The sequence below is a fragment of the Homo sapiens genome, chromosome 3 (assembly GCF_000001405.40).
Source record: "Homo sapiens chromosome 3, GRCh38.p14 Primary Assembly".
NCBI classification, from domain to species: domain Eukaryota; kingdom Metazoa; phylum Chordata; class Mammalia; order Primates; family Hominidae; genus Homo; species Homo sapiens.
In genome coordinates, this window is record NC_000003.12 from 123,048,058 (window position 1) to 123,620,021 (window position 571,964).

At 45.5% G+C, this 571,964-nt stretch overlaps 5 protein-coding genes, 2 long non-coding RNA genes and 1 other non-coding gene across 64 annotated transcripts in view, besides 36 other annotated features; 5 read left to right on the forward strand and 3 right to left on the reverse strand.

Annotated features, from left to right (window-relative positions):
* PDIA5 (protein disulfide isomerase family A member 5) lies at positions 18,968-114,047 on the forward strand. Of its 4 annotated transcripts, NM_006810.4 has the most exons (17): positions 18,968-19,149; positions 41,111-41,237; positions 44,298-44,385; positions 54,354-54,437; positions 54,694-54,739; positions 58,692-58,784; positions 62,887-62,947; positions 68,174-68,241; positions 76,009-76,100; positions 76,215-76,286; positions 82,423-82,559; positions 97,465-97,535; positions 98,042-98,202; positions 102,177-102,307; positions 106,914-106,984; positions 113,264-113,398; positions 113,823-114,047. In NM_006810.4, the coding sequence occupies exons 1-17, from the start codon at positions 19,108-19,110 to the stop codon at positions 113,901-113,903; spliced, it is 1,560 nt and encodes a 519-aa protein (NP_006801.1). In that variant the 5' UTR covers positions 18,968-19,107; the 3' UTR covers positions 113,904-114,047. The 4 variants fall into 4 exon arrangements, 1 of the variants encoding a protein (NP_006801.1); NR_028444.2 differs by lacking the exon at positions 82,423-82,559 and having other exon boundaries at positions 98,061-98,202; XR_007095629.1 differs by lacking the exons at positions 106,914-106,984; positions 113,264-113,398; positions 113,823-114,047 and having other exon boundaries at positions 98,061-98,202; positions 102,177-102,284.
* Positions 19,023-19,262: a silencer, noted in NCBI's record as "silent region_14646". NCBI's record gives its function as "represses an Ori minimal core promoter by ATAC-STARR-seq in GM12878 lymphoblastoid cells {active_cell/tissue: GM12878}" and the evidence as "EXISTENCE:reporter gene assay evidence [ECO:0000049][PMID:35858748]".
* Positions 36,190-36,824: an enhancer, noted in NCBI's record as "H3K27ac-H3K4me1 hESC enhancer chr3:122803094-122803728 (GRCh37/hg19 assembly coordinates)". NCBI's record gives its function as "activates a minimal SCP1, AML or CMV promoter by ChIP-STARR-seq in primed H9 embryonic stem cells {active_cell/tissue: H9 hESC(primed)}" and the evidence as "EXISTENCE:reporter gene assay evidence [ECO:0000049][PMID:30033119]".
* Positions 36,825-37,460: an enhancer, noted in NCBI's record as "H3K4me1 hESC enhancer chr3:122803729-122804364 (GRCh37/hg19 assembly coordinates)". NCBI's record gives its function as "activates a minimal SCP1, AML or CMV promoter by ChIP-STARR-seq in primed H9 embryonic stem cells {active_cell/tissue: H9 hESC(primed)}" and the evidence as "EXISTENCE:reporter gene assay evidence [ECO:0000049][PMID:30033119]".
* Positions 51,021-51,742: an enhancer, noted in NCBI's record as "H3K27ac-H3K4me1 hESC enhancer chr3:122817925-122818646 (GRCh37/hg19 assembly coordinates)". NCBI's record gives its function as "activates a minimal SCP1, AML or CMV promoter by ChIP-STARR-seq in primed H9 embryonic stem cells {active_cell/tissue: H9 hESC(primed)}" and the evidence as "EXISTENCE:reporter gene assay evidence [ECO:0000049][PMID:30033119]".
* Positions 62,579-63,079: an enhancer, noted in NCBI's record as "H3K4me1 hESC enhancer chr3:122829483-122829983 (GRCh37/hg19 assembly coordinates)". NCBI's record gives its function as "activates a minimal SCP1, AML or CMV promoter by ChIP-STARR-seq in primed H9 embryonic stem cells {active_cell/tissue: H9 hESC(primed)}" and the evidence as "EXISTENCE:reporter gene assay evidence [ECO:0000049][PMID:30033119]".
* Positions 106,071-106,571: an enhancer, noted in NCBI's record as "H3K27ac hESC enhancer chr3:122872975-122873475 (GRCh37/hg19 assembly coordinates)". NCBI's record gives its function as "activates a minimal SCP1, AML or CMV promoter by ChIP-STARR-seq in naive H9 embryonic stem cells {active_cell/tissue: H9 hESC(naive)}" and the evidence as "EXISTENCE:reporter gene assay evidence [ECO:0000049][PMID:30033119]".
* Positions 108,613-109,112: an enhancer, noted in NCBI's record as "H3K27ac hESC enhancer chr3:122875517-122876016 (GRCh37/hg19 assembly coordinates)". NCBI's record gives its function as "activates a minimal SCP1, AML or CMV promoter by ChIP-STARR-seq in naive H9 embryonic stem cells {active_cell/tissue: H9 hESC(naive)}" and the evidence as "EXISTENCE:reporter gene assay evidence [ECO:0000049][PMID:30033119]".
* MIR7110 (microRNA 7110) lies at positions 113,737-113,822 on the forward strand. Its single transcript, NR_106960.1, has one exon. It is a non-coding gene; the product is annotated as a microRNA 7110 (primary transcript).
* Positions 153,443-153,592: an enhancer, noted in NCBI's record as "active region_20390". NCBI's record gives its function as "activates an Ori minimal core promoter by ATAC-STARR-seq in GM12878 lymphoblastoid cells {active_cell/tissue: GM12878}" and the evidence as "EXISTENCE:reporter gene assay evidence [ECO:0000049][PMID:35858748]".
* Positions 153,603-153,682: an enhancer, noted in NCBI's record as "active region_20391". NCBI's record gives its function as "activates an Ori minimal core promoter by ATAC-STARR-seq in GM12878 lymphoblastoid cells {active_cell/tissue: GM12878}" and the evidence as "EXISTENCE:reporter gene assay evidence [ECO:0000049][PMID:35858748]".
* On the forward strand, positions 153,886-226,079 carry SEC22A (SEC22 homolog A, vesicle trafficking protein). Of its 6 annotated transcripts, XM_011512675.4 has the most exons (8): positions 153,886-154,077; positions 156,659-156,756; positions 161,142-161,342; positions 175,502-175,665; positions 177,046-177,240; positions 197,842-197,957; positions 211,467-211,532; positions 223,465-226,079. In XM_011512675.4, exons 3-8 carry the CDS (start codon positions 161,161-161,163, stop codon positions 223,663-223,665), a joined length of 924 nt encoding a protein of 307 aa, XP_011510977.1. In that variant the 5' UTR covers positions 153,886-154,077; positions 156,659-156,756; positions 161,142-161,160; the 3' UTR covers positions 223,666-226,079. The 6 variants fall into 6 exon arrangements, with proteins under 6 accessions (XP_011510977.1, XP_011510978.1, NP_036562.2 ...); XM_011512676.4 differs by lacking the exon at positions 156,659-156,756; NM_012430.5 differs by lacking the exon at positions 156,659-156,756 and having other exon boundaries at positions 153,886-153,929.
* Positions 153,923-153,972: an enhancer, noted in NCBI's record as "active region_20392". NCBI's record gives its function as "activates an Ori minimal core promoter by ATAC-STARR-seq in GM12878 lymphoblastoid cells {active_cell/tissue: GM12878}" and the evidence as "EXISTENCE:reporter gene assay evidence [ECO:0000049][PMID:35858748]".
* Positions 181,102-181,302: a silencer, noted in NCBI's record as "peak4799 fragment used in MPRA reporter construct". NCBI's record gives its function as "represses an SCP1 promoter by STARR-seq MPRAs in K562 erythroleukemia cells {active_cell/tissue: K562}" and the evidence as "EXISTENCE:reporter gene assay evidence [ECO:0000049][PMID:32103011]".
* On the reverse strand, positions 234,239-401,033 carry ADCY5 (adenylate cyclase 5). 18 transcript variants are annotated; one of them, NM_001378259.1, is made up of 22 exons: positions 399,355-401,033; positions 304,375-304,524; positions 299,725-299,846; positions 284,507-284,618; positions 282,832-282,959; positions 280,587-280,745; positions 279,561-279,702; positions 277,265-277,405; positions 272,692-272,714; positions 271,617-271,761; positions 269,963-270,060; positions 266,178-266,265; positions 256,010-256,126; positions 254,998-255,162; positions 252,063-252,238; positions 249,296-249,325; positions 248,923-248,997; positions 248,027-248,159; positions 243,056-243,319; positions 241,693-241,897; positions 238,628-238,752; positions 234,239-236,679 (listed from the first exon to the last, which is right to left on the reverse strand). In NM_001378259.1, the coding sequence occupies exons 1-22, from the start codon at positions 400,486-400,488 to the stop codon at positions 236,551-236,553; spliced, it is 3,861 nt and encodes a 1,286-aa protein (NP_001365188.1). In that variant the 5' UTR covers positions 400,489-401,033; the 3' UTR covers positions 234,239-236,550. The 18 variants fall into 18 exon arrangements, with proteins under 18 accessions (NP_001365188.1, XP_011510661.1, XP_005247135.1 ...); XM_011512359.3 differs by lacking the exon at positions 399,355-401,033 and adding an exon at positions 376,598-377,615; XM_005247078.1 differs by lacking the exon at positions 399,355-401,033 and adding an exon at positions 368,127-368,285.
* Positions 247,333-247,538: a silencer, noted in NCBI's record as "fragment chr3:123014237-123014442 (GRCh37/hg19 assembly coordinates)". NCBI's record gives its function as "represses an EF-1alpha promoter that drives an FKBP-Casp9 reporter gene in an ReSE screen in K562 erythroleukemia cells {active_cell/tissue: K562}" and the evidence as "EXISTENCE:reporter gene assay evidence [ECO:0000049][PMID:32094911]".
* Positions 261,937-262,438: an enhancer, noted in NCBI's record as "H3K4me1 hESC enhancer chr3:123028841-123029342 (GRCh37/hg19 assembly coordinates)". NCBI's record gives its function as "activates a minimal SCP1, AML or CMV promoter by ChIP-STARR-seq in primed H9 embryonic stem cells {active_cell/tissue: H9 hESC(primed)}" and the evidence as "EXISTENCE:reporter gene assay evidence [ECO:0000049][PMID:30033119]".
* Positions 266,573-267,466: an enhancer, noted in NCBI's record as "OCT4-NANOG-H3K27ac-H3K4me1 hESC enhancer chr3:123033477-123034370 (GRCh37/hg19 assembly coordinates)". NCBI's record gives its function as "activates a minimal SCP1, AML or CMV promoter by ChIP-STARR-seq in naive H9 embryonic stem cells {active_cell/tissue: H9 hESC(naive)}" and the evidence as "EXISTENCE:reporter gene assay evidence [ECO:0000049][PMID:30033119]".
* Positions 267,467-268,358: an enhancer, noted in NCBI's record as "H3K27ac-H3K4me1 hESC enhancer chr3:123034371-123035262 (GRCh37/hg19 assembly coordinates)". NCBI's record gives its function as "activates a minimal SCP1, AML or CMV promoter by ChIP-STARR-seq in primed H9 embryonic stem cells {active_cell/tissue: H9 hESC(primed)}" and the evidence as "EXISTENCE:reporter gene assay evidence [ECO:0000049][PMID:30033119]".
* Positions 271,176-272,082: an enhancer, noted in NCBI's record as "NANOG-H3K27ac-H3K4me1 hESC enhancer chr3:123038080-123038986 (GRCh37/hg19 assembly coordinates)". NCBI's record gives its function as "activates a minimal SCP1, AML or CMV promoter by ChIP-STARR-seq in naive H9 embryonic stem cells {active_cell/tissue: H9 hESC(naive)}" and the evidence as "EXISTENCE:reporter gene assay evidence [ECO:0000049][PMID:30033119]".
* Positions 272,083-272,989: an enhancer, noted in NCBI's record as "NANOG-H3K27ac-H3K4me1 hESC enhancer chr3:123038987-123039893 (GRCh37/hg19 assembly coordinates)". NCBI's record gives its function as "activates a minimal SCP1, AML or CMV promoter by ChIP-STARR-seq in naive H9 embryonic stem cells {active_cell/tissue: H9 hESC(naive)}" and the evidence as "EXISTENCE:reporter gene assay evidence [ECO:0000049][PMID:30033119]".
* Positions 280,291-280,792: an enhancer, noted in NCBI's record as "H3K4me1 hESC enhancer chr3:123047195-123047696 (GRCh37/hg19 assembly coordinates)". NCBI's record gives its function as "activates a minimal SCP1, AML or CMV promoter by ChIP-STARR-seq in primed H9 embryonic stem cells {active_cell/tissue: H9 hESC(primed)}" and the evidence as "EXISTENCE:reporter gene assay evidence [ECO:0000049][PMID:30033119]".
* Positions 280,793-281,292: an enhancer, noted in NCBI's record as "H3K4me1 hESC enhancer chr3:123047697-123048196 (GRCh37/hg19 assembly coordinates)". NCBI's record gives its function as "activates a minimal SCP1, AML or CMV promoter by ChIP-STARR-seq in primed H9 embryonic stem cells {active_cell/tissue: H9 hESC(primed)}" and the evidence as "EXISTENCE:reporter gene assay evidence [ECO:0000049][PMID:30033119]".
* Positions 282,514-283,301: an enhancer, noted in NCBI's record as "H3K27ac-H3K4me1 hESC enhancer chr3:123049418-123050205 (GRCh37/hg19 assembly coordinates)". NCBI's record gives its function as "activates a minimal SCP1, AML or CMV promoter by ChIP-STARR-seq in primed H9 embryonic stem cells {active_cell/tissue: H9 hESC(primed)}" and the evidence as "EXISTENCE:reporter gene assay evidence [ECO:0000049][PMID:30033119]".
* Positions 295,485-296,154: an enhancer, noted in NCBI's record as "H3K27ac-H3K4me1 hESC enhancer chr3:123062389-123063058 (GRCh37/hg19 assembly coordinates)". NCBI's record gives its function as "activates a minimal SCP1, AML or CMV promoter by ChIP-STARR-seq in naive H9 embryonic stem cells {active_cell/tissue: H9 hESC(naive)}" and the evidence as "EXISTENCE:reporter gene assay evidence [ECO:0000049][PMID:30033119]".
* Positions 301,382-301,882: an enhancer, noted in NCBI's record as "H3K4me1 hESC enhancer chr3:123068286-123068786 (GRCh37/hg19 assembly coordinates)". NCBI's record gives its function as "activates a minimal SCP1, AML or CMV promoter by ChIP-STARR-seq in naive H9 embryonic stem cells {active_cell/tissue: H9 hESC(naive)}" and the evidence as "EXISTENCE:reporter gene assay evidence [ECO:0000049][PMID:30033119]".
* Positions 302,968-303,946: an enhancer, noted in NCBI's record as "H3K4me1 hESC enhancer chr3:123069872-123070850 (GRCh37/hg19 assembly coordinates)". NCBI's record gives its function as "activates a minimal SCP1, AML or CMV promoter by ChIP-STARR-seq in primed H9 embryonic stem cells {active_cell/tissue: H9 hESC(primed)}" and the evidence as "EXISTENCE:reporter gene assay evidence [ECO:0000049][PMID:30033119]".
* Positions 337,700-338,200: an enhancer, noted in NCBI's record as "H3K4me1 hESC enhancer chr3:123104604-123105104 (GRCh37/hg19 assembly coordinates)". NCBI's record gives its function as "activates a minimal SCP1, AML or CMV promoter by ChIP-STARR-seq in primed H9 embryonic stem cells {active_cell/tissue: H9 hESC(primed)}" and the evidence as "EXISTENCE:reporter gene assay evidence [ECO:0000049][PMID:30033119]".
* LOC124909420 (uncharacterized) lies at positions 337,789-339,038 on the forward strand. The gene is made up of 2 exons (XR_007096035.1): positions 337,789-337,871; positions 338,688-339,038. It is a non-coding gene; the product is annotated as an uncharacterized LOC124909420 (long non-coding RNA).
* Positions 338,201-338,701: an enhancer, noted in NCBI's record as "H3K4me1 hESC enhancer chr3:123105105-123105605 (GRCh37/hg19 assembly coordinates)". NCBI's record gives its function as "activates a minimal SCP1, AML or CMV promoter by ChIP-STARR-seq in primed H9 embryonic stem cells {active_cell/tissue: H9 hESC(primed)}" and the evidence as "EXISTENCE:reporter gene assay evidence [ECO:0000049][PMID:30033119]".
* Positions 363,779-364,304: an enhancer, noted in NCBI's record as "H3K4me1 hESC enhancer chr3:123130683-123131208 (GRCh37/hg19 assembly coordinates)". NCBI's record gives its function as "activates a minimal SCP1, AML or CMV promoter by ChIP-STARR-seq in naive H9 embryonic stem cells {active_cell/tissue: H9 hESC(naive)}" and the evidence as "EXISTENCE:reporter gene assay evidence [ECO:0000049][PMID:30033119]".
* Positions 365,116-365,659: an enhancer, noted in NCBI's record as "H3K27ac-H3K4me1 hESC enhancer chr3:123132020-123132563 (GRCh37/hg19 assembly coordinates)". NCBI's record gives its function as "activates a minimal SCP1, AML or CMV promoter by ChIP-STARR-seq in naive H9 embryonic stem cells {active_cell/tissue: H9 hESC(naive)}" and the evidence as "EXISTENCE:reporter gene assay evidence [ECO:0000049][PMID:30033119]".
* Positions 399,195-400,094: an enhancer, noted in NCBI's record as "H3K27ac-H3K4me1 hESC enhancer chr3:123166099-123166998 (GRCh37/hg19 assembly coordinates)". NCBI's record gives its function as "activates a minimal SCP1, AML or CMV promoter by ChIP-STARR-seq in naive H9 embryonic stem cells {active_cell/tissue: H9 hESC(naive)}" and the evidence as "EXISTENCE:reporter gene assay evidence [ECO:0000049][PMID:30033119]".
* Positions 411,524-412,024: an enhancer, noted in NCBI's record as "H3K4me1 hESC enhancer chr3:123178428-123178928 (GRCh37/hg19 assembly coordinates)". NCBI's record gives its function as "activates a minimal SCP1, AML or CMV promoter by ChIP-STARR-seq in naive H9 embryonic stem cells {active_cell/tissue: H9 hESC(naive)}" and the evidence as "EXISTENCE:reporter gene assay evidence [ECO:0000049][PMID:30033119]".
* Positions 412,025-412,525: an enhancer, noted in NCBI's record as "H3K4me1 hESC enhancer chr3:123178929-123179429 (GRCh37/hg19 assembly coordinates)". NCBI's record gives its function as "activates a minimal SCP1, AML or CMV promoter by ChIP-STARR-seq in naive H9 embryonic stem cells {active_cell/tissue: H9 hESC(naive)}" and the evidence as "EXISTENCE:reporter gene assay evidence [ECO:0000049][PMID:30033119]".
* Positions 432,460-432,559: a silencer, noted in NCBI's record as "silent region_14647". NCBI's record gives its function as "represses an Ori minimal core promoter by ATAC-STARR-seq in GM12878 lymphoblastoid cells {active_cell/tissue: GM12878}" and the evidence as "EXISTENCE:reporter gene assay evidence [ECO:0000049][PMID:35858748]".
* HACD2 (3-hydroxyacyl-CoA dehydratase 2) lies at positions 443,497-536,996 on the reverse strand. 8 transcript variants are annotated; one of them, NM_001329784.4, is made up of 9 exons: positions 536,816-536,996; positions 534,155-534,272; positions 519,705-519,723; positions 502,962-503,030; positions 502,126-502,193; positions 480,329-480,417; positions 454,503-454,624; positions 452,458-452,636; positions 443,497-446,913 (listed from the first exon to the last, which is right to left on the reverse strand). In NM_001329784.4, the coding sequence occupies exons 6-9, from the start codon at positions 480,374-480,376 to the stop codon at positions 446,831-446,833; spliced, it is 432 nt and encodes a 143-aa protein (NP_001316713.2). In that variant the 5' UTR covers positions 480,377-480,417; positions 502,126-502,193; positions 502,962-503,030; positions 519,705-519,723; positions 534,155-534,272; positions 536,816-536,996; the 3' UTR covers positions 443,497-446,830. The 8 variants fall into 8 exon arrangements, with proteins under 8 accessions (NP_001316713.2, XP_047303621.1, NP_001316712.1 ...); XM_047447665.1 differs by lacking the exon at positions 536,816-536,996 and adding an exon at positions 536,345-536,560; NM_001329783.2 differs by lacking the exons at positions 502,126-502,193; positions 502,962-503,030 and adding an exon at positions 531,644-531,712.
* Positions 536,321-536,500: a silencer, noted in NCBI's record as "silent region_14648". NCBI's record gives its function as "represses an Ori minimal core promoter by ATAC-STARR-seq in GM12878 lymphoblastoid cells {active_cell/tissue: GM12878}" and the evidence as "EXISTENCE:reporter gene assay evidence [ECO:0000049][PMID:35858748]".
* Positions 536,511-537,120: a silencer, noted in NCBI's record as "silent region_14649". NCBI's record gives its function as "represses an Ori minimal core promoter by ATAC-STARR-seq in GM12878 lymphoblastoid cells {active_cell/tissue: GM12878}" and the evidence as "EXISTENCE:reporter gene assay evidence [ECO:0000049][PMID:35858748]".
* Positions 537,181-537,480: an enhancer, noted in NCBI's record as "active region_20393". NCBI's record gives its function as "activates an Ori minimal core promoter by ATAC-STARR-seq in GM12878 lymphoblastoid cells {active_cell/tissue: GM12878}" and the evidence as "EXISTENCE:reporter gene assay evidence [ECO:0000049][PMID:35858748]".
* Positions 537,456-571,964, forward strand: part of MYLK-AS1 (MYLK antisense RNA 1) — a 45,309-nt gene continuing 10,800 nt past the window's right edge. Inside the window, exons 1-2 of one of the 2 annotated variants that reach the window (NR_121654.1) lie at positions 537,456-537,496; positions 537,590-537,744. This is a non-coding gene — a long non-coding RNA (MYLK antisense RNA 1). Of the gene's footprint in view, positions 537,745-571,964 lie in introns of both variants that reach the window. The other variant, NR_038266.2, reaches the window with a different exon arrangement.
* Positions 542,771-542,971: a silencer, noted in NCBI's record as "peak4801 fragment used in MPRA reporter construct". NCBI's record gives its function as "represses an SCP1 promoter by STARR-seq MPRAs in K562 erythroleukemia cells {active_cell/tissue: K562}" and the evidence as "EXISTENCE:reporter gene assay evidence [ECO:0000049][PMID:32103011]".
* MYLK (myosin light chain kinase) overlaps positions 561,992-571,964 on the reverse strand; it is a 274,284-nt gene continuing 264,311 nt past the window's right edge. For 18 of the 24 annotated variants that reach the window (XM_047448184.1, XM_024453532.2, NM_001321309.2 and 15 more), the window contains 2 exons: positions 570,582-570,713; positions 561,992-566,292 (listed from right to left, as the gene is read on the reverse strand). In XM_047448184.1, coding sequence (XP_047304140.1) covers positions 566,048-566,292; positions 570,582-570,713 — 377 coding nt within the window. In that variant the 3' untranslated portion in view covers positions 561,992-566,047. The remainder of the gene's footprint in view (positions 566,293-570,581; positions 570,714-571,964) is intronic. The other 6 variants (XM_017006469.3, XM_047448182.1, XM_011512860.4 and 3 more) reach the window with 1 other exon arrangement.
* Positions 562,357-562,406: an enhancer, noted in NCBI's record as "active region_20394". NCBI's record gives its function as "activates an Ori minimal core promoter by ATAC-STARR-seq in GM12878 lymphoblastoid cells {active_cell/tissue: GM12878}" and the evidence as "EXISTENCE:reporter gene assay evidence [ECO:0000049][PMID:35858748]".

The window sequence follows — 571,964 nt, forward strand, 5'->3', positions numbered from 1 at the left end:
ACCTGGAAAGTAGGAAAAAGAAAGAATTAGTCGTATCATTCTAACACAATCTATGTTAGCATTTTGTTCTTTTACTTTCTACTTCCTTTATATTTCATTCCCTCCGCATGTAGTTGTAATTATAGTATATCTGCACAATTTTGTGTCCTACGTTTTCATTTAACTTTATGGCACAAGAATTTTCCATGTTATTACTTTGGCTTCATAACCATAATTTTAAGGATTACTTAATATTCTACCAGAGAGATATACCACAGTTTACTTATCCATTCCTGTATCACTGGACATTTAGCTTTTGCCCGTTTTTCATTAACATAAATAATGCTGCAATGAACATCTTACGCATGTAGCTTCCCCCTATATTTATGTTATTTCTGTAGAATAGCTTCCAAAAGTGGAATAACTAGGCCAATGATTCTGAACAGTTTTATTCTCTTGATACATATTGCCAAATTGTCTGCTAAAAGCTTACTAATTTACATAAACAATTTTGAACAAGAGTGAAAAGAGCAACTAAATAAAAACTTGGCAAGGAATAAAATAAGAACCACTCCATGTACACATCACGGATGTTAAATGCATTCTGGTGCATGTGCTGTGGGATAAGCATCTCGCTCTCATAGTTGAAAACAGGAAGAAAGCAAAGGCCCTCAGGCCTGTCGTGCTGTTATTATTTCCAGGCTCAGGCACTGTAGCTCTTGTGGCTGCACAACAGAATCACCTAAAATATTTCAAACTGCTGCTATCCAGGGCTGGCCCCTAAATATTCTAGTTTACTTAGCCTGGGGCGTGGTCTCGCTCTGAGATGGCAGAAGGTTTCCAGGTGATTCTATTGCGAGGCCAGGTCAAGCAGCCCTGCGTGGTTTCGGAGGCAGTCAGGGAGATTGAAGAGGTCAACAGAGACAGAGACACTGAGTGATGTCCCTAGCCCCGGTGTTTCCTCCTCTGTTTCCTGTGCCCTGGGGAGACCTCAGCCCATGGGTGCCAACAAGTCTCTCACTGCTCCTCCCATCCTGAGGCCGGAAAGGCTGGCTACATTCAGCTCCCACGGGCCCCAAGGACTCCTAAGAGGATTAAATGAGGAAGAACACAAAGTCAGGGACAACTGTGGAGTTTCCAAACTGCCAGCTAAGGGACCTTAAAAGGATGGGAGGTCAGGCGCAGTGGTTCACGCCTGTTATCTCAGCACTTTGGGAGGCTGAGGTGGGAGGATCGCCTGAGCCAGGAGTTTAAGGCTACAGTGAGCTATGATCACACCACTGCACTGCAGCCTGGGTGACAGAGCGAGGCCGTGTCTCGAAAAAAAAAAAAAAAGCTAAAATGGAAATTCCAAATGTTCAACTTTAGGGCTTGGTAAACACATCATAGTATATTCACATACTGGAGTGTCACGTAGCCACTAAAAAGAATTTATTTGTGCTAAAATGAAAAGTTCTTCAAAATTCTACATGAAAAAAAGCCAGGTGCAGAAGAGATGTACAGTATAATCTGATTTAGGTAAAAAGAACCCTATTACATACATGCTGACTTGTTTACACACAGAAGGTGTCGGAAAAGATACATAAGAAATGAACAGGGCTGGGCGTGGTGGCTCACGCCTGTAATCCTAGCACTTTGGGAGGCCAAGGGGGGCGAATCACCTGAGGTTGGGAGTTCGAGACCAGTCTGACCAACATGGAGAAACCCCGTCTCTACTAAAAATACAAAAACTAGTCAGGCATGATGGCGCATGCCTGTAATCCCAGCTACTTGGGAGGCTGAGTCAGGAGAATCACTTGAACCCGGGAGGCAGAGGTTGCAGTGAGCTGAGACTGCGCCATTGCACTCCAGCCTGGGCAACAAGAGTGAAACTCCGTCTCAAAAAAAACAAAAAAAAAAAAAGAAAGAAAGAAAGAAATGAAATGAAAAGGAGTGGCGATCTTAGAAGGGTGGGTTTGGAGGTGTGGGAGTGGGGAGAGTGAAGGGGAGTTGAACTGTTCACCTTGGGCCCTTCTCTACTGCTTATAGTGTAGGTCTTAAATATGTATTACTTTTGTAATTTTATTTTTAAAAGACTATTATATGGTTTTCCAATAACGGGGGGCGGGGAAGAAAGACAATAGTAAGAATAATAATCTCATACATTCCTCCTAGCACATTACAGTTCTAAAAGCACAATCACTCTTTTGAGATGAGTTGGATCAGTATTATTCTCATTTTATAAGCAAAGAAGCTGAAGCTACAAGAAGTAAACAAACAGCAAGATAATCAGGACTGATCACATGTAGACTTGAGTTCCAGGCTTCCAACTTCTAACCTTCTGATCTTAACATCCTTTCTGTGATTCCGTACTTCAGAAATAAATCTCACAGAAGCAGGATTCGGATGTCCCAGAAAACACTGATTTCCACTTGCCATGGATTTTTCTGCCCTCAACCACCCACACTGGAGCTTGGGAGGCATGGAAAAGTACCTGGGGGAGCCTGCTCCCACAGGAGAAGGGGAGAAGCAGAGCTGGGCAACTGACCTTCAAGGAGGCCAGTGGTGATAATGGGTCCACTTAGCAAGCAGGCCCCTCCCCTGGGAGTTCTGTGGTCTGAAGCTCCCTGTCTCCCAGGATGTGAGCTGAATGAAGGGGAGAGGCAGTCTGAGAGTAACCTGGCTGGAAGTGTGTGAGGGAAGAGGAGAAAATACAATCACTGATCATTGAAAATGCAACATGCAGCACAAAGCTTAGCAGCTAAAGTTAGCTCCCAGTCCAACCCTAATCACCAACTCTGGGCCGGAAAGCGTTAACCAACCATCACCACTGAGTTTGGGCCTCAATTCCCCCTTGCCCCCAGGCAGAATTCTTCAGAGCAAAGCAGAGAGAGATAGCAAATAGCTCAAGCTCCATCAGAGCCCCATAAAACACCACACTGGCTGAGGCCAAGAGAATCTTTTAAAGGTCATTTGTGTACCTGGCTTCCACACTGCACACCTCTCCACCACTCTCCACTATATCTCCAGTGCTTGTTGGGTGGGGGTGGGAGGGGTGCATCTTCCTTGCCTCTGTGTCCCCCACAGCGTCTTGCCTCCAGCTGGCATAAAAACACCTCCATAAGTGTATATCAAAGTAAATGGAATGGACACCATCAAAGATGGTGAAGACGGTGATGGCCAATAATTATTCTGTTTAATTAATTAATGCCATCAATTATATAAATTATACATTGTATGTTATAAACATAATATATTATTATATTTTATCAATTTTATAAGTTTCTATAAATTTTTAATTTATAATGCATTTGTTTATTTACAGGTTTTTTTTCTTTCTTTCTTTCTTTTTTTTTTTGAGACAGGGTCTCACTCTGTCACCCAGGCAGGAGTGCAGTGGCACAGTCACGGCTCACTGCAGCCTTGACCTCCCAGGCTCAAGCAATCCTCCCACTTCAGCCTCTTGAGCAGCTGGGACTACAGGTGCTTGCTACCATGGCTGGCTAATTTTGTATTTTTCGTAGAGACAGGGTTTTTCCGTATTGCCCAGGCTGGTCTCGAACTCCTGGGCTCAAACAATCCTGAACCAGCCACCTCGGCCTCCCAAAGTGCTGGGATTACAGGCATGAGCCAGCATGCCCAGCCTACAGCTAATTTTTTATGAAGCTTGTGAAATAGAAACTAACCCTTACTACTCCATTTTACAGATGCAGACACTAAGCCCTACAGAGGTGAAGGAACTGTGGCCTCAGGCTGCACCGTGAGTAAGGGGAAGCCTGGAGTCTAAACATTGTGACTCACAGTTAGCACTGCTGCCCATACCACTTTGGAAGGACAGTGTGTTTCTCCAGCAGAAAGTGTTGAGCCATAATTAATCAGTAAGAGGTTTCCCAGGGAAGGATGGGGTAGTCAGAGTGGTGGGTTCAGAGCTACGTTTGATAGGGAATTATTTGGAGTTGTTAAGGTAAAGAATGAACCCACGAGGTGTGTTCATCTGATGAAAAATCTATCAAGCCAGACTTATGATTTGTGCACTTTTTTGTATGTAGGTTATGCTTCAATAAAAATTAAATTAAAAAAAACGAGTGAGCAAATGGTCCCTGAGGCCCCTGGTGCTGTCTTATATAGAAGGATGACTGGTTAATGCTTTTGCCTCCCAGTGGAGTAGGAGAAGACAGGTGTTCGCTCTCTTGGAATCTCTCCCTGCTCCACAGCATCCTCCACACTTGCACCAAGCTGTCATCCTGAAATAAAGGCCCAATCAGGTCCTCCTCTGCCTACAATTCCTCAGTGGCTTCTTGTTACCTGCAGAATAAATTCCACACTCCTTGGCAAAGCCAGACACATTCTGTGCCTACCCAGCTTTCCAAGTTAACACTTAATAATAGGAGAGGGGGCAGAAGTAGTAACTGAGCATGGAGACCCTGGGCTCAACCATCTCCTGGTCATGTGACCTTGGGCAGGTCTCTGAACCTCATCTGTAGGGTAGAAGTGATGGTAATGTACCAAGGTAGAGGCCATGGTGAAGGGAGCAGAGATTATGCACATCAAACATATAAAACAATGTCATGTATCCAGTTAGCTCTCAGTGAATGTTTGCAATCACTTTCCTTTTTCATCTGACTACCCCGACACCTTAGATTATTTCCTCACCATTCTCTGACCATAGGATTGTACTCTTTCCCTCCCATTCCTACATCTTCTCTACCCACCAAATTCTCCCCTTGTCTCTGTTGAGATGAACTCCCTTGTCCTCAGTTGAGATGAACTCAATGGCCATTCCTCTGGAAAGGCTCTTTCCAGCCCCTCCCTACCAATGTGAAACTTCTCCACCCGCTCTCGTGGTCCCATAGTGCTTTGTGCCTCCACTGGAGCACTTATTCTGTGGCACCTGCTCCGTCGTTTGTTCTTCAGTAGGGGACTTTCTCCATCACTGCTGCATAAACATCTTCTTGCTCATCTCCAGGAACCTCCCACTGAGTGATGGGCACTTTGCACATTGGAGAGGACAGCACCTGAGATGATTGTCCAGCAGGCGAACATCCCAGCCCTTTCTCGGAGACATGCCACTATCCCCAGCAATATTTTGTGCAGTGCAACTTCAATCCCACTTCCCAAGCCACTGTTGATAGGGCCAGGGCTGAGCAACCAATCCAAGCTGGCCTGACCGGTATGTGCAGTCCTGGGAATCATAAGTGGATGGAACAGCTGCTGCTGGTCTGGCCAGCACTGCCCCATCCCCACCTATTGTGGGTTGAATTGTGTCCCCTTCCCACCAGATAATGTTGAAATCCTAATCCCTAGCACATGAATGTGACCTTATTTGGAAATGGAGTCTCTGGAAATAGATGATCCAGTTAAGATGAGGTCATTAGGGTGGGCCCTAATCCAACATGACCCAGTGTCCTTTATAAAAAGGGGAAATCTAGACACAGAGATAGACATGTACAAAGAGAAGATGATAAGGAGACACAGGGGAAACACCGTCTATAAACCAAGGAACCCTGAGGCTACCAGACACTAGGAGAAAGGCAGAGAAAAGATTTTTCCTCACAGCCTTCAGAAGGAGCCAACCCTGCTGACACCTTGATTTCAGACTTCTGGCCTCCAGAACTGAGACACTAAATATCTGTTCTAAGCCACCCAGTCTGTGATACTTTGTTACAGCAGTCCTAGGACACCCTCCTTTTGATGTGCTTCTCCTCTCCTCTCAAGCATGTGGTTCGAGAAGAAGTTACTCTTTTCCTCCTCCCCTGTGGTCATTGTCATTGACATTGTTGTCACCATCATCATCATCGTCAACATCATTATCATCATAACTAACCCATACAGAGCCTAACTTTGTTGGGCACTATTCTAAGTAGTCTAAATTTAATCTTTATAAAATCTATGAGATGGGTCCTATTGATATCCCCACTTAACAGACAAGAACACTGAGATATAGAGAGGTTTAAGTGCCAAGAGTCACACAGCTAATCAGCAACAGAACCCGGATTTAAACCCAGGTAGTCTGACTTCGGAGCCTATAAGGGATAGAAACATGTCCCAAGCAGGATCAAGTAGAGTTCTAAGGGTTTTTTTAAAAAATTGAAATTTGGAGAAGAAGAGTCAAGCCTCTTAGGTGGTAAGATTTATCAGTCGTCATCAGGGGTTCATGGCCTTCAACATGTGTAAAGGGCAGGTCTGTATTAAAGAAAGGATGCTCACAGTCAGAGAAAAGAAATGGGGATATGAATGATATCCAGTCCCTTTCACCCTCTGTCAAGGAGGCTTAGTCCCAGCCCTGCCCTTTCCAAGGCTTGTTTATAAGAGCCCATAAATCATGGTTTTGTCCAAGCTAGTTATGTTGGGTTTTCATCATTTGCAAGCAGAAGATCCTGCACCAGCACACCTGCAAATTAAAAACTGGGACTGAAAGACTCCATTTCTATTGGGAGTGGTCTTTTGAGTGGCAGGGATAAAAATAAACCTTGGCTCCTTTGAGACAAGGATCTCATGCAAGAGACTGAGTATCAGAGAAAGCTGGGCTTTGCAGCCGGGGAGGAGGCAGTAGACGCCAAGAAAAGCAGAGAGGGGATGGAGAAAGAGCACGCCATGGAGTCCTGAGAGTTTTCCAGTTCTGAGGCTTGGCTGCATTCTCCCTGAATCCGTGTGATCCACACCCCCTTTTCAGTTTAAACTGGCACAAGTTGGTTTCAGTAGGTTGCATGCAAAGAATCATAAATAATACACATGCAATAGGAACTCAATAACTGTTGGATAGAATGCAAGGTTTTTAAGTGAGGCAGTAAGTAAGATGAAGATTATTTCTTAGGAATATTGCTCTGGAGCCTGTATGGCGGGGAGATGAGGTGGTGGAGTGCAGACAGTGGCAGAGATTCCAGAGATACCCACGGAGGGGAGAGGCCAGCGTGGCTAAGAAGGGAAGTGTGGGTGCTGAAGGGAAGGACTTGGTGGGATTCCACAACCAAGGAGATGAGGGAGTAACAGGAGAGAGGATGTCAAAGATAACTGGGAATTTGTGCCTGATTTCCAGAAGGAAGGATGATACCATTAATAGAAGGAGGGAAGTCAGGAGAGAAGATGAGCAGGCTCTGGCTCTCACACACCGATGCTGAGCTGAGGCACCAGTGACAGAGCTAATTAGCGTTAATTGAACAGAAAGAAACGGGGCCTGGTGTTTGGGAGAGAAGTCAGCTGCAGAATTAGAAATTCAGGGGTTCCCCTTAGCTGAGGGCTGAGGCCTGAGAGAGGCTGAGGCAGCCCAGGGAGAGCGCAGAGGAAGAAACCAGGGGAGACACATTATTTAGGAAACGAGAGACTAAATAACCTAAAAAATAAAGAGCAGGTAGAGAGGTGGGGCAGAAATGCAGCATGTGCAACACAGAGGAAATCGAGGAAGGAGAGGGTTTTCAGAAGAGGATCCTGGTGAATGGTGCTCAAAACTGCACACAGGCCAAACAAGGACGTTCTCAGGGGACTGAGACAAGGCAATTTAACTCACTGAGGAGGAGACCGTGGGAAACCTCCACGGGAGCAGCAAGTCGGTGATGAGGGTGGAAGACAGATGGGAAGTCCTTGGGGCAAGGAGGCTGCAAGTCATTTAATGCCACAGTAGTCTCCAGCTGTTTTTGCCTTCTCAGGGAGTGGTGACAATGATTTTACAACTAGGAAAATATCTGGATGCCCTGTTTGATGAGAAAGGTTGAAGGCTCCAGGACATAACCTGGATATGCTGGTGAGGTCATGAGAATCCTGAGCTACCCTGCCTGATAAACTGGGTTGAGGGGTTGGGGCTGTGGATTGGGGGTGGAGGTTAGCAGCCACCTCGTTAGTAGAGGGAGAAGATGTGGAGTGGTATCAGACAGGACTCTTGTTTGTAAACAACAGAAACCGACCCTGACCCTAGCTAACTTAAGCAGAAAAGAAATTCACAGGAAGGCTCACAGAATCCAGGAGAAGGCTGGGTGCAGTGGCTCACACCTATAATCCTAGCACTTTAAGAGGCCGAGGTAGGAGGATTGCTTGAGCCCACGAGTTCGAGATCAGCCTGAGCAACATAGTAAGACCCCATCTCTACTAAAAATACAAAAAATTAGCCAGACGAAGTGGCATGGGCCTGTAGTCCCAGCTACTTGGGTGGCTGAGGTGGGAGGATGGCTTCATCCCAGGAGGTCAAGGCTGCAGTGAGCCATAATGGTGCCACTACACTGCAGCCTGGGCAATGGGAGTGAGATCTGTCTCAAAAAAAAAAAAAATCCAGGAGAAGTATATTAGCTATTTTGGTACACAACAAATTACCCCAAGGCTTACAGGCAAAAAAATAACACACATTCATTATCTCATAATTTCTGCGGGTTAAGGATTAGGGAGCAATTTAGTGGGGTGGTTCTGGTTTGGGGTCTCTCATTAGGCTGTAGTTATGATGTCCGGTGGGCTTCAGTCTTCTCAAGTTATACTAGGGCTGGAGGAGCTGCTTCCAAGATGGCTCACTCACTAGGATGCCGACAGGAAACCTCAGCACTTCACTGGCGGTTGGCATGGGGCTTGATTTTCACAGAGGCAGGACTCTCCATAATCCCACCTCAGAGTCCTTAGGACATGGAAGGCAGCTTCTCCCATACGGGCAATCTGAGAGACAGAAAGGAGGAAGCCACAGTGCCTCTTCTGGCCTGGTCTCACAAGTCACACATGGTCACTTCTGCCATATTCTTTATTTATTTATTTTTTTTGAGACAGAGTCTCACTCTGTTGGTCAGGCTGGAGTGCAGTGGCACGATCTCAGCTCACTGCACCCTCCGCCTCCTGGGCTCAAGCAATTGTCTTGCCTCAGCCTACCGAGTCACTGGGATTACAGGCGTGTGCCACCATGCCCGGCTAATTTTTGTATTTTTAGTAGAGATGGGGTTTCACCAGGTAGGCCAGGCTGGTCTCGAACTCTTGACCTCAGGTAATCCACTCACCTCGGCCTCCCAAAGTTCTGGGATTACAGGCATGAGCCACCAAGCCCGGCCCACTTCTGCCACATTCTTTTCATAGGAAGTGAGTCACTAAGTCTAGCCCATCCTCACAGACAGGGAAATTAAGCCCCAGCTCTTGAAGGGGAGAAGTATCAAATAATTTTTGGACATATACTAAAATTAAAACTGTCCAGGAAAGTTGGAGAATGAGACTTGAAAAACAGGTAGAAAGCTGGACAGCCAATGCCCCAGCCAAGGCCACACCAAGGAGTAGCCTGCTCAGGGCTGGACACCCTAGGCCATGTTGCCCAGACATGGGTGCCCCTCTTATAAACTATATAAACATTCCTTCCGTTATTCATAGCACTCACTCCAAAGACAGAGCCACTGGCCTAGGCAGCTGGTTGGCTGAGTTTAGATCACTGTGCCCACACCTCAGCTACAATATGGCCTTCGGGGATGCTGCAAATATGAGGCAGGATTCTGACTGTCACCAAGACCTATATGGTTGCAGGTCTGCCAAACACACGTACAGGCACAGGCACCACTAGAGCAATCCCCATCACAGAAGGGTTTCTGTCTGATTCTCCAACCCCAGATGGGTGTCCAACAATTCAGTTCAATTCTAACACTGACTCCCAGAGTTAGTGTAGACCCCAAAGGTTAAGGGGCCACATCATGTTTGTGTCAGCACAGGATGGAAAGAAACCAAAGTGCCAGTATCTCTAGCTCCAATATTTTGTTTCCACCGAGATGCATATGCCTTGGTGGAAACGAGATATGGGAGCTAGAGATGACAAAGGAAAACGTCTCATCCCCGAGAGCCCCCAGAATCCCTCTGTGAGAGTCCTCAGTCAAGACTCTCCAAAGGTACTTAGTGGGGAGAAGGTGTTGGGTTGTTTCCCATCATAAATGGGAAAAGGTTTTGAGTCATTTAAATGTAACTATTAACAGAAGGGTGACCCCACAAGATAGAGGATCTGAGGATATCCTGGATGCTGACATTTGGCTTTAAATATAAACTTCAAGTCTTCAGTAATGTGAATGTTATTGTTAAGGAAGAAAATGATGTCTTCCAAGGTCAGCCCTAGATTTAGTTACAGCAAGTCAATGTGTTTTTGTTGTTGTTGTTGTTTTAAATGAGCTAGAGCCTGGGGCCTTGTAGGTAAAATCAGTTGGGGAGTTAAGTTATGAAAAAAAAAATGGGGAAAGTGAAAAAAACACAGACACATTAGAGATATAGTTCTCAAGGGAGACCTTCTGAGCAGGATGAAGTTCAAATGCACTACCACAGGGTCCTCTGGTTTCACTTAGGGTCCATGAAAGAGGCCCAAAAGCACAGGTCCTGGAACCATGACTGGGTAGAGTTTGTCTGGGGGACTCCAGCCACATGAGGGGGTGGTCATAATTCTAACTGAAGGCCAAGGGGTGGGCCTGCAGGACTACAGGGTTAAACAACTCACCAGCTAGAGTCAGGATGGGTAGGTGGAAAGGAGGGCAAGATGGTCAGAAGAGATAAGGACCCAGGCTGGAGAGGACAGGCAGAAAGCATACATACTAACTTGAGAACTGGGCTTTGTAATGTGATGTTTTCTTAATGAAATGTCAGATGCAGGCCCTGCAAATGAGTCTATGATGAATGTCCAATCAATGTCCAATAATGAGTTACTAATTATTGTTCAATAACCAACCACGCACTTCCTAGGCCTGCCCTGAAACAAAGGTTGACCGTTGTCACGGTCAGTCCCTCCTGGAGGACGGGCTGCTCACCCAGCTTCATTCTCCTGAAGCTGTCCTTCTATGTACTCATTTTTGGAAGGACGTAGCCTAGCCCAGGTCTGTGACAGTTCTTCTTTGGTCTTAAAATTACTTTATCAGTTTGTTCTGCTGTTTGTCTATATTCATGTTGAGAGGGTTTCCTTGTCTGTGTTGTCAAACCCTCTTGCTACAGTTCATTTCAGACATTTAATGAGCTCCTACTATGTGCTAGGCACTGGGGATACGAAGATAAATGAAGTAAACCAGATGCCGTGCCATCTTTGTCCTTAAGAGTTCACACCGTGTGTGTGTATGTGTGTGCGTGTATGTGTGTGCATGCACATGTGTGTGTATGTTGGGATATGGGTGTTGGAGTGGTTGAGAAACTGGACATTGTAGGAAAATATAATATATTGTAAAGAGGACTATCAAAGAAAAGCTAATTATCCATCCAGTACAAATGCTAGCTAAATATTTTACACAGATCATCTCATTTACTCATCAATAGAACTGTAAAGAAAGTACTGTTATTATTCCCATTTTACAGAAGGGGGATGTGAGGTCATGTCACTTCTCTAAGGCCACACAGCTAGTAAGTGGCAGAGCCAGGACTCATATCCATGCCTTTCTAAGGTCACAGTTTTTTTTAATTGTAGTTAATACACATAACATAAAATTTACCATCTTAACTAGTTTTAAGTGTACATTCAGTAATATTAAGTACATTCACATCGTGGTATAACCAATCTCCAGAATGCTTTTTATCTTGCAAAATAGCAACTCTAAACTTATTAAACATCTACTTCTCATTTTCCCATTTGTTTCTCCCCTGACTCCTGGCAACCACCATTCTAGCTCCTGTTTCTATGAATTTGACAATCCTTGGTAATTCATAAGTGGAATTGCACAGTATATGCCTTTTTGCGACTGGCTTATTTCACTTAGAATAATGTCCTCAAGGTTCATCAGTGTTGTAATTTGTATCAGAATTTCTCCCCTTGAAGGATGAGTGATATTCCATTGCATACCATATTTTGTTTATTCAGTCATTCATCAATGGACAGTTGCATTGCTTCCACATTTTGGCTCTTGTGAATAATGCTGCTATGAACATGGGTATACAAATATATCTTCAAGACACTCCTTTCAATTCTTTTGGATATATGCTCAGAAATGGAATTGCTGGGTCATATGGTATTTCTACATTTAATTTTTTGAGGAACTGTCATACTATTTTCCGTAGTGGCTGCACCTTTTTACATTCCCACCAACTGTGTACAAGGGCTCCAATTTTTCCACCCCTTGCCAGCACATGTTATTTCTCCATTTCTTTATTTAATTTATTTTTTCCTTCCTTCTTTCCTCCCTCCCTCCCTTCCTCTCCTCCCTTCCTTCCTTCCTTTCTTTTTCTTTCTTTTTCTTTCTTTCTTTTCTTTCTTTCTTTTCCTTTTCTTTTTTTCTTTCTTTCTCTCCTTTCTTCTCTCTCCTTCTCTCCTCTCTTTCTTTTCCTCTCCTGTTTCTTCCCCCTTTTCTTTCTCTCCTTCCTCCCTCCCTCTCTCCTTTCCTTCCTTCCTTCCTCCCTTCCTCCCCTCCCTTCCCTTTCCTTCTTTCCTTCCTTCCTTCCTTCCTTCCTTCCTTCCTTCCTTTCTTCCTTCCTTCTTTCCACTATAGCAGCCATCCCAATAGGTATGAGGAGGTGTCTCCTTGTGGTTTTGGTTTTCATTTCCCTAATGATTAGTATTGTTGAGGATATTTTCATATGCTTGTTGTATATTTTCTTTGGACATATCTATTCAAGTCCTTTGCCTATTTTTAAATGGTGTGTGTGTGTGTGTGTGTGTGTGTGTGTGTGTGTGTGTGTGTGAGTTCTTTCTATATTCTGGATATTAACCCATTATTAGATATATCATTTGCAAGTATTTGCTCCCATTCTGTAGGTTGCTTTTTTACTCTGTTGATTGTGTCCTTTGAGGCACACAAGCTTTAAATTTTGACACAATCCAGTTTATCTATTTTTACTTTTGTTGTTTGTGCTTTTGGTTTCATATTTAAGAAATAATTGCTAAATCCAATATCATGAAGTTTCTGTGCTGTGTTTTCACCAATAATTTTATAGTTTTAGCTCTTACATTTAGGTCTTTGATCCATTTTGAGTTAATGTTTGCATATGGTGTGAGATAAGGGTCCAATTTTATTCTTTTGCATGTAGACATCTAGTTTTCCCGACACCATTTTTTGGTTCTCCATTGTTAGCCACTATTAGGTGTACCATTCAGTGGCATTAAGAACATTCACGTTGTTGGGCAACCATCACCATTATTCATCTCCAGAACTTTTCATCATGCCATACTGGAACTCTTTACCCATTAAACAATAGCTCCTCCTCACCCAGCCCCTGGAAACCATGTTTCTACTTTCTGCCTCCATGAATGTGTCCCAGTCTTTGTCTTGAGGACCATGTTCTACATGGGAAATTGTACGAGCACAGAGCAGGGACACTTAGCTCTGGACTGGGGGGGTGTCAGTAGGAGGATGACAAGTGTAAGAAGAGGCTTTTGAAGGAGAGGTGCTCAAACTCGGTAGATACCAGCCAAGCAAGGGAGTGAGGGAGGAGCTGCATGTCAGCAGTTGGGATGAGCGGAAGCAAAGGCTTGTGAGGCAGCTTGGGGTATTCTGGGCACCACGAGTTGTCCCGGTCAGTCCCTCTTGGGGGGATGGGCTGCTCGCCCAGGCGTTGAGGTTACTGAATTATTTCCCAACTGTTTCTTCTTTGGGATCCCCGCTACCTTTCACCTTCCCTGTTCAGAGCTGACTTTTCTTTCCTTCCATCTCATTCCTCCTCTTTTTTAAAATCATGAACTTCTTTGTGAAACGTAACATATGTACCTTGTATTATTAGTCCATTCTCGCACTGCTATAAAGAAATACCTGAGACTGGGTGATTTACAAGAAAAGAGGTTTAATTGGCTCATGGTTCTGCAGGCTGTTCAGGAAGTATGGCAGCATCTGCTTCTGGGGAGGCCTCAGGGAGCTTTTACTCATGGTGGAAGGCAAAGCGGGAACAGGCGTCTTCACATGGCCAGAGCAGGAGGAAGAGAGAGAGGGGGGAGGTTCCACCCATTTTTAAACAACCAGATTTCACAAGAACTCACTATACAGTACCAAGGGGGGATGGGGCTAAACCATTCGTGAGACCACCCCCACGATCCACTCACCTCCCACCAGGCCCCACCTCCAACACGGGATTACAATTTGACATTTGGGTGGGGCGACAGATCCAAACCATATCATACTTTATAGTCTCTGGGTGTGTGTGATTAATTCTCACAGTGTAAACATGCCCGTGTGCCCTGATTCAGACGTGAAATCTTACCAGCACCTCAAGAGGCCCCCTTCCAGTGACTACTGACATCCTTCCCCCTGGAGTAACCACTATTTTGACTTCTAACAAAATAGACAACCTTTGCCTCATGTTTCTCATATAAACGAATCCTACAGAATGTACTCTTCTGTGTCTGGCTTCTTTGGTTCAACATTCCTCCTTTTCTTTCTGGGCCGATTCTTATCTTGCCTGAATGCAGAAAATGGTCATTGTGCTAGTCCTCATCCCAGCCGAGATGATGGAGGGGAACTGGCTACACAAATATAAGGTGGTGTCACAATTCGCAATAAACTGCAGGACAAGAAGTGTCTCTGGCCTGGCCCCGCGGGGCTGCTGCTGGAAAATGGATGGTGCCCATTGAGGGCTCTAATGGAGGAGGGACAGTGCTTGCCCTGTGCTATTCTCCTAATATTTCAAGGAGAGTGAAGCTTAGAATTGGTAAGCATTCCCAGAAGGGCTACGAATCGCATTTTAGCTTGTTTCAATTGCAGAATGAAATGGCTTGTTTTCTTGGAAATTTTTATTTGCCCCCCTCGGTCCCTTGCCCTCTGTTTCCCTGGCTCTCAGGTGCATAGCTTCCTTCCTGCCTTCCTCCCTTCAACTCTTGCCCCTTTTGGCAGTTACATTTCTGCAGAGTTCAGCCCTCCCTGGACCCAGGAACTTTTAGCCAGTCTTGAACTTCGAAGATACAAGAGCTACAAGGAATCCTGAAGATTAGCTGATTCACACCACCCTTCAATGTTCAGACTTAAGAAAAAGACTGAGAGATAGTGTATATAAAGCGTAAAATCTTAGTATCTAGTTTAGAAAATAAATCAATTCAGCTGGAATAATAAATTAATTTCAACACATCTTAAATGTCATGTAACTATCATTGAATCAAGATACAGGCTGGGCATGGTAGCTCATATCTGTAATCCCAGCACTTTGGGAGGCCAAGGCAGGCAGATCAGTTGAGCCCAGGAGTTCAAGACCAGCCTGGGCAACATAGCAAAACCCCGTCTCTACTAAAAATACACAATTAGCCCGGTGTGGTGGTGTGAGCCTGAGGTCCCAGCTACTCGGACGGCTGAGGTGGAAGGATGACTTGAGTCTAGGAGATGGAGGTTACAGTGAGTGAGATTGCATCACTGCACTCCAGCCTGGGTGGCAGAGTGAGCCTGTCTCAAAACAGAGAAACAAAAAAGCAAGATGCAGAGCATTTCCAGTACCTGGAAGGTTTGCTCATGCTTTCCCCACAGTCCGTCTCTATTCCTCATCCACTTGTTTTCTTTTATCGAACAGGCAGATTGTACTTGCCTGTTCTTGAACTTCAGATAAATGGAATCATACAGTACATATTATTTTGTGTCTGGCTACTTTTGCTCAACATCAGGGTTTTGAGATTCATCCACGTTGTTGCATATTATCAGGAGTTTGTTCTCTCTCTCTCTCTCTCTGTCTCTCTTTTTTGCAGAATATGCTATCGCTAATTTATCTACTCTCCTGTTCTGACAGTTGGGTTGTTTCCAGTTTGGGCTACTGTATCAGTTTGTTAGGGCTGCCGTAACAGACCACCATAGGCTGGGTGGCTTAAATGACAGAGGTTGTTTTTTATTATTATTATTATTCTGAAAGCTAGAAATCCACGATCAAGCTTTTGGCAGGGTTGATTTCTTCTGAGGGCCTCTCTCCTTGGCGTGTCACTGGCCATTCTGTCTTCTCTCTGTGTCCTCACATGGTCTTTCCTCTGTATATGTGTCCTACTGTCCTCTTTTTGTAAGGATACCAGCCATATGGGATTAGGGTCCACCACAATGACCTCATTTAACCTTAATTACCTCTTCAAAGGCTCTAAGTACGGTCATATTCTGATGTAGTAAGGGTTAGTTAGGACTTCAACATATGAATTTGGGGGGGACACAAGTCCATAACAGCTTCTGTGAATAAAGCTGCCATGAACATTTTGGCTCAGATTTTGTACATGTACAGTTGTCCAAAGTAGGTGAGCCAATTTACACTCCCACAGCAATGCGTGAGTGTTCCAGTAGCTCTGCATCCTCACCAACTGCTTCATTTGACAGATGAGAAACAGAGACCCACAGAGAGGGGTGCAAATCTCACTTTCCCATGTGCAGGTCATAAGTTCGAGGTTGCAGAGCAGAGCATGCCAAGGAAGCCCTGTCCCCAAACTGCTTTAGGAATTTCTGACACTTCCCAACACATTACTTAGCTCAATCATTCAGTCATTCATCAAAAAGAACAGTGAGAACCATCTGTGGCTCCGTCCTGTGCTAGGTCCTGGAAGCAAGGTGATGAACAGAGGGACAGGAAACTGACATTCAGGTTGGAGCAAGAGACAATGAACACAAGGACTCAGTAAGTCTTGTGGGTTTTGGTAGGTGCTGGGCAAAGAAGCAACAGAACCTAAGCAGAAGTTGAGATAGAGAAAAAGGAGCTTGGCAGTGGGGAGGGTAAACTCACCTGTAGATGGGCTGCTCTGAAGGGCATCTCTGAGAGGGGATAGATAGGAGAACCCTGAAGGATACAAAGGCGCCAGCCAGACAAAGGCCAAGGAAATTGCCAAGGCAAAGAGAATGGGAGGAGCACAAGCCCTGAGGCAGGAGCAGCTCTGGAGAGGGGAGGGGTGAGGAAATGATGGTCTGTGTAACTGGACCCAGTGGACAGGGGTTGTGGGAGGCAGGAGATGAGGTCTACCGGGCGGGCGAGGGCCTAGACCATGCAGGGCTTGCAGGTCTTGGGAAGAGTTTGGATTTTATTCTAAGGGTAATGGGAAACCACTGGAGGGTTTCAGGGGAGGGGCAAGCAAGATCCAACTGACATTAACATATGGATGGCATGGGGGAGAAGCAGGCACACTCTTTCAGAAACTGTTACCCTTCCCTAGGTGATAGTCACTTAGACTTGGGAGGTGGCAGGAGAGATATATTCTGGAGGTAAAATTGACAGGATGTGGTGAGGGGTTGGATGGGCCTGTTGTGAATAGGAAGCGAGTAATGGATAACTTCTAAGTTTTGAGCTTTGACTCTCCTGACAGAAGGCAAGGACCTTTCAGCTATAACTTACCAACCTCTGACTGTGCTGTTCTCTTGTTCATCTCACTACTGGATATCTTGAGCCTCAGGACATAGTAAGTGTTCAATAAACATTCTTGAATGTATGAACTGACTGCATGCAAGAATGCTTTAGCACAGCAGGGCCCAACCTTTTTGTCACCAGGGACCGGTTTTGTGGAAGACAAGTTTTCCACAGATGGTGGGGGGACAGGGGATGGTTTTGGGATGAAACTGTTCTATCTCGGATCATCAGGCATTAGATTCTCATAAGGCACCCACAACCTAGATTTCTTGAATGTGCAGTTCACAATAGAGTTCACACTCCTATGAGAATCTAATGCCACCACTGATCTGACAGGAGGCAGAGCTCAGGTGGTAATGCTCGCTGGCCCACAGCTTGCCTCCTGGTTCCTAACAGGCCACAGACTGTCCAGAGGCCCAGCGTTTGGGGACCCCTGCTTTAGCACAGGGAATGGGTTCAATAAAGAGTTTTTTTCTTTTGAAAATTTTTACTCAGGTAAAATTCACATAACATCAATTAACCATTTTAAAGTGTACAGTTTAGTGGCATTTAGTACCTTCACAATGTTGTGGAACCATCATCTCCATCTAGTTCCAAAATGTTTTATCACTCCCAAAGGAGTCCCTATACTCATTAAGCAGTCATTCCCCATTCCTTCCTCCCCACCCCCACTACTATGCTTTCTGTCTCTGTGGATTTACCTATTCTAAATATTTCATAAGATGTAATCACATCATATGTGACTTTTTGTGTCTGGCTTCTTTCATTAGCATACATTTCTGAGATTCATTCATTGTAGAATGTATTAGCATTTTATTCTCTCCCCCCCACCTTTTTTTTTTTTTTTTTTTTTGAGACAGGGTCTCACCCTGTGGCCTAGGCTGGGGTGCAGTGGCATGATCTTGGCTCACTGCAGTCTCCATATCCCAGGTTCAAGCAATCCTCCCGCCTTAGCCTCCCAAGTAGTTGGAACTACAGTCCCTTGCCACCACACCAGCTATTTTATTTTATTTTATTTTTATTTTTAGCAGAGATGAGGTCTTGCTATGTTGCCCAGGCTGGTTTCAAACTCCTAGTCTTACACGATTCTGCTGCCTCAGCTTTCCAAAGTGTTGGGATTACAGTCATGAGCTGCCCTGCTGGGCCACTTTATTCCTTTTAATGGCTAAATAACATTCCATTAGATGGATGTATCACACTTTGTTTACCCATTCATCCTTTGACAGACGTTAGAGTTGTTTCTACCTTTTGGTTATTGTAAATAGTGTTGCTGTGAACACTGGTGTACGTGCATTTGTCTGAATACCTGTTTTCAATTCTTTTGGGTATTAGCCTAAGGGTGGAATTGCTGGTCATATAGTAATCTATGTTTAACTTTTTGAGGAACCACCAGATTGTTTTCCAACAGCTCAATAATGTTTTACTGAAGTTAAATAGAATAAGCAGGAGGGAGTCTGGGAGGCAGGGATGAGGGCTTTTCCTGTCCTTCACAGGCAGCCCTGGACTCTGCCATTTACCGGCTGTGTGATCTGGATCAACGTACTTAAATTCCCTGCGCTGCCTCCTAATCCTCAAAGTGGAGAAAATAAAACCTAATTTCTGTGAGCTGCGTGAGATACTGTTTCTGAAGCTCCAGGCACAGAGTAAGCCCCCGCTCATTAATTGCCTTCCCTTACTCCCTGACCTTGCCTTTTCGCACTTCACTCGCTGCCACGTGGCCTCGGAGCCCAGTCCGCACCCGCAGCCCCCAGCTGAGCCAGGCTGCAGACTACAACTCCCAGCGAGCACTTCTTCCCGGCCGCCTCTCCCCAGCTGCTGCGCATGCTTTGGCAGACGTGGCACCGGGAACTCGGAGGCGGGGAGCGGCTGGGAAGTGGCCGTGGTGGTTGGCCGCGGTGGAGCTAGCAGGCGGGCGGGCGGGAGCGGGCGCCGGAGTGGAGAAAGGAGCCAGCGGTGGGCAGCGCTGCTGGGATGGCGCGGGCCGGGCCGGCGTGGCTGCTGCTGGCAATCTGGGTGAGACTGTGGGGCAGGGATCCGGGCCGGGCCAGCACGTGTGTCCCGCGTGCCCTTCTGCGCTCTCTGCTCCAGCCCTCTGCGGAACGTGCGGGGAGCTGCCCCGGGGCACCGGGATGAGGGCGTGCATGCCAGGCAGGCGGGCACTGGGTGCTACGCGGGAGACAGCGGGCGTCCCGGTGCCCTCGCCGCCAAGCGCTCCCGGACGCAGGGGCAGGAGGCAGCTGTGGGGCGCCGGGAGATCCCTGGCAGGGTGCTTACGCCACGGCCACAACTTTGCGGGGATGCAGGTCGGGGCACAGCCGGTCGGGCAGGACGCCGGCGGGCTGCGGGGTGAGCTCCGCTCCAGACTCCGAGCCCTGCACCTGTGTGAGTGCGGGGTGGGATGGGGGTGCTTACTACCTGCACTGCCGGAAACCTTGGTTTAGGGCCACCTTGTTCTTGGCTTCGGCCCCAGGCGTCTGGGAAACTGCGGGCCACCACCTGGGCCTCCGCCCACAGGCCAGGCTCGGTGGGCTGGGTGGGGTCGACGTAGCCCGCCCCGGCGGAGGAGCTGCTCCTACACCCAACTGAGGCGGGCTCGAGCCTCAGCCACTTTCTAGCTGTGTGACGCGGCGGTTCATTTAATGTATCTGAGCTAGTTTCCTCATGCATGATATAGAAAGGCAAAGCTACCCCCATAGGGTGGTTCTGAGAGTCGGATGAGGTCTCAGTGGAGGAAGCTGTGTAAACTGCAAAATCTTACAAAAGTGGAAAAGGAGTGGACTCCAAGAGTAGTTTGCTACACTTGGTGGGGGGGACTCCAGGCATCCCTGAGAGAGGTCGGAATGGGTGTGCCTGCCGGCCCAGGTCTGGGGTTTGGCCTTCGTTTCGCTGTGGGTGTGTGATGAGATATTGTGGCCTCCTTCCCCATCTTTTCCATAACTTATGCGCTCCCTTATTTTAGGACCATCCTGGTCCTTTTCCCCTGAAGTTCCAGGGAACTTCCTGTTCCTGGCACCCTCCCCCCAACCCAGATTTTCCCGTTCTTTTCCATTTGGGTGTGGCAAGGACACTGGGCAAATGGGAGGAGAAAAGTGTGGGTTGAGTTGCTTGAAACACTTCCATCTCCCAATACCCTGGCCTTTTGGATCACCAGTGAGGAGTGGCCTGGTACTCTCTGGTTGGAAGTGGGTGGGGAAAGAAGCCCCCTGTTCTCTTCGGTCTGTGTTCTCCCTCTTGGGGAGAACCAGGCTGGAGTGGGGCAGTGTCACTTAATTGCGTCTGGGTTTGTTGAATGCTGGTTTGCCATCAGTTCCCTGGAGCCAGTTGGTCTGGGCGGGTCTCTGGGCCAGGAGGAGGGAGCTATCTCCTGAAACGCCCCCCATCGGTCTTTGCACTTGGGCTGAGTAGGAGGTCCTGCTTTCCTCCCTTTCCCCTCCCTTTTGTGAAAACAAACGGCTTGAGAATCTGAAATTTCATTCGGCAGACATTTATTTGTCAATCACATTGTTTGGATTGATATTTTGCCCTCCACTGGGTTAGATTTTGGGCGGAGAGCAAAACACACATTGTACCTGCCGTCTGGTGTTGCCCTGGATTGGGCAAAGGAGTCAGTCCTGTGAGCAAATAATGACAGAACTGCAAGTGCTGTGACCTTAAGTACTAGTATCCTTCACTGAACCGGAGCCATACGTTGATTTAAAGGGAGGTCAGCCATGGCTTTCCTGAGGTGGTAGGGTTGAACAGAGTCTGAAAGATGTGTGGTAGTTAGCTAGGCAGTGGAGGGCTGCAGGTCCCCTTCACCAGGAGGTGCGGAAGAGCAGGTAGGTTTGCTGAAAGCACTAGAACCTGGGAGTCCTGAGCAAGCAATTTCTATCTTCTCCTTTCCCTAAGCCCTAGAGTTGGCTTAGCGGGTAGGAGGTGGAGGGAGCATGCCAACAGGAGCAGTGGTGAGTGATTGCTGGACAGCGCGTTGGGTCTTTGTAAATTTAAATGCTGTATCTATCTGATAAGTGCTCCCCAGGTTCCTGGAAGCCGGTTGGGTTTCTTTGTTCACTCAATATTTACTGAGGGCTGATATGTGCACAGGACTGGGCTGTGACCTGAAGGGTATAAAGGCATCTGCAGGGATTCGTGTACAGGGATATACACCCACCACATTTTTTACAATAGCAAAATGTGGAAATGGGTTAAATGCTCAATAATAGTGGCATGGTTAAATAATATCTGGCCTTGTCCATATCATGGAAAGTGATATTTATCTTTTTCAGTTTGGCCTGCTATAAGAAATATCCCATAGACTGGTGGTGTAGAACAATTGAAATGTATTTTTCACAGTTCTGCAGACCAAAAGTCCGAAATCAGGGTGCCAGCATGGTTGAATTCTAGTGAGGACCCTCCTCCAGAAGACTCTTGACTTCTCACTGTATTCTCATATGATAGAAAGAAGACTAGACAGTTCTCTTGGGTCCCTTTTTCAAGGGCACTAATCCTATTCATGAGCGATCCACCCTCATGACCTAATTACGTACCAAGGGCCCCACCTCCTAACACCACCACTTTGGGGGTTAGGATTTTAACATATGAATTTTCAGGGGAATGACAGAAATACTCAGTCCTGGCCGGGCACAGTTGCTCACACCTGTAATCCCAGCAGTTTGGGAGGCTGAGGCGGGTGGATCACCTGAGGTCAGGAGTTCGAGACCAGCCTGGCCAACATGGTGAAACCCCGTCTCTACTAAAAATACAAAAATTAGCCAAGCATGGTAGCGGGCGCCTGTAGTCCCAGCTACTCAGAAGGCTGAGGCAGGAGAATCGCTTGAACCCAGGAGGCAGAGGGTGCAGTGGGCTGAGATCGCGCCACTGCACTCCAGCCTGGGGGATGGAGCAAGACTCCATCTCAAAAAAAAAAAAAAAGAAGAAGAAGAAGAAGAAATATTCAGTCCATTGCAATGTTTATAAAGAATATTTTTATTTACCAGAATATTATGTTTATTATGAAAACATTTTATGATGTTTATGAAGAATATCTAAGGATGTGGAAAAATGCCCAAGTGTGATAAGTAAGGGAAAAGCAGGATGTAAAACCAAATCTGAGGGTGGCTGAAGTTACATGTATGAAGAATTAGTGCATCAAAATGTTAACAGTCATTGTTCTGGAAGGTGGAGTTGTGATGACTTCTGCTTCTTTGCTTATGCTTTTCTGTGGATTCCAAGTTTTTCACATGAATATGTATTAGTTTATAATCAGAAAAGTTAATAAAGATTTTTTAAAATGTTGCTTTGGGAACCCTTAGCCTTCCAAAAGAATACTGGGGAGGAAGGTGTCACTGTCAAACACGTGGGACAGGTTAGTTCCAAGAGCTTCCAGGCTGGGTGTCTGTGCCCTCAGAGGCTATGGGTGGCGGTGCCCTCCCTGCCAAGTGCTCCTGGACACAGGGGCAGGAGGTAGCCCTAGGGCACAGGGCGATCCCTGCCGAGCCATGCTGCCCTGCTCCCATCCCTGCGCTGACTGCCTGCTTTCCTGCTGTCCAGCTCAGCTCATCCCTGCAGCTGACTCTTCTCTAGGGCCGTCCATGCTGATTGTCCTGTTGGCTCCATCCAGCCTGTAGGATGGAGAAACGTCGAGCTGGAGTGAACTCTAGGTCTCCTAGCTCAGTGGTTCTCAAGCATTGGGCCAAGGACTGAAGCTGGGCTGGGATAGAGTTTTCTGGTCTGCAGTCAAACTGGAAAAAAAAAATGGTGTATTTTTTTGTTTGTTTGTTTTTCATGAATGCAAATGTTTTCAGTTTAAAAAGTTGTCAATTTTTCTGACATGACGATATTTTGAGGGGGAGGGGGTTACAGCATCCCTTTGAAAAATGAGGCTGGTTGTAGTATATTGTGATTTCTTTTTAAAAGCCCTTTCTTGATAAAATTTATTTTTAATAATATAAAATCCATTTTATATTTAAAAATATATATATTCTGCTGATCTGTGAGATTCAGAACTGATCTAACTCAGCCTTCTCCTTTTATAGGAGAATAGCGAGGCTTAGGGAGGGAAGGGACTCACTCAAGGCCACCCAGTTAGTGAAGGCAGAGCTGGGAGAAGAGCCAGATCTGCTGAATGTAAATCGGGTTCTTCCCACTCATCCATCTCCCGCCTGCTTCTCTGCCTCTGCCCCTGATGGTCGCTTGAAGCTCAGACCCTGGAGGACAGTGGGTGGAGGTGCAGGAGGCAGATGTTTGTTCCTGGCATCTCCTGTAGAGCTTTTAAGGTACACTTATTTAGGTTCTGTACTTCTCTGGGACGATTATATATTTAATAGGCTTTTGTGGGTTGGCCTGAGGACTGAATTGCCATTTAAAATGCTGTTTGGAACCTGTAGTGCACATTTCCCACAGAAATAAACACATTACAGCGGAAGTCTTAAAACAGACCCGGCATATAAGGTGGAAGTGTGGCTGAGTGCCATAAGAGTGGCAGCCCCTGTGTGCTGGGGATCCAGGACGAGGCCAAGCAGTGGGACACCGAGTGATCAGAGAAGGCCCCAGGAAAGAGCAAGGTGTGGACTGGCCTCACAAGGAGGGCAGACTTGGAGCTCTGTGACAGCAGGGAGCCCCCTGTCCTGGCTGTAGTGTCCCCAGCACCTAGCCCAGGGCCTGGCATGTCGTCAGCCCCGGTCCGTGTTTGGCTGATGGAACTAATGTCACAGGCAGAGAAGGAAACCTTCCAAGCCAGAGACATGGGAAATGAGGAATGATAGGCCAGGCTGGATGGAGGGAGGGTTTGAGTCTGGGGATGAGGGGAGTAAGACTGAAAAAGTGGATCGTAAAGAACTTTAAATGCCTGGCAAAGCTGTGGGGGACTCGATTCTGTAGGTAATGGAGAGACTTGATGAAAGCTGCCCTTTTAATAACAAGATCAATCAGGCCGCATGTAGGGTTGGGTGGGAGGGGGAGAGACTAATTTTCCCAGAACAACACTTTCATCCTTACTTTCCTCTCTGTTATCTACAAGATAAATTCAAGTGTTATGTAGTGGAAAGAACATGGGCTTTTAGCCAGCTAGACACTCAGGAGCTGCGTGACCTTGGGCCCTGCCTCAGTTTTCTTGTTTGTTAGTGGTGGTAATGATATCCATCTTGCAGTGTTGAAAGGATTAGAAAAAATACAGGAAGCACCCAACACAGCGCTTGGCACGTGAAAGTGCCCAGTCACTGGGAGTCTCAGCAGTCATTGCCAGTTGTTGAGTAAGAGATGATGGGGAAGGCAGTTAAGAGGAGGAGGTGGGCAAGGAAGGGCCAGAGAGAGGCTGCATGATTTGAATGCCAGGTACGGGTACCCCTGTGCAGCTAGGATTCTCCCCACGGGAGTTACTTGGAGCTGAGCTCTTGACTGCCTCCTTGCCTCCTCTCTGCCAGGCTGCTGCAGAGATCCCAGGTAGGGGGGGTGGTGCAGAAGGGCTCAGGATGTAAGTGTGCTTGGTTTCTCTCCCCTTTCTTCTGAAAGTAGATCCCCTCTTGAGAATGAAGACACCAAACACACTGTATCCCAGGAGGGTTTTGCCCCAGCTTTGTGGTTTTATTCTGTTGGGCTCTTGTGTCTTGCTTGGTGGTTGTGGTAGCCTTTGAGGCTGAGTGACAATGGGCCAGAAATGAATGCATGGGGTATAAGGAGAGGCGGAGGTTCTTCCACATAACCTGGACTTGGGATGGTTTATTTGCCCCCTACCTCTCCTTCTGTGTGTGTGTGTGTGTGTGTGTGTGTGTGTATGTGGTGTTGTTGTTTTTAACACCTGGCATCTTAGGTCCCAACGGGAGAGGGAAGGAGCAGGAGTGCTCAGCCCTGGTGGGCTGGCCCATTCCTTCTGCCTGGCCATCTTTCAGCACTGCCTGGAGCCTCTGGCTCCCCGTGTGATCTGTTGGCAGAATTGTCAAATCGGATGCATTTGTAGAGGGCTTGAGAGTTTGCAAAGCATTTCCACGTATTTCACGACGGTGTGGTTTTGAGCCCCATGTAACTTGGTGAGGTGAGTAGGCTAGCCCAGTACCATCATCCCTGGAGAGGGATGGGTGGCTGGACAGGGAGGTGGGAAGCAACATGTCCTTAGACGAGGTTGAGGTGTCTGTGGCCTGGAAGATGAAGGCATAAAGAGATAGGTGGGGACCACAGTCAGAGTTCTCAGTGCCTGGCTTGAATGTGTAAGCAGCTGCGTTGGCAGCCATTTTCCAGGAGTGTCCCTGAAACTTGCTTTTCAGCTGCTCCCTGGTGGCTTTGGCATTGGACAGGGGTGGCCAGCCAGGTACATGCTGACTGTATCCTTCCCCCAAGGAGCTCCAGTTCACTGTCCCCTATTGCCACCCTACATCAGCAGGGCCTCTTTCCACATACCAGTTTGCAACCACTTCTAAATAATTAGCTTTGTGATCTTACATTGGGGGGTTGAAGACACTCATGGAGTGTGGGGTTAAAAGAGCCTTTATTCCTCAAAGTCATACTGAGGCCCCAGTCTGATGCACATTCCATTCCTAGATGGTGTGATGGTGGGCCTGTGTCTGGCTTCAGAGTTTCCAGCTCACTAGAGTTGCGGGGGCGCAAGGGTGGAGTGTCCATTCCCTGCAAAGAATCCTACAGTTCCTCCAACCCCTTGGCGCAGGCAGATTTCTGGAAGTCGTGAGCAGGTCCTTTAATCCTTGTTGGAAGATGTTGATGAAAATCAAGGTTGAGGGTTGTAAACTGGGGCTTAAACATAAAGGTGATCCAGTATCTGAGCCCAGATGTGGGCCTGGTAGGAAAGCTCTGTTGTTTGGGCCAAGTAGGGAAGGGTCTTGAGGAACGAGTGGGTTTGTTCTCATCACAGGGTCTAGTCTTACTGGGTCCTGGGCAGAGTATTAGTACATGCCCCTATTTCAAAGGAAGGTGGACCAACATCAGCATCCTACATGTGCCACAGATGTTCATTCATTCAACAGATACTTCTTTTTTTTCCCAAATGGATATTTCCTTGAGAATCTTTTATGAGCCAGGCCTCATGCTAAGGCATTGGGGATAACCATAAATAAGACAGACACCATCTCTTTCTCTCATGGCCTAGTGGGACAGCCACTGATTAATTATTTAATTCAGGTAGTAAGTGCTGGAAAGAGAAAGTGTTAATATAATGTGGTAAGAGAATGTATAACAGGGATCCCTAACCTAATTCAAGGAGTCAGGAAAGCCTTCTCTGAGAACCTCTGGGTCTTTCTTAGAATAATGTTTTTAAATGTATAAAGTAAAATGCATAGAATTACAAAGAAAGCAGTTTTATTGAAATACAGTTATCAAAATATAACAACAAGGTTGTGATAAAATAATATTTATGTTTATTAATGCATCATATAAAAAGATCAAAGGTACAAGCTTGATAACTTCTATAATTTTAAGTTGTGATGAGCATAAATAGTGTTTCAGGATATCTTGTAATGTGATAAGAAAATATGATTTCTGTTGGTGGCAAAGTCACAGACACTGCTACCCTAATTACTACTGTAATTTGTTATCTACATTCATAAATGTAGAAAGCATTTATACATTTATAAATACATTCATAATACAGGAAAGGCTAAATTTCAGTTAGAGGTTAGTGAAGATAAAGATGTCATTTTTCTCCATCCAAATTCGTAGACTACAGTGGAAAAAAATTATATAACACTTGGAAATAAAAGATGATTTTGTGACATTTTAGTATCATACTGGAGTATTGTATAAGAAACCACCTAAGGACCAGCTGTGTTCTAGGGGATGTAACTCTGTTTATTATTTTTTATGGGCCATACTTTGTAAAGTTAAGTAGGATGCAAATTATTTCTGTTTGGTAAAGAAGAGAAGCACAAAGATTATTGCCCTGAAGGACATTAACCTGTTGGTATCTAATGTAGCAATCTTATATCAGGATTATATCCTCTTTTTTAGGGTCTCTTATTAGCGAGTTAAGTAAAACTTTGAAATATGCTCAATACCTATTTGTATGAGAATTAGGCTTTTAACATTTTAGAACTGTACTTGACTCCAGTTCAACTGCTGAGTGAGCAGGACGTAAAGATGTGTTGCTTAGAAGAGAGGTCTGATCTGGAGATGTTAATTTAGGGGTGCTGTTCAGGAGAGTGGGTGAAGTTGGCTGGGGGACCATATAGGGTAGGAAGAGAGGGTAGACTGAGTGAGCTGTGGAACTTCAACATTGAAAGAATGGGGAGAGGAGGGTTTACAAAGAAGAAAGGAATGATTGCTAGAGAGGTAGGAGGGAAACCAAGTGTCGCATCCAGTTCAAGAGGCCAAACAAGATGAGAACTGGAAGTGCCTGTAGGGTTTATCTATAGGAGGTCATTGTTGAGCCTTCACCAAGAGCCTTTTTTGTGGTGGTTGTGGGGAGGGCAGATTTCAGAGGGATGAGCAATGGAAGGAGGGAGGAGAATGGGAGGAGCAGGGGAGATGGAAAATTCTGGCTGTGAGTGGAGAGGGGAGTGATATGGGGTCCAGAGAGAGAGTTTTTAAAAGATGGGTCAGTGATGGAGTTTCTTCACCTTAAGGAGATATGTGTAAAATGGATTCCTGGGCTCCCAGCCCCTGGAGATGTTTTTCTTCAAGAATAAAGCCCAGGAATCTGTATTCCCAGAATACCGAGCTCTGCGGTAAAGCTACAAAACTAGACACATTTCCAAGTTAATCTTATATGGCTGGTGGTATTTTGCCAGCCGAGGTGGGTGCTCTCAATTGAGTGTGTAGCACAAGTTCTGCTCACATTGGAGCTGTGTCACCATTGTCTGCTTGGTGTCACTTGGCCTGAGCATGTGCTTTTCTCTGAAGGGATTTGGGGGTTTGTGGACATGCTGGTAGCAGAGGGAAGATGGATCAGGTTGTCATTGTAGCTCTTTTCAGCAGGTCACGCTCAATAGCTGGATTGGAAGGGACAGCAGACTTGCCAGCCTCTCGGGTATTATTCTGGGTGGAGCAACGGGGAGTGGATGATGCTCCAGGGATGTCTGTGGGAACTATTCACATTGACAGCCCAAGAGAAAAGCATCAGATCTGTCCTGGCGGGGACCTGGCTCTACTGTTTTAGGCTTAATCCGAGGCAAATCCCTTCTCTGAGCCTCAGTTTTCACATCTCTAAAGTGGGGATAGTACCACCTCTGCCTATAAACACTCATTGTTTATGACAATTTTTCAACTCCTGCAAGAACAGTTATACATTTTACAGTGTAACCCAGTACACACTGGGCTCACTGAATGCATAGTGTTGCTACCTGTGCTACTCACTGATGTTTTCTAGTCAATGTAATTTTTTAAAAATGCTACTGTAACTCACTGATTTTATGACTAGACTCCTGGGTTGAGACCTGAAGGGTGGAAACAGTGGCTTAGACTCTCAGCTTCAGAGGATGAAATGAGATCATGTGTGTAAAAGCATGGATGTACACCGTGGGTCATGAACACTGAGTTGTTATTTTCTTATCAGTTAACGGAGCTTGGAGGCAGAGTTGATTTCCGGAGTGGGAATTCACCTGCTCTTCCTCCCTCCCTGCTGCCTAATTCAATGTTCCCTCTACCAGTTCTTCCTCGTTAACAGGCCTGGCACACCAAGCTGGCGGTGATCCAGACCCCTCTTGGCTCAAGAAGAGGTTTTCCAAAACATTAAAAGCTTTAGGGACTTAAGTCCTGGCTAAATGCACTGCAGTTGCAATTTCAGGATAAGAAAACCTGTTTTCATAAGCTCTCAGATAAGTTGCCCTGCCCCTGAATTGTCCATTGTTGACAGCAACATTTGTGCCATGGGGAATAAAAAGGGGAGACACTGTGCTGCGTAGCCCCAAATGTAAGGTGTGGCTTTTTAAAGGAAGCAAAATATAAGAAATGCAGCTGGACTTGTATTTACAGCAGCAGGCAGTAAGATGTGTGTGGTTCTGGGAATCTGTCTTCCTTATGCCCCAACTCTGGTGCTGGAGTCTGTCAGACTTGGGTCTGAATCACAGCTCTCTTACTTGCTGTGTGACCTTCAGCAAATTTCTTAACTCCCCTTAGTCTCAGTTTCTTTATCTATAAAATGGGAATAATAAAAGTGCTTACTTTATACACTTGTCAAGGTAATTCAGTTAGATAACATGTGAACTGCTTAGCTCACTGCTGGTCATACAATAAGCACTCTACTTTTGGCTGTTATTGTTATCATGGGCTAATCCCTAAGCCCTGGATTTGGAATTAAAGGATCCTCTCTTGGGTTCTGTTCCTTGCCAGGTGCTTTTGCATTTCTCTTTGTTAATAAGCACAGTTAGCCCCCTTGGCTGCCACTAGCCGAGGGTCTCACATCCCAGGGCCAGCCTCTTCTCCCACCTCACACACATACACACACACACACACACACACACACACACACACAACAATATCACCACCATTCAGGGACTCATGTTGCTTGGTTTTATTTCAGAGGCTGCTGGGTAGACATTTGAACATTGGGAAACATCGGTAGTGAGATCCCCAAGCTTGATTTAAGGTTAGGCCTTCACTCCTTATGAAGAGTGGTGTTTAGCTATGGTGGCTCATGGCAGATGTTTAGAATTTACCCTTTTAAGGGGCATACAGTATGCATATTTTAAAATTAATGTTCTTTTTTTTTTTTTTTGAGACAGAGTCTCACTCTGTTGCCCAGGCTGGAGTGCAGTGGTGCGATCTCAGCTCACTACGACCTCTGCCTCCCAGGTTCAAGTGATTCTTCTGTCTCAGCCTCCCGAGTAGCTGGGACTACAGGCACGTGCCACCATGCCCAGCTAATTTTTGTATTTTTAGTAGATACGGGGTTTCACCATATTGGCCAGGCTGGTCTCAAACTCCTGACTGCGTGATCCGCTCGCCTCAGCCTCCCAAAGTGCTGGGATTACAGGCATGAGCCACCGTGCCCGGCCTAAAATTAATGTTCTTTCTTAGATCTCTCATCAAAACCATTCTACAAGTATTTGCTAGGTATGTGTTGCGTGCCAAGTACTTTGCAGATTCCATATAATAGTTATGAAAAAAACCAAACCACGCAATGTCACATGAACGGAGGCGAGACAGTTCAGCTAGCAGTACAGAAGGACACATAAGCACTGCACGTACGTGGGAAAGGGCACAGAGCAAGCGCTGGGCCGGGAGGAATCAGAAGGCCCATGCAAGAGCTGGGGGCGGTATCTGGTTGTGTTCTGGAAGCCTCTTTCTTTCCTTTTTTTTAGGCAGGTTTTTTTCTTTGTAACTTTTATTTAGAAATAATATCAGATTTATAGAGGAGTTGCAAAAAGAATCCAAAGGATTGTTATATGCCCTTTATCTCAATTCCACAAATATTAATATTTTATCACATTTGTTTTTATCATACTCTTCCTCTACATATATGAAGTTTATATATGATGTTCCTTTGCCCCTTAAATACTTCAGTATTTCCTAAAACACAAAGACATTCTCTTATGTAACCACAGTACAACGATCAAAACTAGGAAGGTAGTATTTGATTCAGGACCCAAACCAGAATCACACACTGCATTTAATTGTCCTTCTTTAGTCTCCTTTAATCTGGAATAGTTCCTCAGTCTCTGTCTTTTGTGACCTTGACATTTTTAAAGAATTTTCCTCAATTTGGTTTTTGATGATGTTTTCATTTAGTGCATTATATCAGGGGGCACCTGACGTCAATTTGACCCATTACTGGTGGTGTTACTGTTGGTCCCTTAGTTAAGGGGGTTTCTGCCATGTTTTCCCACTGTAAAGATACATTTTCTGGTGGGGAGATACTTTGAGGCAGTTAATTATTTTCATAATGGTAGCCAAGTGGTGGTAATTTTTTTCTTTAAACATTTAGATTGGACATGCTTATTATGGCAAGTTGAAAAATAGAGAAAAGGGAAGAATAAATATTACCGAGGGCAAATCCTCAGTGTTTTTCTGAGCATACTTTTGTTTACTTATAGTTGTGGTTATACCACGTATATTTTGAATTCTTTTTTTTTTTTTTTTTTTTTTTGAGATGGAGTCTCACTCTGTCGCTGAGGCTGGAGTGCAATGGTGCGATCTCGGCTCACTGCAAGCTCCGCCTCCTGGGTTCACGCCATTCTCCTGCCTCAGCTTCCTGAGTAGCTGGGACTACAGGCGCCCGCCACCACGCCCGGCTAATTTTTTGTATTTTTAGTAGAGACGGGGTTTCACTGTGTTGGCCAGGATGGTCTCGATCTCCTGACCTCGTGATCCGCCCACCTCGGCCTCCCAAAGTGAATTCTATTTTTAAAGACATTAAAGCAAATATTTTTGCATTGCGAAGTCTTTAAAAACACCATTTAAATAAAATACCATCTAAATGGCTTATTCTTCTATTGAGTGGTTTACTCTGTGTAACCATTCTGTTGTTGTTGGACATTTAGGTTGTTTATAGGTTTTAACTCTTATGGTTAGAATGGTTGTGAGTCATACGTGTGTCAGACCTCTGCTAATTTCCTCAGGACACATTCCCAGAAGTGGAATTACCAAGTCAAAGAGCATAAATACTTTAGAGATACATGATAAATTGTGCCAGCTACCTTTCCAAAAGAGTTGTACTAGTTGAGGTTTCTGCCAGCAGTATATGACAGTTGGGCTCCATATTTTAAGAGATTCACTAATGGTGTTTCTCAACCTTTTTTTTTTAAACTGTGACCCACCAATGAAGATTTGTGTTGAGATTAATTTCCTATATTTTGACTTATGAGAGCCTAGGTATTTATTTCTAAAAATAAATTATGGTATAAAATAGCACATTACTCTTTTCAAGCTGCAACAGTCTGAAACAGAGCATTGGGAAGAACTCTGGGAATCACTGAGGTGGCAGTGTCTAGACAGTGGGGATTTGAGGTCACACGTGAGGAATTAGGATATTTCACCTAGAGAATCCTAAAAGAGACGTGTTTGCTGTCTTTGGAGTGTGATAGGCTGACAGATGGGTGTGTGTGTGGGGGGGATTTAACATTTCTAATGAGGAGCCCTCCAAGATGATATGGGTATGGTGTAGGACATGGGACTTCTACATATTAGCATATTGAGTTCCCACAGCCTTCTGGGTCCAGCTGAGTTGAGTGGTCTCAGGAGATTTTGAGTCCTTGGCTCTGGAGGGCTACCTGGAGGCTGGAGACGGTATGTGAGGAATTTTGAGGGGATTTCTATATTTTTGGGAAACTCATCAGCCCAACTCAACTCTGAATTGAAAGAGATGTCCTAGCTTTTCTGTCTCCAGCAGTGGTCCTCTTACCAGAAAAGGGCTGAGGTAAGGAAATTGGAGAGTTCCCGGGCTAATTCTTCTTTCATTTGTGAATAGCTGGCACCAGGTGACCAAAGTACCTGATAAGAACAGGCACACTGAAAATTTGGGCTACTGGGAAGAACACTGGGTAAATCAATCCCTTGACAGTCTCTCTGTCTCCTTCCTTATAAATAACATATCTAAAGTTAATGCATGATTTGGTGCTTGAGGCACTTTGAAATATCCCAGTTGGAACAGATGTTTGTATTTCTTTCTAGTTAAAGCTTTTGTTCAGTGGGCACTCAAGATCTATTTGTGTGTGCCAGAACACCCAGAATGAGAGCTCCTTAAAAAGATCATTTATTTCACCCATGCAGAAGCCTGCACAGGGATATTCCAGGGCCAGAGTATCCCTCTGTGGTGTCAGGGACCCAGGTAACGTCTATCTTATTAGCTCCTCTTTAGCAGGCCCTTCCTCCCCATTGTCTCAAGGTGGCTACTTGAGTTCCAGCCATCTTGTCCAAATTCCAGCTGGCAGGAATGAGGCAGGGACTAAGAAGACTCTTATCAGATGTCTGTTAGGGACAGTTTCTAAAAGTTGCCACATCACACTTAAGCTTACATTCCAAGGGCTGGAACATGGCCCCCTTGCTGCAAGGGAGACTGAGAGATAAGGCTTTTATTGCGGGTGGCCACATGCCCAGGGAAACTCAATGGTTTCTTCACAAGGTGTGATTACCTCACAGTACTTCTCTGGTGGTGGTCGTGAGAATGGGTTTACCAAATGATATGATTGTAAAGAACTTTGGAAATCACTTTCAGTTCCTCAGTTTTCCAGAGTAGGAAACAGACTTGGAGAAGGAGAGATGACAACTAGTAATAATCAAAGTCAGCACAAAACTTGAGCTTCTGACTCCAAGTACGGTGTTCTTTCCGCCAAACCACCAGCTCTAAATTCTCAGCCCGCTCAAGTTCTCTGACCTTGGATTCAGGGCCACATCTGTTTTCTCAGGTCTTCCTCTTTTCCCTGAGTCCCTTTCGTACCAGCTTCTTATGAGTCTAGACTTAGATTCTGACATTTAAAAACTATTTTGAGCAAAATGTGGGTTAAACTAAATTAAACCTGTTTCTTCACAGTTCTTAACATAAGGGTATCTTTTTTTCAGGTGGCAGAGCAAAAGAGGTTGAGTCCCACCTTCACCCTTTTTCCTCAATGTTAAACTTCTGTTCCCAAGTCTTCCTCCGTTAGCAAGCTGCTTTTACATAATTGAATATCTCTGGCTTCATGGTCTGCATTGAATAGTAAATCTATAATGACAGACGGCTTTGCTAGTTACAGAGAATGCGAGGGTGCTGGCACGCGCCCCAGAGATGAGGAGCTTTTTAAAGCTGAGGTGTAATGTGGCAAGGACTGTTCTCCCTGATTATCTCCCAGCGTGCTGGGACTCTTATCTCTTTAGTCTGATGGAGATGCTGGGTGGCGATCAGCCTCATTAAGTGAGCTGAGTGAAGAGAGGAGTTTGTGTGTGCTATGTTAGCAGATTGGGAGGACCACACACTTCCTGCACACAGCCTCTGGCTGGAAACAGACCTGGGCTAATTGCCACATTTAGGATCTTCATGCTCTTGGCCCCAGGAACCTTGGGAGACTCCAGGATCTGCTGGACTTGCAGAAAGCAGAGGGTTAGTCTAAACCCCTGCTGGGACCCTCCTTGCCCTGGGATTCTGGGAGATAGGGGCATTTCCTGGTTGCTTCGGTAGGCCCTGCCTTGGAAGGAGATGTTCCTTTTCTGCTTGTGTTGTGCCATCTGTTGCAGCAGTCCAGGGAGCTTGTGGGGTTGAGAGAAGCAGGCCTCCTGTGGCCTGGAGTCGGGAGGCCCAAGTTCTAGTCCTGGCTCTGTTACTTACCTACTGTGTGACCTTGGTAATTAATGTAACCTGTCTGAGCCTCAGTTTCTTCATCTGTAGGATGAGGCGAGTACCTACCCACTGGGGTATTGTGAGGGGTAAACGAGTTAGTGGGTATGAAACCTGGGAAGTGTGCTCTAAATGTGCCGTGTGACCTCTTGGTCTGGGTCGCTGTGCAGCTGGTGATGATTTGAGGTTTTCTGGTGGCTGAATGTGTGTACGTGTTCGCTCCTTCCTGCCTGGACCTGCTGCCCTGCCTGATTGCAGGCAGGGCCCCTGGAGAGGAAGAGGTGGTCCCCGTGTTACTGCTGTCCTTGCTCCCCTTATAAGTTGTCTCGCTAATAAAGAGAAGTGCAATTATTCTGTGCTTCTGCATGCCAAACATTATGTTAGATTCTTTGTCATCTCTCCCCTCATGTAGTCCTGAGCCACTCTGCAAGGTGGGCATTGGTATTCTCCTCTCCACCTTGTAGGTGGGGAGTTGACACTCAGAGGTCTAGTAACAGGCCTGAGGTCATCCTGCTATAAATGGTGGCACCTGGATTTCCCCCAGGTCTGTCTGACTCCTGAGCCAGTGCTCTTTCTGTGGTGTCTGGAAGACTGCAGAGGGAGAAGAGAGTGGGTTTCTAAGTGGGATGGTGGTTTGTCTGGCCGGCCCTGAATGAGCAGACACCTGTTACAAGAGCACGGCAGGGGGTCTGGAAGATGAGGAAGGACTCAGTCTCCACCCCATTGCCTCCAGCCATGGCAGAGGTGGGCAGTGAGGACCTCCGTGCCTGGCACTCTGGTGCTGTTGGGCTCTGAAGAGAGCCTGTACTCAGGGGAGGGGTTGGGTGGTGGAAGGGAACTGGTGCTCGGGGTGGGGGAGGGGGGGTGCAGTGAAGCTCTGTGAGGGGGTTTGGAGGTTAGAGGCATTGGTGCTCTGACAGCGATGTGCTGGTTGGCTGATAATAGGCAGGACCTGGCATTGGGGGCCTCTATTTCCCAGCAGCAGAAAAGGGGAAAGCCATTTTTCCCGGCAGTTTTCTGCCCTGCACCAGGGAGATGCTTTATGGGTCTCAGCCCAGCCAGCGGGGGCAGCTCAGCCCTGATGTAAATACTGTTAAAGCTGAGGGTTGTGAGCAGAAAGAAAGCAATTATTGGAGAAGGTCAGAAGGAGTTTGCATGGTGAACAAAGGGGATCTTTTTTCTCTCCTCTACCTCTAGAGCGATTGACTTCGAATGTAAAGAGCCTGCCAAGCCCAGGAACAATGCCGTGGCTGGCATGGAACCCTGGCTGCCTTTGGAAGCACTTCTCAAATCCTGCCCTCTCCCCCAAGGGCTTGACAAAGGAACAGATAGTTTTTGCATCATTAACGTTGTTATTGTTGCTGTAGTTATTGTTGTTATCAAGGTTTGTGGGTTGTGACTTATGAAGTCTGCAGTAAGGCTCTTGGCAAGGTGCTCCGAGGCTTGCTGGGACTGCATCTTAAGGAAAGGAAGGAGCGTGCACATTGGAAAGGTTAAAATAGACTGAAGTGGAGGAGAAAGGAGAATGTTAAGTGGCAGGAGGAAAGTCCCCTTGGGCTTATGGGGAGGGGAGGAAAGGGCTCCCACTTGTCTGCATCTGTGGTTGTTTGCTAGGGTGAGGGTCTGTCTGAGGCCAGACACAGAGGGGCCTTTCATCCTTCCCCTTCTCAGAAGCCCAGTTAGTGTCTTAGCTCTTTGGACCCCATCTCCCTGGATTCTCCCTGATCGACCTATCCTGATTATTTTTCCTCTCTCATTCTCAGATCCTGCCACTCTAGGCAAATCCTGCTTCTCCTGTGCCCACTAACGCCCGCACGCCCCCATCTTCATGGGATACAACTTATCCTTCTTCTGACCCTGTGGCACTTCCTTGCACCTTCCCATTATCACCGCAGCTCCTGTGCTGGGTAGACTTTCTCTCCTCTGCAGCCTGGCTTCCAGCTCCCGCCACGTGTACTGCTGACATTCTCTCCAGTGTTCCCAGGGACTTCACAGCCTTTGGCCCTGTCCCAGCCTCCCCACTCTGACTGCCTGTGGATCACTCTCTTTTCTTTAGAAGTGTCCCCTCCCTGGTCTCTGTGGACGCAGCCCTCCCCACCTCCCTCTTGGTCCTGCCTCCTCCCTCACTGAGGGTGTTTCCTGTCTCCTCCCTCTGAGCCCGGTCCGTGGGGACTTCATTTACTTGGTGGCTCACCTTGCAACCTGGAGGAGGCCTGTATTTGATGCCTCACTGTCTACCTGTCCAAAACCTGAGCCTATTATCATCTTCCTTAATGTAAGAGAAAAGCCTCCTCTGCTGCTGCTTCTCCGTTCTTCCACCTTTGGCTGTTGTTGCAGTCTCCCAGCCCGGAATTCTAAGAGTCATTTTAGACTTTTTTACTCTTTCTTCCTCACTTACCTATGAATAGTCATTGGGTTTTGTTGTTTTTCCCTCTGAGGCTTTTGCATTGATCTGTGTCTCTCCACGCGGGCAGCCACCCAGCAGGGCCCTCCACCTCCGGCCTCCCTGGCTGCTGCCCAGTCTGAGGTCACGGCCAGATGAGTCTCTACAATATACTGTGTTCATCCTTTCACTCCCCTGCTAACTGGGCAATGATGCTTCCCACTCTCTTCCTGCACCAGGCCAGGTCCTTGGGCAGGCTTTGAAGAGCCCAGCCTGCCCCCACTGCCTTCTGCCATGCTCTAGCCCAGACACCCCCTGAGCTGTGGTCTGTGTGGCTTCCATCGACCCTTCTGGGCCTCCCAAGGGCTGCTGTGGACTCACCCCATCACATACTGATAGTGGGTGACCTCTGCTAAGGCCAGGAGTGTGGTAACAGTGTAATTTGTCATGTTTATAATACTGGTCAAACATTTCCTGAGGGCTTTCAATGCGCCAGGCCTTGTGTGGGGGCCCTGCCCTCCTCCAGAGCTCTTAATCTTGGGGATGGGGGTGAGGGTAGGGAGGAGATGGATCCTTCATTAGGCTTCAAAACCGGATTGGCTATGGGTGATGCCCAGTCTGAGCCCCAGTGTCATGCCCAGTGATGGTTTTCAAGCAAAGTAAATTTGCTCAGCGCGTTTCTGGTTGGGCTTAACTTCTCTACTGTGTGACTCCAAATGCTGGGTGAGGGGCTTGGCTGACTGGCTGGAAGGTGGTTTGTTTAATCTCATTGGCCCTGGGTTAGATGACCTGCGGGATGGACTGGGTTTTATGGGAAGGAAGCTGAGGGTGTGCTGTGAGCCTCAGCCTCTAGTGGTTTCTCTTGTACACACTTTGTTGTCGCTGCGGCTCAGCTGCACACACCGCTGCCTGGGCAGATGAGCTCTGGGCTCACCCTCCCTCCTGCCTTCCCCTTTCCTTCTCCCCAGTTCCAGAAGCGTGGGTGCCTACCAGCCTCAGGAGGGGCTGGACTACAGGTCAGAGTCCTGAGGCCCTGGGCAAGAGCAGTTGTTGCTCTCCGCTGGTCAGATTATCTGAGGATTAAAAACAGCAGTGAGGCAATGTGTTTTTCCAACAGATTATTTTTTTTCCCTTTAATCATGTGCATTGAGCTGTGGAGTTTTCAGTCTGAAGTCCGTTAGCTCCCTGGGAGTAGTAGGATAACATGTAATAATAATAAAGTTTAGCAGACTTTTTGGTGAGCTCTTAAGGTGGCTTGCATAAGGGCAGCGGGTCCTCAGACATTTTACCCTGCTCTGCAGGGTGTGATGAGGGAGAAATCATTCCTTGGCTTCCTCCTGGATGGGTTTACTCTGGGAAGAGGGAAACTTTGAATTCCAATGGCAGATTATATTTAGAAACACTAGAATATGGTAATGTTTCAGTCTTCTTCTCTGCTGAGATGGAAGTTTGTGTTATATATTATGGTAACTGATACTCTCAGAGTGCTTTCTGATTTATAAAACACGTTCAATAAATTATCCCATTTCATCCTCATATCAATCCCACGAGGGAAGTATCATTATCTGTATGTCAGACAGGAGTCACTAAGCCTGTAAAAGGTTGAGTGACATTGGCTAGGCATCTTAGCTATTGAGTGATGAGGCTCAGACTCAATCCAAGACTTCTGACTGCAAAAAGGCAGGAGGCTGAGAAGGCGTGACTCATATTAGAAAGACTGGGATTCAGATCCTGGCTCTACTTACTAGCTATGTAATTTTGGTCAGATTATTTTTAAAAAAATTTTTTCTGGCAGAAATTAACACTCCTCTCAGTATGACCAAGCATATCAAATAAGCTATGGTTGCCCCTTTTTATTGACCATGTTCCTCCATGAGCTCCGTCGTTGCTCTGTTCTGGTCTGGTTGCTCTGCAGGCTGTTGAACAGTTGTCATCCTGGGATTTCTCTTCACCATCAATGTGGTAATCCTTTTGCCTCTCTCTTTCATTGAATTCTTTGTTTCCTAGTTTCCATGTCTAATTTTTCATTTATTTTTTGTTGTAGTGGAAGACGGGTCCCAGTATCTTTCTGAGAAAGGGTGCGCTGGTGGTAAATGTTATACATCTGATATTTTCATCTGTTCAAGTCTATTTTCATGATTGGTAGTTTGGCTGGTTACAGAATTCCAGTTAGAAATCATTTTCCTTGAGAATTGTGAAGCCAATGCTTGATTGTCTTTTGTGTGCTGATGAAGTCTTATGCCAATTCTGACTCCTGATCTTTTGTATGTTGTATTTATTTTTTCTTTGAAATGGTTAGGGTCTCCCCTTTGTCAGCAGTGTTCTGAAAGTTTTCAGTGATGTATTTTGGTAAGAGTCTTTTTATTCATGATGCTGGGCCCTGCCAACTGAAGACTCATATCCTTCAGTTTTGGAACATTTTCTTCAACTATTATTTTAATTTATTTGCTTTTTTAGAGATTGAGTCTCACTGTTGCCCAGGCTGGCCATGAACTCCTGGGCTCAAGTGATTCTCCTGCCTCAGCCTGCTAAGTAGTTGGAACTGCAGGCATGAGACGTTGTGCCAGGCTTCAAATTAATTTTTTGATAATTGATTTTCCTCTTTTTTTTTTCTTTTTCTTTTTCTGGAGTCTCTTTAATTTGGTTCTTGTGCTTAATGGGTCCATTCTCTTATTTTTCTTAAGTCCTTTTTTATTTCTTGATCTTTTTGTTGTATTTTCTAGGAGATTTTTTTTTTTCAATTCTACTTCCAACCCTAATTATTTCTGTGATAGTTTTACTTTCCAAGAGATTTTCACGATTCTCTGAGTATTTATTTTTCTTCATAACATTCTATTCTTATTTTATGGATGCACCATTTTATTTCTCTGAGAATAATAATTTTCTTGTTTTCTTCTGTTCTTTTAATTTTCTTTTTCTTCTACATTTCATCTTTCCATTGGTTTGTTCTGGTCTCTGTCTTTTGTAACCGGTGAACCTTGATTATCTGTCTGTTTTGAAGAGCAAGGCACTAGCACATTGACTGGCAGCTCTGTGAGTGTGTGGAGGGAGTGGAGAGTGCTTGTTTACTGGGAGAGCCTCACAGTGGAGATTTGAGCAGGAACCCAGCTGTTTCAATTGAGGATCTCCAAATCACTGTCTTTAGGTTGTTTTTCTTATGCTCCTCAGTTTCCCCAGAGGGAAATTCTCTAATCTGTTGCCTGGGGAATAAGACTGGCAGGTGGCATTCCAGAGAAGGGAAGGGAGATGCTGGGGGCTGGGAGCTTGGAGGAATGAGTGATCTCAAGGTTCAGTTTGTAGACTTTCTTTGAATCCCCCTGTCTTTTCTGAGGGCCATCCTCCCACCCTCTGCCGGGTTATCTCCCAGTGGAACTTTTCTTACTCAATCTCTCCATATAGTAACCCTCTTGCTTTCTGACAGGTGGGCAAGGGGCTGTTGCCCAGCTGTGCAATCTGGGCAAGGGGATCTGCTTTGTGTCTACTCCTTATTCACACTTTTAATAAACCCCCACCCATTGCTTTTAGCCCACCCTTCATTGTGCCTGCAGAGGTGCCTGATACCTCCAGTTCCCGAAGTTTTCCAGGGTTCTCTGGGGGAGAATTGGCTCATTTCTTGTTGACTGACCTCCTGAGATCACTTGGCTGAGTAAGAAAAGCTAAAAACCTCTCACCCATCCATTCCCATCCTAAGCATTAAGGGATGATCTTATTTCTCTGTGTATTTTATGCTTTGGTGCTTCTAGATGGGATGGAGTTTTTACTTTGCCCCAGCATATGGCATTGTGGTAACATGAGGAATATGGACAGACATTGACCTCCCAGGGGGCTCTCGACTGATGTGTAACAATGCAGAATGTTTATACAAACCTCCCTTGGTATCCTTGAGGGATTGGTTCCAGCATCCCGCCTCCACAGGATACCAAAACCCATGGATGCTCAAGTCCTTTATATAAAATGGCATGGTATTTGCATCTAACCTATGCATGACTTCCTGTATACTTTAAATCATCTCTAGATTTTTTATGATACCAAATACAATATAAATGCTAAGTAAGTAGTTGTTATACTGTATTGGTTTTATTGCTATTATTTTTTACTGTTATCCCGTTATTTTTTATGTTTTTCAAATGTTTTCCATCCATGGTTGGTCAAATCTGTGGATGCGGAACCTGCGAGATAGAGGGCTGACTGTATATATCTGCAGTCCATACAGCCTTATAAAAGTGCCTGGAGGGGAAGGGAGACTGGGAGTGGGCTGGGGAGTGTCCCTAGAGGTGAAGAAGTAGGTGTGGTGCATGAGATGTGTTGGTTTGCCCTCATCCTCTGGAAGTAAAGCAGCTCTAGGCAGCACATCCATGGGCACCGATTCTTCTGGGGCCCAGCCAGAAGCTGGAACTCACAGTCGTTGGCTCCTTGATCCCCAGGTGGTCCTGCCATCATGGCTGTCCTCTGCAAAGGTCTCCTCGCTCATTGAGAGAATCTCTGACCCCAAGGACTTGAAAAAACTGCTCAGAACCCGGAATAATGTACTGGTGCTTTACTCCAAATCTGGTGAGTGTCCCTTCCTGGCCTTGAGGTCAACCATCGGGGTAGGATGGGATTCAGGGGAAGGAGTGGGAGGCAGGAGACGTTAGGATGAAAACCACTTAGGGAGGGTCCAAGGGACATGGGGTTTGTCACCTTTCCTCAGAAGACAGAGGCAGAGGCACACAGAGGCATTGGCTCTGCCACTTTCTGATCCGAGGGGGTGGTTCCATTTCTTTTTTATGACTGTTTGTTGGGAAAGTCCTCTGGAGCCCCTCACTCCTCAAGAGGGAGAGGGCGTGTGTGAAGTAGGACAGAGGATCACAGTGGCGGACACTGGGCATGGATGTCCTGGCTTCCTGCACAGGCATGGGGCCGAGCCCTGCCAGGGCATGCTTCACCAGAGCTGTTGATTAACTGGCCAGGCCGGCCTGTTGCCAGCTGAATGGGTCCCAGGCTTGGAAGTACTCACCCCAGCTGGCAGCCCTGGCCCTGCCCAGTCCATCTGTCCTGCTCTGGGGTCAGATGCAAGACTGAATTTGGAGTGGGCTCTAAGCTTGGGTCACAGCATTTCTTGGGGGCAGGAGCAGCGGCCTGCCTCTCTTCTGACCTTGAGGCTGGCAAGGACATAGCAGATGGAGAGAGGTTTGCTTGGCTCTTGGCAGTGACTTTGGGGGAGGGTGAACGCTGACTCTGTTGAAGTTGTTCCAGCAGAGTTAAGTGTTTTTTGCTGCTTCTAAGGATGCCAAGTTTTCTGTGGCCCTGGAGAAGCAGCAGCCAGTGGCTGGCCAGTTCCGGGCAAAGTTTTCCCCGGCAGCTCGGCCTCAGCACTCACTGGCACCTGGGGGATGATAGAGGCTCCAGACGTGCCTGCATCCTCCAGGCATCCCTGGCACGTGGGATGTGTTCATTGCCACTTGCGGCTGCTGCTTCCCCTTCTGGCACACATGCCCCGAGTGCATTGTTGGGAGCCCAGCATGTGACTAGCATTCCTCTGCTGTCAGGAATAGGGGCGAAATCAAGGGAAAGGGGAAGCAGTGTCCTCTTGAGGCCTGGGGCATAGGGCCCTGAAAACGTGTGGCTTGCTGCCTTGGATACTCCCGGAGTTGGAACTAGGAGGACTGTCAGTGATAGACACGCTCCATTCCTTCCCTAGGGTAGATCCCATCATATAAGCTCATCATAATACAGTCTCATTGGCTCCTTTGCTGTGAGGGAGGCAGTGCAGGTTGTCAGAGGACATCCAGTATACAAATGAGGAAATGGAAGCTGGGAGTAGCGGACTTGTTTGAGATCTTCCAGCAGCAGGTGGGAGCTGGTCCCCTATGCCCCGCTGTCTCTCATTTTCTCTGATGGAGGATGGGAAGAGAGTATTGATTCTGCAATGACAGAAGGGCTTTGAGATCAGGTTGGGGCTGAGGCCGGAAAATCATTATGGGAAGTTAGAGAGTGGAAAGGTGGGGCCCTGTTGTCAGGCGCTTGCAGGGCAGGAGGTAGCACCTAAGCTCTCTTTCCCTCACCCGACCCTGTCTTGAGCCATTGAGAGTAGAGCCCCTGGTGCTTCCCACTTGTCAGCCTACCTCCTGCTTTCATTGCCTGATGGGGCCTGGGCAATTATTTTAACTTCCTGCCTCCTTGCCTAGGCCTGCTGCACGAGAGACATGTGACCTTCAGTGGGGCTTTTGAACAGTGCAGAAACTGGATTTTCTTTGCTCCCTCCCATCCTTCCAAGCAGTGCCTCCCTTTCCATGGCTAAAATGCAGGTTAGGGCAGGGGGTACTTTATCTTGCTGTAGTTTATTTCTCCCCCTCCCCTGCTTCCCAGAACCCAGTCCCAGCAGTAGAACAATGGCTTTCCCCACATCAGTGGCTCGCCCTCCTCCTGTCACCCTGGCTGTGGTTTCCTGGGAGTGCCTTCTCCGAGTGACTCCATGCATGTCTCTTGAGCGATACTTTTGTTTGCTTCTGTGAAAGGCTCAGCATGCTCTGTATTCACAAACAGCTACCATTATCCACACTAGAAAAGGCGATCTGCGGAGGCACATAATTCAGACATCATTTCTGCTTGGCTTGGGGATGTATCATATGGTTTTTGGCGGGAGAAAGCAGCAGATCGCTCTCCCCACAAGTCTTTGTCTGGCAGGCCTTTCAAGTGAGCTCACAGGTGTCGCCTAGGAGAACGTGACTCAGGAGCCTGCTGGCCACAGGAATCAAACACTGGCCACAGCCACTTTGCAGTGGATCATTGCAGGCTGGCAGTGCTGAAATCCTGGCCACAGAGGCTCTGTCCCTAAGACCCTGCCCTCCCACAGTAGTATCCGGGTGCCTTGCCCTGACCCATCAGGATTGACATCTGCACCAATGAGAAAGTCTTCCTTTCTTGTGATCACTCCATCCTGTCCCAAGGCATGGTCCACATTCCTGCAATTGACCCCTGGAGGTGCTACCAGGACCAGCTCTTGCCCCGTGGCTTCTGGGGAAGTGGGCTGTTAAATGTGGCTTAGGTGTCTTTGGCATTGGCCCATCAGAGCCTAGTGTCACTTATAGACCTCATTTTATCATCAGGTTGTACTGAGCTCCTAGATGAGCGTGTGCTGCACAAGTAAAGGAAGGATCTGATCCTAGCTCTCGTCAGCTCCTAGGTGGGGCATCAGGACAGATGAATGTGGAGTCAGCAACATCATTCCCTGCTTTAGTTATAGGATTGTCATTGTTTATGGAATTGTCAAAATGTATCCCAGAAAGACATGAGTCGGAGACTTTACTGGCCTTGAGGATCTGGCTGAGAGATTCTTGGAATAGTAAGGTGTGAGGTGTGGATTAAGGCAGGGTGACTTGGGGGTTCTGTGTCCAAGAGGAAGGCCCCTGAGTATGGTGGGATCAGGGGTTTCTGAGAAGAGCCAGGACCATTCTTGCAGCACAGGCCCTGGCACTGTTGAATGCAGGGATGGGTGTTTTACCTGGTGCTCAGGACTTCTCCACCCCCTCTAGGATTGGTCTCCATCCTTCCTCACCCCTGAGGGAAGATAGCAGACATGACCCAGTGCCCTTGGTCACAGATGTTTAATTTTTTGTTTTTTTTTTACAGAGGTGGCAGCTGAAAATCATCTCAGGTTACTGTCCACAGTGGCCCAGGCGGTGAAAGGACAAGGGACCATCTGCTGGGTGGACTGTGGGTATGTGCTGGGGCCATGTGCCATGGTGGCTGCTGGGCAGAGGGGCACTTGGGGCTTTGATTGGTGGGGACAGGAACTGTCTCTTGATTAATAATCTGGGAGAGAGGATGCGATGGAAAGATTCCATCTAGTGATACTTCGAGGTCACCTCTGGACTGGAAGAGTGGTGTCTGGCTTTCCACCCCTTTCTTCCCAGCCCAGCCCCATTTCTTCCCTTTTTCCGTAGAGCTTTCACTTTCTTCTATTTCCATGTGTTTCTTTCTTCTGTCTTCCCAGAGGGAGGTGAGTGGCAGAGGGGGCCTTCCTGTCTTACAGAGGGTGGCCTTGATACCCCGAGAGGCAAGGTGATTTTCAAGGTTACCCAGTGGGTTTGCCTGTGGTGGGTCTGCAGCAAGAACCATGAGCTTTACCCCCAACCCAGGACATTACCACTAGACGCCTCTGCTGCCCACCATGCAAAGGTAGAATCAGTGGGTCAAGCTGTCTATGCCTTGGCTTCTGAGGGGGCCCAGGCCTATAAAGGTCTTCTAAATCTTTAATGTAGCTATTATTGCCTGAGTCATAAGCCCTGTTACTACCCTGCAGGTTAAGCGAGCTTTTATGGCACCCACTCCAGTGTAATCCTCTTCCTCTTTAGTCTGAGTTCTAAATGGTTACTTTTCGAGTGAATTTTTGGGACATAACTGATTTATAAGTTGATGACCTCAAGTTTGTTCTGCCTGTGATTAGAGAGCATTGAAGGAGATTCATATTTTGACAAAGCACTGAGTGAAACTAGGATAATAAGTCTTAGCCAAGTGGTGTGTGCTGTAGAGGGTGTGTGTGTGTGTGTGTGTGTGGCCTCATACTTCCAGATTCATTCAGATACTAACTGAACAGAAAAGGTTGCTCACCAGGCAGTAGGTGAGATCTTAGCCATTGGTTAATTCTAGTTCATAGTTGGTCCAAAAGTGTGCTTGCCTTGACCAGCTGTGCTCTGTGTGACTGGCAAAGTAAAAAGCCTATTAAATGAAGACAAGGCACTTTGGAATTTCCATATCTGAAGATGACAGCAGTTCTGCCAAGCTGATGGAGGCTTATTGTAGGGAGTGCTTATGAGGCTTGTAGGTGGCAGAAATGGGCAGAGGAGCTTTGACTTAGTTGTTGTCTCCACCTGGGTCCATGTAACAGACATTACTGGGCATTTACTATGTGCTTTGAGAATACGCAGATGGATAACTGCATCCTCAAGGAGCTCAGTGTGTGAGGAGAAGGCAGACACTTAGCCCAGCGATTACAATGTCAGGTGAACAGTGCCACAAACACAGACTATATGCATGGAGGGAAAGCCCCTCCATTCTTCCTGGAAAGGTTGAGAAAAGCTTCACAGAGGCGGTCGAGTTCACATTTGGTGGCAAAGACCTCGGAGCACAATACCACGCGCTCACAGTGCCCTGGCTTTCCCTGCAGGCAGCCACCTATGGAGTGGGCCCCCAGAACTGCCTGTGGAGGTGAAAGGCCTGCTGCTGTCCCTGAGCGGCCTGGAAAACATGCAGCGCAGGGTGCCTGAGTGAAATGGGGTCAGGAGTAGTGGCTGAAGACAGACTATGGAGATTCAACTTCAGGACTCAAGTTTGGAAACATGATGTCTAGAGTCAATAAAAGTGCCAATGAGAATATCCTGTGAATTTCGATGTGCTCAAATTAAAACTGGGGCAGGGAAGCACCTTGGAGCTTGAAAGAGTTAACCTTAAGACAGAAGGATGGACTATTCCATGTAGTTGCCTCGCTGTGTTGAATTTATTCCTGTAAGAGGAAATAGAAACTGAAATGTTAGATAGCTTTTAAAATAGTGTGGACAAGTAGGTGAATTATGGAGCCAAAGTAGATTAAGTTGGACTCAGGAATATCTGGGTGTGAGTTTGAAATTAGAGTCAGGGTGCAATCTTTCTGGAGTAGCCCAAGGTTCAGAACTCTGGGCTGTGGCCCATGTAGGCCACTCTAGGCGGCAGCTGTCACGAACCACTGTTAGAAAAGGAGATCTCCAAGAACCCAGCTCCTGCCCTCCAGTTCATTCACTCCTGCTCCTAGACTTCTAAACTTGCCTGTAATCATCAGGGCATGGGGAGCCCCCGTGTCAGCTCCACAGAGCCCTGCGTTGACAGCTCTCGCAGTTTTCCTAAGTGTGTCCAGTCCGTGTCTGTGGGTCTGTGAATGAGACACACCCAGGGATGGGCAGAAGTGGTGCTGGGAACTTTGCTTTCTGGTGCTGTCTGCCGAGGAACGAGTAGGTGGCACGGGGCCATGCTACCTTCTTTATCCTTGTCACTGTGAAACAGCAGGTAGCCAGCCAGAGCTTGCCTCCCTCAAATGGGCCCTGCTGAGGCACCCATCTCTCATCCTTTCCAGCTCTACTTCCTTCCCTGCCCACGAAGGGTTGGTGGCTAGGATGGGGACAGGGCTTGGGGTTGGGGTGACCAGGAAGGTCAGGAGTGCACAGGCCACCCTGCTTTTCCCTTTAAAAGGCAGGTGAGGGGAACAGGGAGCATCTGGGGTGAGAGAAGAAGCTGCTCCAGTGTTGAGGTGTCTTTGCAGGTGTGTGGAATAAGGGAGAAAGCCTTGGGCTTAGGAGGGGGCCCGGGCTGACTGCTAACTAGTTAGTTAGCTGCGCTGCTCACTAGCCCTGTGACACCGGGCAAGTCGGTCACTCTGACTCTGTTTCCTCAGCTGTGAAATGGGACAGCGATATGCGTTCTGCCTTCTTTCCAGGTCTGTGATAAGGATCGGGTAAATGAAAGTTCTTTATAAAATAGGAAATACAATTTAAATGTGAGACACCATTCTCCTAGTGTTGTTTTTCATCTAGACAAGTTTGTTCAGGAGAAAGCTGGAGGGGGAGAAGTGGTATGCTTGTTCACTCAGCAACTGTTTACTGGGTGAGGATCCCTTGGTTCTTGTAAGGATGAACCTGAAGAAGGTTTTGGGCATGGGAGTGAGCCCCAGGCCATGGGTGTTTTGCTCTGACCCTTAAGAAGTACAGGGTGCAGGCTGGGCACAGTGGCTCACACCTATAATCCCAGCACTTTGGGAAGCCAAGGCAGGCGGATTACCTGAGGTCGGGAGTTCAAGACCAGCCTAACCAACATGGAGAAACCCCATCTCTACTAAAAATACAAAATTAGCTGAGTGTGGTGGTGCATACCTGTAATCACAGCTACTTGGGAGGCTGAGGCAGGAGAATCACTTGAACCCAGGAGGTGGAGGTTGCAGTGAGCCGAGATCACGCCATCGCACTCCAGCTTGGGCTACAAGAGCAAAACTCTGTCTCAAAAAAAAAAAAAAAAAAAGTACAGGGTGCAGTGCAGTGGAATTTGTAGGACTAAATGTCAGAAGACCCAGCTTTGAGTCCAGGCTCTGACATCAAATAGCTGTGGGGCCTTTGGCAAGTCACTGCCCTTCTCTGGGCTTCAATTGAATCTTCTGGGAAATGTGGAGTTGAGTCTTCCAAGTTGCTCTCATCCCTAAATAGCCTGGTTCAGAAAATGCTGGAAGCTGCCAGGCTTGGTGTGTGTGTTATAAGCGTGGCTGTGGGCGTGTGCCTTCTAGTCTTTCAGGGGGGTCTTTTTGTGCCCCTCCCTCCCCATTCCCCATTTTGGAAGGGTGCCTATCCTTCTCTCTGAGGTTCTCTCCTGTCTCCTTCTTTTCTCTCCCCTTATTAGGTTTCTATTCCCTTTTCCCAATCCTGAGTCCAGGACTCCCCCTGCACCGCCCCATTGCATGGCCCTTTTTGTTTTTGAGATGAGGTCTCACTCTGTTGCCCAGGCTGCAGTGCAGTGTCACAATCTCGGTTCATTGCAGACTTGACCTCCCGGGCTGAAGCCATCCTCCCAGCTCAGCCTCCCCAGTAGGCGCGTACCACCACGCTCAGCTAAGTTTTGTATTTTTTTTATAGAGACCAGGTTTTGCCATGTTGCCCCGGCTGGTCTTGGACTCCTGGGCTCAAGCAATTCACCTGCCTTGGCCTCCCAAAGTCCTGGGATTACAGGCATGCGCCACCGTGCCTGGCCTGGCCTTCTTTTGGCCTCTTTTCCCCTTTCTCCTTTCTATATGGATATATATTTTCCTTTTTTTAAAAAAATTTTTTGCTTTTCTGACTCTTCCTCCCTATTCCTTTATGTGCACCTATAGGAACACACAAACACTTCTCTGCTGGTTTTCTCCCCGGTCCAGGCCCTGTAACTTGTTGCTCTGGGGTGTCTGTAGGGCATCTGACTTCTGTCTAGGGTTTTGTCAGCTTTCCTTCCCCCTCACTCCACTCTTGGCTCAGACCTCAACAGCCACGCTCAGTCTGGCTGGTGATGGTTGTCCGGCTGTTAAGCGGGTTGTGTGTGCGGGAGTTGGTATTCCCCTCGTGCCCTGCCAGCTGGGCGCTGGGGCTCGGGCTTGGCGTGGAGTGCTGCTGTCTGGGAAGCTGAGCTGGAGCCAGCATGGAGCTGTGCCTGGTTTGCTAATTCCCGAGGCTGCGTCTCACAGGGGGCAAGGCTGTCCTATCAGGTGCTTGCTACTTTCTTTTCCTCGGGGCTTAAGGTCATTGCTTAACCACATCTGCTTTCTTTCCTGCTCTCCTCCCCATCTGCTTGATTTCTCTGGAGCAGTCACAGCTTCCCAGATGCAAGACTGGGGGCCTGCCAGAGCAGGCATAACATATTTTAAAGACTTATGTTTTTTCCTAAAAACTATTTGAATTTAGCATTTGCTCCTAAGCATGTTCAACATTACTTACCAGGGGGTAAAACAGACTCCCAGAAGAACTGTCGTGTTTATCTTGTGGCTTCAGATACCTTCCAGCACACCACCATGCACTTGTTGGAGTGACACATCCCCTTGAGGAGCAGAGACTTAGAATTGCTGGGCTGGGAGGGCAGCGGAGGGGAGGCACCTTACATGTCTGCAGAGAAGCCATGTTCCTCTCTCTTTTTCCCGCCACTCTTACTAACTGTACTGTGTAATCCAGACCTTGTGATGTACCTTCTTGAGGCACGTACCAAGGGAAACAGCCAACTCAGGGAGGAGCCCTGTTGTAGGGAATCCTTCCTTCAGAGAGTGCTACGTGACCACCACGACCTGTCCAAGTTCAAGGTTCAGCTCTTCCAGGACTTCTCTCTCATTGTCTCCTGCCTTGTATCCTCTAGCCACATTCTTTCACATCATCCTTGGTACTTGGCATCAGGCAGTCACTCAGTATTTCTTGCTCAGCACTCGCCCCCGCCCCCTCCCCCTCCATTTTCTTCATGTCCTTGAAGTGAGGGCACTTTCTACGTTTCTTCTCCTACCTGTCCCCAGGGCATCACAGGTCCACCTGGCCAGAAGCTTGCCATGTTAGACCAGGGCTGGTGGGAGGAAGAGAGTTATCCCTTCTTTGATGGGGAAATGGAACTAGAGAGGCTGGGGTAGTCGTGGGCACAAAGTTAATGTTAAGGCAGGCATCAGCCTTCCTTCTGGTCTTCAGTGTAGTCTTCTTTCTACCCCACCAGGAGGGGCTGAGCGTGGTCTCCCGTGGACATGAGAACCCCAACTGTGGCTGACTGAGGATCTGGTTGGGAGGCGAGGAGAGAAATGACAGGGGTTTGGAGGTTTTTTTGTCTCCATCTTTTGCCCCAGGTTCTGGCTCCTGGTTCATGTGTCAGGATATAAGGCAGCCTGTCTCCATGCTTTATTTAGTCTGACTTGACCCCGTAGAGAAATCAAGCTCCATTCAGCTTATGTGGATAACTCCGGCATTTTGCAGCTCAGGAAACTAAGGGTCCCGCCAGAGGTCGCTAATGGCAGAGCCAGATGTTGAAGCTGTCATTCTAATGGGCTGTGGTACTTAGGCTGGACTTGTGAAAGACCTCAGACCCCCACCCTCCGACCCCGCCGTCTCCCAGACCTTGTTTTTTCTCTTTCTTCCTGCTCTCATCCCCACTTTGATCCCTGGGCCTGACTCCCAGGAGTGTGTCTCGAGTCTCTTGGATAGTAATTACTGCACAGGAAAATCCAATAAACATAGCACTGTGTACCTGCAGCAGCCACTCCCGACTAGCAGCCAGCTGTCCCATGGCAGATTCAGATGAAAACACCCATGCCCATGTGTCTGTCTGGGTGTGGGGGTGTGGGGTGGGGAGGGAAGTGTGTACAGGCATCTGCAATCTTTCCTTCCACATTCTCCATGGAAGAGAGCCAAGTGAGGTGGGGAGGGATAGGCTGGAGCAGATCAGTGGCCTTGATGCCTCATTCCTTGGAACAGTGGTGAGTAAATGGGCAGAGGGATGGCTGGTTCTTGCAGGACAGGGGCCGGGGAGTCAGGTGAGGGTCTTTGCACTGCCAGCCCTTTCTCCATGACCCATGGTGCATTCTCCATTCCCTCAATTCGAGCAAAGCATCTCGTTTTCCTGCTCACTGCTTTGTCTCCTTTCTCCCCTAGAACCTCAGTCATTGGCTGGGGGAGGGAGGTAGGCAGTAGATCAATTAATTGTACTTAATCTCTCAACTCAGATCCTTTTAAGTCTCTGAGCTTAGGTAATTTTCTCCCATACTTGAACTCTTCTGATATTCATTGTCTGCACTGCACAATTAGTGTGTGCACACATGCTTGCGCACACACACACACACACACTACTCACACTTATACATTTTGAGAGACACAACTATGAGAAGGAGGGGAGCAGTGCTGAGAGAACATTGTCAGGAATTTCAGGAATTGTCACCTGGCAGGATTCCTGGAGCTCAATAGACAGAGCCCAGAGATCCCAGAAAGCCAGAAATGCAGAGCCTCATCCCAGCAGCGGTAAGACAGTATCATTCATTTCAGCCATTCAGCCATTCAGTCAGGTGATTTATAGAGTGCCTACTGTGTGCCAGCTGCTGTTGTACCACTGGGGAGATAGCTGTGCACAAAACCAAGCCCTTGGCTTCACGGAGCACATGTTTCTGGAGCCAGTGGCCCTTTGGTGTGTGCCAGAAGTGTGCTCAGATGGGACAGGAAGCCTCCTCCCCACTCACCCCTCAGGGAGAGAGAGAGTGCAGGGGATGGGGAGAGGAGAGAATCCTTAGGAATGTTACATAACCTAACAAAGAAGGTGGCACAGAGTCTGCAGTGAGGGCTCGTGGGGCGCTTGCTCAGGTGGAGTGAGGCAGGAGGCTGTGCACCGGGCTGAAACTTGGAGGCCACGCTGAAGAACAGGCAGGGGTGCCTCTGTGCCCCCAGCTCTACCAGCCAACTTAGTTGTTTTGGAGTCTTGGTCCTAAGCCTTGCCTGGGCCCTCAGGGAACCTAAGACTGCTGTCGTGGGACTTTTCCATGGAGGGGTTTCCCACAGAGTGGACCAGGATTGGCGTGGAAATGAACCAAGCCCCTGTTTCCTCCCTCTGCTTTGTGATAGTCACAGGCAGAGGCTGCCAGCCAGGCTTGATGGAAGAGAGAGGAGCATGGGGTGGGGATTCTCCTGTCCAGTTGCTGCCTTGCAGCGTCTGAGCCCCCAGGCAGGAACTGCAGTGTGAACGGAGAGGCAATGAGCAAGCCCTTCGCAGCTGCTGGTGTCAGGATGGGGCTGATGGGGCTGAGGGAGGCCATGCACATCCCATCCCAGCCTTGGCCCCTGCCCCAGCTGCTGTTTGTTGTTGCAGTTGGGTGGACGGTAGGTGGTCACAGAAACAGTGGAGCATAGCAGAACAAAGGCCAGCGAGGAAGGTGCCATGTGAGTGGTTGTAAACATCCTGAGTTGAGCCCTGTGTCCCAGGGAATTAACTCAAACAGGGAAAGGGCACCTCGTTCGCAGTTGTTCTCAAACAGACCCACCACCTGTCCATGCAGCTTCACCACAGAGTCCCTGCGGGACGGGGCACACCTGAACTGTAATAGCAGTTGTCAGAAGAGGCATGCGTGGACCTCAGAGGGCTTAAGGATAAGAAAGTTTTCAGCGGGTGCCCTGGGCTGCCTTCTCCATTTGGAGAGCCCACTCCCAGCTTGCCCCTTCTCTCTGGACTCTATCTTAAAATGTCCTTGCCACCTTGGGGTAGGAACTATTGCAGTGTCATTAGCCTTTCCTCTCTGGATTCCTCATGCATTTCATGAGTCCCCACTGTTTGCCAGGCCCATGGCTGGAAGCTGCAGTGGCTGCAGCGATGGCTAGACAGCTGGGACTAGTAGGGAGGAAACCCCTGGGCCTGGGGGTGGAAGGGGGCAGGGAGACACTCCTCCTCTCTGACCACCACACACCTCTCCAGTAAGACATGCTTCTTGAGTTGCAAATTGCATCTTTACACTTAAAATGAGGTCCTTCGTTTTTTACATGTCCACTGATGAGTGTTGCTTTTAGAATTGAGCTGAGTGGTTTAATTAGTCCATCTGTTCTGGGCTGGTGCACAGCTGTGTGAAGCTGATGGCTGTTGGTGGAGGTGAGGCATGTAAGCAACTGGGGGATACAGCGCCTTGCCTCAGGTGGCTGTCGTACCTGTCCCAACAAAGTTCCCCAAAAGATGACTCCAGTTGTGTAGTCAGTGGTGACCAGTGGGCATTGGGTAGCCGAGATGCCCTTACTGAGTCCTTTCAGGGCTGGGGAGATGGCCCCCAGGTAACAAGAGCTCTCTGACTGGCTGAGTGCAGGCAGGATGGGGAAGCTGTTGAGAACAGGTCAGGTCTCTAAGGGACTGGTTTAGGGCACAGGGGAGCCAAACCTTATGGAGGTAGGGGAGAAGAACATGAGCCAGTGAAGGAGCTAGTCTAATGCAATGAGTGGTTTCCAAACTTGAGCACACATCAGAATCACCTAGAAGGTTGTTCAAACCCAATTGCTCAGGTATCCCCAGGGTTTCTAATTTAGTAGGTCTGGGATGGGGCTGATAATTTGCATTTCCAACAGGTTCCTGGATGATGCTGGTGCCACTGATTCAGGGACCACACATTGAAATCCATTGTTCTAACAGGCAGGGCACCAAGATGAGATGAGGTTGTGCGTGAGTGCTTTGTAAACAGGGAATGGCACCTCACAGGCATTTCTTATTGGAAGAGAGTGTAATATCCCAGATGCCAAGGGAGGGGCTCCTTTAACCACAGCCTGGCCCTTTCTCCTTTTGTCTTTTGTCAATACCTGGCCAGATTTCATAACTTCTTCAACATGGTAGCATGTTTTCCTCTTACCTTGGTCACGTAGTATATAGCAGATAGCCTATGTCAGAGCTCCAAAAACAAAAATCTTGCTTGTCCACCCCCAACAGAGATTCCAAATTGATAATCAGGGGAAGGCCAGGGCATCCATCTTTTTAAAAACTTGCCTGATAATTCTAAAGAACGGCCAGGATTGGAGTTTATTTTCTTGTTACCATGGGCTGTCCACCCACTAAGCTTCTGGGTCACCTCCTTTGTCTGGACCTGTCTGTGTTGCCACCCACAAGTTGTGACACACATGCTCCTGTCTGCTTTTCCCCTTCCTTTCCTTTCTTTCTTGCTTTTTTTTTTTTTTTTTTTTTGAGATGGAGTCTCTTTCTGTTGCTCAGGCTGGAGTGCAGTGGCATGATCTTGGCTCACTGCAACCTCTGCCTCCTGGGTTCAAGCGATTCTCCTGCCTCAGCCTCCTGAGTAGCTGGGATTACAGGCACGTACCACCACACCTGGCTAATTTTTGTATTTTTAGTAGAGACGGGGTTTCACCATGTTGGCCAGGCTGGTCTCGAACTCCTGACCTCAGGTGATCTGCCTGCCTTGGCCTCCCAAAGTGCTGGGATTATAGGCGTGAGCCCCCACGCCCAGCCTCTGTCTTTCTTGATCAGCCCCTAGCCTGCTAGTTAGTCTCCACCCTCTAGCTCTCACAGCCCATCTATAGTAAGGCCTTCATCTGCTATTGAGAATTCCAAGTTACCTGACTTATTTCTTAGGACACCAGCAGATTTTGCTGTCAACACCTTTGTGAGGACTTCAGGTAATAAATGGTTCCCAACATTTGTGTCTTCCAGTGATGCAGAGAGTAGAAAATTGTGCAAGAAGATGAAAGTTGACCTGAGCCCGAAGGACAAAAAGGTTGAATTATTCCATTACCAGTAAGTACACATGGGCATTTCCAATTTCCAAGTAAGTGCCAAATGCTTTCATTGGTATTTTCAGCGAACAGCAATTTTTAGTTAGATTAATTTTATTTCAGAATGGTTTTCTTCCTGTGTTTACAATTATTTCTTTTAAAAAAAAATCCTGAACTCCGTTCAAAAGCTGAATCTTATTAAGATGCTGCAGGAAACCAAAGGTATGTATCTTCACAACCATTCTTAAAGTTAACACATTTTTCTCCTCATTTGACAGGGATGGTGCATTTCATACTGAATATAACCGAGCTGTGACATTTAAGGTAAATTTACCTCCCTTGTTCTCAGCAATGGTGGAGTCTAAATGGACGCCCAAAGTCTGGCAGGTTTTCTCTCTGAGAAAAGAAAGGGCAGATTGCACAAATAGCTCTTCTAAATGACCTGAGAGATTCTTATCTCTAGAGCATATGTCAGCAGAATATGTGGAAAAGTTTGTAGCTCTTAACACAACAGATTGACCCAGCTTTGGAAATAGGTTTGTGAATGTATCAGCAGTTGTCCAGTAAGGCAGGTGATGTCACCTCTCTCTTTGCCAAAGGCCTGGGCCTCATTTCGTTGTAGCTTCAAAGTCCTCCCCTCATCTCTGTGGTAGTGGCCACCCTCAGGCTGGATGCCCAGGTTAGCACAGGGTATTGCACATGGGCAGGTTGACACCTTTGGGCTGATGCAGCTTGTTCCAGATGAGATATGGGTATCATTGAGGAGTTCCCTGCTATCAATCCAATTTAGAAGTAGATGGAAAAGCATAAATGGAAAGAAATATGAGATCCTGTAATCTATACATGCTTTGTAATCACAAAGCGGCTGCCCCAGCCCTTAGTCCTCCTGAACTGCAACTCTCCTCCTTCAGGGTCAGGATTCCCTTCCTCCAGCCTGTCTTCTGTTTTCTGGTCCTGCGCTGGCTGAAGCCATACATTTCTCCTGGTCCTGACGTGTTTGAACTCACTTCCTAACCCTCCTGTTTCCCACACGGGGTTGGACCCTGTGCTCCTGTCTCTTCATCTGTCCCTCTTTCTCCATCTGTGTCTCTTCCATTTTTCCTATCTGTCCATCTGTCTGTGCAGCTGTCAGTGTCCCTCTCCCTCTGCCCTTCCTTCTCCCTCTGTCTCTCCCCACCATCTCTCCAGGTCATTCTTGCTTATCCACTAACACTCATTCTTTTTTTAAATTGCTACAGCGTTCACCTTATATAGGGACTCAGCCTGATTACTCATCACCTTAACACCTACTTAGACACTTAGAAAGTTCTTCCAACTAGAGTTGCTCAGCCCTTCTTATTCTATGTTAAGACGTCAACCGAAGTTCTTGGAGAGAACACATGTTCCCCAGGAACAAGATTTAGTTGGGTGGGATGGGGGAAGTGCTTATGCAATGATGGAAAGAGGGCTGGAGTTTTGTTTTGTTATTGAAGGCTGTGTATATTTTATGTTTAACCGGGACCTCTGAGGAATCTGTCTTGGGCTTATGGAGCAGGGAGTTCTGAGCGGCTCCTCATAATTGTGGTAGCAGAGAAGAAGCAAGGAGCCCAGGTGGCCCCAGCATGCCACTGGGTGTCTGGGTGGGAGAGGCAGAATCCTGGCTTCGCCCCACTTCTTACAAAGACCAGACGTGTGAGGTCAGCGTTCTCTTGACCTTCCCGTGATTTAGGCATCAACAAGGTGAAGAAGTGGCTGAGCATCGTACGGGGCCAGAGTCTTCAGTTTCAGTTGGAGAGAGGGCACTCTTAGTCCCAGCATCCCCAAGCAGGACTGGGGCAGAATCCCTGGAGTTCTTCAGGGCAGAGGGAAGGGGACAGGACAGTTCCCTGACTGCTGATGGCTTCTGCTTTTTCAGCTTGAGACAGCTGAGATCAGAGCCCACCTCAGTCACTAATTAACTTTCCATTCAGGGTTTCTCCTGGGACCCTGACTCCAGAGAGATGGAGGACCCCCCGACAGGAGGGGCCCATCACCTGCAGGCCCATGTTCTGGCTGTGGTTTTTGTCAACCCGCATGGTTGGGCAGAAGCCTGGTCACAGACGCTGTGCCACGGCACCTAGAGAGGTCATAGGCCAGTTAAGTGAGAACTTATCTCCCCACTGGCAAAGAATAGGAAACTCGAAGTGGGGAATGTCCCCTTTAAGCTGCCCTTTCCTTGTTAGCACATACTCCCCAAATCCTTACTATAGAAGTGGTAAGGGCCAGAGGTGCCTGGCAGTCTGGATTCAGATGACTCACTGATGACCTCAGGGCCCAGTAGCTGTGAGCCAGGATTACAGCTATGAAGGCCAGATGTGGTGTCAGACAGTGCCTGGGACTCAGAGCACCCAGAATAGGACAGTTGAGGGTGGGCTTCCAGGTGCTGCTCCCTGCAGACTTTTGCCCTGAGGTCTTGTCCAGTTAGATCAACTTGGAGAGAACCTATGGGTGGGGTTATTCAGCTTCAGTTAAGTGAGAATAATCCTCACCTGAAAAACAAGGTTGTGTGTACGAACATGTCAGTTGTTACGTTAAAAGGCCATTTATCTCCTTTTTCCATCCACTGCTATCTTTTTTTCTTGATGCTGAGGTGGAGAAGGGGGAGGAGGGCTGGGCGTGGGGCCAGGACACCCCCCAGAGCAAGCAGTTCCTAACTTGTTCTGGAGTCCTGATCCCACTGAGCACCTACTGAACTCCAGACCTTCTCCCTGAAAGCGTGTGTGCATACAAATCAAAGTCAATGTTTTCACATGAGTCTGGGGCTTCACCGACTCCTGAAGTCCCTTGTGCACCCTAGATTAAGAACCCCTGCACCAGGTATTTCTGGAACCCCAGGCAGGTGGGTGCCTACCAGCATCTTTCTCACATGGCCTGGTGGACAGGTGCCTCTGCAGCTGTGGGTGAGTGTGGGTGTCGGGAAGACCCTGCCAATTCCATAGTTCCTTATGTTGTCATGGCAAAGCCTTGACAAGGGACTGAGAAAGGGTGGATCCGCCTTTTGCTGTGGCAGAAATGGCTGTTCTTTTGCCAGGAGGCGTTTCACAGCTCCACTTGGACAGGCAGGAAGCACTACCTGAATGAAATCCTATGAAGTCTTGGCTGTCTCCCATTCTCCCGTAGTAGTTCTTTCCAAATAGAGTTTCCAGAAATAATAAGGTCCTCTCCGTGTGTGACCAGTGGATGGGCTGAATGCACACCCTTACTATTATAGAAGGGCACTTCCCTTTCTCATCTCAGGCCACACACACGCACACACACACACACACACACACATACACTCTCAGTTCAGCATCTGCTCGCTGGAGCGTGGTCAAAGTTGACAGAAGTAACAGAATCTGGCTGGGGTCTGGTTCCTGATCCTGGCTCTCAGACTTTGAGCACCGTCTCTGAGTGACTGAAGGGAAAGGGAATGCTGCTTCTGCCCTGGACCAGTGAGAGTGGCAGAGGATACAGAGGAGGGTGGAAGGACAGTGCCACTCTTCCCTGCCCCTGTGCATCTTCCCCACAGGGAGTGGAGATTTGAGTCATTGTACACATAACAAAGGCCAGCGAAGCCCTTTATCTGTAAGAACTTGGTCAGATCTTCAATCCAGGCAGTCTAGAAGAGGGGCCCCAGCATGAGAAGTATAGCAACAAGGGTGAGGCCACATTGGTGCCCACCCTGCCCTGGGGGCTTCCCAGCCTGGACCTCACTCATTCATATACAGAGGCGGATAATCAGGATTTAATCCACTCCAAAACCAGTTTAGATCATGAAATACCAAGCAGGTCATAAGTAGGTATGATGATCTGCTTATGGGATGACAGTTTTAGTGGCTGCAGGAATGTGGAAATGTCTCCTTTGGACAAGACTGAGACCATTATTCCATTAGTCAGAAAGACTTCTTGGAGGAGATGAGATTTAGTAGAAGCACTAGTATGTCTCTGGTTTGAATAAGCCAACTCATTGTCTCAAATTTTCTCTTTTTTGTCCTTGAAGATGCATAGTAGGCATGGACTACCTGGCTGGAGTGAGCAAGGTGTCTTGTGATTGAAAAAGCCCGATGGGAGTGGTGGAGGTGCATTTTTGGGCACTTATCCATGATGTCAGTGGACAGCGGAAATAACACACCCTCCAAGCTTATGCCACATGCAGTCCTGAGCTCAGCAGCTGGTGTGCCCAGGTCTCCAGGCAGGGAAAGAGGACAGGTTCCTGATTCCCCCACCTCCCTCTTTTCAGGGCTAAAATGCATTTTCTCTTCTCTTTTTTTTCCCTCAGTCCATAGTGGCCTTTTTGAAGGATCCAAAAGGGCCCCCACTGTGGGAGGAAGATCCTGGAGCCAAAGATGTTGTCCACCTTGACAGTGAAAAGGTAATGTATTCCCCGTCAGTTCTGATGGATGCTGGAAGCTTCCCTGGTACCAGGGCCTCCCAAGGAAAGGAGCCCAACGAACTGAGAAATGGGACTATTCCAGGATCACTTGTACTTTTCCTCTAGGGAAGCTAGGCCAGGACCCTAATATTTGACTCCCCTTCCCAGCTCCATGTTGTAACCAGCGGTGATCACAGGTTGCCTGAGAATTTTCTCCATTCTTCACCTTCCTTATTTAATGCATTTGAACACGTTTAGATTTTCCATACATTAATGTAGATTTAAATGTTCTCTCTCTATTGTGTAATCCAGATGTTGTTAGGATTGGCTTTACATCTTGTTTTTTTGTTTTTGTTTTGTTTTTTTAAAGAATAACCTTAGAGATTTGGGTTAGATTTCCAGAGACTTGAGGCAGATCTCTACAATTCTGGGTCATTCTATAGCTTTCAACCAATTATTTACCTTCTTATGCTTCAATTTCCAAATTTGGCCAGGGGTGGAGGTAGAAGGGTAGATCTAGATTATGGTGTTTATTAGTTCTTAAGTATTTAACAAAAGCTATGACAGGCCGGTTGTGGTAGCGGGTGCCTGTGATCCCAGCTACTCAGGAGGCCGAGGCAGGAGGATCGCTTGAGCCCAGGAGTTCAAGGGTAGCCTGGTCAACATAGTGAGACCCCCATCTCTAAAAAAATAAAGAATGCAAAAGCTGTGACACACATTGCCCCTCCATCCACAGCCTGCCCACCTGACCTGAATGTGCATCTTTAGCCATGTGCATCCGTGTTTGTATGATGCCTTCACTTGGGATGGGCAAGAACTTCTCTGTGATAGTCCAGATGGTCTGTGAGGCAAGCAGTGCTTTTTGTAGGTAGAGGGAGAGGGTTCATTCCTATCTCAATAAAATAAAACATAGCTTTCATCTTTCTCTTCCTCCTCTCCCCTTTCCTTTAAAATTGTTGACTTTTTTTGTTTTTAGAGACAGGATCTCGCTCTGTCACCCAGGCTGGAGGAGTACAGTGTTGTGATCATAGCTCACTGTAACCTTGAATTCCTGGGCTCAAGCAATCCTGCTTCGACCTCCTAAGTAAGTGGGACTACAGGCACATGCCACCATGCCTGGCTAGTTTTTATATTTTTTGTAGTGATGGGCTATCACTGTTGCCCAAGCTGGTCTTGAACATCTATCCTCAAGCAATCCTCCTGCCTCAGCCTCCCAAAGTGCTGGGATTACGGGCATGGGCCTCTGTAACTTGCCTATTGACTGTACTCTTAATGCTTGTTGGCCCAGAAGAAAATGATGCCTTTTTTTAACCTTCTGGAGGAAGGTAAAATATGTCATCATTGTGAGCCAACCTAGTGGATCAGTGGTGATTCAAATTAAGGACTGGGCACAACATTCTCTGGGATACAAAGAGCCAGTATTGTCATCTTGAAGATGTCTTTTTTTTTTTTTTTTTGAGACAGAGTCTTACTTTGTCACCCAGGCTGGAGTGCAGTAGCGTGATCTTGGCTCACTGCAGCCTCTGCCTCTGGGGTTCAAGCGATTCTCGTACCTTGGCCTCCTGAGTAGCTGGGATTACAGGTGTGTGCCACCATGCCTGGTTAATTTTTGTACTTTAGTAGACATGGGTTTTCACCATGTTGGTCAGGCTGGTCTTGAACTCCTGACCTCAAGTGATCCACCCGCCTCGGCCTCCCAAAGTACTGAGATTACAGGCGTGAGCCACTGTGCCCGGCCTTAAAGATGTCTTTTTAAAAAGCATGTGGGCCCGGCACTGGCTCACGCCTGTAATCCCAGCACTTTGGGAGGCCGAGGCGGGTGGATCACAAGGTCAGGAGTTTGAGACCAGCCTGGCCAACATGGTGAAACTCCGTCTCTACTAAAGATAAAAAAATTAGCCAGGCATGGTGGCATCTGCCTGTAATCCCAGCTACTCGGGAGACTGAGGCAGGAGAATTGCTTGAATCTGGGAGGCAGAGGTTGCAGTGAGCCGAGATCATGCCATTGCACTCCAGCCTGGGTGACAGGGCGAGACTCCTTCTCAAAAAAAAGCATGTGGGGGCAGGGAAAGAGGGGCAAGTGCCAGGAGAGAGTGGCACATGTGCCTAGACCCATGGAAATACAAACAGCCTAAACGGAGTGCTGCTCCTGTAATGATGAATGTTGATAGCTTCTCTGGAAAGTGATTGCCTGGTGCCTTCCTCCCCCAGACACAATGTCCTGACCTTCCTAAGGTTGTTCTTCTGTAACTGTAGGAATATCAAGCGGAAATATTTCTTTCACACCTGTAGGGAATCCTCTTGTTCTGCTTTGTGCTCTTTTCTCTCCTATGGAAATAAGAAGTATAGCTGGTTCTCTGCTAATAGAATGTCCACATAAATAATGAAAAGTTCCAAATTCAAGTTTGAATTGCTGATTCAATTTGTAGGCTTGGAATTTCATACTTTGTGAAGGTAATTAAGCATCTTTGAATGTAATATCTGTTACTACTCAGGGTATGAAACCAAATTGCTATAGGCTCAATAAAAATCTCTTCTCAGGTCTTTTACTAGCTTTTATCTACAGAAATCCCAGAAGACAATTTTAGAAGTGTTTGCATCCTGTACCCGTAGTTAGGGTTAAATATCTTGGTTACTAATTTTGTTTGGAAATTATTTCAAACAAAATTTGTTTGAAAATTAGTGCCTTAATGCTCTCTCTAGTTACGTAAACAAAGGTAAACTTTTCCAGAATTTATTCTAGTGTTTTGGATATCCACAAAAATTTAATCTTTTTTTTAATCTAACTGAAAAATTTTAAGTTAATGCACATTCATTGTTGAAAATTTAGAAAATGCACCTTCAGCAGAAAGAAAAAAAAAATCACCTCATACCTTTACATTGAGAGAGATGCCTGCTGATATTTTTGTAGTCTTCCAGGCTTTCAAGATAATGTGTATATGATGTTTTTACTCACAAAGATGCCATTACATTTTATGTGCTGTTTTGTAACTTGCTTCCCCCACCCTTTAGTGCACCATGCACATCTGATTGTGACATTAAACACTCCTCTTTATCGGTTTTAATGATGCAGTAGTATCCCATTGTGCGGGATGTGCCATCATTTATTTACCTAATGCCTTCTTGCTGCCAGAAAGCTGCATTTTGAAATTTTCTTATTTTCCTTATTATTCAAAAGAGAAAACCCTCTCATTTTCTTCTGTAAAATGTGGTTGAGCAGCTTACTTTAATCGAAATATGCTCTTATCATCGTGCTTCACTGCAGTCCTTGATAGAGTTGCTTTTTCCCATCCATCATTGGCTCTCATTGGAAGAAAAGTCTCTACCCTGTTCACACACTCAAGTCTTTACATGAGCACTGTGTGGCCATTTGTCTTTTTGCCTTTATTGTATGTATCTAACAAATCATTATGTATTGCTTAATAACATGCCTGGCACTGTTCTAAGGGTTTTACAAATCTATTTTGCCTGTAACCTCCTGGAGGGTGGAGCAGGCCCCCTCCTTCTGCCCTGTGTGCTCCGTGGACTCCTGGGGATAAGGATGGTGGTGGCAGAGCTGGAGCCTGGGGAGAGATTAGCGAGAGATTAGTGGGTATGGGTTAACCCGTCTTCCCACAGTGAGCGGATCCCCATCTGCCAAGTCAGGCACACATGAAAACAGCCACCCGCAGCACAACAAAACCGCTGTGTAAGTCACAGGAAGGGGCAGCCTATTCAACAGCCTCACGGGACAAAAACCGCTCTTTGCCATCTTTGAACTGTTCAGGTGGAGCTGAAAGGAAAGCCAGCAGCCTGGTCCTCACGACTCCCTCTCACCAGGCGGCCAAAGCCATTTGTTAGCTTGGGGCCTCAGTTTTCCCATCTGTAATACGTGAGGGTGGTCTCGAATAGATCATCTCTGAGGTTCTTCCAGCTCCTGGCCTGCCGCGGCTCTGCCCCCACCCGCAAATCAGCTGCCAGCGTATGCTTTCTGAAGTGCTCACTCCCCCTCCCCTCCCCATCCCTACCCTTCACCCTGCTGTATGCAGGAGGGGCGGGGAGGGGGTCTCATCCTGTTACTGTGTTGTGTGCGAGCTGCTGGTATTCTCTTTTTGTGCCTCAGGACTTCAGACGGCTCCTGAAGAAGGAAGAGAAGCCGCTCCTGATCATGTTTTATGCCCCCTGTGAGTGAACTTTCTCCCTTGGGCCAGAGCTAGTTGTTTAGTCTCTTTGTGGGTGGGAGGCAGGTGGGGGTTGCGGGCGGGGTCTGGGGGATTAGCCTGGGTGCCTGGCTTAGAACGCTGAATCTCATCTCTCCATCTGCGCCTCTTTTCCTTCATCTTTGCCTTTTCATCTGGCTCCTCCCCTCCTGCTGTCTGCCCTGCATTCTGTCTCCAGTAGAATCTGTGTCCTTCTACCCTCTTTATCCAGAGCTTCACCCTGTTTGGTCAGCTCCACCTTCCCCCACCATGTCCCATTTCCTGCTGGTGGTGCCATGCCTCAGTGGCGGTCACCTTGTGGCTGTTCTGCCACCCCTCGGGCATGGCGTCATGGTCCAGAGCCTGGCCCGCCTCTGGGGGCAACAGCTTGCCTAGCTCTGGCTCCCGCATCCTCTGCTGGCATCCTCTGCAGGTGCCACCTGGGAGGAGCGGGGGACCAGGAGCAGAGAGAAACTGGTTCCAGGATTTGGGCTCAGTCCCTGTATGAGGCAGGAGGATGTGGGAAATGGCAGGAGGATCTTTCAGATGACAGCCAGAACATGTGGGTTTGAATCCCAGCTGTGCCACTGCAAGCCGGGTGAACTTGGCCAAGTCCTTCCTCACTAGGTCTCAGTTTCCACATCTGTAAGAGAAGGGACTGGATCACAGCAGTGGCTTTCAAACTTTTTGACTGAATTTCACAGAATTAAAAATGTTTTATATTGCAACCAGTACTAGAAGTATATATAAATTATATGCAAATAAGCTGAGACAAAAGTTTCGCAAAACCACTCTTGCCCTTACTATTGCCATCTGTTGTTTACCAGATGTAATGCCCACTATTTTCTGTTCTGTTTTTTTAAAAAATTATTGGTTCTACGTACTGCTTCATAACCCTCTGACAAAGGGTCAGCAAATTATGGCCCACGGGCCAGCTGCCTCTTTTTGTAAAGGTTTATTAGAACCCAGCCATGGCCATACATTGATGTGGTGTCCGTGGGCGCTTGCGAGCTATACCAACAGAGTTGAGTCTTGTAACAGAGACGGCGTGGCCTGCAAAGCCTCAAATATTCACTGTCCGGGCACCTCCACAGTCTAATGGCTCCCAACCCACAGATTGAAAATAACCCTGGATTTGAGCCTGCCAAGGCCCTTTGTGCTGCACCTCTGTGAGCTGCATCGGCCCTTCACGAAGCCAGCAGTGTCAGTGTTTCCCTGAAGGCTGAGCAACAGAGGGGTTGTATATGATGCAAGGCAGGTGTGCCTAGGTGTGTGTGTGGCTCAGGAGGGTGTCATAGGCTCTGGTTTGTCATAGCAAACCAGAGTTCTGTTTGCTCATGAAAGCCCATCTCGAATCCCACTTCCTGAGAAGTTCTTTAAACAAAGGCTCCTCCCATCTGTGCCCTGGGGATGACGCCCCCCAGCCGGATGCCCCTCTGTGGCATTCTGGTGGTTCTGCCTGACTTGAGCCAGTAGCTTATTCGCCATGACAGCAGCCTTTCCCCAGCCCTATTCTTTTTTTTTTTTTTTTTTTTTTTTTTGGTTTTGAGACAGAGCCTTGCTCTGTTGCCCAGGCTGGAGTGTGGTGGTACCATCTCAGCTCACTGCGACCTCCGCCCCCCGGGTTCAAATGGTTCAAATGATTCTCCTGCCTCAGCTTCCCGAGTAGCTGGGACTATAGGTGCCCGCCATGAGGCCTGGCTAATTTTTGTATATTTTTAGTAGAGATGGGGCTTCACCATGTTGCCCAGGCTGGTCTCAAACTCCTGACCTCAGGTGATCCACCCACCTCGGCCTCCCAAAGTGCTGGAATTACAGGTGTGAACCACCGTGCCCGGCCCCCCAAGCCCTGTTTTGATTGCTGGGTGTCCTCCAGCCCCAGCCTCCTCCCCAGGCCTCCTCGCTGGCCCCAGGGCTGTGCTTACCTTTGGGATGAGGCCCTGGTGTCTCACTTGCTGTAGATCCAGCTCTGCCCTGAATGGTAGCTACTTTAACCCTCGCTCCTTCTCTTTATTAATGTTCATTAGTTGGTTTCACCCCTTTTTGTTTCTTCTTGGAGGAATATTACTAACTACCCAGCTGTGAATTGCTTTAGGAATTATTCTGTCCACACAGCCCCTAGAGGATGGGCCTCCTTTGGTATATCTTAAAGCCCTTCAGGACTCAACACATTGGTTAAATGAAGCTGTAAAATGGAGTGTATATCAATATGCAGTGCGTGCCACAAGACGGCATCCGGGTGTAACCAGGCAGGTCTCAGTGTGATGCCATTAGTCATTTAGAAGTGTGCACGGGCAGTTTGCGCCCGTGTGCTGTGCCCTCTCCCGCCATGCACCCAGGCTGTGTGGCAGTGTGCCCATCCCATCCTTCACGACAGAGAGGTGAGCACAGTTATCATCTTTACAGAAGAGAAAGCTGGGGCAGGGGAAATTAGGTACCTCACAGAGTCACAAAGCTTATTGGTGGTAGGGGAGGGAGGAGAAAACTCGGAGGTTAAGTTCAACTTTTGGTGGAGGGTCAGATCGGTTGCACTCCTAGGTCCCAAGGAACCTCGGGACCCTTTTTTTGATTATGCACGTGTGTATGATTTTTTACAAAATGAAACAAACTTGTGCTTTTAGCACACTAGTCTAATCAAGTCTCCATGGCATCATAATTCAGCTGATTCCTGGGATACACAGCAGTTCCCTAACTGGGACGTCTGTTAGGACTCTGTGACCCTTTGGTCACATGTTGGGTGAATGGGCCCAAAGGCAGTGAGAACCTTTGGTGGTGACAAGGAACCTGGCTCCCCAGGATCTACCGCTTATTCAGGAAATGTTTGCTCACTGAATTAATAAGAAAATAAAAAGGCTGACTACTCTGACTTTTGAGGTTTGAGAATGATAATTAGTCTTACCTCTCCCCCTGCCTCCCAGTGGAATCAGCTGGAAGATAAACTCAGGAAGCACAGGGCCAGCCCTATTTTTGGTAAAGTTAAATTGGAAACTGGCTTGGCCTGTGGTTTCCTACTCCTCCTGCATCACCTCTCCCCAACCAATAACTTCTCCACCCAGCACCACTGGCCCTGCCCACAGGGACAACTGGCCGACTTATCCTCTGTTTCAGGGTGTTATTGCTGCAGGCTGCAAACAGGCGAAACAGGAAGAGAGAGGCCACACTGTGGAGACAGATAGTAAATAAAGTTCTTGATAGATGAATGTGGCCCAGTGGGGGTCAGACTGAAGTCACTGAGCGAAGAATGAGTGAAAGGCTGCAGGTGTCCCCCCTTATTTTCCCTCCTGGGGAGTGCAGCGACATCCTCTTCCCTCAGTGGAAGTGTTTCCCCCACCATGGACTGGGAAGCACCCCCCCAAATCCTGGCATTGGACTAAGATGTCTCTGCAGGCACTGAATGTTCCCCGGCTCTATCTAACACCTGCAGGGCACCTATCCCCACTGCACAGATAGGGAAGCCGAGGCTTGGAGAGCCCAGGCCACTTGCCCAAGATCACCCAGCCAGTGGGAGTTATGGGGAGATGCAGACCTCGGTCTCAGCCTTGTTCTTCCCAGAGCTGAGCTCCTTCCTCTGCGCCATCTGCAGCCTCCTGTTTTCCACCCGGTGCATTTCCCCCTGAGCGTTGTTCCTGCTTCTGTTCTCCTCTTTCTGAATCCCCACAATGGAAACAATGCCCCTGACAAGTGTCATATTCCTTCCTTCATGCCACTGATGGTGTTCGCACTGAGGTGGCAGGTCCTGAGGAGAGGTGCCTCTTATCTTCTGAGGGCAGATTCGGCGGGCTCGCGCTGCAGGCTGGCCTCGAAACAGCTCCTTTTCTCCTGCCAGGACTGATGGCAGAACTTAAGCCCAGGGTTCGCGTACTGGGGTGTGTGTGAGTCCATCTGTCAGACAGGAATGTCAGGAGGGGGCTGTGGGGCAGTTTTGGAGCCTCATGGCCAAATGTCCTGTGTCTGCATCTTGTCCGGTAGGCTTGGTGCTGGGGAGGTTCTGGTGGCCCAGAAGGAATGTTGGCCTTCTGGCTTCACGGCCTGTCTAGGCGTCAGCTAAGCATGGATTGGAGCTGGGCTGCCTGTCGCCACATGGACCCTGTGCCCGCTGTGCCAAGCTGAGATCAGCCTGACACATGGTTCCAGGCAGCTTTGGTTCTGTGCTCTTCAGATGCATCTTAAGCCCTGTTTTGTAGCAGAGAGGCAGTCGGAAAGGGTAATAGCCTGGCACTTCAGAATCCCTGCTGTCTGAGGAAACTGCTCATGTCCTGTGGGATCAGTGCTGAAATGTGGTCTGCTCTGGTTTAAGGGAAGGAGTTTAAGGTCACTCTAAAGTTTTAGTGGATGTTTGGGACCTGGCCTTCCTGGTCGCTTGAGTCCAGGAGTTCAAGGCCCCCTATCAAGGCTGTGGGTCTTCACCACTAGGAGAGGAGTGTGACCATGGTAGACCACAGAGCCCCGGAGGGCTGAGCCAAGGCCATCGCAGACAGAATCCTTTGCTGTCAGAGCTGGAAGGGGCCTTAGGTTGTGTGGTCCAGCCTCTCTCATCTGCCAGAAGAAACAGCCCAGAGAGAGGAGGTGACTTCTCCAAGGCCTTTAGAAAGTTGAGTGAAGATCAGAGTCCGCATGGCATCCCGATTCCTGGCCTGACGCTCTTCCCACAGGCCAGAGCCAGCACTGTTCACCATCAGCCTGCCTCTGGTCATTGCTTAATTATCCTTGTTAATGAAAGAGAAAGGAGGCATGGACATCCCAAAAGTGATCGTATTCGTGGTCACACATTTTTCTTCATAATGGCATTTGACTCCAGCTCATTTGCAGGCCCTGCCTGGGCAGTGAGGGGTGGCCTTTTGCTGTGCGTGCAGCAGTTGCTCTCTTGACACCTGTTCTGGTTTTCTGAATCTCTGTTGAATTCATTATCAGTGCTGAAGTATTCTGGGCTCTGCTCTTCTCCCATCATGTCATGTTTGTTTCTTTAGTCCAACATTTATGAGTGGCTGCTGGGCAGTGCCTTGTTTTGCACCACTGATACAGTAAGCTCTTTGGGGGCTGAGACGCCCACCTCCTGTTCCTTTTGTGTCCCCAGGGTCTGGAATAGTCCTGAGCTTCTCAAGGCTGGATAAGTGCTTGTTGGGTAGAGGATGGCCATGGGGAGGCAGGGCAGGGTGCAAGGGCTCAGCCATCCCTGTAACCGGATGTGGTCTCTCTCCTGCCTGTGACCAGGGTGCAGCATGTGCAAGAGGATGATGCCGCATTTCCAGAAGGCTGCGACTCAGCTGCGAGGCCACGCCGTAAGTGAGGCGCCATTGCCTGGCAGGGCTGGGTCACTCTTGGACTTGGCGGAGGAAGGGTGCCAGGGGTGGGGTGGGGACAGGTTTTGAAATGGTGAGGATGACTGACCCTGCTGCCTGGGCCGTTGCTGAATCGCAGCCTTGCATGGAGCTCAGAGACCTGTTCTCTGTGAAGGTTGAGAACTCCACCAAGTTGCTGGGACCAGGAGAGTTTGACACCTGCCAAAGGCCAGTGATGAAATAGGACACCAGCAAGATGCACATGTGGCATTGTCAGGGGGCCAGGGACCAAGGTCGGAACATCGTGGGTCCAGAATTTTGAGGGCTGGGCTCTGAAGTGAGCTGAGGCAGCTGCTATGGAGCCCAGTGGCAAAGAAGAGGGTGTGATGACCTTAGGGGTGGACCAGAAGCATAAAGGGGGCTCACAGAGGCAAAGGCCTGTCCCGGCTTCCCAGGCTCTGTGGTTCCTGTGGGGCGGGAAGAACGGTGGGAACCAGAGGAGGAGGAGGTGGGGCTGGATGGGGAGCGAAAGACCTGGGAATGCAGGCATTCTCCCAGAAGGAGTGTAGGGAAGGATAGGCAGAATGGAGACACATGTGTCCTAGGGATGCCCACCTCTACAGGAGGAGGAAGAGGAGCCACTAAGGAAATGGGCCTTCAGAGAAGTAGGAGCAGCTGGGATGGGGCGGGGAGGTAGGAGGGGAGCCTGGAGTGTTGTGGGGGAGAAGAGAGCTGGGAGGGGGGATGGACCTCACACAGAAGGGCCGAGGGTCAGTCACCAAATGCTCCCTGGTACCTCTGTGTTCCCCCACCCTGCCAGGTTTTTTTGTTCTCTGCCTTGTGTCTATTATTTTTTCAATGTGGTAAAAAACACATAACATTACATTGACTATCTTAGCCATTTGTAAATGTACAGTTCAGTAGCATTAAGTATATTTACACTGTTGTGCAACCTTTCTCTAGAACTTTTTCATTTTGCAAAACTGAAATTCTGTACCCACTAAATATGAATTCTGCCTTCCCACCCCACTCCTGACCTTGATAAACTGCCTTTCTACTTTCTGTTTCTATGATTTTATATATATATATATATATATATATTCTGTTTTAGAGACAGGGTCTCACTATGTTGCCCAGGTTGGACTTGAGCTCCTGAGCTCAACCGATCTTCCCGTCTTAGCCTCCTGAATAGCTGGGACTTCAGATGTATGCCATCTAGCCAGGCCCATTTCTATGATTTTGACTATTTTAAGTTACTCCTATGAGTGGAATCTATAGTATTTGTCCTTCTGTGACTGGCTTATTTTGCTTAGCATTATATCCTCAAGTTTCATCCATGTAGCATGTCATAGGATTTCCTTCTTTTTTTAGGGCTGAATTATATTCCACCCTATGTACATACCACATTTTCTTCATACACTCATCTGTTGATGAGTTGCTTCTAGCTTTCTTGGCTGTTGCTCATAATGCTGCAATGAACATGGGTGTGCAAATACCTCTTTGGGATCCTGCTTCTAATTCTTTTGGATATCTGTTTATCCATTTTTGCACTTACCCCGAGTAGCAGAAGTGTCTTGATGGCAACATAAAAACAGCTGCCGGCTCCTCTAGGGAGCGTGGAAAAATCCATCCATCTTTCATGAAAGGTTATCAAGAGGAGCCATCTCAATAGTGTGGCCAAAGCCCCATTAAGGGAGACCTGAGGTCCTGAAACTGCATCATGATCTTTGTGGATCAAATTAAGTGGTGATTAGCTCAAAGTCAACTTAAAAAGTTTAAGTGGCAGCACCTGGGCATGGAGACGGCCCTGCTCGCCAAGCTGCAAGATGGGGCTGCAGAGAGCCAATGCTTTCTCTTTTGACCTCATTCTGGGGTGACACTGAGGTCCTGCTTGCTTCTCACTAATGAATTTTTAGTAACTTGCCTGGAGACATTGGCCTTGGGGCACACATACATCACCCCAGGGAAGTTTCACTTCACATTATTGGGACCTCAATAGACACCATATTTTGAGATTATTTAGCCTGGAGAAAAGACTTAATTACCCACAGTATTCTCTCTGCCTGCACCCGCATACACTTAGAAATCTGCTCAGCTCAACTTCCCGAATTCTGTGCTGTGGAAGGTAAGCAGCTCAGCCCCAAATCAGATCACAAGTTATTCCAGCCAGACCCACTGAAGCAGAAGAGAACTTGATGCCAGTCTCAGTGCATCTCGTGGGCCATTCTCAGCCAATGCTGCATCCACTGCCAAACTCAGTATTCTTCTAGGCCCCATCCCACGCTGCCACAGAGCTCATCCCTGTCACGCACAGCCAGATACGTTCATCTTTGCTTTTGTTCCAGATCACTTTGTTCAGCACTTGATACTAATTATGATATGTGAGTTTCTTGGGCACAGGAGTTGTGTTCATGTCTATTTCTTTAGCACATAGCACAGGGCTAAGCTCACAGTAGATATCCAGTATATGCCGATGAATGAATAGGGTTTTTGCTCATCACTCCTGGGGGTATGTTTTATTTTAAGCTCTATATTAAAAGTGATGGTCCTCTCTTTTAAAGGAATTCAGAGCATTTGTTATTAAGGCCGGAAGCATAGTGGGAAGGACATTTGTGGGACAGGTTATAAGGTTAACTGCAAAGACCACTCGTGTTCAGAATATAAGCTTCCAGCAGGGCATGGTGGTTCATGCCTGTAATCCCAGTGCTTTGGGAGGCCAAAGTGGGAGGATCACTTGAGGCCAGGAGCTAGATACCAGCCTGGGCAACATAGTGAAACCCCATGTCTACAAAAAATTTTAAAAATTAGCTGGGTGCAATGGCATACACCTGTAGTCAATGCTAGCTACTTGGGAGGCTGAGGTGGGAGGATCACTTGAGCCCAGGAGTTTAAGGCTGCAGGGAGCTATGATTGCACCATGCTCTGCACAACAGAGTGAGATCCTGTCTCTAAAAAAAAGAAAAAATGAATTCCAGCTTCTTCTGCCTGGGCCCAGGTCTAGAAATATAAAAGTTACCCATTCCAGTTCCCTCAACATTACAGAAAAGTCAGGGGCGTTGTCTGCAAAGCTGGGCAAGTCAAGCTGTGACCAGGTGTTGGCTGCCTTGGCCTAAGACATCTGGGTTGTGTAAACTCATTTCTTTGTTTGTATATTTTCTTGCTTGGGGTTTGTTTTGTTCTATTTTCCCTTTCATTTCCTAGAAAAGCATCTTCTGGAAAGTTCTAGCCCTTTCCCAGCTACATAAAGAGGGAAGGGCCCTGGCCGCTGCACGCATCACCCACGCAGGAGGCCCCTAGAGGCTAGGGCTTACTCTGCAGGGGCAGCTCCCCAGAAACTGGGGACCTGGCTGGAGGGGTTGAGTGACCACAGGTGTCAATTGCTTTTTGTCTTCACACACAGAAAAGAGGTGGGACTAATAAATGGGCTGCTATTCCCCAGAAATCAAAGTTCACCCCCTCCTCGCTGCTGAAACACAGCTGGATTAGGGCCTTCTGTCACTTCTTCATCTCTGTCATCTTTGAGCCTTTTTGGCTGGGTCTGTCTCTGGCAAGGGTCAAAAATCTTCCTCCTCTACAGATTTTTTGGGAGGTGTTCAACCTGATTGACATCATTAGGAAGGAAGGCATGCCAGGTCAGGGATGCACAGCCTTTGCCATTTCCAAACTTACAGCTGCCTCTTTTGTGCTGTCATTGACGTCTGGTGACTCATCGCGTCTGTCCCATCTACTCCTGCTAATTGACATCCTCATTAGCAGCCACGCTGCCCCCATCTCAGAGCAGCCATCAGAATGAGCCCTGTCTCCATCTGCCTCTTCCCAGCCTTGCCAGTTATTGACATCTGCACTGAGCCTTTGAGCTTTGCCTAGTCTTTGGTGGACCTCGGCCATGATGGGCCAGTCTGGGTATAAACACCATGAAATAGAACCATCATGACGACAGATTTGTACAGACCAGGCTCTAGTGCTGGCTCTTGCTAACCAGCTGGGAGATCTTGGTCCAAGCTCCTTAGCCTTGGAGCCTCCATTTCTCCATCTGTAAAATGGAGATGATAATGCCAACCCTGCCCACACTGGGTTGTGGTGAGGAACAAATGGGCTGTGTGGAAGAAGCCCTGTACCCCACAGAGCACTCATAGACACAGATGACTGATCCCCTCTCTTCCCTACAGCTGCCCTGCACCACATTCCTTCCACCGGCTAGATGGGGGTGCTCCCAAGGTTCCGCTTTCCTGTTAACACATTGGAGCAAGGTTTTGTCTTATTACAGTCTACCTTCCAGTGACCACATCTCTGTCCATAGCTTCAACAAAACGTAGCTCCATGGAGCCCAAGTCCTTCCCCTAAGTGCCAGTGCCACGTGTCAGATGGCTTGCTTCACAGCTCCATCTGGATTTTTTCCCTTGTGTCTCAAATGCATGTCTGAAAATTCAGTATCTTTCCATCTGGCAGACTGTGAACTTTGCATTAAGTCCTTTCCCCAGGGGCCAGGCTCTTTCCCCACCCCCCACCTCCACCTCTCTTTACTGAGGCATCATCAGGCATCTTCCTCATGCACCCTTCATCCTCTCCCTGCCCACCAGCCCTGTCCAGTGGGCTATGCTAGCTGGTGGCCAAAGGCTGCTGACTTGTCTCCTGACCACAGCATTCCCTCATAGCTCGTCCTTTCTGCTTCGAGAGATACAACTGGTTTGAGGGTTGCTTTCTTACTTAGAAACCCTCGGGAGCTCTCCGTCACTTCCTGAATACAGTCCCGATTTCTTAGGTATTTCAAGCCTTTCCCAAAGTGATCCTGGCCAACTCACTCAGCCTTTTCTTTCATGTCTTCTCCTTTCTGTGTATCCTGCCTTCCAGTTAGATGGAAATGTGCTCCATTTCTTGGGCCACATCTTTCTTTGCCTTGCCTCCAGTTCCCCATCCCGGGACGTCTGTTGAAATCTTACTCTCCTCTGAGTGCAAGCTCACATGCAGCCCACGCTAAGAAGCTGCCGTGATGGTTCCTGGCAGCAGGGCTGAACACACAGAAGAGCATGTCACGCCAGCTGAGTGGCCCCAAGCATGCAGATGGCAGTGGGGAGCAGGGAGGCTGTGTTCTTATCTTCTCCACAGGCCGAGACCAGGTGTGTCACCTCATTTGACTTCACAAATTCTAACTCCAGAAAGTGTTTGTATGTAGTTTTTCAAAAATTTTTGCCTCATTAACTAATAGATGCCCCCAAAATGGCACAAAAGTGCTACAGAAACTTGGAGAATTAAGAGCTCACCCCAAGCGAAGGTGGTTTGCAAAGGCTGCCCAGAGACGTGAGGTTTGATTTGCCTTAAGGGATGGGTGAGTCTGGAGGGTCGCCAGGAGGCGGGGGATGGGCAGCCTCAGTAAGGGGACTGGAAGGCACCAAGTGGGGGCCAGGAGAGAACAGCGAGTGTTCCAGAAGTGTGGGCAGAAATAGAGCACCTCCTAGTCCTAGTAACAAAAATAGCTAATACATTTTGTGTTATTGATTATCTTGTATTATTTCATTGAATCTTCTCAACAACCACATGAGGTGGCTGCAGATGAGGAAAGTGAGACGCAGAGACAACTGTGACTCATTCAAGGAAATGCGCGACCCCATGGGGAGTTGGGACTCAAACCCAGGCATCCTGAGTCCATGCTTCCAGCCACTGCATGTTGCTGCTGCACTCAGCAAGATGTCTGAGAAGGCAGACAGTCCAACTTCCTTCCTGTGCAGAAATCTCAGACTGTCTTATTCCTGGGAGAATAAAAAATCTAGACCCTAACAGGTGTACAATGAAGAGTTTTGTAAGAAAGAAAGATTCAAAAATGAAATAGGTAACATATGGGCATTGAATGTGGAGCTGGATTTTAGCCTATATTCAATGGAATTGGAAGGTTTTGTGCAGGGAAGTGATGTAATGAGCGAGGAGGACGTGTAAGATTAATCTGTGGTGAATGTGCACTGACACTGGGGAGATCAATTAGGCAGAAAAAAAAAGGACTTTTAAAGAAGACAAATATTACTGGAACAGGCCGCTGGAGCAGTCTGGGAAATGAGCAGAATGACTTTTATAGAGCGTTCCAGGGCTTCAAGTAAATTCGAATTCAAATTTATTCTTCCTGTATTATTTGCTGCATCCTAAAATGGGCTAGGAAAAAAAAAACAGTGAATTTAGTGAGCATTTATTGTGTCCTTGCTGTATGTGAGGCCTTGTGCTAGGGACTTAAAACAATTGGAAAGATATCCAGGTGCCCCTAGGAATGGAGAGGCCAGAGGCACAGTGGCTCCCATCACCAGGAAGACTTGGTAGGAAGATGACAGTTACTGAGCTCCAGTTTTGTGCTAAAACCTCTCATCTCATTTAGTTCTCTAAAGAGCCCTTTGATGGTCACATCTTCCAGCAAGGGACCTCAGTGAGGGTGAGTGACTTGCCCAAGGTCACATGACTCATAAGTGGAAGCTGTCTTTGCAATCAATTTATTGTCCACTGAAACGGTTATTTATTTTCCTCTCTCTCTGTGTCCTTATGTATTATTCAGTAAAGTTCAGCTTCCTGGGTTTCTTCTCTCTGCTTCTGTAACTACTGCTGGCTTTTTTTACTTACTTTTCCCTCGCTTCTATGCCACTCTGCTTTGTGGAACAACCTTTGTGTGTCGGGCCATTCTAGCTGTGTTCTCTGGTAAGAACAGATTCAAAGTCCTGGCTGGGCATGCTGGCTCATGCCTGTAATTCCAGTGCTTTGGGAGGTTGAAGTGGGAGGATCGCTTGAGCCCAGGAGTTGGAAGCCAGCCTGGGCAACACAGCAAGACCTCATCTCTACCAAAAAGAAAAATATACTAGCCGGACATACTGCCACATGTCTGTGGTCCCAGCTAATCAGGAGGCTGACAGCGGAGGATTGCTTGAGCCCAGGAGTTAGAGGGTGCAGTGAGCTATGATCATGCCACTGCAGAGGGAGTTTTAGGGGATTCCTTATATGAGTCAGTCTTAGTATTTAGCTACATCGTCGGTTACCCAGCTACTAAAATACTCTTTCTGATTCAGGGATAGTGGACATGTGGACCCCTGGAGCCAGAATATGTTCAGAATTCTGAGATGATGATCCAGCCAGGCTGTGGGTAATGGTCACCAACAGGAGGAAACACTGGGGAGACACAGCACGGCCTGGAAGGAGGAGAGTTAGGCAGGTGCCTCGTTTCTCATGTTGTGTTATGAGAACCACACGGCCTCCCTGGCCACATATAAGCTGTGAGGTTTGGAAACGTCACACTCAAGCCTAGGTGAGCAAACCGTGAGGTATCCAGGAAGGTGTCTAAGGACGTTGTACAGAGCTGAATTGGTGTATGAAAGCCACTTATTTCCATAGCCTAGGAAAGAGTACAACCCGAGTTGACATGAACAGAGAAATAGGCGTAACACATCCTTGGCAGTGGCCCCTCTCTGAGAGTAATGTGAACTTGATGGCAAGGCCCGGCTTCTTCTGCAACCCTCAGAACGTTGGTTTTGCTCTGGGGTGGTTCTTCCTGCAGGGAGGCAGAGGGAGCAGGCGTGCGGAGTGCAGCACTCGGCCCAGCTGCCTGACTTCTCCAGCGCCAGGTCATGATTCCCGGCTGGCTTCGCTGGCCTTGTTTCTCAGCAGCCCTGATGCACATCAGTCTGTGGGGCTTTGTCCCATATGTCTTTCTGGTGGGACAGCAGCTGGACAGATGGCGTGTGGACTAGAGGGTGTCTGTGGGGCACAGGCTCCACACGGCTCTTCTCCGCTTCCTCCCAGGTGCTGGCCGGGATGAATGTCTACTCCTCTGAATTTGAAAACATCAAGGAGGAGTACAGCGTGCGCGGCTTCCCCACCATCTGCTATTTTGAGTACGTCCCCCACTTTCCTTCTAAAGCTCACCTCCCTCCCTGGTGATTGACCATAATCTCAGGGTGGCATTTGCATCCGTGACTGAGCCCACGTTGTTTCTCCACGTTTCACAGGAAAGGACGGTTCTTGTTCCAGTATGACAACTATGGGTCCACAGCTGAGGACATTGTGGAGTGGCTGAAGAAGTAAGTGGGGTGTGTGTGTGTCAGTGGGCGTGGACCCAGAGGGCGGGGCATCTGCCGGGCCTGAGGGTCGCAGGGCTCTGGCTGGAGGTTGGGGGAAAGAATGAGGAAGGGAATTGTGGTACTGCCTACACAGCTGTCTCTGGCTTGAGTCTAGGCCACTGTGGGGATTGTGGGAATTTAGGTTGCAGGAGCCATGAGGATTTGGTGTGACTTTGGCCTGTGATGATCAGACCTGCCTGGGTGTTGGGTGTGGAGTCTGTCTCCCCTACCTCCCGTCTCCACGGGTTGGAACTGGGGAGGGGCTGCCTAAGCCTGTCAGCTCTTCTGGAATAGTCAGGGCCTTTCTGAATTCTTCCCACATTTCACATCAAGTTTCTCCTCAACACATCTATCTGATGGATAGAGGTATTTCTCACCCAGGCTACCAGGTTTGAGAGAGGTTCCACTGCAGGTCTCTCTGAAAATAGAATTGTCAGTTGAACACTTATTTCAAACACAGCACTGTCTTAGGTGCTGTGAAGGTACTAAGAAATATTCTAATGCCTTAGGTTTGCTGAGTGCTTTACTGTTCAACCCCCACAGGCATTGCTTCATTGCAACCTGTGATCCCTGTTTTATAACATGATTAGATCCTTGTAATGCCAAACCCCACCACCCTGTTGGCTCCTGCCTCCTTACCTGGAGCCTCCACTGTGCTAGGCCTGCTGCTTTGTCCTGCCAGATCACCCCATTCCCACTTCTCACCAGCACTTCCACGACAGGCTCACGATGTCCCCTTCTGGAAGCCTCCCCAGGCCACCCTCGCTGAGCACGCACCCTACTCAGGCTGCGCTCTGTGTGTCACGAGTTTGGCACTTACCAGCCACTGCTGCTTCATGAGTATTTGTGCATATGTGCTGGAGTAACAACAGCCAACATCTTTTGGGCTCTCCTTTGTGGCTGACATTGTTCTAAGCACTTTACATGGATTCTCATTTAATCCTCACAACAGCACTGTAAGGAAGATGTTACCGTTCTCTTCATTTTATGAATGAGGTCCCTGAGGCACAGTAAAGGGGTGGTGCCGGTAAGCAGTAGCAGGGCCCTGATGGGTCCCCGCCACCAACCCAGCTCCCTGCAGCCCCGACAGTCCAACTTAGCCTCCTCAAGTTCTGCTCGGAGCCCCTCCCCTCAGCTGCCGGCACAGTGGACATTTATTGACATCATTACCTTAGGAACACAGTGTGCAAACCCCAGGGTTAAAGAATTAGTTATCCAAGATATGGAGGTTGAAAATGTGTATTTTCAAAATGGGAAAGAAGGGTGGGTTTTGTACCAGGAAAAAAATGCACATGAAACTAACTGTTAGATTTCTAAAGGTGGAGAGTCTCCATCTTCTGTTCTGCCTACTCTCGGGAGATAAGGCACAAGTGCTAGCACATGTTTGCATCATGTCTTTTATTTCTTGGAAGCATTCTCACATCTCTGTCCCCATCGGCTACCTCATTTCCAGCCCCTGCCTGGGAAGGCTGCTGCCCATTATCATGTGTTCATTGTCTTAACCTGGGCCTTTGCTTTCCTGTTTTCCTTTTTCATTTGATAATAAGCGTGTCCTCTCCTCTATCCAGACACATCTCATTCTGCTTTGGGAGAAGGTCTCAACAAATAGCAATCTCATTTGTCACTAGAGCATAAAATCTGTCTGCTTCCCTTCCCTTCTCTAACCTTTTCTGATTTCAAAACACCCTCATATCTTTTTTGGAAGGATAAGGTTTATGTGGTTTTTTTTAAGTATTCAGAATTACCTGCTAACCCTAGACAAAGGGAGCACATCAATGGTGTTTCTGAAACAGGCTATTATCTCCCCGCTGGAGCCTCCTACTCCATCCTCCCACCCCTCTCCTCTCGGCACACCCCATCCCGGCTCCCCCACCCGCATTGCTCCGGCTGGCCTGCACCCCACAGCTGCCTCCAGTCTCTGGTCCTGGGTACCCCATCCCCACTTCCTACTTCCCCCCATCCCCCGCTGTGGGAGAGAAGGAGCTCTTGTTAACGGCCTTATCCTCTGCAAGAGCTAGTAATGTCATTCTGCTACCAGCTGGCTTAATTTTTTAAAGTCTTTTCTGATTTCAGAGATACTCAACTAAGATAGGCTTATTATAGAAAAACCTAAAAGTGTGGTTAAACAAAAAGTCCTCCCCCACCCTATTACCCAAAGATAGCATATTGTTATTATTTCCCCTACATAGATCTAGCTCTGCATGTGGGTTTTCCCGGTCCCACATGGATTAAGCCTTTTCCAGTTTCCCCTCACATCCTTTTGGGCAGTAGTGACCTCATCTTTCCTGCTTCTCTAGGTTTCTCCATTGGCTCTTAGCTGCTCAGGGCTTCTGTGCAGCCAAGTATACAAAGATGAGGGTGAAGCCAGCCTAGCTAATTCTCCAAATGGCTCTCAAATGCCTAGGAGAGAAGACCTAGGTCCTGCCCTTCAATGCGTGACTCTGGTGGTTGGACCAGGGAAGGGTGGCACCAGGTGAGGCAGGGCAGGGAGTCAGCCCCTGGCATCTGAGTGTATGAGGGCTCTGGAGTAGATGTGTTGATCGTGGCACTGGTGTCTTTTGTGTTCCTAATGGCCACGTATCTCATTGGCCACTTGAAGCTGTCACTGGTGAGTTGGGCTAGCAGACAGGTGGAGGGGTACATAAGCAGTGATCCATTTTGGGCAGGGTCATTTTGGCCTGTGTAGCTTTATGCCAACCAGAAGTGAACTGAATTAGCAAACACCAAGTTTTCTGGACTCGTAATGCTTAGAGTTGCATCTTCTCATCTATGGCACATGCATCTCCCTTAGATGAGGTTCTGATTGTGTGACCCTCCCAGTCCTAGAGAGCCTGGAACAATTGCTCTCTCCAAACTGCAGAGCTCATGAAATCAGTCGCATGAAGGCAGATCAGAAGGGAACATACAAGTCATCAAATCTGCACCAGCAATTCTCCTTTCAATGTTTGCATTTCCTCACTCCCATTGGACTCATTCTGAGGTTCCCCATTCATGCTTGAATGACTCTTATGATTTAGGTGATAAATGATATCTAGGAGCATTTGGGTAGTACTTTATAAAGTTACAAAGCATCTCACATCCATTCTCGGCCTATATGAGCCTGAGAGCTAGGTGAAGAAAGGACCACAATGCACTATCTTGTCACTGTTTTAAGCTGTTTGATTGTGGCTAGTGGAGGAAACAGGACTCAAGTCAGGTCTTCTGACTCCCAGTTTGGCCTTCTTTCCCTCTCCTCTGCTGAAGACAGAACATTCTTATTTACACCGAACTGGAGTTTCTCTGGAGCTTCCACTTGTTAGTGTTGGTTCTCCTCTTCAGGGCCCTAGAAAATAAATCTTAATTTCTTTTCTTAATGCAGTTTGGAATATTTGATGATAGCCACTGTGCTCTCTTATGTCCTTTCTCCGAATTAAACACTTCCAGTTCCTTAAGCCATTTTTCCCTGAATGAGGGGAATGAGCCTTCCCTCATTCAAGGAATGCTCCTGTTCAACGAGCATGTATTGAGTGTCTGCTGTGTATTGGGTGCAGGAGTTAGTAAAGGGGTGAGGGAGAGCCCAGTCTTCAAGGAGCTCACGGCCTGGGGTAGGCGGGGAGTGAAAAGCATCATTCAGTGTTTTGGGTTCAGACTCTCACTCAGTCCCTCTCTTCCCAGTACATCCTCTTACCACGGTGCCCAGTTCTCCAGTCCTCTCCCAAAAAGAAACTTCCAGTCATCTCCTGGGTGGGAGAGGGGAGAGCCCTAGGATCTGAGGATCTGACCACTCCAGTGACCGCTAAACCCTGTTTTCAGCCACAGGCTATAGCTCTGCTTCAAGGAGTGGGCCCCTGGGCCCTTCAGAGCCTTGTCTTCTGTGTGCGTGTGGTTCTTGGGCCCCTACTCTGCTTTTTCTGACCAGAAAGTTTTTTGTTTTTTGTTTTGAAACTCCTGAACTGTTATTTTAGCAGTTTTAGAGTGTATTCGCCTCTGTGTTTAACTAGAAGTTCCTCCCGTTCTTTCCTTCCGGTGCCTGTACTCCTGCAAAATATAGCCTTCTCCATCCTATATTTGTGCACTTGCTTGACTTTTTAAAAATTTAGTTTTTGAGTCAATTACATTCACATAATTCAATTTATTTTTTATTTTTTATTTTTTTATTTTTTTAGATAAGGTCTTGCTCTGTCACCCAGGCCAGAGTGCAGAGGGTACCATCATAGCTCACTGCAGCTTTGAACTCCTGGACTCAAGCGATCCTCCCACCTCAGCCTCCTGAGTAGCTGGGACTACAGGCACAGGCCACCATGCCCGACTAATTTTTTTTATTTCATATTTTTGTAGAGATGGAGTCTCACTCTGTTGCCCAGGCTGGCAAAATTTTAAGGTGCTTAAAAAGAATACATTCAAAAGTCTCGCTTTCACTTCTTTCCTCCTTATCCTCCCTCCTATACCCTAGAATTTACAACTTAGACCAGTTTCTTTTATGTTCTTAGAGTGTTTCTGTATGTAGATATTAGCAAATGTGAATAAGTATATTTTATCTCCCCCCTTTTAATGCAAAAGTTAGCAAATTCTAGACTGTTCCATCCATCTCCAGCAGTTTGTCCACATCAGTGCATAGAGAACATCATTCTTTGCAGTGCTCAGCCCTCCCTCGTGTAGATGGACAGCAGTTTACCTAACCCGTCCTTCCAATTTTCGCTATGACAACCTGCAGTGAATGCCTTCAGATGCACATAATTTTGTATGTGTGCAGGTGTATTGTAAAGATAAATTGCTCTGAAGTGTAATTGGTGGTGTTTTGAGGGGTCAGTAGTTTGAGCCCAAGTATAGGAACCTAGATTGCATGATGTTTGTCTAGGACCATTGTCTGGCTGGTGACTCATTCTGAAGCTTGATTTTGTCACCAGTCCCATCTGACATTGGATATGCATGGACTGAGATTGATTTGCCCTCTCCCTGCCTCCTTCCATTTCTTGGGACCTGGGAGGCCATGGTGGCCAGTGGGGCCCAGTCAGAAGGGCCAGAGAGGGCTTCTGAAGGCGACATCATACCCGGCTGCGGAGGGAAGTGGGTGGCAGAGTTCCATTGTGTCAGCCACTTCACTCCCTCTGGATTTTCCAGCCCTGGCTGCTGGAACTTTAAAATATTTCCTCCTGTAGGCTCTCAAAAGTGCGACACAATGGTTGTCTTTTCACATTTGTCATCCTTGAGGGTTTTTTCAAAGCTGCAATTAAGGTGCTCTGGCAAAGGTAGTTGTGACAGTAAAGCAGCAGGGAGACTGTGTCACCACCAGCCACCTTGTCCTGAACTTTGGGGCAAGGGAGGGCCCCTGCGAGCCTCCCTCCTCCTAGCAGATGATGACCTAGGACTGGCACACAGTCACGCTGCGGAAACAGGCTCCAGAGAGGTCAGGCGGCTGCCTAAGGTTTTGCAGCTGATGAGTGGTAGAGTTGATTTGGCTTCTGGGAGAACTAAATAAGTTGGTTGTTGGCCTCTGGGAAGGATTAGTGATGTAGCATACACGCTGTCGTAGTTAGGATACCCCCAGCCTTACTTCCCTTGCTGCAACCTTCCCCTGCACCCCCATGTGGCAGCTTCCCCTTGCATGGCCTAGATCTGATCTTTCTGAGATACCTGGCCTCTCTCTCTCCTCCTCACCCCCTCCTCTCTGTACCCTCTTCCTCCCCTCCACTGCCCAGTGGGCAGTTTTAAACACAACAGTGAGCTTTTCCAAAGGTCACCATTCACTGTTGCTATTTATTCTTTCCAGTTTGCTGAAAGTTTGAAATAGGTTGAGAAAGCTAACAAGCCCCTAGATTCCCAGGAGGAAGTGAGATTTCTTAGGCTATCTAGAGAGCTGTAGCCAGAAGCCACTGTTTGTAACAGGATATCAGCTAAGTACCTGTCTGGGGCTTTGCGGGGAAGGTGGAGGTGGGCAGGGCCACACCACTCACCCCACGGCACCTCCATGAGGGCAGTTTCTGGTTTGTTAAAGGCTGAGCCCCTGGAGTGGGCCGTCCCGAGCCCATGGGGAGCTTTGGGTCCAGGGGCCTGGAATTAGAAGGGCTGCCAAGGCCCCAGGGCCTGCTCTGAGCTCTGCCTGTTTTTGGTCTTCCAGTCCGCAGCCGCCACAGCCCCAGGTCCCTGAGACTCCCTGGGCAGATGAGGGCGGCTCCGTTTATCACCTGACCGATGAAGACTTTGACCAGTTTGTGAAGGAACACTCCTCTGTCCTCGTCATGTTCCACGCCCCATGTGAGTGGAACTTTGCTCCTCCCCCTCCACACCCTCCCCTCTCTCAGAGTAGGATGAGTGTGGCGCTTTGCAATGTGAACCCAGGAAGCACTTATTTTTTGGATGCCAGGACCCATGCTAAGCCAGGGGATGCAGTGGTGACAGGCGAGGTCCCCACCCTCGTAGTGCACATGGCCTACCCCCCATTGCCATGGAAACAACACAGAAGTCCTGATCAGGCTTTACTTGTCCCTTAGCTAGAGCTCAGTGAGTCTCCACCACCCCTAGCTCTGAGCATCTTCCTCCCAGTCAGCATGAATTGGAGAAATTAAGCTGGAAGCACCCTGAGATGTTACCTAGAACAGACTGGGCCTGGAAATAAAATTAGGGCTGATACCTCATATGGGGGCTCATACCTATAATCCCAGCACTTTGGGAGGTCAAGGCAGGAGGATTGTTTAAGGCCAGGAGTTCAAGACCAGCCTGGGCCACATAGCAAGACCCCATCTCTACAAACAATTAAAAATTAGCTGGGCATGTGGTGCACACTTGTAGTCCCAGCTACTCAGGAGGCTGAGGTGGGAGGATTGCTTGAGCCTGGGAGGTTGAGGCTGCAGTGAACTGTGATTGTGCCACTGCACTCCAGCCTGAGTAACCAAACAAGACCCTGTCTCATTAGCCGGGCGTGGTGGCGTGCACCTATAATCCCAGTTACTTGGGAGGCTGAGGCAGGAGAATCGCTTGAACCTGGGAGGTAGAGGTTATAGTAAGCCAAGATTGTGCCACTGCACTCCCTCCTGGGCAGCAGAGCGAGGCTCCATCTCAAAAAAAAAGACCCTGTCTCTAAAAACAATTTTTTAATTTAAAAAAAAAAGATATTATCTAGGGCAGTAGTCACCTCTTACCTTACAAGTGGTCGCGGGCTGAGGCCCCAGGAGAGCCTGTGCTTGCCCAGGAGCTGAGAGGGCATGGGGAGGCCAGGCTGGAGCTGCAGATCATCCAGCATCTAGAATGCCTTCTGTCTGCTTCACCTCATTGCATTCTCATTCTGAAATGACCACAGTGAATCAAGGAAGTAAAATCCTGTAAATGCTATCAAACGTGCTTGCGATAAGGGCTGGAAGGCCTGTGGCCCAGGAGTTTTCTGGAGCAGTGTCTTCCTACTCCCATGGAGAGTGGAAAATTGACCATAGGTGGTTTCCAAGAGGGACAAGGCTGCCCCTGGGAAGGCAGACAAGGCCGCGTGAGAGCCAGGGGATGGCAGGTGTGGGCACAGAGTGTTGTGAGTAAGAGATTGTGGAGGAAAAGCAAGAGGTCAGTGCCTCATGGAGCAGGGCTGAAATCGTGAGGTCACAGTGCATGAGGATGGTTAGTCCATAGAGGCATATTCTATCAGGAGGAAATGTTATTACTCCTCTTAATCATAGGGTCCTCATGCCAACAGTTGTGTGTCACCCTACAGTGGTAACACATTGTCTTCCTGAAGGGTCATCTTTTGTTTTACCCAGCGTGCCACAAAGTGAGTACAATTAGCCCCATTTTACAGATGAGACCGTCACACAGAGAAATGACATAGACCACCCACGGCTCCGTGAGTCCTGAGCTGCTTCAGGCCTCAAGAGCCTTAGGTTCCAGGAAGAACAGGGTCAGAGCCTGAGCCCCAGTCTCCTGGCCGCCTCCCCTTCCCCCACAGTATCCATGAGTTTGGCTAGCCTGGGAATTGCTCATAAACATACTCTTACCATGGATTTTCCTAACTCATTATTTCTTACAAGTGCTAAATTCTTAGGAGACTCTAAAGGAATAGCTCTAAAGGACTCTAAAGGAATAGCTCTAAAGGAATAGTTTCCTATAGCTCTTCTGAGTTCCTAGAAAAGAGACCAAAACAAGCCCCCAAAACTAAGTTTCAAAAACCCTCTAGTCTTGTGGGCCTCTCCTGATGAAGCGCAATGAAGGGCGTCTGCCTCAGGTCTGCTAGGGCCTTGGTGAGGGCATCCCCGAGGGTAAAGGTACTCAAAAAAGTGCCCGCCATGAGGCCAGCCAGGTAGCACTGCAGTGCTCTTCCTAGCTATAAAATACACTCCCTGGCCAGCCTCAGAGCTGCTGCTGGAAGCGAGTCTTGCAGGAATTGATGTTGAATCTAGAGCCGAAATCACCATCCTTGCACCCCTGTCCCAGCCGTGACAGCAGATACTGGCTGGCTGTTTCCAGTTCCTCCTTGGGAACCTCCAGGGTCTTCATCCCCATGTGTCTGTCCTTCCAGTTAGGGTTGGGAGAGGTCACCAGTCCCCTGGGCATTCATGGTTGTGCGCATGTGGGTTTATTTCTGCTGGGCTGGCAGAGTGAGAGGGATCAGGGCAAAAGCATGTGGTTAGCTTCCTGATATACTGCCCGTCAATGTTCCTGTCGGATGGTAATAGCTCTGGATTAATTCCCTTTCTACACACTTCTTCATTAAGAGCATGGTCTTTAGCCTAGGGAGGGATGGAATGTACATGCTTTAGGGAGTTTGGAGCTCAGGACAGGTGAACTGAGAGCAGAGAGCTCATAGCTGCCTGGCTTTGTATCTCATGCCAGAGTGCTTCTGAGAATCCCCAGTGATCAAGAAACCACTTTTGCAGTGTTTGAGGGACCTGGAGTAAAGGACAAATGTCAAGAGGCCAGAGACCAGCAGTGTCATCCTGCGTTTCCTAAGTGCAGAAAGGGTGAATTCTGGAAATCACAGTGTTCCAGGTGTCAGTCCCAGGCCAAATACGGAGTGATTTGGAGACAGACCATTTTAGAGACTCACAGAAACAAATTGGGATCCATCAACATAGCAGACCACAGCTTCTACTCCAGATCGCTGAATGCGCCGCTTGGTTTGTTTCTTGGGATAGGATTGCTGAGCTTGATGAATTAGCGTGTCTTTCTTTTATCAAGACATTTGACAAAATGAGTTGCTGTTTTCCTCACTGTGATGGGGAGAATCAGACAGGATGGAGCTACCCTGAGGGGAAGCATCCCCTGGATACATTGTGACTGTGAATCTGGCCTGAGTCTGTCTAGAGGGTATGTACTTGTTTTTAATCAGCAACTTTGTTAATGCTATAAAAAGGCATACTTTCACATTTGGCAGGGTTAGCCTTGGGAAAAGGCTGACCAGCTGAAATGTCAGACCATGCATTGACATTTTGAAGTACCCCAACAAACCGAAATAGTGGGGCTCAAACTAAAAAGCTGATTTATTTTTTATGACTCTATGCTAATTATAAAAGTAATACATGTACATTTTATCAAGGGATAATATAGGAAAGTATAGAGAAGAAAATTAAAATGCTTCCTGATACTGATTCCCAGAGAAAACCTGGTCTTTCTTTGCAGTGTTGTTTGTTTTCTTTTCTTTTCTTTTCCTTTTCTTTTCTTTTCCTTTTCTTTTCTTTTCCTTTTCTTTTCTTTCTTTTTTTGACATAGAGTTTTGCTCTGTCACTCAGGCTGGAGTGCAGTGGCACAAACACAGCTCACTGCAGCCTCGACCTCCTGGACCCAAGTGATCCTCCCACCTCAGCCTCCTGTGTAGTTGGGACTACAGGTGCACACCGCCACACCTGGCTAATTTTTAAATTTTTTGTAAAGACGGGGTCTCACTTTGTTGCCCAGGCTGGTCTGCTTTGTTGCTTCTATGCCTGTAGTAAGTACCCAGTCAATGTTAGTTTCTTTCCCGGTCCTGCTTAGAAAGGCCAGGAAGGGAAAGGGTCTTCAGCTTTCCTCTGACCTGTGCCACCCCAGGGGGGTGCTCTCTGGCACCTGTGGGTTCCAGAGGCAAGGCACTTGCTTCTCTGCCTGGAACTGATGGGATGCTTGTGAGGCTGCCCTGCTGGGCTCTCAGCAGGAAAGGCACACGGCACCCCTCCCCGTTCTGTGTTACCCATCACCGTAAGTGATGACTGACCTGGAGACACCATGGGCCCTGCTCCTTTACCCTCTTCCCAGCACTCCTGCCACTCACTTCCCACCTCATCTGCCCCCATCTCCCCATTGTCTTTCTTCCCTCTCTCTCCCAGCAAGAGCCCATTAGAAACCCTCCACAGATACTTCAGTGGCCTCTCCAACTGATGCCTAAGTTGTCACTAAATAAATGAGCCCAGGGCAGCCACGGTGCTAGGCCCTTCATATGGGCGATCTCTATTCTGCCACAGGCCACACTGAGATTTACAGCCAGGTTTGCCCCACAGCCCTGTCCCCCAGGAGCTGGGCCGGGCCTCCTGGGCAGGACAGGCCGAGTGTGAGCAGAGGGCTCTGAGAGGGGTGTGTCTGTGGTGCTGCCTGGACCCAAGGCCAGGAGCCGCCTCTCTTGCTAGCACTTGGCTTCCCGTTTGTAGCAAGGCTTCGTGCCTGACCTCCCTCTGGTCCTCACAGTGGGGCCTCACATGCAGCCCCAGGCCCGGTTTTCCCACCCTGCAGGCGACGGAGATGCTCTCTGCAAATGGTGTGTCAGGAGGACAGTGGCTGCTGCCACCCGTGGCACCTTTTTGTTTGTGTTTTTCTGCGGCGTTCCATATGAGAGAAGTCAGAGTGTGTGTGGCCACTCATCTCCTCTTGTCACTGTTTTTTGTCCCTCTCTAGTAACTTCAGGTCTGCATTAGCAGGGGAAGGACAAGCTGCTGTGGCACTACCTGAGTAGACATCATTTATATGGGGATGTTCAGGGGAGCAAGGGGGGCATCCCAGAGAGGGGTGTTCCTGAGCAGCTCGTCTCTCCTAGGCCTGTGGACACCCATGCAGGTTCTGGGGATCCTGAGGACCCCCTGCTCTTCCTCTCCCCTGTGCTACAGGGCTTCTTGGGGGCCACGTGGCTCTACCCTTGCCTACCCCCTGACTCATCGACCCATTTTCCTTAGCAACAGGTCTGAGATGGGATGTTTTCTTTGCCATATCTTGCCTCCAGCATGTATCTGCACTGCCTTCCAGGAGCCGGGCTGTTTCTGGCAGCAGGTCCCCATCAGACTCAAGATTTTCTGCTGTCATCTTTTTTTTTAAGCTTTTAACTGTATTTTTGTCTTATTCTCAAAGCAATATATAACCTTTGTAGAAAATCTAGAAGGTATAGTAAAATATAGGTGATTAAGGAAAGAAACTACCTATAATCCCCATTATCCAGAGGTAACAACTTTTTTTTTTTTTTTTTTTTTTTACTTTTTGGCATCATTCTTGCTAGTCTTTTTCATTTTTTTGGTCTTATTTTTAACTTTTATTTTTTAAAAGAGGATACCATAAAATCGACCTTTTTTTTTTTTTTAATCACATGTATAGATTTGTGTAACTATCATGCCACGAAGGGCCTTCATGCTGTCATTTTATTTTATTCATTTATTTATTTCTGTTTTTTTTCTTTTCTTTTTTTAGAGACAGGGTCTCACTATGTTGCTCAGGCTGGCCTCAAACTCCTGGGCTTAAATGATCCTTCCACTTCAGCCTCCTGAGTAGCTGGGACTACAGGCACGGGCCACCACACCTGGCTAATTTTTTGGATTTCTTTTTGTAGAAATGGAGTCTCCCTATGTTGCTCAGGCTGGTCTTGAACTCCTGGGCTCAAGTGATTCTCCTGCCTCGGCCTCCCAAGCAGCTGGGATTATAGGCATGAGCCACTGCACTTGGCCACTTGTATTTTCTAATTGCACAAATAATTTAAGAATAATATTAACAGCATTCTTGTTATCAGCAGTGCAAGGTTCAAGGGATACATAAGAATATAGTGCAGACAGTGAAAATCCCTCACTCTCCACGCCGTGCCCCTTCTCAGGGCTGGTCACCACTCACAGTAGAGGATGGATCCTTCCTTCTCCTTCCGCAGTGCTTCTACCTAAACAACAGGGGGTTGGTTGGCTGGGCATGGTGGCTCACGCCTGTAATCCCAGCACTTTGGGAGGCCAAGGCGGGTGGATCATGAGGTCAGAAGTTCGAGACCAGCCTGGCCAAGATGGTGAAACTCTGTCTCTACTAAAAATACAAAAATTAGCAGAGCATGGTGGTGCACGCCTGTAGTCCCAGCTACTTGGGAGGCTGAGGCAAGAGAATTGCTTGAACCCGGGAGGCAGAGGTTGCAGTGAGCCGAGATCATGCCATTGCACTCCAGCCTGGGTGACAAGACAAAAAAAAAAAAAAAAAAAAAAAAGGGGGTTGGGTTTTTTGTTTTTGTTTTTTAACATAAGTAGGACTACTTCCTATCCATTCTTCTGTGATTTGCTTTTTTTAACTTGTCAATAGGTCTCGAAGATATTTTCATGTAAATGTAGATATTGGCACATAAATCTACCTCAATCTTTTTAACCATTGAATAGTATTTTATAATTTGGATATGCCAGAAATTTTAAACCATTCCCCTACTGATAGGTATTGTATTTATCTCCAGTTTTTCACTATTCAAACAATACAGTGAGCATTGGTAAACATATATAATTGGGAAAATGTGTAAATATTTTTGATTAATTCCTAAAAGTGAATTTCCTTGGCCCTGGGGTAAGTAAGCTTGAGCTTTGGCAGATGCTACCAAATTGCCCTACAGAAAGGTTTTCCCAAACCCAGCGGGTGACAGAGCCTTTGTCCTTGCAGCCATGGATACTATCTGCCTTTTATATTTCTGCTAAGCTCGGCAAAACAGCAACTTGTCTGCAGCTATCTGACCTCTAGGGAAGCTGGACATCTTTTCATGTGATAATCAGCTTTTCATGTTTCTTCCATGGACCACCTATTCATACACTTTGCTCATTTTTCTGCTAGGTCTTTTTATTTATTTGTCTTTTTATTCTTGACCTAGAACTCTACAATTATAGATATTAATCTTTATCTGTTTTCTGTGTTTTCCATGTTCCATTAGTCTATTTCTTGCTCTAATTTTGTTTATGGTGCCTTTCATTGTACAAAGCTTTACATCCTTTGTAGCTGAGTAATAGCTATTATATTTATTGGTCACTGATCACACTTACTATGGATCAGGCGTTGTTCTAGGTACTTTCCATATTTTAACAGATTTAGTCTTCATAAAAAATTCGTGAATTTGATGTCATGATTAATTATTCTCATTTTATAAGTAAGGACGGGGAGACACCAAGAGGTCAAGAAACGTGCCAAAGGTCACATAGCCAAAAAGTGCAGCCAGGATGAAATCCCAGGCTGTCCCAGAGGCCACAGCCTAACCACTGAGCCATTCTGCAAGTCTGCCTTCTCCCATCCTGACCTCTGGGATTTGTGGGTTGTTTAGGAAATTCTCCCTTAGGATATTAAAATAGTGCCCTATATTTTGTTATAATGTTTTTATTTTTTAATTTCTTTCTTTAATTCATCTCTATTTTTCATTTGTCTATTGTGCCAGGTGGGAGGAAGGGATTTGAGACAGGGTCTCACTCTGTCACCCAGGCTGGAATGCAGTGGCATAATCATAGCTCACTGCAATTTCAAACTCCTGGGTTCAAGTGATCCTCCTGCCTCAGCCTCCTAAGTAGCTAGTACTACAGGCACACACTACCACGCCTGGCTAATTTTTTAAATTTTTATAGCAGTGGAGTCTCACTATGTTGCCCAAGCTGGTCTCAAACTCCTGACCTCAAGCAATCTTCCTGCCTTGACCTCCCAAAGTTCTAGGATTATAAGCATGAGCCACTGCATCTGGCCCTAATTTTATTTATTTAAGTCTTTTCTATGCATCTTTTTCCTTTACATAGTCCCCTTAACATTATCTTGTAGGTATTTTCATATGTTATTAAAAATGCTTTTTTTTGTACGTGCTTTTTGTGGCCACATAATATTCTGCTGTAGAATATAATGACACTGTAAATTGGTTAACTAGCATCATAATGTTGAAGGTTTGAGTTGTTTACCATATTTCCCATTATAAATCATGCTGCAAAGAACATTTTAATGCAAAAATATTTGTCTACATGTCTGATTATTTCCTTAGGATAGGAACCTAGAAGTAAAATTTTAAAAGCTTGTTTATCCACATTTTGTGCTAACATAAAGGAAAAAACAAACTCTTTGCATAAGAAGAGGGGTCATGTGATGAATAGAGGCATCTGTGAGTGTGTGAGTCTGCCCCAAGATGCCTGTAACTGTCAAGGAGTCCACTTTGGTGCTTATGCGTTTGGAAGCCTTAAAAGAGCTCTGAGGTCTCTGTAGGCCCCTCCACGCCCGTATTTCTGCTGGCATTTGTAGGAAACCCTCCCTCCCTGGCATGCCCCAAGCCAAATTCCAAGCAAGGCAGGAACCAGGCTCTTCTAGAGGCCCAAGTACTACCCCAGTACCCTGGCTACCAGGGAGCTTTACAGATTAATCTGGTCCTCTGGGAAATTCTGGTTCCAGCATCCAGGAAAGCCCTATAGCTGGCCTGTAGTAAAATCATAAGTATAATTGAATTTAATGAAATCCAGACGAATCCGAGGGCTTTGGGTTGACAGGAAGCCAACATTCCCACAGCCAGAAAAGAGCATGATCAAGGAGTTGATGTGCAGACCTCTATGCCAGATCACGGAAATCGGAGTAAGTGCACTTACACAGATGATAAAAGCCCAACAAGGAAGTTTAGCAATAAAACTTAATGGCCTCTCAAATCACAATCAGGACACAAAATGCAGTGGGCCGGAGTCCCGCTCCCTGCATGTAACCCTCCTCCTCCAACTGTCCCACAGCCAGGGACATCATGAAGGCCAGGCCCAGGAGGCTGGTCCTCAGGTCACCGCCAGCTCTATCCATCACCCACGGCTCCCCAAGACAGGAGGGTGTCTGGAAGGGAGGTGTTTTCTCAGCCAGACCTTTCTCCTCCTCTGGGCCTGGCCAGGCTCCTCATCTTAAACTCTGTTTGCAGAAGTTTATTGCTTAGCCTTAGTGTCTTATTCAGGGTCAGAGGGAATTGATGCTAGAATTGAAAACCTTAACAATATCAAGAGAATTCTAGGGTATGTATGGGAAACTTTAGAACAGCATCCTTAGATGTTAGAGATTTTGGGAGACACTTTTCTCCTAGTGAGGTGCAGAGGAGGCGCAAAGATGGTAGTGGGGAGGAGAGGAGAGGGGATGTGCATAGTAACTGGCTTGGTTGCCAGTTCTACTAATTAGAGGTGTTTAGTCAAATTAACGACTATTTGAGTGCAAGCCATGACCCTTGCCCATAAAGAATTTAGTCCTGCCAAACCTTGTGTGTACAGGTGTAAACCTAACAACCTAACAAGTCATGAGGCTAATTCATTCAGAAAGCGTGTGGAGCAGCGTGGTCAGTATCAGGAATATGGTGGCCAATTAGACAAGACAGCCGAGCCCCTGCCTGCACATACAGAGCCTCCATTCCAGTTGAGGGGATGGGCAGGGAACAAGTGAGCAGATTACTCCAGCTGCTTTGAGTACAATTGAGAAAATAAAACAGGATATTGGGAGAGGGCATGATAGCATGAGGCGCCTTTGGGATAGGTGGTCAGGGAGGGTCTCCTAGAAGGTGAAATTTGAGTGGAAGCCTGAGTGGCTGATGTAAAGAGGGGTAAGCCGCATACAGACCTGGGGGAAGATGTTGGTATGTATGCTCCAGGTGGGTAGGAAAGAACATGTTCCAGGGCCCTGGGGTAGAAATGAACTTGGTGTGTTGGGAGAAGAGGAGAGCCAGAGGCTGCAGTAGAAGTGACCTGAGTTGAGGTTGAAGGTAGGCAGGACTCAGCTTGTGTGGGGTCTGTAGCCATAATAAGTTTGGATTTGAATCTACCTGTGATAGGAAGCCACTGTAAAGTTTTAAGCAAAGGGATCTGATCTGATTGATGTTTTGAAAATATACCCCGGCTGCCCTTAAATATCAGAAGACAGCAATATCACAGTCACAAAGCAACACAAAATTAAATGCCATAGAAATATCTGAATAAGAAGTATTTTGTAATTAGAAGAGAGACAGATCATTCGATGGGGCTACAGTGAACTGGGAAGACTCAAAGCAGGGGCCAGAACAAAGGTAGGATTGCGAGGGGTTGTCCAGGGTGGATGTTGCCTATCCATCAGAGCAGGGGCTGGGAGGAAGAGGTGGCAGGTGGTGATGGCCCTGGGGGATTTGTCACTTCGTCTTCCAGAGCTACAATTTCTGGCACTGTAAAACGGACCTACTGAGCTGTGTCATGTGTCTGGTGGGGCTGCTGCGATAGAGTGTGGAAGCCCAGCACAGACAGCGAGTGCTTTCCTTATAGAGGTGGGGAATTCTGGGAGCTGAGGCCAAAGCCCAGGAGACAGCCATGTGTGCGAGCTGCGGAAACTGGAGGTCTCCTGGTATTGACCCCAGCTGGCTTCCCATGCCTGTGGCAGACGTTGCAAGTTGGTCACAGCTCCTCTTCCCAGTGAGCGAGTTCTCAGACTCAGCCTCTGTCTCAGGCCCACCGCTGATGGAAGCTGGCAGGTGGAATGAAACCCACTTGCCACCCTGGCAGGGCAGTGGCATCAAAGGCCTGGAGCCTGATAAAGGGATGAAGTAAACCTCCCTACCAGCACACAGTGAATTCTCATCTTCAGGAGTCCTGCCACATCAACAGGGTCACTTTAGAAAGCAACAGTGATTCTCAGTGAATGGCAATGGCTGGCTTTTCTTTGTCTTCCCTCCCCTGATTCCTACTCCAGTCCCACTGTCCATCTTGACCATGGGCCCTGCCAGCAGCTGGCCTAACAGCACCATCCATATCATGGAGGGTATGGGGAGAGTGGTCAAGGGAGCCTCTCTTTCCTGCCTCTCCCACCTCCCTGGAGGCCACCCAGGGCCTCATGCCTGCATTTCCCGAGGCCTCCCAGTGTGTCCTCCACTATGTGCTGCTGGGCTGAGTCAGTCTGTCTCAGGGCAGTGGACCTTTGGGGACTTTGCATGGACCACTCACATCTCTCCAGAGCAGGTTGAACTCTCGGGCGATAGACTCACCGCCACAGGAGAGTCTCTGAGCTTCCTTCTCCTGCAGTTTGTTCATGCAGGGTGAGCCCCCTCACTCTGCCCCAGTCAGGGGAGGTCAGCCTGAAAGCAGGAGAGTGGGGGGCTCACCTTGGACAGGTGCAGGGAGCAGCAGCTTGGGGTTGCCCCCGGGGCAGGGAGATCCCTTTAAGAGCTGTAGAACTTTTTCATCCTGACCGTGGCCCCAAAGGATGGTTTACTCCACTCTATTTTAGTGAGAAGCAAAAAAATAATTTTTTAATCTTAATATACCTCATATTAAGTCAGTAGAACCTTCTGCAGATTATTCCATTTACTCCTGACATGTGGGCCAGTGTGGAAAGACATCTAAGCCTGGGCCCCTGTGCATCAGCTCTCCGTGTTCTTCCGCTTTGCCTCCCATTGGACAGTGATTGGCTTGGAGTCCGGTGGTCTCCTTTGTCCTGGGCTCCTAACCCCAGTTCTGTGAGCAAGTTCAGGTAGTCCAGGATCCCTCTGGAATTGTACATACATGTGGAGTATATGCATCAGTGTGGGGAAGGGGAGGAGAGGCTTTTGTGACAATCTCAAGAATGTCAGTGCCTGGGAGGCACAGACTCCTGCCCCAGCTCTCCCTGGTCCCTCTTGGAGTTCTTCCTCTCACTGCTGAGGTGGGGGTCGCTGCCTAGAGGGAGCGGCCTGCCTGCTGTCCCCACTGGATCGCGGGCTGCACTTGTCCCATTGGGAGCAGGCTCAGGGAAATACAAATAGCACTGCGTGCTTTTATGTTTCAGGTGCATCCTATTAAATGGGCTTTTGCGGTTGCCCCTGGGAATCTGCATGTAATCGGTGTGTAAAATTGTTTCTGAGGGGAAAACAAACAGCCAACTTACCAAAACAACCCTTTTGTGACTGGATTATTTAGGTAACACATGGCTCATGATGATGCTAAATGTTCATTTCTGGAAAGTGATATTCTTGTCATTCAAAATAATGATGACCTTGATACCTCTACAGCTTATGATGGGGGGATCCCAAGTGGGGTCTAGTCAGACCGTGAACTCCCAAAGTCATCTAACCCTATGTGCATTTTTCTGGAAGAAGGGTTTACCACTTTGATCATGATCTCCACAATGTCTGACTGCAGGGGACATTAAGAATATCTGCTGTGGAGAACAAGGCCAGGAACAGCCAGGCTGTCTTGCCCAGCCCAGGGGCAGCCTCTGGGGGGGCCGAGCTCAGCAGTCCCAGAGGAGCCCTTAGGAGCACTTTTGGGGCTATGTGCCTTGCTCAGCCCTGGCAGCGGAATTCTGCACTGCTGAATTGAGCATGGGGACGTCCTCATTTCTCTGAGGCTGCCCCTGCCCTCCTGACTGGGTCCTCTGTCCTCTGTCTCTAACTTGCCCACATGTGTCCTTTCATCTGCCACCTCCAGGAGGTCTTCTCAAGCCCCTGGTCAACCCAGGAGTTGTCTACTAATTATTTAATTAGGTCTCTTCATTGCTGACCAGTAAATATTTATCATGTATCTATTAAATGGTGATCCTTTTGCTTCATGGGGAGGTACAAGGTAAAAAAAAACCTCAGGTCCCACCTTTAGAGAGTCACCATCTGGGGCTGGGCATGGTGGCTCACACCTGTAATCTCAGCACTTTGGGAGGCCAAGGTGGGTGGATCACAGGTCAGGAGATCGAGACCATCCTGGCTAACACAGTGAAACCCCATCTCTACTAAAAATACAAAAAATTAGCTGGGCGTGGTGGCACATGCCTGTAGTCCCAGCTACTCGGGAGGCTGAGGCAGGGGAATCACTTGAACCCAGGAGGCGGAGGTTGCAGTGAGCTGACATCGTGTGCCACTGTACTCCAGCCTGGGTGACAGAGCGAGACTCCATCTCAAAAAAAAAAAAAAAAAAGAGAGGCACTGTCTGGTACCTAGAGCCCAGCATGATGAGTGTGTAGTGTGGGTACAATATGTAATAGGGCTACAAGCAGCTGCCGGCTCCCCTGGGGCTGCCAGGGCAGGTGGAGTGCTCTTCCTCTGGTTCATCCCTTGAAGGCATCATGTGTGCCACTCTATTCCCCTCTGGACCAAAGACCATGGTCCTCTCTGTCATTATGCTGGAAGATTCTAAGGGCTGATGCCTTTTCTACCCTTTCTTCTGCATCATAGCCCAACAGGAGTAGGCAGCTCCCTAGATAATGGCAGCAGAGGTGCCTGTATACCCAGCAGTTCCTCCTCTTCTTGTTGTGGAGCCTCCCACTTGAGGGTTAGCAGTGTCTCTCTTCCTTGGATCCACCTGGGAAGAGCTGACATGTTGATGTGGCTAAGCACTGTAGCCACTCCCTGGGCTGCATTCCATGAGGGTCAGTGCCCTTGACCGAGTCATGTCTCCAGTGCTCTGTCCAGAGGAGGAGCTTCACAACACTGCCTGGGAGCTCAAGGATCAGTTTGGTTTTCTGTTATCAGTTAAGTGGGGAGTAGCCACTCCGGGGTCCCTTGTCCCTGGGAGGGACAGGGTGAGGATGAGCTGAGGAAGCCAGGTACAGGCAGGAGTGAAATGGAGAGATTAAGAACGAGACAGGTTCATGTCTCACCTGGAGCTGAGTTCTGCAGAAATGGCCTTGGAGGAGGAGACAGGAGCTTTCACCCCTGCCGGGTGCTCAGCTGGAGGCAGGAAAGCCGATTCCGTAGCTCAGTGGGAGGTCTCCTCTGATTACACTGTTTGACTTTCTGTCTTGCTTTCTTCTTGTCTTTCTTTTTCCTAACAATCAGTAGTAGAATTATAGCGTTCTCAGCTCCCACACAGTGGCACACCCCTGAGAAGGTTGAGTCACGACCTGTCATCCGCTGATCCTAGTTAATGCATGGTCCCCGCACAGCCAGGCTTACCTTCTGAGCAGCCTCCATCCTGAGCCAGTCTGCAGACCCCTCACCTCCCAGTCCCTCCAGCATCAGAGGCCAGAAAGTACTCTTTCTATTAAAATGAAAACAATGTACAAATGTCAAGGTCTGTCATTTACACAAAGTGCTTAATTTCTTTTTAATGCATCAAATTTTATTATTTCTGACATCTTACTGTGTTCATGCAGCTGTAAGAAAAGCACAGAGCAGGCTGGGCGCGGTGGCTCACGCCTGTAATCCCAGCACTTTGGGAGGCCGAGGTGGGTGGATCACGAGGTCAGGAGATCGAGACCATCCTGGCTAACACAGTGAAACCCCATCTCTATTGAAAAAGTACAAAAAAAATTAGCCGGGCGTGGTGGCGGGTGCCTGTAGTCCCAGCTACGTGGGAGGCTGAAGCAGGAGAATGGCATGAACCCAGGAGGCGGAGCTTGCGGTAAGCAGAGATGGCGCCACTGCACTCCAGCCTGGGAGACAGAGCAAGACTCTATCTCAAAACAAAAAAAAAAGAAAGAAAAGGACAGAGCAGTTTCTATCCCAAAAAATTCCCATCATGTCATATGGGGACAATTAGAATGTAATTATGTCCCATACTTATGCTTCTGTGAATTTTTGTGCCCAGCTCAAGGCCTCAGACTGCCTTCTGTCCAGAGAAGATGATGATGGTGATCACAGCATGGTGCCACAACCTACACGCTGCCTGCAGCTAGGGCCTCTCACCAGATGGTTGGGTTTTCAACCCAGCTCTGTGACCATGGCTGTGTATATGGCCTTGGGCAGTCACCTGCCCTCTTGGTGCCTCAATTGTCTAATCCATAGAATGGAGATAATGTCAGTTCCTACTTTGTGGGGTAGTTATGAGGCTGTAAGGCACTGGTCAGTACCTGGCACACCAGTTGCCCGTATTATTTATGCAGTTGTTTTATTTTTGTGTCTGGGGTACCTTCCCACTACCCCAACCCACTTCTGGTGGATTATGCAAAATATTTCTTTTCTTTGAGCTGGTGCTGCTGCTGCTTTTCTCAGGTGTCTGGGAATGGGACTGAGCTGCCTTACAGAGGCGGCGCAGGGGAGCATCCCGAGGGCCTCTGTGCCATAAGAATGGTTTCTCTTGATCTCTCCCCACAGGGTGTGGCCACTGTAAGAAAATGAAGCCGGAGTTTGAGAAGGCAGCAGAAGCCCTCCATGGAGAAGCGGATGTAAGCTTCCTTTCCTTCCCCCTCACCGTTCTCTTTGAAAGAATCACTGACAGGTGGAATCATTATGACTTTCCCCTGCAAGCCCTGCTGCAGCTCCCGTGGTCCGTGGAGGCCAGCAGTACCTCTGTGTGCCCAAGTAGAACATCTTAGACAGATGGGATCCTAGAGGGGGCAGAAAGACTACTGGCCCATGTTCCCGTGCCCATCCAGGTGACCTCTGCCTGCTCCCTCTTTTCTCTGGGACCCTGGCTAACAGGAACAGGTGCCAATCTACTCAACGTGGCTGGTGGGGCAGATTCAAAAGCCTCATCTCAGCTCATAAATGAGAAATGATGGCCGTGCCAATGTTCAGTTGTTCCCTGGGATATGGGAGCCCACTGGGCTAGCCACCCCAGTTAAATTCCAGCAGGTCCAGGATGGGTTGTGGGGGCAGCGTCTGGGCTCCTGTGTTCCACCAGCACCGCATCTGAGGCTGTAATGCATGGTTGGCCTTTCCCCCATCCCAGAGCTCTGGTGTCCTTGCAGCTGTCGATGCCACTGTCAACAAGGCCCTGGCAGAAAGATTCCACATCTCAGAGTTTCCTACGTTGAAGTATTTTAAGAATGGAGAGAAATACGCAGTGCCTGTGCTCAGGACAAAGAAGAAGTTTCTCGAGTGGATGCAAAAGTAAGTGTTACGATCTCAGTAGCACATCCTAACTGCCAGCTGGCGGCCCCTGGAGACCACCTTGAGGAGGTGAAGTAAACTTTATGGTCAATGTCCTGGGCTCATGCCCGTAGGAGTCAAGACGGATCTGACTTCCTCAACCCTAAAACCACCGTTCATATGCTGATCACGTGTCTTGATCAGGTCACTGCTGGCAGTCCTTCTGGACGCAGCTTCATCGACGCACTAAACCGTGTGTTGCTTTTTCTCTGTCTCAGCCTCCTTAGGCCCAGATCTTATTGTCTGCATTTTATTCCACTCCCTTTGAATAAATGAAGGAGACACAGCTCTTCATAGCCAGAGCTAGACTCATTTCGTCCAGGTTTGCTAGTGGTTGGCTGGGCCTCCAGTAATGTCCACAGGGCAGGCTATGGTGGTTTGCAACTGAGGATAAAGATTTTGAAGAGCCCCCTCAGCCTATGTATTAGTTTGCTAGTGTTGCCATAACCAAGTAACAGACCAGGTGGCTCAACAATATAATATAACAATATAACAGAAGTTTATTTTCTTACAATTTTGTTTTGTTTTGTTTTGTTTTGAGACAGTCTCACTTAGTCACCCAGGCTGGAGGCATGATCTCGGCTCACTGCAACCTCCACCTCCCAGGTTCAAGCGATTCTCCTGCCTCAGCCTCCCAGGTAGCTGGGATTACAGGCACATGCCACCATGCCTGGCTAATTTTTTGTATTTTTAGTAGAGACGGGGTTTCACCATGTTGCCCAGGCTGGTCTCGAACTCCTGAGCTCAAGTGATCCACCCGCCTCAGCCTCCCAAAGTGCTAGGATTACAGGCGTGAACCACCATGTGCAGCCTATTTTCTTACAATTTTGGAGGCTAGAAGTCAGAGATCAAGATGTTGGCAGGGTTGGTTTCTTCTGAGGCCCCTCCCCTTGGCCATCTTCTGCCTGTGACTTCCCATGGCCACCCCTCTATATGTATCTGTGACCTAATCTGCTCTTCTTATAAGGACACCAGTCATGTTGGATGAGAGCCCACCCTAATGACCTCATCTTAACTGAATTATCCCTTTAAAGGGATAATTTATCTCTAGATATAGTCACATTCTGAGATAATGGGGGTTAGGACATCAACATATGAATTAGAGGGGGACACAGTTGAACCTATACGGTCTGAGCTACTTTGTTAGGACATCAGTCAGATATGAGGTGTTTATTTAAAGCATAGACTCTGAGACTCTTTTATTCAGGAAGTGTGAATGGGACCCTCAGCCATGGTGTTCTAAGCAACACCAGCTTGTGGAATGGCAGCAAAGTTGCCACTAGATTCAGGGGAGGCCTCTGGCAAGAGATGAATGGACTGATGAGATCCTGGCCTCAGCTTCTCCCACTTTGTCCTGCTCATCCACTGGGAGGATTTGGAAAGTAGCTAGGCCTTTGTCTTAGGGACCAGAGGAAAATGATGGTTTGCCTCTGAAAGGCACAAGGTGCTTGCTTACCCCTCAAGGCCTTCTGGTGTCTGAAGTAAGTGGCTTGTTCACACCCACTTTTCCAGCCTTGCTCTGGTGCCAGGGCTGGTTCACTGGAAAGGACTGGGTGGGGCGGGGGATCTGGCCAGGTCCCTGTGATGCTTGGACTTCTGGTTAGAGAGCCGAGGGAATCCAGAGTGTCGATCATCACTAATCAGTGCTCCAGAGTCTTGGCCACAAACAGCGAGCATGAGGGGCCTCTGTCCTTTCTGTGTGCCACTGCTGCTACTGAGAGCCTGAAAAGCACTCAGGCTAAGTGCTTTCAGGTTTAAATACTTTCTTAAGTGCTTTTAGGTCAAGAGCATGGGCTTTGGAGTCTGAGAGACCTGGGCTGAGATCGTGACCCTGAGCCATTTCTTTGATGCCTCTAAGCCCCAGTTTCCTATCTGTAAGATGGAGACAGTAATTTCCCCATAGACTTGTCTAGGGAATTAAATGAGACTCCTGTGAAAAGTGCTCAGCACAGGACATGATGTGGAAGTACTCAAAAAAGTTGAAACTGGCCGGGCACGGTGGCTCATGGCTGTAATCCTAGCACTTTGGGAAGTAGAGGCAGGAGGATCTCTTGAGTTCAGGAGTTCAAGACCAGCCTGGGCAACATAGTGAGACCCCACCTCTACCGAAAATCAAAAAAATTACCTGGGCATGGTGGTGTGCGCCTATAGTCCCAGCACTTTGGGAATCTGAGGTGGGAGGATTGCTTGAAGCCGGGAGGTTGAGGCTACAGTGAGCTGGGATGGTGCCATTGTACTCCAGCCTCAGCAACAGAGTGAGACCCTGTCTTAAAAAAAAAAAAAAGGTTGAAGCTATTTTTATGACTGATTGTGGACTTCTCATGACTGACAGTATCAATACATAAGTGATCACAGCAGCCAGCCTTTGCAGAATGCTCTCCTATCTCTTGCTCCATTTCATCCTCAAGTCCTGCTGAGGCCAGAGTTTTTAATTCCTATTTCATTGGTGAAGAAACTTAGGTTCAGAGAGGTTAAGGGCCCTATCCAGGGACAAATAGTAGTTCTTCCGGGAACTTGGAGGGGATCCTTCAGGTGGAGTGTGAACAGCCGATGGCTCGGGGGTGGAGAACTGAGACTCGTCACCCAGAAGCAGGGCGAGCAGACAGCGCCAGAAAAGGTGGATGGCATTTACAGGCAGGTGCATAGGCTGCCAGGCTGTGGGTAACTGAGATGCGCCTGCCAGCAGGCCAGCCTGGGGAGGCAGTGTTCAGGGAAAAGGCAGAGCAGAAAGGTCAGATGAGTGGTGTCAGCCATGGAACCAGAGAAGCTGGAGGACAAAGACAGGGAGGAAGGCTGGGAGGGGCCCGTCTTAGTCACCAGCACAGGAGAAGGTGAGAGGCAGGGAGACTGATTTGGGAGGAGGAGGGAAGAGTAATGTGTTCTAAGTCATGGTGGATTTGAGGTTACAATGGGACTTCCAGCTGGAAATGCCTGAAAAACACCTGGAAATAAGGAGCTTGGATGAGAGGTGAGGCCTTAAGTTCTTCTCAGCCATGGAAATCACTGGAGCCATGCAGAGGAATGAGATCTTTGAGAATTGCAAGGGCTCAGAATAGAACTGGAAGCACAGAGAGGGCTGCACTCAGCTGGTGCAGGGGCTGTGGCACAAGCCCAGTGGGAGACGTGGCAGCGTGGGTGTAGCCCTCTCCCCAGAAATACTCCCAAGAAGGGGAGCTGAGTTATAGAGAGGGAAGCAGGGGAGCAAAAGCTATTGCAAGACCCTGGAGATCCATCCTTGCATGAGGCAGAGTGGAGGGACCCAGTGGACAGCAAGAGACTGAGAAGCAATAACATTTATCCAATGCCTGGCATTTATTAGAGCATCTAGGCTCTCAGTAAATATTAGTTCCTTGACTGAGTAGATGCTTTTCATACATTCTCTGCTCTTCATAAAGATCCCATTGTCCTCATTTAACAGAAAAGAAAACGGAGGCTCAGAGGGGTTTAGTAACTTACCTAAGGTTGCACAGCTGGTAAGTCATCTGGACTTGAACCCAGGCCCGCCTCACTCCTTGGCCCATGCTCTCCACCAGAACAGAAGCTGAGAACCAGAAGATAATGAACGATCATGTAGGGTCCTAGAGGGGGCAGAAAGGAGGGGCCTGGGAGTCCAAGCAGAGGTGCCTCTATGCTCTTGTCAAGGAGTTCGTGGCCCACAACTGGGGGGGCTGCCCTGACCTGAAATGGTGTCAAGTCTTCCATATTTTACAAAATGGCTCCTTAATGGGCTCCTCAGAGGGAATCAGGGAAGGTCTTTGCTGGTGGCACAGATTTGTTTGTGTTTAAACTGTGGTTTTAAAATGAAATTTTAGAAGGATTGTAGTGGTTTCTTCATGCATGTTCCCCCGAGTGGTTGGGACATTGAGGGTGGATTTCCTTGCCCATCTAAAAATCTCTCCTTATGGCTGCCTCCCCACTCCCCTGGCTTCTTGCAGCCCTGAGGCCCCCCCGCCCCCAGAGCCCACGTGGGAAGAGCAGCAGACAAGCGTGTTGCACCTGGTGGGGGACAACTTCCGGGAGACCCTGAAGAAGAAGAAACACACCTTGGTCATGTTCTACGCCCCTTGTAAGTAGCTTGGGTGCTCACTGAGTGGCACAGTAAGAGGGGTTTGGCCCCACCAAACCAAAAAGACCCGCACACCCACCCCAGGGACCAAGGCAGCCGCTGATGGATCCCAGGGTCATCTCCATTATGAACCAGGCTCTCCAATTTTATTCCAGGCTAAGAGGTCCTTCAAATCCAGGGCCTCCTTTTGTCAGACTCGTCGGGCTCTCCTTCCTTTGGGGCAGCCTTTCTCGTGTCTGTCCTAAAGCCCTCTGCCTCTGTGCTCGTCCCCTCTTGTCCCTGGGCTCCTCCATGCCCCTGTCCCCTACCTGCACACTTCCCACCCCTCAGCTGTCCCCGCCCCCTCTTCCTTCTCCAGACACTGACTTATCTTCAGCACCTTGGAACCCCCTCTCCCTGCCCTTCCAGATGGCTCTGGAGCCGTGGCATAGGCACAGCCACATTCGCTCCTGAGCTCCTGTGCTGTGCTCGTTTTAATCAGAGCTCAAGCTGAGGAAGTGACACGTCTGCCGACATTGGCATCGGTGACCTCAGGTTTCTGTGTATTCCCATTTTGAAGTTGTTAATTGATACTTACAATGAAAGGTTCTTAGAATTTCCCACTCTCTGCTGCCCTTCTCTCTCTCCCCCAGGTTACAGCTCAGCTTAATGGAGTGAGGATAATAAAAGCTGCAGTCTACAGAGAAGCCAGGCAGCTCCATCTAGCCATAAACCTGCTCAGTTGTAGCTGGCCCTCCTGTTGGCTCCCCCGTCCCCACCTTTCAAGTGTCAGTAATCCGTGGAGTCTGTGTGTTCTCAGGGTCTGAGAGGGGCCGCCACAGCCTCAGCCCCTCCTTGAGGCAGCCTCCCTGCCCATCTCTTTCTGCCTTTCCTTCTCAGAGTGGGACTTGTCCTCTCCCAGTCCCTTACAGAGCTTCCGGCTGTCCTCTTCGGTCTGTAGAGTGTGCCCAGAAGCCTGAAAATTTTCGGGAGCTGACATCTTCCCTCTGGCATTAGGGGGTGGAGGACTGAGCCTTGCCCAAGGCCATGGGGCAAGTTAGTGGCAGGCCCCTCCCGCAGCCTGGATGGCTCTCTCTATGTCACAGGCACAGTCCAGAGAGTGAGAGTGTTTTCAGCAGCAAGTGAGAACCTGGCTGCAGGAGTGGAAGCCCTTGACCAGACGAAATACTTTCCCCCAGACCTCTGGACCAGAGCCCAGTGCTTCCTCTGCCTCTCTTCAGCTCCTCCCTGACTGAGGGGCCTTCATAGCAGACATAAGCCCCCCGCCACCCTGACCCTGGCTGCTGGGACCGACAGGTGCTTGAATCCCCAGGGAATCTGGGAGAGACTCTTACCCTTTTGGGCTGCCAAAGATCTACAACTCCTTCCTTCCTGCCTGCCTGCCTGCCTGCCTGCCTGCCTGCCTGCCTGCCTGCCTGGCCTGCCTTCCTGCCTGCCTGCCTTCCTGCCTGCCTGCCTGCCTGCCTTCCTGCCTGCCTGCCTTCCTTCCTGCCCTCCTTCCTTCCTGCCCGCCTTCCTGCCTGCCTTCCTTCCTGCCTGCCTTCCTTCCTGCCTTCCTTCCTTCCTGCCTTCCTTCCTGCCTGCCTTCCTTCCTGCCTGCCTTCCTTCCTGCCTTCCTTCCTGCCTTCCTGCCTTCCTTCCTTCCTTCCTTCCTGCCTTCCTTCCTGCCTGCCTTCCTTCCTGCCTGCCTTCCTTCCTGCCTGCCTTTCTTCCTGCCTTCCTTCCTGCCTTCCTGCCTTCCTTCCTTCCTTCCTTCCTTCCTGCCTTCCTTCCTGCCTGCCTTCCTTTCTGCCTTCCAGCCTGCCTGCCTTCCCGCCTGCCTTCCCACCTGTCTTCCACCTACCCATCAAATATCAGCTCTGTGCTGTGCAGTGTCTAGGGCCCAGGGTACAAGGGAGGGAGACATGTCCCTGCCAGGCCTTGAGGGGCTCACTGTCTACCCTGACAAAATTCTAAACACAATCCATCCAGGGCAGGGTCACTGAGTGACTCAACCTCTGGCAGAGGGCTTGGTCCTTAGAGTTTCTTCATTTCTGTTACTGCGTTTTTCTGTCCCTAAACCTTGCCCCAGGGACATACATCTTTATCAGTGGGTTACAGGGGGAAGACTTTCCAAGGACAAAAAAGATACATCTTTTGACTTTTTAATAATGAAAATAATAATACCTATTTTTATATATAAATATGGCATATACTATATACTTTTTATATATGAAGGATCTAAACACTACAGAAATGTCAAATAGTAAAGTCAAATGCCTGATAGAGGTCTAAAGGAAAAGCAGCATACCCACACGTTCCTGCTCCCCTTCTAGCTGCCTCACCCCAACATCTTACCTCCCCTCACATCTCTCCACCTCCCACATCCCTTCTCCCACCATGTCTGCCCCTGCATCCTGTCTCCCCAGCTTCTGCACAGCTCTTCCTCCTGCTGTTTCATTGTTCCTTTTACGCTGAATGGTCTGGTCATGGTGACTGCCCTTCTCAGGCCAGCTTGGCGGAGTCTCTAGAACTGCAATTGTCCAGCCTGTCCTCAGTCTTTGTTCCTCTTTCCCCACTCTGGGAGGCGTCTTTGGTTTTCTGCTACACAGAGGCAGTGCCTTTTTTTTTTTTTTAAGCCTACATTAAATAAAAAAAATCATCCACATCTGGCCCTCCTGACACCTCTTGGAAGCATCTTCATGCACTTTCTGAAACAGCCCTCCCTCCCATTACTCATTGGCCCCACTCTTTCTTTCGGATAATGAGAAAATTAGATGCAACAGAAAGCCATTAATCTGAGGCCTAGATATTTTAAATTGATGGTAACAGGAATTTACACTAGGCTGACAGTTACCTTTAGACTTTCAATGAACAAAGAGGTTAAAAAGGAAAAATTAATAGTGAAACCAGGTTTTGAGGAAGGGGGGTGGTTATTTTCGCCAGCCTAATGCTATTATGGGCATAGGCCACACACAAGGGGCCTGCAGCTGCCTGCAGGAGCTGTCTGTGACATACCTTGTTAACCAGTAGATTGCGCTCTTTAAGTGTTTTGAAAATTTTATAACATCATCCCTTTATAGTGTGACATTTTCATGAATTTGAGCTATTTTTCTTTCTGTTATGTCAAATTAGTGAAGTGTTACTTGTAATTTCCATTTTAGGCTATTAAAAAATCATCCAGTCTCTGCCATGAGCTAGGCTGTGCTAGGCACATTGCTAAGCTGTGCTTGTCTCATTTCTGATATAACCCATCACTGGCCCAGGTCTCTTCTGCTCCTTCTGCATGAGACTTGGCAAAGCCCTCTACACCCCCACCCCCCATCACCCCCCACAATGCTCTGGGCCAGCTGGCCACTCTGCCAGCCAGGCCATGTGGGTGGTCCTGCTCATCTCAAGACTGGCTCAAGGACTAAATTCAGATTAAACTTGTAGCTTAGCCTTAATTTGGTTTCACAAAACCCTTTGAAATGCCAGTCATTATTATCTTATTTTAAAAAGGAGAAAGTAGATGAGCAAAGCCGTTTCTGTTCCCACCGTGGCATCTCTGCCTTCCCGAGGCTGAGGGAGGCTGGCTGACGTAGAGGTGTGGGCTGGAGCCTCCCCTTGCTCAGGGAAACCCTCCCCTCAGAGCCCTTCTGTGCCCTGGACAGTTCTGTTCACCAGTGACTGGGAAAGGGCTGAGAGAGGAGGGGGGTTTGGGTTCTGATCTGTTAGTGCTGAGGGAAGGGCTGGATCAGCCTGCAGCTCCTGGGCTCACCAGGACAGGAGGAGAAAGTGGCCCCCACAGAGGTCCCTACCCTGCTTCTGAGACACTGAGGTCAGAGTTGGGGCTCAGGGTGATGCCCAGAACAAGAGACAGATGCTGGAGGTAGGGGCCCCAGTATAGCTCAAAGGCCTTAGGCTGCTCTGACAAGCCTTCTCCCTGGGACAGGGAGCATCAAGGGACCTGAGGACTGCCTGGTGACTTCCCGTAGCTCCTCTCCCTCTTACCCTGACCATGGCCTTCCTGTTCCTGGCTTTGAGGTTCTGGTTATTGTAGAGCAAAGAGTAGATGGAGACCTGGGGACCAGGGCCTGATTTGGCTGCTCACAGTCTGGGCTGGGTGGAGGTTGCTAGGAATGCAGAAGTTAGCAGCAAATCATGAGCAGTGGGTGCAGAGTAGTTGCCCCAAAATCCCCCCACCCTGCATTTCCCAACGCCACTTCCTCTCAGTCAGGAAATGGAGAGATTTGCTATTGTCCCTGGAGCAAGAGAAGATTGTAGCGGCTCTGAGAATCCCGTGCCTTCCTCTTTAAGCCCAAAGCTCCCTCTGCCCCCAAGATCAGGCTGTTCCTCGTCCTCTGTGGAAGGAGCAGAACTAGACTACAGTGACCATCGCCCCCCAGCCTGGGCAGGAGCATATGATGCTTGTGACAGGGACTCCTACCAGTCCCCCCTACCAATAGATCAGACATGGGTGGGAGGTGGTTAGAGTGGCAAGGTTGACAAAAGGACCCTGACAGTGTGGCGGGCAGTGGGGAGCTCCTGGAGAGCCCTCTCTGGAGCTTTCAGGAAGGGTCCCTGGCCCTGCAGCCTCCCTGCACATGCATCACAGTCCTGTGTGCTCTCTTCCCCTCTCACACAGGGTGCCCACACTGTAAGAAGGTCATTCCGCACTTTACTGCTACTGCTGATGCCTTCAAAGATGACCGAAAGGTAAGGACAGCGCTCTTCATCTCTTGATCTGCCTGCAGCTAATTCCTACACCTTCCTTCTTGTCATTCAGGTCCTTCCCCAAACAGGGGCAGGTCTGCTAAGACCTGTAAGCAGGAAATTCCTTGGGAACCAGGACATTCTCTTTAGAAGGAAGATAGGGCAGGCTGGATTTATGCTGCAAAATCAACTAAAAGGGATATGCTGAACCATTCCAGCACTTACTTGGAGGAGAGGGATGGTTAAAGGGGTCATCTATTTACTTTTTTAGTGTTTGAACCTTTTTACTGTAGGATTGTCATCATGCATTACTTATATAATTAAAAATACAAATTTAAAAATCCAACAAAAGTCAACTGGAGGATGCCATGGTGGAGGAGAGCAAGGCCATGTCAGTGGAGCCTCGCCCTGCCTAAGTGAAAGGCTCCTGCAGCTGCCGACTGATGAAGCATAAAATTAACAAGCTAGAGCTGCAGATTGGATTAGAGTGCAGGGCCTCCAGGCGCGTCCCCCAGGCACATCCCCCAGGCAGCTGGTGCAGTGGGGGCTTCTGCTGGGAGAGGGCTTGTGGGGCAGGGAAATACCCCTGAATTCGGGGAAGTGTGATTGACTGCCAGCCTTTGAGTTCCCTTCTCATCCATGCCAGGCGGAGCACTGGTGCAGAGGACTGCAAACATTCCTCCCAGCCCTGAGACTCAGTCATGGGAACCTCTGGCCTAACAGGCCCTAGAAGCTGGCAGTCACGTGGGATCTGCATTCACACACACCCAAACCCAGAGTCACGTGCAGGGGTGCCTTACTTTCCTGGGTGGAATCCCAGGTGGGGCCAGGGCAGGCTGGAAGGAACCAAGGCCAGGCATAAGCTGAGCATAGAGTCCTAGATGATAAACAGGCCAAGCAGGCCTAGACGGAAGTTCAGCCGAGGCAGGAAAGGGGAGCAGGTATTAGTGGAGCAGCCCTCACAAGCAGAGACAGATGACCATCCCAGGGCCGGGTGGGCAGGGTTTGAAGTTTTGATCAAGGCCAACAGGAGGTCAGGCCTAAAGGTACCATCCAGACCTTGTGGGAGCAGAGATACAGGTGCTAGGATCACCTTAACAGGCCCAGAGACAGTGGCAGAGATGGGGTAATGAGAACTTTACAGGGACATAAAGCCAAAGGAAGCCAGGCTGGGGACAGGCCCATGCAGGCAGAGTGGGGATGAACTGGGAACCTGATTCTCACTTAGACCCAGAGCCCAGGACTCTCTCTGGAGTCAGGAGGTCCCATTGTTACCCGAAAGCCCTGGCTGCGGCTTTGAGGCACCCCTCACCCCCACCAGAAGGGAGTACAAGGACCAGAAGCGTTTTCTCCTCTGCCTGCCCCTTTCCCTGCACTGAGTGGGGTATGGCAGCAGGGGCTTCCTTCCCGTGTCCATGTCCCTCATTGTTCCCACCCACTTGTGCACAGCACAGGGTAGTTGCTCCTGCTTGGTGGTCCCACGATATCCAGCATGGCCTGGGCTGCCAGTCCACAGGACCGGAATAGCTGCCACTCTGTATTGACGTCCATCACGTGCCACCCAGAATGCTGGGTGCTCTGGGCAGCAGGAGAAAGGCTGAGGTGTGCCATCTCCCTGTCCCACTGGACACTCAGGTCTCCATAGGCCCCAGGAGATCTGTGAGGGTCCTGAGGCATGACTGGCAGACAGATCCTGGGCTTGCCCTCCCAGCCATGCTGGGGAGCATGGTGTCAGGGAGCGTGGTCCAGCTGAGGCACCGAGGGGGCTGGGGAAACCCTGAAGGGGCAGCCCCATTGACGTGGCCCCTTTCTGCCCACTAGACCGCCGCTGAGGCTGTCCTGTGGCCTGACCCACATCAGTGCAGGTGAGGCCAGACTTGCCAGGCCTCCAGCGGGCAGCTGAGAGCCCACGTCTTCTCTTCCCATTCCCCCTGCACTGCTACATGGGGGCCCATTTCCTTGATGCTCCCCTCCGCTTAGACACTGACACACCTTTGCTTGATTGTCTTGGGCCAGTGGTGTTGTGGCCTTTTCCTGGGTTCAGTCCTCCTGTCTCTTATTCCCTCTGTCTCTCCTTTCAGCTTCCTTTATTCCAAGCCAGGGATCACCCTCACTTGCATTCAGGAATGCACTTCATAACCTCTCTGTCTGAGGCAGGTGGCCTGCCTGGGTTTCCTGGAGGTTATATTCATGACATCAGGGAAGCCAGCCATCTGGCCTGGGGGGCTGAACTTACTGGTGCCCACTCTGTGCTCCAGGCATGGCACTGTGACTACTGGGTCCCATCCTACAACTATCAGATCAGAGTCTCTGGGGGATGGTGCTGGAAATTTGTGGTTTTTAAGAGCTGGCTCTTGTGCTGGCCACAGGCTGGTGTGTGGGGACTGTTGGCCTGTCCCCTCTCCCTTTACTCGTGAGGGATCCAGGCCCAGAGAGGAGCTGTGTCCCTTGTTCAGGAATGCCCAGCGGGTCACTGACAGCCAGAACTGGGTCTCCTGACACCCCAAGCTGCCACTTCTTAGCTGGAATTGTGGGGTTTTTCCACCCAGAAGCCAGCCCCTGTTCCTATCCCAATCAATATGCAGTTGGTTGTTCACTTCCATTTTCATAGCCAAAGTCAATATTAGCTCCTGCAGAGATTTATTTTACTGAATCAATAAAGCTGTGTGTGGCAGCTCATATTTTAGCAGGGGAGCCTCCACCCCCTCCCGGGAGCTTACTTGGGGACTTTATCGGTTGGCACACTGGTGGGGAAAGGAATGCAAAGTGTTAGTGTTGGAACAGATGGTGTTATTGAAGGGGCAAGGCAGACAGGACCTGTGGTGGGCTGGCAAGCAGGTGGGGGGCTCACCTTTCACTGCACGTCAAGGTGTGCAGGCTGGGGGTGGTGTGGGGCCAGGTGTGAAGGTCACCCTTAGAGGGAGGCCCTGAGGCAGTGGGGGCCCCACCTCTGCCATGGGCCCACTTCACTGCTGGAATCTGGCCATGACATGTAGGTCCTCCTGTTTATGAGGCTGGCTACTGCCTTTTCCAAGTGAAAGCTCCCTCAGGACAGAGACCTCATTTGTCCTTGAACTCCCCACAGTCATGACACCTTAGACCTGTGTAAATGTTGACTAGGTGAAGGAACAATATAACATATTTGATATTTACTGCGAGCTCTTCTTCCACTGAAAGCATTTCTTACATCATGTTGTCCTTACAATAGCTTGCTCAACTAGGTATTGTTACAGTGCTCATATTGCTGAAGAGGTGATTGAATCTTAGAGAGATCATATGCTAGTTTCTCAGCTGGAGAGGGGCAGAGTGAGAATCGCAAACAGGCATTGTCAGAGTTTGAGTTCTCCCAGAAGCAGACCCTGCTCCTGGGCTCATGTGCAGGGAATTTATTTGGGAAGTGATCTCAGGAAGTTCAGAGAGGACCCTGGAAGTGAGACACGAAAGGGGAGGAACCAAAGCAGGTGTTTTATGGGCAGATGACTGGATGAGTCACCAAGGCTCAGTCCCACAGGAGACCTCACCAGGAAACGTGACACAGAGCTGTTCCACTCAAAGGCCAAAGAAGCCAGGGTCCTTGTTCTAGACCCCCATCTGTCATTGGCCTTACGTCCAGCTCCTTGAGGCTGGGAGGATGCTCTGAGGCTGAGAGTAGCAGGTGCTGTGGCAAGGGCTGGTCTGAGGGGATGTGGCAGGACACCAGCAGCGTGTGCCCCAGGATTTGTACCAACCACCATAGAACAAATTGAGAAATCGTAGGTGTTCTGTGTTGCAGGTGATCAGTGCAAATCTTGAGTTGGGTGTAAGGGGACAGGCATTTAGGTGAAATTTCAATAGCTGAGAAGAGCTTTATTCGCTGCCTTCTTTCCAAAGAGTCTAAGCTGCTGCCTTTGGGGAGGACGCATTTGTCTCTTCTTCTGTGGAAAACGCGCGTGGATTCACCTTTGCAGCTAGAAGTTGCATTCCATGTGTGCGGCTGGCAGCTAGTTTAGGTGATTCAGAACAAGTATACATTTCTAATTTAGTAGATTTATAAAACCATACACTATATTTCCAATAGCTCCAGGGCATTGTATACAAATTAAATTCATAATTTAAAGCAGATGCAGGGAGAGCAGCAGCCCAGAGCCATGTTCATCCAGCACTTTCATGGCGGAGCAGCAGCTCCTGGCCCGGGCTGGGCATGGGGCCTCAGCCTCTGGCTGCAGGGAAGGAAAGTATGTGGATGCCCGTGTCCCTGGGCAGGGCCCCATAGCACCTGCCCTGAGAAATGGAACCCCACAATTTGGCCAGGGGAGCATCTGCCTCATGTTTTTAAATAATAAAGTGCGTTAGAGGTGGGCTGCGGTTATCAGAAGTGCATAGGGGCCAGTCTGCTGGCCTGGGTGAACTGGGCTCCAGGGGGTGCTGGGGAAGGTATGTTTAGCCTACCTGAAGGACAGCTGCCTCTCTGCCCAGCCAGTTGTCACCTGTGAGACTGCAGGGTAAGTGCCATCAAGTCTTCTGACTTTTAAAGAGAAGCTGGAAAGCCAAATTGTTGTATTAAATCTTCTGGCTCCATTTCTATGTTGGAGCTAATTCAGATTTATTTTTTTTGTTGTTGTTAAATTCAATGTGGGCCAAATAGAAGAGGACTGAGAGCCAGATACAGATTGCAGGCAGCAAGTTTGTAAACTCCATTTTAAAAGTCTCACCGTATAGAATGTTACATAGCTGAAGAGTAGAAGGGAAGCGTGAGGGTGAGGGGGGTGAAGGTGGCACCTGGTGGCCAGGGGAGGCCGCACCTCACTCTTCTCTTCAGCTATCCATCTGGCAGCTCACCTGGGCATGAGGGACATGATGAGTAAACGTGGCCATGGGGGCCCACAGGATTCTCCTACCTGGAAAGGGGCTTTGTCCAAATGCAAATAACCATCAACCAAAGAACTGTGTGAATCATGGTTATTCAATAATTTTAAATTATCTTATTGAATCACCCTCTTTTAATTTCTTCCAAGCATTCATTGAGCTCTATCTAAAATGATCTAATTTGTCATACAGCAGACGCTTGATAACTGGACTTTGTCAAGGTCGACGTTGTCCCCCAGCATCTAGAACAGGCTTGGCACACGGCAGGGTTTCAGTGTGTGTTGCCTGGTAGGAGGACTCATTCTCATGGGAATCTGCCCCATCTTCCATAACACCTCTGTACTGGGTATGGCCATTGAGGACCCCTTCTCGGGCTTCCCTGGTGCATGACCCTCAACCGGAAACAAGTTCCCCATTTCTGCTTTATACTGTCTTCCTTTGAAAAAACAACAAATGATGAGGAAAAGCTACCCAGCATGTGGAATTTGCTAGATGGTCAAGAAGAGGCCAGTGGCCAATGTGGGAACCACTTTCTGACCAAACATTCTGATGGCTTTACTCATGCGGGGCTCCTCCAGTTTCCAGATGTGCTTCCCTGGTCTCCTCCTCTTCCAGTCTTGGCTCAGATGGCGAATCATACAGAGCGCCTTTGCCCCACTCACCTGGCACCTGGACCACCTCCCTCATCCCTCACATCACATCATGTTGGAATTGTCCCTTTATCCAACCCCTGCCCAGACACTGAGCCCCTAAGTGGGGACAGAGCTTGTATATGGGGTTGGAAGAAGTGACTGTAATAGCAGCTGACATTTCCTGACCATGAATCTGGTGCCAGGTTCTGTGCTCACTGGCCTCACTGGAATTCTCTTATTCAGTCTTCACAATATCCTGATAGCCTAGATACTATTATTATCCCCATTTTACAGCTGAAAAAAATGAGGCACCAAGAGGCTGAGTTATTTTCCTTAAGTCTTACTGTCCAGGCAAACCAAGAGTGCACTTGGGGAACTTGACTTGAAAGCTCTTGCCCTTAACCTTGGCACTATACTGTCCCCCCAAGCTAATGTTCCGGAAATATTAGTGGAGAAATGATTAAATCCTACAGTCCCTTACAGATAGCACCACAGAACCTGTGGTGTTTACAAATGCTTTCAAGTCATCATTTCCTTTACGATCATCATACTCTTGATTTTAAAGGACAGTCTAAAGGCACTCCAGGCCGAGTCCCCTAACCTTACCCATCTGGAAATTGAAAACAAGCACCATCAGTCTCCAAGGAGTCCTGAGCTGGGGGTGCTTTGGTTCAGTTCCTACCTGCCACTGAGGAGAAAAATCAGAGTGGGCCTGTGACGTGGACTAGATGTGCAATCTGTGTTGTGGGGTCCAGGCCTCAGCCTGGGGACACCCTGTGCCAACTCTCTTTACCTTGGCTCCTAGATTGCCTGTGCCGCTGTTGACTGTGTCAAAGACAAGAACCAAGACCTGTGCCAGCAGGAGGCGGTCAAGGGCTACCCCACTTTCCACTACTACCACTATGGGAAGTTCGCAGAAAAGTATGACAGCGACCGCACAGTAAGTGGGGGAGAGGCGTCTGCCCAGAGCTCTCTCTCTGCTGATGGGCAGGGAAACTTCCACTGAGGAGGGGCAGCACTGGGCAGCATCCCAGAAACTGCAGAAGTCAGCTGGAACACTGCACCGAGAGGCCCAGGCCCTGGGCCTGGCTGAGGCTTGACATTGTTGGAGGAGAGTCCCAAGGGGTTGCCACAGATGTCCTGTCCCCAGAGGCAGGCTGGACTCCAGATGCCGAGGGTTTTCTCACTTGCTGGTCGGGGCTGGTGCAAGCCACGCAGACCCTCTCCACCTTGCAGAAGTCTGCCCACCTCTCCCTGTCATAGGAGTGACCCCCTGGAGGGGCTGGGGGTGTGGGGAGAGAGAGTGCACAGCCAGCTCAGGGATTAAAGCTCTTTCTCTCTCTCTCTCTCCCACTTCCCTGCAGGAATTGGGATTTACCAATTATATTCGAGCCCTCCGGGAGGGAGACCATGAAAGACTAGGGAAAAAGAAGGAAGAGTTATAATTCCTGCCTCAGAAAAAGCTTTTCCATTACACTGTGAATGATACCTGTTTTGTTGTTTCTGAATTTCCACATGTTCTGAAGACAAATTTTTTATAGCCGCTTATGGCCATTTTGTACAATTTTGAAATAAAATTAAACCATTTATTTGGTGGTATGGTTTATTTTCGTGGAGCCTGTACTAAAAAAGGTGGATACTCACATCCTCCTCATTCCACCACCTCTGCTGGGAGGTACAGAGCAGTGCTCCAGTGCCCCATCTGCATGGAGGTGACTCCTGAGGGTGTCGGCCCCCTGTCAGTCATTTGAGAGCAGAACAGGGAAACTGGACCGCAGAATATCCTGCTGGAAAATGACAAGCTAATGAGAGGAAATACGTCAAGATGATCAATGACTTTGGGAGGCTGAGGTGGGAGGATCACTTGAAGCCAGGTGTTCAAGACCAGCCTGGGAAACATTATGAGACCTCATGTCTACAGAAAATAAAGTTGCTGGGCATAGGGGTACATGCCTATAGTCCCAGCTACTTGTAAGGCTGGGAAGGGAAGATTTCTTGAGCCCAGGAGTTCAAGGCTGCAATGATCTATGATCGCATGACTACTCCAGCCTAGCTAGAAAGCAAGACCTGTCTCAAAAATAGAAAAAGAAAAAGAAAGAAAAAAACAAAAGATGATCAGGGAAATTGGGATGCTGAAGCAAATGGTAACCAAACACTAGCTTCTTCTGGATCATTGCGGTTTCAGCATTGGTGTGTTTCCTCTGTGTGTGTTTTCCTGGAACTTACTTAGGTATTTATCTTTCTCCAGCTATTTGTCTTCTCTTCGTCTCTCCATTCCCTCCCCAATCTCCCTTTAAAGAAAATTAAGTTGCCGCTTCAGGGGCATGAATGGAGTGGGGGAAGGGGGGCTCTGTGCCAGCTGCTTGCTGTGCACCCTGGCTGGAAGGGATGGTGTGTTCTCGAGGTGCAGATATTAGATCTGCTCACCAGCCCCCACCACCAACCATAATAACCCCAAATCTTTACGCCACGTTTTCCATGGATGGGTGCCTTGCTCGGCCTCCTGCCTGTGTACATCTCCTTTTTGACCCACCTTTCTGGTGAGTCCTCCTGCTTTCTGCATTCCTGCGTGACTGACACCCCAGCCCTGTGCCCAGCGGTGCAGGCAGAGCCTGAGCACAGCAGTAACATGTTTTGTCTGCTTGGTGGTATTTCTCCATGGACAGCAGAGTGGCCTTGTGCTAGTATCTTGTCTTTAGTTATAAGTAGCGGTCCTAGAGTTGGATTCCTCCAGTAGTTCAGGGGGGCGTTGCTTAAGCTGCAGTACTTGGAAGCACGCTCTGGTGGCCTTGATGGGGACTTGGCCTGCAGGAACAGCCCTCCTTTCCTGGACCCAGCTCCCTTCCTCCTGGCCTAAGTCCTTCCTGCTGATGAATCTGCTGAGAGGAGGACAGAGCCTCCAAGTTCTTCACAGCTGTTTTGACGATGGTGCCACTGTGGGTGGTTTCATTAAGGGAAATCAAGGTTTTGAGAGCCCTTGTTCTGTGCAGTTCTCCAACTTTCCAATTGACCCTCCTGCCAGTTCAGCTCTTCTCTTTTCCCCTAAGCACCCACTTCCTTGGCAGTGGCCCCTGGACTTCACCCAAGGATTGGATATGAAAGACAGAAGCATACATTTAGACATCATTGAAACACAATTATTGAGTCCCTTCCTGTTGGGGACCATGAACATCTTACAAGGTGTCATTTAATCCTGACACAGGTGTTTACCATTCTAGCATGTGTGTGTCTGGACATGGGTCTCCTTCGTTATTTGGAGTATTTGTAGGGGGAACATATTTGCTTGTGTTTTTCAAAAAAGTTTTTTGTTTGTTTGTTTTTGGGTTTTTTTTACTGCACCTTTTCAATAATAATCTCACAAGAGCCACTTCCTGGCTGAGGACCACTAGTGCCCACCTGCGAGGCACAGGGCTTACTTTCTGGCCATTCCACATCCTCAGAGTTCAGATTTTCCTGGCTTAGCTTCTATTTGAAGACTTAAAAACATGAAATATTGTCAAATATAGATTTAAAGAAATTTTTTAACACATCATGAAATGGAATCCTCTTCACATCCCTATTTATTGACTTTGGGCATGACCTCAGCAAATTTCGTCGCAGCTCTGGGCAGCTCCCCCTGCGGACAGAACTCTCTTCCTCCACTCGCCCCCTGGCATCCGGGTTAGTTCTACTCCCAGTCACCATGCTTGGTTCTTTGTGGTTTCACTGATGTTTAGTGCAGACCTCCTCCCTCTGCCCCACTGGAGGGCTTGCTATCACCCTCCTCTGTTCGCCTGGATCCTGCGTTGCAGGCTGATTTCTCTGCAGGAAGTACGTGAGTTAGGGGAGAACTGATCCCCATCTTTATTCTGGTGCCCCTTGCCCAGCAGTGAGTCCCCATCACCACCTAACTGGAGCCTTCCGAGCAGGACCCTGTCTCTCTTACCTTCCTCATGCTGCTCCCTCCCCTTCTAGAGGTGTTTGGCTTCCAGGAGCTGTTCTGCGCCGGGCACGGGAAGGTGATGCTTCCAGGTTCAGAAGCTGGTTTTCTCCACCGCAACGTAAGAAGATGTGGAATCTCATCTGGAAAGCATCAGGCCCTCTTAGGAAGGCAAAGCCTATGTCCAGGGGTTACATCACCTGCCCACATCACATGGAATAACACAGGCACCAGCCCTGCCCGCAGGAGGCTCCCAGTTTGAGAGTGAGTGCACATTGGTGCTCAGAACCAAACTCTGTGCATTGTGCTCTTACTGTTTCCCATTCTTTTATTGTTGACTAGAAGAAGGAAGCTGATATTCTTAAGCTATCTATCAAAACCAAATTATGCTTATGGTCCCACCAAATATATGTCACCTCCAAAATCTTCTATTTTAGGCCAGTGTTATCCAATAGCCATTAGCCACATATGAGTATTGAGTACTTGAAATTTGGCTACTGCAGCTGAGTGAAGGTGTGTATGTCTATGCCTTTTTATATTGTGGTAAAATATACATAGCACACAATTTACCATTTTAATCATTTTTAAAGGTACAATTCAGTGGCACTAAGTACATTTACATTGTTGTCCAACCATCATTATGATCCATCTCTAGAACTTTTTCATCAACCCAGACTGAAACTCCATAACCATTAAAGAATAACTCTCCATTCCCCACTCCTCCTAGCCCGGGTAACCACTATTCTACTTTCTGTCTCTATGAATTCCACTATTCTAGGAACCTCATATAAGCAAAATCATACATCCTTTTGTATCTGGCATATTTCACTTAGCACACTGTTTTCAAGGTTCATTCTTGAAAGTATGTAGCATGTATTAGAATCTCATACCTTTTTAAAGGCTGAATAATATTCCATTGTATGTGCATACCATATTTTGTTTACCCATTCATCCATCAGTGGACATTTGGGTCAGTTTCACCTTTTGACTATTGTGAAGAATGCTGCTGTGAATATAGATGTACAAGTAAATACCTCTGTGACATCCCATTTTCAATTCTTTTGAAGGTGGAGTTACTGGGTCATCTGGTAACTCTATTTTTAGTTTTTTGAGGAATGGACAGACCATTTTCCACAGTGGCTGCACCATTCTGCGTTTCCACCAGCAAGGCACGAGGGTTCCAATTTCTCCTCATCCTCGCCAACAGTTATTTTCTGGTTTGGTTTCATTTTTAATAGTAGCCATCCTAATGGGTGTGAAGTGGCATCTCATTGTGGTTTTGAAATGTGTTTCCCTAACGATTAGTGATTTTGAGCATCTTTTTTTTTTTTTTTTTTTTTTTTTTTGAGACAGAGCCTCACTCTGTCACCCAAGCTGGAGTGCCATAGTGCCATCTTGGCTGACTGCCACCTCCGCCTCCCGGGTTCAAGCGATTATCATACCTCAGCCTTCTGAGTAGCTGGGATTATAGGCGCCTGCCACCACACCTGGCTGATTTTTGTATTTTTAGTAGAGACGGGGTTTCACCATGTTGGTCAGGCTGGTCTTGAACTCCTGACCTCAAATGATCTGCCCACCTCAGCGTCCCAAAGTGCTGGGATTACAGGTGTGAGCCACCTTACTCGGCCTTGAGCATCTTTTCATATGTTTATTTTCCATTTGTCTATCTTATTTGGAGAATAAGATATTCTCTTATTCTCTTTAAGTTGTTGCCCATTTTCACATTGGATCGTTTGGTTTTGTGTCGTTCCCTTGTAGGAGTTATTTATACATTCTGGATATTAATCCCTTATCTAACATATAATTTGCAAATATTTTATCATGTTCTGTGAGTTGTCTTTTCACTCCCTTGATAATGTCCTTTCATGCACAAAACTTTTAATTTTTATAAAGTCCACTTTATCTTTTCCTTTGTTGCCAGTCTTTGGGTGTTATATCCAAGAAATCGTTGCCAAATTCAATGTCTTGCAGCTTTCTTCCTATGTTTTCCTCTAGAAGTTTTATAGTTTTAGCTCTGAAGTTTTTTATTCATTTGGAGTTAATGTTTATGTATAGTGTAAGGTAAGGGTCCAATTTCATTGTTTTATAAAATATATATAACTTAAGATTTACCATTTTAACTATTTTTGAGTATACAATTCAGTGGCACTGATACCACTTTTGTTGTTCGAGTCTTAACAATAAAATAATGGGAAACAGTAAGAGCACAATGCACAGAGTTTGGTTCTGACCAGCAATGCCTAGTCACTCTCAAACTGGGAGCCTCCTCTGGGCAGGGCTGGTGCCTGTGTTATTCCGTGTGATGCGGGCAGGTCACGTAACCCCTGAGCATAGGCTTTGTCTTCCTAAAAGGGCCTGATGCTTTCCAGATGAGATTCCATATCTTCTTATGTTGTGGTGGAGCAAACTAGTTTCTGAACCCAGAAGCATCACCTTCCCATGCCTGGCACAGAACAGTCCCTGGAAGCCAAACACCTCTAGACAACATACATAACACTTTATGTTATGTGTATTTTATGTAACATAATGGATATCCAGGCCGGGTGCAGTGGCTCACGCCTTTAATCCCAGCACTTTGGGAGGCCGAGGTGGGTGGATCACCTAAGGTCAGGAGTTAGAGACCAGCCTGGCCAACATGGTGAAACCCTGTCTCTACTAAAAATACAAGAATTAGCCGGGCATGGTGGCGGGCACCTGTAATCCCAGCTACTTGGGAGGCTAAGGCAGGAGAATTGCTTGAACCCAGAAGGTGGATGTTGTAGTGAGCCGAGACGGCGCCACTGCACTCCAGCCTGGGTGACAGAGTGGGACTCCATCTCAAAAAGGAAAAAAAAATGGATATCTAGTTTTTCCAGCACTATATGTTGAAAACACTGTTCTTTCCTCCCTGAGTAGTCTTGTCACTCTAGTTGAAAATCATCTGGTTACATATGTGAGGGTTTATTTCTGGGCTCTCTATTCTATTTAATCGGTCAGTATGTCTGCCTGTATGTCAGTACTACATTGATTACTATAGGCTTGTAGTAAGTTTTGAGATCAGGAAGTGTGAGTCCTCCAGCCTTGTTCTTTTTTGAGATTGTTTTGGTTTTGGATGGGTCCCTTGAAATTTCGTACAGTACCATTTATCACCTGTGTAGATTCACATAACTACCGCTGCAATCAAAATACAGAACTATTCCATCACCACAAGACATCTCATGCTACCCCTTTATATCCACACCCCTCTCCACCTCCCCTAAACCTTGGCAGCCACTAACTTGTTTTCCATCCCTACAATGTTGTCATTTGGAGAATGTTATATAAATGGAATCATATAATATGTAACCTTTAAGATTGGCCTCTCTCACTCTACATAATGTCGTTAGTGTCCGTCCAGGTTTTTGCATAGGTCAATAGTTTGCTCCTTTTTATTGCTATGTAGTATTCCATGGTATGGATGTACCACAGTTTATTTAACCATTTACTTGTTAAGGGATGTTTTGGCTGTTCCTGGTTTTGAGCCTTGCAAAGAAAGCTGCTGTGAACATTTATGTATAACCTTTGTGTGGACATAAATATTCATCTATCTGGGATAAATGCCCAGGAGTATGATTGTGTTTAGCTTCTAAAGAAACTGCCACACTGTTTTCCAGAGTGTTTGTACTATTTGCATCTCACCAGTAATGTGTGAGATCCAGTTTCTCTTCATCCTCACTAGTATTTGCTATTGTCACTTTTTAAAAAAATTTTAGCTGTTCTAATTGGTATGTAGTAATATCTCATCATGGTCTTAATTCACATTTTCCTAATGGCTAGCAATGTTGAACATTTTTTCATGTGCTTATTTGCCATCTGTGTATCATCTTTAGGGAAATGTCACTGCATGTCTGTTGCCCATTTTCTAAGTGGATTGTTTTATTACTATTGAGTTTTGAGACTTCTTTACATATTCTAAATTGATTCTCAGTCAGAAATGTGGTTTGCAGATGTTTTCTCCTAGTCTGTAGCTTGTATTTTAATCTGCTTAACAGTCTTTCACAGAGCAAAATTTCTTAATTTTGATGAAGTCCAATATTACAATTTTTTTATGGATTATGCTTTTGATGTCACATATAAGGATTCATCACTAAGCCCTAGATAGCAAAAATTTTCTTCTTTTTTTCTTAAGTTTTACATTTAAAGATATGATCAATTTTAAGTTAATTTTTATATAAGGTGTGAAACTTAAGTCAAGGTTCAGTTCCCAAGCCATTTGTTGAAAAGACTATCTTCCCTCCACTGTATTTCTTTTGCACTTCTGTAAAAAATCAGTTAACTGGAAGCCAGGTGCAGTGATGCATGCCTGTAGTCCCAGCTACCCAGGAGGCTGAGACAGGAGGATCACTTGAGCCCAGGAGTTCAAGGCTGTAGTGTGCAGTGATCACACCCGTGAATAGCCACTGTACTCCAGCCTGGGCAGCATAACAGACTGCAGCTCTAAAACAAAACAAAACAAAACAAAACAAAAGATTAAAGTTGTAAATAAAAAAATATATATCAGTTGGCTGTACTTACACGGGTATATTTCTGGGCTCTCTATTTTGTCCCTTTGATCTATGTGTCTATTCCTCCAGTAATACCACCCTGTCTTAACTTCTCTATAAAATGCCTTGAAATCAGATAAACTGAGTTCTCCTACTACTTTTGTTTTTCAAAATTACTTTAGCTGTTCTACTTCCCTTTGCTTTTCATATAAATTTTGGAATAATCTTGTCCATATCAAAATTTTTCTGGGATTTTGATAGGAATTATATTAAACCTGTATATAAAAATTATCAAATGATTCAGAAAAACAAATGTATCTATGTGTATGTATGTGTGTATCTGCTATACTATGTAGATATATTTGTTTTTCTGAATTGTTTATCTACTATGTAGATACCCACATACACACACATTAGTACAAACACGAAGAGAAAGAAAAAAGGCAAAATGTAAACAACTGGTGAATCTGGGCAAAAGATGTGTGCAATTTTTTTATAAGTTTGAAACTACATCAAAATAAAAAGTCCTCCCTAATCTCCTGCCAACTAAAAAGTATACATGGAAAAAAAGAGCACACCGTTAATAAATAACTCAGCAACCCATTTTAGCAGGAGGGCTGAGTCAAACTCTCTCCAGGCAGGCCTGCTTCTTGTGTGGCCAGGACCCAGGATTTCCTTGGACCTCCACAGAAGGTTGCAGACAATGTCTGGGAGTCTGGCTAAGGAGCTTACCAGATTGTGTGACCTCGGTGAGATCACAGGCCCGCCTCAGGGATCCACAGCACAAGGGGCAATGAGGTGGTGCCAGTGAGAGTGGAAGACAAAGGGCTCCAGCCAGGACTAGAGAAGGAAGAAAGGTGGCTGAGTCTCAGGCTTCAGCAGCCACCACCCCGTGCAGTGTTGACCGGCAGAGGGAGGGAGGATCTGCAGGACCAAGGGTGGACCCTCTTCCCTAACTGTCACCAGGACAACATGAAAGTTTGTCCACACCTCATGGGGAAGGGAGGAGGGGAACTCTGAAACCCTGAGCATTCACCCAGAGTCATCCCAGAATTTACCTAAAAATGACTTTCAGTTTATCAGATCAGACTGAGATCATCATTTCTACTAAATCAAGGAATATAAACACACACACACACACATACACACACACACACCCCTTTCTCTGCACAATAGGCACAGCGTAAATATGCAACTCCTCTATGCTTGATAAAATGTGGTGCCCAGCCCTGAATACAAGGCTCCAGGTGAAACCTGGCCCACTCAGGGTAGAGAGGACCGTGAACTCCTCATTCCAAATCTTATATCTCAGTTAATCTAATCTAAGAATGTAGGCTCACCTTCAACACTATCCATCAAAGCTTTTTCACACTGCCCACAGAAAAGGCCAATCCTTGATAGTTCATTTTCACTGAATATTTTGATTTGCTTGTTTTCAAGGTAACCACACTTGTTATAAGAAACCTGGAAAAGTGCAGAAAAGCACGCAGAAGGAGATTTAAACCACTTGTAATCCTGGTACTCATGAATCACTATTAAACATTTTTTTCCACACACATACACACACACACACACACACACACACGAAAATCTTACCATTTTGTAACCTTTTAAAATAAGTTTTTACAAGATATTTTGAGTATTTTCCTATATCATTAGATATTCTTCCTTAACATAATTTTTAAAGACTATGCAACGGGGTTTCTCGACGTTGGCACTATGGACATTGGGGTCAGGTAATTGTTGTTGGGGGCTTTTCTGAACATTGTAGGATGTTGCAGACCTCTGACCTCTACTCACTGGATGCCTGTAGCACCTCCCCACTCTGCTGCACATAACAACGAAAACTGTCTCCAGACATTTTTGTCCCTTAGAGGGCAAAATCACTCCCAGTTGACAACTGTTGCTATGTAGTACTTTATCCTGGGTAAATGTGATCATTTACTTAGAAATCCATCTTATTAGATATACATATTATTTATAGTTATTCCGAGCTATGAATAATGCTGGATATACCTCTCTGGTTTTGTTATTTTACACGTTTTTGAGTTCTCAGAAGTGGCCTTCTGGGTCAAAGAATATGCATGTTTCTAAAGCCAGTGATAGGGCCGGGCACGGTGGCTCATGCCTATAATAGCAGCACTTTGGGAGGCCGAGGCGGGCAGATCACTTGAGGTCAGGAGTTCGAGACCAGCCTGGCCAATATGGTGAAACCCCGTCTCTACTAAAAATAGAAAAATTAGCCGGACATGGTGGTGGGTGCCTGTAATCCCAGCTACTCAGGAGGCTGAGACAGGAGAATTGCTTGAACCTGGGAGGCAGACGTTGCAGTGAGCTGAGATCGCACCATTGCACTCCAGCCTGGGCAACAAGAGCAAAACTCTGTCTCAAATAAATAAATAAAGCCTGTGATATGTTGTCGATTTCCTTTAAAAAGTTACCTATTTATGTTCTTACTAAGAGTATATGAAATTACCTGTTCTCCTAAACTCTTGTTAGCTCTGGAAATTATAATTTTTAAAGATCTTCGCAAATTTTATTTTTGCTATAAGACAATTATTTCAGTTAAATTTTTTCTTGAAAATTTTAGTTTGCCAGGATGTTTTCAATCCTGTCTCTGTCTCTGATAAGTTTTCTATCTTTAACTTCATGTTACTTGCAAATTTGACAAGAATTTAAATGTTGTAAAAAAAATAGGGTTTAGCCTAGAATCCTGTAGCAGGCCAACAGAAATTTCCCATCAATCCACTAGTTAGTTCTGCATCCCTAGGTACAATCATTCAGCAAGTCCCTAACCCACTTAATTACCTCAGTCTCTAACTGATATTTTCAAACCTTTCCTAAAGGGTACAATGAAAGACAATGTCAAATATTTTGTTGAGGTCTGGATTTAGTACCTACCACATTTCTCTGGTGAACCAATCTAATAACCCTATGAAAGAATAAGTCTTTACCTGTGTACAACCCTTTACAGTTTGGACACATTTTTAAATTCATTTATTTTCATTTGGACAAATGAAAATATATGTTGCACATACTCAGTCCATCCCCCTATTTTCAGCCTCCCTTTCGAATGTAGTTGGGGCCTCCAAATCCTAAGCCTTTCCAGAGTTCCGTAGCATGAATCTGTTTCTTGGCTTTTTCACTGCCAGGTTGGGTTTCTGGTCTGCTGAGCCAGTGCCACCCAACCCTGTTCTTCCCTTAAGAGTTACATCTCCTATGAGCTAGGCGCAGTGGCATATACCTATAGTCCAGCTACTTGGGAGGCTAAGGCAGGAGGATCACTTGAGCCCAGGAGTCTGAGGCTGCAGTGCACTGTGATCACACCTGTGACGAGCCCTGCACTCCAGCCTGGGCAGCATAGCAAGAGCTCATCTCTTTAAAAAAAAAAAAAAGTTACATTTCCTAGTCTCCCTCACAGGCAGGACTGCCAGGAATAGGTCTGCGATTCCTGAAGATTGAAGCTGTTGCAATTTAGGGGCCCACTTTTTAAAAAATATATAAAAATGGCCCAGACACGGTGGCTCACGCCTGTAATCCCAGCACTTTGGGAGGCTGAGGCAGGCAGATCACCCGAGGTCAGGAGTTTGAGACCAGCCTGGCCAACATGGTGAAACCCCGTCTCTACTAAAAATACAAAAATAGCCTGGTGTGGTGGGGGGCACCTGTAATCCCAGCTACTCAGGAGGCTGAGGCAGGAGAATCACCTGAACCCGGGAGGTGGAGGTTGCAGTGAGCCAAGATCCAGCCTGGGTGACAAAGTGAGACTCCATCTCAAAAAAAAAAAAAAAAAAAAAAAAAAAATATATATATATATACACACACACACACACACACACACGCAAAATTGGGCCAGGTGCGGTGACTCTTGCCTGTAATCCCAACACTTTGGGAGGCTGAGGTAGGTGGATTGTTTGAACCTAGGAGTTCGAGACCAGCCTGTGGAACATGGTGAAACACCATCTCTACAAACAATACAGAAATTAGCTGAGTGTGGTGGTGTGCACCTGTAGTTCCAGCTACTTGGGGTGGTGTGCACCTGTAGTTCCAGCTACTTGGGAGGCTGAGATGGGAGGATCACTTGAGCCTGGGAGGTGGAGGCCACAATGGGCCTATGGCACCACTGCACTCCAGCCTGGACAACAGAGTGAAACCCTGTCTCAGAAAAATATATAAATATATGCAAAATTTGTGACAATGGTAAATATCTATTTACTTGAAAAAAGGAAATCACAAGTTAAACACTTAAAAAGCTGAAATATACCACAAATAACACAAAATCCAGAAAAACAATACAATGTTTTTATTTCTATTTATTTTTTCTTAGGGGTCTACTCATGGAACTCTCCTCTGACCAGTCTATATAAAGAGCCAGTCTCCGTTCTTCACCCTGCTTTCTTTTATTCCATAGCATTTATCCCAAGAGCATCACATCTGTCTTATTTGTTCATGTATTTTCTTTCTTCCCCTCTAGAATGTAAGATCTAGAGGGCAAAAACATTTTCTGTCTAGTTTGCCATTTTGCCCCCAAACCAGAAAAGGATAAGTACTCAATGAGTGTTGAATAAATGTTGGAAATTTTCACGTAGAACCCCATAGCTCACAAACTGTATGTAGTGTATGATCCAGTTTTCGTTTAAAAATATTCATAGAAGAAAAAGACCAGAAATAGATCAAAATATTTAAAGTGATTATCTTGGGATGATAAAACTAGGATTGATTTTCATTTTCTTAATCCTGTTTTTCTAGATATTCCAATTTTCATTTCAGTGATGTATTTAAAATTTTACATGAGTGAAATGCTCATGATGAAATGCGAGATGAAAAAGCTAGAAACAAAATGTATCTACTATGATCCTGATTTCTTTAAGACATATTTTAATTAAAAAAAGACTTGAAGGAAATGCAGCAACAAATTGAAAATGGCTACCTCTGGAAGTTGGAATAACAGATGGTTTTCATTTCTTTCTACTTGTTTATGTTTTTGCAGATTTTATAATGAGCATGAATTACTTTGATAATGCATGATCATAAAAACAACAAATGTTACTACGGAGGAAAGAATGGGAGTTGAGAAAAATGAGGTTCCATTAAATTAGAAGTAAGGCTTGATATTTATTTGGTAGTATTCAAAGAAAGGGCAGGGAAGACAAAAAAGAGTACCAAGAAAGAGGGAATAAGGTAGGAATGGGAGGCCTTGATGAGATCAAGATAGTAATAGGGAAAGAAAGAAGGGATGAATATAATAATGCAGGTGGAGCAGTGGAGCAGAGGGAGTAAGTTGGGCTTTCCCTCATTTGGATTGAAATGAGAGCCCACTCTCAGAACTTCCTAAAGCAGCCCTAGAATAATATATTAATGGGAATGCGAAGGGAGAAGTCCAAGTTGAGTAGTAAGTAAATGGATATCATTTTATAAACTTCTTTTTTTGTTTTTTTTGATACGGGGTCTTGCAGTGTTTGCCTAGGCTGGAGTGCAGTGGCACAATCTCGGCTCGCCTCACACTCCGCCTCCCGGGTTCATGCCATTCTCCTGCCTCAGCCTCCCAAGTAGCTGGGACTACAGGCGCCCACCACCACACCCGGCTAATTTTTTGTATTTTTAGTAGAGACGGGGTTTCGCCGTGTTAGCCAGGATGGTCTTGAACTCCTGACCTCATGATCTGCCCGCCTCAGCCTCCCAAAGTGCTGGGATTACAGGTGTGAGCCACCTTGCCCAACCCATTTTGTAAACTTCTGTTGGGCTCTTTTAAAAATCAATGGAGAAAAAATATATTCTGAAATTGCTCCAAATGCCTTCTTATCTCTAGTTTTTCAAGACAGGTTTCTGAATCAGGATATTCATGACTTAACTTACTTGTGCATTAATTCAGGTGGTAATGATTGACCGTAACTTCAAATAACAGGACACATTCTTGTGGTCTCCTGAGGACCACCTGGGTAATGGAATAATAATGACAATTAGGATATGGTGAATCCACCTTCTCACTATGACATAGAATGTCAAATAGAAGTAGTTAGTATTCATTGAAAGCAGCATGTGAATAATCAGATAAAAGAAAAGTACTTAGTGAAGGCAAGAAACACTTAGTGAAAAGTCTTTTAACATTTATTTTTGTAGCACAATAAAATAAAAATGTGAGTTAGTTTTAAAATTCATAGCTTATCTAAAGGAACTCCCCAGGACTTATTGCCTACATATAAAGTTACTTTAAAGAGAGAAATAGAGACCTTATGGTAAAATAGAAAGAATTCAAAGTTCCTTTTTATTAGAATACACATTGATATGTGAAAGTGCTTTTAATTAGAGATAATTAAAATAATAGGCTATATTTAAAATAATTACATACTAAAAGATGTCTACAAAATGATGGGAACTTGGCTGTAAAATTTTAACATGAGCAATATTAAGCAAAATAATACCTTATCTACATGAATATTTTTTTTACTAATCTGTCTTTTCACCCCACGTGCCCTTATTCTGCCTAGAAGGGAAAAAAACTCACCAATTTACAGACCTTGATTCAGCCAGTATAGAATAAATTTACTGGAGTTATATCTCTATGACAAAGTTATAAACATAAATTTCCCATTGAAATAAAACTTAAAGATACCAGATTGCTTGAAATATCTATCTATACACATATCTATAGAAATAGATAACTACATATTTAATATATAACAGGTCCGTATTCCTTACGTTGATAGTTAACTTAAAAGAAAACAAAACTAGAAAGCCCTACCTAAGAAGAGATGTTTAAGTATAATCTAAGTAGTAATAAAATGAAATACAAATTAAAACAAGGAGCTTTTCTTCCCCCACTCAAATTAGCAAAGCATTTTTTAAATGATAGTACCCAAAGAATCATTATCAATCATCACCAATAGCATTTTAAAGTGGTTCAAACATTTTGTAAAGTAATCTGGCAATATAAATTGAGAGGCACAAAAAAGGTTATAACTTTCAATTTAGCAATTCCAGCTGTAGGAATGTATCCTAAGGAAATAATCTCAAACATGGAAACAGCTACAAGCAAAAAATAATAATCATCTAAGCATTATTCATAATAGAAAAAAATGAGGGAGGAGAGAACCCTGAAAAAATTGGAATAGCTAATAAAAGAACATGTAAATTATGGTACATTCATTTGTTATATTCTGCAGGTGGTAAAAAATGATAGTTATGAAAAACTAGGGGAAAACATGGAAGAAATCTTATGGTGGGTTAAATTTTAACAGCAGAATGTCAATTTGAATATATTTATGATTGCAATTCTTCAAAAATATGCTTTTTGAAAATACATGAAAAAGATAATGATAGGGCTGTTAGGTGATGAGCGTATGGATACTTTTATTCTTTTTCTATACTTATTACATTTTTGTGATGTGATTATATTACTCTAAAAATAAAAATATTGTTAAATTTTTGGAATGGAGTTTTACTGACTTGGAGGTGTTGGTTTTTTTCCCGAGTGTTTTTACTGGCTTGGGATAGTTTTTTCCCCCAATGTTTTTCCACCTTCTTCTTCTCCTTTATTTTATTTTATTTTATTTTAATTTTATTTTATTTTATTTCATTTTATTCATTTATTTTGAGACAGGGTCTCACTTTGCTCCGAGGCTGGATGGAGTACAGTGGCAGAATCACAGCTCACTGAAGCCTCAATCTCAGGGGCTCTAGCCATCCTCCCATTGCAGCCTCCCAAGTAGCTGAGACTACAGGCGTGTGCCACCATGCCCCGCTAATTTTTGTATTTTTTTGTTGAGACAGGGTTTCGCCATGTTGCTCAGGCTGGTCTTGAGCTCCTTGGCTCAAGCACTCCTCTTGCCTCAGCCTCCCAAAGTGCTGGGAATACAGGCATGAACCACCGCACCTGGCCCTCCAGCTTCTTCTTTAATGCCACTAAATCTCTGAGGCCTTGATAAAACTAGACAGCATAAACATAAAGTAAAATGGGGGGGTGGTGGGAATTTTTAGGTAAATACAGCTGAAAATGCTTACAATGAAATATGATATTAAAAAATTGGATACAAATTGATTTATCTAATATATTCTGATTTTCATTTGTTAAAAATATTTTTATTAAAAATAAGGTTTGACCTTAGATATGACAAAACGGGCAAGCAAGAAAAGAAAAAAATAGATAAATGAAACTTCATCAAAATTAAAACATTTTGTGCTTCGAAGGACAAAGTGGGTACACTTTACACCCACTAGCATGACTATAATAAAAAGATAAACAACAGGTACTGTTGACCAGGATGTGGAGAAATCAGAATCCTCATACATTGCTGGTAGGAACGTAAAATGGTGCAGTTGCTTTGGGAAACAGTTTGGAAGCTCCTCAAAAAGTTAAACATGGAGTTACCATTTGAGCCAACAATTACATTCCTAGGAGAAATGAAACATATGGGCAGAAAAACTTATACATACATGAAAGTTCAGAGAAACATTATAAATACTCCCAAAGTAGAAACAACCCAAATGTCTATCAACAGACCAATGGATAAACAAAATTTGACATATACATACAATGAAATATGATTCAACTGAGTGAAGTTCTGATACATGCTACAATATGGATGAACTTTCTTGTTGTATTTTTTGTTTGTTTGTTTTGAGACAGGGTCTCACTCTGTCCCCCAGGCTGGAGTGCAGTGGCACAATTAGGGCTCACTAAAGCCTTGACCTCCCAGGCTCAAGTGATCCTCCCACCTCAGCCTCCTGAGTAGCTGGGACCACAGGCGCCCACCACCACGCCTGGCTGATATTTGTATTTTTTGTAAAGACGAGGTCTTGCCATGTTGCCCAGACTGATCTCCAACTCCTGGGCTCAAGTGAGCCTCCTGCCTCAGCCTCCCAAAATTTTGGGATTACAAGAGTAAGCCACCACACCCAGCCTCATGGATGGACTTTGAAAACAAGCTGAGTGAAAGAAGCCGGTTCCACACTTTTACACTGTTGGTGGGAGTGTAAACTAGTTCAACCATTGTGGAAGACAGTGTGGCGATTCCTCAAGGATCTAGAACTAGAAATACCGTTTGACCCAGCCATCCCATTACTGGGTATATACCCAAAGGATTATAAATCATGCTGCTATAAAGACACATGCACGCGTATGTTTATTGCGGCACTATTCACGATAGCAAAGACTTGGAACCAACCCACATGCCCATCAATGATAGACTGGATTAAGAAAATGTGGTACATATACACCATGGAATACTATGCAGCCATAAAAAAGGATGAGTTCATGTCCTTTGTAGGGACAAGGATGAAGCTGGAAACCATCATTCTCAGCAAACTATCACAAGGACAGAAAACCAAACACCACATCTTCTCACTCATAGGTGGGAATTGAACAATGAGAATACTCGGACACAGAGTGGGGAACATCAAACACCAGGGCCTGTTGTGGGGTGAGGGGATGGGGGAGGGATAGCATTAGGAGATATACCTAATGTAAATGACGAGTTAATGGGTGCTGCAGCACACCAACATGGCACATGTATACATATGTAACAAACCTGCATGTTGTGCACATGTACCCTAGAACTTAAAGTATAATTTAAAAAAAAAATTAAAATTAAAAATAAAAAATTAAAAAGAAGCTGGTTCCAAGAGACCATATATTGTATGATTGCATTTATATGAACATCTAGAATATGCAAATCTATAGGGACAGAAAGTAGATTAGTTGTTTCCCAGAGCTGGGGAATTGCAGGGTGGGAGAATGGATATGGGGCTTCTTTCTGGATCCATGAAAATATTCTAAAATTAGACTGCAATGATGGTTGTCCAATTTTGTGAAGGTATTAAAACTGTTGAATTCATATGCTTTAAGTGGGTAAATTATATGGTATGTGAATTATATTTCAATAAAGCAGTTTTTTAAAAAGTATAACACCTCTATTAGAATGACCAATGATTTTCATTTTCATCTATTTTTGGGTGGTAAGCAGTGTTCATAACAGGCATTGTCTAATAAAGTGTTATCAAGGATAACAGTTATGTATTATCAAAAAGACAGTGAGGCAGAGCTGCTGAGCACAAGTAAGCTCAGGAGCCAACAGAGATCTGGATCACAATCCTTAGCCAGGCTGCCATTAACTATTAGTTGGGTGATCTTGAGCAAGTCACCTAACCTCTCTTGTGCCTTAGCTTCTTTCTCTGCACAGAGAACAGCATGATGATTTCTTCATACTCGGTTGTTCTGAGCATTAAAGTGGAGTTTGCTTAACATGGCATATGGCAAACTCTCAATAAATGCAGGTCAGCAATAGGAGTAGGAATGGTAGAGGTATTAGTGCTAGTGGTAGTCGTCATAGGGCATCCATAGTGCAAAAAAGGTTATGAACCACCACTCTCAGCCCACATCACGGTTGCAAGGCACTCTCTCTGCAGGTTGGTAGGTTGTCGTAAGTGAGGAGGTGGGAGAAGATGCCTCCCCAGTTCATACGGCTTTTGCAGAAAGTGTTGAAAGAAGCATTCTTTTGGCTTTCCGGGCATTTTGAATTCCTAATTCTGATTATTTTTTTTTTTCTCTATGCTTAGGGGAGGCCAGAGGGAGGCCTTTCTCTGAGCTCTGCGGAGGCCAGTAGGTAGAACATTTCTTTCCATTTTGCTGCTATGTATATTTGTTTCTTTCACTTTCTTTCTTCTTTTTAAAATTCACACCAAAATAAATGATTGAATTTAGACTTTTTTCCAACTTAATAAAATTACCTTGGGTTCAAAAACTATATTTGAGAGGTATAAAGTAATGGACCTCAATGGAATATGAGGTTTATCACTATCAGGTCTGTCTTATTAGAAGCCTCATATATTCTACCATTTTACAGAGCTCTACATAATTAAGGAAAAATTAGGCTGAGTTTTTGCTCTTTTTAAACTTAGATTTGCTGTCTATAAACACATGGTCACATATTCTAGAGAAATTCCTTCATATGTACAAAAGAGGATGTGTTTGAGAATGTTCGAATCAACGTCGTTGGTCATCACAAAAATAAATTTTAATCATGCAATTAAAAACAGGTGGCAGTGGAGTTGGAATGAATTAGAGCCATAGTTATTAACAAGAAAAAAATCACTGAAAATTAAAAAGTTGAAAGATATTGGGAGTATGATCTCATTTATACAAAGCTTAAAATCTACAAAACAATACTATTGTTTTGGATGCCTCTATGAGTAGTAAAAGCTAAAAGAGTTGCATGGGAATAATAAACACAAAATTGAGAATAGCGGTGATTTGGGCAGTGAAAGAATGGAGGGGAATGGAGTCAGGGAAGTGCCTTCAACCGTATTTGTAAGATTTTAATCTGAGGGCTGGGCATAGTGATGTTCTTTATATTATTTTAATGGCTTTTCATGTATTATTTCATACTTCATAAATTATTTTTTAAAGAAAAAATGTGGAGGCATGCAGTTTGTTCTACTATTCTCTCTACTTTTCTGAATTTTAACATTTTTCAAATTAATAAAATACTATATTTTAACGTAAACTCTACATGCATAACTTCCCCTTTTTGTCACCTATGTTTTAGTACTCAAATGAATTGAAGGGAAGATAGAGTGAGGTAGTGATATTATTTCAGAAGTAGTGAACCAAGGCCTCCTCTGCTGGAACTGGAACTTGAAATAAATTAGGTTTAGTTCAGTCTGGAGTATTAATTGGATTTAATTATTTATGAGCTAAGTGTCATAAGGGTCCATGATCCTTAAAAGAATTAATCACATTTCAAAGGGCATTGAAAACCATATAAACGCAATAAAGTTGCATAGTCTATTCATCAGCACATTACCTTAAAGTCCTGTGGAAGAAGCAGTCTATTTAACATTCTAAAAATTAGTCCAGACTTTTGTATCAGACTTTGTGCAATGTCATTTACTACCCATGGGAAAGAAATGATTACACACATACCATAACACAACACATATTTCATAAAGATACAGGCGTATTTAACAACATATATATGAGATACATGGGTGGATGACTACCTGGAAGGTGGAGGAGATTGGCTAAAAATAAAATAAAATGCCTTCTGGCAGGTCTGGCCGGATTCCCACTGGATTAGCCCGCTTCTAGAGGCCGTGTGTCACCAGCATTGGTGACCAGCACTACAGTTGCATCCATCTTTCTAACAAAGACAATCCACAGACAAGCCCCATCACTTAAGCTCGTGGCCAGGACTGTCCAGGATGTGGCCCTCAGTTCTGGTTCTTCTGTAAAATCTACAACCTTCATAGTGGTTGGCCACAGAAAAAGAGAACGTTTTCCTGATGGAATGTATTAGGAGAACACCACTCTAGGGAGAACAATTTACTTTTTTTTATCAATCCTGAAATAAATCAGTGACAAAATTCAGTCAGACTCTGGCTGTTTATATTTCTAGGAACCTAAGGAATTGCCAGGTGACTCCATGTGAAGCTACCCAGGTACCAGGATCTGAACGTGTTAACACTGGACACTCAAAGTGGACAGAAGGGCAGACAGGCCTGGAAAGATTGCTCCATGTCCAGCAAATTCCCTGTGGCCTCATGGTGTTGCTTGTAGGTCTGGATAGACCCTCCGTGGTTTCTGCCCATCATTTTTGCCTGGCTCTCACGTCCATGGACCACCTCTCCAGAGAGCTGCTCTCATCATCCTTCCAACCTGGGGACACGATTAGCACTGCCAGGACAGGTAGCCCCTCTCTTGGCTTTTTTTTTTTTTTTTAATTTACAGATTCCCTTTTGTCCCCATGTGCATCTCCCTCACCAGTGTGTGAGATGTGTCTGTAAGTAAGGATACGAATGTCCTTAAGAATATGTGATGTCATTGTGTGTACTGATGCATTTCAAGTAATGCGAATGGCATTGGGCTTAAAAATGATATAAAGAAAGAGAGGGGTTTTAATGGACTGGTCATGATAATTTGCTATGAATTCAGGAACTCTTGAAATGATTATGATGAACTCTCTGCACTAAGGTTAAAAAACAAAAAAACCAGATCCCTTGACCTTAAGGTCAAGGTTCTCTTCTTCATAGAGAAAAGGAACATGATGAGTGCCCCATCCTGAAGCCATCAAGCAGGCTTTAAGGGCCAGATTTGTTCCAGCAGTAATAAATAATGTTATCGGTTATAAGAATCTAACATCAGGTACCCTCTTTATGTAGGATGCATTGAGAATGACCAAACATAATATCCTTGCCAAAAAATGCATAAGCTTAATCTAATCGTAAGAAAACACCAGACAAACCCAAATGAGGAACATTTTACAAAACAAGTTAGCAGTGCTACTCAGAAGTATCAAAGTCATGAAAAACAAGAAAAGAGCAAGGAAATGTCACAGACTGGAAGAATCTAAGAAGACATATAACTAAATGCAACCCAGGATCCTGGATTGAATACCAAAACAGAAAGAGGACATTCATGGGCAAACTAGTAAAATTACATAAGTTTTTAGTCTTTTTGTTACAGTACCAATGTTAATTTCCAGGTTTTGATAACTGTACTGTAGTTACGTAAGCTGTTAACAGTAGGGGAAGTCAGATGAAGATTATAAAGGAACTCTCAATGCTATTTTTGCAACTTTTCTCTAAGTCTAGGATTATTTCAAAATAAAATTTTTTTTTTAAATCTAGGCCTAATGCCCTTTTGAGGAGTCAATTTTTGGTGACTGATTCAATGTTTAAATAGTTATTGGTCTATCTAAATTTTCTATCCCTTCTCTGAAAGTTTTAGTAATTTATATTTTTTTCTCAAGTTTTCCATTTCAACTATGTTTTCAGAATTTGGCATGATATCCATTTACATAATCCCCAAATAGGTTTTGAGTTCTCTGCTAGGTTTATAGTTATATCACCCTTTTTATAACTGGCTTTATTCATTTGTGGGTCTCTTACTCTGCTTTCTCCTTTGGTTGGGGGCTAAAAGAGCTTTGTCCTTTTACCTTTCAAATAATCTGTTTTGGTTTTGGTAATCATCCCATTATTTACTTTCTACTTTCAGTAATTTCTGGTTTCATCTTCATTTTTTCTTCCTTCTATTATTTTTAATTCATTCTATTACTCTTTTTCTAACTTCTTGAATTGAATGCTTTGCTCATTAATTTGCTATCTCGTTTTCTAATATAGACAGTCATAAGAATGTATAGTTATTTTTTCTACTTCTATTTGCATCACTTAAGTTTTAGTATGTGGTGCTTTCATTGTTGTATAATTTTAAGGGTTCTCATTTCTTCAACTCACAGATTATTTGTAAGTAAGCCTTTTCCTTCCTTCCTTCTTTCCTTCCTTCCTTCCTTCCTTTCCTTTCTTTTCTTTCCTTCCTTTCATTTTCTTTCTCTTTCTTTCTCTCTCTTTCTTTCTTTCTTTCTTTCTTTCTTTCTTTCTTTCTTTCTTTCTTTCTTTCTTTCTTTCTTTCTTTCTTTCTTTCTTCTTCTTTCCTTTCAAGATGAGGTCTCACTATGTTGCTCACGCTGGTCTAGAACTCCTGGGCATAAGCAACCCTCCCACCCTGGCCTCCCAAAGTGCTGTGATTACACACACGAGCCACTGTGCCTGACCCCTTTTCACTTCTAAATATATGGGACTTGTATTTTTTTGTTATTATTCCTAATTTTATTTTATTAAAATATGAGTATTTGTCTAAACAGTATCCTTGTCATTGGCACAAGGTTCAAAATGCAACTTTAGTAAATACTGTCCATTTGCTCTTCCCCTTCCCTCCAAAAGAATTATTGGTTGCCTGAAATGAGAAAAGTGTTCCAAAATAGAATATGCATAATTGACTGAATAATCTGAGGTTTCATCCTTGACTCACCCTCCCTACATCTTTCCAGCAACTCTGTATACTAATGAAGAATATTAAAGCACACCTTCAGCTTGATTTGTAATTCAGTTCACCACCTCCAAACAAATTACAGCCAATAAAAGTTTTCAAATTAGCATCTCCTCTCTGGCACTTGCAGGTATCAATGACACTTGTGTGCAGATGGAGGTTATGGAGATTTGTGATTGTGCTGAAGAATATAGGCCCGGAATCAGTACTTATTATTGCTGGTGTTAAAATATGACGAGTAATATCCTGGTTAATTTATATATTCCCACTACTTGAAACACTGAGCTAAGCTGGAATCTGAAGACAAGGTCAGAAAAGTCACTCTAAAATGGAATCTAATGAAATTTAATATGCTGGGCCTGGTGGCTTACACCTGTAATCCCAGCACTTTGGGAGGCCAAGGCGAGACCAGCCTGGCCAACATGGCAAAACCCCGTCTCTACTGAAAATACAAAAATTCGGCTGGGCGCAGTGGGTCACGCCTGTAATCCCAACACTTTGGGAGGCCAAGGTGGGCGGATCACCAGGTCAGGAGATCGAGACCATCCTGGCCACCATGCTGAAACCCCATCTCTACTAAAATACAAAAAAATTAGTTGAGGGTGGTGGCGCATGCCTCTGGTCCCAGCTACCTGGGAGGCTGAGGCCTGAGAATTGCTTGAACCTGGGAGGTGGAGGTTGCAGTGACCCGAGATCCCACCACTGCACCCAGCCTGGCAACATAGCGAGACTCTGTCTCAAAAAAAAAAAAAAAATTACCCGGGCATAGTGGTACATGCCTGTAATTCCAGCTATTCGGGAGGCTGAGGCAGGAGAATCGCTTGAACCCAGAAGGCAGAGGTTGCAGTGAGCCGAAATCATGCCATTGCACTCCAGCTTGGGCAACAAGGGCGAGACTCCATCTCAATAAATAAATAAACAAATAAATAAACCTAATAGACAAGGGAGGGGAGTTTTTGCAACAGATGTATTCTATTTTGTGGTTCTGAATGTTCTTTCCTATAAGCCTGAGGTGTCAGAAGTAACGGCCCTAACTTATACAGACTTAAAAAAAAAGGTGCCAGTAGTAGTTATTCATTGCTGCCTGTATTAGTCAGGGTTCACCCCACAAACAGAGCCAATAGCTTGTGTGTATTTATAGAGAGATTTATTTTAAGGAATTGGCTTATGAGGTTATAGAGGCTGCCCAATCTGAAATCTGCAGAATGGGCTAGTACAGTGGTCCCCAACCTTTTTGGCACCAGGAACTGGTTTCATGGAACACAATTTTTCCATGGATGGGGTGACGGGGATGATTCTCATAAGGAGCGCGCAACCTAGATCCCTCACAAGCGCAGTTCACATGCACTCCTATGAGAATCTGATGCCACCACTGACTTAATAGGAGGCAGAGCTCAGGCAGGAATGCTCTTGCTCACCTCCTGCTGTGTGGCTCAGTTTCTAACAGGCCACGGACGGGTACCGGTCCATGGCCAGGGGGTTGGAGACCTCTGGCTAGGAAATCCGGAGAGTGGAGAGCATGCGTGCTGCAGCTCAAGTCTGAAGGCCATCTGCCAGCAGAATTCCTTTTTGCACAGGGAAGGCCAGACTTTGCTCTATTCCAGCTTTCAACTGATTGGATGAGACCCACCCACATTACGGAGGGCAGTCTGCGTGACTACAAGCAGATGAGTAATGTTACATGTTAATGTCACCAAAAACACCCTCACAGAAACATCCAGTATAATGTTTAACCAAATATCTGGGCACCATGGTCCAGCCATGTTTTTGTTTTATTTTGTTTTGCTTATTTATTTTATTTTAAATTTTTGTGGGTACATAGTAAGTATATATATTTATGGGGTGCATAAGATGTTTTGATACAAGCATGCCATGTGAAATAAGCACATCATAAAGAATGGGGTACCCATCCTCTCAAGCATATATCTTTTGAGTTACAAACAATCCAATTACACTGTTTACTGTAAAATATACAACTAAGTTATTATTGACCCGTTGTGCTATCAAATAGTAGGTCTTATTCATTCTTTCTATTTTTTTGTACCCATTAATCATCTCCACATTCCCCTCAGCCCTCTACTACCCTTCCCAGCCTCTGGTAACCATCCTTCTACTCTCTATATCCATGAGTTCAATCATTTTGATTTTGAGATCCCACTGTTTTGCTTTTTTAGAGACCAGTTCTGGCTTTGTCACCTAGGGTGGAGTACAGTGGTGCAATCAGCTTACTGCAGCCTTGAATTCCTGGGCCCAAGTGACCCTCCTGCCTCTCAGCCTCCCGAGTAGCTAGATGGCTATTTTTTTTTAAGTTTTTTTTTGTAGAGACAGGGGTCCCCTTATGTTGCCCAGGCTCATCTCTTCCTGGACTCAAGTGATCCTCCCATCTCAGCCTCTCAAAATGCTGGGATTATAGGTGTAAGCCTCTGTGCCCAGTGGCCCATCCACGCTGATACAAAAATTGACCATCACTGCTCAATGGGGTAAGGGCTGTGGTGAGTTGCTGTTAGCATTTAGTCCCTATAAGACAGAGTACCTGAGAGGAAGAGGAAGACTTTGATTCCCAGCTGTGAGGCTTCCTAGTTTTGTGACCTTGGGCAGTTTTGTTAACTTCTTGTAGCCTCAGATTCTTCTACAATAAAATAATAGGGTTTTTTAATTATTATGTTTTTACAGACAGGGGCTCACTCTATCACTGAGGCTGGAGTGCAGTGGCGTGATCGTAGCTCACTGTAGTCTTGACTTACTGGCCTCGGGTGATCCTCCCACCTCAGCCTCCTGGGTAGCTGAGACCACAGGCACACACTACCATGCCTGGCTAATTTTTGTGTTTTGTATTTTTTTGCAAAGACGGGGTCTCGCCATCTTGCTTAAGCTGGTCTCAAACTCTTGGGCTCAAGCGATCTGCCTGCCTCGGCCTCCCAGAGTCCTGGGATTATGGGAGTGAGCCACCATGCCTGATGAGTTGTGAGATTTAAATGATATAACCCATATTCAACATCTAAGGGTCTCTCTGTAGATATTCAGTAATTGTTCGTTTCTCTCTGCTTCCTTAGGAAGCAGTATTCTCCAGCTGCTGCCTCAGTCTGAACCAAACTTGTGAGATGATCCAACATCCTGGGTTCTGACAACTCTTCTCACAAAGTGACATTCGGATTACTCATTACATTTTCCATGTGTGTCAGCATAATTTTCCTTGGAAAGGAGCATCCCATTGTTCATGAATACAATGGCATTCTTATTCATAAATCAGAAATTTATGAATTTCTGGGTCAGAAATTGTTGGTAAGAAAAGCAATCCACTCTAAGAAACTCAAATAAAAAGAGGGTTTATTATCAACACTGGGGGGAATCTTGCAGAGAGTTAATTATAGGAAATAGCCTGTCTTCACTGGAAACCGTAAAATGAGATACCTCTCTCTGTCTCTCTCTCTCTGTCTCTCTCTCTCTCTGTCTCTCTCTCTCTCTCTCTCTCTCACCAGAGACATATAATTTTATTCATTTCTCTTTGGCTTCCTTTGCTATGTTCTAAATGTCCACTCCCCTGTAATTTGGGCCACAAATGGCACTTCACGGGCTCTCCGGCCAGCTCTCCACATGACCTTGCAGCTCCATGCCCATACCATCTGACTCACTCATTCTCTGTGTTTCTTAAAACTCATGAGAGAATCTAATTGGTTGCTGGCTGACTCCTTTGCTCACATGTTCCAATCCACTGTGGCTAAGTGGAAATGAGTTGGCTCGTAATTAATAGATGGATCCTTTCAGGAATGTGAACCAAAAATTTAAACCCAAGGGTTAATTGGTTGTGGTGGTGAAGTAACCTGCAGCTTCGTTTCTAGTAGGGTTGCTTGGCTGGGTCAGTCAACGCACCTCCAAGAGCTGTGCCTGCCCTGTGCTCCTGCATCCCCAGCCCACGGATTGCCCTGATCTCCCAGCAAGCGTCCAGACGCACACAGGTTGGTCTCCCACAGTAAGAGGAGGCAAGGCTCTCAGAGGCCTTTCTGCTGCTTTAGTTCCTCAGGACTCCTGGTTGCCATTTGGCTGGCCTCTGGGGAACCCTGACCACTCCACGATGTGACTTCCAGCCTACTGCTGTGATGGTTGGAGTGGACCAGACATCTGCTGTGGCATGCTCTTTGTATTTCCCATCTCCCCACCTCTGTGGCTTACCTGGCCTCTGACTCCTCACCCCTCCACAGTCCTGGGGATTTTGTCTGTACACACATTTTCCCCAGCAGCCAGCTAGGTCCCTCAGAGGATGCCCCTAGCCCAGTGCTTTACCCCATTCCTGGATGGAGCAGCTCAGAACATTGGCTTTCTGAATTTGCAAAGCCAAGAGACAGACTTGACCTGGGCTGGATCTCTAAGACATATGAGGTGCCCCAAGGGCACCTCACACTGCCTTCTCCATCCCGGAACCCCCAAATGGAAGTGGCAGCAAAGCATCTTGGAGAACAGAGCCTGCATGTGAGCTGGCAGGTCTTGATGGGAATCTTGGCTCTTACTTTGACTCGCTGTGGGAAATTGCGCAAGTTTTTTGGGGCTTAGTCCTGTAAAATAAATTTTAAAAAAATACTGAAACATAAGGCTGCTAGGAAAATTCAATGAGTACAAAGTAATTAGCACATAATAAACAAACAGGAGCAGTTATTTTAAAATCATTTTTGTCAGTATTAATAACATCTCGTCGTCCCCGGAAAATAGTGAAAGAGAAGGTATTGCTGTACCACACTGCCAACTCCTCATTTCTGAGAAATAGGCTTTTCTCTCCACTCCATCTATCCTACAAGGTCACTGCCGTATGGAGGCGGTGAAGAAGTGACTGATATATTTATAGCAGTTAGGGAAACCATATTTTGGATCTGGAGAACATCCCCCACTTAAAACCCTCTCCCGTAATAAAAGTTTAAAGTCCTTTCCTTGCAGCTTACCTTATTTTTTTTTTCTTAAACTACAGCAGCAATGTCACATTGAGGTTTCTTTCTCTGTGCAAACACCACTGTACTAAAACTTATTTCTTACTAAATTTTGGTTGGAGGAAAATTATTCCTAAGTCATTTTTCCTATGACCAAGAAGTATACAGTAATTAAAACCTTATTTGTAAACACGAACAAGAAATAATTTATAGCCTAGGTGCAATCATTTCACTCTTTCATGAACTTACATATTTATGTGTTTGAATAAAACCTATGAATACTAACTGGCTCTTTATTTCAGTAAATGAGACTGTGGTGAGGAGTGAATTGAAGGAGGAAAGTGTGGGGCACGTAATTGAAAAATAAGATAGAGCAATGGATTTTGGATGCATGTCTGCTAGTGAATCATTCTGTGACTCTAAGTACAACACTTCGTGCTCTGATTCCCCATCTGGAAAATTATGATAATATAACTATCTGCAAAGTATGACATGAGATTCTATTTTCTAAAAAGAGGAGAACATCAACTTTTTGGAATTTTGGATCCAAATAAGCAAACATTCAAAACAAGAGTCTAAGAAATGAGAATCCTTGTTTCAGGTGAAGACTGAAACATTTTATCCTTAGTTAACAGAATTTGTAATATTTTAGGAAGCCACTTTAAATCTAAGGTTCTATCAAATTAATAATAGTATTCATATATTGTTTAGGCAAAGGGACAGATTAATAGGTAATTTACAAAAGATTCCACACATTTGGCCAAGAAACAAATAAAAAATACCAACTTCATTAGTAACATAAAAATTGCAAGCAAGGCCGGGCATGGTGGCTCACACTTGTAATCTCAGCACTTTGGGAGGCCAAGGTGGGTGGATCACTTGAGGTCAGGAGTTTGAGACCACCCTGGCCAATATGGTGAAACCTTGTCTCTACTAAAAATGCAAAAATTAGCTGGGCGTGGTGGTGGGCACCTGTAATCCCAGCTACGTGGGAGACTGAGGCAGGAGAATCGCTTGAACCTGGGAGGTGGAAGTTGTAGTGAGCTGAGATTGCACCATTGCACTCCAGCCCAGGCAACAAAGCAAGACTCAGTCTAAAAAACAAAACAAAACAAAACACAATTGAAAACAGGCTGATGATACAAGTCTAGTTTTGGTGTGGGTATGAGGAAACAAGCACATTATTGGTGAGAGTACAAGTTAATATAGTATAGGATTTTGGGGAGAAAAATTTTAAACCTGCATGCCCTTTGACCAAGAAATCCCACTCCAAATAATCTGTTCTACCTAAACACACTATGTAAAGATGCACATATGACGGTGTTGGTGACAGTGCTGTTTGTAACGGCATGAAAAGGACACCTAAACATCTGCTAATAGAAAATGATTCAATAACTTATAGTACATCCTCATTACAACCTGCCATTGTTAAAAAGAATGAAGTAAGCCCATGTATTCTGATGGATAGAAAGGGGGGACTCTCCATAAAATTTTGTTAAGTCATTAAAAACAAGTTATAGAACAATATGTAGAATGTGATCTCATTTTTTGAAAAAGCTGTGAATGAAAAAATATTCACTAACTGAGTAAGAGAAAGATTGCATAAAAGTTGAGGTGACTTTTCATTTTTTACTTTATATACTTCCACATTATAATTTTTATGGCAAGTATAAGTGATTTTTGTTGTTAAACTCATTTAAGGCCGGGCGTGGTGACTCACGCCTGTAATCCCAGCACTTTGGGAGGCTGAGGCGGGCAGATCACAAGGTCAGGAGTTCAAGACCAGCCTGACCAACATGGTGAAACCTCGTCTCTACTAAAAATATAAAAATTAGCTGGGCATGGTGGCTCATGCCTGTAATCCCAGCTAGTCAGGAGGCTGAGGCGGGAGAATCACTTGAACCTGGGAGGCAGAGGTTGCAGTGAGCCGAGATCGCGCCACTGCACTCCATCCTGGGTGACAGAGTGAGACTCCGTCTCAAAAAAAAAAAAAAATCATTTAAGACAGCGTGTAATTTTATATAAACAGGCTTTTGCAACTCTCATTCTCAGCCCATGCCCCACACTGCATCAGGCGAACCTGATGCAACCTTCTGGGTTTCTCTTCTTGTTCTGGGAGGTGTTTTCCTATGAACAACGTTTCCCTCTAATTATGAAAGAATTTTTTTGTTTTTTGACATAGTCTTGCTCTATTGCTCTATTGCCCAGACTGTAGTGTTCTCGGCTCACTGCAACCTCCACCTCCTGGGTTCAAGTAATTCTCCCTGCCTCATCCTCCTGAATAGCTGGGATTACAGGCGTCCATCACCACACCTAGCTGATTGTATTTTTAGTAGAGACGGGGTTTCACTATATTGGCCAAGCTGGTCTCGAACTGCTGACCTCAGGTAATCTGCCTGCCTTGGCCTCCCAAAGTGCTGGGATTACAGGCATGAGGCACTGAGCCTGGCCAAGAATATCCATTTATTATTGAAAATGTGTAAAATACAGAAAAGTAAAAAAAAAAGAAAAAGAAAAAGAAAAAAACACACATCTTACCCTGAGATAAACTGTACATATATTTTGCTGTATTGTCTTCCAGTCTTTTTTCCATATATTTGAAAAGATTAAAAATCTATAGCATTATTTACTGATTTTCCACTTAGCATTTTATTATGTGCATTTTCCTATTATTACCAGTTTTGGCAATTTTCATACTTATGAAATATACCATATTATGATGTCCCATCCATTATTTAATATTGAACATTTTGGTGGTTTCTAACTTTTCACTATTATAAACTATGTATATATGTATATATGTAGATAGATATTTCATGGCATCTCTGATTATTTCATCAGAATACATTTATAGAAAAGAAGGGCAGGAGTTCGAGACCAGCCTGGGCAACATGGTGAAATCCCTTGTCTACTAAAAATACAAAAAATTAGTCGAGCGTTGTGGCACACACTTGTAATGCAAGCCACTTGGGAGGCTGAGGCATGAGAATCACTTGAACCCAGGAGGTGGAGGTTGCAGTGAGCAGAGATCACACCACTGCTCTCTAGCCTGGGCGACACAGCAAGACTCTCTCTCAAAAACAAAAGAAAAGAAAAGAAGGAGACATGTACAATTGCCATGAATATATATGTGTGTGTGTGTGTGTGTATATATATATATATATTTTTTTTTTTTTTTTTTTTTTTTTTTTTTTTTGGAGACAGGGTCTCACTCTGTCACCCAGGCTGGAATGCAGCGGCGCAATCATAGCTCACCGCAGCCTTAAACTCCTGGGCTCAAGCAATCCTCCTGCCTTGGCCTCCCACATTGCTGAGATTACAGGTGTGAGCCACTGTGCTAGCCTGACATGAATATTTTAAAGACTCTCAATACACATTGTTAAATTATCTCCTAGAATGGCTGAATTAATTTGTACTTGTACCAGAAAAGGATTAGACTGAATGAAGCTTTGGCTATCCTACTCTTACTAATGGTTTTATTTTTAATTTGATAAATAATGAAAGGAAACTTTGGCCTATTTCACAGGTAAAAATGAAAAGTTTTTAAACATATTTATTTGATTTTTAGTGTAGTCAAAAAAATTTAAATATATTTTATTCATTTGTAGTTTTAAAAAGAACATTTACTTCCATAGTCGAAAAGCATTATCACAGTTAACAAAAAAAACCAATTTCTTAATATTACCTAGTATCTATTTCACAGTTAAATTGCATCAGTTGTCTCAAAAATGTCTTTTCTGGTTTGTTCAAAACAAAAGCCAACCCAAGACCGTGCATTGCACCTGGTTGTTATGTCTCTTGAGATTCTTTTAATCTATGGTTTCTTTCTGTTTTTTTTTTTTTTTTCTCTCTCCATACACTGACTTATTGAAGTTGCCTGTAGAATGTTTTATTTTTCAGGATTTTTCTGGTTGCTTGCTTGTAGTACTGTTCAACTTTGTCCTATATTCCCTGTAACGTTTGTAAACAGGGAGCTAGCTGTGAAAATGTGATAGACTAAAGTTAAACATTTTTGGGAAAAATACATCATAGGTGATGTGGTATGCTCATTATTGGGTCACATCAGGAGACTGACCCATGATATCTTGTTGGTCAACGATGAGGGCCACTAAGATTGACTCCTGAATTATGGTAGTGGCAATCTGCTTCCTTCGTGCAGGTGGGTTTTCTCCTTTGAATCAGAGAGTAATTTCTGTGATATACTTTGGCAGTATAAGAATGTCCTCTGTCCATCTACTATTCATCTAATGACTTTACCACCAATACTTAACGTCTAAATCACTGTTTTCATTTGGGGTTGAAAATGATTATTTTCTAATTCTATCATTCCTTCTATTATATTTATTTCCCATTATTCCTTTAAGTAGAGCTTTCCTTTCTCAACTGGAACTACTTGCTTACTCCAAAATGAAATACAACTTCCATTAATACTAGAAAGGCAGAATATTTCATTTTTTCCCCTTTAATTATCATTTAAATGTTTGTTGACCAGTTATAGTTCTTTTGCAAATTGTTTTCTCAGGCTTGTTGCCTATTTGCAATGGGAGTGTTCCTCATTTTCTTATTATATGTGGGCATTCTTTGTCATATATGGCATATATTTCTCTCTATTTGTGGTTGGAATTTTAATTTCATTCATTTTTTTATGTATAGATGTTTTATACTTGTCAATCTGGTCTACTATCTTTTTATTTGTGGTTTCTTCATTGCTTTCATGCTTAGAAACTCTTCTTTATCCCAAAGCCAAATCCATCTTTATTTTCTTATAGCTGTCTTATAACTGTTTTATGGTTAATTTTTTAACAATTATAGAATATGCTTATTTTAGAAATACCAATCCAGTCTTCTTATTCCTCTGCTGAAAATCCACTGGTGTCTTCCCATTGCATGGAGGAGAAAAGTCAAATTTGGCAGTTTAGCATATCAGCTCTTTGGAGCCTGGCCTTTGTTTTGGCTTCATTTCCTATCTACATTTCTAGCAATAGCAGGCCACTTGCAGTTCCCTAAATAGTTAGTGCTGTGCTTTACAACTATGGATTCTCTTCTCCATGACCTGCCACAGTCTGCCTGATAAGTGATTATTGTTCCTATAATTCTCAAATATCACCTCTTCTTGTAAAAAGTGTTCCATGTTTCTCTCTATCTCCGTCCCTTTGAAATCCTCCCAGAGACATTTGGTCAGGTTTTATTGGCATTTATCTCGTTTGGCTGCTGTCTTAGTCTATTTGTACAGCTATTGCAAAATATCTTAGACTGGGTAATTTTATAACAACAGAAACTTGGTTCTCACAGTTCTGGAAACTGGGAAGTCCAAGATCAAGGCACCAGCAGGTTTGGTATTTGGGGAGGGCCTGATCTCTGCTTCCAAGACGGCACCGTGTTGCTGCATCGTCTAGAGGGGACAAATGCTGTGTCTCACATGGTGGAAGAGTGGAGGAGCATAAACCCACTCCCTCAATCCCTTTTATGAGGGCCTTCACGATTTGATTACTCCTAAAGGCCCCACCTCTTAATGCTATTACATTGGCAATTGAGTTTCAACATATGAATTTTGGAGGATACATTCAGACCATAGCAGTTGTCATTGTCTTTATACATGTTTCTCTCCCCATCCTGTGAGTGCCTTAAAGGAGGGACCATATCATATTTATCGCTGTCACTGCCCAGCACAGAGAGGATGCACAATGTTTGTTGAATATGTGAAGCATTAATTAAAACACAACATTGAATAATAAACCATTTATACCACAGTGGGAATGTTATTTCAGAATTTCCAAGATACAGATAAGAAACTTTTCTTTCTGTTTTTTAGAAATATTGCTGTCAAAGATGGTGCTAACCTGAAAGAAAAATAACATAATATAAATATGACACCTTTGTGTTTAGGACAGCTCTAGACATACAGTGTTAGAGACAAGGAAACGATGTGATGGTGGCAAAACTATTGATGCAAATGCAGCGTTGAGACATCCCTGCTTCCATCCCAGCCCCAGCCTCTCCAGCCCCTCCTGCTGGCAACTCTTTTCCCCTGGTTCTGTAGCGCTCTGTTCCAAGACTCAGACATAATCCTACCCAAATACACATCTGCACCTCCCCCCGCCCCGCCCCGCCGCCCCAGCAACTCCACCTGGAGCCTGGCGGTGGAGTTGGGGGCTCCCTCAGACTGGCTGCACAAAGGTGACTTCATAGTCTTAACCATTTATCTCCCGTCACAGATTAAAAGCCCAGGCCTTCCAGAGAGCTGGCTCACATACCAATAGAGAAATCCGAAAGTGCAAAAAAAAAAACACGGGATGGGGGGAGTGCTACAAATAATCTTGATTATATATTATGAAAAAGTAACGGTATAAAACAGTGCTGTCCCATAAAAATAGAATGTAAGCTACATATGTGATTTTTTTCCAGTAGCCACCTTAAAAAAGTAAAAGGAAACAGATAACATTGACCATAATATATTTTAAACTACATATCAAGATATTATCATTTCAACACATATAATCAATATTTTTAAAGTTCTACATTGCTTCAATTTTAAAACTTAATCTTAACTAAAATAAAATTAAAATGATCAAAATTAATAAATTTAGTATTGATACAGTACTACTATCTAATTTACTGTCCATATTCAAATATCATCAGTTGTCCAAATAGTGTTCTTTATGGCTATTTCTTCCTCTAGTCTAGGGTCTAATTCAGGATCCTACACTGCATTTAGTTTTCGTGTCTCTTTAGTCTCCTTTAATCTGGAAAATATCCTCAGTCTTTATCTTTTTAACATTGACATTTTTGAAGGGTATGGGGCCATTTGTTATGAAAAATGTCTTTCAATTAGGGTTACTTTAATGTTTCCATGTGATTATTTTCTGGTTTCGCATTTTTGGTGGGAATCCTACGGAAACAATGTATGTCTGTGGCAGACACAGAAATTCCCTGTCTGGGTCCTCCTTCAAGGGAGGACTTGCCACCCAGCTGCAGGGAGAGTCAGCAGGTAGCCTCCAGCTGATAGCTTTTTGTATGTGCTTCACCTTTGGAGAGCTACCTTGTTTGATATCATGCCCATCTTGGGGGAATCCACATCTGGTGACTTTATGAAGCAAGGATATAAAAGCCTGACCATTCTGATCCGACATAAGACCAAAGGTATCAGACATTTAAGATATATGGAGAAAAGAGTAGGTAGAGGATAATGTATCAGATGGCTATTTTTTTTTTTTCTTTGACACAGAGTCTCATTCTACTGCCCACGCTGGAGTGCAGTGCCACCATCTCGGCTCACTTCAGCCTCCACCTCCCAGGTTCAAGTGATTCTCCTGCCTCAGCCTCCCAAGTAGCTGGGATTACAGGTGCCCGCCATGCCCAGCTATTTTTTTTTTTTTTTTTTTGTATTTTTAGTAGAGACAGGGTTTCACCACGTTGGTCAGGCTGGTCTCGAACTCCTGACCTCAGGTGATCTACCCGCCTCAGCCTCCCAAAGAGCTGGGATTACAGGCGTGAGCCACCGCGCCCAGCCCTAATATGTATCTTTAACTTATCACGTTCTACCTTCAAATACAGTTACACCACTTCATGCATGGTGTTAAAAACCTTCTAACAGTATATATTCATTCCCCTTTCCCTTACAATATCATTAACATATGTTTTACTTCTTCATTTGTTGTAAACATTTTTATTTTTGTTACACTTTTGCTTTAAGTGATTAAAGCAAAAGTGGTAACAAAAACAATTTGTTACCACTTTTGCTTTACGTGGTTAATTATATACATTTTCAAAAGAGGAAAAGTTTTATATTAATTCATATATTCACATTTTCTGATACTTTTTGTTCCTTTTGTGTGAATTTGAGTTTCTTTTTTTCTTTTTTCTTTTTTTTTTTTTTTTGATACAGAATCTCGCTCTGTCGCCCAGGCTGGAGTGCAGTGGCGCAAGCTCCGCTCACTGCAAGCTCCGCCTCCCGGATTCATGCCGTTCTCCTGCTTCAGCCTCCAGAGTAGCTGGGGCTACAGACTCCCGCCACCACGCCCAGCTAATTTTTTGCATTTTTAGTAGAGACGGGGTTTCACCGTGTTAGCCAGGATGGTCTCAATCTCCTGACCTCGAGATCCACCTGCCTCGGCCTCCCAAAGTGAATTTGGGTTTTTATCTGGAATCATTTTCATTCAATCTGAAGAACTTTCTTCAACATTTATTATAATTCAGGTATGCTAGCAACAAATTCTCTCATCTTTTGTTTATCTACAAATATCATTATTTCACTTTTCTTTCTTTCTTTCTTTCTTTTTCTCACACAGAGTCTTGCTCTGTCACCCAGGCTGGCATGAAGTGGCACAATCCTGGCACACTTCAGACTCAACCTCCCAGCCTCAAGCAATCCTTCCACCTCAGCCTCCTGAGTAGCTGGCACTACAAGCACGTGCCATCATGCTTGGCTAATTTTTTATTTTTTAAATTTTTTTGTAGAGACGAAGTCTCACTATGTTCCCTATGCTGGTCTTGAACTCCTGGACTCAAGCAATCCTCCCATCTTGGCTTCCCAAAGTTCTGAGATTATAGGCATGAGCCACCAAGCCTGGCCACACTTTCATTTTTTGAAAGAATTTTTCCTAGACATAGAATTCAAAGTTGACAGAGTTTTTACTTTCAGGACTTTAACATTCTTATTTCATTATATTTTGGCTTTCTTTCTTTCTTTCTTTCTGAGGTGAAGTGTGAAGTCAGTCGTACCTCTTATCTTTGTTCTATATACACAAGGTGGATTCAATGTTTCTCTGGTTGCTTCTAATATTTTCTTTTGATCATTGGTTTTCAGTAGTTTGAGTGTAACATGCCTTGGTGTAGCTTTTTTTGGTGTTTATGCTGTTTGCTTTCTTTCTTTCTTTCTTTTCTTTCTTTTTTTCTGACAGCGTCTTGCACTGTCACCCAGGCTGGAGTGCAGTGGTGTGATCTCGGCTCACTGCAACCTCCGCCTCCCGGGTTTAGGCGATTCTCCTGCCTCAGCTTCCTGAGTAGCTGGGATTACAGGCATGCACCATCCTGCCTGGCTAATTTTTGTATATATACATTTTTTTTTTTTAAGATGAAATTTCACCCTGTCACCCAGGCTGGAGTGCAATGGTGTGATCTCGGCTCACTGCAATCTTTGCCTCCCAGGTTTAAGAGATCCTTCTGTCTCACCTCCCGAGTAGCTGGGATTACAGGCATGCACCACCATGCCCAGCTAATTTTTATATTTTTGGTAGAGACAAGGTTTCACTATGTTGGCCAAGCTGGTCTCAAACTCCTGGCCTCAGGTGACCCGCCCACCTTGGTCTCCCAAAGTGCTGGGAATACAGGTGTGAGCCACTGTGCCTGGCCTAGTTTATTTTCTTGAATCTATGGGTTTATATTTTTTATCAAATTTTGGAAAATTTTGGCCATTATTACTTCAAATATTTTGTATCACCTCTCCTTTCTGAGTCTCTGATTATACATGTTAGATAACTTTGTATTAACCATAGGTCACCAAGGCTGTGTTCATTTTATTTTAAACTTTTTTTCGCTCTGCACTTTAATGTAGATAATTATTTTTCACTGTTACTTTGTTTACTGATCTTTTCTTCAGCAGTGTATAATCTGCTGTTAAGCCCATAGAGCAAAATTACCAATTCAGATATTGTAGTTTTCTGCTCTAGAAGCTTGATTTGGTTCTTTTTATGGTTTTCATTTATCACATTATTTATGTTTCTTTAAATTCTTGGCCATATTTATAATAGCTTCTTTAAAGTTCTTATCTTACCTGCTTGTAACCCCAGTGCGCTGATGCCCTCTAAAACTTAAAAAAAAAAAAAAAAAAAAATTAAAGAAGAAAAGTGAAGTTCTTATCTGCTTTGAAAACTAATTTCATCATCCTTGTCATTTCTGGGTCTGTTTCTATTGACTGATTCTTCTCCCATTTGTGACTCATGTTTCAATGCTTCTTCACATGTGTAGTAATTTTTTATTGGATACTAGGCATTGCATATATTACATGGTTAAGTACCTGAATTTTGTTGTCTTTCTTTAAAGACTGTTAAGTTTCATTCAAGAAAGCAGTTAATTTACTTGCAAATCAGTTTTTTCAGCTTTGTTCGAGTGGGTTTAGAATAGTCTTTACTATTGGGCTAATTTAGCTTTAAAGTGTGGCCTTTTTAGGGTCTCTTTACCAAATGCTTCAGGTTTTAATAAGATTTAATAAGATTTCCCATTCTAATCAGTCAGAGCCTAAATGTTTCCAAACTCTATTCAAGTTCTTGTAGCTGTTCAGCTTAAATTTCCCCAGTAATTGTTATTTACCAGCCTCATACAATCTATCCTTAAAGTTATACCAAAGATTCACAGGAATCCTTATGTATATTTCTGGAGCTCTTTCTCTGGCACCCTGCCCCACAAATATCATTTGTCTCAATCTCTATTAATTCCAATTTCTGTGTCCTCAACAAACCCTGCTTGGCTTTCTTCTATCCTGTGCTTACCTCCAGAAAGAAATCTGTGGATATTCTGGGGACTCATCTTGTTTGTTTTCCTTCCTTCCAAGATCACAACTTTACTATGCCAGTTGTCCAATGCCTGGAAACACTTGTTTCATAGATTTGGTCCAGTTTTCCGTTACTTGTAGTGGAAGGTTTAGTCTGGTATCACTTATTTATTCATGGCTGGATTGCTCTTAACATTTGGAAAAACATAAACTTTCTATTCAATAGTAAAATACATACTGGAAAATTTCATAAATATAGCATACAGCTTGATGAATTTTCTTTTCTTTTTCTTTTCCTTTTTTTTTTTTTTTTGACACAGGGTCTCACTTTGTTGCTCAGGCTGGAGTGCAGTGGCACAAACATGGCTCACTGCAATATTGACCTCCAGGACTCAAGCAATCCTCCCACCTCAGCCCCACAAGTAGCTGAGACTACAGGCGTGCACCACCATGCCTGGCCAATTTTCAGAGAGGGTTTGGCCATGTTGCCCAGGCTGGTCTTGAACTCCTGAGCTCAAGTAATCTGTCTGTCTCGGCCTCCTTGGCCTCCCAAAATGCTGTGTTGGGATTACAGGTGTGAGCAAGCCACCATATCCAGTCCAGTGAATCTTCATTAATTGAAAACACCATGTAATCAACACCTGGATCAATAAGAACATTACTAGATCTCCAGTAGCCCCTTATTGCTCCTTTCTAATTATTAACACTAATAATTATAACTTATTGGTTACCCTTGGGTAACCAATATTTTACTTCTATTACCTTATATGATTTTTTATTTTGAACATTATGTAAATGGAATCATATAGTAATCTTTTTTGTGTCTGACTTATTTCACTCAATTTTTATGATTGTGAAATTCATGCATGCTTTGCATATGGTTGTAGATTATTGTCTTTCCTGTATAGTATTCTACTATGTGAATATTCTTCTTCCTTTTTTTTTTTTTTTTTTTTTGAGAAGGAGTCTTGCTCTGTTGCCTAGGCTGGAGTTCAGCGGCATGATCTTGGCTCACTGCAACCTCTGCCTCCCAGTTTAAGCAATTCTCCTACCTCAGCCTCCCAAGTAGCTGGGATTACAGATGCCTACAACCATGCCTGGCTAATTTTTTTGTATTTTAGTTGAGATGGGGTTTCACCATGTTGGCCAGGCTGGTCTCGAACTCCCAACCTCAAGTGATCCACCCCCGCCCCCGGCCTCCCAAAGTGCTGGGATTACAGGCGTGAGCCATCGCGCCTGGTCAGAATATTCTAAAATTTATTTATTTCATGAACATTCTTATACATATGTTTTCTGGTGAATATATGAATACATTTATGTTGAGTATATATCTAGGACAAAATTTATGTTAGTTCAGGCCTTTCTTCTGAACTCTAGACCTACATATCCAAATCTACTTGACATCTCCATTTATAGGCATTTCAAATTTAACATATTCCAAACCATTTGCTCCTCTTTCTGTGTTCCATGAGTCAGTAAATGGCTTCTTAATCCATCTAGTTACTTAAGGAGTCATCCTTAATATTCCTTTTTGTTGACCCTTCCCGGCAAACCAATCCGTTATGAAGTCCCTTGGATACCATTTCTAATTTATACATATCTTGAAATTATCTACCTCTTTCTGTCTCTAACTCCCATTACACTAGTTCAAGCCCCATCATTTCTGGCTTTGCCTGACGCAACTGCCTCCAAATGGCTTTCCAGCAGCCCTTCTTGCCCTTTTCCACACTATTCTCCACAAACAGCCTGAGTGATTCTTAAATATGCAAATAGGATCCTACTTAATAGTCTTTATTAGCTGCCCATTGACCTTGGGCTGAGATGAGACAAGGGCCAGACCATGCTGACTCTTATTGGCCACATTACAGATTTCAGGCTGTATTTTGGAAGATATCTTAAGGTCAACGGGCAAAGTTTCTCCTTGCTCCCTACACTCCATCCACACTGACTCCCTTTTAGTTCCTAGAGCACAAGAAGTTCTTTCATGCCCCGACAACCTCACACAATATTTCCTTGGCGGGGAACATTCTCTAAGGCTCTTCAATATGCCTGCCGCTTAAAAGGCACTTATTCAGAAGTCTTTTCCCTGATAGTCCAAAATTAATTGATCATTGCACCCACTAATTTTCCCTCCCAATACTGACAATTTGTAGTTCTGTAACTATTTATGCTTTAATATCTCTTGCTCCAATTACTCCTTAAATTCCATCAAGTGTTATGTCCACTCCTGTAACCCCGTGCTTAACACGGTGCTTGGCACATGGTAAACAGTCAGGAAATGCCTGTTTAATAATGCATGACCGATGCGAAGGCTGGAAGGGGTCGCAGGGTCAGCATCTGGCACTTCTCTGCCATGGTTAGTTTCCTTCTTGTGTGTGGGAATAGACGGGGCCAGGTCTTCTCCTTGCTCACCCAGAGGGGGCTTTTCTCCCTGTCCCCTTTATAAGTGTCTGCTGTAGGGCCGCGTGTGAGAGACAAAATGCCTGCAGAAACAGGGCGGCGAGCGGAAGAGATTGGCCCTATTTCTGAAGTCAACGTAGTTCTGTCATCAGAGGATGCTGTACTTTTCTGGCGCAGGTGCGAGAGAAGCTGCCAATCTCTCCTGGAGCGGGTGGGACTAAGGAGGGCCCCGGGAGCTGGGGGGTTGTTGTGTCCTTCCTGCAGAACCCGATTGGCCTGGGTGAGCTGAGGGAACGGGGGCGTGGTTTGATTCCGCGGGCGCGAGCCACGTTGGACGCGCCGCAGCGTCGCCGAAAGGTCCCTCCCAGGCCCCACAATGCACTTCGGGGCGCGTCACTCGGAGCGGCGGGTCCCGTCTCGACAGGTACTCCCCGGCCCCTCCCAGTCCTCTTCTTCCTTTCTTAGGGGTCGTTCGAATCCCTGCCGGCCTCTCCCCTCCCGCTCCCTGCCTCTCGCCACAGCCTCGGCCTTCGCCCTCGGGATTGAAGACCTACCCCACGGGCAGGAGCCAAGTCCGTGCCTTTGGGATGGGAGTCGGGGCCGCGGAGCTCTGGAGGGACGGGCAAGCGGGGACCCCGTCCCCTTCGACTTGAGGGTTCTCTGGGGCCAGGCGGGCGGCGGTTGCGCCTCGTCTGAGCCGCCTCGGGTGTTGGGCAGCCAGGAAAGGAGTGTTTGAAGGGGAGGGACAGTCGCACTTGGCTGTCAGCATGGTGGTGGGGATTCCCTGGCGCCCAGGTGTCAGAAACACGGTGATCTACCTGTGTAGGTGGCCCATGAGAGCTTGAGGTGGCATTTCCTATTTCTTTTAGGCAGAATGGGACTTGAACCAGTGTCTTACTTTACGTTTTGTGGGGATGGAGTGAGCCCTGAGCCCAGATATTTGCCCGCGTTGGCTCACGGAAATCTCTTGAGACCCTGTCTCAAGAGTCACTTTGGGAACGATGTGGCAGAAGGGAGACCTGAGCAATTGGCTCGGCAAGTGGAGGAGGCTTCCAAAAGAAAAGGACAAGCCCCAGCTGGCTTGAATCTCTCTGCCAGTGAAGACAGCTTAAGATAATTTTTCCCTGCTGCTTAGTTTCCTGGATCATCCACCTGGGGCAGGGGGCGAGCTTGAGAACCAGTCCCTCCTATGCCTATTCAGCCAAGGCAAAGCCTAGCCCAGAGCAAAAGTATCAGCCACCAGACTGGAGATGTTGGGATCTTCAGTCAGGGGAACAGCCACTTTTCAAACTCTGAATCACTTTCCATGTTACTGATATTTGCTTACATGCTAAGATTGTAAGGAATCAGGCAATGCCTTAAACGGTACCTACAATTTCTGATATATTAAGGTTCATTCAGTATTTGACTCTGACACCTGTGACCATATCCTAAAGTAATGGGACATTCGGGTATTTCCTATGTTGAAAACCATCACATCTGTTTAGTGCCTTTTTTTTTTTTTTTTTTTTTTTTTTTTTTTTTTGCGTGCAACTGGTTAAAATCGAAGTATATCTTATGTTGGTATATGAAAGAGGCCTAGGTCTTATCACAGGGGTGCCTGTGACCTTCCTTGAGTGTCTCACAGAGTTGTTAGAATTGGGCCTGAGTTTAAATCCCTACTTTGTCACCTACTCGTTTAGGGATTAAAAAAAATTCCTCAAGCTTTCTGGGCTTGAATTTCCTCAAAGGTAAAATGGAACTAATAATACCTATCTCACAGGTTTTTGGAACGCTTAAATGAGGTAATGTGTATAAAGTGCGTGGTCCATGGAGAGTAATCAATAAATAATACAGCAAATATTTAATGTAGTGCTTTTAGCATGTTACAAGGCAATGTTTCAGGCACTTTACATGATCCTATGAGATAGATACTATTGTCATCTTTAAAACAAGCCTATGAGATAGATGCTATTAGTAGCCACAATATATAGATGTGGAAATTGAGATATAGAAAGGCAAAGCTTGTCCAAATTTACATGGCTGGTAGATGGTGGAGCCAGGATTAGAACCCAGGCAGCAAGTGAATAGATAGTTTCTATATCCCTGGTTTCTTGTGTCTTGTTGGTTTTGGGAGACTGATGAAGCATAGTGATGTAGAGATACTAGAAACTTAGACCGAAGTACCAGTTCTGCTATATACTAGCAGTGTGACATTGAGAAAGTGAGCCTTAGTTTCCTCATCTGTAAAATGGTGGTTTTACCTACCCAACCGTGAACTATGTGGCACTATAAAAATGTTGGGATTGACACATTTGAGCATGTATTGGGGGCCCTGTCCTAGATGTGGGTAAAATCTGTTGTGAAGCCTGAGGTCTTATACATACTGTGCAGTGCAAGCACCCATAATAGGAATGTCGAACACTGCTAGTGAGGTAGAAGGCATAGGCAAAATGGCGGAAATTCCATCCCCTTTATCACCCACTCTATCCCCCACCCTCAGCGAGCACTTTTAATAAAATAATATGTACCATATTGGTATTGTTTCCCAAACTTTGGTACTGTCACATATGCAAGATAATTTGATAAGCAAATGAACATTAAAAAATTCTCCCCAAATTTTCACACACATACATATTTGAATGAAACAAGTTCATTTAATTTAAATTAGGAGAAAAACTTAACATCTCAAAACTGATTTCACAGATATTATTGCTAAAAAATAAAGGACAAGAAAAGTAAGTCAATTCAAAGACCAATATTAGGTAAATAGTACAGGTGGATGAAGATAATTCTGAAAGTGGTACTTGGATGACTGAAGACTGGGAAGTTATGAACTAAAATAAATATGAGTGCTTTTGCCCCCAGTATAAAATGTTTTTATCTTAAAAGTGGCATTTGTGAAAGCATTTGGTTAGAACGTATATACAAAATCCACTTACATGTTGGGCTTTGTTTATTACCTTTTGAGAGATAACTTCCTGAGACATTGAGCCTGTAGTCATTACCCCTACAAGGTTCTGAAGAAGAGGGGTGTCTTATTATCTTGGGTCCAGGAACTTGCTAACCACTACTATAGTAGTTTGGCATTGTGGGAATTTATTTTCCTCAGCCTTTACATAAAAGTTTACCCAGATTTACCTAGATTCTAGCTTGTGCTTTTTCCTCCAACAGTTGCTGATGGGGAGAGGAAAAAATAGCCACTATTCAGGTTCCCTGTGAGTTAACTGCTGCTGTACAAAGGCAGGTGTAATATTTTCTCTGTATTAAAGGTGAGGAGAAATGGCCCAGTGCCCTAAACATTTATCTATGGCCCCGATAAGCTAAAAACTCCTAAATCTTCCCATGCAATTGTTGTAATCTCTTGCTTTCCACAGTTCCACTGGTTCTTCCTTGGGATTTTCCCAACCACAACCCTCCTTAAGACCTTAAAGATACTTTAACCTAGCTTAGGCCTGACATGGACAGATTTCCTTTTCTGCTAGCACAGTCCAGATAAGATTAGTTTAAAAAAAAACAAACTATATTATGAATCCGTGGTAAAAAGAAAAAAAGTAGGGGTATGTTTATTGAATTGATGGAGAGACAGCTTAGCCTAAGGTGGTTGGAATCTGTCTACAAATTAGTTAAGCCTGACGTTGATCATTGGACATTCATCCCCGTTTGTCAGGCTTAAATTCAAGTGCTTTGGATGCTGAATCAAATTACTGTGGTAGAAAGAGGTTTAATTTTTTCCCTAAGAAAAATCTTATCTATGGATAAGTAGAAACCATTCTCTGACAACCTTGTAATAATTTTGACAGGGAATGTAACTACTGTGTTCTGCTTTTGGTTAAAGGCTAAAGTACATATTAGGAAAATTTGAGGCTGGGCGCAGTGGCTCACACCTGTAATCCCAGCACTTTGTGAGGCCGACGCAGGTGGATCACTTGAGGTCAGAATTTGAGACCAGCCTGGCCAACACAGTTAAGCCCCATCTCTACTAAAAATACAAAAATTAGCCAGGCATGGTGGCGGGCACCTGTAATCCCAGCTACTTGGCAGGATGAGGCAGGGGAATCGCTTGAACCTGGGAGGCAGAGGTTGCAGTGAGCCATTGCACTCCAGCCTGGGCAACAGAGTGAGACCCTGTTTCAAAACAAAACAAAACAAAACAAAAAAACAACAAAAAAAGGAGTATTTGAAATGTAAGTTTGTCCAACTTTAGTTTTCCAGTTAGTGAAGTGGTGGGCAACACACCTGCATTGTTTGCTCTTTTCAACTGAGTTTCTCTAATTGAGGAGTGATGTTTCTTGATGGTAGGACTCTTCATTCCTGCTATCTGGCATAATTCATGGGACACATTAGATATTCAGTAAATGTTTGGTAAACGAATGGAACTTACAAATTGTATTCTTTTTACAGTATGTGTTTTAGAAAGCATGGATCATATATTTATTGATCTGTCCTCCAAGTCACTAAAGAATAACTTTGAAGACTACATGAAATTTGGCAACCTATTAATGAAGTCTATTCATAATATTTCTATTAGGATCCTAGAGAGGCCAGACATAAAATAATACAGTCTACTTTTATTTTACTTTTTGAGACAGGATCTCTCTCATCACCCAGGTTGGACTGCAGTGGCACAATCATAGCTCACCATTGCCTTGAACTCCTGGGCCTGCTTCAGCCTCCCCAAAGCAAGTACTATAGGCGTGTGCCACCATGCCCAGCTGATTTTTAATTTTTTTTATAGAGACAGAGCCTCACCATGTTTCTAGGTTGGTCTTGAACTCCTGGCCTCAAGCAGTGTTGGGATTATGGGTATAAGCCATGGCACCCCATCCAATCTGCTTTTAAATACTAAAATGTGGGTATTTAGAACTGCAAGTTACAACTCACCCTCAAATTAATTCCCAGAATGGTTATTGTGTTGCAGTGTACTTCTGGAAAGACAACAGTTTTATAGTTAAATAATAAACGCTTAAGGGGATAGAGTAAGACATTTTCCTACTTTCTTACACTTAGGCTAAATGTTACAATTGTGATTTAATAATTAAGTAAAACATGGTAAAAAAAAAATTAAAGAGGGGTTTATAGTATAGATATCTCTTCAGGGATCCCAACTTTTTCATGCTACTGCTTTTAGGAGAGAAAAAAACTAGATGAATGGAAAAAAACACCAATTGGGATATGTCACACTGGGACTTCAGTTTGAAGACTCCACTGTAGTAAAAAGACTAATTTGCTTCTGGATATTTTTCTCTTTAAATGAATGGAGAGGCTGGGCGTGGTAGCTCATGCCTGTAATCCTAGTACTTTGGGAGGCTGAGGTGGACAGATCACTTCAGGCCAGGAGTTTGAGACCAGCCTGGCCAACATGGCGAAACCTCATCTCTACTGAAAATACAAAAATGAGCTGGGTGTTGTGGCGCATGCCTGTAATCCTAGCTACTCGCGAGGCTGAGGCATGAGAATTGCTTGAATCTGGGAGGTGGAGGTTGCAGTGAACTGAGATCGCACCACTACACTCGTCTGGGTGACACAGTGAGACCCTGTCTCTGAAGGAGAAAAATATTAAAGGGTAATGACACAGTAACACCTAGAGATTTCTCCTTTTTCCTCATGAAAAGAGGAAAAAGGGATAGTGAACTTAATGCATTAGATTTATTAGTTGGGTTAATTTTTATTGTCAGATCAGTTATCACCATGAATGGGAAGTCATATTTTGACTTCACACAGCAGTGAAAACTATCAGCTCCTGATTTACAAGCTTTGTAACAACTGGTTTTCTGTGGTATTTTTTTTTATATATATTACTCATTTTTTCCTTTTTGGAATGAGATAATATTGACCTAGATTAAGTGGGCAGGTAAGGATTAATTTAGTCTCTAAGATACAATATTTTTGGAAAAATGCCTGTGAGATTTTTATCAGATTTTTGAATTTTCACCAGTTGCCTCACCACTAGTGAGGAAGCCTTTAGTGACATTGTGCTTTGATGGCCTGACAGAGAAGAGTTATCACTTAATCTTAGATAGTGAACATGTTTTAATTTAATGTTTTAAAAAGTATGGGCCTTAGACAATAAGCAAATTGTCAAGCCCTATCCCACAGTCAGTGGTTCAGAATTTTGAGGGCAGAGCTCAGAAATCTGCATTTTTAACTAAACTTTCAACTTCTTATGCAAGCTAAAGTTTGAGAGCCACTGTGTATTTTATGAAAGGTTGAGTGACTGTTGACCTGAGTTCCTTCAGACTCAGGCCTGTGAAGTCCTTTCATCTGTTTTTGTAAAGCAAGAAGAGAATCCAATAAAATAGGCCATTAAGATTTACTTTCTGGTAAAAAGATTGAGAACAACATTAAAACCAATATTCCTTTAGCTTTAGGATTTATTTTAAATAATTTTTTTCTGATTATAAAAGTAGTATATGTCTACTGTGAATATTGAGAACATTTAGGAAATTATAAAATAATAATAACCAATAATACCATTTCTTAGAGGTGAGCATATTCTTAATTTGGCATCTTTTTCTGCATCCGTTTTTCAATCCCTTTTTCCTTCTCTTTATCTTCGTCTCTTTATCCTTATGTTTGTGTAAAACAACATTTGCAATTTTTATCCTACTTTTTTCTCCTTAACATGTAAGCATTTTACCACATTATTAAACTTTCTCCACAAACATAACTTTTAGTTGCTGCATTATATTCTGTTATATGAATATACTATAATTTACTTAACCATCACCATTTTATAGGATATTTAGATTGCTTTCAGTTATTTGAGTGGAAGAATGTCTTTCTGTTTAAAATTTTGCCTGGATTTCTGATTATTTTTCTCAAGACAGGTATATATTTAAATTTATTGAGGTTAAAAGGTATGCCTTCAGACTCTTGTTGAAATTGCCAAATCATTTTGAGAACTGTTTGTACCAGTTTTTACTTCCATCTGTACTTATGAGAATGCCAGACAGAAGTATTATTTTTTAAAAAGCTAATGTGGCTGGGTGTGGTGGCTCATGCCTGTAATCCCAGCACTGTGGCAGGCGCCTATAGTCCCAGCCACATCCTATGCTGTGGCATGGGAACCCAGGCTGAGGCATGAGAATTGCTTGAACCCTGGATGGGGGATGTTGCAGTCAGCCAAGATGGCGCCACTGCACTCCAGCCTGGGTGACAGAGCAAGATGCTGTCTCAAAAAAAAAAACAAAAAACAAAAAACAAAAGCTATATGTTAAGTGAAGCATAGTATGTTGTTTTAATTAGTTTTTTGTTTTTTTTTTCCTCCTGAGACGGAGTCTCACTCTGTCGCCCAGGCTGGAGCTCAGTGACGCGATTTCGGCTCACTGCAACCTCTGCCTCCCGGGTTCAAGCAATTCTCCTGCCTCGGCCTCCTGAGTAGCTGGGATTACAGGTGTGCACCACCACGCCTGGCTAATTTTTGTATTTTTAGTAGAGAAGGGGTTTCATCATGTTGGCCAGGCTGGTCTCAAACTCCTGATCTTGTGATCCACCCTCCTCAGCCACCCAAAGTGCTGGGATTACAGGTGTGAGCCACCACACCTGGCCATTTTAATTACTATTCTTATATTACTAGTAAGTTGAACATTTTTACATATGCTTATCAAGTTTGGCTTTAATTTTTATGTAACCCAAATTGTTCATTTTGTTTTAGGTCTTCTCTGTTGGTTGAAATGTCTATGATTTTATCTGCCTCAGTCATTCGTGTCAGAGATGGACTGCCACTTTCTGCTTCTACTGATTATGAACAAAGCACAGGAATGCAGGAGTGCAGAAAGTATTTTAAAATGCTTTCGAGGAAACTTGCTCAACTTCCTGATAGATGTACACTGAAAACTGGACATTATAACATTAAGTAAGACTTCAGTTTGCTTCATTTGACTCATTTGCCCAGTAGTTGTCATTTTAATGAAGTTTAAGTGGTTGCAATAGAAAGGAGTGATTAGGAAAACCTGTTCAAGTCGAGCATCATATTGTTCTGAACTTATACTAAATAGTCATCATGTCAGCAGCAGCCTTTTTGTAGTTTCTTTGTATCTGGCTCTGGGAAATTTTATAGTTGTGCAGATCATAGATATCCCTCTTTTAAGTTGATCACTAAATATTTATTTGCATTCTTACATACCTAGGGTTGTAGTAAGCAAACTATAATTGGAAATAAAAATTTTTTACCTGATATCTGCCCTCAAAGAACTGAAGCAACTTACGTCTAGTGGGAGGGGGTAGCACTTATCACTGAGTCACATACAAATCAAGTAAAACTGGGCAATGGGATAGAGAGTGACTATTTATTGTGGTCAAGACACTCTCTGAGAGGGTGACATTTGAGCAGAGACCTAAAAGATGAGAGAGGAGGTAATTATATGAAGGATGCTGTGGATGAAGAGCAAGGCAGAGGTAGCAGCCAGTGGAGAAGCCCTTTTTTACATGCCAAGAGACAGAAAGAAAACCAGTGATCCTGAAGAATTATGGACAATTAATAGAGTTGCAGAAAGTGAGGCCAGAAAGGTAGGAATGGGGCAAGTTATGTAGTGAGTTTGGAGTCTATTAGTCTGTTTAGTCTAATGCAGTAGGAAGCCATTGGGTAGTTTTAAGCTATAGAGTTACATGATTTCATTTGGCTTAGAGTAGATCATTCTGCCTGCACTGTGAAGAATAAAGGAGGAAGTGGAAGCAGAGAGGTCAGATGGAAGACTCAGAGAAGTTCAGGTGGAGGTGCTGATTGTAACGAGCTAGGGTAGTAATGAATAGAAGTAGTTAGATTGGGGCTATATTTTGGGATTAATACCAGCAAATCTTCCTACTGGATTGAAATAGGATGTGAAGGTAAAAGAAGAATAATCACCTGTAGTTTTTTGGCCTGAGGAACTGGATGAATAATGTAGCTGAAATGAGCAAGAAAGGAGAGGATAAGTGCGTCTCCTTGGTAAAAAGTAAGAGTTCTGTTTGGACATGTTAAATCTGAGATGCCCATTAGACATCCAAGGGGCACTGCTAGGTAAGCAGCTGGATATATGAGTCTGAAGCTTAGTGAAGAGGACAAGTATAGACATTTAGATTTGGAAGTCAGCTTACAGTTTGTGATTAAAACCATGGGAATGGATGAGACCACCTTGGAAAGCTTAGACGTGAAACAATTAGAGAACAATTAATGTCTGATATCAAGCTGGATATTGATTATGCATACAGAAGGAAATAAGGTAAAAACACAGTCCATATAGGATATAATAAGCAGAGGGCTTCGTTGTTGAGATGAGACATGAGCCATGTCCTGAAGAATTAATAAGAGTTGGCTAAGGCAGGGAGGAGGGCATTCCAGGTGTACGGAGGAGAGGCAGAATAAGCAAAGAATGTGACTTAGCATGGTAGGTGTATTAACATGCTTATCCTGGGTCAGTGGATGGTGATTTATGGATAGTTGTGAGACATGCGTGATAATCATTGTGGGGCCAGATCCTGGATCGCCCTGAAAGTTCAGATTGAAGGACGTGACTTTGATGTAATATGTTATAGGAAGCTGTGCTGCAGGTTCAAGGGAAGTGACTTGATAAAAACAATCCTGAGACAGTGGAACTTAGGGTGAGTGGACAGTCCAAGAGGAGAGAGATAAGGCAGAGAGGCCAACTTATTAGGGCCTGAAGTAAGAAAATAAACGTGCAAATGAAAATTAGAACACCAAAAGAACTAGAATGATAATGAGAAATAGTTTGATTGGGGATCACTTTGAAGTTGGATCACTTCAAAAGAAGTGACCAAGCTGGATAGGATGGAATACCAGAGATGAAAAGAAGGAAGGGGCAAAGATGACTGAAGCCTTGGAATTGGACAGAATGTTGGTGTCATTGCCAGAAATGAGATCTTTGGAACAGACTGTTTATGAGGTGTGAGGCAGAAGAGAAAGATAATGAAGCTCCATTTTGATCATTTTTTTAAGACACTGGGGCTTGCTCTGTTACCTAGGCTGGAATGCAGTGGCATGATGACAGCTCACTGAGCCTCAACCTCTTGGACTCAAGTGATCCTCCCACTTCAGCCTCTTGAGTAGCTGGGACTACAGGTGCACACCACCACACCCAGCTAATTTTTTTATTTTTAGTAGGGATGAGGTCTCACCATGTTGCCTAGGTTGACCTCAAACACCTGGGCTCAAGTGATCCTCCTGCTTGGCCTCCCAAAGTACTGGGATTACAGACATGAGCCACTGCACCTGGCCCACTTTAATTATTTAACTTGAGGTTTTAGGCCAAGCACAGTGGCTCACACCTGTAATCTCAGCACTTTGAGAGGCCGAGGCAGGCAGATCACTTGAGCCCAGGAGTTTGAGATCAGCATGGGCAACATGGGGAGACCCTGTCTCTACAAAAAACTAAAAAATTAGCCAGGCGTGACATAGTCCCAGCTACTGTGGCGACATACGTGGGAGGATCGCTTGAGCCTAGGAGGTTGAGGCTGCAGTGAGCCATGATCTCACCCCTGCATTCCAGGGTGACAGAGCAAGACCCTGTCTCAAAAAATATATATAAATAAAATAAATAAATTGAGGTTTTGACAAGGTAGTTCAGTGGAGATGGGATAGAGATTTTGGAATCATTCACGTAGATGTGGTTGATATTGTGAGGGGAGAAGTGCCTACTGGGTTTAGAGAGAGGGCCCAGGTTAGAACCTTGGAGAATGTCCACAATTTCTTAGATCACCTGGATAATGGTAAGATGTTATATTTAATTGGGGTTTCTGAGGGTTTAATTAGAAAATATTGTGATTATGGTGATTAAAATATATGTAAAATGATGTCTCAACCTACTTCTATTTTTTTAGAGGAAAAACTTGAAATATTTCAATATTTTATTTAATAGGCTCTGTTAGTGTCCTGGGTCATTATTCTGAGTTTTATTTGTGAATGTATAGTGGTATAAACAAATATCAAAGTTTTAGGAGATTGGCTTGAATGTATATTAATTCTGGTAGGTGTGCTGGACTTAAACTTTTGCAATTTTTTTTCTTTTGACTCTCTTTTAAAATTAAAAAAATTTATTTTGACTTTTCTTAAAAGTAAAGTAAAATGTAACGTTTTAACATCCCTTCATTCTATTTAACTGAAAATTCTAGATTTTGTATCATTTAGTTTTAGTTAGTTGTACTCCAGCTTATTCCACACAAAGGATTTGAGGCAATTTAGGAAAAAAAAAATTCAAGGGGCCAAGTAAGGGAGTCAAAAGAAGGAAAATAGAGATAGGAGAATAATAAACTGAGGTAACATTTCCTTCTGGAGATGCAAACTAGATAGTCCATCCATTTGTTAGAAAAAGGTTGCAGATATTACCGTTGAGTTTCCTTGTGGCCAAAGCAAAGGGGGTAATCCATAGGATTTAGTGTCCATTGGATAAAAACATTGTTTTTCCTGTTATTGAGACCAGAAGTACATAAAGAGGACAGCATTTGGATAACATTCTTCCAGCAACTATAATTATGAGAGTTTAGGAGTGGGATAAATCAGCAGAAGTCTAATCTGGTCTAGTTCAAGAATACAATTCAGATAAATGCATTTCAGAGCCATGCATAGAAAAATGTCTATGCATGTTTTTTTGTACCAAACCTTCAATAAGGATTGGAAAACAGAAGTTCTAGTTCTAGTTCCTGACAAGGACCTGGATTTCATATGTTTTCTATCATTGATAAGAGATCTTGTGGTTTAGTTTCTGTTTAATGAGGTTGTTACCTTATATGACATTGAGCTTAGACTGAAATGCGTAAAATTGAGAATTTGTGTGTGTTACCTGACTTAAAATTCTCACACCACAACTGTTTTTCTAACAACTATGAGTTTGCTAGATAAAACTCACAGGTCTGCTGTAGCAACATCATAGCACAGCCTGAAATTGCCACCATGCTGTCCCTCTTTTCTCCTAGCCATATTAAATGCTTCTTTCCTTCAAACCCTACTTCTTTTGAATCACCTTCTTTCTCATTACTATTTTATGTCTCTAATGATCTCACTCCTTTCACAGATCACCTGTAGAACTCGGTTGACTGCCTTTTTCATCACTTATTAAAATTTCTTATTTTTAATTTAATTTTATTTCTCCATCCTCTCTTTATAACAGGGTTGTAACTCATTGAGGGAATTGATCTGCCATGGCTTATACTATTTTTGATTCCTCAACTCTTGGCATTGTGGTTTTCAAATTTGTGTAGAAATTGAGATACTCTTTCTTTACAGAATCTCAAAATCACTAAGTATATAATTATGTGCCAAATCAGTTGATACCTCACATTAAATTCTAGTTGAATAGGCAAGGGAAGACCAGAGTTTGAAGGAAAAAAAAATCAGGGGAGTAACATTTAAAATTGAGATAATTAGGCTGGGTCTGGTGGCTCACGCCTGTAATCCCAGCACTTTGGGAGGCCAAGGCTGGCAGATCACCTGAGGTCAGGAGTTTGAGACCATCCTGGACAACATGGTGAAACCCTGTCTCTACTAAAAATAAAAAAAATAAAAAATAAAAAGCCGGGTGTGGTGATGGACATCTCTAATCCAAGCTACTCAGGAGGCTGAGGCAAGAGAATCACTTGAACCCAGGAAGCGGAGGCTGCAGTGAGCTGAGATCGTGCCACTGCACTCCAGCCTGGGCAACAGAGTGAGACTCTGCCTCAAAATAAATAAATAAATAAAATTTAAAAATAAAATAAAATTGAGAAAATTCCTTTAGTTTTCTTCTCCTCTGTATTGGGAAAATGATGAATTTCAAATGAATGTAGTAGCTGGATACTTCTGTTTCGCCAATGAAGGACATTCTGTGGAGCATGGCTTGTGCTAGCACAGTTCCTTGTGCATGTCGTAGTAGCTACTAAATGAGGGATGGTTGTTTTAGGAATATGACAGCATTCAGAGTGCCAGAGAAACCTTGTTGATTGGGCAGGATGGTGTGTAGTGTGGGGTGTTCAGTTTTGTGATTTCTTCTCACATTCTATAGTGATATTCCAATTCTCTCTATATAAAATTTTAAGGAATTCATCTGTTTTATAAGTCGAAGGGTACTTTCCTTAGACTGTAATGAATTTTTAATGAATAAACTTATGTTACCACTTAAGAAAAAAACATGGCTAAAGTAAGTATGAACCATATGGAAATTAGGTTGGGTCATCTGAGATCTTTAAAACTTTGCAGTTGGCTTTAGAGATTTAAAAATCATAGTTGTACATTTTGAAATCTCTTTATTTAAACAGTAAGATGCTGAAAAGACAAATACCTTTTGGGAAGCCAATCATATCCTATTGTGAATTTTAGTGCAAGAAGTAAAATTTTTTAGTTCTTTCACTGTGAATTCATTTGAAGCCGTATAATCGCTGTGAGCCTCCTAATGTTTTTTCCTTGCCTGAGGGTTCACTTTCTCCCTACACTGCTACCTCCAGCCAGGAATACTGTTTTAGGCTTACCTGCATTTTGGCTTTAGTGTCTAGCAGTGTTTCCCTTTCACTCTTTCGGGAAATTTTCTGATTACTAGAGTAACAACTTAAACTATAACCCAATTATTGAGTACTTGCTATTGCCAGGTACTTTACTGACATTATCATTAAGCTTTCTAACAGCTCTGTGAAGGGCTATTAAATAGAGCTCTTTTCCATTGCCAGGGGCAGACACACAACTCACATTAGCTTAAGGAAAAATGGGTATTTTGAAGGGTAGTGGTGGAGCTGGCTTCACAGATGTTATCAGGAATCTTTCTCATTTCTACAGTCTCTCACCTTTTGCAGATAGATACTCTCTACGACTTGAAAGCACTACACAGACAGCTCCAGGCTTACTTCAGTCCAACTGAGCAACTCCTCTCCATGTCTCAAGAACAAGACATTGTCTTTGCTTGTATAATTGACCATTTCTAGACTGATTAATCATTGTAGTCAGAGGGGATGAGGTACTCTTATTTGGCTAAGACTGCATCACATGTCCTTACCCCTTTGAGCTTTACCAAAGCCATACAGAATGGCGCTGAAGGTAATTCCCCAAAGGGAAAGAGGGAAGGGATGCTGGGCAGGTAGATGCTGGGTAGTGCTATCACTACCCTATTTTACAGATAAGGTAAATGAGACTTAGGAATGTAAAGGAGCTCCTTCAACGTCACAAAAATAGTAAATGATATATATGAACCACAATCTTTTGGATTCAGGCATCGCATTATTATCTGGTAAAAAATGGCTGCTGCTCTTTACCCTTAACCCCTTTCTTGGCAGCATGTGTTCCTAATTCTCCCAATTCTTTTCACTTTTTATGGAGAGAGAAATGAACCAGGGAAGAGAATGAAGGGAAATACCACCCCCCTCTTTTTTTGGTCAATAATAATGAGGAACAGAGTATGTGTGAATCCTAAAATTGATGGGACAGCATTGTCTCATTGTAGACTAGGTGTTTGGCAGGGAGAGGGTGTGGCAGGGAAATGCAACCAACCTATAACTACTAAACCAGTTGGGGGAAGGAGATAACCTGGGTATTCAATTTTCCTATTTTGTCTCATTACTAGTATCACATTCCTTTTCTCCTGCTTATTATGGCAAAATGTACAGCTTTTCAGCACCATGTATGTTAAATAGGCTCTTGTGAACTGGCCTAGGAACCTAATTACTGTTATAGTACAGTTTCTGTGGGAAAATGAGATCTAGATGCAATAAGCTTTGGGAAATATACCCAATATGTAAGTTAGGGATTATCTGATCAGTTATCTAAAAAAGTCAGGATCTTCATTCTCTGGAGTGTGGCTGTGTTAGGGAAGTGAGAAAGGGTGAATTGGGAGATTAACTCTGAAGAAAAGGAAATAAAGATGTCAAAGGCAAACTTTGCTTGTTCTGTGTTTTATCCAAGTCTCTCATGGTGTAATTACCATTGACTTCTTAAAATGATCTCAGATTCTCCTTTAGGTTACTGTTGTAAGTTACCATCATCTGGCATATTTCATATTAATAAATATTTTCATTTTTAATGATGTTAAAATTTATGGCTAAAATGGGTCTTTTATTCATAGGATGATTTATTCATGATGTGGCGCTTCACCATTGGAGGGTAATTGAAAGTTGGCCATGTAAGAAAGGAGTAAGTGAGAAAATAGAAAGTTCCTGGTAAAATGCTACATGTAATGGACACTCAGTGTTACTGAGCCCTCATTCTTATCTCCTTACTGTTCCACTAGTGGCAGAGTCTTTTGTTTTCATCTTGTTTTCTATGAGACATATTTGGTGATAATACAATTCATAAGATATGCTCACTTTGTTAATGTTGAGCCCCTCTATTCAATATTTTATTTTTATTTTTAGAGATGGGGTTTTGCTCTGTTGCCCAGGCAGGAGTACAGTGGCACAATCAGCTCATAGCACCCTTGAACTCCTGGGTTCACGTGATCCTCCTGCCTCAGCCTCCTGAGTAGCTGTGACTATGGGTGTGCATCACCACACCTGGCTAATTTAAAACAATTTTTTGTAGAGATGGCATCTCACTTTGTTGTCTAGGCTGGTCTCTAACTCCTGGGCTCAAGTAGTCCTTCTGCCTCAGCCTCCCAAAACATTGGGATTACAGGTGTGAGCCGCTGCACCTGGCCCTATTTAATATTTTAAAGTTTCAACACTTTATTTTAGAGAATGGAATTCAATGTGGAAGGCTCTATTCCAAAACATTTTTTTTTTTTGAGATGGAGTCTCGCTCTGTCGCCCAGGCTGGAGTGCAATGGCACGATCTTGGCTCACTGCAAGCTCCGCCTCCTGGGTTCAGGCCATTCTCCTGCCTCAGCCTCCTGAGTGGCTGGGACTACAGGTGCCCGCCACCACACCCGGCTAATTTTTTTTGTATTTTTTTATTTTTTTTTTTAGTGGAGATGGGGTTTCACCGTGTTAGCCAGGATGGTCTTGATCTCCTGACCTCATGATCTGCCCTCCTCGGCCTCCCAAAGTGCTGGGATTACAGGCGTGAGCCACCGCACCCGGCCCAAAACATTTTTTTATACTTGGCAAATTTAACAGTAGATTAGAGATGGTATGTCCTATTAAAGAACTTTTCTGCACCCAGGAAAGCTATTCACTGGGCAAATGTGACTACAAAGGATAAGCAGAGTTTCTATGTATAGTGGCACAATTATAGCATGAAAATTACATGTTATATGTAATACAAATAATATATCAGTTCATAAATCAGTTTGTAATACTAAATCATTTGCTATCTATGTACCTTGTCATTTAGCATGCTACATTTTATGTATATATCTTGGTTTGTAAATCACTGTGATAAGCACATCCCCAGTAGTAGTATGGTAAGCTCCTGGCAGGCAGGGACTATATCTTTGACATCAGAGCCTATGAAGTAGAATGCTGGCCCTATGCTAGGTGTTCTGTCTGCTGAGAGGAAGATATTTGCTATTACTAATTATTTAGTTTGGTGCAACAGGCCAGAATTGTCCTAATAATGTCAGTGTTTAATTGGTGATATGTAAAATTTCTTCGACAGTTTGTAAATCAAATTAGATACTAGAAAAAAGTTTAATGTGTAAAACCATTTATTCATTTTGTTGAACATAGGAATCACTTGTGGAATGGCTTGGACACATTATAGAATTAGCTTTTTAGCAAAGTGATTAGAAGGGGTAAATCTCCTATGTCTGGTATTTGGACTTCTGCCAGTCTTACCTGTTAGGTTATACTTGACCCTAAAGAAGTTCCTAGTGGGTGTGCCAGGGAGGAGAACCAAAAATATAATGAAATTGGATAAATTCCTCAGGTAAAAGAAAAGCAGTACCAGTAAAGACCAAACCCCACTGGCACCAAAGCCCAGAAATGGAATGGAGCTAAACAATATAAAGGAAATTAGAGCAAAGTAGGAAAAAACCTTGGCAATTTAAAAATTGTGCCCAAGATAGAGAAAAGAGGAGAGAGTGTGTGTTTGTATGTGTGTCTGTCTGTGTGTGAGTAATGACAGTGATAAAGGGAGAGCAGACAAGTCTTTGAGACCTGCATAGCCATTCTCGGGGTACTCACTGTGAAGGTGAGTAATTCTACCTGGCTCTTGAGAACATCCCTCTCTTAAGGACATGTCGAAGATTCACTGACCTGAACCCTCAATAAAGCCTTCTGGAGAACAGTAACTAGAAGACAAGTGAAGTTCTACTCTCTTCTGTCATTTAGTCAAGTATTTATTGAGCTGCTGCTTTGTGTAGATACTACTAAGCTGTACAATTACTGGTGCATGATATACTCAACAAATTAGTGTATAAATGAGTAAAGGAATGATGCCACCTTTGCACTCATTTATTTACTGAGCACTTATGGTATACTAGACACAAAATATTCTAAGTGCTAAGAATATAATGGTGAGCAATACAGAAATCATCCCTGCTCTCATGGAGTGTGTATATTAGTGAGAGAGACATTGCAACAAAAATATATTAATATACAATTACAAATTGGGTTAGTTTGTGAAGAAAACTAACAGCTGCTATGATATACTGTAGGAGTGGGATCAGTTTAGATTGTGTGTTCTGGGAAGGACTTTCAGTCTAAGAACTGAAGGATATGTAGGAATTAGCCAGTTCAGAATTGGAGCATTGCAAGTGGGGAAGACAAAATCATGAAGTTTCTCAGTTTGGAAGTGGGAGGGCTGGAAGTGGGTTGGCATCCTTGGGGATCTGAAATAAGGCCAGTGGGTGGCTGGAATGTAGAGAGGGAGGAGTAAAGATGTACAAAATGAAGTGGAGTGTTTGGGAGGGCTTCCAGAAGATAACTGTAATACAGGTTCCAAAACTCAGAAGTTTCATTACTCTTAATTTCGGGAATAAAATAGAGATTGATTTGTGGCTTGGAAAAAGTGAAAAAACATTGGTGAATTAGGGATAATTGGTTAATCTATACTACATGGAAGTTGGTATTGTATTGTGGAAAGAATGTGGGCCTTGGAATCAACTAACTTCATCCTATCTTTGCTTCTTAATGGTGTGTGACCTTGGATAAGTTACTAAGCCTCTCTGAGTTTCTTTTCTTTCATTTGTAAAATGGAGATAATAGTGCCCCTTTATTGAGAGAATGAAACTAAATATGTAAAATACTTAGCAAAGGGCCTAGCTCATACTAAGCGGTCAGTAAACTACGTGGTGCTATTACTCTTACTACTATTTCTCTTCTTTCTCCTCAAGGCAGATAGACATCCGCCAGATTGTCTATAAAATATTAGCTAGGTGAACCTGATGAACACAGCAAAAGCATGCACAAACTGGCATGCCTGTAATGACTTTAGACTATTTTATGAGTAGTCCTCAGTGAAGTGGTGGGAGTATTTCAATCTGTCCCATGATTGTTGAAAAAGCAGAATTTTTTTCATCACAAACATAAATGGAACTGTATATACTTTGGGAAAACTAGCTTTGCATTTCAAATAAAGCATTATAAAACTAAATTTACTATGAAAAGCCATAATGTTATAGAACACACTATAGCCTTTTCAGAGAGAATCTTGCAACTGTAGTAAAATAAAGACTCCCTGAAAATGCTCACATGCCATGTTAAAGACATAGGGTTTCCTTTATTTCACATACAATTGTCTAGTTACATTTAGCACAAGTAAGATAGACCATTTGGGATAAACTGTCATGTAGGTGTCTGTGGCTGACTCTGTTATTAATATGGAAATACAGTAAGACTCTGACATAATACAAAAAATGGGTTCCAAAAACTTCAGTCATATTAATGGAGGATAATCAAATAACTCCTAGCTAGCCAATTGGGAGTTCCTAGGATGTGGAAGCCAATTACCAATTGTCTTCAGGTTATTGAGGTTATTATGGGGTATATTTGAATGCTAATGACATGTCAAAGAACTTTGATAATGACAGTGAAGATTTTTTTTGGAAAGAAAATCATTTGACAAAGCATATTTTGACCTTTGATTTAGATATTAATTTGTAGAAAAAGGCAATATGCTATGGCTAAATTAATTTGATTATGATCCTTAAGAGATACATTTTACTTTGTGAATGCTGTATATACACATATAGGAAACTAAAAAGTTTTATGAAACAATATTCCAATATTTTCTGTTATATTTTATTTCAATTTCTGGAAAATGCTGTAGTTCACTAAACTAGTTTTATGACATAGTGGTTTACAACTTGCACTTTGAAAAACATTGCACTAAATGACTGTGTATTAAGTGATGCTTCAGAAAGGAACAACCAGGTTACTCTAGAACCATAAGATCAGCACTATTTCACCACTAGTATATCCCATACCACTAGTAATAGACGACTAGTAGGTGGCAAGCCCATTTGGCTGCCTAGGATGGTCTTTAAAAAAGGTCTCATATATATATATACATATATATATATATATGTCACATGTATATATTCACACACATATTTACTTACAAGCTCTCACAGGAAGGATACATAAGAAATTATTACTAACCTGAATTGCCCAAGGGAAGGAGAACTGGGTATCTGGGCAAGAGTGATAAGACACTTTAAGTGCAGTATACCCTTTTATTTTTCATTCTTGTTAAATTTGAATCCTGTGAACATATTTATTCTAAACATTAATAAATTCTGCTTCTATGTTATTCGAGAAAGAAAATAGTAAGGTGACCAGTATGGATCAGAATTTTACAGTAAAAATTACTGTGTAGGCCGGGCGTGGTGACTTAGACCTGTAATCCCACCACTTTGGGAGGCCAAGGTGGGCAGATCACTTGAGGTCAGGAATTTGAGACCACCCTGGTCAACATGGTAAAACCCCATCTCTACTAAAAATATAAAAATTAGCCAGGTGTGGTGGTGTGTGCCTGTAATCCCAGCTACTCAGGAGGCTGAGACAGGAGAATCGCTTGAACCCGGGAGGCGGAGGTTGCAGTGAGCCGAGATTGTGCCACTGCACTCCAGCCTGGGTGACAGAGCAAGAGTCCATCTCAAAAAAAAAAAAAAAAAAAAAAAAGATTACTGTGTAGTTTAGCAGAGTCCAGCATAGGAGTGGTGAATTACATCCTGCATGCTGTTTACTGCCCCTGATCTAGACCAGCTATATTGACAGTGCTATGCAATGATGTTTAGGTGACTCATTAAAAAGGGTTACTTTGTGTTTTGTGCTCTGCTTATTTATTATAGTGGGGTATATACTAGATTCTAGAAAGCTTTTTTTCCAATAGAATATGGTTAATTTTCATGTTTCAGTGCTTATTTTTTCATTTTTAATTTCTGAATTTATTTAGAAGTAATTTCAAACTTACAGAAAAGTTGTATGAATAAGAAAAGTTCAAATAACACCTGTTCCCATAGTCACCTTTGGTCAACATTTTACCACATTTGTTTTCTCATTTTATCTACCTACCTACTTAACTATCTGATTTATTTTTTTTTTCCTGAACCATTTGAGAGAAACTTATAAATACCATGCCCCTTTCTTCATAACTACTTCAGAGTATATTTTCTAAAATTAGGGATATTCTCTTACTTAACCACAGTACACATATCAGCCTCAGTAAATTTAATGTTCCTACCATACTTTATCTACTCTACTGCCAACTTTCCTTTTTTTGTCGGTTGACCCAGGAATATGCTTTATAGCATTTTTTTTTTTTTATTGCTTTTTGGCACAGGATTTGGACTAGTGTTAGGTATTGTATTTAGTCGTCATATCTCTTTAGCTTCTTTTTTTTTAGACAGAGTCTCTCTCTTGTCACCCAGGCTGGAGTGCAATGGCGCAATCTCGGCTCTTTGCAACCTCCACCTCCTGGGTTCAAACGATTCTCCTGCCTCAGCCTCCTGAATAGCTGGGATTACAGGCATGCACCACCATGCCCAGTTAATTTTTGTATTTTTAGTAGAGACGGGGTTTCACCATGTTGGCCAGGCTGGTCTCAAGTTCCTGACCTCAGATGATCCGCCCACCTCGGCCTCCCAAAGTGCTGGGATTACAGGCCCCCACCATGCCCGGCCTCTTTAGCTTCTTTTGATTGGCAACATTTCCACATCCTTTATTTCTTTTTTACAACCCTGGCACTTTTAAAGAATACACTTTTTCCTTTTCAAAAATAGAATGTTGATCATTTTGGTGTTTTCTTAATGATTAAATTCAAATTATGCATTCTCAGAATATTATATAGCTGATGTGTCTTTCTCAGGATATAACATCTGGAGACACACAATGTCCATCTAACATGAATGATGTTAGAGAGTACTTGGTGAAGGAGTTACCTAGTTTCTACTGTATAATATTTTCCCCTTGCAACTAAGAAACAATCCATGGAAAGACATTTTAAAACCATGCAAATATACTAACCCGTAAAAATTTCCCCCTAGATTTAACATCCATGATTGTCCTTGCCTGATCCAATCTTTACTATGTTGGTTGCAAAATGCTGATTTTTCCATTGCTAGCACTTCCTCTACGTTTACCAGTCAACACTCAGCATTCTGCTTTAAGCCATAGCCCTCATTTCTCCTTTTGTTTTTTATATAAACTCATAAATTCCCCCCTCCCATGGTTCATAATTAATTACTGTGTAAAGTAGAGGATTTGATTCTGGGGTGTGTCAATGATAACTTCAAGAGGTCAGTGATCACCTTGAAATTGTGTGCAATCTTCTGTGTTCTGGCATCTTTCTAGGGAGAGTGTTCCTGTCATCAGAATCTTGAAAGGGTTCTGGACTCAAAAGTGGAAAACATATTGAAGGGTTAGACTTTAAGCTATCTGTAATACTTACAATACATTTGTATATCCATTCCCCTGCTTTTTACCCCAAGTGATAACTGAAATGTTAGAACCGTATTGTGTGTCCCTCTGTAGTACATTCTATTTTTTGTCTTCTGTTTTTAAACCACAACTTAAAATAGTGCTGTATTTTGGTTCCTTTAAATTTTTTCCTAGAATATATAATAAATGTTAAGATCTTCATTGCCACCGTAGTAGCAGTTTATGGTGTATAGAACCAGTCTTGTGAAGCAGTGAATTACCTTGATTTAATTTGAAATTTTAAAACCAATGTTTTTTACACTGTAGTTTTATTAGCTCTCTGGGAGTGAGCTACATGATGTTGTGCACTGAAAATTACCCAAATGTTCTCGCCTTCTCTTTCCTGGATGAGCTTCAGAAGGAGTTCATTACTACTTATAACATGATGAAGACAAATACTGCTGTCAGACCATACTGTTTCATTGAATTTGGTAAGGGCCTGATTTTTTTTTCCTTTTTATTCTGTCTGCATCCAATCATAAGCAATTTTAAATCTAATATTGGGTGGAGGGGGGACTTCTGCTATCTTGCTTTTGATATAATAATTTGGTAAATGATCTATAAATTATGGTAACTTTTTACTTAGATGCTTATTAGAAAAAAATTGTGTTTGAGCTGTGAAGGGGATTGTGAGTATTGGTCCGAAGAATTAATGCCAGAGGATAACTTCTCAATGAGAAATTTATAAGCCAGAGATTCAGACTTTTGCGTTTCTGTAATAATCTTTTATAGTCTGCTTCATGTAGAATAGGGGATGGCAAACATTTGCTGGAAAGGACCAGATAGTACATATTTTAGACTTTAAGGATCATATAGTCCCTGTCACAACTATTCAGCCCTGCCGTTGTAGCTCGAAAGCAGCCATAGGCAGTACGTAAATGAGTGCAGTTATATTCTAATAAAACTTTACAGAATAGTCAGCAGGCTAGATTTGGCCTGTGGGCAGTAGTTTGCTCAACTTCTGATGTAGAAGAAAAAAAAAAAACACCATGTTGTAAATAGTAAAAATAAAATTCCACTTGGAAAATATTTAGGAAATGTCTTATGTTAGTTTTATTCAATTTATTCTTTAAAACCTACATTCTAATGGTGTAAGCAATAAAAAACAGATTTATAAAAACATGCAACTTCTAGTGTGTGTTCTTATGTAATTGCAGCTGGTAAATCTGACAGATTTAATATTTCATGAGATAGGAATCTCTATAAAAATCAAGACTTTGGGCCAGGTGTGGTGTGGCTCATGCCTTTTATCCCAGCACTTTGGGAGGCCGAGGCAGTAGGATCACTTAAGGCCAGGAGTTCGAGACCACCCTGGGCAACATAGACCCTGTCTGTACAAAAATAAATAAATAAACTGGGCATGGTGGCTCACACCAGTAGCCCCAGCTGCTTGGGAGACTGAGGCAGAAGGATCACTTGAGCACAGGAGTTTGAGGTTACAGTGAGCTATGATTGTACCACTGCACCCCAGTCTAGGTGACAGAGCAAGACCCTGTCTCAAAAAAAAAAATTCAAGACTTTGGTTTAAAGTTAAAGCTGTTTTTTGTTTTTGTAATTTCTTGAAGTGGATGTAATACACTTAGGTAGTGTTAAATCCTTAGTTTATTTAAAATTACTGATTTCTAGAGGGTAAAACTGATGATTCCATGATACATTAATCATTAAACACAAGTAATATTGGACTATTTCATGACGAATTGAACAATTTTGAATAATAAACTACCTGTAATATTTACTATCCATAAACATCATATTCTGAAATGATTAATTGACAAGTGACTGCAAGGAAATTTATTTTTTATTTTACATAGATAACTTCATTCAGAGGACCAAGCAGCGATATAATAATCCCAGGTCTCTTTCAACAAAGATAAATCTTTCTGACATGCAGACGGAAATCAAGCTGAGGCCTCCTTATCAAATTTCCATGTGCGAACTGGGGTCAGCCAATGGAGTCACATCAGCATTTTCTGTTGACTGTAAAGGTGCTGGTAAGATTTCTTCTGGTGAGTTCTGGATCTCAGTTATTTTATTTTAAAAAAATCCTTGGGAAAAACTGAGAAACTCTTGAAAATGAATTACTTTATTCTAATATTTTAAATCAAGTACATGAGAGAATATAGAAGTTCAAAGCAATCCTTTCAGTGATTTATAAAGTAAGCTACCAGATGTGTGACTAATCGGGAAAATACTTTCAAATAGCAACCTCAGAGGATCTCTTTGCTAGAAAAACATTTTTTTAAATTTAAAATTAAAAAAAGTTAATTTTCATGGGTACATATTCGGTGTGTAATATATTTATGGGGTACATGAGATATTTTGATACAGGTATGCAATGTGTAATAATCACATTAGGGTAAATGGGGTATTCATCACCTCAAGCATTTATTATTTCTTTGTGTTATAAACATGTCAGTTGTGCTCTGTTAATTTTTAAATGTACAATAAATTATTGTTGACTGTAGTCACCCTATTGTGGTATCAAGTACTAAATCTTATTCATTTTAGCTAACTATATTATGTACCCATTAACCATCACCCTTTCTCCCACCCCCACTACCCTTCCCATCCTCCAGTAACCAAAATTCTACTCTCTTATCTCCATGAGTTCAGTTGTTTTAAACTTTAGCTCCCACAAATGAGTGAGAATATGTAAACTTTTCTTTTCTGTGTCTAGTTTATTTCAGTTAATAAAATGTCCTCCAGTTCATCCGTGCTGTTGCAAATGATAGGATCTCATTCTTTTTTTATGGCTGAATAATACTCTGTTGTGTATGTGTGCCACATTTTGTTAATCCGTTTGTCTGATGATGGGCACTTAGGTTGCTTCCAGGTCTTACCTGTTGTGAATATACTGCAGTAAACATGAGAATGCAGATGTCTCTTCGATATGCTGATTTCCTTTCTTTTGGGTATATAGCTAGCAGTGGGGTTGCTGGATTATATGATAGTTCTCTTTTTAGTTTTTGAGGAACCTCAAAACTACTACTGTTCTCCATAGTGGTTGTACTAATTTACATCCCCACCAACAGTGTTCCCTTTCTTCCACGTCATCACCAGCATTCATTATTGCCTGTCTTTTGGATAAAACCCAGTTTAACTGAGGTGAAATGATGTCTCGTTGTAGTTTTGTTTTGCATTTCTCTGATGATCGGTGATGTTGAGCACCTTTTCATATACCTGTTTACCATTTGTATGTCTCTTTTGAGAAATGTCTATTCAGATCTTTTGCCCATTTTTTAATTGGCTTGTTAGATTTTTTCATATAGAGTTGTTTGAGCTCATTGTGTATTCTAGTTATTAATCCCTTGTCAGATGAATATAGGGATTCACATTCCCTTCTCAGTTTGCAAATATTTTCTATCATTCTGTGGGTTGTCTCTTCACTTTGTTGTTTCCTTTGCTGAGCAGAAGCTTTTAAACTCAATATAATGCAATTTGTCCACTTTTGCATTGGTTGCCTGTACTTGTGGGGTATTACTCAAGAGATCTTTGCCCAGGCCAATGTCCTGGAGAGTTTCCCCAATGTTATCTTTTAGTAACTTCATGGTTTGAGGTCTTAGATTTAAGTCTAATCCATTTTGATTTGATCTTTGTATATGGCTAGGAAAACATTTAAGGTTTCTTTGTAAACATTTTTCTAGAAATGAAAAATAGGTTCTTTGTACTGCATATTTATAGGCATGTAAAGTGCTTTGCATTTTGTTAAAATGGCTACATTCAAGGCCAGTGTTCTTGACTGTCACGGAAGGTGTAAATACTTTAGTGATCGTCTGCTCAAACCTCCCATCCCAAAGAAGGAATACTATCGTCAACAGTTGTGAAATGATATAAACTTTTGCTTAAAATGAACACCTCATTATTTTATAAGGTAGCATATGCCATTGTCAGACTATTTGTTTAAGAAAATTATTCCAACCTAAGGCTTTAGGAAAAAAAAAAAACTTCCTTATATAATTGAGCTAAAGTCAGCTTCCCTATGTCTACTAGTTTGTTTTGTGATCTGTTCCTCCCTTCCTTCAGCAGAACCAGAATAACAGTTAAGTCAGCAACTGTGTGTCCTTTCCATCCTCTTAGACTAGTCTACTTCATATAAATATCTCCAATTCACCAATGAGAACACATGGACACAGGGAGGGGAACATCACACACGGGGGCCTGTCAAGGGGTTGGGGGCAAGGGGAGGGATAGCATTAGGAGAAATACCTAATATAGATGATGGGTTGATGGATGTGGCAAACCACCATGGCACATGTATACTTATGTAACAAACCTGCACGTTTTGCACATGTATCTCAGAACTTAAAGTATAATAAAAAAAGAAATAAAAATGTAAGACAATATCAACTATAGAATACAAAGCAAACACATTTATCATTGTATATTGACAAAGGGCAAAATTTTCAATTAAACTGCAACAAACATGCACCTTTTTGAATCACGAGGTCAGGAGTTCAAGACCAGCCTGGCCAAGATGGTGAAACCCTGTCTCTACTAAAAATACAAAAATTAGCTGAGTGTGGTGGCAGGCACCTGTAATCCCAGTTACTCGGGAGACTGAGGCAGAGAATTGCTTGAATCCAGGAGGCAGAGGTTGCAATGAGCTGAGATCGTACCACTGCACTCCAGCCTGGGTGACAAAGCGAGCTCCATCAGAAAAAAAAAAAAAAAACTCCAGTTCACTTAGCCTTTTCATTTATGGCATTTCAAGTTCTCCCCATCCTAGAAGCTTCCTCTAGACATGCTTTAGTTTGTTAATATTCTTTAAATTTGGACTGAATACAACACTTCACATACAAATGTGGGAGAAGAGGGTAACAAATTTCATTAAAATAATCCAGTCAGTTAGTAAACAAGCAGATAACAATAACAAGCCCAGTTGGTCAGGGGTGGTAGGGGGAGAGTGGGCTAGTACCCACATTGTTACAATATGTTATCTAAAATGTCCAATTTCCAGTAAATTATAAGACATGCAAAGAAACAGGAAAATATGGCCAGGTGTGGAGGCTCACACCTATAATCCCAGCATTTGGGAGGCCAAGGCGGGCGGATCTCCTGGGGTTGGGAGTTCACGACCAGCCTGACCAACATGGAGAAATCCCGTCTCTACTAAAAAAAAAAAAAAAAAAAAAAATTAGTTGGGCAGGGTGGCACATGCCTGTAATCCCAGCTACACGAGAGGCTGAGGCAGGGGAATTGCTTGAACCCAGGAGGCGGAGGTGGCAGTGAGCTGAGATTGCACCATTGCACTCTAGCCTGGGCAACGAGAGCGAAAACTCCATCTCAAAAAAAAAAAAAAAAAAGAAAGAAAATATGACCCACACACTGTGGGCATGGGGTAGAGGGGACAGAATGTAGGTAACAGAAACTGCCTCTGAGAGCAATCAGCTGTCAGATTTAACAGACAGAGGCTTCAAAGTAGTCATTATAATCATGTTCAAAGACTAAAGGAAACTATTAAAGGAGTAAAGGGGGAGGTATGATAATGTTGCATCAAATAGACAATACCAATAAAGAGAAATTATTTTTAAAAAACACAGTGGAAATTCTGGAATTAAGTAAAATTACTAAAATGAAAAATTCACTAGAAGGGCGTAACAATAGATTTGAACTGGCAGAAGAGTTAGCAATTTGAAGATAGATTGATAGAGATTATCTAATCTGAAAAACAGAAAAAAGAATGAAGAAAAATGAATGGAACCTCAAAAAAATGGGGCATGCTAACATAGGTGTGATAGGATACCGAAGAAGAAGGGGGAGAAAAAGCAGAAAAAATATTTGAGGAAATAATGGCTGAAAAGTTCCCAGATTTACTGAAGAACATTAGTCTGCTCTTGCAGGAAGCTCAGTGAACTCCAAATGGGATACACACGAGATCCACAAATAGATGAATCATAGTAAAATGCTGAAAACTAAAGACAAGGAGAAAGTCTTGAAATCAGCAAGAGAAAAAGAACTTGTCACTTACATGAGTTTACCTGTATAACAAACCTGTCCCTGAACCTAAAATAAAAGTTAAAAGGAAACCAAAACTCATCACTTACAGTGAACCTCAATAAGATTAACAGCTGACTTCTTAGCAGAACCAATAGAGACTAGTAGGCAATGGAATGACATACAAATTGCTGAAAGAAAGAAAATAAAAACTACCAGTAACCAAGAATCTTATATCTAGCAAAGTTATCTTTTAAAAAAATGAAGGCAAAGTAAAGATATTTACAGATAAATGAAAGATAAGAGAATTCGTTACTAGCAGAAACACCTTATAAGAAATAATAAAGGAAATTCTTGGCTGCATGTTGTGGCTTACGCCTGTAATCCCAACACTTTGGGAGGCTGAGGCGGGCAGATCACGAGGTCAGGAGTTCAAGACCAGCCTGGCCAACATGGTGAAACCCCGTCTCTACCTAAAATACAAAAATTAGCTGAGCATGGTGCCACACGCCTGTAATCCCAGCTACTCAGGAGGCTGAGGCAGGAGAATTGCTTGAACCCGGGAGGCGGAGATTGCCGTGAGCCGAGATCGCGCCACTGTGCTCCAGCCTGGGCAACAGAGCAAGACTTCATCTCAAAAAAAAAAAATAAATAATAATAATAATGGAAATTCTTTAGGATGAAAACAAGTGACCCTAGAAAATAATTTGAATCCATTTGAAAAAAAGCAAAGAACAAGGGTAAATGTAATTAAGTAATTAAAAAAGACAGTAAAGGCCCGGTGTGGTGGCTCATGCCTGTAATCTTAATACTTTGGGAGGCCAAAGTGGGAGGATCCCATGAGCCCAGGAATTTGAGGTTGCAGTGAGGTAGGCTGCCCTCCAGCCTGGGCAGTAGAGCAAGACTCTGACTCGTAAAAATACATTAATGCATTTTTCTTCTACTCTCTACTCTTAACTGATTTAAAAAGTGATCATATAAAACAGTGTATATATAATGTCATTTGGGCCTATAACATATAGAAATGTAATATGTTTTCGCATACAGCAAAAAGGACATGGGTGGTATTAAAGTTGTACTGGGATAAGGAAATTACTCCAGATGATAATTCAAATCAACAGGAACTAATGAAGGAAGCCAGAAAGATAAGATAAATATTAACAAGAGCTATAAACATATAATTACTATCCTTTCTTAGCATTTTTGGAAGACATAAAATTATAGAAGGTCATAATTTATAACAATGCATTATGGAGTTTGTGATGTTTATTGATATGTATAACAGCAATACCACAAAAAGGAGATAAAGGGAATAGAGCTATATAGGAGTAATGTTTCTGTGGCTCATTAGAATATAGTATAAATTCTTGCAGTTAAGATGTACATGGTAAGCTTAGAGCAACCACAAAGCAAATAAAAAGTAGTGAAAAATTATTAAAGTAAAATACCGTACTACCAAATATTCACTTCATGCAAAAAAAAAAAAAAAAAAAAAAGTGAAGGAGGGATAGAGCCAAAAAAGGCATGAGATGGATAAGAAAAAAGGGAAAAAATGGCAGATGTAAATCTATATCAGTAATAATGTTATATATGAATGGATTTAAAAAGTGTTAATATATTAAATAATCCAGTCAAAAGATGGAGATTGTAAGATTGGAGTAAAAATAAAAACACAAGATGCAACTATATGTTGTCTTCAGGAGACATACCTTAGATTCAAATATACAAATAGATTGAAAGTCAAAGGATAAAAAAAGATAAATGAAGAGGAAAAGAGAGCTGGAGTACCAATACTAATATCAGACAAAATGGACTTTACGACAAACATTGGTATGAGAGGTAAAGCATGACATTTTATAATGATAAAAGGGTGAATCAATTAAGATAGAGCTATAAACATACATGCATTTAACAACAGAGCCCCAAAGTACATTAAGTAAAACCTGCCAGAAGTGAATACAGAAATAGACAATTGAACAATGGTAGTTGGAGACTTAAATACACAACTTTCAATCATGGATAGAACAATTAGGCAGAAGATAAGAAAATAGAAGACTTGAACACCTGCACCACCATATGCCAGTGAGACATAACAGACATCTATTAGGATACTCCATTTAACAACAGAATTTATGTTCTTCTCAAGTGCATGTGAACTATTCTCCAGGATAGACCTTATGCTAAGCTAAACAAAACAAAAAGAAAAACAAAACCTTCATAAATTTAAAAGGATAGAAATAGTACAAAGTATGTTCTCCAGCTACATTAGATGAAATTAGAAGTGAAAACAGAAAGAAATTTGGGAAACTCACAAATATGTGGAAGTTAGACAGTACATTCCTAAATAGTGAATGGGTCAGAGACTAAATCAAAAGGGAAATGCGTACTTTGAGATGAATGAAAATGAAGATTCAGCATACCAAAACTTACAGGATGTAGTAGCAAAAGCTAAATTTAGAGGAAAATTTATCGCTGTAAATGCCTATGTTTAAAAAAACAAAAACCAGATTTGAAGACAACTTTCCACTTAAAGATAATGGAAAAAGAAAAGCAAATTAAACCTAAAGCAAACAGAAGGAAGGAAATAACGATTAGAACAGAAACAAATGAAATAGAGGATAGGAAAACAGTAGAGAAAAATCAACAAAACCAAAAGTTGGTTCTTTGAAAAAACTGACAAACCCTTAGCTAGATTGACCCAGAAAATAATTACTCAAATTAGAAATGAAGGGGCCAGGCACGGTGGCTCATGCCTGCAACCCCAACACTTTGGAAGGCTGAGGTGGATGCATCACTTGAAGCCAGGAGTTCAAGACTAGCCTGGCCAACATAGCAAAACCCCATTTCTACTAAAAATACAAAAAATTAGCTGAGCATGGTGGCACGTGCCTGTAATCCGAGCTGCTCAGGAGGCTGAGGACGAGAATTGCTTAAAACGTGGGAGGTGGAGGTTGCAGTGAGCTGAGATCACACCACTGCACTCCACCCTGGGTGATAGAGCGAGGCTCTGTCTAAAAGAAAAAAGAAATGAAAAGGATGGCATTTCTACTGACCTTCTAGAAATAAAAAGGATTATAAAGAATACTATAAACAACTGTCTCCCATTAAATTCAATAACTTTGATGAAATGGATAAATTCCTAGAAAAACACCAACTACTGGTAATGATGCAAGAAGATAATATGAATAGATCTGTAAAAGCAAAAAGATTCAATTAGTAATAAAAACTACCCACAAAGAAAACTCCAGGCCCAGATACATTTACTGGTGATTTTTACCAAACAGTTAATGAAGAGTTAATAACCAGTTATTTACAAACAGTTCCAAAAAAACAGTAAAGGGCCAGATGCTGTGGCTCACACCTGTAATCCCACCACTTTGGGAGGCCGAAGCAGGTAGATGGCTTGAGCTCAGGAGTTCAAGACCAGCCTGGACAATGTAGTGCAACACTGTCTCTACAAAAAATACTTCCGTATTCTGTGAGGCCGGTATCATACTAATACCAAAACCAGGCAAAGTCATCACAAAGAAAGTAAAATGCAGACCAATATATCTTATGAATATGGACACAAAAGTCCTCAGCAAAATACAAGCAAACCCAATCCAGCAACGTATTTAAAAAATTAGGCCAGGCGCTGTGGTTCATGCCTATAATCCCAGCACTTTGGGAGACTGAGGCAGGAGGATCACTTGTGCCCAGGAGTTTGAGACCAGCCTGGACAACATAGGCAGACCCCATCTCTACAAAAAATTTTTAAAAATTAGCGTGATGGTATGCATGTGTAGTCCCGGCAACTCAGGAGGCTGAGGTGGGAGAATCATTTGAGCCCAGGAGTTTGAGGCTGCAGTGAGTAATGATGACACCACTGCACTCCAGCCTGGGTGACAGAGCAAGACCATGTCTCTAAAAGAAAAAATTACAGTTATGTGCTACATAACAACATTTTGTCAGTGATAGACTGAATATATGGTGGTGATTTCAAAAGATTATAATAGCATATTTTTACTGCACCTTTTCTATGTTTAGATACACAAATACTATTGTGTTACAGTAGTCTACAGTAGCCAGTACGATAACATGCTGCACAGGTTTGTAACCCAGGAGCAATAGGCTATACCATATAGCCTAGGTATGTATTAGGGTATACTATCTAGGTTTGTGTAAATACACTCTATGACGTTTGCACAGCAATATCACCTAATGACACATTGTTCAGAATGTATCCCCATTGTTAAAGGATGCATGACCTGCATAAATCCTGACCAAGTGGGATTTATCTCAGGTGTGCAAGGTTGCTTTAACATCCAAAAATCAATTAATGTAATATATTGATAGAATAAGAAATGAAAAACACATGATTATCTCAATACATGCAGAAAAAGCATTTGACAAAATTCAACAGCCTTTCATGGCAAAAAAACAAACAAACAAAAAAAAACACTCAACAAACTAGGAATAGAAGGGAAGTTCCTCAACTTGATAAAAGTCCCTTATGGAAAACCCACAACTAACATTATATCTAATGGTGAAAGACAGGATGCTTTTTCCTAAGATCCAGGGACAAGACAAAGATGTCTGCTTACACTACTTCTAGTCAACATTATACTGGAAGTTCAAGGCACAGCAGGCCGTTGGACAAGGACAATAAATAAAAAGGCATGTAGATTGCAAAGGAAGAAATAAAATAACACCATTCACATATGACGTAATCTTTTATATAGAACATTCTAAGGAATCCACTGAAAAACTATTTGAGAACTAATAAATGAGTTCAGTGAGGTTGCAGGATACAAGATTAATATAAAAAACAATTGTATTCTATACACTAACAATGAACAATCTGAAAATGAAATTAAGAAAACCCTATATACTGAAAACTTTAAAACATAATTGAAAGAAACAACACCTACATTAATGACAAATAGTCTCATGTTCATGGATTGAAAGACAGTATTATTTACATGGTTGTACTTCCCAAATTAATAGAGAGATTCAGCACATTCTTTATAAAAATCCCGGCTTTTTTTGTAGAAATTGACAAGGTGATCCTAAAATTCATATGGAAATGCAAGGGATGGAGCATAGCCAAAATAATCTTGGAAAATCTTGGAAAAGTACAAAGTTGGAGGACTCACACTTCCAAACTTATTACCAACCTACAATTATCATGACTGTGTGGTTCTAGTTTAAGGATAGACACATAGATCAATGGAGTAGAATTGAGAGTACAGAAGTAAACTCACTATGGTTAACTAATTTTCAACAGTGATGCCAAGACAATGGTGAAAGAATAGTCTTTTTGACAAATGGTGCTAGGACAACTAGATACCACATGCAAAAGAATGAAGTTGGACCCCTACCTCAAAAAAAATATATAAATTAATTAAAATGTATCAAAAACTTAACAACAAAACTATAAAACTTTTAGGAGAAAACATACATATAAATCTTTGTATAATCTTATATTAGGTTTTTAAGACTTAACACCAAAATCACAATGAAAAAAGAAAAAATAGGCTGGGCTCAGTGGCTCACGCCTGTAATCCCAGCACTTTGGGAGGCCAAGACAGGCAGATCGCTTGGTCCCATGAGTTCGAGACCAGCCTGGGCAACATGGCGAAACCTCATCTCTACAAAAAATACAAAAATTATCCAGGCGTGGTGGCGCACGCCTGTAGTCCCAGCTACTCGGGAGGCTGAGGTGGGAGGACGGCTTGAGCCTAGGAGGCGGAGGTTACAGTGAGCTGAGATCGTGCCACTGCACTCCAGCCTGGGCAACAGCCAGACCTTGTCTCAAAAAAAAAAAAAAAAATAGATAAGGTGGACATCATCAAAGCTAAAAACTTTTTTGGAGACAAGTTCTTACAATGTTGCCCAGGCTGGTCTCGCACTCGTCGGCTCAAACAATCCTCCCACCTCAGGCTCTAGAGTAGTCTGGATTACAGGCATGTACTACCTCACCCAATTCAAAATTAAAAACTTTGTTCTTCGAACGACACTATTAAGAAAATGAAAAGGCAACCGACACAATGGGAGAAAATACTTGTAAATCATATGTCTGATGAGGAACTAGTATCTAGAATATGTAAATAACTGTTACAACTAAACGATAAAAAGACATAATCCAGTTTAAAAATGGAGAAAGGATTGGACTAGGCATTTTTGCAAAGAAGTTGTACAACTGGACAATTAACACATGAAAAGATGTTCAACGTCATAGTCATTAGGGAAATACAAAGCAAAATTACAAGTAGATGCCACTTCATATGTATTAGGATGGTTAAAATTAAAAAGATAGACAATAACAAGTGTGGATGAGGATATAGAGAAATTGGAATCTCCATACTTTGCCAGTGGGGTTGTAAAATTATGCAGTCACTTTGGAAAACAGTTTGGAAGTTCCTCAAAAAGTTAAAAAGAGTCACCATATGGCCCAGGAATTCTACTCTTAGGTGTACCCCGGAGAAATGCAAACATATGTCCACACAAAAATATGTGTATGAATGTAGCATTATGCAAAATAATTTATGAATAGCAGCATTATTCAAAGCCAAAAAGTGTAGACACCCAACTGTCCATCAGCTGATGAGTGGATAAATAAAATGTGGTATATCCATATAGTGTATTATTATTCAGCCATAAAAAGGAATAAAGTACTGATACATATAACAACATCTGTGAACCTTAAAAACATTATGCTAAATAAAAGAAGTCAATCACAAGAAGGTCACATATTAATCATTCTCTTTATATGGAATGTCCAGAATAGGCAAATCCAGAGAGACAGGAAGTAGATTAATGATTGATGGAGCTAGAGGAATGGAGGGAAATAGGCAGTGACTACTAATAGGTATAAGATTTCTTTTGGGGGTGATGAAAATATGGAATTAGGTATTTATGATTGTTGTACAACTCTGAGTATACGAAAAACTCCTGAATTGTGTGTTTTAAAAGTATTAATTTTATTGAATGTGGATTATATTTCAATTTTTAAAATCACTAATAAGTTCGATTATTACTTTGAAGACTTCCAGCTCTAGTAGTGATGGAGTAGGTAATTCAGACCACTAGTCCCACTGAGTACATGTAGAAAAGCTGAATGAAATGTATATATTCTATAGAATATATATGTCTGATCTAATATAGAATTTAATCAACTATAATCTTCCTGATATCTCTGGAGATCCAACAAGATTACTAAGAATTAGTGGGATGCAGAGGAGGATGGAGGCCCAGAGAGATGAGCCCAGTGTTCAGAGCTACTTTTTCCTTTGGTGCTTTTACCCATTTTGGAGAGCGTCTCTCCAGCTTTGGTTTACTACCTCAGATTTTTGCACCCTAGGAATATGGGTGAACTTAGTTTTGAATCATATTGTTCTCTAAAATTGGAGTGAGGTGATTCCACTGTGCTAATGCTCCAAAGGTCCTGGTAGAAGCAATCAAATATCTTTCTTGGAAGAAGATAGTGTCATAAGCTTCAAATTATGTCTACAACAAGATTTTGAAAATAAAATGTTTGGCAAACAATCATAGATAATTAAGCACCTTAAGAGACTACACTACATGAACATAGACCATAAGAAACACGCACACACACACACACGCACACATATGCACGATCTGATAGAAACAATGAAAGCCAGAAGACAACTTAATGATAACTTTGAAAGGATGAAAGAAAATAACTGCAAATGTAGAATTCTGTGCTTTACAAAATGAATGAAGTGAACAAAAAGAATGAAGTGGCAAGAATAGATATCCTTGTATTTTTGCTGATCCTGGTATTAGCAGCGAAAACTTTCGGTCTCTAGGTTTTGCAGGTCATATGGCCTCTGTTAGTATAACACATGAAAGTAGCCATAGATGTTATATAAAAGAATGAGCGAGGCTGTGTTGCAATAAAACTTTATTTACAAAAATAGATGGTGGGCTAAATTTAGTCTGTGGGTCATAGTTTGCCAGCCTTTGCTGTCTGCTAATCTTTGGCACAAAGTTGACATAGCCTTGTGAAAATATGGTAAATATACTGATATCTTTATCAGGTAAAAGTAAAATGCTTCTGATTTTCTCTATTTATTAGGATAGAGAAAAATGTGTTACCAAATTAGTACCTACAACAGGTCAGAGAATGAATTGCTTTGTTCCATAAGAAGACTGCATTTGAAAAAGCACATGCAGTTGAAACCTACAATCTGTCATCCTCCAAGACACATCCATTTTGGAGACTTATACTGGACAGTTAAATGGGAATATAATAGGAATTGCTACCTATACATCTTTTAAGACTTGGATGGTGGCACTGATCTCTGTAATTACCTTGATGATATTTGGATTGGGGGAGCTCAAAAACTTCCATTGGACCTTCCTTCTCTAATAGTTCTAATTCCATGGGTCTGGCAGTCAATATTGCAAAATATATCCGTTCGTTAATAGACACTCAGGATTCAGGTATATAACCTAAATTAGGGGTGGGGGTCCAACTTGACTTACCAGGAGGTAGACTCTGTTAGAAACTCCACGTATCACCTGACTTCCATAAGTCCCCACCCTGACCTGTAGCTGGCAGTGGCATCCTGGATCACCAAACGTTAGACACTTGGAAAATGGGGAGAGTCTGGTATTTGTTATTGTTTTAAGGAAGAGGGGCAAGATGCAGTGGTTCACGCCTGTAATCCCAGCACTTGAGGAGGCCAGGGTGGGAGGATGGTTTGAGCCTAGGTGTTTGAGACCAGCCTGGACAACAAAGTGAGACCCTGTCTCTACAAAAAAAATTAAAAGATTAGCTAGACATGGTGGCACGTGACTGTAGTCCCAGCTACTAGAAAGGCTGAGGCAGGAGGATTGCTTGAGCCTGGGAGGTTGAGGCTGCAGTGAGCCTTGATCATGCCACTGTACTCCAGCCTGGGTGACAGAGTGAGACCCTGTCTCAAAAAAAAAGTTTTAAAAGTAACTCACAACTAGAATTTATTTTATTTTATTTTTATTTTTGAGATGGAGTCTTGCTCTGTCACCCAGCAGGCTTGAGTGCAGTGGCGCAATCTCAGCCCACTGCAACCTCCACCTCCTGGGTTAAAGCAATTCTTCTGCCTCAGCCTCCCGAGTAGTTGGGATACAGGTGCATGCCACCATGCATGGCTAATTTTTGTATTTTTAGTAGAGACAGGGTTTCACCATGTTGGCCAGGCTGGCCTCGAACTCCTGACCTCGTGATCTGCCCACTTTGGCCTCCCAAAGTGCTGGGATTACAGACGTGCGCCACCACGCCCAGCCTAGAACTTATTTTAATATAACTTTAAATTTACTTTTAATTCAGACCAAGCCTACATAATATTTTCTATGGTCCCCAAGTTAAAATATATTTTTATGTTTTGGAACTTCTAAATAAAACTATTCAGTTTATTTTAGAATCTGTTTAATAGTTACTTGATAAACATCATTTTTCAGGGTTTTCCTCCCTCTGTTACAGTATCTTACTCTCAGTATCTTTTTTGTATTTCTTGACTTTTTTCTCTTTCTAATCTTTTGATCCTCTCCCCACAGTCTGGCATGAATGTTTTTATCTTGCCATACTTATTTTCTGAAGTCTACAGATGTTGTTCATGGGGTTAAAATATTAAATGAAGGGTACTGTGTTCTGCTTTTACTTCTTTTAAAACTGTTTATTATGGAAATTTTCAAAGTAAACAGAATAGTATAAATAAACAGAATGGTATAATTAACTCTCATGTACTCAACTATAACAACGATATCAACATTTTGCCATTCTTTTTTCATCTGTACTTCTACCTACTCCCCACTCATCCACTCACTAATTTATTTCTATATTTTTTTCTTGTTTAAGGGAGATTTACGTATATTAAAATGCACAAATCTTTGCTGTGTCCACCCCGTTTTAAAGTATATGTTTCATTATTACTCAGGTATGGTGAGGAGGAGATGACTGTCATAGAAAAGATAGTTTGTTATACTCACTGATCCCTAAAGGGAGCACACAAGGATGTACCAATGTGGGTCAGGAGGCAGAGGGAGCAGGAGGAAAATGTGGGCAAAAACTTTTATTTTTTTTCCACTGTTTTTTATTTTATTATTATTTAAGTTTTAGGGTACATGTGCACAATGTGCAGGTTAGTTACGTATATATACATGTGCTATGCTGGTGTGCTGCACCCATTAACTCGTCATTTAGCATTAGGTATATCTCCTAATGCTATCCCTCCCCCCTCCACCCACCCCACAACAGTCCCCAGAGTGTGATGTTCCCCTTCCTGTGTCCATGTGTCCATGTGTTCTCATTCTAACTGGTGTGAGATGGTATCTCATTGTGGTTTTGATTTGCATTTCTCTGATGGCCAGTGATGGTGAGCATTTTTTCATGTGTTTTTTGGCTGCATAAATGTCTTCTTTTGAGAAGTGTATGTTCATATCCTTCGCCCACTTTTTGATGGGGTTGTTTGTTTTTTTCTTGTAAATTTGGTTGAGTTCATTGTAGATTCTGGATATTAGCCCTTTGTCAGATGAGTAGGTTGCGAAAATTTTCTCCCATTTTGTAGGTTGCCTGTTCACTCTGATGGTAGTGTCTTTTGCTGTGCAGAAGCTCTTTAGTTTAATTAGATCCCATTTGTCAATTTTGGCTTTTGCTGCCATTGCATGCAAGAACTTTTATTGTGGTTTTGGTGGTAAGGAATGGGTGAGGCAGGGTAAGGAGGTTTTAAGATTGGCTAGTTTGAATAATTTCAATGGACTCTGGGGCATAGGTTCTATCTCTGGTTGTCTGACATGTGGCCCTGGGATGATTGGGATAGGGAAATAATGGCCCTGGCTGTGAGAGCCTTGTAGAGGAGTTGGTTGGTAGTGTGAGTCTGGATTGATTGGAATGCGTATGAAAGGTGGACTCAGACAAGTTGTTTGCCATCACTAGGAATTAGCTATCCCTGGGAGAGGCAGTTCTTCCATGGTCAGCAAGGCCCAAGAGGTCAAAGCATCAAAAATACAGAATAAAAAGACATGATTACTAAACACCCTTATCACAATATAGGACATTTCCATCTCCCCCGAAAAGTTTCTTTGTGTCCCTTTTCAGTCAATTTCCACCATCCTCTAGACAACGACTGTTTTTATTTTTTTCCACTTGAACTTTGTTTTGTTCCAGAACTTTATATAAAAGAAGACTACATTGTGTGACTATTGTGTTCAGCTTCTTTTGCACAGCATGATGTCATACATACATGTTGCCTGTCTCAGTAATTTGTTCCTTTTTATTCCTGAGCGGTATTCCATTGTATGAATGTACCACAATTTGTTTATTTATTCTCTTGCTGATGGACGTAAACTTGTTTCAGTTTTTGTTATTGCACATAAAGCTACGATGAACATTCATCCTTTTGTTGACATATATTTTCATTTCCCTTGAGTAAATATTAGGAGTGGAATTGATAGGTCAAAAGGTTGCCTGTTTAAGAAACTGCCAGTTTTCTGAAGTAGTTGTAAGATTTTACTTTCCCAACAAGCAATTTGTGAGCATTTTGATTACTCAACATCTTCACCGACATTTAGTGTTGTTAGTCTTTTTACTTTTATGTTGTGCTTTAAAAAAAAAACTTCACAAAACCCTAAATTTAGGGTTTAAACTGATAGAAACACTTCTGTCAGTTTCTTTGACACTTGTATATTTTTCATCTATTTTATCATTTTCTAGAAAATTTGTCAGTTGCCTGAAAATGCTGCTCTGTTTTGGCTGGTGCCCACAAGCCAAATAGATTTACTAATCTCTCTTTCTTACACACACACACACACACACACACACACACACACACACACATCCCCTTCATAATCCAACAGGTATTTATCATTTTTTTTCTCTAAAGTATTATGCTAAATTTTGTGGAGGCATTTTTTAGAAATACAGTAAACACATTAACTGTACTCAGAATGAGAAAGGGAAATACAATCCAATAAGTAAAACACAAAGTAGAATGTGATACATGCTCCAAAAGAGGTAAGAAGGAAGACTCAGGTCTTGGAGCCTTGAAGGATATGCATGATTTTTACAGGTGGTGATGATAAAGAAGGGCCTCACTGATGAAAAGAATAGTGTGTTTTTGTGCCAGACTGTTAGTCTCATTCAGTCACACTTCAGTAATAAATTAGGCTCATTTAGATGGAACTGACTTGAAATTTCTCTCTTATCTTCCACAGTCTGTTTCCCTAGGCATTGTGGGCATCTTTGAGATTTCGAATGGTACCATCTCTTTGAATCGTCATAAGGACTATTCTGGGACTTTGCTTCATCAATTATTTTTCCTTTTTCTTGATTCTTCTATTTCATCTTCACTGAATTATTTCATTCCACCTATGTATGTATTCAAGTCTTCCTCCCTCCCTCCAACACTGTAAGAGAAAAAAGAATTATTTTCTCAATCCTATTATCTCTGTTAAGCTTTCATCCTGTTTTTCTCTCCTTTAACTTCAGTAGTATTCACTTAATGCTTCCACCTCTTAACATCGCCAGTTGTTCAACCTCTTGCAATCTGAATTTGATAAGGAAAATGTGGTTCATATACACAATGGAGTACTGTTCATCCATGAAAAAGATGAGATCCAGTCATTCGCAACAGCATGGAGGGAACTGGAGATCATTAAGTAAAATAAGCCAGGCACAGAAAGACAAACATTGCATGTTCTCACTTATTTGTGAGATCTAAAAAGCCCTCAACCACTTTTCTGGAAAAAAAAAAAAAAATTTTAAGGAGAATCCTAGCATCTCCTGTTCAATAAGTCTAATACTTTTTACTTTAAGGTCAGATTTTTTTTGGCCTATCTATAGGCACTGTTAGCCATATCTTTCTTCTTGATGGTCTCTCCTTCCTAGGTTTCACTTGATTCTCCTGCATCTGCCTTCCCTGACTCTTCTTCCATCCCTTACTGACAGTGTTTACCAAGGATTTCCCTTGGCCTGCTTCTTTCTTTGACGCTCATTTAAACCTTTCCCTTCAGTTGCAGACCTCGTCTGCTTCTCCCAGCTATTCCATTCTTCAGTTGCTTGTTAAACACGGCCCACCATCACCTCAAATATGATGTTAAAATGTCCCCATTTTTTATCAAACTTAAGTTTCTTCCTGTGGATCTGTTGCTCAGTACTCTCATCTTTCCGATCACCTAGAGGTAAAACCTCAACATTTCTTTGAATTTTTTTCCCCCTTTTGTTTGCCACATCTAATTAGTTGCCAAGTCTAATAATTTTAACCTCCATGACATCTTACTTCTTTTTCCCCATTTCTTTTTTTTTTTTAATTTTAGCTTTATTCTTTAATGAACTCCCAAGCACTCAGATTCCCATTTCTACTGTGACTATTCTGATTCAGGCCCTGATTTCAGTCAGTCTTTTGCAGTGACTCTCCCACAAACTTCCTAATGTAGAACTGTAGAAAGAGCATGGGCTCTGCAGTCAGATAGACCTAAGTGCTAATTGTGAAGATGGCCCTTCTGGCTGTCTGACTTATAGAAAATAATTTAATCTTAATTGACAGATGAGAAAGTTTAGGCACAGAAAAGTTAGTCATTCCAGTTCAGTCACAGAGAAGTTAGTCATTTCTACCTCATGAAGTATGCCATTCTGAAGGGTAAATGAGACAATGGGTGCTTAGTGAGAAGGTACTCAGAAAAATATTATTTCTCCCTCCCTTACTTTTGATCTCTTTACAACCCATTAATAGATTAATCTTCTTTAAGTATAACCTTCATCATATGAGAATCTTGTTCTTCAGTGGTTCCCCATTGTCTAATTTTCCATAATTCTTAGCCTAGAATTGTATACTATCAATTTGTGTCCACCTCCCTTTCTGACCTTATTTCTCCCCACTTGTCACAAACATCGCTTTGAGCCAAACCAAACCACTAGCAATGCCCTATAGCAGAATGGCTGAGAACATGAATTCCAGAATCATCTAAATCCCAGTTCACGTACTTACTTTGTGCCCATGAGCAAATTATTTAATGTCCCTAAACCTTTCCTATTCTGGGAGGGGTGGGGAGGGGGCGGGGTGGGGCAGAAAACCAGGATAATTATAGTGCCTACTGCATTGGGTTGTTGGAAGGATACAGTGAGACCAAGTATATAAAGCACTTGGTGCCTGGCGTGTTGAGAGCAGTCACTGTTGGTAGAAGTAGTAGTTGTTGATGCTGTTGTTACTCGTTTCTCCCATTTCCATCTCCATCACATTCACATTCTTTTCTCTGCGTGGAATGCATTTCTTCCCCTTTGTACCTGACTACATTTTATCTATCTTCAAAGCTCTTTCCTGGTTCTAGACCACCCTCCCCCTACTTTATCTTTCCACTTCATCATTCCTTGCCTCTTTTAGCTTAGAATGCTTATTACTTTCATATACTTATCTGTTTTATCTCTTTTATAAAAGACTAGAAGTGCCTTGAGGGCAGAATATGTAATTCAATTTTTGTATCTTCGAAAGCATAGCATCTTACACAGAACCATGCCAGAAAGTATTTACTGAATAAATATATTAATTTACTGTAACCAATAGCTCTTTGGTTCCTTTGGTTCTAAGGGGTTTATTCTTACTTCTTTAGGAACTTTTGCAGAGTCTCCATAAACCATTGGTACATTTTCAGAAACATTTAATTTTGTTATCAACATGCCATCCTTGGGTTCAAGAAGACTAAAGAAAAGACTTTATAGGAGAAGGCAATAATAACAAAAGCAAAACAAAAACTGACCAGATGACACTGCTTTGGATTCAGCAAAATTATTGTTTTTCTACACTGCCTCTTATTTGTTATTGTTACAAACATTCTACACCAAATATTATAGTACCTAGAATGGTGCCAAATTAAGCATTTTTGGATAATAGTGGATCTAAAATCTGTTTTACTGAAGTAAAAAAAATAACAAATAGTTAATACATTAAAATGTGATTAAATATCTAGTTCAGTTTGTTAAAATGAGAAATTATTAAGAAGTGTCACCTTCTTATGTTGTGGGCAGATGGAGTATTCTCTTGATAACTTCTCAAGGAACAAGCCACAGAACCTGGGAAGTGGGTGGGGGCGGAAGTGGGGGAATCTCTAGAATTTCTTCCCCACAGTGATTTGGCACAACGCCAGCTGTCCTTCAGCAAAGGTGTACTGTGTTCTTGTTAAAGGAGACTTATGCTTTTTAAAGGCTTTTATGCCTTTAAATGTATAGACGAATTAGATAGATTTTTAAATCGTGAATTTTTTTTTCTTTACTGATATAACACTTGGAAGCAATATTGAATAGTGACATTTAATTTTCTGTTGTCATATTACAATATCAAGGAAATTGATTGAGAGCAGGCAGCTTGGGCACCAGAGAAGTTTAAGAAAATGTTATATAAGCACTTTCTGCTGAACTTGGGGAATAAATACTTTTTTGTGATATGTAGATTCTTGTGTTTTTATAACTGTTTAGGGAAGATGTTCTGCTATAATGGCTGAATATAAGTTGCAGAGATTTAAACCCGCCCTTATATTAATGTTCCACCTCATTAACTTAATTGTTAGGGCGTTTACACTTCAGTGATTTAAATAAAATACTCTAAATGTGGTTCTGTTGTCTTTCCCTCTGTCTCCTGTTTGAGGTCTAGATGATTATGTATTTAGTTATGTGTTTTCATGTAGACCCTGTTGTTAATTCTATTAAGCGTAAGATGATGATGAAGGGAAGCTATTGTATAACTTTTGTGCTGCTGCAGCCCTGGAAGATAAGGGAATGTATTTATGAAACTAAAATGGTCACTTATTCAGCTGGTGTTTTGTCATTTTTACCTTCCAGTGTTATTCAGAGGACCAGGAACTTCATAGCTATAAGACTCCATTCTGTTTTGGAGTTCAGATTGCTGATTATATATGAGCTTTCACATGTATCCAGTGATATTTATAGCCCTAGAACCCAGATAAGGCAAAGTTTTGCTTAAAAGTAAGCTATGTTTGTACTTTAAAATGTTTCCTAAGCATTTTCAGAAAAAGTAGGATTATGCAATGAATTTCCAAGCAAAGTCACCTTTACAAATACTTTCACCTACCTGCAAATAGTAGACATATTTATGCAGTAAGGTTTTTTCTAAATGATTTACTGCCGGTTGTGAGCATCCCTTAGCACTGTCTATCCCAAATGCAAGTTACATGTCTTTGTTAAAAACATAGAGAAAGGCCAGATGCAATGTCTCATGCCTGTAATACCAGCACTTTGGGAGGCCAAGGTCAGAGGATCACTTGAGGCCGGGAGTTCAAGACCAGCTTGGGCAACATAGTGAGACTCTGTCTCTATAAACAATTCAAGAAAAAATTAGCCAGGCATGGTGGCACGTGCCTGTAATCGTAGATAGTCGGGAATCTGAGGCACGAGGGTCGCTTGAGCCCTTGAGTTTGAGGCTTGTAGCGAGCTGTGATTGTGACCCTGTCTCAAAAAAAAAGGAAAAAGAGAAAAATAAGTTAATTTTTCAGGGAAATGAAGCTTTTATGTTGTCAAGCATTTTTCATTTTATAACAGTATTTAATTGTGAATATATGGTGTTAAATAATTCTATGAAGTATCTGCTTGACCCATTTAAGTTGAGCAGTGAATTTCTGTTTTACCTAAGTTCATCTTTGTGAGGTATTGGTGTTCATTTCTAACTATTTCTTTTATTTTCCAGCTCACCAGCGACTGGAACCAGCAACTCTGTCAGGGATTGTAGGATTTATCCTTAGTCTTTTATGTGGAGCTCTGAATTTAATTCGAGGCTTTCATGCTATAGAAAGTCTCCTGCAGGTACTGTGCTATTTTTGCAATTTCAGGTGACTGTGCCTCTTCATTCTACTGGTTACATAATTGATTTGAATTGGATTGGGTATTAGTATAATTTACAGTGCATACTCAAAATCTATGTTTTTTTATATCTGCTTTAGCCTCCTTCTAAAAACACTGGTTGGCTTCTTTGATTCCATTGGCACATGTTTATCATCTGCTCTTTAGGAGGCACTATTTATAGGCACCCTGGGGACCCCAAGATGTGTGTGACATAGGCCTTGCAGTCTCATAACTGAAAGTTGAACTGGGGAGGCAAGAAAGTAATTGCCAAATACACAGAGTTGGGAAGGGGGAGAGGTCAGTATAATCAGGATTGGAGAAGGAAGGTTTTGTGGAGGAGAGTTGAACTGGTCCTGGAAAGATCTGATCAGACAGAGAGCAGTGGAAGAATGAAGAGGGCACACGTGGGCTGTGTTTATTCCACTTCTGTGTATTCCCTACTTAGTTCATCTGCTTCTTTTTCTTTTTTTGTTAGTGGCTTCTTAAAACTTGAGCTTCCTAGAAAACCACAAATTTATTCAGATATTGCTAACTATTACATTTTCAAGTGGAGTTCCTTTCAGAAGCTATAGCTATCAGAATATACTAATTTTTTCTCTTATGCTTTTTGTAAACTTTTTGAAATTTTTTTTTAAGTTTAGCACATTTGAGACTGCACAGCTTTCCTTTCCCTTATTTCTATTCACTTTCTCTGAAGAACTCTTGACACTCTCACATTATGAATCAGTCCTCTTTTTTTGGTCAGCATTAAGTGCAGAATACCATTTGTAAAAATCCACTGAGCACACTTTATATTCTGTTTTTAAATTGCTGTTAGTTTGGGGAACCCTCAGAGGGTATCTTTCTGCATCTGTTTAGCCATGTAAAGCCAACAGCAGATGACATCACAGGTTCCAGCAGCAGAGCTGTTCGTAAAGGAGATGGACAGGACTTCTTATGACTTCTTAGTTCCTCTTCCAAACACCCTTTGCCCTCAGGTTAAAGCTCGTCTCCCCTTTTATGCACAGGACAGCTGGCTGCTGTCCCTCGGCCTTTCTGTTTCCTGTCCCCATGCCAGATCAGATTTATTCCAGCAGAAGGAGTTCAGTTTTCAGCTGTTTAGATGACCTAACAAAAAGAAGAAACAAAGACAATTTGGAGACTGCTGATAGAAAAAGCTTACAAATAAGATACTCTTTTTTTTTGTACTCAACATAGTAGAAATAACAGTAGTATAGGGGTATGAAGAGTTGTTGGTGAAGCAGGCTTGGGCTTGGGTAGAGAAAATCTTGACCCCCACAGAGTTTCACTATCTTTGACTTATAAAACAGTATACAAGTTATGGAACCTGGGGCTTAGACTGCATTAACTTTAAGTTAAAATTCAGACAAGGCTATTGTATTCACAAAACCAGTTTAAGGGAACAGTACTTTATTTCAGGCACTCAGATATTATATCCCTCCTCTTGGGCTGATTTCTTTTTTTCTCCTCTGATTTAAAACTTAAAAACTAAGGAAAGTAGTATAAATTACAGCTTTCTTGCTTTTGAGATACTGCAACAGGCTAAAACCTACCTGGTTTCCTAATTGTTCCTTGTCTTCCCTCTGATCAGTAATGTCTCTGGCTCATTGCAGTTGATAGAGTTTTAGGTTTCAGAAGAACAATAATCTTATTAAACTAATTACCACTTAAGTGTAACTGACTGATAGCTCTGAGATTTCTCAGCCTATTATACATTTTAAAAAGACAACTTTACAGACCATGAATATTGATACAAAATCCTCAACAAAATACTATCAAATTGTATCCAACACTGCAGAAATAATTAACACCACAACCAGGTGGAATTTATCCCAGGTATGCGGGGGCCAGTCACCCTTAGAAGCCAATTAATCCATCACATCAACAGGCTAAAGAAGAAAAATCGCGTGATCATATCAGTAGGTACAGAAAAAGCATTTGACAAAATCCAAACCCCATCCATCATAAAAACTTGGAGCGAACTAGGAATAAAGGGAAACATCCTCAATTTGATAAAGAACATCTATTGAAAGAACGTACAGCTAACATCATCTTTAATGATGAGAAACTAGATGCTTCCCCCTAAGACCAGGAACAGGGCAAGGATGTCCCCACTTACCACTCTGTCCAACATCATACTGGAAGTTCTAATTGATGCAATAAGATGAGAATAGGAAATAAAAGATATACAGATTAGGAAGGAAAAAATAAAGCTGTCTTTGTTCACAGATGACATGACTAAGTAGGATATTGTTAATTCTCTTTCTATGTAGAATATGTCCAAAATCAACAACAATAGCAAAAACCTGGGATTAATAAGTAATTATAGCAAGATTGCAGGATATGAGGTTAATATACAAAACTCAATTGCTTTACTATATACCTACAAAGAATTAAAATTTGAAATTAAAAATATAATACCATTTATAGTGACACCAAACAAAAAGAGACACTTCAGAGTAAATCTAAAATGTATATACAAGATCTTTATGAGGAAAATGATAAAACTCTGATCAAATAAATCAAAGAAGATCTAAATAAATGGAGAGATATTCCATGTTTATAGACAGGAAGACTCAATATTGTTTAGGTATCATTTCTTCCCAACTTGGTCTATAGATTCAATACAGTCCCAATCAAAATTTCAAGTTATTTGATGGATATTAACAGTGATTCTAAAGTTCATATGGAAAAGCAAGGATGCGTTGTATAGGGAAAAACAGGCTGTTTGCTTCTGTACTCTCACGATTCTCAATACTTCCAGAGCTTCATTTTTGACACCAGATGTGTGGGAGGTTTTCTCATATCAACATATTCCCCAGTACCAGCTAGGTGTCCCTTAATTCAAATCACTTTTAACACTATCTGCCTGGAGTTAACCCAGATGTCACAGGTAAAGAGTTCAGTCCCACAAGAATGCCCCCACCTCAGATGCTAGTTGCAAGTTCAGGTTGTCACCAATTGGAAGTTCCCACAACCCCCTCCTTGGATTCAATAATCTACTAGAATGGTTCACAGAACTCACGGAAATATGTTTACTGGTTTATTATAAAGGAAATTACAAAGAATAAAGGTGAATAGCCATGAAGAGGTACATAGGGGAAGGTCTGAAAGAGTCCTGAGCACAGGAACTTCTGTCCTCATGGAGTTGGAGTTTGTCACCTTCCTGGCACATGGCACCCACCCAGAAGCTCTGTGAACCCCATCTTTTAGGGATTTTTATGGAGGGTTCTTCATGTAGGCATGATTGATTATTAATTCATTCTCTAGTTTCTCTCCCCTCCCCGGAGGGTGGGAGTAGGACTTAAAGTTATTAGCTTCTAATCATGGCTTGGTCTTTGTGGTAACCAGCCCCCATCTAGGATCTCACCAAGAATTGCCTGATTAGAATAAAAGATGCTCTTATTACCTGGGAAATTCCAAGTGATTTAGGAGTTCTGTGTCAGATACTGTTTTTTATCATATATATATATATGTATATATGTATTTGAGATGGAGTCTCATCCTGTCGCCCAGGCTGGAGTGCAATGGCATGGTTTCGGCTCACTGCAGCCTCTGCCTCCCAGGTTCAAGCGATTCTCCTGCCTCAGCCTCCTGAGTAGCTGGGATTACAGATGTGCATCACCATGCCCAGCTAATTTTGTATTTTTAGTAGAGATGGGGTTTCACCATGTTGGTCAGGCTGGTCTCGAACTCCTGACCTCTAGTGATCCGCCCACCTTGGCCTCCCAAAGTGCTGGGATTACAGGTGTGAGCCACCTCGCCCAGCCTCAGATGCTCTTATCACTCAAGAAATTACAAAGGTTTCAGTAGCTCTGTGTCAACACCAGGGTCCATGACCAAATATAGGGAACAAAACAAAAAAGACCAAATATGGAAACAAGAGTCTCCTAGCATGTTTATTTACAAGGGTTTTATTTTAGGAGCTCTGTGTCAGGAATCAGGGGCAGAGGAGAGAAGAAAAATATGTGGAACTCTCTGCTTAATTTTCTGTAGACCTAAAACTGCTCTTAAAAAGTCTATTTTAAAAATCCATCATTAAAACACAGACTTTCTCCATAATAAGAAGTTGGAGGGGCTGGGCACGGTGGCTCGCACCTGTAATCCCAGTACTTTGGGAGGCCGAGGCAGATGGATCACGAGGTCAAGAGCTCGAGACCATCCTGGCCAACATGGTGAAACCCCGTCTCTACTAAAAATACAAAAATTAGCTGGGTGTGGTGGCGCACGCCTATAGTCCCAGCTATTCGGGAGGCTGAGGCAGGAGAATTGCTTGAACCTGGAAGGTGGAGGTTGCAGTGAGCCAAGATCGTGCCACTGCACTCTCAGCCTGGCGACAAAGTGAGACTCCGTCTCAAAAAAAAAATAAAAAAATAAGAAGTTGGAGGAAAACTGGAAAGGGAGGAATGTTCTCACTCTGGGCTTTGATATTCTTTAGTTAGGTGTTGCTCCATTTGGCAGTTACAGTAGAACCTGTTGTGCCCAGCCCACTCTTAGGAAGCAGTGGATTGGGCCTTCTCTTCCTATGGAGGGACGAGTCTTCCTCTACACACAGGCCAGGTGAGGATAGTAGATCCCCAGCCATAATGGAGCCTGAAATCAGGAATTCATGTTTCAAGGTTACATGTACAAATGTATGCCCTCTCAGAACAATGGCCATTTTGAGAAAGCCAGTGAGAGACAGCCAGACCAGGTCCTCTGGCCTAGCACCCACCAGTGCCTGCCAGCTCAGCCCAAGTCTCCTCACCTAGGATAGCTTGATGGAATAACAATGTATTTTAATTTGCATAAAGAAACTGGAAAGATAAGAGACTAATGAACATGTTAGGAACTGGACAGATGGAAAATTGAGTGGGAATGAGACTTTTCCTGGTATATATTTATGTGTATCTTTTTATATGTTATTTTTAATTTTTGAATCATGAATATTTGACTCATTTTAAATATTTATTAGCACCTGTTATGTAAGCAGAAAGAAAGACAACTTTTGTTAACTTAATTAGTAGATTTTAAGCAACAAACATTTCAAGAAAGTAAAGGTAAATATTTTTGTCGGGGAGCCTGAATATTTTGCAGGGCATTGCAACTTCTTCCTGCCCCATGTTAGATTTCAGTTTCCCTAGAAACTTAAAGAGATTTTTTTGTTTTTTTGTTTATTTAAAACAGTTCGTCACAACTATGGTGGTGGAGTGTGAAAGAAGCATGGGGTATAAATTATGAATGGGGAAAAGGTTAGAGTGGTCTTTTTTATTAGTAGGTCATTTATAATTTGGGAACTCTGTGTGTAGGCTTGTATGTTTCTGATGGTTGATACAGAATCCTTTCTTTTGTCTTAGACTAAATTACTCTAACATTTCTTACTTACCTGATCCAGGGAACTGTAAATTGGTTCATATGGGGATTCTTAGCTATCTGGAAAATGAGGGCATTGGTACCTGCCTCTGTGTTCCCTTAGCACTTAAAGTCTTTGTTCTGCCATAACCCACCTGAAGTATTCCACATACACTCATTTAGTAGTTGAGGTTCCTGAGAGAGTGATTCTAAGAGGAGCAAGGAAACAACAGAATGCAAAGTTGGGGATAATGTAGTCCACAAGTAGTTTGTCATTCATAGGTAATTTTAAAAGATTTTCCAGCAAATTCTGATCCTCTCACCTAAATGAAAATCAGTACCTTTGCAAATCCACTTGACCAAAAGTAGAAACTCCCATTGTTCCAGTTATCGAGGACTTTATATCTGCATTGAGTACAACAATGTTCTGGTAAGTGACTAGTGCTTGGGAATATTTTTCCTTTCCTTTTCCCACTGTGAAGATAAATGAAGGAGCACTATATAGTGTTAGAATTCTCTGCTTTGTAAAGATTCTGTGTCCTAAAAGATGGAATGGATGATAAGTGAACAAAAGGAGAAAATGAAGTGTCAGAATGTAAATGGACACAATGATAAACTTTAGAGGTTTAAACCAGATAGGTTCAAGAGTGCAAACTAGAGTGATTTTCCGAGTACATCCTTAGCCCGACTTAACCTGAAAGAAAATACATACAAAATTGGGAACCTGAGGTCTCTTACTTTTAATTTTCCCTTATTGAAGTTTTATCATTGTTCACAACTTGTATTGGATAAAATATCCTTTTTATTTTCACTAAAGCCATTAGTCTTAAGACATACTCTTAGCCCTCTTTCTGGTTGATCATTACATTTTACATTAGGAATAATCTCAAACGTCACTCTGGATAATTTTTGGTTAGTAAAGGTAGAACTTTCTGAGGTAGTCTGCTCTGAAGACTTGAGTGCAAATCCCAGGACACAGGACTTAAAGTTTTATCTATTTTGAAGTTACCTACAGTGGTGTTATTCATATCACAATGTTAGAGGAGGGGGAAGGGCAGTACCCCAGATTGAGTGGGCTTACTGCTTCTCTGATACTTGATTTAAGAGCAAAGGACTTATTTGGGAATTATAATTTTAGATCTGACTGAAAATATGTAGTGTATTTCCTGAGTTTGAGTAATATATAGACATTAAAGCTTACTTTTTTAAAGCCATGAATTCTAAACACTCTTTCTGAATGCTGAAAATGACTGCTACATTTATCTCTAGTATCTTGAGGCTCATTTAAATTTGAGGACCCACATGAATCAACATTCTTGCATGTTATTAATGGTGTTTGAAGATTCAGCACAAGTTTGTTTCTTCCAGATTATTAACTGCCTCACAGGGTGATAGCAAGGGATTTATTCAAATACGTAGCACTGAAGTTTTTCTTGGTATCTAAGTTTAAACTGGGGAGGCTTAGGATGGGTATAGTTTTTTTAAGTTCATAAGTTTATTTTGGAGTCCACAGTAATATATAAATTAGATTATTTTCACTTCTTAACTTTGCTCTGAGTTTAGAGATGGTAATAAGTTTTTTGTGAATTGATACCTTATGAAGGCATAAGCTTTTTTCACATTGGCTTATATTACATGTATTTCTTTAAGGCTCAACCTTGAAACAATTACATTAATTAGGCTAATACCAACCTGGAAGTAATTTGCATATGGCACATTAGAAAAAAAATGGAATCTTTTGATATCTCAGTAGAAATGCTGACCTGGAAGTTAAGATACCTGGGTCCCATCTGCCAGTAACTTTGTGACCCTGCATGGGTTATTTTACCTTCTTGTATCTCATCTTGCAATTCTGCAAGATGAAGATTTTAGACTACATAAGCCCAGGGGCCATTTCTTAGGTCTTAGGACAGACAATCTAAGATTTCTCGGATTCTAAAATTGTTTGTAAAAGCTTCTACAAAGCAGAAGTCATCAACTTGCTTTTATTTCTTATCTTCTTTCCCATAGACTTGTTGATGCCTTTTAAAGAAATTATGTCCCTGCTGGCCAGGCACGGTGGCTCACGCTTGTAATCCCAGCACTTTGGGAGGCCAAGGCAGGTGGATCACGAGGTCAGGAGTTCAAGACCAGCCTGGCCAATGTGGTGAAACCCCATCTCTACTAAAAATACAAAAATTAACTGAGCGCGGTGGCAGGTGCCTATAATCCCAGTTACTCCGCAGGCTGAGGCAGGAGAATTGCTTGAACCTGGGAGGCGGAGGTTGTAGTGAGCCGAAGATTGTGCCATTGCACTCTAGCCTGGGCGACAGAGCAAGACTCCATCTCAAAAAAAAAAAAAAAAAGAAAGAAAGAAATTATGTCCCTGCTAATACTTAACAGAACTTTTTCATTTATTTAGTGACATATCTATGCTAAGGTGTGGTGCTTACTTTCTTTCAAAAGAAATAAAAGCATTTTTTCTGATTATATGCTAATTCATTGTTAAAGAATTAGGAGATCCTACAAGACAGTGCCATAAAATAGAAGATAATAAAGATTAAATAACATTAAAAAGTGGAGAAAGAAAATAAAAAAGTTATAAATAAATAAAATAAAAATAACAAAAAAGAGTTGGGGGAAATGTATAAAGAATAAAATAAAAATTATCACCAAATTTTCATACATGTACATGTATCCATTATGTCCTTTTTTCACTTAATATTAAAAAGTAAATATTCCCTAATTATTATAAACATTTTAATAGTATCCTCCTAATACATTGTGTGGCTATTATATGAGGCTTTTGTTTACCTTCATCCTCATCTTTTTTTTTCTTAAAGAGACAGGGTCTCGCTGTGTTGGCCAGGTTGGTCTTAAACTCCTGGCCTCAAGTAATTCTCCCACCTTGGCCTCCCAAAGTGCTAAGATCATAGCATGAGCCACTGCCCCTGACCCATCCTCATCTTTAAAAGAAAATGTCCTTTATTTGTTTTCAGAGCAATACATTGGTACTCTAGTATCCCCTAAAGGTGAATAGTGACATTCATAAAAATGTGTATTGGAACTCCTTACCTCTGCCCTCTTCTTCCTCTCCTCTGCCTTCCTTCCTGTCTCTGTTTCCCCACCTCTGTCCACTCCCACTTTTGTCCTTGTTCCTAACCTCTGCCCACCTTCCAACCTCTGGCTATTCCTTCACCTACATTTCATCTGCTGGTTCCCTACTGGCTCGTTTCCCTCAGCCCTGCTGTTCTTTAAAAAACAAACAATAACAAAACCAAAAAAGCCTCTTTACGTATGCTCTCTTCTAATTTTTTGAGAGAGTAGACTACATTTGTTGTCTTGCTCCTTTACCCTCTATTTCTTTTCTTTTCTTTTTTTTTATTATACTTCAAGTTCTAGGGTACATGTGCACAACGTGCAGGTTTGTTACATATGTATACATGTGCCATGTTGGTGTGCTGCACCCATTAACTCGTCATTTACATTAGGTATATCTCCTAATGCTATCCCTCCCCCCTCACCCCACCCCACAACAGACCCCAGTGTATGATATTCCCCTTCCTGTGTCCAAGTGTTCTCATTGTTCAGTTCCCACCTATGAGTCTTAGTCTACTATGATCTCTTTTCTGCTCCTGTAATTCTCTCAGATATCCACCATTAAGCTCACCAGTATCCTTTCAATTGCCAAATACAGCAGAAACTCTTTAGAGTCTTATCTTATGTACCCTCTCTGCCTCATCTGTCATTATGTTCTTCCTTTTAAACATTTCCTTGTTTAATTTCAAAAAATGAATTTTATTTCAGGAAACATAGACACAAGTCACTGTTAATAGTTTAATGTATTTACATTTTTCTTCATGACAAATCTCTCATCCGTTCATTTTTATGAAACTGTTTTCTCCCGTTTTGTTTTGTTTTGTTTTGTTTCTCTCTTTCTCTTCCTATTCCTCAGTTTATTTGATACACTTTCTTCCTCCACCTGTCCTTTACATAGTGGCATTCTCCAGTATTCTGTCCTTGGCTTTATATTCTTCCAACTCCATGCCCTCTTCTTGGTTACTTTCATAATGGCCTTTTTGAAAAAATACACATACATTTATACATACACACACACATACACACACACACAGTAAAATATGCACATAAAAATTTCAAAGCCTATAAGAGTTGATATTTTCACAGAAAAGTAATTGCCTCCCAACTTTCTTCCTCAGAGTCATCCTTCTAGGGAGATTATGTGCCTATGCTAGTATATAGGTATTTATATATTTACTTATGCAATTATTCTTTTAAAATTTTTATGAAAATGATAGCATACTCAATACTAATTTGCATCTTTTTAAGTCTAAAAATATGTAGGAGTTTATTTCACATCAGTACACGGAGATCTATTCTTTTTAGTGGCCGCATGACTTTTTATTAAATATTTGCGTTTTCCTTTTGCTGCACCACATAACATCTTATTTTGAAAGAATTCAAACTTATAGAAAAGTTTAAAGAACAGCAGAATTAACATCCACCCCATATACCTACCTACCATTTTACTTTCTTCTTTCTTTTTTTTTTTTTACTGAGTCATTTCAAAGTTAATACTGTAGGTATCATCTCAGTTTATTCCAAAATTGAATTCAATATGTATGTCTTAAGAGCTAAGATATTCTTTTACGTAATCATAATACCTTAATCACACCAAAGAATTTAACATTAGTATAGTATTACCTAATAGAAAATCTGTATTCAAATTTCCATAGTTGCCCCCAGAATGTTCTATATAGTGTTTTGTTCCTCTCTCTAATCTAGGAGCTAATCAAGAATTGAGATTTTTACTTGGTTGTCATAGGCCTTTCATTTAACTACTATTAAAATAGAAGACTGCCAAGTTAGATCTCTGGATCAAACTCTTTCCTGAAGCAGACTGAAATATCTGCTAAGTATAATTATTTGGATGTCCCACTAGCAGCTCTAGAATAGCATGTCCCACAGTGAGCTCAGTATTTTCTGCTCTTGAATTACTTTTCTTCCATATGCCCAACTTAGTGCATGGTGTCATTCAAACGTTGCCTAAACAAGAAGCCTCTGAGTCAATCTTAATCTCCTCCCTCTTTGACACTGTACGCACTACTTCCTTTGCCTTTGATTCTCTTCCTACCTTGCCTACCTGGTTCAGCCTTTAAGACCCAGTTTAAGCTTTACTCCATCTAGGAAGTCTTCCCTGGCCTTTCTTTTTTCTCTATGCAGAATTAGATGTGTCTCCATTGGGCTCCCTTAGTATCCTCTACACACACCTGTGCCATCAGTTATCACTTTGGGTGGTAATTATTGACTTACGTATCTGCCTTAATTAGAGTGACCTCCTTAAGTTGGTGTGGACTTAACTCTTCTTTTTCTTTCCTTTTTTTTTTTTTTTTTTTGAGGTGGATTCTCGCTCTGTCACCCAGGCTGGAGTGCAGTGGCGCAGTCTCGGCTCACTGCAAGCTCCACCTCCCAGGTTCACACCATTCTCCTGCCTCAGCCTCCCGAGTATCTGGGACTACAGGTGCCCGCCACCACGCCCGGCTAATTTTTTGTATTTTTAGTAGAGACATGGTTTCACTGTGTTAGCCAGGATGGTCTCGATATCCTGACCTCGTGATCTGCCCACCTCGGCCTCCCAAAGTGCTGGGATTACAGGCATGAGCCACCGCCCTGGCTGGACTTAACTCTTTTCTGTACTAGGGATAGTAACAAAGTACCTGGTTTGTAAATGCTTGATAAATATTTATTAAATGGAATAATATGCTAGTAGACAGTCTTCTCTGTATCAATTAAAGATTTTTTAAGTGACACAGACAGTAACCCCAGGGAGACAGGAGTTAGTGAATGTTTCTGAGTACTTACTATGTACCAGTTACTTTTCTTTGTATTTGCAAATGTTATTTCACTTAATCTCTACAACTTTTATTTTTCAAAAGAGGAAATTAAATAAGTGTCCCAGATTATAAGTAAATATTTGAACCCAAGTCTGACTGACTCTAGAAATATGCTCCTAAGTGTTTTAAAGGCATTTAAGGCCAGGCACGGTGGCTCACGCCTGTAATCCCAGCACTTTCGGAGGCTGAGGCAGGCAGATCACTTGAAGTCAGGAGTTCAAAATCAGCCTGGCCAACCTGGTGAAACTCCACTCTCTACTAAAAAGTACAAAAATTGGCCAGGCATGGTGATGGGTGCCTGTAATCCCAGCTACTTGGGAGGCTGAGGCAGGAGAATCGCTTGAACCTGGGAAGCAGAGGTTGCAGTGAGCCGAGATCGCGCCACTGCATTCCAGGCTGGGTGATAGAACGAGACTCAATCTCGAAAGAAAGAGGCCGGGTGCAGTGGCTCACGCCTGTAATCCCAGCACTTTGGGAGGCCGAGGCGGGCAGATCACAAGGTCAGGAGATCGAGACCATCCTGGCTAACGCAGTGAAACCCCATCTCTACTAAAAATACAGAAAAAAGTAGCCAGGCATGGTGGCACGCACCTGTAGTCCCAACTATTCTGAAGGCTGAGGCAGGAGAATCGCTTGAACCTGGGAGGTGGAGGTTGCAGTGAGCCAAGATTGTGCCACTGCACTCCAGCCTGGGTGACAGAGCAAGACTCCATCTCATTGAAAAAAAAAAAAAGGAAGGAAGGAAAAGAGAGAAAAGAAGGAGTGATTAAGAGAGTTAGTCTAAATTTAGAGAAAACTATAGTATCCAATTGTAGGACAATAAATTATGGTATATCCCCACAATTAAAGGTTATATAATCATTACAAATCGTGTGGTTGAGGAATATTTACTGTCTTGGGAAAGTGTTTGTGTAGTACTGTGAAGTACTAAAAAGTAGTATATAAAAGTATCAATCTATTTTTTAAAATGTGTCTACATATACAGAAAAGACTGGAAGGAAATACATGAAAGGGTTGGCAGTAATTTTCCCAGAGTTGTGGCATTTATAGGTTATATTAATTTCTTCTTTGTATAATCTGTATTTTCCAGATTCTCTACAATGAACATGAACTTTTATAATCAGAAAAAAAAAGGTCATTTAAAAAGTAAAGGACTAAAGAAAAAATAATCAAGCAGAACTTATTTAAGGTTTTAGAATTATTAAACTGGAAAGGTTTGGTGTTGGCCTTCCTTGCCTCTGGGGTGCAACTGGCCTGAGCATCCCAGGCAGATGAGTGGTTCCTATTTTAAGATCTTCTCACTAGGATAAGCCAGCTTTCCTCTGCCTTACAATCAGTTGCCCAATAACCAGTGCAAAAGGAATTTTTCCTTTATACTATTTTATGAAGAAATGATAATGAGATACTCTTCTGTGTCTTGTGGAAATTATCATTGTATAAAGAGGTTTTTTTTTTCTCTCTAATATAAGAAAAGGGCCAAATTAATGTTCCTGCCTGGAAGAAAAAAAAATGTAATGCTCCTGCCCGAACTTTATCTTTTACTGTATAAAAACATTGAAAGAAGTCGATAATGTAGATATTTAAGAAGAACCAAAAAGGCATAGGAAAGCATGGGTTGTTACATGTCTCCATTAGTTTTCTTTTCAGAGACATTCTATGCATGAGGTATCTCTGTTTTTCCTCTGGGTGGCTGTTTTTCTAGCATAGCATGCAAGACTGATTAGTCTTAATTTTTCACGTTGGGATTTAGCACACTCTAGTGGACAGTAGCTTTTCAGTTTTCACAGTTTTTAAAAAAATCATATCAAATTACTTTATTGGACAATTCAGTGATATACTTACTAGCAGTAAAGTTTGTCAGTATTTGAATCAAGTAATGACCCTAGTGAGCTGGAGTAACTTTGTCAGCCACTGGGGTGTTGTACATTTTTACATGATTTTTTTAGCAGTAGGAGGAGAGGCTTTTATCGTTATGTCAGAACTTTTCCCCAGTGGTTTTCCTCTTTTGAGTGGAATGAAATTGATGGGGGTGGCCAAAATGAAGAGGAACACTTGTACCTCTACCTCACACTCTTTAGGTCTTAGAATGTGCTTTATGTTTTCATTTTAGGACTCTTGAGAATTTCTATATACCAGTGTGTGACAATTTTGACTGTTTGTAAATATTGTTACATCCTATCTTGATGGATTGTTTCTGGAAATGGGCTCCCACCGGAAACAAAAATAATCTTTTATTTTGCTTTTGCAGAGTGATGGTGATGATTTTAATTACATCATTGCATTTTTCCTTGGAACAGCAGCCTGCCTTTACCAGGTAGGTTTTCTTCCATTTTAAAGAAACACTTACCATTATTGTTTACTTCGGGTATCAGTTCTAACAATTGTGCATTTTAAATAAATTATTAAAACTCTGAGTTCTTTGCTTCTCTTTTAATTTGAGCCTCTTTTAACTTTGTGACCTATGTCTCCATTTTGAGTAGACATACATCCCAGTGAACCTGATGTTAACCTTCTTCCTGTGCTGAGGCTTCAGTGGTGGTATGTCATCTGCCTATGGTAGTAAAGACTACTTCTAGGCTGGGTGTGGTGGCTCATGCCTGTAATCCCAGCACTTTAGGAGGCCGAGGTGGGCAGATCACTTGAGGTCAGGAGTTCAAGGCCAGCTGGCCAACACGGTGAAACCTTGTCTGTACTAAAAATACAAAAATTAGCCGGGCATGGTGATGTGTGCCTGTAGTCCCAGCTACTTGGGAGGCTGAGACAGGAGAATTGCTTGAACCCAGGAGGCAGAGGTTGCAGTGAGCCAAGATCGCGCCACTGCACTCCGGCCTGGGCAACAGAGCGAGACTACATCTCAAAAAAAAAAAAAAAAAAAAAAAAAAAAAAAAAAAAAACTACTAGATTTTCTGGTGGTTGATTATTCAGCTTCCAGGTTCTACTTATACTCTAGGCTGAGGATTTTGTATTGGAGGGAAGTTTTTGAATAGAGAACAGCACAGTAAAAACAGGATTTTAGGATTCAATTTAGCAGTAATGAATAGAATGGACTGTAAGAGCAGAGAGACTGGAAGCAAGGAAATTGGTTTGGAATTATTACTACAGGTAGAAGGTAATGAAAGCCAACATATGGTAATGGCAGTGAGGATAGAAAAAAATAGACATTGAGAAGGAAGACTCACTGGGACTTGAAGACTGTGAAACTTAAGGAGGGAAGAGATTTTGCACCTTGGTGACATGGAGACTGATAGTCACATTTCCAAGGCCAGAGGAGGCACACATTTGTAGGAAAGGAAGTTACCAGTTACCCAAATGCAAGAATGTCTTTGTTAAAACGTGTTACAGCAAGCAAGGCTTTTTGACCTAACTTTTTTGTAAGTGACACATTTTTCTAGCTTGAATTAGAAAAAATGTTAAGAGTCAGAACTGCAAATATAAGACTACCTAAAGTTCAGTGGACGTCTTTAGGGACGTATTTTGAATATATGTATTTGACTTTTATGTAAAGACATTAGACATTTTAGTTCCAGTGGCCTCATTTTTTAAAATCACTTGATTTTCTTTTTCTTTTTTTTTTTTTTTTGACGGAGTCTCGCTCTGTCGCCCAGGCTGGAGTGCAGTTGTGCGATCTCGGCTCACTGCAAGCTCCGCCTCCCAGGTTCACGGCATTCTCCTGCCTCAGCCTCCCGAGTAGCTGGGAATACAGGCTCCTGCCACCATGCCTAGCTAATTTTTTGTATTTTTAGTAGAGATGACGTTTCACCATGTTAGCCAGGATGGTCTTGATCTCCTGACCTTGTGATCCGCCCACCTCGGCCTCCCAAAGTGCTGGGATTACAGGCGTGAGCCACCGCGCCTGACCAAAAAAATTGCTTGATTTTCTTAACCATTTATATTATCTTCAGAAATTTTCTGTCAAATCTGACAGATTTAATGGTGATGAGTGACACTTCATGCAGGAAATGTGAAAACATATTTGTTAATGTCACATAGTGCTTTAATTTTATGAAATATTCTTGTATATATTTTCTATTTTAATTTCTATCCTGTCACAAAAGGGATAATATCTCATTTTTTAAAGTGAGAAAACGGAGACAGTTTCAGTACTGTCCTGAGATCACATAATCAGAAAGTGGTAGAGTCAGTACTTAACTCTGGGTGTCTGATTTTCAGTATTGTGTTCTGTCTACTATATCATGCTGTCTGTAGGCAAAATTCCTAATTTGTGTAATTTTTATAATGTAATAAAGTTATAATTTTATAACTATACACATGATCTCATTTGATTTTTATCTAAAACTGTGAGGTATTTAATATAATTTTATGAATAATCATTCTTATAAAATACAAGTTTTGGTTGCTTTGTCTTAAGTAATTGTAAATGCTTAGTAATAATGGCAGAATGTATTGAGCTCTTATTTTGTGTTAAGCCTTTTATAGTCATTGTACCATTAAATCCTCACAAAAAGGAGGATATACCATTATATCGTCCTCACTGAGGTATAGACAGTTCTTATAGCTTGTTAGTGACTTAAACCCAGATCTTTGTGACTTCAGAGCAGGTGACTACCAGGCTATAGATAGGCATACCTCTGTTACACTTCCCAGAACAGCCTCGAGTAGTTCTGAGAGTTGCTTCGTGGTAGAGTGGTGTCACTCAGGTGTTCTTTTACTTGAGAGAAGTAAACAAATTCATGCTTTAAAAAAGAAAAGCAGAAAACTAATTTCCTTCATATTGAAAGGCATGAAACTGCCTGCTTTCTAAATATGATGAGCAGGGTGATAATAATGCTGTTTTTTTCCCCCACAGTAAAACTTAAGTAATTATGTTTTACCATATAACATGCTCTGTCTCCAGTTGTCAGGATATTTTTAAATCCTCTTTAGATCAGATCTGAAAAGCCATTACCACATGGTTTGTCATCTTTTTCTTCAGGATGCAGGTGCTTATGGAAGCCCAGAGCTCAGCCTGATAGGATTAATCTTGATATGGAACATTTCAAATAGGAAAGCAAAGGATCAGTGAAGAAACTAGAGACTTCCTGTTCCCTCAATGTTTTACTTTGAAAACTTGAAACTTACAGAAAAGTTGAAAAACCAGTATACTTAGAGTCATCAATTGTTAACATCTTGCAACACCTTCTTTATCTCACTCTCTATGTATGTGCATATAGCGTGTATAAACACACCATCCCCGACTTGGAACTTTTTTTACTTTCTAATGATGCAAAAGTGATATGCACTCAGTAGAAACTATGTTTCAGGTACTCACATGACCATTCTGGTTTTCAGCACACTATTCAATAAATTACATGAGATAATGAATATATTTGAATAAAATAGGCTTTGTATTAGATGATTTTGCCCAGCTGTAGGCCAAAGTTCTGAGCATGTTTAAGGTAGGCTAGGCTAAGCTATGATGTTTGGTAAGTTAATTGTATTAAATACATTTTTAACTTAGGATATTTTCAACTTATAATGAGTATATCAGGATGTGACCCTATCGTAAGCCAAGGAGCTTCTGTAGTTGTTTTTAAAGTAAGTTTTAGACATATGTGTATGGGTAAAGTTTTTCTAATTAAACTTTTTATTTTGGGATAATTGTAGATTTACGTGGAGTTGCAAGAGAGATCTTACGTACCCTTTACTGGTTTCCCCCAATGTTACCATCTTGCAAAACTATATAAAACGGTATCACAACCAGAGTATTGATACTGATACAGTCAAGATACAGAACATTCCTGTCACCACAGGGATCCCTCATGTTGCCTTTTTATAGCCATATCCACTTCCTTAATCTAACCGCTCCTTAATCTCTGGCAATTACTAACGCATTCTCCATTTCTATAATTTTCTCATTTTAAGGACATTATGTAAATGGAATTATATAGTATATAACTGGCATAGTTCAGAATGCTATAAGAAAATACCATAGATTGGGTGGCTTAAACAACAGACATTTCTTTCTCACAGTTCTGGAATCTGGAAGTCCAGATGCTGGCACATCATGTTCTTGCTGAGGGCCCTTTTCCTGGCTTGCAGAAGGCTGCCTTCTCAGTATATCCTCACACAGAGAAAGTGCTGAGATCTCTTCCTCCTCCTACATAGTCATTGATTCCATTATGGGGGCTCCGCCCTCATGACTTTATCTAAACCTAATTACCTCCCAAAGGCCCCAGCTCCTAATACCATCACATTAGGGATTAAGGGCTTCAACATTTGAAGTAATCTTTTGTGATAGGCATTTTTTTGTTGTTTTTTTGGGACGGAGTCTTGCTCTGTCACCCAGGCTGGAGTGCAGTGGCGCGATCTTGGCTCACTGCAATCTCCACTTCCCAGTTCAAGCAATTCTCCTGCCTCAGCCTCCTGAGTAGCTGGGATTACAGGTGCGCCACCATGCCTGGCTAATTTTTGTATTTTTAGTAGAGATGGGGTTTCACCATGTTGGTCAGGCAACTTCTGACCTCGTGATCCGCCCACCTCAGCCTCCCAAAGTGCTGGGATTACAGGCATAAGCCAGATAGGCATTTTTTTAGTCAGCATAATTCTCTGGAGATTCAGCCAAGTTGTTGCATAATCAATTATTTGTTGCTTTTTATTGCTGAGTAGTATTCTATGATATGTATTCAATGTACTATTAAATGATTTGTTCCTTTTTTTTTTTTAAAGACAAGGTATTGCTCTGTCACCCAGGCTGGAGTGCAGTGATGCCATCACAGCCTCACCGCAGCTTTGAACTGGGCTCAAACCTCCTGAGTAGCTAGGACTATAGATGTGTGCTGCCACACCCAGCTAATTTTCTGATTTATTTTTGTAGAGACGGGGTCTTGCTATGTTTGTTGCCCAGGCTGGTCTTGGACTCCTGGCCTTAAGCAATCCTCCCACCTCAGCCCCCACAAAGCTCTAGGGTTACAGGTGTGAGCCACAACATCCAGCTTCATTTACTTATTGAAGGATATATGAGTTGTTTTAAAATGTTGGCTGTTATAAAGCTGCTATAAACAATTATGTGCAGGTTTTTGTGCAGACATAAGTCTTCAGTTCTTTGGGATAAATGCCTAGGAGTACAATTGCCAGATCATGTGGTAGTTTTATTAAGAAACTGAAAAACTTTTCCAGAGTAGCTGTACCATTTTACATTCCCTCCAGCAATGTGTGAATGATCTAGTTTCTCTGCATCCTCACCAGCATTTGATATTGTCACTATTTTTTATTTTAGCCACTCTTTTAAGTGTGTGGTGATAGCTCATTGTGGTTTTAACTTGCGTTGTTTAACATCATTAGCTAATGATGCTAAACATTGTTTCATGTATTTGTCATGTGTATATTCAGTGAAATGTCTACATCTTTTGATTTTTTTTTTTTTTTTTAATTTGTGACGAGTCTTGCTCTGTCACCCAGGCTGAAGTGCAGTGTCATGATCTCGGCTCACTGCAACCTCCACCTCCCGGGTTTAAGTGATTCTTCCGCCTTAGCCACCCGAGTAGCTAGGATTACAGGTACCCACCATCATGCCTAGCTAATTTTGTTTGTTTGTTTGTTTTTGTATTTTTTTGTAGAGATGGGGTTTCACCATGTTGACCAGGCTGGTCATGAACTCCTGATCTCAGGTGATCCACCCACCTCAGCCTCCCAAAGCTCTGGGATTATAAGCGTGAGCCACCGAGCCCGGCCTTGCTTATTTTCTAATTGGATTCTTTGTTTTTTCACTGTTTTTCTTAAAGAGTTTTTTATACAATTGACCCTTTATATTTGTGGGTTCTGCATCCATGGATTAAACCAACCATGGATTGAAAATATTTGGAAACATATTGCATCCATACTGAACATGTACAGACTTTTATTTCTTTTCATTCCGTAAAGAATATAGTATAACAGCATTAACATTGTGTTAGGTATTATAAGTAATCTAGAGATTAAAGTATACAAGAGGATGTGCATAAGTTAAATGCAAATATTGTGCCATTTTATATCAGAGACTTGAACATCCACAAATTTTGATATCTGAGGGAGGTCCTGAAACCAATCCCCTATGGATCCTGAGGGACAACTGTATATTCTAGATACTAATCCTTTGTCAGAAAGGAAGTGTGCAGGTATCCTTTCCCAGTCTATGTTTTTTTTTAAAAAAAAATGGTTTCAGATCAGTCTGTATCTTGTCTTTTCATCCTCTTAACAGGTTTTTTCCCAGTCAGTTTTTTTTTTTAATGGTTTCAGATCAGTCTGTATCTTATCTTTTCATCCTCTTAACAGGGTTCTTCACAGAACAAAAGTTTTTAATTTTGATAAAGTTCAGTTTATCAATTTTTCCTTTTATGGGTCATGCTTGTGGTGGTCAAGTCTAAGAGCTCTTTGCCTAGCCTAAGTTTCTCTACTATGTTTTTTCTAGACCTTTTATTATAGTTTTATATTTTACGTTTGTGATCCATTTTGAGTTAATTTTTGTATGAGATGTGAGACTTAGATAGCTTCAACCAAGGTTCCTTTGTCTATATTGCTCCAGCACCATCCATGGCAAAGGCGATTTTTTTTCCTCCATTAAATTGCTTTTGCACCTTTGTAAAAAATCAGCTGGACATACTTGTGTGAGATTATTTCTGGGTTCTGTATTTTGTTGCATTGATTTCTTTTTGTCTATCCTTCCACCACTACCACATAGTCTCGATTACTGTAGCCGTATAATAAGTCATAAATTTTCTTAGTAGTTTTATAGAACTATTCAAATTATGTTTCATGTTGAGTGAATTTATGGTAGTTTGTGTTTTTTGAGGAAATGGTCCATGTTATCTAAGTTACCAAATTTATGTGTTTAGAGTTGGTTGTAGTATTCTCTTACTGGCCTTTTGATGTCTGCAGGGTCTGTAGTGGTATCTCCTGTTTCATTCCTGATAATGGTAATTTGCATGTTCTCTCTTTTTCTTTGTCAGTCTTACTTGTTAATTTTATTGATCTTTTCAAGAACCAGATCTTTGTTTTATTGTTTTTTCCTACTGTTTTTATGGCTTCAATTTTATTGATTTCTGCTTTTATCTTTACTATTTTCTTCCATATGCCTGCTTTGCATTTATTTTGTTCTTTTTCTAGGTTCTTGAAGTAGGAGCTTACATGATTGGTTGAGAATTTTCTTTTTTATAATGTATGCACTAACTCCTAAAGATTTCCGTCTTAGCACTTCTTTAGCTGTATTCCATAAATTTTGATATGTTTTATTTTCATTTTCTCTTATTTCAATTTTTAAAATTTCCTTAAGACTTCCTCTTTGACCTATGGATTATTTAGAATTGCATCGTTTCACTTCTAAATGTTTGAAGATTTTCTTGTTATCTTTCCCTTACTGATTTCCAGTTTGATTCCATTGTGATTAGAGAACACACATTGTGTGATTACACTTCTTTTAAATTTGTTGAGGTTTCTTTTATGGCCCCAAAATATGGTCTGTCTTGTTATATGTTCCATAGCCACTTGAACAGAATGTGTATTCTGCTGTTATTGGGTGTGTTCTGTAAATGTTTAGATCATGTTGCTTGGTATTGTCAAGTTCTGTATTCTTGCTGATTTTCTGTCTAGTGTTATACCAGTTGGCTAGAGAAGAGTATTGGATTATAGATTTTTCCATTTTGTACTTCAGTTCTATTGCTTCATATATTTTGTAGCTATGTTGTTTGGTTCATACACATTTAGGATTGCTGTGTCTTCTTGTTGGGTGAGCCCATTTATCATTATATATGTTCCTCTCTGTCCCTGGTTATTTTCTTTGCTTTGAAATATTTTGATATTTATCTGGTATCAATATAGCCACTTTTGCTTTCTTTTGATTACTGTTTATGTGATAAATCCTTTTCCATCCTTTACTTTGAACTTTCCTATGTTATTTAAAGTGAGTTTCTGACAGACAGCATGGGGTTGATTCATGTTTTTTAATATCCTGCCAATCTCTGTCTTTTCATTGCTGTACGTAAGTCATTTATAGTTAATGTAATTATGGATATGTTAGGACTTTTTTTTTTCTTTTTTCTTTTTTTTCTTTATCTTCCTGTGGGTTACTTTAACATTTTAAAAGATTTCCATTTCAGTTTATCTGTAGTATTTTTTAGTGTATCTATTTGTATAGCTTTTTAAATGATTGCTGTAGGCATCACGTAATACATACTTAACTCTTCATGGTCTTCTCGTGTCAATATTTTACTAGTTCAAGACACCTTATCTCCCTAGATGTGTTTTTGCCCTCCCCTATTTATAATTGGCTCAGATATTTCCTCCACATATATTTAGAACCACATCAGCCAGTGTTATAATGATTTTTTTTTAACCATCAAACATAATTTAGAAAACTCAAGAGGAAAAGGAAAGCCTATTGTATTTACCCATATTTTTGCATACCATGTCCTTTTTTCTTTCCCAATGTTTCAAGATTCCTTCTTTTTAATTGTTTTCTTTCTATTTAGAGAGCTTCCTCTAACCATTCTTTTATGGTAGATCTGCTAGCAGCAAATTATCTTAATCTTTCATCTGATAAATGTTTTTATTTTCCTTTTATTCCTAAAGGATATTTTTGTTGAATACAGAATTCTGGATTTGGCAGTATTTTTTTCTTTCAGCACTTGAGAAATGTTCTAGTTTTTTTCTGGCCTCTGTGGTTTCTGATGAGAATCCCACTGTCTTGTTACCGATGAGAAATGAATTATCTTGTTACTGTCAAGTGAAAGTGGGTGTCCAGAGTCCCACGTGTTCTCCACTGATATCACAATAAGAGGGTAGAGGAGGGATTCATTGCCATCTAGTGGGAATGAAAGTCCTGGCTTCTACTTGCCTTTTCTGAAGCCATGCTGAAGGGTTAAAACATCTGCTTATAATGTTCTAGGCTCTCAACATTTGATGGTGTGGGTATGGGTGGGTCACAGGGGTTTTTTGTGTGATGTTTGGCTAGAGGATAATAGTTACTGTTTAAAAGTTTTCTGTCTTGCTAAGGTGCCTCTTTCCTGGTCTTTTACCAGAGAGAGCAAGATGTTATTGAGGGTCTTTTTTGTTGTTTGTTTTGATATGCATGCCTTGGCATTTCTAGTTGCCAGCTTCTTCAGCTCCAAGTCTGGGATATATGAAGCAAAAAAGAAAACTCAGAGAACCTACCACTGTGGCATTCTTGGATCTCAAGATTCTTTATTTGTCTGCTTTTCCTCCACAGTTCAGAGTCTTCTTATGCTTGTTTTACATATAATGTCCAGTGTTTTTATTTGTACTTAGTGGGAGAAATAGGGAAAAGTGTGTCTACTCCATCTTCCCAGAAACAGAAGTCCCTGAGCCGTTGTTTTTAAAGTAAGTTACAGACATCATGATATTTTTTACCTTAAAATACTTCATGATGTATCTTCTAAGAATACAGACATCTGTCTACATAGCCAGGACTTCATATCACATCTAAGAATTTAACATTGATACAATATTATCTAATATATGATTCCTATTCAGATTATTTCTGTTGTCTCCAAAATGTTTTCTGTGGCTATATTTCTCCTGATCCAGGATTATGCATTTCATTTGATTGTCGTGTACCTTTTGATCTATGATACAGTCTCCCAGCCTTTTTGTTGTTGTTCTATTTTAGTTTGGTTTTATCTTTCTTAACATTGACTTTTTTAAGAGTTCAGGCAAGTACCACAATCTGGATTAGTCTGTTACTCGTGATTATATTAAGGTTAAATATTCTGGCAACAGTGCTGTATAGTATAATATGCTGAATATCTCTCATTGCTTCAGTCAGGAAATGTGATAAGTTTGATCATTTGGTTAAGATGGTGTCTACCAGATCCCCATTGCAAAGATATCTTTTTCTTCTTTGTAATTAATAAGTAATATGTGGGGTAGAGACCTATTATTTTAAAAGCCTTGGAAAACCTTGAATTAAATATATGTGTGTGTGTGTGTGTGTGTGTGTGTGTGTGTGTGTATATATTACTGGAAATGCTAGCTCATTTTTACAGTAGCATTCCAAGCAATAAATATAGATAAAAAATGGAAATATAAAATCACCATTAAGCGAACACCACAGTAATCATTGTTGCAGGCAAGAATCATTAATGGATACTAAAATTAATGAGCAAAAGTATGATGAGATAAGATATTCACATAATCTCAACTCCCTGCCCCCAAGACAATAATTGCAAAGGGAATAGATACCACCTTATTAAGTGATCTAATTTAATATGTAATAACATGTATTGCGTATCACCTCTGATATTCTTGCCAAAATTGTATAACCTCATTTCAATCTTGACAAAACATCAGACACACCCAAGTTGAGGGACATTCCTACAACATAACTGATTAATACTCTTCAAGACTGTCAAGGACATGAATTTTTTTTTTTTTTTTTTTTTTTTTGAGATGGAGTCTTGCTCTGTTGCCCAGGCTGGAGTGCAGTGGTGTGATCTCGGCTCACTGCAACCTCCGCCTCCCAGGTTCATGCCATTCTCCTGCCTCAGCTTCCCGAGTAGCTGGGACTACAGGCGCCCGCCACCACACCCGACTAATTTTTTGTATTTTTAGTAGAGACAGGGTTTCACTGTGTTAGCCAGGATGGTCTCAATCTCCTGACCTCGTGATCCGCCTGCCTGGGCCTCCCAAAGTGCTGGGATTACAGGTGTGAGCCACCATGCCTGGCCAAAAATTTTTTTAAAAAAAGATGGAGGAGCTGTTACAGATTGGAATATACATGACAATTAATGCAATACAGAATCCCAGATTAGATTCTGGACCAGAAAAAGGACCCTAGTGGGACAATGGGCAAAATCTGAATAAAGTCTGTAGATTAGCTAAGAGTATTGAATCAATGTTCATTTCCTGGTTTGATGATTATACTATGATTACATAAGAGGATAACGGGGAACAGGGTGAAGAGTATACAGTAAACAAAGCGTATACAATAAACTGTTTTTGCATCTTTAACTCTAAAATTGTTTAGAAAGAAAAAGCTATTTTTTTCTATTTTTTCAGTCTTATATGATGAAAATCACTGATAAATACTTCCAATTCATTTTGCTTGGATAGCAGTCTTCTTTTTAAGTAAACAGTCCAAATTTGCATAAGAACTAAACATATTTAACAGAACATTTCCACATTCTTTCTGCATTATAACAGACACTGGTGTGTCCTTCCCATTCTGAAGCCTGGACACAGTTTCTCAGAGAGACCTGGGCCTCTCTCTTAGACTTTGTGGTTCCTATACTTACCAGGTTGTGAATTTTAGACATCTTCTAGAAAACAGTTTATTCACTCAACACATTGAGCACTTACTATGTCCCAGGCACTGTTCTGGGCACTGGAGATAAATGAGTAAATAACAGTAAAAAATCTCACCCCTCATGAAATAGATTCTGTTGAAAGCCTATGGATGACAAACAAAATAAGCACATTTCTCAAGTATGTTTATAGTATGTTGTGGAGAAAAATAAAGCAGTAAAGGGTGAATGCCAGGATGGGCAGGAGCGGTGAGAGGGGGAGTACTTTCTTGACCGTTTCATCTAAAATAGCACCCACTATCATTCTTACTCCCTATCCCTTTTTCCTGCTTTCTCTTTTTCAAGACATAACTGTTTGATATTATATATTTAAAATACATTTATAATTCTTCCCCATTAAAATTTAATATTTATATGAACAAGGGCTTTGTTTTACTTACAACTGAAGAACAATGCCTGACTTGTAGCAGGCCCTGAGTAAATATTTGTTGAATGAATTCTCCCTCAAATGTTCAGTCAGATGCTGTACCTAGCATAGTTCCTTGTACTCAGTGGGCGACTAGTAAAATGTTGTGGATTTTGTTAATACTCAGACTCAGGTTATATTAAGAGTCCATTTTGTAGAATAGCTTGTATGTGCTTTTTTGTATTTTCCTGGGTGAGAATGGAACACCCGCAGACCCTGGGAATGCTTCTTAGTTGCCTGTCACCATGGGGAATTTGCTCAGCCTGTTTGCAAGGAAGTCATTCCATTGTACTTCCATTTAAAATATGATACAAAATGCTTTTCTTCTGAAAAATGAAAAACTTAAGAGGAAAATCTATTTCCCTTTCAAACTGTGAAACTTTCATAGCTGAATGTCTTAGATATATGCTACATTATCTTATCCCTAGATAAAAAATAACCTTATCCATTCTTATATTTTACTCTCTGACCTGTTACAATTTTATATTAGAAACATCTGTTTCTTTTCCTGTAACCCTAATCATCTTTCATTTTTATATTTTGAACAGTGTTATTTACTTGTCTACTACACCGGCTGGCGGAATGTCAAATCTTTTTTGACTTTTGGCTTAATCTGTCTATGCAACATGTATCTCTATGAACTGCGCAACCTCTGGCAGCTTTTCTTTCATGTGACTGTGGGAGCATTTGTTACACTACAGATCTGGCTAAGGCAAGCCCAGGGCAAGGCTCCCGATTATGATGTCTGACACCATCCTTCAGATCTATTGCCTTGGCTTCAGGGGGATAAGGAGGGAACATATCATAACTGCACTGTGATGAAGAAGCTGTTCCCCACAGAGGAGAAGCTCTGCTTTCTTTCTCTCCAACTTTCCTTTTTTAAAATCAGCATGATGTGCCTGTGAGCATGGAAGAGTCCTCTCAGAAGAATGTTGGCCATGAGACTATCATTCAGAGGAGGAGGGGATTTCTCTCTTCAAGGCCGTAACAGTGGAAGAACAGTCATATGCCATTGGAAGTCTTGGCCAGCAGTCCTGAATCCTTCCTGAAGAGTTCAGAAAATAGATGTGGTATTGCTCTGAGGACCAGGCAGGAGGAACTCTACAACCTGAGTTTGCCTTTGTGAGGCATTAGTATAGACCAAATAAAAAGCTGCAGAAATTGGAAAGTTTATGTTTTAAATAAATGACTGTGATAAATATCAGATTATTTGCACACTTATGGTACTACGAGTTTATAAAGTCCAAGATGGTGTGAAATTGGTTCTTTTTACTTTTATATTTTTGCTTGAATCTTAACTCTGGAAATCACCTGATGTAGAAGAAGACTGTGATGAGCTCGTCTGTGGAACATCACAAGTATCGAAAATACAGTAATGGATGTTTCCTTTCTAATCCACATTTATTGTTTCTTTTGAAATCACGTCTAAAAAATATGACTCACACTATAGCCGTTGTTTCCCAAACTTCAGTCTCTTTAGTACTACTTGTATTATTTTCTTAATATTTATCTTTTAAATTTTAAAGTTTTTTTAAAAAAATGAATCCTGCTCCAAGTGGAAAACCAGTATCAGTTTGCCATAAATAAAAGGTAACCACAAAATAAGTAAGATGAACACAAAAAATGTTGTTCAGTTCTAGCTAGAAACTAATGCCTAGAAAGGCTCCGAATCTTAGGCTCTTTCTTTGTGGCAGTGAGGGAGATGTTACCAGCACCAGCATGAGGCACTGTCTCTGGAATAGTCAGAGGATAAAAGGAAACTGTAAAGGGAATGACATTCTCACTGTGATTCAGCATTATTCTATGTTGTGCATCACTTAAAGACATGTTGTGTGCCACCAGTGGCATGGGTCCGCACTATGGAAATGCTTGACTGTAGTAAGAATCAGAAGGTGGCTTTCCTAGCAACTCATTATTTTATGGCTTTGAGGAATTAAGCCCCTAGTATCTGAGAGAACTTACTTGTTTTTTGATAACGTTTTAAAGATTGTTTAAGCAGTTATGAATTAATAATATAGGAAGCACAGTTGGATTCCACTAGCAAAATCTATAACTCTCATGGTTTTGGAAGTCATCTTCATGGGTGATTTTCCTTTGTTTTTTAAAGAAAATATTTCAAACAAGGAATTCATAGGATACTGAAATTTGATATCATCCAGAAAAACAGATCCCATTACATTGTAATTGTTGTTACTAGGCATATTTATTAAGTAGAGAAATAGAGGGTAAAAAGTTAGTGAACTGTCTTGTTTGCGTGAACCAGTATTTGTGGATATGTCTAGAACTGTAAAATCTTGCTTAACTAGAACCTTAGTCTGCACCCTCCTTTTAGGAGAATGAGGTAAAAGGAAGACAATAAGCTTATGATATCAGGGATTCATGTAAAACAGGAAATAGTAGTTGGCTCCAGTCTTCTCCTCTAACAAAAGTATGCATATTCTGAGAGATACCCCAAGGCATCACAAGATCCTGAATCATCAAAACACCATTGAATTGTGTTGGGCATTTTGTAGCCAGGAAAGTGAAGTGGTTCAATTTAGAAAGGGTTTCAGGCCAGGCACGGTGACTCAGGCCTGTAATCCCAGCACTTTGGGAGGCCGAGACAGGCAGATCACTTGAGACCAGTAGTTTGAGAATCAGCCTGGCCAACGTGGTGAAACCTCATCTCTACTAAAAATACAAAATTTAGCTGGGTGTGGTTGCGCGTGCCTTTAGTCCCAGCTACTCGGGAGGCTGAGGCAGGAGAATCGCTTGAACCCAGGAGGTGGAAGTTGGCAGTGAGCCAAGATCACGCCACTGTACTCCAGCCTGGCCAACAGAGCGAGACTCTGTCTCAAAAAAGAAAGGTTTTCTAAACTAATGGTTAAAACAGAATTTTCTTGTAAATAGGGAAGTTGGAGCATTCTGGTTGAGATTTTGCTCTGTATTGACACAGCTCGCACCAGTTTGGTTCAGGAGCTACCTCCTTGTCATTGAATTGACGAGTTACAATGTTTGGTATTCGGATACATTCAGCAAGAACACTTGAAAACTCCTCACCAACTATTTTTAAAGGCTTACTTTGTTTTTGTTTTTATTTTTTCACTGGCTATTTTGGATAAGAGGATGTTTACATCTTAATGTAAAAAAATGAAAACAGGTATAAATGTTTTATGTATAGAAATGTTTTCTTTCATTATTTGGTGCCTGTATCTCCGTGTTTATATCATTTCCCCACCTGTATCATTGCTGCCAAAAAAAGAACTTTGAATTTAGAAAAAGAAATTGGTGTAAAGTCCTGGCCGGGCACGGTGGCTCATGCCTGTAATCCCAGCACTTTGGGAGCTCAAGGTGGGTGGATCACGAGGTCAGGAGTTTGAGACCAGCCTGGTCAACATAGTGAAACCCCGTCTCTACTAAAAATACCAAAAAAAATAAGCTGGGCGTGGTGGCAGGCGCCTATAGTACCAGCTGCTTGGGAGGCTGAGGCAGGAGAATCGCTTGAATCCAGGAGGCGGAGGTTGCAGTGAGCCGAGATCACACCACTGCACTCCAGCCTGGGTGACGGAGTGAGACTCTGTCTCAAAAAAAAAAAAAAGTCCTTAGGCTCTTTAGAAAGAATCACTTTAGGCCTCCATGGTGTATGATCTTCTGTTTCTATTGCACTTCTAAGAGCAAGCCTGAGTTTACCTCCTCATAGTTTTGTAGCATAGGAGCAGTAGTAGCTGCCCTCACTCTAAGGGGGAGGACACAGAGGTGATCAGATGGTAATGACTTAGCCAGTTCACATAGCTAAGCACACACAACCCTGATCTAGTGCAGGGCTCTTCGCACTAGCATGGAACTAGTGAAGGTGACCAGTGTTATATTCAGGGAATATGACTGTTCTTGGTAAAGCCAAGGAGTTGAGGGGTTCTGAAATTGGTGAGTCCAGGCCTGCTGCTGGAGTATTTTATCCTAATAGGTGTATTTTATTTTAATTTAGATAATTCCTAAATACTGCTTTTTGATTAAGGTGTACCATGAGAGCGAAGATACCCTCTTTTATATACTAAGATAATTGCAATATTTGCTTGCTTTTTTCAGTCTGTATTTGAAATATATTTACATTAATACCTGGCCTCTTTCCCAAAAGCACTTGAAGCAGCATACCAAGAAAAGACATATACAGCCATGTTAATGAAATATGAACAGAAAGGGAAGAAAAACAAATGAAAATTGAAGGGAGGGTTTACATACATTATTGTATGTAAAATTTGACTCTGGAACTTTCTGGAAATCAAGGCTAAGGGTAGGGAAAGAAGTTATGCACTGCCCTATCAGTAGGTGAAAAGCATACCAGTTCCTTAGGGGAGAGCCTTTCCTGATGCCTTCTAGTAAAGGTGTTCTCACTGGGGGTCCTGTGAAGTGCTAAAATGAACAGAATTCTCGATTTTCACACATTTACATGTTATGATTGTGCCTTGGATCCTTACCTTGTACCAGCTTTCAAAGGCTTCCATTTCAGGATTTGGGGGGATTTGTGTAGGTGTGGTTAATAAAGGATTTTGTTTTCATAGGTAAGAATCCTAAGCTGAAAACAAGTATTAAGCTTGAAAATCATTTGAGACAAATGCCTTAAGACATGGAGAACCTTTACCCAATTCTGTATTACAGAATTATAAGATTGAAAGTGAGTGTGCTATCCTTGGATTGGCACATTTATATTGCAGTAAATGTCTCCACAGTGGAATCTAGTGTGGAGAGATGGACAGCTCCATTTCTGTTAGGCCACGTGTGGAACCCCATTAGACTCCTACTTCATCAGGGCTCCACAGAGACCAGAAGTTTGTCATAAAGGACCTAACCTCCGTGGCTTCTGAGGTCAGCTGCTCCCCTAAAAGGCAATTGCTTGGCCTTCATTTCAAAAGGTTTACTAAGTGACCTAAGGTCATACTCTGAGCTGTTGGGTTTCCAAGGAACTCAACAAAGGTTGTGTGTGTGTGTACACCTTCCTTGTTACTATTTTAACAGACTTTTGGCTCACTGTAAGAGTTAGAACTTCTGTGGAGTGTGTGGTAAAAGAACACATACGTTCAAGAGCAGCCACCACTCAAAACCTCATTGAACACTTAGCCTTAACCACAAGTTATAGGTCACTCTTTAGGGCCACATTCTTTGTCTGTGTTCAATGCTTTATAGTATTTTTCTGCCTTATCTCTAAGGAACCAAAGTCTTTCTCCCTAAAAATGCTGTGGTAAAGTAAGGTCTGATTTTAGGGTTAAATTGGCTTTAGTAATAACCTCGCTAAAAGTTAACAAAAGAAACCCAGCTCCAAGGGTTGTGACTGAGTTTGTGTAAAAGGGCTGAGTGAGCCGAGAATGTCACTCTGAGCATTACCGGTAAGGTTGGAGGTGTGTGATCATTAATGTTCTGGGGCTGCTGTTGAATGCTGGCAGATTGCGGCCTCCTGTTTAAGCATCGAGTTTTTCAAAGAGAAAAACTGGCTGCCACTCTTGTCTCTTTCTTGAGTGGCTGAGTTTTCTAGGTTATTTAGTAGATGAAATCAAAAGAAACGTGGAAACACTGTGTGGTTGGAAGCCACGTGGCGCATATGCTCCTGCTTGTTAACAGTGAGTGGTGTTGATGCGTGGGCATTCAGGTTTCTTCTGCGTTGGCAATGCTGATGTGTAATCAGTCGTCTCAGCACAATTGGGGGTTTTAGGAAACTCAGAGATCAGCCTTAGTTCTCAGAGTTTTTGAAATCAATATCCTAGCCTTATGAATTGTTCCTTGTGTTTCCTTGGCAACAAACAGTATTTTCAGCCCAAACCCACCCACGGTTTACATTCACCCCTTTCTCCTGCATCTCACAGCACAGCCATACAAGCATCACCCAACAGAAAGCACATTCAGGCACCATCTGACAACGGGAAGCAGGACTCAGGCATTCCACTCCCCATTTGTTCCTGGTGTCCCCTCCCCAGCTCTGCCTTGCTTGCTTACCTTCTTTGTGCCAGCACTTTTCTTTGAGGTTGGGTTGCAAAGGACCTTGCCTAAAGATGAACAAAGTATTTCATTCTTGCACTTTGAATCTCTCCAGTGCCTAGGACTAATGAGGAGAATGCTTGTTAGCTCATTTTGTGGGCCAGTGCTGGGTTCTCCTTAGTTCATCCTTATGGCAGCATGAGGTGGAGCGGGCACGATCTCATTTGCATTTGAGGAAACCAAGACTCAGGCCAGGAACTTGTCTTCGTATGGTATGACACTTGGTGGTGGATGTGAAGTTCAAATTTGGAGTTGGGTTTAAGTCGCTTGAAAGTTGGTGCTCATTTTTCTGTGCCACAGTGCATCTCAGAAAGACACTTCTTAGGGAATGTGTGTGTGACTGACGACAGCTGGGTTCTTACTGTTTTAGCAGCAGTGTGAACAGATGAAGCAGACAGGAAGGGGGAAATGGCAATGTATACTGTGTGACAGGCACTATGCTAAGCATCTCATCTTTACCGAAAGCATTTATGAAGGTTTTCTCTTTTAAAAATGAGCCACCTGGGCCATGAAGAAGTTAAGTGACTTGACCACAGTCACAACCTAACCCATGTGGTAGCATCAGGATTTCAGTCCAGATCTGACTCAGAACTCATGCTCTTAACCACCATGTGATTTTAAGCTGGATAACATGGAAATACGTTTAAATATATAAGGAATATATGTAAAGGTAATATACATTACTTTTAAATAAGACATCAGGTCAGTGCTAACTCCTACAGTATAGATGTCCCAGGTTGAATAAAATAGTTTCCTAAAATCTCTACATTTATAACAATGACATAGGACAGACAGGTGGCTGCAAGATGTATGGTGAAGCTTATGTATACCTTAGCTATTAGGGCAAGAAGTATACATTTTAGTACTTGTACTAAAACTAACATATAAATTAATCTTGATGTGGAAAATAAAAGCATTATTGGTGATTTGGGTGTTACAAACATTTGCTTTTCCTAGCAAAATGCCAGAATAGGTTGATTCTTTGACTTGATGTCATTTAATGGGAATTCTGTTAGGTGATTAGGGAATTTGTGATCCCTCTGAAAACATTAACCAAAAAATAGAAGGGAACTTTTCACAGTGTAAAATAGTGTTTAAGAGTTTGGAGCCAGAATCATCCCTGGCTCTCTCTTCTACTAGCATGGTGACCTCAGCAAATTACTTAATCCTTCTGCCTCAGTTTCCTCAGATGTAAAGTGGGGATAATAATCGTACCTTTGGCAAAGCAGTGTTGTGACGATTGAGTGCGTAAATGTAAAGCACTTAGAGACTGGCACATCAAGTGCTAGGAGAGCGTTTGCCACCACGTTGTGGTCTTCCTTGTTGCAGTTAAAGGTGCTAAGAGTCTTTTAAATTGCAAATGCCCCTGAATGTCGTAAATCATTGCACAAAACTTTTCAGAAGCCACCACTTAAGTAAGAATCCCATTGAAATATCTAGCAGGCAGGCACTTGTGGGCAGACTTCTGGTCAGGGCACTGGAGGTGCATCCAAAGAGAGAAGAGGGGGTTGAAGGACTCACATTTGCCAAATGCCTGCTGTATGCCAGGTGCTTTGCCCACCTTAAAGTCCTCCTGAGGGAAGGAAGCAGGATGAAGCCCTGTGTCACACACCTGGGAGTGGTAGACTGTGCTCGCCAGTACCTGCAGAGTCTCCCAGGCACTGGGGTGCTGGTGAGTGAGGGAGGTGCCTCTAAGAACCTTGCCCTATCCAGCATGGAACCAGCATTTTGGTCCCAACACACCTGACTTGGAACATTCGAATCTGATCTACAATTTGCTCATGGATGGCAGCAGCCCTTGTGCCCACACTCTGAGGGCCCTCGTGAGTGTGCACACGCGTTGATGGGAAGATGAGGGGTGTGGGGAGGCAGCCACAGCCTTCAGCTGCAGTATCATGCAGATGCTGGGGACGTGAGAGCTGAAAGGCGCTCTTAAATTGCACAAATGCAACATGGCTTTTAAAAGAATCTGAGGCAAAAGGCACCCTCCAAAAAAACCCATGTGAGCCGGGAGGGGACTGCCACTATAGCTAACAAAGTGGGGAAGCAATTTTGCAAAGTAAGAAAACTAGTCTCAGGCTAACCAGAGATGCTGACAAACCTGAGATTCCAGGCAGATCTAAATTAGAAATCGGTCAAGGGAAAACCGTGATAGTCCCCCTTATGGATTCCAGTGAGAATTCTTTAAATTCATGGCCCTGATGGAGTAGCAGTAGGAGAGAGAGGCCCTGGGGATGCAAATGCCCTCAGTGGATCAGCTCTGCTCACTAGACACTTGGGCAGGTGAGGTTGGGCGCTGGGAATCCCGTGGGGACAGGATGCCTGCCTACTTGGCCCTCAACTCTAGGTGAATCCTATCCTTCTCTTCACCGTCTTCCTCCCCTTCCCTCTCTGGACCCTCTGCTTGCTCTGTGAACCTGGATTGATCTCCACTCACCCGTCACTCCTGAATGGGGCCCTCGAAGGGAGACACCCCTGACTGTGCTGATGTTGTGAACGCTGCTGGGCCAGACTGGTGTCTGCAGGAGGACAAAGCAAGGGCTGGTTCTGACTTTGGTTTGAAGGTGATTTTCCCACACATCCCCCTTGGCACGATACTTTTACCTCATTTGTCTCTGTGCCTTTGGCTCTAAATCTTAACGTCTTAATTAGATTGTGTTTATATTTGCACCATACATGTGGTCTGGCACTTGAAGATTGGATAGAGAGTGACACAAATATTTAGACTCAGGGAGTGCCAGTGGAGGGAGAGAGTCTGGAGACCAGCTACTCCAATGCCCTCATTTGCCTTTGCTCATGTCCGTCTCGTCAAGCAGGGACCCTGCAGGTGGGAAAGAAAGATGGCGAGAGGACAGCCAATATCACATTTTCCTTCCCAAGACAGGGATGAAAAGCCACCAAGACGGCTTTTGTGAAAATCTGGAAGGACAAGAAAAGCCCACTTAAGTCATCAGATCTCATTTCATCTATTGTTAACCTTGAGGAGTGGTGAGCCCGCTGTTCCTGCCAAGCTCTTCAATACCCAGCTAGATGGGCACCCTGAACAGAAGTGCTTCTGGACTAGTGCCACAGGGACTGCTCTGAGTACCAGGGTGGCCTTGGGCAAGGCTCTGGTCCTTTCTCGAATGGCTTCCCAGGCCTGAGGAGGCACAGGTGAGAAAATGTGTGTGGAAGCTCTCTACACACCGTGAAGTTCATCCAAATGGAGTGGGATGGTCTCTCTGGTCTGCTGTGCCCTCCCCCTCCCCACACCCATAAATAACAGCAGCCCTTCCAACTCTCCTCCTGATCCTGTGCTCAGTGATGGGGGCCTTGCAGTGGGCAGCCAGGGCCAGCATGGCCAGCATGGCCAAGCCCTGTCAGTCCCTTCCCTCTGAAGGTGAACTGGACAGCATTTGTTCTCTTTAGTGTGTGATTTGGATTTAGACAAATTCAAAAGCTGCCGTATTTCAGAGCGTGTTTGTCACTGCCATCATCGTTCTTTTGTTCAGGCAGCAGTGAGAATCTGCTAAGCACTTGTGAACACTATATGCTGAAATGCCTGAAAAGGCTTTCCTGCCCTGCAGGGACCCGGGCTCAGCACCTTTTTCAGACTCCAGGAAGCTCATATCCCGCTGATGAACAGCTCGTGGCCATTGCAGCACTATGGAAAACCCGCAGCTCCTGGCGTCATTTAACTACATGCCACTCAGGTAATTTTGCTTTTGGAAAAGTTCTGTGAATGTATTTCTAACTTTGAATGTCTTAAGAGTAAGGTGGCTAGCTGGTGAATATTTATTTTGAGCCTCTCCAATGCACCAGGATTCACTGTCTTCCCACTAATTAGCTGCTAACATCACACTACAGTCAAATCATCACCATGTTGGCTGAAGTCTGGTCTTGGTTTCAGTGATGTTTGCTGTCAGTGGGCGTTAAAGTGGTGTTCAAAACTCACCCCACCTATCAAAAGCATCTTTTCAAATCAACTTTTTGCTTATTGGTGTTCTAGATATGAATATGCTTTTGGAAAAAAGTAGACCCTCGTAAGGGAGAAACAAGTAGGTTCTCTGGGACTAGCTCAGTGGGGATGGGGTTGGAAAGGGCTTTTGATGGTTTTGAGTTGCATTTCCTTGGTATCTACACGCGTGGTTTCATGGAGCCTGCCTGAGGGCCTAGTCTCTACTGGCTACAGCAGGGTGGAAGTTCTTCAGGAGCTGAGGTTCCCACGTAGGCCAATTGGCCCCTTAAGTTTGAACGTTTTATCATTTGGTCTCCTTTTCTAATGAATGTACTCCAGCATGAAAATTTCTCAGACTTAAAGTCTTACCTCAGTAAAATGACATCTTTCTGCAGGCACATTGAAGTCCTTAATGATGTCTACCTTCTTTGGAGCAGGAGGCCACATGCCCAGGACTGACATCTATGTCCCCACGTGGCTATTGGTCAGTGAAGCTGTGAAATCTTTTTCACTGCTGCCTTTATTTATACCTGTGTTCAACTTAATGTGAGCAACCCCCTCTGAATTTCTTTCCTTAACCCAAATATAACCTGGCATTTGATGGCACAGCAGGCAGAAGTGCTGACAGGGGCCCCTGCCTCCCCTACCACCTCTCCCTTCCTCTCAGCGGGGAGAGGAGTCCTAGGTCCGCATGAGTTTCCTTGCATGGGGTTTGACGGCAGACAGGCCTGCTCTGAAACTCATCTCTGTTCATTACTAGCTGTGTGGCCTTAGGCAAATAACTCAACCTCTCTGTACCTCAGTTCCTTCATCAGTATGATTAAATGAGATAATGTTTGTATGGTGCATATCCCAGTGTGGCACACAGAGAATGCCATCATTATTAGCTATGCAGGTCAAATCAGTTCACTTCTGGCCTGCAGCTTGTCCCCACTCACCTGCCTGGGTCCTTTCCATTATCTGTGTTCCATGCCTGTGTTTTCACCTTTCTTTCCCGTGGCATATAAACATGTTTGGCTCATCCAACATATAAACATGTTAGAGCATCCTTCCCTGGACCTGGTCTTTTCTGGTCTGATCCTGGATTTTGTATCCCCTTCACTTCTGGTCCCTACTCAGCTCTTGTTCCTCAGCCTCCTGCTCTGGGTGCACCTGCTCCCCAGCCCCATGCACTGACTCTTGCTATGGTCACCAGTGTTCTCCCACAAGGACCGCAGTCTTCAGCCAACATTATCTCTATAGCAAGGTGCTGTCCCCCACTCAGGGGAGTTCTCTGCCCTCTGCGGCTCCCCTCCCCAGCACCCCCAAGGCTGGGTACACTGTTCTTCAACCCAGGGCCAGGCCCCCCTGGCTCAACCTGCAAATCAGACCAGGACACATTACCAGTGAAAGTGTTTAATAGTTAAATTATTTAAATAGACTTTTCAATTTCCATGGGAAATCATAATCGTATCTGTTTTTGCAAGAGTAGGAATAAAAAGAGTGCACACCCTTTAGAGGGAACGAAGAGCTAGCACTGCACCTGCACACTGTCACCAGTCACTGCTGGGATGGGAGAGGGGTCCCCATGGGGCCGGGAAGCCATGACCATGGGAGAACATGGGATGAACTCAGCACACACACTTTACTCAGGTTGGAAGCAGAACGAAAACCCAACACCACTGGCGGGCGATGTGGAGGGGCAGGGAACTTGAGAACAACAGCTGGAAGAAAGCAGGCCTCCTGTGGCCGACGTCAGGATGGCAATGCAGAACTCAAAGGATGGAGCAGCAGAAGCACGGGACAGACTCAGGCTTGGCAGTTTTGGGTCCACACACTTTGCTTCTCAGAGCTGTGTTCAGTTGGTGTGCGGGGAGGGGAGGGTGGTGCTAGAGCCCAGTGAGAGGTGGTACAGGTGGACATCAAAGTCACATTGTGGCAGCTGGCACAGAGCCACTGCCTCATCACCTCCAAGCTCATGTTGGAGGTGAAGATCATTCTAACCTGAGAAGCAATGGAAAGATTTGGGCATGGGCCCTAAGGATTCCACTGAATTCTGTGCTAGAGTATCATTTTCCAAATGTCTTCCTCATAGGTTATAAAAATAGTATTTTTTTCTTGGTATGTTTAACTGCCCCCTCCCACTAAAACAAAATTCCTGCTAGCTTTCCCTGTGGACTCTAAAGCTGGGCTCTACCCATTCCTCTGCCTGGTTTGCCGGTGGAGGTCAAGGCCACTCCCTTTCCGCAAACCTGAAGGCTGCACATTGCATCCCCCAGTCTGAGTGAACATCTCCAGGAAGAGCCACCTGCACCTTGGCCAACTGAGTAGGCCAGGGAGGCTTGGCTTCCTCGTCCCAGCCTGCAAAGCACCTGGCCTTCTGTAAGCACTCTGGAATCTGTGGGCGCTGCCTCTGTAAGCCGCAAACGTCTGAAATCTCAGGGTGTGGAGGGCACCACACTGCCTGTCGCAGGATGAGATTGCTTCCCTTGGTTCCAGCTCGGCCTGGGATGGGAAAGCAGCTTTTTGTTTTCTTATTCCATCTGCGTTTTGCTTAGGGGAAGGAGGGTGTGTGCATGTGTGTACATACGTGTGCGTGTGTCAGAAAAGATGGGGCAGTGTGTCCATGCATCCTCCTACTTAATCTGAGCATATGGTACCCCAAAAGCACACACCCACTGCTCTGGTGGTACCTTGGAAAACCCAAAACTGCCAAATCTGAAATGAGGGAAACACATCCTGTGTGAGACCAGTTCCACAGCATGAACACACACACATATACACCAGTACATACACCGACATACACACAGTACAAATGAGCACACCCGCCCTGCTGTGCACAGCTGTTTTCTAATATAGAGAATTTACAAAATATAGAATTTGGCATATCTATCTGTGAGATCTCCAAGGCTTTCAATAATACAAAATAAAAAATACAAAAAAGACAAGTGGGGATCCCCGCCCTCCCCCCGAGTGGCGTCCTCGTTTGCTTGTGTGTCTCTTACACGCATACAACTAGCATAGTCTAAAGAAGGGCACGGAGAACTTGTTTTGTTTTATTTAATAAATATTTTTCTCAGAATCACCACTCCTTGCTTGGCGTCCTCTTGCCTCCCCCTCGTAATTAGTTCTGTTTCCCTCCTAGGGCACTGTCTGTGTGCGTGGAGGTGTGGGCAGAGGACCACGATGAAGGCCACAGTCCCTCCAAAGCCAGCACTCCTGTGCCAAAGCCCCTGCAGGTGCAGGGTGGTGGCCTGTCTGAAGTTTAAAGGCTCACATAGAAAAGCAGACCCCTGGGGCCCCCTAGGCTCTCCCAGGCCACATTCGAGCCCGTCTACCCCCAGCTGAGTCGGAGGCCCCTCAGCCCTGCCCTTGTCTGGGCCGTGCCACACACACATTCCCACGGCTCCTTTCCACCTGTGCAGCAGCACCTGTTAGAAAACTCAAGCTTCAGACCCAGTCTAGCAGAGTCTTCTACAGAGGGAAACATCTTTGGTCAGCTGGGTGCTCGCAGGACGCTGGCACCCCGGGGCCTGGGACAGAGGCCGCTGCCCACCAGCAAAGGCAGAAGCTGCTCTGGAGTCCAAGTGGAAAATCTCAGCAGCGCAGCCCTGCGGGCTGGAGCATGGCTTCCCCGCCACCCCCGGCACACAGAGAAGCTGCTTCCATGCCTCTGGAGGCCAGGCTGCCTGGCACCATTGGCCAACAGCTGCTAACTGAGCGGGGGCCCTCCATTGAGGAAGTAGGTCATCATCTCGCCTTTGCCCTTGACCTTGACCACGCCCCGGCACTCCAGCTGGTACGTGTTGGCAGCCAGCACCTGGTACATGTCTGTGGTGACCTGTGGGGGAACAGGAGGAGAGAGGGCAAGCCACTGATGGCCTTGGCCATGAACTGCTGTGGGGTAGAGCCACCTCTGACTGCCCAGCCCTGTTGCCGCCCCTGACACAGAAGGAGAGGGGCAGCTGCCCCACTGAGGTGCTCTCAGGGACTGACAGACAGCAGCTCACCATGGAAGGGATCCTAAGAAAAGAGCAACGCCAGCTCTCACCCTCAGCACCTGCTCGTGCCAGGCACTGTGACGGGCAGCTTGCGTGTGCTGTTTCAGTGTGGCCTGTGGTCCATGGACTGACTGCCCTGAGTCCAGAATAAGTTCAGGAGTGGACAGTAAGTGCCGGGGAGCTTTCAAAGCCATCTGACCTGGCTGCAGCCCGTCTCCAAGTGTGTCCCCGGTGCATTGTACAAAAGCATCCCTCCGTGACAGATCAGAACGATTTTTAAAAGCTGCTTTTTTCACCACAGGTCGTTTGAGAGCCTTTGCTTATCTCACTGCATCTTCCTGTGAGGTGACTAATGTTATTACCCTCAGGCTCAGAGCATCTAAGTCACGAGCCTGAGGTTACACAGTGAATAAATGGCAGGGCCTGTGCTTAGGTCCAGGTCTTGTTGTCTGGCTCTGCTTTAGCTTTCGGAACAAAGAAGAGAGCTCACCGATGGCCTCACTAATTTCACTATCCCATTGCTGGGTGAAAGAGAAGAGTGGTGGGGACAGATGTGGGGAGGGGCAGCATAGCCAGTGGCTCCTGGGATGACCCAAGAGCTGTTTGTGAGCATCGTCAGAGCTCCCCACCCCAGCCACACTGCAAGCCCACCAGTGAGTGCAAGTGCCAGGCAGCAGGCGGTAGGAGTGCTGGGTGGGCTGCTGAGAGGGGACCCCACTGTGTTACTAGCTGCAGTTCCTGTGTGGTGCAGCCCCACACAAGGTGAGTTGCTGGGTCATTATGGTGGCTGCTCAGAGAGTCCCTTGCGCCTGTCCCTGAATGGGCTGGAAGCCTTGGAAACACACATGCCCCTTGCTCCTATCTCTAGGCCCATCCTGCTGTCCTTCTCTCCTTTGCACAGGGATGGAGGTGAGAAAAGGCCATTAAGGCCAGGCCCCTCGGCCAGCATCCACACCTCAGCCAGGTCAGGCTGAGTGGACCAGGACTGTGCTTGGGGTCAGGCCCTTTATTCAGAGGCCCTGTGGGGGAGAGAAGTCAGGACATTTAAGCAGTATCATCAGTGTTGGCAAAAGGCCTTAAAAGCAGCACAGTTAGCACCTGGAAAAACAGGCCAGGCAAGCTGACCTCCCACAGCCTCACAGAGAACTGGGGGTGAGGGCCGTGCAGGAGGACTACTGCCCAGGGCGGTGCCTCTGCCATCAGACTGCAGCAGAGAATCAAGGAAGGCTCAAAAAGCAGCAGCTGAAGAACAGCAGGCCGGGAAACCACAAGCCCAGCTCGCAAAGGAGGGAGCAAGGGGAAAAGGCCTCTGAGTCTGTGGCCAGGGCCCTTGGCTGCTGGGGCTGGGGGAGGTACCATCCCAGGGCCAGCAGCCCCCACTGGCTCTCCTGAGCCAGGCCAGGAGTGCTGCAGGCTCAATGGGTAAGACCTGCTCCCTGCAGACATCTTTGCATCCTCTCTGTGTGCCTGGGCTAGGAGGCACTGGGGCCTGCATGTGCACTCTCAGCTCGGCCTCTACAATCAGATCCACTCCCAGCAGCCCCCAGTCCCTTCCATGCCCAGTAGAGGGCTCTGCAGAAGCCTGAAGATCTGTCCAAGGTGCTGAGGGCCTGAAACACAATTGTGTTCTCCAAGCTTCCAAGACATCAGCGTCAACAGCCCCATCACCCTTGAATCTGGCTGCAGACATTCTGACTGGGAACTGTAGGTGGCCTGCCCTGAAGACCTCTCGGTGTCAGACACAGGACCTCCCATGGGGTGAGGGGTGGTGGATGCTCCTGCACTCACCTGGATGCGGTCGGGTACACCGGTGCTGTCCATGCGGCTGGCCACGTTCACGGTATTGCCCCAGATGTCGTACTGAGGCTTTCGTGCCCCTATCACCCCGGCCACCACGGGGCCGATGTTGAGCCCTGCAGGGGACAGGAATCAGCCACAGTCATCACATCTCTGGCTTGACCTTGCCACCATCTGTCTCCCCACATGCTGCAGGTCCTTCTGACTCCCAACCTGAGACACCCGTGGGCTTCCAGGCCCAAGGCTGTGCTAAACCCTGCAGCCTCCCGCTACCCTGCTCCTGTCAAATGCCTGTGAATGCAAGACACAAGGAGCCTGCACCTGTGTCCTCGACACCCCTCACCAGGAGTGCCCTCTTCAAGGTCTCTAGTGACCTCCTGTGCAATGCAGTTGCCTTTCCCTAATCCTCCTCCTCTTGGAGCCATTTAGGCGCAACCTATCAGACTGGCTGTGTCTCTCTTCCTCATTCTTCTGTTTCTTTCCTCGCCATTCTCACTCTTAGATCCTGCCCAACTCATCGCCCTGTGCCAGTCTCCTCTCTCCAAGTCCTCCTGCTCCCCCGCCTCTGAGCTGGGGCAGGCACACTGCAGCAACCAAGCTCTGGCCACCACTTCGGCTCTCCTCTGCCCACTTTCCCAATCTCACCCAAGGCAACGCTGAGCATCACTGCCTCTGAGCCTTCGCTGAGCTGCTTCTCCCTCCTGAAGCGTTCTCTCTCCTCCTCCCCAGGCTAAATCCTGCCCCCATGTATCTGGCTCAACTGATGTTCCCTAGACATTTCCTGTCCTGTCTCCAGGCACGGGGCATTCCCTCCTGTGTAACCTGCCGGTCTCGTACTGTCCTCATTAGGCCTCACTCTTGCCTGTTTCTTGTGTGTGAAGGGCAGGACTGAAAACACACAAGCTCCAAACTAGGCCCCTGGTGACCCTCACTTGGTCAGCAATGCCATCAGTCCTCAGAACTTCCTTCCACGACCCTCCTCATCAGTCCTTCCAAGCCGCAGGCAGCTTTATACCCCATGTGCCATCACCAGGCTGGACTGTCCACCTTGCTGACCAGACTGAGCCCTGATGGCTTCTATTTCCCAAAGCCATGCCACCCAGGGAAGACAAGCCTGAGTCTGTAGGAGGGGAGCTGCCACACAGGCTCCCAGCTGCCTGCCCGGCTCCTTATCTACCTCTTGGCAGATTCTACACTCAGTCCCCAGGCCTGATCCAATCAAGGAGTTGAGGCTTTTCAAAAACACACACTGGGAGAAAAATGCAAACCAAAGCAGGTGGACGAGATGGGGTGAAAGGAAAACAAGAATGGCAATGTTACACAAGACCAAGAGTGCGTGACGTTAATGCAGAAATGGAGGCTGCACATCACTTAAAGCAGACTCCCAGCTGGCTGTGCTCGGGGCCTCCAGCAGCCAGTGCAGGATGCAAACCTGGCCAAGCCCACAAAGCACTGTGCCTATGGGATAAAGCAAGCCAGCTGGCCCAGGGAAAGCCCGATTCCTGACACTCAGGCTGCAACAAAATGTCTCCCAAGGACAGGAATGATCACAATACTGGTTTTTAGTCATCCAATATTTCGGTATAATGTGTTAATTTTGAGAACTGAAATGCCGGTACTTTTGTGGATGATAATTGTAATTTTTAAAAATTTGAAATCTGAATCATTGATGGCTTGAAACATACCCAGGGAGTTGATAATGCATTAAATGGCTAATAGAACAAAGGCCTGCTCTTTCAGAAAGCATTCTTTACCTCCACAGACCTTGGGAGGAGCAACACTCCACCAAGTCAGCTTTCTATTGCAAAACTAACTTGTGCTCCATCAGACCGTACACCCTCGGTAAGACCTATTCTAAGGACAAACAAACTGCAGAAATACTTTGGGCTTTGTGGAACGAGTTCAGAGCTGGCATTCCACAGTTATTTTATGGACACAGTAGGGTGGAACACATGGGGAAGTGTGTACCTGGGTTTTCATTTTACCATTCATCTCTTCTGTAGAGTTGAAACTTGTCAAAATAAAAGGTTGGGGGTAATGAAACAAAACTGACTTTACAAAAAGAAAAATACATATGTTTTTGGTTCAAAGACTTTCTGAGCAAGAATATGGTCATGACTATTTTGAAACTGATCCAGGACCTCTGCCGGACACCACAGAGGTATCGGCACAGCCCCTCCAGAGCCATCCAACTAAGGCAAGGCATGTGACAAAGGAGTCCAGGGAAGATCCAGGGCTTTGACCTGTCACAACCTCCTCACCATTTCTTTCCCCAGTTTGGATGAGCAGCCACTGGAAGATTTTGCTCACCACCTCAACTCAACAATAACCCCACTGACCCATTTCATAACTTGTATAAAAAGAGTAAAAAGTAACTCTTTTTAAGAAGTCAGAATATAATCATTTCACGGTCACTATCACATGATTCTTTAAATGTTTAGTTTTTTAAACTATTTCACTTTGTTTTGCTAACGATTTTGCAGATTACATGTTTGATGTTGTTCTACATTTGCAAATTTAATGACTGGTAACATGTTTATACATTGTGTATTTAAAATGTATCAAGTATTTGATTTTACTGTTTTCCATTTTTACTGAATGAATGTGGAATACTTTTAAATAAAACAACGCGGTTAGGTCAGTATTACTCGAAACAAATGGGACTGCCATCTGCTGTGCTACAACCACCAGAAGGCCCCATGCCCTCGGCACAGAGCATCCCCCACAAAGCCCTTCGAGCAGGCACAGCCTGGGTCCCACCAGGCCGGCCCTGCATCTGAGTGAGGTGGGAACTCACCAAGGGGTGTCCTACCCATGTGGCCCTCATGTCAAAAGGCAGCAGAGGCATCGCCAGGCTCTGGGCGGATTCCGCTGTGAATGACCCATGCCTGCCCCCACCTACTAAGGGCAGGGAACACACCACATCAGCCTCTGCTGCCGCCTGGCCTTCTACCTTGGGACCACAATGGCGGATGCGGTATGGGGTATGGGGGAGCCCCTGCCAGCCCTCTGCCTGACTGCACCCTGGGCTCAGCACTCCCTGGGCCCCCACTCACCGATCTTCATCTGGAAGTTGTTGAAGGAGTGCTCATTGATGTACTTCATCTGGTCCATCAGCTTCATGGCAAAGTCGGCCAGTGCCTTGATGTGGGTCTTGCCCACCTTGTCGTAGGTAGAGTCGTTGAGGCCGGAGGCAGCCATGTAGGTGCTGCCGATGGTCTTGATCTTCTCCAGCTGCCGGAACCGATCCTCGCTGATGATCTGGATGAAGGAGGCCAAACCTGGGTCACCCCAAGCCTGGGACACCGAGGGCCACAGGGAGGGACAGAGGATGTCCAGGGAAGTGCAGCAGCATGGCCCTTCATGTGTCCGCTCTTCACACAGTGGGGCCTGTCTCCATCCTCATCAGTGTGATGCCCGCAACGCTCCTGACACAGCCAGGCCCCTCCACACTCACTCACCCACTGGACAGTGCCTGTGGGCTACCTGCCCACCCTCACGCCAGGAGCCCTGAAGACAAGGTCACTAGTCACCTCTGGGTCTCTTGTCTCCCCTTCAACAAGCTCACACCTCCATCCCACCCAGGGAAACCTCCATTTGTCCAGCAGGCAAATTCTTTCCCTACCCCCTGGCCCCGGCCCTCCTGGAAGCCTTCCCACACTCAACTCAGCCAACTCCCATCACTCCACTGCCCCGGGAGTCTTGCAGGCCGTTCCTGACACTGCCTGGCCAAGCTCCATCATCCTGCTTCTCCCTGTGCCCCATGCCCAGGCCCGGCGTGCCCGCTGGGGTGGCCCCTCTCACGCCCATGACTCAGGAGCTCCCAGGGTCAAGACTGCCCTACCGGGCTCTGCATCCCCAGTGCCTCCACACGCCAGGTGCTCAACCAGAGTATGAGAAGGAAATGAAGGAATGCTTCAATTTGGCCTCTGCTACTCAGGGCCTCACATCTTTCTCCTGCCTCCTCCCTTAGCCTGAGGACTCCTCCTTCCTTTGGTTCTCTCAAAGCCCTGGGCACAGACACTGGGTTGTCCCAGGCCCTGGGACCCCATGCACCCTAGATGGCACAAGAGGAATGGTGGTCAGCGAGCCAGTCAGAGAGCTGCCAAAGGCTAAGTTCAAACAGTGTGGGCTGAAACCCCAGCTCTGCCACTTATTGGCAGTGACCTCAGGCCAGACACTTGAGTTCTGTGGGCCTCAGTTTCCTCATCTGTCACATGATGATGAGAGAGGCCATGTGTGCAAGGTGCCCATTGCAGCACCTGGGGACACGGTCAGGTTCCCGCCGGCAGAGCTCCCATCATCACTGCTTATGTCACGATGGTAGAAGGGGGCGCCAGGTCTCTTCACATCCCTCCCATACCAGGGACTTGTAGGCCCCTCCCAGGAACACAGCCTGACCCAGGCCCCGCTGTGCACCTCATCAAAGTCAGCGATGATCTCATTGAGTAGCCGCAGGCACTCGACACCCTCGTTGTTGGCCTCCAGCTCAACGTAGAACTCGGAGAAGTTGGCGATGGAGGCGAACATGACCGCCACACACTCACAGGACTGATAGTAGAGCTCATCATTGCGCCGCTCGCGGGCCAGGAAGTGAGCGGCCACGTCCTTGGGCAGGATGTTGTGCAGCAGCCGCCGGTTGTAGGCCTGCAGCTCCTCCATCTCCTCTTTCTCCTCTGTGGCCTGAGAGAAAAAGACTGCAAGTCACCCAGATGCCAATGTGAGCCCAGATGTCGGCCCCTCCACCTCCTCCTCTCCGTGGCCTGGAGAAAAAGCACCAGTCACGCAAATGCCAACTTGTGCCCAGGATGTTGGCAAGTACCGCTGTCTCTCCTCCTCTCTCTGCTGTTTCTACTTCCAGGTTTTCTCCAAAGAGCAGGACTTTGACAATCAGAAAAGACATTTCTGAGCCTCGAACTCTCTCTGCCAGCCTCTCTGGGGGTGCTGAGCCTGCAGCAGGGAGCCCCGAGCAGGAACAAGCCTGGAGGTGAGGCTGCAAGGATCCTGTCTGCCAAAGGCCAGAACCAGGCTGGAAGGGAAAAGGATCCAAAACACAGCCCACACAGCCCTCCAGCTCCCCGGTGCTCCTCCACTGTTCATTGTCCTCTTAATATCAGGAAATGGAATCAAAAGCCAGAGTTACCTTAATTGACGGACCTGTGGGGGAAAACAGCCCAAAGCCCTGCCCAGTCTGTCTCCCAGGAGGGCAGACTTGCCCCAGAGCCAGATGCAGCCAGGAGGAGCAAGTGCCAGGAGGGACCCCCTGGGATGAGGATGGGACATCACCAGTGACTTTGGTTTTCCCCCAGTTTGGGTCCTGGGTCTATGGGATTTTTTGGTCACCCACCTTCCAGGTTAAAGGACAGGGCAGATCCCTCGGGTCAAGAGGCCAGTAGTGCCCTACAAGGGGCTGAAGGGAAGAGGTGTCACACACCGAGGTGTGGCAAGGAACCATCTGACAAGAGTGTTCATGAGAAAAATCTGGCTGGCCCACTTGGGCTTTTCCTAACTAAATGAAGACACTTTTCTGCTCAGCTGCAAGTAGAATCTCCAACAGGACCAGGACTGACTCTCAGGGCCCTGGCTGTCCCTGTGGTGGTGGATGTCCATGGGGAAAGAGCTGGTGCTCCTTTCCAAGGCTTCAGGACCTGGGTCCAGCACGGAGGAAGAGCTCCCAGGGCAGAAGATCCAGGACCCCTAGGCTCAATGGCCAGCCCTGCCCCTAAGGTAAGTGGGCTCCTGACTGTGCTGCCCATGGCCTGGTGGCCTCCTGGAGTCCCTGGGAATGTGGCTGTGAGGACTGGGATCATCCCGAGGGCTTCTGGACGCTAAAGGGCCCCGCCTTCCACCACCACCCACAGAGGCACGGGGAGCCAGCTGGTCTGTGCTGTCTTCTTGCCAAGCCTTCCTGCCCAGGTGACCTAAGCTCCTGGGAGGCAGTACCCTTTACCCATGTCCCTCGCCATGAATAAGGCTACCTGTGTCTGGCTCTGGAACAGCTATGCCCACGGGAGAAGGCTGGGGGTGGGGGGTAGGGGGCATCCCTGTGCTTCTTCTCACAGGCTGTCCCATGGAGGAGCCCTGCAGTCAGTTATTTGCCTCTGAAAATGCACCAGACTAGACAGTCCTGCTCCTACCTCTGCTGAGACACATGCCTGGGGGCCCACGGATGCCAGAAGCACTACAGCTCCTTTGATGCACCCTGCAGGTGGCAGACAGCATCAGCCCAAAGTGTCAGACAGAGTGGAGGTGGAAGCTAGGGGCAGGGCCGCTAGAGCAGGCTACAGCTGGGGGCAGAGCCAATCCCCAGGGCCAGGCCAGCTGCTACAGCCACCTCTGCAAACTCCACCCCAGCACAGGTGGGCGCCTGACAATGCAGCCAACTACTTCTGGGGCTGCGCCCTGGCAGGGCAGGAAGGTTCGGGGGGCTACAGCCTCTTGGTGGCCCCACTAAGGTCAATGCTGGAGGAAGGGACAAGAGCAGGCTCTCCTGAGAACTCAGACCCTGCAGTTAGGCTAGGAGGGGGCCAGGCAGGCGCTAGGCGGGTCAGAGTGTGTTCCTTGTGCAGGTGCTTGAAGAATGCTGAGGAGTCCGCCTACCAGCCAACTGTACAGGGGCTGCTAAGCCAGCCTGGGGGCGGGGCAGAGACTATCACTTGCCCATCCCAAGGGCCTGCTTTCTGGTGTTTCTTTATTGGTATTTATGTGATGATGGCTCCCTCTCCCAAAATCCCAGGGGAAGGATGGGAAAATGAGGGACCTGCTGGAAAACTTGAGGGAGAGAAGTTGCCACAGGCTGGCAGGTAGACACAGGCTCACTCACACATTCCTACACACACGCACATGCACACACACACTCTTGTGCATGTGTGTGCACACAGGTGAGGAGGGGGTGGGGGGGGTCACCACTGAGCAAATAAACACATACATGAAAGATAATGGGAGGTGAGTTTCTCATTGCCAGAGATGACATTGCAAGCACGGAACAGGGAAGGCTGGGAAGAAGCCCGAGGTATTGGATTAAAATGGGAGGTAGTGGTATGAACTCAGGATTATTAAAAACAGATCTGTACAGATGGATACTGAAGTAGTACAGATACATGTATACACACGTTTCCACGTACGTTTCCACACCTACAAGCAGCGAGCACACCAAACGCTCAGACCTTGGTTTCTAAACACCACTCTCTACTACTAAGAATGAGGGAGGGCTCTTTGAAGAAATCACAGATTCCCGGGCTGGAGCAGGGAAAGCACAAGATTAGCCTGCGATCGCGTGTGTTGGAAAGTCAGGAAAAGCTCAAAGAGTGATGGAGACCTGTCAAATAACAGACGCCAACTTGAAATGCACATGGGCCAAACCTAGGACAATTTGAGCATTAAAATACATAGTGAGGGTTGCAGACGATAACCCACTGGATTACATGGGAATCTGCGAGTCCAGGCTGAGGTAGAGAAGTGAATAAATAAGCAAATCAATGGAGGAGGAGGGACAGCTCTTCTGTGCAGTAGAATGCCAACCAGCAAGTCCAGAAGGAATGGCGGACACTGGGCATTGCTATCGGGCATTTCCACAGCAGGCACTGAGACAAGCAGGAGCCACCAATGGATGCAAAGGCTGCTGGGCAGAGATTTGCTGAGGATCAGAAAATTAGTGGAATATCAGACTCTCTTTCCATAAAGTGCTAGTCAAATACAAAGGGGGAAAAGGGGACATGACAGTGGAGAAATCTGGCAGATGCTGGTTGAGCAGGCCATCAGGGCTGACATCACCGGTGGTGGGATGGGTCAACACGGTGGAGTCTCTCAGTGCGAGGCACCAAGGGGTGCCCGGCTCCATTTCTGTGTGCTTCCTCCAGGAAGGCTCAGCCTGAGTCTGGACATGGGTCTGAAGGTCCCAGAGTAACAAGTTCTTTAAGATTGGCAAGGACCATGAGATGAGGAGAGACTGAGGATCTACTGCAGACTGGAACAGCTCGATACAGAGGACCTGTGCACAGGATCCTGGACCAGCATCGGGACAGTCGGCAACACTGAGAGGGGCCTGCCGCACCCCTGCTGATCGCCGATGGGGAGGGTGCGCAGGGATGACGCAGGGAGTGACCTTGTTTTTGCAAGGTAGACATGGGAGTATTTAGGGGTGATGGGGCATCATGTCAGAAAATACATATGGCGGTGGGTGATAGAGCAAATGCAGAAAAATGAGAGCCTCCTGGAAATGTTCCCAAAGAAGAGGGGATTGAGGAAGAAGGCAGAGGCCTGACAAGGGGCAGGCTCACACAGGATCTTCCCCAGGGTGCCCCAGCCCAGGGCTTCACAAGGGGCATTCTGCACAGAACCCTTCTGGGATTCTCCCTGGTTTCCCCAAACTCAGGGGACCCCTCAACTGCAGACCTCCGTGCTCAATTCCAGCCAGAACCCATGCAAAATACTCAGCAGAAGGGACAACCATTTGCCCCCATCCTCACTCAGCATCCAACGAAAAGCAGGGCCTCCTGCTCCAGCCCAAAGACTTCCATCCTGATGCCTCTAAGAAGTCTGGGATGGAGGAGGTCAAAGTGAGCTGTGGGTGAGCTGAAGTGGTCTAGAGATAGGGGCCGGGCCAAGAGAGGCAGAGGCCGGGCCAGGCTAAGCTCTGCACAGGGCTGGGCTGGAATAAAAGGTGTGAGGCAGCCCACAGGAAGACAGGGCTTTCTCCTGCTGAGTGCTCTTGGGCACTCCCTCCTGGCCCTTCCGAGATGCTCCAGCAGGTAACCTGGCCCACAGGCACCCCTTCCTCCAGGGAGACACAAGGCACAGGGCAGGCAGCCTGGAGAGCCAAGTGCTGGCTGGAATGCATGCATCATGGTCAACAGTCTTTGCTCCTTCAGTCCATCCCCTCTGGAGAAGTCTTCAACCCAGCTCTGGCTAGGTCAAGCCCTGCTCAGAAACCTTTGGTGCCAGTTCCCTACCCTGGCCAGGTTCCTCCCCTACTCCTCCACTCACCTCTTGCCACTCTTCCTTCCCCCGTCCCAGATGCCTTGCTGCCCCCACCACAAAGGACCTGCCCGCACCTCCCCTCTGTCCCTGCCTGGCAACACACACAGTAAGTGCCCAGCCAGTATTTGCTGACTTCAAAGCATGCCTCCTGGACCCGTCAGAGTCCCAGCACTGTCAGCATGGGTTTGTCTGCACAGAGTAAGTCCCAGGGTTTTGCCTCTTGGCTCCAGAGTGCAGGGAGCAGACCCACGGGGACACAGGGCACCAAGTGGCTTCGATGGGGCCTGAGCAAGACAGCTTGACAGTGTAAGACGAAGGCCCGGCTTGGCCTGGCCCAGCAGACGAGCCTGTTGTCTCCGCCACCTGCTCCCAAATGCCTCCCTCCCCAGGTCCAGCCCCAGGGCCACCCACCTGCAGTTTCCAGAGGAAGTCGAGGCGGGCAGTGGACTCCACCTGCTGGGCGTGCAGGTACAGGGCCAGCACAAAGACTGAGATGATGATGGGCGTCACCACCTTCAATGCCACCTTGGTTGCATGCTCAGGGCTGTGGGGAGGTGGTGGACAGGCCTGAGACGGCCGTGGCTCCTCACAGCGGGCTCTGAGGACCCCACCCCCACCCACTGCTGGCCCTGTTTTCTTCCTCCCACTATACCTTCCCCTCTTCCTTATCCCCCTGCTCAAACTTTGCCGCACGCGTGCCTCCTCCAGAAAGCCTTCCTGGCTGGCAGCCCCATCTCAGACCCTGCTTGCACCTGCAGCTCAGGCAGCCATTACTCCTCTCCTGACGCCTTACAACCCCCCATCACTCGGGAGCTCCCCTCTGGTCAGATCAGGGGATGAACTTAGCTTTCTAAAAGGCAGCATGTACATCCAGATCCTTCTCTGGACAAGACAGGGGCAGTGGGTGCAGTAAAAGGGCACCACGCAGGCCATGCTGACCCTGTCTCTGGACAACCTTGGGCAAGTGTCTTAATCTCTCTGAACTTTAGTTTGCTTATCTGTACAACAGGATAACAATAGCCACATTTCAAGATGGTAGTAAGGATTAAAGAGATATTATAAACAAAATGCTTAGCACAGCATCTGACCAACAGTAGGTGCTGCAAACTAGTAGCATTATTGTCTAATTCTGTTTTTGTTACTAATAGATACTCTTAACAAAAGCAGCCATTCCAAATCCTACGTCTTGTGCCTGCCAAGAGCTCAACCCCTGGAAGGCTGCACAGAGGCTCCAGTGACCCCCCGCCCCTTGCCCAGGCAGCAGCCCTCAATGCAGGGACGGGTCCCACAAGCACTGCAGCCCTCGCCTTTGTTCCTTGACTCCAGAGGGAAAGTAGGTACCAGCTTCCATTCTCCTGTGTCTGAGGTTCTCACACAGGCTCCTGGGGAAGAGCTTGAGGTTAAATGCTTTAACATGAGGCCTATGGGATGATCTGAAGCCGGTGATCCCAACCACAGAGACTACAGATCACCTTGGCAGGGATCATGAAAGTGACCAGGGCCTCTGCCCCCCGAGGACGCCTTGCTACCCCAGGAGGAACCAGCCTCCCTGTCCTGTTGGCCTTCTCCTTCACTACCCACCTTGCCACCAAGGCCCCTCCCACCTGGGCACCAGCTGCCCTCCCTGTCTGCTCTGTGCTGAGGGCAGGGAGCGACCCTATCCGAGGAGCATCAACTCACCACTGGGAGGTCCCGTTGTTGAAGAAGTCTCTGTGAAGAGAGTTGGGGAAGACTGGTCAGGGCCACCCTTCTGCATAAGGCGGCCTCCACTCCTGCTCAGCCCCCACGCCCTGCTCTGCTGTCCCCACCACTGCTGCTCCTTGGCTCCCCAGCCCCATTCACCCTCCATATCCAACGACATTTTCAGGGTGGGAGGTGGCAGAAAGCCCAGCCCCAACTAGCATTGGATACTCATGACCACAAACCACCCAGCTCTTACCTGAAACCCTGCCTTCCCAGACCCCAGCATATCTACCTGGGTGGAGGCCTGCCCGCCTCTCCCCCTCCCAGGCCTTTGCTGCCATCCAGAGGGCGTGGAGGAGAGATCCCACAGCTGCGCTGCTTGGTGTGGCAGCCGCTGGCCACGTGCAGCTACTGAGCCTCAACATGGGGCTGGTGCAAGCTAAAATGTGCTGTATGTGTAAAACATACACCAGGTTTTGAATAATTAGTGTAAAAAAAGGTAAAATATTTCATTAAGAATTTTATATCGATTATATCTTAAAATGATATTTTGGCTATATAGTACTTGTTAAATAAAAGTCAAATTATACTTTTTGCCTTTTTAATATGGCTATAAGAAAATTTTAAATTACATAAGTGGCTTTTTATTTTTTTATTTTTTTGAGACAAAGTCTTGCTCTATCTTCCAGGCTGCAGTGCAGTGGTGCAATCTCGGCTCACTGTAACCTCCACCTCCTGGGTTCAAGCTATTCTTGTACCTCAGCCTCCCAAGTAGCTGGGATTACAGGTGCATGCCACCACACCTGGCTAATTTTTGTATTTTTAATAGACGTGGGATTTTGTAGGCCAGGCTGGACTCAAGTGATCCAACCACCTCAGCCTCCCAAAGTGCTGGGATTACAGGTGTGAGCTACAGCACCCGGCCCACTTTTTATCTATTGGACAAGGTTGCCCTAGAGCCAAACCATGGTCTCCCAATCCAGAAATAACCTTCACTGTCTGTTGCCAACTTCAGCGCCTGAAGAGGAGATGCTGAGGATGGGAAGGAGCAGTAAGAGGAGGGCAACATTCCCTGCTCCAGCCCTGAACCAAGAGTAGAAAAGTTCCTGGACCTCCTGTTCCTTCTCAAAGGATGGCAGCTTGTCCCATGCTCCACTGTCCCATCTCTTTGTGGTCATCTGCCCATAGCCCCCACACAACCACCAAGAAGTTCTTCCTTGAATATGACTTAAACCCTTCATTACACCTCCACTTTCTCAGGCGACACCACCTTCCCAAGAGAGGAACATTCCTGAGAGTTTTCTATTTATCCACATTGTACCTCCACTGCCTAGCTCAGTGGCTGGCACATAGCAGGCCCTTCATATTTTTGAATGAATGAATGGGTGAACAAATGGATGGATGGATGAATCCCTTCCTCTCACTCAAAGAAGGTACAGTTTGCTGCATTTTCTCAGGGGACACAAAACTGTCACTTTTTTTTTTTTTTTTGCACTTCTTGGTGTGTGTATAGGGAGTGGTGATGCGTAGAAAAGCATATTACGAATCAGGCACTTTCAATACATCTTACTACTATGGGCGTTGATAATCCACAGTTCACATTTGCCAGGCTTCCAAATTAACCTGCTTCAGGGAGGTCTTGTGATTTACGGCAATATCCTGCCCGAGTGAAGAATCTTATCTGAGCTCCTCAAATTGCTGATGTACTGATTAATGCATAATCTATTGACATGAAAAAATGCTGATTCATTTCTGAATCATGAAGTTGTACCGATTGCTGGCATGTAGACATTTTAGTCTGTATGTTGCAATCTGTAGCCAATTATTGTAACCCTCCAATGACAAAGGACAACTCTGATCTGAGGAGTCCCCTTCCCTTCTACTTTCTTATGAAAGCATTCCCACTTGTAACAGCTTCTGGAACATGCCTAACTTGGTGCGTGTGTCTTCCTGGCCGATCCTCACATCCAGCTTCCAACAAAACTTGATCAAATTATTTCTGCCTCAATCACCTTAGTTTGGGTTGACAATATTCCCATTTTACAAAGAAAAAATTATGAGGTTCAGAGGAATAATCAATGTGTCTGAGGCTGAGATTCTAACCCAATTTCACCCAAAGCCTAAGGTCTTTCCCCTCATGGAGCCACCTCCCTTGGAAATCTTACATCTGTCACTACATGACCATGCTGACTGTGGGACCAGACAGCCATAGGCCCCACCTTCACACCTACCACCTCTAGGACGTGGGACCTAACCTCTGCCACCACAGCCAGGAGCCTTTGAGTAGTGCACAGATGCCCAGCCTTATGTGGTGGGCCTGCCTACTTGGCTGAGTTGCTGCAGGAGGAAGAGGAACAGCGGATATCCAGGCACCTGCCTCGAGGTGGGACACAGACCCTGTGAACAACAAAGCTTGTCCCTCTGCTCCCACACTCCTTACTGCCCGGCTCTGCTGGACCGTGACTCCTCTGAGCCTGGGGCAGCTGGACCGAGGTGAAAGCAGCCCACTGGAGGCTGCCCTGGCAAGCGGGGAGCAAACCAGAGAAAGAAACACAGTGGGGCCTGGTGACCTGAGGCCACTCCAACTACTGGGAATGGGAAGGAAGGAAAGAAACAAGGCCGTTTTCCAGATGTCAGGGCTGGGGAGGAACAAGATACTCTCCTCGCAAGTTCCCTGTGGTGCCAGAACCCTAAACCTCCTGCTCTTGCCACCTCCCTGCAATGTCTCATGCCCAGTGGGGAGCGTGAGGGAGGTGCCCCATACATGGCGTTGGCGGTGACCAGCAGGTCGGCGTTGTCGAAGAGCGTGACACCTGGCACCTCCACGATGAGCACGTAGATGAGCTCGATGGCCAGCATGAGCACCAGCTTCCCGATGCAGCTGATCTGCAGGAACACGGAGCAGGCCAGCAGGCTGAGCAGCACGCTGTAGGTGAAGTACTGCGGGCAGAGGGCAGCAGCATCAGCTCCCCAGGCCCTGCCCGACCCCGGGCCCTGGCCCCATGCATCCTCCAGTCTGAGCTGGCTCAAGTGAGGCCTGGGCTGGGCATGTTTCTGCTGATGTAAATTTCCCAACAGGTGTGATATAAAGTGAAGGGCCCTGGTTAGGAACCAGGAGATGGGCTCCAGCTGGAGTCTGGCCATTGCCTGCAGGACAGCCCCACGTTACAGCTGCGCTGCAGGCCCAGGCTGCCCTGGGTTTCAGGCCTGATCCACACTGGGCTTTGTGTGCCTCGGGCTGCGTGCTCAGCCCCTCTGAGCCTCAGTGTCCCCTCTGCAAGGCTTCCTATCTCATGGCTCGCTGTGATGAACACACGGAAGGAAGCCCTGGCTGCAGTGTCCAGCACCCTCAATAACCGTGGGGAGCCCCTAATCTGCAGCTTTGAACTCCAAAGCTCCAAAAGCAGAATGTGTTTTCATGACTCCTGTAGGGGGCCACGCCTGAACGGAGCTGCTCTGGTGGCAAAAGCTGACCTCACTTCTGGGACGCTAGTTATCATCTTTATCCTGTCCCCTGTGACATGCAGACATGCTACTACTGTGGAAATATGACCATTTCATGATCAGACTCCACTGGGGGTGGGAGGCAACCTTTTAAAATCTGAAAAATTCTGAAGACCAAAATATATGGGGCTCCAAAGGTTTCAGAGGAGGGATCGTGCCCTGTGCTGTTCCCTCTGGGGAAGCCCCTTCTGGTCTCTGAGCCTCCGTTTCCTTCTTAGACAACTGAGGGGCTAAACCAGGTAATCTCGGAGGTCCCCATCTGCTGCTGTCCCTTGATGCAGATGACGTCCCTAGGCACGTCAGCATCAATTATTATGATTATTATTATTACTATTTTAATTTAGCACCGTTGTTTCTGAGTCAGGCTTCCAGATGTTTACTCTTCGCACACGGCTTCTGCCCTGGGCTGGGGCAGCCCCTAGGGCAGACCCTCAGCCTCCTCAGGCCTTCTGGAGCCAAGGAAGGACTGCCAAGGGCCCCTGGGTGATTGGATTGTGGGGGGAAGCCTCACATCGCCACTGGGAACAGGAGCAGAAGAGGGAATGAGAAGGGCATGCCCAGATGAGTCAGCTCAGAGCCCCAGAGCCTCAGTCTTTGGGAGGAGGGATGGGAGCTCCAAAAGCCAGCTTGGATTCCCATTCAGACCTTGGCCCAGATAACCAGGAGGCCAACACTGGATGCTGGGGACCCCCCAGGGTCTGGTCTGTGAGGAGTTGCTGAATCAGGAGCAACCTTTGAGGGAGGTGGTCAGCTGGTGGGGGCTGAAGGCTGGCACCAAGCCTCTCCCACAAATGAGGAGCCAGGACCTGCCCACTGCCACCCTCTCCCCCCAGGCCTTAGCCTCACCAGGGGAGCCACCACCAAGGGGCAAGTACGAGACTGAAAATAGCCTCTGCTCCTCATAAACAGCCCTCAGAAAGCTGAAGAGCTCCTGTGGGCTCTCAGCCAGATATGAGAGGCAGCAGAGGCTAGGGAGGCTGGGGAGGGGAGGCTAGGAAGGGGAGGCTGGGTGCAGCATGGCTGCCTGGAGGAGACAGAGCTTGCCACCAGCCCAGGGGTGGGGCGGAGCGGGGGTGGGGCTGCACCTGCCTAGGTGAGCTGGGGCCAAGCCCTGCTCCTCCCTGGGCCTTCCCTGCCCTGTCTGTACATCTGAGAGCCAGATCCCAGGCTGGGTGGGGGGCCCACACTGACAGCCCACAGCACCCCTCAGCTGCAGTCACAGGCCCTTTGGGAGTTGGATGAAAACATAGACCTTCTCCCCAGAAAAAGGCAAACTGCCCCCATCTTACAGGCTTCATGTGTGCACCCATAGGGAGCTGGGGGTTTGGGAAGTTGGGGGCTGGAAGCTCAGCCCAGCTGCTGACAGCGAACTGCTTCCTGGCAAACGCAGTACCATGAACGAAGCAACTTGCACGCCACAGGTGCTTCATATATGCTGTTTTCTGAATAAGGATACGTGGTATTATTTTTAAACCCAAATGCCTGTAGGCACAAAATTTCTTTTTGGGGTGATGAAAGTATTCTAAAATTAGATGATGATGATGGCTGTACACATCGGTGAACACACTAAAAGCTACTGAACCGTGCACTTTGAACGGGTGAGGTTTATAGTAGTGCTGGTTTGGGACTGGGTTCCTTTGCTCCCCTCCCTCCTCTCTAACAGCTGGGGCTTAGGTGGGTTCTCCTGAGGTGGGGTAGGGTCTGCTACAGAAGCTGAGGGTCTATAAAGTTTTGCCCTCAGATCAGGAGCACGAACTCTGTCTGGAGCTGGACAACTTGAATGAGAGCTCCAGCTCTGTTGAGTCCTGGCTGTGTGATCTGGGGCAAATTACTTAGCCTCTCTGTGTATCAGGTTCTTCGTCTCTACAAAGGAGATAATATAATACCTATGTCATAGGCTGTTGGGAGGATTTAATGAGTAAGTGCAGGTAGAGCTCTCAGCCACAGTCCCTGGTAAGCACTATAGAAACAACAGCTACACCGCTTTAACAGTCATTGTCATATGGAGGAGGCTCCCCTTGTTCCCAGTGCAGACACTGGCATGTAGGAGTGAGAGATACTGGGGTAAGCAGGCCTCTAGAAGACAGTGAGCTGGTGAGACCCTGTCCTTCAGACTGTCCTGAGCAGCTGCAGTGACAGTGGGGGAGGGCAAGGGACTCTTCAGCACTCCCTTCCAGCCCCTGTGCACCCAGTACCTCGGGGAAGTTGCAGTTGGGCCAGGGGCTGCCACAGAAGCCCTGCTCATCGCCCAGGCTGTAGTTGACGGCCGACTCCGCCACGTGACACGCGTTGACCTGGCTCGCGCTGATGTTGTGCTCCTGTGCCAAGCAGCCCAGCAGGTCCCTGGAGTTGCACGTGAACTGGGGGGAGGAAGGAGGGTGATGAGGGGAGGGTAAGCTGCTGGGGGACAGGTAGAGCAGCCCAGCCCACCAGGCCGCAGGCTCCCGCCTGTCCTCCGCCTCAGGTGCAGCATGACACTGATGGGGACAAAATCTGAAAGAGTCTGAGGAACGGGCAAAGTCTGCCCAGCTGTCCTGGCTGGAGGGGGTGTGGCTAGCATGCCCTCCCAGGGAGGGGTTCTTAAACATGCCTTGGGGACATTCCCTAAACTCTTCCTGGCCCCACCAGGCTTGAGAATGAAGAGCTAAGAACTTCACTTAGTGGGAGAGTAGCCAAGCATAGTGGCTCATGCCTGTAATCCCAGTACTTTGAGAGGCCGAGGCCCGCGGATCACTTGAGCCCAGGAGTTTGAGACCAGCCTGGCGACCAGCCTGGCAACATGGGGAAACCCCATCTCTAAAAAAAACAGACAAAAATTAGCTGGGCGTGGTGGTGCACACCTGTAGTCCCAGCTACTTGGGAGGCTGAGGCAGGAGGACCTCTTGATCCCAGGAGGTGGAGGTTGCAGTGAGCTGTGATGGCACCACTGCACTCCAGCCTGGGTGAAAGAGTAAGACTCTGTCTCAAAACTGGAAAGAAAAGAGAAGAGAAGAGAAGAGAAGAGAAGAGAAGAGAAGAGAAGAGAAGAGAAGAGAAGAAAGAACTTGTGTGAGGCACATTGAGCCAAAGCTGATCCCAGACCCAGGTGCGAAACAAATAAGAACTTCCAGGGAAAGTCTCTCCTAGGCCTGCTTGTCGGGTACATGGCTCCACTGGGTTTGATCCAATGGGGCTGCGGAGGTGCTAGGAGGTCGTGCAGCCACCCACCATGTTGACAAAAGCCGCCAGGAACACCAGGGTGATGGTGAACACCCCAACCAGGGTGCTGTTCATCTTGGACCGCACGATCTTCCTGGAGAGGGTCTGCAGTGGGGAGGGGAAGAGCTAGGGTGGGGGCAGGGGTGGAGAGGGAGGGAGGGAGAGACGGAATAGCATTCAGCAAGGACTCCACAAATGGTCCCGGGAGTGCAGTGGACCCACCTGTGTCTCTCCCCAGCATGACCCCTGGGCCTTCCTGGTGGCCCTTCCAGCCTGCAAGGCTCCAGCCTTGAACCGCTGCACCATTGCTTCCAGGTCAACGGCAGGGCAGATTCTGCAGCTGACCAGGAGCGGGACTACGTGGGGAACCCAGGTGAGAGAGGCAGGAAGACAGGAAAGATGGTATCTTGACCCAACAGAGAAATCAATAAAAAGCACATTGACCCGCTGTGTGCCATCAGGGAGGGGCGGTGGGTGGCAGCTGAGGAGTCGTGGAGGGCTCAGAATGTTCCCAGGAGGGTTGAGAAGGCTTCTGGGAGGGAGTGGGCAGCGGTGAGTTTAAGGATTTGGAGAGGACTAGGCCTCTGGGCTCGGGAGGAGGGACTGACCAGCGAGGAGCAGGAAGGAGGTGGGTGTGGCCCTGAGCACTGAGTGAGCTCTATCCTTAGCACCAAGCTCCAAGGACCTGCCATTTCCCTCATTCTCTCCTACGCTGTATTCTTCCACCAGACAAACCATGTCTACTCAAAGACCCCCTGCAGCTTTGGTAATTAAATGATTGGGCTCCTAAGTCCCATTTCTGCCACCAAATCTGATGCAGCTGGCCTTGTAAATCATGTCCCCCTCATCTCCCATGCAACCTAGGCTGAAAAAGAATCTGATGGACAGAGAAGCCAAGCAGAGGATCCAGGATGCCCTACCCCTACCTGCCCCCAACACTTCCTGCTGAGGCCTATCTGCTACAGACAAGCTAGGTGTCTATAAAACCCCCCAAGGGCAGACAGGGTGGTTGAAAAAGCACTGAGCCAGGAGTTGGGAAGCCTGGGCTTGGCTTGGCTTTTCCTGTGTGTTCCTGAGCAAGCCGCATCCCATCTCTGAAGTCTCCTATTTGTACGGCTCTTGGGACCTTTGGGCACCCCCAGCTTTTGTGGTGAGTGAAGCAGGCAAAGGTCTCTACCCCAATCATGGGCTGTGAGCATCCCTGCAAATTCTTGCTTAAACTGCCAGACCACAAGGCTTCTCCATCCCGATACTGACAGCATCTGCAGTTGGCCACACTGACAGACAGCTAAGTAGGTCATGGGGCCATAGCATGACCACCATGTGACCACTTACTCCCAGTGGGGAGGGGAACTGGCTTGTGTGCTACAGTATTTGCTGCCAACTCAAAAAAGTGTCGGGCCCTTGGTCCAGTGTTCTTCAGCTGCAACCCAAACCCACTACATGTACAGCATCCATGAGGGCCCATCACATGGGACCTCAGTGGCAAAGGGACTTCAAACACAAATATGCTGACACTCATGCTGCTGTCTGTAACATGAGTAATAAAGTTTTTGTCTCTGACCCAGGAGTCTTGTGTCTTCTGCCAGCCTCTATGAAACAGCAACAAGCAAACTCATTAGCTTGTAAGTAGACAGAGTTCTTGACAAAAAGTCAGGCCCCTGCTCACCCCTGGGTCTTGGGCTTGGGGCTGGCTGTGTGCATAGGGAGGGTGTATATCTTTCTGACCCCAGAATCCTCCTCCACCCTTCCAGCAAAGCCATTTCCTATCAGCACAGGGAAAGAGGGGACCACAAAGATGGATAGATCACAGGAAGAGCTGCTGCCACGGCAGAGGCCTGGCAGTGCTCCGCCTCCCAGGTTCATGCCATTCTCCTGTCTCAGCCTCTAGAGTAGCTGGGACTACAGGCTGAAAGATGAAGGCCTGGGACTCCATCTCCCCAGCAGGAGAGCCTCCCAGGTATGCTCCTATACCATCAAGCCTGTGGCACATGTTCTGAACAAACACTGGGATAATAAAGGAGACCCTCTGGGATAATAAAAAGAGACCCTCTGACCAAACCCTCTTATGTGGTAGAAGGAAAGGTGTGATCTGGAGAGCATAAGCTTGTATTAAAATCCTGCTTAATAGACATAAAAATAAATCAAATACATTGAGGGTCCAGAAACAAACCTTTCCATTTATGGCCCAATGATTTTGACAAGCGTTCCAAGACAATGGTGAAAGGACAGTCTTTTCAACAAATTGTGCTGGGACACACAGATATCCACATGCAAAAAATGAAGTTGGGTCCCTACTGCACCCTGTACAAAAATGAACTCAAAATGGACCAGAAAACTTAAATGTAAAAGCCAAAACTACAGAACTCTTATGGGAAAACATACAAGTAGACCTTTGTGACTTTGGATCAGGCAATGGTTTCTTAGAGGTGACACCAAAAGCACCAATCAAAAAAGAAAAAAACAGATAAATTGGACTTTATCAAAATTAATTATTTTTGTCCATCAACTAACACCATCAGGAAAGTTTTAAAAAAGTATTGGTGAGGATGCAGAGAAACTGGAATCCTTGTGCGTTGCTGGTGGGAATGTAAAATGGGGCAGCCACTGGGGAAAACAATAGGGTAGCTCCTCAAAAAATCAAGCATAGAATTATCATATGATCCAGTAATTCCACTTCTGGGTATATCCCCCAAAGAATCTGAAACAGGGACTTGCACAGATAATTTGTACGCCCATGTTCACAGCTGTATTCTTCCTAATAGCCTGAAAGTGGAAACAATTTAATTGTCCATCAATTGATGAATGAATAAACAAAATGTGATATATCCATACACTGGAATATTTTTCAGGCATAAAGAGAGTAAAGTGCTGTTACATGCTACATGGATGAACCTTGAAACTAATATTTTAAGTGCATGAAACCAGTCTCAAAAGGCCATGTGAGATTCCCTTTATGTGAGATGTCCAGAACATGTGAATCACAGAGACAAAGTAGATGAGTGGTTGCTGGGGGCTGTGGTGATCAGGGCAGGGGGAGTGACTGCTAATGGGTCTGGGGGTTTCTTCTGGGGATGACAACAATGTTCTGGAATTAGCACCAATAGTTGAATAACTTTGTGAATATACTAAAAACTAGTGTATTAAAAGTTCATTCACCTTTATAAAGGTGAATTTTATGGTATGCATATTATGTCGCAATGAAGCTCTTATTTTTAAAAATCTTGCTCAGCCTCTTATTGGCTGTGTGATCCTGGGGCGTTACTCTACACTCTGAGCTTCCGTCTCGTTATTGGGAAATTGGGAATAGCTCTCACCCAGAGTGGCTATCAAGACTTAGTAAAGTGATGCATTTGAAAGTGCTCTGTAAGCTGTTAAACGCAACAGAAAAGTTAGTTAATATCTGCATTTTAAAGAGCTATATTGCCAATAAGAATGAAAGTCCTTACTTCCCATTTAAAGGAATTTTTGGTTTCACAGCTGGGGAAGTGTTTTGGCACTAGCATGAGGATCTTAGTCTGAAATGGTATGACAGATGGTTTCAAATCGTTGGCTGCTGAAAATTTTGTCATTCTATCTCCATCCCCTTCCCTCACCCCCACCCCAACTCCTATTTGCCCTATGTTGTTTAAACTGTTCAGTTCTGATCACCCCATCCACTGATTGAGAGGCTTCTTTCATCATTTTGCAATCACCAATGTAATGACTGATAGAGGCAAAGGTTACTAATACGTGCTAAAACTTTCTTAATAAAAGGTGGTTGGGGAATAGAGTATGCACATTAGCTTCCTGGTGAATATGGGACCAGGAGCCCCACAAGGACCATCCAGAGGCGAGGAGAAGAACTGCAGGCTTAAAAAAAAATCAGTGTTAGATGTGGCTCTACCATCTAATGAATGACTGAGTGTGCACTGGCTTGCTTGCTTGCTACAAGCCAACTTCCTCCATGCTCTTTTTTTTTTTTCATGCTCTTTTTTTTTTTTTTTTTTTTTTTGAGACAGAGTCTCGCTCTGTCGCCCAGGCTGGAGTGCAGTGGCATGGTCTCGGCTCACTGCAAGCTCCGCCTCCCAGGTTCACACCATTCTCCTGTCTCAGCCTCTAGAGTAGCTGGGACTACAGGCGCCCACCACCACGCCCGGCTAATTTTGTTTTTGTATTTTCAGTACAGACAGGGTTTCACTGTGTTAGCCAGGATGGTCTTGATCTGCTGACCTCGTGATCCGCCCGCCTCAGCCTCCCAAAGTGCTGGGATTACAGGCGTGAGCCACTGCACCCGGCCACACTCTACACTCTTTAAAAAGACTTTCTCTTGACTTTAAAACCTCAGTAGGAACTCAGGAATTACTGTTCTTTTGAAGTCTCCAGAAGATTTGACATCCTGTCTTGATATCAGTTTAAAGAGTGTCTCATCTCCTATAATTAGAGAGTTCATCTGTATGTCAGCCCTAAATCTAGATTTTACTAACCCCAGTTTGGATCTTAAAACTCTTGGCCACGCGCAGTGGCTCATGCCTGTAATCCCAGCACTTTGGGAGGCCGAGGCAGGTGGATCACGAGGTCAGGAGATCGAGATCAAACTGGCTAACAAGGTGAAACCATGTCTCTACTAAAAATACAAAAAATTAGCCGGGCTTGGTGGCAGGCACCTGTAGTCCCAGCTACTTGGGAGGCTGAGGTAGGAGAATGGCGTGAACCCGGGAGGCGGAGCTTGCAGTGAGCCGAGATCGTGCCACTGCACTCCAGCCTGGGCAACAGAGCGAGACTCTGTCTCAAAAACAAACAAACAAAAAGAAAAAACAAAAAAACTATCTGCCAGGGGCAAAGTCTCTTCCCAGGGCTACACCACAACTGCAGTCAGATCGTGGAGAGGATTTTCCAGCAGGATAACTGCCTGCACCAGCCAATCACTTAATGCTTGCTCGCAATCAGAGCCCAGAAAAAGAACTGTCTTCAAAAAATAAGTTCAGAACTAGTACATTCCCAATCTGATTAATTCAAATCAATTCAACATGAAAAACAGGAGTGGGAACATAGTTAATAAACCATGATTGGGGTAAGGAACAGTTTGATCCTGGCCTCTTTGAGTGTCTCCAGGTACATCGAAGACCTCCCCGGGCCCCTGTCTGTGATGCGGGGCCAGGGTATTGCAAAGATAAAAGGAGGGGATGAAATTGGATGGCAAAACAGTTTAAGAATACAGCCTCTTTGACAAGGAGCTAATAAAAGATGCAGTAGCTCCTACTTCAGAAAAAGAAAAAAAGGTAAGAAAACCACAGAGGTCAAACCTGGCAGGCAGAAGGGGTCCCCACGCCAGTGCTCTCATCACTTGGCCTTTCAGGAGTCAACTGGATATATTAGCACAGGCAGTGTCCTGGAGGGGAGGCTCATGGGCTCTGAAGTAAAAACCACCTGGGTTTAAATCCTAGCAGTAACCACTTCCTAACTCCAGGATCTAGAAAAAGCTGTCTAACCTCTCTGGGCCTCAGTTTCCTCATCTGCAAAGCAGACTCAATAAAAGCTACCTTTGAGGCTCAGGAAACACAGTTCCAAGTAGCATAGCTTGGATGTGCATCCTGGACTGTCCTGACTTGAAAAACACAGGGAGAACCTACAATATGCCTCCTGGAACGAAGACCTCTCCATCTCCTAAATGAATGACGTGTATGATGAGATGTGAATGGTGACAGGAATGTGTCCCCTGAGCATGCAGGGGGAAAGGTAAACATGGGAATCCTAAAATCTTCACAGGATGGAAGACACCTAGGAGGGGAGGGGTACTGGTTGCACAGTTAGACCCTATTTTAGAAACTGTGGACCAGCAGTTGAGTTGGAGTGGTAGAAAGGAGAACCAGCAAGGTGGGTTTAGCTACACGCAGGCTGCAGGGAGAGGAGGAGAGGCTCTGTCAGTGACTGCAGAGCAGACAGGGCCCACAGGAGGCTCTGGTCACAGATCCCAGGTGTTCATACAATCAGGTCCAGGGGATGAGTACCATGTAGACCAAAAGAAAAGCAAGCCATCAGGCTGGGGGATAAGAGAGAGAGATTTACACACACACACACACACACACACACACACACACACACACACACACAGCTACGCAGCTGAGTTCCCCCACAGGGCCTATCTGTACCTAAGTCCCAAACTGCTGGGAAGGAGTTTGGCCTTCTAATGAGCCACAGTAAGGGCTGAGGCACCTAGATCAGGCGGTGGGGAAAGGGGAGTCACCATTTGGGCGGTGGCGGCAAAAGTACCAGCACTGTCAGGTATAGACCAGGGCTGCTTCACCGGATGATGAGGCAGGAGCTCCAGGGAGTCCAGTGGAACATGTGGAGCTGGCCAAAGAGGGAAGGGGCTGCACTCAGGAGCTGTGAGTGAGCTCCCTATCCCTGGAGGTGATCAAGCAAAGCAGAGGCCGGCCCACCCCTTGCAGGGTTATCACTCGGAATTCCAGCCTCAGGTAGGTGGCTGGGCTCTCTCACTGCATGGGCCCCTTCCAACCTGAGATTCTCTGAGCTGCGGACAACGTGTGATGGTGAGCAGGGCTTTAACATGGTTTTCTCTACGAAAAGCAGTTCTGGGGCCTAGGTCAGCATAGAAGTCAAGGGAAGGAGGTTGGGTTCGTGCAGATGTGCAGACTTGCCCTCTAAGACAGCATCTCCAGAAGAAAGCACTCAAGGGTCCCTAAGGCAAGGCATCTGAGGGGCAGTGGGGGCTCTGCAAGGCAGCTGAGGCTCAGGAGTGAAACCAGGACTTGAGGACACGATGAAGACCAAGGCACCAAGTTAGCCCCGCTGAGAAATCCAGGGGAGTGTGTGAACTGCACTGAGCTGTGTCTGGAAAAGACTGAACAGGCCCGAGATAAAAAGGCCACCAGAGCACTTAGTAAGAAGGGAAAACCCGGAAAGAACCAGGGAAAACTGCTCCCTGACAGCCAGAGAAGACGACTCACTCTGTCAACACTCTCATATTTCTCTCTTCGAAAAGGTTAAAATATGGACAGTTCAAGGAAGTCAGTCCATGTTGTTCTGGGAAAATGGAAAAGTAAATGAAATAGAGAAAGAGACTGACACTAACTGGCTTGGGGGTAATTTAGGAACTGTCGCATCTCATTGCAAAGCCACTCTCCGTGACTTCTGAGAGACTGGGAAAATGAGAAAAAGTTTCTGCGTTCTGGTAAAACCGCAAATGTTTTTCAAAAAGAAAACAGAAGGACCCTAAACACTGCAGGCTAGTCAGCTTTGTGACAGCACCTGCAAAGGTGAGAAAATGAATTTCATACGGTCAACCCACTGCAGTGAGTGTGCCACGGTGCTCAGAGACAGGCAGACATTCACAGCGGGGAAGAAGGGGTACTGTTCCCCGCCATGCACATGGCAGGAGGTAGAGCCAGGGAGACGCTCCTTTCATGTCTTCACGTGCAAGCTGTTTAACCCACAACATAAAAGAGGGAAGAAGAAGAATTCAGTGGAAAGAAGTTCATATTACAAATGACTTCTCAAATTGGGCTCTGTGTTCCAGAAAGCGGACAAACCCTGAGAAGAGGCTAATCAGGCCAGGAGAGGAGGCGGCGGCAGGGATGGGAGCCAAGGGTGGGTGCTGGAGTCTATTCAATGGATGGACCACCAGCCCAGAGCGGCAGGTTCCAGGTTTCATAAGCCACTAAAATTCTTTACTGAAGCTTTCTATCTGTAAGATGGAAAAAGCAGGCTCCCTGGCTGGATGGTGTGGGACTGGGGGGACAGTGTTTGTGTGGCCTGGGGGTAGAGGGCGGGTATTCCATCCACCGGCCCCTCCCCCACCCAAGGAAACAGGCCTCTGCAGCACAGAGGCAGCAAAAATCACTGGACTAGATAAAAGAACTGAGAACTTGCTCAGTGAATTTGGCACTGATAACAAAATAGGCAAATTCAACAATACAAAAGAAGGCAGGGATGATTTTCATAACTCATCTTGAACTGTGGGAAAAAAACTCATTAGACCAAAAATGGCCAGTGAAGGTGGCTGCAGGCAGGAAAATGGGCCCATCCTTCCCCTCCTCCACAACTGACTGCAAATCAGGAAACTCAAATGGAATGAAATCAGTATAGCTCAGGTTCACCTAAGCCCCTAACAGAAAAGAAAGGAAATTTAGGTTCAGGCTTAAAAAATGGCAGACTATGCGCAGCTTTGATTCTGATTTGAATGGGCTAATTAAGTACCTGAAAGAAACAAATAAATAATGACTTTGCCTCAGTTCCTTACTTAAAAAAGAAATGTTCTCTTTGGGGTTCAGCAAAAGAACTTTTAACTATGGTTTACTTTTTTTGTAGGTGGTTGTGACTTTTCATTGTGGCAATATTTATACAACATAAAATCTGCCATTTTAACCATTTTTAAGCGTACCATTCAGTGGCATTAATCACACTCATGTTGTGCAACCAATATTGCTATCAATTTCCAAAACCCTTTCATCACCCCAAACAGAAACTCTGAACCCATTAAGCAATTACACCTGTTCTCCCTCCTGCCAGCCACTGGGAATCTCTGGTCTGCTTTCTGTGTCCATAAATTTGCCTGTTCTAGGCATTTCATATAAATGGAATCAGACCATACGTGTGACCTTTTGTGTCTGGCTTCTTTCACTCAGCGTCATGTTTTCAAGGTCCTTCTATGTCGTAGCATGAAACAGCACTGCATTCCTCTTTATGATGGAATAACATTCCACTGCAATTTACAGCACGTTTTGTTTATCTATTCATCTGTTGATGGATGCTTGGGTTGTTTCTGCTTTGTGGCTACTGAGAAAATACAGCATCCTTTCATAGCCACGGGATGAAGAAGTGGAACTGTCCACTCTGGATAAAGCAGGCTGGGGGGGGCCTTGACAACAGAAAGACCAAAAGGCAGGAGTGGCTGAACATGGGGCAGGAGGGAGGCTGTGGCCTTGAGGAAGGAGGGTCAGTGGACAGGCAGGGAACCAGCTAACGTTAAGCCCTACGATGCAGCCTATCAGATGCTACAATACTAGCAACGGATGGAGCACGCGGCTCAGCGTGGCGTGCTTCTCACACGTGCCCAATGGCTCTGGCTGACCCTGCCCTCTCTGGCTGTCCACCTCTGCACCTGCCAGGGGAGGTGAACCACACCAGGTGATTCCTAAGGTCCCTTCCAGTTCTGACAATCAGTCCACCAAGACCTTGACCATGACGTGACTATACGGTTAACAGACTAATAAGGGCCCTCTCTGGAGGGTGGAGAGAGAAAGGGGACTTTGGAGGGGATGAAGGTCCAATTCCTCCAGAAGGAAGACATGGTGCTCACTGCAGAAGAGGGTGCAGCTTCCAGGGGGCCCCACCGCCCACCCCAGAGGCTTGGCTCCTAGTGAGCGTCAGGGAGGAGTCGGAGAGGCTCAGCAGATGTGGGAGAGGCACAGATCTGTCCCAGGGATGAGTGCTTCCCGGAGGCCAGGCTGGTGCGTCAGGGATTTCTGAAACCACTAGTGAAGAAACTGAGGGAAAGGCCTGATGGGCAGGGCAAACAGGAACATAAGTGGTTTCTACCACAGACCAGAGTGACCCAGAGCCAGGTCGCATTGAGGGACACGGCTGGACAGGGGACACAGCACACCTAAGAGATATGGGAGAAAAACTCAGAACAAGAGCCACATTTCTGCTGCCAACACCAGCTGGCTGCATGACCTGCTTGAAAACACCAAAACACACTCCTCATCTATGTGCTGGGTGGCTCAAGACCTATAATCTCTGAGGTCCCCTCCAGGGAAAATCCCAGAGCACATGGGAGCACCAAAGCGGGTGTCGAGAGAGACCTCCTCCACACCCATTCTCTCAGCAAATATTCACTGGGCACTGCTCTGTGACAGACTTGGTGCTCGGTGCCCTTCCTTCCTTGTGCATAACATGAATAGGCACAGCACCCACAGCATCTTCTGGTTGCAGAGATTTGCCAAGGGCAAGTTAAAACAGCCAGTGAAGAACAGGCTCCCACTGACCATTTGCCAGACTCCAGGCGAGCTTGCTGCCAATGCCATTGGAGAGGTGTGGCTGGCATCAGGCACTCTCCCACCCCTGCCAAGCACAATACTCGGGCCCCTTCACATTTTGGGCCCCTGGGTAGGGCCCCTAGGGCTGAGAGAAGCGGGAAGAAGGTGGCTGCAACCCAGCTGTCAGCTACACTCACCTTTACGCAGGAGTAGATCACAGACACAAACACCACCAAGGTCAGCAGCAGGGAACAGGTCAGGTAGAAGCTGAGCATGAATATGGAGCTGGAAGGAGAGAGGAGGGGAGGGAGAAGCCAGGCTCAGGTGGCAGGGCTGCAGCTTCTGGGGGACCTGCCTGGCAAGCAGGCCACAGGTCCCCCGTGCCCATCCTCACAGCTTCAGAGGGCCTGGGCTCTGAAATCCAGAGAGGGAACCTGAAGTTGCTCCACCTCCCCTAATCCACTGCCCAGCCTTTTGCACTGACTCCCTGAGTAGGGCTTACACGGCCTTGCAGGTGGATTCTGGAACCGTAAGGGTATGGTTCCCTCCCCTTCCGGTGGAGACAGCAGCCCACAGGAAGCTGAATGGAGAACCAGGTGACACCTGATAGGTATTTTGCCTAATTCTCAGCTATTCACTGATGTGCTTCATTTAGCTTGGAAGAACCACCTGGTTACTCCCTCCAAGTCGTCACTCACAGCTCCATAAATAACTGTGAAGGCTGAAAACTGATTGGATCAGTAGCCTTCATTTCTAGAAATGCCTATGTCAGCAGCACAGCCAGCCACTCTTTGAGAAACAAGGGTGGCTGTCTCTTTAGAAGGGCAGAATCTCTAAGCGCCACCCCCTTTCCACCGCCAGGTCCCACAACAAGTCCCGCAGTTTTTGCTCCTCGATTCCTAGCCAGTTCAACAAGCAAAATGCAAGGATTTCCCTCTGCCCCTCCTTCAGGTGCAGATCACAGGTGACCTTCACAGCCACCACGGGTGGCCACCCTCAGACAAAAGAGCTGTAAGTGACTTTCCATCTGGAACTTCCCATTGGCCCTCCTGGGGCAAGGGCTGGCCCAGGGACAACACACCCCACCATACCACCAGGTGGCCTTTCAAGGGAGGAAGAGTGGCCTGACGAGGCCAGGTGTTGTTATGGGGTTAAAAGCCCGTGGGGGGCGTGAGAGGCAGGTGAACACCTCTAGGGAGGATTCAAACAGCGTCTTTGTTCCAGGCCTCCACAAAAGCCCGGCACTTAGCTGCCTTCAACAAACGGAACAAGGGAAACGAATTCTCTTCAGGGGAAAAGAAAGATCTTCAGAGTGGCTTTTAAGGCTTTCCTAGAGAGGAGGTGGCTAGAGAATGACCTCTGCCAATGTCTAAGCCACTTGGAGCTGTGGCCAGAGGAGGGAATGAAGCAGTTGCAGGCAGGGCAGGTAACTGAGATGACCCAGCCCCCAAGCCGCTGCAGAGAAGGAAAAGCAGCAAAGAGGCAGGACTATGCACTCAAGCTACAGGGACTGTCAGTTGCAATGGGATGAAAAACCAGATTGCTCTTTTTTTTTTGAGACAGAGTCTCGCTTTGTTGCCCAGGCTGGAGGGCAGTGGTGTGATCTCGGCTCACTGCAATCTCTGCCTCCCAGCTTCAAGTGATTCTCCCGCCTCAGCTTCCCGAGTAGCTGGCATTACAGGTGTGCACCACCATACCTAGCTGATTTTTGCGTCACCACGCCCGGCTGATTTTTTGCATTTCTGCTGTGTTGGCCAGGCTGGTCTTGAACTCCTGGCCTCAAGTGATCCACCTCCCTTGGCCTCCCAAAGCGCTGGGATTACAGACGTGAGCCACTGCACCTGGCCTCCAGGTTGCTTCTTGATACTTGTGCGTCCACATCAGTACAGAAAGATGGGGTTTTATGCCAACAAGGACCCCAGCTCTGCACAGCCTCAGTGCAGGGGTCAACCAGGGTGGAGCTGGCTGCCAGTGCCTGATTTTCACCTGTGGCATCCAACAGAGTCATGACAGATACAAATGTAAGGGGGATATTTTCATTCTTTTAATAATGCCATTAAAAATAAAATACATTTTGACACCATGTACCTCCTGCTATGGTACATGGAGAAGGACACATCATCACTTCAGTGGGAGCCTTATCAAAATGTAGACCCCCCCCAACCTAATCATGAAAAAACATCAGACACACCCAAATTGAAACTACAAATTAATTGGCCAGTACTCCTCAAAAGTGCCAAGGTCATGAAAGACAAGCAAAGGCTGAGGAACTATCACAGATGGGAGGGGACTGAGGACATGAATCAACTACATGCGACATGGGATCCTGAACTGGCTCCGGGAACACAAACTGGATAGTGAGGGGAAAATGACGAATTAGAATAAGGTCAGTAGATGAGTTAATAGTATCATTTTAGTGTTAATTTCCCGGTTTTGATCATTATATACAGTTACGGAAGTTGTCAACATTCGGGGAAACTGGATGCAGGATGCACAGAATCCCTCTCGGCTACTTTTGTAACTGCTCAAATACCATTATTTCAACATGAAAAACAGAAGGTACTGGCTTCGGGGACTCTTTAGATGAAGCATGGCTTAGAAGATTTAACCAAATGCAATCAGTGGATTTTGAGTAGACCCTGGCTACAAATAAACTAAAAGTAGAAGACATTTTGGGGGACAGTTTGGGAAGTTTCAATATGGACTGGGTAGTAGATGATAGTAGGGATTTGATGTTAATTTTTTTGGTATATAAAGTATTGGGGTTAAGGAGGAAAATGTCCTTAAGTATATATTGAGGTTTTTAGGGGTAAATGTCTTTGTCTAAATTTACTTTTAAAAAATCAGAATAAAAATAGATGAAAAAAACACTGCAAAATATTAACAGTTGTTCTATCTAGGGGATGGGTACTGATTAGATTACTTACTTTTCTGTGCATTTGAGGAATTACATAATAAAAAGTAAAAATATGTATTTATACATATACGTATATGTATGTGTGTGTGTGTGTGTATATGTATAGGTGTGTGTGCATGGGTGTACATACATAAGGCACTTATGTTTCTCTCCCAAGCGAGACTCTAATGTGAATGACAATTTAACAAACACCTCAACCTCATTTCCAAAAGCCCACTGCATACTTCAAAGTACTCCCCATAGAAGCCATAGGCTTTGTCGGAGACACAGCCAGTCCTCAGAAGAGTTCAGAAACACCTCTTTGTGAAATACCTCCAGAACTTGAAATCCATTCTTAGAAATATCCACAGTAGTAGAAAACCTGCATCTTTTGAAGATTTTTTTTTTTTTTTCAAGAACTAACAGAAAGCAGCCCAGGGAATACTTTGGGTGACTCAATTGTCAGTGATGGGGTGGGTTAATGGGACGAGACAATTAAGTGATAAAAAGGCGTCTCTTGACCAGGCGTGGTGGCTCACGCCTGTAATCCTAGCACTTTGGGAGGCCAAGGCGGGTGGATTGCCTGAGCTTGGGAGTTTGAGACCAGCCTGGGCAACATGGTGAAACCCCGTCTCTACTAAAATACAAAAAACTAGCCAGGCGTGGTGGTAGGCACCTGTATTCCCAGCTACTCAGGAGGCTGAGGCAGGAGAATTGCTTGAACTTGGGAGGCAGAAGTTGCAGTGAGCCAAGATCATGCCTCTGCACTCCAGCCTGGGCAACAGAGCGAGACGCTGTGTCCCCACCACGCCGACCCAAAAAAAAAAAAAAAAGAAGCATCTTTCATGCAGCTGTGCAGCGCCTAGTGAGAGTTGCCCACCCTGGAATGAGCACATCACCTTCCCGCCCAGAGAGGTCAGACCCCTGGCTTCCTACCCCACCAAGGGCACACTCAGAAACTTCTCTCCGTGCCTGAGCAAGTGCAGGCCAGACTCCCTGCTCTGTTCTCCTAAATGACCACCCCCTCCCACTCCTGGGATTCCCTGCAGCCAGAGGAAGGAGCCCAAGAGGGACGGGGATACTCACTGGGGCACGATGGTGATCTGGACAAAGCAGATGAAGAGGAAGACGAGCGAGGCACACGCCACATAGGCACCAAATCGGTCGTCTACCTGCTTGGAGTACTGAGAGGAGACGGGCAGGGTGAGAGGGGCCAAGGTACCTGGCCCGGTCTGCTCCAGCCCTGTCAATCCCACACACCCAGGGAAGCCACTCATGGCTGGTCACCTGTGCAGCCCACTCCCACAACAGGGAAGACTCGAGAACCAGAGTCAAACTTAGACCCCAGGAAACCAGTCCAGATCACCAGAAGGTAGTGCCTATGGAGAGGGCAGTTGAGACAGACCTGAAACCTTCTGCAGGTGGGTCACCTTCAGAGTAATCCATAATGATCATGGCTGTACATGACTGCATGCCATCTACACGCTAGGAAACATGCCAGGTGTCTACAGGCATCATCCAGCACCCCCACAACAGCCCAAGAAGTCGGAATAAAACTGCTGTCATTTCTTCTTCAGAGATGAGCAAGCTGGGCCTCAGAGAGCTCACATGACTTGTCCAAAGTCACATCTGAGGCTCCCAGCCCCAGCTCCGCCCATGATACCAAGCAGCCACACTGATGGAGGTTGGGCTGGCACAGTCACCCAGAGTAACACCCAAGTCAGGTCCATATACTGCTGGTCCCTTTCCACAGCTTCACCTTGCTAATTCAGTTTGCTTGCCTGGTTTAATGCTGATGAGCATACCACAAGTCCATTTTAACTGAACCCTGGGGAGATGCTGCCACAAAGTCCAAAGAGAACTGACTGGACCAGGGTCTGACTCCAGCTCTGTCACTACTTCACTGGGGGGCCGAAAGCAGGTCCCCCAACCACTCTGGGCTTTAGCTTTCTCATTCACAATGTGAAGAAATGCAACAGAGAGATCTTGACTGTCCCTGCCAACTTTAACACCTTGAGGTCCCAATGTGACAAAGCAGTTGGGCTGTCCATTGACAATGATAATAACAATAATGCAAATAGCAACTAATATGCACCGAACGCCTACTATGCGACAGATACTGTTTCATACATAGAAACTGCTGGGCATGGTGGCTCACACCTGTAATCCTAGCATTTTGGGAGACCGAGGCGGGTGGATCACCTGAGGTCAGGAGTTCAAGATCAGCCTGTCCAACATGGTGAAACCCCATCTCTACTAAAAATACAAAAATTAGCTGGGAGTGGTGGCGGGCGCCTATAATCCCAGCTACACAGGAGGCTGAGGCAGGAGAATCACTTGAACCTCGGGGGAGGAGGTTGCAGTGAGCCAAGATCAAGCCACTGGACTCCAGCCTGGCCAACAGAGTGAAACTCCGTCTCAAAAAAAAAAAAAATGAAAAAAGAAAAAAAAAAAGAAACTCATTTCATCCTCACTATGACCCTACGAAGTGGGAATGTTAACTGTCCCCATTTTCCAGATAATGAAACGAAGGCACAGAGAAGTCAAGGTGTATCCCTTCCAACCAGGGAAGCCTCCCTAGAACTCGCATCTCTCTAGGTAGTGCAGCATCAGAGCTGGGGAAACTGAGGCCACCCCTTCCGTGGTGCTGGGGGCATGAGGGAGCCCTCCTGTTTTCTTGCCCTCCTCCTCCTGGTCCTGGTTCAGCACAGGGGCCTCCTTCCCACCCAGGGTGCTGTACCTTCTTCTCTAAGTCAGGCTCCCTGAAGGTCAGGAGGAACTTGCGGACGTGCTCAGACCGAAGCCTATCAATGCTCCTGGCGTCAATGGCACGGCCCAGAAACTCATCCACTTCATCCTCAGGGTTCGCACTCTCCTGGGCGTTCCTGGGGAGCAGAAGGCACGGGCGTGAGACAGGCTGACCACAGGGGCACCAGCAGAGGGCTGGCTCTTCCGACCATCCCCCCAGACTCTCGGAGAGGCCTGGCAGCTGTCCACCATCAGCCCAATCAGGGCAGCGGGAGCTGAGACTGAGACCAGAAGCCTAAGCCGTGCTCTTAACAACTGCACAGATGAACAGACAACTGACCAAGTCTCAGTCCCCTTCGGGCTGAAGGGCCTTGCTGACAGGCTTTTCTGACTCTGTTAACATATTATATTAGCATAACAATGTGAGCTACCATTGACAGTTTAGTTGGACTTTCCCTACAGCTAACAGGCTCTGCTCTTTACCCTCTAGCTCTATCCTTCTGAAAAGAAGCCCTAGATCAGGCAGTGAGAGTTTCTGCCAGTTTCTGCCACAGGGACTGTGGCCCACCTGGTTTCTTTCACCCAGCTCAGGGCACTCTTGAGAAGCAGGTTTCATAGACTTGGAGTGCTGACCTTCAACACCCTGTTTCTCAGGGTGGAGCCCAGTCCTGGAGTGGAATTTCTGACAGTCCTGAGAACCAGAAGTGAAGGAGGGAGAAGAGGGCATTGCCTCGGGGCACTGGATGCCAGGCACTGCTGACCAGTGTGTAAGGTCTGCACTTTCCTGAGGGAGCCATGTGTGCACACGTGCACAAGCGTGTCACGGAGATAAAATGGGCAGTGCTGAGGCTCTGTCCTTCTGCTGGGTGGCCTGGGCTTCTGGGCTGCCCTGGCCTGTCTGGGGCTGCTGCTGACCACCTGACGGCTAGGGTGGGCTCCATTCACTCTCAGCTAAGACTGCAAGAGGAGTCATTTTCCATGGAGTGTGGAGAAACCAAGTGATAAGGTGGATTGGGAGATATCCCCCAGACCCAGGGAGCAGGAATAAGGAAGGGCATATTACTCACTTGTCCTTGGGGTCTTCAAAGCCCTAGAAGAGAAGGATAGAAAGAGAAAGAGAAGAGAATGAGAACAGAGAGAACTGAAAGCTCAGAGGCGTCTAGATGGCTGCAGCTCATCTCTACAGTCTCCCAAAGGACGTGGACATAGAGAGGATTGTCATTCAGCAGCTCCTTTCCTTCCTTCCTTCACTTGGAGAATACAGCTGGGTTCTCCCTAAGAGACAGGTGCTGTGCTAGACGCCGGGGATGCCCTGAGATTTCACTTCATCCACCGGCACAATCCATGTGTCTAAGCTCTTCCTGCCCCCATGCTCAACTCCTTTCCTAAATCTCTCCTCGCCATCCTCCTGCACCCTGGGCTCAGAGGGTCCCCTCTCAATCCTGCCTCTTACTCAGATGGAAATCGGGAATTGCTGGGCTGCACAATCTCTGTCACACGGACACACTCATGCACACTCACCTCCTTGTGTACATCACACCGAGCACACATAAAATCCCCAGGAGTTCGCACATTTTGCACTTAAAAAAACTACACTCTAGTTACCTGCAACAGCTGTTTCAGTAACTGAAAATCAATGCTTTCTTGTAAGGCCACGGTTGTTTGGGGACTCAGAGGGTAAGGAACCCACCTGCCACAGATCTGACTGCTGTTCTATCAGAGTTGAGGGTGGGAAGGGCCCTTACCGGCTGTCAAACTCAAAGCCCTCTTGAATCTATGAATTCCGCAAAGGGAGAGATGTGTGTCGGGGTCTCAGCAGTGGTGGCAGAATGGAGGCTTCCCCACTGTGGGGAGGGGTGGAATCTCAGAGGTGGTGCGGAAGGTGACAAGTAGCCCCAGGACTTGCTGTTTAGATTAGCCTCAGGATGCCAGGACTAGGACAGAGGATGCCCCTTCCCTGGCAGTGTGGAGCACTCTGCTGGGCAAACAGAGTTCGGCAAACACTGGGTGAACCCAAAATCCAAATGAACACACCACTCTTCATTCCCAATGAGGACACGGTTTGAAAATACAAAAAGAGGGATTTATGTTCCTCTCCATGAGCCAGGGCCACCAGGCACTAAAATAGACATGGGGCCCTGGTGGTACAGAGGCTCTACCCCCAGCTGAGGGCTCCAGGGAGCCTCAGCAGCCTCTGGAGTCACCTCCAAGTGACCAACTATAGGCTCTGAGCTCCTCCCGGGCTGCCAGCACCGGCCCAGGATGGCCTGGCAGTTGTCTGCCTAGGCAAACTGCACCCTTCTCCTTGTCCTCTGAGAATGGCCAGGCCCTCCCTCCAGGCTGTAAAGTGGTCCCACGTCACCATCCCAGCCCTGGGCTGGAGGCATAGATGTCACTCAAGTGAGCTCTCCCTCTGGGGGGCAGGCCCGTGCCTGATGCTCCCAGGATCCCTTGGAGCACAGGCGTGGCGGGCAGCAGAGAGCTGGACAGGCGAGCTCCCTGTGGAAGACCCCCTGCGAGGGGTTGGCCCACTCAATTCCATCCCAGGAGCCGGCAAAAATTTTACTACGGAACCGAGAAGAACTGAGCTATATTACATATATGCTGGTCTCTATGGTTCAAAAATAGGCCGAAATGTTGTGAATAAGCCTGTTCTGACCTTTCCCGATGCTCCTTTGGTCACCTGCTGAGGCTGGTGCATGGGACCCATTTTTTCTTCCTGTGCTGAGTAGGGGGCTGGGACCATCCTAACCACACTGCTTGCCATGTTGGTGTGGAGAGCTCAGCGCCAGGTCGGCATGGCGAGTTGGTAACAGTACAGAAAATATACTGGTACACAAACCATGGCAGGGGGGCCATTAAAACACAACAGAGCCGACTGGGCTCAAATCCCGCCACCTACTTACTCTAACAGTTCTAGGACAGCGGCTACTTGGCCTCTCCCAGTCTGCCTACACTCCCTCCTGCAGCACCTGGGCCCCACCCTACCGGCTATTCCTGGGTTTGGTGAGAGGAGCTCAAGCCCACACGTGTCTTCCCACTGGCAACCTTTTTATTAATAAATAACCTTAAAGACCTTATGACACTAGTGCCTAAGCATCAACCAGCACGGCTCATCACTTTTAAAAGCTGGGTAAAAGCTGGAAAAAGATTTAAAAGGCACTGCTGACTCCGACTTCAAACCTTCTAACAGCTCTCACTCACTACTTCGCGCTCCCAGCCCCCCATCCCTGCTTCAGTGGACTGTTTCTCATAAAACTCATCCAGCGTGGGCAGCTCAGGGTGAAAGCTCGCCTTCCATGGATCTCTCTCCAACATTCCAGGCACGTTAGCATGGAAAGCCCAATGGCCCTCGCGGCACTGAGGAACCTGTCTTCATCCCCAGCCTAGATATTCCCACGGGCCACGCTGGAGTGGGTCCCAGAGGCTGTCCATTGATGGCAGCCCCCTCAGGGGACACCAGGCCCAGCCAGGACAGGAGCCTCTGTTCCCACAGCCCTGTTCTTCCACACTCCTTCCCCTCCCTGCTGGGCAAAGCGATGAACGCTGTGGAGGAGACTTCCTGGCAGCCTCCTTCTCCAGAGACTGTCCCTTCCCCATGACAGTCCTGACTGCAAATTCTTCCAAAATTCCTTGTCCTAATGATGAGTAATATATCTGCCAACACAGTGCTTATAGTCCAAACTATCTCCTTTAAGACTCCAAAATAACTAAAGATATAGCTTATATCAAATATCACTAAAAAATAACTTTCCAAGGATTCTGAACAGAAAGAATCTCTCACCACCAGGCCCTGCCTCCCTGCTGGTTGTTCCCTGCTCTTCCCTGGCCACCTCTCTGCCTTCCCCTCCTCCCCATCTCCCTGCCCTACTCCCCAGCTTCCCCTCCACTTCCTGCTCAATGCCTCCTCTCTCTCGGCTCTCCTGCCCCTTTGCTGTCCCTGCTCTCAGTCCTTCCCCCTTTCCCCCTTTCTCCCTTATTTTTATTTTTATTTTTGAGATACGGTCTCGCTCTGTCCCCCAGGCTGGAGTGCAGTGGCGTGATCATGGCTCACTGCAACCTCAACCTCCTGGGCTCAAGTGATCCTCCTGCCTCAGCCTCCCGAGTAGCTAGGACTGAAGGAGCATGCCACTATGCCTAGCTAGTTTTCCTTTTTATTGTTTATAGAGACAGGGTCTCACTATGCTGTCCAGGCTAGTCCTGAACTCTTGACTGCCCTGATCATGTGGGTACAGAGTCTGCAGGAGACTATCAAAGGGCTGGGGTGGCAATGGGGAGGGTGGCCAACTGCTCTTTGCTCAGGGGAGGGAGGGTGGTGGCTGGAGCCCTTAGTGGCACTGACCAGGTCTGTGGACATTCAAGTTTGGAGCCCTGGGGAAGGCCAGGTTTCTCCACTCTGCTGTCTGGTAACCCAGGGCCAAGAGGTGTCTCTACTGTCAGAATGTTAAATGGGGGTCTTGGCTCAATTCACTTTCCCTCCTGTACATTTTCCTTAAGCTCGTATCATCTGCTACATGTTGGCTAACAAGGAGCAGAGCGACTGGGTCCCCAGCATGTCCCCTTCTCCAGGCTCCTGGCTCTTGTCTGCTGACCCTGCTGGATTTCCAGGGAGTCCGTCTCTGATCCCTTCTGCCACAACCTCAACCCAGTCTGCTCCACAGAGCCCAAACTTGGAGCTACTTGTGCAACATGCCCCTCCTTCACTAAGTGGCCACACAGAAACCACACACACACACACACACACACACACACACACACACACACACACACACACACACACACACACACAGTCCCTGTGCCATCCCTCGGCCCTTCCTTGGTATGGGTGACTCCCACCTGGGAACCTGGTGCCCCCGAGCTGAGCAGCATGCCTGAGGGGCAGAAGCCAACCTCTCAGACAGTAGGAGAGGAAACACCACTGCAGTAACGTGGCTTCTTCCTCCTCTTCCCACCAGGAATCCATCTTCCTGTCATTGCTGCCAGAGCCCAGGCAGCACATCCTGAATTCACCTGTCCCGGTGTGTGTAGGCAGGGTCCCTGGAGGTGGAGCTGACACCCGACCATGGCCTCCCCGACTTGCTCAGCCCACATGCTCCCACTGGAAGGCTGGCATTAGTGGGGGGTCTTTCTCAGCACAGAGGGCAAAGGGGACCACCACCTGGCACTTCCCAGAAAGCACTAGGATAGTTTCTGAGCAACTGAACCAAAAGATGTGGTTTCACTTGCCTGAGAAATGCAGGAGGTGCTGGAAGAGGGTATGACAAGCTGGTGCCCACCCAACTCCCTGGGGCCTCACCAGACAGTGCCAAGAGACAGCTGGAGGCTGTGGCTGGCCGAGTCTAGCCAGACATGCCTGCTTCCAGGCTGTGCCGCAAGCTCTGCCAAGAGGGAGGGAGGAAGGGGTGCTGCCAGTCTGTTCCAAAGCCTAATGAGGCATGCCACGGGGTGGTGGGGAGAGCTTGGGGCCAGAAGCAGGTGCCCTACTCCTAGTCCAAAGTTGGGGCAAACCGCACTTGTATTTGCTTGTGTGGCTCCCCAGATTCCCTTGGGCAACACGAGGCATCTGGTGCGGGCCTCATGCCCACAGAAGGCCCTAGCCTTGGAGAGTGTTGCCCACAGGCTGCCCCACCAGCCACTCACCATCCGCTTCATCTCCTTGGACACCTGGTTGCCACCCAGGTGGTTGTAGAAGGGGCGCTCAGCCCCCCAGTGTGGTGGGTTGTGCCCGATGGAGTTGGTTCTCTGGCGGTTCATCTTGGCGATCATGGCCTTCTCTTCTTTCTGGAAGACGAACACAGAGATGGGGGGAGATGAGGAGTCCAAGCGGAGGGCTCCTCACCCTTCCCCAAACATCGTACCTGGCCAGGTAAGGGGCTAAGGCAGCTGCCCTTTCCTCTCTGCACAGCCCTGGAGCCAGAGCTCGGCCCAGATCCTGGAACTCCCCAGGCAAGCATCCTGGATCTCTCCAAACTCCCTAATGCCAGCCCTGGCTGGCTCAGGTGGGAGTGGCAAAAGATGATGAGAGTTGGTCTTGTGAGAAAGCAAAGAGCTTGGGAACATCTGCCATTTGCAAGGAGTTCTCCCTGTAAGTTCGACTGTAAGATTCTATCCTGGGTGCCCTTCTCTCCTCTGGATGGCCTAGGCTCCGAAAGGCCTGAGCTGACGCACCCAGCTGCCCGCACTGTGCTTCCTCCCCCTACTCTGTGGGGCAGGGTGATCAGCGAGGGCTGAGCTTGGGTCTCCCAGGCAGCCAGGCCAACTCATACCTAAGCCTCCCAACTTGGTCCCTGGCAGGCTGTGGTGTCACATCAGGCTTTGCTCATGGGCAGGCCAGGGTAGGGCTCTAGCTACAGCCTCAAGGGTGGGTGGGGCCTGATCTGAAGTTGCCCAGGGGGTACCGGAGGGAGAGGAGACCTGGGATCACAACCTCTGCTCAACTTCTCCAAAATATGCTACAACAGAGAGGGCACTAGGACACGGCCCGGGGCCCAAGAGGCCACTTCCAAAGAGGTTTGGGTCAGTGAAGTTATGAGATTCAAGAGCTGACAGGCATTGTACAAATACACAGAGTCTCAGTCAGCTATCTATGGGCCAACACACTCCCCAGGATCTCATCTATCTGTCTGTCTGTCTATCCATCCAAATGGGTGCAAGAGAGCTAGAGACCTGAGGCAACCCTCCCCTCAACTCCCTCCCTTGTCAGATGAGGTGACGGTGGGGACACAGCCTGCTTCAGCTGACATTGCTGGTGGGGGTGCCTGTTACTCTTTCTGTCTCCATTTCATCCTTTTTGGACCGCTTGTCCAGCTAAAAGAACCAAGAGCCAGGGAACTCAGGGTCTAGGGCAGGAAGCTGCGGGAGGCCTTGTGACCCAGGCACTGAGAGATGTGGGTAAAGAGCCTGGAGGACCCAGTTCATTGATACTATGGCCAAGGAACTGGCCAACGCTTACAAACGTGTCAAGGAAACCATGAGGAGCTGTCCCCACAGGGCCCTGAATCCCCCATCCCTCTTCCTGGTGCCTGTGGAGGGTCTGACACAGCTCCCATGAAGGGCCCCCGAGCCAGGATCTGTCCCCTGGGGTACTGCATGGTAGGATAAGGTGTCCCTCTGATGTCCCTCTTGGCACGGGCACCTGCCCTCAACAGCCCTGCCTGCCTCCCTTTAAAAATCACCTTTGCTGTCATCCAAGACTCTCTGAACTCTTCTCACAGACTAATTTTGTCTTTCGTTTCACTTCTTAGGAAGAGAAATGGGGAAGCTTTTCTCTATCAAAGGGCACTGACTGGCAGATAAATTCCACAGAAAGACTCATAAGTAAAAGGCATTTTAGTTTAGGGAGAAATAGAAAATGTTCTCTTGATTTGCTTTAAAAATTAAGAGCATGGAACATGACACTATTAAAAATAGAACACTGAAGTCTGCTAATAATTTAGCTTTATATTTCAGCAAGTGTGGGCTGAGACAAAGGGGGAAAAAGAAACAGACTAGAAAGGGAAAGGGGAAAATAGGTTCAAGAAACAAAGACATAGGCACATGTGGAGATGGACACCGATCTATGGATCAGAGAGAGAGAGATTAGGGCAAGTGTCCACCCCAGTAAAAGGCAAATGAAAAGGAGAGAGATGGAGATAAAATATACGGTATCCACAGACTCCCTTGATGCTGATTTCCAGCTTGTGGACTTCTGATGTCTTGTTGCTAACTGATTTGAGGCCTGTTGCATTTTTGCAAAAGAAGCACTATTAAAAGATTCCCTCTTTACCATCCTTTTTGCAAGGCCTAACTGCCGGGGTCCTTTTTAAGATGCAGGAACCGCAACTGCATAAGAAATTCATGACTTCACTCAAGGAAAGAGAAGGAAGCAGCAGGTCACGAAAATGTTCCTCCCTGGAGGAAGGGAGCCCCTCAGCCCCCCGGCCCCCAGCCCACAGACCCGCTTCTGGGTGCAGCGCAGGATGAGGAAGGTCTCGATACTGTGCTCCTTGAGGTAGGCGTTGCGCTCGCCCCCACAGCCTGGCTCCACCTCGTAGTCCCCATTCAGGTAGTTGAGTGTAGCCTTGGTGATGTGGATGCGTCTACAGGGGGGCAGGGATCAGGGTGGAGAGGGCAGAAAACTCAAAGTCATAATGTCAGCCCCCGTGAAAAACCAAACTGCAATTAGTGGGTTCACCACAATTCAAACCCTAGGGCCCCAAGCTCTGCTCAAATCCTAACCTCAACCTTGCATGGTACCCTCCATTACTATCAAGTGGGCTCTCATGCCCACTGCAACCACACTGTCTCACACTGAACATCCTGGCACAGACCACTACATTAGCTTGCCCAAGACAACATGGCCTCCAGTCTTGCAAACTTTGCAAGCCTCTCACTCCTGCTCAGAAGCCAGCAATGGCTCCTGCACGCGACAGGACGGAGTCCAAATTCACGAGCCTGGCACTCATGCCTTCTGAACACAGGCGCTGTTTCTCCTAGCCGTCCCTAAAAGGCCATCGGCTCTTCTCCCATTCCTTGGAAATGCTGTGTCCCCCACACCTGTGCCTTGCCTCGCTGTGTTCCCTCCGCCTAGCAGCAGGCTCTTCCCACCCCACCTTCCTCACCCCTCCCAGTCCTGCCTCCTTTATGGTCTAGCCATCCCAGAAACTATCTGTGATTCCTCCCTCCTCCAGAACTCTGTCTATCACACCTCACCAGCCACCATGGTTTGGGTCAATATCTTCTGGGTCAAGGCTCAGGGAAGGGTGACATAATGCTCCCACAACTGGCCAACGGTGGCACAGGTGATTTGGCAAGTAGAGGAATTTCTACTTCCACTGTGCTCACCCCAGCGCCCCCACAGGTGCTTGCTGCCCATCCTGCCCACCCCACCCTGCCCCGCCTCGCCTCTGCAGGATGGTCACCCTGGGTGGGCTTGAGTGGGAACCCAGGTCGGGGCCCCAAGCCACCCACAGCTGTCACTCACCCTGCCTTGCCGCCAGCCTCCATGTGGTTGGCTAGCGTGACATCGTTAGACCAGACGTCGAACTGCCACTTCCTGAGACCAAGGACACCGCAGTGTACTCGCCCGCTGTGAATTCCCACACGCATGTTCACGTTCACCCCTGTCACCTCCCGGACCAACCTGGGGATGGAGCAGGAGTAAAGCTGGGAGAAGGCTGGAGGCCAGGCACACAGAATGGGGGTGAGGCTGCAGGTGCAGGGAAGGTGAAGGTGCGGGGGTCAAAGAGTCTTCTCTCTCCCATCCAGCCCTAGAGTCCAAGAACGTTCAGCCTGAAGGGCACTGGGGCGGGCGGCAGGTGCAGTCGGCTGTGAAAGGGGCTGTTCCCGGCCTGGCCACAAGGTGGCGCGGTGCCACACTAAAACCTAGAGCCCTGCTGCTTCCCCTCCAGGAGGGCACCTCTGGCCAGCACTGCCCTGTCAATTAAATTGTGATTGGAAAAATGCAAATGCACGTTAGGGCCGACTTGAATTAAACAGGGAAGTTACCACCACTCCAAACCCTATTTGTATAATGCTCTTGTGGGTAAGACAGAAATGGCTTTTGGATTATCTTTTTATTGGATTTATCCACACTGCTGCTTCCAAGATGTTAGCAGGGTGATGGCAAAAGCTGGTTACCCAGGTTTCAAGGGTATGGCCTGCTCAGGAGGGAAGGGGAGCCTGGGCAGGTGCAGGGGCTTAGGGTGCTCCATGCCCTAGAGGAAAGCTTGGTCCCGGCCACATGCACCACATATCCATATCTGGGAGCTCCCAGTAGACAGGGCAGGCCCTCCGTATGCACTTATAACTCCTCATGCTGGGCGAGCAGTGGAGGCAGACTGGGAAGGAAGCCATACATCTCCAGGTGCATGTCTGAGGCCCATGGGAACCTGCCCAGCATCTGCAGGAGAGGGTGCAGGTGCCAGGAAGTAGGGTAATGGATGAACTCAGATTGCACTTTCTAGGGCCCTAGACCCTCCCTAACACCTGGGGCATGGGCGCACTCAGCTAGCCAGGGGACCAGCAGTCTGACTTGCCCCAGTGGGTGGGACCACCACTGAGACTCCCTGACCCCATCCCACGCCATCAGCAAGAGGCTGACACCCACTGCAGGGGAGACTGAGGTCACCCATCATTTCTCTTGTCCTGAATCAACTTGGTAAATACCTCCACTGCAGCAGAATACCTTCACTGAAATACTTTCCATCCACAGTGCCTTTGGATACTTGCTTAGCTTGACAATGGCTCATTCTGTCTTTTTGGCTTAACTCCACGGCCACCTCCTTCAGGCAAACTCTCTTGATCCTCTCAGTGGAATCAACTGTCCCCTCCTGGGCCCTCCTTCAATAGTCTGCCTCCCTTACCTCGCCGTGTCCACATGACGTGCCTTGTATCTGAGCACCAGGAGTCCTGGTCTCTCTCCCTTAAGGCTCTGTGCTTCCGGGGAGACTGATTGTCTAGCTCAGGCTTGCTGGGGACACTTGGCAAGTGCTGCAAGTAGAACTGAGCCAAACCAACGGACCCGGCTGCCTTCCTGGCAGCCACTCCCGCCTCTGACCTTGCCCTCTGTGCCTTTTTTCTCTGCCCCTGCCCAAGCTATTTCTAAAGCCCAAAGTCTCTGACTTGCTCCCTTGGCTGTCACATAAGCTTGCACCACCCATGTTTTTCAATGACCAGGGCTCCTTCTGTGGCCAGTGATAGCCATGAATTGGCCAAAGTGCCTTTTTGCTATGGCTCACAGGCAGGGTGATTCTCTCTAAGCGGAACACCTGCATTTGAATCCGCCTGCCTGGTAGTAGCACCCTGGGGAGTTGTCTAACCCCTATGAGCCCAACCTTTCACATCTGGGAAGAAGTGGAACCAGCAGTTCGATGCCTGGCTGGGTGTCTGTAGGAAACATGAGGCCCCGGAAGTGCAAGGGCCTCACACGGCACAGGATCCTCACATGGCTGCCAGCCTCTCCTCCACTCCTGGAGTCTGCAGAGCCCTCCCCTCCCACACACTTCCTCTGGGAAAAGCTGCCCAGGCTGCTGTAGGGAACAGGAACCCTGGAGAAGGCAGAAAGTCTGGTGGCACACGCCAACCCTCAGCTTGGCTGGGCACCTTTTGGCAGACAGTTTCACCCCACTGTTTCCCTGCCTCCAACTAGGCAGCCGGCAGGTCAGTCAGTCGCTCGGGCTGTGGACAGTCCCAGGGAGGGAGACGGTACCCGGGGGGTGGACACTTACGAGATGGCCTCGATCATGTCCATGCCCATCTCCACACAGCAGTGGGCGTGGTCAGCCCTTGCTTCAGGCAGCCCCGAGACGCAGTAATAACAATCCCCAAGGATCTTAATACGTAAACAGTGATTCTCCTGGAAAGCAAATTAATTTTACAAATTAAAAATAGTAGGAAAGAGAAGTGGGAGGGAAAGAAACGAGAAGCAAAAAGATTCACCCCGTGCCTGGAATAACTTGCCTTTTAGGGCAGTGAGCGCAGGCCCACGCCGGAACTCGGCATGGTCCTGGGACAGGCTTATCAGGAGACATTGGGGAGGGAGGGATTGTGGGGATGGAGGGATGGGCTGGGCAGCCCTGAGCGGCATTCCAGCTCCCAGACTCAGGAGCTCACTTTTAAAGATCCACTCCAGAGCCCCAAGAGGAATTTGGCTGGTCGAACTGCAGCTCAGCCAGCAGGGTGGCCTTATCAGCTTAAGGAAGGCCCCAAGCCCCAGTACAAGGGTCTCTGGTCCCCTCCACACCCCAGGAGTCACTCTGATTCGTTGCTTGAGATTCTATCAAAAGTTGTCTGATTCTCCTCCTTTTACAAAAAGACTGAAGCAGGCAGAAATGAGCTTTAACCAAAAGCTCACTGACTCAGCCTGTCTGAGACTTTTATCAAAAAAGAATTTTGCTCAACTAGCAAGCACATGAGTGCCAAGAATCCAACAGAGCTGCTGCTGAGTGACAGGTGCCACAGGGCCACCTGCAGGCCACCACCAATCCGTCAGTGGGATTGCGATAGAATATCAGTAATCATCAATTATGAGCGGTCCAACTCTGGCTCCCAAAGATAGTTGAGAAACAGGGATTCAAGTGCCCTTGTGGCCTGGACTCATTTGAGACCCAAGTGACAAGCAGGTGCTATTCACCTCATTCAGTTCAGTGACAAAATCCACAGGTAAGTATATGCGCTCCACCATGGAAGCCCCCAGAGAAGCCCTGGCACTGGCACTGACGGCACCAGCCTCTCATCAATAACCCGGCCTGGCGTCCTGTGTGGGCCAAGGGGAATGTGTCCACCCGTCAGTGGCCACTGACATTTAATCACTCTACAAAGGCCTAGAGCTGGGAAAGGATAATGGAGGGGTGAATAGGGGCCTAAGGAATGAACGTGTCGTTCACCACTCCCGGCCATGGAGTGTTACTTCCAATTTATCCAAACGTTTAAGAGTCCTCTTTCTGGATGCCGCTAGGGAATGGCACACAGCCGCCTGCAGGCCAGCTGGGGATTCAGACTCATTCTCTTATCAGTCTGGCCAATCTCATCAGGAATGTAGCTTGATGGCCCCTAATATGCCCCAGACAAACAGCTTATTCCCCTGGGGTTTGGGCAGTGTGACCGGCAGGCCTCACCACCCGCTTCCAAGGATGGGGGGCATGGAGGGCTCCCTACACTCTCGCTTGTGGTCAGCGACAGTGCTGAAAGCAACTCCAGCTAAGTGTGTCTCCAGGGCCCACGCAGGGCGTGAGGACACAGCCGCAGCCTAAGGGTCCCCTCTGCCCATCACCAGCAGGCTCTGCTCAGCAGGATATACCCAGGCACATGCCCATCCCTGGGGTTCAGCAGGTCCTCGACCACAGCAGCCTCCCTCAACAGCCCAGGTCAGGCCACCCCAACCCCCGGCTCAGGGTGACTCACTGCGGCCAGCTTGTCAAAGCGGGCGAAGAGCTCGTTGAGGGTCATGACCAGTTCCTGTGCAGTGCACTGGGACGCCAGGCTGGTGAAGCCCTCGATGTCAGCAAACAGGATGCTGGGGGACAGGCAGAGGAGGAAGACCCTGCTATAGGCTGAATCTTTGTGTCTCCCAAATTCATACATTACATCTTTTTTTTCTTTTCTTTTTTTTTAAGAAGAGGTCTTGCTCTATTGCCCAGGCTGGAGTGCAGTGGTGTGATCAAGGCTCACTGCAGCCTCGACTTCTTGGGCTCAGGGGATCCTCTCCCCTCAGCCTCCCAAGTAGCTGGGACTACAAGAGTTTGCCACCCTACCTGGCTAACTTTTTTTTTTTTTTTGGGTAGAGACAGGGTCTCGCTATGTTGTCCAGGCAGGTCTCAAACTCCTGGGCTCAAGCAATCCACCCACCTTGGCCTCACAAAGTGCTGGGATTACAGCCACGAGCCACCACACCTGGTTCCATTAAATCCTAATGCCCAATGTGATGGTATTAGGTGGGGCCTTTGAAAGATAATGAGGTCACAAGGGTGGAGCCCTCACGAATGGATTAGTGCCCTTATAAGAAGAGACAAGAGAGCTTGCTTCTTTGCTTTCTGCTCACCACTTCGTGACGATATGAGAAGGTGGCCGTCAGCAACCCAAAAGAGGGCCCTTGCCAGACTCTGATCATGCTGGCACCCTGATCCCAGACTTCCAGCCTCCAGAACCGTGAGAAATACACTGCTGTTGTCTGTAAGCCCCCGTTCTTTGGTATTCTCTTAGAGCAGCCTGAACAGACCAAGACAGACTTCCATGAGGGAGGAGAGGCAGGGCTTATGGCCAGGGCCCGGCCTGGAGCTCCCTGGGCCTGAGAGGGCTGCCAGCCAGCAAGAGTGCTGGGGGCTCCACGCGGCTGCTGGGCAGGGGACAAAGGCCCTGGCACTGGAGGGCCGAGGACGCTGCCTCTTTCTGCTGCTATCCTCCTTCTGTGCTCTAACGGCACCCTCCCCCAGCCCAGGAGGAAGGCAGGGGAGGGGCGTGAGGCCTGGGTGTGTGCCTCAGGAGGGTGCGGGACAGGGGGCCAGGCCCCAACTCCCAGTCATCTCTCAGGCCTGCCCGTTTGACCTCTGAGCACACCTCGAGGGCACTGGGCCTGCTCCTGGGGAAGAGAAGCCTTTTATACCTCTGCTCTGGAAGGCATTTCAGGCCAGAATGATGGCCCTGCAAACTCTGACTTCCCAATCCCACACAGAAAGGACTCTAGCCCCAAGCCCTCCATCCTGAGGGAGTCCTCTATCCCCTACAAGAAACACAGTAAAAGAGACCCAGGGAGGAGAAAGGAAGACACAGCCCGTCAGCGTCCCTGGAAGCCCCCAATTCCTCCTTCCCAGTTCCTCAGTGCACCAGCTGGTGATAGATCTTTCACCCGTCCCTGTGGCTTGTGTTCCCTAAGTTGAAAACATTTTCTTTTTCCTTTGAAATGGGAAGGGAAGTCCCCAGGACCAGAATCTGTAAGGGCCCCTGAATTTATTTTTCTTAAAAGGGACACAAAAATCTAAAAACTCTCATGTACTGAGATGCTCCTGGCAGCCAGGAGCTAAGCGGGAGGCTTCCAACATGTCATCTCACTGAGTCCGCGCAAAAGCCCTGCAAGTGAGGGGTCAGTGTCCCCATTTCACAGACGGGAGCCAAGTCTCAGAGCAGCCAGAGACAGCGGCGTGGCAGGATTCTTCCTCCAAGGTCTGTGCTCCTTCCCAGGCACCTCGGGACTCCTAAGGCTCCAGAACCATGTTTCAGTTTTAAAATTGATGTTGAACTAAACATATTTTGTCCTTTTATTCTAAAAATGTGTATTGGTACATTAAGCATGTCTTTTTAAATCAAATATTGGGCTCACACCTGTAATCCCAGCACTTTGGGAGGCTTAAGTGGGCGGACCACTTGAGGTCAGGTGTTCGAGCCCAGCCTGGCCAACATGGCAAAACCCCATTTCTACTAAAGATACAAAAATTAGCTGGGCGTGGTGGCATGCACCTGTAATCTCAGCTACTCAAGAGGCTGAGGCAGGAGAATCACTTGAACTCTGGAGACGGAGGTTGCAGTGAGCCGAGACAGTGCCACTGCACTCCAGCCTGGGTGACAGAGCTAGACTGTCTCAAATAATAATGAATAAATAAATAAATAAATTAAATATTGACAAATGATAATTGTATATATTTATGGGGTGGGTACAAAGTGATGTGATGTCACGTATCCACAGTGTGGAATGGTTGATTGGGCTAATCAGCAAATCCAACACCTCACATACTGCTCATTTATCCCTGCTGTCAGCTAACTGGAACATGGTACTCTTTACTAAGCCTGTCTTTATATTCCCATGCTTTGACATCCAAGGCTCCCGAGAGTTGGTGCCTCCCAAGACAAGCCAATTCCCAGAGACAGTAAACAACTTGCCTTAGGGTGTACCTTTCACACACAAACCAACCAACCCAGAGTCCACTGCTGACGACAACCCCTGCCCTCGCCACCCCAGGGACAGGCACTGGAGTCCCAGGCAACTTGGGACAGCCCCTACATACCGAGCCAGCGCAAAGACATTCTTCAAACCAGCCAAGCACTTGCCTTGCTACCCTTCCTTCCTGCACAAACCACAATAAAGGGCCCTGCTCCCTCGGCCTCCTGACTGCCCTGGTGCCTCCCCCTTGGCCTCTGCGTGGTGTGTCTCCTCCTCGTGGGAACTGTGAGTGACAATCTTAGCAGCAGTCCTCTCCCGATCTGTTGGCCTCACCATCATAAAACGTACATTTTAAAACAGTCAGACACTATTTTAAGCTCACAGAAATATTAACTCGTTCGCACCTCATAACCACCCCGTCAGGAAATGAGGACACAGAAAAGTCACCTGGCCAAGGCCACACAGGCACTGGCTCCACACTTTAGGAGTTGAACCAATCAAGATGATGCTGTCTGTAGGCCCCACAGACATCTTAAATGCGTAAAGGTATGATCCAACACCCTGGCACTGTGAGGGAGGTGGGAGGACCCCTGGGAGCTGCTGCTGTGGTACCGGACAGGTACAGGACCCCCCTGAGAGGGGTCACTCTCAGCAGCTTCTCACCAGCTCACAAGAAGAGAACCTCTTTTTTTCCACAGGGCCTGTGGAAACAGGTTGGGCCACCAGGGAGTGCATCCCAAGGCTTCAGCCAGGCTGTCCCACCTCCCAGGAGAAGCACAGGAGGGCAGCCCCCAACCACTGCTGTTTCCCCAAATCCTGGCTCCTCTGGCCACTTCAATAGAACAACCAAGGCAACTGTAAGAGTGAGGTCAGAGTGGGAGAAATGGGGACAGGGACAAGAGATGGAACAAATGAGAGGGAGAGAAGAAAAGGTGAGGAGGTGGAGCAGAGAGGACAGGCCCTATCCTGCCAGGCCAGGGGACTCAGGACAGCAGAGAGCTGCTCCAGCGTGTGCAGCTGTGGGATGGGCCCAGAAAATGAAAGGGAATTTGGATTCTCCATAAGCTCTCATGCCCGGTATCTGGTGTGGCTGGTGGGCCCACCACCCTGGCCCAGAGGTAGACTATGCTGGCGTGTGCATGCCTGGGGCAGGGTGCCTGCAGAACCCCATCCTGGCCCACCCTCCGCCTCCCTGCCTCCCAGGCACCTGCCCCCTCCACCCAGGGAGAAGGAGGAGGTCTCTCCCACAGTTTGTGAAAGCACCCACTCCATAGTTGTTCTGGAAATTCTTCTTCATCTCTCAGGAAATCAAAACCAAGGGAAGCTGGGGTCCAGACTGGCTGCACATGAGTCAAGGAGCATGTTCAGTGAGTATCCCCTTGGCCAACACCAGTACTTCAAACACAAAGCTGGCAGGCAGCACGACCAGTGGCTGGTCCACCCCGAGCCTGAGGCTATGCAGCAAAGGCCTGGCTTTGGGGGCTGGAGATGCCCCCGGGGTAGGAAGGAAAAAGTCCCCTAATCTAGCAGAGGTAGGACTGCCACCGAGCAGAGTAACACACAGCACCAGGAAGAGCAGAGGAGGTGAGAAGAGGGAGGGTGGGGCGCCCCAGACACACAAGGCAGACACATGTGGTCCCAGGGGCTCCCCTGCACTCCAACCTCCTGTGCCTGCCTGGCTGACCCAGCCACTCAGGTGGGCCAGGCCTCTGCCCACCCGTGCACTGGATGGCCAGGCCTGTGGTCAACTCATTCTCCACAGATGACCCTGCTGGACCTTGGCAAGCGCATTCTTCCATGGCAACTCTTGTCACACTAGACCATATGGTCCTGGGACCAGGCATCTCGTAGAACCACCTGGGGAGCTCTTACCTGGAGAGGCCCCCTACCCCCAGCCCCAGAGATTCTGACTTAATCGTCTGGGGTGGGCTCTGCTGTTGATTGTCTTTTTCTGTTTTATTTTCAGCTTCCCTGGTGACTGCACTATGTAGCCAGGGTTGAGAACCACCACACTAGTTTAAAGGTTGCCTCAAGAAAGCTTCTACCACCTCATTTAAATTTACAACCCTTCCCATCTGTCTATCTCCCTTCTCCACCATATTTTTCTCCACTGACTATGCTGTGTATTACTGTTGTTTATTATTATGCTCCGGTCTGTCTCTTCTCACTCAAATGTAAACTCTTTGAGGGAGAGATTTTATCTACTTGATTCACGGCTACGACCCAGCCCTTAGGAAACAAGCAGCTGAATGACGGCCTGGATGCGGCGGGCCATGCCTACCTTGGCCTCTGCTCTGCACCCTGCCTGACACCCAGCACAACACCCAGACATGAAAGGTGCCCCCGGTAGTTTCCTCAGGCTGCTGTAACAAAGCACCACCAACCAAGTGGCTGAAAACAACAGATTTTTATTGTCTCGTGGTTCTGGAAGCTGGAGGTCTGAGATCAAGGAGTCGGTAGGGCCCTGCTCCCGCTGAAACTCAACAGAATCTCTCCTTGTGTATTCCTAGCTTCTGGAGGCAGCCGCCATTCCTGGGCTTGCAGCCGCATCACTCCAGTCTCTGCCTTGGTCCTCACCAGGACTTCTCCCTGTGTGTCTGTGCTTTCACAAGGCAGTCTCTTCTCACAAGTTCACCATTCCTATTGGATTAGGAGCCCATCCTACTCCAGTATGACCTCATCTTTACTTGATTTCATCTGCAAAGATCTTGCTTCCAAATAAAACTACATTCACAGGTACCAGGGGTTCAATGTATCTTCTTTTAGGGGGATAAAATTCAACCCACAACAGTGCCTAATACTTATTTGTTGAAAGGAAGGAAACTTTCCTGTTTCCAAAGCAAGAGACACAACTAGTAACTCCAAATTGTGAGCTCTTCTTTCTGTCCCACAAAGCCTCTTGGAGTCTCAAGCATGTCACCTGAGACAGGAGCCCATGAAGTCCACGGCCTGTCCCCCAGCAGACGCTCCCAGCCATATGCACGGAACCAGTGGCTGAACAGGTACCAGGGACATGGGGACATGAGTGGCCTCTGGTTGTGTGCCAGGAGACATGAGAAACAACATTGATATGTGAGGAGCTCCACGTGCCTTTGAAAACCTGCACCTCCCTGCAGCCTCCTGGGAATCTACTCTTCCTGGCCAGCTGCTGAGGAACCAGGGAGGGGCAGGTCACCACCCACCAGGAAAGAGCCACTCAAAGCAAGGCATCTATGCCAGGTGTGCGGAAACCCAGGCAAGGTTGCTGCTGAGGCCCTGACTGTGAAGCCCCCAAAGCCTCACCACACATTTATATAAATCCTGCCACCCCCACATTCCCCCACCTCCTGTCAGAGACAAAGTCACATTTCTCTGCAGCTTTGGGGGAGGATTCTGCTTAATGACTGTCACTTCTGCAGGCTCCTGGGTTTTACAAGGTTTACCCTACAGCAGACTGTCTGTTCTGCTGGCCAGGATTTCCTGATCTGCCCCGGAGTAACTCTGAAGGCCATTTCCCAACTCAGCGCTGGCCCAGACGTGCAGGAAGGTGCTAATTCATCTATTAGCTCCCATCTGAGAGCTCCTCTTGGGAACAGGATCAGGCCCTCATGGCGGGTGCACAGAACTGGGATAGGGCCACCCTGGCTGTGCACGCTTCCCTAATTGCCTGCCATCCATCACTCACAGTCTCCTGCATTCTATTCCAGGGGCAAGAGTGGGAGACAGAGTCCCAGTTACCACAACAGGCCCTTCAGCCCTCCACAGCAGCTTTGGCTCAGCTTTCCAAACCACGTGCACTTTTGGTGAAGTGCATTTCCTCGTGGTTGTTCCATCTTGCTGCCAACAGGCCCATGACTTTATGAAGCTGTCAGAGCCTGGCCCTGCTCCTGTGCACATCCTGCAGCACCCTGGACACCCAGGTGCTGAGTTTTTCTAGTGGTCTAGGGGGGCCTGTAGTGCTAATCACCAGCTCCTCTGATCTCCTGCAGCCCCTGGCATCGTCAGAGCTACAGGACCACATCAAGAACTGTGCTGAGTGGTGGATGGTGGGAAGGGAGTATGGCAAGGTCTCAGCCCAACTCCCAGGAAGTTGGGAGCTGAAGGTGCCGGGGAAGTACCCGGAAGTGTCCAGTGTGGGCTGGGGAGGCTGAAGTGGCCACACCTCTGGATGGGCCAGTGGTCTCTTTTTGACCAAGAGTGCTGTCCCCTGCAGCGTGCCCCCTCCATTTGCCCCCCATCATCCAACCTGAAGAATCCTTTGGGCTCACATGTCCCTAGTAAGGTACAAGATGAGCAAGGAGTCACTCATGTCCTTTAGGGGAGTTAGCACAATCAGGTGTGGTCTTATTAACACTGGGCTGAGGTCAGACACCAGAGGGCTGTTTTCCAAGGAGTGGCACAAAAAAGATGAGAGAGGGGCATGTGAACTGGCAGCAGCCACAGGCCCATCCAGGGGCACAGGCTGGGAAAGGGAAAGGGGGAAAGGCCTATGGGAGCCTGCTGGACACAGAATGCCTGCACAAAGTCCACCAACAGGGAGAGCCTGCCCTGGGACAACCGTGCTCTCTCCACTCTCACAAGGACAACAGGACTCCTTTCTTCAGCAAGTGGAAACCAAGACAAGGGGCTGTCAGGACTGGGTCCAGGGGTCCTAGGTCGAGGCATGTCCTAGATTCGACTAAGGGCCTCCTGCAGGCCCCCTCCCACCCACCCAAACCCCTCTCGTTTCTGCCTACCCAAATCCTACCCCTACTGTACATACAATGGAACACCCCATAGCACCTACTGACATTCTGTTTAGAAAGTCTAGAAAGATTTAGGGAAATGCTTCCTGAAGGAAAATCACACAAAAGGAAGAAGAAACTGCAAGACCTAGCAATAGTTAGTGACCTCAGGGGGGAGTCTATGAGTGCTTTTTCTTCTCCATACTGCTCTTATTTTCCAATTTTTCTACAAAGAACATATATTCTTCACATAATAAAGATGTTTATTTTTTGCCACGCACAGTGGCTCATGCCTATAATCCCAGCACTTTGGGAGGCCAAGGCAGGAGGAACACTTGAGCCCAGGAGTCGGAGGCCGGTCTAAGCAACATAGTGAGACCCTGTCTCTGCAAAAAAAATTTAAAAATCAGCCAGGTGTGGCAGCAGGCACCTGGGGTCCGAGTTACTGGGAGCTGAGGTGGGAGAACTGTTTGAGCCCAGGAGGTCTAGGCTGCTGTGAGCCATGATCACACCACTGCACTCCAGCCTGGGTGACAGACTGAGACTTTGTTTCAAAAAAAAAGTAGAATAAAAAAGAAAAGTGTTTATTTTTTAAAAGGTAAAAAACAAATCACATTCTTCTTTTGGGGCCTGATTCTAACCCTTCCATCTTCATGATGTCTTCCTTGACTTACCCAAGCCCAGAATAATACTTCTTATGTCTAAACTTTTATTAGAATCGTAATCATACATAACAGCTGATTCCAGCTGTTTCAAAGACATAGCCGGGCAAATTCAACTGGTCAGCGCCTCTTTGCTCTGTCTTCCCTCCCTTCTTATCTCCCACAGGGCCCCTCATTTTGAGTCCAGAGAGCTAAAATAGTAAGTTCTTGCTGGCTGCTGGCTCCAGTCCCCACCAATTAAGGCAAACTGAGGTCTTTTGTTGGAACACAATCCCAGGTAAGGATGTGGAGGAATTCGAACCCTTGTGCACTGCTGGGAAGAAGGTCAAATGGTGCAGCCCCTCTGGAAAACAGGATGGCAGTTCCTCCAAAAGCTAAAGATAGAATCGCCGTATGATCCAGCAATGCCATTCTAGATATACACCCACCAAAACTGAAAGCACAGGCCAGGCATGGTGGCTCACTTCTGTAATCCCAGCACTTTGGGAGGCTGAGGCAGGCGGATCACCTGAGGTCAGGAGTTTGAGACCAGCCTGGCCAAAATGGTGAAACCCCGTCTCTACTAAAAATACAAAAATTAGCCAGGCATGGTGGTGTGCACCTGTAATCCCAGCTACTAGGGAGGCTGAGGCAGGAGAATTGCTTGAACCCAGGAGGCAGAGGTTGCAGTGAGCCAAGATCATGCCACTGTACTCCAGCCTGGGTGACAGAGTGAGACTCCATCTCAAAAAAAAAAATTGAAAGCACAGATATGAAAAAAATATTTGTACACCCATGTTCCTAGAAGCACTATTCACAATAGCCAAAAAGTAGAAGCAACCCAGTGTCCATCAATGGACACTTTGTATGGATCCACAAAATGTGGTATATTCATATAATGGAGTATTATTCAGCCCTTAAAAAGGAAGAAAATCCTGATACATGCTATAACATGGAAGAACCTTGAAGACATCATGCTAAATGAAATAAGCCAGTCACAAAAAGCACAAATACTATATGTTTCCACATACATGAGCTACCTAGAGTAGTCAAAATCACAGAGACAGAAAATAGAATGATGGTTTCCAGGAGCTTGGGGGAGGGAGGATGGGGAGTTAGCGCTTAATGGGTATACCGTTTCAGCTTGGGAAAATAAAAAAAGTTCCAGAGATGGACGGTGGTGATGGTGGTTGCACAACAATTTGAATGTACTTAATGCCACTGAACTGTACATTTAAAAATGGCTAAGATGATGAGTTTTATGCTATGTATTTTTATCACAACTAAAATAATCCATTAATTTTTTTTTTTAAAGACCCAACCCTACTGACTCCACCAACAGGGCCCCCTGGGCTGTCAAGCTGCTGTTCCCATAGCACTTAACTCCCTCACTGTGAGGGCTGGATATTCCCTAAGGAGCAGAGACAGTGTCTTTTTCATACTGGCAGGCTGTATATAGTAGCAGCTCAGTAAATGTTTGTGGAATGACTAAAATAATAACATAAAGACCATTTATATCTATAACTGGTACGGGAGTAGAGTTCAGAATACTTAAAAAAAAATAGAGACAGGGTCTCGCTCTGTTGCCCAGGCTGGAGTAGCAGCAGCAAGATCTTGGCTCGCTGTAACCTCAGGCTCCTGGGCCCCAGCAATCCTGTTGCCTCAGCTTCCCAGTATTCTGGGCCTGGGATTACAAGTATGAACCATCGTGGCCGGCCCAGAATACTTTTCTTCATGTCAGGTTTGAGACGGGAATGCAGGATGTTCACGGCCCCTCCTCATGTGGTCTGTTGGCTGAGGGTGTGAGTGGAAGGTAAACATTTTCCACCCTCTGCCTACAGGGTGCACAATCCGCCCACAGGTATCTGAGTATCTCGGACATTGTCGCGTGGTCATTATAATTCAGAACCACACTGCAGCAGAGCCAGACACCAGAGCAACCTGGGGAATGCAGCCAAGTCCTTGAAGGAGACAGGAGAGGAGATAATAACCTTAAAAGTGGGAGGTGTTGGGGAAAGACTGAGGAGACAGGGGATCTCTCCCCAAGACCCTGCCCCACCCCTGATGTGTGGGGAGCGGGGCTGACTACCTCATTGCCACACCAGACTTGGCAGCCCCTCTGCCGGGACCCTGGCTGCAGATCCACAGGACTCGGGTGCCTGATCCAAGTTGGTGAACCAAGATCCCCCAACCCGTGCCCCATCCTGAACCCTGGGGCCCTGCGGGGAATGTTTCTTAGGCAAAGGACCAGCACCCACTAGAGGAGACAGCTTTCTCGCCCTTCACACAAAGAAGAGTCTGGAATGATCTCTCACCCACCCAACACCTACGACCTTTAAAACCTCAGGGCTCCAGCTCAGGCACAGACCAGTCAGTGCAGGGTCATCCACAGTAAGAAGGAGCTCCTGTGAAAGCAGAGAATCCTTCAGAGCCCTCTCAGGCCTGGCTGGGGCGTTCTCTGGCCCCTGAAACCTTTGGGGTGTTGAGTTACCTGACCTTGACTCTCTGGTCGTCCACCCTGCCTCAAGGGCAATCAGTCTGCAGCCTCCTGCGCTGCGCGGGGCTGGGGACCTTCCATGCCCTACCTCACCTCAGCTCCCAGCAGCCCTGCAAGGAGTCCTGGGCTAGCTAGCTGGGCACCCTCTTACGGATGCTGCTCCTCTGTGCCTTTTATCACAATGATAACAGAACAATAGAGCAGTACGTTGTCTAACATTAATACCCTGTGAAGTCTGTGTCCCCTGGTCACTAAACCCTAGCTCCCACAAGAATGTGATAAACTCAGCTGACTAATTATTCATTGCTTAGTGTCTTCTCTAACAGAAGATGAGCTTCATGATGCCAGTGATGATGTGTACTTTAATCCATGTCACACTGCCCGCCTGTAGCTGAGTGTCCTGCAATGTGGCTGGTGGTCCCCACTGATGAGGCAGAGTTCACACACTAGCTGAATGGATGAGTGAATGGCCATCCCATGTTACAGTTGAGGACCATCCCCACCCCATGTTACAGGTGAGGAAACTGAGGCTCCGATTAGGTGCCTTGCCCAAGTTCCCACAGCCACCAGGCGGCAGAGCTGGGTGTGGACCTGTCTGCTTAACACAGGTGCTCATCTTGGTCCCTTCCACTGACTCCTGGGCAAGGGTGAGCTGCTGATGCCGAGGTCTGTTTGCATCTACCTTTGCTGTGACCCACGTGGTATGGCGCCTTCTCTGGCTGAGAAGGCTGAGGCTGACTGAGCTCTCCCCTCCCCAGGCAGAGCTCCAGGAGCTGTCCCTCCCTCCAGAATGCCTCTGCTGGCATGTCCCAGAGGCCCTTGTCCCTCCCAGGTGTGGGGAGGGCACAGCTCCCCCAGCCCTGGCGCTGTCAGCTGCAGCAAGTGCTGGTATCTGGGGTGGGGGAGGACAGGCAGGAGGGCTTGCAAGCCACTGGTGGACATCCCAGCATGGGCCCTGGCTCCAGCTGACCCCCCGCCCCGTCAGAAAGGCTGAAACATTTCCATTTGTCACCACACGTCAGACAGGGGAGACAACTAAGTGTCTCCGGGGTCTCCAGGGGTCCCCTGGCCTCTGGCCTGCGTCTGCCCACGGCCAGTGGTGGCTCAGCATCAAAACATCCTACAGGCTCCTTGGCCAGTCCCTGGCTGCGCCCCGGGGTGGTGTGTGCTGCACAACTATTCTCCTCAGGGCCAGGGGAGAATGAGGCCATGGACAGTGGTGGCCCCTGCCTGACACCCCGCCCTATCCAAGACAAACTCTTTTCCCCAAACCCCCATCAGTCTCTTCCTCTTCCTTAGATCCAGGCCCAGCCTGTCATGCTGTGGAGTTGATTTATTTTTCTTGTGGCCTTGCTCTCAGTGGGGCTAGAGAACAGCATGTCATCACCCTCTCTAAATACTACAACTCTGCAGAGAATTGATGAATGTGACTCATCACCCTCCATTCGCCAACTAGAGAATCCCCAGGCCTTTCTTTGTTGATATGAGTGTGATCATAATCATAAAAATAACAGTAACAATAATAATGGCAGCTCACAATTACCGAACACTTGTTATGTGCCAGATACTATGCTAAGCACTTTCCCCACATTATTCCATTTACTCTTTGCAACCCTATTAAGTAGGTACTCTTCCTATCCTATTACGCAGATGAGGAAACTGAGGTTCAGAGTGGCTCAATGCTTGTAACTTGTCCTGGTCACATGGCCAGGAAACAGCAGAGTAGGGGCAATGTGCAGAACTGCTTAACCCCAGCGCCTAGGCCTAACCACTGTGCCCCGCCCCATGAGCCCAGCCCCAAGGGGTGTTTTTAAACTATGATGTCACCCCCCATCTCCTACTTAACCACCAACCCAAGCCAAAAGTTCAACCCCAAAACAGAGACCAGAGCAAGCACTGTGTTTCTACCAAGGGCTACAACCAGTGCTGCTGATGTAACAGGGAAAGAGGCCCCAGAGGGACATTTGCATATGATTGCTTGCAGTTGGCCTCTGATGTGTACCAGCCACCTCTGTCCCTGGCGATGTCAGAGTCAGAATCGTCTCTGTCCCCATGAAAATTATAGCATCTTGATTTTTCTCTCCTTTCATCTCTTTCCTGATTGCTGTCATTGATCCTGGCACATCCCAGAGAGAAATACCCCCACTGTGGCAGGGGTCTGACATGCAGGCCACTCTGTGATTAGGGCAGTGTTCTTTTATCAACCCAAAGTCACTGCCTCCATGGGAGAGAGACAGAGGGAGGAGTCACCCCAAGGGCAGTCACCGTAGAAGAGGCCTGAGTCAGCCCCTCTGACCAAACACCCTTGCTGGAGGGCTGGGGGCCCAAGAGCCAGCACCGTGGAACGAGGAATAGGAAGATGCCTGCTGAGTGGGAGAAGAGATGGTGAGAGAGGGCAAGAACTGGGCCGAGGCGCAGGGGTGGCCGGTGAGCCGGCTGTGTTGGCCGAGGCAGGCTGGGAAGCTGTGCTGGAGGTGCTAGACTGCTTCTGAGCAGCAAATTTTCTGGATTTCCTTTGTGTTCCACTGAATGAGCGAAACCTGCACAAAGCTCTGCGGAGCTGAGAGCAATCAAGGAAAGCACCTTTGTCCATGCGGTGCCAGGGACAATGCCTGGGCCAGTGAGGTGGTAAAGACAGGACCAGGAGAGAAAATTCCAGAAGGGGGAGCTCAGTGACTTGGCTCGTATATGTTGGGACCACTTGGTGGGCTACCCCTTCCCACTTTAAACCTGAGCCTATGGGATCTGTTCTAATAGGGAAGTCTGTTTCCTCACATGTCCTAAGGGGGAGACCCCTGGATTTTAAGAACTGCCATCAGACAGGAAAGGCCCCTGGTGGCTCCTCAGTCACAGAGACAGAGAGACAGACAGACAGACAGACAGACAGACAGACAGACACACACACACACACACACACACACAGGAAACCAAATCTCTCTCCTGCCTCTCCTCTGAGTCTCCTGTTAGCCTGAGGGCTCCCCAGACCTCCTTCCCAGATTCCTTGGACACACTCCTTTCTCCTGGGCACGTAAAAACATCTGTCTGGTAGTCAGGCTGGGTAAAAACTAGTACCAGAAAGCGTTCCAGGGTATTTCTCCCACTTAACCAACGAGAGGACAAGTTACTTCACCTCTGTGCCTCAGTTTTCTCTCCTGTAAAATGGAGATAATCACAGTACAGCCCTCTTCTTTGCTGTGGGTTTAAGTGAGTAGATGAACGCACGTAGGGCGGTGGCTGGTTCAGGCAAGCTCTGCGTAGGTGTGACCTCTCACTGCTAGTGATCGTTCCACCATGGGAGGGCCAAGGTGGGTGGGAGAAGCAGCAGGGAAATGGCACATCTGCACTGCCTGAAGGGCTCAAGCCCGGAAGTCCGGCCACCAACTCCACTTCCCTGAGCTGGGCTCAGCTGCAACCCCCTCAGGTCCTTCCCGGATGTGGAGATTCAGCCAGGGGCAGCCTTCTTCCTGGGAGACCAAGGTGACTGCTGCCTACACTGTCCCTACCTGACAGAGAAGCATGGGGGGTTGGGAGACCCCCAAAACTGGGGGCCAATGTGTTATGCAGATACATGTCTCTCCTAAAGGCTTAGAGTCTCAGTTTTGAGAGACAGATGGAAGACATGCAGTCAGGATCCACAGTCTCGGATCCCAGGGCAGACTTGGGAACTGGGCAGTTCTCATTCTGCCTGAAGAAAACAGTGCTTCCCTCACCCCTACTGCTGTCAGCCTCACCTTCTCTCTCTCTCTCTCTCTCTCTCTCTCTCTCTCTGTGTGTATGTGTGTGTGTGTGTGAGAGAGAGAGATAATTTGCACTATTTCACTTAATCACTTTCTTGAAAACGCAGGCCAAGCCTCCAAAGAGTCCTCTTTACACCAACCTCAGAGGACTCGTGAGTCCTAGGGAAACTTGCCTGGGGAGAAGGAACTCTCCGGAAGGCAAACACAGCAGCTCCTTTTCTGGGCATATGGGAGGATTATCAGGCTCTCCAGGAAGCCATGCTGGATGAAGGCCACTGTATCGCTTCGTGTCCCCGTGGAACTCATAAGCAGATTTTGCACTCTATTAATCTACATCTGTTTGCACGTCCCTGCTGTCAGCAGCTTCTGTCTAGGGAGGCGGCAAACACGCAGTGAAAGGAGCGTGGGCTCTGGAGCGGCCACTTGGGTGCAGCCTGGCTGTACCACTGCTGGCTCGGGGACCTTGAGCCCTTGAGTCTTTTAATCTAGAATGCATTCCCCACCCTTTTTTCTTTCTCCATGACTGGCTTTTTAAAGAGTACACAATGTAGACTGTCCCACGTTCTGGATTTGTCCAGTTGTTTCTTGGTGATGTGTTTTTTTCTTTAAACTTTTTATTACAGAAAATTTCAAATAGAGTATACATGAAGTAAATAGCATACATGAGCCATCTATCAACCGGGTGTGTTGATAAAGGTAGCTGGCTTGCAGTGCTGTCAGGAGGACTGGTGATAAGGTGGGCAGAGCCTGGCCCAGTGCCTGGGACGCACTGGCTTAGGAGGCATGGAAGCTGCCAGATGGTGGTGAAGATGAGATGATGGTGGTGACATTCGGGTCCCAGTCTATGCTTTCCATCTCTCTTGGTAGGCTAGGAGCTCCTCCCCAAAGCGGCTGGTGTTGCTTCCTCCTTTCTCCTCCTCCTGTTTTTATTCTCTCCCTGCAGCCTCACTGTCCCTCCCTCTCCCCACCCCCAAAAAAGCTCCATGGGACACCATGATAATTCACTCATTTAACACACCTGGAGGGGTGGGGCTGGCATGCTCTAGATGACACACTCCAAAGTCACCAAGCCACCCTGTCGGGCTGTGCCCACTTGAAAGGAAGTGGGATGTCTCCACAGGGGTCCAGCTCTCCCTCCCTTCCATCCTCCTCCCCCAGCTTCACCCCTACCTCACGTTGTCATGTTTCTGGATGTAAATCTTATGGAACATCATATCCTCCTGCTTGGCGTTGATGTCTGCTTTCATCTCCATGGCAACATGACGGGGAAGGACAGACAGCAGGAGCCGTTCCTGCAGAGGGAAGCACATGCTTTCATCACCACGCCTTCTACCTGCCTGGCAAGTGCTCGCTCCTCCACACCTGTGCCCCTGCCTGAGGGCCCTGGAAAACCTCTCAGGCTCTCCCGGGACTCCTGGGTTAACAGTGTGTGTGTGTGTGTGTGTGTGTGTGTCTGTGCATGTGTGTGTATGTGTGTGCAGGATACCTGTCCCCCATCTCCCCTCCCCGGGACACCAGCTAATCCTTCCGCCTCCCTCGCCACATTTCTCGGGCAAAAGCGCTCCTGGTGAACCTGTGAGTACTGAGCACCTCGGGTTAGAATCCTGGATGTCCCCTGAGACTCTGCGTGACCTTGGGCAAGTTACCAAACTTCTCTGAGCCTCAGGTTGCTCGTCTGTAAAATGAGGATGGAGTTGTTGAGAGCATTAAATGAGATCCACTCCATCAGTTATCAAATACTTATTGAGCACCTACCATGTGCCAGGCACTATTCTGGGGACCAAGTGAGTTAACACCAAGAGTGAGACAGGCAAGGTTCCTCCTTCAGAAAGCTTCCGGTGTCATGGGGGTCTGGGGTGCCACTATGGGGGCACTGAGCAGGGACACCTGATCTCCACTGGAGTAGTCAGAGACGGCTTCCTGGAGACTGGAAGGATGGGGTGGGGAGGAGGTGCTCCAGTTCCACCTGGGGGACAGTGGCCCAGGAGAGTGGGAAAGCAAACTGACTCAGAGAAACCATGTCACAACCAGTGGCAGGGGAGGTGGGAGAGAAGCAAGTGGAGGGGCAGGCCACATCACGGAGGCTCACGTCAGCCTGTTACGGAGTCTGGACTATGCTCTCTTTCTGAGCTCCTCTCCCGGGCCTGCCCTTCTCCAAGATGCCCAGCTGCCTCCCTGCCAGGCTCCCTATCAGGCTGGTGCACATCATTCGCTCATCCCCAGCCTTTCATTTTGGCTGCCTCCAGCCCTCCTCATTCTCCTGCCCTTCACTCTGCACCAGATGCTAGAGTCACCCTCCCACATGGTCCTGAGATTCTTCTGCTTCTATGTCATCTCTGCTTCGTCTCCCTCCACCTGGCCCCAAACATGGCACGTCCCACCTCTGTCCTCGCCCCATTCACGCCTGCACTCTGGGAGTAAGTCCATGGCCAAGGTTCCCACTATAGAGGTGGCTATATCAGCCATTTCCCACATCCCTACCTCCCGTCCATGGCTTGCCAGCCTCCAGCTGCCCACCTGGATGTCTTGCCACCACCACCCTGACATCACACCCAAACCACACTCGCTTTCCCACATTGTCATTCCCCAATCACTTTTCTTTCAATTTCCCTGCCTTTGCCTGGGACAGCCCCATTCTGCTGCACCAGTGCCAACATCCTGCCCACGTAAGTGGCTTTTGCTTTTCAGATCTTTCCCTCTGACACTCATTCCTTTCCCCTCAGCCGCAGGACCTGTCCAGCACTGACGAAGTCCTGCTCATCTGGAAACAGCTCTCACACTTGTCCTTTCTGTTCTGTGCCTTCCTCCACTGCCCACATGCAGTTCTCGCCTGGCTCTTGGATTCTGGTCGCGACACCCTGGACCGACAGCCTCCCTCTGCCCTCCCTGACGCCTGCACAGCCCCGATCTCTCTGAAACACTACCTGTGCTCAACACCTCCACAGGTTTTCTAGTTTCACCAGCCACATCACATATGGGTTCTTCCAGACCCGCTGAACTCACTCTTCCTTATTTTCCACTGCAAAGCAAAGCCCATGTCCCCCTACCCCCTTGCTATGCCTCATGCTTGCCTGGCCCGCTCCTGCCACCCCCAGACTGGCTGCTGCTCCTCTCCTTGCTGAAGCACCCTCTCCACCCAAACCTCAGCCTGTTGCCGCCCAGGCCACCTTCAGGGCCAGACTGGATGACCAGGGTACCCTCCAGATCACTTTGCTTGTCTCCAAGCTTGCTGCCTCTGGTCCATCCTTCCCACTGCAAGCAAGCAACTGCTTTTCCTAAAATACACCAGACCATGTCGCCTTCTAAGCCTCCTGACACTGCTGAGATCAGCCCACGCCCACAGCCTGGCCTGGAGGTTTCCGTGACCTGACTCCTCCCTGCCCTTCCACCTGCTGTCCCAGCAGCACTGAAATGAAATCCACACTCCACTCCAGATAGAGCAGAACACAGAGGCCCCCACACTTCCTGGGGTCTTTCTTGCTGTTGTGCACAAGCTCCTCAGCTGGCATCACCCTCCTCCTCCGCTGCTCCTCACCCTCCTTCAGGGTCTCCCTTTTCCCAGGAGGAGGTCCAATTCTGGCTGCTGGCATCCCCTCCCCCACTCGCTGAAACGCCACATCAGTGGCCTGTTAACTGTGTGTGAGGAGAGGCCACCTTGGGGACCGGAGCTGCGTCTTGTCCAGTGCCACAGCCCAGAGCCTTATGCTCGAGAAGCTGACACATTAGTGAAGGGCGGTGTTCTCTGTGGGTCGGTCTGGTCTCCCCAAGCAGCAGGAAACACGACCACCAAAGGCCAACTCTCAGTAAATAGTTACTGGTGATAGAAATAGGAATTAAAAGACAGTGTGGGATGACTGGGAGAGACCGTGCTACAAACCGTTTGGCTTCATGAGAGGCCCTCCTACATTTACAACCACCTCTGGGGCTGAGGGCCAGGAGGGGTGGGCAGGGGGCCGCTGAGGAACAATTCTGAGCCCACTCATCACAGGGCACCTAGAAGCTTCCCCCAGGGAGCCCCAGCAGCTCTTTCTGCACGCCTTGCTGGCTATGGCCGGTTGAGAAGCACCTGTCTGCAGAAAGCTTCCCCTCCTCAGCACATTGGCTCCGAATATGGAATGGCAAAAATATTTTCTCCCCTAAATCCCTGTGGATTTGGTGGAATGCCCAGACTGGCCCGGGCAGAGCAAGGAAACTGTGGCAAGCTGTAAAATGGTAATTCCCCTGGAGAAGTGAGAGGCACAGCCCCAAAAATGGAAGGAGGAGGTATCCTGATCTCAGGTGAGAGATGCTGAGGCCTGGAATGGGGATGATGAGGGGCTTTTCAGGAATGCTGAGGCCTGGGGGTGAGTGTGGTGCAGTGTGCCAGAGGCGAGGTACATGTGTTAATAAAGGGCAGTGGGAGGACCCCAGGGACCCTGCCAGCAAGGGCTTCCTTCAAGATGCTGGACCAGAAGCTCAGACAGGGCCAGAGTGAATGGGGAGAGCCAGGCTGGGGACTGGTCAGCTTAAGTGGAGACCTGACAAGACATGGCGACCACCGAGGCAGCGCTGGAAGGGAAGTGGAGACAGGTGGGGACTGGGGGGCCTGGAGAGGTACTACAGAGCTTTGCCCCCTCGTTTGGCTGTCTGGATGTCACCAGCCATATCACTGTGACTCACTTAGGATGCAACCAGATGGCATCAAGGACACCCCCCACAGTACTAAAACATTCTGCACTCAGGGTGGCCACAGCATGTGCTCCGTGCCAGCCTGGAGCCATGAGTGACCACTGCCATCTTGGCCATTTCTCCGTGTCCCCCACACTCAAAGGCAGACCTTCCATGTTCATATCAGCCATGGGGGCTGACGCAGCATGCGGCACTTAGATGAGCTCCACTGATGCTTGCTGAGGGTCTGGGGAGATGGTAATCTAAGATGGGAGGGAAGGCCTCCGGTTTGGAGCAACCTTATCTCACAGGAGCTAGTGGGAGCCCCATCACCCTGCAGACCCGCCCACTCTCTCCCCTAGGCCACACAGCCCCCCAGGCCTCCCATGTGTGAGCCATGACTCAGAGTCACCAGACCCCTACCTGATTCACACACAGAAGAGGAGACAGTGGGGATCCAGACCTGGAATCCAAACAGGACTCCGCCCCCAAAGAGGGAAGGGCTGGACCCCTGATGTGGCCCTCAGCCCTGCTCCCACCCCACCCAAGAGTGGTGCACACAGGGCAGGTCCCTCTTTGCACCAGGAATCTGTGGCCCTGGGAATGGCCTGCCTTCCCTGACCCAGGCAGTCGGTCTAGGAAGAGATGGGACTTTCTTCCTTCTCAGAACCACCAAACCCCAGAACTCAGAGAGGGGAATAGCCAGGTGTGGGGTGTTTCAGGGGATGACAGCTCCTGTCTCCTCTTCTTCTCCCTCATCCCTCCCCTGCGGAGCACCTTAATCCCAGTTAGGAATGCTGGCTTCTCTCCTTACTCCAACTCAAGGCGGGGTGCAGTGCGGGGAGGGAGTGGTGAGCAGTGTGGGGAAGGAGTGGGGGCCGTGTGGGGAGGGAGAGAGGGACCCTCTGGCTGCTGGGCTTGTTTGCAAACCACAGGGACGCCACATGGCTATGGGCACCAGGCCTTGGGCACGGGCTGGGTAGAACTCACTTCCCACAGGGCCTGGAATGCTGGACTCTCTCCAGGGGAAACATTCCCCATGGGTTGGTCCCCTCCCGGGGAGTGGGGCTGGCAGCCGTAATAAGCACTGCCCGCCCTAGGCCAGGCACTCAGCTGAGGTACATCTCAGGGCTCGACTCCGTCCCACTGTGCAAGGGCAGGGGCCTCACTCACCTGCTGCTGGTTCTCCCGCTGCGAGTGGAGCCGCGCCTGGATGCACTCTCGGGTCTCCTGGAAAGCCTGTCTCTGGGAGACCTCAGCCGGATAGTGGGTGCAGACACCCACGATGTTGGTGCAGGAGAAAATGAGAACATTGGAGACAAGCTGCAGAGGGAGAGAGGAGCACACCTAGCTCAGATCCTGACCTTCCTGGCCCCAAAGCATGAAGCCCTCAGCCCCTGTCTCAGCAAACTCACACCTGGCGCTAGCAAACAAATGCTGAGGGCACCCCACACGCGGCCAACCACTGTGAGCAGCCGAGCATAATCGATCGGGCTCTCTGATGTCCTCAAAGCCAGAAGTTTGGCTGGCTTGTCATGGGATATGTCCTCTAAAGACACTGAATCACCTAATAATCATACTAAACATGCCTATAGTACCAGAAATTAAAAGGCTACATGTACTGTGACAGAGCTGTGTGTGTGCTCGGGGCAGGAGGGCCACTGCAAGGAAGGTGCCACAAGGGTGCTGGGATTTCACTTTTGAAAGTGTGATAGAGTCCAGTACAGGACAAGGGGCCACCCTCCCCCAGAGATCAGCTCCGATGAATCAAGGATTCTCGAATCCCCTCAGGTCCCCAGCACTGTGCTAAATGCTCTAGGGAACAAAAGGGCAAGGCTGGCCAGTCGGGGTCCATGGCCACAGTGGGTCTCCACTCCTTCCTCCCTAGGCTTCTGGTCTTTCTGTTGCCAGCTCTCTGACAACCACTGCACCAGCCGGCCAGTGCCTGCCATTTCCCCCGCTCCCCAACAACTGAGATGTGTGTGTGGAAAAACACCACTGACCCTCCAGGTCAGCAAAGTCAAAGCTGGAATTCTTTTGAAGGGAATACTTACTGAAAAGCTAAGGGAAAATGAAACACAATACAACACGACACGGAAAGCAAGGTTATACGGTACATTCAGATCCCAGTGAGTGATGTGTAGGCAAAATTTCTCTTGGCAGGTAGAGCTCCTGGATATCTGAGTACATGGGTCCTGTTGTTGTCCTTGACTTGGGGCCACATGGAACAGAGCCACACAATGATGCTCCGGCTCCTAGGCTGTGGGGGCTTTGAGCTGCACCTCAGTTACTCCCACCAAAAACTTCCTTAGTCCCAGCTCCAGAAAAGGAGCCTGGGTCAGCCGCTGCACCTTCTGCTGTGGCTCCCTTAGCCCTCAGGAGGCCTGTGTTAGTCCCAAGTCCTGGGGTAAGGAGGGCACTTGGCCATTTGGATCCCAAAGAGTCTTGCTGTGGGACGTCGGCTGCCTGGCAGTGGCCCTGGCAGATGACTCCTACGCTCTTCTCTAGGGGCCTCTTGGCTCTCGACTCAGGTCTGCTTTCTACCAGAAGGCTTTGCCCACCACAGCTTTGCGATGGTCCTGCTCTTGCTCCTTGCTGAATGTGGTACCATCTTTCCCTGGAGACATCCCATGGTGTGTGTGCCCCGGTCCATGAAGACTTTCTCTTTCCTATTTCAGGCTCTCACTCCCTCCTGGCTGAAGAATGCCCTGAGCTCCCCATGTGTCTCCTGGATGTGCCTTCCAGGAAGGGGCAAGTTCAGATTTCTAGCTCCACTGACTCAGACGACTACTGTTGCTGACTCATAACTCCCATATCCTTCCACTCCAACCCCATCTACGCTAGCATCCCATTGCTGTCATTTTATGTAAACACATGGCATAGGAAAAGCCAACCTATTTATCATAAGGAAAGACCCCTGCTCTTCAGAAACTTACAATCTACTTGAAGAGTGTTATAGATGGAATGTTTGTGTCCCCCAAAAGGACTGCTGAACCAAAGAATGGCTGCTTGAGCCCACGGCTTCTGGAAGATTCATCAGAGGCAAGAGTGCAGGAATGGGAGACGGGTCCAGATGCTGCCACAGAAGCCCAAAGCATGAGGGAACAAAGACCTGCGTGTGGCTGGGAGCCATTCAGGGCAGAGCTGACTCAGAAGGAAGAGCCCCTAAGACCAGGGAGAAGAAAGTCCAGGAAGAAATAGACCATGGCCTGAAGTAGTAACCAATGCTGTGATTATGAAGTGAGACCCCAAAAACAGGCCTCTGGGAAGTCACTGGGAACCACTGGGAGAGGATAAGGAGGAAGAGATGAGGAAGTGAAGGCTGAGGGGTAGGCCACAGGGAATTCTGAAGTATGATCTAGTTAGAGGAGATCTGTGTGAAAAGAGAGGAAGGTTCTCAGTGATAAAAACAGGAGTGAGACAGGAGAAACTGGGAGGAAGAAGAAGATGAGGAGCTAGCCTCAGACAGGCTAGTGCATCATGAAAATACTATACAACATGACCAAATGGGCTTAATCCCAGGAATGAAGGCTAGTTCAACTTCAAAAAGCAACCAACGTAATTTTCCATATTAATAGACTAAAATTTAAAAACTATATGATCATTTCAACAGTTTCTAAAACATCATTTGGCAAAATGCAACATACATTAATAATTTTTAAACTTACCAACTTAGGAATGGAAGGGAAGTCCCTTAATCTGATCAATAGCATATACACAAACCTACAGCTAAATTATATCAAACTTAATGGTGAAAGACTGAATGCCTTCCTCTAAGACCAGCAGCAAAGCCAGGTTGTTCCCTCTCGTCACTCCTATTCAACATCACACTGGAGGTCCTAGCCTATGCAATCAGACAAGAGAAAGAAACAAAAGACACACAGATTAGAAAGGAAGAAATAAAACTGTCTCTATTTGCAGATGACATGATTGTCTATGTAGAAGAACCTCAAAAAATTTTAAAAACTACCAGAATTAATATGCAAGTTTAGAAAAGTCATAGGATACAAGATCAATATACAAAAAGCAACCTACTTTTATATATGAGTAAATACCAATTGGAAGTAAAATTTTTAAAGGTATAGTTGGCTCTCTGTATCTACAGGTTTTGCATCTGTAGGTTCAACCAACCTTGGATCAAAACCCTCCGATATGGCAACTGTACATATTTTCCATCCATGGCTGGTTGAATCTGTGGATGCAGAACCCACAAATACAGAGGGCCAACTGTACTATGACATTTTATATAAGGGACTTATATAAGCATCTGAGGATTCTGATATCCCCAGGGGGTCCTGGAACCAATGCCCTGTGAATACAGAGGGCTGAGTGCACCATTTAAATAGCACCAGAAACCATGAAATACTTCAGTAGAAATCTAAAAAAAAAAAAACTAACAAAAAATCTAAAATTGGTCTTTATCTAAGACCTATTCACTGAAAGCTATGAAACACTGATGAAAGAAATTTTAAAAGACTTTAATAAATGGAGAGATATACCATGTACAGAAAAACACCACGTTCTGATGTCAATTTTCCCCAAATTGATACACAGATGCAACACAATCACAATCAAAGCAATGAAAATAGCCAAAATAGTTTTGAAAAAGATTGCCAATCAAGTTAGCAGACTCATACTACTCAATTTCAAGACTTACTATAAAGCTACAGTAATTAAAACAATGTGGTACTAGCATAAGGGTAGAAATATAGATATATGGAATAGAATTTAAGAATCTAGAAATAAGCCTTTATATTTTTGACAAGGGTACCAAGACAATTCAGTAGAAGAAGAGCAGTCTTTTCAACAAGTAATCTGGGAAAACTGGATATCTACATGCAAAAGAATGAAGCTGGACTCCTTACCTCATACTATACACAAAAATTCACTCGAAGTGAATCAGAGACCCAAATATGAGAACTATAGATATAAAACCCTTAGAAGAAAACATAGGGATAAATCTTTATAACCTTGGATTAGGCAATAATTTCTTATATATCACACCAAACATATAAATAACAAAAGAAAAAAATAAATTGAACTTCATCAAAATTTTAAAACTTTTTGTGCTTCAAAGGGCACCATCAAGAATGTGAAAATACAACCCACGGAATGGGGAAAATATTTGCAAATCATATTTCACACCTTTAGTTTTGACAAATGTACAAAGGCAATTACATGAAAGGAGTCTTTTAAAAAATCGTGATAGATCTTCACTTGTATGGCAATGAGTAAAAAAAAGTGGTGCTAGAACAATTAAATATTCATATGATAAAAACAAACCTCACAAAATATACAAAATTAACTCACAATGGTTCAGAGGCCTAACTGCAGAACCTATCATACAAATTTTTAAAACAATGAGTACTATCACACACTATTAGAATGGCTGAAGTTAAATTAGATTAAAAATGGAAAGAAAAGAAGAAAGAATGAAATAACAAGTACTGGTGAGAATGCAGAACAACTGAACTCATACTTTCCTGGTCGAAATGAGAAATGGTCCAGCTACTTTGGAAAACAGTTCAGCAATTTCTCATCAAGTTAAATATGCACTTGCCCTATGACCCAGCAACCTCACTCTTAGGTATTTTTTTTTTCAAATGAAATGAAAAGTTATGTTCACACAAAAATCTTTGCATAAATACTCAGCTATAAAAAGAAACAAATCACTGATATGTACAACATGGATGCATCTCAAATATATTATGCTAAAATGAAGGAAGCCAGACTCAAAAGCCTACAGACCATGATTCCATTTAGATGTGGGCAAAACTGTGGGCACTGCACATAGATCAGTGGTTGCCAGGGAGCAGTGGGTAGGGCTGACAACAAAGGGGCAGCACAAGGAAACCTTTTGGGGTGATGGGACTGTCCTGTATCTTGATTGTGTTAGCAATTACACATCTGTATGCATTTGTTACACCTGCAGAACAATGCACTAAAAAAGTGAATTTTACTGTATGTAAATTATACCTTAATTTAAAAAAAAAAAGGGCAGGAGTCATATCCAGGAGACTAAGAGAGAAAATGTAAGCAGATGGCTGGACAGAGAAAGAGTGGCCTTCCCTCTTTCTGAGGCCAGAAAGAGAGGCCAGAGTCTATTTGGAGGCATGACCCCCAAAGCAATTATCAAGTGTCTGCTGCAGCATCTCTGTACTAATCCTCCGGGTCTCTCCTGCTGTAATCTGACTCCTCCTATAGCCAGAAGTCCAATGGCAACAGACAGTGCAAATCCAGGTAAAAAGATGCGTGGTAACCCAATAGCCGTCCAAATGGCTTTGCTAAGCTTAGGGTGCCTTGGTGTTCATCTCTCTTTCACTAAACACAAAACCAGGCAGGCAGAAAGAGGGTGCTGTGGTTTGAGGGTGGGGTCTTGAGCAAGGCTATTGGAAAGGGGGATTTCAGCAAGTTGGACCTGAAAGTGAAAAAGAGATTAATAGCTGCCTTACACACACACACTCACACCATCTGCCAAAAAAGCAGGAATCTGGGCACCAGGTCTTAAAGGGTGCTAAGGTCCCTGTGCAGATGCTCCGCTTATGAATAGTGGGGAGGTATCGGTAAAATCTGATGGAATTCTGCTTACACACAGAGGGAGTCTGAAGTTTAAAAATGATCCCACACCTTGGGGACAAGGAAGGTATGTCCAAATGCTGCCAGGCTCTCTTCTCCACTCAGTGATCAAATAATGAGCCCCTTCTTACACCCCCATAAAGACAGGCAAAGTAAAAGTAAGTATAAACCCTGTCCTTGTGTAAAGGACCTAATTAGTAAATAATAACAGATATCAGTCACTCTTGAGGCTTCACAACAGCAGGTAAACAGGGCCTAATTAAGGGTTTATTGGTTTTCCCTGTGCTGGCCTCACGGGACACATCTAACCACATGGAACACGTGTGTGTGTGTGTGTGTGTGTGTGTGTGTGTGTGTGTGTAGGGAGTTGGTGGTATGGCGGAGCACGTGACATATACCCACAGTACACCAAGTGGAGTGAAAAGGAGACCCAACAATACAGCAGACTGCAGCCCTGGAGTAGCCTCAGCATCTGCTTTAAAACAAGCAGCCGGATGCAGTGGCTCACACCTGGAATCCCAGCACTTTGGGAGGCCAAGGTGGGAATATCACTTGAGTCCAGGAATTCAAGACCAGCCCGGACAACACAGTGATATCCCATATCTACAAAAAATAAAAATAAAACAAATAAAAATTCACCAGGTAGTCCCAGCTACTTGGGAGGCTGAGGCAGGAGGATCACTTGAGCCCAGGAGATAGAGGCTGCAGTGAGCTATGACCATACCACTGCACTCTAGCCTGGGCAACAAAGCGAGACTCTGACTCCAAAACAACAACAACAAAAAGTTTAAAACAAGCCCTGCAGATGGATGGGGTCCGAGTGGACAAGGTCCAGGGGGTCCCAGGACCACACCAGGAGAGACCCCACTAGAGGGGGAATGTTTGGAATTCTATTCTCAGAGTCAAAACCGAGGGGAGATGCCTATGAATATTTAATACTTCTAAAACCCCAGCACTTCTGAAACCCAATCTCTGGCTGCCCGCAGGCTGCAGGTTTGATTTGAGCCAAGAGTGGGAAGTTACAGTGCTCGGTTCGTGCAGTGTCTCCTTGGGAAGACTCAAAGAAACCCCAGCCACTGGCCTCAGGCACTGTGATCGTTTCTGCCTCTCCTCTCTGAGTTTTCAGGGGGCTCCATGGGCCCACTGCAACAGGCTTGCTACTGGATAATCCTGGGAAAGGTGCAAGGCAAAGGGGAATGAGAAATGCATGGTTTTGGAGTAGAAGGAAATGAGTTGGAGACTAGGGTTGGGGAAGACCCCTGCTCAGTTTGCTCTTTTATGCGGTTCCTGTTCCCGGTAAGTCAGCTTGCCCCTTGCAATATGGTTCACAGGTGAATGGTGGTGGCTGTGGTGGGAATCAGAACTTCCCGGGGAGCCAGAGTTAGTGATGGGGGAGGGAGCAGGATGTTCAGTTAAATTTGAATTACAGACAAACAACACGTACATCTTTTAGTATAAGTAGGTTCCAGGCAATATTTGGGACCTACTTATACTAAAATATATATATATATATATATATATATATATATTCATTATTTATCTGAAATTCAAATATAATTGAGTGACCCATATTTTACTGGGCAACCCTACCAGGGGTCCTTTTCAAACCACACCTGCCCTCCCCCAGTCGTGACAACCCTCTCCCCAAGCTCCTGCCCACTCTTCCCTACTCCCTCTTCCAGATCTTCCTCCACCTATGAGGACAGAGTAGAGAGACTGCAGCGTTTTCCGTGTGCATCAGAGTCTGCAATCACCCCAATGAAGTGCAAGCCAAAGAGGTAAGATCTGATTTTCCAAATCCATCCAAAGACCACAAGAGGCTGGACCACCTCAGGGACCCTGGGGGCAGAGAACCAGCTCCCCAAGCTCTGGGCAGTAGAAAAGGAGGAGAGGCTCTCTCCCGCAAAGTGTCCCCTGGCCCCAGCCCTAAAGACAGGCACAACTCCTTCCTGTTCTAGTCCTTTGTCGGTTTACAAACACATAAAACTAACAACGAAATGAGTCCCAAATAAAAGAAGCTGACATCCTGGCAAGACTTCCTTCCTCCTACACTGGATTTCATTTGTCTTACACAGTGGTGGTGGGAAGCTCAGGGAACCTCAGTGGAACCCCATTAAGATATAATATAAAATAATTCAAGGAAGAATAATCTTAAATTATATACTCTTAGAAGGCATGTCGGCATGGCTCCTTGTACACTGCACCATGCTCAATTAGGTGCTTAATGTTTTTTTTTTTTAACTATTACATATTTTTAACTGTTTTTCTAATCATAATGAGTGACACCTCTAAAATTTTTCCTTTCACAAAGAATCAAGATTGCTGTTATGTGTTTCTGGTAATCAAAGCTGCATTATCTCTGCTTGGGGGCTTTTGTGACAAGGTCTTCTTTCAAGGAGGTGGCCAGCTCTATACCACTGGCTCTGGACAAACACCATCAAGCCCATCTCTCTGCTCACTAGGGTCCTGCCCAGACAACATCGCCTTTCTCCTCTCCTTTCCAGCTAGGATCTAGCTGCTCTGGGATTGTCACTCTCCCTTGCTCTGGAACTCCCCATCAAGAGCTTAGGATGCCTCCTGAGGGGCCTCCAGCCTCTGTAAACACCATTCTCTATGCCAGAGATCCTCAAATGAGACCCTTAACATCATGACATCTTCCTACCCAAAAACCTGCCAGGACTCTCCATTACCAGTAAGATAAAGTCCAAACTCCTGTGCTGGCATTAATGCCCTCTAAGTCTTATCATAGACCACATTCCCTGTCTCACACCTACCCCAGCTACTCACTGTGTCTGAAAAAAACCAACCTATAATACGATTCTAAAGTGTAATGTTTATTTAATACAACTTTAATGTTACTAAAATTAGAGCATGAAATATTGACAAATCAACAATTAGCATCTGCTTAATACATTTTAAGGAAAAACAAAATAGACTAGAATGTGAAGAAAGACAAATATCTAGGAATGATTGGGTACAGCAATATATAGTCTGCAAAACACTTTCTCACATGTAGTTCATCTCACCCTCATCAAATCCCTGTAAGATAAGCAAGTTAGGCAGCATCATCCCCCTCTGCCAATGAGGAAACTGAGGCCCGAGGCAGGGGTCCTGCCTTGGATTACACAGAAAGGAAGCTGCAGAACTGGGATCACAGCCATCTCTTTCTGAGCTCACAGCTCATCCTACTCTACTGTACTAAGCTGTTATTTATCCCAACCTAATTTAGATCTAGTTTTGTTTTATTCTATTTAATAAAGAGACACTCAACTTTCTCTCACCCTTGTCCCAGGCGCCCTAGGCCTTCTTCATAGATCCTGGTCACATAAAGTACTGCTGATTAGGGACCTACTCCCAGCCACTGCCAGATTCAATGAATGTCCTCCGGGGGCACACTCTCCAGGGAACTCATGGCTATGGGTGAGAAAGGCCCACCTGTCTCACAAAGCCAAGTCTTACTCTAGTGTAGCTTCCCTTCGTTATTTTTTATGGAGATACAATTCACATACCATAAAATGCACTCCTTTAAAATGCAAAATTCAGTAGCGTTTAGTGTATTCACAAGGCTGTGCAATCTTCACTACCAACCCCAGGACATTTTCAACATCCCCAAAAGAAACCCCATGCCCATTAGTCACTGCCTATTCCCCACCCCACCCTCCCCCAGCTCCTGGCAACCACGAACCTACTTTCCACACCTGTGGATTTGCCTATTCTGGACACTTCATATAAATGGAAGTGAACAATAGGTGGCCTCTGTGTCTGGCTTTTCTCGCTTAGCATATTTTCAAGGTTCGTCCACATGGTAGCACACACAGGCTGAGAATCCTTTATCCGAAATGCTAGGGACCAGAAGTGTTTCATATTTTGGATTTTTTCAGATTCTGGAATACTTGCATATACATAATGAGGTATCTTGGAGATGGTACACAAGTCTAAACATGAAATTCATTTATGTTTCATAAACATCTTCTACATGTAGCCTGAAGGTAATTTTATACAACATTTTAAAATAATTTTGTGCATGAAACAAAGTTTGTGTTAAGTACTTATGTGTGGAATTTTCCACTGTGGCATCATGTCAGAGCTCAAAATGTTTCAGATTTTAGAGCATTTTGGATTTCAAATTTTCAGATTCAGGATGCTCTCTACCTGTATCAGTATTTTGTTCCTTTTACAGCTAAATAATATTCCACAGCACAGATCTACCATATATTGTTTATCCACCATCAGGTATAGACATTTGAATTGTGTCCACCTTTTGGCTATTATGAATAATGTTGCTGTGATGAACATTCATGTACAAGTTTTTACATGGATATATTCTGTTTTCTTGGGGATATATCTAGGAGCAGAATTGCTGGGTCACACGGCAACTCTATGTTATTGAGGAACTGCCCAACTGCTTTCAATCACCTGCACCACCTTACATCCCCGCCAACATTGCATGGGGGTTCCAATGTCTCCACATGCCCTGCCAACACTTATTTTGTTAACTTTTTCATGATAGTCATCCTAGCAGGAGTGAGGATGGTATCTTATTGTGGTTTTAATGCCCTTAAATTTGTAAAGCAAATAGCAACAATTACAAGGGAGAGAATGTCTTCTATAACTTGCACAGCTGTGCCTTTAGAGAGAAGTGGCCACATTGTACATTTTATGTTTTGTTATTTTTAATTACTTATTCCTAGGAAGACCCCACGCTTTGCGCAACCGGAGAGAAATAACAGCTTTCATGTAATAGTGCTTACATGAACAAGACAAACACTGATTGAGTGCCTAGCACTGGGAAACCATGCTGCTGGCCACCTTGCCCTCTAGGACTCCAGATCTGGTGGGGAAGTCAGACAAGGCACGGAAGTGGTTGGGAGGACATAAACTCTGCAGGCTCCACAACCTCTATCCTCTATCCTCAAGTTAATTTCATAAACATTCAGTTCGCAAAGAATATGCCAGAGGAAATACCCTTAATATACAAAGTATTTTGCCAATTAACAATAAATGGGTAGAATTTAACAACAAAAAAAGGCTGGGCACAGTGTCTCATGCCTATAATCCCAGCACTTTGGGAGGCTGAGGTGGGTGGATCATGAGATCAGGAGTTCGAGACCAGCCTGGCCAACATGGTGAAACCCTGTCTCTACTAAAAACACAAAAAATTAGCTGGGCGTGGTGGTGCGCACCTGTAATCCCAGCTACTCGGGAGGCTGAGGCAGGAGAATCACTTGAACCCAGGAGGCAAATGTTGCAGTGAGCCGAGATCACATCATTGCACTCCAGCCCAGGCAACAGAGCAAGATTCCTTCTTGAAAAAAAAAAAAAAAAAAAGGAATTGAAGAACAAAAAAAAAAATGGGTAATGTGGATGAATAAGCTATTCAAAGTAAAAATACAAATGACTTATAAATGTGTGATATCAAAAGATGTTAACCCTTACTAGTAAGCAAAGAAATAACAATAAAAGCAGTATTTTACCTATTTAAATAGCAAAGCTTTCTTTTCATAGTAATAATGTTGGCAAGAATGCAATGGAATAGGCACCCTCCTACATTATCAGTGGGAATGCAAATCGGCATAACCTTTCTGGAAACCAATTTGGCAATATGTATGAAGAGCTTTCCAAATATTCATACCCTCTGACCCAATAAGTTAGTCCCCTCCCAGGAATCTATGCCACAGAAACCTCAGTAGCTTGAACAGGGCTTTATGTCCGAGGATGATTATAAAATTTAACAATTAGGAGCAGCTAAATGTTGAAAAACTAGAGAACAGTTAAATAAATTATGGTGCTGTCACCAGGCGCAGTGGCTCACACCTGTAATCCCATCACTTTGGGAGGCCAAGGAAGGAGGATCACTTGAGGCCAGGAATTTGAGACCAACTTGGGCAACATAGTGAGACCCCATCTCTACAAAGAAATAAAAAATTAGCCGGGCATGGTGGCATGCACCTGTAGTCCCAGCTACTTGGGAGGCTGAGGTGGGAAGATCACTTGAACCTAGGAAGTCAAGGCTGCGGTGAGCCACGATTACACCACTGAACTCCAGCCTGGGTGACAGAGCAAGACTCTGCATTAAGATGAAATAAAATAAAACTTTGGTGCTCAATACCCTGGAATATCTCAAAGCCTTTAAAATGTCTTATTTAAATAACATTCAACATTGTGGGAAATTTTCCAAAATACAATGTCAAGTGGGGGAGAAAAAGAATATGAAATTGCATATAACTCATGATCCCAATTTTTCACATGTATACATTTCAAAATGTTAACAGTGATGGAGTATCTCTAGGTGGTGGGATGATAAGTGCTTTTTTACTTTTTTTCTTTATACCAATGAATACTCTCCAATGTTTCTATTGTACATATTACTCTAAAAAGAAATACTGATAAACTTACATAAAGAAAGAAAAAAGTACATGCTTGTGCTATGAGCACGGCTGGCTGAAGAATCTTCTCTTCTGACAGAAGAGATAAAATGAGAATGAAAATGCCTGTAAAACCAGAGAGAATAAGTCAAATGGGAAAAGAGATTCAAAATAGAAAAAGGAATCATGTCTGGGCAGTGGGGACTAGGACCCTTCCTGGAGAAGTGTCTGCAGATGGGCAGGACCTGGCCAGCGGGAATCCCAGTGGAGGGGCATACAGATGATGCAAACAGCATCAATATGGATGGGGCAGAGGAAGAAGAGTCCAGGGCTACACTGGGAACACCAGGTACTCACTGCTGACCAGAAGCAAGGAGAGGACTGGCCAGAGATGAGACAAGGGGGTTCATGGCCAGATCATGAAAGAATTTTTTCTATGGCAGAGTAAGGAGCCAGCACATAATCTAGGAGGCATTAAAACCTCTTGATGGCCGCATTTACAAAAATAAAAAGTATATTCATTGCCCAAATTATAAAATGTACATTCATTACGGAACACTTCGAAATCATAGAAAAGGAAAAAAAAATCAATTATCACCCAAAGACAACCAGTATTAACGTTTCCATTTATTTCTTTTACTTCCTTTTTAAAAAAATCTACTTACGGCTTTTTGTTTTTGCTTTCATAAAACTGTGCTCTTACTGTTTGCATAATTTGGTATCCTGTGTTTTTCACTTTTTTTTTTTTTTTTGAGACGGAGTCTTGCTCTGTTGCCCAGGCTGGAATGCAGTGGCGAGATCTCGGCTCACTGCAAACTCTGCCTCCTGGGTTCAAGTAATTCTCCTGTGTCAGCCTCCCGAGTAGCTGGGATTACAGGCGCCCACCACCATGCCTAGCTAATTTTTGTATTTTTAGTAGAGACGAGGTTTGTATATTTAGTAGAGATAGGGTTTCACCATGCTGGCCAGGAGGTCTTGAACTCCTGACCTCAGGTGATCCACTCACCTTGGCCTCCCAAAATGCTGGGATTACAGGCGTAAGCCACCGCGCCCAGCCTTCATTTAATATTGTAACGTAAGCATGTTCCCCTGTTATTACAACTTCTAATGCTGCCAGCTTTCAAAAGGGAAATGTGATCACAGCAGAACTTTGGGTAGATTAAATTGACAGCTGGAAAGGAGGCAGTGAAGAGGAAGATGCTAGAAGTAGAGAGACTAAAAGAGGGCTGTGGAAATAGCACAGACGAGAAGCACCAAGGGCCTGGGAGAGGCTGGAGCTCTATGAAGGGAAAGCAGAGTGGCCCCCAAGCAAGGCATCTGCAAGGAGTATTTGAGCCTGGGTGATGTATCTATGGGAAGAAGAGAGCTTCGGTTCCTAATCCACTTAGGGGAAGTCCGGGAGGAGCTGGCTTTGGAGTGAGTGGGTTATGAGTAATAAAGTGTCACAAAAGCTAAATGCAAGAGTAGGAAAGTCAACAGAATCAGGTGTTGTGGAAGAGGCTGAAAAGAGATGGATAAGCAGACTGGGTAGAGGAGGAGTTGAGCTGTAAGGGGGTTAAGTCATGAGGTCATGAGGGGACGGTGAATGAAGGTGACTCTGGATGTTTGGCAGTGAAGGGACAGCGAGTGGGTCACAGCTTGAATGAATACAGCATGGAGGTTAGGAAACTTGATTTATCCAGAGGCAGAGGGAGGGGAGGGGCCAAAGAGGTAAATGAGGACAGCACCGTACTTCCCTGCAGAACTGAGCTGTCCACCAGGGGAGCCACTAGCCACACATGGCTAGGAACATTTGCAGTGTGGCTGGTCTGAAGTGAGGGGTGTTGTAAATACAAAACGCACTGGAGTCTGAAATTATTTTTTATTCATTACATGATAAAATGATATTCTGGATATATTGGGTAAATAAAATATATTATTTAAATTACTTTCACCCATGGGTTAGTTTGTTTTCTTTGTTTTTACTTTTTGGCCCACTGGAATAGCTGGAAGGATATATGTGACTCTCAATATATTTCTGTTGGACAGCACTGCTGTTGTACAAAGGGGAGGCAGGACAGGAGGGACCTGGAGCATAGTGGATGAGGGACAGATCCCAGGTTACTTGCAGAATATCAAACTGCTGAGCCATTGGTGGCCCACCTTAGGCCCACAGAGTGATCTGCCTCCTTACTTCCCCCTGAGGGGGTCATTCCCAAAGGCTCAGATTCATCTGCCAAGCTCAGGGCCGATTTCAGATGGTACACCCAGCACAGCCACTCTCTGTGGCTTTCAGAAACATGAGATGTGGTGACAGAAAAGGGAAGGGGGGCTGGAGGTGAGGCCCAAGGGATATGGAGGTATATGACAGGGGCTCAGGTATGACGACTGAGGTATCTAGGACAGTCTAGAGAAGGGTATCAGACTGAAAATTCACTTATCTTACACACCACGAAACTTGGGGCTTGGGGAGAATATACGAATTTAAAACCATGGGGAGGAGGGCATCCTCAAGAGCAATGAATGAACATCTAGAGGCAGCACAGTGTGGAGAAAGGCCTGGGAACTTAGGTGTGAGTTCTCAGCCTGGATCTGCAAACAACAAACATGTGGCTCTGGGCAAGTCACCTTTCCTGTGGGAACTTCAGCTTCCTCATCCATAAAAGTGAGAGGCAGTGGGTGATGGCCAAGGTCTTTGCCACCTGGGACAGTCCATGGAGTGGCCACAGCCTGGGCCTCTGGCTGCTCAAGCAGGGACAATTTGCATTCCTCTCTAAATGGAGATGCTACTTAGAAAGACTTTCAGAGAAATCCCTGATTTCAAATCTTCTGCCTTCCATTCTCCTGCAATGCAACGGAATGCTCAGCATTGCAGCATATAAGCTACAGCTTTAAGAAGGCCTGTCATACCTGGAAGTCGTACAAAAGTCCCCCATCCAACCGTGCTAGATCCATGGGGAATCCCAGAGGAAGCCGGAGTCCTTCAGAATCTATGCCAGGCACCGGCCCCCACCTCATCCCCGGACCAGGCGTGGGAATCACACATACAAAGCAGCAGAGAAAGGCAGACACATTCCCATACAAACCAAGGACATGAGTTGGGGCAGGAGGACAAAGAGAGGCTGGCATGGCGGGAGTACCTTGCAAAGGTTTTCCAGGGAAGCTGATGATGCTTCACCCACCCACAAACTGCTTCTCCTGCAGTTCTCTGACCTCTGGGATAAGGAGACGTTTGCTTTGAGGCCTGGCAAGAGGTTTTGTGGGCTAGAAATTTATTTATCCTCCAAGTGCAATCAAGTTGCTCTCTTCCAAAAATCTCATCTTGGAGAATAATTATCCCCACTCCCCCAAGCTCTCCCACCCTCAGCTTCCTCCTCCTCTCCCGGAATATCAGGCAAACCTTCATTGTTTCCTGTGAGTAGTGGTGACAGCTGAGGGTGGTGCCAGCCGTGTAGGTGGAGGGAGGGGGCTGACGAAAGGCTGGAGTCAGATTCAGGGGCGGGAAGAAGGAGCCCACCTGAACTCGGAGTTCTGGTTCCCACCCTACACAGGTGAAGTGCAGCTTCCCTCGTGCCTTCCCCCATCCCCTAGCCTGATCCACTCATGCCCACATCTCCTCCCTCTTTCCATTCCTCACCTCTGGGGCTCATTTTAGGTCAGCAGAATCCAGAAGAAAAAAAAAAACACCAAAGAGAAAATGAAACTGCCACCAAGTGCTTACCTTACCTCCAACTGAGTGCGGAACCTAGATGGGGCCATGTCTTCCGTGGGACAGGCCTGGGCCCTACCCAGCACTACACAGGCTGCCCTGTGGGGATGGAGGGGACCATGGGCACCTCAGCAGGGATCCAGGGGCCCCAGAGATTGCCTGGGGGAGAGAGGCAGGAAGATTCAGTGAGAGGAGTGCTATGCTGGGAGTCAGGAGCCCCAGGGGCCAGTCTTGTGACTCGGAGCCAGTCATGCAACCTACAGGAATCTGAATGCGCTCATCTCTATAATGGAGCTAATGACGCCTGCGAATAAGACACCAATGCTAACACGGTACAGGTGTAAACCAACACAGGCTGGGACTAACAATGCCATTAGAGATCTGGAGGGCTGAGAAGTAGATGGGAGGGCTGAGAAGTAGATGGGAGGCCAGGCATGGTGGCTCACGCCTGTAATCCCAGCACTTTGGGAGGCCAAGACGGGTGGGTCACTTGAGGTCAGGAGTTTGAGACCAGCCTGGCCAACATGGCGAAACGCTGTCTCTACTCAAAATACAAAAAATTAGCTGGGCATGGCGGTGCGCACCTGTAATCCCAGCTACTTGGGAGGCTAAGCCAGGAGAATTGCTTGAACCCAGGAGGCTGAACTTGCAGTGAGCCAAGATGGCACCACTGCACTCCAGGCTGGGCGACAGATCGAGACTGTCTCAAAAAAAATTAGCTGGACATGATGGCACATGCCTGTAGTTCCAGCTACTCGAGAGTCTGAGGTGGGAGGATTGCTTGAACCCATAAGGCAGAGGTTGCAGTGAGTTTAGATGGTGCCACTGCACTCCAGCGTGGGTGACAGAGCAAGACTGTGTCTCCAAAAAAAAAAAAAAAGGTACATAGGAGCCAGGCCTCCTCTGCTCACTGTTGTGTCCCTATTATCCAGGACAGAGGCTAACACATAGCAGGCCACAATAAATTCTTGTTAAATGAATACATGGATGAAAAGAAAATTGAAGGCTGCAGGGTACCTTTAAGGCCTTGAATATTCCAACTCACAAGAGAAGACAGTCCCAGACCCCCAGTTGCCTCTGATGGTGAGCATCAAACACAAGGTGGGAGATGGGCTACAGGGTCTCTGCTATGGTTTTGAATGTACCCCGAAATTTAATGTGTTGGGAACTTAATCCTCAAATTCACAGGTCAATTGGAGGTGGGGCCTCTGGAAAGTAATAAGGATTAAAGTCATCAGGGTGGGGCCCCCATGATGAAACTGGTGGCTTTATAAGAAGAGGAGAAGAGACCTGAGCTAACGTGCACACATATGCTCTGTTTCGCCATGTGATGCCACCCACCACATCATGATGAACAAGAAGGCCCTCGCTAGGTGCTGTCACCATGCTCTTGGACTTCCCAGTCTGCAGAACCATGAGCTAAATAAACCTCTATTCTTTATAAGTTACCCAGCCTGTGGTGTTCAGTTACAGCAACAGAAAATGAACTAAGACAATCCTTACCTGCAGGAATGCCCAGGCCCACATCAGAATTAAATGAAAGATGAGTGTGGTACTAACTGCCATGGCCACTAAGCATTTGGAGATGGTTTCTATCAGGGAGATGAGACATGAAACAAGTCTGTGTGTCCCTGTGAGTGTCTGGGAACTGGGAGAGCTGGCCTGAAGTATTGGAGAGTCCCTTATTTGCTGGCTGACCTTGAGCATATCACTAGGAAATCCCCAGAAGAGATTGAGTCTATAGGAGAAATGAGCTAATGTGCAAACGAGTCTCTTGGAAAGGCCTGGTGAACAGCAAGAGGCCTGGATTGCTGCAGTGCAGCCCTTCTCCTCACAGGCTGGGCCAGCTCAACAAACTCCTCTGCTCTCTGGGTCCTATGAGGTTTCTTTCTATGTAAAATGGGAGAATGTGACCAAACAGCTCTCAGCTGCTTCCCAAGAGCACTGACATCCTGAGGACTCTGGGGAGTCTTATCTGTGATGTGATTCAGTCTCCCAGAAAGAAACCAGGAGATTCTGCCCTGGTCTCCACTCTCTCCTGGCTGTGCTGCTAACAAGGGGGTAGGAAGGGTGACCAGAATTGGCACCACGGCCACGGGAAGCACTGACTGCCTTAATTCTTGGGGCATGAGGAGTAACAGTGTTAAGTCTTCTCTCCCAGGGCCAATGGAGGCATGACCTAATGCCAAAGGGTGAGCCATGAAACTCAACCATTATGATAGAAGACTATAAAAACAGCCAGTGGGAGGAGTGGCAAATGTTCATTTGCAGACTCACCTGCCCTGCATACTCTCTAGGCCCCTGGAAATATATTCTCAGTTTGAAGTCCAAGTGATGGACTATAGATTATCACACCACCGCCCCCTTTAGAATAATTAAGATTAACCGTTTTATTTAAAAATAATAATTTTTAAAAGGCTGTGGCAGAGACTGTAAGTTGTCCAACTAAATTCCTTGCCCTGTTCTTCCCAGGCAATACACAGTCACTGGGCACATGGCTGCCCAGCCACAGACAGCATTTCTCAGCCCCTCTTGCAGCAAGGTGTGGTCATGACTATGCCAGTGGGGTATGAATGGAAGTGCTACATGCAGCTCCCATGTCACCTCCCATCCCATTATCAAACACGTTCTTCTGGGCTACAACATAGATAGGCTCCAAACCCAGCTTTGACCATATGAATGAGGATAATGTCCTTAGAAGTGGTGGAGCAACCCCATGGAACTGAATCATCCTACCAACCTGGACCCCATCACTTTGAGACTATGACACAAGAGAAATAAATTCCCATCTTCTTAAGGCCACTGTATTTTGGTATCTCTTTGTTACGGCAGCTTAGCCTTGACCCCAATACACCTGCAAACAGCAGAGGTTTCTAGGTCTGAGTATCAAGATGGCAAGCCCCTATCCCATCCCTCCCTCCCCTTTGCCCTCTCCGTTCCTCCCCCACTTCCTCCTCCTCCCTTCCCACCACGTGCTCTGGGGCAGAAGGGAGAAATCACAACACACAGGGCACACAAAGCCAAGGGAAGGCAGGATGAGGCTGGAGGTGTGAAAACACTAAGGCCACTCCAAGAATGGTTGAAGGCATCTGAGCAGTGCTCCTGACAAGACCTGGGACTAAGCCCAGAAACCAGAGCAGAGACAAAGCAGACAGAGGGGCTGATTCTCAAGACGGAAGGAAGCACAGTGGCCAGACTCTGCACGGTAACAAACAGCGGCCCAGAGGAAAGAAGGAGTGAGCTCTGCAGTATCTCAAGAAGACGAAGCATGCTGTGGGGAAAACGTGGGATCTGGTTAGGACCTGGTATCAAAGCTCCAAGTTCACATCCTTTTTCCCCTGTGTGGTGGTGACTGAGTAACTTAACCTTAGTAAACCTCAGAATCTTCTCCTACAAAATAGGGATGATACTATCTACTTCTCAAGGACTGTGTAAAGATTAAGATGATGGACTAAATAAGGTGATAATATAAAATGTCAGGAAAGCAATTATTCTTCCACTGCCTATCTAGGTTTAGTAAAAGCAAGAAACTGAGAGCTCCAACCAGTCGATCGCAGTCCCCTGAGGAGAGTGGAGAAGATAAGAACATCGGCAATTTGTCAACTGTCTTGAAGCACCAGGCACAGGCCTGGGTGCTTTACCAGAGTACTGTCTCCCAGGGGAAGTGGCACGCGGCCGGACCCAAGCCGGGTTCTGGTCCTGAGCCTCGGGGCATTGCACATGGCAGCCGGTATCTCTCAGCCAGGCCTGGAGGATGGGGCAAGAGCTGGGGATGAGGCTGCCACTTCTGCACCCATTGTGGGCAATGCCTCAGGGCACTCCCCATCAGCAGCGAAGGCCAGGCCAGGTGTGGGTAGCATGGGATCTGAAGCTCAGTTTCCTGCCTGATTGTCCCCCACCCCCACCCCTGCATATCTACACAGTGAAGGGCAGAAAAGCAAAAGGTGCCCCAGGGCCTCCCCTCAGGGATAGCTGGGCCCTGGGCTGCTCCTAAGCCAGATTTGGGGCAGGGGAGAGGGGAGTGAGGGGATTTGAAGAAGGTGGGCAGGCGAAGTCCCTGGGGTCTGCAGTGAGCACAGAGGAGGGCTTGGGGGCTTGGGGCCCTGCCCCACCTTCTGCTGGGCCATTATGCAGAACCTTTGCCTCTTAGCCCCTTGTTCATTCAGCTGGTGTTCCTCTGCACTTGCTGACACTGCACTTACTGCTGGACTTGTCCAGGAGCCCTGGTTGTCTCCTGAAAGGTGAGCCTCCATGCTGGCCCAACACTTCTCTCACCTCAATTTGCCCCATGTTCTCTGCTCGAGGGCCCTAAACATTGATGCTCGTAATCCTAGCTGCCAAAGGACAGGCATCCATCAACCCCCAGCCCCAGGGACCCCCTCACCTCTCTCCCAGGACTCAGAAGCAGCCCACACTGCTCTGACCCCCAACACATAAGCAGAGAATGACATTCCCCAGGATGCAGGAAGATCCAGGGAAACATCACAATGCCCAACTGGGCAGGCTATCAGCCCACGCATGGCACCCACATCCTGAGGGCACCCAGGCAAGGAGATAGGAGAGTGTCCCTTTTCCTCCCTATTTGGAGGAAGCAGCACCCCTTCCCAGAGGGAAAAAGCCCCGAGTCCTCAGAAAGGCAGACTGGAGTGGAATTTAAGCCCACGACACCAGATGCTATTCCTGGCCACATGCCTAAGATGACAGAGCAAGAGTACCTCAAGAGAAACACACATGCCTGCCTCCCACCCCTAAAACCACTGGGTGCCTGTGCCCCACACCAGCAACAAGGGCAGGTAAGCCCATCTGGGCAAGAGGCTGGCAACAGGATCATTCCTGAAAGTCAGCTGTCAGTCAAAGTCTGCACCAAGGAAGCTGCTATGAGAAGAAACCCTGGGTGTGTCCTTTGTACTCTGCTATCCTAAGCAAATGACCACTCCGTTAAAAAATCAGCATTGGCAAGTCTGAACGTGTGTCAACTGGTTTTTAAAATTTTTTAAAAGAAGGCCACAGCTACAGCAGAAAGTAGAGCCAACAAAGCCACCTTTGAACCCAGACAAGCTGAACCCTGACAAGCAGAGGAAAAGGCAGGGATACTGCGAGAGGTGGCAATGCAACACTCAACCACCTGTTCTCTCCTGCCCGGTTAAGGTTCTCATTCACTCTAGGAATTATCCACAGCAAACCATTCCTCCAAAGCCAGCTAGGCTGGGGCCAAGTCTCATGGAGCTGCCAGTACCTCCACAGCACCTAGCATGCAGCAGGTATTCAATAAATGTTCGAGTAGGAACAGGGGCACACAAATCAAGTAATGACTGGTGTGTCCCAATCACAGCCATTTCCAGGCAGCTGGTATGTACATGAGGAATACAGACTGATCTGACTTCAGCATGAGCCAAAAATAATGAAGAGAGGAAGTCTGCTATAAATCATCTAGCGCATTTAGAAGTCCTCTGTCGCTGGGCATTATCCATGCCATTGGCTTTCCTGCTTAATGCAGCAAACTGGATTGATACCAGAGGGATGGAGAACTCTTCTTGGAGTCTCCAAGTCTCAGCTGGGCTGCCCCAAGAGCCAAAACAGAACTGGAAGGATGAAGGCCACGGAAGGGACAGATTCTCACGCCCCCATCCATAGGGTCTCACAGAAACGACTCCTTGCCCTGAAGGACGCTGGGGAGTTAGGACAGAGGTCCTTGACAAAGGAGTGAGTCAGGTCCCTGTTGTGAGCACCCCAAGTGCTAGCACAAGTCACTTAAGCTAAATTGCTCTTGTCAAAACAAGCCCTCTGCCAGCACTCACGAGGCTGGGCCCGGCTTTCATCACCGACACTTGCTGAGCTGTGGAATTTAGCCAACAGGCCAGAAGCATCACGCCCCCCCCCCCCCGACCCCCCCGCAGGTAGCAGAGGATCAGGACTGGCGAAGCATAGGCTCTGGGCTGGAGCTTTACTCCCATTTCTACCACAGGGTGATTTGGCAACCTTGGGAAACATCTCTTTACCTTTTGGTTCCTATAAAATCAGGATAGGGCTTCCGCATATTCGATGGAGAAGTTTCTAGTGATCATATGGTCAACTCCCAAATCTCCATATTAAGGGAGGCAACAGTACATGGGCAGCACCATGGGACATAAGCACTCATGGTTAAGGTAGAAAACACAGGAGAAACCACACAAGTGGATGCTGAAGAATGACATGGCTAAGTTCAGATTGCAAATGCCTCTGTCGGCCAAAGAGGTCAAGACAGGCATCAGGGAGGGGGTAAGGTTTGGGCTGGGAGCTGAGTAGGGTTGGGGTGTGGAGGGGAAACTTTTGAATGAAAACAACAGTCCTCAAAAAATCACAGCACAGGTGGGGCAGTGAAGAGGCCACCATAGCAGGATCAGAGAGCGACAGATGATGAAGCTGCATCAGTCAAATGGCCCAGATGGTGAACCACTGTCTGCCAGGATGGGAAGCTTGGCTTGGTCCCACAAGCAATAAGGAGCCACTACAAGCTGGTAATGGGGGTTGTTTCATGATATTTAATAACAGCTACTGTCTACCAGATGCTTACAGTGTGCAGGTATAGCCTCATCTAATCCTCGGGACAACACTATGGGCTGGGTGTAATTAGAATTCTCATTTTACAGACAAAAAGAAAGTGAGGCACAGTGAAGTTAAGCAACTCGCTCCAGGCCACACAGCTAGGAAGTAGTGGCACTGGAACTTGAACCAGGGCCAACTGACTCTGAAACCCATGGTCTTAATCACTGTGCTACACTGGCTCCACCCCAGAAGGAAGAACTATTTGTCTTCTTTGGCAAAAGGGGGGCAGCAGCATCTGTCTGGAGGCTGGGTCTGCAGACTAGGAATGCTGCTGCACTCAAGAGACGGGGCTGGGGCTGGGAGGGAGGGATGAATCCAATAGATTCTATAAGGGAAGTACTGGCAAGATTTGGGACTGACCCACCCAAGCCTGGGGAAACTTGAATGTTTATGGAGACCTTGACAGAGACGGAAAGTTGAGAAGGACACCAATTATGGGGCACATGATGAGCTCACACTGAAGGGTTGAGAAGTGCCCATCAATGGGCACTCATATCTCTCCTTGAGAAGTTCCTCTTCTCCCTCTAACTTAGACTTCACCTGCAGCCCAGGTCTTCACAAATTACCCTCCAGAGGAATTAAGCCTCTCACCATCTGTCAGCCCCTTCACAGGCCCCATCCCCTGGTGACACCTCCACCCCTGCCCCCAGCCCTTTTTCAAGGGCAGCACATCTGTCCCGAGGAGAAAGGGCTGGGATCTGGTTAGTGTCGGCTCACTGCTGAGAAGTTCGACGTGGAGGACTCATTTATCTTCCAGTCTGTGTGTGTGAAAGTATGCATGAGTGTGTCAAGAACCTGCAGATATAAACAGCTCTGCCTCAGAGAAGGAAGCATACTCTCATTTTTCCTCAGTGGACGACAAACAGAGATAAACCAGACGCTAAGTTTTCTCAGGTCCTGTTGCCAGTAATCTCAGCCAAGGGGGCACTGGCAGGGCATGCTTCCTGAAGACTCTGGGACCCAGTGGTCCTCAAGGCATCACCCCAACAGCTCAGTGCACCCTGTTTTTGGGCTCAGCCACCAGTCTGGGGCAGGCCCCCCATTCCCAGTTCTCAGAGCAATCTGGAGAATGAGGGATATTTATAATCCAAGGTCAGCTGGCGCCATCTTGCTTCTTGGGAAAGAATGTCTTCAGCTAAGAGTCTGCCCCAAGAATGCTCGAGGGGTCAGAGGGACGAGAGGTCTCCAGCAGGCCAGTCATTCTAACAGCTTATTTCATCCTTCAGTGTTTCCTGAGGGCCAACTGTGCTGGGCACTCTGGCATGTGGGGGATGCTGGATAGGGCATTTGTGTAGCAAGTGGATAGCTGAAAGGCTGGGCAGAGTGACCACGAGGGCCTCATTTAGCCCTGGGTAGTGAATGCCTGTTCACCTGTCCATGTCAGTATGTCTGTCCTACTATTCTAGTGATTCTTAGGTACGCACTGTGAGGAAGGCAGCCCACAGTCCCAGAGCTGGGACTCCACGCGAGCCTTTGGAGCATGGCGGGAATCATGGTACTGATGGTGATGAGGAGTTTTAACCCAAAAGCTGTTGAGAGCATGTGTGCAGTAGCCCTGAAAGGCCTTAATCCGCCTGCTCACCAGGGCAAAGGCTGCCCGGGTGCAAGGGAGACTGGAGGTCTGCTGGGCAGTCCTGCCTGTTTCAGCGGGATTGTGACTAAGGCAGCCCTCAGTTTGGGGGCCCACAGAATTGAAGAGCAAGGAAATGCCAAGAGTGTAGCTGAGATGGCCACAGTTAAGCTAAGGGGCTACTGCACACATGCTCTCAACAGCTTTTGGGTTAAAACTCCTCATCACCATCGCTGCCATGATTCCTGCCACGCTCCAAAGGCCTGCGTGGAGTCCCAGCTCTGGGACGGTGGACTGTCTTCCTCACAGTGAGTGCCTAAGAATCACTAGGACAGCTAAGGGGTTCTTGGCCTTCGTGCATTTGTAAGAGAAATCAAAATTTCTTCAAGGAGGAGCATATGTTCTTTCTGCCTGAGGCCCAGGGTGGTCTCCAAGTCCAGACTGTATATTTTTGAGAAAAGTGTCATTAGAAGGAGGGGACACCTATTCCTAGAGGTCTCACCCCACTCAGGGCCTCAGGACACTGTCTGCTGAGTGGAAATCACCGCCAGCCAATGGGCCACCCTCCTACTATGTGTGTGCCCACAGAGGCCCAAAATAAATAACAATGAACGCCTCAACCTTAGTCCCAGGTGGCCCCAGAGCAGAGTGGCTGGCGTGAGTGAAGATGATGAACTGGCCAGAAGGAGGATGAGAATGGGGAACAAAAGTCTGGGCAGGCAGGAGGGGGAAACCAGGACGAGCCCTCAGCAAGACCAGGCAGGAAGATTACTTTTCACTGAAATAGTCCCAAAGCCTAATTTTAGACAATAGTTCCTTTCTCCACTAGCATTCTTCCAAGAACTAGGTTTTGTATTCAGTGAACTCCTGTCATCCCCTGGGGGAAGCTGCATCCTCTGGTGTTTGGAGTGCTTTTTCTCTGTGCTGAGCCAAACAATGAGGAGATGTGCCCCAGCAAGAAGAGGGAAGGCTCGGCTCCAGCCCTTCTAAAATTGCACGCGTGTTCTCCGCCACACACACACACCTGTCCACCTCCAGCTGACAAGCGCACAGCAGACAAGAGCTGGAGCTCCACACAGCAGCCACGATGATCTTCTCAAAACACACATCGGATCATGTAAACTGCACTTCCTCTCCCACTTCAAACTTTGATAGAACTTCCAAGTCTCTTGGAATAAAAGCTCCTTAATTCAGCTCTCCGGGCTCGAGTCATCTGGCTCCTTCTGCTCTCCAGTGTCATCTCACACCACTTCTTGTTATCACTGCCCCTGGCTCCAGTCCCTGCTCCATCCTAACAGGGCTTCTGCATGTGCCAGCCCCTCTCCCAAGAAAACCCCACCCCACCTTTCTTTGCCCAGTTACCTCCTACTCTTCCTGTGGACTCAGCCAATATTCAATTCCTCTGAAAAGCTTCTCTGACCTCTCAGAGTGGGTCCCCCCACAACAGCCATCATAGGCCCACACCTCCCTCCCTCTGAGTGCTGTGGTCAGCCACCATTCTATCATGACCAGTGTGATTTTCCATCAGTGTGCAACTTCCCTGCTAGACTGTGAGCTCCATGAGGGCAAGGCCTGTTCTGCTCACCACCTGGGGAAGTTGCATCCTCTGGTGTTCCAAGCATGGAGTGCTTTTTCTCTGTGTGGAGGCAAACAAGGAGACATAACCCAGCACGAAGAAAGAAGGTGCTTAGCACAATGCCAACCTGGTGAAACCCTGTCTCTACTAAAAATACAAAAATTAGCTGCGTGTGGTGGTGTGTGCCTGTAGTCCCAGCTACTCGGGAGGCTGAGACAGAAGAATCACTTGAACCCGGGAGGCGGAGGTTGCAGTGAGCCGAGATCATGCCACAGCACTCCAGCCTGGGCGAGAGTGCAAGACTCCATCTCAAAAAAAAAAAAAAAAAAACTCAAAAAATATTGCATGAATGAATGGATACATGAATGAATGAACAAACAAAACAATCAAACTGGTATGAGCTTTGGGCACTCTGCAAAGCTTTAAGTAAAAGCACTCAACCAAAGCTTCTGAACAAAGCTAATAACCAGCTCAGGTATAGCAGTCGCCTGCTCTCATTCTCACCATGAGCCCAGAAACCGTTCCTCTCCACCATCCTGATAATCAGCACCCACGTGGTCACTCAACTCTCATCTTCACAGTCTGGCCAAATCCCAGTCCCTGGGAGGGGTGGATACCCTGCTTCTTCAGGTGAGGAAATGGGTCTAGTGTCCAGGATCACACTGTCAGGCATCAGAACAGCAGGGTCTACACCAGGACCCTTGACTCTAACGTGCTATTCTATTAGTCAGAACAGGTGAGACCACGCCACAGGCCTCGAAAAAAAAAAAGAAAGAAAGAAAAGACTTCCCACCCTGTCTGGGAAGCCAAGTTGCAGAGAAGGCTCAAGGGGAAGGCCAGACTCTTCCAGACATCAGCACGTCATCTTCTGGATGGCTGCAGAGTGAAGGGAGAGGGACAGACGGAGGGAGGCGATGACTGAGCTCCCACCTTAGTGCTCTGACCCTCCAGATCTCACTCCTCGGGCTCCAGATGGCCTCGCTGGGCCTGGCCTGAGGAGGGCAGTTTGACACTGTCTTAGGGAAGCCCCACTTCGTTGTGAAAACTCAAGGCTCAAATCCTGGTCATTGGCCAGAGATGTGGAAGGACTGGCATGGAGGGGAAGCCCTGGCCTAGGAAACCAACCCTGGATGCAGGTCCTGTCCCCAGCTCCGACTGGCCAGATGTCATTAATTATGTCTCTTCATGCCTTTGTTTCCCCAAAGGTGAAAAGGAGATGCTTGGCACCAACATTCCCCCTTGCCAGGGTTAGTGTACAGATTAAAGAAGAGGTGAGAAATGACGTTCCCATGCAAGTGACATCAATTATTATAGATGGAGAATGTCACCTAGAGCCCCAGGGAAGATTCTTCCCTTCAGCGGTGCCTGGCCCTGTGGAAAAGGCCCATTTTGTCAGTCCCCTGTCCTCCTCTACACTCTTGTTCTCAGAGTTTCCTACCCTAGTTTCCACGAAGGCTGAGATTCTCCAAGCTGCATGAAGTCCTGGGGACTGGCCATGGTACCATGGGACTGACCAGGGCAGTGGATGTGAATGTTCACTTTAATACACGCCTGTCATGGGACTGGCACTTCACTCCCCCACCCACATACAGGTTCCTGCCACCCCCAGCGAGGAACACAGGCCACTCGGAGGGAGACACTTTTCCATTCTCACCTGGTCCTTTGCTGGTGGAGTTCCAGGGGTTGGGGGTGGGTTGGTTAGGGGGTGATGCTGGTATAGAGGACCCCGGAGTGGGGTTTGGGGAAGTGGGGGAGCATGACCTTCCTGGACCATGACCTCCCATTAGCTCCCCTCGAGGAATGTTTCCAAGCAATTCTCTCTGCTTCTTTGAAATCACACTCAATCTCTCTCCCTGGGGGAGGAAAGCCTCATGAGATGAGCAAGGAGCAGCGGGTTTGCAAGAACCTTGAGAGAGCCCAGAACAGCAATCCGGCAGCCACCATCGCTGCTGTGAAGTGCAGGGAGCAGTGGGAAGGGAGAGAGGAGGTGTGGAGAAGGGGGTGGGTGAGGCAGATGATGGAGGCTGTCAGGAGAGGCTCTGTGACTGCACAGAGCGGGGGTGGGTGTGTGGGTGAGGGTGGGGAGGCCTCACAGTGCTCAGAGACGGGACTTCAGAAGTTGAGAAATCCAACTGGAGCCTCCAAGTCTCAGCCAACTTCTGATCAGACCTTCTGTGAACAGCACAGACTCCAGCCTAAAAAGGCTTCTGGAATGGCATTTCTCTTCTTGTTAGCTAATACACAGGTTTCTAATCAAGCCTACTCTAATAGATTCTTCTCATTTTTACAGAAGAACCGGAGACTCAAAGGAGAAGCCAACTCAACCCAAGGAGACGCAGATAAAATACAAAGGCAGGGTCAGAATTCAAATCCAGGGCCCTCTAACTCCAAAGGACACAACCAGACATCTCTAGGTCTGATTTTCCTCCTCCCAACAACGGATGAGATTCTCCTATTTAGAGCCACTTCCCTAATTAGAAGTAATGAGGAAATGTCCCTCCCCAGTCTTCTCAGAAACAGGGAGTCCAGATTTGAACACAGTTTGGTCTCCTAGGAAAAAATAAGCCAGAAAAATCCCAGTTGCAATTACCAATGCCATCCATGTGATTATCAACCACAAACGTTTACAGGGAGCCAGCTGTGGTGAACAGGCTTGAGTAGGGGAAAGTGACCACCAGGCCCTCTGCCCTCAAGTGGATTCCATCCCATCCCCCACAACCAAGCCCTGAGTAGCTGGCGTTTGGAGGCTTTTAGATCCTGGGCTTCCCAAGGGGAGATGCAGAGAGAAGAGGCCTGTAAGCCCAGATGACCTAAACGATGTCCTACAAAACTGCCCACTGCCTTAGCCCTCTAAACACAAGGCACTGTTGGCTTCCTCTTCTGAAGTCAGGATGCCCGGCAGGGCCACCCTCCTAAAATCAGGGCAGGCAAGCACACACCACAAAAGCCAGAGCCTAGGCCACCTCCACTGACCTTCCTCAGATCCTGTCCTTCCCCATGAGAAATGCAAATGTCAAGGTCCCCTCAAGGTGCTTTACCTCTCCCCATGGCTAGTACCTGTCTGTGCCTCAGCTGCCTCTCCTGGGAAATGGGGCCCACTCTCTGGGTCAGTGTAAGACTTAAATAAGCTATCATATGTAAAGTGCTAACTGTGCTCAATAAACATGTCATCAACATCATTACCGCTGAGAAAGGGATGGACACAGATGGGCCTGTAAGGATGGGAGATCCGGCCTGAGAGATACTTGCCAGGAGAGGGAGGGGATAGGAACTGACGCTTATCAGGGTTAATGACAGGTCAGGAGCACATGCTAAGGAGACAGCAAGCCTGGGTCCCATTCCTAGCCCTTCCACTTCATACGGTGACTCTGGGCAAGTTACTTAACCTGTCTGAGCCTCAGTTTTGTCATATGTATCATGGGGATAACAGTGGTGACAGCTTTCCCCATAGAGTGGTTGAAGTAGTATAGGCAATAATATGTGCCAAGTGCTAGCACACTTTAAAAAAGAATTTAATACTCTGTTTCAGCTCTTCTATTATTGGAGCGCAGTAGTCTCTTTGCTCTGCCCTCTTCTAGTAAATGCCGAGGATTTTCACTTTTCCCTTTTATCAGAGCCAAGAGGTCTCCGTCACAGTACACCAGGGGTCAGGGCAGGAGCTTGGCATCTGCTTCAGCCACAAGCCTTCATCTCCATTCTCCTGGAAGTCTTTACCTGTGGCCTGTGCCACATTCAGGGGAAGAAATCACTATACCTCTTTCTCACAAAAGCCAATCCCAGAAGCCTCTCCCCAAAGACGTGGCTGGGAATTGGCTCAATGGCAGGTGCCAACTCTACACTTGCACGACATTGACAGTGAGTATCTCCAAATCCCAGCCCTGCTCATTGGTCTGGGAGAAGCTGGATGGTTTAGCCACAGGGCCAGCTTCATGCATGTGTGATCTGTGCAGCTGCACAGGGCTCCACACTGAGTTTAATACTCTGTTGTTTCTGTCTTAAAATTCTCAGTACTTTTTGTACAAGGGGTCCCATATTTTCATTTTGCATAGGGTCCCACAAATCATGTTGCCGGTTTAGCATGCTTATCCACACATCTCCCGCTGGCTTCCATCGCTCCTGAGAGCCACTGCCAGCACTAGATCCAGGCTGCACATCTCAGACCTTTCCTCAGCGTCAGCTCTCACCTGGGCACCTGACTGCTCTCTGGCTTCTACCCTTGGGCCTGTACTCTCTTTTCAACAAAGCAACCAGAGGATCCTTAAAAATGTGAGTCAGAATCACATCACCCCTCTGCTTAAACCCTGCAATAGCTCCCTTCTCACTCAAGGGAGAAGAAAGGCCCAAGTCCAGCTGGTGGTGGGCAAGGCCCTTCGCGGTCTACCTCCCTCCCTTACCTCGCTGACCTCATCTCCTGGGGCCCCCCTGTTGTCCCTCTGCTCCAGCCATACTGGCCTTCTTGTTCTTCTGAATAGGCGGCAGGCACATTCCCACCCCAGGGCCTTTGATCTGGCTGTTGCTTCTGCATGGGACACTCTTAAGCCAGATATCCATCCCCAAGCAAAGGACCAGATATCCTTTTAATGCCAGAAAAGTCCTCTAACATCATCTCATCTATAAAGGACAACACTTCATCCAGCCTTTTAAAAAAGTATGAAGTGTTGGTGAGAATGGAGAAATCAGAACCTCCAGGCATTGCTGGTGGGAATAAAAAATGGTGCAGCCCCTGTGGAAAACAGTATGGTGGTTTCTCAAAAAATGAAAAATAAGATTACCATAGGATTCAGAAAGTCCACTTCTGAATTATATACCCCAAATAATTGAGAGCAGGGGCTCAAACAGATATTTTTACACGCATGCTCCCAGCAGCACTATTCACAACAGCCAAAAGATGGAAACTACCAAGGTATCCATGTCAGATGAATGAATAGATAAAATATGCTATCTATACACAATGGAACATTATTCAACCTTCAATAGGAATGAGATGCTGACACATGCTACAACAGGGATAAGCCTCAAAAACATTATGCTAAGTGAAATAAGCCAGACACAAAAGGACAAATATTGTGGGAAGTACCCGGACTAGTCAAAATCATAGAGACAGAAAGTAGATTAGAGATGACCAAAGGCTGGGGGGAGGAAGGAATGGAGTTGGTGTTTAATGGGTAGAGTTTCTGTTTGGAATGATGAAAAAGTTCTGGAAATGGATTCTGGTAGTGGCTGCCCACCATGGTGAATGTACGTAATGTCTGACTGGCACACTTAAAAACGGTTACAAGATAAATTTTATGTCATATGCATTTTATGACAAAATAAAGAAAAATAAAACAGCATAGGTGGAAGATTCAATTTAACATGAAATCCACTCTGGGCCCTGCACTCCTTCCAGGCCCATATCTCCCACCAGCCATCCTCAGCCTCCCCCACCCCCACCCCATGGCCACCCCAGGGCCCCGAGCCTTGCTAACAGGTGACCCCTGACCACCACGCACAACCAATGGCCAAGTCCCAGCCCCGTCCTGGTAGGGGTGAGTGGGTAGACAGGGACACACACGTAAACAGGAATGCAGCCCAGGCCGTAGGGAGGAGTCGCATTTTGGAAATCTGAGCCCTGCTCCCAGGACTAGAAATTCCAGGGAAGCCAAGTCAGTAGCCATAGTGTGTGTCAGAAAGGGAGGGAGGAGGCATCATTCCCTCTGCAGCCAGGCCCACAGCTGCCCTCCTCGCCTCCTCGGGAATGTGAAGTACGTCCCTGTGGCCGTGCACTTGAGGCAAGCGCGAAGGCCCACTCTCTCCACTCATGGCTTTATGTGGCAACTGTCAAGGCTTAGCGGGGAGGGGTAAGATTCTTCTGATCGCCTGGGAAAATGTGAAGATGCTCACAGCTCAGCCTCAATGCCACGGTGAGGTAGATAGGGGCTGCCCTGGTATTCCAGGCTCCCACCTTACTGGAGATGGACAAGCTCTTTAGGGAGAGGAATGCCAGATGGCAAAGTGCCCGCCCACGGGGCTAATTTTAGGCTCATCTCCACAGCAGCAACAGCGACGGCTCCCTGTGCAGAGCCCCCTGCACATCTCAGCTAGGGGGTTTAAACTACTGGGCAACCCAGAGGGAAAGGAAAATGTACACAAGCCCATATCCACATCCACACATGCAGGCAGGCACACACACACACATACACGCACACACACCCTTCCTCAAGGTGCACGTGCACACACACACACTTCCTCAAGGCACGCACACACACACACAAACACACACACACTCTTCCTCAAGGTGCACACACACACCCTTCCTCAAGGCATGCACACACACACACACACCCTTCTGCAAGGCACGTGCGCGCGCGCACACACACACACAAACACACACCCACCCTTCCTCAAGGGTGGCCTTGTAAATGATCTTTTCTGCCCTGCAGAGGGTAAGGGAGTCTGTCCATGCTCCCGGGACAGTAATGACTGCTCCTTAGTCCCTGCAGTTGTGAACCCAATAAGAAACTCCCAAATGTTATTACCATGTGACCCTTAAGATTCCTGAGTCAGAGGGCCTGATGTCACTAGGCCCCAAGAAAAGACCCTGAGGGAGATTTAAAAATAAACAGCCTTTAGCTCACAAGTACAGGTGGGACCTGCTGTCCCCTCTGACAACAGAACAGGTTGGCTGGACAGTACATATTATCAAGGACTTGGGTTAGACTTGAGGGTGAATCTTCCAACCCAGGGGAACCAAAAACATGGAGCTACAGAGGCTCCTCTGGCACAATGACTGAGTCGCCCTGGGTCAGGGCGAGTGCAGCCACCCGCAGACAGCAAGTTGGCTCCATGGCCCCAGAAGCGAAGCCCTGCTGGTATTTTCGCCACTCCTTGCTATGCCCTTTATATACATTACCTCGGGCTCTTGCCCAGGTCACAAGGGCCGGAACTAGGACTCAAAGCCAGGTGTGTCCACAGACACTGCCCTTCCTCTGACCCCAGAACCAAGCTCCAGGGGACTGCTGGACCATCTAAATTTCACTACGCCCACAGATTATTCCTGTGTTGCCCCCTCCCCAGTAAAGCCAAGGGAACTAGCCTCAAGCTCCAGGGCACCTCTTCTTTCCCACCTTCCCACTCTGAAGTGCAGCTCTGCAGACAGTCTCTGAATCCCAAGTTTTCTAACTTGGGAAGCATGAAGAGGCCACTAGTACCACTCTGATTTCCTTGTTATTCCTGGAGCCAACCTTTGTCCTAGGACCCCTCGGCCCGGGAGAGGAAGGGGGACAACAGGACTGTCAGAGGGTGCAGGCACAAAGGAGGACCAGCCCTTCAGTCTCCTTGAAGTCCCTGGGACCCCACCCTGGTCCTCAAAGTCATAATATTTACAGGGAACACTGCAAAGCCAGCCACCCAGCAGCTCTGCCTGGCAAGTTACCGCAAACAGCAGATGGCTCTGAACAATCTGAACGCAGGCCCCCCTCTCCTTACAGCCGGCACCCCAGCCCACCCCCGGTAAGTAAATAAACAAGCAAGAAACTCCAGAACCAGGCAGAAGCACAGCTCTGGATGGCTCTATCTAAGCAAGCTGCCCTTCCTGCAGAGGCCACCCTGGAGCCAGAACCACACATTCACACTGCAGGGGAAAGCCGGTACACATCCTTCTAGGGGCAAAAAATGTCCACTGCAGACACACACGCACACACACACACACACGCACGCACGACCAGTGCTGTAGTCTGTGTGTGGCTGTGAGTATGTGGGAGCAGGGCAAGTAGAGGGGATGGAGAAAGGAGAGGGAGGGAACGTTAATAGAGCCAAAGTGCTTATTTTATTAAAACCTTTTATAAATAAGCCTCACTTAGCCCCAGCCAGACACATAGTCTTGGTGCCTAAAATCATGACTCCTCTACATTCTGGAGACCTAGATGGTGAGACAGGGGTGTGTACAGGGTGGGAGAGGAAACCCACCAAAGTTCTGAATGCCTACCCCTGCCCCTCCAGCTCCCAGAACTCCTGCATGGGGACCCATCCAGCCGCAAGTTAGCTAGAAAAGCTGGAGTCCAAATGCCACTATAACACTTACTGGCTGTGTGATCTTGGACAAGTTACTTAACCTCTCTGTGCTTCAGTTTCTCATCTGTAAAATGGAGAATAATATCTGTAATCAAGAGCTGCAGAGTTAAAGTAGATACTAGCTATCAGGATAATTCTCCCATTTTTCGTTTTTCTTACCTCTCTCTATAGTCTACAAAAAAGACTTCTTTCGTGGACAGGCTGAGAATCATCGTCACCACCATCACCCTGTATCTAATCCCAAGACGGCTCTCCAGGGTAGGTGCTCTTATCCCTATCTTATTGATGAAGACACTGAGGCTCAGAAAGGTTCTGACACTGACCTGAGGTCAAAGCCTAAGTGACAGCGCCACAGGACCGTCAAAGAGGCAGAGCGTGAGAGCCCAAGCAGGCCCATGGAAAGGCTTCCAGAAGATGCAGCTCTCCTCAGAACTCCAGGCCAGGAGGAGGTCAGGAAAGGCTCAAAGGCATGAATGAGCCCGAAGCAGCTCAGCTTTAGGTGGACAGGAGGGCACAGGGCCAGCTGCCAAGCTGGGTGACTCAGCCTTGACACTTTTCTCCTCCTGGGGCCCAGGCACTGAGCCCTGGCTCCCCTCATCCTCGGCAGAGGCCACCATCCTTAACGTCAACCAGGAGCCCCGAGGCCCAGTGAGAGAGACCCCACGGCATACCAGTGGCTCCAGGGATCCTATCTTCCACCCTGGCCATCTCTTGGCTTCTCAGAACACTGTCCTTCATGCTGCCACTCCCCACCCATATGTGCTCTCTGGAAGGAACTGGGGTGCCCCCAGAACTGGCCCATCTTCTACTTAGGAGACATGTTTCAATTTGCTCAGCATAGTCTCGTTATGCCTATTGTCTGGAACAAATTATTAACAGCACCCTCTCTCCTTCCACTCTCAAAAGAGTCCTGGTTTTGCTGCTAAATCATATGGTCACCATACCCCGACCCTCCCTCAAGGCTACCTGAGCCATGGGCCCAAATCTGTTAGCCAAGGAGGGGCACCTCACCCTCCTTGGGCAGTTTCAAGGACGTCCAGGAAACACCCCTGACCAGTCTTTTTTACTTTGCAGGCTGCAGAAACTTTCTTCCCACGCTGCCTGCCAGCGCCCCCGACCCCACCCCGTTTCCTGTAACTTCTCCTAGATATAGCCCAGCTGGGTCTTCTCATCATAATGCAAATGACCCAAGGTCTTAAGCCCGTCAGCGTGGAAGGGAACCTCCAGCAGAAACCGGCCACTCCAAAACAGAGAAAGACGACAGCCAGAGCCATGACCCAGCACAGCTCATGCAAACACTAGGATCCATAAGAAAGTGCTGGACCTTCAAGGAGAGGAGAAACAGGTACTCCCTCAGGCTCCAGTCCATTCATTTCTTCACTACTTCATTCATTCAACAAAAACTGATTAAATTACCGGGTTCAAGGCTGCGTCCCTATAATCAATGGTACAAATATAACAACCCACAGAATTAGGATGTAGATACACACAGACACATGTATGTGTATACACAGATTTTATTATTCATGTGTGTGGGTTGTGAGAGCTATTCCAAGAATAATCTGAAAATCATTGGTATCAGGCTTTGAAATGCATCGATGCTTTTTAATACATTTACCTCCTTGGTGATGTTTGAGCCCATGTGATATTTATTACATTGTTATTTAAATGAGCCTAGACTCTGAGACCTCTTCTACTTTCATAGAAAATGCCAGGGTTGGGGAAACTAGCCAGGGGAAAAAAAATCAATCCAGCCAAATCCATTGACTTGGGAGTAGGTATTAATTGCCCAGGATTTTATCAGCACAGCAGGAGGCTGGGGGTAAACTACAGAGTGCAAAGTAGGTGACAGTAACAACAACAACAAAAAATACAAATCTACAAGGCCGCAGAGAAGCTCATCTCTTACCTAGGAGGACATTCATCCTGACCCGGCCCAGCCCAGTCATAGACAAACATGAGATATTCAAATCAAGGGAAATAGTAACCCCCCTTAAAAAGGCCTATTGCAGATGCAAAAAAGAATTTCCTTTCAACACAACATTAATTAGGCAAACATGTACTAAACCCAATGGCAGGCCAGGCACTCTGCTAGGACTGGCAACATCAGCAATAAATAAGGCCTATCTTGGGTTTTGAGACACATCCAGTCTAGGAGGAGACAGATAAAACCAGGAGAGTACAACAGCTGGTCACGGTGTGTGGTCACACAGGAGCACCAGAAAGGAAAGGAAAGAGTCCATCCCTGAATGCTGGAAGGTGACCCAGGAAGGCTTCCCAGAGAAGGTGATATTTGAGGTGGGTTCTGGAATGCAGATGAGTAGCAAAGGGGGACAAGACACTGGAGGGACAGAAAGCATTCTAGAGAAGCTTGGCAGAAGAGAACAGCTGTTCAGGGGTGTAGGGAAGATGGGGGGAAGCCAGTATTTTGGGCCAGAATGGCAAGGAAGTGATGTGCTCAGACCTGAATTTTGGAAATGTCGCATTACAGCTGTATGGAAGGTGGCCCAGAGCTAAGTAAAAGGCTGCGCAATGGTCCAGATGAGAGATGATGAAGGTCTAACCAGGGCAGGTTGGGAGGGGCCGCGGAGGTTGGAGGAATGGAGGGGACGTTTCAGAGCCAAACCCATCAGCACTGTATGACCAACTGAAAGTGGGAGGCGAGGAGAGGGAGTTGTCAAGGATGACTTCAGTTTCTAAGCAGGCAACAGGGAGAATGACAGGAAATAAGACAGAGAAGAGAGGCAGTGGAGGAGCCGGTCTCCGTGAGGACAGTGGGGTGGATGAGTGAGGGGTACACATGATGGGTTTAAGGTACCCCAGGGAGCAATAACTAACAGGCAGCTGGAAATGTGCAGGTGCATCTCCGGAGAGGCTGGGCCAGAGGGACAGATATGGGGAGGGTTAACAAAATCACAGAGATGGACAAAATGAGCTGGAAGAAAAGAGCCCAAGATGGAGCCCTGGGAAAAACAAATGCTTGAGGAGGAAAAGAAAAGAGGAGGCCAAAACAACAGACAGAGTGGGAACAGCCAAAGAAAGACAAGAATGGGAGTGGGGCCAGAGCAAGCAGTGCCAGGTGAAGGAGACCCATCATGTGGCAGCCAGGGGCCCCCAATATGAGCGGCAAGGGCTGCTTTCACCATGAGGGTCCTCTGTGAGATTGGGGAGGCACATACGCTGAGAACTATCCTGTCAAGAGGGCCAGTGGGGAGTTGGAGGAGAGAGACGTGAGAGATGGAGGCACGCCAGGGAGTGAAGGAGGTGTTTCTATACTGGGGACCTGTGTCCCTAGTTAGCCTCTACAGGAGGGACCTGGGGAAGGAGGCGGGGCGGGAGGCCAGGAGTCATGGAAGGAAGGAGGGAGGAAGGTGGCCAGAAGGAAAGAATGGAGGCCAGGTCAAAGGAGGGAATGCCTTGGGCAGGAGAAGGAACTGGGCTGCTCTGAGAAGCCAGGAGGTGCAGGACGTCGGCTGAGATGGAGAGGGAAGGCTTATGACGTCCTCAATGAGGCAGGAAGTTTATCTGCAAAAACATGAGGGCTTGGTGGAGACACAGGACTGGGAGCTACAGAGAGGACAGCAGTGAGGGCTCAGATCGGCCACTCTGGAGAAGAGGATATGACTAAAACAGCAAATCTCCTCAGAAGATCCTTGCCAAAATGTCTGGCCCAGGAGAGGAACTGGTTCAGAAGAGTTAGGAACGCAGCTTCGAGACTTTCCTCTGGACTAGGATTTGTAGTCCTGACCACTCTCCCTGCCTCAATCTTCAAACCACTTTTTCCCAATACCAGTAGGGTCCATTTGTACAGGGAGAGTTTTCGCAAAAGAGAGCTAAGCACCCCCACACCCCTGCTGCGAGCACACACACATGCGCACACACACGTTCCACACCATGCTGGCCACTCCTGGTTCCATACAGGCCCACATCTGTTTCTTGCTCTTGGTGAAGCCCCCAGCAGAGCGGCACATGTGGAGAGGCATGTGACAAGCAGATGAGAGGGACACTAACCCTGAGGTTAGAAAAACCTATAACTTTCCCCCTCGCTGACCACAGGGTCAGTCAACTCTACCAGAATTAAGTGCTTCTCTGTCCGTGGCTCTGAATAGGACAAACTCCAGCCTGAAGTGAATACCACCAAAAACTAATTTAACGGACAGTGCACAGATGTCCATGCAGGCCTTCTGAGCTGCAACTACAAAAAACAAATGGTGCAGTGCTCGCTGGGGAGCTTAGCTCTATGGGGGGCTACAAATAGCCCTTAGCCTTCCTCAAGAGTGGAGAGAGGAGAGGTACAATGAGGGCAAAGCCGTAGGAAGGGCCTGGCTTCCTACAGGGCCTGTACAGGGCTGGGTGCACCAGGACAGAGCAGGTGTTCCCGGTGATGGGGGTGAGGATGACTGCCAATCCCTGAGCCATCACGATGCCAGTTTCAGTCTCAGGCCAGGAAGCTGGACAGACACTTTGGGCCATCAGCTAGAGGAGAGAGGCCGTCCCCTACGACCCTTCCCCAGCAGATGCAGCTCACAGCCAAGCCTGGCTTTTTCTTGTGGAAAAATGGGGGAAGAAGAGGGAGCTGGTCATACCTGGATGCTGTGCTAGTGGCCGGATGTCAAAGCAGCCTTTATAATCCCCTTGATTGCCCAGTTTGGTGTCCATCTTTTGCTCACCCTAAATGAATGCCTCCACTGCGTCTTCAAGCCCATTTCCCTCCTGTGCCCTCTGGTGGAATGAGCCATGGAGGGCCACCTCCTCATGGGAGACCTGTTTGGCAGGAGCTCTGCTGCCAGGTGAACAGGTGGCCTGTGGGAGCCTAGATCCTCCTAAAATGGTTTTGAGCTTTCTCTGCATCCACAGAGGTGCATTTCCCTGCAGGAAGGATGATACATGCTTAGATTTTTCAGAGGCCCAAAGGAAGATAAAAAGTTGCTTTGGGGGATTAAAAGACACCATGGAGTAAAGACAGAGGGCTGGGCTTGGCCTCCCCTGGGGCGTGGCAGATGTGAGTGAAGAACCTTCCTCATAATCCCATGGTGATCCTGGGCCATCAAGGCTGCAGGTGCAGCACAGCCTGAGGCTAGGCCACCCAGTCCCATCCTGGGAATGGACTCAGCTCCTTCTCACCTTTGCCCACTCAGGACAGCAGGCTGAGGTCTGCATCCCCGAGGGTTCATCTCTGAGGTCTGCTCTCACATTGCCAGTCAACCTGCAACTGGCACGCTATAAAGAGAGACACGTGGGATGTGAGATGGACATTTCAAGGCCTCCCTCTTCCCTGGAATAAGGTGCCTAAAGCTGACTTTGGAAAACCAGAAGCCAAACACTACAAGGACACCGTGCTGACCCAGCCTTGGGCAGAGGCCAGCACACTTCCCATCTGCCCCTCCAGGGGCTTGGGGGCCGCCCAGCACACCTGCACATGAGGACCAGCTGCCCAAACAGACTGACCAGGGGTTCCTGGAAGCTCTAAGGATATACAGGGCATGCTGATACCTCTAGGCGGGTGGGAGGGGAGGAGACGGAAGGGAAAGGAAGCAAAAGTGTGTGGGTCTGGGGTAAGGAAAGGGAGCTACATTCTGAGGATTTCAAAGCACGTGCCACTCCTGAGGCTTTCAGGCCACAAAACCTGGCCAAACCCCCCCTTTCCAGCCTGATGACCACAGACTGTCTAAACACTTCCAGATGTCCTTGAGGGCTGTGCAGGGGACGGCAAGTGCAGCTTGGACAAAACAGAGTGAAAGATCACCTCTTGGGAAAGAGAAGCTATAAATTACTATTATGACTTCCCACCCAGAAGGAGGGAGACACCCTGGGGCTGAAGACTGAGGGCGGCCAATGGAGACGTCCTTCCCAGGAGGACACCCAGTCAAGGACACTGCCTGGGCTGTCTCCAGTTGCCTTGTTCCAGTCCAGCCTCCACCATCACCCCTTCCCAAGGTCTAAATGCCACAGTACAGAAATATTACCAAAATATTCTCATCCTCACCCCAAGCAATGGGCTTAGCTTTTCCAGGGCCTGGGGTTCCTGTTAGGTCAGAGTAGTAACACAGGCAGGCCCTGCAACTTTAGTCTAACCTCCACTTGCACAACTCCAGGGGGTGCCATTCACAAGTGGGCCACATCTGAATGACTGCCCTGCAGGTACAGGACCTTATGCTATAGTCCCACCGGCTAACAGTTCGCCTGGGGTGGCCGGTGGATCTACAACCAGCTCTCCTCCACCAAGCTCCCAGCTTGTCTGTCCAGCAACTTCATCTCCGTCCCAGGGGTACCCACAGTCCCACCAGAGTGTCCTGGGGCCCTCAAAGCACCCCCATCACACTGGGACTCTGGCAGTAGGGGCAGAGTCAGCAGCTGCTGAAAGCCTGCCTGCTCTGGACGAGCGCCTCCTCCTCACATCTAAAGCATTTGTCTTAATTTACTTTATGTAATTAAGAAAAATCCACTACTGTTGTGGCAGGAGTGGGGGAAGCAAGTTACACAACAGTATAGCCTCCGTTATACTAATTTGTTTTAAATGATTTCTAGAAAGAAATAGCAAAATGTGATAGAATTAAGGGGGATTTTATCCTTTCTCCTTTATACTTTTTTAACTTTCCAGATTGTTCAAGTGGTGTCTATGGCTTTATGATCACAGAAACAGGGCTATGAATGTGAGCAAGTTTTTTTCTTCCCCTAGAGACACTTAAGATGTAAGTTCTGGGAGCTCCTGGAAGGCTACAAACCTGCCTGGGGTTCAGAAAGTCTGAGGAAGGGCTTAGATGGGCTCGGTCTGCAGGCAGCACAGGTTAGGCAGTGATCCACGGGGTTATCATAAACCGCAGACTTAGAGAGGCACAGAGACCATCCCCAGCTCTCATCAAAAGGTCAGCTGACCAAGGCCAGAGGGCACAAAGCTTGCCTAAGGCCAGTCAGCCGATGAGTGGTGACAAAGCTGGAGTCTGAATCCAGGCCCTCGGTCCCCAGGCAGACAGTGTTACTCCCCTTCTCTGTATCTTTCTTTCTCTCTGCATGTCTCTCTTTCTCCAACTTTCTGTCTCTTTCTCAGTCTCTGCCTCTCTGTCTCCCTCTCCCTCTCTCTCTCTCCCTCCACCACCACCTCCCTCTCTTGCACGCTATACCTCCAGGCCTCACTAAAGACTCTAATGGTGCCCCTTATTCATCCTCCCACATAGGACAGTCACTTTTTTTTGTGGCAGGAGAATACAGCATCCACAGGAGGCCACCACTTTCTTAACTTTCCAGATTGTTCAAGTGGTGTCTGTGGCTTTATGATCAGAAGGGGGTCTCTACCACCCCCAGTGACTCTAAATGCACTGAGCTGAGACAATGGCACATGCTAGGAAGACTGGGAATTTCAGTCCCTGTAATCAGACCACAAACAAGGCAACAGGTGAGGCAGGCACAGAGGCCCATGTTCCTGCCACCTGCTGCCCCGACACACACTGTACCAACAGTCTTCCCCCAGTGATACAAAAGAGCCCGGGGTCGAGAGTGAGGCAGGCCTTGGTTCAAGCCCTCTCACTCAGAACTCTGCAGCCTTGGGTTCATTAAACCTTCTTGGAATCCCTGTGTCCTCATCAATAAAATGAGGGTGTTGGCCGGGTGCAGTGGCTCCTGCCTGTAATCCCAGCACTTTGGGAGGCAGAAGTGGGAGGATTACACAAGGACAGGAGTTCAAAACCAGCCTGAGCAACAGAGCAAGACTCTGATTCCATAAAAAAAAATTCTAAAAATTAGGTGGGCAGGGTGGGGTAATGCCTGTAGCCTTAGTTACCAGGGAGGCTGAACCAACAGGATCACTTGAGCCCAGGAGTTTGAGGCCACAGTAAGCTATGACTGTGCCACTGCACTCCAGCCTGGGCAACAGAGTGAGACCCTGTTTCTAAAAAATTAAAATAAAATAAAATAAAATAAAATAAAATAAAATAAAATGAGGGTGTGAGGGACAGCGTCACATGCGAAAGAGATAACATGTGCAAAGTGCCCATATGGCCCGGCAGGTGCTTACTACATGGAGGTCATCCTTGTTATGAACTCAGGCCTTCCTGCAGACCAGACTCCCCTGCACCCTGCCTCCCTGACATCCCTGGGCCCTGGGCTGGCTTCCCCTCCCTCCCTCCCGCCCCGGCTGCTGAGGACCCTTCAGGAACTATGCACAACAACAACAGCTTTTAAGATAGCGGCTGGGCGCGGTGGTTCACACCTGTAATCCCAGCACTTTGGGAGGCTAAGGGCAGATCATTTGAGGTCAGGAGTTCGAGACCAGGCTGGCCAACATGGTGAAACCCTGTCTCTACTAAAAATACACACACACAAAATTAGCCAGGCGTGGTGATGGGCACCTGTAATCCCAAGCTGAGGCAGGAGGATCACTTCAACCCATAAGGTGGAGGTTGCAGTGAGCCAAGATCGTGCCACTACACTCCTGCCTAGGCAACAGAGTGAGACTCTATCTCAAAAAAAAAAAGTTAGTGACATTTTAAATTTGTTTTTCTAACTTTAAAGAGATACACATAATTTTCTCTCTTCTCTTAACTCAATTTGATTTTAAAACATTTCTTTTCATCCAAATCAGAAATAATAAAGGATATTGCCTCCACTCCTACCACCTTAGCAAATCAATTGTTTCTATGTTTCCTTCTGGGGATCTCATTGTTTTTGAACGAATTTTTTTTAAAATGCATATCTAGGGTAGCACCTCATCCATCTATAGCACAACTGAGAGCGGGGAAATAGCCAAAAAGGCATCTGATGGGACAAAGTAGCTGTCACTTAGACTCCACACTCACATTCATGACTTGAACCAGAAGTGATCATCTCAGATTGTCACAAGTACCTGATAACTGTTGGTGTCCAAAAATTCTAATAATATACTTGTTAAGCTCGTGCAGTTTAGAAATAGCAAACTGGAAGGGAAGGTAGGATGGGGGCGGGGCAGAGCCACTTTGGCAGGCACTGTGATAACACTGAAAAGTGGTAAGGCACAGTTTATTAATGAGGAACAAGACAGAAAATGAGTTCTTAAAGTAAGCATAAGTTATCAAAACACCCAGTTGGACCTCTCTAGGGTACGAGCAAACCTCCTCTGACCCTCCTGAGGCCTGCTTTGTATTGTGGCAGGGGATGATAATTAACTAATGCAATGGTGACCTGAGTCACCCAGAAAAGGTCGCATCAGCAACTACTTCAGGAAGTGGACAAAGCATGTACTTTCAGAAGACTTCTATCAGGAAGAATTATAATAATAAATGCTGGCATGAATTTTTGATTATCCAGAAAAGCAGGCCACACAGAATGGCCCATTCCTCAAGGGTTCTGAAGAGAAGGTTGTTACTGAGACCCTTCATTTTTTAAGTGAAAATGACCCTTTGGACAGTCCCCACTTTTGGTGGGCCTTGTGTGATGTGCAGAAGGGCTCCCTAACTCTCAAGGACATAGACCTCTCCCCACTCAGAGGGCTGACCCCTTCAGGCCAATGCCCAGACCCAGAGGGGAATGTCAGTCCCTTGTCCCCTGGTCTAACTATCTGATAAATGGGCAATCCAGGGCCTTCAAGGCCTCCCAAATTGGTCTCCATGTGGCTCCACAATGGCTTATCTCCCAATAAACAGCTAAGCTGTAACCCCAGTCTACCTCCTCTCCCCTAAACATGCCCATCCTCCTTCACAGCACCTGTTCAGCCTGCCTCATATCTCCTGCCACTTCCCTCCCCATCAAAATCCCCCTCTGCCTGCTGAATCCTCCTCCGCCTCACAGGCTCCTTTCCATACTGAGTGGATGGCGCTGCCTGTACACCGCCTCCTTGGCTCTGTAAGCTACGTGCAGACAGACACTCCTATTTGGTTCCCTACAGGAACAGCACTGTCTCAGCACCTGGTGGACCTTCAATAAACTTTTGCTGGATTTGAAAACCCATGTCAGCCAGGCATGGTGGCTCACGTGTTACATAATCCCAGCACTTTGGGAGGGTGAGGTGGGAGGATTGCTTGAGTCCAGGAGTTCAAGACTAGCCTTGGCAACATAGTGTGACCCCGTCTCTACAAAAAAAAAAATTTTTTTAATTGCCGGGTGTGGTGGCATGTGCCTGTAGTCCCAGCTACTTGGGAAGCTGAGGTGGGAGGACCACTTGAGCCTAGGAAGTCGAGGTTGCAGTGAGCCATGATTTCACCCCTGCACTCCAGACTGGGAAACAGAGTGAAGATCCTGTCTCAAAAAAAGAAAGAGAGAGAGAGAAAGAGAGAAAGAAAGGAGTGGAGAGAAGGAAGGAAGGAAGGAGAGACAGAGAGAAAGAAAGGAAGAAAGGAAGGAAAGAAAGAAACAGAAAGAAAGAAAGAGAGAAAGAGAGAGGGAGGGAGGGAGAGAGGGAGGGAGGGAGAGAGGGAGGGAGGGTGGGAGGGAGAGGGAGGGAGGGAAGGAGGGAGGGAAGGAAGAAGACAGAAAGAAAGAGAGGGCAAGAGAGGGAAAAAAGAAGAGAAAAGGGAAGAAAAGAAAAGAGAAGAAGGGAGGGAGGGAAGAAGGAAGGAAGGAAGAAAAGAAAGAGAAAGAAAGAAAAAGAAACAAAGAAAGAGAAAAAGAGAGAGGGAGGGAAGGAAGGAGAGAAAGAGAGAGAGGGAAAGAGGGAAAATAAGAAAGAAAGAAAGATGAAAAAGGAAAGGAAAAGAAAAGAGAAGAAAAAGAGAGAGAAGGGAGGGAGGAAGAAGGAAGGAAGGGAGGGAAAGAGAGAAAAAGAAAGAGAAAGAGAGAGAGAGGGAGGGAGGGAAAGAGAAAGGAAGGAAGGGAGGGAAGGAGACAAAGAAAGAAAGAAAGAGAGAGAGGGAAAGAGGGAAAATAAGAGAAAGAAAGAAAGAGAGAGAGAAAGAAAAGAAAGAAAGAAAGAAAGAAAAAGAGAAAGAAAGGAAGAAAAAGAAAAGAAAAGAGAAGAAAAAAGAGAGAAGGGAGGGAGGAAGAAGGGAGGGAGGGAGGGAAGGAGACAGAAAGAGAGAGAGAGGGAAAGACGGAAAATAAGAACAAAAGAAAGAGAGAGAGAGAGGGAGGGAGGGAGAGAGAAGGGAGGGAGGAAGGAAGGAAGGAAGGAAGGAAGGAAGGAAGGAAGGAAGGAAGGAAGGAAGGCAGGCAGGCAGGCAGGCAGGCAGGCAGGCAGGCAGGCGAGAGAGAGAGAGAGAGAGAGAGACAGAGAACCCATATCCATACCACAGTGGATCACGGGCCCTGCTTTCTGTAGCACACAGGGGCATGCACGCCTGCGGGCACTTCACACACATGCCTCACCCTTCCCATGACTTTGGGGAAACTTCTGTACAATGTGAGCTCCCGGAACTGGGAAAGGAAGAAAGGTCCCGCCGAGAAGGAATTCCCCTGGCCCAATAAGGATTTATGCTATTATTTTTCCTTCCACAAACCCTCAATAAACAGAAGAGCTAAATTTGTCTCTGTCCTGACATTCCTAAGAATGGGTGGAACTAGGTGGAAGGGAAGGGGCCCTGCCAGCACTTGCCTCTGTGCCTCCTCTAGCTGACTTTTTCCTTACTGCTCGCTGCAGCACAGCAGAGGGGGAGGCATAGAAATATCCAGAATCACTTGCCCCTCTTCTGCCCCACTTCAAGCAGGAGTCCTGCCTGTGCTCAAAGACTGCCAAGGAAAGGAATGGACTCATCCATGCCAGCCCTTAATCACCATGGCTGGCCAGGCGCAGTGGCTCACGCCTGTGATCCCAACACTTTGGGAGGCCGAGGCGGAAGGATCCCTTGAGCTCCAGACTTTGAGACCAGCCTTGGCAAAAAAATCAAGACTCTGTCTCTACAAAAAGTTTTAAAATTAGCCAGGCAAGGTGGTGTATACCTGTAGTCCTAGCTACTCAGGAGGCTGAGGCAAGAGGATGGCTTGAGCCCAGGAGTTCAGGGTTACAGTGAGCTGTGATCACACCACTGCACTCCAGCCTGAGTGACAGAGAGAGATTCTCTCAAAATTTTCAAAGCTCATGTCTGGAAGTTCTTCCTAGTGTCTGGTTTAAATCCCTTCTTCTGTTCTGCAGGGAAGATCTTCTTTGCTATTCTCAACTACTTCTTCCTCTGATCTAAAGTCAAATGGACTTTTTCAAATCAGAGGGGAGGAGGTTAAGGAAGGGGACTGAGGAAAAGGGGGCTTTTGTAACTCTATCCCTGGCTCAAACCCTGGCTGGACAGATGAGGAACTAATAGGGTGAAAACAGACAGTGAAGGGGACTGTGTGGGTGTAGACACAGCACAGAGGCTGCTGGGAGAGTAAAGAGAGGACCAAGAGAAGAGCAAGAAGGGAAATTTAAGGGTTAACCCTCCTGTTGAAAAGTCTACCTGACTGCAAGGCACTGACAAAGCTGCTCGCGGGTGTCTTGGGGTTCAGGCACCCCTTTGTCTGGGTTACTCTACTGCCTCAGCCCTGCAGCACCAAAGCAACCATCTGCTGCCCTCCTGCACACAGCATTGGCAACCTGTGCCCACTGCCATGGCAACCAGCTCTCCCAGTACCTGGAGGTCAGGTCTCGCCAGCAATGAGGCCCCCACGTGATTTCTAACAAAGTTCCCCCCTGCCAAAACCAAGTGCTCCCCCTGCCCCTCTACTGGGACCCACACACTTTGGCTGCAGAGTGATGGAGGGACCTGAGGGTGCCCCAACTCGAACCGGTCACACACAGCCATCACATGGTCTAGGGAGTCTGCCCTGGGGTCTCCTGGACTGAGACAACACAGGATCCTGAACGGGGCTTGGTTCTCTGCCGTTTTGCAAGGACAGATCTGAATAATGTCTGACCATTTATGATCACTGCACCCCAGCCCCTTGTCGCCTCCAAACCATGCAGCACGCAGGGCCACTACCACAGGGATAATCTTCAAATACCATTTTCATCCAATCACTCTTCAGCTCAAGCGCCTAAAATAGCAGCCCCAGCTTATCAGATCAAATCTAAATGTTTGTAATATTTCTACCCCTACACACACACTCCAACCTCAACCCTAGGTCCTCACCATTCAAGTCACGTACATCTCCTTTCTGTCCCAATTTTCCTGTCCCTGCCGTTTTCTTTGCCCATGCCATTAACCCCCTCCTGTGATGTCCTTGTCTTCTGGGTCATATCCACCTCCTTTAGCGAGCCACACTGCAGTCTGTCACTATAACTATTTGTACCTACCATGGTGTTAGGTGCAAATGAGTAAAACTGTAAAGGATCATCTTTCTGCCTGTGGGTTCCAAATTTCACTGCAAGCTCATCAATGGGAGAGCTTTCTCCTTCATTAGGCCTCGAGAATCCCCTGTTGGACTGGGAGCTCCCATAGGGCCGGCCATCCAGCTATCCCCTTAGAATCTCCCAGGGGCAGGACTGGGGGAGCTCTCTCCATACCCTCCCCAAGCTTCAGCCCCGCACTGGCTTCTCTAAGGGTTCCAAGGCAAGCTGGAGGGCCAAAGTCTAGAGCAGTGCTGCCCAGTGGAGCTCTCTGCAATGCTGGAATGTTCCATAGATACCAGATTCCAAAGACTTGATGTGAACAAAAGATGTAAAGTCACCCACACGTATTTTTCATATTGGTTACCTGTTAAAATGATAATATTTGGATATGCTGGGTTAAATAAAGTGTATGCCTAAAACTCAGTTTACCTGTTTCTTTTCCCTTTTTAAAAAATACAGCTATGGAAAAATATTAAATTACACATATAGCTCACATTATGTTTCTATTGGACCATGGTCATCTATTTTATGTTAAAATGGTCTCTACCCACCGAAGGGTGTAATGAGCGTCCCATCTGAATTGTCCCTAGTTCTTACTTTCTTTTCCCTCTCCATACTGCTTTGTTTTCTTAGGCTTATTTTTTTTTTACTGTGGTAAAAAACACATAACGTAAAATCTACCCTCTTAACACATTTTGAAGTGGAGAGTACATTATTGTTAACTATATGCATATTATTGTACAGCATCACTTTTCTCAGTTTAGTTTTCTTTAACCTTGATGTCTGCTTCTTCGATAGATACCTCCAATTATTTCTGGAACAAACTGGTATTACCAGTTAGTTAATTGACTTAGACCTTTAGTGCCCTAATGCTGAATCTTTCATCCCAGGAACGCTTCAGGAATAACCATAATCATAACAGCACATTTCATTTGTACTGCTTACAGTATGGGTGTGCTTTTTGCATGAGTCAGTTCATGTAACGACCCTGTGGAACATGCAAGTCGGGAATTAATATCCCCAAGTCAACAGGTAAGGAAACAGAAGGCCAGGGGTTAAGGGCTGTGTACAAAGGCAGCTGCACAACTAAAGTTCAACCCCTGGACCCCTGGCCACTTTCCATTCCACGCATGCAGTAAGCACAATGAACATGGGTTCAGACGCAGCAGTTACATGTTCTCTTGCCCCATCAAGAATTGTCTCTGCAATAGGAGGGACTGGGACACTGCTGATAAAAAGGGAAGTGTTACTAAGATAGGAGCAGCTAGTGAGGAGAGTTAAGAGGTCTAAAACAGAATCTGTGGGTCTGGGGTCCAGAATCACCTCTGCTCCCAAGTAACTGCATGCCCTTGGATCACTGCTTTTACATCCTGGGCTTTGGTTTCCTCATCTGTGCTACAAGCAGCCGGATGCTTCAAGACGCAGCTAGACCAGCACCGCTTGCCCTTCTAGTGGGAATGTGAACCAGCTCAATCCTTTTGTACAGCAATTTGGCAATATGTGTCAAGAGCCTCAGAAACTCTTTGACCCACTAATTCTGCTTCTGAGAATCCTAAGGAAATAATCCTTAAAAAGGAAAAAGCCTTATGTGCAAAGACCTTCATCTCAGCACTGTTTATAACACTAACAAACTGGAAATGAGCTAAAGTCTAATAATAGGAGAATGGGTAAACTGTGATATGGTAAATCCCTTTAATGAAATATTATGCAGTTATTTAAAATAATGCAGTATCTGTAGAAAACATGCATTTGGCCACGTGAAAGAGGCAGGATATTAAAAAGCTGATATGGGCCAGGCACGGTGGCTCACGCCTGTAATCCCAGCACTTTGGGAGGCCAAGGCAGGCGGATCATGAGGTCAGGGGTTCGAGACCAGCCTGACCAATATGGTGAAACCCCATCTCTACTAAAAATACAAAATTAGCCAGGTGTGGTGGCATGCGCCTGTAATCCCAGCTACTCAGGAGGCTGAGGCAGGAGAATCGCTTGAACCTGGGAGGTGGAGGTTGCACTGAGCCGAGATCACGCCACTGCACTCCAGCCTGGACAAGAACAAAACTCCGTCTCAAAAAAAAAGAAATAAAAATAAAAATAAATAAATAAATAAATAAAGAGCTGATACGGTATGAAAGCAGTTAAATTTTAAAAAGAAAAAGGAACACTGCACTCCTGTGGGGACACACATGTATGTCCACAAAAAGCTAGAAGATAATTCATTGTAACGCTAATAGTGGCTATTTAGAGTGACGGGACTAGAGGTGTTTGTTTTTTCTTCTTTTCTCAGTTTCCCAATATGCATAAATAATTTTGAAAAACTTACATAGCAAAGATCCTGGATTTGAAGGTCCCCAAGAGCACGCATGGCTCTAACATGTCCGGGTAGGTCAGACAGGTGGTAAATGAGGTTGCACACTAAGCCCAGGCTCAGCTCTGGGGGCTCAGGGAAATGACAAGCACCTGAGGGCTGGGGAACCAGGGACCAGCAGAGCCCCATCCAGATGGGGAATGGCCATTCCTACCATCCCATCCCTCTACTTTAAAAAATGAGAGGGAAGGGCCATTTTTGTGGCTATTCGCACTTAGGATGAAAAACAAGCATCTGTCTGACCATCCTTGGAGCCCACATAGTGGCTGGAGTCAGGTAGAGGAGCTAAGCAGGGAAGGGAGAGACATCACCCTCAATGGCTACTAACAGCTTTGCCCAGGGGCACCTACATAAGATTTTGTTGGAACAAGTGGTGGAAAGGTCAAGGCAGCATTTCTGGGGGGTAGGGAAGAGAAGCTGGGATCCCTCCTGAGTCCTAATCTCCCTCCCTGGTCAGCATTCTTCATGGCAGGAACTTTTCCCCAAACTTTCCAGTCCCTTTTGGCTGTTCTCTGAGACCTCTGCTCAGAGGTAGTGAGGAGAGGTAGTGTGGCAGGTAGCTCTTACCGAACCTACCTAAAAACCCGGCCTGTCTCAGAAAGGGTCTTAGAAATATACCGAAAGACTCAGATGTCCCCCTAGATGACTCCACGGTGCCTGTCCCTGCAGAATCCACAGTCAAAGACCCGGTGCACAGGTCATACCTCAGATACAGCCTCGACAGGCTGGAGCAAATCCAGAGGACAGGGTCACATGGACAAGGGCTATGAAGAGAAGCTTATCCACCAGTTCCTCCAAGACCAGTGCTGGGCACCCCTGAGAGCTTAAAGGTAGTGTGATTAGGACACAAAAGGGAAGTGTGTTCTGAGCTGGATGGGGACCCATGGCCCTCGTCTCTCTATGAGCTGAGATAGGCTGAGAACACAAGAGGCTTAGGGAGGGTTCCAACATGTTAAAGAGAAGGCAGAACCACAGTCGGTTATCAGGGCACGTGAGAGATGCCTAGACCACAAGCAGGACCTTTTAAGGTTGATGGCAAGGAGGAAAACCCTCGACTCTCCAAACATACTGCCTGGAGCAGACCCAGAGGTGGAATGCCGGGGCTGCAGAGCATGGCTCCAACCCAGAGTTACTATTCTTGGGATCAAATCTGGCTGCCTGACAGCACTGGATTGATGGTGACTGGTGGCCATGTGTTGACAATGCCGGCAGGATGCTGGAAGCCAAGGGGGCCCAGGAAGGCAAGCACCGGCTTCTTTTGAATCTCTCCATCCAAGGAAGAGCAGCTCATAGGACCAGGTTGGGAAAATGTTTAAAGGAGCCCTAGTCGGCTGGGCGTGGTGGCTCACGCCTGTAATCCCAGCACTTTGGGAGGCTGAGACGGGTGGATCACGAGGTCAGGAGATTGAGACCATCCTGGCTAACACGGTGAAACCCCGTCTCTACTAAAAATACAAAAAAAAATTAGTCAGGCGTGGTGGTGGGTGCCTGTAGTCCCAGCTACTCGGGAGGCAGAGGCAGGAGAATGGCGTGAACCCGGGAGGCGGAGCTTGCAGTGAGCCGAGATCGCGCCACTGCACTCCAGCCTGGGCAACAGAGTGAGACTCAGTCTCAGGAAAAAAAAAAAAAAAGGAGCCCTAGTCGTGTCTACAATTTCTTCTTTTTCGCAGGGAAGATGTATTTATGTTATATTTATTATATAATTAGAGATTGGTGATTTAAAAAGAAAAAAAGGAAAGCAGTAAAGCATTCCTCAACACTGTGTGATGGCAAGGAAATCAAAAGATGTCTTCACCAGTGTCTCCCCATCTGTCCTCTGCATCTTGCAATGTCTTGAGCAGCACTTAGAGCACAGATTGGCCAGACACGGTGGCTCACGCCTGTACTCCCAGCATTTCGGGGGGCCGCGGCAGGCAGATCCCTTGAGCTCAAGTGTTGGGGACCAGCCTGGGCAATATGGGGAAACCCCATCTCTACAAAAGATACAAAAACTAGCCAAGTGTAGTGGCACACATCTGTGGTCTCAGCTACCTAGGAGGCTGAGGTGGGATTCCTTGAACCTGGGAAGATGAGGCTGCAGTGAGCCATGATTGCACCAACCACTACATGCCAGCCTAGGCAACAGAGCGAGACCCTGTCTCAAAAAAAAAAAAAAAAAAAAAAGAGTACAGATTACATGTTTAGAGCCAGAAAGCCCTGGGTTCATTCAAGCTGTGGCTCCACCACCAACGGCCTGTGTTGCCTGGGCCTGCTTTCCTCACCAGTAAGAGGGGATGGCAATAACACCCATGTGAGAGGATGGCTAAGAGGAAAAACTCAGGGAGCATTGTTGAGTGAACAAGTGAGGTGCGCAATCAGTCCCTGGGTCCATCCCTCTAGGAATGCTGCCCTCTCCTCCCAATCCCCCTCAACACCACTGCCGTGAGAATCAATCAGCCACATCACTCAAAAACTCCTGGAGGGTCCCTGCTGTCTAGGAAATTAAGAATGAACTCCTGAGTTGGGCTTTCCCAGCCCACCAGGAGCTGCTCCTCACACATCCGCCCTGCATGGACCCCGGGTCCCTCCTTCCTGTATGTCTTTGTCACACTCTTCTATCCCTTTGGCTCTCAATCTCATCCCTCTCTGGAATCCATATCCATCCTCTGGACCTTCTCTGCTCTCTCCAGACAGAAGGGAATTCTCTGTCTCTCTCCTGTAGCCTTCCTTACATGCTATTCTGACTACAGCCAGCTACACACAGGTGTTCATCTTCCTGACTATAGCAAACATTTTGATTTACAAAGTGTTAGTTTACAAGAAAGGAGTAAGACCCACTTCTCTTCCCTTGAAGAACCTGAAATCCAGTGAAGAAGATCAAGATATGCCCCCCAGGAAACATTTAACAAAGCAGAACAGCCGATTACAAAGCACCAGCGAAGGCCACACAGTCAGCACTGTGTCTGAGTTACAATGTCACATTACCTCGAGGCTCTGGAAGGGGACTTTCAAATGCAGACCAAAAGGCTGGTTGACAAGCACCCCGAGTGCTGAGAACATAAGACTCAAAAAAGAGACAGTTCCCTCTTCACCGAGCTTTCCGACCTTGGACAAACACCACCCTTGCCAGACACAGTGGGTGAGCAAGGTAACCCCTCAAGCCACCGGTCAGTTCAGAACACTAAGCAGAGGCCCTCCTGGCAGCATCTTCAGCCCTTACCTTCTCACTGCTCCATCCAGACCTCCCACTCCACCATGGTCAGGGGCCAGGAGGTGGGCAGTCGGCCCATGTCCCCTGCCTGTGTCTGAGGCCCAGCTTCTGCCTTGCCCCATCTTTCCAGCTGTGTTCCAGAGAGAAGAATGTGCACTATGCCCAGAATAAACACTAGCACAGGCCTCCTGAGTGGGAAGGCCACTGGGGAAAGAAGTGGGAGGCTCCATCTTCTCAGACAAGAGCTCCCAGCCGCAGGGGCTCTGAGGGTGTTGTGGGTCCACTCTGAGTTCAGCACTCGAGAATTTTTGGATTAGGTGGAGCCTGATGGGAAAAATCACAAGGCCAGGGCTCACTACCTTGGCCAGCAGGGAAAACAGACTGGAGGAGTCAAGCCAAATGTGGACACATCTGGGCAGGAGACCTCTCTGCTGAAACACACATTTCTGTTTTATTCTATCTATTCAGACCCCATCTTCAACTGGCTCTGAAAAAGAGACCTCACCAGTGTGGTCTGATCAGTGTGTTTATCTTGGGGTCTCAGCACCTAACTCTGGGCCTCAGTTTTCTGACAAACCTGCCCCCCTTGTTTCACCAGTGCTGCTGGAATGGTAGGGCGATGCCAGAAGGGCAGGGCAGAGGAAAGAGCCTGCGACAGCTGCTGGAAGTGCCACCTGTCACCGTGCTGCTGCAGTACCTGCTGGAGCAGCCCTGAAAACAGAGCAGCTCAGCGAAGGCCGGCGAGGCCAAGCAGCACAGGCTCCCCAGTCCTGTCCTCTCTCATGCTGTGGCTCTGGTTTTCATGCCAAGGGACTCCAGCCCTCCGCCAGGCTGCAGCAGCCTTGCCCCGCGGACTCCCTTGGCTGCATGGCCAGGCTCTGAGCACCAGTCTAGAGCACAGGATGGAGAAGCACGGACAAGGCATGTCAGGCTGCAGGGTTTCCACGTCAGAATTCTTCCCTTGTGTGGAATGCAAATGCTTCCAGACCCAGAACACCGGCACAGAGAGGACTGAACACCAACTTGGTTCTCTCCTTTAGGACCTGAGAGATCTGTGAGAGGTGAGGAGGGAGCAGGACAGGAGGGGAGAGGTGCCTCCTGCCAGGCCTGAGCAGGGCCATACCAAATGCAAGGCCCGTGGCCTTCCCCACTAGACCATCATGCCATTTTATTTTATTTATTTTATTTTATTTTACTCCATTTTATTTTATTTTATTTATTTTGAGTCAGAGGCTCGCTTTGTCGTCCAGGCCAGAGTGCGGTGGCGCCATCTTGGCTCACTGCAACCTCCACCTCCCAGGTTCAAGCAATTCTTGTGTCTCAGCCTCCCAAGTAGCTGGGACTACAGGCACCTGCCACCAGGCCGGGCTGGTTTTTGTATCTTTAGTAGAGATGGGGTTTCACGATGTTGGCCAGGCTGGTCTAAAACTACTGGCCTCAAGCGATCTGCCTGCCTTGGCCTCCCAAAGTGCTGGGATTACAGGTGTGAGCCACCACACCCAGCACTTTTTATTTTTCATCTCTGATACTTTGAAATCTGGGGTCTCGCTGACCCTGGAGGGACCGACTGCTCTTCCCAGGCCTAGCCAATTCCTAGAGACAGTAAATGACTTGCTTGTGAGTGCACCTTTCATATGCAAACCAACCAATCCAGAGGCCATACTCCCAACCACCTTCTTTATTGGGTTCTTATACTCAAGGCCATTACTTTCCTACCCTAATCACCCCAGGGTCAGGTACTGAACAACCAGAGACAGCCTCTAGGCTCCAGGGCCTGCTGTAGTTATTCAAACTGCCAATCCTAAACCTGCTGACCCCGCCTCTCTGTTCCTTCCCTGGAAACCACAATAAAGGCTCTTGCCCACATTTCTCCCTGGCTCCCTCTGCCTCCTGACTGACCCTGGCATTTCCCCGTGTGGCCCCCGCATGGCATGGCATGGCATGTGCCCTCCTCTTGGGAGCCATGAGTAACAAACTATCTTTTCCACGGTGGTTGTCTCCCGATCTGTTGGCCACACCATACCTGAACAATAATAAAACCTACGGTTTAAAATACCCACATGCAGGGCTCCCCAGGCAGTCACAGAGATTATTGTCTGGTGCCCCTGATCAGCAAAGCGGCGTTTTCATTTCAGTTGGAGAGAGTGAAGAGGAGAGGAAAGGGATTTTTTTCTTTCCTCCTGAAATTGGGCTCTTGGGACTCAAGGTTATTCCCTTTCCATTTCTCCCATGGTCACTCAAAATGGCACAAATAATGGCTTAATGAGCACTGGCTCTGTTGTAATGATGGGAGGGACAAGGACGCTTGGCCGACCGGGGTTGAGCAAGTCTGCACTCCCATGACTCCACCCAGCTGGACTCCTAATAAGGCCCTCTCAACAGTGCCTGGGCCCTCTCCACTTGAGCTGGCTCTCCTCCAGAACACGCCACTGCCTTCCTTGGCCAGGCTGCCACTAGCACACCCACCCTGCAGGCCAAGCCGCCGCCACTGCTCCTGCTCCTATGGGAATCCAGGACCTTTTCCATCTGGGCACCAGGTCACTCCTTGGTTTTGGACCAAAATGCCTCGCTTTGAAACCGTCCACACCCAGACCTGCAGACATCTTTGGAGTTCAGCCACCACATTTCCCTGAACTGGCTGCTCCTCTATTCTAGGAACGTGATACCCCCTCAGCTGCCCCTCCTGGCCAAGCTTTATCCTCCCACTCTGACCTCTGGGTCCCTCAAGGCCACATACCCAGCCCCAGCTCTAACCATCAACTCTCCCTTCTCCAGACACCCTACTGCTCTCAGCCTCCCCACAGGCCATGCCATCGCCATCAGTGCACACCCCTCTCCTGAGATGCCCTCTCTTCTTAAACATGCATCACACTTCAGCAACCAGCAGTAGCACTTGGATTTCTCTGGTCATCAAAAAGAATGGGATCAGATAAATGAAATGTGCTCTAGCTATAAAATGGAATATTATTCATCCATAAAACACGAATAAAGTACTGATTCATACTACAATGTGGATGAACCTGAAAAATATTTTGCAAATGCCAGGTATAGTGGCTCATCCCTATCATCTCAGCACTTTGGGAGGCCAAAGCAGGAGGTATCGCTTGAGCTCAGAAGGTTAAGACCAGCCTGGGCAACATAGTGAGACCCTATCTCTACTAAAAAAAAAAAAAAAAAAAAAATTAGCTGGGCACGGTGGTATGCACCTGCAGTCTCAGCTACTAGGGAGTCTGAGGTTGGAGGATTGCTTAAGCCAGGGAGATAAAGGCTACTGTGAGCTATTATATGATCATTCCACTGCACTGCAGCCTGGGCAACAGAGTGAGACCCTGTCTCAAAAAAAAAAAAAGTTGCAAAGTGAAAGAAGTCAGACACAAAAAGATACATATTGTTATGATTCCACTTATAGGACATATCCAGAATAGGTAAATCCATACAGACATTAAGCAGACTAGTGGTTGCCAGGGGCTGAGGGGAGGAGGAAATTCGGAGTGACTACTAATGGGTATTGGGTTTTCTTTGGGGCTGACAAAAATGTTTGGGATAGACAGAGGTGGAAAATTGAATTTCATCTCAATTTTTTAAAGCGTGGTTTTTTAGAAAACGCATCAATTATGTACAGAATTATGTACAGTGGCCACATAAAAAGAAATATCAGAGGTGGTCTCAGAGAATACAAAGAGCCCTGGACCTACGGTGAAAAATCTAGACACCAGTTCCATGTTTGATGCCTGGGACACATTAAGCAAATCATGGAACATCACTTCCAAGGGATGCTCTACCGCATGAACATGGTCGTAACACGTATTTTCAGTGTCGTTATGAGAATCGAGTGAGATAATGTAGGAACAGCACACAAAAGACATTCATTTGTACACTCAGCAAGAAAATTAGCATACAAATGTTACGTTTTTTGTTTTTTTTTTTTTTTTTAAAGGCAGACGTTGGCCGGGCACGGTGGCTCACGCCTGTAATCCAAGCACTTTGGGAGGCCGAGGTGGGCGGATCACGAGGTCAGGAGTTCGAGACCAGCCAGCCCAATATGGTGAAACCCCATCTCTACTAAAAATACAAAAATTAGCTGGGCACAGTGGCATGCGCCTGTAGTCCCAGCTACTCGACAGGCTGAGGCGGAAGAATCACTTGAACCCAGGAGGCGCAGGTTGCAGTGAGCCGAGATGGCGCCACTGCACTCCAGCCTGGGCGACAGAGCAAGATTGCATCTAAAAAAAAAAAAAAGCAGACACAAAGTTCTAGCTGTACTCGGCCGGGCATGGTGGCTCACTCCTGTAATCTCAGCACTTTGGGAGGCCGAGTGGGTGGATCACCTGAGGGTAGGAATTCAAGATCAGCCTGGCCAACATGGTGAAACCCCATCTCTACCAAAAATACAAAAATTAGCCAGGTGTGGTGGCAGGTGGCTGTAATCCAGCTACTAGGGAGGCTGAGACAGGAGAATCGTTTGAACCCAGGAGGCAGAGGTTGCAGTGAGCCGAGGTCCTGCCACTGCACTCCAGCCTGGGCAACAGAGTGAGACTCTAACTCAAAAAATAAAATAAAATAAAAATAGCTATAACAAACCACATTTACTTACATAAAAATGTATCTCTGTAGATAAAGTATAGAAAAGATTTAGAGAGCTAGCTGGTGTTTTAAGCTTATGAAATATTTTCTATAAAATTATCTATACAGGCAGCCAGGCTCTTGATCTGGCTCTGCCTATAACCAGCCTGGAAAGTCTTTATAAAATCTGCTCCCCATCTGACCTTGGGTTTTTAGAAAAGTTTAACCCTTATAAGGGTCTGCTTTAACTATATCCACTCAACACCTAGTTCCTCTATGTGCTAGGGGCTGTGCTAGGTGCCATGGGGGCCCCCAGGGATTGGTAAGAGTGAGTCCCAATACTCCAGGTGTGTACAGTCGCAGGCCATGAAACCAGGTAGCATGTGGGGAAAAAGGACAGACGGCCCAGCACATGCTAGTTCTCAGGGTGGCCACTGGAGAAGGTATCCTTGGAGTCAGGGTCTAAAGGTGGGATGCAGCTTTCACAGGTGGAAAGGATGTGTTCCTGCTAATAGTCCTGTCCAAGCAGCACAGATAGGTAAGGGAAGCACCACCAAAAATCCTCAACTGATTATCTAGCACAGTGGTTCTCCAAGTGGGATATCCAGAGCAGGAGCAGCTGCAGCATCACCCAGGAAGCAGCTAGACATGCAAATTATTGGGCTCCACCTCTGACCTTGTGACTCAGAAACTCTGGGAGCCCAGCAAGCTCTCCAGGAGGTTAAGATGCCCACTCATGTTGAGATGCCCCTCTTGCACCTCACCTGCTTCCTTAACAGAGGCCGGGCAGAAGGTAGAAACTGCCCCAGAGACATTCCCTCACTCACCGGCCCCTCCCACCCTCCAAGCCCCAGTTGGATGAGCTGAGAAAGTTCCCTGTGGTTAGAGGAGCTAATCTATCACCTGGATATAAATTAACTTGCCCTCTCTCGTCACCAGCCCACTGACCTGGGAAAGGCAAACACGCAGCTGGCAGGGAAAGAGCAGTAATAAATCTCTTTTTCTACAGGTCCTCCCACACCCACTTCCCCAACTGAGACCTGTGTTCCCTGAGGCAGTGTGGCCCCATAGCCCTGAGGTCCCTCTGCTCTCCCACATGAGCAGGTGCTGGATCCGGTCAACCCAGTGAGAGGCCCCCATCTGCCCTCAGGGCCTCCACCAGAACTAGGAGAATGAGAAAGGGAGGGAAGGATGGGGGCTGGAACACAGCTCATCACCCTTAAGGATGGCAGAGTGACTGGAAGCTTCCCTTGTAGAACTCCTCAGGAAACAGCCCACAAAGACTCCCTCCAGGGCAGCTCTGTCTTGGCAGAGTTCCATCCCCCTCCTCCTCCTCCCCCAACCCTTATCCCCCAATTCCTCCTCCTCCTCCTCAACACAGCAGCCTGGGGCCACCCCGTACCTCCCAGGCATAAGTAGGAATGGTAGAGCCATATCCCAAGGTGAACTGCCTGTTGGGGAAGGGCTAATCTCCTATTATTCCAACACCCTTGGCCACATCCTGCACTCTGTCTGCCTTTGGAATGACCAGGTGAAAACCAACATAACGTCCACCTTAGAAAGCTGCAGTAAGAATGAAATCTAACAGGACACATAAAGGACATAAAATAAAGGCTCAACAATGGCAGCTCTTAGATTAATCACCATCACATCCATTCTTTTTTTTTTGGAGGTAGAATCTCACTAGCTCTGTCGCCCAGGCTGGAGTGCAGTGGTGCAATCATAGCTTACTGCAGCCTCGAACTCCTGAGCTCAAGCGATCCTCCCACCTCAGCCTCTTGAGTAGCTAGGACTACAGGCATGTATCACCTTGCTGGGCTAACTTTTTCATTTTTTGTAGAGATGCAGTCTCACTATGTTGCCCAGGCTGCTCTCAATCTCCTGGCCTCAAGTGATCCTTCTGCCTGGGCCTCCCAAAGTGCTGGGATTACAGACGTGAGCCATCTCACCCCATCCTTATTCAAACTACTTAAATAGCTATCACCTACTGGATACGGCCTAAATTCCTTAGCACTAGCCATTCCAGCACCCACTTATCTCCAAAGCAGCAGCTATACCAAATCACTCAGGTTTGTCAAATATGCCCTCTACTACCAAGCCTAACCCGTTCCCTCCATGAGCCTCCTGTTTCAGTCTGCCAGAAAGCTCTTCTTCCTTGCCCTGTGCCTCCACCAACCTCTTCCATTGCAGTTTCCCTGGGCCTCCTGGAATCCACAGTCAAGGGCGTACTAGTGCCTGCTTCGAGGAGAGCCTGCCATCCACCATTGGGGTCCACTCAGAGGGCTGAGCAAGTATAAGAGCAAAACAAGTGTCTGGCAAGTGGACTGGATTCCCTTCAGTTCAGAAGGGAAACCAGAGCCTCAAATAAGCAGGGAGCAGACCCCTGACAGGCCTCACCGATCACTGACTAAGGAGTTAGATCACCGGGCTGGGGGCCTGTCCTCGGCACCTAGGGGAGGTAACACTCATAGTGCCTGAACTGAGACAGAAACTCCTGAGACAACAGATGCTGACTCAGCCTGAGGGGACAAAGGACAAAGGCCTAAGCCTGGCCCAGGATCCCAGTGCCTATCTTTCTCCTTCCCCTGCCTCTTATCCCCAACCCCCAGCCAGCAACATGTTTTAAGTCCAAGCTCCCACAGAGTGCCAGGCCCAGCACCCCCAATCCAACCCCAGGACTCGTTCCAGAGGCAAAGCAGGGTGGGGCAACAGTTGCTCCTGTCCTCACAGCCTGGTGACCAGGGTGGCCCTGGGACCAAAGCCTCTGGGCTCACAGCTTAACCTAATGGGACACCTGAGCTGACATGTCAATACAGGTGAGCAGGCCCACGTGGGGCTGTCCACCGTTGACAGCACAACAGAGTCCCAGGTGGACTCACTGTGGCCCTGTCACCCATCCCCTGCCCCCGCATAGCCCAGTGTCCATCCCCGCAGCCTGTGGGCCCAGGTACCAAGCCCACCCACACAGAACTCCACCTTTGGAACATGCCCTCTCCCCAGACAGGCATCTGAACTATCCTACCCTAGGCTCTGCCGGCATCCAGGAGCTCAGGATGCCTGCCCTCTCCTTTTGAGAAGGTGCCAACAAGCCCCCACTCATAAAACCTTCCTCCACATAGGGGAGGATGGGAAGAGACAGCAGGAGGGAACGAAGCTAGACCTCGAGGCTTCCTGACCACAAGGGGCACGCTGCGGCAGGAAAGAGGACACTTTGCCTCATAGGCCTCTCTAGCCATGGCCTGGGGGCCCTGTGTCCTACTGCAGATTCCTGCCACCAGGCTGCCCTTAGAGAAGGTATTCGCCCCAACAGGAGACAGGGTGTGGTGGGAGAAGTAAGAACAGACAGTAACAGAGAAAGGACCCAATAGGACGTCCCTGCGGGCTCTCCCCCAACTCTGAATAGATGCCAGACAACGCAACCACTGTGTCCTCCAAAAGCCGGGAAACCATGTACACTGGGGTTCCCAAAGGGGCCAGGGCTGCAGGGATGGTTTGGGAGTGAGATTTCAAGCGTATGAAGACAGCAGTTACAGCACTGACAGCCTCTGTGTTGCGGTGGCAGATAGAGCTCGGAAAGGCTAAGAGCAAAAACCTTGGAGGAAGATGTGCTGGGGAGCTGGGAGTCGGGGTTAATGGGGGTCTGGTGCAGAAGGAACCTGAGCACCCATTGAGGGTCATCTGGTGATGTGGAAGCCTCTGGGATCCAACTCCCCCATCCCTCATTTCCTATCTCTGTTCTTCAGCTTTACCACAAAAAGACATCTGCAGAACTAGAAACATCTGGATCCTTCCTCAAGCTAAAAACAAAACAAACAAACAATGACAAAAAAAAAAAAAGGCAGTCATGGTTATGTGCTTCGTTCAATGACTGCCCTAAATAGCCCCGTCCAGGAACGTGCCTGTCAGAACAGCTGGTGACGGCGTCCCTCTCCCGGCACAGATGCCCAGCACAGCCTGATAGAGCAGGCGGCACAGGCCAGCCTGCACTGTCTCCTGGTTAAATCCACATCTCTAAGAAGTCACGGAGCCCCCTGGAGACGACCTCACCGTCCTCAGCAGACACAGGCTTCATGACGCCGGCTCCTCCGGGACGGGACCAGGCTCACTCCCCTGTTCTGTTTTCCCATTTTCATCTTGGAAACTCTGCCAGTTCGTGGGAGAGGAATCACAGCCCATCTCCCAGCAGATGGGCCAAGCCAAGGACCAGGCTGTTTTCTTAAGCAGTGACCTTTCGGAAGGCAGGAGCTGAGCGTGCCTAAAACACGGAACACGGAACATTTCCCCAAACCCTAAACTGAAGCAGGCAGGAGCACTTCCCGTCCCTGACCAGAGAGATGGCTGAGCCATGAGCTCAGGCCCCTGGGTGGGCTGGGCCCAAGGAAGGGTGGTTGATTTCTGGAGGCCTCTGATCCCAGCCTGAGCAGGGAGGGAGATGCCCCCTCCCAGACAGAATTTCCACAGTAGAATCACAGAAAACCTGGCTTGCAGAGGGCCTCCCCTCAGAAACCTGAAGCCTGTGTTGAGAGGCCAGGTCAGGGGAGGATTCCGTATCCAGAGCTGCATAGGATCCCAGCAAACAAATCCCAGAGCAGTGAGGCTCTCACCAGAGGGAGCAACCGATTAACAGCCTTTGGAAACAAGACTGCAGGCCCATCCAAGTCACTCTGCCTGGCCTGCTGTCAGTCTAACCTAAATCCCTCAGGCTACAGCTTGAGGCCCTCTTGCTCTTCCTCAGTGAGGGCAGGGAAAGCAGTTCACCTGCCTTTGCTTTGTTCTACAAGCCTGACCATGTTGGGTGCAAGAGACATGAAACCCAGTGTCTGTCCCTGAAGGAGCAAATGGCAGCAGAGAGCTGGGGAGACAAAGGGGTGGGGGGGCTGCAGAACGGACAGAGTGAGGCCCAGGAACTGCACCCCAGCCCAGCTGCGAACTGTGTGATCCTGTGTGTTCAGCCTCACTCTCAGATGGGACGATGCAGAAAGAATTTGGGGAGATGACTGTGAAGTTCCCTGCCAGCCCTGATTCAGATAAAACGCAGAAGGGAGGAGGGAGAGAGACTGAGAAGGTGGTCTGGACACTATGTCATGGGCTAAAGACATATAAGCTGCCCGGCATCTGCCTGTGATGAGTCAATGAAGAATGACTTTGGGGGACACCAAAACTTCAAAGACCTGCCACCACTCCTCAGTCCACCCCAGCCTTCTCTGCTCCCAAGTGGACAATCCCAGCATGGCCCTCCTGCCAGCCCCTCTACACTCATCTCACCTACTAGCTCATCCCACACCCACGCCCCACCTGCACACTTACTGTGCAGCTCTGTGGGACCCTTTATCCTCTCTAAGCCTTTTTTTCTAAACTGTAAAATGGGGATGATAATAGTTTCCACTTCGCTGACACTCCAACAAGCTAACACATGGCAAATGCTCCTCGGAAACCATACAGATGTTCCTTCAGCCGGTGATTTCCTGTGTCCAGGACTAAACACCAGGGGATGAGGAGCTCCCACTCAGGGGAGAGAAAGCAGCATTTCTGAGGACCACTTCTAAGCTAGGGCTTGACCTTATGGCTTACCTTTTTTTTTTGAGACAAAGTCTGGCTGTGTCGCCCAGGCTGGAGTGCAGTGGCATGATCTTGGTTCACTGTAACCTCTGCCTGCTGGGTTCAAGCAATTCTCCTGCCTCAGCCTCCCAAGTAGCTGGGATTACAGGCATGCACCACCATGCCCGGCTAATTTTTGTATTTTTAGTAGAGATGGGGTTTCACCACATTGCCCATGCTGGTCTCAAACTCTTGACCTCAAGTGATCTGCCCACCTCAGCCTCCCAAAGTGCTTGGGATTACAGGCACAAGCCACCCTGCCCGGCCCTGATGGCTCATCTTTAAAGCAACCCTCTGGAGGATCGACAGATGAGGAAACTGGGGCCCTGAGGGGCTAAGTAACCTGCCCAAGGTTGCACAGGTAGTCATAGCCAGAAGCAGGATTTGAACATATGGCTCACTCCAAAGCTTCCACCACTGCGGCCCCTTGGGTCCCTAGAGAGAAGATCCTTGGGGTGAGCTACAGCAGGGCCCACAGCCACCCCACATCACCAGGGAGAGGATCCATGGATTCTCCCACAGCCCCCACTGGCCCTCGGGTCTGATAGGAACTGTTTATTCTAGACTCATATTTTCTGTAAACACGGCTTAGGTTGCCAAGGGAGGGAGAGAAATGCATTTGTTAGAGAGGAATGGGATGGAATCATAAAACTTCCTTTGGCTCAGCTGGGGACCAGGGGACAGGGTGGAACCCTCTGCCATGCCCGGACAGAGGGTTATCCAGCCTCTCCCCCAGCTCCACGGTACACTAGTACCACCTCCACGCCAGAGCCAGAGTGGGCCCGCCAGGTGTCAGTGTGCCTGTGGCCTCGGCCGATCAGATCACTTCTCACCAGAGCCCTGGGGAGGGCTTCATGGCACAAAAGAAAATGACCCAGATTCTTTCTGAGCTTGTCCTCCCAGGGGTGATGGCGGCCCCTGGGAGAACTAACGAGCCTCTCTTCAGCGTCTGCGGGACCGTTTAGAAAATGATTACTTTTCCTGCAACCAGAAAGCGGAGGTGGCATGTCCCACAGCGCCTCTGTGGCCTTGGGGAGGAGCTCCAACCAGAGAGAAGGCAGTTTAATTACAAAGCCCAGGCCTCTGGGTCTAATCTGGTGCGCCTTCTTACTACATTGTTTTTCTTTTTAAGTTCTCCTTCATTTAACCCAAACACCATGCCCTTGGAGGTCGTTCACAGTGAGGAAACTGAGCATCTTTAGTGGACCCAGGATCACAGAGAGGCAAAGATCAAATTCAGGTACAGATTGTTTTCAGAAATACATGCTAGGTGTATAGGGGTAAATGGACATGATGGCTGGAATTTGCTTTAATATACTTCAGCAAGAAGAAAAAAAGAAAAAAGAGTAAGTGAAATCAATGCGGCAAAATCATGACAACTGCTGGTTGAATGGTAGGTATACGGTAGTTCATTATTTTTTCTACTTTGAATGTTCCATACCAAAAAATCCAAGATAAAGTTCCCACCTAGGGTCAGGGGTTACAGTACAGGCCCCAGGTGAGGTGTCCAAGAAGGTGGAAGGGCAAAGGAGAAGGAGAATCAGCAGAAAGGGACAGGTAGTGTGGGAGGCCTGAGGTGGCCATGACACTCACCCTCCGTGGGGCCCATTCTCCTCCAGGACCTGTCTGAATGGACAGGTCACCTCTGCTGCAACAGCCCTCTTTCTGAGACTTCATTCCTCAGGACTTACTTCCAGACGCTTCCCCAAAAAGGGGCTAAAGGCAATAACCTCCTTCCCTAGGACATTTATAGCCAGAACATTTTGTCCCCTTGTCTTGGGGAAGACACCAGGCTGCTTAACAGTGGAACAGCCTGGACAACCTCCCAAAGGGCCTCCCTGTCTCTGATTTGACTAGAAAGGAGGGAGGAGGCTCTAAGGCACTGAAGGACGCAGAACAAGTCTCTCATAGAAACTGGTAGAGACCTCAAGATTTTGAGCAAACTCCTACCCGATAGGGCTTTCATGCTGGGGACAAGGCAGCCTGATAGAGGAAAATACCAACCCGTGGCTCTTACTATTCACAAACTCGCTCTGCCACGAACTGAATTATGGCCCCCAAAATTCCTCTGTTGAAGCCCTGTCCAGGGCTTGTGAGGGGAGGAGGGCTCACTGGCCAGCAAGCAGTTATCTCCCTCACTGCCCCATTACGGACCCCAGGAAGAGGAATGAGGAGAGAGGGTGGGAGTGTATTTGTGTGTGTGTATGCATGAGTGTGAGTGTATTTGGCGATGAAGACTTGAGGGAGGTAATTAGGCTTAAATGACGTCATAAGATTGGGACCCTCATCTCACAGGAAAAAGAGTAGGCTCCAGAGATATCTCTCGCTTTGTGAGAACACAGAGAAAAGACCCAGCGAAAGGCAGCCATCTGCAACCCAAAGGGAGAATCCTCATCCGACCCCAATCCTCTGGCACCTTGATCCTGACTTCCAGCCTCCAGAACTGTGAGAAAATACATTTCTGTTGTTTATGCCCCCAATCTCTGGTAAATGTTACAGCAGCCTGAGCAGACGAATAGCTCCTTCCCCCGAGAGAGCTGAGAGCCAAAGGTGCATTGCAGTTCCATCTGTCCCCACAGCAGATCTGTCTAGCTCAAGAGCCCCTGATTTCTTGGCATCCCCAAGGTACCAGGTTCCCCCCTACCCCACCACCACCATGTGATCCAGGGCAGGAGGCATGAAAAGGCCACAGGTGGCTCTGCATCTTCAGGAAGTCAGTGAGAGGCTCCCACCTTCTCTCCTCATTCCTCTTCCTGGGCTCCCTAATGGGGCAGTGAGGGAGATAACGGCCCGCTGGCCAGTGAGCCCTCTTCCCCTCACAAGCCCTGGACAGACAGGTCCCCAGAGAGAACATTACCTTAAGCCCTTGCCCCCAGAACTCTGTAACTGAACAGATATTTGCACAGGCCAGTCATTGTCCTTCTCTCATTCAGGGACAAGTCCTTACTAAATGTCCACTTTGCTGAATGCTAGAGATGGATGTGTCACTCCTGGCATTGAAGTGGCCAGAAATCTACAAATAGAGGAAGTAACATGGAAAAGACATGAGCCATGGGACAGTATCTCAAGTCAGAAGATGGCAGGTCTAAATCCGATCCATTCAGATGGGTCTAAATCAGCCATGGAATAGCCATGTGACCCTGGGTGGTCACCTCACCTCTCTGGGCCTCCATTTTTTCCTCTGAAAATGAAAGGGCTGGAGATGATGGTTATACTTCTTTCCAGCCCTGACATTCTAGAATTTTATGAAATAGAACTCCGAAAATGATATAAATGAAGGCTCGTAAGGTAAGATGGCCTGGGATGCCTGCAATGTGCTGGAGGAAAATGCAGAGTGGGTGGCCTTCCAACAGAGCGAGACTCTGGACCAGCCATGACTACCAACAATTCTGCAGTCAAGGAAACTGCCATTCACAGTAATCAGAGTGGGCTCATTTCCCTGGTGAACCCAGCCACTGTGCCCCATCAGCAGGTCTAAGTTACAGAGCACTCAGATCCCAGGAGGTGAGACCCACACTGATCACTGGTTCCTGGAAAGGCCAGTGGCACATGTTCACTAACAGATCCCACCTTACCACCTGGTCCATGTTCCCACCATCCCTGGCATGAGGGCTAATTTTACATGTGAACTTGACTAGGCTAAGGGATGCCCACATAGCTGTAAAACATTATATCTGGGTGTATCTGCAAGGGTACATCCAGAAGAGATTAGCATTGGAATCAGCCAACTGAGTAAAGAAAATCGCTGCCTTAGTACATTTTGTGTTGCTATAACAGAATACCTGAGACTGGGTAATTTAGAAAGAAAAGAGGTATATTTAGCTCATGCTTCTGCAGGCTGAAAAGTTCAAGAAGCATAGCACCAGCATCTGCTCTGCTTCTGCAGAAGGCTTTTCATGCTGTGTCACAACATGGCAAAGATCAAAGGGGAAGCAGATACGTGTGAAGGAACAAAACCTATGGGCGCCCTGGCTTTACAACAACTCACTCTCCCAGGAACGAATCCAGCCTCAGCAGAGTGAGAACTCACTCACTACCAGAAGAACAGCACCAAGTCATTCCTGAGGGATCTGACCCCATGACCCACACACCTTCCACTAGGCCCCACCTTCCAACACCACCACATCGGAGATCAAATTTCAACGTGAGTTTCGGTGGAAACAAACTCAAACCATAGCAATCGCCCTCACCAAATTCAGGTGGGCGTTATCAAATCCACTGAAGGCTTGAATAGAGCAAAAAGGTAGAGGAGGGGAGAATTCACTCTCTTCTTGAGCTGAGACATCCATCTTCCCCTGCCCTTGGAAAGCGGGCTCCTGGTTCTCAGGCCTCTGACTTAGGCTGGGACTTACAACATTGTCTCTCCTGGGTTTCAGGCCTTCAGGCTTGGACTGAAACCACGTCACTGGCTTTTCTGGTCCTCCAGCTTACAGACAACAGCTCATGGGTCTTCTCAGTCTCCGTAACGGCATGAGCCAATCCCCCACAGTAAATCTTTCTATATGTCTATATAAATCCTAAGGGTTCTGTTTCTCCAGGGAACGCTGATAGTGCAGCCGGTGCCCGAGAGAGCACCGCATCCCCTCCCCTCATCATGATTCCAGGCCCTCCATGCATCTGACGAGCACACAGTCAGGTGGCACTCAAGGCCCTCCCCTCCACGCGCCCCCACAGGCCAGGGAAGTGCCGTCCGCCCACCCACTTCTCTTTGAATGGCAGCACTATTCCATCACTCTGGCTCATCTTCCACGCCTCCTCTTCCTCGCTTGCCAAATCCTGTCACTTTTCCAACAGAAATGTCTCTCCCTTCACCGTTTCCTTCCTACTCCCACCTCAGGCCCCATACCCACGTTGCCAGACTTGCATCAGCCTCCTCAATCCTGTAAATGCTCCCTGTCCAACCGACCGTGCACTCCTGCCTGCAGACCTCAGTGGATCCCCTTTTACACTTCGGTTCTGTAGATACTCCTCACCCCAGCATGTGAGGGCAACCATGATGTGTCACATTCCAGCCTCAACTCCTGCCTGCTCCAGGGAGGACCCTGTGCTTGGGTCACCGGGGAAGACTCTGTGTACCCGGACATACGTGGCACATTCCAGCTTCCAATCCTTTGCTTCCACTGCTCCCCCTGCCAGCGAGGCTCTTGCTGCGCGGCCCCTCTCAAAAGTGACCTCCTTCATGAAACCTTCCCTGGGCTCTCCCCCATCCAGCTCTCCCCAGCTGCTGCTCAGCTCCCCTCCTCCTCCGAGTCGCTCTTCCCACTCCGACTCTCACCTTGCACTTCCCCCGTGCTCATTTTATTCTACCTTGTATTATTTGCGCAGTTGTTGTAGACACCCCCCCACCCCTCCACCCAGCACAAATGATGAGCTCCCTGTGGGTGAAGCCTGCACCATCCTCATCACTGTATCCCTGGGCTATACATACAGAGATGCTCAAGACATATCTGTTTCCTCAAATGAAACTGAACAAACCGTTCTTTAGAGGGAGCAGGCGGGGCAGACTGCCAAGGTGCGCTGCGGAGGGCCTTGGCACTGGCTGCTACATCAGAAGCTGGCATCACCCACCCTGGGGACAGGTCTCCTCTGTCCAGCAGAGCTTGATTGTAAGTTTATGAGTCATGGTCATGAGGCCACAGCAGCTTAATGAAGGACATTCTCTATCCACACTCACATGCATGCACAGACACACAGATACACCCTAGATAGGCATATCATTTCCCGCTTAGAGATCACAGTTAAGCCTCCAGGAGATGGCGAGAAGACGGGTAGAGATGCTCAGGCCAAAACCCTGCTTTGGGTTGTCCTCTCCAGAGATTTGTTACCTCCTTTCTCCTTTTCCTCCTGCCTGGAGCAGGTAGGAAGTGCGCTAAGAAAGAGGTGAGAGGCAGGAAGGTAGGGTGGGAGGTGAGGGGTGAGTGATCTGTGCCCCAGGCCCTACAGATGGCCGCATCTCCATTCTCCTACACGGCCAAGAGCCTGGACCATCTGAGACAGATGCCAGAGGCTTGAGGCCAGCCAAAGCCTCGCCACCCCGGTCTGCTCAGTTCTGACACTGTTTGTCCCTGGGGGGTAACAAGCAGCTCAGGGCAGCGGTGAGGGGCAGTGGCCACACCATACCCCCTTCAGATCCTGCACTAGTCTGCTAGGGCTACTGCAGCAAAATTCCCCAACTCAGTGGCATAAACAACGGAAATCTATTGTCTCACAGTTCTGAAGGCCAGAAGTCCAAAATCAAAACGTTGGCAGAGTTGGTTCCTTCTGAGGGCTGTTTCCCCAGAAGGAAAAATCTGTTCCCTGCCTCTCTCCTGGCTTGTGGTAGCCTCAGGTGTTCCTTGGCTTGTAGATGGTGTTCTCTCCCTGTCTTCAGGTCATCTTGCCTCTGCGTATGTCTGTCTCTGTGTCCAAATTTCCCCTTTTTATAAGGACACCAGTCACACTGGATTAGGGCCCACCCTGATGACATCTTAACATTGTCATTTGCAAAGACCCTATTTTCAAATAAGTCATAGGTACTGTGGGTTGGGATTTCAATATCCTTTTTGGGAGACAGTTTAACATATAACAGACCCCAAGGATGGGAATCACTCCAGGTGCTTATTGTTCTGTTGAAAGAATGACTATAAAAGAGTAAATCTTCGTAGGGTTTACCAGGTGCTACACACTATTATAAGCATGTTTACCAGCACTGAGAAGTAGGTTACTTTTATTATCTCCACTTCCTACTGAGAAAGCAGAGACCCAGACAGGTTAGGTAACTGCCTCAAGGTTGTACAGTACATGAATGACAAACCCAGGATTCAAACTCAGGTGGTCTTTAGCCACTACAGTACAATAATCACGTCATACTGTTAGCACTTGTGCCGGTTCTGAGCAGCACAGACATTATCTCATCATGACACCTAGTCCTAAATCTAGTACCTGGGTGTGGTCCACTATGACCATCAGATTGAGCCATGGGGAGTTCTCACAGGGCAATTGCTCCCTGTACCCTGGCTCACATTGTCACCCAAGGGTGGGTGGTAGGCAATGACTGGGTGGGAGGAGTTCTGAGTGGGCAAGTAAAGAGTAAAGGGCATGGGGGCACAGGACAGATGGAGCCCACTGCCTTCCTTTTTGAGAGCTCCCCCACTGGCCTCCCAGGCAGGCACAAGACCACATTATATCAAACCCACTGCTATGCTATAGTGGAAAGGATTTATTGATATGTCCTGTTGGCTTTTTATTCAATGGGGGAGGACTGTGGGAGAGAGAGTTGAGCATGAAAAGCCTGAAACTCACTGTGTTCAAGCGCCACAGCCATCCCTGGTGTGCTAACCACAGCCCTGGCCTGGAGCCAGCCCCTCAACTCACGGCCTTCTCCGTAAATGTGTGTGCATGTTGGTGTGCTGTTGTTGTTATTGTCACTGTTGTAATAATCACATTACCCGGTGTTTCTCCCCTGGCCACTCCAGGGACAGCACAGACATTAGCTCATAATAATGCAGTCTTTACTAGGAAGCAAAAAACTGTGCAGGCACTGGGACTGTCAGCTTCCTCCTGGGCAGAGGGGCACTTGAAGGGTTCTGCTCAGCTCCTAATGCTGCCAGGCTTTCTCCCCTTTCTCTCGGCAAAGTGGCACCAAAGCTGAGTCTAGATTTGGATGAGCAGTTAAAGCAGCCAGAAGCTAAAATGAACAAGATCTTGAAAAACTGAGGGTAGGCACAGTGGCCAGAGGAGCTAGTCATTTAGTAGACGTACCTCCTCTCGGGCTGCCCACGGAAGTCCCATGGGCAGGGTGGTAGGTTAGGGTGTTTTATACAGATTAGTAAACAAATTCTCACAACAGCCCTGTGGAGTGGATAGCAATAGCTCCAAGTGCTAGATGGAGACACTGAGGGTCAGACAGTTGCCATCACTTCTCCAAGGCTCTTATATACAGGTAGGTGGTGGAGCTGGGTTTCAAATGCAGAGCCGCCTGACTGGAATGCCCCGGCACCTACCATTAAACCACACAGCCACTGAGTCACAACTGCAGGGCAGAGGCAGTGAGCTCAGCTCATGTCTGGTGGCAGGGGGCGCTGCGAATCCCCCTCCTCAACCCCAGCCAGAATGCCCAGCTGTAAGGACTCGCCTCCTCCCAGATCATAGGATAACAGCTTCCAGGCTGGGCCCATCAGCAGCAGGCTTGGTCTCTCTTCTCATCAAGCTTTTAGAGGCCATAAGGCTCCAGAAGAATCCAAGGCCTGTGGCCATTTCAGGGGAGGGGGCAAGCATGCCAATTAATGAGATGGTCCTTTCTCAAGTAGGGGAGATACAGACACAGAGATACCACCCGATAGGAGCGAGGAATTTTGTATAGCAGAATCTGGACACGTGGTACAGAAACTTCCCTGTTTCCCTCCTGGGAAGGAGCATCAGGGCTGACTTCACAGACAGGAGAGACTTCCCTGCACCTTGCAGTGAGAGGACAGACCAGTTACTGGAGCCACCCTGGCCCCGGGCTCAGGAGTGGGTCAGACAAGGCAGCAGCCCAAGAGGATACAGGAGGTCTGGCCTCACTCTTGAGCCCACCAAGAGGCACCAGCCCAGCCCGCCCCAATTGCCGGCCCATCCCACACTCACATCCGCCTCCTCCTTACTCATGCCCACGCTGGGCACGAGCCCAAGCTGGGCACAAGCTCCACTGGCTATCAGGCTTGTGGAATCCTGACCCCTGGCTATAAAACCCATCCCCGCCCCACCCCTGCGGAGAAGGGGAAGCGGAGGGAAGCCACTAAGGGGATGTGATTCTGCGCCGTGGGAGGTGGGAAGTTTCTCTTTTTCCCGCATCCCCAGCTACAGCCTTGAGGCCTCCACATCCCACAGCCTCCTTCCCAGATCTTTAGGCGCCGAGGACTGGGCAGCTTCTGCATCTCACAGCCAGAAACTGGGTCCTGATGGGAGGGAAGAGGGGGTGCAATGCCATCCTCAAGGGGCTCTCAGACTAAGGTGCAATACCCGTTTCTGTCCTCAGAGTTCCCAATCTGCTGAGGACAGACAAGCCCCTGCCCTCAAGAGCTCCCTGACACTATTCTAAGAAGGCCCGTCACCAAGCCCCAAGGCAGAAGGGCCCCAGAGGACAGGGCCCGGCGGCTGGCAGTCCCTCTGCAGTAAGAATCCAGTCCCAGGAGCACACTGTCTTCCTGAGGCCAAGAAGGGTTCTCGGGTATGAGGAAAGAAGGGCAGGGGAGGGTGGCCAGCTCAGTGGGAGAGCATAGGTGGCCACCCCAGGACTCAGCCCTGACACAGCACCTGCTCAGCCCCTGATGTCCTTGGAGTGGCAGGGAGCACCGTTCCCATCTCTTCCACACACAGGCCAACGCCCAGTGAGAGGCCTTGGGCAGCCTATGGCAGAAGGTCTCGCTTTTCATTCTGTCCTCCCTGTGGTTCCATGCTGGCCTTTGAGCATCCCGGTGCCAGGTGTGGGAGAAACATGGTGAGGCCACCGTCCTAGAGCAGATGGCTGGGCCTGAGACAAGGAGACTGGAAGCCAGCATGAGGATTATCCCATGGCACTCAAGTGTCTGCACTGTGCACACGCACGTGGGACTGTGGGGGCCAAGGGGTGGGCATTTGCTCTGAGATGGAATGGTGGGCAGGGCTGGGCACACGCTGCCCCTCCGCTCAGGCCTGTGCCTTCTGATACCCTTTGCTCTCAGATGCTGAGACAGACCCAAGCCTGCTCCTTTCATGAGCAGAGTCCTGGGCTGGGAGCTCTCTGAAGGCAGGAGCCAAGTTTCCCTCCTCTACAAGATGGGGGTTTGGTGGGGTCAGGCAGAGAAGCAGACCTTGGGGCCTCCCCAGGGGGAAGGCGAGTGCTCTCCTATATCCTAGCAGGGGGTGCTCAGAGGTCCCAATTCCCCATGCCAATTTCCCTGGAAAGATGGTCCAGGCAGAATGCACAGTCCTCTCACACATGAGCCGTTCCCAGGGCTGAACTCCTCTGAGGGCTAGAACAAGCACAGCGAGGCCTTGGTGGCTGGGGGCATTTCTGAGGAGGTGGCTGCCTCCTACCACCCTTACAGCCCTTCCTCCAGCCTTACCCAGAATGACCGTCCTCCTGATGGCTTCTCCTTCTCCACCCCATGTTCAGCCTGGCCAGTACACACTGGCTTTTCTAATGGGCTCCAGGTTTGAAGGGTGTGTGTGTGTGTGCGCGCATGCACGCACGCGCGCATGTCAGCATGCCCATGTGCCCATCTGTCCTGGGGAGCAATAATAGTTAATAAATAAGTGAATGGCAAAAATAGCCTCAAAGGAGCTGACAGGCAGAAGGCCAGAGAGGCCGGGCGTGGGGCCAGCACCCTGAAATGCCAAATGTTAATTTAGCCAAAAAGAAAAAAAGGTTCATTTCGAGACTGACTCCTTCAGCCAGGGTCAGGGTCTGTTGTGACTTCTGGCGCACTGGCACACCCCCTCCCCAGGCATCCTGAGTGCAGCCCAGGCATGAGGGGCCCCCTCTCAATGTTAGGGTAACTGAGCACTGCAGAGAGGGGCCCATCCTGGTGCACACAGGTTATGGATGGGCAGGAAGCTGGCAGACCGCTTGCCAGCAGTTCTCCAACCATCCACCCAGTTGGCCAGCCCTGTGTTCACAGGTCCAACCAGCCAAAGGAATGTTCTGGACATCATTACAACGTCACACTCCAGGCATGGGTCCTGCCTCACCTAGACACTCACTTGGGGGAAAGGGATTGGGCTTATTGTCTCGGTTATCAACAGCCCTCGCCAGATCCCTCGGGTGTCCCATTTGATGTCTCAGGTCTTCGCCATGTGCCACCTTCTCTGCAACAGGCCTCACAGGCTCAGAGCTCTCTCAGCACTGAGGCCTCTGGTGGTCTGTGGGTGGTTTCATTGTGTTCCACTGCATGTGTGCATGTCTTGATGAAGTTACAGAAGGAAGTACATCTGGAAGAAGCAGCTGTATGGCTTTCCTCTCTGTCCCAGTGGCCCCAGCCCTTTCAAAACCATCCACAGCTTATTTACCAGATCCTCTAGAGCAGTCCCCAGAAGGGATGCTGGTCACAGGGCTGACCTCGCCACAGCCTCCCTCAGCTGCAGCCACCCCCAGATTCAGGAGGACCTGGCCCAGCCCACCCCCCAGTTCACACCACTCACCCCAGGGAGCCCTGGCCCCAGCTTACAAGCTGGTCCCAGTCAGGTTCTAGGGGCAGCCTGGCTCCTGGAAGGTCTGTGCTGGTCACTTGGTAGCCAGCAGCCAGAATAAGGACAGGGCCAGGGGAGGGTAAAACCCATGACCCAGGACCTAGCTCTTCTTCCACTTCTTTTTGGAGGTAGTGCAGTTTTCTTCTTGCCTGTTTACTGCCATCCAAACATACAGGCAGTCCAGAGAAACACAAGCTCTCCTGGAATGTGTGGGAATTTAAAAGTACAAACCATCCACATTTGGGACAGACCCCAGGTCATTTATTGAGGGCTTTGTACAGTCCCTGTGCTAAGTGCTCTGCTTATATCATCACAGGTAATGCTCTACACAACCCTCTGGGGAGCAGGCATCATGATATCTCATTTCATGGAGGAGAGCACTAAAGCCCAGAAAGGGCAGGGCGCTTGCCAAGGAGAAACACCCTGCAGCATGGCAACATGGGGGTGGACAGCAGTGAACAGGATGAAGTTCCTACCTGTAGGAGCTGACATTCTTTTTTTTTCTTTTTCTTTTCTTTTGTGTTTTTTTTTTGTTTGTTTTTGTTTGTTTGTTTGTTTGTTTTTGAGACAGAGTCTTGCCCTGTCACCCAGGCTGGAGTGCAGTGGTGTGGTCTTGGCTCATTGCAACCTCCCCCTCCTGGGTTCCAGTAATTCCCCTGCCTCAACCTCCCGAGTAGCTGGGACTACAGGCGTGCGCCACCAAGCCAGGCTAATTTTTTTTAATTTTTAGTAGAGACACGGTTTCACCACATTGGCGCAGGCTGGTCTCAAACTCCTAGGAGACCTCAGGTGATCTGCCCATCTCAGCCTCCCAAAGTGCTGGGATTACGGGCGTGAGCCACTGCGCCTGGCCAGAGCTGACATTCTAAAGAGGTTATGGACGGAAGGAGGGCAAGGAATAAACAGAAGAGTTAAGTACATACTTTGTCAGGCAGCCCCTGAGAAAGGAAGCTATGTGGAGGTTGGCGCAAGGAGCCTGTAGGAGTACCAGGAGCTCTGCTGGGGCTTGGGGTGCCCTAGACACCAGGGTCCAAGGAATGAGGTCCTCAGAGGCACTCAGTGGGGGCTCCCAGAGGGAGGAGAAGCTAGGAGGTTGACTCTTCGGGTGCTTAACACCTGGATGAAGGCAGAGCCCTGGGAATCTGAAGGAAGGAGGCTGTCATGGGATATTTAAAGCCCAAGAAAAGGAGGAAGGCCTTTGGGATCCATCCAAGTCCCCTGGGGAAGAGGTGATATCTGGTTCCCCAGAGGCTAGGGAGGATCTCCTGATTGGGGGACATTAGGGACAAGCTTTAGTGCCACTGGTAACCAAGGTAGAAAGACACTAATAGGCAGATGCCCAGGGGCTCCCTGTGTCCCTAGCCCTCCAGCTCCCTCAGTGGGCCTCCTCCAGCCTCCCTGGACAAGGGCAGCAGCCAGCATACCCATCACTGGCCTCTAGGCTCTCCCTCTGTAGACCACCTCCATGCCCTAACACTAGACCCACCTTTCTAATCACAGGTGGGACCATATCTATTTACTCTCCTACACACAGCTTTCTAGAAATCTCCTTTCCCTCCAACAAACCCAAATGTATTGGCGCAGAAGTCTATACACTTCCCAACCCAGTCCCACTTACCAGCCAGCCTCGCCTTTCCACCATATTCCTTGGCCACTCTCCCTGGCCCCTGGTTTAGTCTCTTGCCACCATGCCTTCGCTCCTGCTGTTACCTGTGTGAGGGTTGCCCTTTCCCATGTCTCTGCACATGGAAATCCCTATTCATCCTCTAAGCTGGCTCAGAGAACATCTTTTTTGGGAAGTCTCCTAGGACCCTCCACTGGACTTGGGAGGTGGTGATGTATAAGAGGCCAGACCCCAGAGTCAGGCTGCCCAGTTCCTTGTGTGAGCTTGGGCAAGTTACTTAACCTGCCATACTCAGTGTCCTCATCTGCAAGATGTGGGTGACAATATCAGTGCTTACTTCATAGGACTACTGTGGAGATTAACTGAGTTAACAGAAGTAATTAGAACACAGCTTGACACAGGTGGCAGTTATTTACAGGTTTGCTGTTGAGGACAGGGTCTGTGGCTTGTTCATCTTGGTTTCCCAGTGCCTAACACATGGTAGATATTTGTTAAATAATTCAGCCCAACAATCATTTAACACAGGCACCTAGGCAAAGAGAGAACTGATAATAACGAAAATAAAGTCAAGTTAGGGATGATGAGGAATTTTGTTGGGAGGCATGCTAGGTTCAAGCAAATGGAGGGACAGTGACTAGGAGGATCAACGGACAGGGACCCATGTCTGAAGTCGAGTCTAGAAAGAAATATGTGAGAACCATGCGCCACCTGGCCTTGTGACTCTCTGCTTCTCCAGGTTTGTAGTACTTTTGTCCCCATAGCACTCCCGGTCCCTGGAGTACAGTCCCTTCTTATTTGACCCAAGGGCACCCTTTATGGCACACACAGGCAGGACCTTCAGGGACCATCTGATCTTGCTGTACAGACAAGGAAACTGAGGCAGGGGTGGATGTCTTCTTGCCAGGACTTTTGTGCCTGCAGTCATGCACTGTAGTGTAACAATTGGTGTCCCTGCAGTCACCTGAAAATCCCTTTGTCTGCCTCCTCTCTCTGGCTGTTGACATAGGTTCTGCTACCAGGCTACCTCCTAGCTCCTGCTCTCTGGATTACAGTGTCTCCATCTCCTCGCTCCCTTGCGTCCTCCAAAGCCTCCTCTAGCCCTGTCCTCTGAGAATCACCAGGCATAGGCTCAGCAGGAAGTTCCCCTCCACTCTCAATCTAACCATCATATTGTGCCTTTCCTGAGCCCACCTCCTGGTGCAGTGAACATAGAAACTTCTGTCTCTCAGAGGGGCCTGGGACTCCCCATCACTTCAGGGAAAGGAGAACCTGATAACGTCAATCTGTTCTCCCCCTGGGAAGAGCACTGGATGGTAGAACTGCATCCCCAGGGCACATGCCTCTAATTTGCGGGGGGTGCCTATTTGGGATACAGATTCCTGGGCTCTACTCCAGACTCACTGAATCAGACTCTCTTGACGAGGGGCCCAGGAATCAAATTTTTAAACGGAGTTCCTGGGGAATTCTTGCACACCTACGTTTGTGAGCTATTGGAGTAGTAGTTCAGAGTGCGAGCACTGGAGCCCTATCATACCACTTTTTAACTGTGCAACCTTAAGCAAGTCACTTAGCTTCTCTGAACCTCAATTTCCTTATCTATAAAAGGTTCTCATCTGAAGAAAAATAAAAAGACAATAGCCACCTAATGGGAGATTATGAGGGTCAAATGAGCTACTAAGTGTTCAGCACCATGCCTGACACTCTGCGTGTCATAAATGATAGGGATTGGCAGTATTTGTATTGCCTATTATTTTTAGGCTGGGCATCTCCCAAAAGTAGATTTCCATCAGACCGAACATTCTGCAAAGGCAGGGACAAAGCCTCCTGTTTCCTCTCCATGCCCAGAGCCCTAGGGGCTCATTAGGAAAGTGCACAGGCTGTGGCATGGAAAAGAAAGAGTTGCTGTTCCCAAAGACCGCTAGATGCCATGGTCCATCCCACACCTGGCTGGCTATTAGGATACTTCCAAATCCAGAGGGGACCCCAGATAAAAGGAGGATCCCCCCAACCCTGCCCCAGTGAGTGCCTGTGCTCAGCCCCCTCATCTGAGACCACAAAGTCTGCCTCTCCTCAGAGCAGAAGGCAAAGTAAGCTCCCTCATCTCAGGAGCACGACCCACCCACCCCCACCTGCCAATCACGCAGCATCCTGAAGGCTTCTTCACTCGGGGCCTGGAGTTCACAGAAACACAGAGGCTGCCACATTCACAAGTGACAGAGCAACAGAATGACAGTGACAGAGTGAGGCATCTTCCTCTAAAACCACCTGATGGCCCATCCTCAAGAGGGCAGGGGGCAGGTGTAGTCAGGGGACAGCAGGTGGAGAGCATGGGCTGCATATGCACCATCAGGGTGGCATATCCCACCTGTGTGGCCAGTCCAGACTTCTCAGCTTCTGAAAAAACCAAGACTCTGAGCAACCACACTCTGCTGGGGAAGAGGCTGCCCCACCCCATACCCACGTCCAACCCCAACTGTTCCTCCCCAGCTCACCTGCCCCAACGGCTGCCCTGGGGGTGGGGTGTGGAGACCCAGCAGGAGTGTCAGCGGGGGCAGCTCGGCCTGGGAAGGGAGTGAATGCCGGCCTCAGCCCTTCTCCCACCTCTCGACAAAGCATGCAGGTCAGCATCTCCTCCATTCCCCCATGCCCTCAGCACAGCCTCCCACATCTGTCCACGGCAAACACATGGAGACCCTCTTCCTGCTCCACAAAGGAACCTAGAGGAGACCCAGGGAACACAGGATGAGCATTCCATATCTTTCAGTTCCCTTAAGATAAACTAGACCTGTTCCTTAAGTCCCAGACTGAGGGTGATTTCCAGAAGACACAGAGGGAAAACAAAGAGCAAAAAGACTGTGGGGAATACAGGCCGGACTCAGCCTTACAGATCTGGACTCACAGGGACAGGCCTCACCTAGACACCATCGCATCCTCCGATGTGGCTCCCCACCACCCCACAAGCTTGCCTGGCTCCCGGACACCCCAGGATGGAAGCAGAGGCTGACACCACTTCAGGCCCAGCAGGAGTTCCCCACAGCACTGTCTGCCAGTGAAATCACCCCGAGGCCTCGGAGAAGGAGGACCGAAATCAGCCCCACAGGCGTCAGGTGGGAAAGAAGCAAAGGCAGCAACACCCCGCACGGGGAAGATGTCAGATGGTGACTAACGGGCTTTTCTAGGCCATTGTCACCAATGCTGGAGAAATATTCCACTTTAAAAATAAGTGTAAAGCAAAATCCAAAATTAACTCTCCCCAGATAACCCCTTTCCAAAGAAAGACCACATCACAAATCCACATGTGGTCATTCGTGGAGGATTTAACCTGAGGACATCTCCCTGTCCTGACTAGGGATGCTTCCCAGGCCCCAGGTCCCAGCCCCACAGCTGGTGCTTGCCAACCTTTTCAGTCCTCAGACAGACCCCAACTTCATCTGCTTCTCTGTCCTCCCAGAGCCCGGACCTGCAGCAGAAGGGTCCTTGCCCTTCTTGCCCTGATCCAAAGGTGCTAGAAAATAACTGTCCACACAGTGGACAGGAAGGAAATCCTCTGAGGGTACAAGCCCCATCCTTTCCTCACCCTGCACATCACCTTTCTTAACTTTCCTAGTCTTGGCCACACATGCTAACAACAAACGCATATGGGGAGTTGCCGGCTATATAATTCTGTGCTTCTCATGAGCTACAGAGGTGAAGAAAAAGTACTAGTGCCGGACTAACACTGCTATCTACCTGTTGAGTAAACTGGAGCAAATTCATTCATCCAGCCAGCAGCTATTTATTGAGCATCTACTACAGACACTTCTAGTTTACAGCGGAGTCAAAGACAGATTCACAAAGACTAATGAACACTGCTGAGGGTATTAAGGCCACAGGTGTTTATACAATTTCTCCCTACTCAACAGTGAAATATCATATCCCCCCTACTCAGGAGGCTGAGGCAGAAGGATCACTTCAGCCCAGGAGTTCAACACTGTAATGCACTATGATTGTGCCTGTGAATAGCCCTGTACTCCAGCCTGGACAACAGAGCAAGCCTCTCTCAAAAGAAAAAAAAAAATGAGAGAGAGGAGGAAAGAGCTAATAGAGTTAATATTTGACGGATCAATAGGCATTTGTTTGTAGCTAACAAGCCTTCAGGAATGTTGAGTGAGGTTTGCTGCTCTGCTAAGATGGTCAGTCTATCAGCCATGTGTAACAGTCATTTCCTAAAATATTCTTGCAGTTATTATAGCACTGCACTAAGCCATTTATCCAGCCACATTTGGGGTTAATTGCTGGTGATAAGAGCAACATAAATATACTAAGCCACAGCCTTGCCTGACAAGGTTTTTATACCAACCACCAACCAAGTTTTCTTCCCCTCTTACACGCCTGCAATCATTTTTAGTGGCCATCACTCCTTACTGAATCACCACAATAAACCCCTTAGATATAAACAACTTGCCTTTCAATACAGCCATAAATCAGACTCGGTGTCATCACATGACCCCTCCGCTGATGAGGGAGGCTCAGGGCAGTAGTTCTCAATCCTGGCGCACAACAGAATCACCCACAGCATTACAAAACGCTGATGCCCAGCCACTGCCGACGTACCTGGGCACCGGGATTAGGTGAAAGCTCCTTGACGTACCTTTACTTCCCACACCTTAAGCTCTGACGGACTCATTGAGGTTAACCCAGCCAGAAAGCCTAAGTCTCAGCCCTGGGCATTCAAGGTGAAAAATTGAGGCTGACACATGCACCATAATACATGGCAATAAACTACAAGGAAGTTGAAAAGGCACTGCAGGAACTGCTATTTCCTGGGACTGCTTTGAAAAGAATAAACAATCCTCTTTGGAATTTGTGTACTGATCCACACTCACATTTATTGTCCTTCAATATGCCCAGGAACTTGCCTCTTGTCAAGTCTTTGAGGTCCTCCCGCATCTCTTAACAGCTGCAAAGAGAGAAGTGGGGAGGAGGCAGCAGGCAGGAAAAGACACCAGAAGAAAGACTGGAGAAGGAACCGGGTGGAGGGAGAGAAAAATGGTGCAACACAGCCCCTCCCAACATGGCCTGACAGCACAGTGGCGGATCCTAGAAAGGGAGAGGAGATGAAAACCAGTGTTTCCTATTTTTTTACTTATTTTTATTTATTTTTTTATTTAGACAGGGTCTTGCTCCGTGCCCAGGCTGGAGTGCAGTGGCGCGATCACAGCTCACTACAGCCTCGACCTCCTGGGCTCCAGTGATCCTCTTGCCTCAGCCTCCTAACTGGGACCACAGGTACATGCCACCTTGCCTAGCTAATTTTTTCATTTTATGTAGAAACAGGGACTTGCTATGTAGCCCAGGCTGGTCTCTAACTCCTGGCCTCAAGCAATCTTCCTGCCTCTGCCTCCCAAAGTGCTGGGATTATAGGTGTGAGCCACTGTACCCAGCTGAAAACCAGTGTTTTCTAAGGCAGGGCCCAGGCACAAGGAAGAGAGGTGGGGCTCTGGTAGAGGAGATGCCAGCCCAGGGAAGAAGCACCCAGAGGGACCCCTTCCTGCCAAAGTCAGAACTCCTGTGGAACCTGAGAATGGGCACTATCTGCCTTCCTCCCACAGTGTTGGGCAAGTAGGGATCTAAAAATCAATAACACTCAGTAAATATTTGGGGATTGAAAGAGACAAGCTCCCTGACCTCAGACAGCCAACAGTCCAGTGGAAAGACACATAAACAAACCTAACGAGAAAAATTACAAACCAGCATAAGTGCTACAGAGAAAAAGAAGGGGATGTTTCCAATTTAGATTGGCGGTGTCAGATGCCACAAAGGCAGGCAGGGCCCCAGAGGGGTGCAAGCCCACACTGCTCACCCAGGACTCAGCTCAGGCCCCTGTCCCTCTGCAGCCTGCTCAGCTGAGGTACCAGAGCCAAGACACTTCCCAGCTGGCATCACCTACAGGGAGCCAGTCAAGGGGGCAGATGGATTCCTTCCACTCAGCGTGGTGAAATGCTTACGGGAAAGGGACTTGGCCAGAGGAAGACTGGGGACTAGGGCACACTAAGTGAACAAACAGCCGTCCCATCCCCAAAAGAAAATGTAAAAATATAATCTCAAAGATCTACTTAGCAAACGAGTTTCATTTTCCTTTAGTTTTCTTGAGAAGAGCGACAGGAACAAAAGTGAATCTGAAACACAGCTAAAGGATGCTGGGGTATTTCTTAGGGTGTTGATGGTGCTGGGGAACTGGGCTTTAGAGACACCCTAGAAACGCTCTAGTAAGCACCAAGCTTCGTATCTACTGAATACTACTCAACAGAGAGACCCCGGGTCAGACTTCCAGGGCTGTACCAAGAGGTGATCCTGATGGGTCCCCAGCAGCCTCCTCCCTTCCCTCCCTGTCCCACTTATGCCACCAGAAGACGGGCTGTGCGGCAGCCTCACCCCAGAGCTGAGCAGTTGTAACATCACTTCTGATACCTCTTCTGGGTCTCAGTCCCTACTCAGTCATCCATAAAACCACTCAGAAGCTCTTCATAGGTAAACAGTTGATCCCAGCTGCCCCCTAAACAAACACTTCAGCACAGCACCAATGCCGGCTCAGGAAATGACAACCCATTTAATGCCCGTCTGAGCCAGACACCATGGGGAAAGGAGGGCCATCACAAATAAAAAGCCATGCATTCCGAAACCAAACTGAGACAACTGCCTGAGAGCAGCTGGGCCCTCCACACAGCTTCTGAAAGCACCACAGGGAGGACCTAGCACTGCCCTAACTGTGAAAAGAGCACTGGGTTTGGAGTCAGAGATCTGAATTTGTACAGCAGCTCCAAAGTTAACTAACTAGCAATGTAACCTGAATGGGGTCGGTTCACCTCTCGGAGCCTCTTATTTCCTCCTCTCCAAAACCACATCAGCATCACAGGTCTGTAACCCGCCTCACAGCTTACAGAGTGCCCTCACCTGCATTAAATTGTTTGGGGCACCCAGGAACAGATCCAGTCAATCAGGAATCTATCACCCCCAGTGTATACAGGAGAGAAAAAGGACTAAAAAGGGGTTAGGGCAACTCTGCCAGGATTACACAGTCAGGGTTATCTCCTGGGCCTCTAGGCCCCAAAGCCAATGGTTATCTTGTTTTAACACATCACCTCGTCAGAGTTGCCATGAGAAGCAAATGAGATCACACATAAACAAGTCCTTTGTCACCCAAAAAATGCTAATTAAATATAAAGGTATTTGAGCCTTTTGGCTGGTATTTGAGCCACTGTCTAGTCCAGGTCTCAACCCTAGGAGTGCCCAAGCCTCATCCCGAGAGTTAAATATAAATAATCTGGGGTGGGCCTTGTTAAGGTATAGTTTCAAAACTCCCCAGGGGATTCAAAGGTGCACCCAGGATAAGAAATCTCTTGTCTATAGCCCTACCTTCCCTTCCTCGCTCCATTACCCATACAACCACCCTAAACCTAACCCTAACCCTAACAGACCATGCAGGATGACACAGGGACCCTCAAAAGGACCCGGGCCTAGGTCTCCCACTAATATGTGACAATCCCCTCTCTGGCAAGGGCTATGTTTCACTCCTTTGGGTATATGCCACACACAGTAAGAGCTTAATAAGTGAGCACTGAGGCTGGGCGCAGTGGCACACACCTATAATCCCAGCACTTTGGGAGGCCAGGGCAGGCAGACTGATGGAGGCCAGGAGTTCAAGACCAGCCTGGGCAACATAGTGAGACTCCATCTCCACAAAAAACACAAAAATTAGCTGGGCCTGGTGGCGCATGCCTATAGTCCCAGCTACTTGGGAGGCTGAGATGGAAGAATCATCTGAGCTCAAGGAGGTCAAGGCTGCAATGAGCCGTGATTGCACCACTGCACTCCAGCCTGGGCAACAGGGCAAGACCCTGTCTCAAAAAATAAATAAATACGTAAGGCAGCACTGACTTGAACTCAACTGAGTTTTAGATGCTTGAGCACAGTGGTGTGGGCTGGTTTCATCTGAATAGTAGCGCCAAAACTAGAGAAATGCTGAAGAGAGACTGCCTCCACACACAAGGTCCCTGCAGACTCCAGTAGAAGATTTAACCAATGACGGAGTCCTCCATTGACCAAGAGATGTCACAGCCTCTCCAGGAAGCTGGCAGGCCCTTTAGTCAGCACATAACTTCTTTCAGAACCTGCATGAGATGCCCCAAATCAAGGGTCCTTGTTTCTCATACTAAGAAAACCTTTTTTTTAAGGCCACAAGTTCTGCTGCCACCTTATAACAGCAGCTTAGGAACCTGAAGACAGGTTAGAGTATAAATGAAAAAGGGCACAGAAAGCCACACATTTTTAAGAAGTAAAAATTCAGCTGGGCGTGGTGAGACCTATAATCAGCTGAGACCTATAATCTCAGCACTTTGGGAGGCCAAGGTAGGTGGATTGCTTGAGCTCAGGAGTTCAAGACCAGCCTGGGCAACCTGGCAAGAGCCCTTTTATTATTATTATTATTATTATTATTATTATTATTATTATTATTATTATTATTTTCTGAGATGGAGTCTTGCTCTGTCACCTGGGCTGGAGTGCAGTGGTGCTATCTCAGCTCACTGCAACCTCTGCCTCCCGGGTTCAAGCGATTCTCCTGCCTCAGCCTCCCAAGTAGCTGGGACTACAGGTGCGTGCCACCACACCCAGCTAATTTTTTATATTTTTAGTAGAGACGGGGTTTTACTGTGTTAGCCAAGATGGCCTCAATCTCCTGACCTCGTGATCCGCCCGCCTCAGCCTCCCAAAGTGTTGGCATTATAGGTGTGAGCCACTGCACCTGGCCAAGACCCCATTTTTATTTTAAAAAATTACCAAAAATAGCTGGGCATGGTGTTGTGCACCTGTAGTCCCAGCTACTCAGGAGGCTGAGGTGGGAGGATTGCTTGAGCCCCAGAAGCAGAGGTTGCAGTAAGCCAAGATCATACCACTGTACTCTAGCCTGCGCAACAGAGTAAGACCTTGTCTCAAAGCAAAAATTCAAAAACAGTAATTTGTCTTTTAAAAAAACTGTCTTTTGGCTGGGAATGGTGGGCTCACACCTGTAATCCCAGTACTTTGGGAGGCCAAGGTGGGCAGATGACCTGAGGTCAGGAGTTCGAGACCAGCCTGGCCAACATGCCAAAATCCCTTCTCTACTAAAAATACAAAAATTAGCCAGCCATGGTGGGGCATGCCTGTAGTCCCAGCTACTTGGGAGGCTGAAGCAGGAGAATCTCTTGAACCCAGGAGGCAGAGGTTGCAGTGAGCCAAGATCATGCCACTGCACTCCAGCCTGGGTGACAAAGCAAGACTCCATCTCAAAAAATAATAATAATAATAAATTTAAAAATAAGTAAAGTAAAAACTTTTAAATTTCATATCATTCCTCAAGTCCAGCAACCAATCAGCTGTTGATAAGCACATGCTATCAAATGGAAGAGAGAGGCCCAAGGCAGGGCCAGGGATCCAATCCTGCCACGGAGGTCTGCACTTCATATGCATTTTCGTCCTTAGTAAGCAGCCTCCCCACCTCCCTGGTGTTCAAGTCAGACCTGGGTTAGAATGCAGGCTTCTCCACTTTCTGTTTGGATTCTCCTAGAAAAAGCCCCTGAGACAAGGATTTGAGTACAAGTGACTTTTCTGGGAGGTGACCCCGGGAAACATTAGGAGGGGAGTAGGGGAGTGGAGAAATGAGAAAGGAAGGAAAGAAAGCCCCCAAAAAGAAGAGTGTGTTATTAAGCCTGTAACCACTGTGAGCCATTAGAGATTAATCCTTGCAGAGAGTTCTAGGAGACCATGCAGAACACCAGCCTCAGAATAAGATTCCCCCAACCCCGAGGTCAAACGAGCTGGGGCATTCGTCTACCAGTGCCCAACAGCCACTGGTTGAATGCTGCTCTCAGGAAGTAACTCCCTGGCACTTCTGACCTACCCTATCAGCAGGCCCCAAGGTTTAAGGCCAGAGAAAGCCCTCAGGTTCTCTCCCTCAGGTTCCAGGTTCAGCTGGAAGTCTGGCTGGTATGAGTGAAAGGTACATGCCCAGGGGATATGGGCAGGGTGCTGAACCATCTGTCACAAGCTTGCTGTGTGACCTTGGGGAGGTTACTTACCTTCTCTTATCCCAGTTTCTGCAGCGGTGTAGAATTTTAAAAATCGGAATAAAAAATGTCTTCCTCATAAGGATGACATGAAGATTAGATGAGGTCATGCATGGAAGGGATTAGCCCAGTGCCAGGTTTGCAGTAAAGACTCAATATAAGCTACAGGTTATCATCAATATACTTTATGAGCTTCCTCCTTTTGGAGAGTGGGGATGGGAAAGAAACATTTGGGGAAGGCTGATCTGGAATGGTCCGACACTACTTCCCCATGGGCAGCCACGCACTCAGTGCCTTGCTTAGGAAAAGTTCCAGAAAGACATTCAAGGGACCCCAAGCCCACCAAGGGTCATTGTGCAGACCCAACCTCTTCCGATGTCTAACAACAGCAGAAAATTCCTAAAAGAAACTGATGCAAAATCAAGGAGGCATTCCCCAGTCCCTGCCAGCCCCCTCAATTTATTTTATAAAGGATTTCTGACCCAGATGGAGAATGAGACTTGAAAGCAGGCAGCAGGCTGATGCAGTCTAAGCAATTTCCTCCCTGAGGGAGGAGAGCCACCAAACAAATGCCCCCATCTAGATGCCTTCGGATAGGCCTGGCCCAGAGGCAAGGGGCTAGATCTTGAGAAACTTCAAGGCTCCTCCCAGCCCCTGAAGAATTGTATCCTAAAGCGTGTCCTAACAAACACTAATGCCCTCCCCGCAGTAGGTTCCTTCGGAAAATGGTGCTGGAGTCAAATGTGTTTGAAAAAGGCTTCGTGCCATAACCCCCTCTTGGCAAATTCTTATACCCATTACATATTAAAAGCTTTAATGCCTAAGAATTCTGTTTAATCCAATATTTCCTAAATTTATTTGACACACACCATGTGTGTGTAAAATAGTCCCCCTCTAACCTCAGTTTTGCTTTCCGCGGTTTCAGTAACCCATGGTCAACCACGGTCTGAAAATATTCACTGGAAAATTCCAAAAATAAGTAATTTCTAACTTTTAAACCGTGCACCATTCTGAGTAGAGTGATGAAACCTCCCTGTCCTGCTTCACCCTGCCCAGGACATGAATATCCCTTTGTCCAGCAGATCCACGCTGTACATGATACCTACCCCTGCCCCATAGCAGGCTCAGTTATCAGATCAACTGTCACAGTACTGCAGTGCTTAAGGAACCCTTGTTTTACTTAATAATGTCCTCAAAGTGCAAGCGTAGTGATGCTGGCAGTTTGGATATGCCAAAGAGAAGCTCTAAAGCACTTTCTTCCTTTCCTTTTTATTTTTTTGAGACAGGGTCTCTCACTTTGCTGCCCAGACTGGAGTACAGTGGCATGATCACAGCTGACTGCAGCCTTGACCTCCCAGGCTCAAGAGATCCTTCCACCTCAGCCTCCCAGGTAGCTAGGACTATAGGTGCGTTCCACCACACCTGATTAACCTTTTTAAAAAATTTTTTGTAGAGACAGGGTCTCACTATTTTGCCCAGGCTGGTCTCAAACTCCTGGACTCAAGCGATCCTCCCATCTCAGTCCCCCAAAGTGCTGGGATTACAGGCACGAGCCACTGTGCCTGGTCCCACTGTGCCCAGACCCTAAAGTGCTTTTTTTTTTGAGATGGAGTCTCGCTCTATCACCCACCTAGAGTGTAGTGGCGCAATCTCGGCTCACTGCAAGCTCCGCCTCCTGGGTTCATGCCATTCTCCTGCCTCAGCCTCCCGAGTAGCTGGGACTACAGGCGCCCGCCACCACGCCTGTATTTTGTATTTTTAGTAGAGACGGGGTTTCACCGTGTTAGCCAGGATGGTCTCGATCTCCTGACCTCATGATCCGCCTGCTTTGGCCTCCCAAAGTGCTGGGATTACAGGCATGAGCCACCGCACCCAGCCCTAAAGTGCTTTCTTTAAGGGAAAATGTAAAAGTTCTCAACTTAATAAGGAAAGAAAAAAATCATACGCTGAGGTTGCTAAGATCTACGGTAAGAACAAATCTTCTGTCTGAAACTCTGAACAGTATATCATCAAAACTGTTCTATTGTATTATTAATTATTGTTAATCTCTTACTATGACTAATTTATAAACTTTATCACAAGTATAGATATACAGGAAAAAAACATAATGTTATATAGGGTTTGGTACTATCCACGATTTTAGGCATCCACTGGGGGTCTTGGGCTGTATCCCCCTTGGATAAGGAGGGACTACTGTATGTGAGACATCTATGAACAGCCCTCCAAGGGACACATTTAGTGGGAGAGCCTGGGCTGAAGGCGGTCCTCAGAGCCACAACCCGTCATCTTTGCAACCCCATGGCCTAGACAGTGCCTATTATAAGGTAGGCACCTAATAAATGATTATTATCTGAACAAATAGGGAGAAGGCTGAAAGAACGACTTAATGATGGTTTTCAAATCTGTTAAGTGATATAGTATCGGCAGTGCCAGGCAACAGCTCTCTGTTTCTAAGAAGGCACACATTTTAAATTGCAGCAGGAGGGATTTTGGAAGCCCTGCTCAGAGTTTAGGATTACAACCCACCAAAATAGGCTTCCAAGCCGAGCTGCGTCGCTTCCTTCTGTGGAGGTGTTGGTCTAGCACTTCGGCAGAGCTTAGAGTCTGCGTGCAGACGTCCACCCACCCCACCACCCATTCATTCATTTGCTTGTTCATTCAAACCCTCACTGAGCACCTACTGTGTGCTGAGCACTGATGGAGGTGAGGCACTGGGTCCCTCAGGATTCCCTCCAAAAGACAAGGTGGGACCTCAGTGAGTTCTGTGATAAAGCCCAGGGAGCCCTGAAGGGGAAGGCAGAGGGGACCATGAAAGTGTGAGGTCAGGAGGCCACAAGCCCAGATGCAGCAGCTCATAACCCGACCAGAGCAAGAGGTAGTGGGCAGGGAGGGGGGCCTATTACAGTTTCACACTGACACATGAGGCTAGCCTAAAGAATAAAGCCTCTACTGTCTCCTTGTGTTTGTTTGTCTAACCACCCCCCCTTTCTCTTGTGACCATATCTCATTGTTCCCAGAGAACAGCCCTACCCCCACTTCCAAGTCCTTACCCTCCTCATACTCACAGTTCCAATCTCCTCTTCCTTTCTTTAAGGCACACTCCCCTTCCTTCACACCACCTCGGAATTCTTCCCCATCGCCTGTCTTGCTCCTCCACCCCCTGACTTCCTCATTCTCCACACTCTATACCATCCCTTCTGGATCTGGGATGTCCTCAGTAGGTTTTCATACCCACTCACCAGACGAATGAATAAACCAGAAGTCAAACCTAGGCCCATCTTTCTACTAACCTCCCCCTCAAAAGGTGAGCCACAGATTGTTTTGCCTCAAAAAGGAAGGGGGGATTGGGGCGAGGGGGCAAGAGAGAGTCCAGGGCTGATCATCCCTCTCATCCTGTTTTACCACCACCACTATGACCCAATCGCCTTCCAGATCTGCATCTGTGCATTAGTGCACACTCACCAGCCCCACCTGGATGCCTCCCAATAAGTCTGCATGTATGCACTGATTGTGCTTCTTTTAAACAGGGGCTGAGATGGGCATGATAAGAGGACACCCTGGAGGACTTTAGGAGGTCTTGCCACTGTTGCAAGACACTGACCCACAGAATTCCAGGCTTAGGTGTAACCTGAGCCGTCTTCTTGGCCAATGATCCCAAACCTAAGAGCTGGTCATCAAAATCACCTGGGGAGATTTGAAAACCAGCTCCAAGTTGTTTTAAATAGAGATCCATTCCTGGGCCCTACCCTAGACCTTTGGAAGTTGTACCTTCCCAGTGCGGCCTGTGAATCTGCATTTTTTCAAAAACTTCCCAGGTGATTATGATAAGCCAAAGTTAAGAATCAATGATGCAGTCAGTGACCCATCCAAACTTTCACCAAGCAGTCAATTTCCTCAGTAACAAGCCAAGGAGGTGGCCATCCAGTCTCCACTTGAACACCTCCACTGACAGAGAGCTGGCTACCCTAAGAGGCACCTGATTTGGCTGCTGCAAACCCAATGGCTAGAAAGGTGTCATCTACCTAGAGCTGAGACCTGTCTACTACTTCCACCCATCTGCCACAAGCCTACCCTTGGGAGCAACAGAAAATAATTTAGTCCCTCTTCTAATATCTGAAAACAGAGATCCCAGCAATAACACCTTGCCCTTCGCGTTAGGTTTTCTTACCTGATATGGTCTGCTTTTCTCCCAGCTAAATATCCTCCATTCTCTCAAATGCTCTCTCAGAAGTTTCCACTCCCCTTACAAAACTGGTCACTCTCCTTTGAAGTCTAGAATCAGAGGCCGTTGTATTTCAGACCAGGCCTCAATCCTCTGATGAACTGGATAAGGCTATAAACCTAACCAAGATCCTGTGGGCCTTTTCTAACAGCCATCCCAAAATGCGGGCTCACATTAAGCTCACTGTCCGCTAACTAGAAACCCCCAGATTTTCTTCACAATGCTGTAAAGAGAGATCTTCCCTGTCCTACATTTGGATATTGCCTTAAGGAAGGAAAAAAAAAAAAAAAAGCAGGGCTTTCCAATTTTGCAATTTTGTGTTTGGGAGCAGAATGAATACTGATCCTGCCTTCCATGAGCCAGCTACCCTCATCTGATAAGCATGGATGAGACAAGGATGCTAGGGCCTCACTTATGTAACTGTACCCAAAGGATTTACGGGCACCATCATGTTGAAGCCCCCAGAGCAAACTTTTCTTTCTCAACACAGGCTACACTCCTGGGAAACACATGACGGCAGGTTGCACCCACCACCAAGATAAAGTTAACTGAAGTAGCAAGCAGGCAGCCACGGACAGCAAGGCACTCAGCAAGAGGCTGCGCCATCACGGGAGGCTCCCTCCTCAGGTCCCAGTTTGGTGAGGACCAAGGTGGCAGTTCCATTCATGCCTCATGCGGGAGAGGAGGCCTGGCCCGAACATGGGCCACCACCCTGCGTGTGCTCCAGCCACACCCTCGGACAGAGGGACTCATGGCCAGAGCTTGAATGAATAGGAGAGTTCCTGTCCAAGCATTATAAACTGATTTTGAAACTCTCTGTGAGGTTGATGGGGTTTAACGCATCATCCATGTCCTCTTTACAGACAAACATGAACGCACTGTTCTGGGTCCCACAGCACACAGAACTCATGCTCCTGTTGCAGACGAACATTTAGATTGAATTATTAACAGTGTACATTCCCACAAATACAGCAGCTGGGCATTGTGCCCCTCCGCTGAGTCTCTGCCATTCCTGAAGTCCTCCCCCAGGGATCAAGGCACTCTAGGGATCTAGAAGACGACCCCCACCCCAGCCACTTCTGCTCTCCTCCAAATACCCACTCCTAGCTTTTGGGAGAAAGAGGCGATCTAATAAGCAATAAGTAAATATAATCGGCAAATACAGTCAGCCTTGAGGCAAGAGAAGCAGACCCTCCTCCACTCGAAACCCAAAGCCAACCCCCAACCCCAGCCTGCTGCTGCGCTGGGGTTGAGCCTGCTGCTGAAGTTCACTGCCACTGAATTTCTCCTATCCAGAAATGCAGGTGATAGGGAAAGCAATTGGTGGCAGACAATACCCGGGCCTGTGGGTGAAAGTGTGTCTTCCTCCACTCTACCCAGCGTCTCACATGGGGCAGCCAGAGTGATCCACCAGACAGGCCTCTGGGCCAAGTTCCAGAGCAAGGTGGCAGCTCTTCAGCGGGGCTCATTGGGCTGGGCTGCTGAGCAGGTAGGTAGCAGGAAAGGTTCTTGAAAGAGAAGAAAGGGACTCCATGGAGTCAGAAGAGCCCCAGGTACTTACTTCCCTGGGGAGCCAGAGGTCGAGGTCCGAAGAACCATCAAGGCCCAGGACCAGAAAAGCAAACGGCCAGGGGAAGCCAACTACCAGCCAAGAATAAACAGGACAGGGCTGCCATGATCTCCTTTCAAAGTTAACACAAAGGCTTCCCAGGCCCACGTCCACCACCTGGGTCAGCCTCATACCAGATAGACAGATGCGCACGTGCTCACGTACACACATGCACCCCTGAACAGCCACAGCCTCGATTCTTGGTCCATATTCCTACCCCCACCCCTCATTTGTCTCCTCGCTACAGACACACGTGCTCACAGTCACAGAATTTCACCCACACAGCGCCTGTGCCTTTCTGATCACTGGAACAACTGGTGACAGTTGTAGGTTCAAATAGGCACAAAAGAAGAAATGCAGGAAATCACTAAGAAGCTGGGGAAAGACAGGGTGGGGTGGGAGATGGGTTGTCCCACACTGCAGGGAAAACCCCTAGTGGCTCCCCCAAGCTCACGGGGACCCATGCGGGGTCAGAATCTTCTCCTCAGAAACCATGTCAGGCAGATTGAATGTGGATGCATAATAATAATACCCCATATTTGAACAGGACTCTCCACTTTTCAAAGAGCTCTTCCATCCATCATCACCTAGAGTCCAGACCATAGAGCTGCTGCTAATCTCCTGGAGTGCAAATGACCACCCCACCCCACAGGGCACAACGATACCTTCTCCAAAATAATCGTTAATAGCTAAGCATATGTAATAGTTGTGTGAGCATGCTTGTTTTTGTGTGAGTGCGTGCAGAAGCTTTATGTAGCAGAGTGGGATACAGTCAAACAAAAATGAGGTTGCCATGGCAACAGGCTCCAGCATCATTGCAGCCTATTAACACAAGTGAGGAATGTGTTTGGCAGATGCTCCAGTGTTATTTATGGTATGGGTGTAGCAGAGGGACTTCTAACAGGCAAAGGAGGAGAAAAAAACAACCCCGTGACGCTCCTACTATACCCCAGCGAGGAGACAGGAGTCGACAGTGAGACAAGAGCACAGCAGAGGCTGAGAGGCCTCGAACAGGGAGGGAGAGATGGGAAAGCAGAGCCTGCAGGAAGGCAGCAGAGAGGTGAGGTGGGCAGACAGTAACAGGGATCAGAGGGAGAGGGAAGAGAAAGGAAGTCAGAGAGGAAAGGAGCAGGCAGAGAGAGAGAAGGAGCCGAGGGGGAGGGTGACAAACACTATGGACAGAGCCAGAGGGATGGAGAAGGGAAGAAACACCATCCCACCAAGAGGGGCTGTGGCACCTTGTGTCCTGTTCCTCCCTTGAGTCAAAACTGTCAGGAGCCACTGGTTAAGAAACCAAATGCTTCTCCTAATTGGAGCCAAGGGCAGAGCCCCACACATAAGAGAGGCTGAAGAAGAATAAAATACACAGGTCAGATAATGATGTTGAGGACCTGAGTAAAGGGGGAGAGGTCCAGCCTTGCAAGAGGAGCAGTGAAGAAATGCCAGTCCAGTTTACTGAGGGCCTACTATGTGTCCAAGCCACCGAAGGGGGAATTCCCAAAGCCCCAACATAGGAACTGCTCATTGCCACCCATTTCCCTGGACATGTGTCTCAACAAAGAAAAGAACAAGGCATCTAATCCCAACCACTCTTACATGCCTGCTGTTCTGGAGTAACCTGAGGCAGAGGTTAATGCTGGACTTCCCCCACCAGCCAGCAGGGTTTGCTCAAGAAAGACAAATTTTATATGAGGCATAATCAAAAGGGTAAATCAAGTACAAACAAAAAAAGATACAGTTTTCTCTGAAGCCAAATAGAGGAAATGTTTGCATTCCCTTGTCTTGAACCACTCATAACAAGCTCTGCACCACTCAGGGAAGATCATATAAAGTAAGTGTAAATCCACCCAAAATCCTACAGCCTTGCAAAAGTCTAAAGACCACAGTGGGTAAAAGAACAGGGTAGGAGCCAGTGGGGGTGGGGAGAGAAGGGAGAGGGATTTGCCTAAGGAACCAGAAGGAGAAGTCAGTCAGACAGACACTCTGTTGCTGCAATGGTATTTTCATGCTAAGGTGGAATTGGGGCCCCCCCCAAGGCTCAGCACCCCTTTCCTGGGATCTGACTCCAACCCCCCTCAGGAGAAACCATACCTACAGCTGTAATCAGACCCTGTGTCCCAAGTCTGGTTCACAAAATACCCTGAACTATCCTGAAAATCTCCATATGGATGACATGCCCCTTCCTCTGCAGAAAAGCTACATCCACCCAAATCAGGAGCAGTCCCCAAAGATACAACAACCATCTGAAAGCACGAGTCCTCGGGTCAAAAGAGTTGGGGCTTTTATAAGCACTAACAATGGTAGTAACTTTTAAACCACCACCTCTCAAAAGTCTTCTGCAAAGCTGGTCTCTAAAGATTTTTTTTTTCTTCTCATCTCAGATCTGAAAAAACTTTTAACTTAGCATCAACAGCCCCACTTACTCCATTCACTGGACCCCAACTATATTGGCAAGCAGTTATTAAATCCCTACTAAGTATTCTGCACTGTGCTTAGGTAAGGGTGAGAGAATAGAGGAGGAAAAACACATACACCTTGGGATTTGTGCATCCATGGAGGTTACACTGGACAGACAGCAAAACAAGTGGACACTGGAAAATGAATAAGTGCTCCACTCTGTGCCTCTGACTCTATTGTTAATCATACAGAAGACCACGAGGTCAGTGTGGCTGGAATGGAAGAAGAAGGTTCCTTGCAGGGGTACAGCTTGGGGCAGAGGACGTTAGAAGTGGAAGGGACATAAACATTCCTCTCATTCTCTAGAAAAGGTAGCAAAGGCCCAGAGAGCTTGTGTGTCCCCTCCGTCCCAGTCACAGAGCACCCTGCAGGTTCAGCTAGAGCCCAGAGCCCTGAAACCCATAACAGTGCTATTCTCTATGGAAGAATACTATGTCCAGGAAGCCAGGGGACACAGGAGAGCAACTCAAGAAAGATGCGGTACTCAAGAGGATAAAAGTCTAAGAGAAGGCACTAGAAGAGGGGAGACAGAGGAAGGCAATGACAATGGAAAACCCTTAAGAGGTTCTATTCGAGAAGGCAGACACCAGTGGGCAGATGTGTGCACTGGGGTCCAAGGTGAAGAGACTTGCCTGTAGCAAGGGCCCAGTGGACTCTCACAGTGGAGCAGCATGCAAACAAGCAGGTTCAGAAGCAATCATGGATGAGGACCAGGAAACCAGACCACAGGACACTAAAGGGAGATATGGTATGGATGGCAGGGGGGCTCCTCTCACCCTGAGGTCAGGATAGCCAACATGCCCCTCTCACAGAAGCCTTTAAGAGAGTCACCAGCTAACCAGGCAAAAGTTGTATTTCTTCCTGAACCTGCAGTTCTAGACTCACCCAACAAATCCCAGCAGGGATAAAATGTCCCTACCACAAGCAATGACCAGGGGCACCCACTTGAAGGGGTCATGATGTTCAACAACAGCTTTCTGCTCAGGCCGGAAGGGGAATTGCCACCACACACATCTCGGAGGCTCCTTCCCACTTTAGCGAAGGGCAGGTTTTTGGCTTGGGGCGCTCTGCTAACTGAAACAAACTTGTCAGTCCTTCTGCAAGTTCAGGGATATCTCCAGCTACCAAATCCCCAGCCTTAGACAGGTGGCAGGCTCATGCTACCTCCTCCTTACCACTGAGCAAGGGGTGCAGGGTGTCCCCTCACCAACCCTCTATCCAGGGCTGGATTAACAAAGCAGCAGTGGCACTCACGAGGGGGTGGCTGCTAGAGGGTCCAGCCACTTTCGTTAGGGGCCTTTTGTATATAGGAACAGAAGCTCAGGAAGAGATGGGAAACACTCCTTATAATTTTCTCCTCCAACCTTCCTCACTGCATTCCCACAGTGATGGCTACAGTTCAGTACACGTTATCTAAGGGGCAAGGAACACTGCAAACGACACAAGGGCACTCTTTTTGTAAATGAAGCCGCTGGGGCTCAGAGTGGGGTAAGAAGCTCCCAAATAGCCTACATGGCCGAGCCCTGTCTCTCTGGCTCTTTTCACCATTCGAAAGGGTGAGGGTGGGATCCCTTTCTTTGGAGTCCAGCTGAGGCCTGCCCGCCCCGCAATCCAGTCCCGGTGGCCAGGTCGGCCCCTACCTGCTTCAGCAGGAACTGGTCCTGGGCGTTGGTGCGCAGGGCGATGGCCAGGTGGAGGGCGGACAGGAGCACCCCGCTGAGCACTGCGGCCCGCATGCGCACGGGCAGCAGCGTGTAGATGGTGTAGATGAAGAACACGGTCCACCAGATGCCCTCAGAGGCGCTGCGTGGCTGCGGCAGCAGCAGGCCCACCACCTGGACGGCCAGCACCACGGCGATGAGCGCATAGCAGGCCAGGCCCATGTGGTCCTGGTGGAAGGCGGCGCGGTTGCAAAGCACAGCCATGATGAGGATCACGCCGACGGCGGCCGCCAGCACGGCCAGGTAGGGCAGCTGGAGCGGGGGCCGCGCCGCGTGGAAGGCCAACATGACCAGGCACACGAGCACCAGCACGGCCATGAGCATGGTGAGGCTGCTCTGGTTCAGGCGGAAGAAGTAGCGCTGGTACAGCCGCTCCAGTTTGTCCGACGGGAACTTCTTGGAGCGGAATATCTGCAGCAACGCCAGGCAGCAGGCGCCCAGGGACAGCACCGCGCCGGGCCCCGCGCCCGAGCCCGAGTCCGCCGAGCTGCCGCCATCCCCGGACCCCTCGCCGCCCTCGACGGCGCCGGCCTCCAGCTCGTCGGCCGCGCGCCCCTTGCCCCGCCGCTCCTCCAGACCCACCTCCACCGAGCGAGGGCGCACCTCCGTCCCGCCCGCCGAGGCAGCCGCCGCCGCCGAGCCGCCGCCGCCGCCCGCAGGGGGCGCCCGGGTGCTGCCCCCGCTGGCCGCGCCCCGCCGCTGCCGGCGGCTGCCGCGACCGCAGTCGTCGCCGCCGCGCTCCTGCCAGGCGGACTTGGAGCGGAAGCTGAAGCCGAAGCCCCCGGCCAGGGGGTCGTCACCGCTCAGCGGAGGATCGTCGTCGTCGTCGCTGCGCCAGCGGCTGGCCAGGCGCTGCTGCTGCTGCGGGGTCACCGCCCCCCCGGGTTTCTTGGTGGAGCCGCGGGCAGAGCCCCCGGGGGCATGGGGGTAGCCATTCGCGCGGGAATCGGCCTCGCCCCACGCAGAGCGGTGTTCGGGGCCTCCCCGGGGCGCCGGCGCCGCAGTCTTCTGCGCCGCGTAGCCCGGGGGGCTCACGCTTTTGGAGCCGGACATCCCCCCCTCGGCCTCGTCGTCTCCTTCCTCCTCCCCCGGAAGCCGGGCCGGGGGTCTCCAAGGGGAGGGCGGACGGCCGAGCAGGGGGACCAGGCTAGGGTCACACGTCGGGGGCGGCCCGGGGCCCTGCGCTGCAGCGGGGCATCTTGGCACCCCCGTCCTGAGCGGAGGAGGAGGGCACAGCCCCGAGGTGAGAAGTAGCTGAGGATCCGCGTCAGAAGTCCCAGGTCCGAAATGGAGTTGCCTCCGAGGTGGGGTCGCAGGGACTGGTCTGGCTGCTGCTGCGCCGCACGCGGAGAGACGTCCGGGATCCTGGCTCGCGTCGAGCTCGACGAGGGCCGGAGTTGCGGACGAGACGGGACGGAGTGGTGTCCTTGCGGGCGGTGCCTCCTCGGGCCGGCAGTGCCCGGGCGCGGCGCTCGCTGATTCCGCCTAAGCGGAGCCCAGCTGCTCTCGGGGCTCGGCGGCGGCGAGGGCGGCTCGGCGGGGGTCCCGGCGAAGAGACACTGCGGGTGCGCTTTCCTCGCAGCGGACTGGGAGCGACTGGGAGGTGCGGGCGCCAGCCAGCATTATTTTCTTACGAGGGGTGGGGAGGTGGGATGGGAGGTGGAGAGGACGGGGGAGGGGGCGACGGGCGGAGCAACAGCTCCGGAGCCCCGGGGGGGAGGGTCCTGGAGCCCGGGGGGGCCGTTGCCCGCATCCCCCACCTCTCGCGGCGAGAGTGGATGCGTGGCCCCGGCGAAAGCCGAGCCGAGCCTTCGGCGCGTCCGCGCAGGGGGCGGGGTCCGGGTCAGGGACCGGCTCCTGCGGTGCGGCCCTTCCCCTCTCGCCTCTCCCTTTCCCGCAAACGGAGCGGGGCCGGCCGGGACCTGCCGGCCCGGAGAGCTGTCGCGCCCGCTTCGCAAGCCCCAAGCTCCTCGTCGCCGGCTGCGGGCCCACCGCGGCCGGCGCGGAACGACTAGGCGGAGGACGGAATCCGGCGCAGCGCTGCCGCGGTTCTGCCCCGACGCAGGCAGGCTTCTCCCGGGGAGTAAGGCATCCAGAGATCCAGCGCCGGGGCTCAGAAGCAGCCGGCCCAGAGGGGCCCGCCTGAGAGCCGCGGCGCCCGAGAGGCGCTCCGGGGGGGCCCGCGGGAGCCCGGCTCAGGGCGCGCCATGCACGCTTCGGGCCCTGCGCCGCTCCGGCCGCTCGCGCCGCTCCTCCCTTCTCGCCCGCTCGCCGCCGCCGGAGAGCCCTCCGCATCCCCTCCTCCCGCTGCCTCCCCGCCCCCCGCGCCGCCCGGGCCTCGGCTCACAGCCGCGCGAGGCCGCCTCCGCCCCCGGCCTGGCCATGGCCCCAGCCTCGGCGCCCCGCGGGCATCCTCAGGCCTGGCCGCGGGCACCCCAGTTCCCCTTCCTCACCTAAAATTCTCGCTGCGCCCCTCCCTCCCTGGGACTAGGAGCCGCATCCAGCCTGCGGTCCCGTCACCAGACCTGGGTGGAGCGCGGTCTTCCCCCGCCCCCGGCCAGGGCTCCAGCGCCCCCAGTCCTAGCTCCCCTCTTTTGTATCCCCCTTTAATCCCCCTCCCCCCATTTAACCCAACTTCAGCCCCGGCGCTGCGCCCCCCTTCCCTGGCCCGGCTCGATTGGCCGCTTCCGGAGCTGTCAGACTACAGTCCGGCGCTCTTATTGGGCGATTCTCTGGCCCGGCGGCTGTGCCAAAGGAGGGCGCACCGGGTGGGGGGCGCCTGGGCAGCGAGTGCCTCAAGGAGAAGGAGAACAGAGTCCCTGGAGGGGTCTCAGGGGCCGGAGAGCCAGACCCGGAAATGGACAGGGGAGATGCAGAAACAGGACTTCTGAGACGCAGGAAGACAGTGATGGAAAAGATGGTGATGCAGTGGGTGAGGCCGATGCAGCCGGGGCGGGGCGGACAGGGAGGCTTTGGTGGGTAGTTACCAGGAGAAAGCCCCACAGTGAACACTGGAAACACCTGGCTTTTATAAAGCGCTCTTTGCCTGTTCGTAAAGTCTCATAAATCTCACTTGGTTCCCGTCAGTAATCCTAGGATGAGACAGAGGACAGAGACCGTGTAGCTATTCCCAGCTTATAGATGCAGAAACTGAGGCTCTGGGAGCTTATTCAACTTGCTATAGGTCACACAGGTCTACTAACTTGGCACCCAAAGGTCCTTCGTCAGCGCCAGACTGCCTCCCTAACCTAACAAGGTGTTAGCAGGAAGGATGGGCACCTGAGCAAGCTGGCGTGCCCACTTGGGGGGAAGCAGGGGAAGGGGAAAATGGCTAGATACACAGCACCAGCCACAAGAGGCAGGAATGGAGAGAAGGATTCGACTGCTAGGCAAAAAGGACGTAGGCCTGTAGAATGATGTGTCTACCCAATTCCCTTTGCCCCCAAGCTGTCCTGCTGGAGTTCTGACAGTCTAAACCCTGGAGAGGTGGGAGACCACACTCCTACCCAGCCTGGGGGTAAACAGCTTTTACTTTCCCCTTCTTCATCCTCCAACTCTCTCCCCAGAGCTTCTGACAGGGAGCCTAGAGGTCTAAGTGAGCTTCCTTCTTTGTCTCTCTCTGCTGGTCATCTCTGCAGACTGGAAGATAAACCTTGCCAGAGTTACAAATTGGGAGGAGAAAAATTCCAAGAGGTCAGAATAAACTAACCCTTGGGTAATCCAGCCTTTGAGTATTCCACTATTAGCCAAGTTGTAAAAAAAAACATGAATTTAGTCAATAAAAATTCTAGAGAACCCTCAATGTACAAAGCATTGTGCTAGTTGCTACCAGGATAGAGAGATGACCAAACTCTAGACCGGGAACAAGTCGAACAAGTCAGTGACGGAGAAGAGCTAGCCACTATCTCTAGGTCAGAGCAAAGTTCTGGGTTCAATAGAAGTGCAAACAGCACCTCGGGCATTCAGAGAGAGGGGGTGTCACTTCCCACTGTGAGGGCCAAACAAGGGCCTGGAAGTCAAACCTGGGTCTAGCAGGGAAGGATGTCTAAGAAAGGGAGGATGGACTAATTAATATTTACTAAGCAACTGTTGTATGTCTGTAAACATTTTATTGTCAGATAACTATTCTGAGGAAGGTTATCCCCACTATAAAGATGAGAAAACAGACTTAGGGAATCAAAAAGTTTGTCCAGCCAGGCATGGTGGCTCATGCCTGTAACCCCAGCACTTTGGGAGGCTGAGGCAGGCAGATCATCTGAGGTCTGGCGCTCATGACCAGCCTGGCCAACATGGTGAAACCCGTCTCTACTAAAAATACAAAAATTAGCCGGGCGTGGCGGTGTGAGCCTGTAATCCTACTCTGGAGGCTGAGGCAGGAGAATCACTTGAATCCGGGAGGTGGAGGTTGCAGTGAGCCGAGATCATGCCATTGCACTCCAGCCTGGTTGACAGAATGAGACTCTGTCTCAAAAAAAAAATAAAAAATAAAAAGGCCGGGCATGGTGGCTCACGACTCTAATCCTAGCACTTTGGGAGGCCAAGGCAGGCGGATCACGAGGTCAAGAGATCGAAACCATCCTGGCCAACGTGGTGAAACCCTGTCTCTACTAAAAATACAAAAATTAGCTAGGCGTGGTGGTGTGTGCCTGTAGTCCCAGCTACTTGGGAGGCTGAGGCAGGAGAATTGCTTGAACCCAGAAGGTGGAAGTTGCAGTGAGCCAAGGTTGCACCACTGCACTCCAGCCTGGCAACACAGCAATACTCTGTCTCAAAAAAAATAAAATAAAATTATTTATATATATATATATATATATATATGAGTTTGCCCAAAGCTCATAGTTGTAGCAGTCTGCTCGTTGTATTCTACCATGCAGCAATGTAGCAGATATGACATGGGTGGCACCCTCAAGACATAGTCAACTGCACGGACAGGGGCCACAGGGCCAGAGGTATCAAGGCTATTGATCAAGGTTCCATCCTTGATCCTCTCATCTTCTCATTCCCAGAGCTATCCCTAAGTCATTCCTCTTAATTTTATTCAATTTTTAAAAATAATTGTCTTACAACAAAAGCCATGTATGATTGATGTGGGAAAAAAATTAAAAAGAAAGAAAACACACTCATAATCATATCACCAAAGAACCAGTATTGGCCGGGCGCGGTGGCTCACGCCTATAATCCCAGTACTTTGGGAGGCTGAGGAGGGCGGATCATGAGATCAGGAGTTCGAGACCAGCCTGGCCAACATGGTGAAACCCCATCTCTACTAAAAATACAAAAATTAGGCAGGCGTGGTCATGGGCACCTGTAATCCCAGCTACTCGGGAGGCTGAGGCAGGAGAATCACTTGAACCCGGGAGGTGGAGGTTGCAGTGAGCCGAGACTGCACCATTGCACTCCAGCCTGGGTGAAAGAGCAAGACTCCATCTCAAAAAAAAAAAACCAGTATTAATATGTTAATTTTTTTCTTAAACAATAACTGGATCTTTTACTCTACAATTAGTTTTAGAGTCTACCATTTTCTACTTAGCAAAATATTGTGGATTTTTTTTCATGTCAATAAGCATCCATCTACAATATCCATTTTACTGTCCAAATTGCATGGGTATAGTATACTTTATTTAACCAATCCCCTACTGTTAGGCATTTTTCACTGTCATAGCAGTTTATAAATAAAAGTTTCCCCTCCTTTACTATTATAAACAGTGAGCATTTCTGTAGATAAATTTTCACACAAGCTGGGCACAGTGGCTCACATTGGTAATCTCAGCTACTCAGGAGGCTGAGGTGAGATGATCTCTTGAGCCCAGGAGTTCGAGGCCAGCCTAGGCAACATAGAGAGAATGCTGTCTCAAAAATAAATAAATGAATAAAAATTTACACATATCCTTAGGAAAAATTCCTACAAATAGAATTGCTGGGCCCAAGGATAAGCATGTTTTTTTCTCTAAGATATTTTTGAAATCTGTATCTTCAGCCCTTGCCTCCCTTCCCAGTTCCAAGCTTCCCTCTGGCTACTGGAGAGCTCCCCATCGATGCTCCTTGGGACTCACCAGATCCCAAATTCACTGTTTCTGAAAATAAGGTCATCTCCCAAGTAGCTTGCTCCTCACTCCCTTTTCATGCTGCTGGTGGAATTACCTTCGTCCAAACTCTGTGATCTTAAGAGTGATAATATCTCCTCTGCCTTGTCTTTTCGCATTTGTCTCTTCTTCCACATTCTCTTACCACAGCCTTCATCCCGATCATCCCCTTCCTTGCCTGGATAATTGCCAACTCTCCCTCCTTGCCCTCAAATCTGTCCTCCGCCTTGTCCTCATCTGATCTCACTCCCACTGAAATCATGTCCACAAAACAGCCTGTTCCTACCTGCCAGCTTTCACTGTGAGTTCACCACCTTCCTGTCACCCAGCCCCCATGAACTGCTCTTGTGCCTCTGCAGAGATAACCCTTTTTCCTCCACAAATCAAACTCAGCACCTGAGGGAAGCCCTCCCTAATACCCCTCCCCTCCCTCCACCCCTCCCCCATGCCAATAGGCACTCCCTCCTCCTCCTCTGCCCCCAGCACACCTTGCTTATATCTATTATAGCACCTGTCACATTGTATTATCTTGACTTGTTTACGGAACGGTCTCCACAGTCTGCTGAATGCCTTGAGGGTAGAGTTGGGATCTTATTCCATGCCCAGTGTTTAGCCTGGTGCCTGGCACATAGGAGGTGCCCAATAGTTGCTGGATAAACACATGGCACATCTGGGGAATGGTAAGCAAGATGGAGTCTCAGGTATATGTAGGGGAGGAGGACTTTCGACAGTGGGTGAAGATGGACAGGTGAGTTGAACTCTGGAACATAGTGCCGAGGAGGTTGGGCTTCAGTTTAAAAACAATAAGGAGCCCCCAAATTTAGGGACAAAAGTGTCCTGGTTCATTCTGTTTTAAGAGGCAAACTGGTGATAATGTTACTACATTCAAGAAACAAGATCCCTGTAATCCCCGCACCTTGGGAGGCCAGCGCAGGAGGATCGCTTGAGGCCAGGAATTCAAGACCAGCCTCGGCACCATAGCTGATAATAGTGAGACCCCATCTCTACAAAAAAAATTTAAAAATTAGCCATGTGTGGTGGTGTGCCCCTGTAAAACCAGCTACTCAGGAAGCTGAGTCGGAGGACTGCTGGAGCCCAGAAGTTCAAGGCTACAGCGAGCTATGATCATGCCACTGCACTTCAGCCTGGGTGACAAAGTGGGACCCTGTCACTGGAAAAAAAAAAAAAGTGGGAGTGTGTGTGGGAGACCAGTCAGGAAGCTATTGCAGAACAGATGTAGATTGGGCCAAAAGTGACCTGGTGATGGGAATGATGCCATTGGCTGGAAGAGGCCTGTGGAGGGCTGAGAAAGAAACCCTGTGGGGCTAAACCCTGGGTAAAGGAGGAGTCTTCACAGTCAGAAGAAATCAAGAAAAGCTGAGGATCACAGGAATGAAAGGCAGAGGTTTTCAAGACAAACTCCAAGATGTGCACCTGGTATCAAAAGGAAAGGATGAGGCCAGCACAGCAGCTCACAGCTTTAATTTCAGCACTTTGTGATGCTGAGGCGGGTGGATCACTTGAGCCCAAGAGTTCCAGACCAGCCTGGGCAACGTAACAAGACCCCATCTCTCCAAAAAAAAAAAAAAAATACAAAAATTAGCCAGGCATGGTGGCACATGCCTGTGGTACCAGCTACTCAGGAGGCTAAGGTGGGAGGATACCTTGAGCCCATGAGTTCTAGGCTGTGGTAAGCTGTGATCACACCACTGCACTCCAGCCTGGGCAACAGAGGAAAATCCCATTAAAAAAAAAAAAAAAGTAAGAAGGATGTTGTCATCAGAGAGAATGCCAACCTAAGCACCATCTCTTGTCTCTGTCTTAAGTGAATGCTTAGTTTGCTGGAGGTATGGGGACGACAGACTCCAGAGCACAGCAGGCCCTTTGGGAGACCTATAGATACACCTCTGTTCCCCTCCAGCCATCTTCCCCCTCGTGCCTCAGTTACCCTTCAGGACTTAATTCTTCACTCCCACAGGCTGCTTTTTATAAGAATATTTCTATTTCAGAAATTAGAATATTCACATATTAATATTTTGGAATAATCAGAAATACTTTTAGAAGTGGGTAGCAATAATACTCCCCTACCTAAAAATAACTCCCCCACACACTGCTTAGAACTCCACTATTAGATAGTCATGCTTTGGGATAACACTCATTTGCTAAATTGATTCAAAATCAATGCAGAAAATTGAGAGAGAAAGATTAGTGCTTGCCTAGGCCTGGGGAAGGAGAAGAACGGGGAGTGACAGCTAACAGGTATAAGATTTATTTGGGGGGTAACGAAAATGTTCTAAGATTAGTTATGGTGATGATTGTACAAATCCATAAATACAGTTGAACCTTGAACAACACGGGTTTGAACTGCGGAGGTGCACTTATACCTGGATTTTCTTCTGCCCCTGCACTCCTGAGACAGCAAGACCAATTCCTCCTCCTCAGCCTGCTGAAGATGAGGATGAAGACCTTTATGATGATACACTTCCACTTAATGAGTAGTAAATAAATTTTTTCTCTTCCTTATGATTTTCTTTCTTTCTTCTTCTCAGACGGAGTCTTGCTCTGTTGCCCAGGCTGGAGTGCAGTGGCGATCTCAGCTCATTGCAACCTCTGCCTCCTGGGTACAAGCAATTCTCGTGCCTTGGCCTTCTGAGTAGGTGGGAGTACAAATGTGCGCCACCGTGCCCAGCTAATTTTTGTATTTTTAGTGGAGACGGAGTTTCACAATGTTAGCCAGGTCTTAAACTCCTGACCTCAAATGATCCACCCGTCTCAGCCTCCCAAAGTGCTGGGATTACAGGCATGAGCCACTGCGCCCAGCCACCTTAACATTTTTTTTTTCTAGCTTACTTTATTGTAAGAACACAGTATATAATACATATAACATATAAAATATGTGTTAATTGATGTGCATGTTATCTGTAGGGCTTCCAGTCAACTGTAGGCTATTGGTTAAGTTTTGGAAGAGTCAAAAGTTTATATGTGGATTTTTTACTGCGCAGGCACTGGTGCCCCTAACCCTAACCCCTGCATTGTTCAAGGGTCAACTGTATACTAAAAAGCACTGAACTGCACACCTTAACCAGGTGAGTGTTACGGTATGTAAGTTATATCCCAATAAGATGGTTGGAAAAATGAATGCAGATACCCCTGAGAGGTTCAGAGATTTGCGGCAGGACATCAGTCTTTGACAAGTCAGTGTAATGAGTTTTTGTTTTGTTTTATTTTGTTTTTGAGATGGAGTTTCACTCTTGTTGCCCAGGCTGGAGTACAATGGCGTGATCTTGGCTCACCACAACCTCCGCCTCCTGGGTTCAAGCAATTCTCCTGCCTCAGCCTCCCGAGTAGCTGGAATTACAGGCATGCGCCACCACGTCCGGCTAATTTTGTATTTTTAGTAGAGATGGGGTTTCTCCATGTTGGTCAGGCTGGTCTCAAACTCCCGACCTCAGGTGTTCCACCCGCCTCCGCCTCCCAAAGTGATGGGATTGCAGGCGTAAGCCACCATGCCCAGCCTCAGTGTAATGAATTTAATCAGCCTCTGCTACTACTTGGCCAAGGTTGTGGGCACTAGGAGAATGAATGCTTGCTATTTAGGAATAGGGATGAGTTAGGAAGGAGAGAAGAACCCTTGGGACCAGAGAGCATTTCCTGGGTCAAATGAAACCATAGAATGGGAGACACTGAGTAGAAGAGGGGCTGAGGGCCTGGGTGCCTGGGAGCTAGAAGGAGGAGGGCAAAAATGAAAGCCAGTTAGGAACTGGGGGTCAAAAATGAACTTTGCCCCCTGCACAGTTTTGTCCAGGAGAGCCCTGCACTGTGAGTTATTCAAAAGGAGTTAAGAAACTCTATGAACCCAAGGCTCTCTTGAGACTGAAAAGGATATTAAAGATCATCTCATTCCGACAGTCAGGTAGAAATGACTCTACAAAGTGTGCCCAACCTCTCCTAGATGTTTACATTTTGAGAGCAAGCCCCATGCTCCAAACTAGAGAGATGACTTACCTTTCCCGCAGGGAACTATCTACTTATTTTCCCTAAGTCAGAGAATAGTTAACAGGATGGCGCATTGGGCATCTTGCGGGCTGGTCATCCATCAGGCAATGGGGCCCAGCATCTTAGCCATCAGGTACAAATGACTGAGTCCCTGGGAACCATCCTCCACTGCAGCTGGGACCCCACCATGAGCTCTGAACTTCAGCCCTCTTACTCTTGACCTTTGGCTTGGAAATCAAGGATGATACGTTTGTAATTAGCCATCTGGGGAACTGGACCCTAGATTTTTCCAGACCCCATCCTTATGTCTAAACCTCTGGGCCTCAGAGAACAGGAAATAAAGAGCTCAGATTGGAGCTGAGGTGGAAATGGCTGATAATACCATGATCTACCACTCTCCCAGGTGTTGACATTTGCATTTTAATGGAGGCGGTTAAGGCCTCCAGTGCAAGGAGTGACTAATATGTTATTTCAATTGCTCCTGGAGGTAGGTGGGAGACCCTTTGTGGCCCAGGGCCTTTTGATGTCCCTCTAGTCACATCACAAGGACTGCACCTGATTGGTAGCTGCCAACCCTTTGGACTCTGATGCCCACATTCTACATTTGATCTTTGTTCCTGTTCTTGATTTTACTTTCCTTCTTGCACTTTTCCTGAATCCTTTTTTACTAAAAGTCTGGGAACATCCCCGTGAGTCATTTATTCTTTCAACATACATAAACTGATTACCCATTTGAAGCAGAAAACTATGCTGGGCACAGCTGAGTGGGGTGAGTAGGGGGCACCTGCGAGGTATGTCAGCAAGATCCACCCCCAGGAAGTCAGAGGTGAGGAATTCACAGAAAGAGCTAGAGAACAGACAGCACAGCAGCAGCAGAGATGGGCCGTGCAGCTTTTGCCAAGTGCTTCTTGAACACTCCAGACAAGAGGGAGTGAATTCATAGAAGAAAAATATTCCATAGGTTGGAATGAGCAAGAAGTCTTTGGGGAGGCTGGGCGTGGTGGCTCCCTCTTGTACTCCCAGCACTTGGAGAGGCCAAGGTGGGCAGTTCGCTTGAGTCCAGATGTTCAAGACCAGCTTAGCGAACATGGCAAAACCCCGTCTCTACAAAAAATAAAAAAATTAGCCAGGCGTGGTGGTGAGTGCCTATAGTCCCAGCTACTCAGGGGGTACTGAGGCAGGAGGATCGCTTGAACCTAGGAGGCAGAGGTTGCAGTGAGCTGAGATGGCACAACTGCACTCCAGCCTGGGTGACAGAGTGAGACTCCATCTCAAAAAAAAAGAAAAATTAGCCAGATGTGGCGGTGCACACCTGTGGTCCCAGCTACTTGGGAGACTGAGGTGGGAGGATCACCTGAGCCTGAGAAGGTCAAGGCTGCAGTGAGCCACAATCGTACCACTGCACTCCAGCCTTGGGCAACAGAGTGAGATCATGTCTCAGAAAAAGGAAGGAAGGGAGGGAGGGAGGAAAGAAGGAAGGAAGGAAGGAAGGAAGGTCAGTCTTCAGGGAATGGAGGTGGTTGGGGTGAGAAGGGGTCTTAAAGTATGCATAGGAGTTGGATATATGAGACTGGGTTGAAAATATCCCACTAGTCTCAAAAAAGCACATACTATATGATCTTGTTTATGTGAAATGTCTAAAAGAGGCAAATCTATAGAAAGTAGATCAGTGATTACCTGTGTCTACAGCCTGGGGGAGGGAAATGGGGAGTCATTGCTAATGAGTACAACAGGGTGGCGAAAAGAGTTCTAGGATTATGGTGATATGGTAAGAGCTTCCATGACTCTGTAAATGTACTAAAAATGAATTCCACACTTGAAACTTATGGTATGTAAATTATATCACAATAAAGCTTTTTTAAAAAAAATTGAGGGAAAAAAGTGGGGTCAAAGAAAAGCGATACTTCAGTAACCCTGCTTCATAAGTATGGAGGAAATATCCTAGTTTTAAGTCCCTCATCTTTTTTACCTTTAAAGTGGGCCTGCATGACTTGTCATGAGGAACAGAACAATAACGTGATGGTCCTTTTCAAATTATTCACCCTTACATAAAATGGGAGGCATTCTTAATAATACCAAATTAATAAGTTTGCCCTTAATAAACCAGGTGTTCATTTATGAGGTTAGCATGGAATGAAATACATCCCCAGGTCTCAAGCGCTTGCATACATTTATGGATGGCTGTGAAAAATATTTTTATGTCTGTGCCGTATGTGTACCAACTCCTCTAGTAGTCTGGGAGATCTGCTCTTTCATCTCTTCTGTGTTCAAAGCGGGGCCCCCAGGGCCATGCAGATGAGGTCTCTGTTCTCAAAGACGTTCCCTCTTTCAGGATTCTGACAGACTACAGCCTGCCTGCCCCGCAGACTGGAGAGCTGCATCCTCCTGCAGGCATGGGTGGTGATTAGAGTGGCCTGGGGAAGCTTGAGTGGTGCCGAGCATTGTTTCTCCCTCAGTGGCCGCTCTGGCCTTGGAGTGGTCCTGCCCAGTCTCTGTGTGGCCAACTCTGAATCTGTGATTGAGGATGGCAAACCAGGCTGTGTTAGAGATCGTGCTGGGGCTGGCTGACCTTCCCCAAACCCGGATAATCTCTCTCCTTGGCAACAGGCTGGGGCACCGGGGGACAGTGACAGATTGTGAAATCCTGTGGCTGGGCTTTCTAGAATTTACTTAAAAAGAGAAAACGGTAACAATACATTGCATTTGTGTCATGCTTTTGGAAACAAAGCAAGCAAGCAGTCTTTAAAAACTGCTCAAGGAGAAAACAGCTTTAGAACTGTCTGGTAGAGAGCAAACCAGGTGGGTAAGAAATGTGTTGTCTTATTCTTCTCCACTCAACAACATTGAGATGCCGAAAGTGTTAGGAGAAATCATTTTATTGGGGGGATGCAGAGAAAGAGAGAATGGGAGTGACTTGATCAAGATCACACAGCATTAGGGGCTGCGTTTGACCTAAACTTCTCGACTTTTTTTATCAGCCCAAAGCAGGCAGGCAGGATGAAGTGGGATGACATTACAGTTCACTTGGTCCACCTGAGAACCTGAGATTCTGGTATGTACACAGCTTGTCTGAGTCAGGTTGTGAACTTGGTCCTTTAGGGCACATGAGAATATGTCTCTGCTTATAGGTCTGAAAGTAATAAGGAAGAGTAGGGTTTGGGGCATGAGAAAAATGGGCATTCTCCTGCAAAGTCATTTGCATTAAGTATCTTTAAGCAAGGCAGGACCAGACTCAACAGATAGGGATGGGTGGGACTGCTTCTGTTGCCTAGGGAAGCTTAGTGGAGTTTGGAGATTTAAAGGTGAGCAAACTCTGACCAGTGGGCCAAATACAGCCCACTACCTATTTTTGTAAATAAAGTTTTATTGAATCACTGTCACACTCGTGTATTTATTGGCTCAGTCTGCTTTTGCTCAGAGATCAGACGGCCCACAAAGACTAAAATCTTTACTATCTGGCCCTTTAAGAAAAATTTGCCGATCCTTGCTTCACACCATACACATAAAAAATTAACTTAAAATTGGGCCAGGCACAGTGGCTTACACCTGTAATCCCAGCATTTTGGGAGGCCGAGGCACACAGATCACCTGAGGTCAGGAATTCGAGAACAGCCTGGCCAACATAGTAAAACCCCCTCTCTACTAAAAATACAAAAATTAGCCAGGCATGGTGGCACATGCCTGTAATTCCAGCTACTCGGGAGGCTGAGGCAGGCGAATCGCTTGAACCCAGGAGGCAGAAGTTGCAGTGAGCCAAGATCTCACCACTGCACTCCAGCCTGGGCGACAGAGCAAAACTTCATCTCAGAAGAAGAGTCCGGGTGCAGTGGCTCACGCTTGTAATCCCAGCACTTTGGGAGGCCGAGGCGGGCAGATTATGAGGTCAGGAGATCGAGATCCTCCTGGCTAACACGGTGAAATTTTTAGTACAAATATTTTGTACTAAAAATACAAAAAAATTAGCCAGGCATGGTGGCAGGAGCCTGTAGTCCCAGCTACTCGGGAGGCTGAGGCAGGAGAATGCTGTGAACCCGGGAGGCAGAATTTGCAGTGAGCTGAGATTGCACCACTGCACTCCAGCCTGGGCAACAGAGCGAGACTGCGTCTCAAAAAAAAAAAAAAAAACTTAAAATTGGCCGGGCTTGGTGGTTCATACCTGTAATCCCAGTGCTTTGGGAGGCCGAGGCAGGAGGATCACTTGAGGCCAGGAGTTCAAGACCAGCCCAGGCAATGTAGCAAGATCCCCATCTCTACGAAAAATTTTAAAAATTAGCTAGGCACAGTGGTGCACACCTGTAGTCTCAGCTGCTCAAGAGGCTAAGGTGGGAAGAGCCTGGGAGGTCGAGCTGCAGTGAGCTATGATTGTGCCACTACACTCCAGCCTATGTGACAGAGTAAACCCTGTCCTGCAAAAAAAAAAAAAAAATTTAATTTATTTATTGTAAGTGTAAAATGTAAAACCATAAAATTTCTAGAGGAGCGTGCAGGAGGAAAATCCTTGTAACCTGGAGTTAGGCAACAATTTATTTGATACAACACCAAAAGCAATTTATTATTTTTCAAATTATTCAAATTTTTGATAAACTTTATTAAGAACTGCTCTTCAAAAGAAATTATTAAATGAATGAAAAGATAAGGCACAGGCTGAGAAATTATGAACAGATAACATATCTAATAAAAGATTTGGCTGGGATCGGTGGCTCATGCCTGTAATCCCAGTACTTTGGGAGGTTGAGGCGGATGGATCTCCTGAGGTCAGGAGTTCGAGACCAGCCTAGCCAACATGGTGAAATCCTGTCTCTACTAAAAATGCAAAAATTAACCAGGCGTGGTGGCATGCCCCAGTAATCCCAGCTGAGGTGGGAGAATTGATTGAACCCGTGAGGCAGAGGCTTCAGTGAGCCAAGATCGTGCCACTGCACTCCAGCCTGGCAGCCTGGGCAACAGAGCAAGACCTCGTCTTAAAAAAAAAAAAAAAAATTTATATGCAAAATCTCTAGAAAATGCTCTAAAGTCAGTAACAAGAAAACAACCCAATAAAAAATAGGCAAAAGATTTGAATAACCACTTCATTCAAAATGGGTGAGGATATATGGATAACATATAAGGACATGAAAGGATACTAACATCATTAGTCATTAGGGGAAAGCAAATTGAAATCACAATGAGATACCACTACACACCTATTAGAATGGCTAAACTTAAAGAGTGGCCATACCAAGTGTTGGACAGAATATGAAGCAACTGGAACTCTCATACACTGCTGGTGAGAATGCAAAATGGTACAATCACTTGGAGAAGAGTTTGACAGTTTCTTAAAAAGCAAAGCATACTCATACCATAGAATCCATTATTTTACTCCTAGCCAAGAAAAATGAAAGCATATGAACATATGTCCACAAAAAGACCTATATGCTAATGTTTATAGCAGCTTTATTTGTAACTAGAAATAACCCAGATATCTGTCAACAAGTGAACAGAAAAACAAGTTGTGGTATATTCATGTAATGGAATAATACTCAGCAATAAGAAGGGATGAACTACTGATAAATAACAACATGAATGGCTCTCAGTTATAACTATCCTGAGTAGAAAAAGCCAGACACAAAAGGAGTACATACTGTATTATTCTATTTATTAAAAATTCTAAAAAATGCAAACGAATTCTGTAGGGATAAAAGCAGATTGGTGGTTCCCTGGGGATGGCAGGGAGCAAGGAAGAGCAGAAGGGCTTGATTGCAAAGGGACACATGGAATTTGGGGGGTAATGGATATTCATTATCCTCATTGTGGTGATGATTTCATAGGGGCATGTGTATGTTTGTATAATGTCAAAAGTTATCAAACTGTTCACCTTGAATGTGTGCATTTTATTGTATGTCAGTTGTGTCTCAATGAAGCTATTTTTTAAAAAAGAAGAAAAAATCCTGATCGTGTCATTTCTTTCTTTAAACACTCTGTGTAGTTTAAGCAGCCAGTCCAACTCCCCAGGCTTTCTGTTTCTTATCTCACCACAGTGGCTAGCTCAGCAGCCACTCTGTCCTCTGAAGCCTTCCCCTTCATTCTAGGTGACCACAGGTGAGATCTGTATTGCCACTATGAGTGATATGGACTACCAGGTGCTATCTCCCAATGTAAATAGAGGATCATTGTTGCCTTCCAATCCAACTAGGTGAGAGAGCCAATCTCAGATGCTCATTTCGTTAAGAGTCTGTTGCTTGCCACCATCCTGGTGTCAAACACTCTATTGGGGAGGGTTAGTCACGGAAAGCAGAATCCACTCTACCTAGTTAAAACAGAAAATAATGTATTAAAAGATGCCGGAGACAAGTTCAAGGAGGAAGTTCTTAGCCATTTCTGCATAAGGGAATTACCTCAGTATGTGAGGAATGATCTGACTGTAGAATGATGCTATCTCCGTTACAGAAGTACCATTTAATGGTGCGTCTCTCCAACACATCATAACTTCCCAAGTCACCTTCTTATCAAACTGCTACTAAAACTCAACTTGGAGCCTTTGATGAATGGCATATTCCAGGTATGGGGTAGGGAAAGGACAAGGTGAACCTGGAATACCTCATTGGGCTAGAAAGCAAAGATGTGCTCAAAGATTGATGGGGACATGTGAAAAGAACATGGGATGATACACATCTGTTAAAATGGATGAAGCAAAACAACAACAATAATAAAAATCTGACAAGGTTGCAAGAAGTGATTCCAGGCTCACTCCAGGATGATTCAGCGAACCAGCCGTCTGATGTAAATGAGACACCTCCCACGGAAGACCTGGACGTGGATCAAAGACAGAGGATCAGCCTCCCTGGGAAATCTTTGAGGAAGCCACCAGGATCGTGTCCTGGTGGAAATCAGGAGTCTTGAGTTCTAGGCTGGCCCTGCTGCTTACCAGCTCGTGCCTACCAAGAGCAAGTCTTTTCCTCCTCAGAGCCACAGGTGTCCGTGTGTGTTAATAAGTGGGAAGGGGTGGACACTAAGAGTTTTCAAACTGTGTTCCTTGAAGCCCAGGACTCCTGGGATTTGCTTTGGGATGCTGCAAGGGCCAGAGGGAACCGGGTTAGGGGAGAGCTGCACCCAGAACAGACCAGCTTTTACCTGCTTTATGTTTGGCAGGTTTCATTCTCAGTTGACAACCTCAGGGGTGCAAAAAAATCAATTCCTTCACTTTCTAAATCTCTAAATTAATTTCCGACTCCCAGAACCCATCCCAGAAGCTAAATGAAGTGTTTACCCCAAATATTCTTTTTTTTTTGTTTTCGAGACAGAGTCTTGTGCTGTCGCCCAGGCTGGAGTGCAATGATGTGATCTCTGCTTACTGCAAACTCTGCCTCCCAGGTTCAAGTGATTCTCATGCCTCAGCCTCCCGAGTAGCTGGAATTACAGGGTATGTCACCACATCCAGCTAATTTTTGTATTTTTAGTAGAGATGGGGTTTTGCCATGTTGGCCAGGCTTGGTCTCGAACTCCTGGGCTCAAGTGATCCAACCGCCTTGGCCTCCCAAAGTACTGGAATTACAGGCATGAGCCACCACACCCAGCTAATTTTTGTATTTTTAGTAGAGATGGGGTTTCACCATGTTGGGCAGGCTGGTCTCGAGCTTCTGACCTCAAGTGACCCGCCCACCTCGGCCTCCCAAAGTGCTGGGATTACAGGTGTGAGCCATCACGCCCATTCAGATATTCTTAGGGTTCTCGGACAAGGGTGCCCACTAACAAGCCACATCTCTGCCCAGTGGCCCCTGTGGGCCCAGCTGTCTCTGCTGATTCTGTGTCACTCCTGAGACATGGGTGCCTTTTGGGAGCTCACCAGTGTCCCCCTGCTTTTCTCTCCTCATCCCACAGCCCCACTCCCCAACCTGGGAAAGCCCTTCCTAGCCTGGGGGAACTCTCCCTTTGTGTTTCTTCAAGACGTTCATTTAGTCTTTGCCAGAGTCCCCATTATGGGATAAATTGTGTCTCCCCCATCCCCAAATTTCGTTTGTTGAAATCCTAACCCCCAGTACCTCAGAACAGACCTTCTTTGGAGATAGATTCTTTACAGAGATAAGTTAAAATGAGGTCATTAGGATTGGGCCTAATCCAATGTGACTGGTGTCCTTATAAGAAGAGGAAATTTGGTCACAGGCATGCATAGAGAAAAGATGATGTGAAGAGATGCGGGGAGTAGACAGCCATCTACAATCCAAAGGAGAAGCCTGGGGCAGATCTGCCCTCACAGCCTTCAGAAGCAGACAACCCTCGTGACACTTGGAGCTAGGATTTCTAGCCCCCCAAGCTGTGAGGCCATCCATTTCTATGATTTAAGCCACCCAGTCTGTGGTATTTTGTTGTTACAACCCTAGCAAACTAATACAGATTCCTTCCCCGTCTTTACCTCTCTTGCAAACCCTCTAAGTTCTCCCAGGTATTACAGGCTATTCCCCTAATGTCTGTTTGAATGGGAGAAAGGGATAGGGAGTAAAATTTAAGTTACTACTTCATAATCTAATTCAGCTACACATACATAAGGTTCCGTTTGAACAGAGGACTAGAAGCTAGAAAGAGTTTTAAAATGACGGTTCGGCTGGGCATGGTGGCTCATGCCTGTAATCCCAGCAGTTTGGGAGGCTAAGATGGGTGGATTGCTTGAGGTCAGGAGTTTGAAACCAGCCTAGACAACATGGTGAAACCCCATATCTACTAAAAATACAAAAATTAGCCAGGCGTGGTGGTGGGCGCCTGTAATCCTAGCTACCTGGGAGGCTGAGGCAGGAGAATCGCTTGAACCAGGGTGATGGAGGTTGCAGTGAGTCGAGATCATACCACTGCATTCCGGCCTGGGCAACTGAGCCAGACTCTGTCTCAAAAGTAAATAAATAAATTAATTAATTAAAAGTGACTGGGTTGATGAGTTGATGAGTGTTATCATTGGGTGATGGGTCTATGGGGGTCAACTGTATTATTCTCCCTACTTTTGTATATATTTGAAAATCTCCATTATAAACTGTTAAGAGGGAAAACAAAAGAGTGAGAAAACATCACTTAGACTAGACGACTCAGGTGTTTCCCACCTCTAGAGTCCATCATGGCATCATCAGTCCCTCTCCTTGTCCCTACCAGCCAGGCTCAGCTGACAGCATCAAGAGCCATCCTCCAGCCCCCACAACCCCCACTGCCACCAGAGCCCATGGCCTTCCTTCTCCAGCTGGGCTTGGTGCAGAGACGTCCGTATCCCCAGGCAGCCACAGCGGAGCAGAGCAGGCATGGCAGCCAGACCCCCAAGTACCGAGCAGACTCCCCAGGCAAAACTTGGCTGCCTCTCTGGGTCCTCCTGAATGGTCCCTGACCCCAGCTCCTCTCTCTCTGACCCCAGCTCCTCTCTCTCTTCTCAGGAGTCATTTTCCCTGAATCCTGTAATACCATTTAAAATATCAAATCACAACTCCAGTGTTACTAATGACCACTCAAATCATTTTTCTGGGACTGCACAGTGGCTCTTGCCCAGGACTTCTCCTCGTTGAAAGCTCTTGTTGACCCCCAACAAGGTCAAAAGCTCCTGTTGACCCCCAACAAGGTCAGGGCAAAAGAACCCATAGAAATAACAGTATTCGTGGCATTTAAAATGAGTTCCAGATACTATTGGTACGAGAGTCACGGGTCACATTACTCCTGGCACTGTAAGGGTCACGTTACTCCTGGCACTGTGGTTAAATAGTTACTAAATAGCAGCCCAATCCTTCTCAACTTCCTTATGTCCCATTTCAGGGGCTACTCTTTAAATAAATATTCCCTTTTAATTCCTCCTCTAAACTCACTTTTTCCTTTAGAACCAACACTAATGTTGAAATTTCCACTAACAAAATGAGAAGAGGAAAATGAGCTTTTCATGGGACTGATTTCATAAAATTTAAGAGACTGTCTTTTTTTTTTTTTTTTAATGATTATCTTCTGACTTTTTCGTCTTAAAATATCTTTTCTGTCCTGACACAGTGGTATCAGCGTGTCATGATGTATCAGTCGGAGTTTAATTGCAGGTACAGCAATCACTCTAACTATTTTAAGCAGAACAGAATTTAACACGGGGATTTAAGACTTTACAACATTATTGGAGGGGCTGGAGGTGCAGACTGAGGCCAGGCTTCTAGGAATGCCTCCCAGCATGGTAGGACTGGTCTGTCAAGAGCCGCACCATTGATGCCAGTGTCAGGAATCTCGGGGGTCAGGAAGCCACTGCCCCCATCTGCCAAGTTCAGGACTGCATCACCAAAATGGATGCTGCAGAATCTGCCTCTTGACATCCACAAAACTAGAGATGGGGCCTGGGCTCTTTGCCATGTCTGCCCCAGGAAAATCAACCATCTCACCTCCAAGCTTTCCAGGAGAAACAGTGGAAGCAGCAAAAGCACAGGCTTGGCCACACTGCTGCCTTGCAAATCTCATGCCAGTGCACCTGCCTGGCAGGGGGCTGGGGTCATGTGTGGACCTGGAGCTGTAAGGCCTGCTGCAGGGGTGCAATGGAGTTGTGTGAACTAATCTGCAAGATCCGCCACTGGTGATAATTTGTTTTCCTTGGCAACATTGTGGCTGATCTGCCATATTATATTCATTTGTGAAATGCAAAATCTGAGAGTGGGAGGTATCAATCCTAAGAGAAGCCCCATCAAGGACAGAAATTAAACTACCTGTATTCATACCAGAATGTCCAGCACATAGGGAAAGGTGCTCCTCTTCACTGTCATCAGGGCAATGCAAATCCAAATCATGATTAAGTCACAACTAAAGTCATCACTCCATACCTTCTAGAATGACTAAAATGAAAAGGAGTGATAATGCCGAGTGTGCACAAGGATGTAGAGCAGCATGTGTATATTATTAGTAACGCTTTGGGGTGCCACAGTGCCTACTAGAGCAATGAGTGTGGGTGACCTCTGACCCAGTAATTCCATCCTGAACCCATCAGAAAAACATGTATGAGAATGTTCATGGCACCACTGCTTATTTATTTATCTATTTATTAAGACAGTGTCTTGTTCTGTTGCCCATCCTGGAGTGCAGTGGCACAATCATGGCTCACTGCAACCTTGACCTCCTGGGCTCAAGCAATCCCCTGCCTCAGCCTCCCAAGTAGCTGGGATCACAGGCACACACCACTGTGCCCAGCTAATTATTCTTTGTAGAGACGGGGTGTTGCTATGTTTCCCAGGCTGGTCTCAAACTTCTGGTCTTAAGTAATCCTCATGCCTCAGCCTCTCGAGTAGCTAGGACTAGAAGTACATTCCACCATGCATGGCAAATTTTTAATTTTTTTTGTAGAGACAGGGTCTCACTACGTTGCCCAGGATGGTCTTGAACTCCTGTCCTCAATTGATCCTCCCACCTTGGCCTCCCAAAGTGCTGGAATTACAAGCATGGGACACTGTGCCCAGTGGCACTGCTGTTTTTAAGAACCAAAAACTGTAAACAACCCAGATGTCCCTCAGCGGCAGGATGAATCAATATATTGGGGTATAGTCACACAGTGGAACTCTACACAGCAATGGGAGCCAACAAACACCACCGAGCAGTAGCACGCAAGAACATCACAGACGTGATGCTGAGCCAGTAAGGACGGGCACGAAGAAGGCACACCATTTGTTTCCATTTATAAACCTCAAGAGCAGGGCCTTAGCAGTTAGCACAGTGGCCCCCCTTGTAGGTGGATGGGAACTGGAAGGGAAAACAAAGGGGGCTTCTTGGGTGTGGATCATGTTCTGTTTCTTGATCTGGATGCTGGTGACACACGTGTGTTCACTCTGTGAAGTTTTGTCTTGCTCTACACTTATGACATAAGTACTTTTAAATATGTATAGATACTTCAATAAAACTGACACAAACCAAACAACTACTTAGCGTCAATCTTCCTTTCTCTGAGCACCCTCCCACTTACACCAGGCTGATGATCACGATGGTTCCATTTATGGAGCACCTGCTGTGTGCCAGGCTCTGCTGATTCTCATGACCTCGGGGCAAGGTGGCAGGATGCTTGCCCCATTTTGTGGGTGAGGTGGCCTTCCCACAGCCCTCCCAATCACATACCCCTGCAGTGCAGCTCACTGCTTCTCCACTGTGCTCGGTCTCTTTTCCTCGTCTGCAGCCTGGGTAAGTGGTCCTTTGCCAAGGATGTGGCAGTTCCCTGTCTCCTCCCCTCTGCTGCTGTCCCCGAGATCCAGGTTGGTAATGCTGAGCAGCTGCCACCATCGCCAAGCACCCCAGAGGGCAACATGTTGTTCCTTGATGACAAGCCTCAGGGAGCCATGCAGTCACTGCCGGCCACACGGGGGTGGTCTAGGATTCTGGAACTTGTTCTTCCCCTTGTGCCAGTCTCTCCTGAGAGAAGTATGGGCGGTGCTTGAGGGATCTGCCAAGCCAGGGCCCACAGGGGCAGGGAGGGAGGGCTTGTACCCAGGACTAGCCCCTTGAGGTTACCTGCACTGCTGCACCATCTCTGGGGAGAGTAGGTTCAGAGCCTCTGGTTAGTCTAAGCCCTTGTACCCCAGATGGCTCATAGAGGACACTCCTGATGTCCTTGGGGAGGACCCTTCCCCAAGCTTTGGGAATATTGTGCAGGTGCATGTGTGTGTCTGGTGTGCTCCCTGAAGGCAGGCACTGCCTCATTCTCCCCTACCCTCAACCTGACACTGGCAGTGCCTGGCATCAGCAGAATGAAAAGAAGTGCCAGGTATGGACAGATGAGATCAAGAAAGACACACTCTCCCTGCCCTCAAGTAGCTTATAGCATTGGTGATGATAGCAACTGACATTAAGTAATTAAATTATTTATTTATTTATTTTGAGACAGAGCCTGACTCTGTCACCCAGGCTGGAGTGCAATGGCACAATCTCAGCTCACTGCAACCTTGGCCTCCCAGGTTTAAGTGATTCTCCTGCCTCAGCCTCCCAGTTTGCTGAGATTACAGGCACCTGCCACCATGCCTGGGCTAATTTTTAGTAGAGAGGGGGTTTTACCATGTTTGCCAGGCTGGTCTTGAACCCTGACCTCAAGTGATCTGCCTTCCTTGGCCTCTCAAAATGCTGGGATTACAGGTGTGAGCTACTGCACCAGGCCCACAACTAACATTTATTGAACACTCACTATTTGCTGAGCACTGTTCTAATTTCTTTTCTTTTCTTTTCTTTTCTTTTTCTTTTTTTTTTTTTTTAGACAGGGTCTTACTCTGTCACCCAGGCTGGAGTGCAGTGGTGCAATCATGGCTCACTGCAGCCTCAACCTCCCAGGCTCAAGCAATCCTTCCACCTTAGCCTCCCAAGAAGCTAGGACCACAGGCATGTGCCACCATGCCTGGCTAATCTTGGAAAATCTTTTGTAGAGATAGGGCCTCTATGTTTTCCAGGCTGGTCTTGAATTCCTGGGCTCAAGCACTCCTCCTGCCTAGCCTCCCAAAGTGCTAAGATAACTGGTGTGAGCCACTGCGCCCAGCTCTTATTTCTTTATAGACATTGTCTCATTGAGGTCTTAAAACAACTCTTTGAGGCAGGTCCTATTGAGTCTCATTTTGCAGACAAGGGAACTGAGACTTAGAAGTTTAAGGGACCTGTGGAAGGCAGCCTCTGAGAGGGCCCTGGCATCCCACCGCCTTGTATTCATGCTCTCATATAGTCCCCCTCCAGTCCAGGGTGGACTCTCTCCTACTGAGCAGAACAGGGCAGAGGTAGTGGGATGCTGCTCCTGAGATTGTTACTCAAAGACTGTGGCCTCCATCCTGGGTGCTTTCCCACTCTCTTGGGTCACTTGCTTCAGGAGAAGCCCTCTGCCGTGTTGCTAGGCAGTCTCATGGCGATACCCTCACGAGTGAGCTTGGACCCCGTTCCTCTCTTAGTTGAGCCTTAAGGTGGCTGCAGCCTTGGCCTGCATCTTGACTGTTACCTCATGAGAGACCCTGAGCCAGAACCACCCAGCTAAGCTGCTCTCAGGTCCCTGCCTGACCCACAGAAACTGGGAGATGGTAAGTGGTTGCTTTAAGCAGGCAAACGCTGGGGTAATTTGTTACATAGTAGTAGACAGCTAACACACTTGTCTGTCCTCACAAGGCCTGTCTCTGATCCTGCTGGAATTTGAAGCCAGTTATGTCTGACCTCAGCATCCATGATTTTTTTAAAAAATTGCAACTTTTATTATAGATTAAAGGGTACACGTGCAGTTTCGTCACTTGGGTAAACTGCATGATGCTGAGGCTTGGGATCTCAACGATCTCATCACCCAGGCAGTAAGCATAGTACCCAACAGGTGGTTCTTCAGCCCACATCCGCCTCCTCCCTCCCCTCTCTAGTGATCCCCAATGCTATTGCTTCCATCTTTTTCATGTGTATTCGATGTGTAGTTCTCACTTATAAGTGAGAACATGCAGTATTGGTTTTCTATTCTTGCATTAGGTCATTTAGGATAATGGCTTCCAGCTCTATCTATGTTGCTGCAAAGGACATGATTTCATTCATTTTTATGGCTGCATGGTATTCCATGGTGCATATGTACCACATTGTCATTGTCAATTTACAGTTGATGAGCACTTAGCTTGATTCCATGCCTTTGCTATTATGAATGGCGCTACAGTGAGCATACAGGGGAATGTGTCTTTTTGATAGAATGAACTTTTTTCCCTTGGGTGTATACCCAGTAGTAGGGCTGATGGGTCGAATGGTGGTTCTATTTTAAGTTCTTTGAGAACTCCAAACTAGAGTCCATGATTATTATTTTTTTTTTTTGAGATGGAGTTTTGCTCTTGTTGCCTGGGCTGGAGTGACCTTAGCTCACTGCAACCTGTGCCTCCTGGATAAAAGTGATTCTCCTGCCTCAACCTCTGGAGTAGCTGGGACTACAGGTGTGCACCACCACGCCCAGCTAATTTTTTGTGTTTGTAGTAGAGACAGCATTTCACCATGTTGGCCAGGCTGGTCTCGAACTCCTGACCTCAAATGATCCACCCGGCTTGGCCTCCCAAAGTACTGGGATTACAGGCGTGAGCCACTGTGCCCGGCCGCATCCGTGCTCTTAACCACTCCCCTATACTGCTTCCCCTGCACAGAAGAAACATAGTCAATGCTGCTTGGACTGAATTGAGACTACCCTGAACTGATAAGAAAGCTGAGGGATGCCTAACCCCAGTAGATTCTTAACCATTCTGGGCCGCAGTTTTCTCATATGAAAGATGAAAATGATAATAATACCTAATTTCATAGGGTTATTGTGAGGAGTAAACAAGTATACAATCATGAAGAAGAAGGTCTTCGAGCAATAACAGCCATTATTAGTATTAGATGAAATGACGTATGCAAACTTTTTTTTTTTTTTTTTTTTGAGGTGGAGTGTCTTGCTCTGTCACCAGGCTGGAGTGCAGTGGCGCAATCTCGGCTCACCACAACCTCCGACTCTCTGGTTCAAGCGATTCTCCTTCCTCAGCCTCCCGAGTAGCTGGGATTACAGGCATGTGCCACCATGCCCGGCCAATTTTTGTATTTTTAGTAGAGATGGGGTTTCATCATGTTGGCCAGGATGGTCTCGATCTTCTGACCTCGTGATCTGCCTGGCTTGGCCTCCCAAAGTGCTGGGATTACAGGCGTGAGCCACCTTGCCCAACCTAATGTATGCAAACATTAAGTGAAATAATACTTGGCTCAAGCTCCTCTGACAATCAGTGTTCACCTTTGCAAAATGGAGATACCAATGTTGTCATTCCTTGCTGTCAGGATTAGATGGACTGGCCCAGTGCCTGGCAAATACTAGAGGCTTAATAAATGGGCCAGGTGCAGTGACTCACACCTGTAATCCCAGCAGTTTGGGAGGCTGAGGTAAGTGGATCACCTGAGGTCAGGAGTTTGAGACCAGCCTGGCCAACATGGTGAAAACCCATCTCTACTAAAAAAAATAAATAAATACAAAAATTAGCCAGGCATGGTGGCAGGCATCTGTAATCCCAGCTACTCAGAAGGCTGAGGCAGGAGAATTGCTTGAATCTGGAGGCTGGAGGTTGCAGTGAACTGAGATCACGCCACTGCATTCAGCCTGGGTGACACAGCGAGACACCATCTCAAAAAATAAATAAATTAATTAATTAATTAAAAAATGGCATCCACAACATGATACGTCAACAGATTTTTTTTTAATTTTTTAATTTTTATTTTTAGAGATGTTGTCCTGCTTTGTTACCCAGGCTGGCCTCTAAATCCCAGCCTCAAGCAATCCTCCCACCTCAGCCTCCCAAAGTGCTGGGATTACAGACGTGAGCCACTGCACCCAACCCATTGACTGATGTTTGAAGGGCGGCACGTGGCAGATGAGTGATCTGTAATAGCTGTTACAGGGCACTGCTATGGATCCTGCTCATCGGAGACATCCCATTTCCCTGCCCTGGAGTCTGGGAGCTGGCTGAAGGTGGAGGGCAGGGTGAGGGTGTGGCATGAAGAGCTTGTGAATCGAGGGACATCTAAGAGGCTTGGCCCTTCCTCTTGGTCCTTGGGAATGTTCTCCTTCAGAGGCCCACAGCAGACCCACTGTGCTGGCTGCTGGCAGGACCCTCGACTCTCCAGTGAAGGGATTATGTTAACAGTCCCAAGAAGGAAATTGATTCCATGAAAATCCCCAATCCCTGGGGCTGGGAAACTTAATGAGTCTCAGCACAAACGAGTCCCCGCCAGTTCTCGTTCCAGTTGGATCTTTCTTGCAATGGCATGGTTTGTGCTTCAAATGTGCTCCAAAAGAAATAAATGAGTAAATAACACAAAAAAGATGGGCCTTACTCTGCAGCCCTATGTGGAAATGTTTGGGAAATTGTGATGACCATCTTTATTCAAAGATTTGGATATTTGTGAAACATGCTTGTATAACTTCTTTTGCCAACTTCTTGTTGAGTTTTTTTGGCATATTGAAGTATGAAATATCACAAAAGGGAAAACAAAAACACGTAGCCCCCAAATGACACTGGAACATACTTATTCAAAAAGTTCATCTGCAGAGCACCCCAAACTTTATCATTTTCACTGAGGTGGATGTGGGCTGTGAACTTAAGGATGGCAAAGGTGAGTTGTAATCTGGCTGGGACAGATCACTTCCCTTCTTGAATTTTCTCATCCACTAAGTATCAGGCTTGGACCTGATCAGTGGTTTTCACACTGGGTTCCTTGAAGCTCCTGGGGGTGCCCTGAAAGGGCTCCCAACCTGTTACATCCATCAGAACTGTTTCCCTTTCATCAGCCTCACATTTTAGAGATGAGATTCTCTAACTGGGAAAAGGGATTTTCCTGCTTAGGAAACAAAGGCTCGAAAGTTTCTTAGATCATCTGTAAGCTCCCGTGAAGTTCTGATACTGTGAGTCTGCGTTCAAAAGAGGGAAAAGGGATTGAAAATGGGATGCAAAGTATAAAGTCAAACTCAGAAAAGAACTTCCTAACAGCAAACAGCATAAGTCTCTGTCACAAGCAACGTGGAAGGAAAGCTGAGGAGTTTTCGTTTGCAGGGCTCTTTGAGGAGAACAGCAGAAGAGTCTGGACGCAGTGAGGAAATTGCCCGTGGCTGGAGGATTCCATGCTCCTGTGAAATTCCTAAGTGGGCCGAGCAATTCCTAAAAGGGGAAAGGCCTTGCAAGCCACAAGGCAAAGTCTACTTTTCACATTTCTTTCCTTCCACCTGGACTTACTCCTCCCATATTTCCAACTCGAGTTGTGCCCTTGACAAATGTTTGCTGAGTGCCTACTACGTGCCTAACGCGATGCGCGTGCTCGGGAGACAGCGCTGAACAAGTCAAGAATCGCTGCCTTCTCGGAGCTTCCCTTCTGAGAGGAAATGAGGCAGAACCGGAACTACTAGCCACAGTCACTTAGGGATGCCTGTGCCAGGACTCAGAGGGAAAAACATAGAGCAACAGAACATTTCCAGGGGAGTCGGACACAGAGGGCTCCTGGGATAGGCTTCCCGGAGAGGTGATGTTTGAGAGAAAACCGGAAAGACAGGTGAGAATTAACCAGGGAGAGAGGGAAGGATCCCTGCAGCGAGTGAGGAGCCCTCTCCAATGAAGGAAGTTATCGGGGCGCCCCAGAGATGGCTTCTCTGATGCACACACATGCTGACCATGCCTTGTGGGTTTAGCTCGTTTACAAGTTCCAGATCAATGAGTTCACTCCCTTGGTTGTCTCACTATCTGGATTAGCTCCCTCCACCTCCTCTAAACCTGCTGCAGACCTGCCTGGCTTTTCTCTGTGGCTCCCTGCCTCCTCCTGTCTTCTTATTTTGGCTGGAACCCGAGGAGTCCATTTTCACATGGTTGTCACTGCAGGGACCAGGGACAGGATACAAAGAACCAGAGAGGGTAAGGAAGGCAGGGGTGAAAAACAAGTGGGTTTCACAGATGAGCAAGCCGCTGGCCCGAGTGGGGGCAGGATGGACCCCATGGGAGTGAACTTGGACACTTGGAGGGGCTTTGAACTTTGGAGCTTCTCCCACCTTTGGAGCCCAGGACCCCTTCCCCAGCCAAGGGAATGACTCCATCCGAGGCTTTTAGAGGCGCCTCTACAGAGCGGGCATGTTCATTGGATATTAGCAGGGTTGCTGTGCTGTGAGACAGCCAGCACGGCAAGTGCTCAGTACAACATAGTTCCTTTTTTTTTTTTTTTTTTTTTTTTTTTTTTGAGATGGAGTCTTGCTCTGTCACCCAGGCTGGAGTGCAGTGGCGTGATGTCGGTTCACTGCAGCCTCCGCCTCCCGGGTTCCAGCGATTCTCCTGCCTTAGCCTCCCAGGTAGCTGGGATTATGGGTATGCACCACCATGCCCGGCTAATTTTTTGTATTTTTAGTAGAGACAGGGTTTCACCATGTTGGCCAGGCTGGTCTCAAACTCCTGACCTTAGGTGATCCGCCCGCCTCAGCCTCCCAAAGTGTTAGGATTACAGACGTGAGCCACAATGCCCAGCCCAACATAGTTCTTAACAACAGCCACAGTAGCGGCTCTGGCTGAGGAACTGATCCCATTGTGGAGACTGAACCAGGATCCCACCTACCTTGCCCAGCTGTGAAAGCAGAGGCGGGCAGTAGGACTTCTATTTTTGGCTGTTTTGTTTTTGTGTTTGTTTTTTGGGTAGTGAAGATTTAGGAAACAGAGATCAGCAGCATAATTAAAAGAAGCTAATAACAAAATCAATCTGCCGTGTAATTATATATGTAGCCGCTTTTTGCTGCATGGTAATTAGTCATAAATAATAAACAGCCGATAAAAACAAAGGTAGCTGATTTGCCTTTCACACAGCCAGGCCATGGTCACAGCCTTCCTCTTTTTGTCTTCTTAGTGCCCCTAGACTGGCCATGGATCAGGGCTGAGAGTTTACCTGATGCCAGGGAGCATTCAAGCACACTCAATGCTGACACTCATCTGTCGTGCCTCAGTTGCCCCTATGCCCCAGGCCATTCCTTTCATCCTCTCATCAACCTCAGAAACTGCCCACATCCCCCCACCGTGGGGGTGTCCTTTGGCTCCATTCAGCTGCCCCTTTGTGTCTGCTCTGACCTCAGGCTGCCTTCCTCCTCCAATGATCAAGCACTCTGTGTGCTCCTCCCCGATGTGCCAGGCTTTGCAGCAGGTGCTGGAGGGACAAAGGTGAAGGATACCAGTTAGATTATCAGGAGAAAACTGTGAAACATTTGGGTGTATGATGATGAAATATTCTTGCTCTGTGATGTCTCTATACACGTACATATTATTGCTCGTGACCAAGATATTTTTGTAGGACTCAAAAAGGGTTATTTTAAAAGAGAGAGAGAGAGAGAGAGATGAATAAGATCCAGTTCTTGATCGAAAGGAGCCAATAGGCTGGGAGAGGAAACAGCCTCTATACAGCTCATCCCGACGCCCATGCTAGAGGGGCGTCTACAAAGGCCGCGGAAGCAGATGTGCAGGCAGCGCTTTCACTTGGGTGAGAAGAAAGGGGTTGGGAGACAGCTCAGAGCAAGTTTCATTGAGTTGCATCTTGAAGGGTGAGGAGGAGTTTGGCAGGTGGCAGAGGAATTGTAATAATAGCTCACATTTATTGAGCACTTATGAGGCACCAGGTGCTGTTCTAAGAACCGTATGTGTGCTGACCTATGTAACCTTTGAAATCACGCGGTAAGGCAGATGTTATTGTCTTCATTTTTAGAGGAGGAAACAGGGTGTAGTGAGTTGAGTTTTGTTCCCACCAAAAAGATGTGTCTAGGTCCTGACCCCTGGTCCCTGTGACTGTGACTTTATTTGGAAATAAGGCCTGCAAATATAATTAAGGATGGAGATCTCATTTTCAGATATTAAGATCTTATCATGAGATTACATACTCATTTCTTGATGAGATAATTTTGATTTAGGGTAGGCCCTAAATGCAATGACTGGCGTTCCCATGAGAGAGAAGAAAGGAGAGGGGGGATTTAAGGCACAGAGACACAGGGGTGAATGCCATGTGAAGGGAGGGGCAGACACTGGAGTGAAGCTGCTGGAAGCAAAGGAAACCTGGAGTCTCCAGAGGCTGGAAGTGGCAAGCAAGGGTTCCCCCTAAAGCCTTCAGGGGTAGCATGGCCCTGCCTGTAGCTTAGTTTCAGAAGCCGTAGAACAAGCTCTCCTCTGGAGAATCATTGTCTTGAATCACTGTGAATGATCACCATCTCTTTTTCTCCCTCCCCACAACAGAGGTCTTTCAGTTCCATATCAACGAAGGGTAAGGCTACCCCCTTTCCCCAGGGTAAAAATCAATGACCCAGTGAACCAGGTCCCAGACTTGCTTTAATGCACTACAAACAAGAACCCTATGAGCTGATGATCCTTTCCCTGAACAGCAGGCTGTTCCCACTAGTGTGTGCCTGGGCCACCAGCAACAGTTTGACTTCAAGAGTCACTCAGTAGGGGCAGTCCTAGGGCTAAGGGAGCCCCCTAAGTGGAGAGACAGGAAAAGGCTGGGCTCCTGCTTTGGGGAGGAGTCTCAGGGCTTTAGGCCAGCAGCAAGCTTGGCTGCCTGTCCTGTCGGGAAGAATAGAGACTCCCTTGCAGGCTGGTCCACACCTCCAGTGCCACTGGACTATTCAGATGGACGGTGCTGGAGCAGGCAGAGCTTTCAGGTGGACAGTGCTGGGGCAGGCAGGGCTTTCAGGTGGACAGTGCTGGGGCAGGCAGGGCTTTCAGGTGGACAGTGCTGGGGCAGGCAGGGCTTTCAGGTGGACAGTGCTGGGGCAGGCAGGGCTTTCAGGTGGACAGTGCTGGGGCAGGCAGGGCTTTCAGGTGGACAGTGCTGGGGCAGGCAGGGCTTTCAGGTGGACAGTGCTGGGGCAGGCAGGGCTTTCAGGTGGACAGTGCTGGGGCAGGCAGGGCTTTCAGGTGGACAGTGCTGGGGCAGGCAGGGCTTTCAGGTGGACAGTGCTGGGGCAGGCAGGGCTTTCAGGTGGACAGTGCTGGGGCAGGCAGGGCTTTCAGGTGGACAGTGCTGGGGCAGGCAGGGCTTTCAGGTGGACAGTGCTGGGGCAGGCAGGGCTTTCAGGTGGACAGTGCTGGGGCAGGCCAGGGGGCGGGACTTGGGCAAAGGGCACGTTTCTGCGTCTCCACCATGTTTTTGTGTTTTCGCTTCTTTGTCCTGATTCTCAAGAGACGGCTGGGGACTGGCTGTTTTTTTCTAGGGAGGTCAAGTCTTGCGGTAGCAGGAAGGAGACTTGGTGCTCTCATGGGAGGTGAGAGCAGCAGCCAGGACCTGGAGAACCTGAGGATGAGGGCGGGCAAGGTTTGGAAGCCTGTGGAAAAGAATCATATCATGTTTCCTGGGCCCCTGAGCGCCTGGGCTTGGGAACTAATGGACCACAGGGACACGCAGGTGCAGGTCTAGAAGCCCGTGAGTGTGCTGAGCAGCTCCACCAACCTCTCAGTGGGAATTACCCCCACGGAGGGCCAGCTGCCCAGCTCAGGGCCTTTGTAGGGCTGAGGAGGACTGGACTCCTGTCAGGGCAGAATGCAAGCGGATTTCCTCCCTTCTTTGCTTAGATTCTCCATCTACTGGTCCCTGCCTGGCATGCCTTCCCCTCCCAGGGTAGCTATTACATTTCTGCCAGGGTCTAAGCAAGAAAACAACACGGCTCCATTGTGTCAGGTTCTGAGAATTCTTTTTGTGAGCGTCAGGTTGGTGTCAGTGTCCCTAGGAGGGGCTGAAGGAGCCCGCCAGTCCCAAGGGAAAGGGACCCAGCCTGCAGGTGCAGAAGGAGCTGTATCAGGCCCTCAAGGCTAGCACTGAGCAAGACGGCAAAAATGAGGAATAGAGATGCGGGGATTTTATCATTTTGTGGGCACTTGAATGGGTTGCTTTATGTTTGTGACAACAAAGGGAAGAGGATTTCATTGTTGAGCACTTACTTTCTCTGTGTGATCAAAAGATTGACTTCAAAACGAGAGTTCTATCTCCAGGTATTTGCCTATTGCGGGTGTTGTTTGGGCTCTGCCATGACGCGGTGCTCATGGGTAACCAGCTTGGGGGCCAGGCTGGGCTGCGGCAGCTGAAGTGATTCAAGATGGCGAGAGAGGGGCTGAATGCTCAGCACGGGGCACCGTGGTCTGGGAGCTACAGTAAAAGCGGTATAATTAGCACAGTCATGAAAGGTGTAAGTTCTGGAACTCCACAGCCTCCCTTTATAGCCAGGCTCTACCACTCACCTGCTGGGTGATTTTGCGCCAGTTATTTAACCTTTCCTCAACGATTCCTGTTTCTTCCTCTGTAAAATGGGAGTCTAACAGTGTTGAAATTGTAGAATTATTGGGATAATTTCAGGAGTTAACGCATATGAAAAATATAAACAGTGCTTGGCACAGTACATGCTGAGCAGTATCAGCAGTATTCCCTGTGGTCCTGGGCAGGGGCAGACACCTGGCTTTGGGGATTTTGGGGAAGGAGGGGGAAGCATGTCCTGAGATCCTGGGTGACTCCTGGGTGGAGCCCAGCCTGGGCCTGACTAGTGTCTAGCAGCCCGATGAGGCTTGTCACTTAGGGGAGTTCCTGTCCTCAAGTGTCAGAGGCATTGGCACCTCTGGGCCCCACTGGGGGTAGCCTGTGCACACGTGCTATGTCCTGGGACCACAGAATGGGGAAGTGGCTGAGGTTTCTGCAGGGCCAGGAGAGGAGGCCACAGTCTCTGCTCTCCACTGAAACAAACTCAGCTGTCTTTGACCACTTCATGAGCTAGGGAACGGGGCAACCTTGCAAACGAGGTATCATTTTCTCTCTATTTTTTACGTGAAAGAGGCTCAGGAAAGTGGTGAAGACAAAAAGTGGAGCAGGAATCGAACTCACGCCCAACTCCAAAGCATCACAAGGCTCTGTCTCCAAGGAACCAGGCAAGGAAGGGCTGGGAGATTGGTATTGGGCAAAAATAGAACCACATAAGTCAATGATACAGGGTACTCAAGAGGGGTGCGAGAAGAAGGGAGATAACTCAGAAGACTGAAGAGTGAAGAGTGAGAAACCGAGGGAGGAAAAGGAGAAATGAGGCCCTATGGTACTAGGGGTGTCTCTGCTCTATCTCTGCTGGAATGGAAGGTCCCAGGTATGTGGAGTTCTAAATCCAGAAATCTCCAAGGCCCAGGCAGGGAACTCAAATGAATGCACAGGCCTGGTGAGGTGACCTGGAGAACCCACTTGTAGAAAGGGGACAGCCTCCACTCAGTCCCCGCGGGTGTGCCGAGGCGTGCAGGAACCAGGCCCAGGCTTGCCGGAGTGCCACATCTTCTTTCAAGAGAAGCAGGAAATTCATTTTTTAAAATGTGAACTCTCATAATTTTAAAACGCTGGTAACCAAAACAATTTAAAATATCATTTTAAGAAAAACAAAAACAAAAACGAAAAGCCTACTGGCTGCCAGGATACAACCTCTGCTTTATGCCACTTGTTTACATGAGGGGCTCATGGTCAGATTGCAAGTCAATCCAGGGCTTCTCAAGACCCCAGGAGGAGCAGAGTGTGTGTGTGTCAGGGCGGTGAGAATTGAGGACTCTGAGGAAGAAAGCATCCAGATTTCCAGAGAGAAGGAAACAGAGTAAGACCAATGCATTGCTACCAGAAAATGCAAAAGGGACATTTGCCTTTGACCACTGAGGTGCCTTCCACCAGCCCTTCCCTGTCACAGTGGGGCAGGGCCTTCAGCTCCACTGGAGGATATGAGGATACCCGTGCAGAGAGGGCTGAGGGAGGCAGGGAGGAGGGATGCTTGGGGGCGGTGGAAGCCGCTCAGCTGGGCTGCTGAGAAGTGAATCACATTTCCATGTGATAGGTGCAGTTCACACTTTGTAAGGGAGCAGGGAGCCTGACTTTTCTAAATATACCAGGCAAGCCAAACAGCCACCTGGCTTGGGATTGACATTCCTGACAGGAGGCTGGGCAAGCCCTTGGACTCCGTATCTGTAGGCTGCGCCTCAGGATGCTGCTCTGACTAGGGGAGAGTGGCTGAGGCAGGAACTGGGCCTTCTGGAAGGTGCCCACAGATATCAGTTCTTGGGTAAATACATGTAGGAAACTTGGGAAAACCCTCACAGACCCAGATTAAGCTGTGCAACCACAAGCTTCCAGAGGGGTTACTGGAAACTCCTGGTGGACCTCCCTCTTTCTGTTGCCCTCGGTCCTCCCCGGGCTGCCTGAAACAGCGGCCCCCTGGTTGTGTCCTCCAAGCTTATTCGCGGCAGTATTCACGACATCCTTCTCAGGGCCTGGGAGGGTCCCCCCTAAATCCACAATCTCCCGGAAAATCCCCACCTGAGATCACAATGTGGGCAGCCCTGACTCTGCCTGCCTTGGCAGCAAGCTCAGGTCCCTGGAGGAGTAGGAAGTTACCTACTTGGCTTACCCTGAAATGCCCTGCACACCATCCTGCAGGCTGTAGGGTGGGGTGGGGGGATGAGGAGCGGCTCCTATCCCTCTGTTGCCCAGGCTGGAGTACAGTGGCGCAATCTCAGCTCACTGCAAGCTCTGCCTCCCGGGTTCAAGCCATTCTTCTGCCTCAGCCTCCCAAGTAGCTGGGACTACATGCATCTGCCACCATGCCCGGCTAATTTTTGTATTTTTAGTAGAGATGGGGTTTCACCATGTTAGCCAGGATGGTCTTGATCTCCTAACCTTGTGATCCACCCACCTCGACCTCCCAAAGTGCTGGGATTACAGGCGTGAGCCACCGTGCCCAGCCAAGTGGCCCCTATCCCTCTTGGCATCAGTTTCCAACTCTGTACAAGTGGAGACTGGAGGTGACAACGCCATTCTGAGGCCCCTTCCACGCCTGAGATGGCATAGTTCCCTCAGGTACGATGTGCGCTGGGGGCTTGTGGTGCTGTAGCGGGTAGGGGCAGTCTTCCGTGGAGCGGGTGGGGCTGCTCCTCGGCTTACTTTGGGCATGAGGTAAAGCAGCCCCAGCTGTGGGCAGGCAATGTCAGTGTGTGCTGCCGGGCCCAGGAGGGCTTTCAGGGAAAGCTGGGGCTTGATGAGCTGCCCTAATGCTGGGAAGAAGAGGCAGCAATGACCCAAAGAAACATAGGCAATGTAGGCTTTAGGCTGTGGGCAGAGGTGCCCCTGGCATGGCCCACCCAGCCCAGCCCTGGGGAGGGGGCTTGGTCCCAGGATGCTGCAGATAAGGACCTGGAGGCCTGTGAGAATCTTGTGAGCAGACTCCGAGCTGCCAGCAGCTCTGCTAATGACCGGGACCCGAGGGTGATGCTGGGTCCCAGGAAAGTCAGGAAAGTTTGGAGCTCAGATGCCCAGTGCTCTGACTACAGCAGCCATGGAATGGTGCTGCAGCCTGGGCTCCAGGAGGTGGGGTCCTCCCAGCACCTCGACGTCTTATCACATTCACCGTGCTTGTCAGGAGCCCCAAGGGCTCAGAGAGGCCTCCAGTCTCTAAGGAGCTTCTGCAACCTTTGAGAGGCTGCCTTGGTGGGCAACTCACATGATATTCTGCCACAAATGAGGCTTGACCCTGGTGGAGGGAAACAGTTGTGGGCTTTGGGGTCAGTGAGATCTGGTTCAAATCCTGAATCACTCCTCAGAGAGACTTCATCTGACCACACTTTCTAACACATTGCCTTTCTAGGTTTCTTCACAGTCCGTTAAACTACCTGATTTAATCATCTGTTTATGAGCTTCCTGACATCTCCCAAACCCCAGTGAAAGGCTGGGCCCTGAGAATACAGTGGGAAGCAAGCCTGATGAAGTTCTTACCCTTGGGGAGCTTTCCGTCCTTGGTGGGCAAACAGGTAAGAGGCGGCAACGAGGACTGTGATGGGGAAGCATGCTCATTGTCACAGAGCAACGAGGACTGTGATGGGGAAACATGCTCATTGTCACAGAGCAAGTTAGCAAATTATTTAAAGTGTTTTTTTTTTTTTTTTTTGAGACGGAGTCTTGCTCTGTCGCCCAGGCTGGAGTGCAGTGGCGTGATCTCAGCTCACTGCAAGCTCCGCCTCCCAGGTTCCAGGTTCACGCCATTCTCCTGCCTCAGCCTCCCGAGTAGCTGGGACTACAGGCACCCGTCACCACACCCAGCTAATTTTTTGTATTTTTTTAGTAGAGATGGGGTTTCGCCATGTTAGCCAGGATGGTCTCGATCTCCTGACCTTGTGATCCGCCCACCTTGGCCTCCCAAAGTGCTGGGATTACAGGCGTGAGCCACCGAGCCTGGCCTAAAGTGTTTTTAAGAAAATTATTATGTTTTCGTAGAGTCATGGTCTCACTATGTTGCCCAGGCTGGTCTTGAACTCCTGAGCTTAAGTGATCCTCCTACCTCAGCCTCCCAAAGTGCTGGGATTACAGGTGTGAGTCACTGCACCTGGCAAATTATTAAACATGTTGCTGGACACACACTTATGCTGAAAAATTCTTCATTGTTGTCTGAAATTCAAATTTAGCTGGGCTTATTTGTTTTGACAACCCTGGCACTGTGGGAGCATCTAGGAGGAGCACCATAGCCAGTTCTGGGACCTGGGGCAGGTATTTCCTGGAGAAGGGGGCCCCAGTCACACCTGAAGGATGGAAATGAATTAGCAAGGTGGAGGGGGAATGAGTCTTCCAAGTGGAGGGAATGTGGTGTACAAAAGCCAGGATGTGACAGCCAAGCGCCCTGAGAGCCTGATAGGCTTTCTCAGGATGGGGAGTGGAGGGGCTAGGGACACAGGCAGGCAGGCACAGGTCGATGAAGGTCTTAGCTCATGTTTGGGAGTCTGGACTTTACCCCAAGAACAACACACTTACTGAAGGCTTTTAAGTGGAGAAAACATGATCTCACATTTCGTTTTGTTCATTTGGGTTTTTTTAAATTTTGAGATGGAGTCTCGCTGTGACGCCCAGACTGGAGTGCGATGGCGCAATCTCTGCTCACTGCAACCTCTGCTTCCCGGGTTCAAGCAATTCTCCTGCCTCAGCCTCCTGAGTAGCTGGGACTATGGGCATGTGCCACCATGTCTGGCTAATTTTTGTATTTTTAGTAGAAATGGGGTTTTACCACATTGGCCAGGCTGGTCTCAAACTCCTGACCTCAAGTGATGCGCTCGCGTTGGCCTCCCAAAGTGCTGGGATTACAGGCGTGAGCCATCACGCTTGGCTACATCTTGCATTTTTAAAAGTTGATTCTGGCTGCTGTATGGAGAATGAATTCGGGAGACCAGAAGTGGAAGGTGAGAGGCTGGTTAGGAGGCTTCAGCTGCCATCCAGCTGAGAGATGATGGTGGCGTGGACAAGAAAGGAGGCAGTGGAAGAGGGAAGTTGATAGATTGGATAGATTCAGTCCATCCTCAGCAGACAGAATCAACAGGATTTAGCTACTGATTCAAAATGAAGGGGGCTCGGGGCCAATCAGGGAGCAGAAGAGGAAAAGTGACTCCCAAGTTCTTGACTTGAGCAACTGGACGATGGGATGCCATTCAGCGAGGTGGGGGAGACAGGAGGAGGGCAGGAGGAGGAAGAGGAAGAAAAGATTGGTGGCAGAGGAAGAGGAGGGTGCTTCATTTTGGATAGGTTGAGCCTTTGGTGCTCATGGCATACCTCAGTGGCGATGGCCAGGAGAAGTCTGAAATGATGCAGGCTTAGACAGAGGCCTGAGCCACCAGCATGGAGATGCAGCTGGAAGCCACGGGAGCCTTGCTGCTCCTCTCCAGCGCCTGCTTCAGAAACCTGCAAGGCTGGCTGGGCAGGGACAGGGCTGAACCAGAGTCTCTGGACAGGAAGCACTGGGGCCTAAGCTGAACCCTTTCCCTAGTGCTCCATCCAGTGGGGCAGCTCCCCCTGGTCCTTGCGGATGCCTGACAGGTAGGAGTGTGGACTCCTGCAGCCTCACCTTCTGATTTTTCTTAGATGGTTACATGATGTCTCTCAGTTTTAAAGTGTTTATAACTGGTTCCACTTTAATACAATGTGGGCAGAACAGAATACATCTGTGGGCCAGATATGCTCTGGGGACCACTGGTCAGGGGTCTGGGGTTCGAAGTGAGAGGAGATGCTGAACAAAACCCTCAGGATCAGGCACCTTTAAGGCAATGTTCCCCCAAATTAACCCAGAAGCCCCTGCATCAGAATCACCCATGGAGTGTGCCTAAAAATGGAACCCCAAGCTCTGTCTCCAGCGATTCAGATTCAGAAGGCCTGGGGAAGGTCCAGGAATCTGATTTTAACCAGCGCCATAGGTGCACACTCAAGTCTGAGAACCTCTGAGTTGGGGGGTTGGCAGGGGAGACAGAGAAAGGTTGGTTTAGGCAGGAGAGAACCAAAAGAACAGGATCTCAAAAGAAAAGGTCATTTCAGGAAAGATGGCTGGCTGATGGGAAGGAAAGATGTTGGCTTCCTGGGAAGGATTCCAAAGTCCATCTTCATCCTTCTCCAACACATCTTCGTTCCTCCCTAAGGAAGAGGAATGTTGATCTTAATGTTCAGTTCTGAGATTGTGATGGAGCTGCATTTGCTAGTGGGAGTGATGGAGCCAATGGGCATTAAGAGGTCTGTGCACAGGGGTGTGGTTCCCTCTTCTGTCTCTCCAGTCCTAAGTGGTAAGTGGAGCGGGGTGGGCTCTCTTCTTGGATGCTTTCCTGTCCTTCCTGGCCCTGGCCCCCACCAGCCGAGCATGGCGGCACATGCACTCAATCTTTATGAATTTCTGTCCCGGAGCTGGGGGTGTCGGAGCAGCCTTTCTCCCCATTTCAGTGGATAAGAGCTAAGTGCTAGGATGGAGAGTGGGATGGGGTCGGGTGAGAGGTGAATTGAGCAGGTCTCACAGTTTCCTGTGCTGAAGCCACTACCTCTCACTGGTTTAGGAAGCAGGAGTGTTCTGTGAGGTTCTGCCCAGACTACCATAATCCTACCCTAGGGCTCAAGCCAGTTAACTGCAACACGAGTTTGCTTGCTTTCCATTGATTCTTTTGTATACAACTCCACTGGGAATGCATCGAGGAGAAATGAGAGTTCTGGGCTGGGACTGGGCATTGTTGGGCCCCCCAGTCTACTCCAAAGCCGTATCATTATTTCTAACACCCAGCAGGACTGCACGCCAACTTCAACCACAAGACAGAGACAAAAAAGTGTGCACTGGCTTTCATAACAAGGTCATTAGTGACCTTGAACAGAGGGGGATGATAGGAAAAGCCAGGCTAGAGTGAGACAGGAAGAGTGCCAGATAAGAAAGAGAGAAGTGGGCTGGGCACGGTGGCTCATGCCTGTAATCCCAGCACTCTGGGAGGCTGCGGCGGGTGGATCCCTTGAGGTCAGGAGTTCGAGACCAGCCTGGCCAACATAGTGAAACCTCGTCTCTACTAAAAATACAAAAATTAGCTAGGCGTGGTGGTGCAGGCCTGTAATCCCAGTTACTAGGGAGGCTGAGGTAAGAGAATCACTTGAACCTGGGAGGCAGAAGTTGCAGTGAGCTGAGATCGTGCTGCTGCACTCCAGCCTGGGTGACAGAGTGAGACTCTGTCTCAAAAAAAGAAGTGCTTCATAGGTATCTCTTCCAGAGGACAGGAGAGAGGTGGAAGTAGTGGAGGATATGGGGTCAAGGCCAACATGGGAAGAGCTGGCAAAGAGGAAGTACAGAGAGAGAGAGGGAGAATTGACAGAGTGAGGTCTGTGAGGAAAGGGAAAGATAAAAACATCTGGAGCACAAGGTAGGGATTAGTTTTGGTGAAAGGTCACCCCATCCATTCTAACATCAGGAAAAGGAAAGGATGATCCCAGCATGGGCAAGTTTATAGATCTGGTGACAAAAAAAGTGGAAGGAATTACTATCTGATGGCTCTGTTTTCTCTGTGAAATTGGGGGTGATATCCTGGGCTGATAGTGAGTAAGAGATTGAAAGATGAAGTTTAAAAGAAATTACAGAGAGTGTCCCAGGCAGGCAGCCCCAGGGTGAGGCCCAGCAGATTGATCACAGCACCACAGGTGCTGCCAGTCCCAGCCCAGTCTGCTCAGACAAGTTCACATCAAGTGGAAGCCTCCAGCCAGTGCTGCCGACACCTGGGTTCTCAGCCTAATAATTCAATTACCTATTTGATGATGGTGATTTCTATATATTTTTAAAGCCCCAAGGGGCTGGGCATGGTGGCTTACGCCTATAATCCCATCACTTTGGGAGGCCAAGGCAGGAGGATGGCATGAGCCCAGGAGTTTGGGGCCAGCCTGAGCAACATACTGAGACCCCAGCTCTACCAAAAACCTCCAAAATTATTCAGGTGTGGTGGTGCATGCCTGTAGTCCCAGCTATGGGGGAGGCTGAGGTGGGAGGATTGCTTGAGCCCGGGAAGTTGAGGCTGCTGTGAGCCCTGATCATGCCGCTGCATTCCAGCCTAGGTTATAGAGCAAGACCCTGCCTCAAAAGAAGAAAAAAGATCCCTAGAAACAACAGAGCAGGAACAAGGAAAAATCTTCCTAGAGCCCAGGCTAAACCCCCATCTCTCATTTTTCCCCTTGGATAGGTCAATATTCCCTGATGGGGACAGCTGCCACCGATAGATTAGTATTTTTCAAAGTGTGTTCAAAGAACTTTAGCCCTGAAGACGTGTCAAAGATAAAGGTGAAAAACAGGTTTGGAAAATCCTGCATTAACACTCCTCTTGGAGGTTGCATTCATATACAGAAAGATCTGAAACATTTAGCAGGAGAGAAAACTTTAATTTTTGTTTCAGTGTTTTAAACCACAGACTCCTCTCCCTAACATGCCCATGTTCCCATGATCACTGAGAACTAATAGTCTGTGGATTTCACCTTAACATATATTCGTTAAGTCAGCAAATCACTTGAACATGACTATCAGCCCAGGCACAATCAACTAGTTGTGGTTAGTGAAGGACATTATCCATTTGGTATGTCCAAAGTGGTTGTCATTTAAACAACTATCTCTTGAGGAAGATTTTCAGCCTGTTGAAGAGTGAGAATAATCTGTGGCATGAACAGAAGCATTTTAAATCTGTGAGAAAACTCACAGTCCAAGAGTCAAGTTAACTGAAATCCACAGAATAGACTGAACATGCTGCAGACAAGCATTCTTGGTCCAGACACCGCCTTATAAGGTGGCCTGACATTTTCTCATGGCCCAGGCCACCCTCCAAAAATATCCAGAGACAGAATAAGAGTGGGAACTGGCCTCCCTGAACGTTTCAAATATGAACAAGCAGGCTCTCCATGAAACAGGAGGGCTGACACCTGCTTTGCAAGCCAGCTCCAAAAGCGCTCTGCTTTTCAAAACCAAGTAGTTGCAGGGTCTGCGATGGGGAGGAGGGCTCTGCAGCTGGGAGAAAATAGATTGAGCCTCGAAGCACGCACCCAAGCTGGTTTCTTTGCTCCAAAAAAAGTGTTATTTCCTGTACTCCTCCAGAATATGCTTTAAAATCTGTCTTTGCTTTATATGGACAATAAAAGATCCGTGACTGATTTTCATTAGAGTGCCTCTGCCCCTTTCCGTGTCCTTGGGATGAAGCTGTTTCCCAAACTCCTTTGGCTCTTAAGGCCCCAATCGCTTGTGAGGTGCTGCCCCCGAGTGGGGAAGCCTGGCTACGACAACACCGAGGGGGAAATACAGATCCCGGCTTTAACCAAGTGCAGCATCTGGAAACACATCTGGATTGCCTGCACCCAAAGCCAAAGATAGATGTGAAAGCACTACCATGGTAACAAGTCTATGCTCTGGAATTAGGGAGCAGAAAGCGTGACTTCCAAACATAAAAATATTTATGAAATGGGCACTCTAGGTGCTTATATACACAGCCTTTCACATTCTTATTTTTGCTCACCAAATGAGGTTTTAGGGTGAATTGCCTTTTGTGGGAAGGATTATTTTTGGTATTGAGACTTGCCCTCATAGCACTAATATATCTTTAAATTAAAAGAAGTATTGGTCAAATAACCACACTGCTCTCTCTTCTAACTCTGGTTCTGTTATAGGCAGAGAAATGTTAATAGGTATGGCTAATTTTGGTAATAGTTGCTTAGAACAGTTTCTTCACCATTAAACTGTATGACAATGAGCCAGGCTATTTGTGAGGCTGGGATTTTTTTCTTTTCAATAATAAAAGGAATTGAAAAGCTAGTCCTCATTCTTGTTAAAGGGAATAGAAAAACACAGCAGTATTTTTGGAATGCTGTGTAACAGTAGGTCTCTTAATTATACCAATGGTAATTCCTCCAGGCTAAGGCTTATATTAACATAGTACACATAATTGCCACAAAATATGACAATGACAAATTGGAAAGCCCTTGTCTCCATTACCATGCTAACATTGTAAAGGTTGTGTTTTCTGAGTAGCCTCTACTATTAACTTTACCATCTGTTCCGCAGTTTCAGCTGCAATACTTTTTTCATAAATGAAAAAGCCAACCTCTGAAGCTGAATAGGCTCTACATGAGGAGAGGTGGTCTAACCTCTGAGCTGGGAACATCTAGGCTGCGATCAGATGGCATTTAGAAGGGAAGTGTTCTCCTTTGGAACAAAGACCACACTCTTAGGCCGTGGTGATGATCTGAGAAAGAGCTGGCAGACTCAGGTGGGGAGCACATCACTGCTACAGGCACCATGATCAAGTCGTCACTGGGAAAAGTGACTAGAACATACCCAGCACCAGAGGCCTAGAGCTAGATCAGCTGTGACCCAGCGGAGGACACCCCAAGGCAGTGTCCTTCCCACCACTTCTTACTGCGAGCCTGAGTAAGGGGGGGCCACTCCTGGGATTCCTGTGTTTGGAGGCATTTTCAGAATGAGGTACTTGAACTTCACCACATCTTGCTTTAATGTAAGATGAACAGTGCTGGGCAACAGGATCTCCCGCTGAACTTCTGTTAGAAAAGTTACACTAACAGGCTGGGCGTGGTGGCTCACACCTGTAATCCCAGGCGTGGTGGGAGGCCAAGGCGGGTGGATCACCTGAGGTTAGGAGTTCGAGACCAGCCTGGCCAACATGGTGAAACCCCATCTCTACTAAAAATACAAAAAATTAGCCAGGTGTGGTGGCGGGTGCCTGTAATCCCAGCTACTTGGGAGGCTGAGGCAGAAACATCGCTTGAATCCGGGAGGTGAAGGTTGCAGTGAGCTGAGATCGTGCCATTGCACTCCAGCCTGGGCAACAACAGCGAAACTCTGTCTCAAAACAAAAAAAGAAAAGTTACACTAACAAAACCCCAGCTTGTTATAAGACAAGGTTCCTCAACCCCATGCTGATTAATATCTTAGATTCCCTGGTCACTTGCATGAGGAACCCCTTGTCCCTCTGCAGCCAGCTTGCAGACTGGCTTAGCCTGAAGACTGACTGGCAGGGAAGGACTTTTTGGAAACCTCTTAATATAATCTGTCTTTCCTGTAAGTGCAGAACCATTATGAATAGCAGAATTAGATTTTAAAATTGTCAAAGAGCTGGAGTCCATAATTGAACTGAAATTCTCCCATATTCCTGCAACACCACATTCAGGCCTACTGACTATGAAAAATCACTGCACTCACTGGTAGGTATTTCAAATCCAGGCAGAGCACACACCAGTTTATTTTGAAATGCAACACAGATCAGTATTTTATGAATACAACTTATTACTACATTATCAGGTAAAAACAGCTTTCAAATGCATGCATAGAAAGTTAAGCGTAGTCTCTGGACTCCTTATTTCTAAATATACAAAAAATACATTTAAATTATATAATTTTAGTGAATCAAAGACTTATAAAATTACAATTTTGGTTTTCACAACATAGAAAAAATACAAAAATGACTATATATACGGTTGTACAATTTTTTACCCAAATTTCAAAGGAGCAGTATGTATTGAATTTAATGTTTTATAATGTTTTATCTGAAACTCAGAACTGCAAGTAATTTGCAGGTTGTACCATATCAATGCCAACCTTTTATTATAAATGAATAACCAAAAAAATAAGTGAAAAATGAGGGCACGATCTCTTCTTACACCTCTTCAACTCTCCAGCATCTAAACCTTTCCTGTCAGAAGTCTGCTCTGGAGACTTTTTTCATCTGCAAGGACAGTGCTTTATTCCATGACTAACTCTCCATGGTGCCTCTGGATAATGGTTGGTATGTGTTAAATGAATAAGCCCAACCTCAGCAAACAGAACGCAGCAAGATGTAGATTAGCAGTCTGTGCTGACAAAAGCACTACTGCGGACCTCAAAGAATTCTCTGTCAGAAGAAGGCCCCCACGGAGGGATCTGAAATACATAATCAAGTGGGTAGTTGGGAGGATGATGCCTTTGACTATGCCCTGAAATGAAACCTCTAAGTCTGACAAAATACCCACAAAAACATGACCTTCCTTGTTCACACTTTATAAGAAGGTGTGACATTTGGTGGTGTGGTTGTTCTCAATTTATAAAATAATAAATGACTTCAAAGGAGAAATGAATTCATGTTAGGGATAAAGAAACCAGTTACTGAGAGAGGTTACTGAAGGACACAGTGACATGCCTTACTTATCTGCCATAAGTATTCTAAATGTTGATGTACAAAAATACACACTGGGGTTGAGACCCTTTTTGAAAAGGGAGCTGTGTGCTGTGTTCTCATTGCCAAAGTTCAATTCAATGCAACACCACTGTTTGCAACAGAATGTTTTTTATAAGTAGTGACAAATTATAATAAGGAGGCCCAAATAAAACCCCCAGTCCAGCAACCCTGGAAAAGCTGCATTTTTCATCCTGATTTCTAGAATTTTTCCAAAAACAACTGAAAAAATCTAACAGAACAAAGTAAATGACAAATATAACCCAAGTTGATTCTATTTTATAGTAGAAATACATTATGGAAGAATAAAATGAGAGAAAAGTCATGCAAAAAATCTTTCCCACATATTTTGTCTATCAAATACAAGAATAGATTCTAATTTCAACATGTCCAAGTTGAGTGCTGACTTTAAGAAGCAGAATTTTAATGTTCAATTCAAAAATAATTTATTACACACCTGCCTGCATTAAATTTTCAAACTTCTATAAAAATAAGCACTTAAAAATTTAGTTTTCCAGGGGTTGGGTGCAGTGGCTCATGCCTGCAATCCCAGCACTTTGGGAGGCTGAGGCGGGTGGATCACGAGGTCAGGAGATCAAGACCATCCTGGCTAACACGGTGAAACCCCGTCTCTACTAAAAATACAAAAAAAATTAGCTGGGTGTGGTGGCAGGCACCTGTAGTCCCAGCTACTCAGGAGGCTGAGGCAGGAGGATGGCGTGAACCCGGGAGGTGGAGCTTGCAGTGAGCTGAGATCGCGCCACTGCACTCCAGCCTGGGCAACAGAGCGAGACTCCGTCTCAAGAGAAAAAAAAAATTTAGTTTTCCAGTATGAGTTTTCTGATATTCGCAATTATATTTTAAATGACAACTACTCAATAAGCTAAACTTTTAAACTCTTAAAGTTCAACATCAACCCCCACCCTGCCCCCAAAAAAAGGCAGCTGCAGGGGATGGGGGAGGAAAAAAGGCTCCATGAAGAAGATACTGTGCTATTTAATACTTAATGCACATCTAAACTTGGGCTTTCACATTTTCATCCAACTCTTTCTTTCTTATTTTTTTTCAGTTTACCTACAGTTGCAGTACCAATCCTTTCTTGAGGAGTTTTAAATGCATGGTTGAGCAATTAAATTGTATGAGGATGTGACATGGATTAGACAATGTCGGTAGTACCAAACTATTTCTTGGCTGCTCCAACATGCGGAGATGACACTGCTTTTAGCTCATGACAGCCCAAGGGGAATGTTTTACTGACTATGGACTTATAGCTTGGTGGAAATTAACATAGGAAGTTAATTAGCAAAAGTATCCAAACAGAAGAGTGAATGAAAATTTAAAAATAAAACAATAATGGTGTATAAATCTATTCCTGAATGTTTTTCCTGACTACCTTTCTAAAGCAACACCTTCCATGTGCTTTCACTAACACAGCCTCCTTTCCTATGTGACTGGATCCGCTTCTTCAGGGCCATCAGTGCATCAGTGAGAATAGCTACTGGCAAACACGTTACTCAGAGGTGTTCTGAGAATGGTGCTGTGAAAAGGACTTGTCACTTTTGAGCTATTGAGCTCCCCCTTTCTGAGACCTGTCATTTTGTTAAGACATGATTGAGGCTGAGCTCCAGATAAGATATATTCTTTACGGTACACACATACTTATTAGATTCAAGCACGTTTCTTAGTGGCAGGCAGTAATGACTCAATTGGAAACAAACAAAAGGGTTCTAAGTTGTTTTCTGATTACAGGCACTACCCCGAAGCTTCATAGACATATACATTTTATAATTCATTCATTAGATGTGAGGGGATAGGTCCCAGCCATAACTTCAGAGCATTCCAGAGAACAGAGTTTGCCGCTTCAAAAATACAAAGTTTCCAGCATGCAGTCAAGCACTTTGACAAGGGAATGCTAAACACACTGCAGACTGAAACATAACTATACTGCAAGCTGGGCTATTCAGCTGGTACGACTTCATTATTCAGACTGTAACTCTCAAGTACTTAGTGTTACAGGTCTTCATTGATCAGATACATGAAGGACACAGAAGGACATAAAATGCCAAATCCCTTTCTAGTGCCATCATAAATATTAAGAACTTCTGGTTGAAAGAGCATGCTGAAATGAACTGGCCAGGGTGTTTTATGTAACAACCTTTTTCTAAAATAAAATCTCAGGCCCATGTGACACTGGATTTTTGTTTTAGTTTTGTTTGAATATTTTAAAAATAGTTCTTACTTATTTTCTATGAAACGTATTGGGAACTCAAAAAATCTGCAGCATTTTTTGATCATTGAAAAGTTTGTTTTGGTGGGAGGTGCAGAAAGCAGGAACTATTCAAATTTCTTGTGTTCTTCAGTATGAGAAAGGATCTTTCTTCTCTGGTGTATCATGTGGAAGTATAACTGGGGAAAAACTGAAAAGAAAAGAAAAATTGGTTAAGAGGATGGTTTAAAATTGCATATGCTCTATTTAAAGCATATGAAGTTGAGGTCCTCTCTGACCCTCTGACTAATTTCTCATCCAGCAACCAAGGAAGGTAACAAAGTGGGCTTGGGGAAAGGAAGAAAAAACACAGAGAGACTTACCTCCTTTCTTTTCCTGCTTTAGCTGAGGGAAGAAGTGGTGTGGAATACAATGACAGACACTATTGTCACTATCATGACCTATATCGATGCCACAGAACAGCCAAATAATATTCTGTACGCTCATTCATGTATTATCTCCACATTTATTCTGATTAACTTCACAACAACCAGGTGAAGAATTCTAGTGATGAAGTTATTATTCCTATTTCAAAGAGGAAGAATTTGAGCCCCAGAGAGGGTAAGCAACTTGCCTAGGGTCTCACAGTAAGCCACAGACAGAGTTGGGACCAGGCTCTTGGCTCCTGACCCTCAGCCTAGCCCCATATGGTCCCAGGGCAGGTGATTCTTTGGGAAGAGCAACCTCTCTTGGGAAGTAGTTTCGGGTAAAGACTTGAGGAGGAGGAGGAATGCCACAACATTTGCTTTGAACACAACTAAGCCAGGTTTGGATGTTAAAAAAAAAAAAAAAAGGCCTTATGAAAAGCAAGCCAGTGTCTTAGGCACTGGGGATTCTTCTGTTCTTGGTCATTTTGTAGAATACTTTAGAAAGCACTGGTTCTCAAATGAATGGGATAGTACTGCCTCCCTCGGAACTATTTGGAACTATTTCGATAGTTTGACTATTTGGAAATAAGGGAGAAAGGGAAAGGTTACTGGCATTTGGCATATGAGACCAGGGATGCTAAAACATGCCATAATGCATGACAGTACCCACTACTAAGAAGTATCCCACCCAAAATGCCTATAGTGTCCCTGCTAGGAAATACCACTTTGAGCCACCTGGCCTTCACAAGGTTACTGTGTGTAAACAACTCCAGGTAAAATGCTCTTTGTTGTACAATATCCTTCCTCTCCTCATCTCTCCAACAGCTCCAATCTCTATTTTATTGTTATTATTTTTTTAGACAGAGTCTTACTTTGTCACCCAGGCTGGTATGCAGTGGTGTGATCTTGGCTCATGGTCTGGACCTCCTGGGCTCAGTCAATCCTCCCCACTCAGCCTCCTGAGTAGCTGGGACTACAGGTGCACACCACTTCACACCCAACTAATTTGAATTTTTTGTAGAGATGAGATCTCCTACGTTGCCCAGGCTTGTCTGGAACCCCTGGGGTCAAGGGGTGTGCCCGCCTCAGCCTCCCAAAGTGCTAGGACTATAGGCATGAGCTACCAAGCCCAGCCCAGTCTCTCTTTTTTATACTGTCACGAATATTTTTTGGAAGATAATTTCTACTACTCCCAACTCTCTCCTGACAAGTTTCTTCCTTTTTAAATGGGTTCCAAGCTGGCCAGATTTCAAATGATCCTCCCAAAGTACGCCGGGACACCAGTGCGTGTGTGACAAAGATCTGCTAACCTGCAGAGGAGGCAGCACGTGGAACAGGGCTGCCATCCACGCCATTGCTACTGCCAGGCAGGACGTCGTTCACAGAAAAGACCCCACTTAAGCATATAATTCGACAGGCAGAGAACTATTTTGGCACGAAAGCCAGAAAATCTGACAAGCTCTATAATCTAAAAACTGGAAGTAAAGATATAATTAAACCATTAGGAATGTTAATGGTAATCATTTAAAAATGTGGGGCCAGTCCCATTTCTATAGATTTACTGTAATGAAGGGAATCTGTGAGCTGGGCATGCACAAGACCTTCCCACTGGTTGCATTTGTGTTCACACAACCCCATAGTGGGTGGCTGCAGTCTCACAGCTGGTTCAGAGGGCCCGGGGAAGGAGAATGACCTGGAAGTCATGCATTAAGCCCTTGGTGGCAGTTCAAGGAAGAAGATGGCCACGCAGACCTTCATTTCCATGGGCAGGGCCTGCCACCTATCAGAAGGGTCAGATGATGGCACTTTCACTCCTTTACATCTCCCAGAGATTCCTCAGTACCCAGAGAAAGGAATGTGGATGGGAGGCCAAGGGCCTAGGGTGTCTGGCCTATTCTCCACAGTTCAGGCAGTGGCTTCTGGCTGACCAGAACTATGATTCTGTCTCCATCTGAATCACCTACATGTTCAGACTGAACCCGACCATGAGACTGAAAGCTTTTCAGATGCACGGCTGCCACTTTTAACAACATGAGCTACACTGAGGAATAGCACTGAAAAAACCCCTCAACCCGACAACAGGCTATTGAGAATTCCACCTTCTGCTGTCCCAATTCAGGGAACACAGAATGGGGACACTGCTGGGCACGTGTGTGTGACAGTCCCTGTGTGTTGGGGACGAGGGGGGTGTGGGTGCTGCTGGGCCCTCCTTTCTTTAAGAAGATGGCCAGCCCTCTTGGGGCTCTCTTCCCCTCTGGGGAGAGAACTGTGGAGGACGACAGCACCAGATATGCTCTCTGCCTGGGCCAAGTCTCCTTGGTTTCTCTAAAAATCAGAGGTGTGGTTACAGTCACTGACAACCTGGAAAGCGCCAGCTTCTCCAGGTCCTCACCCCTCATCAATGTATCTTGCCCTTTTTTGGCTCCCTCCACCATAACCAATTTTCACCAATTTGGGGGTGGAATGTAAACAGGCCTTAGACATCTACTGAGTCCTGCAGGGACTGTGTTGTACTAATCCTGTATATATTGCAACTACAGCAGAACAGGAGAGGAGCACCTGGCCAGGGCACCCCAATATGAGGAAACTCCTGGGGTCAAGCCTCATGAGCCACAATTTAGGCTATGTGTGCAACAACGCAACAACAGATGAGGCCCATGAAAAGGAGGTGTTACTTTATATAATACATGTGTATCATCAACTTGCCACTAAAGATTAAAAGAACGCTACCTTGTTTAGAAAGAAAACCAAATTTGGTAAAGGAGACTGCATGTCAACAGCAACCTCTCCTAATTCTGCATTTTCTTCTGATAAATACAAAGCTTTGGAAAGTTGGAAATGTGCAGCTGGCCAGAATGAACTGTACACTCTGGCCTCAACAGTAACAACCTGAACCACTGAGAACATCCAGAGCTGCTGGCTCAGGCCACAGCACAGTGAGGCCAGCAGGCACCAGGGTGACTCGCATCAGGAGAGGTAGTCTGTGTGCCATCTTGAACCTGGGTGAGGAGTCAATGGTTTGCAGGGAATCTTTTAATCATTATTTGAGATCCACCCTTTTCTCCGGTCTACAAGAGGTTAGCTGCCTTAGAAAAAGAAATTATGTTAGACTTTAACTGAGCCAAGTTCTCTTACCAAAAGGAGGCTGAGACTGCAAGGGGGAATTACTTAAGGTAAAGAAAGCAGACTTCTGTTGGGAGGAGAGTCCTTCCCTACTCTCTGAAAGAGGGGTCCCCAACCGCCACCTGTTGGAACAGAGCTGCACAGCAGGAGGTGAGTGGTGGGCAAATGAGCATTACTGCCTGAGCTCTGCCTCCTGTCAGACCAGCAGTGGCTTTAGATTCTCATAGAAGTGTGAACCCTGTTGTAAACTGCACATTCAAGGGATCTAGGTTATATGTTTCTTATGAGAATCTAATGCCTGATGATCTAAGGTAGAACAGTTTCATCCTGAAACCATCCCCTCCACCGCCCAGGGAAAAGCTGTCTTCCATGAAACCGGTCCCTGATGCCAAAAAGGTTGTGGGGACTGCTGCTCTAAAAGACAGCTGGCTCTGGGGTCAGTGTTTTCTCTTTCCTCTATCTCTTTCAAGACCAAGATGAAAAGCTCACAGGAGTGGGTTTCCCTCAGGAACGCTATCATCATGGAGGCTGCGTGTGGTACCCAGGCACTGCCACTACACCAAGAGCTCAGAAGGAAGAGGCAAAGCTCAGCACTGGTTGGCTACCAGAGCATAAAGAGACAAACATGCAGACAGATGGAGGCTGCCCTGGGGAGTGGTTCCTGGAAGGAAGCCCTGCTTCCTAGAGAGGTTGGAAGTCTTGCAGGAACTCTCAGGTAAGAACGCCTAGATTTTTGTCAGTGTGGAAGCAGCTTGTTATGGATCTGATTTCATAAAAACCTCCCTGCCCCTTTCCCAGTCACCCAATATGGTACATATCTCCTATTCATTTGACTATGGTGAATTCAAATAAAGCCTGTGGTGCCCACTGGGATAATATGTGTTAGTTACTCCGGGTGTGGTAAAACTGCAACTGTGAACTGCTGCTCTAGAGACTGGAAAATGAAACTCTAAAAAAAAAAAACAAAATTAGAAAGGTGATAAACTACCAGTTAATTTTTATTACTTAGTAGTTTAGATGATTTCACATTTATCATCTGTTTGAAAATCAACCACTTTTTACATTTGAAGAGAGATGGCCTCTGGTCGCTATGATTCCAGCACTAGAGAGGACTCAACATGAATAAAGAGTGGAAAATGAATCATGAAGCAGAACTGTATCCAAGAATTTCTGCAAGATAAACACTCACATGAAATCTGGATGTAGTTTTTTTCTCACAATGCATGAAATGCAATTTTCCACAGAGGGACACAAGCATGTCGCTTTGTTAGGGTGATTCATTCCGATGATGCCATGCAATGAGGAGAAGTCCAACCCTGTCTGATTTAACCTGGGGTTTAGGGAAGAATACAGTATCTTTTCTAGATTAAAATAAGATTCAGAGTTACAGTGGTTATAGAAATAGCAAAATGAGAAGAACCACTAACACTGTATGTCGTTGGTTATAAGAAGATCTTTTGGTATATAGAAATCAATCATAGGATTTATAATTGAACATCAGAATTCCAGCAAAGGACTAAACTCCTCATCCTCAGAAAGTAGGGCTCACTTCACAGAGACATCAAACATGTCTTTTTCTCTGTCACTGAATACACTGATAGGCACATTTGATTATCCATATACTTAAATCTTCAGCAGTACTATTAAAATAATTGGAAACCATCTTGAAGAGAACACTGTGTCCCAATCAGTGCTCAACAAGAAAATGAAAAATTTAGAAAAAAATAAATCTATTATTATTTTGTTATGTTTCTAGTTAACTACCAATCCCTTCAAAATGAAGTTAAATGTCTATTTTGATATAGTAACCAATGCAAAAATCTTTTTATCATGTTTTTCAAATACTGTAACAAGCAGTTCTTAAGACACAGAAAACTACAATCAAGGTAAGGCCTTTAATGGCTTTTTTGTTTTCCATTCAGTACTTTCCCCAATACATACTTAACCTAGCCTGGTATTCAGTTTCAAACCCACATGCTGAGAAGGGCTGCATTTTGGCAACTGTATTGAGAAGGGTTCATCTTTATTCAATTACTACTGGAAAAAAATTCCTTTTGATAGTCAGCATTCAATAAAAACCAAGAATTCCCAATAAATGAGATTTACATTTACTTGGATATAGTGCAAAGACAGTCAAAGATATTTAGTTATTGTAGAGCCAAATTTTAAAACATAATTAAATATACGCATAACTGTTTACTTACTTGGAATGTAGGAGATCATTATTAGAATCAGGAATGCATAGTAGTCAAAAGAGAAATTGTATTTGTTGGGTAAACTGATGGAATATAGGCCAGCTTGTCTGACAAAGGGCAGAGCTGCATATATTGTGAGCAGTTCTCCTGACACTCCCATTGGGTACAGCACAATGAAAAGTGTGTACCTAAAACAAAACAAAATATTCATTACTGAGGCTCAAAGTCAGCTTTAGAAGGAAGCTGCACTTCCCACCCTTCTAATCAGTACTGGTCTTTTAGAAAATGATTGTTTATACATTTTCCTGTTTACCTGCTACTCAAATTCAGGTTTTACAAGCCAGTTTCTGAAACCAGCCTACAGCAGGTATATGTTTCCAAATGTTCTAACGACAAAATAAAGGCCGTTCAGGCAGCCTCAAAATTTGGTCTGACAAAATAAACAACTCTTCAAAATTATGCTCTAAAATAACTAAAGTGATGCCAAATGTTGGTAAAGTAGGGGAACTGAGTCATGGTTTATACTGACGGGTCCTGCCCTGTGGGTCTTGGGATGGGGTTGGGGTGGTAGTGGCGGAGGTGTTGGAACATGTGGTCTAGGAATTCCACACCACACACAAAGACTGAACAACAAAAAAAATAGCATAAGCATCTGTATACTGCTACTATTTTTCAAATGTTTGTACATGCTATTGTGAAAAATCAAATATATACAATTAAAAAAATTTAAAATTCATAATAGCTTTTGGTTACTATGTAATTTTCCAATCAAAACACCCCACAATTACAATTATCGTCACATGGGAGGGGAATCTGCATAATTGTTTTCTCTTTAAAAAGGAGTTCTCCATATTCCACAAAGAATTCAGAGAGCAGTCACTGTCCCATGGAACTGTAAGCCACTATAAGTATTGCTAAAGGAATCATCAGCTCAGACTTTAAACAGCCTTTGGCTGTTTGTGGCTCACAATGTGCAACGGACTACAAACTTCTGGGCACAGGAATTGTGATGAAAATCTCTGAAGTGGAAGGGAAGACATATTCCCCACTGCCAATTTTAGCCACACTAAGTAGGATGGTGGAAAAAAATCTTTCAGAGGCCATGGAGAACAGTGGATGAAAGAATCTTTCTCCAACAGTAAAATCAGGCCTTGGTCAACAGACTTCCCTAACAACCAGGGTAAAAAGCTTCCACAGTGGCTGTCCAGGTTGGTTAGTAACTGCTATGTTTCCCATTCTTCCCCTTTCCTAATAAAAATGTTCATTGCAAATGAGAAAAATAATAAAATAACAAAGGAGTTCCCATACTCAAAATGTTGGAAACAATCGGATTATGTCCCTAATTTAATTACTGAACTCATAAACACTCTAGGAACCACTGCTTTCCTTCCACCAAATAAGGCATTTCGGCTCCAGGGACTTGGATCCTTCTGCTTTGTCACTCTCCCTCAAAGTCCTTCCCAGCTCAGAAAACTGCCTACAACTGTCTCATGGACTCATTAAGGTAAGCAGATGAACTACTAGCCTTTTACCAAAGTCATCATTACTTGTAAAAACAATCAAAGCAAAACAAAAGTGATAAGCTAAAACTGACATGTAATGTTTGTCATTACCTAAAAATTAATTTAAGAGTCACAACTTCTTGGCAAAATTGAGACTAGGAGAATAGGACTTGGTCCAAAAAAACCCATCACAATGGCAGAAGCTCATCAGTAAAATGTGATGATATGGACAAAAAAGGGATGTTACGGCAAATCTCTATTGATTGCTACTTGGTGATGAAATTTTTTAAAAAAGAAAATACTGCATAATTTAATTGAAAAGAACTGATCCCAATTAAAATAATTTAAGTAAAATATAAAAACCTTAAAACAGTATTTCCGTTAGTCAAAGTTAAGTACAGACTCCTATTCTGATGAAATCTACAGACAAAATTTCTACCCAACCCGTCTCAATTTTATTTTTAGAAACTTTGAGGCAATATTTAGGCAATAAAGGGCAAATTCAATGACAGATCATTTCAAAAGTGAGCCTTTTGAAATGTGCTTTTTTACCTGGCCCATTTGATGAGGTAAGGCAGATGGTTTAATAGACTGAATGTATAAAAGGAGTAACGGATGATTTCCGTGATCGTCCATGCAATAACAAACAGGAGGACACTGTCTTCACTCTGTACCTGAAGGAAGAGGAAAACAAAAGAAAAAAAACACACAGACAACGTTAATGAAGACAGTGTGCAGCACCCGGCAGAGCCAGGGAGTGAGTCGGCACAGCCGCTGGTCTCTATCTTCAGGACCCCTGTATGGCAGAAAGAGCTTGCGTGTAGAGCTGGGGCCTAGGATGACAGCTGTGTACATCCCAGAGATGAGGGCCAAGTGCAAAGGGCCTCAGTCACCAGGAGTGAGAGCAGCAGGGTGGGGGTAACAAACACGAGGGGTGGGGATTTACAGGTTTGCCAGCCTCATGCGGAGAATGTGGACTGATGTCAGTGGTCACGCCTGTAATCCCAGCACTTTGGGAGGCTGAGGTGGGTGGATCACATGAGGTCAGGAGTTTGAGACCAGCCTGGCCAACATGGTAACACCCTGTTTCCACAAAAAATACAGAAAATTAGCCAAGTGTGGTGGCGTATGCCTGTAATCCCAGTTACTCAGGAGGCTGAGGCAGGAGAGTCGCTTGAACCCGGGAGGCGGAGTTTGCAGTGAGCCGAGATAGCGCCACTGCACCCCAGCCTGGGTGACAGAGTGAGACTGTCTCAAAAAAAAAAAAAAAAGCACAACTGAAGATGAGGCTAGCTCACAGAGCAAGAAGAATTCCAGTGAGGGGAGGGCTTGGGACCATCTGCAAGGCAAGGGCCCATTTATTTCCTCCCATTAGAGACTTCTTCCCCCAGAGGCCTGCATTAACTCCTCCATGATTAGGGAAGCTTCCATGCTGTTCCCAGGAGGCAGTTAGAGCCAGAGAGCTTTGAAATCCCCAGTCTCCTCTGAAGTTGTTTTTATGCTGAAAAAAACAATAAAGGTTTAAAAGAGCCCCTAGGTGATTTTTAGGAGGTATTCCCTTGTGTTGAAAATTTACTGCCGTGGTTTTAACTTTCAGCACCTCCCCCAGTCCCTTCCCAGCTGGGTTTGTAATGACCTTTTGTGCTTGAAAATCAGCAAGAAACACCCTTGCACCCCAATTTATATTAGTTTCCATGCATCAAAAAAAAAAAAAAAAAAGACCGTCCAAGAGTGGGATGTAAATAAGAAATCCCACCCCATAAACCGAACAAATCTTGATGACAAGATGGACTTTCTGTCCCACTCCTAATATCTAATACAGCAAGGGAATGGCATTCTAGCCTTAACTTTTGCTTCTTTCCATTTGCAATGTTAATAGTTTTTAGCACTTATGTTCTTCCTCAGAAAGTGTACATGGAGCGGTCCACCTACACAATGAAATAAGTAGTCATTTACATATCTATTAACTAAATTGCTCTGACAAAGAATTTCATAAATGCAGTTACTATTCTCTAAAAATAATAAGAATTTTATACTGTCAAGAGCAAGAGTACTTTCTGTTTTCCTGGTGCTCTCATATTAGCCAAAGAAAAGCAAAAGCTAACCACCTCTAAAGCTTTCATGGTAAGATTTTTCAGTCTGTCTCCAAATCCTTACTTGAATCCATCTATAACAAAATATAATATAAATATAAAAGCACACTTTGCTTTCTGATGTATTTTATAATCCTCTTTATCTTAAGGAGATATGTTTTTACAGCTAAGAGTGGAAGCCTTGCCTAAAGAGCTCTGGGTTATAATAGGAAGTTCCTCTAATATTTTGTACTGTAAACATCTTCAAAGCAGGGAACGTGTTTATTCATCTTCTGTTTTCCAAAAACACTTTGTGCTTTTCACAAGTAAGAGCTCAATAAATAATTGCGGAGCAAATGAATTCAGTCCTAAGTGGGTTACTCCGAGACTCAGTTCCCTTCTTTATGGTGCCTGATAGTTTCCGTGTAGTCTTAGTGACCTTCAAATAGGTAAAAAAAAAAAACAAACAAAACCCAAAACCGCCCAAAACCTCCTGCTTTGACCCAGCCTAGAGATTGGTTATTATTCACCTCCCATCCGTCCCCAAGTTAGACCTCAGCCAAAAGAACTATGACAAACTCAGACTCAGGCTAAGTATGAAAGCAGTCTGTTCCCAGAGCCCAGCTGTGAAGACGATGGCATAAGTCTTTTAAAAAAGACTAGGGATGCAGGAAATGACCATTTTGTGCAAAATCATTTCTTCCAATCAATAGGAAATGCAACATTGTTATCAAGAAGGGATTTGGATAAAGAGATTGACCTTATGTGATTTATAGATAATTATACAACCAATAACTCAAAATGGACAAATGCATAACTTAAAACCAGCATGATCAATGAGACTCGAAGAGATATTTGTACACTCATGTTTATAGCAGCATTATTCACAACAGTCAAAAGGCAAAGAAACCCAGGTGTGTACTGATGGATGGATAAGCAAGATGTGGTCTATACATACAGCGGGATATTATTATATACATACAGTGGAGTATTATGCAGCCTTAAAAGGGAGGAAATTCTTACACATGCTACAACATAGATGAACCTTGAAGACATCATGCTAAGTAAAATAAGCCAGTCACAAAAAGGTGAATACTGTGTGATTCTACTCATATGTGGTACCTAGGGTGAGGCAGAGACAAAGAGTAGAGACAGAAGGTTGCCAGCAGCTGGGAAGATGAGAAATAGAGAATTATTGTTTAATTGGTATGGAGTTCCAGTTTGGGAGGATTAAAAAAGTTCTGGAGATGGATGGTGATGATGGTTGCACAACAATGGGACAGTATTTATGCAACTGAACTATACACTTAGAAGTGGTAAAATGGTAAATGTTGTATGTCTTTTACCACAAAAAATAAATGAAAAAACCCCCAAACCCACAGTAACATAAATTTAATAAGTCTAAATGTAATTACATGACTTAGCAACAACAAAATGACTCCAGATCAGAATGGAGAAGACCCACCTTATGAAATCAAGAGATCTGGAGTTTTTGGTGAACCATAAGCCTCACAGGAGCCAACAGGGTGTGAGGTGGCTGTTCAAACAAACAACACTCCAGGATTCAGCCACATTAACAGTCTTATCCCAATTACTACACTGTAAATAGATGAGACCCCATTTAGGGAACAGAGTCTGCTAGAAGAACTCTTCAACTAGCAGAGCTGACTTTGGAAAAGGAAAGAGAGGGTAAGTACTTTAAAATATGTAAAAGGATACCATGAGCAAGAGGCATATGGACATGAGACTAGTAAAACTGGCAGGGAGTAAAATGCTGGGTTCAACCTAAGAAAAACTGAGTAACAAACCAGGCGACTAATCACATTGGCCACCGCACAAAGTTGTGTGCTTGTAGGCCCTGGACATATCCAAACCAGGACTGCCCAGGAAGGTCCTACCAAGGACAGGGGGCTGAGCTGGCCTGGGGCGGCCAGGGCTGCTGCTGTTCTTTGGAAAGATGCGTGCCCATGATCCCTCCACAGGCAAGGCGTGAAACGCTGGCTAATACTGACTTCCTTGCATGAGCTGAAATTATTCTAGTTGGTGAAAAAAATGGGTAGAGGCTTTGATAATCTTCTTAAAAATAATTTTTTCCTTCATCCAAAAGGCCAGAGAGGAGAGAATAACTGACAAGCTCTCCTGTCATCATTGCTGACTGCTGAGCATGTGAAACGTGAACAGTTCTCTGGCAATTACTCCCTGCTTGATGGCAAGGTCTTCAAGGGCCCAGGTCTCATCATTTGGCTTCCTCAGTCCTGACAGAGGTCTGGACACAGGGATGTGTGGAATCAATGCCCCTTAAATTGGATGATAACTTATATTTTTCTTTTCCTCCCCATTCTTTTTTTCTTGAGACTGGGTCTTGTTCTGTTACCCAGGCTGAAAGGCAGTAGCACAATCACAGCTCACCACAGCTTCAACCTTCAACCTCCCAGGACAGCCTCCTCAGGACTGATCCTCCCACCTCAGTCTCAAGAGTAGCTGGGACTACAGGTGTGTGCCACCACACCCAGCTAATTTTTTTTTCTTATTTTTTGTAGAAATGGGGTTTCACTATGTTGCCCAGGCTGGTCTTGAACTCCTAGACTCAAGTGATCCTCCCTCCTCGGCCTCCCAAAATGCTGGGATTACAAGTGTGAGCCACTACACCTGGCCACTTTTCTATTTTGAAAACAACAATTGGGAACATTTTTATGGTAAGTGGGGAGCCTCCTTTCTGTTAAGTGCCAGTGACTCATCAATAGCCTCAGAGAAGTAAGAAAAGCTAATTTAGCTCAGGAGGGGTTTTTTGAGGGGCAACGGATTTGGATTATAAGAAGTTCTACTCAGCTGCTTTTTGAATTTATAACTAGAAACATATAAACATATGATTTTATTAATTATCAAGAATAAGAGGCTTATGACTGAGTGGCTCTTGCCTATAATCCCAGTGTTTTGGGAGGCTGAGGCAGGAGGATCACTTGAGGCCAGGAGCTGCGATCAGCCTGGGCAGCATAGTGAGATTCCGTTTCTACAATAAAATTAAAAAGTAGCCAGGGTGGTGGTGCACACCTGTGGTCCCACCTACTTGGGAGGTGAGGTGGAAGGATTGCTTGAGCCCAGGAATTTGACGTTAAAGTGAGCTATGATGGTGCCACTGCACTCCAGCCTGGGTGACGAGCAAGACCCTGTCTCTTAAAAGAAGAAAAAAGGAGGTTTAATAAGTCTGCTCAAAGATTTTAATGCAAATGTTCATAGAGTATTAGTCATAACTGAAAAGTGAAAACAACCCAAATATCCATCAACTGGTGAATGGATAAACGACAAGTGATATATATATATACCTGTACAGTGGAATACTATTCAGCAACATAAAGGTAAGAAATATTGACACATGCTACAACACAGACAAGCCTCCAAAACATCATGTTGAATGAAAGAAGCCAAAAGCAAATCATCATACATTATATGATTCCATTTATATGAAATATCCAGAAAAGACAAATCTAGAGACAGAAAGTAGAATAGTGGTTGCCAGGGGCTGGGAGTGGGAACTAATTATAAAAGGGCATAAGGTCTCCATGATGTGCTTATTTCACATTGCATCCCTGTATCAAAACATCTCATGCACCCCATAAATACAGATACCTACTATGTACCCACAAAAATTTTAAAAAATAAAAAAAAATTTAAAAAAGGGCATGAGGGATCATATTTGGGTGATGGAAATGTTCTAAAGTTAGATTATGGTGATGGTTGCACAGCTTGGTACATTTACTAAAAACCATTTAATTATACACTTAACATGGTTGAATTTTGTAAATTATACTTCTGTAAAGTTATTTAATAAAAAAGTATCTGGGAGGCTGAGGTGAGAGGATAGCTTAAGGCCAGGAGTTCGAGACTAGCCTGTGCAACATAGTGAGACCCCCCCTCTCTTAAAAAAAGAAAAAAAAAGGAGTTTGCTTTAAATACATATTATTGCCTTTTAAGATAAAAGGGGCATTTAGGGCAAAGAGGGAAAAGGGAGATGATGAAGATTTACCAAGGATTACTAAGGAGAAAAGGGAGACAAAAGCCAGGTTTAGGATAGGTTGCCAAAAATGTCATAAAGCCGTTTCAAAGTTGCATATTCAGAATGATGGGCACAAATAGGGGAGCGGGTACCATGAAGCCCTTCCGGTTAGGGAATCTTTCTTTGCCTGGCACAGTGAGCTGTGTATTGGATACTCCATGCTGCAGACGGAAGGTTTCCACCCCCTGCTCTAAAGCGAGGGAGGAGGCGGCTGGGTGTAGGCGGCTTGTGTAATTTAGCCAAGGGAGTTTACATAGAAATTCAAGCTGGAGAAACAAATGGGTGCAAGAGAAAAACCTTTACACACAAATAGCATCATATGTTTGACTTTAAAAGGCACAGGGAGTATCAGTACATGAAAAGCTGTCATTTTTATTACAGTCAAAGAAAAACAGATGGTGCCACATAAGAAAACCACTATTGTAGAAACCCTATTCTTCTTAGCATTTTGGAACCCGCTGCTTACTGCGCTGGTTATTTCAAAGAAATTCCCTGACCAAGCTTTACAGCAAGCATTCTTTCCTCTTCTTAAAACCCCTTTCATTTGTGAAGAGATTTGGTAAAATCTAAGAGGGTAGGACTAGGCTTTGCTTTTGGAAAAACTGTACGTTTGTCTTAGTCTGCTCAGGCTGCCATAACAGAACACCATAGACTGGGGGGCTTAAACAAGAGAAAAGTATTTTCTCACAGTTATGGAGGCTGGAAGTCTGAGATCAGGATGGCAGCATGATTGGTTTCTGGTGAGGGGTCTTTTCCTGACTTGCAGATGGCCACCTTCTAGATGTGCCCTCCTTCACATGGTATCTTTTTTCATAAGGGTGCTAATCCCATCGTGAGGGCTCCACCTCCGCATGACCTCATCTAAACTTATTTCCCAAAGGTCCCATTGCCAAATACCATCGCGCTGGGGGTTAGGGCTTCAAGGTATGAATTTTTTGTGGGAGGAGACATAATTCAGTCCATAGCAATGCTATAGACTAGGTGTTGGCAAACTTCTTCTGTACAAGGCTAGTTAGTAAATAATTTAGGGTTTGCACCACATGTGGCTGTTGTAATATATTCATCATTGTTTTTTAAACCCTTTAAAAAATGCAAAAACTATTAGCTGGGCATGGTGGCATGTGCCTATAGTCTCAGCTACTCAGAATCACCTGAGCCCGGAAAGTTAAGGCTGCAGTGAGCTGTGATCGCACGACTGCACTCCAGCCTGGGCAACAGAGCAAGACCCTGTTTCTAAAAAACAAAACAAACCCCACCAAACAAGAAAAAAAGTAAAAACTATTATAAATTGCAGGCTAGATTTGGCCTATAGGCCAACCTCTGTTATAGATTCATTGAACCCCTCCAACCTTCCCCTTCCTGTGACTTCTTTTTTTTTTTTTTGAGATGGAGTCTCGCTCTGTTGCCCAGGCTGGAGTGCAGTGGCGTGATCTCAGCTCACTGCAAGCTCCGCTTCCCGGGTTCACGCCATTCTCCTGCCTCAGCCTCCTGAGTAGCTGGGACTACAGGTGCCTGCCACCATGCCTGGCTAATTTTTTTGTATTTTTAGTAGAGATGGGGTTTCACCGTGTTAGCCAGGATGGTCTCGATCTCCTGACCTCGTGATCCGCCCGCCTCGGCCTCCTAAAGTACTGGGATTACAGGTGAGCAACCGCACCTGGCCCCTGTGACTTCTTTAGCATACAAATGTTATTCTGCAACATTTCTCTGACAGATTGTGTGGGGAGGCGGGGAGAAGGGAGTCAATGTCTATCACCAATGGACACTATGGGGGAAAAAACAACCTTGTAAGAACATGTATAGGTAGGTTTTTCATCTTACCATCATTTTAATATCTCAGTAATTTCTTTGTACGTGTGGATAATATAAAATAAAATTTATCATTTAACAGTTTTAAGTGCATAATTCGTTGGAATTAAGTACATTCACCATATTGTGCAACCATTACCACTATCCATTTCCAGAAGGATTTCATCATTCCAAACAGAAACTCTGTACCCATTAAACAATCACTCCACATCTTCCCCTCACCGCCCCCAGGTAACCACTATTCTATTTTCTATCTCTAAGAATTTGTTAATTCTAGGTACCTCATATAAGTGGAATAATACAGTATATGTCTTTATTTTTTTGAGGTGGAGTCTCACTCTGTTGCCCAGGCAGGAGTGCAGTGGTCCAATCTCGGCTCACTGAAACCTCCACCTCCCGGGTTCAAGTGATTCTCCTGCCTCAGCCTCCCGAGTAGCTGGGATTACAGCCACCCACCAACACGCCCAGCTAATTTTTATATTTTTAGTGGAGACAGGGTTTTGTCATGTTGGCCAGGCTGCTCTTGAACTCCTGACCTCACATGATCTGCCCGCCTTGGCCTCCCAAAGTGCTGGGATTACAGGCGTGAGCCACCACCGTGCCTGGCCTAGTATGTGTATTTCTATGTCTGGTTCATCTATGTGGTAATATGTATTAGAATTTCCTTCCTTTTTGTGTCTGAAAAATATGTCATTGTACGTATATACTACATTTTATCATTTGTTGATGGACATTTGGGCTGTTCCTATCTTTTTGGCTATTATGAATATGCTGCTATGAACATTGGTGTATAAGTAAGTTTAAGTACTTGCTTTCAGTTCTTTTGGGTATATTCTTAGTAGTGGAGTTATTGGACCATATGGTAATTTTATGTTTAACTTTTTGAGAAACTGCCAAACTGTTGTCCACAGTGGCTGTACCATTTTACATTACATCCCTACCAACAGTGCGCAACAAGAGTTCCAATTTCTCCACTGCTCATTTGCTGTGTTTTTTTTTTTTGTTTTTTTTTGTTTTTTTTTTTAAATAATAGCTGTCCTAATGAGTGTAAAGTGGTATCTCACAGTAGTTTTGATTTGCACGTCCCTAATGACTAGTGATGTTGAGCATCTTTTCACGTGCTTATTGGCTGTTTTATATCTTCTTTGGGAAAATATTCAAATCCTTTGCCCATTAAAATTTTTTTAGTATCTCTTTTTAATATTTATGGTGACAGCAGTAAAAATAATTATACCTAATTGTTACTGAGCTCTTACTATATGCCAAGCACTTTTTAACATATATTACCTCACTGAATCCCCATTTTACAGACAAGTAAAGTGAGGTTTACAGAATTTGAACCCAAGGTATGTCTCCTAAACCTGAACAGCTCTGACTTGTCTTCTTGGGCTTGGGGTCTCACATGCATGTGAACACACACACACATACACACACACATTATGGGGTAACAATTATCTTTCAAAATCAATAACTATTGGAAGGAACCCTATACAAGAAGAGCCTAGAGAACAGATAAGGTAAATGTGATGTTTACTTAGTGTCAAGAAAGCCATTAGTCCTCCAATAAATGTTGCCTACCTCTGAAAAGGGAATAGAGAATAATAGGATTTGGACTTCAGGGACTGAGTAGAAGAGGTTCACCAAGAAAGACTGAGTAAAGCATAAAAAACTACAGGTCACTAGCACCCAGAGGTATCTTTAATATGTCCATGAAATGACTTCTAGTTGTGCATCAACTGACCCAAGTTAAAACACAACATAAGAACTTGAAACAAACCCTAACGAATTACCTAAAGTTAATGTAATCTTCTTCCCTGAGTCTTGTTTTGCTAACAATCATTTCTTTTTTGTTTTGGCCCTCCTATCGGTTAGGGTATTTGACCCTCCAAACCTCATGTTGAAATCTGATCCCCAATGCTGGGGGTGGGACCTGGGGAGAGGGTGAGTAAGTCCTTACTGTTAGTTTCTGATCTGCTGGTGAAGAGCCCGTTGCCACCCCCTAGCTCCTCTTCGCCATGTGACCTCTGCACAGGCTGGATCCCTTCACCTTCCCCCATGAGTGGAAGCAGCATGAGGCCCTCACCAGATGCAGGTGCTGGTGCCATGCTTTTTATACAGCCTGCAGAACCATGAACCAAATAGACCTCTTTTCTTTTCAAATCATTCAGCCTCAGGTGTTCCTTAATAGCAGCACCAATGGACTAAGATGAGCCCTGTTTATTTCTGGATTTAACTTATTGTCAAGACCCCTAAAAATCTATCTCGAAAGCTTGTTTCTCTTTTCTATCTCTGCTAAGCAGAAATTGAAATACAAAATATGATTTCAATTCAAAATGAAAAGAAACGCATAAACACAAATATTAAAAAAAGAAAACAGGAAAAAAGGAAGAATGAAATACTTCACTAGGCAAGCTTCTGGTTTTCCAGAGACCAGCCCAATCATCTCAAATATGTCATTAGATAAGATTCACCTGAGACTCGCCTCTTTCCCTTCCCCACGTGGAGGACACAGTATGGTGGCTGAAAACTCAAGGTGGTGAGGACATGGAAAGGTGAGGGAAGGTGGTGGGCTAACACAGGTATGAACCAGAGGCCTGCAGTTGAGAATGGGGGTGGTGAAGGAGAGACAGAGGTGACAGGTGGAAGAGATGGCCAGTGTGGCTGGAAAACCAGTTACATGGAGCAAACAGGCAAACTGAGCAAAAAAATCAATATATTAAGGAAAATGGGCTTCTTGCTGTTGGAGGAGGTATTAACAAACATGGAAGGGAAAATGCGAGAAAGAACACTGAGGTATTAGACTGTGGTTGGAGGGATCAGTATGAACCCATGATTTATATACACACACAGCTATATAAATACTTCCAGATGTAAATGTGTGTGAGTGTATATGTGTGTGTATGTGTGTATATGTATATGTACCCAAGCTTTCTCTACTGAGAGGGTCTAGAAGCAATGACATCTCAGTAGCAGTGAGCACCTCATCTACCCAGATCCTGGATCCTAAGTTACCATCCTCTACTAAAAGGAATCAGGCAGGGCTCTTTGGCAAAATGGCTGATTCCAGGGCTGGGGCTGGGGAAGTACAAGATGAGTCTGGAAATCTTTTTGTGCCAGATCATAAGGAAATACTCAATGGATGATGGAAGGAAGTTAAAAGGACCAGGAGGAAGAACTCCCACTGGCCAAATCCTAGATAGTTTTAGCATCAAAATAAATAATAGACTATAACCCATTGAATTATACAGGAATTCATGAGTCCAAACAGATATAAATAAAATAAATAAATGGGAGAAAGGGAAAGCTATTTCTTATAGAATGCCAACTCCCATGTGTAAAAGAAATGACAGAAATAGACAGTTGCCATTTGATAACCATCACAGAGGTGGCTGACACAGGCAGGAGTCATTCCCACAAAATACTAATTAATAAAAAGGAGGTGAACTGGAGGTGGAGAAACCTGGCAGATGCTAACAGGAGCAGGTGACAGAGGTCAACGTCACCAGGAGTGGGAAGGGTAGTCATGGCGTGCCTCCTGAGAAGAGCAGGCATGGCTTGAATTGGTTATCAGGGAACGCTGAATGGACCTAGGCTGAGAACTTACAGCCTGTACTCTTTAAAATTGACACAAGGCCATGAGGGACAGGGCAAGGCTGAGGAGATCGTCCAGACTGAAGGAGTCTGGAGAGACCTGACAAAGAAACATCACACGGATGTGGCAGGACCATCACAGCAACCGCATGTCTCCTTCTCCCATGAATCCCAGTGCTCAGCACAAGACCTGGAACGCAGAAGATACCGATTACTTTCTCCATTCCAGAATGGAGAAAAAATACATTGTTTGGACGGTTCGTGGAATTTGAATGGAGCATACTGGATTAGACAGTAGTGTTGTATCAAGGCTGATTTCCCGATTTGGAGAGTTCTATGCAGGTGATATAGGAGTGTCTAGAACACATACTCAAGTACTTATGGGTGATAGGATGTTACACACAGGTTGCTCTCAAAGTTCAGAAAAAATAAATGATAATGCATATAAAAACAAAGAGAGGCTGAATATGGTGGCTCATGCTTGTAATCCCACCACTTTGGGAAGCTGAGGCGGGCGGATTGCTTGAGCCCAGCAGTTCAAGACCAGCCTGGGCAACATGGTGAAACCCTGCCACTACAAAAAATACAAAAATTAGCCGAGCGTGGTGGCAAGCGCCTGTGGTCCCAGCAACTCAGGAGGCTGAGGTGGGAGAATCGCTTGAGCCCAGGAGGCAGAGGTTGCAGTGAGCCAAGATCTCGCCATTGCACTCCAGCCTGGGGCACCAGAGTGAGACTTGTCTCAAAAAAACAAAAAACACAGAGAGAGTAGGAAACGAAACAAATGAAGTAAAATGCCAATAATTGGGGAATCTGAGTGAAGAGAATATGAGAGTTCTTTGTACTGCTCTGGCAACTTTTCTCTAAGTTTGAAATTACTTCAGAAAAAATTGTTTTCTAAAAATCACCTAAATACTAAGCAACCACTCCGGGGGTACAATGAGAAGGAAATATAACTATTATCTGGTTCTCTAAACATATTATTTTGGGTGTGAGGCCTCAGGATCTGCTGGAAGAGGTGGGTTTTATAACCATAAAGACATAACATTTATAAGAAAACATATCAACAAGCGTACATGAATGGAAGGTAACTTGAGAGGGAACAGCAGAATGAACACTGGCCCCAATCTACCTCCCCATCAGTATTGTCTTAGACCGTAAACAAGCCGAAGACAAGGTCACAAACTTGCTTTGAAGAAGGGCTAGCTTAGTTATAAGGCAAAATCAAATTCTTAATAAATGCTTTAGATTGGGATAATAATGATGATTAAGATAATGATAGTTCCCATTAGCAGGGCTAATTATTCCTTAAGAATGATAAAAGTAATTATGCATAAATTTTCACCAGCTAACTGTGAAACTATTTTAGTATGTATAAAGAACATATTCAGTTCTGTGTGAAAAGCCAATTATATCTCTGTTAGAAACCTCAGGACACAGAATTCAAAACAGTTATACAGAAATTTGTCATTAAATTTTTGGGGAAAGATTAGGTTACATTATACCCAGTAGGTAGCTAAGATTTATTGAGCACTTACTAAGCACCAGGCAGTGTTCTAAGTGCTTTGTATGTGTTAACTCGCAGACCACCTCATGAAGGGAACCACGGGGCCTGGGAGACTGGCACAGCTCCTGAGGAACTGGAACAGCCTACTCAGCCCTCAACTGGGCAACTGAGGGATGACCCAGCGGTCACAGCACTATCATCCCTCTGCCTTAGCAGTTATCCCACTATATGGTGTTTGCTGTCTGCTGGATTCTGCTTGACTCATACTAGGCTGGAAGCCCTGTGAGGGCAACAACTGCATCTGTCCTTTTCTCATGTGTCTTACTTAGTGCTTAGCACAATGCCTGGGGCATAGAAGATACTGAATAAATATCTGTTGAATGAACAGGAATGAAGAAATAATAGATGGCAACCCAACTGCAGTCTCAGCAAATGTGCTCTGACTCAGCTGGAACAGCCTTGGGTGGGAGGGCAGCTCCTAAGGGGCTGCAGTGCTGGTGCTGGTTGGTCCGTCAGCTGAGGGCTTGGGCTCGAGAACAGGGCAGTTCTAACGACAATCTGGGTCCTTTCTCTAACTTGATTAAGCTTTTTTGAACAAAAATGTTAAGTCATTTGGTTATTTATCTAAAAGGAATTTCATCCTTGATATTGAAATGTAATAGTAATAGATACACACATGGTGGTTTAAAAAAAAAAGATATTTGGATGAGTATGTTGGGGTTTTTTGTTTTTTTTTGAGACGGAGTCTTGCTCTGTCACCCAGGCTGCAGTGCAGTGGCACAGTGTCAGCTCACTGCAATCTCCGCCTCTCCAGTTCAAGTGATTATCTTGCCTCAGTCTCTGGAGTAGCTGGGGACTACAGGTATGCACCACCATGCCCGGCTAAATTTTTGTATTTTTTTGGTGGAGACGGGGTTTCACCATGTTGCCCAGGCTAGTCTCAAACTCCTGATCTTAAGTGATCCGCCCTCCTTGGCTTCCCAGAGTGCTGGGATTACAGGCATGAGCCACCGCGCCTGGCCTAGTATTAGTCTTTTCACACAACAATTTTATGTATAAAGTGTCCTTTATAATTTATTAAAAATCCATGATAAAGTGCCTGCTAAACAAAATACTATTCCTATTTTATGAAAAATGTGAGTTATAAAAATATTAATATTTCTTCCCCTTTAAAGGAGAGAATAATGTGCAACATATTTTTTTTTTTTTTTTTTGAGATGGAGTCTCGCTCTGTCACCCAGGCTGCAGTGCAGTGGCATGATCTTCTGCTCACTGCAACCTCCGCCTCCCGGGTTCACGCCATTCTCCTGCCTCAGCCTCCCGAGTAGCTGGGATTACAGGCGCCCGCTGCGACGCCCGGCTAATTTTTTGTATTTTTAGTAGAGATGGGGTTTCACCGTGTTAGCCAGGATGGTCTCGATCTTCTGACCTCGTGATCCGCCCACCTCGGCCTCCCAAAGTGCTGGGATTACAGGCGTGTGCCACCATACCCGGCCAGATTTTTAAAAAAATCCTACAGTGACAAAGGAAACTGGTTAAAAAGTTCTTACCATTACAACACCAATAACTGAGAACTATTTTTTTGATGTGAATAATGGACTAGTTAAATGTTCTGGCCTATCAAAACAACTCTTGGTCACAAAGTAAACTTTTCTGAACATGCAATGAAAAGATATATAAGCATGCAATCAACAAGCGATACATGATCGATTCTGCATTTATGACAGGCCAGACATGCAGAATGCTAAAATGTTCCCATTAGTCCAACTTTAATGGTTCCTATGTGTTCAGCCTGTTTTCTGGAAAACATGAAGAAAGGATGGTCGGTACCTCAACTAGCCTAGCTTCACCACCACTGGCCTCTACTCCAATTGAGTGTAACTCTGGAATCAAACAGATCTCCAGACTTCCTGGCTGCATGTCCTGAGGCAAGTTACTTATCCTCTCTGATCCTCAGCTTCCTCATTTGTAAACTGGAGAGGTCAGAAAAACATATTAAGTGCTTAGCAAAGCCCTTGCCATTTAAGCAGTTACCATTATTATTCCATGAAGGGAAAAATTCAATTTATTGAGATCCTACTATCTATGCTAGTCACTGCTGAGACTCCATACAACCTGATGGCTGTCTCTTAGGCTTAATTACAAAGAAATGCTTTGTGTTTTTCTTGTTTTGCTTTTTGTTGCCCAAGCATTGTTTAAAAGATGCCACCTCTCCCTCTACTTGAAGGTTAACATATGTCTACCAACTCTGAGATGTCTAAGGATCTCACCAGCTGCTAGTCTTTCCCAATATTCTTCCTTAGTCCTGTTTGATTTGCTCACCTCCAAAAAGCGTGTTACTAACTGAAAAGCTTTCATGCAACTATTACCTTCAACTCAATTCAAACACAGACACTGCATCAGAATGGAGTCATATTTAATCCCAACCTTCATCATATATATCTAATCCAGTCTAAATATTCTATGAAGTGATAGTCCTTTAACTCCAGCAATGATAGCCCAGAGAACAATATTCTCAGCAATTGGTGACTGTGGCCCCAAGAAAAGAGCTGGGGCCTACTCAACCCACAGTCCGCCCCCAAATCTCCAAATGCAGTATCCCAATGTGCCCACCCAACACTCCAGAGGGGAGAAGATTTACCACTGACAGAAAGGTAACTGAAATGTCAAAAGAACATGAAACTGGCAATATATTTTGTGAAATGTCATGGTTCTTTCTGTTCTATGACAGTGTAATAATTGCAAAAATTTCAAAAGGTGGGGAAAAAAAGCTATGAACACCATCTCTTGGACCAGAAATATCAAAATGGTGACCTACGGTCCCTGACCATAGATGTTCTGTTTGGGCTTGTACAGTGCTTTAAAAATATTTGGGCCGGGCGCGGTGGCTCACGCCTGTAATCCCAGCACTTTGGGAGGCCGAGGCGGGCGGATCACGAGGTCAGGAGATCGAGACCATCCCGGCTAAAACGGTGAAACCCCGTCTCTACTAAAAATACAAAAAATTAGCCGGGCGTAGTGGCGGGCGCCTGTGGTCCCAGCTACTTGGGAGGCTGAGGCAGGAGAATGGCGTGAACCCGGGAGGCGGAGCTTGCAGTGAGCCGAGATCCCGCCACTGCACTCCAGCCTGGGCGACAGAGCGAGACTCCGTCTCAAAAAAAAAAAAAAAAAAAAAAAAAAAATATTTGAATCAGTTTTTAAAAATTAGGGGATTTCTCATTTTAAAAATCTAGATTTCTGCCTTTTCTCAAAAAAATTAGATTTTGCACTACTGAATCTGTCTGGCAATCTCTAGCTGAGCTGCACACTGACTGCTTGTGTGAGATGGCATGCACCCTCCAGTCACCATGCTTTTCTTCCATGTTCTTTTAAAATCCTGTGGGACAGACCTCTGCCGCCAGTAGATAGCCTCTGCTACAGATTGTAAAGTGCTACACAAATGTCATGCAACATATTTGAAAACTCTAAAGTTTTAAAAACTTTAGTTATTTAAAAGTGTTATTTAAAAGTCTGATTAGTTTTTACACTTGAGGCTCTGAACATACTTTTCTTTAAGGCAATGACCTTGGCCAAAGATTCTTTAAACCTGACCTAACAAGACAGCACACCAATGCAGAAGGCAAAAGAGATTCACAATTTTCACATTCTGGGTTATTCTGGCAATAAGCCAGAGCAAAGGCCGGGCATGGTGGCTCATGCCTGTAATCCCAGCAACTTCGGGAGGCCAAGGCAGGCAGATCACAAGGTCAGGAGTTCAAGACCAGCCTGGCCAATATGGTGAAACCCCATCTCTACTAAAAAATACAAAAATTAGCCAGTGTTGTGGTGCGTGCCTGTAAGTCCCAGCTCCTAGGGAGGCTGAGGCAGGAGAATCGCTTGAACCAGGGAGGTGGAGGTTGCAGTGGGCCGAGATCGCGTCACTGCACTCCAGCCTGGATGACAGAGTGAGACTCCAACTAAAAAAAAAAAAAAAAAAAAAAAAAGCAGAGCAAGAGGAAGTGAGAGGGAGAAGGTGCCAAAACCTGTCCTGCTAAAAAACAAACCTTTATGGTCTGAAGAAAACAAAAGCTAAAACTCTTTAATGTGGCAAGCCTAATAATTAGTTTTTCTGAAGAAAACAAAAGTTAAAAATCTTTAGTGTAACAAGCCTAATAATTAGTGTTTCTTCCCCTCTAAAAAAAGCATCCCCTTAGCATGCATACACACAAATCCACACATGTACACCAAGGCACATCTTACAAATTCCAGAAGTACACCAGGGTTTTACTCCAGACTTGGAAAGAGTCCTCTCTCTGGAAAATGCAGACAGCTTAGTCACATGCTTTATTTTTTCTGTGATGCATCTCAGTTTGCAGTGAGAGGTTTTGACTACAGGGCTTCTTGATATGGGTAAGTTTAAAAAGGTTACTAAACTCTCTTCCCTGAAGAAATGGAAATACACTGTATGGATATTTCACAGGAGTGATGGGGGTAATTTTTTCAGGTTCCTCTATGATCTTTAAGATTCCCAAAGAGATCAGTTACCTGACTGAATTCACTGTGCGTGACAACTATCAAGGGGTTATAGGTACTGGTATTCTTGTCATATTTATGTATTTTTAATTAAACTCTCTGATATCCCCTATTGGTATTTCAAAATAGATTTATTTTGAAAAGCTACACTACATAAAGGACTGACATTTTGGCAAAGAAGCAGGTAATAAGAGAGAGTTCCTCCTCCCGCAAGTTTTCAAATGAATATTAATCAATGCTTTAAAAATGCCACCTGTTGTACTGTGGAGCACATCTGCTTAAAAGTAGTTTACAGGTAATAGTTTCTAACTTTTCTTGGCTTTGCTGACACAGTTTAACATGCTCACGATGCATACCAATCACCTCACTTTTACAGTGAGAAATGAGAATCTTCAAACTCAGTGGGATAATAACGCTGACTGTACACCTATGGCATATTTTAACTCATATAGGAGAGAAAAGGCATGTAAAATGGTTTCCAACAAAGGCAAACTTATCAGGTGAATCCATTGCAGAGGCCAAGCTGCAGCCCTCTGAGAGGTGAGGCCTGTATGGCCTCCTGACTCACCATCTAACCAATTGCTACCTCTGCAGTGCATGAGGAGAACACCATCAACATCATTTCCCACACCTGCAATTAGGATTTTTATGACAATTTAATCTAGAGTACTAAAAAAACCCCTTAATTTAAGGAATACAACATACCAAATATACCTTATAAATTTTCTTTTGTTCCTTTAAAAGAAAAATTATACAGCCATTCACATACACATAAGATAAAATATATGAAAACCGAATTGCCTAAAATCAAGAGAATGGTAAATAATGTCATACTGAATAGCCAGAGCTACACTGTCTAATAGTGCAACTTCTAGTCACATGTGGCTATTTAAAATACAATTACACTGAAATTCAATTCCTCAGTCACATTAACCATATTTCAAGTGTTCACATATGGCTAAGAGCTACTGTATTGAAGAATGCAGATACACAGAACATTTCCAGCAATGCAGAAAGTTCTATTGGACAGTGCTGGGGTAGAGGAAATACCCACAGCAAACATGTTGGTAACCAACATCTTTCCACCACTGTATGGTACTAAAAACTTACTTTTTTGTCTTAGAATAAACAGTCTAAATAAGCACCTTAATTCATTTCACTTTGAATCCATGGATTAAAACTGGTTTGAATGTCAGGATTCACTTACTGGTGACTCCCCACTGATAATACAACTTGACAACATAGTTTAAACATAGAGCCTTGTTTCCCCGTGTTATTCATTAATTTAAGCTGATCACATATAACTAAAGTTAAAACCACACAGGCTCTTAGCCTGGAAATCTCGTGTGCTTATTTGGAGAACTACTATTTTAAGCCCAAGGTAATGATTTTTTCTTCCTTCACTCTCATTCCTTTTCTATGACAGTTTCCTAAAGTGAAAAGTCAAGCATCTTTTGTTAATCCCAGAACTGCAAGTAACCAGATTTAGCTCTAAACAGGCTTCCCACTATTGGAAAGTAGCATCAATACATATGTTAAGATACCACCCGACAGTATAGACACATCTTATGCTTGAAGAGAATGTATTCCAACAAGCTTGTCAAAAATTTCACCATCAAAAATAGGAGTAATGTAGGAGACCCCATGGATACATCCAGAAGATAAATTAAATGAGAGGGGGTTAGTATCATATTTTAGAAGGCTAACCAAAATGCTAAATGCACTGAAAAACCTATAATCTGGAAGTCCTGGGGCAGAGGGAGAGGAAGAAGTTGATCAGTGCTCAAGCCTGAAGGGACTGGTGTCTGCCAGGACAGTCTGGAATGGGGTAGGCTAGGGCAGGGACAGCTCTGAGTCCTAGGGGAACCTCAGGACCGTAGGATATTTTTCTCTGGGGCTCCTAGGTCAGGACCTGGCCCTTCCTCTCCTGAATGAGATTTCCCCAAATTAAGATAACTGTGCAGACTTCTGGTATAAATGTCCCTTCTTGCGTTAGAATTGACAACTAGGAATGGTGTATATCAGATTTTAGCCCTTGAGGTGAGAGAGCCAAAAAAAAAAAAAAGGCCCTGAGAAGCTTCCCATGTCTAGGTGTTTTCAGGAGCAGAGTCACCACAGGGAGGAGGGTGCAGGGTGCAGTGGAGGTGAGCCCAGAGCAGAAAAAGATTAACATTAAAGACAAGTGAAACCAATTTCCTGATTTTGCTGAGCTTGGAACCTATCCAACTATTACTTGGCAAAGAGGTCCTGTATAAAGTACAGTATAAAGTGGTGGTAACATTGGATTCTGTGGTTTAAGAAGACGCTTGCTTGCTTGCTTTCTCTTTCTTTTACATGTAACTAACTAAATCATCATCAGGGGATATTACATTTTAAACAACAACTGAGTTCTGGTGGAATTTTTCAAGGGCTATAAAGGAACTAAGACAACAGGAGAAAGATGCAACATGGGATGACAGAAGTGAGCCCACTCTTGGCCGGTGTGGTGGCTCATGCCTGTAATTCCAGCACTCTGGGAGGCCGAGGCAGGAGGATTGTGTGAGGCCAGGAATTGGAAACGAGCCTGGGCAATGGTTCGAGACCGTGCCTCTACAAAAATAAATAAATAAATAATAAAAAATTAGCTGAGTGTGGTGGTGTGCACCTGTAGTCCCAGCTACTCAGGAGGCCAAGGCTGGAGAATAGCTTGATCCCAGGAGTTTGAGACTGCAGTGAGATGACTGTGTCACTGCACTCCAGCCTGGGTGATGACAGGATGACAGAGCAGGACCCTGTCTCCAAACAAAAAAAAAAAAAAAAAGAGAGAGAGAGAGAAGTGAATCTACACTGAACCTAAAAGATCTAAATATTTTTTCAATATTTTGAAATAAAATCTTCATACACAGTACAAGGAAAATGTTGGAAAGGGACAGGCAGAAAAACACTGAGAGAAAAATAGACATTCTGATTTTGCCAAAACCATCTATGCTAAATATAGGTAACGGCAAAAGGATCCAGCTAGCTATGAGATAACTAACACAATCTTTAAGTGAAAATGCCACTAAGTGCTGCTGCATTTGTCTAGAAGCTGCCTCAAGTTTGACAGTGTCTGATTAACAATCAAATAAGGAGACTTTTTTTTTTTTTTACCTTTAAGAGAGGTGTTATTTTAAAATGAAGGTGATGTAAATCCACCTACAAGAATATTTAAAATAGAAAGTAACCAAATGGAGTAGGGTGGAGGATTTTAGACATTCAGCTTTTAGTGGGGACAAAGGATACTGAATATAACTCAATGGCCTCTGCTAACTGAGCTGCAGTGTCACTGTGGAAAGGGCACTGGGGCTAGATGACAGGACGGCACAGCTTTGGTCCAAGCACAGGGCCCAAGGAAGAAATGATGTGCCCCTGACACAGCATCTCATCTCCTCATCTGAATGATGGGGGTAAGAAGCTGCCTTTCTGCCTCACCATGATACCACGTTCACGGATGGCGCATGCTGGGAAGTCCACAACACAGCTATCAGGGATAACACAGAAGGCGTGCGGCCACAGGAGACACGCCAACCAGGGAAGTGGCCTCAGAGGCAGGAAGAACACGAGCACACTGTGACCCAGCTGGAGGACCCAGCAGGGAGGAAAAACCCCAACAACGAAAACAGGTCCGGAAGCAGGGGCATTAGGACATTATGTATCTGGTGTTTTGGCTTCTACAAGAGTTGAACGGAAGAGGGAAAGAGGAAGAAAGGAAAACCGTGTTCTCTCTCTGAAGGAAGTGGCACTCCTCTGCACAAAAGCCGCTGGCTGCTTTGTAAGGGTTTCAGAAGCTGCTCAGTGAAAACCTGCATGCTGGAGACCTTGAGTTCTCTCTCGATAACTGCCACCTTGTTCTCATATATCCTTCTCACTTCATCTTCACAAAAACGGCAGTATAGCAGACAGGGCAGATATTAGTATTATTATTTTACAGATGAGAAAAACAAGACTTGGCAAGTTGAAGTGCTTCATCCTGTCACAAGGTAAATGTTAAAGCCCAAACTCATCAACCCTTCACCTAAATTTTGGGTGCTAAGCCTCCACATTCTAGAATACTGAGTTCTAATTACCTAGAAAAGAATAAAACTGTCCAGGTGAGGTGACACTTTTGAGGAATCCCAGGAAGAGGTGTCGGCACTGTGTTACCTCAGGTGGGAATGGCCTCTGAACTGATCTCCCTGACAGCTCTGTGAAGAGATCTCCCTAATGGCTCTGGCCCACAGCATGAAGCACATGCCTGCTACAGACCCTTCCCAGCAACTCCACCCCAGTGTGAGGCAGCTGGATTCCTTGGGCCTCTCTCTTAAAAACAAACCAAAGTCAGTCTTGCTTCTTCAGTGCAATGATTTCAGATCTTCCTCTGCTTTAAGGCAGGCTCCTTAAGCTTCCTCTTACCTAGTCATCAGCAAAGACGCTGGATTTTGGACAGAGCACCAGAAATTCCACAGTATCTTTACTTAGCAGTTTAAGGGAACTCTAAGGTTTTCATTCTTCAAGAATGAAACAATGGCTCTTGGAGTTAGAAAAGAGATGCTGAGATTGGGTTAGGCTTCAAGTAAACTAAGTAGAAAAGTAAATTAAATCAAGGGAAGGTCACAAAAATTACAGCACAACACATAGGTATCTTAGATCATTTCTCAAACCTTGGAATTCTTAAAATTATTTGAGAAGCCTAATAAAAATTCAGATTCCCTGGTCCCACTCCCAGACATTCTGTATCAAGTGTAAGGTGGGTCCTGGAATATGCGTTTTTAATAAGCCCTCTGGGTGATTCTGGTCCAAATAGTGCATACATCCTAGTTTGAGAAAGAGTCTTAGAACTTTTAAGGAGAGAGGCTAATTAGAAGGATTCATCTCAGAGCACTTGAGCAGTAAAAAAACAGAGAAGCAATGTGTTGCAGATAAGCACCTAGGGCCCACAATTGATGTGTACATCTGATGTACAGATGATTTAGCAGGAGAATCATATCCTAATGTGAATATGGCATGGTGGAACTGTTGAGGAGGAAAAGCACCTATGGATCTCACACAGGCATTTCCACTCCATAGGGGAGTGAGAGAAGTCAGCACAACAAAAGTTAAAAACATTATGTTTACGTCAGGTTTTCTTGTTTTTTGTTTTGTAGAGATGAGGTCTCACTATGTTGCCCCAGCTGGTGTTGAACTCCTGCCTCAGCCTCCCAAAGTGCTGATATCACAGGTGTGAGCCACTGTGCCCGGCCACCATCATGTTTTTAAAGGGTGAGAAGGTGGCAGCTCTGATGCAGCAGAAAGACCCTGGATTTAGAATCCAATCCTGACTCTGCCATTTATTGGGTGTGCAATAGTCACTTTGCTGCTGTAGCTTCCAAACTCTAAATGGAGACTACAAGCTACCTATCTCAAGGCATGGTTGTTAAGAGAGAATGATCATAACGTACTTTAATAAAGCCCTCTGTAAACTATAACATATCAAACAAAAACCAATGCTATTGTAAAAAATATAAAGGAGGTTACTTTCTTAAACACTAATAACAAGATTTTCGCAAGCATCCTGCTGAAAAGTTGGTGAGAATGTAAGTTAAGTGTCACAAAGCCCAGCAGCAAGCCAGAAGGGGGCGGGACACAGCTGGCTTGTTTCGCCAGAGCTTTTGTTTGTTCATTTATATGGTCTCTTGGAAAGGAAAAAGGTGGATGGGGTATTTGCTATGTTAGGTCAAGGAAAAGCATGTGAGCATACGGATCACAATTCTTTTTTTCTTTTCTTGCCTCTGTGTATTGATTCAAATTTTTTCATTAATATCCTGCTGATCAAGGTGTCACACTAGCTGATGGGTAGATCCTTACACATAAGAGAAAACCATCTGATCACTTTTTAGTTTCACAATGTACGTGATGACATTTATGTGACTAGCATTCCAAAGGGTAGAGAATTAAAATGACAAGCAATGATGCATGTCCCATAGGGCTTCTTAAAAGGAAATATACCTCACGTGAAAAAAGTAGAGTCTAGTCTGAAAAGGTTATATAGGCTACACCCTAGCACATCATGTACAGGTACAGAAAAACAAGGGAGATGAGCAAAGGAAACACGCAGGGCAGAGGGGGTGGAGCAGGAGTCCAAATTCACATGTAATGTGATTAAAATGAAGAATTCTTGTCCACTTTAGAGGGGAATATGATATAAAAAGAAACTGAGAAATGATAGTAGTGTGAAAAGAATTTGAACATTACTACAAGAAAGTGAGATATATGTGATTAAGCAGTTATTTCTAAGGTCAATTTCCTTATGCATTAATTATACAGTTCCCACCATTAAAGTAAGCAGAGTTGAATATTAAGGAAAATAAAGACATTTTTAAGATGCTTCAGGAAATCGAAGAACAGAAGTCATATGTGATGTTATACAGAACAAATTGAACTATAGCTAATATGAAACTCCAAGGCAGGAAAAATAGCATTTGGCCAAGAGAAGGGTCCAGGGAACAGTTGACAGAGAGCAAGCACTGGCCTCTGAGGGGCCACAGCAACAGCCTTTTCAAGGTGACATATAGCAAGCACTGGCCTCTGAGGGGCCACAGCAACAGCCTTTTCAAGGTGACAGATAGTAAGCACTGGCCTCTGAGGGGCCACAGCAACAGGCTTTTCAAGGTGACATATAGCAAGTACTGGCCTCTGAGGGGCCACAGCAACAGGCTTTTCAAGTTAGCTGTCGAAGACGTAGGGCAGGGATGGAGGGCACCTACTGCTCTAAACAAAACGATGAATGAGGAGTTCTGTGCAGAGAAAAAGAGAATGAGGAGAAAAGAACCATGATCCTAGGACAGCAGAAACGCTGAAGTCCAATTACAAGTGAAAAGAGTAAGTCAATTCATCAACAGTGCATATGTAAAAACAAGAGGATCCAAGAGGCGATGGGAAGACAATAAAATATACTGAAGAATGTACTACATACTTCAGAAAATGATATGCCTTTTCTTTTTCTTTTCCTTTTTTTTTTTGGCAGGTAAAGAAAATGATATGTTAATGTTAGCAGAAATTGAGTCACTCTGGTTGTAGAGAAACAATTTTGAATATGGAAATGTAATGAGTATATAACAAATTACTGTAAAGCTCAAATGTGATAATGTATGTGAAACCGTCTGTTATATGTTAAGTCCTTTGCATCTGGCAGGCAGCATGGTTATGGAGGATGACACCAAGTCCATGTACCTATAATCCACAGAGACATTTAATAGCTTTGCAAGCCAACCAGTTTCAATGATCTACACAGGAAATCCTGGCAAATGTTGCTAACAGCAACTTGACTAATAGAATTGCCTGATTTGAGTTGTAAAGCATTTTTGACGTACCTGTCTACCTGCTTTGGCAGATGTGCTCATAGCTGAGGAGTGGTCACTAAGTGGAAGGGAGGAAGCAGAGCCCATGAAGAATCTATCAACTGGTGGATTAGCACCTGGACAATTAATATTTGACTATATTGGCAAAGTGATTGGATATTTCATAGTGAACAATACTTTGACTTCATGTACCTAGCACTTAATTACTGAAAGTACATTAATTATCTATTTAAGAATGTAAATGAGTTACTACTAGGAAGAAGTTTTAGGTCATTGGAGACTATTGGAAGATAAAATTATGAGTTGTTGGTTAAAATGAAAAGGAAATGGTATCTACACAAAAGTATGAGAGGAAGAAATATCGCAGTCCTTGCTTATCTGAAGTTTCACTTTCCGTAGCTTCTGTTACACCTGGTCAACCACAGTCCAAAAATATTAAATGGAAAATTCCTGAAAGAAACAATTCCTAATTCTTAAGTTGTACACTGTTCTCAGCAGCATGATGAAATCTCATGCTGTCCCACTCTATCCCACCTAGGACACGAATCTTCCCTTTGTCCAGTGTATCCATACTGTATATGCTACTGGCCCATTAATCACTTAGTAGCTAACTTGGTTATCAGTGCTTGTGTTCAAGTAACCCTTATTTTATTTAAAAACAGCCCCAAAATGCAAGAGTAGTGATGCTGGCAATTCAGATATGCCAAAGAGGAGCCATAAAGAACTTCCTTGAAGCGAGACAGTAAAAGTTCTCAGCTTAATAACGAAACAAAACAAACTGTATGCTAAAGTTGCTAAGTCCTACAGTAGGAACAAATCTTATATTTGTGAAATTGTGAAGGAAAAAGAAATTTGTGCTTGTTTTGCTGGTGAACCTCAAACTGCAAAAGTTGCGGCCACAGGGCATGATAAATGCTTAGTAAATATGTAAAAGGCATTACATTTGCGGGTAGAAGGCATAAACAGAAACGTGTTTCGGTCAGCAGCAATCGGGTTGTGTGCTAGCCGCTGTTTCTGGTATCCAGTGGGGGTTTTGGAATGTATTCCCCTTGGATAAGAGGGAACTACTGTATAGGTTTAAAATGATGACTTGGGTCAGGTGTGGTGGCTCATGCCTGAAATCCTAGAATTTGGGGAGAGTGAGGCAGGCAGATTGCTTGAGCTCAGGAGTTCGAGAGCGGCCTGGGCAACATGATACGAACAAGATATCAGAAAAATATAACTGAGTTGCAGACCACATCCACACCATCTGAACCTCCATGAGAACTCAGATTACAGGACTTTACCATTTAATCAGTCTTCTTTTTAACAACACTGCATATCTGGGATATGTTTCCCACTATTAACCCAGTTCCTACAGTGAATGTGAGCTTTATCTCAGCTATATTGACATGACCTGGAACTCTGACCTGGAACTCTTTAGCCATAACAAACATGTGAATCAGAAAAGTTGACTAGTGTTTGTTAGTGTTGACATTATTTTGGTCTATATAAACACTTACCTCTTTGACGCTATGTGTTACTGCCCATATTAGAAAAACTCTTGACATCACCTGGAAAGAAGTCAGGACAACAGAAGATGGAACAATTCCTGAAAGAAATTTTGGGATGGATAAATAAATGTACTGTACTAAGTTTCGATATATAATATATTTTCTAAAACATTCCAACTTAAATGTTTAGAGTCAAAACGGTCTTGAGCAACTGAAAGGTGTCTATATTGTTACACAGACTAAGTTTTCAATGTAGTCCACATTAAAACAAAGTTTTCTCCCTAAAAACAATAATATTTTTAATGGTATTATAAAACCATGGGATCCAGGTACCTTTCTTAAACCTCTCAAAACCACTGACCAAGTACAGTATTTTTTACACTTACTGTATAGATGGAGAAAGCAAAACCACTACCTAATCTTTAAAATAAGACTCATTTTACAATACGGGTTTCAAAACAAATAGGAAACAAAGGATGAGAAATCAATCCTATTTGTGTCTAATGAGTGCTGGAAGCTCATGGACATCAGACTTGATACACTATCTAATGGTTAAGTTAGGTATCTTTTATTATCTACTTGAATATTTTGCCAACAAGCATAACAACATAAAAGACTATCTTTAAAACCTTTTTTTTTTTTTATCACCTTGTTCATTACAAGCCCTGGCACAATTATCCTCCCAATGTCCTCAAGTTATAACACTGGAATCATCTTTGATTATTTTCTTTATTTATTTTTTGAGACCGAGTCTCACTCTGTCACCCAGGCTGGAGTGTAGTGGTGCAATCTCAGCTCACTGCAACCTCCACCTCCCAGGTTCAAGTGATTCTTGTGCCTCAGCCTCCCAAGTAGCTGGGACTACAGGCATGTGCCACCATCGCTGGCTAAGTTTTTGTACTTTTGGTAGAGATAGGGCTTCACCATATTGGCCAGGCTGGTCTTGAACTCCTGACCTCAGCTGATCCGCCTGCCTCGGCTTCCCAAAGTGCTGGGATTACAGGTGTGAGCCACCACACCTGGCAGTTAGTTATATCTTAACAAAGCTGTTACTAAAAAAATAAATGGCCAGAAACAGTGGCTCACGCCTGTAATCCCAACACTCTGGGAGGCTGAAGCAGGAGAATTGCTTGAGTCCAGGAGTTCTAGACCATCCTGCACAACATAGCGAGACCTTGTCTCTACTAAAAATAAAAAACATATTAGCTCGCCATGGTAGCGTACGCCTCTAGTACCAGTTCTAGGGAGGCTGAGGCAAGAGGATTGCTTGAGTTTGGGAGGTTGAGGCTGCAGTGAGCTGTGATCATGCCACTGCACTCCAGCCTGGGTGACAGAGTGAGGTCCTGTCTCAGAATAAATGAGTAAAAGTAAATAAATACATAAATAAATGTATAAATGAATTATAAAACCTGGTTATATAATTGTGTAATACAGCTAACAGAGCTAATTAGTAAGTCAAACATTTAGTGAATATATTTAGCCAGATCACACTTAGATGGGACAATATGCAGTTGTGGATTTCCTCTAGAAACCAATTTAAAAAAAAAAATATATTGAAGATGGAAAGCTCATATACTGCAAAACAAGGCTTATGTTTTAAGCCATTCTTGTAAAATAATGTTTAATATTTAGGAAAATGGCAGAATTGTACTCTTCCATATTTCTATTATAATAGACCTATTTTGAAAATCATATTTTGCTTATTAACATGTTAAGTTTCATTTTGCTGGGAGAGGGGGATTAATGAGGTTGAAGCAATAACTACCTAGGCACCTGTAAGGAAAGCACCCATATAGAGGAAGCCTTTGATTTCTTTGATTTCAAACAAACAAACAAACAAAAAGTAAAAAGAAAAGAACTGAGAATTAAAGGATTTCTTTTTTTAAAAAAAAGAGACCAGATTTCACTCTGTCACCCAGGCTGGAGTACATGACGCCATCATATCTCTCACTGCAGCCTCAAACTCCTGGGCTCAGGCCATCCTCTCGCCTCAGCGTCCCAAGTAGCTGGGACCACACGGTGTGCCAGGTAATTTTTTTTTTTTTTTTTTTGAGACGGAGTCTTGCTCTGTCGCCAGGCTAGAGTGCTGTGGGGCGATCTCAGCTCACTGCAACCTCCAACTCCCTGGTTCAAGGGGTTCTCCTGCCTCCGCCTCCCGAGTAGCTGGAGTTACAGGCATAAGCCACCATGCCCGGCTAATTTTTATATTTTTAGTAGAGATGGGGTTTCATTATGTTGGCCAGGATGGTCTCGATCTCCTGACCTTGTGATCCGCCTGCCTTGGCCTCCCAAAGTGCTGGGATTACAGGCGTGAGCCACTGCGCCCGGCCTGCCCAGGTAATTTTTTAAAGTTTTTGTAGAGACAACGTCTTGCTATGTTGCCCAGGCTGGTTTCGAACTCCTAAGCTCACACAATTCTCCTGCCTTGGCCTCCCAAAATGCTGAGATTACAGGCGTGAGCCCCCATGCCCAGCTAAAGTAACTTTTTGTTGTTGTTGTTGTTGTTTTTAGATGGAGTTTCACTCCTGTCGCCCAGGCTGGAGTGCAATGGCGCAATTTCGGCTCACTGCAACCCCTGCCTCCTGGGTTCAAGTGATTCTCCTACCTTAGCCTCCCGAGTGGCTGGGATTATAGGCACGCGCTACCATGCCCAGTTCATTTTTGTGGTTTTAGTAGAGACGGGGTTTCACCATGTTGGTCAGGATGGTCTCGATCTCTTAACCTCGTGATCTGCCCGCCTCAGCCTCCCAAAGTGCTGGGATTACAGGCGCTAAGAGTAACTTTAAACAAATGGAACTAGAAGGTCTAGGGGCAAAAACTGCAATTCAGCTGAACACAGGTTTATTAATTATTCCCTCTCCACTATAAATCACCCTTCTCTAGGGAATATAAATTTGTATTTGTCTCCCTTTCAAAAATGCCATACATAAATTAACAGTGTTTTTCTTTTCTTTTCTTTTTTTGAGACAGTCTTGTTCTATCGCCCAGGCTGGAATGCAGTGGCACAATCTTGGCTCACTGCAACCTCCGCCTCCCAGGTTCAAGTGATTCTTGTGCCTCAGCCTCCTGAGTATCTGGGATTACAGGTATGCACCACCATGCCTGGCTAATTTTTGTATTTTTGTTAGAGGCGGAGTTTCAGGTCATCTGAAACTGACCTCAGGTCATCCACCCGCTGCCTCGGTCTCCCAAAGTGCTGAGATTACAGGTGTGAGTGAGCCACCACACCTGGTCAACAGTGTTTTTCTTAAAAATGCTTTAGTATCCACACACACACACAACGATTTATTTAGTGTATTTCTCACCAGTCTTTTCCTCTAAGCATATTTTAAACCAGTTTAACTTCTACTGTTTATATTGTTTTTGCTTTTCTCATTTAACATTTTAAGAATTTTCCTTCTCTTCTTCAAAAGATTTTAGCTTAAATCATGATATTCCTTTGAGTTAATATGTTTGTTTATTCTCCTTCTGTGGGACATTTAAATTGCCTCGAATTTCTTGATACTATAAATGAAGTAATGAAGCATTACAAATAACACTCAAAATTCGAGGCTTAGACCTTTTTTTAAAAAAAGGATTATTTCCTTGGGACATTTTCCCAGAAGTAGAAGTACTAGGTCAAATGGCATGAATGTTTTTAAGGCTCTTGAAATGTATTGCCAAACTGCTTTCTAAGAAGTTTATTACCAATTTATACTCCCACCAGCAATATACAAAAGTGCCTGTCTTAGCACACCTTTGGCAGTAAATTTAAATCTTAATAAGTAGTGAACAAAAAGCTGATCAATACTTTCTAATTGAAGTAGATGTCAAGATGTTTCTGGCCTTGCCTGCAGGTGCTTCTACCGTTCTCTATCCAGTGAACTCGCCTACTTAGACACCTTAATTTTCCCCAAATCATGTCATTCAGACCAACTGTCACTTAGTTTCTCTGTAGCATAGACAACTACTTCAACCAGTCACCCAGCAAACAGCAGTTCAGGCCCTCACCTGACAGCACAATCTCGAAATGCCTGCTCTACTGGACCAGTCAAAAGGCCAAGAGCTCTATCCCTGAATTTAAGCTAAAGAACAGATGGCCACATAGATGGGCATTATCTCAGCTCTGAACAGAGCTGGCATCACCAAGTTGGGCTTATCATTATTATCAGGTGAATTTCATAAGAAACTAAGGCCAGGCACAGTGGCTTACGCCTGTAATCCCAGCACTTTGGGAGGCTGAGGTGGGCAGATCACCTGAGGTCCGGAGTTTGAGACCAACCTGGCCCCTGGCCAACATGGTGAAACCCCGTCTCTACTAAATACAAAAATTAGCCGGGCGTGGTGGCAGTCGCCTGTAATCCCAGCTACTCGGGAGGCTGAGGCAGGAGATCTCTTGAACCCGGGAGCAGAGTTTGCAGTGAGCCGAAAACGTGCCACTGTACTCCAGCCAGGGTGACAGAGTGAGACTCCGTCTCAAAAAAAAAAAAAAAAAAAAAAAAAAGACTGTCAAACAGTATTAATATTACCTTATTTGCCGTAGGAATGGTGTACAGTATAATGTCCACCCTATCACTCAAAGCCTCTCATACAGGTAGGAAATTTGTTTTAGAGCTCAATGTTAAGAAAGGTTTGCTCCTTTCCAATAATAAGAATTATATAACTCTGTCACCCTCTTTAACTTGGTAGCCAGAAACCTTCACGCTAGATCTGAAGCATACTATAGTGTGATATTTTGTGTATGAGCTACCACAAATCGTTGTAGAATGTGGAATATAGATAGACAAGACAGACTAGATTCTCTCTTTGATTGGACAGGGTCTCACTCTGTTGCTCAGACTAGAGTACAGTGGCACAATCATGGCTCACTGCAGCCTCAACCTCCTGGGTTCAAGCCATTCTTCTGCCTCAGATTCCCAAGTAGCTGGGACAACAGGCATGTGCCACCACGCCCAGCTAATTTTTGTATTTTTAGCAGAGACAGGGTTTCGCCATGATGCCCAGGCTGGTCTCGAACTCCTAAGCTCAAGTGATCTGTCCGCCTCAGCATCCCAAAGTGCTGGGATTACAGGCATGTGCCTGGCAGATAGATCCTCTTTCTTTCTGGCACTTCTTGCAGTCAATCCCACTGTTTTTGCATTTACATGCCATTACTTCTTATTTGAACACAATGGCATAGCATGTTAAAACCAAAACTACAGATATTTTTATTGTTGGCTACTTAAATTGGTTATTTACAGATGACAGAGACATTCTGGAATCTTACTAGTAAACTCTCACTAGCCTAAAATTCATTCAAAAAAGATGTACCAGACATCTACTATTTGTTAATATTTGTGGAGCGCCTACTCTGTGCCAGATACCACTCTCCACACTGGGGATGCAAAGGGAAGACAGTGTCCCTGGTGAGCTCACACTCCCAGGCTATGACTGATATGTTTTAGCGTAGTTCTCAAAAATAAGACTTTTTCCTGAAGGTGATGAGGGGTGACCAAACATTTGTAAACAGGAGGACAGCATGATTACAACTTGGTTTCAGAAAGATATCTCTGTCAGCAGTGCAAATCTTTGGCAAGGCAAGGTTATAACTTGAGAAATAGTTATGGGAATTTATGTTGAAAGGGCAATGAACTTTTGAAGCAAAAACACTGGCAGATAAAAGAAACATAGTGGAGTGTGTGTGTGTGTGTGTGTGTGAAGCAAAAGCTGTATAAAGGGGATCTGGCAATTGGTTGCTTGCTTCCCCAGAATGAGGGTGCTCTGAGGACTCCCCAAACCACTGAGCCCTGCAAAGCTGAGCAGCACTAGAAATCCTCCCTGCCTGGTGCAACCTTCAGATGGGGCAGGTTAGTGAAGTTGGGAGACTGGCTATACCTGACAAAGACCAGGTTGACAGTTGAGTACAGTCATGCACCACACAATGGCATTTCGGATAACGACGTACTGCATATATGATGATGGTCCCATAAGACTATAATGGAGCTGAAAAATTCCTGTTACCTAGTAATGTCCATTGTTAACATTATAATGCAACTCATTACTCATATGTTTCTGATGGTGCTGGTATAAACAAATCTAGTGTGCTGCTAGTCATATAAAAATAGTCATATAAAAATATAGCATGTCATATAAAAGTCATATAAAATATAGCACAGTACATTATATACAGTACATAATACTTGATAATAAACGACTATGTAACTGGTTTATGTATTTACTATACTATAATTTTTATTGTTAGAGTATAGTCCTACTTACTTAAAAAAAAGTTAAGTGTAAAACAGATTTAGGCAAGTCCTTCAGGAGGTATTCCAGAAGAAGGCATTGTTATAGGAGATGGCAGCTCCATGTGTGTTAGTGCCTCCGAAGACCTTAAAGTGGGACACGATGTGGAGGCAGAAGACAGTGATAGTGATGATCCTGTCCCTATGTAGACGTAGGCTTGTGTGTGTGTGTGTCTTAGTTTTTAACAAAAAAGTTTTAAAGAGTAAAAAAAGAAATTAAAAATAGGAGAAAGCTTATAGAATAAGGACGTAAAGTATTTCTGTACAGCTATACAATGTATTTGTATTTTAAGCTAAGAGTTTTACAAAAAGCAAAAAAGTTAAAGAAAATTAAGCTTATGAAGTAAGAAGGTTACAATAAGCTAAGGTTAATTTATTATTGCAGAAAGAAAAATATATTTTATAAATTTAGTAGCCTAAGTGTACAGGGTTCATAAAGTCTACAGTAGTACACAGCAATGTCCTAGGCCTTCACATTCTCTCACCACTCAATGATTCATCCAGAGCAACTTCCAGTCCTGCAAGCTCCATTCATGGTAAGTGCCATTTTAAATCTTGTATACCATACTTTTACTGTGCGTTTTCTATGTGTAGATACACAAATACCACTGTGCTACACCTGTCGTACAGTCCAGTAACCTTCTGTAGAGGCTTATAGCCTAGAAGCAACAAGCTAGACCATATGGCCTAGGTGTGTAGTAGGCTAACATGATAACAAGAGAAATCAGATCACAGAATCTCCCTAACCAAATACAAAATATACTGAATCTAAAGTAATAACATTAAATCACAACAACAGCAACAACTACAAAAATTACCAGCAGCAACCAAAAAGCAATAGGTACAACTTAATGCCATGTATTTTAAAACATGCTAGTCAGGACAAGAAAGAGATTATGGCACAGTCTCTTCCCCCAAAAGTAATATTGGTGAATCAACAAAATCCTGAATGTTTATTAATGAGCCAGATTTGGAGAGAAATACAAATTTCTGGATAGAGTGTGACAGAACTGGAGGCTGAACAGCAATGGTGAAGTGGGGGAAGTGACTAACTAGCAGCCACCTCATCCATGCTGAGCCTTCCAGGCCCCACACTGAGTCGGAGACTGATATAAAATTCTCTATGGGAACCAGGGACACTTCCTTCAGGGTTGAGGAATCCTACAACAGGGCAATTAAATCTCAGAACAGAAAGCAGTGCCCACATATTTAATACATAGCTCATTCATGTTGCTTAAGATTCAAGAAGTATAAGAAGATACACAGAGAAAATTCTCCCTCCCAATCCCATCACTACCCAGGTCCCTTTTCCACAGGTAACCAATTATTAATTCCTTGTCTAGCATTCAGAGATAAAGTATATAAAGCAAATATGTAGGTGAATGTATAAAGACATATTTATATACATTCTTTTTTCAATTTTTTATATAAAGGAAGAATTTTATACACATTCTTCTATACCTTGCTTTTCTTCCCTTAAAATTTATCCTGAAGATCTTCCTATATCAATATGTAAATTTTAATGACTGAGGCTTTATAATGTTTTCATAACCATACACTCTCCTAACCTGTACCCCCATGTCCTCAGGGTGTAGAAAAATGTGTAAAACAGAAAAATTCAAATCCTTAAATTGTAGCTCAGAGGGGAGAACAACTGAATCTTCAATACTGTGGAAATGCAGGCAGGGAGAATTTGGTAATACCTCTATCAGAGCAAATAAAATTGCTGGACAGAACTGCTAACACTTCAACAAGATGAAGAGACATGGCAACAACACAAACAGAATACAAGAAAGCAAGGAAACAAAAGGAAACCACCCATTGCATCCAGGGGGAAAGTCAAAGATTAAAGCAACTGGAAGATACTATGGAAAACGAAGACAACCCAACATAAGGATAACTGTTATCCCCAACGACGGGGATGCAACATGGAACAGAAACCTGAAATGAAAAAACTAAATCTGCACTGAAAGAATACACCGTGTTCCACATAACAACTGATAGTGAATGACTAAAACTGAGAAATTTCTTGGTTACAAAAATAATACTTCAGAGATCCAGACCAAAAAAATTACCTATAAAGTAGTAAAAACTCAGCCTGAGTTTAGACTTCTCCATAGCAACATCCAAAGTAAGAAGGCAATGAAGCAACACTATAAAGGTCTGAGTCAAAGAGAGTATGTTCGAGGATATCATACCCACTCAAGAGGTCATTTCAATACTACAATAAGGCAAAAGGTAGACATCACCAAATGTGAAAGAACTTCACGTATAATGCTTATGTGACCTTGAGAAACACAAGCTGTCAGAAACTCAGCCAAATGAAATAAATCAAAATAAAGAACTCAGGAATGGAGAAGTCATAATAAAAATGCCCATGGTGGGCACTAAATCCATTCAAATATAATATTAAGACTAAACAATTCTGGTAATTATGGTCATAGACTATATTATAAATGCTATGAACAATAATAAATTAATAACAATTTAAAAATAGGAGTGAGGGAAGAGATACTAATTTCCTTAACAGAATTAAGAATATTGTCTAAATGTCCTTAATAGAGTTAAGAGATGTTATGTAAAATGAAAATATAGGTAAACATAATTTGAATCTAGAATTTTCATAACTTTTTTCTTATATCTTTTAGCAAATAGTGTTGCCAGGCATGGCAATCCCGGATCTTTGGGAAGCCAAGGTGAGACAATCACTTGAGTCCAGGTGTTTGAGACCAGCCTGGATAACAGTGAGACTCCACATCTACAAAAATTTTTTTAAAAAATAGCCGGGCATGGTAGCATGTGTCCGTAATCCCAGCTACTCAGGTTGAGGTGGGAGGAACGCTTGAACCAGGAGTTTGAGGCTGCATTGAGCTATGATGGCACTAACTGCACTCCAGCCTGGAATGACAGTGAGACCCTATCTCAAAACAACAACAAATACACATACACACACACACACACACACACACACGGTAAAAAAAAGTTTTAAAATTTTTTTTTGATGAATAATGTTTTTAATGAAAAATGTCTTTTTCATGATAGTATAAGCTATGTCTGTCTGCCTACTTTTTCTTTCTCATATTAATATACATGTGAAGAGAATGCTCTCTGGAATGACATTTAACTAATACTAATGAAGATTAGCCCTATTGATAGAATTTAGAATAATTTTAAACTCTCCTCTTTATACTTTTCCACACTGCCTACTTTTAAAGAACACAAATTAAATTTTCAAAATTAAAAAAATCATTATTCTTAACAATAAATTAAACTTTTGGCACTAGCAAAAAGATAATTCTAAAAGTGAACCACTTATAATCTTAAACAGGAATTTTCTTTCTTTCTGTTAGAGTACAAGCTAATCTCAGGGTAACAGAAAATATTTCTGACCAAAATGGAGAAGGATGGGATATAAAACAGGAGCCGGAGCAGATTCAAACACCATGGGACTCAGAAAAGAGGATGGCTGGTGTTTTCAGGGGACTGACAGAGGGCAATTCTCTTTTCTTTTTTCCCAGAACATAGAAAACTGGCCATGTCTCTTGGGGTTGCAGCTCCCGACCACCCCCAGAAAGCAATATTCAATAAATTTCACATAACCACACTTAGGTTATTGGGTTCCGACAAAAGAAATTTGTCTTAGACTGAAATCAATAGCAAAACTATGGTATTTATAAGTTCTGTGGATTTCCTTGAAGTTGGCATTCTGAAATATGTACTAAACTTTAAAAGGGCATTATATTTTCTTTGTGCTAAAAGGATAGTGTTACTACATATATTCATGCTTAATTGTAATGAAACAGAAATGAATATTAAAGGAGAAACATAAGAAATCAAGTATATTGATACTTCAGGTGTCATCATTGGTAAGAAGTGTGGGGCTAGATTGAAATCTTTTCCATTTAAGTGACAAAACTAAGTACAGAGGTGCTTCTCTAACTAGGGCATGCATACCCAAAAGATGTAACAGTGGTGTCCAATCCAGTGACATCCTACTAGTGGTCAACTTACTCAAACTCAGCTATATGAACTCAACCAAAACAAAATGAACAGAAAAATAACTTAGTGTGAGCAACTGCACCCAGCATTTTACGATGTGAGTATGTGCACCAGAATGAATGGTGGTCTTAGGTCCCCTGGCCTCTCAGCATGATGATTGTGATGTTACTGTTCTTTATACTATCTTTGGATAATGTAATTTTAATATAGTTCCTAAATGAGAGCCAATTATATCATATGGCATTCAAATGAAGGAAGAACGAACACTTTCAACTGGAGAATAAAGCAGCTGTGCTAGACTTACTAGGAGCTGATACTAAGTTGCACTGTGATGTACGAGTAATTTAAATTTAAGGTATTTTTCATAGGAATTTTACCCCTACATAAGCAATTCTACTTCAGAAGATATAGCCACTGGATATATACAGTATATCTTCATGGAATATTGATTTTCCCTGAAAACTTTGGGGGAAATCCATTTTTACATTAAATAGATAAAAGGGGACCCAAAGGTGTCTCATTTAAGGAAGGCTACCTTGCCTTTACTCTCAAAACCTTCTGGGGCGAAATTATATTCCCCATTGGTGTTTAGAAAACTTGGGAAGAAAAGCTGAAAGAGCACTATAATACATAATAAAAAACACATATGGGGCCGGCTTGGTGATTCACGCCTGTAATCCCAGCACTTTGGGAGGCCGAGGTGGGCAGATCACTTGAGGTCAGGAGTTTGAGACCAGCCTGGCCAACGTGGTGAAACCCCATTTCTACTAAAAATACAAAAATTAGCTGGGCATGGTGGTGTGTGCCTATAGTCCCAGCTACTCGGGAGGCTGAGGCACAAGAATCACTTGAACCCAGGAGGGCAAGGCTGCAGTGAGCCGAGATCTCACCACTACACTCCAGCCTGGGCAACAGAGTGAGACTCGGTCTCAAAGAAAAACAAAATTAAAAAAACGTATGGTAGAAGTCAGGCTCAGGGAAAATAAGGGTAAAAACAATAATTTAAAATCATGAGAGAAATTAATACCTAAACAAATGCAGAGAAGGCCTGTGCACCTGTTTGAGGTGGATCACAAACTTGGCTCTGAGCTCCTTTACAACCAATACAATGAGAGAAAATAATCCAGTTGTACAATTCATAGGGTCCATGAAAGAAATAAAACCTGGGCTGGGCGCGGTGGCTCATGCCTGTAATCCCAACTCTTCAGGAGGATCACTTGAGTTCAGGAGTTTGAGACCAGCCTGGGAAACATGGCAAGGCCTCGTCTCTACTAAAAAAAAAAAAAAAAAAAAAAAAAAAAAGACAGGCATAATGGTGTCTACCTGTAATCCCAGCTACTCAGGAGGCTGAGACGGGAGGATCACTGAGCCTGAGTCTGAGGCTACAATGAGCCATGATCACGCCACTGCACTCCAGCCTAGGGGACGGAGTGAGACCCTGTCTAAAAAAAAAAAAAAAGAAAAGAAAAGAAAGAAAAAAATCCTGGTGCTTGGTTTTTTGAGCCGTGTTCCTATATATTAATGACTTTGCTGTACTGGTTTCTAGTTCACTGGATGTACTTTATTCATTTTCTTTTCTACTTCCTCCATTTCAGACGGCCAGCTGTCCAAATATCTGCCACTAGCATCTTACTCATCCACTTATTGAAGTTCTTACAGGTAAAAAATAATAAATTGGTTTCAAGAGAGGGCCCAGAGACCTCTTAAGGGAATGACTTTTTTGAAAGCTTTCTCGAACATTCAGAGCCTCCTCACTTGCTTGTTTACTTTTGAGGTCTCCACTCTGAAAGTCTAACCTCTGAATGAGAGCAAAATATAGACATGAAATAAATGACACATATTTCCTTTCTGAAGATAACTTAAAAGGGTGTCACGTTTTGAAAAAGATGAAAATGTGAAGATAATAGATGTCATTCTCTGAGAGGACACAGTGAGTCAATTGTAAGTCATGGAAACTTACTCAAATCTCTGTATTATAGTTAGCATTCCAATAGGAAATTCCCACCCTATTATTTTTATTGTTTATGGAATACCAGTGTTTTAAACCAGATTGTTAATTAGAGCCTTGAAATATGAATGGTTCATATGTATTTCACCAGCAAGAGCACATCACAGACAGTTTTTTTTTAATTAGTAAAACTGTCAGGGCCGAACAAAATTGAACTTTTAAAAAACAGTTGAACTATTATATATATCATCACTTTTTGCTAACTTATACTAATAACCCATAAGTACCTTGAATGCTGGATAAAAAAATTATTAGTATTTCTATTTTAAAAATTTATCAAATACTGTTTCAATATACTTTTGAAAACTTTTTTATGCAAAGCTTTTTCAAAAAGCTAAACCCAGCCGGGCACGATGGCTCATGTCTATAATCCCAGCACTTTGGGAGGCCAAGGTGGGTGGATCACCTGAGGTTAGGAGTTCGAGACCAGCCTGGCCAACATGATGAAACCCCATCTTTGCTAAAAATACAAAAATTAGCCGGGTGTGGTGGTACGCACCTGTAATCCTAGCTACTCAGGAGGCTGAGGCAGGAGAATTGCTTGAGCCTGAGAGGCGGAGGTTGCAGTGAGCCAAGATTGCACCACTGCACTCCAGACTGGGCAACAGAGTGAGACTCTGTCCAAAAAAAAAGCTAAACCCAACCTAATAGCCACTTTCTTGAAATAACACAAGATCTAATAAACAACAAGGTTGAGAGAATAAGTCATTTTCTCTTGACTCTACTAAACCAGCGATCGCAGGATTTCACTTAAGCAAACCAAGAAATATACTCCTATTGGCAATGTTCCTTCTTCAGAGTTCTACCAAACTATGTGGGGCAGGGAAAGAAGACTGGAGATAATATTTAGCTGTACTAGAAGGTTGTGAAAAAAGGCATCCATGGGAAAGATTCTCTATGTAAGAGAGCAAGGAACTGCTGGGGTTAAATATGGTGCTTTTTTACTAAGAAAATGTTGGCTGTCAGAGTTGGAAAGGATCCAAGCAATCAAGTTCAATTCAACACTTGATAGATGTGAGGTTGGGAGAAGGTAAAGTGACTTGCCAAGCTTACATAGATAGTTCAATATAACAAATTGGTATGTACGTTTAACATTTGGTGGTCACTCTCTAAGAAGGTAAATTAATGGTCTTTATATAACTAGGACAAAATCAAATATTTGCAACCAATGTTTGAAATGTTCACAATGTAAAATGCTTGCAACCAATATGACAACAGATTAACATTTAAAGTATATAAAGAATACATCCCAGCACTTTGGGAGGCCGAGGCGGGCGGATCACGAGGTCAGGAGATCGAGACCATCCCGGCTAAAACGGTGAAACCCCGTCTCTACTAAAAATACAAAAAATTAGCCAGGTGTAGTGGCGGGCGCCTGTAGTCCCAGCTACTTGGGAGGCTGAGGCAGGAGAATGGCGTGAACCCGGGAGGCGGAGCTTGCAGTGAGCCGAGATCCCGCCACTGCACTCCAGCCTGGGCGACAGAGCGAGACTCCGTCTCAAAAAAAAAAAAAAAAAAAAAAAAAGAATACAAATTGTTTTTATCTTTAAAAAAATCAAGATGCTAATAGGCAAATGAGCAAAGGGCATAAATAGACAATTCACACAAAAATGGCCACAATTAATAAACAAATATATGGAATTATATTCAACTCCACAATTAGCAATAAAGCGCATCAAAGAAACTATTAATACTTATGATTTTTCTATAAGTAACTTAGTGAATATTAAAAAAGAATCATAATACCCAAATGCTGGTACTATGTTGAAACAACCATACTCACATTTTACAAATGGGCACAATCCTTTGGGAATTCAATCTGGTAATATTATTTAAGAGTTAAAAGAATATTCATATGTTTTGAATTAGTCATTACACATAAAGATGTATGCTAAACGCATAAGCCAAAGACTAAAACATCTATCTATCAACAGAGATGCCAACGGCATAAGCCAAAGACTAAAGAGTGTATATATCGACACAGACATTGGTTGAAAAATTATTTCTAATATTTTAAAAATGAGAACAACTTGTTCTCCACTGAGAGAGACATGATGATACATCTCATTATCAGGTATTTTGTAGTAATTTAGAAGTATTAGTGAATACAAGATGAGCCGAAACATTCTGTCGTATCAGAAAGCAGAACATTATTAAAGATCACTGGGGTCCTTTCAAAAAGGACTCAGAAGATAATCTGAAGATGCTCCAACTGGCCAAGAATGGGCTAATATGAGCATCAGAAAGAATCGTTAAAATGGATGGAATCACATCAAATATGTTAAAAGCTATGAGATTATGACAAAATAAAATGAAAACCTTCACTGTCCCTTTGACACTCTGATTCTTGCTGTTTGGGGGAAGGGTGTGTGTATACGTCAGTATTAGTGCCTGCCTGAGTTGGGAATATTACATTCCAGGTTCTGTATGAACAGAGGGCTGTATAAAGCAACAGGAAACACTAGCCCTCATTCCGTTTTAAATTACAGACCAATGTAAAACTAATTTAAACTGGATTTCCCCCCCTCAAAATGGAAACAGTTATTTTCTTTTAGAGTTAATGAAGTATTGGTAGCTGAAGCCAATTTGACCGTCAACGGATGAGAGGTATTGCTGTCTGATTTCAAACTAAACCCTGAACCTTTTTTTAAAGAAACCAATAAAACACATTTTACATGGAAAAAGAAACCCTACACACTTTCACTGGTCTTCTTTAGAGGATTCCGGGAAACCAACACATTATCCTGAAAACTCGTAAATCAAGGGAAAGAATCAAAGTAAAAAAAACAAAGAATATTGTTATATCACAAGAAATGAGGAAAAACTGTTACCTCTGAGGAAGGGCACTGGATGGCTGGGGGACTGGGGTGGGAAAGAGACTCACTTTCCACTGCATACCCTTTTATAGCTTTTGCATTTTATACCATGTGAATGAATTACTTATTAAAAAAATAAACTCATTTAAAGTGTCACTATAAAGGATCACATAACAAAATGGAAAAATGATTATATTAAAGGAAAAAAAACTGTCAGAATCCAAATGATAGCCACTCGAATTATAACAATGTAGACACTGGATATGCATACAGACCAGGTCTAAAAGGAAACACAGAAAAATAAAAATTATTGACCAGCATTGCAGAATATGGGGGATTTTTTTCTTTTCATTAAAAAGAATTCCGTTGCTATATTTATAATTTATTTGTCTAATAAGTAATGTTACAGTGACATTTAAATGGAAAAATACAGTCTTTTTTCCCTTTCTGTCATTTATACTTTTAGGAAATCTTGGCTTTTTGAATCTTGAGCCCATAATCAAGGCACCAAGAACTGTTTGGGGGTAACAACTCTGAGTGCAGGCAAAAGATCCAAGAAGGATAAAAGGGACTCTTGAGTGCTGTTCACACAGATGTTAAAAGTACAAATGACTTTGCCCAGCTCTGCTTTCCCATCCTGTACTAATACGGGGGTGGTGGCAGTGGTGGCGTTCCCCGAGTAGGAGGCCCACAGAACATGGAAAGAGCCTGTCGACAGCACATAAAAGACACACACTGAAAACACTGCTCGCAGGAGGAGTGAAGCTTGTCAAAGTACTGCAGAGGCTGGGAAAGTGAAGAGAAGAGAAAGAGCAATTATAGCCCGCACCTAACAATTCCTCAGCTAAATTTAACTGGAGAGGTGGAATATATCTGCAGCTTGAAAACGATAGGCAAATGAATGTTCAGGTACAAGAAGACCCAACCCACACAGAACATTAAATGGTCATTGCAAAAAAAGATATTTTTTCATATCAATCTTCTGTAATATTCTGATATTTCCATTGTCATGCCCCAAAATAAATAAATGGCCTCAAGAAGGAATAAGGAAATGCTAGGCTCAGAGTGAAAGCTTTTATTTCTTGTTAGAAGATAAATCAAAATCAATAAGAATTTATCAATGTCAGGTTTTTTCAGAAATGCTACCTAAAAAATTTCCAGCTATAAATAATGGAAATAAAATGTTAACTTTTATTTACTTTTTGAAGGTTTAAATGGAATTATTTATCTAAAGTTTTCCAAATTTTTATGTCAAGAGATATCTCAGCTAATATACTTATTCATACTGAACTATGTTCACAAATAATTCCAAATATAATTTCTAAATTTCAAATGCCATTTTTGTTATGCACAGAAATGTATTTCAAGATGGTAACACAGGCAGGAGGAATGCTTGAGCTCAGGAGTTTGAGACCAGTCTGGGGAACATGGCAAAACCCTGTCTCTCCAAAAAATACAAAAACTAGCAGCATGTGGTGGTGCATGCTTGTGGTCCCAGCTACTCGGGAGGCTGAGGTGGGAGGATTGCTTGAGCCCAGGAGGTCGAAGCTGTAGTAAGAGAGACCCTGCCTCAAAAAAAAAAAAAAAAAAAAAAAAGATGGTAAAAATATAATTATTTCTGGGTAATGAGATCAAGGGTGTTATTTACCTTCTTCTTTAGTACTTTGGTACTAGCTGTTTTTTTTTTTTTTTTAAACAATGTGTATGTGTTACTTTATATTAGAAATAAAGTCTTTTGGTCAGGCGCAGTGGCTCACGCCTGTAATCCCAGCACTTTGGGAGGCTAAGGCAGGCAGATCACTTGAGGTCAGGAGTTTGAGACTCGCCTGGTCAACATGGCGAAACCCCGTCTCTACTAAAAATACAAAAATTAGCTGTGCGTGGTGGCACATGCCTGTTATCCCAGCTACTCAGGAGGCTGAGGTGGCAAAATTGCTTGAACCCAGGAGGCAGAGGTTGCAGTGAGCCAAGATCATGCCACTGCACTCCGGCCTGGGCAACAGAGCGAGACTTAGTCTCAGTAAAAATAAATAAATAAATAAATAAATAAATAAATAAATAAATAGAAATAAAGTCTTTTTACTTTAAAAAAAAAAAAAAAAAGACCACAACTTGATTTAATAGTCACCATATTGCCAATTCTGTTAAAAATAAAAATGGGTACAATTTCCACTGAAACAATATACAACAATCATTTTCATATACAACTTATTTACAATCATCTTACCAAAAATATATATAATAATAATAAGATTTTTTTTTTTTTTTGGAGACAGTCTCCCTTTGTCGCTCAGGCTGGAGTGCAGTGGTGCGATCTTAGCTCACTGCAACCTCCACCTCCTGAGTTCAAGTGATTCTCCTGCCTCAGACTCCTGAGTAGCTGGGATTACAGGCGTGCACCACCATGCCCAGCTAACTTTTGTATTTTAGTAGAGATGGGGTTTCACCATGTTGCCCAGGGTGGTCTCGAACTCCTGACCTCAAGCAATCTGCATGCCTCAGCCTCCCAAAGTGCTGGGATTACAAGAATGAACCACCGTGCCTGGCTCAAATATATCAAAAAAAATCTAAATGGAAACAGCTTTTGGAAGAGTTTATTTATTCAAGTACCCCTTATTATTAATGAGGACTTTAATGGGAGGAAAACAAGATCACGTACAAGATCATTATTGAGATTTATGACCACGTATATTACCTAGGGGTAAACTACTCTGTGTTTTTGCTTCTGGATTCCAACACTAAAGATATAGAGCCGATTCATTACTTACACTGAGTACTGTACTATCACTATGTGCTATTGCCAAGTGGATGGACTCATGGATTGCTCTATCGGCTCAGGACTTGAGCAACCATCCAAACCCTTGTGGCAGACAATACCATTTGCTTACCCACTATACAATGTCCCTTTCTGTCTCACTAACAGAACACTGATCTCATCTGGGTTAGCAATGTACCCTGCTAAAACACTAGCTTTCTTGGGATCCCATGCAACTTGAGGAAGCCACCTAGCACAGTTCTGACCAAGGAAACATAAACCAAGTTTCTGGAAAGCCTTGCACTTTCTGCCTGGAATGTAAACATGACACCATATTAACTCATCACAGACGTCTTATAACCATAAGACTACAAGTACAAAGACAGAAGTCTCACACTAAGGATAGTAGAGCAGAAAGACAGACTTCCTGTTATATAGGAAAAATAAATCCCTACTTGATTAAAGCCACAGTAGTCAGAATTCTGGTATGCATAACCAAATGCAATCCTACTTATCCTTTTATAGTTGAGAAAATGAACTCAATATCTGAAGAGAATCTGGGTGGACTTAAGAAGTCAAACCATCAGAGTGCAGGACAAGGCAACACTTTTAAAAGAAGCCATTTCAATTACACTTTTCAGTCATGGAAAGCAATGACATCAATAAGAAAAAATATGGTGGAAATTTGGTGTAATAATTTTTTTCTGGTAAACAATCTTCTGAATCATCTATAAAACAGAGTTCATATCTAAAAAAATTTGCTAGTATATTATGTCCAAAAATTTTAAAAATCTGCTTTCTCTTACAATTTTGACATGTAGTATTCATGAACATCTTTTAAAAACATCTTTCTAGAGCCAAGAATGTGGCAACTCAATGTCAGGTCAAGATCTACCAGATATAAATGAAGTATTTAACGAACGTACTTAACTATTATAAATAGTTGATTGCCCTTTAATAAATAATTTTCCTTTAAAAGTGTTGGAATTGTGATTACGCCTTCCTCCACACAGATTATTTTAAGGAAAAAATTTCCACCCATAAGCATTATACTCTAACCAACTAAGCAAATCAGCCCCAGATCTAAGATGAAAATGTTATATGAATAAACTCTAAAGAGCTAGGACATATGTATTCCCCTTGATTCTTCACAGTAGATAAAGTACTGTGGGAATTACTTTGCTTTGAATTCCAGGGACGTTTCATAAATATTTATGGACTGAAAGTGTGAGTGAATGTGGAGAACACTGAACACAGCTCACAGGTCCCAGAGCAGGTTCCTGTCAAGTTTAGGAGGAAGCCCTTTCCAAGTGAGAGTTCTGGAAGGGAAAGGGATATTCCTTACCATGTATCAACAAGAAGCTAAGAGCCCTCACATGCTATACTACTACAGGTGGAGTCTGCACTGAGAGTCATCAGCCCACTTGGCTCCTACCATGTATGACCTACCAGGATGACCAGAGCCTGTATGAGGTGGTATATGTTAGACCAAGCATTACGTTAGATTACATAGAAATAAAGGGAGAAACAAACTGGGCTATACTGCTGTTCAAACGACAATAACGATACTAAAAGTTAACATCTACTAAGAGCATTCTATGCATCAGGCCCGGATCTACATCCTTTACTTATATTAATTAATTTACTTCTCACACACTTCTGTGAGGTAGGCACCATTTTCCTCAACGCATACATGAGGGAACTGAGGTCCAGAGAAGGCAACTCACACTTACTAAAGCACACAGTAAGCAAGTGGAAGAACCAGAATCAAAGCCAGGCAGTCTGGCTTCAGAACCATGCTCTTAACTACTAAGCTGTACCACCTTCAACCTAGGAAGAAAAAAATCAGGAAAAACAAGCCTGTGGTGGGTGGTGCTAACAATACGTCCACGAATTCTTTGATACTCCTCCCTTCACAAGGCAGAGCCTAATTCTCTGCTAGGGCGTGATGTGGGCTTAGTAACTTGCTTCTAACAAATAGAAAACAAGCAGAAGTAATGGTATGTGACTTAAAAGAGACTGGATCATAAAATGCACTGCAGCTTCCTCCTTGCCCTCTCTTAGACCTCTTCTCTTCCTTGAGGAAAACCAGCTGCTATGTCACAAGGGACATTCTAGCACGTGGTGAGGAGCCAGGACCCCCTGCCAACAGCCATCCCCCAGTTCCAGTCCAGTCTGCAGATGACTACAGCCCTAGCCAACACTTTGACCGCAACTGCATGAGAGACTGGGCCAGAACTACTCACCTAAAGCGCTCCCGAATTCCTGACCCACAGAAACTGAGAGATTGGAAACATTTTGTTTTAAGCAACTAAGTTGTAAGATATGTTTTAATGTATCAATAGAAAACTACTACTACTACTATCCAAAAATAGATTACAACACGCAGAACCTTTTATCAGAGCCAGTTTTTTTTTCTTTTTGAGATGGGGTCTCGCTTGTCACTTAGGCTAAAGTAAAATGGTACAATCATAGCTCACTGCAGCCTCCACCTCCTGGACTCAAGCAATCCTCCTGACTCAGCCTCTCTGAGTAGCTGGAACCACAGGTGTGTGTCACCATGCCTGGCTAAATTCTTTGATTTTTTTGTATATATAGGGCCTCACTATATTGCCCAGGCTGGTCTTGAACTCCTAGGCTCAAGTGATCCTCCAGCTTTGGCCTCCCAAAGTGCTGGGGTTGCAGGCATGAGCTACTGTGCCCAGCCCAAGATTTTCAATATCAAATCATATTTAGATAAGCTATAAATTGTGTAATTACTTAATGATCTCGTATGTTTGTTCACTCTCTGAAAGCAATACCATTTTGACCATTGCAGAAGGGTAGAACAACATATCCTTTATGTCCCTTCAAAAGCTTATGAATAGAACTAATTAATATCTGAAATTCTACCTTACTTACTTTATTAAACAAGGAGTATATTAAGGTTAAAAGATTATTCCTGCCTTAAATTGTCACATATTCGCTTAAGTCAATAAAAAAACAATATATTCCACCTCCAAAAATCTATAAGAACAAGCTGTCTATTCAAGGTGCTAATCTGCCATTATTTATAGACCCTTGACTCCTTTCTGAGCAGCCGTCATTAACAGAACAATTTAGGAGTTCAAAATACTCTTTACTGAACTCAACTGCCTCCTGAAGTTATTAGTCACACTTCTCAAGGCTACAGTGTGATAACTGCTAAAGATGAACTGCATCTCAAGAAGGCTGTGAAGAAGAGCCACCATCAAAAGCACCAAGATCAGGGCTGGGAGCGGTGGCTCATGTCTGTAATCCCAGCACTTTGGGAAGTCAGGGCAGGCACATTTCTTGAGCTCAGGAGTTTGAGACCAGTCTGGACAACATAACGAAACCCCGTCTCTACCAAAAATACAAAACTTAGCTGGGCGTGGTGGCATGCACTTGTGGTCACACCTACTTGGGAGGCTGAGGTGGAAAGATTGCTTGAGCCTGGGAAGTTGAGGCTGCAGTGAGCTGTGATCACACCACTGCACTCAAACCTGGGTGACAGAGCAAGACCCTGTCTCCAAAAACAACAACAACAACAAAAACACCACAAAGATCAGCTGCTGCTTGCAGACTGACATACCTCTAAAGCCCTTCTTCCTGATCATTCAGATATCTTTTATTAGGTTTGAGGATTTCTGGGGGTGTTTTCTGCCCCAAAATTATAACTGCAGTCTTCAAGGCACCCCAGAGTTGTCATTTGGGAATCCAGGTATGCTCAGAGGACAAATACTGGCCTACCTCTTGGTGTAGAAGGGAAAGAGAAACAGTAAGTTGGATTTTAGTCTAGAAGTATTTAAGGCTGAGTGTGGTAGCTCACATCTATAATCCCAACACTTTGAGAGGCTGAGGCAGGAGAATTAATTGAGGCCAGGGGTTCTAGACCAGCCTGGGCAACATAGTGAGACCCTGTTTCAACAACAACAACAAAAAGAAGTATTTGATACTTTGCTTACCCCATTCTCCCATGCCCCAGGCTTTAGCAATGGCCAGCCTCAAGCTGTCCCATCGAAACTCAAATCCCCTAAAGGAAAAAGAACAGGCGCAGGATCAAGATTGGTATCTGCGCAGTGAGGACTGAAGAGAATGTGAATAGGGAATGAGAAGGAACCACTAGAGAAGCAAGAGGAAAAAGAGAAATGGAGAAAATGAGCAGCAATGAAGCGGCTAGAAAAATACAGAGAAAGAAAGGGCAAGAGGGAAGAGAAAAGGGGGAGATTTAGAGTAGGGGATGAAGGCAAAAGAGGCTTTGTTTTTTGTTTTAAAGAACAGAAACACAAGTGGCAGAGAAATGATGTTCCCTGAAAGGAAAAGAGGTAGACAGAGAAGCAGAGGGCAAATGGTGAAGAAGACAAAGGCTGACACCCCAGGTTCCTGATTAGGAACGAGGTGGAAACTGGTAGTGCCACTAGCAGATCCAGAGTACAGAGGAGAGCAGGTCGGGGAACAATGATGAGGTGGCTTCTGCACATGTTGAGTCTGTGGTGTCTGCAGAGGAACCATGTGGAGATGTCCAGGTGGGCAGCTGGGACAGAGATGCAGGAGAAGGATGTGGCCCAGAAGTGGTATGTGGGAGCCACTGAAGCTGTGGGAAGGTACAGTGGCACCATACAGGGAGACTGCAGAGGGGAAGAGAAAGGTTATGGGCCAGAGCACATGGAGCACCATTTGCAGGATGCAGGGAGAAAGAAGAACCCATGAGGGAATCTCAGGACAAAGGCAGGTGACTAAGGTGCAGGATGAGAGCTGGGAGAGAGACTGGTAGTGTGGGAGAGTGAACAGTCTCACTCACCTTGAGTGGCAGCAATGTCCTCAAGTAGTCAGGTTTTCAGTAAGGTAAGAAACTGAGGATGTTCGTACTCTGTGAGGACAGAGGTGACCTTGTTTATCATGGAAAAGGGTTCCAGAAAGCCCTGTGGCCTTCCTTCTGTGTTCCTCTACCTCTTTGAACTTACCCTTTCGGCGAAACATTTGTCACACTGTCCCTCTGTGCTTCATGTTTACCTCCTAGGCTTAAGGGCAGGTGTGGGTCAGACTGAGTTTTGTATCCTCAGTGCTTTGTCAGTGCCACGCCTGCCACCCAGTAGAAACTCGATAAATGATAAATATAGGCCGGGCACGGTGGCTCACACTTGTAATCCCAGCACTTTGGGAGGCCAAGGTGGGTGGATCATTTGAAGTCAGGAGTTCGAAACCAGCCTGGCCAACATGGTGAATCCCCATCTCTACTAAAAAAAAATATATAAAAATTAGCCAGGCATGGTGGCGAGTGCCTGTAATCCCAGCTACTCGGGAGGCTGAGGCAGGGAATCCCTTAAACCCGGGAGGCAGAAGTTGCAGTAAGCTGAGATTGTGCCATTGCACTCCAGCCTGGTGACAGAGTGAGACTGTCTCAAAAAAAGAAAAAAAAAAAGAAAAATTAATAATAAATACTTGTGGGTTTTCTGGAGGGACACTGGGAAGTCTATATTAGTAAAAGCCTTGGAATATATAACTTTTGACCTATTTCTGGAAATTTATCTATAGAGATTAATCACAGCTGTATAAACATTAAGCTACAAGTAGTTATAATTTGCACACTTTAAAACCACCAACATATTTAACAAATAGACAACTGGTTAAAAATCACAATATATCTATATAGCTGAATATTAGAAATCCTCCAAAAATCTATACAGATCAACAGTAACAAATACAAGCATACAAACCTCACATCTTCAGCACAATTAATTGACACAGACTACAGACTCAATACACCTGTAAGTAAAAATAATAAACAGCAAATTCCAAGCACAGCTATCTCCTGAGGTCCCACTGCAAATCTTTGTGGAAAGTGAGGAGAATTTGGAAAAATGGCATGGAAGAGAGAAGAGCAGAACAGAAGGCCTAAATCTGAGCCAAAATCACTCCTGAAAGAGACAGTCTACCCTAATTATAAAAACACTGAAAAACATCTTATTTGGAGCACTAACCACAGGGAAGAGACAGAGTCTGTGGGATGCTATGGCAATCTGAAAACGGCATTGCTTCTAAGGAAGAAATGAGTAAAAAAGAAGGGAGAGGAGGTGCCCTCTAGTGACTGGATAGGGAAAGAGAAAGAGGCAGGAGGAAATTTAGATTCCTGTAACACAAAGGTGAGGTAAAACAATCAGGGTCATATAATTCCTCCCCCACCGACCTCTTCAAGCAAAAAGCCATCCACTAAAGAGACTATACTTCACTGCATTTAAGCATTACAGTGTTTGCAAACTAGGGATCTTATAAACCAACCCAAACTTCCAATCTTGTCTACAAAAGGAGCAGATGCAAGTAGTTTACAACTATACAAAACCATTTTCAGGAGAAAATAGAAAAAGAAGATCAAAACATTTCAGCTAATGAAAATGCCCTCCAAAAAATCACAAAGGAAACTTTAACACAATAACCCAAACTGAATTAAATATCCTTAAATAGGCATTTGGGCTATGAAAAAAATACATGTTTAATCAATTCAAAAACTGAAAATAGAAATGGACTAAAAGTGGGCAGAACTGAACAAAAAATTGATTAAATTCAGTAAAAAAAAGAAAAAGATAAAATTATATCTGAAATGAAGACTAAATTTCAAAGCACCCAAAGGAGAACAGATTCAAATAAAAATGTAATAAAGAAAATTGAATAATAAAAGCAAAATAACCATGAGAATGAAAATAGGATAAGCAAAGAAGAGGGATCAGAGTAAAGCAGTTGAAAGGGAAGGAGGCAAAGAAGATCCAACACACATATGTTTGGAATCCTTAAATTAAAAGAGAAACAAAATAATGAAACAGAAGTAAAATTTAAAACTATAGTCTAATAACACTTTCAGAAACAAAAGAAGGCCCAAATCTACATACTGAAAGGGCCTATTGGGTATCTGGGAAAATCACCCTGTAAAGCTCAATTGAGGCATGTCCTAGTAAAACTATTAGACTTTAAAAAGTATGTATATTTACAGAGACAGAGAGAGAGAAAGATCTCAGAGTTTTATGATAAAAAGACCACATATCTCAAAAGGGCAAGATAATTAGGTTGGCATCAGACTCCCCAAGGGAAACATAAAAACAAGGTGACAATGGAGCAGCATTTTCAAGAAATTTAAGGGAAGAAAAAGTCAACTAAGGATTTTGTATCTAGCAAATCAGTCCTTCAAATATCAAGGCTACAGAAAAAGTCTTAAACATGGATGGACTCAGAGAATACTATGCCCACAGCCCTTCTTGGGAATCTTTTGGGGACAGGCATTCTGCCATGGGCCCTGGGCATTCCTGCTAGGTATGCCAAAAAGGCAAGCTCCTGACTGCTCTTTTCCCAGGTCATTTCTTAGGCTTGTGTTTTCAAGGAGCAACCTGGAAGGATAAGGCAGCATTGATTCCCAAAGAGCTTCCATTTACTATAAAAACACTAGATTCCTCAAGTGCTCTAATATAAACCACTGCATATTTAGATATTCATCTAGACGCACATGTGTCATCCCCATGGGACTTGGGGGACATGGAGAACTGATGCAAATGAAGAGGGTGTTCTGGCTATTGTTTTTCCCATGAGTAATATGGCAATATATTTGTATCTGGCCCAAGAGTCTCATGTTTTCTGTCAGGATCCATGAAATGCTAACAAACTTACTAGCTTGTGAGTAAGGTGACATCTCCAATGTGTCACAGTTCCTGACACTACTAGAGAATGAGCTTCATCCAACTAAAAGAATAATATATATTATTATTTTATATAATATATATTATTCTTCCCTTGACTTTTTTTTCCCTTAAATTTCTTGAAAATGCTGCTGCATTGTCACCTTGTTTTTATGTTTCCCTTGAGGAGTCTGATGCCAAACTAATAATATATATTATTCTTTTATATAATATATATTATCCTTCATCCAACTAAAAGAATAATATATAAATGTTATATGTTCTGACAAGCTATAAACAATGTAAGTTTAAAAATGGGAGAAGGGAAAGAGGAAAGTAGAATAAGCTCACTGTTATACTGGCAATAGGTGGGAGTTAAAAGACAACCTTTAAAAACTGACAAGCTTGAGAGTAAAAAATTAAATAAGAAAACAGAGGACTAAGGGCATTTAAAAAGATATAAAGACATATCAGTAGCTGGACATGGTGGTACACATCTGTAGTCCCAGCTGCTTGAGAGGCTGAGGCAGAAGGATCACTTGAGCCCAGGAGTCCAAGGCTAAAGTGTGCTATGATCACTTCTGTGAATAGCCACTGCACTCCAGCCTGGGCAACACAGTGAGACCCCATCTCTCGAAAAAAAATTAAAGAAAATAAAGAAAACACATCAGGTAGGCAAATACAGCAAATATAACAGAGTATGTAGCAATTATAACATAAATGTAACAGAGTAAGATAAACATACCTGTCATATCAAAAACTATGAACGAGCTTAACTCACCTATTATATGAAAGATTTTCAAACTGGCTCACAAAACAAAACCCAACTCTATGCTAATATTAAAGTGATTGATTAAGGGACACAAAATAAAAGAATGCACAAGGGCATATCAGGCAAATGGAAACAAAAGAAAGTAGAGGGTCATGATTTTGATTCCGATAAAGTAAGATTTAAGACAAAAAAGCATTAAATCTGACAGACTTTTTTAAATGCTAAAGTCACAACTGACAATGAAGAAATAACAGTTATAAATATTTATGCATCAAATAACATAGCAACAACTTTTGCTAAAGCAATTGCTATAGAAGATGCAAGGAAAATTAGAAACACATTAATACTTAGAGATGTTAACAACATTATCATTCTAAGTGCAAGACAGGTCAAGCAGACAAAAAAATAAGTAAGGATACAGAAGAACTTAAAAAAATAGACATTGAATTTTATACCCTGATAGTAAAAATGAAGTAGAAAGTGTATATGCCTTCAAAATTGGTTGGGGAGAAAACTGAGCTAGGAATAATTTTATCTTATTGAGTAAAGAATATGAAGAATGTCATACTGGAAGTCTTAGCCAGTGCAGTAAGACAAGAAAAAGAAATAAAAGGTAAATAAACTGAAAAGCAAGAAATAAAACTGTCTTTGTTCAAAGATGATATGATTATCTATATAGAAGATCTCAAAGAATCTACAAACACACACACACACAAAATCCTAGAACTAATAAGCAAGTATAGCAAGGTCACAGGATATAAGATCAATATATGAAGGTCAATTGCCTTTCTCTGTACCAGCAATGAACCACCAAAATTTTAAAGTTAAAAAAAAATCATTTATACTAACACCAAATAAAAACACATATAACTCTAACAAAACAGAGAATTGCTATGTGAAAAACTGCAAAACAATGATAAAAGAAATCAAAGATCTAAATAAGTGGAGAAATATTATATGTCTGTGGATTGAAAGAGTCAATATTGTTAAGGTGTCAATTATTCCCGACTTGCTCTATAGATTCAACACAATCCCACTCAAAATCCCAGGAAGCTATTTTGTAGATGTTGACAAAAAGATTCCAAAGTTCATATGGAAAGGCAAAAGACCCATACAATACTGAAAAAAGAAGGAATAAAGTTAGAGGACTTCTACTACCAGATTTTAAGACTTATAATCAAGGTAATCCTGGTATTGGCAAAATAATAAACATATACATCAATAGAACAGAGGGGCCAGAAATAGATCCAGCAATAACTGATCTTTGACAATGGCATAAAGACAACGCAATGGAGAAAGAATAGACTTTTCAACAAATCGTGCCGAACAACTGGATGACTATATGTAAAAAAATAAATAAATAAAACTAGACACAGACCTGACACCTTTCACAAAAATTAACTCAAAATGGATCACAGACTGAGGCGGGAGGATCACCTGAGGCCAGGAATTTGAGACTGGTGTGGGCAACACAGCAAGACCCCATCTCTAAAAAATAAATTGAGGCCGGGTGAAGTGGCTCATGCCTGTAATTCCAGCACTTTGGGAGGCCAAGGCAGGCAGATCTATTGACCCCAGGAGTTCAAGACCATCCCTGGCAACACGGAGAAGTCCCATCTCTACAAAAAGCACAAAAACTAGCCAAGTGTGGTGGTGCACGCCTGTAGTCCCAGCTGCTTGGGAAGCTGAGGTGGGAGGATCACCTGAGCCCTGCAGATCAAGGCTGCAGCGAGCCATGACCATGACACTGCACTCCAGCCTGGGTGACAGAGCAAGACTCCGTCTCAAAAAAAAAAAAAAAATGATATACAATAGATGTGCATATTTTCAGGGTACATGTGATATTTTGACATATTCATGTAATATGTAAAGATCAAATCAGGGTAATCGAGATATCTATAGTAACAAGTTTTCAGACACAATACCAAAGCACAATCCATGAAAGGGAAAACTGGTTAAGTTGTACATTATTAAATTTAAAAATCTGTGCTTCCTCAAAGACACTATTAAAAGAATCAAAAGACAAGCCCCAGAGCAAGAGAAAATATTTGCTGAACACCTGTCTGATAAAGAATTTGTATCCAAAATATAGAAAGAATTCTTAAATCTCAACAAAAAAACAATCCAACTGAAAAATGAGCAAAGACCTGAATAGACACCTTGCCCCAAAAGATGACAAATGAGCATATGAAAAGATGTGCCATAGCATTTGTCATTAGAGAAATAAAAATTAAAACAACAACTACCACTACACGCCTATTAGAATGTCTGAAGTCCAACAAACTGGCAAACTGGACTTGACTAAAATTAAAAATTTCTGCTCCGCAAAAGATACTGTAAAGGGAATAAAAAGACAAGCCTCAGACCAGGAGAAAATATTTGCAAAAGATAATATTTGACAAAGGACTGTTATCCTAAACTTAAAAAGACCCTAAAACAGGGGTCCCCAGTCCCTGGGCTGCGCAGCAGGAGAGCAGCAGGTGAGTGAGTATCACTGCCTGAGCTCCACCTCCTGTCAGATCAGCAGCAGTGTTAGATTCTCATAGGAGCATGAACCCTAGTGTCAACTGTGCATTCAAGGGACCTAGGTTGAGTGCTCCTTATGAGAATCTAATGCCTGATGATCTGAAGTGAAACAATTTCATCCCAAAACCACCCCCTCCCCTTATCCCCAGTCCATGGAAAAAATGTCTTTCACGAAACCAGTCCCTGGTGCCAAAGAGGTTGTGGACCGCTGCCTTAAAAGATACTTTACCAGGCTGAGGTGGGAGGGTCACTTGAGGCCAAGACCAGCTTGAGAAAGATAGCAAGATCCCATCTGTACAAAAAATTAAAAAAATTAGCTGGGCATGGTGGCTCACACCTGTAGTCCCAGCTACTTGGGAGGCTGGGGCAGGAGGATCACTTGAGCCCAGGAGTTCAAGGCTACAGTGAGCTATGATTGCTCCACTGCACTCCAGCCTGGATGACAGAGTGAGACTGTCTCAAAAAAATAAACAACAAAAAACACCTCATCAAAGAGGACCTACAGATGCAAATAAGCATATTAAAAGATGCTCTACGTCATGTATAATCAATACACCACTACACACCTATTAGAAGGGTCAAAATCCAGAGCACTGACAATACCAAACGCAGCAGAGGATGTGGAATAAGAAACTCTCATTCATTACTCTTGGGAAAGCAAAACGGTACAGACACTTTAGAAGACTGTTTGGCAGATTCTTACAAAACTAAACATACCCTTAGCATATAATCTAGCAATCATGCTCTTTGGTATTTATCCAAAGGATTTGAAAACTTGCATCTGCACAAAAACCTGCACACAAATGTCCATAGCAGCTTTATTCACAATTGGCAAAACCTGGTAGCAACCAAGATGTACTTTACTAGGAGAATGGGTAAATTGTGGTACATCCAGACAACGGGGTATTATTCAGTGCTAAAATGAAATGGGCTATCAAGCCATGAAAAGACATGGAGAAAACTTAAACACATATTACTAAGTCAAAGAAGTCGGTCTGAAAAGGCTGCATACTGTATGACATTCTGGAAAAGGCAAAACCATGGAGACAGTGGAAAGATCAATGGCTTCCAGGGCTCTGGGGGATAAACAGGTAGAGTACAGAAGATTTTTAAGACAAGCCCCAGAGTGGGAGTGAAAACACTCTGTATGACAGTATAATATTAGATATATGTCATTATAAATTTGTCCAAACCCAACGATTGTACAATGCTAAGAGTGAACTATGGGCTTTGGACAAAAATGATGTGTCAATGTACATTAATCAATTGTAACAAATGTACTACTCTGGTTGGGGATGTTGATAATGGGAGACTATGCATGCGTGGAGGAAGGGGGCCTATGGGACATGTCTGTACCTTCCTCTCAATTTTGCTGTGAACCTAAAACTGCTCTAAAAAAATAGCATATTTTTAAAAATTAATGGAAAGATGTTTACAGTGAATGAAGAGAAAAAAAATCCTCTCCCAAGAAAAGGAAACTGAACTATAAAAATGACATATCACGGTCATACAAATTTTCCGAAGCTTTCTTGCTCCCTTTTAACACATTGTTCAACTCCTGCCACAGAAGCATAAATCAAATTATTCTTTGGCTAAAAGATGACTCAAGTTTTCACTTTTTGGTTCAACAGGATTTACTCAACTTGGTAACTACTTGGTGTTCCCAACTTTGCAGGACTAACCTTGCTTTTGAAGCTAAGAATAGGTGTAAGGTTGACTTCAGACTATCACAAACCATCGCACCAAAGAACTGCTGAAATATGGCACCCATTTTCATCAAGCAAATCAAACTCATGTTGGATTTAAAGGTATCTTATGCTTTACAATTAAGAAATATTTATAAAATAATCTCCATCAGGGCAATGTAGACAGCTCCAGCTTTTCCTTACCTCGAATCTTAAGGATCAAGTCATCAGACAGTGATAGAAAAACATCCATTTCTATTTTCTCTGCTTAACTTGCTCATTCCTCAGTTTCAGCTATTGATTAATTACTATCTATTTTTATTAGAAGTCATCCCGAAGCCCTATAATTTCTGAGAAAAATCTCCTTACTAATACAAGGGTGCCATCTAGTGGTGACCATAGTAAACGTCTGTTACAGAAAACGTGTTGTGTGTGTCCTCTCTCAATTCTGTATTCTGATGGGACTTTCAAAATTTATCTAGAGGGAAAAAGGTAGTAGAACTACTGTACTTGAAATGAATTTCCAAACACTCATACTTTGGCACGTTTAAACATCTAGCGTACCCTCCTTTTACATCACTACTCAGATCATTGACATTCATTTCTGAAGCAACATCACATTTACAGGTTCACAGAATTTCAGAACGAGTGGCTGTAAGGAATGATAGAGATCATCACGTATTCAGTCCAATGCCCTCGTTTTTCACATGTGGAAACTAGGCCCAGAGGGAAGGTGTCTGACTTGTCAAACGACTAGTAATGTTTCCAACAGGGTGTGCCCTGGGTTGATTTCTGACGGACTGGACAGCCAGCTAATACTATCTCATAGAGAAGGCACCTTAAGGTCTCAATAATAGGTTTCCATTCCAAAGAAAGACTTAGTTGTTCCTGCAGGGACAGCAGAGGATAAAATTCCCTGATCTGGGCTCTCTTCATAGCTTTCCCTTCTGAACTCCAACTAGGCACAGAAATCCTCGGGGACTGTTTTTGCCTCATACTTGGGTGCTGCTCACTGAGTGCTTGCAAAGTGCGAGGTACCAGGTGGTGTATACCTGGGTAAGTCTTCCACCCTCCCTGCTCAGGCTCTTTAGGCTACAAATGAGCATGCTCTATTTCTCTCTTCCTTTCCTTCATCTCAGTTACATTCACACAGAGCAGGGAACAACTAACAGAGCTTGGTGTTCCACGCCAAGGAAACCATATGTACAAAATTATGGAGGTGTGAAAAAGCAAGGTTTATTCAGAGAACAGGGGCTGAAGCTTTGTGTATCAGGAGCACAAGATGCAGGTGCATTTTCTTCTCTCCTTGTCTGGAGGGGAGCAGGGAACATTTGATCAGGAGACAACAGAATGAACCAGAGCTAAGGCAGAGGGAGGCTACTAAGCTGGTCTGGTCTGAAGCGCTTAACTGATTTGGGAAAGATTAAAGTTTGAATATGACCACTTATGGTCTTGACCGTTAGAGCTCCATTGTCAGGATGCTGGAAAACTACTGTATTTGAATAAATGACAAAGGCAGAATTAATTGCAAAGGAGGGGAAGGTTGGATTTGGCAACCTCCTACCCAGGCCTCCAATCTCCCCAGGCGGCTCTCCAGGGGTCAGCCTTAGAAACCTCTAAGCAGGGGAGACAGGCTAGCTGCCTGGCTAGGTTACATCCCTTTCTCCCCCATCCCCCTGCCATCACCACCACTAAACATGCTCCCAGGCAGAAAGCAATATTTAAATCTGAATAAGAAATGTTTGTTATCCATATTTGTGACAGGGGTCCCGGTAAGAACAAGGCTTAAAGAGAGCCAGTAGAAGCTGCGCCAGCCCCCAGAAACTAAAAGGGAGTTAGAGCTTTGGATTAGAAACTTGTTCTTTGGGGATGGTGGTTTTTATACTGTACTGTCTGTATTTTGGGTAATTATTCCTTTTTGTCTCTTTCTTACAATTTGGTAAGGTTCATTTTTAAAATGTCAGCTAAGTGGAAACAATGCAGTAATGTTTCTGTGCCCAGCCACACTGCTGAAGGCTGGGCACAGGTGTGAAAGCAGAATTCCAGGAGAGAGAAATTTGGAGGAATTCCCCCCTTCCCTCTAAGATGCTCTCCTTCCAGAGTTCTCTTCTGCTAAAATTTGGTGGGTTCTGTGTCTGGTTTTAAAAATAAGTGATGGCAGTTCCTTTACAATACTGCATTGTGAATGACTGATAAAAACTTGGCCCTCTCAAAGTAGCGGGGGGGCAGAGGAGGGAGTGTTACAGTTCAAGGGAGGATTCAGTTAGCTCTAATTAGTGGGCTGGAAAGATTTTTTTGGTAGGAAGAGGGGTGGGTCTCCCTAGCGGCTGCTCTGCTTCCTACCTGGCAACCTTTGTTACCTAATAAAATCAGTCTGGAGCCATACGCTACCGATGAATATTAAGGTGATTATGATTTTTTTGGAATTCACTTAAAATTTTTTAATAAAGTGTCTTCTGTTTGAGGGAGGAGTGCAAGCTGGCACACACAGCAAATATCTGAAACCACAAATCCAGGATATCCTAAGTGAAAGGTCTTTTGTCCCTGCCTGTTGATGAAATTAAAGTGCAAATACTAAGCTTTAGATATAACTCTCTGGGCTGTGACTGAGCTACAATTTTCTATCAAAAGAAAACTTCTAGAGTTGGTAGTACAATTTCTGACATGAAAGTTCACTAAATGCACAGTGTCACATCTTACCAAGAGTATCTTCAGTTCCACTACCTGCACCTCTAATCCCCATCCATAAAGAGGGGAACCATATTGCAGAGTCAGCTGAGAACCATAGCCCCCATGCCTCTTCCACAATCTAATCTTGAAGACGACACAGAAAAGATATAACACTTCTTAATACTTCATTCAACACAAATCACACCACATGAATAAAAAACCACAACTCTTCTTTGCAGTATTACGGAAAAAAAAAAAAACATATCTCAGGGTGGGTTTTGGTGTCTGTTTATTTTTTGAGACGGGGTCTCACTCTGTCGCCCAGGCTGGAGTGCAGAGGCACAATTTCGGCTCATTGCAACCTCCGCCTCCTGGGTTCAAGTGATTCTCCCACCTCAGCCTCCCAAGTAGCTGGGACTACAGGCGCCTGCCACCATGTCCAGCTAATTTTTGTACTTTTTGTAGAGACAGGGTTTCACCATGTTGGCCAGGCTGGTCTCAAATTCCTGACCTCAGGTGATCTGCCCGCCTTGGCCTCCCAAAGTACTGGGATTACAGGTGTGAGCCACCACGACTGGCCTATTTTTTAAAATTCTCATTTCTAAAAGGAAAAACACTGAATAAATATAAAAGCTTTGCAAATCTTAGATTGAGGGCTGCAGCCACAGCATTTGAGAAATCCCATCCTTCTATTATCAATACAAAACAAACCACCTACTTTGAAAAAGTTGAGGTGTGGGAACTCATTTACAGCTACACAGAAATGAGCCCCTCCATGGATTTTAGTTGATTGTTTCTGGAGGCCGTATTTGCCAAGTTGCATTGTCACAACCGTGAGCAAGACGCAACCCCAACTCATACTAAGAATGAAGGGCCCTGAAGTGCTCACTTGCAAAGAAATTATAATTTAAGAAAATTAAGAATATGAAAGAGTTACATTTATATATATCTAAATATTGAACATTAGAGGAACAATAATCTTTTAATATTATTCTATGAGATTATGTTGCTTAAGTAATAATAAGAGCTACCATTTTATTGGGCAATTTTCAATACAGCCATGTTTCAGATATTGTGCTGAGTGTTCTTCATGCATTTTTCCATTTAATTTTCACAGCAATCTGTGAGGTAGGTATTCTTATCCCCCTTTTACTGATGAAGAATTAAATGAGCACAAAAATTGAGTTACTTCCTGGAATCACACAGCTAGTGAGTAACCCTAGTCTGACTCAGGTCTATACTTTTCATCAACAATATGTAAACTAAAGGTATCTCAAGGCTTTAAAATAAGTTTCTGAAGACTAAGTTGTTGTAATGAAAACTTTCAGAATGCTACCGAAAAATAAACCATCATTCCACAAATAAACTTAAGTGATCTAAGTAAAAATGAAGCATTGCCTTTAGGTTAATGCTAGAAACAGCTTACTCCTTATTGTTATCTCTAATTCCTTTAAGGAACTGAAATAACTTTGAAATAAGTTTTGGAAATTCCCACCAGAATTTGGTAAGATGATGATCAAATATTCACCAAACTCCTGCTAGGTACTATGTACTTACTGTACTTACCAGGATACAGAGATCAATAAGAAATAGCTCTTGCTCTAAAAATATTCAGTGGTACTGGTGGGGACATGGGTGCGGTGTCAGACCACACACATAATACATTGTGAAGGTATAATACCGAGTTAGGTGCAAGGTATTATAGAAGAGTGAGGAAGAGTCTCTACTCTAGCTGTGGGTGGTAGGGAAGTTTACTGGAAGAGACACACAGAGCTGGCCAGCTGAAGGGGCTGGGCTGCTCATTCCAGGCAGAGAGCAGAGCCTGGGCACAGCGCAGATGAGCATGGAGTGGGAGGCAGGGAGTAGGCACTGGAAAGACTGGAGAAGTGGGCAGGGCACAGATCATGAAGAAATTTAAACCAGCAAAAGGTTTTAAGTAGGCAAATGACATGCTCAGAATGGTCCTATAACTAAACCCACAGGAGCAGTGTGGAGCATGGACTTGGAGCCACACAGCCATAGGTTCAAGTCCTGGGCTAGGGCTTAGTGCTGTGTGAACTTTGGCAAGACATGATACATTTCTTCTTTTTTGAATTGACAAAAAAATATATATACACACACACACACACACACACACACACACACACACTTATGGTGTACAACGTGATGTTATGAAATATGAATATACTGTGGAATGACTAAATCAAGCTAATTAACATATGCATCACCTCACACATTTATTTGTGGTAAGAACAAAGACAGGAAACCTTCTAACCCTCAGTCTCAGCTGGAAGATGGGAAGCAAATGAGATAATGAATGTAAAGCACTGGAATACAGTAAGTATTTAAGAAATGGTGGCTCATTATTATTATTATTGCTATAAGCCTAGAAATTCAGGAAGATACATGGGAATCCAGATGAGACGTACTGAGGTCCCAAGTAGGGATGAAGAAACAAGACAACCTGAAAGACACCCAGCAAACTGAATTGACAAAACCTGATGACTGCCTGGCTACAGGCATGCCGGTGAGAGAGGAGCATACACTATCGACAAGGTCTCGTCTGGGATGAATGACTGAATGGCTGGTGGCCGGCGGCAGCCCTGACAGACAGAATAGTGAGGTAGAACGAGTCTGGGAGTGTGGGTCATGCTGAGGAGGTGCCTGTGTGCACCCAGGAGCAGACATCCAGGAAATCAGTGGACAGGGCTGGAGTCTGGGATGCAGGTGTGGCTTGGAATTGGAAAGGTATGCATATCTCATGCCATGAGAAGAGATCACCCACAGAGGTTATGTTCAGTCAGAAGGGCAATGAGCTAAGACAGAACTCCAGAAACACTCATGATTAAGGGACAAGGAAAGAAAGAAAAGCACCCAAAGAAAGAAAAGGACCACAGAGGATAAGGTATTTCAGGAGGGCTCAGTCCAACGAAGGCTGAAGGAGCAGGATCTCCAGGAGGGAGTCATCAGCGGTGCCCCATGTAGCTAAGTCCAGGAACTTCCAACAGTGTCCTTAGAATCCAGTAGACATTGTTGCTGACTTTAGACCAGAGGGTGATTTTTTGTAGAACAAGGGGAACAGACACCCAACTGCAGGGTTCAGGTATCGATGGGCATGAGGAAGTAGAAAGAGCCTACCATAAATCTGGGAAAAGGGACGGAGAACAGTTATATAGTAGTATAAGGGAAATACAGGGTCAATGGCCAGGTTAAAAGATTTTTAAGACAGAGTGCTCTGAGCATTTTGTGCACTGAGAAGGAAAAGGCAGATAGCACAGGGTGATGAGGCAGGAGCAAGAGATGTACAGACAGAACAAGGTCCTTGAGGATATAAGAAGGATCCTGCCGCTGGGCTCTGGGGATGCAGAGCTTAATGAAACAGAATCTGCCCTCGAGGAGCTCAGAGTCTGAGGGGGAAGCAAACCTGCCAACCCTCTGAGCAGCATGTGATGTGCACACCAGTCCTCAGGATGGACTATACCAGAGGAACTCAGGGGATGCCCATCTGACTGTGGGTTTCCTGGACCTAGGTCTGAGCCCATTCACCTCTCTACTCCCACTGCCCAACAGCACCTGGTATGCACACGTGCTAGGCGTTCGATAATTTTCTTGGTGTGAATGAAAAAATATACTTGTCAGAAACTTTATTTCCAGGTGTAGAGAAATTTTATAAAGACATATAAGGGTATATTTTAAGACAGATAAAGGGATTTGGGGTATTAAAATAAAACTAACATTAACTAAAAATCATAGTACACATGCTTGGTGCTGTACCCTGAATGTCTACGTCCCTCCAAAATTCCTATGTTGAAACCTAATGCCCACTGCAAAAGTAATAAGTGGTGGGGTATTCAGGAGGCGATTAGGTCACAAGGGATCTCATGAATGGGGTTAGTGCCCTTATAAAAGGCCCAAGGGAGCTCACTTGCCCCTTCCACCATACAAGGACACAGTAAGAAGCTACTGTCTATGAGCAACAGGCCCTCACCAGACAGGGAATCTGTCAGCACCACCTTGATCTTGGAATTCCCAGCCCCCAGAACTGTGAAAAATAAATTTTTGTTATTTATAAGCTACCCAATTTATGGTATTTTGTTACAGCAGCCAGAACCGGCTAAGATACTTGGAAAAGACGCATCTGAGAGCTTTATACAGAGACAGCTGAAGGTTAAGAGAGTTGAGGAAGAATGAGGCAGGGTTCAGTCATGTGGAGAAGGCCTGAGAGGTTCCAGAACTCTCTCTGGCCAAATATATCCCCCAATCTGCTAGGATGTGCTTAAGATTTATTTAACCGTTTATGAAAGGATAAAATTTTTCATTTCAAAATTAAAAAGGACTAAAAAGGAAATGCGTGTAAGACTGCACAAAAGTTTAATACCCATTCATCATAAAATGAAATCAGGCAGGTGTCAGACTGACCTGTCTCCAAATGAGCTTCCCCATTTACCAGCTGTATGAGCTGGGCCAGATCACTAGTTTTCTCTGGGAAAGCAGACCACGGGACAGATGAGCCCCCAAGCCACTTTCAAATCTACCATTCAAAGGTCCTAAGCAGTATTTCTTAGCCTTTTGGGAATCATAGACTCCTCAGAGAATCTAATTGAAGCTATGAATTCTCTCCCTACACGCCCCTCCAAATAAACACAGAAACATACGTATAAAATTTTGCACATCATTTGAGGGGGTCCCTGGACTCTCTACCCGTAATCCCAGGTAAGAAGTGGGAAACCAGCAGAGATGCAAATCTTTTAAATCCTTTTTTTTTTATTTTTTAAACAGAGACTCACTCGTTTCCCAGGCTAAAATGCAATGGTGTGATCGTGGCTCACTGAAGCCTCAACCTCCTGGGCTCAAGCCATCCTCCCACCTCAGCCTCCTGAGTAGCTGGGACCACAGGCATGCACGACCACACCTGGCTCGTTTTTTATTTTTTGTAGAGATGGGGTCTCCCTGTGTTGCCCAGGCTGGTCTCGAACTCCTGGCCTCAAGTGATCCTCCTGCCTCAGCCTCCCAAGGTGCTGGTATTACAGGCATGAGCCACCACACCTGGCCCAAGGTGCAATTCTTTATAATAAGGTTCTTGGCCAGGCGTGGTGACTGCATGCCTGTAATCCCAGCACTTTGGGAGGCCAAGGTGGGTGGATCACTTGAGGCCAGGAGTTTGAGACCAGGCTGGCCAACATGGTAAAACCCCATCTCTACTAAAAATACAAAAATTAGCCAGGCATGGTGGCGCACGCCTGTAATCCCAGCTACTCAGGAGGCTGAGCTATGATCGCATCAATGCACTCTAGCCTGGGACCCTGTCCCTAAAACAACAAAAAAAGAAGGTAATGGAGCCAGATATCACAGTGACCTCTGCTAGACCCACAGTGGACAGTCTGGTGTTCTCTACCTGTGCGCCCATCTGAACTGTAAGTTTCCCTGAATATAGCAACTACCCACTTTAGTTATGGATTAAATTGATGGGGCCATAACGGTATAGATTTGCAGTTCTCAAATTTTTTGACTTTCAGTGCTTCTAAGTATCAACTTCAAATCCTCCCTTTGGGAGACATACCTGGAGTGCACAGCAATCACTACGGTCTTGCTCTATAGGGTCTATCAACTTTCCAAGACTGGATTTTATTCAATTAGAAGGTTCTAGCCACCCCAAACTAGACGTTATGCCTCTATTCCACAGCAATATTTGATGACTCGCCCCTCCCCACAAAAAGGAAAATAAAACATATTGTATCTGCTTTTAGTAGAAATCCCCTACATTTGTATAACCCTTTATACGTAGTACTTCTTTAATCCCTCTCACAAACATGTAATATTCACCTGGGAGGTAGGCAATACTCCCATTTGAAAGATAAGGAGAGAGAATGATACCATTTAAGTGATCACAGAGAGGGCTTTTCAACACAGCCCAGCACCAGAACTCCAGCCACATTTTTACAAAAATGCTAATGTTTCTATTACCCTTACACTGAGAAGGTGGGAGACACCTCTTTTAAATTAACAGAACAAAATAGCTGTGAACTTTAATAAAGTGTTCAGTCATGACATCTAAATAGTACCTATGATTTCAGAAACTGAAAGCCACTCTAATTTCAGCAATTTCATACATGATGACTAAATCATTTCATTTTTTCAATATTTAACAGAAATCAATAAAGCCTATCATCTATGACTTTTTAAATAAGCAGAATTCACTGTACATAGTAGGGGGGAATATCCATACTTACCTATAGCACAATGTAAAATCTAGAGGAAAAAAGGGGAAAAAAGAGGAGAATTAGTAAGAATCAAGATATTAAAGTTTTATTTCATATAAACTAATGTTTCAGTAAGAATAGAGCAGCGTCTGCCAGCAGTATTAAATATGAAAAATGAACATTCCATTTTTAAACTTGGCTACAAGCTGTTTAACAAAATGTAAATTCTTGTTCAGTTTTGTTTGTTTGTTCATTTTTAGTTTGTGTATCTTTGAAGGATTTTCTGAGGAGGATTTACTCTTCCCACTCAGTAGCTTATCAGATATCAAGGGCTCTTTCATAATGCACAAACTTGTAAGAGCAATAAGTGTACAGCATCTCCATGTCCCATATGCTATAGAACAGAACCACCACGGACTCCGGAACACGGGGTGAGAAGGGCCTTTGTTGGCTCTTCTTGCCTGGCAGGCCCTTCAATGCAGACATTCATTCTACTAAGTTCCACCCTCAGTCCCCATCTTGCCTCATTCAATGATCTCACTGCAGAGGTGCTCTCTGGTCCAATCCAACCCTGTCTCCTGGGGATCTGGGCCTACATCCCAAGCTGCCTCTGGACAGCTCCATCTGGGAGCCACAGCAGCGGCTCAAACACAGCCTCAGTGGGAAGCACACGCTTTCCTTCCATTCCGCCCGTTATCCCTCTTGATAACCAGCCTCCCAGTCTTTGGGGTTCAACAGTCCTTCCTTCCCCTCATCCTCAAGTACAACCATTTCTAAGTCCTGCTGGCGATTCTGGGGTCTGTCTTCCCCATTTTTATTTCCAGTGCGTTGAGTGAGACTGCCATCTCCACTCCATCTCAATGGCCATCCAACTGGCAAATTAAGTCCTTCTAAATCCCCTTCCAACTCATCCTTAATATAGCAGTGATTTAACTCTGGGGGTGGTGGTGGCAAAAAAGTAATTTGAAGCCATTTATAAGATTGATTTAATGACCAAAGCTTTTCTAGGTGATATAACCTAACAGCTACTGTAGGGCATTTCAGAATTTTTACATTTCTCTAGCAGTCTTTATATTGTTTGATCCTAACAATTACCTGGCAGATAGGCAGGACAGAAAATCTCTACTTGCAGACAAGAAAACCAAGGCTCAGAGAAGCCACACAACTTGCCCAGGGCAGTAAATGATGGTCAGGACCAAGAACTTAGGTTTTATTTCTATTCTATCATATTATTTCATTGTGCATTAGTTATGAGAGATCTACAGAGTCAGACTTGACAAGACTTAGCTTATCTAAAACATGCCTGAGCCTGATAAGGCTCTGTGCCTTATCAAAAACTACTATTTCACTCAATTTGTGGGGGAGGGATGTGGGGAGATTGGATTAAAAAAACAAATCAAGCTGCACAATGTTGCTGGTAACTGACAGGAGAACAAAATAATTACCACATTGCAAATCTTACAGTCTTTTTCAATAGAAAACACTGTTAAGTAGATACTAAAGTGTAAATATGATAAGCTACACCTCCTGCTGCAAAGTTCAGGAGAACTAAAAGACAGATCTAGATCAAAATGGGGAATGAAAAACATTATTTGAAACAAGAAGACAGATGACAGTACCTAGACAGAAAACCTGTTCATTTGTTTTGGACACAGGATCATATTCTGTCACCCAGGCAGAGTGCAGTGGTGCAATTACAGCTCCCTGCAACCTCAACCTCCTTGGACTCAAGCGATCCTCCCACCTCAGCCTCCTGAGTAGCTGGGACTACAGGCAATTGCCACTACGCCTGGCTAATTTTTGTATTTTTTGTATGGACAGGCTTTTGCCATGTTGCCCAGGCTAGTCTTGAACTCCTGGGCTCAAGTGATCCGCCAGCCTTGGCCTCCTAAAGTGCTGGGATTACAGGCATGAGCCACTGCACCCGGCCCAGAAAACCTATTCTATCCATGTATGCAGCAAGACACCCAGACTGGCCAGGCATGGTGGCTCACGCGTATAATCCCAGCACTTTGGGAGGCCGAGGCAGGCGGATGACCTGAGGTCAGGAGTTTGAGACCAGCTTGGCCAACATGGTGAAACCCCATCTCTACTAAAAATACAAAAAATTAGCTGGGCATAGTGGCGCATGCCTGTAGTCTCGGCTACTCAGAAGGCTGAGGCAGGAGAATCGCTTGAACCCAGCAGACAGAGGTTGCAGTGAGCCGAGATTGCGCCACTGCACTCCAGCGTGGGCGAGAGAGCAACACTCCATCTCAAAAAAAAAAAAAAAAAAAAAAAAAAAAAAAAAAAAAAAAAGACATCCAGGCTGCTGATTAGCAACAGGACACTGCAGGAGAGGACACACAGCAATGAATGGCTAGCATGTCTTCTTTGCATGACAGAGCAGTAGGTCTCAGTCCTCAGATGCACTCTCCCCTTTTTAATCACACATATTTTATAATGCCTCCTCTACCATTCTGAAAAGAAATTCATAGATAAAATGACCTACCTACACAAAATTTTCAAAAGCAAATAAATACAATGTCCCAATTGATACACAAAGAAGAAATAAAGTAATTTATTTTTCAAAATACGTATTTCAACTTGTAAATGGGGACATAATGATGTAGTCAGATGTACATAGTAAATTATGAAAATAAGTTTGGATTTAAAAATTAGAGTAACAGAAACCACTGTGGACAAGCACAGGAAAATAAAAGGGCAGATGTAGAGGTACAGCCTAATACTTGGAAAAAAGAGTATTAATAATAGAAATAAAGAAGTAACCTTATACAAAGTTGGAATAACATGCTAAAGTAAGTAACAGTCAAAGTAGAGAAATTGAAGGAGTACATTACTATTTCAAATCAGCTAGGTCTTATTTATTTATAAAGTGTCAAAATAATCTAAATAATCTCCTAGGTTATGTCATGGGATGGGGTCGGAGGAAAGTATCACAGAAAATCTATCCTTCTGCTTTGAAATCCTATTGAGACATACAATCAGTGTACGGTCTGTAAAAAGACCTTGAAAACGTATTCTTTAAATGGTGCAACAAGGAATAGGAGAGGAATTAGATGTAAAAAAACTGTAATGCAAGAGGCAATAAAGCCATTGTTTAACAGGGGATACTTTTAGGACAAAACAGAAGACGAGCTATCCCAAAATAAAATTTACATTTCACAACCTAGATTTCATACCATTACACACACACACACACACACACACACATACACACACACACAGGCAATAATATGAAATATTAGTCTATATGAAAGAAATACAATGAAATCCCTACATATCATGTGTCTCCAATAATTTAATAATTGAAGTCTAAACAGGAATCTCAAAACTGATTTTCAATGATTTTCACTACTGCGCTGAAATCCTTTTCAACTAAATATGCAAACTAGAAATGCTGTAATGCTTACAGAACAGAATGTGCAGAGAGAATAAATTACTTAATTATTTTGAGACAATACCTTCATTTCACTTAAGCTTCTCGTTTCATACCAATGATGGTGGTAGGGCAGCATTCTTAAGGCGATCCCCCACAATTACTGTTCCTTGGCTATTCAATCAAACACTAATCTAGGTACTGCAGTGTAGGGATTTTGCAAGTGTAATTAAAGTCTCAAGTCAATTGATTTGAAGATACAGATATTATGTGGGTGGACCAGACCCAACCAGATGAGCCCTTTAAAAGCAGTTTCCTCTGGCTGGTGGCAGAAGGGGAAGTCAGAGATATTCAAAGAACAAGAGGGATTCAGCAGGCCACTCTGGCTTTGAAGCTGCAGGGGAGTCACGTGCAAGGCCTGGAGAGCAGCCTCTAGGAATGAGGAGTAACCTCCTACCGACAGCTAGCAAGGAAATGCAGACCTCACACCTACAACTAGATTCAGCCAATAACCTGGATGAGCTTGAAAGTGGATTCTTCCCCTGGAGCCTCCAGATAAGAAATCAGCCAGCTTGGCTGACAACTTGATTTCAATCTTATGAGACCCCCGAGCAAAGAACCCAGTCAAGCCCAGCTTCTGACTTAGAAAACTATGAGCTAATCGATGAGCATTGTTTTCACAGCTGCTAGGTTTGTGGTATTTTTGTTTTACAGCAACAAAAACTAAGACCACAACCTTCTTCTAACTTAATAAGCTTTTTAATTTTTCCTGAAGATTTTTCAGTATTAATATGTACTACAAAATGGTCCATTTATATTTGTAGAGGGGTTGGCCTGGGGAGATATGCAGAAGCCAAGGAGGATGCAGAACAAATCTTCATGAAGTTGGACTGTCTACATATCGTAGGACATCTAGCCAGTAGCATCTCCAGTCATTGTGGCAATTGAAATACTCTCACAATTTTCCAAAATGCACTCTGAAGTGGTGAAGTGAAGTGGTGGCACTGCTTTGTTGAGGTCCACCAAGAATCACTGGATAAGAATAAGCACACCTCATCAAAAAAAATTTAGATGACTTGCCATATTCAAAATCTCCCTTGAAAATACATGTTGCACCAGGCACAGTGGCTCATACCTGTAATCTTAACACTTTGGGAGGCCAAAGCAGGAGGATCACTTGAGGTCAGGAGTTCAAGACCAGCCTGCGCAACACAGTGAGACCCCCAGCTCTACAAAAAATTTTAAAAACTAGCTGGGCCTGGTGGCATGTGCCTGTAGTCCTAGCTACTTGGAAGGCTGAGGCAGGAGGATCACTTGAGCCCAAGAGGTTGAGGCTGCAATGAGCTACAATCATGCCACTGCACTCCATCCTGGGCAACAGAGCAAGACCCTGTCTCAAAGAAAAGAAAAGAAAATATGAACCATAAACTCCTCTCTCCTCTTGTGTCCCTTCCATTTCCACTGGCAATAAACTGATTTTAGTTTTAAAATTTAACCTCAATGTAAAATTGCCATTTGCACAATAAATTACTTGGAAACATCTTTTCAAAGTTTCTAAAATTTGAACTAGGGGAATTATTTTTGTAGGTTACCAACAATTCTGTTCAATTTCATTTTTAATCCAAGGTAAAACAATAACAACAAAGCCCCAAAAAGTTTAAGAAGTCTCAAAGGGAACAGAAACCCAAGCAGCTTTCAAGACCTCAGCTGCAGCCCATGGACTTAATGTGATTCATCTACAGTGATTCCCCATCTCTGTCTTTCAATTCAAAATTCCAAATTCTTGGGAGGAAAAAAAAAACCTGACTAGCCCACTCTGGCTCAGTTACGCACCCCTGGATCAGCCAGCTATGGCCTAAGATGCAGAGTCAGGGAATAGAGATGTAGCTGCTAAGGGTCCAGCCTTGAGAACCAGACAAATTCCAGAGAGGATACGCTGAGCTGGGCAGCTCCACAGACATGTCCACGACACTTGTTTTACGGTGCAGAGGTCCATAACCAATTTGAGTTACATCTACCAATATTTGATTTGTTTTAGGAATTATCATATTCTACACATATATGATTTCATTCTTGCTTAAAACTTAATAATAATAATATATAGTCTTCAAGGATAGACACCAAAATGTTAACAGTGGTTATCTTTAGATTATGACTGCTATGCATTTTCTTCTGCATCTGAATTTTTTCTACAATGAATATATAGTACTTATTACTGGGGGAAAACACCTTTCCACTCTCTTCTGGTTTCTATAAGGATGGATTTCCACCACATAGTACTAGTCTCCTTTAATTACTTTACCTCTGGAAAGGATGACTCATTTGAGCGTAAATTTGGGAAGAATAAATGGGGTGTGTTCAATTCAGCTCCACTAGAGAGGTTTCATAGAGAACCTCAAGTTTTCATGGTTTCTTCTAAGACAGCCCATCTGCTGCTGCTCAGGACAGGGTGAGTGGTGAGTCTAACTGTGGAGTTCAGTTAGCAAACCCATTTGACTCGCACACTAAAGCATGTCCTCAGCCTTTATCACTAATAAAGGTGATTTTTAGGATCCTTATGTAACTCCTTTGAGTTACTGCTCAATGTTCAGAACATAAACAAGCAAAAGGGTGTTGGTTATTCACTGGGCTCCCTCAGACTCCAAACATGTTTTCAAAATCCTTTTACATCCAATTTTTAAGGACGAAATAGGTAAAAAGATTCCTCAATTATCATTATTTTTCCTTTATCACTTAATTTCACCTTTCTTGCTATTTCCACCCCTATAATTTACTAATTCATTATTTGCTTAATTTTCATATTTTGATAGTGAAATGTTGAAGTCTCACAGAACTTAAAAGTGGGGAAAAATGTAAGGTCACCTAATCCAGTGTATTCACTGCACATAATGAATCGAGGGCGAGAGAGGTTAAGATCAAGGTCACAGGGCTAATTAATGGCAAAACCAAGTCTTCATACCCAAACTGTGACACCTCTTAAGAACAATTCTATTTTTTAACTTCTATAGCATTTCTGCCAGCTTTTTACATATTTTGTTTCTCTGTTCAGATAATCATTCATTCATCATATGATTTCACCAACATGTGTCTCCCATGTTCTTGCTACTGACAAACTGTGAACTAAGGTTCTCTTCAGCTTCTGCTCCGAAATCAACTTTATCTTATGCTGTAACTGGGTAGTCCTGCTTTTCTTGACACTTGGTCATGGCAAGCTGGTTTGTCCCTTAGTAAACTTAAAGTCAGTCTCATAAACAACAGATTGTTAGACTTTAGTTTTTAACCAGTAACCATCATTTCATCTTTTCATCTTGATAAATTTAATCAGTCCATTTGTATAAACATAAAAAATGATGTATTTTTACTATACTCTATTATGCTATAGGTTTATTATTCTCCTGCCATTAAAAAAATTAACAGGATTTGTAGATGTAAAACTCTATTTCTCTTTAAATCGAAAAATAAAATAAGCTGCCTATTGTCTTCCTTTTTCAAAAAACTTTAAAATCTTATTTTCCTCATTCATCTTGTTTTCAATTACATATAATATAGAATTTTATTTTAAAAAATTACATGTTTCATGTGATATATAAATATATACTAAAGTATATTAAAAGTGGTAATCTTTTACTCCCCCCTTGCCCCAAAATACCACGCCCCTCCAGAGGTAAGCTCTAATTAACAGTTTGATATATACTCTTCCATACCTTTTTCAGTATCTGCAATTGTGCTTTTATTCCCTATTGATTTTCCTAATCTGAAAACATCAGCATATAACTATTCTATTATCAATTTAAAAATTTATGAACTCTGGAGTGATACAAAATTTACATCGTTATGTTTATCCTCCTTCCCACTTCATTCTATCCTGGTAAAATCTGAAATATCTTATGGGATTCCACATGATCACACTGCATTCTGTACCGTGGTCTAAAGGCTTATACTGTGCAGCCACTAGCCATATGTGCCTATTTAAACTTAAATAAAGAGTAAAGAATTTTCATTTTTTTTTTTTTTGGAAAACAGGGTCTTGCTCTGTCTCCTAGACTTGGAGTGCAGTGGAGTGACCATAACTTACTTCAGCCTGAAACTCCTGGGCTCAAGCGATTCTCCTGCCTTAGCCTCCCGAGTAGCTAGGACTAATATGCGCCACTGTATCCGGCTAATTTTTTAAATTTTTAAAATTTTTTGCAGAGGCGAGGTCTTGCTATATTGCCCAAGCTGGTCTTGAACTCCTGGCCTGAAGCGATCCTCCCACCTTGGCCTTCCAAAGTGCTGGGATTACAGGTGTCAGCCACCACTCCTGACCAAAAGTAAATAAAATTAAAAACTCAGTTTCTCAGACCCACTAGCCACATTTTAAGTGACTAGTGGCTACTGTTTTGGACAGCGTTCCAACGTTATCACTGCAGAAAGTCCTATTGGACAGTGCTAGTCTGAAAACTTGGTTAATTTTATTTATTTATATAACAGTTACTCTTTGATAACAGCTAACTACTCTGATTAAAGTTAAATAATCTTTGGTAAGGTGCTTTCAAAGTTCCATTAGCTTTTCTAAGTGTTTTCAAAATGTTTCCAGCTTTAGGAAACTGCATGGTCTGTTATCCAGGAACCTAATATTTCCTACTACACGGGGATTTTTTCTTCTTTCAAGTTTAAGGTCCCAAGTTGTTTTTAACTATTACATTTTAAAATCTGCTCTTTTATGCTGGAAATTGTTTAAGTACTCAGGAAGGGAAGAAATTTTTTTGTTGTGGAACACCATAAACTCTCACTAACCATAGTGAGGTGGCCTTTCAGTTCAGCAAAGTTTTCTATAACTTTTCTCCCTGATTATTTATAAGCTGTATATTCCAACCTTTTCTACTTCCTCTGGTAGTCTTACTTTTTGAAAGCTTATACAACCTCATCAGGTTTTCTAGATACATTGGTTCTATATATATTGTTTTTCTGTTATAATGTTTTGTAATGTTTCTTTTACATGGTGAACTTTGAAAATTTCCCTATGACTTCTGTTCTGCAATTCATTTTATATGAGAACGTGAGTGGAAACTCCCGCCTTTTTTGAATCTTCAGTATCACCTATTTCTTGCACTGTGGCTCCTTCGTGCCCTATATTGCCACCATTGATATTTTTAGTTCTTTTTTTTTTTTAATTTCAGTACATTCCCTTCTACAGATGTTAGCTATTGTACCTCTTTGAATACCACATCAATTTGCTTCTATTTGCTTGAGTCACCAAGCAGTGAGGCCTGTGTGGGTGGGTTCCTGTTTCCTTCCAGCTCTCTCTTCCCTTCTAATGTTGTGACACTTATTAATTTTAATCAAGTTAGAGTTTTCCTCTGGTTTTCACACTGTTTGAGAAGCTGGTTTTTCTGGGATTTGTTGTCATTCCTATTTGTGTTAGATATCTACACTATAACTTGCTCTTGCTAGCTTTTCAAAAGCCTCTTTTAGAGATGTGTTTCCTCAAAATGGGTCCAGAATAAAAGGAGCCTAACACATGCATGTAGCTTGCATTTCAGAAGTTCCTTTTTGAGACTATTACTGGGAAATCAGAATGTTTCCACAAGAAGGAAAAATATAACAGACAACGGTTATGTCCTCAAACCAGTTCACAAAAGCAGTCTGAAGCACAATACCTCCATGGCAAAAATCAGTTAGTGTTTGAGCCATAAAGAAAGAAAAACTGGCAGGGAGATAAGAAGGGATCTTTCTTCTTAAGGACACTGCAAGTTTCTAAGACTTTGCTGTATTTTATAGAAATACCCAAAATCAATTTCCTATTCATTAAAGGATCTGAAGAGCATTGTGAAGTGAGGTCTGCAGAGTGAGACAGGAACACACAGATGAGGCTGAGAAAGTGCTGGGGTTAGAAGACTAACAAAAGCTGTCTGCTGTCTCCCACCACTTCTCCAGACCTTGCCCTAGATCAATTCCAGGACACGATCAGAAATGAGATTGGGTTGTTTATTCATTTTTGTAGATAAGGGGTTTCAAGTAGAAGAAAGATCTGGAAGAGAATGGGAAGAAAAGGGAATTCCTGTGGTCCATCAGGAAGTCCCAGATGCACAATGGTAGGTAAATGTCATATACAGCAATGTACATATGTTGAAGATAGCCTGTATCAATCTCAACAGTTAACCTCTTTGCAGAGCAATCTTTAACCCATTTGAAATCTCACTGTCAATCACAGAGGCATATCCAATCATGAGTATTTGAAAGTGTCTTTGGCCGGGCGCAGTGGCTCACACTTGTAATCCCAGCAATTTGGGAGGCCGAGGCTGGCGGATCATGAGGTCAGGAGATCGAGACCATCCTGGCTAACATGGTGAAACCCCGTCTCTACTAAAAATACAAAAAATTAGCCGGGTGTGGTGGCGGGCGCCTGTAGTCCCAGCTACTCGGGAAGCTGAGGCAGGAGAATGGCGTGAACCCGGGAGGCGGAGCTTGCAGTGAGCCGAGATCGCGCCACTGCACTCCAGCCTGGGCGATGGAGTGAGACTCTGTCTCAAAAAAAAAAAAAAAAAAGAAAGTGTCTTTGCTATAATTACAGTCTTATGTTAACCAAAGATATTTAGAAACCCAAATTCTCTCAAACATAATTTTAAACTGCCATAACTGCATTAGTCCACTAATTTTTAATCTAACTATACTTGACAAATATGCAAAGATAACATCTGCCTCATCAATGAATATCATGGACTCCAAAAATGAATAAAGTAGAAAACACCCACAACTCATTACAGAGGAACTCGTTTTTTAAAAACTGACATATAATTCACATGCCACAAAATTCACAATTTTAAACTGTACAATCTAGTGGTTTTTAATATGTTCACAGAGTTGTGCACCCACCACCACTATTTCAAGAACAATATCATCACCTTAAAAGGAAATCCTGTACCATTAGCAGTCACACCCCACTCTCTCTCCCCACAGCCCCTAACAATTCCTCTACTTTCTGTCACTATGGATTTGCCTATTCTGGATATTTCTTATAAATGAAATCATACTATTTGTGACTTTTTGTATCTGCCTCCTTTCACATGCATTTTTTCAAGATTTATCCAGGCATATATCAGTAATTCATTTGCCTTTATTAATTTTATGAATGTTTATATCCATAGACCACATTTTATCCATGAGTAGCATTTTATTTATAGATACTTTTTTTTTTGGAAATGGGGTCTTGCTCTGTCACCCAGGCTGGAGTGCAGTGGCACGATCATGGCTCACTGTAGCCTTGAACTCCTGGGCACAAGTGATCCTCCCACCTCAGTCTCCTGATTAGCTGGGACTACAGGCATGTGCTACCATGCCTGGCCAATTTTTTAATTTTTTGTAGAGATGGGGTCTCGCTATGTTTCCCAGGATGGTCTTGAATTTCTGGCCTCAAGCAATCCCCCCATGTCAGCCTCCTAAAGTGCTGGGATTACAGGTGTGAGCCATGGTACTCAGCCAGGCTTCCTTTTGTACCTTGCTACTACATGCTCCTTTGTACTTGCTTGGTAAATGTTTTTATGTCTTTTAAAAAGCAAAGTGTTATTATTTTCTTAAGAAGATGTGAAATTGGAGAACAAGTAATTTCGATTTCCTTTTTAAGTAAACTCCCACAGAACCTAATAAAGAATAACATTTAGCATAAAGAGATATAAATGAGTAGCTGCCTTCCCTGGATTCATTTTCTCCTCCTGTAAACAGGATATATGTCAACACTAATAATTCCCATCAGGATAACTTATGTGTAATTAAACAATACCACACACATCTAATTATTACACAGTGTAGATGGGGTAGGCAATGAAAAACTCCTCAACCACAGAAATTGTGGTTTTAGCAAGCCTGCTCTATCGCCCAGTCCAAGGGATTACTTCCATCACTGACCTTTGCAACGTTAATTGCCTGCATGTTCCTGGGAGTCTTCACTTCCTTATGCACAGACATTTTCCCAAAATCAAATCCAGGATTTGTCACTTAATTGGTTCTTAGTGGGGATAACAGAGATAAAACCAAAAATCCAAGATATTTTCCTAAATCCCTATTAAAAATTCTATAAGGATAAACAGGCTAATCCTTCAAAGTCTAAGACTTGGTTCCTGAGTGGATTTTAAAGTATGACACTGTTTAATGTCCCTACCTTCCATAAGATATACTTAAATTTTAAAAATTATACTTCTAACATTACCAAGTTTTTTTTTTTTTGAGACAAGGTCTCACTCTGTCATCCAGGCTGGATTGCAGTGATGCAATCATAGTTCGCTGCAGCCTCAAACTCCTGGGTTCAAGCTCAAGCCTCCCATTTCAGCCTCCCAAGTAGCTGGGACTACAGGTACCCACCACCCAGCCCAGCTAAAAAAAAAAAAATTTTTTTTTTGTAGAGATGAGGTCTTGCTATGTTGCTCAAGCTGGTCTCGAACTCTTGCCCTCAAGTGATCCTCCTGCCTTGGCCTCCCAAAGCTCTGGGATTGCTGGGACTATAAGCATGAGCCACTGTGCTCAGCTCTAATATTATGATGTCTTAAAGAGATAGAAACCCCTTTAAATTATTGAAGTATTCCAAATGGGGACAACCCCCTACTATATCAAGTACTGGAAGTCTGATGGTCTTGACTCCAAATTTGCTTCTCTGTAGCTTGTGGGAACTGTACTGGCCAAGGTTCTGAAAGAGAAAGTACTACTTATTTACTAGTGTCCGCTTCCAAAAAAAGTTCAAGCCTCTAAGTTTAAAAAATGGTTCACATTAGGATTTGTTAAAATTTCCTCACACTCAAATTTAGGGTAGTAAGGGACTTTAGAAATCTACTTTAACCTAATTATTTACAAATGAAAAGGAGGTGGATACGAGAGAAAAGACTTGCCCAAATCTATAGAGTCAGTTGGGAAAACTATTATACTTAAAATAAAAAGGTACTCAGGCTTCCAGCTGGAAGCTCATTTCATCATACCACCTACTTAAAATGCCTAAGTTTGGACACTATTGAAATTCCTCTGTGTTGCAGTGAGCCGAGATCCCACCACTGCACTCCTGCCTGGGCAACAGAGTAAGGCCCTGTGTCAAAAAAAAAAAAGAAAAAAGAAAGAAAGAAAAAAAGAAATTCCTCTGCCTTCTAAGAGAAAAAAACAAAAGCAAAATGGATAACTTTCTGATCTAGAACGTGAGAGTGAATCCAGCCTGGGAAACACAGCCAAACCTCACCTCTACCAAAAATATAAAAATGAGCCAGGCACGGTAGTGCACGCCTGTGGTCCCAGCTACTTGGGAGGATGAGGTGGGAGGATGGCTGGGGCCTGGGAAGTCAAGGCTGCAGTGAGCAGTGATCACACCACTGCACTTCAGCCTGGGTGACAGAGTGACCCTCTCTCAAAAAAATAAATAAATAAAGTGAGAGTGGGCTGGGTGCAGTGGTTCACGCCTGTAATCTCAGTGCTTTGGGAGGCTGAGATGGGAAGATTGCTTGAGCCAAGGAGTTTGAGACCAGCCTGGGCAACACAGGGAGACCCTGTCTCTATGAAGTTTTAAAAATTATCCATGTATGGTGGTGCAAGCCTGTGGGCCCAGCTACTCTGCAAGCTGAGGTGGGAGGACTGCTTGGTCCCAGGAGTTCAAGGCTGCAGTGAGCCACGGCCATGATGGCACCACTGCACTCCAGCCTGGGCGACAGAACAAGACCCTGTCTCAAGAAAAAAAAAAAAATTGAGAATGAAAGGTAGAGGTATCACACTTCATTTCATGAGATAAAGAATTTTTTTTTTTTTTTTTTTTGAGACAGAGTCTCGTTCTGTTGCCCAGGCTGGAGTACAGTGGCGTGATCTCAGCTCACTGCAACCTTGCCTCCCAGTAGCTGGGACCACACGCCCGTGCCACCACACCCGGCTAATTTTTGTATTTTTAGTAGAGACGGGGTTTCACTGTGTTAGCCAGGACGGTCTCAATCTCCTGACCTCGTGATCCACCCGCCTCGGCCTCCCAGAGTGCTGGGATTACAGGCGTGAGCCACCGTGCCCAGCGAGATAAATGATTTTTTCTTAAGTATCATTCCATAGTTCAGGTTTTAAAAGTTGCCAGTAAAGTATAAATGTTATGATGGTCTTGCCTGGAGGCTAAGCAAAATGAACCAGATCTTCCCTGCAATCTGAAGGTTTTTCACCATAATGAAATATACGAACTATGGCGGCTATTGATTTTGTGTGCCCAAAGCTATCCCCATCCCTCTTTTCCATAAGCAAAGTCTATAGTCCCTTGGACAGAAGAATGGGCATGTGTCCTAAGATTGGCTAATCAAGCACCTCACATCACTGGCATAGTCTAAGTAGGGCCAACCAGAATCCTCTCTGGGAACTGTGTGACACAGATGCTGCGAAAAATAAACACCCTCCCTGTTTCCCACCATGTGGAGAGCCCAAGACCAACATTCAAAGAGAAACAGACAAGCAGAAATGAGAGAAAGCAAGAGAATCTGGCAGTGTCAGCTCCTTGGTTCTCATTCCTGAGCTAGTTTCTTTGTAAATTAATCCTGTATCTGTATCAACTACAGAGGCCAGAAAATTCCTTTTTTGCTTAAAATAGTTTGAATTGGGTTTTTGTCCCTTGCAATTCCAAAATCCTAATCTATACTTACCCCAAGAGAGAGGGCTGGATATACATTGCCCTTAATGCAGGGAAATCAATACATTTTTGTTAAATTTTTAAAATTTGGACGCCTCTAGACAGGCTCTCTATTATGTCTTCTATCTATCACTTCCAATATCCTACACCCACCAACTTCACTATTTCTATTACATAAACCCTGAAAGCATCTGATTTTGCCAGTGCTTCCCCAGGATGTCCCTAGAATTTTTAAAAATCCTAATATAAGCTTGCTTCAGTTGATTTCCCAAAAAAGTCGAATATAAAATACATTCAAGGTAACCTAAGTTAAATGAGATTCTACCCAATCTAGAACATCAAAAAGCCTAGGTATCAACACTTTAGTATGTGAGGAGGCAAAATTTCAAAATTTAACATGAATCCAAAGGGGGTATGCTACTTCAATATAATTTAGTTGCATGTTTTTCTTCATACCAATGGAAATCAATAACAACAATAAATCTCAGGACCTACCTCCAATAAGGCTCCAGTTTGAAAGAATTTCAAAGGCTTTTCAATTGAATAATAAAGGCTATGGTAGCTACCCTTAGCCAGGTATGCTCGGACCAGACCAACCGCTATAACCAGCCACCTAGTAAAAGAGAAAACAGCAATCAGGAAAAAATAAAAATAAAAAAAGTAGCATTTAGGTTAACACACAGCTGTGGCAATAAAAGATATTGCTAAAGGTGACCTCAAGCATGAGTAACCTGGATTTATGGACGATAGCTCTCAAATGCCAAGCTGTAATGCACTGAAATGTTGCAACACCGACAGCACCTTACCAAGAGGGCTCAGTGAAAGCATAGTGGCACCTCACCCATCTGGAGCTCATTTTTTTGGCAACTTTGCTATTGAGATCAAGGCCAAAAGGAAAGGAATAAGCTAAAATGGTCCTTGTGCCACTAAATCAGGTGCCAAGAAAATCTAAGACGAGAAAAAAACAGTTAAAGGAAAATTTTAAACAGCCTGTGCAGTTAAAGGGTTTTTAATAATTACAGGGTGGAAAGAAGATGCTTTAAACTATTGTTATAATTGTCTCACTGGAACAATTACCCATACCTTAAAATCTATCCTTTTAAAATTACGAATAAAGGGCTCTTGCTAAAAAAAAAAAGTTTTTTAGCCAAATTTCCTAAAATCAATGCAGAAATGAAAGCCAGATCAATACAAACCACGAAACAGGAAAGCACTTAAGCATACAGCTGTGAATGTTATATTTTTGTTCCACTGTCCTTCTCAAAAATAAACACAATGTTTTGTTAAGTTCCATAATAAAACAAATGGACCTTTTTATTAAGGTATGTCTCCTGGAAGGATTTAGATAAATGTATAGTATCAACTAGGCAATGGGGTGTGTGTGGTCTATGCTATTTCCAAAAACTATCACATAAGGACATCAAGTAAGAGTTTGTAAAAGAAGAAATTATTTAATGGTGTAACTGGTACAACCATTAACAGCCTTAAAAAAAAAGCTTACTTTGCTCTCACAATCCCAATTTATCTTCCTGGTTTAAGATACCACTCCTTACCCTCCACCCCATTCTCTATGTTCATTGCTCAGGAATAGACTTCTTTCTTCTTACCAATGTACCTCAAAATCCCTCTCCAGTCCAATGCCCTCACCGGCTCTTGCTAAGACAACAAGAATTTTATATATAAATATTAATACACACAGTGAGATTCCTGGATGTTTTTTTAAAAATCAATCTATGTGACCACTGATGTGATATAAAGCTTGTATCTGTACTAGTTCTTCATTGACCTGTGAGTCAAGAGAAATGATTTCTAGATCTGGAACTTCTACTAACAAGTTCTATGATCTCATGCAAGTCACAACTTCTCTGAGCCTAGGTTCCAACACCTACCATTTCTAATACTAGCAATACATATATGATCCTCCCACGATATATTTTCTTCTTCGTGAAAAAAAAGCAAGGTGCTGAACTGTAAAAATATTAATATATTGGCATTTGTCTTATTTTAAAAAGGGATAGGGGGATGTATAAACATATTTGCTTGCATCAGCATCTTAAGGATACACAAAATTAACTGCCTCGAGGGAGGGGAGCTGGGTAGAAGGGAAAGGTGGGAGGAAAGATTTTCACTGTATTCCCTCATGTTTTTCATTTTTAACCCTAACAATGTATCACCTACTTTAAATAAAAATGGATGTTCACTATACAATTCTTTCAACTCTTCTGTATGTTTGAAATTTTTCATAATAAAATGTTAGGACTTCTTAAAAAATTACAAATGAAGATAACTTAAAAATATATAACTGTCTGATGCTGTGATCCTCCTCACCAAAATGACAAGATAAAGAATTGCAGAGCTGAAGGAACCTTCATCACCCAGACCAACCCTTTAGTTTTACAAATGAAAAAACGGAGGCTAGAGAAATAAGATGATTTATCCAAAGTCACACAGCTAGTTAGTGGCAGAGCTTGAACTAAAAACCCGCCGGGATAAGGGATGCACTGAAATGAAAGAGACAGAAGATGGGTAAAACCGTTTCGAGGGTCCATTCTCCCCCTTTCCAGTAACTCTGCCTTCTACTCCCCAGTTTCTTCCCCACCCCAACCCATCCTAAAAGTCTAAACTCATCTAAAGCCTAGCTCTGCTCATGTCGCTGGCCAAAAACTTTGAACGCTTTCCCAATACCTTTCAGATTAAAGCGCAGCCCAGATTTTGAAAACAGCCGCCCAAATGAATGGTCACTCTGCAGCCACAGCTCCTCCACTCCCCATGCTGGCGCCGTTCAACATCCGAATCTGGCCGCCCAGGACGGGCTCCGCGCCGCAGGTAGTCCGGCCGCTGCCCCCGGCCCCGCACCTGTGGCCAGCCCCACCTTTCCTCCCGCGGCCCTCGCGAGCCAGCGCCCGGCAGCCGTCCCCGCGCCCCAGTGCCTGGGAACTTGGCTCGACCCCCAGCGCAGGAGGGAGCTCGCGGGCAGCCACCGGGGCCGATTCAGCGCTCGGCCGCCCTCAGCGCCCAGGTACCGGGTCCCGGGCACCCCCCGCCGGGAATGCACTGCCTGCGGCGGGCCGCGCCGATCCTATCCGCCCCGCCGCTGGCCGCAGGGCTCCCTCCCCGGCCGCGCTGGCTCCCCGCCTCCCCGAGCCCCAGCCTCACCCGGCTGTCATCACCACATTGTAGATGACCAGGTACGCCGTGGCCAGGGGCCCCGGGCCCTTCTTCTTCCGCGTGCCGCTGGCGTCCCCGGCCCCGGCCCTGCCACCGCCGCCCCCATTCCCCTTCGCTGCTGCAGTCGCCGCCACTGCCGCCATGTCAAGTGCCCGAAGCCCGCTCTCCTAGCGCGAGCGGCTCGGGCCGGACTACGCGAGGAGAGGGGGCGGAGGAAGGGACGAGGGGCAGGCGGGGCCAGGGCCGCGGGGCGGAGCCGGGACAGGGTCCACGGCAGCCGCCATCTTGGCTGAGGGCAAAGACGCTCCTGGCGCTCCCGTCTTTCGGCTTGCCTCAGTTGCCACTGCCATCTTGGATCAGGGTAATTCCCGCCTCTTGGGCGCTCCCGGTTACAACCTCGGCGCCATCTTGGATTAGTTCAATGTAGCCACCCTCTCCAGGCCCGCTGCTTCTGCCAGCTGGATGTTGCGTCGTCCCTCGCTATTCGCCCTCCTATAATCACTGCTTCCATGTTGAATCAAAACAATTATGCTTTCGTTCTCCCTTCTTCAATTGCCCTATCTTCACACCTGAACACTATTGCTCCGGTATCCTGCCATTTTGGATCAGGGCGGTTGACGGTGGATTCACTTCCCATCAGCCCTTGAGGCTGCAGGGACCAGCCCTTTGGTAGGTGCGCTTTGCTTCCTAACCCGTTGCCGGGTTGGAGATTCCACCTCCGAAGTTTTCTTTCTGACTTTTGATTTTACATTCCTAGTACAGTGGAGAAGCCCAGGCGGCCTAGAATCCAGTGTCGTCCGTGAGTGCTTGGCTGGTGTTCAAGTGCATCTTCCAGCCTGAGACCGCGTGGACTCGCTCATCGTGAGGGCGAGAGGAGGATAAGCCCATTGGGCTGTCGGCTGAGAGTGAGGTGCGGGGTAAGGGAGTAGATTTATAGCTATAGTGACTAAAAATAAAAGGATGTTGGCTTAGGTGGAAAACCTCTCTGCTTTGGGAAGCTGGAGCAGCTTGTGGGCATTGCTTCAACCAGCTGATCCCACTTTCCATTCATTGCTTTGTTTCAGGAGGTTCTTTATTTGTAAACGTCCCCTGCAATTTTTTACACACCCAAGCAGCTCCTTAAATGTATTACTGTATATGTGGTAGTATAAAATATTTATGGGTTCATTCCAGCAAGTGTTTATGGAGCGTCCACAAAGTTGCCCTGGAGTTCATGGCACTAAGTGAAAGAGACAAAGTCGTCAGTCTCCCAGGGATTATATAGAGCAGCGGCCCCCAACCTTTTGGTCAACAGGGACCGGTTTCGTGGTGGGGGGGTGGATGATGGTTTCAGGATGATTCAAAGGCATTACATTTATCATTAGATTCTCATAAGGAGCACACAACTTAGATCCCTCCAATGCGCAGTTCACAATAGGTTCCCCGCTCCTATGAGAATCTGATGCCACCGCTGATCTGAGGGAGGCGGAGCTCAGGAGGTAATGCTCCCTTGCTTGCTGCTCACCTCCTGCTGTGCCTCCTGGTTCCTAACAGGCCAGGGATTGGTTCTATCCGCAGCCTGGGGCTTAAGGACCCCTGAGGGAACCAGACGAAAATGCTCGTATTAGTTGGTGAAAAGTGGTATCAGGAAGTTATTACAATAATCCAGCCATGGTGATAGTGGTGTGGGCCAGAGTGGTGGAAATCGAGGTGATGAAAACAACAATGAATTCTGTGCGTATTTTAGAAGTAGAATTATAAGATTTGTGGATATGTTAGTTTTGGAGTGTGAGGTCAAAGGCGTTTTGAGCAACTTGTAAGAAACCATTTTTAAGGCGGAAGTCGGGAATTTTGTTTTTTATATGTTGAATTTGAAATCCTTATTAAACATCCAAGTGGAGAGGCTGGATAGACAATTAAATTTAGACCCTGAGGTTCGGGAAGGAAGTCCAATGGGCTAGAGATATAAATTTGAGAGTTGTCAACCTAAAATAATAAAAAAGGTAAGAATCTAGTTTAAAGGAAGTTTATTCAAGCATAAAGGTTGAAGATGGCTACCTGGGAGCATAGATTCAAGTTACCCTAAATATACACTCTGATTAGCAGCGGTTATGAGTGGGTTTTTAAAGGAAAAAGAGGCAGCTTCTAAGTTGTTTACTAAGAATTTACATTAAAATTACATTAGCTATTGATTGGCTATAAACTATTCTTTGTATCACAGATTCCAGGAACATGAAGATAATGGGTGAGGCTGCTAGTCAGGAACAAAATGTCTAAACAGTTGCCCCCAGGCAAACTCTTGTCTCTGGGCCTGATAAATTTTTGCATACTTCACATAGCTCAGACAGCTCAGAGCTGTTTGAGGTATTATCTTTTCTCAGAGTTCTGAGGGTGGTGGTGGTATTTAAATCCATGACACTGTAATCACCCAATACGTTCTTCCTTCCCACTGCACAGACAAAATCAATTCATAGAGACCATGGCATTGCAATAAAGAATTTAATTGACATGAGATAGGTCTTGGAGATGGAGTTATTACTCCAAATCTCCCCCAAAATTCAGAGGGTAGGGTTTTTCAAGAATAGTTTGGCTAAGATCTGAGAGCTATAGTCAAAACAAAACAAAACAAAACACCCACCCCCCCCCCAACACACACACAGTTTGGCAGGCAGGAGGCTGGAGGAATGGGTGCTGCTGATTGGTTGGGAATGCAATTATAGGGGTGTGGAAAATGGTCCCCCTGCACTGAGCCTGCTTCTGGGTGGAGGCCACAGGACTGGTTGAGCCAAGAGTCAAAGGTCTCAGTGGGGTCGTCAGCCATCCGAAATGCAGAAGCCTGAAAGTTTATCTCAAAAGGCCAATCTTAGGTTCTACAGTAGTGAACTGGGGAAGCTGCAAATCTAGTGACCTCTGGAATAGTGGCTGGTAATCATTTAACTTAACAAAGCCTATGTCTTAGCAGAATTCAAGCTCCTCTTATCCTTCTAACCTGGTGGCTTTTCATTAGTTTTACAAAAGTGGTTTAGTTTTGGGGAGGGGCTATTATCGCTTAAACTGTAAACTAAGTTTCTCCCAAAGTTAGCTTGGTGCAAGCCCAGGAATGACCAAGGGCAGTTTTGGAGGTTAAAGATGAGAAAGGAAAACCCCAGATTCACTGAGCCAAAGGGAAAAGTCAAGCTGGGAACTGGGTCACACAAACCTGCCTCCCATTTGGTTCCTAAATAAGATAGCTACAAAGATAAAAGCTATATACTTCCCTCACATTTTACCCACAAGGAAATTCCTTTTAGGCCCAAAGATCTTTACTCTAAAACAGTTCTGTTGAATTTCAACCTGGCAATGTAAGTTGATATCTTCACAGGTATGGGACATAGGACAGAATTCAAAGTCTTCCCTCTCCTCACCTGAGACAAATGCATATCTGATTGCTTCCTCTGCCCTATTGTCTACGTTATCTTATGTAAAAATACAGATTAACTGAGCCAGACTAAGGCATGAATATTTCCTCCACTCCCCACTCACATGAAAATTGTGTATTCAAAAGGATGCAACTGTTTTATCTTTTTATCTACTGACACAATTTAAAAATATTTCTTGGCTGGGCGTGGTGGCTCACGCCTGTAATCCCAGCACTTTGGGAGGCCAGGCAGGCAGATCAGGAGGTCAGGAGTTTGAGACCAGCCTGGCCAGTATGGTGAAACCCCATCTTTACTAAAAATACAAAAATTAGCTGGGTGTGGTGGTGCGCGCCTGTAGTCCCAGCTACTTGGGAGACTGAGGCAAGAGAATCGCTTGGAGTTGGAGGTTGCAGTGAGCCGAGATTGCGCCGCTGCACTCCAGCCTGGTGACAGAGCGAGACTCTGTCTCAAAAAAAAAAAAAAATTTCTCTTCCCCCAGTATCCACCCTTTCCCCTTTAAGTACTGAAGCCCTCAAAATCATCTTTGGAGATAGGCATATACCTGCCTCCCTGGCATGCATCCTTTACTATGGCAAATAAACCTCCTAAAATGATTGAGACTTGCCTTGATCGTGTTCTTTGATTTACAGAGTCAAGGTGGGGGCTGGTTAGATCAGATCTCTCTCAGTCATAATTTTCTCACTGTTACAATTTTTGCAAAAGAAGTTTCAAGACCTCAAGAGATGAAGTGAGAGGCATAAGTTGACAATTGTCAGGGTCCCATCCTTTCCCGCCATGGCAGATTGTTCAGAGATTCTGTTGCCTTGTTTTCCTGAAATTTTTTTTTTTTGGAGACGAAGTCTTGCTCTTGTCCCCCAGACTGGAGTGCAATGGCACACTCTTGGCTCACTGCAACCTCCGCCTCCCAGGTTCAAGCAATTCTCCTGCCTCAGCCTTCCAAGTAGCTGGGATTACAGGTGCCTGCCCCCACGCCCAGCTAATTTTTGTATGTTTAGTAGAGACGGGATTTTGCCATGTTGGCCAGGCTGGTTTCGAACTCGTGACCTCAGGTGATCCACCTGCCTCGGCCTCCCAAAATGCTGGGATTATAGGCATGAACCACCACACCCGACCTTCCTGAATTTTTCAAAGAGCAAGTTGGTGAGCCCAAATTGCACACTGTGATCAGAGGGCAAAAAAATTTCTTTGCAAAAGAAATAAAGAAGTGAACCATTTTACAAAACCAAATAATCATTCATCTAAAAGCTTCTTTCATTCATTTGACTGATTTTTTTTTCAATATAATCTACTTAATGGGAAAGTAGGAGGAGGCAGGAATGCATAAAGTTCTGTTCAGTTGGAAATCAGTTTAAAACTCAATGTATCTTCTTGCAGTCACTTAGGCCCAACTCCAGTCTGTTGTTTATAGCAGCAATCTCCAACCTTTTTGGCACCAGGGACTGGTTTCATGGAAGACAATTTTTCCATGGACTGGGGAGGGAATGGTTTCAGGATGAAACTGTTTCACTTCAGATCAGCAGGCATTAGATGGAGCCTGCAACCTAGATCCCTCGCCTGCATGGTTCATGATAGGGCTCGTGTTCCTATGAGAATCTAATGCCGCTGTTGGTCTGGCAGGAGGTGGAGATCAGGTGGTAATGCTCACTTGCCTGCTGCTCACCTCCTGCTGTGTGGCTGGGTTCCTAACAGGCCATGGACCTGTACCAGTCTGTGGCCCAGAGGTTGGGGACCCCTGCTCTACAGTACAGCCAAAGTGATCTTTTCCACATACAACCTTGTTCGTGTCTACTACCTTCCTCTGCCCCACCCCTGAAGATATTTAAATGGCTTTTGATGACACTTAGGATAAAGCATAAAATATTTAATATGGTATACAAAAATCTGCATAGACTAGACCCTACCTGCCTCCTCAGTCTCACCATGCCCCTCCTAGTCATACTGGCCTCATCTTAGGTCTTCCATCGAGCAGTACTCCTTTTTTGCCTCAGGGAATTTGCACATGCTATTCCAATCATACCTTCCCAACAGTACCCCAAAGTCTTAACTCATTTCAGCATTAACTCAAAAGTCCAAGTTCAAAGTCTGATCTGAGACAAGGCAAGTCTCTTTCACCTACAAGCCTGTAAAATCAAAAACAAGTTAGTTACTTCCAAGATACAATGGGGGTACAGGCATTGGGTAAATGTTCTCATTCCACATGGGAGAAATTGGCCAAAACAAAGGGGCCACAGGCCCCATGCAAGTCTGAAACCTGGTTGGGCAGTCATTAAATATTAAACCTCTTAAATACTCTCCTTTGACTCCATGTCTCACATCCAGTGCATGCTGATTGAAGAGGTGAGCTCCTAAGGCTTTGGGCAGCTCTTGCCATGTGGCTCTGCAGGGTACAGTCCCAAAGGCTGCTTTCATGGGCTGGAGTTGAGTGCCTGAAGCTTTTCCAGGTCCAGGGTGCAAGCTGTTGGTGGATCTACCATTCTGGGGTCTGGAGGACAGTGGCCCTATTCTCAGATCCACTAGGTATTGCCCCAGTGGGGACTCTGTGTGGATGCTCCAACCCCACATTTCCCTTTTGCACTGCACTAGTAGGGGTTCTCCATGAGGGCTCCGCCCATGCAGCAGACTTCTGACTGGACATCCAGTCATTTCCATACATCCTCTGAAATCTAGGCATAGGTTTCTAAACCTCAACTCTTGGCTTCTGCACACTTGCAGGCCCAACACCACATAAAAGCTGCCAGGGCTTGGGGCTTGTACCCTCTGAAGCAATGGCCCAAGCTGTACCTTGGCCCCTTTTAGCCATGAGGTGGAGTGGCTGGGACACAGGGCACCATGTCTTGAGGCTGCACACAGCAGTAGAGCCCTGGGCCTGCCTAGCCCAGGAAACTATTTTTCCCTCCTAGGCCTCTAGGTCTGTGATGGGAGGGGCTGTCCTGAAGATCTCTGAAATTCCCTGGAGACATTTTTCCCCATTGTCTCAGCTATTAACATTCAGCTCCTTGTTACTTGTGCAAATTCCTGCAGCCTGCTTGAATATCTCCCTGGAAAATGGGTCTTTGTTTTCTACTGCATGGTCAGGCTGCAAATTTTCCAAACTTTTATGCTCTGCTTCCCTTTTAAACATAAGTTCCAATTTCAGATCATCTCCTTGTGAACGCATGTGACCGTTTGCTTTCAGAAAAAGCCATGTGACATCTTGAATGCTTTGGTGCTTCGAAGTTTATTCTACCAGATACCCTAAATCATCTGTCTCAAGTTTAAAGTTCCACAGATCTCTAAGGCAGGGGCAAAATGCTGTCAGTCTCTTTGCTAAAGCATAGCAAGAGTGACCTTTGCTCCAGTTCCCAATAAGTTCTTCGTCTCCATCTAAGACCATCTCAGCCTGGACTTCATTGTCCATATCACTATCAGCATTTTGGTCAAAATCATTCAACAATTCTCTAGGAAGTTCCCAACTTTCCCACATCTTCCCCATGTCTTCTTCTGAGCCCTCCAAACTGTTCTGACCTCTGCTGTTACCCAGTTCCACACTTGCTTCAACATATTGAGGTATCTTTATAGCAGTGCCCCACTCCCAGTACCAATCTTCTGTATTAGTCCATTTTCACACTTCGATAAAGAACTACCTGAGACTGGGTAATTTATAAAGAAAAGATGTTTAATTGACTCACAGTTCTGCATAGCTTGGGAGGCCTCAGGAAATTTACAATCATGGTTGATACAATTACGCTGTGTTTCCACCCACATCTCATCTTGAATTTTAGTTCCCATAATCCCCATGTGTTGTAGGAGGGACCCAGTGGGAGGTAATTGAATCGTGGATGCGGTTACCTCTATGCTGTTCTTGGGATAGTGAGTGAGACTCACAAGCTCTGATGGTTTTATAAGCATCTGGCACTTCCCCTGCTGCCATGTGAAGAAGGATATGTTGGCTTCCCTTTCCACCATGATTGTAAGTTTCCTGAGGCCTCCCCAGCCATGCAGAACTGTGTCAACTAAACCTCTTTCCTTTATAAATTACCTAGTCTCAGATATTTCTTCATAGCAGTGTGAGAAGGGACTAATACAATGGTGGACAGCAAAGGAGAAGCAAGCACCTTCTCCACAAGGCAGCAGGAGAGAGAGAGAGAGAGCAAAGAAGGAACTGCCAAACACTTATAAACATCAGACCTCGTGAGAACTCACTATCACTAGAACAGCATGAGGGAAACCATCCCCATGATCCAATCACCTCCCACCAGTCCCTCCCTCAACACGTGATGATTACAATTTGAGATGAGATTTGGTTGGAGACACACAGCTAAACCGTATCACTCCTTTTTTGCATTTATAATTTTTAAAATATCACTTATTCTTCCCCCTCTACTTACTGGAATTTGTACATCTTGCTTCTCTTCTTTTACTGGTTACCATAGAAATTACAGCATGGATCATTAACTCATTAAAGTCTAATATTAATCAGTACTTTATCATCTTCCTAAACAATACATAAACCTTTCAAATCTGTCTGGTCATTTTTAATAATCCCTTGTTCCTTGCCTATATGAATTTTTATGAATATATAATACCATGTATCTGTCATGGCACATTGTACATAATAGTTTCACTGCCCTAAAAATCTGTGCTTTACCTATTCATCCCAAACCAGCCTCCTCCCACACCCATAGTAACCATTGATTTTTTTACTGTCTCTACAGTCTTGCTTTTTCCAGAATGTCATATAGTTGGAATTATACAGGATGTTGCCTTTCTGTTGTTTTTTTTTTTTTTTCACTTAGCAACATGCACTTAAGGTTTGTCTGTGTCTTTTCATGGCTTGACAGCTCACTTCTTTTAATCACTGAATAATATCCCATTGTCTGGATGTACCTTCTTTTTTTTTTAACCTATTCACCAATCGAAGGACATCTTGGTTGCTTCCAAATTTTGGCACTTATGAATAAAGTTCATATGAACATTCATGTGCAGGTTTTTATGTGGACATAAATTATGTTTTTTATTTCATCTTTTATTTTCTTGAATATTTTATACAGGCTTATTTTATTTTCCCTATATGATAATTCCAATATTTGAAGTTTCTGGGGGACTAAATCATTTTTTTTTTGTTGTTGTTTTTGTTCACTGACTCATGGTGGCTTAATCTCCCTGTAATTTTTTATTGTGAGTTTATTTTATTGAATTTAAATCAATGGAAATTCCAAGGGCCTACATTTGGGATGCTTTCCTTCAGAAGGACTTTTATATACCTCTGCTAAAAGCCAGATGGCATCCGGACCACTTTAGTGTGCGCTTCAAGGATCCTGGAGCTTCAGCTTCCTCATGTTGCCATGGTTCCAGGTTTAGCTTCTGATTCACAGAACTGGTGTTGGCATTTGCAACATAGTGAAAACTCCCATATCTAATTTTTTAAAAAACAGAAATTAATGCAGAAGAATATTACTTCAAAGGTATAGAATTTTAAAACTATCAATATCACCAACCATAAATGAGAAGATTCGTACATTTGACTATATTAAAATAAAGAACTTTTGTTTGCCAAAAGATAGCATGAAATAAGCAAAAAAGCAAGGTACAGAGTACAAGATATTTGCCACATGTATAATTGATAAAGAATAGCCTCCAGGATATATGAAAACTCTTTCAAATCAATAATAGACAATCACATTGAAAAAAAATGAGCAAAGACTTGAACAGAAGAAAATATAAATGGTCAATAAACATGCAAATATGCTCACTCTCATTATTAATTAGGGAAATGCAAGTATAACAACAGTGAGATACCATTAACTATCCTCTAGATTGGCTAAAATTCAACAGTTTGATAACACCAATTGTTGGCAAGGATGTGATGCGGCAGGAACTCTTCAGACTGCTGTTGATTAATTGGTGTGTTCAGTTTGGGAAACAATTTGGCATTATCTAGTAAAGTTGAAGATACATATATCCCGTGATGGCTATTCTACTGCCAGGTCGATGATCTTAAAGATCTCCTAGGATACATGCATCAGGATATTCAAAGCAGCATTGTTCATCATACCCCACACTGAATACAACAAAACGTCTATCCACAGTAAAATAAATAAATACATCATGGTACATTCCTATGATGGGATACATTACAGCAATGCAAATGAACAAATTGCAGTTCTACTCAACAACATGGATGAATCTCATAAACAAAATATTGAATGACAGAAGTAAGGCACAAAAGAATATACACAGTATGATCCATTCATCTAAAGTTCAAAATGAGGCCAAATGAAATGATGTTGTTTAGGGATACAGACACAGGTGGTAAAACTGTATAGAAAAGCCAAGAAAATGATTATCACAAAAGTCAGGATAGTGGATACCTCTGATGAAGAGAGAGGAGTTTATGACCAAGAGGAGACAAAGAGCAGGGACTGGGAGAGGGTATGAGGAGGGGTTCTGGGAGTAGGAAATGTTTCATTTCCTCACATTGGTATGGTTCTGTAGGTTTTCCTTTCATGATGTTTCATCAACGTGTATATTTATGTCAGTTATATTTCATAATTGTTTTAAACAAAGGAATGATCAGCACAAGGAGTGGCAGAGGTATGACATCCAGGAAAAGTGCACGGGTAGCTTCACCATTGTTGGTAATGTTCTTAAGTTAGGTGTGGATTCATGAGTGTTCATTTTTATGCTCATAACTTACATATAGTTTATATGTTAGATACATCTTATACGTTAAATATGCATAAGAAATTTATAATAAATTAAAAGCAGAGAGGAATCCTGATAGTAGGAAATAGGATGGTTTGCACCAGGATTGTCATCTAGGAAGCTATCGTATAGTTAATCTGGACATAATAAGAATGTTAGAGACTGGAGTCACTGCCATCTCTTTCAGGGAAGAGATTGACAGACAGGGGCCATATTTTCTACCATATTATTCTCATTCCCCTGACTACATACATAGATGCCAAGACTATAAAGCAAAATCATGAAATGTTTATCACAAAAGTCAGGATAGTGGATACTTCTGAACTGGAGGTGGGCACCCCTCTTTCTTATCTTTTTGTCTTCATAGAAAAGGTACAAAAAGACATATGTACTAACCAAATTTCGAGGTTCCTAAATAATGGAGACTAACTCTCGGTTAGTTAGAGAGAAAATGAATTTATTGAAAGGACATTACATAGCTCACAAAATTGATGGAAAAGCTGAAGAATGAGGCTTGGAACTTGGAAAGGAGCCATGGGAAATTAGGCAGCCCGAAATAGAGACCAAATCAATACACAGGAAGCATCTGGTTAGTATCCAACTGCGTCTGTCATTGGCACAACCACCATCAGACGTTGGACAGTACCCTTATTGCTTCCTCTTCCACCTCTGGAAAGATTCTAAGTGCCATTTGCTTCTTTCTGTTACTCCAGAATCAAGGTCTTAGGTAGGAGTGTCTGATTGGAAGGTCCTGTGCCCAAATTCTAGAGACAAGGGATCTGGAAAAGGGGCTATTTGTCCATACTTAAGCTTCTTTATTGGATTTTTTTCCAAATAGGAAGTGTTAGATACTAGGAGGCCAAAAATGAAAAACTCCTATCACAAGGAATATTAGAAATAAACATATCTGGCTTCTGCCTATTCACAGCGAGGAGAAAAGATTAATAGGATCAGTTAAGATCTGTGAAATTCACAGGGCCATGCTTTTACTTGGAGACAAGGGATTCTGCACAGTCACTGAACTGAAAGGCAGCCAGGCTTTCTCTTCCTTCTGCTTTGCAGTGCACCACTCTTTCTCTTTTCTAGTTTTTCTGCCTGTGATTGGCAGTGGGAACTGGGGTGGAATTCTGATCAGTCCTGCCAGGCCAGGAAGCTATCTTCAATTCAGGAAGGTGAGATGTGACCCTGCTGCTGTCTCCAAACTGGCCAGCATCAGAGAACTCTTCAAGGGTATGTTTTTGGGTGCCTGACCAACCACGAAGACAACTGACATTTGGGCCGGGCATGGTGTAATCCTAGCACTTTGGGAGGCCAAGGCAGGAGGATCACATGAGCTCAGAAGTTTGAGGCCAGCCTGGGCAACATAGTAAGACTTTGCCTCTACAAAACATAGAAATATTAGCTGGATGTAGTGGTGCATGTCTATAGTCCCAGCTACTTGAGAGGCTGAGGCAGGAGGATGGCTTGAGCTGGGGAGATTGAAGTTGCAGTGGATGGTGATAGCACCACAGCACTCCAACCTGGGCAGGCAACAGAGCAAGATCCCATCTCAAAAAAAAAAAAAGACAGCTGACATTTGGATTCTTGTTTGGCTGGTGATCTAGTTTTTCTGTCATGCAAAACCCTGGAGGAAAAGAGGGATGGGTGATAGGAATCAGACTCTAAATTCCACCCTAAACTTCCAGTTAGCGGTGCCTTAGACTGGCTGGTGATACAACCTAATATGAAATGGCTATATCAGATTCATCTCTTTGAGAATCTGAACTTGGAAGAACTGAGCCCTCAGCAGATGTGGGGAGAGAAGAGACACATGTGAGAGGCTGTGTGATAGTTGCCTTAGTATTTGATGATGCTGTGATCAGCTGCAGGCCATAGTCTCCCTACAAATAGTTAATGAACACACTAATGAAGTTCAATCACGTTTATGAATAAACACTGATTAAAACAATGAGATAGATGTCTTCTTCTTTTTCTTTTCTTACTCAAAATGTCAGTAACCCTGTTGGCAGGCGTATAAGAACAGTTGTGCTCTTACACTTTGCTATTGAAAGTATAAATTGATAGACTTTCTGGAAGACAGCTTGGAAATACATAAATATATACTGAAACTTTAAAATTATGCGTGTCCTTTGACCCAACAATTACACTTCTTGGAACTTTTTTATTTTTATCTGTTTTAGAGATAGGATATTGCTCTATTGCCCAAGTTGGCTTCAAACTCCTGGGCTCAAGTGATTCTCTCACCTCAGCCTTCCGATAACTGGGACTACAGGCACACGCCACTGCACCCAGCCATTGGAATTTATCCTAAAGAAAGAATTTAGGATGTGAAAAAAGATTTAGTTATAAAAGTTCATTCATCACAATGCTATTTACAATAAGAATATTTCCAAACTGTTGGAAACAATCTAAATGTCCAGCAGTATAGACTGACTAAATTATGATGGAAGCTTAAAATAGTATATTCAGCCATTAAAAATGGTTTTGCAGAAACTTACTTTTAAATGAGGCTTCTGAGTCAAAAACAAAAACAATTAATCATTTGTAGCAAAAGCAGCAGCCCAAGCAACATCCTATGTTGGTTTCCAAGGGTCATCATGAGGGCGAGATGGTACCTGCACATGCAGCGGGGTGCATTACAGGACAGGAGCCCTGTAAAAATTAGGAAACTCTGATCTTCTATATAACTGCCAGAGACCTGCCCATCATCCTCTCCAGAGAGAGAGAAACCTTAGTTTACTCTGGAATGTAAGCAAGTCTTGTCCAGGAAGGGAGGAAGAAGAGTTCTTTATCTTTACTATCCTGGACCATCTCCAGGGAGGTAAACATGTCTACGCTTTACTATCCTGAGATGTCTCCTTATATAAGTATTCTTGAATTGTTTGCAATTGCCTTCGATCAGAGGACCTGAGCCATGCAGAAAAGTGAGATGTTCAGGGTAAATCTTCTTCTAACATTGACTGTATGTGAAGGGCATTAGATGCAACTGTCAATTTTTTTTCTCAGTTTGAAAAAGTTTTTATTTTTTATTTCCCATTTCTTAGAGACAGGGTCTTTCTCTGTTGCCCAGGTTAGAGTACAGTGGCATGATCACAGCTCACTGCAGCCTCGAATGCCTGGGCTCAAGCCTCAGCCTCTCAAAGTGCTGGGATTATAGGCATGAGCCACCATGCCTGGTTTTGAAAAAGTTTTAAGAGAAAGTTTGGGAAAATAATATTGCATAAATGTATTTGACATGGACGTTGTTTAGAATATGCTAAGTAAAAAAGTGGATTATACATGGCATGTAGTAAGATCCCATTTTTTAACAATTAGGTATAGGTGTTTGTCTATGGAGAAAAAAATCTGGAGGGGGTATACCAATATATTAATAATGTTTATTTTTGGGTGAGAGACAGCATCATTTGTTTTCAAATGTTCTTTCTGTTTATATGTGTTTTGCTTTTTCTCCAATGAATGTAGTAGTTTTTGTGATTAAAATTTCTTTTTCTTTTCTTTTCTTTTTCTTTTTTTTTTGACAGGATCTCACTCTGTTGCCCAGGCTGGAGTACAGTAGTGCAATCATAGCTCACTGCAGCCTTGAACTCCCAGGCTAAAGCAATCCTTCTGCCTCAGCCTCCTGAGTAGCTGGGACTACAGGTGCATACCACCACATCTGGCTAATTTTTAAATTTTTTGTAGAGACAGAGTCTCCGTATGTTGCCCAGCTGGTCTTGAACTCCTGGGCTCAAGTGATCCTCCTTCCTTGGCCTCCCAAAGTGTTGGGATTACAGGCATGAGCCACTGCACCTGGACTTAAATTTTTTCTTTGTATCAGAAACTATAATTCCTCTTTTTCTTTCTGTCTTCTATTGAGGGTAGATATCAGTAATATGGGTTTTTTGTTTTTTGTTTTTTATTTTTGCTAGTTTAGCTAAATCTTGGATAAAATTAAACTTTCCTATATGAGGGAAGAGAAAAAGGTAAGAGGAAAATAGCAATACTAAGAGAAAGGATGGAGGCCGGGCAAGGTGGCTCACACTTGTAGTGTCAGCACTTTGGGAGGCTGAGACCTGTGGGCTGCTTGAGCCCAAGAATTTGAGACTAGCCTAGGCAACATGGTGAAACCCCATCTTTACAAAAAATACAAAAATTCGCCAGGTGTGGTGGTGGGCACCTGTAGTACCAGCTACTCAGGGGACTGAGGTAGGAGGATAGCTTGAGCCCAGGAGGTCGAGGCTGCAGTGAGCCTTGAGTGGGCCACTGTACTCCACTGCACCAGACAAAACCAGAGAGAGCATGGGGGAAAAGTAAAAACAGGGAAACTTGGGAGAAGAGGCAGGTCTTGCGGGGGTTTGAAGTGAAATGCTGATTGATATAAACTCCTTTATCCACAACCCTTACAAAGTCAGTAAATTCTTTGATGTTTTCATATGAGTGGAATTTTTAGTGGGAAGCTCAGAGAAAAGGAAGAGGAGACAATAGTAATATAGGTTGCATTTTGGGTGTTGTATAGGAGCTTCAAAGGAATGTGCTTAGCTATATTTAGAATAAATGATCACCTAGAATAGTGGTTCTCAAACTCTTAAAAGTTATTGAAGATCCTAAAGAACTTTTTCTAATGTGGCTTATAACTATGTATTATTTACCATATTAGAAATTAGAACTAAGAAATGTAAAATCACAAGAAAATATAAACCCTCACAATGATGACTTCGTTACGCATCAGGTAGACTCTGGAAAACTCCCTTCTACATTTGTTGGTGAAAGAGGGTGAAAAAGACAAATAACAAGTTAGCATTATTATTAAAGTAGTATTGACTTCATGTTCTCCCTGAAATGGTCTTGGAGTTCCAAACCAAACTTTGAGAACCACTGACCTAGACAATTAATATTTTGTGAGGTAGGATATTGACTTCTACTTCTGCCCCATTTTCTCTTTTCTCTCTAGTGTTCTGTTGTTTATATATTGGACCTCTTCTGATTCTTTTATCTTTTCTCTTCTGTTGTTCATTGTCATCTTCTTGTTTTTCTTCCCTTCCCCCCCCACTCTTCCTCCTCCTTCTTATTTTTTCTTCTTCCTTTTTCTTCTTTCTTCCTCCTCTTCTCCTTCCTCCTCCTCCCCTTCCTAATCTTCCTCTTCCTCCTTCTCCTCCTCCTCCTCGTCCTTCTCCTCTTCCTTTTTTTCTGAGACAGGGTCTTACTCTGTCACCCAGGCTGGAGTGCAGTGGTACAACCACAGTTCACTGTAACCTTGACCTCCTGGGCTCAAGTGATCCTCCTACTTCAGCCTCCCAAGTGGTTGGAACTACAGGCACACACCACCACACCTGTCTAATTTTTTTTAAATTTTTTGTAGAGATGGGGTTTCATTATGTTACCCAGGCTGGTCTTGAAATCTTGGGCTCAGTTGATCCGCCTGCCTCAGCCTCCCAAAGTGCTGAGATTACAGCTGTCAGCCACTGTGTCTGGCCTCTTTTTTTATTTCTTCCTGGGAGATTTCTATAATTATGTTTTCCAACCTAATTCTTTGAATGCTGCTTTAATTTTTCATTTTTATTTTTTGTATATAGCATCCTGTTTGGTTTTGGGTATACTATTTTCTTAAATTTCTTTGAGGATATGAATTATTGTTTTCCTTTCCTCCCTATATGATCTCTATTTCTTCCAAGTTCTTTTTAATGCTCGTTGTCCTCTTTGTCTTTTGTGTTAGAAAATTTTCCTCAAATATCTGATGTTATTTAGTTGTTTGCCTGTATTTAAGAGTGAAGCACTAAAAACTGAAACTGTGTGACTAGCTGGGGCCTGTTTACTGTGGGCCTTGCTGTAGAATGCTCACAGTCATTAGAATGACCTTAGCACTATCTGACAAATCCATGATAATGCAGAATTCGGTTGGATATCATTTAATGTCCATAGGGGTGTGACCCTACCATGAAGAAGGACATGAAAACATTTTGGGATTCTACCAACTCCAAAAAGGTTTTAACAGACTGTGATGGTTAATATTGAGTGTCAACTTGATTGGATTGAAGGATGCAAAGTATTCTTCCTGGGTGTGTCTGTGAGGGTGTTGCCAAAGGAGATTAACATTTGAGTCAGTGGACTGGGAGAGGCAGACCAACCCTTAATCAGCTGCCAGCACTATCTAATCAGCTGCCAGGGTGGCTAGGATAAAAGCAGGAGGAGGAAAGTGGAAGGACTAGACTGGCTTAGTCTTCTGGCCTCCATCTTTCTCCTGTACTGGATGTTTCCTGCCCTTGAACATCAGATTCCAGGGTCTTCAGCTTTTGGACTCTTGGACTTACACCAGTGGTTTGCCAGGGGCTTTTGGGCCTTTGGCCACAGACTGAAGGCTGCACTGTCAGCTTCCCTACTTTTGAGGTTTTGGGACTCGGACTGGCTTCCTGGCTCCTCAGCTTGCAGACAGCCTATTGTGGGATTTCACCTTGTGATTATGTGAGCTAATACTCCCTAATAAACTCCCTTTCATATACACATTTATCCTATTAGTCCTGTCCCTCTAGAGAACCTTGACTAGCACACAGACTTAAATAAGAATCCTGAGGATCCAATGGAATGACCATAAGTATCTTTACAGGTAGTTGGAAAACATTACATATCTAAGGATAATTGAAGAAATGTAAAACCAAGTAGTGATGAAAGATGTTAGCTACAATATTTTTTTTGAGACAGGTTTTCACTCTGTCACTCAGGCTGGATGCAGTGGCAGATCATGGCTCACTGCAGCGTCAGCCTCCTGGGCTCAGGTAATTCTCCCATCTTAGCCTCCCGAGTAGCTGAGACTACAGGCACACACCACCACACGCAGCAGATTTTTTGTATTTTTATTAGAGACAGGGTTTCACCATGTTGCCCAGGCTGGTCTTGAACTCCTGGGTTCAAATGATTCACCCGCCTTGGCCTCTCAGTGCTGGGATTACTGTGCCTGTCCTAGCTACAATCTTATTTGGGGTTGCAAACTCCAGGAATAAAGGAATATTTAGGACTGAAACTCAAGGACTGGATTTTAGAGTCCAGAATGTAGTGACTACAGAAAGGAACTTAGCTCGGCAATCAGAGTCACAAGAAATATTTCCAGGGTGTCTTATAATTCCAAGTCTCATGCTCAGCTGAAGTGTTTGGTCAGAGTAAACTCAGCCAGCTGAGAAGATGATGTTCCCCTAAGTGGAAAGGCAATGTTTCTTCAAATAAACAACTTTCTTTAACTTTATGAAATTTAGAATTTAGAAAAGTTACAAAGTAAACATATGGTATTAAATGTTAGTTAAAATCCTTATTTTAGGTACTCCTTTTTATTCTTTTTTTAGAGATGGGGTCTTGTTCTGTCCTGTCAAGGAGCAGGTGTCCCTGAGAACCCAAACATTCCAGAGAGTATCTGAGAACCTACCTGGGAAAAAAGTCCCATAACACACACAGTAGGCAAAGAGCCAGAAAATTAGTTTAAAAGCAGCATAGGGATGGGAGGCAGCATGGGCCTCTAAAGCTGTCCTGCTGCTGTCCGGGAGTACCTCCTATATAAGTCCTAATAAACTCATCTACTTGCCAAACTGGACTTGTCTGAGTCATTGTTTGGTCTCTTGGCTCCCTCCCAGCTTGGGGGAAGGTTTTTCTATATGATTCCAGGTTTTTCTCATTACAGGCATGATAATGCATGCATGTAGTCCTGAGCTACTTGGGAGGCTGAGGCAGGAGGATTGCTTGAGTCCAGGAGTTTGAGGCTGCCATGAGCTATGACAGCACCACTGTATTCCAGCCTGGACGGTACCTTGCTCAAAAAAAAATAAAAATAAAAAGGCATATTAGAGAAACAGATTAGCCTGTGATTCCAATTTAACATATAAATTGTGTAACTGACTTAGATTTGGGATTCAAGATTTAACTCTTACTAAATTTATAACAGTATTGGACCATTTAAGTGACATTAAGTCTTATTGTATTTATAAATTTAATTATCATGAGACATTTCATTTGAGAAGTTATTTGTAGGAGCTTTTCTTGGGAAGTTTTGTTATAAGCCAATTGAAGAATTTAAAATGAAAATGAAATTATTATACACTAGTAATAATTTTCATTTGTTTGTTTGTTTGTTTGTTTTGAGACAGGGTCTCACTCTGTCACCCAGGCTGGAATGCAGTGAGGCCATATCAGCTCACTACAACCTCCGCCTCCTGGGTTCAAGAGATTCTCCTGCCTCAGCTTCCTGAGTAGCTGGGATTACAGGCATGCACCACCATACCCGGCTAATTATTTTATTGAGACGGAGTTTCACCATTTGGCCAGGCTGGTCTTGAACTCCTGACCTCAAGTGATCTGCCCACCTCAGCCTCTGAAAGTGCTGGGATTACAGATGTGCACCACTGCACCCAGCCATGTTTGTTTGTTTTTTGAGACAGAGTCTCACTCTGTTGCCCAGGCTGGAGTGCAGTGGCACAAACATACCTCACTGCACTCCTGGCCTTAAGCAATCCTCCCACCTCAGCCTCCCAGGTAGCTAGGATTACAGGTGTTTATTACATTTATGAACATGATTTAAAAATGATTAAGGGAATTAATTAATTAGATGCTAAAAATTCCCTTAAAAGTTAATATTGCATTTTGGTAGATTTTATAAACCTACCAAATCAGATCTGGAAATTGAATTTAAAAGTTTAAGGAAGAACTAGGTTTTAAAAATTGCAATAGGTAAAATATGAATTAAAAAGAACAAACTGGTCTCTGAATAATTTTTCTGTGTGCAAAAAATTGCCATTAAATGCATAAAGTACCCACATTGACAATTTGATGAGAATTGGATGTTTTTATTGAGAAATTCCCATATGACAGTATATGTGGGTCATTTCTCTAGATTGTCCAGTTTCCAAGAACAGTCCTTCAATCCCTTGCTTGTGCAAGAATAACCTGCAGCAGGGCTGGCTTCATGGGCCAGCATCCCATGCAGTCTCACAGGGCCCTGCTCTTAGAAGGACCTCACACTTGTTCTAATGCTCTGCTCAAAAAAAAAAAAAAAAAAAAAAAAAAAAGGCATATTAGAGAAATAGATTAGCCTGTGATTCCAATTTAACATATAAATTGTGTAACTGACTTAGATTTGGGATTCAAGATTTAACTCTTACTAAATTTATCACAGTATTGGACCATTTAAGAGAAATTTTGCCATCTTGAAAATTTTATTTTAAACAAGGAGCCCTACATTTTTATTTTGCACTGGGCCCTGCAAATTCTGTAGCCAGTCTTGCCCTGTAGTCAGAGTTGTGGCAGCCAAGCAGTAGGAGAGGGCTGGAGTTTCAAAGGTCAGTGTGCAGACTCTCCCCAGTCCCTGAGTTTTCTCAGTTGCCTCCCTCTCACCCACCAAGTTGTGCCTATTGTCCACCAGTCCGTGGTCTCTCCAGTCCAACTTTAAAAGATCCACTTTCCTGCCAGGGTCGAGGGGAGGAACTGTCAGCTGGCCATATGGGCTAGAGGAGGAGGAGATGAGGGGAATATCTAGTTCCCCTGCTTTTGCTAATTCTGTGGTAGGAATTACCTTGCCTTTTTCATTTGTGTTTTTGAGACAGGGTCTCATTCTGTTGCCCAGGCTGGAGTGCAGTGGCATGATCATAGCTCACTAAAGCCTTGAACTCCTGGGCTCAAGCGATCCTCCCACCTCAGCCTCCCGAGTAGCTAGGATTACAGATATGCACCACCACACCCAGCCTGAATCACCTTGTTTTTGAGGCTTTCTCCCCTGCAGACACTTGCAGAATGGAAAAAGTTGAAACTTAATTACCAATTAGCCTATTCCAAAATTTTGCTGACATCTCAACTCTAATGTATCTCCTTTCTCATTCTTTGCCCTTATGGATTTATGCCTTTTGTTCCTTTATTTAGGTTTTGGGAGAAACAGGAGAAAATGCAGGTGTTCAATCTGCCGGGCATGACAAGTGGTCTCAATTTAGCTTCCATAGAAACAAGGACTTTTCTCCTTAGTACTCGATTTTTGTTGCTTTATGTAATACTTAATCAAATGATATAATTACAATGACAAGTACAACTGGCATAAATAAGTTTAAGAACAAACCCATTTTGGCCGGGCGTGGTGGCTCACGCCTGTAATCCCAGCACTTTGGGGGGCCGAGACTGGTGGGTCACGAGGTCAGCAGATCGAGACCATCCTGGCTAACACGGTGAAACCCCGTCTCTACTAAAAATACAAAAAAATTAGCCGGGCGTGGTGGCAGGCGCCTGTAGTGGAGGCTAAGGCAGGAGAATGGTGTGAACCTGGGAGGTGGAGCTTGCAGTGAGCCGAGATTGCGCCACTGCACTCCAGCCTGGGCGACAGAGTGAGACTCTGTCTCAAAAAAAAAAAAAGAACAAACACATTTTGACTCTTGGTAAATATGCACCTCAGTTAGTGGGGACAGAAGTATGCGGGCATTAGTCATTTTACAGAAGGAATGAGAGTTGTGGTTAAGTTGGGCAAGTTGGATTAAATGGAGATTAGTCAACTGAGTTTCTATTTTAAATAAATGAATATAAGGCATTCATTAAGAGGGTGCATTATTGAAAGTCTAAATGATTTGGCTTCTTGGACAACCAATTTAACTTTAAAGAAGCTAATCTGTCTTTTTTTTTTTTTCTTTAGAAAAGAATGGGGTTTCATTCTTTTTGCCCAGGCTGGAGTGTAGTGGCGTGATCACAGCTCACTGCAGCCTCAATCTCCCAGGCCCAAGCAATCCTCCCTCTTCAGCCTCCCAAGAAGCTGGGACTACAGACACATACCATGACACCCGGCTAATTAAAACACAATTTATTTTTGTTTTTATTTTTTTTTTTGTAGAGACGGGGTCTCCCTATGTTTCCCAGGCTGGTCTTCAAGGCTCAAGGAATACTCTCGCTTTGTCCTCCCAAAGTGCTGAGATTACAGTTGGGAACCACCGTGCCCAGCCTAATCGGTGTTTTAAAAAGCCTTAAGCAAACAACTGCCTTTCTGGGATCAGAGTCTTTTCTGCACTTTGACATGGGTAGTATCGAAGAGTCCAGAGTAACCTCCTGACTCTTGGCCCCTGCTCTGTCCTAACTCCCAACAATCCCTGCCTCTGCCTTTATCTCCTAGTGGACTTTTGAGCTGCTTTGACCTCAAAGACCTTGGTTTGCATGTATGAGTCATACCTTGTGAGGCTCCCTTTCATAGGTACCTGGCTGTCTAGCCTCTAGCCTTTGGGGAATTCAGGGCAGACTGACTTGTCTTTCTGTTGGCTTCCTCCAATGCAGGATGTTAGCTTCAGTTTCTCTGCTCTACGTCAGTTATCCATTCTTTGTTTTCCATCTTCCATAATTCTGACATTTTCCATCTATCATCACCTGTATTTGTCTTTATATTTGAAGAGTTTATATCTCTATTTTATTTTATTATTATTATACTTTAAGTTTTAGGGTACATGTGCACAATGTGCAGGTTTGTTACCTTCACAGATGGGAACTGAACAATGAGAACACATGGACACAGGAAGGGGAACATCACACACCGGGGACATCTTTTTTAAAAACATTGTTATCCCTTTACTATCAGTTTAATGGAAGTTCTGAGGGGTAGAGAATCACTGCTTCTCTTGAGTAATTCATGTTTGACTTTCTCTCTACTGTGGTAGGTTCCTATTTCCTAAGCTGATATTTCCTTCATCTCCTGATTCTTCTGAAAACAGGAGTCTCAGTTTTTAGCTTTCTAGACAATTTGAAAAAGACATCTACTCAGCCTTCAGAGCCCTATTTGTTCTGTGGTTAATATGCAGCCAGAAACAAGTCAATGTAAGTCAGCTTTTGCAAATATCAATTAGAACTTAGGGGATGTGTCAGGATAAAACTTAAAGTGTAATTAGTTTAAGTCAAGCTAACTCTGGGAAATTTCCTCTTGATAGAAAAATAATATTCATAAGGTCAGATGAGCTTTTCTCCTTTGACTGTTAAGAAGGGAATATTTAGGGATTGGAAGTTAAAATTTTCCTTAGAACGAGATTTAGATTTGTAACATTTCCTAAACTCACAGCAATTGTTTTTTTGTACAATTGCATGGCACTTTCAGTTTCAAAGATCCTTTTTTTTGGGAGGTGGGTAGAACTTAAAATAATACCTTCCATCTTTAGTACAGTTGTTAGTGGGGTATTGGTTCCAGGACACCCCCACAGATAACAAAATCTGCAGTTGCTCAAGTCCCTTATATAAAATGGCATATGTAGTATTTGCATGTAACCTATGCACATTTTCCTGTATGCTTTAAATCATCTCTAGATTACTTATAATACCTAATACAATGCCTACACATCACTTCTTTCACATAGATTCAATGTAGTACTAGGTGAACAGCAAATTCAAGTTTTGCTTTTTGGAATTTTGTGGAACTCCCCACCCCCAAATATATATTATATATTATATAATATATATAATATATATTTTATATTATATATAATATATATTTTATAATATATATTTTATATTATATATAATATATATTTTATAATATATAATTTTATATTATATATAATATATAATATATATTTTATATTATATATACTATATATTTTATATTATATATACTATACATTTTATATTATATATACTATATATTTTATATTATATATACTATACATTTTATATTATATATACTATACATTTTATATTATATATACTATATATATTTTATATTATATACTATATATTTTATATTATATACTATATATATTTTATATTTTATATACTATATATATTTTACATTTTATATACTATATTTTATATTATATATATATTTTATATATAATATATAAATATAATAATATATTTTATATATAATATATAATATAATATATATGATATATAGTATATATATTTTATATATTATATATAATATATATTTTATATATTATATATAATTTTACATATATAGTTTATTTATATATATATATATATATATATATATATATATATATATATATATATATATTTTTTTTTTTTTTTGGGGACAGCATCTCGCTCAGCCACCCAGGCTGGAGTGCAGTGGTGTGATCTCGGCTCACTGCAACCACTGTCTCCCGGTTTCAAGCAATTCTCCTGTCTCAGCCTCCTTAGTAGCTGGGATTACAGGCACCTGCCATCATGCTCAGCTAATTTTTATATTTTAGTAGAGACAGGGTTTCACCATATTGGCCAGACTGGTCTTGAACTCCTGACCTCAGGTGATCTGCCCACCTCGGCCTCCCAAAGTGCTAGCATTACAAGCACGAGCCACCACACCTAGCCTCCCACCAAATATTTTTCATCTCCAGTTGATTGAATCCATAGATTTGGAATGCATGGATACAGAGGGCTGACTGAATATAACTTTTTCACATATTTGGGGTTTTTTTTTTCCTGCAGAAATGTAATCTGTTCTTTCAGAGTAGAGATTGTTTCTGATACATCTTAGCATCTCTGAGTGCCAGAATGAGGGCGTACCATAAGGTCAGGCACATAGAGCTTGTTTAATCTTTCTATCAAGCCATGAGTGAGGAACTACTATAACTCTAATTTTATAACTGTGGAAACTGAGGCACAAGCTACACAGCTGTAGTAAGAGGTAGAGGTAAGAGGTAGTAACTTATTTTACAGAGGGAATGAAAATGGTGGGTAAGTTGGACAAGTTGGTTCCTAGGATAGCACCAAGAGGAACTGACTCCACTGATTAACCAGGTTAGCTGCCTCCTACCCAAGCACACTGCAGGATTTGCCTTCAGTGACAACATGCAAGGTGCTTTCTGGAGAGGCATATCTGGGACTTCATGGAGCTTGCAGAATCGGTTGTATGGCTGCTGGCTAATAGGTGTTTGACAAGTTTGGCCTGAGACTATCTTTGAAACATACCACCTGAAGCGTGGTTGTGGAGAAGCCCCATAGCTCAATCTTATCTTAACTATTGGAGGCTACTGATACCTGCCTTAAAGATGTTATTAATAATAAATATGAATGACCAAATTGACTTAGGTTAATTTGTAACCTCCTTCTCCCTTAGTTATCTCCAGCCGAAAGAAATCTAGTCTAAGAGAGTCACAAAATATCTTGTGAAAATTTACCACAGGCCTCAAACAGAGACTCGGGGGACTGAAGTCTCTGACATGAAGCGCTTCCTGCAGGGTATAAGCATTTGGAACACGGGTAAGGCCTATGGGCTAAAATCTCCAGCCAGCAGCGGTTAGAAATTCAATGTTGTCCCCAAGCACTTTAGATCTCCTGAGTGTTTTGAATTCCAGTGGGAAGGGAGTTCTGATAAAAGGCAGCTGAGTTTGGAAGGATTGTAGCCTCAGGATGGCTCCTCTGCCTTTTGACCCATGGTTGAGGAAATTCTGCCTCAGCAGCCCTGTCTCCCTTTCTGCATCCATCTCATAGTCCCCACTGGTGATCCCCCATCTCAAGTAGCAAATTCCAAAGACGTTGGAGAATGTTGGCCTTGTTGGTTGTCTCATATCAGAAATAATCTGAGAGTTGCTTGTGAATTGCAGGACTATTTAGATTTTGAGGTCAGAAGCATAGAACTGGTACTTTTTTTTTTTTTTGAGATGGAGTCTCACTCTGTCGCCCAGGCTGGAGTGCAGTGGCGCAATATCCGCTCACTGCAAGCTCTGTCTCCCGGGTTCATGCCATTCTCCTGCCTCAGCCTCCCGAGTAGCTGGGACTACAGGCGCCCGCCATCACGCCCGGCTAATTTTTTGTATTTTTAGTAGAGACGGGGTTTCACCGTGTTAGCCAGGATGGTCTCGATCTCCTGACCTCGTGATCCGCCTGCCTTGGCCTCCCAAAGTGCTGGGATTACAGGCGTGAGCCACCGCGCCTGGCCAGAACTGGTACTTTTAAAATGTCTTTTTATTTTTTAATTAATTTTTTTTAAAGAAATAGAGATGGGGTCTTGCTATGTTGTGCAGGCTGGTCTTGAACTTCTGGCCTCAAGCGATTCTCCTGCCTTGGCCTCCCAAAGTGCTGGGACTACAGGTGTGTACCACTGTACCCAGCCTTTAAAATGTCTTAAAAAGTGAAAAACTATATTTGAATATAAATAAAGAATTAAGAACAACAACACTTGAGTATCGAGACTATATTATCCAATACAATTGATGAAACTATAGACCATACTCTCTAGACTTTCACACAAGCTTTTCAGTTTTAATTTCACATAATTTGAAAAGTGATGTACATGTGACTGTCGAGCATTTGAAATGTAACTCATACAACTGAGGAACTGAATTTTTTATTTTATTTTTTAAAGTAACTTAAATTTAAATAGCCACTTGTGAGTAGTGGCTACCATCCTGGTCACCACACATCCAGAACATGGTGATAAGCCTGTATCAGGATAGTCTAGGTTATGTTGCAGCCACTGAGAACCCCAAAATCTTGGTGATTTATAAGAACAAATGTTTATTTCTTGCTTGTGTTATGTCCCCATTTTGGGTTGGCTAGAGACCCAGATGGCTGCAGCAGCCACCATCTCATGTGTTGCCCGTCATTATGGAGAGGCTTGTACCAGCACATAAATGCTCTGGTCCCGAGGGTACATACATCACTTCTGGTCACAGCTCACTGACTAGGACTAGTCACATGGCCCCATCTAACCAGGAAGCCGAGAGTGAAGCCCTAACTCTGTGCAGAGATCCTTAGCAACAACTGCCACCAACATTAGCCCCCCCTTTCAAATTACAGGAAGGAGTCCCAAGGGATAAAGAGAGTAGTGCTACTTGTGTTTTCTTGAAAAATGGAGAATTGGGTTTCTCACAACTCAATTATTTATTACCTCCTATGTACTTATTAGCACAGATTTATCAAAAACAGGTGAGGTGTGGAGCAAAAAGCAAATTTCAAACATTTTAACAAAAATAAAAAATCTTTACATAAATTTAGAGCTGACAACAGTCAGCATGTCTTATTAGTTGCATGTAGGAAATATCTTTTAATAAGATATGCAATGCAAGGAACAATCAATGGATTATTTTTTATATGTTTGGGATGAAAATGAATGGAAGAAAGTATATCTGTTATTTTTCTCAGTGCAGCATATAAATTGTACATTTTTCACTAGCAAGGAATAAAAAGTCATTTTCTTTAAAAATAATAAATTGTTAGGGACATTTGTGGATTGTGAGTGTCTTAAAAATGAAAACACTAAATATTTATTAACTGGACAATGGATTGTTTCTTTCCAGACTACATCAAAGAATCAGAGAATTATCTAGCCCTACATTTAACAGCATGTCTTAAACTCTTTCTAGACCATCCACAATATTGTTTGAACATCTGAAGACATGGGGAACTTGCCATCTGATATCTGATAACAGACTTCCTGTAAAGCAGGACTGGTAGTTTCCTGATAACAAATTCTTCAATATGAAGGTATGGATAAAGCATTTGGCTGCCAATAATGAACTGCACCAAAGTCACCAATTCAAACCATGCCCTGGTAAATAGTATCATCAGTGATGATGATGATGATGATGATGATAATGTCACATGTTAAAAATGTCATATAGATTTTAGCATCTTGAGGACCTGATACTCTGTAACAGTGGTCCCTAACCTTTTTGGCACCAGGGACCACTTTCATGGAAGACAGTTTTTCCATGGACCAGGAGAGGGGGTGGTTTTGGGATTATTCAAGCACATTACATGTATTGTGCATTTTATTTCTATTATTATTACATTGTAATAATATATTTTATTATAATATAAAATAAGTATACAACTCATCATAATGTAGAATCAGTGGAAGCCCTGAGCTTGTTTTCCTGCAACTAGACTGTCCCATCTAGGGGTGATGGGAGACAGTGACAGATCATCAGGTGTTAGATTCTCATAAGGAGCGTGAAACCTAGATCCCTCACATGAGCAGTTCACAATAGAGTTCGTTCCTGAGAGAACCTGATGCTGCCGCTGATCTGACAGGAGGCAGAGCTCAGGCGGTAATGCGAGCAATGGGGATCGGCTGTAAATATAGATGATGCTTTGCTCACTTGCCCACTGCTAACCTCCTTATGTGTGACCTGGTTCCTAACAGGCTACTTACCGGGGGTTGGGGACACCTGCTCTATAAGATATCCTTCTAGAATGATTGATATAGTACTAAGCTGATGCTCAAGAGAAATTTTGAACTAAATGTGTAAATTCGGCTACCTATATAAACAAGAACTTCCTAAATCATTCTGTTCCATAGCAAAACACAACCACATAAGCCAGTTCTTCACATCTAGGCACCACAGTGTTTGTTTTTCATTTCCAGGATATAGCTGTGTCCTTTACAACTGGTAGCATGGAAAGAAAGAGAAGTCTGCAAAGATTGAACAAACAGCATGCACTGTGGTATCCTTTATTTAAAAATTGTGAGCTGACTACAGTTGTAGTGTTCTCATTTACCATTCTGATGGCATAATAAACCAAGAGAACATTAACACAATTCCAAGAAGGCATTAACCTGTAACACACATATACGCCACACATGCACACACACAACATACACGCACACAAAGGTTATATTCTGAACACAAAAGTGATAGAAAAAAGCTTTGAATGCGCTAAATCAAATAAAAACCCTTTATTATAATAAACTGTGGCAATACTGTGGCTATCATGAAAAATATTGTAACTATTTTAAAAGCAAAAGGAAAAATACTGGCAGTTTGAAACTAGCAGCAAAAAGCAGATAAAAATAGAATGGAAGATAACATAAGACTAATATCAAAATTCTAATGTTGATACTGTGTAGGATTGCACTGAAGTAATTTTAAATTGGTTCTTAAGGAACTCTTAAAAAGTCCCTTAAAAATATTAAATTGTTGCACCTTACAAACAGTGGAAAAGAAAAAAAAAGTATTTGGAATGTTACACACACACACAGAGGAAATGTATTAGGTCTATCATCAATTATGGTCTTTGTTTATGACCTTCAAAAAGCTTTATAAAGAAAAAATTTAAGTGCCAATGTAGTGAAAGAAAGTTAAAAATTCCTAAAGACGCAAGTCTGAGTGCATTTACCAGGTCTAAGAATATATTTAAAGGTTGGGGGCAAGGCATGATTGATGCACATTTAAGAAGAAAAATATGGAACCCATAAGGTAGGTCAAGTTCTTTGGAGAGTGTTGAGAATGAAGATGTATTAAACTCTGGCTATCTTGGAGGAGATTCCAAAGTACATGGAGTTCTCCAGCTCTTTATCAGTTGAAATCTGTTTCATCGTGGCCAATAGATAATTAAGACTAACTTTTCAGCAAACTGATTTCTCCTATATTCAAACACAAAAATCTTTACCACACGTTCAGAGCTGATATTCTATAACAGCACAAATAAGAATCCTGGTTTACAAAGGAAACCACATTAGCAAGGATTTTTTTTTTCCCATGGGTTCTTAACCAAATGTCTGAAGCTGCTAGACATCTGCAAAGAGGGGATAAGTTTAGATTTCCTACTGATTTTGGAAGAAAAATATTTTCCTAAGGAAGCCAGAGTCATCCATGAGCAGGGACCTGTCTTCAGAATCGAAGAAGCATAATGTCCTTAATGCTTACACTCATGACAAGTTGAGAGTCAGCAAAACTGGCAGGTGGAAGGGGAAAGAGAAATGGAGAGTTTGAACATCTGCAGTGTACTTTGGAATAAAGTGGCTCAACTGCTTTCAGAAATGAATTGCTGGAGTACTGGGAGAAAACCCAGTTCTCTAGAGTCAGGGGGTGGGGAGAGAGAGGCCTCCCATCCCCAGGAACCCTCTGGGCTGAGCTGTGGCCCAGAACTCTTGTTTTGGCCTTATTTTTCATGAGCGCATTCAAGTGGAGAATTTATGACTTTGCCCAGATAAATATTTGGTTTGGTTACTTTCTCTCTAAAATCAATTGGTCAGTCAAGTTACTGGTGATTTCCCTAAATGAAATCTAGCTGCACTAGTATCTTAAGGTGCCAACTAACATAGATTAATGCCCATCAATAACGCTGCTAGGTATCAACTGCTGTTTCTGAAGAATCAACCCACAAATGACCTAACCGATAATCTATCACACTAGGTGCTTTTACTATCTTGAGTTTTTTTTTTTTTTTTGAGTTTTAGAGAAATAGTCCTTTTAATATGACTTAGAAACTGCTTTTCTCTGGCTTTGTTTCACTCTTCTTCCTCTTCCCCTTCCCCTTCACCTTCCTCCATCGTTTCCACAATGAGCTCTGCTGTGCAGGTGGCTTCTCCAAGACTGTTGACAGCCTTGCAGGTGTACTTGGCATCGTCATCCCCGCAAACATCACTAATAATTAAAGAGCAGTTCCCGTCCTCATCGTAGTCTATCTGGAAGTGGCGGGACTCCCTGATTGACTGGTCATCTTTGAACCAGACAACCTCGGGGTCTGGGTATCCTGCATCACAGGGAGAGAACACAAGTTGCAGGAACTGTTATTCAAAATTTCTTATCAACTCATGCAAGCAACTTGTAAGCTACCACTATTGATTAAGGTGGTTAAGGAGAAAATTTTGATGTTGGCCTTTATCGACTGTTTTGATATCTACATTAGAATATGGACATGTCTTGTAAATACCAATATCTGAAACCCCAAATAGAATATTTTAAAGTTGTTCCATTTCCCACACATGTTGGACTAGCACCACATCCCACCTATTAAAAAACTTATTTAATAGTTTTTTTATTTTTTTAAAGTGATGAGTCTCACTCTGTTGCCTAGGCTGGAGTGTAGTGGCATGATCGTAGCTTACTGTTGCTCAAATTCCTGGGCTCAAACGATCCTCCCTTCTCAGCCTCCTGAGTAGTGAGACTATAGGCATGAGCGACCGTGCTCAGTTAAACATCACACCTTTCACTTTTTGGGGGGTAGGGGGGCAGGGTCTCATTCTATCACCTAGGCTGGAGTGCAGTGGCATGAACATGGCTCACTGCAGCCTCAACTTCCTGGGCTCAAGTGATCCTCCTCCCTCAGCCTCCCAAGTAGCTGGAGCTATAGGTACATGCCACCATGCCTGGCTAATTTTTTAAAAAGTTTTTTTTTTGTAAAGACAGGGTCTCCCTATGTTGCCCAGGCTGGTCTCAAACTCCTGGGCTCAAGTGATCCTCTGACCTTGACCTCCCAAAGTGCTGGGATTACAGGTGTGAGCCACCACACCCACCCATCTTTAAACAGACATAGAGTACTACCTGAGGCTAGGCATGGTGGCTCATACCTGTAATCCCAGCACTTTGGGAGGCCAAGGTGGGCAGGAGTTCAAGACCAGCTTGGCCAACATGGCAAAAAAATAAAAATTAAAAATAGAGTACTACCTGAAATACTGCTCCAATTCCAACTCTACACCTAGATCTGAATACCTTCTTAGATTGAAAATACAATTTTCTTTTTCCTTTTTTTTTTGAGACAGAGTCTCACTCTGTCGCCCAGGCTGGAGTGCAGTAGCGTGATCTTGGCTCACTGTAACCTCCGCCTCCTTGGTTCAAGTGATTCTTGTGCCTCAGCCTTCTGAGTAGCTGGGATTACAGGTGCACGCCACGACACCCGGCTAATTTTTGTATTTTTAGTAGAGACAGGGTTTCAGCATGTTGACCAGGCTGGTCTGTATCTCCTGACCTCAGGTAATCTGCCTGCCTTGGCCTCCCAAAGTGCTGGGATTACAGGTGTGAGCTACCTGTGCTCGGCCGAAAATACAATTTTCTATCTTTTTTTTTTTTTGAGACAGAGTCTCACTATGTTGCCTAGGCAGGAGTGCAGCAGCATGATCTCGGGTCACTGCAACTTCCAATGTCCAGGCTCAAGTGATCCTTCCACCTCAGCCTACTGCATAGCTCAGACTACAGGTACACACCACCACACCCAGCTAATTTTCGTATTTTTTGTAGAGATAGGGTTTCACCATGTTGCCCAGGCTGGTCTTGATCTCCTGGACTCAAGTGATCTGCCTGCCTTGGCCTTCCAAAGTGTTGGGATTACAGGCGTGAGCCACTATGCCCAGCCTAAATTTTCAATTTTGTATAATAGTTTAAGTGAAATAATTTAAATGAAAAATAAGAGTCAAAACAAAATGGGAACAAGGGATCTTTTTGGAGTGATGAAAATGTTCTAAAATTGGATTGTGGTATAAATTCATTAAAAATAATTGAATTGTGCATTTAAAATAGGTGAATTTTATAGTATATAAATTATAACTGAATAAAGCTAATAACAGCTATATAAAACATAATTTAAAAGAGCTGATAATATTGCTAAGAAGAAGAAAGCAATATTTGTCTTAGTCTGATCCAAAGCAGGTAATTTGCCTATGGACAATTGGAAATGGACCTCACCAATGAGCCTTTATGCATTAGTCATATCTCTGCAAAGTTCAGCATTAAAAAATAAAATACACATGCATATAAAATATATATTATATGTATTTAATGTGTATGTGTACATATATATGTACAGAAGCATTACCAACATTATGCATTTTGTTTGCAGGTACATAGTATATACATGTACCCCGCTTTTAAAGTCATATATATACATACATTTAAAAATATACAATATATTCCACCTGACTTTCTCTTAAATGTTGGTGAAGTATTTTTATAGGAAAAAAATTGTAGCCCTGATACGGTTTGGATATTTGTGCCCCTTGAATCTCATGTTGAAATGTGATCCCCAGTGTTGGAGGTGGGGCCTGGTGGGAGGTGTTTGGGTCATGGAGGCCGATCCCTCATGAATGTCTTGGTGCCCTTCCCGAGGTAATGGGTGAGTTATTGCTCTGTCATTTCATGCGGATCTGGTTGTTAAAACGTGGCACGTCCTTCTCTCTCGCTCTCTCACTTGCCATGTGACATGCCTGCTTCTGCTATGATTAAAAGCATCCTGAGGCCTCACTGGATGCAGATACTGGCACCAAGCCAAATAAGCTTCTTTTCTTTATAAATTTTCCAGCCTCAGGTATTCCTTTATAGCAATGCAAACAGGCTAATATGAGCCCTAACCAGAATAAAAATTATACATAAGAAATCAAGAATTCTAATGTTCTTTTCAATGTTGTTTTTTCAAAATAATTTTAGAAATTGTTTTTTCGAAGTAATTAGGAACACCCAGACCATGAGGAAAATTGGGTCAGGAAGAGCTGGTCATAAAGTACCCTCCACTCCCATGCCCTGCACCCTCAGTGCAAAAGTTTCAATTTTGTTTTTATCAAAACAGCATCCATATGCTTTAATTTCTCATCAGAGCCCCAGGCAAAAGTTACATAAATATCAATGAAACAATTCCAAAGAGAAAATTAAGTACGAAACAATCCCAAAGAGAAAATTAAGTACAAAATGATAATCATTATGTTATTTTAAAACATTCAAAAAGGAAAAGAAACTTCAGAAGACCCAAATGCAATGGTAATGGTGAGAATTGCAAGCAGTGGCTCCAGAGCCTTCAGCAGAATCCCCAGTCCGAGAATTTTCACATTATCAAAGGCAGCACATCCACTTTCTTTTAATTGAGTGAGGAAAGGAAAATGACTATGGTAGGCGAAGCATTGATAAGGCACTTTGATAATATAAAGATGCAGAAGAAAAACTATTTTTTCCATTCCTAACTTTGGGTTATTTTACTCAAAAGGCATTGTCTAGTCACATTGCTGGAGAATCAAAGAAAGTGGGAGGCACAGTTTGTTTTGACTGCTGTACTGTGCTATGCGGCCTCGGGAAAGTTGCCTAATAAACTTCTGTGCTTTATTTGGTCAGACCAAAATGGGTGATAACCCACCACCCTGGTTGGCAGGTGAAAGTCACAGACTTGAAGCAAAGAGCCTGTCTTATCTTGTCCCTTCTCTTTCTAGACGGTTGCAATCTATATGAAAATGGAAACGCTTTGTGTCATCAACTTTGCTCATTTCTCAGGTGCTATGCCATGACCCCTTAAGGTCCCTTGAGCTCTGACCACTGACAGGTCTGTGGCTGCATTATTCCCAGCAGGCAGATAAGCAGCCTGGGGAAGATGGTGCCGGCTGAGTGCTTTGTCCCGGGTGCCTGGCTCCCAACTGGCCTCAGTCTGAAGTCACAATGCATGCACTCTCTCTGTACCTGCCAGTCCCACAACTTTTCCCTTTGCTCTGTGACATCTTTACAAGATCTAAAAGGTTCCCCCTTCTCACATATGTCCCCTCACAGAATCCCCAGAGCCACTCCGTGACTTAGCTATCATCTTACAGCAGAGGGACCGTAACTCAGGGGAGTTGGACCACCATCCAAGGTCACACAGCCTGTGGACGAGTAGCAGAGCCTGCCGATTCCACATCCTATGCCTTTGTGCCAGCCTTCCTTTGAGGGCCTCATATGGGCAAGTCACATGCTTTTCAGCAGTTTGCAAAGCTCATTTCACTAAGCATGTTCCAAAGCCAGGTAAGTCCATGCAAGGCCATTTCTAAACTTAGGTCTAGTGGCTGATGTAAGTAGGTGAAATTTCAAATGTGCCCCCTGGGGAAGTGACTGAAGGACACACCTTCAGGAGGTGGGAGTGCAGGGCATAGCCCTTTATGAGCAGCTCCTGCTGACCCAGTTTCCCCCAAAGCTTGGCAGTTCCTCATTGTCCCCAGCTGCACAGAACTGACTTCTTGCCCACGGTGCATGGTAGGGACTCTACCATCCAGCCACACCCTATTCATGGTGAAGAGAAGCACAGCTACAACTTACCTTCAATCTTGCAGTCAAATCTAGCAGCACTTCCCTCCACAACTTCTAAATCGCGAATGGTCTTAGAGAAATAGGGTTTTACATGAGGCTTTTCCTCAGCAACAGCCTCAAGGAAAGCTTGGGACACATCTTCTAGAAGACAGAGAAGAAGACCAGGTCATTTCTTCACTCGTTGTTCTCGCCTCGCCTCTAGCTTAAAGAAACTAACTTTTAAAAAAGTTGCTATGATTTAGCAAAGAAGGCAGCTTTGAGAACTGAATCATAAGCACGCCTTTCTCCTGGGGACAGGTTGGCCTGCTGCCAAATGGTTTTTGGCAGAAGAAGGAACTGTGCCCAAGCTGAGGAAGGATCAGACTCCCCCTTCCCCTTATGCTGACATGTTGAAAGAGGAAATCATCTTTAAAAAGGATTTCTGGCTGCATTTCATGCTGCTTTAGGATTCAGCTGAGGGTATCTGAGCAGGGCAGGACCTCATCAGCCTTCCTAGTCTTGGTATCCCTCTGCCTTCCTTCTGCAGCAGGTGTTCCACCTGCTTTTTACAAGGGAGGAGTCAGGTCCTAGCCGCATCTTTAGCTTCCAGTGGCTCTTTCTCCATGCTCACACTGCCTTCATGCTGTGTGACTGTGGACCAGGATGTGGGATTGGTTCAGGGAAAAGCTGTAACTTGGAGGGACACCTGTATCTCCTCCCTTCCCTTCAGGCTATGTCTGGGTCATCTGAGGAGGGGCAGAAGTGGCTCAGGAGGGACCAGGCCTGTGTGCTGCAGTCTCTATCCCTGGCTGTGAGGAAGCTCCAGAGCAGGCAGTTGCTGGCCTCACCAATAACCCTACCTTTGCTCACCAAGGGAATCTAAACTCAGATTCTCACCTGTGGATACAAAAAGCACCAGGCAGGGAGGGACAGAGGGTGTCTCTGGCCAAATGAGATAAGGGTCTGGCCCTGCATGCACCTGAAGCAGGAAAAGGCTGGGGTTTTCACTGAGGAGATGGACGGGACAGCATCTAAGATGGTGAGCAAGTAACTGACCCTATTAGTCTCCAGGAGGAGACCTGCCAGTCCCAGTCTGCCCAGTTCAAATGACACGATTCAGCATCATGAACAATGCCAAAGAATGTGGACCATATGAGTTAATTTTTATTTAAAACAAAACCACAAAGATGGTAGAAAATAGAATATTTTATAAATCTTACACAACTACATGTAATTTTAATGTTATTTTTGCCTATTAATATAGAATATCACTTTTGCCATAAGAACAAAAGAAGATTTTAATACAATCTTTGTTAATTTTAACACAAAATATATGAAAAAGCATAGCTGAGGTCATCTAGTTCTATTAGACAAATAACAACTTTCCCTCCGAAAATGGTTAAGCTTAAAGTT

Excerpts from the sequence above, each read along its gene's own strand:
- HACD2 (NM_001329783.2), bottom strand. The coding sequence starts at position 536,970 with ATGGCGGCAGTGGCGGCGACTGCAGCAGCGAAGGGGAATGGGGGCGGC. Across the intron at positions 454,625-480,328 it reads TAACACATAGCGTCAAAGAG|GTACAGAGTGAAGACAGTGT; the intron begins GTAAGTGTTTAT and ends CTCTTCCTTCAG. Across the intron at positions 452,637-454,502 it reads TACCTCATCAAATGGGCCAG|GTACACACTTTTCATTGTGC; the intron begins GTAAAAAAGCAC and ends GTTTTGTTTTAG.
- SEC22A (XM_011512675.4), top strand. The coding sequence starts at position 161,161 with ATGTCTATGATTTTATCTGCCTCAGTCATTCGTGTCAGAGATGGACTG. Across the intron at positions 175,666-177,045 it reads ATACTGTTTCATTGAATTTG|ATAACTTCATTCAGAGGACC; the intron begins GTAAGGGCCTGA and ends TATTTTACATAG. Across the intron at positions 177,241-197,841 it reads TGCTGGTAAGATTTCTTCTG|CTCACCAGCGACTGGAACCA; the intron begins GTGAGTTCTGGA and ends TTTATTTTCCAG.
- PDIA5 (NM_006810.4), top strand. The coding sequence starts at position 19,108 with ATGGCGCGGGCCGGGCCGGCGTGGCTGCTGCTGGCAATCTGG. Across the intron at positions 54,438-54,693 it reads GTTGAATTATTCCATTACCA|GGATGGTGCATTTCATACTG; the intron begins GTAAGTACACAT and ends CTCATTTGACAG. Across the intron at positions 106,985-113,263 it reads CCTTCAAAGATGACCGAAAG|ATTGCCTGTGCCGCTGTTGA; the intron begins GTAAGGACAGCG and ends CTTGGCTCCTAG.
- ADCY5 (NM_001378259.1), bottom strand. The coding sequence starts at position 400,488 with ATGTCCGGCTCCAAAAGCGTGAGCCCCCCGGGCTACGCGGCGCAGAAG. Across the intron at positions 243,320-248,026 it reads ACTTCCTCTGGAAACTGCAG|GCCACAGAGGAGAAAGAGGA; the intron begins GTGGGTGGCCCT and ends TTTTTCTCTCAG. Across the intron at positions 236,680-238,627 it reads GTGTACCCGACCGCATCCAG|GTCACCACAGACATGTACCA; the intron begins GTGAGTGCAGGA and ends GTTCCCCCACAG.